The 479,496-nt window shown below is 37.1% G+C and overlaps 2 protein-coding genes, 2 long non-coding RNA genes and 5 pseudogenes across 5 annotated transcripts; 6 read left to right on the forward strand and 3 right to left on the reverse strand.

Moving 5' to 3' along the window:
• Positions 1–32,674: 32,674 nt before the first annotated feature.
• Positions 32,675–40,422, forward strand: LOC143655190 (uncharacterized). Its single transcript, XR_013162099.1, has 3 exons — positions 32,675–33,223; positions 37,480–37,553; positions 40,238–40,422. It is a non-coding gene; the product is annotated as an uncharacterized LOC143655190 (long non-coding RNA).
• A 53,424-nt stretch (positions 40,423–93,846) lies between these two features.
• On the forward strand, positions 93,847–102,770 carry LOC143656533 (cytoskeleton-associated protein 2 pseudogene; annotated as a pseudogene).
• Positions 102,771–127,028: 24,258 nt separating this feature from the next.
• LOC143656534 (dnaJ homolog subfamily B member 6 pseudogene) lies at positions 127,029–127,732 on the forward strand (annotated as a pseudogene).
• Positions 127,733–168,640: 40,908 nt separating this feature from the next.
• On the forward strand, positions 168,641–169,842 carry LOC143655191 (dnaJ homolog subfamily A member 1-like; annotated as a pseudogene).
• A 51,291-nt stretch (positions 169,843–221,133) lies between these two features.
• On the reverse strand, positions 221,134–449,049 carry VPS13C (vacuolar protein sorting 13 homolog C). 2 transcript variants are annotated; one of them, XM_077128091.1, is made up of 83 exons: positions 448,867–449,049; positions 437,173–437,216; positions 436,160–436,202; positions 421,908–422,003; positions 420,285–420,386; positions 408,120–408,229; positions 403,769–403,828; positions 401,403–401,462; positions 400,822–400,902; positions 399,228–399,285; positions 397,252–397,379; positions 395,568–395,674; positions 394,859–395,030; positions 393,966–394,028; positions 382,702–382,828; positions 381,875–381,969; positions 376,316–376,458; positions 375,146–375,338; positions 373,991–374,105; positions 373,187–373,323; positions 372,116–372,239; positions 370,607–370,724; positions 367,067–367,196; positions 366,156–366,234; positions 365,248–365,387; positions 361,072–361,225; positions 355,787–355,866; positions 353,119–353,178; positions 351,738–351,900; positions 350,937–351,053; positions 350,002–350,105; positions 349,654–349,821; positions 348,878–349,182; positions 345,407–345,554; positions 344,550–344,658; positions 341,039–341,175; positions 339,143–339,299; positions 336,972–337,051; positions 336,436–336,495; positions 334,582–334,741; positions 323,196–323,312; positions 321,761–321,864; positions 321,238–321,405; positions 319,747–320,051; positions 318,672–318,816; positions 304,169–304,322; positions 302,130–302,251; positions 300,340–300,509; positions 298,083–298,327; positions 296,716–296,945; positions 295,123–295,215; positions 292,479–292,844; positions 291,875–291,961; positions 290,401–290,556; positions 289,974–290,238; positions 289,201–289,361; positions 288,100–288,221; positions 287,310–287,604; positions 285,533–285,922; positions 283,887–283,991; positions 283,026–283,190; positions 279,198–279,326; positions 278,789–278,922; positions 276,920–277,046; positions 259,578–259,813; positions 256,097–256,238; positions 254,994–255,134; positions 254,291–254,372; positions 254,106–254,175; positions 253,447–253,558; positions 253,228–253,341; positions 251,311–251,450; positions 249,403–249,484; positions 247,717–247,830; positions 246,837–246,912; positions 246,285–246,448; positions 245,018–245,063; positions 242,513–242,636; positions 241,756–241,870; positions 236,690–236,778; positions 225,580–225,703; positions 224,076–224,159; positions 221,134–223,751 (listed from the first exon to the last, which is right to left on the reverse strand). In XM_077128091.1, the coding sequence occupies exons 1-83, from the start codon at positions 448,964–448,966 to the stop codon at positions 223,650–223,652; spliced, it is 11,139 nt and encodes a 3,712-aa protein (XP_076984206.1). In that variant the 5' UTR covers positions 448,967–449,049; the 3' UTR covers positions 221,134–223,649. The 2 variants fall into 2 exon arrangements, with proteins under 2 accessions (XP_076984206.1, XP_076984207.1); XM_077128092.1 differs by having other exon boundaries at positions 302,130–302,248; positions 448,867–449,048.
• LOC143656536 (polycomb group RING finger protein 2 pseudogene) lies at positions 353,187–355,563 on the reverse strand (annotated as a pseudogene).
• Positions 449,050–453,703: 4,654 nt separating the features above from the next.
• On the forward strand, positions 453,704–455,419 carry LOC143655193 (60 kDa heat shock protein, mitochondrial pseudogene; annotated as a pseudogene).
• Positions 455,420–461,176: 5,757 nt separating this feature from the next.
• Positions 461,177–463,157, reverse strand: LOC143656211 (uncharacterized). The gene is made up of 3 exons (XR_013162432.1): positions 462,690–463,157; positions 462,121–462,286; positions 461,177–461,433 (listed from the first exon to the last, which is right to left on the reverse strand). It is a non-coding gene; the product is annotated as an uncharacterized LOC143656211 (long non-coding RNA).
• On the forward strand, positions 462,044–466,448 carry C2CD4A (C2 calcium dependent domain containing 4A). Its single transcript, XM_077128093.1, has 2 exons — positions 462,044–462,271; positions 462,670–466,448. Exon 2 carries the CDS (start codon positions 462,700–462,702, stop codon positions 463,861–463,863), a length of 1,164 nt encoding a protein of 387 aa, XP_076984208.1. The 5' UTR covers positions 462,044–462,271; positions 462,670–462,699; the 3' UTR covers positions 463,864–466,448.
• The last annotated feature ends 13,048 nt before the right edge of the window (positions 466,449–479,496 follow it).

Here is a 479,496-nt window from a genome sequence, read left to right on the forward strand (position 1 = left end):
TGGAAGACAGTTTAGCATTTCCTCAGAAAGCTAAGTATAGAACTGCCATATGACCCCACAATCCCACTACTAGGTATATACTCAGAAGAATTGAAAACAGGGATGCTGCCAGATATTTGTACACCAATGTTCATAGCAGCATTATTAACAATTGTCTAAAGATGGAAGCAACCCAAATGACCATCAACCAATGAATGAATAAACAAACTGGCATATACATATAATGGAATATTAGTCAGCTCTAAAAAGGAATGAAGTCTTGATGCATGTGACAACATGGATGAACCATGAGGACATTATGTTGAGTGAAATAAGCCAGACATAAAAGGGCAAATAACGTATGGTTTCACTAAAAGAACTAATTACGAGCAAGTTCATGGAGTTAAAATCTAAAGTATATGTTAACAGGAGATAGAACGAGGGTAGAGAATGAACTGATGCTTACTCTGTGCAGAACTTTTAATGAGCTTTATTGTAAATGTTTGGACATGGATAGAGGTGATGCACATTACTGTCAGTGTAATTAAGAGCAATGACTGTGGTTGAAAGGTGAAGTTTAGGTCATGTATGTCACTAGAAGAAAAGCTAGAGGATAAAATATGGGACTGTATAACATATACAATATAAAAATATTTTCCATGAACTAGAACAAATGTATATCACTATTACAAAGTGTTAATAATGGGGTGGTATATGGGAGAAAATATTAATGCAAACTATGGATGATAGTTACCAGCAATATTGTAATTTTTTTCCTCAATTGTAACAAAAGTTTCATACCAAAGCTAAGTGTCAATAAGAGGGTGATATAAGGGGTGTGGGAGTTTTCTTTTTGGAGTAATGAAAATCTTCTCAATTTCTCAAATTGATTGTGGTGATGAATGCACAACTCTGTGATTATACCAAGAGTCATTGACTGCATGCTTTCAATGGATTGTAGTGTGTGAGAATAAAACAGTCTCAAAAAGACTCCAAAGATAAAGTAAGAATGTACAGTCTGTTGAGGAAGCTGTGGAGAAACAGGAAATAAGCACTCTCAAATACTATTAAGAGAATGGAAACTACTACAATTCTTTCATACTTATCAATATCTAACAAAATTACAAACACATTGAATCTTTGGTATAGCAATCCCACTTTTAGGAATTTACCCTGAATACACACCTCTAACAACACAAAAATATACATGCACAAATTTATTCATTACAGCATTGTTTGTAGTTTAAAACATTGGAAACAACCCTACATACCTACACAAAGGAGAGTGGCTGAATAAACGACAGCATATTCACACAATGGAGTACTATGCAGCTATAAGAAAGGAGGAGGAAGATCTCTATGAACTTCTATGGAATGATTTCCTAGTTTTGTCTACTAACAGAACCTAGAAGCAATGAAACCACAGTAACCCTTGATCTTGATTTCAAAGTTTTCAACCATATCTTGGATTCAAAATTTGTTTTCCAATAAAAGGACTCAGAACTCATTTAAGACATGTTAGACTTCGAGTCTGGGACAGAGACAGTACAAGTTGAGCCTAAAATAGCTACAGTGTCAAAAAAAGTTAGAAAGTGCTAAAAAAAACAGTAAAGGGGTAAAAGGAAAAAAATTAAAGTTTGTTAAATATAAAACAAAAATAAAATAGAATAAGACTAAATATATTTGTAAACACAAAAAATAAAAGTTATTGTGTTGGTTTGGAATGATTATGTACCCTAGAAAAGCCATGTCTTAATCCTGATCCACCTTGTGGAGGAAGCTGTTCCTTCTAATCCCTATTCAGTACTGTAGGTTGGAAATTTGATTAGATCATCTCCATGGAGATGTGACATGTGCCGTTGTGGGTATTAACCTTTGATTAGAGAGAGATGTGACTCCACCCATTTCAGGTGGGTCTTGATTAGTTTACGGGAATTCTTTAAAAGAGGAAAGGTTTTAGAGAATGCTTCAGAGCCACAAGAACCACAAGAGCCAACAGAGCCCAGGCAGTCAGAGACCTCTGAAGATGAAGAAGGAAAATGCTCCCAGGGGAGCTTCATGAAACAAGAGCCTGGAGAGAAAGCTAGTAGACATTGCCATGTTCACTGTGTGCCTTTCCAGTTGAGAGAGAAACCCTGAACATCATCAGCCTACTTGAATCAAGGTATCTTTCTCTGGATGCCTTAGATTGGGCATTTCTATAGACTTGCTTTAATTTGGACAATTTCATGACCTTAGAACTGTAAATGTGCAACTTAACAAATTCCCCCTTATAAAATCTGTTCTGTTTCTGCTGTATTGCATCCTGGCAACTAGCAAACTAGAATAGATTTTGGTACCAGAGAAGTGGGGTGCTGCTACAGTTTGCAAATACCAAACATGCTAGAATGGTTTTTTAAATGGATAAGGGGAAGATTTTGGAGGAGTTGTAAGGAGCTTGATAGAGAAAGCCTAGAATGCTTTGAAGAGACTGGTGGTAGAAATGTGGACTCTAAAGAGAATTCTGCTGATGCCCTAGATAGAAATGAGATGTGTGTTATTGCAAACTGGAAGGAAGGTGACCCTTGTTTTAAAATGGCAGATAATCTGACAAAATTGACTAGCAGCTTTGGCTGGAAGGCATATTAAAAGCCATGAACTTGGATGTTTAGCAGAAGAGATTTCCAAATTAAATGTGGAAAGGGCAGCCTGGTTTCTCCTCATAGCTTATAGTGAAACGCAACAGGAAAGAAATTAGCTGAGAACCGAACTCTTGGGTACAAAGAAATCAGAAACTGATGCTCTGGAAAATTCTGGGCTTTCAGGAAGGGAGACCCCAGGGAATAGTGCTCCACATGAGGATTTAACGAAATGTGGAACTAATCAGCCAATTCAGAGAAGGCCAGGATTGGAGATGGAGTTATCCAGGAAGGATCTGTGGAAGTTCCTTCTGTCTGATGGGCGTGATCCTTACCTACTACATAGAAAGCCAACAAGAGCGTTGCAGTATCTGTATAAATAGAACTGCTGCCAGTATGAACTGAGAGGAACACAAAAGGGATGCATTGGAGGAAAAATAACTTCAGAGGCAGAACTATGTAAGCTAAAATCTAAAGTCAAGAAACTTACGGCCAGGAGATTGGATTCACCCAAGCACTTAGAGGGTGAGTTTGCCTTGAAGGCAGAGGGTGGGCCTTCCACCTCTTTGTAGTGGAAGAGTTGTTCTACCTCAGGCCTTGGAGAGGGTAGAGCACATTCCTTGGGGGTTGGAGAGAACCTGGCTGCCACCCCACTGTTTGGAGGGGTTGAGAAGATGCCCTGGAGATGGCAGAGAGCCTGGATGTAGCCCTGATGCTTGGCGAGAGTGGAGCTGAGAAAAAGGTGGCCTCCCCAGTGTCCTTTCAAGGTTGCATTTGGAGAGTGGTGGACCGCTGTGTAGGCCCTTGGAAAGAGTGGGACTGCCACTTTCTAAAGCCCTGAGGATAAATGACTCTCAGACTTTGAAATTTAATAGAGTTTGTCCAGCAGGTTTTCAAAACTTCTTGAGTGCAGCGACTGCTGTGTTACTTCCAATTTATCCCTATGGAAATGGCAATATGTATTCTATGACTGTCCCTCCTTTGTATGTTGGCAGCAGATAACTTATTCTGAGTTTTACAGGCCCAGGGCCAGAGGAGAATTTTACGTTAGAGCAGACCATATCTGTAACAGTCTTTAATGAGACTTTGTACTGGTTTTAACCTTGTCTAGTATTTGTATTGTTACTGAAATGGTTTGAGGCTTTTGTGATATTTTGATGTGATTTATATTTTGTATATGTGAAAACATGTCATTTTTAGGGTCCAGAGGGCGGAATGTGCTGGTTTGAAATGATTACGCACCCCATAAAAGACATGTTTTAATCCTGATCCATCTTGTCTTTCACAACCTTAGAACTGTAAATGTGCAACTTAACAAATTCCCCCTTCTAAAAGCCTCTCTGTTTCTGGTATATCGCATTCTAGCAGCTAGCAAACTAGAACAGTCATTAACTAAAACAAACAAACAAATTTTTAACAGCAATATTCTGTTTTAAAAAAAATTATTTAAAGCAAAGTTGAATATAGAATTTGAATGTAAAGGAATTGGTAAACAAAACTTTAATGGAAATACTAATAAAATGGGAAAACAAGATTTATGACAAAACTTGTAAACACTGGAGCGTAGTTTAGGATATTAGCACTAGCTTCTATGACTGACAAATCCTCAAATCCTATTGGGCTAATATGCTAAGGCTTGTTACTTCCATAAGGTCTCATATGTTAGAAGGCCTTCCTCCATGTTGTACCTAAGTCATCTGGAGCATGTGGCCTCCAAGGTCACCATAGGGGAAAATGAAACAGAGGAGGCATCTCAGAAGTGACACAAGTCACTTCTCCTTACAGTCCATTCTCCAGAAGTAGTCAGGTGGCCCCAAGCTAACATTAAGGAAGGTTAGGAAATGTGGAGTACTAACTTTTTACCACAAAAAGGGAAAACCATAATGACAAAAAGAAGAATCTACCAAGAGCATATGGCAATCATGAATTTGTATCCCCAGTGAGGAAAGATACCTTGATTCAGGAAGGCCGATGATGTTCAGGGTTTCTTTCTCAACTGGAGAAGCACATGGCAAACATGATGATGTCTGCTAGCTTTCTCTCCAGGCTTCTTGTTTCATGACGCCCCCCCAGGGTCATTTTCCTTCTTCAACCTCAAAGGTCTCTAACTGCCTGGGCTCTGCTGGTTCTCGTGGTTGTTGTGGCTCTGAAGCTTTTTCCAAAACGTTTCCTCTTTTAAAGGATTCCAGTAAACTAATCAAGACCCACCTGGAATGGGTGGAGTTGCATCTCCCTCTAATCTAATCAAAGGTTGATAACCCACAATTTGGTGTGTCACATCTCCATGGAGATAATCTAGCCAAGTTTCCAACCTACAATACTGGACAGGGATTCAAAGGAATGGCTCCCTCTACAAGATTATTAATCTTGACATAATAATGACACATAGACCCCTGTGACTATAAATGGAGGATATGTATTCTTTTCATATACGCATAGAATAGTCATAAACTGACCACTTACTAGGGCATAAGAGTTGCTTCCAAAAATTCCAAAGTAGCTATGTCATAAGAACTCACTATATGATTACAATGCAATTTTAAAAACATGCAAAGATAAACATCATAAATTTGGAAAGTAAAAATCATATTTCTAGGTAACCAATGAGTCAATGAAATAAATCACAATGGAGATTATGGAACATTTGGAACTAAAGAACAAAGCACTATTTATCAATTTTATGAGAATCAGTGAAAATAGAAAATTACAGAGAAATTTATAGTCTCAGGTTGTACTAAATATTGAAAATAAATGAGTTAATCAATTCAAGATACAGGGAAAAGTAAAATAGGTTAAAGGCAAAGAAAATAGAAGGAAATAAATTTATAAGATAATATTAAAAGTAAGTGGAAAATATATTAATAATTTACAAAACTAAAAGCTGGTTTTGGAATGACGAACAGGAAAGGAAAACCTCAAGTAAAGCTACCCAAGAAAAGAATGTAAGAAGGCACCAAGAGGGCGGACAGTGGTGGCTCAGTGCAGAGTTCTCACCTGCTGGGCTGGAGACCCAGGTTCGAGTCCCAGTGCCTGCCCATGCCAAAAAAGAAAAGAAGGCACCAAGTAATATACTAGAAATGAAAAAAGGGGATGAACTACATCTATATAAGAGGATCCTACAAAAAACTGAATTCCTGCAAATTAAAAAACTTAGATGACATGGAAAATTACATGTATGTATATGGATGTTTGAATGTGTGTGTGTGTGTATACAAAAATGGCCCAGAAAACAAAAAACAGAAAATCTATACTAATATCAGATAAAACATATGATAATTCCCAAAATGTTATGAGGGACAAAGGTCACTGTATATGGATAAACTTATAAATTCAATAACAGGACAAAACAATTTTAAATATATATGTGCCTAATGCAGAGCCCAGAATATATGAAGGCAATATTGACAGACTGAAAGGAGAAATAGATAGTCCTACACTAATAGTATGAAACTTCAACATATCACTTTCAATAATGAATAGAACATCTAGCAAGGAAAAAGAAGACTTGAAAAATACTATAAATGAACGAGATCTAATAGAATATACAGAACCCTTCACACAACTACAAGAGAATACACATTCTTCTCTAGGGCACATGGATCATTCTGCAGATTGCCCATATTTTAAGTCATAAAACAGTCTCTATAAATTCAAAAATACTGAAATCACAAAATGTACCCTCTTTGACCACAATGGAATGAAGCTAAAAATCAATAACAGAGGGAAACTTGGAAAATTCACAAAAATGTAGAAATTAACACATTCTTATACAATCAATAAGTCAAAGAAGAAATCACAATGGAAATTAGGAAATACCATGTAGCAAATGAAAAGAAAGCATGACACACCAAAACTTATGGGATGAAACAAAGGCAGTGTTGAGAGAAAAATCATAGCTCCAAATGCTTACATTAAAAAAAAAAAAAAAGGTGGGCCATGCCTGGCTCACCAGCAGAGTTCTCACCTGCTGTGCCAGAAACCCAGGTTCAATTCCCAGTGCCTGCCCATGTGGAAAAAAAAAAATCTTATTTCAGAGACCTACCCTTACAACTCTACGATCTAGAAAAGAAGCACAAACTAAATTCAAAATGAGCAGAATGAAGAAAATAACAAAGATGAGAGGAGAGATAAATGTAATAGAGAATATAAAAACAAGACAGAGAATCAATGAAACCAAAACTTGGTTCTTTGAAAAGATCAATAAAATAGACAAAGCTTTTGCTAGATTGACAAAGATAAAGAAAGAGAAGTCACAAATAAATAAAATCAGAAATGAAAGGGTGGAGGACATTATCACTTACCCCATAGAAATAAAAAGGATTATAAGAGATGCTATGAAAAATTGTATGCCAACAAATTAGAGAATGTAGACAAAATAGACAAATTTTCAGAAACACATAAACTACATAAACTGACTCAAGAAGAAATAGAAGATCTCAACAGACCAATAAGAAATAAAGAGATCTAACCAGCAATCAAAAATGTCCCAACAAAGAAAAGTCCAGGACCAGATGCCTTCACTGGAGAATTTTACCAAAGATTTTAAAAATTAACATCAATCCTACCCAAATTCTTCCAAAAAACTGGAAATTCATTCTATGCCAACATCACCCTTATACCAAAGTCTGATAAAGACACCACAAGAAAGGAAAATTATAGACCAATATCCCTTATGAACATGGATACAAAAAAAAATCAATACAATAGGAGCAAAATACATCCAATAGCACACTGAAAAATTAGACACTATGAGCAAGTGGGATTTAGCACACAAATGGAAAAATAGTTCAACATAAAAATAAATCAATTAATGAAATACACAGCAGGATGAAGGAAAAAGAGGCACATGATTATCTCAATTAATGCAGAAAAGGCAACTGACAAAATCCAGGAGCCTTCTTGATAAAAGGACACTCAGAAAAATGAATAGTTGAAGGAAACTTCCTAGATATGATAAAGGGCACACATGAAAATCCCATATCTAACATCATACTCAATAGTGAAAGCTTACCCTCTAAGGATGAGGGAAAAGACCTAAATGCTCAGTGTCACCACTGTTATTCAACAACGAACTTTCTCTATTTGTAGATGACATAATCCTATTTATAGAAAATATGAGAAATCCACAACAAAGCTATTACAGCTAATAAAAAAATTCAGCATACTGGCAAAGTATAAGATCAATATGCAAAATGAAAATCCTGACTATTAATGAACAATTTGAAGAGGACATCAGGAAAAAATTCCAGTTAAAATAGCAACAAAAAGAATCAAATATCTAGGAATAAATTTAACCAAGGATGTAAAGAATTTGTGCACAGAAAACTACACAACATTGTAAGAATATATCAAAAGAGGCCTAAATAAATGGAAGGACAGTCCATGTTCATGAATTAAGTTCAAAACTAAATACTGTTAAGATGCTAATTCTACCAAAAGCAATTTACAGTTCAAAGAAATTCCTGTCAAAATCCCAACAACCGTCTTTGCAGAAATGGAAAGGCCAATTATCAAATCTAAATGGAAGGGTAGGGAGCCACGAACAGTCAAAAACATCTTGAAAAGAAGAACAAAGTTGGAGGATTCACACTTCACAATTTTAAAACTTCTGAAAAACCTAAAATAATCAAAACAGTATAGTACCAACACAAGGACAGACATATAGAAAAGTGGAATCAAAATGAAAACTAACCCTCACATCCACGGCCAACTGGTTTTTGACAAGGGTGACAAGTTCACTCAAGGAGAAAAAAACAATCTCTTCAGCAAATGATACTGGGAAAAACTGGATATCCACATGCAAAAGAATGAACCAAGTAAGGATATTGTAAGATATGGTTTATTTTAGACATTATCCATGATGCCCAATAGAAATAGAGAGCCCAAGGGTATAATGACTAAGAAGCAGAGTGGGAACTATGACACATTTATATGATGAAATATGGTGTGGCTATAAAGGAAGGATTTTGAGAGGTACCTAACTAACTGAATAAACCTTGTGGACAAGGTGTTGTACAAAATTACCCAGATACAAAAGAACAAATATGCTAAGGTTTCTTTCAGAAAATACATATAAGGAAATTGGAGCCTAGATTGTGAGCCCTTATAGCAGACTAAGCCCTTCAGACTAAGCCCTTATTCTTAGTCTGAAGTTGTAGGTATATTTCTAGATTCTGAGACACTGAGCTATATATATATCAGCTGGTATTTCCCTGGAACTTTGAGTAACTCTATGACACCAAGGCCCAGAAATGGAGTGCTGCAGTCCCGAAAGTTAGCATAACTATATACAATAACAGTTAAGGTAACCAAAAAAGAGATCAGGCCTCAATTAGCAATAAAAATGAAGCCAATATGGCCGGGACTAAGTAAATCAGAAAATAGAGTAAAAGATAATAGCACGCCTACTCTAGACTTTCACCTACTGTGTGAGATCAGAGGTAGAAAGGATTATAATGGCTAGAACCTAAAATTTCTGTAACATACAATCTAAACCAACCTGTCTGCATAGCTCATTTAAACAATCCAAATTCCTATGGTCCAGAACAAGAACAAGGCCTTGTAATCTGTACAGCTTAATATAATATTTATTTTGTCTGGAACCTAAATTTTCAGTAGCACATAGTCTAACTCAACCTGTCTGGATAGATCATTTAAACAATCCAAACACAGGGAGCCCAGAATAAGAATGAGGGCCTTTAATCCTGTATAGCTTAATGAAATGCCTGGATATATCCCAGATTATATTAAGCAGATAATCAAAAAGTATTGGCAAAGTCCCTTGAGGGATGGGAGAAACAATATGGGGCTATTAAACTTTACCACTGGGGAAAACCCTAATATTGTATCAAACGTTAGGGACACCCAAATCAATAGGCCTTGATCTTGAGGCTTGCTCTTGTGAAGCTTATGTCTGTAGCGGAGAGGCTTAGCCTAACTATATGTATACCTAAGATCACCTCTGGAGGACCTCTTTTGTTGTTCAGATGTGGCCTCTCTCTCTCTCTCTCTATACCCAACTCTGCAAGTGAAATCATTGCCTTCCCCTATACATGGGACATGACATCTAGGGATGAAAGTCTCCATGGTGGCATGGGAGATGACTCCCAGGAATGAGTCTGGCCCTGGCATTGTGGGATCAACAATGCCATCCTGCCTCGTATTTTGACTACCATAGCTCCACTTCTGCAAATCCATCCCATGGGCTGTCTGGCAGTGGATATCACAGCCTAGCAATGAGCAGTTACTTTAAGTTGTTTCATGTTCTTTGGTCTTCTAAACCCTATAATATTGCAGGCTATTCAAGGGCAGGGACTTGTAGGCATCACCTTCCTGTCATCCAACTCAGACTTGTATTCCTGCTGAATGATGTGTTTGTTTTGTGTTAAAGAAACGGCTAACTTATTAAGTTTTTTCAACCTAAAAGACTGAGAATCTTTGGAATGAGTCAAACTTCTGAAACTCAGAGTCAGCTGGGATGCTGCTTTGATTTCTACAGGGCCTGAAGAATAAATCAATGGGAAATTCCTCACTAACTTAACAAACTCATGAATAGGAAAACCTTACATCACTTAAGGGATGAGCCAGTGCTGGGTACAGAGCAAGCTTTGTTAGCCTACTGGTGGACGTTCCAAATCAGCCCTGCCGATCAACACCCAACTCATTAACCAGTGCAGTACCTTAATGAACTGCAACAATTTATAACCATCACAGCTTGCAAAATATTTTGACATACATTTTCTCATTTGATCCTTACAACATATCAGTGAGGAAAGGCCCATTATCTTCATCCCATAAACAGATAAAATTAGATCTCAATAATTTAAATGTATCATCCAAAGCCACACAAACTAGGTTAGCCCCTTACAGCTCCATTCGTCTACTGTGCCTGGTGCCCATCTCTCTGATCTACAGGTAATGAACGTCCTGTTACATAGTTTAGCTGATATTGCTTCCCCTATCCTCTCCAGATCCAGATCCTTTCTTTTGTTTTAACCAGTCTGTAGGAATTAGATATGATATTTGTAGTTATTCATTCATTTCCACATTTATTAAGAGCCTGCAATGCATCCAAAGTTAGTCCTTATAATAGAGGGCTGGAAGAATATGGATGAATTACAGAGGATTGATATTTCACTATTTTCCTCTTCCTCATTTTAACAGGCAACAAAACATCTGTCAAATCTATCTTCTCTCTACCCCTTCATTATCTCTCTCCTGGACCATTTCAGTAAGTTCCTAACTGGTCTCGATGCCTCTGATTCCACCATGCTCTTGGCTGTCTTTTCACAGCAGCTAAGGGCAATACCTCTTCTCTGCTTTAGCTCACCACATGTTCTTCATTCCTACAGGAAAAATAATAAAGCTGGAGGAAGGGCTTCTTCCAGGTCTATTTTCTCCTCTCCCACCCCAGCCCCCATTTCCCAACTCTTGTCATTCTGCCTGGCACTTCAGTAATGCTCTAGCCATAATGAACTACTCACAGGTCTTCAAACACAGTTGCCTGTGCTCATTCCCAGCCTTTGCATATACAGCTTTCTCTTCCTGGCATGCTCCTTCTTTTTTCTTGCCTAGCAAATTTCTATTCAGCCTTTACAACAAAACCAAATGTTTCTTTCTCTTGGAGTGCTTCTCTGACAGTCTTCCCTGCATCCCGCAGCCCTCAACTCTGTAAACCCTTGTCATATCATATTGTGAGCCTTCTATACATGTCTGTCTCTTGTTCTAGACTGTGGATTCCTATATAGCAGAGCAACTTTTAGTCACATCTTAGCACCTATTTCAGGGCCTGTCTGGACACAGAGTAGAGTCTCAGTAAATACTTTTTTTTTAAAATTGAATTAATTGAAATGGGAGACCAAATAATGTATTTAATCATATACTTACTCCTAGACTAAGAAGAAAAATCTTCTGGGGCCTTCATGTCTTAGCTTTCCTGAGCTGCTGTGACAAATACCACAAACTGGTTTGGACTGAATAACAGGAATTTATTGGCTCATGGTTTAGAGGCTAGAAGCCTTGCTTCCTCCCAGGGTTGACAGTGCTATAGCATATCTTGGGTTCCTTGCTTTCCTGTCACGTGTCAATGTCCTCTCCTTTTTCTTCCTGGTTCCCGCTGACTCCCAGCTTCCAGCTCCTCCCCCTGGCTCTCTTTCACCTAGGCTTCCAGTTTCTTTCCCTTTGTAAGGCCTCTAGGTATCTAAATTAAGACCTATTCCTCATTCAGATGGGCCACACCATAACTAAAAATAACATCTTTAAGATTTTCTGTTTACAATAATTTAACTCCCACAGGAATGCAGCTTAAGATCAAGAATATGTCTACATTGTCACAACCTACCATGTGTGGAGGAAGGATTGTGTGATTTCACACATCGTTTGTTTAAATATGTTAATCTTAAAACCATCTCATTGTGTCCAAGTTCATTACATGTTTGTGGAAAGGTGAATGTTCTGTTTGGTTTTGTGTGCAACAATTAAAAACAGTTTCTAAGTATCGATTATGGGCTCTGTTCTTATGGGTATACAGTAGCATCAGACATGTTCTCTACGTTTAAGGGGATAAGTCCTCCTCCCCTTGAGACTAGGATCTGAGCAGTTGGACAGGAGAATGCTGCAATCAGAGGTCCAAGTTTGGGAAAGAATTAACAGTAAAGAGGAGCCACTGGAGCCAAGAGGACAGACGAGCTGTCTGGGAGCGAAAAGGAAGAGCAAGAGCAAAGTCTTAAGTCTTGAGTCTTGGCCTTCCCCAGGGCTGCACAGAGGAGGAGGAGCAACCATCTACAGTGGAAATGAAGCAGGGAGGTCAAGGACAAAGAAGACACAATGAACAAAGAAGTCACATTCAACAATAAGACAAATGCCCAAAGGGCAGTCTGGATGGACTGTCATTGAGAGGTGGGAGTCATTTCTGTAGCTCCTTTTATGGATCAGTAAGTGGGGTTTTTTTGTTTTTTTTTTTCATTCTTGTATTTCAATCACTGATTGACAACAAGGGTCCATGAGACTCGGTGAGGCCTTAAGCCAGAGCAGATCCGTTTCTCTCTGTGGAGAGGGGACAGGAGGAAGAATTCCCCATTCCTGTGCCTTCCTTACCAGGTCCCTGTGTGTTATTAAGCACTACCTCATCAGTATTCCAACCCCAGAGTCCCTCCAAATACCCAAGTAAACATTCATTTACATTTAGATTGTGCTTTTCTGGATTCAGATTCTTTCCGTGAAAATTCTAACAATGCAATTATCAGGAAAACCAATGTGTCATTTCTAAGCCTTTTGGACAGAGACCTTCTCCTCCACAGGAAACTCCTGAGTGTGAAGCAGCTCCAGAACTGTCTGGATTGATTTGGTTGGCATCCCAGCACACTTAAAACAAAACTTCAAAATGTATGCTTTCCAATAGGCTAAGATAAAGGTTGAGGAAGCAAGTGATCAAATCATTCCTTTCATTATAATGTTTAGAGATGGAGGGGTGGTCAAGGAAAACTTTAGAAAGGAAAAAGTCTTGGAAGAACCACTTGAGTTAGTGGAAAGAGCTCTGCTCTGGAAGCACAGAGTGGCTTCAAATCCCAATTCAGTGGCTTCTTGGCTTTCTGAGCTTCAGTTTCTTCATCTATAAAACTGAGTTGGCATGTACTTTATGTGACTGTTCTGATGATTAAATGAAGTAATGTATGTAAATATACCTGGCATAAAGCAGAAATTTAGCAAGTTCTAGCCATTAGTTTTTGAGGGATGGTGTGCCAGCTTGAACCTATTATATACACCAGAAATGCCATGCTTTAATCCTGATCCAATTTTGTGGGAGCTGCTGTTTCCTTTAATCCTGATTCAGTTTTGCAGGGTGGAAACTTTTAATTAGATTATCTCCATGGAGATGTGATGCGTTTAGTTGTGGGTATGCCTTTTGATTAGATGGAGATGTGACTCCACCTATTCCAGATGGGTCTTGACTAGTTTAATGGAGTCCTTTAAAATAGGAAGCATTATGAAGAGAGCTCAGAATAGACCCAATGTAGACCTTTGGAGATGAAGACAGAAATAGCCTGGGTGCTAAGCAAGGTCTCACAGAAATAGCCAGAACCTGAAGAGAAGAAATCCCTGGCCCTGGCAGATCCTAAGATAAGAGGTAAAACCCAGAGCTTTTTCCCAGAGCAGCTAAATGAGTGCCCACAGACGCTTAGAGAGGAAACCACTGGCATCAGAAGCTGGAAGCAACGGAACTGGGAACAAGGACTAGCAGACACCAATCACATGACTTCTTAGCTGACAGAGGTGTTCCAGAGCCATCAACCTTATTTCTGATCACTTCCTTTGGAAAAATAGAATTGAACATTACATGTTCCTGCTGGGGTGAGATATTGCTTTTTTGTATCTATTGCCATTTGTCAGTTAATCACCTAAATGTTTGATGACTGCTAGAATGGGGCTGGAGCTAAAGATTGAAAGAGAGGGAATTCATGGGCTCACTTGCCATGTGGAGACCACCAGAGAGTTGGAATGTGCTTTCAAAGCAGTATATTAAAAAATTTAAACTAGTCCACAGTGTTGAGTTCCAGGGTGAGCTGAGGGCATATGTCAGCACCTTGTGCCTGCTTAGAATCAAGGGCTTTGTGGAAGGCTTCACAGAGCAGGAGCTGTTGAGACTGACCCTGAGGGGACAAGGATGAGAGTGCTCTAGGCAGAGGGGACAGTTGGGCAAAAGTCAGTGACAGAAGAGAGTCTGATGCTTTTGGAAAAGGCAGGTGATTGGGAAGACCAGAGCTGGGGGTATGAATGGTGGAGATGAAAGATGAGGACAACAGCGGGCTTTGTGCACCTGGTGGAGGCATTTGAGCATTATTTTGTATGTGATAGGGAGCATGAGATGGTTTTATATTAGGCATGTGTATTAGGATTCTCTAGGGAAACAGAACCAACAGGAGATATCTATAAATATGAAATTTTCATAAAAATTGTCCCATGTGACTGTGGGGATGCACAAGTCAAAATTCCATAGGGCAGGCTGAAATCTAGGAACTCTGATGAAAGTTTTCAGTGAATTCCCCAATGAACTCCCCTGGCTAAAGTAGAGATGGAAATTTTCTCTTCTGACTGCCAAAATCATCACTTCTTTTTTTAACGCCTTCAACTGATTGGGTGAGACTTTTACACTGTTGAAAGCAATCTCCTCAGTTGGTTCTAAGTGTAATCAGCCATAAATGCAATCAATTTACTGATGATTTAAGTCCATGGACTGCCCTCACACTAAGAGTGAGGCCAGTGCTTGCTTAACCAAACCACTGGACACCATCACCTAGACAAGTTGACACATGAACCTAAGCATCAGAGCATGATATGACTAAATTTGTATTGTAGGAGTGTGCTCTGGCTAAGGGATTTGGGCTGCATGTGAGGAGACAGGACGAAGAAAGCCTGTATCATCCCCCAAAGATGCAATGAGTTCCTGATTAAATTGGTGACAGTGAAGAATTTAGAAGTGAGGCAGCTTCAGAGTATTCAAGAGAAGCAGCTCTGCATACTAATTGCTGGGCTGTGAGGATAAGTAGCAGGGAGAAGGAGTGTCCAGTCTCAGTCTTCTGGTTTGGGAGCCTGGGAGGATGATGTAGCCAGGCACTGAGAACTTTAAGTAGTGAGTTTAGGATTGAATATGCTGAAATTGAGAAGTCTGTGATTTATTCAAGAAGGATGAAGTTTGGGAGAAAGTTATGGATGGAAAGCAAAGGTTTGACAGTGTGCTGGTTTGAATCTGTTATGTACCCCAGAAAAGCCATGTTTTAATTCTGATCCAATCTTTGTTGGGAGTTACCATTTCTTTTAATTCTGATTCAACATTGCAGGGTGGAAACTTTTGATTAGATTACATCCATGGAAATGTGACATGCCCAATTGTGGGTGTGACCTTTTGATTAGATGGAGATATGACTCCACCCACTCCAGTGGGTCTTGATTAGTTTACTGGAGTCCTTTAAAATAGGAAACATTTTGGAGAGAGCTGACAGGCAGAGCCGATGTAGATGTTTGGAGATCTAGACAGAAATAGCCTGGGTGCTAAGCAAGGACTCACATAAATAGCCAGAACCTGAAGAGAAGAAATCTTTGACCCCAGTATATGCTAAGCTAAGAGATGAAATCCAGAGTTTTGTCCTGGATCAGCTAAGTGGATGCCCCAAAATGTTTCGCTTTTTAAACAACTCCAGTAAACTAATCAAGACCCACCTTGCGTGGGGAGTCACATCTCCTTCTATGCAAAAGTCGCACTCATGATTGGGTGTCTCACATTTCCATGGAAGTAATCTAATCAAAAGGTTTCCACCCTAAACAATAGGTCTGCCACCACTAGATTGGATTAGGAAAAGAACATGGCTTTTTCAGAATACGTAACAGTTTCAAACTAGCATAGGGATGGTGAATGGTGGAAAGCAAAAAGTAAGCATCATGGGAGGTGAAAACATATGAACCAAACCACAGAGGGCTGGGAAGTGAATGAGTTTGTTTGCTAGTTCAATGTTTTGAAAATCACTCATCCCAAGGAATCTTGGGGGTTCTTTCACCAAATTTGGACTAGGAGTTCAAGGGCTGAGTTTAGCGACAAGTGAAAAGAAGGAAAGTACTCTTTTGCTAAGCAAGAGATAAACACAGGGAATGGATCATGCCTGATCATACACCAAATCTACCTCCCCTGGGGTATCCCATGTACTTTCCCATCCCATTTACTAGCAGTCCAAACCAAGGCAAGGAAAGAAAATTAATAAAACAAAGAAAACACCAGGAAAAGAAACCATTTGTGCAAACACTCCGCTGTCTTTCTGCACATGAGTCAGAGTGCTCACACCTGAGCAGACCTTGGTGTCTTAGATTCCAGATCACAGCTTCAGCACATATGAAATGATAGGCTAATCTCTGTTGGATCACACATGGCTAAGGAATATCCTCTACAACAGATTTTAAAAACCCAAATGCCTTCAGTGGCCTTCAGTTAACATCTCTATAGCATATGGTGCTCCTATACGCCTTCACAGTCCCCCTTCTTGTCAGCCAACCCTTGCAGCTCTCTTTGATGGAGGGGAGAAGAATCCATCTTGTTGGATATTTTGGGAGTGTAGTAAATGAAGAAATTCACAGATAAGAACCTGGCTTAGCAGCATGAAAATCTGATTTTCGTTCACATTCAACTTTGGTGTGGCTCTAACTTGCACCATCTTAGGACCCACATTTCCTCATTATTAGAAGAAGGACATTACCCACCTACCTCATAACAAAAAGTGTAGGTAAGAGGTAAAAAGGGCTTATGTTTGTATAGCCCCCAAAGCATACTAAGATCCATTTTCTTTTACATCTTCACAACTTTGTTGAAAGAAAGGCTGAGAAAATGGCAGTTCCTCCCCTTGACAACTGAGGAATCTGAAATTCAGAGAATTTAAGTGACTTGTCAAGAGCGAGTCAGGAGTAGAACTGGCCCTAGTCCCAATGCCCATTCCACTCCAGCCCACTGCCAACTTTTGCTATAAAAATGTAATTGATTGTAAGTTATTCATAAAATATGGTGTTTCTTTTTATATAACTTTATTGTTTCCTTTTTTGACCAAAGTATTGTATATTCATCACAGAAAACTTAGAAAGAACAAATGAGTAAGAGGAAGGAAATTATGATTACCCATAGTCCCACTGAACTATAATGTTGCTTAAAGAAAAAAATAAAAAGACAAGACATCACCATACTAATCATTTAATATATAATCCTGAGATTACTGCAAAGATGAAAGCCTCCATGAGTTACATAGGGCAGCAACCAAAGATGGTGATTTGAGGAGAGTGGTTCTAATGAGTGATGGGGCAGCAGTTACAGGTAAAAGTGGAGTCAAAGTATTTCAATTTTAAGACATCTGTATGCTATTGGGAATGATCCAATAGAGAGGGAAATAGCTAATGTCCTTTGAGGGTAAGGAGAAAAGCCCTGGAGTGATACTTTCAAGGGGTAGTGCACAAGTAGAGGGATGAGACTACAGACCTCATCCTCTTTGTCAGGAAGAGAGCAGAGGAAATGAGAACAGAAAAGAAGGTGAAGAGTTTTGATGAGGAGGATCACGGAAGTTCTTTTCTAATGTGTTTTAAAAGTTGTTTTCAGTGAAATAGGAAGCAAGGTCTGAATGGATGGATATAGAAGGAAACTTGGGATATTTGAAAAGAAAAGAGAAGATAGAAAGTATAGTCTCAGACAATGGGGAAGAATGGATTGGGAAGATGTATTGTTGGTGGTGGACTTGATGCCCTCAACTTGGGTTTATGTTTTTCTCTGGCTCTAAAGCCAGAGGCTTGGAGTAGATGAAGAGTGGATTTAATCAGGCTCATGGTTAATCAAGCTAGAATGAAGAAGAATAGGTGGTGGGGAGTGTGCAAAGGAATTTAAGTGGTAAGAGGAGAAGGAAAGTCTTCAAGATTAAGGTAGGAGGGTCAACAGCTGATAAATGAAGCGCTATTGGTACTGGGGGTAGAAAGGACATGAGCTAGAAAGAAGCAGTAGTAGTCAGAGAGGGTCATGTTTGAAATTGAGATTGTTGGAAGAACTGTGGTTATTGGTAATGGTAAAGTTTAAGGTATGACGTTGGAAGTGAGTGGCTGAATTAGGGTAGGACAAAATCATTGGTGAGAGGCATTCAAGTAATGGAGATACCAACATAGTGGAAAGATCATGAATATATATAATTGTATTAGTTTCTGTTGCTTAAAAGTGTCTCACATAACCATGGGAACATAGAGTTCAAAATCTGTAGGGTAGGCTGGGAAGCTGACAATTCCTTTGGAGGGTCTGGATGAACTCCACAGGAGAGGCTCGCCGGCCAAAGCAGGAAGAACCTGTCTCTTCTGAATCCTCCTTAAAAGGCTTCCAGGGATTAGATTAAGCATCGCTCCTTGCAGAAGACACCCACCTTGGCTGATTAAAAATGGAATCACCTGTGGATGCAGCTGACATGACCATGATTTAATTCTATGAAATGTCCTCATAGGAACAGACAGGCCAGCACTTGCCCAACCAGACAAGCAGGTACCACCACTTGGTCAAGTTGACACATGAACCTGCCCATGACAGCCCACCCCTTGTCAACTTGGCAGCTATACACATCACCTTAAACCATACCTAATTTCTAAATAAAAAACAATAAAACACACATTTTTTTCTTTCACCTAACAATACTCAACTGTCCTGAGTATAACCAGAAACACATTAAATTTCTCTAGAATAGGGTGCAAGTCCTTGGGTAATATTCATTCTTAAACTTGATATCTTAAAACTTAAATAGTATAACATGACCAAAACAGCATTACAGTCCTTGTTTCTGTAACTGATCACGTGGTCTTAGTTCATATTTATCACTACCTTCTTTCACTACCCATTCCATGTTCCCTTTACCTTCAGTAAGCACTTCAGCTGGCCATGGTTCTTTGCCCGGTGGGGTGACCCAAACCTTCATTCATGAAGTTTCAGAGCCATTGGTAGTCCTGCCTGGATTGGGTTGTTGTAGTTTTCCATTGATTTTAATCACAGGACATGGTAGTACTAAAAGACATCCTAGGGGATCTCCTACATTCCAGGAAAACTCTTTTTTACCTCCATTGTGTAGTTGCAGTCCTATTTCCCCCTGAAAATATGCTGGCATATTGGGCACTCAGCAATGGCTGTAGCCAAGTCAGCCTTGGTGAGTGGCAATCCATATTGCATAGTGCATGCATAACCTCCACCCCTACCACCATAACCACTTTGTTCATGAGTCCATGGGGCAATGACAGGAATTGCTGGGGAAAGAGGCTGCTGGTACCCACAGAACGGGTCATCTTATCCACTTGATTATTAAAACCCTCCTCTGCTGAAGTCACCCTCTGGTGCACATTCACATGGGACACAAATATCTTCATGTTTTTAGTCCACTCAGAAAGGTCTACCCAGATACCTCTTTCCCAGATCTCTTTGTCACCAATTTTCCAATTATGGTCTTTCAAAATCCCTGAAAACATCCTGCCAAATCATTAGCAATAGCCCATGTGTTAGTATACAAATGCACCTCTGGCCAGTTCTCCTTCCAAACAAAATGAACCACCAGGTGCACTGCTTTAAGTTATGCCCACTGGGAGGATTTCCCCTCACCACTGTCCTTCAAGGACACCCCAGAAAGGGGCTGCAGTGCTGCAGCTGTCCACTTTCAGGTCCCACATGCATATTGTGCTGAACCATCTGTAAACCAGGCCCAAGTTTTCTCTTCCTCAGTCAATTCACTGTAAGGAACTCCCCAAGAGGCCATAGCTCTGATCTGGGAAAGAGAAGGTAATATGGCAGGAGTGGAGACAATGGACATTTGGGCCACTTCCTCATGTAACTTACTTGTGCTTCAGGACCTGCTCTGGCCCTATCTTGTATATACCATTTCCACTTTATGATAGAGTGCTGCTGTGCACACCCAACTTTATGGCTTGGTGGGTCAGACAACACCCAGCTCATGATAGGCAACTCAGGTCTCATGGTAACTTGGTGGCCCAAGGTTAAGCTTTTGATCTCTCTTAAGGCCCAGTAGCAGGCCAAAAGCTGTTTCTCAAAAGGAGAGTAGTTATCTGCAGCAGATGGTGAGGCTTTGCTCCAAAATCCTAAGGTTCTGCATTGTGATTCTTTTATAGGGGCCTGCCAAACACTCCAAACAACATCTCTATTTGCCACTGACACTTTCAACACCATTGAATCTGCTAGATCATATGGTCCAAGTGGCAGAGCAGCTTGTACAGCAGCCTGGACCTGTCTCAGAGCCTGCTCTTGTTCAGGTCCACACTCAAAATTAGCAGCTTTTTGGGTCACTCAATAAAATGGGCTGGAGTAGGATACCCAAATGATGAATATGTTGTCACCAAAATCCATAGAGACCAACTAGGCATTGTGCCTCTTTTTTTGGTGGTAGGAGGGGCCGGATGCAGCAACTTATCCTTCACCTTAGAAGGGACATCTCGACATACCCCACACCACTGGATACCTAGAAATTTCACTGAGGTGGGAGGCCCCTGTATTTTTGTGGGATTTATCTCCCATCCTCTGACACACAAATGCCTTACTGGTAAGTCTAGATTAGTTGCTACTTCTTACTCACTAGGAACAATCAACATGATATCATCAATATAATGGACCAGTGTGATGTCTTGTGGCAGGGAGAAATGATCAAGGTCCCTACAGACAAGATTATGACATAGGGCTGGAGAGTTGATATATCCCTGCATTAGGACAGTGAAAGTATATTGCTGACCTTGCCAGCTGAAAGCAAACAGTTACTAACAGCTATTGAGAAAAAAGCATTTGCCAGATCAATAGGTGCACACCAGGTGATGTACTGATTTACTCAAGCAATGATAACACATCTGGACAGCAGCTGTAATTAGAGTTACCACCTGGTTGAGCTTATGATAATCCACTGTCATCCTCCAAGACCCATCTGTTTACTGCAAAGGCCAAATAGGAGAGTCAAATGGGATGTGGTAGGAATCACCACCCCTTCATCTTTCAAGTCCTTAAGAGTGGCAGTAATCTCTGCAATCCCTCCAGGAATCTGGTATTGCTTCTGAATTACTATTTTGCTAGGTAGGGGCAATTCTAGTGGCTTCCACTTGGCCTTTCCCACCATATAGCCCTCACTACACAAATTAAAGAGCCAGTGTGGGGATTCTGCCAGTTGCTCAGTATGCCTATTCCAATTATACAGTCTGGAACTGGGGAAATAACTACAGAAGACCCACTGTGAGATGGACCTGAGCTAAAACTCCATCAATCCCCTGGCCTCCATAAGTCCCCACTCTGACTGGTGGAACAGAGTGACATTTTGGGAACCTGGAATTAATGTTACTTATGAACCAGTGTATGATAATCCCCCAAATATCTGATCATTTCCTTTTCCCCAATGCATAGCTACCCTGGTAAAAGGCTGTCAGTCTCCTTGGGGAAGGCTGACAGTATAAATTTTAAGTATAAATTTTAAATTAATTTATAATCTTTTAATAAAAGATTAACAGTATAAATTTGTGGCAGTGTAACAGGGTTCTCCCCCAAAGGGACCTGGCCTCCTCTTCATTCAAGGGGCTCTGGGTCTATAAACTGTCTCAAGTCTGAAAATTGATTAATGGGCTGTGACTCTGTCTTTTTGTAATTCAAGTTAGACTTCTGTTCACTTGACCGAGAACTCTTCTGTTTATACAGCTCAAATAAGAATTTAGTAGACTGCCCATCTATTGTATTCATAGTTACCCCATGATTTACTGGCCAATGCCACAGATCTCTATTAGTCAGATTATTCTGATTCATGCTTTGAGTTTGCCATGTATTATAATACCACGTCCACCCTGTCTTTGGCAATTAAGCACTGCCACCTAGCTTCTGCCAACTCGGGATCTGGTCATCCCCACTGTGTTTAAGGATTCCAGCTCAGTGACAGCTATTCCCACAGTAATATCTGACCTACAGAGAAGAGCAACTACAGAGCTCTTTAGGAATAATGGTGCTAGTCTCACAAATTTATTTCTCACTGTTCTGGTAAAAGGTGCATCCTCCGGACATTCCTGGGGTGTAAGAACAGCCTTTGCATGATAAATCCACTCAAACATTCCAATCTCTCTAAGCCTCTGAATCCCCTCAACTACATTATACCATGGCAGTTCTGGCATTTCAACCTCAGTTAATGTTGGCCACCTTTTGAACCATGTTTCAGCCAACCATCCAAACAAACTGTTAATGCCTTTTCTAACCCCTTGAGCTATAATATTGAATGCAGAATCTCTGCTTAGTGGTCCCAAATCAATAAATTCAGCCTGCTCCAGCCTTATATTCCTCCCACCATTATCCTACACCCTTAAAATCCATTGCCACCCATATTTCCCTGATTTCTGTCTATATAAATCAGAAAACACACAGAGCTCTTTTGGAGTATTATTGTACCTCCTCATGTGTGATTCTTTGTACCTCACCTTTAGGGGTCTGTTGGGACTTTAGTCTAGTTATAGTTCTGGAAGAAATGAGGGGTAGTGGGGATGGGTCATGAAAAGAATTAGAAATATCTTCCAAGCCATTTGCTTCAGGGCTTTTCTTATGGAGTTTCACATGGTGAAACAGGATTAATCACTCTAGGGCTAATCCCTTCAGGAGGAGGTTGGGTGACCAATTCCTCAAGGCAGGCTGAAGGTGAGGCAGCTATGTCCTAAGGGCAGACTATTACAGCGTTATCTAGGGAAGACTCAGCATGGCCTAGGGTTTCAATCTCGCCCCCGACATCATTATCCATTCAAATGTCACCATCCCATTTTTCAGGATCCCACTCCTTTCCAATCAATGCCCTCACTTTAACAGCAGACACCATGCAAGATTGAGACTTCAGTTTACATTGTAAAGTCGCTACTCTAACAATAAGATTCTGAGTCTGTTTTCAGAGATCTTAAGTCTACGGCTACAGGAAATAAGATTTTCCTTCAGGATACTCACAGAAACTTCTACATCTGTCAGACAGCACTTAAGCTTCTCATTTGAAGCCTTACGCCCATCCCTTTCACTCATTAATATTCCATTGTATCTAACAACAACCAGCCAACATCTCTATACCTCCTATTTCCACAAAACTCCGTAAAGGTGTCAAAAACATTATCCCCCAGAGCCTGGCTTCATACAAGCGAAGCATTAGAAGAATTGAATGGTGATATTTTGACTATCTCTTTTGCCAACTCACTCCATGGATTGGCAGTGTCATTCTGATTATGTGAATCAGAGCCCTTAGTGCCTTTGAGTCCTGTCAAAGTAGAAAACCATTCATAAAAACCCATTTTTAAGATTTTGTTTCTTAAGAACCACTCCTGGTACCAAGTTGTATTAGTTAGGGTTCTCTAGAGAAACAGAATCAACAGGAGACACTCGCAAATGTAAAATTTATAAAAGTGTCTCATGTAACCATGGGAACATAGAGTCCAAAATCTGTAGGGCAGGCCATGAAGCTGACAATTCCAATGGAGGGTCTGGATGAACTTCTGGCCGAAGCAGGAAGAGCCTGTCTCTTCTGAATCCTCCTTAAAAGGCTTCCAGTGATTAGATTAAGCATCACTCATTACAGAAGACACTCCCCTTGGCTGATTACAGCTGGAATCAGCTGTGGATGCAGCTGACGTGATCATGATTTAAATCTATGAATTGTCCTCATAGCAACAGACAGGCCAGCACTTGCCCACCTAGACAAACAGGTACCACCACTTGGCCAAGTTGACACATGAACCTGACCATGACAATAATGAGTTATCAAGAACTAAGATAGAAGTAGTATTGAAAAGAGTAAAGGGAGACAAAGCTAAAATTGTGAAGAAATGTGGTTGGTGACCCAAAGATAGGTAGATGACTTCCCACTAAGCCAGACAGTGATATAAGAAACATCACTGGGTACTGGATCTTGGGACTCTGACAATCCACAGCACTTACAATGTAGTGTTTCTTAATTTGAAATTCTTCAAGGATATAGATTCTTTCAATGGATAAAAAGATAAATAAACAGGCAAAGCACATAAAATCTCAAAAATACATACATTTCCAACCTCCTCTCCTAGAGAATTCTATTTAAAAAAATATATAGACATTGGAATAAAATATTATAGAACTTCCTCTAAAGAGTACTGAATTTTGTCCCCATAGGCCTTTACATTACTATTGGATCATGCCGAACTAGTGGAAACTTGGTTTTACACATTGTTGAAGCAGGTCTGTTTCAGTGTCCCAGAATGTGGTCTTTACTTTAAGGTGTGGCCTTGTTGGAATTTCAATAAAAAGCCCAAGGTAGTTACCACACCCTTCTAACTTGGCAGGAATGGAACTTCAAACTCAGTATTCTTGCCACAGAACAGCTGCTGAAAACTCTGCTGACTCAGTTCTTTGGCTCTCATGTTCCCTCTGGGCTCCTGGAATCTCACCCTGCACATACACAATTCAGGAGTCATCCAAGGATTTGAGGGAAATTTATTCACAGATTTGCTAGTCCTCAGTTTTCTTTCTGTTTTATCTGCCTCCATTACTAGTCCCTCTGGCAACCCTGACAGTCGGTAAGAGGATGGCTTTCTGTTTGCGCTCCCCCTGTGCAGACTGGGAGACCCCTCAAGGGAAAAGCCTTAGGATATGGGCCTCACAATGCTGATCCTAGATTTCATTGCTCAAATCCATTCCGGTTTCTGCCTGCTATCTGTTGCTTTTCAGTGCCTTCAAACAGTTGTTTCATCCATTGCCCATAGTTTATATCAGCAGGAGGGTTCAATAAAAGCCAGTTCATCATGACTAGAAACTGAAGCTCTCAAATGATCCTGTTAAAATACATGTCATTTACTGTTTCTCTTCAACTCAAATCTCTGCAGACAGCCATCCCACCCAGAATCACAGCCAAAGTCCTTGCAATGGCTCTACACAGTCTGACTCCTGGTAGGAGCAAAGATGGTCCAGAAGGGCTGGTTCTTAGCTGAGACTTGGAGGGTGAACACAATGACAAAATAGCAGGAGTGTTCCAGGAACACCACCCGCAAAGGTGTAAGGGCTTAAGATTTGTGAGTTCAAGGAGAGACAACTATCTCTCAGTAGGCTGGACAAAAGACTGATAGCAACAGATAAGGGTGCAATATCCTTAACTAAGTACTGGCTGAAATGCTACTCACCTGGAGGATCTGGTATATAATGGCTTTGAGTGGTACATAGAACCAGTTCATTGAAAGGCTCCATGCATGCCAAAAAGTTGAGATTATAATCTCTAAAAGATGGGAAATCATTGAAAGTTTCTCATCAAATATACCTGAGGAGAAGAAAGTGTGTCTCCATGGTCAAATGCATTTCAAAACCACATGTTCCTTGGTAGCCTAAGCAAGGAGTTTTCCAACATTCCAGAAAAATTGAACTTTCCCTCAAACCATTAATAAACATTAAAATTGAGGTCTAGCACATACCAGGTTCTAAATAAATGCTATATATATATATATATAGATGTCACCCCCAACTTAAAATAATTCCAATATTGGTATCTCTTTGTTTTAAAGGTCTTATTTATATGTTCTTAAAGTCCCTTTCTAAACTCTAATTCCATTCAGAAAGCCTTTGGATTCAGCAAGCCTTCGTTCACCAAATTTATAGGAAGGACAATCTTGAGCCATCTGGTGCCTATTTAATTTTTAACCACCTCTCCCTTGAAATATTTCTTTCTTCATTCTTATTTTGTCCTAAAAACTTGGCTATGAGCTAACTGCACCATCTGTGACTTCCAGTAAATACAACTGTTGCTAATGAAATTACCCAGTTTCATCATTTTGATTTAAATGCCCTGCCTGTTTTTCCTCTGACCTTTTGTTGCTTGCCATCAAACTCAAGCTTTTGTGAATTTAGATACATACGTCCATGTAGGTCAGTCTTGAGGAATAAATCTTCTCTGTGAAGCACAAGAACCTCCGCCAAGCCGGCTCAGCAGGCTGACATGTGAGGTGGGGGCCAGGGCTGCACAAAGAAATATCGATGGCATTTGTGCCCATCCGCTCAATGTGCGCAGGGCCCCAGGGCAGACCCCTGCCATGTGACCAAGTGGCCATTCTGTCTGGCTCTCCAGCCTCCCATTTGTTAGGATGCTGATGATATTAATGAGTTGGGGTGTTGGAGCCCATTCCTTGGCCTTTGGTGTTGGTTCCTCCCTGCACAGGATTATTTGACCTGATTGAAGGAAAGGAAAGTTCAGAGATTCCAAACTTTGCAGAAGTGAGGAGAAGGCCTTACAGAAAAGGAGAGGCTTTGGAAGAAGCCACATTCCTCACTGCCAGAGACAACTTTTCCATGTAGATAGCACACAGTTCTTTATAACTGGCCTCATCGAGGGAACGAAATAAATATCCCTTCATTGAATTTGCATTACTATTGTTTATTATGTTGTATAATTAAAGAGTTAGAGGTTATTATCAGTAATAACAGCAGCTCAAACTTATTGAGCCTTTACTTGTACCAGGCTAACAACCTTAGATAATCAGTTCATTCAATTCTATGGTGGAGTACTATTATTTTCACATTATAACTGAGGAGGTAAGGCTTAACTAGGTTAAGTAACTTGCCCAGGTCCCACGGATTCTAACTCATGCTCATAATCTCCAGTCTTTATTGCTCTGCATTTACTGATGCTCTATTGTGTGCCAAACACTCTGCTGGGAACTTGGGGTGGGTGGTAGGGGCGCAAATATGAAAGAGGTGTAGTCCTTGCCCCCTGCCTGAAGGAGCAAGAGACATGAGTATAAGCACACTAACTGAGTGAGGATACTGCAGCTTAGCAGAAATATCCTGAGGTCACAGAGAAAAGGGAGTCTGTCTGGGAGAGCCAGGGAAGGGTATGCAGCAGAGGAGACATTAATATTGGGGTTTGATGAAGGAAGGGGGGTTTGCCAATCAGGAGTAGGAGATGAAGGGAAGCCTAGGCAGAAGGAACCAAGTGTCCAAAGGAAGGGAAGTGTGGAAAGGAGGCAAAGGGTAAAGGAACTAACGCCTGAGCAGGAACGGGCAGAAGTGGGTAGAGGATTGGGAGTCATTGCTCTTGCTCAGGCAGAGGTGGGTGGGAACAGAAGTGGAGGGTAACCTCAGAATTTTACACCAAATCTTCTTTTGTCACTGGGTCTCCACAAACGACCTGGGCGGGCACTCAGCTTTCATTGTATGGCCTTAAGAAATTGCCTGCTACCAAAGGAGATTAATTCCTCCAGGCAGAGAGGAGATAGCAATGGGCCCTACAGGGATTAAGTTGTAGCCACCAAATGGTCCAAAGACTGCCATTCTTGCCAATCTCTGCATCCCTATCTTTCTGCAAAGATCTGGCACTATGTGCCATGTCCTACTTTACTCCAAACACATCTCTCAGGATCTCTCAAAATTCTGGTTCACGTGATCAGGAAGGTGATCTGCAAGCAAAAACTGTTTTTATTTCTACCAAGGACAAAGATATGATCAATCTCTACATGGAACTGTCAATGCAGTATGACTTGAGTGAAGGCAAAACTCCACAACCCAGAATGCACCGCACCTATTTTGCCTTCATTATCCACATTGCTTTCTTCTTAACAAGGCTCTACAGGCTGATGCTAAAAGGAAAATGCTAGAGGGGTGGGCTGATACCAAAAACAAGTTAATTGATCAGCTCATCTCCTCCAAAGGCCCAGAGGAGGGACAGATGGGGCAAGAAAAATTCACTGTCTTGGAGCAGGGATCAGCAAAATTCTGTAATGGGCCAGATAGTACAATTTAGGTTTCGTGGGCCATCCAGTCTCTCCTACCTACTAAATTCTTCTGTTGTAGCACAAAACCAGCTATAGACAACAGGTGAATGAATGAATGTGACTATGCTCCAATAAAACTGTATTTATAAAACAGCTGGTGCAAGTTGGATTTGGCCCATGGGTTCTACTTTGCTGATCCTTAGAGGGTCCTGCTAAAAAGGTCAGTGCGCACCTCTAAAGAGAAATCAGATGCCACTTTGAAAAGGGTGGCAGGATGCTAAACATGAGCTCTGCTTAATTAGTACTGTTGTGGTCATCCCCAAGCCTGTTAAGGTTTCAGGGAATTCTCATGGCAATAATTCCTTTTTCTGATCCCCACAAAAACAGTCTCACATGATCTCTTCTTTATTCCTCACCTTCACCCTCTCTATCTAATGTGGCACTAAGGGCTATTGTTTCCTCCATTGAAATCTCTAAACCAAAGCTCAAGAGGTTAAGAAACCTACCCATAATTAGTATGTGACAAAGCCAGGATTTAAACCAAGTTTGACTGACACTGAAAACAGATGAATATTTTCACAGAATCTTTACCTTCCAAGAGCCCCTGGGAATGTGTTTGGTATAAAGCAGGATGTGGGACACAGTATCGGACCTTTACAGAAAGATATGGCATATCTGGAAACTCTCCCCCTGCCCCCACCCCGGACCCTTGCCATAAAAAGGGACACCATCTGTGGACTCTGAGAGATAGAGAGGAGAGAGATGATAGAGATGGATGATTGACAGAGATAGAGAAATAGGGAAAGTGCGAAAATGGGGGGCAGGTGATCTTGGACATGACATACAATTGGTTGTGGATGCTAGGAATGCAAGTATAGAGTCTAACAATAACATATAAACGGATGAATGGATGAGTCAGAAGTCCAGCTTTTAAGCCAATGTATAAGTTGGTTTTTTTTTTTTTTTGGTATGCTGTATGGTGGGGGTCACATTTCATTCTTTTTCCATGGTAATATCCCCTTACTGCAAAAACATTTGTTGAATTTTCATTTGTTGGTTTTTCGTTTGTTTGCTTGTTTGGGGAGTGCATGGGCTGGGAATCGAACTTGGGTCTCCCACACGGCAGGTGAGATTCTCTACTGAACAACCCTTGCACCCCCCCTCCCAAAGGTATAAGTTTTGAAAGAACTTTATCAGAAAGTGAAATTTTTACATTAAAAAATAAAACCTCTAGGTCTGAAACAAGTGTATGTGAGTCAGCAGGGGGAAAAGATAAATTATTATTTCATAATATCATAGCCTTAAGAAGTTATTCATAGCTTATACCTTTAAAAATTATTTGAGGGCGGGCCACGGTGGCTCAGCAGGCAAAGATGCTTGCCTGCCATGCCAGAGGACCTGGGTTCGATTCCCGGTGCCTGCCCATGTAAAAAAAAAAATTATTTGAGGTGGTTTATATATATATATATATATATATTTGAATGCTTAAAACAAGGATAAGAGTTAAACTAATAAAAAAGAAAAAGAAGAGAGATGCTTGAACCACAAAGCTATAAATTTCAAAATCATGTGAGCTCATCAGGTTTAAAGTGATGCTGCAAAACTCTAAAGTTGCAGTTCTCAAAAATTGGGATGCCCAAGAATGACCCATAAAGCTTATCAGGAAGCCTGCAGCCCAGGAATCCACATTTTCAATACACACGCCAGGTAATTTACAATCAATGGCCCACAATTTCATCACCATGATCATTTTTAGAATATTTGCATCACTCCAGAAAAAGAAATAAAAAGAAAAACTCATACATCCCACATCCCTTACCCCTCTGTCTCATTAACCACCAGTATTTCAATCTTCCCAATTTTTTACCCTTTATACCCACCCCTATTATTTATTTTTATCCTTTTTTTACTAATCTGTCCATACCCTGGATAAAAGGAGCACCAGACACAAGGTTTTCACAGTCACATGGTCACACTGTAAAAGCTATATAGTTATGCAGTTATCTTTAAGAATCAAAGCTACTGGAACATAACTCAACAGTTTCAGGTACTCCAGCCACTTCAGTAAACTCCAATACACCATAACCTGAAAAGGGATATCTATATAATGCATAAGAATAACCTCCAGGATAACCTCTTGACTCTGTTTGAAATCTAAGCCACTGAAACTATTTGGTCTCATTTCTCTCTTCCCCTTTTGATCAAGAAGGCTTTCTCAATCCCATGATGCTGGGTCCTGCCTCATCCCAGGTGTTCTGTCCCATGCTGCCAGGGAGATTTACACCCCTAGGAGTGCACGTAGAGGGAAGGGCAGTGAGTTTACCTGCCAGGTTGGTTTAAAGAGAGAGGCCATATCTGAGCAACAAAAGAGGTTCTCTATGGGTGACTCTTAGGCATAATTATAAGTAGGCTTAGCTTCTCCTTTGCAGGTATAAGCTTCATAGGGGCAAACCCCAAGGTCAAAGAGTCAGCCTATTGAATTAGTTGTCCCCACTACTTCTGGGAATATCAGGAATTCTCCAGATGGGGAAATTGAATGTTTCCTTTTTTCTTCCCGGTCCCCCAAGGGGGTTCTCAAATACTTTTTATACTCCGCCTAAATCATTCTACTACAGGTAATTTTGATACAAGAGATTTAGCGATCACTCAGGATAAATACTGATATTCAAGAAATTCATGGTATGCTTTTTGAACAACACAATGTTTATCCTCTTAGGAAGCAATGTAAGAAAAGAAATGTTCTTTGAGTGACTTTTCAAAAAGCTCAATCCTCAGTAAAAAAATTAAGGATAGAGTATTATATCACTGCCCTGAGAGGATGTTTCCACTATAAACTTATGAAGTTCAGAACAGATTTGTAGCTTTGTGGTCATCCCACAGTCTTCAGAGATGGATCTTAGAGACCCCAGAAGAACCTACGGTTGTCTTCAGAGTTTCACATCACCCCTAGGAAAGTGGCTTAGTGTGACATCTCTCCACAGAATAAGATCACTCTCTTCCCACCTGGAATGTCACAGACCTAAGAATCACATGTTCCCTTCCCTTCTACTCTTTACCTCCTACCATAGCCCACAATAAATCTCATTCTGCTAAACCCCACTCTACTCTCTGAATGTCTACTGCTCTGCGCTGTCTGCTGGCACCTAGAACCCCATTCTCCACCTCCTCTGTGTCCAAGGGACAGCACCTGGATTACATAAACAGCTCTCTTCCCTGCCAGCTCCTGGCTCCCTTTCTGCAGGGCCACAGGGTGGCACAGGCTTCATTCATTGTTCTGCCAAAGGCCCCAGCTCCCAGTCTACCCTGAAAGACTATCCTCTCCACTTCCAGGAATCATGTTCTTCTGTGCCTTGTCAAGTCCAGGAGGCAACAGTTTCCCACTGATGTTAGCCCTGGGGAAGGCACTTCCCTTGATGGTGGTCTTTTCCTTTGCTCATGCCTTGGTAGTCTCCCTCCTCAATTACCCAGCACCCAGAGCCAAGCTGGGGAAGAGATGGAGCCTGGGAAGAGATGGAGTCTAAGCTACCAAGATAAATAAAAGGACTTAGAAGTCAGACTCACTTCACAGAGGTCCAATGCAACCTCATGTGTGTAGGAGAGGTAGCAATGCTGTTACTGTAAAAAGGGAGCAACTGTAAAACATCATTAGCAAAGTTTCATGCCACAGCTTTTGCAACTTTCTCCTCTTCTGCCTGCCCAGACTGAAAATGAGTAGCGACAATGAAAGCATGCTAAACTTTGTTTTTAAAAGGGTTCAAAAGTAAATACCTAAAGGTGTAATGAATTCTGAATGTAAAACCAGTTGTTACCTGTAAAACTAACAATAATTGTTATTATCCTTATATTTGAACACCTTATCAAGTGCTCTTACATGCATTTTTTCATTTGATGTGTTCTCCACATCAAATTTGGGAAGAAAATGGTATCGTTTCCTTTTATAAGTAGAGAATGAGGCCCTGAGAATTTAAAGGACTTGCTCACAGGCTCTTATAAGAAGTGCAAGCAGATGTTCAGAACTCTGCCCATTGTATAAGCCTAGCTCATGGGAGGAGCATACTGCAGTGCCAGGCCAGTCAATAGATTTCACACTGTAGTCAATTCCCATTGGTTGATAGTGGGGCCAAGAGTTCTGTGTTGAGAAGGATTCTGAAGCTGGGTTTGGATTCAAGAGGGTACTGTATCTTGATTAACAATGACTGGTAAAGTATAAAACAAAGAAACATTAGGAAGTCTCCCACATATCTTCTATCCTTCTATCCTTGGTATAGTGTTTTGAGAGCACAGGCTTGGAGGATTCATAGACCTAGCTGTGCTGGTTTGAAATTATTATGTACCCCAGAAAAGCCATGTTTTCTTCCCTAATCCAATCACATGGGGGCAGATTATTGTTTGGGGTGGAAACTTTTAATTGGATTTTTCCATGGAGATGTGACACACCCAATGTGGGTGTGACTTTTTGATTAGATGGAGATTTGACTCTACCCATTCAAGGTGGGTCTTGTTAGTCTACTGGAGTCCTTTAAAAGGGGAGGCATGTTGGAGAAAGCTTAGATGCTTGGAGAATTGTTGCTTCAGAGCTGACTGAGATCAGATATTTGGAGATAGATGCTTGGAGTGACAACAGAGAGCAAACTCTAGACCTGGATGTTTGGAGGTAGAGGGCCCAGCAGATGCCACCATGTGTTTTCTTCCCATGAGATACTAAGTAAGCCAGAACCCAGAGTTGTGTCATAGAGGAGTTAAGTGAAGTCACACAGATGCTTAGAGAGGTGACTACTGGCATGAGAAGCCAGAAGCAACGGAACCAGGACCAAGGACCAGCAGATGCCAGCCCCATGCCTTCCCATGTGACAGACCTCAGCCTTTCTTGAATCAAGCTTTCTTTCTCTGGGTGCCTTAGTTTGGACATTTTTATGGTCTTAGAACTGTAAACTTGTAACTTAATAAATTCCCTTCTTAAAAGTCATTATATTTCCAGTATATTGCATTCAGCAGCATTTAGCAAACAAATACACTAGGTTAGGACCTGACCCCACCTCTCAACTCAGCCTTCTAAGCTTTAGTCTCGCCTTCCTTGAAAAGGCCACAATTCAACTGTCTCATGGGGTTTCTTTACTTTCCCAACCTAGATTTATTTTCACATGAAAAGAAGCCACCATCTTCATCTAAGAAGATGAACCATGCAGAGAAAAGTATTTATGGCATCCATTCTAGACTTAACAATTCAGTCAAGAAAATAGCAAAGTACAGTAAGGGAAGGACTGTGCTTCAAATCAGGAATCCTGGAGTCTGGCCCAGTATTGCTTTCATAATTTTTTCTAGAGCTATGGAGATTACTGGGAAGAGTTTTCATCACTAAAGTAAGTCAAAGAAAATGCAATCCACTGAAATATTCTGATCACGGAGTATTTATTAGACACAGGCAGGCATGGTTGGTAGCACTTAAGAATTAGCAAGGAACTCTCCAGTGCAATTTATCAGCCTTCTTTAAAAAGATGTTCTATTTGTCAGTCTTGATAAATCCTGTATGAGCTGTGTCATCATAAGGAATCCAGTTAATTTCTCTAAATATGAGTTTCTTAATTTATAAAATTAGATAATTGAAATAAAAGTTTTAAAAATAATAATTTTTATTGAGAAAAGGATTATGAGAACAATTTTTATTGATTTCCCAATTTTCTATAGTGGTATATAGTCTTTAAAATAATAGTAGTCATACACTAATTGAACATCTGTTTGAAAAGTTAGTCTTGCCCTTAGAATCAACTTATTTTTCTCTTATTTGTCCATTGTCTTTGATTTCCTTTTACTTGTTTTAAATGTTGTAAGTTTCTATTTTGTAAGCAGCTTCATTTTCTTTGTAGAATGAAGTGTGTTTGCACTCTGTGTGCGCTTTGTTCATGATAATTATTGAGGTATGTCAGAAAATGCACCATCCTGAAATATACTCTCCTCATGCCTCAAATCCCACCTTTCTTTCAATCCTTTGATTTGTCTTCTCTTTTCCCTTACAAATGCTCTAGTAGGGGCAACGGTTTAGGTCCAAATCTTGGTGCAGATGAGTTGATACAGATTTTCTAGAAGTGACAAGACCCTGTGCAGGGATATGATTCTGAGGGCCTGTTACAGGGAAGCTGCTAAGTTCCCCAGAACCTGGAGAGCTGGTACCAACTGAAAGCTAGAATACAGAAAGACATTCCTCTCAAATCCCTCTTCCTTAAAGCAAAGTTCTTAAAATTAGGTAAGTGTTAACCATTAAAACGGTTCAGTGCTTAAACTTTGCATTATATACATAATCAAAATTTGAAAAAATCTTTATAAGTAAAATCATTACTACCTGGTCAGAAAGAATGCAAATTGAACTCGGGTCTATGATTTTTAATCCTGATCCTTAGCACATTGATAGTTTTGTGTTCTCTTACTCCTTATGTCTGGAAAGATGTGTTTCATAGTGCCTCTAGTCTCATGTATATTTACAACACTCTTTTGATTGTTAAAAATGTCATCTGAGGTCTAACAATAAATAAATGAGTGTGTATGAGTATATACACACATATATATATACATACACATATACACATACATATAAAAATATACATATAAAATGCATATCTCACAGCCCACATATCTTGTTTAAGCAGCATTTTCAGGAAGATTTACAACACTTTGCTTTACAAAAGAAATTTTAAAAAGAGAGAAAATAAAACGAAGCAGTGACTGTTCCCTGGTGCAATTACTGTGTCAAATACTCCCCTAGGGAAAGGAATTTGCTCTTATTGTGGAATAAATTAATATAGAAACCAGACTCCTGCGGTAACTTTTCTTTATCCCCAGGCAGTATTTTCCCACTACTTGCTCTCAAAATTCACTTTTGGCGATACACATATGGGAGGTTGGAAATAGCTAGAAATTATATGCTTGAATTTTAAATATATTCCCATTTCCATAAAAGTTAGCAACTCCCCAAAATATGAGGGAGCGCACAATCCTTTAGAGATTGCCTGCCCCAGAAATGGACTGCTTGTCTTCTTCCGCAGGAAGTGAAAGAGTTTCCACAAGCAGTCCTTTCAACCTCTACTAATCAGGATTTCTGTCCCAGCTGCTGCCACTTGCCCAGAAAATGTGGAAGGACAAGGTCCATTGCACTGCAAGAAAAATGCAGAAATGGCCAAGCTTAGTTAGTCCTTTTTCCAAACCCCACAACTCAGTATTCACTGGGTGCCTTCACTACCCAAACTGCTAACACAAGCCCTGTGTGATTCCTAATTAGGCGTTAGCTGTTCAATTAATACCCCATTAGCCTCATACTCTATTAACTTTAAACCAATGGATTAATTTCCTTTCACTTCAGCCATATTATGAAAGGATATAACAATAGCTGATAATTCATGTCAGCTGAAACTCACGCTAAGCTAATCTTAAATAAACAACCTAAGAGCAGTATATGTAAAATTGATTAGGGTAGGTCTTAACCAAATTCCAGAGCAAAGAAAGGCCTTTAAAAGGAGGTTATTCAGGGGGGAAATAAGGAATATATGGTGCAAACAAATATTAGGCATGGAAATGAAGCTATATTCTTTGTTAACCTTCATGATGTGAGATTTTTTGCCTTGCTGATGTATTAGTTCAAGTCATTTTGTAGCTCTCTCATGGGCAGAAATGTCTGTCCTTAAGTGAAAAAAGTACATCAAAACATAGCAACAGCTGTCATTTACTGAATCCTTACTTTGTGCCAGGCTTCAATCTAAGTGCTTCATACGTTTTAACTAATTTAATCCACATAGCCCTGACAGGCAGTTATCATTACTATCTCCATTTGACAGAAAAGAAAACTGAGGCATAAAGACCATAGGCATCCTATATTATGCAAAGAATCGAGACCAAGCAGTCCCTCCAGGTAGCTCTGTGACCTGCACAATGGAACACTGTCTATTAGAAGGATTTTTAAATGCCAACATATTTAATAATGATTACTATTATCTCCCATTTATTGAGCATTTTTCTGCTCCTTTGTTAAGTATGTGTGCATGTGTGTGTGCATGAAAGCATAGTGTATCCACATGATTTCATTTGTAGAACGATGCTAACTCTTGCACACACAAATGAAACAATAGTGGCAGGATAATGAACTGGTTAAAACAGACTCTGTGGAGTTAGACTCTCTCGGATCAAATCTTAGCTCTGCACCACTAGCTGTGTGACCTCACACAAATTACTTGGCCTCTCAGCCTTATCTATAAAATGAAGATGATAATAGCACCTACTTGATGGGATGGTTGTGAGGATAGAAGGAGATAATCTGAAGAAAGTGCTTAGAACAGGGCCTGGTGCATAGTAGAAATTAAATAAGTGTAATTATTTTCCTCTGTTGACAAAGGAAAGATTATTGCAGTCAATAGGTAGACAGACCTGCATGACTGCTCCACTAAAAATATAACTGGTTGGATTGTGAGTTTACACTGATAAGCGTTAAGAGACAGGAGACTTTTCTTTTTATGGGGTTAAGTTTGATTTGGTAGGACTTCTCAAAGAGCACATTTTTTCACTCTGTCCCTGGTATTCTCTATAAATCACATGAACTAAAGGTGACAAATTCAATGAAGGATGGGGAAAGGTCACAGAAAAACAGAGAGGAATACAAAAAGCGTTTTCTAATTCTAAGAGATTCAAAATCATTTTCCCTAAAATGAATATTGAGGCATTGTGTTCTTTTCTATTAATTTTTGTTATAAATAATACATTCTCATTGTAAAGGATTTAGAAAGCAAATAAAGGTACAAAAATAACCTCCATAGTCTTACCACTATTAACTTGTGTTCAGGCAGTAAGCATTGGCCTGGCCATAGCAACTGAGGTTAGAAGGCATTCATTCTCTTTGGTTTGTGCCCTGCTGCAACAATTGTTCAATGTTCTGAACATGACTCCTATAATTGTTTGTGCTTCATTCTTGTGTGTTTATTTTTAATAACATTAGAAATATGTTGAATATGAGTTCATTCAGATGTTTAAACTATTTTTATCATTTATATAATGAATTTTTCATATCGTTAGACATTCTCTGAAGACATCATTTTGAAATCATCTACCAGTAATGCGATAGAACAGATACAGCATGATTTATTTAACCATTCTCCTACTGTCCAATGTTCATGTGGTTTCCAATATTTTGTTATTATAAATATCTTTGCACACAAAACCTTAAGTAGTTAATGTGTTGCAATTTGAAGCACAAATTTACTTACATGGCAAAACAACATTTCAATTTTAGAACCAGCTGTCATTTCTCTAAATCATTGAATTATTTGGTATGTTTGTGGGGAGTCTACCACTAGAAATGAAATTAACATCAACTTTACATTTACCATTAAATATATATGTGTAAAAAGTCCTATAGTGGTATATTGCTATACAATTATATCACTATTATTATTTGTAGTAATAGTAGTTGTAATATCAGCTGCTGCTATTGCAAACTCTCTAGTTCCTGTCTTGACTTTCAGGCTTTTAGGACTTTTAAGTTTTCATAACAGACTTATTCCTCACATAAAGAACATTATTACACAGCTTTATCTACCTTCAAATACCCTTTATTACCTATTCTTGTCCTGACCCTCAGAGATCCCATTACTGCAAAACCCCAGATTGTGGCATAACAAGGACTTGAACACATCTCATTAAAGACCTGGTCTGGTAAGAGAATAAAAGAAAGTAAATGGTCTGTATTTTGCTGCCCAGCATACATTACCCCTCTTGATGAACAGCAGTACCCTGAATTTCCATCCCATTAACATCAGTGTGGCTTGTTCCCTGAATTTCCATCCCATTAACATAGAGGGGTGGGTCCCGTGAAGGCTACAGCCACTCATAATACACTCACCCCAGCCATAGTGATCGGTTCAGGATGGCATACATCTCAAAGTGAGTCTAAGAGACCCAGTATTTTTCCAGGAATGCCAGAAGGGGCCATCACTTTTCCTCTGGATTTGTTGGTATGAAGGTCTAGAACTACTGGCATCCTCCTGATACCATAAGTGGAGGGGGGGAGGGAGCCTAGAATTACCTAGAAACCATTATGTGTATCCTGAGCACTATACAAGGTCAAGAAGAGATGGAAGGAAACCAGGCCAAACTTGTAGTCCTATAAAGATGGCAGACTAAAGATAACCTGAAAACCCTCTTATTTTCCAAACTCACATAGAGAGAAAAAAAATAGAGAAAGATAGATGATAGATAGACAGACAGATAGATATAGATAGAAATACAAAGAAAGTCAAATTAGAAGTTACCATACTTATTCTCAATCCTATGAAATCAACTAGGCCAAACATAGTAGAGTAGTAGAAAATGGGTAAAGATCCCTGTATTAATTTGTTAAAACTGCCAGAATGCAATAAACCAGAAATGGTACAGCTTTTATAAGGGGGATTCATTAAGTAGCAACTCTATAGTTCTAAATCTATAAAATGTCCAAACTAAGGCATCCAAGGAAAGACACCTTGATTCAAAAAAGGCCAATGGGTCAGGAACACCTCTGTCAACTGGTAAGGCACATGGCTGGCATCTGCTAGCAACTTTGGCTTCTCCTTTCAAAAAAGCTCTCCCAGGGACACTTCCTTTCTTCATCTCCTAAGGTCTCTGACTATATGAGCTCTGTCTTCCCTGCAGCTTTTTCCAAAATGGTTCCCTCTTAAAGGGCTCCAGTAAGCACCTACCTTCAATAGGTGGAGACACAACTCCTCGGAAAGCACTGGTGCTGGTTTGAAAGGATTTATGTACCCTAGAAAAGCCATATTTTAATCCTAATCAATCTTGTGAGGGCAGCAGTTTCTTCTAATCCCTATTCAGTACTACAGGTTGGAAACTTGATTAGGTTATCTCCACAGGGATATGACTCAATCAATTGTGGGTATTAAACTTGATTAGATGGAGATGCATCTCCACCCATTCTACATGGGTCTTGATTAGTTTACTGGAATCCTATAAAATAGGAGACATTTCTGAGAGAGTTCCTTTTGAGAACAAGGAGAGAGACAGAGAAACACGACAAGAATGAGAGAACCACAGAGTCCACTAGCCAGCGACCTTTGGAGATGAAGAAGGAAAAGGCCTCCTGGAGAGAAAGCTAGCAGATGCTGCCATGTTTGCCATGTGCTCTTCTAGCTGAGAAAGAAACACTGAATGTTATCAGTCTTCTTGACACAAGGTATCTTTCCCTGGATACCTTAGATTGGACATTTCTATAGACTTGTTTTAATTTGGACAATTTCATGACCTTAGAACTGTAAACTAGCAACTTATTAAATTACCCTTTTAAAAAGCTATTCCATTTCTGATATGTTGCATTCCAGCAGCTAGTAAACTAGAATAGCACCTAATAAAAAAATTCCTACCCATAATTAGGTAGGTCACATCTCCATGGAAACAACTTAATCAAAAGATCTCACCCTATAATATTGAATGAGGATTAAAGAACATGGCTTTTCTGGCATACACAACAGTTTCAAATCAGCACAATCCCCAAAGGTGAGCTCAAATCCCCCTGGTCAAGCCACCTCGGGAATAACGATTTAGTTAATGGTCATCATGTATGTGAACCCCATCCCTGTCTTTCTCAATGGTCAAAGGGAAGCCTCAGGTCATGGGGAAGAGTAACCACTACTACAGATGGAATTGAAGATGGGTTTGTAGAAAAGAAGGTTGTTGGCCATTGCAGACGAAAACCATTCTTTTACCCTGATAAGAAGACATCTGTTTAGTTACCAAATGACATAATTTTTAGTACTTTCAAGCAAGTGGATTTTATGCTGACTCTCATGTCTTATCTTTGCCATATGTTAATGAGATTGACAGTACATGAGATAATCAATTCTTTTCAGCAGCTTGTATCCTAAATGTTATGTTGGTCATCTTAATTATAAGCTTAAATATCAGCCTGGTGATGGATTCCCCTTTTAACTTTTCTCTCTTATAAAGAGCAACATTGGGAAATCAAAATCCAACCCACATAGATTTTTCAATACTTAGTGAAAGTTAGTAATGGCACAGTTGTAGCTGAGCTGGCATTTAAACACATAATCTGCTGACCTTGAATTCCAAAGCAATTTCTTGTCCCTTAAAAATCTGGAACATATGAAAAATTATATTAGCATCAATTATTTTAATGATTTTTGTTAAAATTTATCTTTCTCAATTTTGGTGCATTGGTATTATAGCCCAGGATTCCTTTTAGTCTCATGTCTCTTCATTACTATTCATTGAAAGTATCTGCTACTTCAATAAACCCAGAATAACTTTTTATTACATATTCATAAGTATTACTTTTAAAGGTTTGCAGCCACTTCCAACTTCATTGAAAATAATAATTTGTGCTTCAGAGTAATGTAAGTGACATCTCAGAATGGGCTAAAGTAATGAATCAGGATGGACTTCAAATCACCTTAGCAAGGACCTCTGCTTCCCAACTCTGAAACAGAACATCTCCTTGTCCCTGCAGAATCAACAGTGCTGTTGACTGTTCTTTATCCCCAGAATAAAGAACACAGATGACGGCTTCAGTTCAAAGCAGAAATCTGGGGTCCTTGGCCAGGTTTTGGGAATTTTACCAATCCCCTGAAGCAGTATGCAAGATTTTGTGTGTATTCATGGAGGGGGGGCAGGGATAAATTATTTTAGCGAGAAAGTCTATAAGTAACACCAGATTCTCAAAGGAGACTGTCATGAGGATGATGATGATGATCCTTTTAGCCTATGAATTAATTGTAGTCTAAGAAATGAAATTTTATATGGATTTGCTTCAAAGAGTCATGGGATGAAGACTGGGGGGTGGGTGGTAAATGGAAATATAATTGGCTGTGAATTAATAATTATTGAAGTTCCTTTGAGTAGATAGAGTATATAGGCCCATGAGGCCTGGTCGGGAAAGTCTTTCAGAACCAATTGGTGCATCTCAAGTCAACAAGAGACCATTTTAAAAAGTGCTGCTACTAAGGACATGATCAGAAAAATGCTGCAATAGTTTTAACATATCATGCATAGCAACAGCCAACTGCAGCCTAAAGGTGACTCATACACAAATGATCCCAGGCACTCAAGGCTTTCCGTTCCCACTTCACTCAAGAAGTAGGCAGTCACACAAGTCAGACTCAGAAACCCTGGCACCAAAGGTGACCCAGATTTGGCCTCTGCTCAAGTCAATACCCCATAGTGACCTAGGACGCTCTCAAGACAGGACTGAGCTGTCTATTTGGAGGCCCACCAAAGAAACCACCTAGCTCCCCCTGAGAATGTAAGGCTGGGGTCAAAACCACCCAAAGCTCCACTCTGGAAACTGGCCTAGATGCAGCCTTTGCTCTGGCCTGCCTGGGCACTATTTCTCACAACTCACCTTCCAACCTTGTCCCCATCCATCACCAGCCTCTCTCTTTCTGGGTTGGTTTCTGGTCTACAGTCTTCATCTTTCTAACCTGGTCACTTCTTCAGTTAGCCTTCATGTGGGCATTTATTGATTCAGGTGGCAAATTTATAACAGATACTCAAAGACCCTGATTAGAAGCTAGGCAGTTACAAAGAAAACGGCACAGTCCTCTGTCACCGACAAGCTCATGGAACAGACCTTGGATACCTGAATATTTAGCTTTAAGAGCATCAGGCCAAGCCCTGAAGTAGCCCACTGTGCCTGACAATATTAAGATAATATCTGCCTAAGGGTCTTTACTACTAGGAGGACATTTTCATGCTTTCTGAATTATACTCCTAATTTAATTCACACTACCAAGCAGGCTGGTCAGAAACCAACTTTCCTATCCTGCCCCAAGAACTATGTAATGTCTCCATAAATAACCACTCCAATGCTTCTGAAATACATCACTTGAAAAAAAAAGTCAAGATGCCTAAAAAATTTAAGAGGAATATAAACTGGCAGGGAATTCAAACCCTACTGTATTTTACACCCACCACTGAATGACTTTGAGAGAACTGTATTTTGTTAACACCTGCTAAGTGCCTAGCCCTGTGTTTTGTACTCTACACTTCTCATTTAATCTTAGCAACAATTTGGTGAAATACTCATTTCTCTGAGGACATGGAAAAACTAAAACTTCCACAGAATAATTGTTACATTAGTCACATTTGATTTCCACATTCTGTGTCTCTTCTTTCTATGTCTTCTCCATCTTATTTCTTCTTTTCTTTTTTTTTTTTTTTTAGGTACAAAAACTCTTATGCTTTCTCCCTCCTCCCACATCAAAATCAACTTTAAGGAAAGACTTTTAACAATCACGTACACTTCAATATGCATTTTCATTCTCTGTGAGACTTCTCCCAAGCCTTTTAAAACTCTAACTTTCAATGGAAAACAAATTGATTCCTTACTAAAAAGTTCCAGATGTGGCAGTTAATAGCTGAAATTATAACTTAGAAATAGCCAAAACATCTTCCCAGAATCTTATTTGATCCATGGAGTGATTTAAAGGAAAGGGTATTCGACAAATAAGAAAAGGAAAACCAATTAAAAGCCAAAATCTCACTACCTGGTTCTCTCCTTCATCTGGTCTCCTTTATCCATTGGTATAAGCTGCTTTCTTTCCTTTTTTTTTTTTTAAAGTTTTATTCACATACCATATAATCCATCCTGAGTGTACAATCAATGGTTCTTGGTGAAATCACACAAATTATGCATTCACCATTTCTTCCAACATTTACATTTCTTCCAAAGAAAAAAAATACCATGCCCCTTAAATCCCCCTATTAGTGACTCAGCTTTGGAACAGTGCCTTTGTTACAATTAATGAAAGAATATGACAATTCTGTTAACATTGACCTGAGTTTACATTAATTCTATTTTTCCCATGTAACACCCTGTTATTAACACCTTGCAATAGTTGTGTACATTTGTTCTAATTCATGTAAGAACTTTCTTACATTTATACGATTAACCACCTTCATTGTCCACTCTTGGTTTCACTAAGTTATACAGTCCGAGTTTTTATCCTCTAACTTTCCCTCTGGTGACCTACACAACGCTAGCCTTCCTCTTCCAACCACAGTCATACTTGGCTTTGATAATTACTCTGACAGTATTGTACTGCCGTCACACAGTATTGTGCTATCCATTCCTGAAACTTTACAATCAACTTGAACATTCTGTACTCCTTAAGCATCAATTGTACAATCTCTGCCCACTGTCTATCTCCTGATAACCTATGATTTTGAATGTAACCCTCAAAGTTTGCTTATTATACTTAGTTCATATTAGTGAGGCCCTACAATATTTGTCCTTCTGTTTCTGGCTTATTACACTCAATATAATGTTCTCAAGGTTCATCCACATCTCTGCATGCCTCATGACTTCATTCCTTTCTGCAGCCGCAAAATAGTCCATCATATATACACACCCACATTTTGCCCTTCTGCTCGTCAGCTGATGGACCCTTGGACCACCTCCATCCATTGGCAATCATGAATAATGCCGCCACAAACATCAGTGTGTAAATGTTTATTTATATCCCTGCTTTCAGTTCTTTCAATCCCCTAGTAATGGGATTGCTAGGTCATACAGCAATTGTATACAAGGAACTGCCACACCTTCCAGAAGAGTTCCTCAATTCTACTTCCCTATCAACAGTAAATAAGTATACATCTTTCTCCACATCTTCTCCAGCACTTGTAGTTTTCTGTTTATTTTTTCAAACAGTTTTATTCACACACCATACAATCCATCCCAACTGTACAATAAATGGTTCCTGGTTTAATTACATACTTATGCATTCACCACTATAATCTATATACGAACATTCCCATTTCTTGCCTTCTTGTTTTACTAGGTCTCCAGCATGATCTCTACAGGATAATTATTTCTACAATTTCACCTAAACTAAGTTCCCAGCATAGTGATTGTCTCCCAGGAGCACATTCACTTAAAGGTGTGCATCAAACTTCTCAAATAGGACTTGGAGACAATATGTAGTCTAAGAAAATCTGCTCAATATTATATTTTATATTTGGACAATGAAAACACAGCTATTATTTTCATAGCACAGAAACTAAATTCCAAAAAAAAAAATGCATTAGTTGGTGAAGATACACAGAAGTCATCGATTTTTGATGGGGATGCTGGAGGTGAGGGGATGGTAATAAGGTACGTATCAAAATCTCAACAATGAGGAAAGAGAATTTTGAAGGAAAGTTGAGAACCACTCGCTTGGTACCTCTCAGTGCTCAATTTACATAACGAATGAGTAAATAAATAAATCTGCCTAATTTCCAATCATCCTCTTGGTAATAGTTCCTCTATAGCCCTTTAACTAAACCTTATGCAACCCCAGAGGATCTAGCACTGGTGATCTTAATCACAGGTAGGCATTGACTCATTAGAGCTCATCCTGTACAATTGTTTAAGATCACAGAGGATATTTGAGCTTCTGTTGGAGCCATTACCCTACACATAGAGAAAGCTGAACTGCTGTGCCTAATCTCAAGATCCATATCCAATGCAGCCAGTGCAATCTACCATGCTGTGTTGGAGACCTGAAGGGCTGACTTGAATTTTTATGACCCAGGTGCACTGGAGCCATGACAACAGTATACAAACTAGGTTCCCTCTACAGCTCAGCAGCTTCAAGCTTGCATACTTAGATAGTAAATTGATGTGTTTCTCTGTGAAGTCTCTGTTTTAATCTCTTCCAACTGGGCCCTGATGAAACACCTTTCCACCAGCAACCTAGCCACGAGTTCCCCAGCAGTGGCAATGTCAGGAAAGAACATTTAGTGACACCTAGGCATCTGGGTCATTTCTCACAACCAGCTTAGGGGGGCCTCCTTCTCTAGCGACTCCATAGAAATACCAGGAGGGCCAATTTCTGTTCAGAAGGTTGTGCTAGTTTGAAACTGTTATGTACCCCCAGAAAAGCCATTTTCTTTCAATCCTGACCTATGTCAGGAAAAATTCTCTTTCCCCTCATTGTTGAGATATTGATACATACCTTATTACCAAAGAGTGCAACCTTTGATTAGATTGTCTCCATGGAGATTGATCTACTCAACTGTGAGTGTGGCCTTTTGATTAGATGGAGATGTGACTCCGCCCATTCAAGGTGGGTCCTGATTAGTTTACTGCAGTCCTTAAAAGGCGGAAACATTTTGAAGAAAGCAGTTGCTTCAGAATCTACATGGACTCAGATATTTGTAAATGCAGAAGCCCCAGGTATGCCAAGAGCTGAGAGAGCCGACAGAAGCTAACAGGAACCAGAGCTGAGCAGATGTTGCCATGTGCCTTTCCATGAGATAGTAAGATAAGGGATGAAACCCAGTGTTTTCGTATGAAAACTGAAAGAAAAATAGAGGATAAAGACTGAGACAGTATAATTTAGGAATGCCTAGAGTGGTCAGTGATGGTCATTAAATGTACAAATGAAAAAAACATTTTTGAATGACGGAGAACAAATGAATGTAAATAGCGCACAGTGTTGAAAATAGATGATATATGGGAAAAGGTACAGTCAAGGCAAGCTAGGGTCTATAGTGAACAGTAACACTGTAATATGCCTCCACTGAATGTAACAAAGGCATTATGCCAAAATTAAATGTCAACAGGCAGTGAAATGGGAAAGGGGTAGGGATTCTTTGTGGAAGAAAAGGAAATGTCTTCAGATAGATTATGGTGGTGAAAGCATGTCTATACACTTAGGTTGGATTGTATGATGTGTGACTAAAACTGTTTAAAAATGAACAGAGAGAAATAAGTGCTAAAGGGAACATGGAAAAAGAGATCTACCTATTCACTGCGAGTAGGGAAAATGAGAGGTACAGCCTTAGGAAGGGCAGTGTGGTGGTCCCGCAGGAGACTAGGGATGGGGGTGCCATATGATCTTGAAAACCCGTTATTCAGTATATACCTGGAGGAACTGAGTGTGGAGACACAACACGAATGGACATCTGCACGCTGGTGTCTATGGTGGAAGTGTTCACAATCCTCAACGGGATGGACGTGGCCTCAGGGTACAACAAGTGAGGAATGGAAGGGGGAACTGTGGCGTATACATACAAAGGACTACTGACCAGCCGCAAGAAGGAATGAAGTTGTGAGCATGCAACTAGATGAATAAACATATGTTGAATGAAATGGCAGAAACAAAAAGACAAATATTATCATGCCTCACTCATATGGACTAACTATAATATACAAACTTGGAGAACTGAAGTCGAGAGCAAGGGTTATCAGGTTGGGGTCTATTGTAAAGGGTCCTAGATTATAAGCTCTTACAGCAGTCACATATATTCATGATCTGTAACTGTTATTTCTAAATTCTGAGATACAGAGCTGTTTGTTTATAACCTGGTTGTTCTCAGAAACTCCAGGTATTTATGTGACATCTAAGACTCAGAATTAGAGCCCTGAAACTATGAAAGTCAGCAGTATCCCATACAGGAACTCTTTAAAAAGTTGAAAAAGGGATCTGAGTTTGAATAGAGATATGATTGAAGCTGATCTGGATAGTACTAGGTTAAATCAGAATACAGGGTAAGGGATGATATTGTCCATATTTTAAAACGTCAACTTCTGTGTGAGACCAAAGGGAGAGATGTTTATTTGGAGCAAAATTTATAGTTTGGGTAGTGAATTTCCTAATTTCACTTGTATGTTGACCAAAAGGGGAAAGAGAGAAATGAGGAAAAAATAAAGTGTCAGTGGTGAGAAATTTCAAACAGAGCCAAGGGCTTATCTTTGAGGTTATTCTTTTGCAGTGTATAGATAACCCTTTAGTTTATGCTGTATTGGAGTAGCTAGAGGGAATTACCTGAAACTGTTGAACTGTGCTCCTGTAGTCTTTTTTCTTGAAGACAGTTATATAAAGATATAGCTTTTTCAATGTGACTGTGTGATTGTGAAAACCTTATGTCTGATGCTCCTTTTATCTAGGGTACGGACAGATGAGTAAAAAATATGGCTAAAAAATAAACAAATAATGGGGGGACAAAGGTTAAATTAAATTGGAGAGATTGAAATATTGGTGGTTAATGAGAGGGAGGGGTAAGGGATATGGAGTGTATGAGATTTTCCTTTTTTATTTCTTTTTCTGGAGTGATGCAAATGTTCTAAAAAATGATCATGGTGATGAATACATAACTATGTGATGATATTGTGAGCCACTGATTGTACACCATGTATGAAATGTTCATATGTTAAGAATGTTTGTATGTTTGTATATTAAGATTTATCAATAAAAATAGTGAAAAAAGAAAACAAAGTCAGTGTTTTGCCCTGGAGTAGCTAAGGCAGGACCCACAGAAGCTTAGAGAGGAAGCCACTGGAATCAGAAGCTGGAAGCAACAGAACCCAGAACAAGGACTAGCAGATGTCAGCCACACACCTTCCCATGTGACAGAGGAAACCTGGACACCATCCAGCCCTTTCTTTGGAATCAAGTTCTCTTTTCTGGATGCCTTAGTTTGTACATTTTTAAGGCCTTAGAATGTAAGCTTGTAGCTTAATAAATCCCCTTTATAAAAGCTAACCCATGTCTTCTATCTTGCATTCCAGCAGGTTTAGCAAATTCAAACAGATGGGGTGAATGGCCAAGGGGCTCACCTGGAAGCACAACTGGGGTTAATTCTTTCTGGGTTTTGTTTTGTTTTCCTGGGAATCCAGAGGCAGAGCTGGATGAAGGGATGTGATCTGCAAACAGCCAGATTGGTTGTTCACCCACTGCCTAGGAGGGGACTGATCTGTTATAGACAACCAGGTGGGGTAGATTGCCACCTTCTATGGCAGGTTGAGAACAAGGAGCCTAGAGAAGGCAAGGCCCAAGAGATTGCATTTCCAACAGCTCCCAAGTGATGCTTCTGCTGCCATTCAGTAGACTGTACTTGAAGTGGTGAGGCAATATAACATACCAAATCATACAGACGGCTTACCCCTAAGCAGTGGGGAATGGAGAGGGGAGAGGGCAGCAGGAGAAAAGTAGGAACATACATTTTATATTTTACGCTGCATGTCTATATTTTTCTGATTGTGTCCTATCTTCATAACTGAAAAAAAGTCAAATGTATAATCTTTTTTAAAAAAGAAAAGAAAAGAAACAGAACAAGCTCTGAGTTTTTTCTCATTACGAAGTCAGTGTTCTCTCAGTTCCTGACCAGGGTATGGCTAGGGAGTTCTGGGACATTGCCACCTGATACTCAAGCACCTGGGAACTAGGAGGGTTTTTATGAGCAGAAGAATTTACCACACTTGTGAATAGATGATACTTAGAGCTGTGCCTCAAAATTCATGAAGCATGGGTGGCCACAGGCCAAGTGGGCCCAAAGCCATGGGATAACCATGGTATAATTCCCTGGATGGACACAGATTTAGGTAGGGGCCAGTTAACATGCACAATTTAACTGGCAAATAATTTAAAACATTATTTATATTTAAAAACATGGATGTTTTAAGTAGCAGAATGCAAAAACTAAACACATTTTTCATTTAAAATAGATGTTTAAAAGAAAATCTTTCTTTGTACTCCAGGCACCCCTCTCTCCTGTGATTTAGGGCATCTTAGTAGAAAAGTTGGGAAAATATTGACTTCCATGAAGCACTGTGTGGCTCAGACTAATGATCCCACAGCTATCTTTGGAGATACAGACACAGAAAACTGTCTCAGCAACAGTAGCATTCCCCTAAAACTGAAACAGCCATTTAGTCATCTATGGTCAGTTTGATGTTCCTACTTAGTGACACTATTCAGCCCTACTAGCTTATATTTCCAATTATACTAAACATCACCATCCACTTGTCCCACAAATATGACCTGGCTACAATTAAATTCATTTTCAAAAAGTCCTTGGCTCTATACCTGACCCTTTCCAAACTTGCTCCACTTCTCACATTCAGCTTACCTCCTTTTATCTCTAGGGAAGCTAAGCATTTCTCCCCCAGCTTTTATTCTCCTTTGTCTACAAGATCCAGTCTCTAAATACTGTCATTTTGGATTCCTCTCCCCACCTTGGTTCAGCACTCATCTTCTCTCACCTGGACTATGCAATGGCTTCCAAGCCGTCTTGTCTCAATCTTTTCCCATCTCGATATTCCCACCACACAGCAGCTCTGGAATGATCTTCCTAAAACATGAACTCGGTCATGTTAGCTCTGGTTTAATAGCTTTAGCTGACTCCCACCCTTCCTTCTGGATCAAATCCAAACATCTAAGCCAAGATTTATAAAAGGCCTGTTATAATGTGGCCACCTTCTTGCCTCATACCCTAACCACTTTCCACAGTACCCTTCTCGTTTGTCATTCTCTGGCCATACCTTGTCCCAGGGCTGCTACTTTGCACGTGGCATTCCTTCTGCTAGAATGACTTTTGCACCTTCTCCATATGACTAAATGCACTGTCCTCCAAAGCCCAGTTTAATTGTCACATGCTTTACGAAACATGTTGCAAGCATGTGACACTACTCATTTCCAGTAGCAGGGGTGGGGACCGAGGGAACAGATAGATTTCTGGCAAGAATTCAAGATAAGAAAATTGGATAAGTCTCCAAATCCCTAAAAAAAAACCAAGTTTTCAAAATTTCAAAATGCTGTGAAAGAATTCCCAAGACATGAAAGTATAAAAGAAGTAGAAGTTTAAGTGATATGATAGAATTGCCTTGCTAGTACACATCAGATCTCCAATACTTGTGTCAACACAATCCAGTGCCGTGTTGAATTGGAATATAAATATTTCTGGTACATGTCATGTCTCCCTAAACAAATTGTAAGTTCCTTGTGGGCATAAACTATGTTTTTATGTTAACTTTCTGGGTCTAATTCTGTCCTTTTAAAAATGAGAATTCCAATAAATACTTCATGACCAAAGATTGGCTGTATACATGTGTGTCTATATACGCTAGCTAATTTTTTTTCTCTTACACTTTGCCTACAGCTTTCATTTAAAATATGGAAAGAGATTGGGATGGATCTGAGTATCTAGGGGTGTGTTGGAGTTCTCTGTGTAGGGGTTGTATCATTTTTGTAATTCAAAATATCCTATAAATTTTAAAGTATTACAAAATAAAAAGTTTTTTAAAATGGCAAGACCTGGAACCATTAGGGTTTGCAAACAAAACAGGAATAATAGGGCTGTATCATTCTTACATGGGTTTTGCTTTTGGTCCTGCCGGAGGCAGGGGGATGGCTTAGTTAACTCCTCCAGCAACCTTCCGGCCCTGTGGTTTCACTTTGCATTTTCCCCATGTGAGAGACCATGTTGGTGACTACATAACTGAAGACTGAAGCTCCACTGGGGATTGGATCTGGCATCTAGAAACCGTACTGGTGAATCTAAGGTATGTTAATGTAGATAATTTTCACCTTATAAATAGCATTCCATAATGTGTTTCTTGCCTGAGGGCATCTTTTGGTTGGAGTGCAGTACAATCAGGACCCGGTTTACAACTTAAAAAGGAAAACAGAATATGAGGAGTATAAAATGTTATGTAGCTTTTTCGTTCATAGGCTCATGTTCATTGAAAGAGCTAGTGGTATGTCCGGGGAAAGCGGGGTTGTAAAGGAGAAATTCTGAGGTTACTTAAGCACTCTGTAGGTTCTTCGTTATGAAACTGGTATGGTTTCAAAATCAAAAGCTAATTAGTCCAAGTACTCTCACCTGAGATAAAAGGTCTACCTGTGCCATTTTTGTTGACATTGAATCTTCAGCAATCGGCAGATAAAATTTGTTAATGACACCTAGAAAAGGAATAAAGTAGAAAAAAATATGTAACTAGATTGCCCTGTTCCTAACATAGACACAAACAAAAATAGAAATTGGACTTTAAGAGCTAATTATTTCCACACTGCTTATCTTTCTAAGTACGTATAGCATGTATCTACATTGTCTTCTCTAACAAGTGTCCAGATTACATAAGAAGTTTCCATACAGATAGTCCCTAATGTGTGCTGAGATTTTTCTTTAGAGGTACAGAACTTGCTAGAGAAGTTTCACACCCAGGAGTTTATCTACAGTATGTTTGTGGGTGTTCAGCACCCTTGGAGAGTCCTCTTGAGCTAACTCAGGCAGACATCTGTCTTGGCATTACCCAGTTACCAAATCCAGAAGTACTTAGCAGAAAATAGCGAACGTTTCCTATACTTATAATTTGCAGTTCATTTCATACTTACTAGAGAAATCAAATAGCATGTGAAATACATGGACTTCTTTTTGAAATATGACTAGGGAGGCAGAATAGTACAGTGTTTGAAAGTTCAGTTTCTAGAATCAGACCATGTTGATGTGAATACAAACACCACCATTTAGAGAGAGTATGGCCTCGAACATCTCTAAGGCTCAGTCTCCTTGTCTGTAAAATGGGATCATAATAGTATCAGCTTCATAGGGAGCTTGAGAGAATTACAAGGGAAAATGTAATCAAAGTGCTTGAACATGATAAGCATTTAAGCATTCACTAAATATTAATTATTATTTGATTTTTTACTAGAGAATTTGTAGGTTTACAAAAACAATCATGTAGGAAATATAAGGTTCTCATATACCTTTGCTCACACACATAGTTTTCCCTATTATTAACATGCTGCATTAGTATATTTTAAATGGCTAAGATTTGTGGTTCCTAGAGGCTAACCTCCAAAACAACAAAAAAATACCTTTTCAATCTTAACTTTGAAGTGGATTTACAAATGATTAACAAGCCTCAATAAGAAGGGTCCAATAGAAAAACAATGCTGCATCTATAATTAATTCACATATTTTGATAATTAATTTTCTCTAAACTGCATGCTTCTAAATAAGCTGTAAGTGTATATACATTTATTTCTATAAACTGTGTGTGCTTACAGAAATATATGTGCAAAAAAATGTGCAAATGTGATTATATTTGTCTCACATGGTCACTGTGAGAGAAAGTGGAGTTGCATTATCTTCCTCACTGAAGTTGGGTGATTAGGTTTGCAACCCTGTCAAGACACAATGGTGAACAGGAATAGGCCAGACTGCAAAGCAGGTGACCTGAATGCACTGTTAGTCAAAAGACCTTGATCAAATCACTTCATTATCTTGGGCCTTGATCCCCTCATGTTTAAAATGAAAAGACTCAACTAGATGGTTCCATTACCCTGTCATTACTCGAGTATTATGTTTCTACCCACTAAATTCAAGGAAATATCAAAATGCTTGTAGAACAAGGTGTTCTGAATAACTTAATGTTCTATGTACTTGACAAATTATATAAGTCTCATAGATGAGTTACAAATGTTCAAAGAAGAAATATTATTCATCAACAGTGGTTTGGTCTTAGAATCAAAACTATACTGTGACCCAGAAGAGAAAAGAGAGTTTCCACATCTACTTCAGTCAGCCAGCTTCTCCTTTTAAATTCATCAGAATTTTCACTGGAGTTCCAACTTGCAGCCTGCCCCACAGAATTTGGACTTATGCATCCCCATAGTCATGATTTCCAGGAAAATGGAGTAATAGGGAGAGAGTTGCAGAGCACACTCCTCTCCCAATAGCAATGAGTAGATCTGAATAGGCAGAAATTATCTGAATCATGTTTTCTGGGGCTCCAGTGACCAAGGGAATTCTGTGTAGCATCCAAGGAAGGGCAGGGCAAAGAGACTGAGAAACCACAGTGAGAGACTGTGAGTTATTCTGTCCAGGGCTCCATCCCCTACCCTGGATGCAGGCAGCCTCAGAAGTCTGATTCCTGCTTAACGGACTACTACAAACTGAGATGGATATGGGAGTCCTCTACCCTGAGTACAGAGGGGGACACAGCCCAGTAATGATCCAGCTATTGGTTGGTGAATTTAAACCACTGGATCACACTGTTCCAGCCTTACCAGTCAGGCACCACAACTTGGTTTAACTACAAAAGAGGTGGAACAGGCAAAGAACCCAAAATAGCCTGCCCTCAGCAGGGGTGAGAATAGGTTGCTGATCAGTGTCATCTGCTGGGCAGGTAGGGAAAGCACAATTTTGGGGAAACAGCAAAAAGAGGTTTGGCAAAGAACACCATCTGCTTGGAAGGCCAGGAAAGTACAACCTTGAGAAATGGAAGGAAAAAAGAAAGGCTTTTTGGAATTTTTCCTGATCCACTCTCCAGGACCCTCTGTATTTGGTCTATGTCCTCCATGTGGATACCTAGCCCTATTTTGACTGGAAAATACTGATGGAAACAACAAAGAAGAAACTTAACACAAACCAAATCAACAATAAATTCCTCAGTAAAAGAAAGAAACCAACCTTCTGAATAAACCCATCAAGATAATCAGATGCCCAGATTTCAGCAAAAAAAAAATTATAAGTGATATTAAGAAACAAGAAGATATGGCCAGTCAAAGGAAAAAAGTAAAGAGATGGGGGAGATAGAGAATTTGGAACAAATACTTAAAGATGTCCAAACAAATCTCCTGAATCAATTCAAGAAGATGGATAAAGAGATAAAATATATTAAGACAACACTAGGTATCATAAAGAAGAATTTGAAAGCATACACAGAAAAATAACAGAACTTATAGGAATGAAAGACACAATAGATGAAATAAAAAATACACGAGAAATCTACAAAAGCAGATTTGAAGAGGCAGAAAAAAGGATCAGTGAGCTAGAAGACAGAGCATCCAAATGTGAGCAGACAAAAGAAAAGACAGAGAAAAGAATGGAAAAATTTGAGCAGTGTCTCAGGGAATTGGCAATGTGAAGTCAACAAACACGTGTCATGGATGTCCCAGAAGGAGAAGAGAAGGGAAAATAGCCAAAAAGAATATTTGAGGAAATAATGTCTGAAAATTTCCAAACTCTTATAAAAGACATAAACAGGCATATCCAAGACACGCAACATACTCCAAACAAAATAAATCTGAATAGGATCACTCCAAGACACATCTAATCAGACTGTCAAATGCCAAAGATAAAGAGAGAATTTTGAAAGCAGTAAGAGAAAAGTGATTTACTACACATAAGGGATACCAAATAAGACTAAGCCTTGATTTCTCATAAAAAACCATGGCAGTGAGAAAGCAGTAGTACAATATACTTAAGATATTGAAAGAGAAGAATTGCTAGCCAAGAATTCTTTATCTGGCAAAGCTGTCCTTCAAAAATGATGGAATGTTTTAAATATTTGTAGATAAATACAAGTTGAAAAAGTTCATTAACAAGAGAGTTACCCTGCAAGAAATACTAAAGGGTGTTATGCAGACTGAAAAGACAAGAAAGAGAGGCTTGAAGGAGCATATAGAAAAGACAATTATACAAGAAAGAGAGGCTTGGAGGAGCAAGAAAAGATTATCACAGAGTGATTCGATCAGTGAGTGGAAAAGTATTTGCAAAGTCCCCTTCGGGGAATGGTGAGAACAGGGAGAAATTCAACTTCCCCAAGTTGAATTCCTGATATTCTCACAAGCAGTGTGGACAACTAAAGCTATACGCTGAGCCCCCCAGTCTTGGGGTTTGTTCATATGAAACTTAACCCCACAAAGGATAGGTCAAGTCTACTTAAAATTTAGGCCTAAGAGTCACCCCCAAGAGAGCCTCTTTTGTTGCTCAGATGTGGCCCCTCTCTCCAGCCAACACAACGAGCAGTCTCACTACCCTACTCCTCTCTACGTGGGACATGACTCCCAGGGGTGTGGACCTTCCTGGCAATGTGAGACAGAAATCCTAGAATGAGCTGAGACTCAGCACCAAGGGATTGAGAAAAACCCTAGAATGAGCTGAGACTCAGCATCAAGGGATTGAGAAAACCTTCTCAACCAAAAGGGGGAAGAGTGAAATGAGACAATGTGTCAATGGCTGAAAGATTCCAAACAGAGTTGAGAGGTTATCCTGGAGGTTATTCTTATGCACTGAGTAGACATCACCTTGTTATTCAAGATGTAATGGAGAGGCTAGAGGGAACTGGCTGAAAATATAGAGCTCTGTTTCAGCAGCCATGTTTCTTGATGATCATTGAATAATGATATAGCTTTCACAGTTGGACTGTGTGATTGTGAAAACCTTGTGCCTAATGCTTTTATCTACCTTGTCAAGAAACGAGTAGAACATATGGAATAAAAATAAATAATAGGGGAAACAAATGTTAAATTTAGTTTGAAATGCTAGTGATCAATGAAAGCGAGGGGTAAGGGATATGGTATGTACAATCTTTTTTCTGTTTTCATTTTATTTCTTTTTCTGTTGTCCTTTTATTTCTTTTTCTGAATTGATGCAAATGTTCTAAGAAATTATGAATATGCAACTAATGATGATATTGTGAATTACTGATTATATATGTAGAATGGAAGATCACATGTTAATGTTTTAGTTCATTTGTTGTTAAATTTTTTAAATTAATAAATAATAAATTTTTAAAAAGGACATTATTGAAACATAAGAAAAAACTGGAATAGAGAATACAAGCTTCCTATCAACATTAAATTTCTTGAACTCGAGAACTGCACTTAGTGAAGGTCCTTGTTCGTAAGGAATATACATATTCAAGGAGTACAACGTCTGCAACCTGCTCTTAATGTTCAGAAAATAGACACGTGATAGAATGATACAGCAAAGGTGGCAAAATGTTAAATTTGTTGGTTCTGGGTAACTGTGGGAGGGCAGTGGGTATGTTGGAGTTCTCTGTATAGGGTTTGTATTATCTTTACAACTGTCTTATAAGTTTGAATTAATTTTAAATAAAAAAGTTGTTTAAGCTGTAAAAAAAAGGAAAATATTATCAGTTAGTGTAACTAAAGGGTAAAAAGAAACAAAAAAGATATTACATAAAAAAACAAAGGATAAAAATAGTTGACATAAGTACTGCTTTTACAGTAATAACACTGAATGTTAATGGATTAAACTCCCCAATCAAAAGACACAGATTGGCAGAATGAACTTAAAATATGATCCATCTAGATGCTGCACACAAGAGACTCATGTTAGACCCAAAGATACAAATAGACTGAAAGTGAAGGACTGAGAAAAGATATTCCACGCAAGCAGTAACCAAAAGGACAGCTAAAGTAGCTATACCAGTATCAGACAAAATAAACTTTCAATGAAAATATGTTATGAGACAAAGGACATTATATATTAATAAAAGAAGCAATTCTCCAAGAAGAAATAATCATAAATATTTATGCAACTAATCAAGTTGCCCCATATTACATGAAGCAAATACTGGCTAAAATGAAGCCAGTAAAATGAGCAATAGACATCTGTACAATAATAGCTGGAGACTTCAATAAACCACACTCATTAATAGATAGAACATCTAACCAGAGGCTCAATAAGGAATTGGAGAACCTAAATTATATGATAAATGAACTAGATCTAACAGACATATATAGAACATTCCCCCACCCCCACCCCAAATAGCAGGATTTACATTCCTCTCAAGTACTCGATTTATTCTCCAGGATAGACTACATTTGGATCACAAAACAGGTCTTAATAAATTTAAAAATACGTAAATTGTACAATGCACGTTCTGTGATCATAATGGAATGAAAATGGAAATCAATAACAGGTGGAGAATGGGAAAATTCGCAAGTATATGGAGGTTAAACAACACACTCTTAAATAATCAGTGGGTCAAAGAAGAAATTTCAAGAGAAATCAGTAAATATCTCAAGACAAATGAAAACGAGAACACAACACAGCAAAACTTCAGTAAAGGCAGTGTTGAAAGGGAAATTTACAGCCTTAAATATCTATATTAAAAAGGAAGAAAAAGCTAAAGCCAAAGACTTAACTGAACAACCGCTGAAACAAAAGAAAGAATAGTAAACTAATCCCAAAGCAAAAGGAAAGAAATAACAAGGACTAGAGCAAAAATAAATGAAATGGAGAACGATAAAGAGAAACAATAAAACCAAAGAGTTGGTTCTTTGAGAAGAGCAATAAAATTCACAAACCATAGGCTAAATTGACAAAGAAAAAAATAGAGAAAATGCAAATAAATAAAATTAGAAATGAGAAGGGGACATTACCATTGAATCCATAGAAATAAAACAGATCATGAGAGGATACTATGAACAACTGTATGCCAATAAATGAGACAACTTAGAGGAAATAGTCAATTTCCTAGAAAAACATCAGCAAATCACACTGATTCAAAAGGAAATAGAGGGCCTCAACACACCAATCAATCATTAAAAACCTTCCAACAAAGAAAAGCCCAGAACCAGATGGCTTCACAGGTGAATTCTTCCAAATATACCAAAAAGAATTAATGCCAATCCTGCTCAAACTCTTCCAAAAAACCGAAAAGCAGGGAACACTACCTAACTCATTCTAGAAAGCCAATATCACCCTAATACCAAAGCCTATAAAGATACTACAAGAAAAGTACAGACCAATCTTTCTAGTGAATATAGATGCAAAAAATCCTCAACAAAATTCTTGCAAATGCAAACAGCACATTAAAAGGAGTATATACCATGATCAAATGGGTTTTATCCAAGGTACACAAGGGTGGCTCAACACAAGAAAATCAATTAATGTAATATACTACATTAACAAATTGAGGGGGGAAATCGCATGACAATCTCAATTGACGCAGGAAAGGCATTTGACAAACTCCAGCATCCTTCCTTGATAAAAACACTTCAAAAGATGGGATCGAAGGACGCTCCCTCATGATAAAAGGCATATATAAAAAACTCACACCCCTGTTTTGTGACCCAAATGTGGTCTATCCTGGAGAATAAATCAAGTACTTGAGAAGAATGTAAATCCTACTATTTGGGGTAGAGATGGGGGAATGTTCTAGCTAGCATCATACTCAATGATGAGAGACTGAAAGCTTTCCCTTTAAGATTGGAAACAAGACAAGGATGCCCACTTGTTGAATAACAGTTATTCAACATTGTACTAGAAAAATCTGTGACAAAGCTACTAGAGCTAATACATGATTTGGCAAAGTGGTGAGATTTGAGCGGTGGCTCAGGGAATTAACAACATGAAGTAAACAAACACATATGTCATGGATGCTCCAGAAGGAGAAGAGAAGGGAAAAGAGCCAAAAAGAACATTGTACTAGAAAAATCTATGACAAAGCTACTAGAGCTAATATGTGATTTGGCAAAGTGGTGAGATATAAGATCAACACACAAATATCAGTAGTGTTTCTATGCACTAGTAATGAGCTACGTGAGGAGAAAATCAAGAAAAATTCCATTTACAATAACAACTAAACAATCAAATATCTAGGAATAAACTTAACCAAGGATGTAAAGGACCTATATTCAGAAACCAACAAAACATGATTGCTAAAAGAAATCAAAGAAAGCCTAAATAAGTGTAAGGATATTTCCTGTTCATGGATTGGAAGGCTAAATGTCATTTAGATGTCAATTCTACCCAACTTGATTTAGATATTCAATGCAATCCCAATCAAAATTCCAATAGCATACTTTGCAGAAATGGAAAACTCAATTATCAAATGCATTTGGAAGGGTAAAGAGCCCAAAATAGCCAAAAAATCTCAAAAAAGGAGAATGAAGTTGGGGGACTCACATTTCCTGGCTTTAAAGTATATTATAAAGCTACAGTGGTCAAAATGGTATGGTACTGACACAAAAGTAAACATTTTGATCAATGTAATGGAATTGAGAGTTCACAAATGGGATTGAGAGTTCACAATTAGATCTTCACATCTACGGGCAATTTATTTATGTCGATACTGCCATATCCACTCAACTGGAACAGAACATTCTCTTCAACAAATGGTGCTGGGAAAACTGGATACCCGTATCCAAAAGGATGAAAGAGAACCTCTTCTCTCATACCTTATAGAAATATTAGCTCAAAATGGATCAAAGACCTAAATATAGGAGCCAGAAACATAAAACTGAAGAAAATGTAGCAACGCATCTTCAAGATCTTGTGGTAGGTAGTGGTTTTTAAGACTTTACATCCCAAACACAAGTAATGAAAGAAAAAATAAATGGACCTCCTCAAAACTGAATACTTTTGTGCTTCAAAGAACTTTGTCAAGAAGGTTTAAATTCAGCCTGCTCAATGGTAGTAAATATCTGGAAACCACATATCTGATAAAGGTTAATATCCAGAATATATAAAGGAATCCTGCAACTCAAAAACAAAAGGCAAACAACTCAATTTAAAAATGGGCAAAAGACTTGAACAGACATCTTTCCAAAGAAGATACAAAAATGGCCCCCCAAAAATGCATGAAATGATGCTCAATGTCATGAGATATTAGGGAAATGCAAATCAAAGCAAAAATGAGATATTATTTCACACTTACTAAAATGGTCACTATTAAAAAAATAGAAAACTACAAGTTTTGGAGAGGATGTAAAGAAATAGGAACACTTATTCACTGCTAATAGGAATGTAAAATGGTACAAGTGCTGTAGAAGACAGTTTGGCGGTTCCTCAGAAAACTAAGTATAGAACTGCCATATGATCTGGCAATCCCATACTAGGTATATACCCAGAAGAACTGAATGCAGGGACATGAACAGATATTTACACAACAATGTTCATAAGGGCATTACTCGCAGTTGCCAAAAAGTGGAAGCAATCCAAGTGTCTATCAACCAATGGATAGATAAACAAAATGTGGTGTGTGTGTGTGTGTGTATATATATATATATATTATATATATATATATATATATATATATATATATATATATATATATATATAATGGGATATTATTCAACTGTAAGAAGGCATGGAATCTGATGCATGCAACAACACGGATTAAGCTGGAAGACATTATGTTGAGTAAGATAAGCTAGACACAAAAGAAACATGATATGGTCTCACTAATATGAACTAAATATAATGAGCAAACTCATGGGGTTATTACCTAGAATATAGGTCACCAGAACATAGAATGAGGAAAGAAATTGGGAAATGATGCTTAATTTGTGCAAAATTTTAAAATAAGGTTGATCATGAATCTTTGTAAATGGATAGAGGTTATGGTAGCACATTATCATGTGAGTAAATAATAGTGTTGAATCATGTGTGTAACTGTGGTTGAAAGGGGAAGTTTTGGATCATGTATTTCACTAGAAGGAAAACTAGAGGCTGGAACAAAGGACTGTACAACATGGTGTACCCTATTATGGATGATGAAGGTGGTTACAGTACAAATACAAGAATGCTCTTCCATGAGTTAGAACAAACATATGTCACAACTACAAGGTGTTAATGATAGGATTCTATATGGGGGTGAAAGACACCTAATGCAAACTCTGGACTACACGTAACAGCAATATCTTAATATTCTTCCATCAATTATAACAAAGATATCACACCAAAGCTAAGTGTCAATAACTGGAGGGTATAATGGGGCATGGGGTTTTTCTTTTTGGAGCTACGAAAATGTTCTAAAATTGACTATGGTGATATAAACACAACTCTGATTATACTAAGAGCCACTGATTGCACACTTTGGATGGCCTGTATGGGGTGTAAATAAAATTGTGTTGAGAAAAAAATTGTACTACTGATAGTGTACACTTGATTTTAATAACCCAGATGGTACATCAGGATCTTGTAGTCCAGAAAGTAGTCATTAGAGACACAAACCATAAAACAGTACTAGAAAGTATAAATAATTATATGAGTTCTGCAGTTGGGGGTAATAGGTTCTACATAAACTTAAGTTAACTGCACTTACATGTTGTGCTGGTTTGAAGCTTTTATTTACCCCAGAAAAGCCACATCCTTTAATCCTCATTCAATATTGCTGGGTGGGATATTTTTTATTGTTCCTATGAAGATGTGACCCACCCAAATGTGGGTGGTAACTTTTGATTAGATGGTTTTTATAGAGATCTGCCTCCACCCATTCAAGTTGCTTATTGGAGTCCTTTAGAAGGGAACCATTTTGGAAAAAGCTTCAGAGCCACCAGAACCAAGAGAGCCAACAGAATGGACAGAGTTGCAGGGAAGCCATTGAAGAAGGCTGGAGAGAAACCTAGCAGATGTCACCATGTGCCTTTCCAGCTGAGAAAGAAACCCTGAATATCATCAGCCTTCTTGAGCCAAGGTATCTTTCCCTAAATATCTTAGATTGGAAATTTTATAGCTGTGCCTTAACTTGGACTTTTCACAGCCTTAAAACTGTAAACTTGCAACTTCATAAATTCTCCTTTTTAAAAGTGTTCTGTTTCTAGTATATTGCATTGCAGCAGCTTGAAAACCAAAACATATGTTAATTTTAAAAATTTAAAGAGTATACCTTTTAAGAAAGATATGAGATGTAAATGCTTTCACCAAACTAGGAGTCAGAATTGTAAGCATACACCCTCATATCAACTAGTTCCATAACATCAGACAAACTAAGTAAGCCCCTCTGAATTTCCTTTTTCAACATATAAAATGAGAAACATAACTGGTCTACCCATCTCATAGTATTGATTTGAGAATCAAGAGGGATATTATGTGTGAAAACACATTGAATAATAAAACCACCACGCAAATACAAGGAACAATTATTCTGCCTGTCAAAAAAAAAATGGAATGTTCATTTACTCAGTTCAAGTGGAATTCAACATGCCAATTCTATAAGATGAAAGAGACCTGACAAATGGCTAGATTATTAGAATTTCCCATTCAGTTGTTTGCTGCCCTATCAATTCAGCCAAAGTCAATGTAAAGGCATTCCGTATGCTACATAAATTAAGCCCTTATTTAGATACTTAGTTGTTTTCTTCTACATTTTTAAAATTTTTTATTTTTAAAATTGTAGCAAAATAGACATAATATAAAAATCATATTAAGCATTTTAAGTGGATAATTCTTTGACATTAAGTACATTGACAATACTATGTAATTTTAACCACTTCTATTTCCAGACTATTTTCATCATCCCAAAGAGAAACTCATATTCTTTTAGTAATATTCCCCCTTCCCCCTTGCTGGTAACTACTATTCTGCTTTGTGTCTCTTTGAATTTGCTTATTCTAAGTATTTCATATAAGAGAAGTTATACAATATTTGTCCTTTTGTGTTTGGCTTATTTCACTCAACATGATATCTTCAGAGTTCATCCATGTTGTAGGATCTACTACCAGCACTTCAATTCTTTTTACAACTGAATAATATTCCATTGTATGGGTGTGCCACATTTTGTTTATCTATCCGTCTGTTGATGGACACTTGGGTTGTTTCCACCTTTTGGCTATTGTGAATGATGTTATGATGAATATTGGTGTACAAATATTTGTCTAAGTAACTGCTTCCAATTCTTTTGAATAAATAACTAGGAGTGGAATTGCCAGGCCATAGGGCAATTCTATGCTTACTTTTCTCAGGAACTACCAAACTGTTTCCCACAATAGCTGCACCATTTCACCTTTCCACCAGCAATGTATGAGGGTTCCTATTTCTCTACATCTTTTTCAACACTTGTTATTATCAGGTTTTTAAAATAATAGCCATCCCAGTAGCTGTGAAGTTGTAACTCATAGTTTTAATATGCATTTCTTTAATGGCTGATGATGTTGAGCATCTTTTCAAATACTTATTGGCTATCTGAATATCTCCTTTGGGGAAATGTCTGTTCAAATCCTTGGTCCTTTTTTTTTCGCATGGGCAGACATTGGAAATCGAACCTGGGTCTCCAGCATGGCATGCGAGAACTCTGCCACTGCACCACTGTCGCACTGCTCCTTGGTCCATTTTTTAATTGGGTTGTTTGCTCTTTTGTTATTGAGTTCAAGGAATTATTTTTATATTCTGGATATTCAAATTTTCTCTTTATTTAGTAATCTTCTGTTTGGATGTCCTATCAATTATTGAAAGTGGTGTATTGAACTCTTCAACTGCTATGTAAAAGTATCTATTTTTCACTTCAATTCTGTCAGTTTTTGCATCATATATTTTGGGGCTCTGTTGTGAAGTGAATATAAGTTTATAATCAAAATATCTTCTTGGTGAATTGAAACTTTTGTCAATATGTAATATCTTCTTTGTTTCTTGTAATCTTTTTTAACTTAAAGTCTATTTTGTCTTAACAATAGCCACTCTAGCTTTCTTTTGATTACTGTTTTCATGGAATATGTTTTTCCAGCCTTTTATTTTCAAACTCTTTGCACCTAAATTGAGTCATTTATAGTTTACATATAAATGTAAACTATATAGACAGATAATGCTTTTTCATCCAATCTACCAATCTCTGCCTTTTAATAGGGAAATTTGATCCATTAACATTTAAGGTAGGTAATAAGTAAGAATGAAGGATTTACTTCTGCCATGTAGCTATTTGTTTTCCATGTGCCTTGTATGATTGTGTTCTTCAATTACCACATTACTAACATTTTTTAAAATATTTAGTTGCTTTTTGATTCCCTTCTTTCCCTTCCTTTGTATTTTTTAGTTATTTTTTACCTGTTACCTTTGTAATTACCCTTAACATCTTAAATTAATAAGATCTATTACCCTAGTTCAACTAGTGTGCTGGTTTGAAAGGATGTATGTCCCCTAGAAAAGCCATAATCTAAATCCCATTTTGTAAAGGCAGAATAATCCCTATTCAATACTATATGTTTGAAACTGTAATCAGATCGTCTCCCTGGAGATATGATTTAATCAAGAGTAGTTGTTAAGCTGGATTAGGTGACAACATGTCTCCACCCATTTGGGTGAGTCTTGATGAGTTTCTAGAGTCCCATAAAAGAAGAAACATTTTGGAGAATAAGAAATTCAGAGAGAGCAGAGCAGAATGACATAGCCACAAGAAGCAGAGTCCACCAGCCAGTGACCTTTGGAGATGAAGAAGGAAAATGTCTCCTGGGGAGCTTCATGAAATAGGAAGCCAGGAGAAGAAGCTAGCAGATGACGCAGAATTTGCCTTGTGCCGTTCCAGATGAAAGAACCCTGACCATGTTCACCATGTACCTTTGCAGATGAGAGAGAATCTCTGACTGTGCTCACCATGTGCCTTCTCACTTAAGAGAGAAACCCTGAACTTCATTGGCCTTCTTGAACCAAGGTGTCTTTCCCTGGATGCGTTAGATTGGACATTTCTATAGATTTGTTCTAATCGGGACATTTTCTCAGCCTTAGAACTGTAAACTCGCAATTTATTAAATTCCTCTTTTAAAAAGTCATTCCATTCCTGGTATACTGCATTCTGGCAGCTAGGAAACTAGAACAACTAGTACCAACCTAATTTCAGTAGTATATAAACTTGCTACTCTTATATATATATATATATTAGTCCCTTAACTGTTATAGTGTTGTCTCAGATTACATTTTTGTGCACTATATGTCTCTTAACACAAATTTTAAGGTTTTTTTGTTTTTGTTTTTTTGTATGGGCAGGCACCAGGAATTTTAAGTATTTTTAATACATTTGCCAATAATACAGGATCTTATGTATACTTACGTAGTTACCCTTAATGATATTTTTTATTTCTTCTCATAGCTTTCACTTACTGTCTTCTGTTCTTCTATTTCAGGACTCCTTTTAGCATTTCTTGTATGGCAGATCTTCTTCTGGTAATGAACTCCTTCAGCTTTTGTTTATCTGTACATGTTTTAATTTCTCCATTTTTGAATGATAATTTTGTTAAATACAGAATTCTTAGTTGACAGTTTTTTCTTTAAGGATTTTAAATATGTCATGCCACTGTCTTCTGGCTTCCATGGTTTCAGATGAGAAATCTACTGTTAATCTTATTGGGGAGCTCTTGTATGTGAAAATTCACTTCTGTCTTGCTGCTTTAAAAATTCTATCTTTGGATTTTGACAATTTTGCTTAAAGGTTTCTATACATAGATCTCTGAGACTATTCTGTTAAGAGTTTATTGAACCTCCTGGGGGTGTACAACTCATGTCTTTCATCAGATTTGGGAAGTTTCAGTCATAATTTCTTCAGATACTTGTTCTGTACCTTTCCTTCTCTCTCATCCTTCTGAAACTCTAATGATAGGTATGTTGGTGTCCTTGATGGTGCCCCATTCATTTTTCTCCATTATTTTTTCTTTCCGCTCCTCACCCTGAATAATTTAAGTTCTCCTGTTCCTTTCTTTTTCCTGTCCAAATCTGCTGTCGAATTTATCTAGTGAGTTTTTATTTATTATTATTTTTTCATTTCAATTACTGTACTTCGCAGCTCCAAAATTTCTGTGTGGTTCATTTTTATAATTCCTATTCCATTATTCTATGCAGACAATGTTTTCTTAATTTCTTTTAGTTCTTTGATTATGGATTCCTTTAGATCACTAAACATATTTAATGCAGTTGATTTAAAGTCTTTCACAAATAGTTCTAATGTATGACCTACTCAGGGATTATTTCTAACACATTATTTTTTTCCTCTAAGTGGGAAATACTTTCCTATTTCTTTATATGTTTTGTAATTTTTTTGTTGAGAACTGGACACTCTGACTATTATCTCATTATAACTCTGGAAATCTAGTTCTCTCACTCCTCTAGGATTGGTAGCTTTTTTATCCTTCTTGCTGCTGTTGTTGGATGGAGCCATCAGTTTGTGACTTTTTCAGATGATTTTTTGCTCCAAAACAGGAAATGGGAGAGAAAAGAGACGTATATACATATTGGTACTGCCTCTTGAAGACTCCTTTGTGCTTTCGCTTAAGGAAGTTTGGGAAAATGACCATCCACAGAGCTGCCCCCACCCTCACCTACCAGTGATCTGAAGTAGCTGTTCAGAAGCTGGGATTAGTGATCAGACCACACTCCAGGGATGTTGGAGGACTAAGTCCTTACAGATCATCCTAGCACCAGCAAGCTTTCCCAGGAGCCTGAATTGCAGACCCCACTCACTGCTGAGTGCCAAGCAGCTGGAGGGCAGGGGATAATAACCACTTCCTGGAGTGTAAAATTCACCGATATTTACCACAAATTACCTGCTGCTTCTTTCACCTCTTCTCTGAATGCTGCAGTGTTCCATTAGACTCCAAAGTTTCAAAATAGTTGATTCAAGCAATTTCTGCCAGTTTAATAGTTGTTTTAGTAAAAGGACTAATTCTTGGAGATTCCTACTCCACTATCTTCCCATAATCCTCTCCAGTTAGTTGTAATTACACACCAAATGTTGATTTGCCGCAAAGCAAAAAAACAGGAATAGCAGTAAAACCTACACGCATAACACCCAGAAGAAAATGGAAAGGTAGTTAAGCATTCTCAACTAATAATCATCTATGAACAGTTGCATGCATTTGGCAGATTCTGGATCGTGATCTCATTTATTTCAGTAAAAACTTATTACAACTGTAGCTGAGTCTCCTCTTTCTGATTACCCTTGACTGTAAACTTTGATGCACAATTACTTCATTTTCTTGGTTTCAACTGCAAATGAGAAACAGTATATTAAATTTAAACATTCAATAAAAAGAAGGCAGAAAAAGAATACGCTGAGGGATTTTTTTGCCAAACCAGGAAACCAAAATGAAGTTATAAGGCCCAAAACCATTGAAACAGTTGCAACAATTAGAAAAGCCAATAGAATTTGACTATTAATGGTCTAGAATCCACAAGAGTACCTCCTTAGGAGCATAGGTTCCTTTTCCTTTTAAGTTCATATCCAATTTTTGTGATCATTGTTAAACACTTAACTGAATTGATTCAATTGACTGGCTATATTTTAACAGCTCAAAATCCCTCTTAAGTAGCAAGTTATTTAATTACCTCATTTTCAATTAGAACAGTCGCTGCTAACCTAGTATAAAGTAAGTCTCCTTAGACTCAAAAAAAGGAGAGAAAGGAGGCCAATGGGACTGAGCCTTCTGTTATACATCTCATTCTGTCAGAAGTTTCCATTTCAGGTCAGATCTATAAAATAATGTATTTTTGTGGTTAAATGTTAACTGGCAGTCAGGTGCTGAGAGTGCTGAATCAGCCCAGAAGAGGGGGTGGAAAGAAGAAGAAAGTTTGGTTTATAGGCTGAAGCTCACAAAGGAAACAGAACCTGGCGAGAATTATATATTGCTCAAGGCAGGCACAGGTGGATGGAACTGCAGGCCAGGTCAGAAAAAGAGAAAGATTTATGTTCTGTGCAAACAAAGGGGCAGAAGAAAAATCACCAATCCATTTGGACAGCACTGAAGTGAAGGAAACAGCTGTTCATACAGTGAAGGAATGGTCAGGTAAGACAGGCTGGAAATAGTAATCAGAAAGCCATCTGCTGACCTGGGATGGCACGCCCTCGGGGCACGGAACAAATCTCATCCTCCAGGAGGCCTTGCAGAGGGGCCATTACCAAGCAGGCAAGTAAACAATGCCAGGACGAGGCATTAAAGTTACATGAGCCTCATGCAAACAGTTGCCCAGCAAGTTTACTTCTGAATGTGAAGCCGAGTGGAAACACAGTGTTTTCTTATTTAAGGACTTGGTAAACCCACTCCACCAGGCCTCTCTGTGATGCAAGAATGTGGAGAGGTATTTCATCAAAGGTCAGTGTCCGTTCCCCATCACCTTATCCAGAGGCTCCCTGGCAGAGAGTGGAGACTTGCACTTGAGGCAGCTTCTTTCCTGAGGAGATTGCCAGAGGATCCTAAGAACTTGTAACCCACGTGGGGATGATGGGAGGTGGCCTTTGATCATGGATGATACCCTACTGGGCAACTGGACAGGCAAACCAGAAAGGGTACAGGGGGCAAGGGGGAAATACGAGCAGAAACTAGCAATAACCTTGCGTTAATGGGCAGCACACCCTGTTGAAATAAAGGTCTGCGTGAGTGGGACTTTGCCCTAAGGAGGTTGGCTGCAGCCTAGTCGTACCAATACTAAAGAGTGTCATTATATCCCTTGTACAAATGAGCCAAATTTCAGACAAAAGGTGGGAGAAAGAAAAGATTTATGCCATAATACAAAATACGAAATGTGACCATACATCACCGAAGAACTTTATCACATGCCCATGAGGTAGACACTTCTCTCACCCTGTTTTACAGATGAGTGCTGTGCAAAGAGAGTGATGCATGATCACACAGCTAAGTGTTTGAACTGAGATTTGAACCAGGCATCTTAGGTCCTGCACCAGCATCTTAAACCACAAAACTCCTCCTTCATTTCAGGGACCAAAATAAGACCAAGAACATCGGCGAGAAAGAGGTTAATTTTTCAATCTGAGTTTCTCACAGCCTGTTCTCTCCTCCTACTCTCCATCCCCCAGCCCTCATACCTGCTGCTATCTGAGATGTCAGCTCCCTCATCTCTGTCCTTTCAGATCCTTTTCTTTCTTCATGGACCAGCACAAGATTCAAAGGTCTAGCTAGCTGCCTGCCAAATCTATTCCCTTATTTCTGGACCCATGGATATATTACATTTCCCAACTTCCCGTACATTTAGGGGTGGCCACGTGACTGTGTTCTAGCCAACGGAATGTGAATGGAAGTGACGTGGGCCGCTTCCCAGGCCTGTTCTCTGAAACTCCCCACATGCCAAGTCTCCTTCCAATTTGATACAGATCAGCATGGAGAGCTTGGAAGTCGCTGGTTGAAGAGAATGGAACCTTAAGATAGAAGGGTCCTCATCTCTTGTCACTGCTTAGAGGAGGGCCATCCACTAATCAGGAAGTCCCACCTGGGTCTTTTTGGAAGTGAGAAATAAACTTCCACTATGTCTGAATCATTGTTATTGGGGTTTGTTTTCTGTAGCATCCAGCATCAGCTTAATACAAATTTCCAACCGGATCTGACTCTACACTGGGCTTTGTGTCTTTAAGTCAGTCCCTGACTTTAGAGAATTCATGGAAAAAAATAGAAAGGAGACAGACACAAAAATATCACAGAGTATGAAAATTATTGTAGTAAAAGAATGTCTAGTATCCTATGGTAACACAAAAGAAAAAATGCAGTCAGGAAAAGCTATTAGAGATGTGGTGACAGTCGCAGAAGAGGTAATCCCAATTATTCCATCCCAGCCCTGAATTTTCCCCTCCATAGTTGCTAGCTTGCACCTCACTTTATGTTACATGGTAAAACCTGTACTAGAAAAGTCAATTATAGTGCCTACTACTCCCTGACCTTTTCCAGTGGATAACCTCCTTCTGCTGAGGGAAGAAGACCCCAGACCTTCACTGAGCACTTCTTTGTCCCTAATTAGGTCAAGAGTGGCCCAATCTCCAAAATGACTAGAGTCCCTTGGAGTCATCAGATGCCATGCTCTGCCCAATGGTAACTAACTAGGCCAAGCAGATGCCCCTCCAAAAGTTGAATGGGGGAACCCCCGAAAGAATTAGCTGGTTGGAGCAGGATTAAAAGGAAGAAGGAGGTCAAGGAGAACCAGAGACCCAGGGTCATAGCACAGCTCCCGAGTACAAGTCCAACCACTGGGGCAGCCAATGGACTCTGGCTAATTGAAGCAAAAGAAGGAATCTGTTAAAAAGATAATGGAAAGCTCACAGAAGTCCTCACAAGATATGAAGGCTTAGGGCTCTGCTGCCTGGAACAACATGCAAAATCCTTCTGTAGGGCTATCCCAAAAGGGTACCACCTCCTCTGCCATCAGCCACTAGATAAAGACGCTAATTCCATTAGCACTACTGTAGCAGATACACTCTGTTCACCTTCCATGTCTAGGCACCTCCTACCTTGTACCATGATCATTTCTGATGTGTCTGATCCCCCTAACTAGTACCATGAATTAATCTCTGCATGCCTCTCAGGGCCCAGTCATGAGCTTCAGGAATAGTAGCTAAGTGAGTCCATTAGTATCTGATGAATAAAAAAAAAAATTCCATTTAATATGACAGCTGCCCAAAGTAATAAAGCTGCAATGATAGCCACAATGTATTGGGTATTTACTAAGTGCCAGTAACTTCTTTAGTGCTTTATGTTCACTCATTTAACCTTCACGATAACCCCAGAAGGAAGGCATTCTCATCATTCCCATTTTGCAGAAAAGGAAGCTTGGACTTACAAAGGTAAGTAATTTGCCAAGTTTCATTCACCAAGTAAGCTGTAGAAACAGGGTTGAAGATGTGGATTATGTCTCCAAATGTAATGCTCATTGTACTATGAGATCATCTAAAATAGACCCGCCCCACCCCTCCCGCACTCATGTTAAATGCTACCAAGATAAGAAAAAACTCCCATAGTCCATTTCCTCCTCTATCCTTTCCTCCCTCCTCCCCAAAAAAGTTAATAATGGAAAGACACAATGACACATCCACCACAGATTACTGTGTCAGTCCATTCAGCTAATTTCAAAATAGATGATGCTAATTATTGGAGATAATGAAAACTTGCTCTTCAACCACAATCCAAGGGGAATAGTCCAATTGATTAACAGGGATTTCAACCCACACATTCAATTTCTTCAGCTCATTTTATAACGGATGGGAAAAAATTGGTTTGTAGATAGAGATTTTGAGAGCTACGTGTCTAAGTCACTGAAGGGAGCCACCTCATTAAGTCCTAGGCCTGGTAAAGCAGGCTCTCAAAACCAGAGGCAAAGCCAGCGGCAGGTAAACTCACTACAGGCATTGTTCTATGGAAGTTTACACTTTATCGGAGCATTCTGATTTCAGAGATTTTTTTTTTTTTGCTTTGTTTTTCTTTCTTTTTTAACCATTCCTTAGTCTTTTAAAAATGAAGCACTGAAACAGTTAAAAATAAATCTAGGATTTGCAGAACAGTAAGAATTTAATCATGGCAGCAAACTAAACCCGAGAGACAATTTTAGCCTCAAAGTTAAAATATGGTGTATCTGACTCTGAGTAAATTGACTTTTCACAGAATACTCTAACATAATGCATAATAGTCATGCACTCCAAGAGAAGCTCCTGGGTATTGGTCCAGAGCCCACAACCAGCAGGAAGATCATAGTTTATGTTGAATAAAATTACCCATTCTAAAGGTCTTCAGCTATCTTGAATATTTTATTAAAAACCTTTTTGTGGTGGAGACCAACTGGGACCTCTTTCTCCTAGGAGCAAGCTGTCAACAGTAGTAGAATTGGAAACCAGACAGACTCCAGCTTAATTAGCTCTCCCCCACTCCAACCTCACATTTCTGGTATCTTCTTCTCTGACCGAATCTTGATAAATAATAATACAGTGGGATTCATGTCCCCAAACCTTTCAAAACAGAAAAGCACAATTGTGGACAAGTAGAGGAAGAAAATAAAAACACAGCAACAGATTGCAGCACTCTACACAGAACATGAGCCGAATCTTACTAATAATGTAATCATAATAATGTAATCAGAAAGCTCGCAGCGGTGCCCAGGGGTGGGACTTGGCAAAGAGCTGGTTGCAATTCAGATCCACACATAAGTAGTTTCTGAATCTCTGCTTTGAGGCCAGCACTTTGCTGGGCAACGAAGGCAAAATGACCACATACGCCTGGATGTTATGAGAAATTTTCAATCGCAAATATCCTCTCCCCTCATTCCTGCAAACCCACTAGTTCTCATTAAAGCACATGTCTCCACAACTCTGGGTTCAGAAACTATGATCTCTGAAAGGACAGTGGATATAAGTAACTGCTTAGGAGGGATGTGTAATTTACTTAAGGTAGTGAAGGAGTAAAATCAAGGACAATGAGCACAGACTGTAGAGTGGGGAAATCATCATTCCTTATGCCACACCTACTTTTACAGAATGTTATTTTCTGTTTTGTGGTTTTAAAATTGTCTAAGTTCTTAAGGAGAGTAACTTCCCATTGCTCAAAGTGCAAAAGTTCATGTAGCCTTTTGTTTGCCTCACATTTTAAGGTAACTTTCTATTAATAGCATTATTTGTGTCGTAGCCTCACTTTGAGGACATCCCTTCAGTGAATGTACCCTTTGCAATAATTTTTACCATGTTGCATTTCACAAACAATTTAATATGAGCCTGGTTTCTTCTTACAAACTTGTCCATATCCAATTATCCCTTAGTTTCACAACACACATCTGTTATTTCAATGATAACAGATGTTAAACTGGAAGTGTAATAACTTGTGAGTTAACTATACTCCAAACTTTATAGTTACACATGTTCCAATAACTTAATTTCCTACCATTATCTCCTCAAATTGATTTAGCCGTTCAGAAGTTGGAGAAAATCAAATATTCGTTGTGTTTGTTTTGTGCATATGTACAAAAATCACATTGTGATTTATCTCTCCAGATATTAATCCTGTCTTCTTTGGAAAGATGGGGTAAAAATCATAACAGTATCAACTATCCCTCCTCTCTTTACTCATGAAGATAAATTTCATAGCCAATTCAGGATTATTATGCATGCATCTGTGTGCAAGCATTTTTTATAGATTCATAGGAACCCTATAAATCTCATCTGCATTACTAGCCATTTACTGTCTGAATAAATGGCCTTTCCTTTTATCTCAGGGGTACAAGCCTACCCCCTTTTGGCCACTTTATCTTTTGTTAGGGAAGTAAATCTGCTCCCAGACCAAATCAACTTTTTACTCTCAAGCTTCTCCTCAGTCCTTCTTTCCAAATCTACAGATTCCAAACCCTATGCTGAAATGTCTAGGTTATTATCAAACATCCGTCAATAAATGATAGGCCTGCATGGCAGGGAATGGGAGATGGCATGTTAAAGTCAGGGTTCTGTCTCAATCTTCTAGTACCTTCCACATTGAGTGGATTTATACAAAAGCACCGAGTCAAATACACTAGAGAGCTCTGTGTTTCTGGCTACTTGCAAACTACTTCAGGGAAGAAAGAGGCAGGGAAGGCCGGAGGACCTGGAAGGAAGAAGACTTCAGCTGGGCCTTGGAAAATGCATGGGATTTTGGCAGGTAGCGATACAGGGAGAGGACGTCCCCAACAGGATCAAAGCTCTGAGGGGTCCTGAGAAAGCTATGTGTGAAAGAGACTGGTGTGAGTAATCAGGGAGGCCTCTGGCATCTCCTCTGGCTGATCTGGTCCAAGTGAAGGACCACATTCCCTTTAATTTCTAATCTTTCCCTTTCATTTACCTCTGAATCAAATTTAAGTCAACACTGTGCTTCCATCAAACATACAGCTCCAAAAGTCCCCAGCTGGACAGGCCTGGGTGGGAGAGGAACTTTTAAGGAGAGGGGTTCGAGGACTTGATATCTGATTTTTGTTTGGACCCATGGACTCTACTGACTTCAGATAATTATCTCCATTATGAACTTGGCCCTCGCAGACCAACTTTCCATCTCTACCGAGCATCCTCTAGGAATCTCTCCTCTAAAACTCCCGTCCAGTGAGTACTCAAAGAATGCACTCTATCACCTAGCCTTCGATACATATTGCTATATTTATTTATATGTCAGAAGAAAAAGCTGCCCGAGGTAGCACAAAGTCAAATATTAAATCCTTCGTCTGAGGAAACAGTATCGTATCGCAGGTTTTGGAGCCATACTGCCTGGATTCAAATCCCAGCTAAGCAAGTCATTCAGGTTCTCTGTGCCTCAGTTTCTTTCATCTACAAAAGGGGTATGATGGTAGTACTATCCTCAGTGGGTTGTTGTAAGGAATACAGGAGATAAAACATGTAAGGTTCTTAGAACACTGCAAAGCATCCAGTGTTTTTATTGTCATAATCGGAGAATCATTTCCCTGCATTTTGCACTGGTATGAAAGAGTTAGAATCTTTGCAGCTCACTAAGAAAACCACATCTAACTCAATCATCTCCTTGTACCCTCAGTCTGATATTGCTCCTTGGACTTCACCGTGATATCCTGCTTGAATCGTCTTTCATCTGTGATGTGTTAGGTGACAACTTCTCTTTTGCAGATTTATTCCCTTTCACCATCTTTTGAATATTGCTCATTTCTTCAGAAAATAGTAACCCTATTCTGTAAGGGCAGAGCTGGATCCAATAAGCGTGCAATGAATGCTTGGCAAATTGAAATTTGACCATTATGTGTTTTCAGTAGTCTGCTCCTCTCATGTCATCATTAATGACTGGTCAGTTAACATTTTCTTTGCTTGTTATAAAATCCCCTCACTTGTTGTAAAATCATCATGGACTCTGATGGGTTTCATTCAGGTCTTGAGGACAATAGGCACTGTATGTTGTTACACGTATAATAAAATATTCGGTCTGAAAAAAAATCAGAAACAAGGGAAAACAATTATAAAATATGTTTATAATGAAAGTCTCCTGGAGATAGGAAGACTCCAGGACTATTAAGTTTAATTCTAAATTAGATGGTTTCAAACTCTGACTTGACTGCTCATGGAAAAAGCATGTGGTGGAGCACAGGTTCTGTTTGGACACACTCACCAAGACAGCTTGCTTAATCTTCATGACCCTGTCAAGAATGACTCATGGTTATTGGAAGAAAATCACAGGGTTTAGTACAAATGCCCAGAAAGTATCAGGGAGGGACTGGGGAATGGGGGTGTGGTCAATTGGGTGAGGTCAGTTCGAGGAAGCTTCATTCCTTAAAATAAGAATGAGGTGAGCCATGGTGGCTCAGCAGGTAAAAATGCTTGCCTGCCATGCCTGAGGACCCAGGTTCGATTCCTGGTGCCTGCCCATGTTAAAAAAAAGTAAGAATAAAGATAAGGTAAAGGAACCATATGGCTTCCTGCTGGGATCTGTGTTTAGAGGGAAGAAAACAAGGATTTGGCCATAAAGGAGACTGGAAACACGAGCTGGATTTGATTGTGAAAGGTGCCATTGCCCCATAGAGACTTTTGGACTGGCTAGGTCAACAATGGGGAGCCAGGGTAGGTTTGAGTATCTCTATTGTTTTTATAATTCTTAGAGGACTCTGATTTACTCTTTGGGAATTAGTTCCTCTGAATTTAGCAGGAAGGTGTAGATTCTTAACCCTTAGGAAAGATCAGTAAATAATCCTGTATGACCTTACAGGGATTTTGAATAAATTCTGGGGACAGTTCATATGAATTCCAAATGAGATTTCAGAAAGTCATGACCTGGGCAAAGTATACTTTCTTTGGATAGACCATATGTGTAGACCTTTTTGGTCTACACATATTACTCGATAAACCTCTCCTCTAACAAAACCCAGTTTTTTTTATTCTACTTCATCAACTCTTTGCCAGATCTGTCACACATAATGGATCCATTACCAACTTAAACCATTTTTGTCCACCTGTGGCAGAACCAGGGATATCCACCTTCACACCTAAGGCTCCTGTGTTCACTCATGCCCATTTCTGCTGCTTCTCCCAAAGAGTCAAACCTGGTCCCCAACCCCTGCCCTGTTTCATCATGAACTAGATTCTTTCTCCCATTTTCTGTTTGCTTAGATGGCAAAGTTCAATTTACTGTAGAATGAAGAGTCTGGGGAACACATTCTGAGCAGGCAGGGGATTCACAATTTGGTAGCATGGTTACAGAGCCAGCTTTCTTCAATTTAACTTGGGTTTCTTCAATTAAACCTGCATTTCTTTCAAGTTCACTATGTTCTCTCCATCTTAAAGAAAGAAAGTTTCTGCCTGGTTATGTATTCAGAGTCATTACCAGTTTCAGACCTCGGCCACCTTGAAGCTGGGTGCTCTCTTCTTCCAGGACCTTTGCCCAGAACCTGTCTAACACCGGCAGTATAAGTTATGGGCTGGACCGAAAAGACAAAAGTAGTCACAAGGGAGCCAGAAATCAAGGTCTTCTAAATGTTTGGTATGAGAGGAAGGCTACATAATGGTGAGTAGCATTAATGACTACCAAATCTTTGATCCCTGGCAAATCTAGAGATTACCCTGGTATAGGAAAACCACTCTCTCTGGGGATAAACAGTTTCATCTTTGCTCATCCCTGATTGATAATCTGTCTTTATCACTGGGAAGTCCCTCTCTGAAGCATCTACTCCTTGTTCTACCCCCTTATAGTACATTTTTTTCTCATCTTCCCCATAACAGACCTTCAACCATTTGAAGAAAATTATCATGCCCTCCCAGGTCCTCATTTTTACAAATTGAATGAAAATTTCAATTTGTAGTTCAAATTTTCAAGTGTCTGAAAATGAGTGATATTGAATGCAAGTTTGGAAAAGTACAATAATTTGGATTAGTTTGAGGAAAGAGAAACAAGCTGAAATGTGGGATCAGACGAAAATAAAATGTACAGCAAAGCAGGCTCCTATCTGAAACTGAGGACTGAAAACAAAATAACATATCTTTTCTACCTCTGACTTAAATTTATGTGAAAATCTCATTTCTCAGTTGCCAGCTCACTTCCAGCCTGATATAGAAAAAGATATTTCTGCAGGTACCTTCCTTGCCTTCTTGGGGTAGTACCAATGAAAGCATACAAAGATAGCTTGATATCCCTCCAATTCTGCTAATTGACTCATTTTATGGTTAGTAAGTGTTATTTGAGGCTAAATTACAGAGCTTAATTCGGACAGACTCTTAAAATTTACGACTAATGAATCTTTCTTTTTCAGAAGTGTTTCTTAATACAGTCAAGTCACTTAACTAAAAAGCCAGAAGAGAAGGCAAATATAATTTCCCTTCTCTCTTGGATGTGCTTGTGAATTGTGAGTTAATTGTATAACAAGGACGCCAGTTAACACCTGCCTGTGGATTTACGTACTTCCAGCCATATATCATCTCCTGCCTGATACAGACTTTGTTGAAACCAGAACGTTTTAACAGGACTGGAAGGTCAGTTCCATTTGTCAAAACAGGGACAGTCCTTTTGTCTTAGACAGTCTTATCTGGGTTGTAGAGTCGCTCAAGGACATCGCCTGCCTTCTGATCAGCAGCTCCTTGAGAAAGTTGAGCTGTGGGAACAGTGGGTCTTCTTACTCATTTAATTTCTAGCATCTGTTTTTGTCCTTATTTGTAGGCCAGAGTTTACAGGCTGATAAGACAAAGATACTCCTCCTTTGCAGTGACCTAAGTATAAAGTTCCGTGGCGGGATTTGCTAAATTAATTTCAATGGGTTTCTATGTGCACATTTCATCAAAGAGTGCAAGTAATGGGGTCTATCATCATCAGTAAAGGGAAATACTGGCTAATGCCTGGTATAGAATAGCAAATATCAAATTCATTGTTTTGGCAAGGATTTATCGAGTGCTTACTGTATGCCAGGCACTGGTAGACTCTGGGTGCAACGATGAACACACCAAGCCTCTTCTCTGCTTTCCGTAGTCTACATTCTGGTGAGGAAGTCAGGAATTAACCAAATAATCCCTTCAATAATAACATTCCTGGAGTACTAAGTGTCTGGCTATGTTTCAAATATTTTATGCATATTCATTAATTTAATCCTTGCAACAAGCCTTTAGTAATTACAATCCTCATGCCCACTTTACAGATGTGAAAGCTGAGTTACACAGATATTTTCAGTTCCTTGGCTACTTAAGCAAATATCATGCAATTTAAATGATGGAAATTTATTGGCTTGCAGTTTTGAAACTAGGAGAAGTCCAAAATCAGGGTGTTCACAGCCATAGGAATAGGCAAAGTATAAGAACATGTTTTTCTGGGGTACATACCTCCAAACCACCACAACAGAATTGAAAAAACTTACCCAAGAAGAAACTTACCCAACTCACCTATTAAAAAACTGTAGGATGCAGCTTGATTTCAGAAATATAGAGATAATGTGTATCTTAGAATGATGTGATAAGCCATTAAATGTAGTGTAACAACTGTAGAACAGGTACTCGGGGAAGCACAGAGAGAGTGGCAGTTACTTTCTACCACTGGGGAAAATGTGGCTTGAATGTCTTTAAAAAGGATTCTAGAAAAAAGCAAAAAAGGGTGGACGATGGTGGCTCAGCCGACAGAGTTCCTGCCTGCCATGCCAGGGACCCAGGTTCGATTCCCGGTGCCTGCTCATGCAAAAAAAAAAAAAAAAATATATATATATATATATATATATATATGATTCTGGGTCAACTGAGAGGCAGTGCAGCCCTAGAACCAAGCCTGCCTGCATTCTAATCCCAGTTTTGTCCTTACTGGCACGTCTCCTGACCTCACCCAGCTCAGGGCTCCTGCTGCCCTCTGCTCTCTACAGCCAGGATTCTCCCTGTAAGAAGCCAAACCACAAGAAACCCAAACCCAAAGGTGGCCATAGGGGAATGTCCTGTTTATATTTCTATTGTTTAAGTAGAATCCTCTGTTCTAACAAAAATCTCATGCCTTCAACAAAAACACTGATACCAGCAAGTGGATTATTTCCTCCAAGAAAAGTCTGAATTTACTCATTTACAATGACAGGTTTATTCAGTATTTTCCATAGTGACACTCAAGTTAAGGATCTCAACCCAACCTTCTTTGAGCCAAGAAGTGATCATTCCTGTCCAACCAACTATGCTTAACCTATCAATTTACAGATGGTTATTTTTCTTTTTCCCTCCATAGATCTCAGCAGCATTTGAACCACAAGAAATATGCACATTATGTGAAATCTTTGAACCAAGGGAAATGTGACTATAAAGCAGCTCTTCTCTTCAGTCTTGTTTGGACAAAGAGGGGAGGCATTTAGGGTACTTCTGTTGTGCTTTTCATTAGAATGCTGCCTGCCAGCATTCTCCCTAAAAATAGTTGCCACGCCAGTAGAGTCCTCACTCTGGCAAACAGACTGTTCTGCACCAAAATCATTTTTAGCTGGTTCTTAACTTGCAGGAATTTTAACTAAATTAGAAAGTTTGCCACTTTGTTCCTTGTAGAATTGAGGTTTTTAAAGCCAGAGCTTCTGAAACAGCGGTTCAGCTCAGTTTTAAAAAACAGGAAAATGTTGCCTTCACTTCTAGGCATAAAAACATTGAAGCTTAAGGGGGTTTGGAACAAATGGAACCTCGTACTTATTAATGCTTGAGTAGTCCATTTCTTCACAAGGCTATTTCCTTCACCATGTGCCTCTCTGCTAATGTTTTATCAGCGCTGGGTCACAGAATGATAAATGCTAGCCTGTATATATAGGTAAAGATGTTTTAAAAACACATTCTAGTGTTTCAAAGCACAGTTCCAATTTCTAAAGTGTTTTTTTATTTTTCTATACACAAGATGATTCTAGAACAAACAGTAGGCATGCCAAGTAAATAAACCATTCAAAATCTGCTCAGCCAGATCTGAAAAGGGTTTCCACAGCATCCATTACAAATCCCGCATCTTATTTTTTAGACTTCTCCTCTTAGCCTTTAATAGAGCCTTTGATTTCCAAATATCTCACATCAGCTTCTAGGCAGTTGTAAAGAGAAATTCTGTTTACATCTTTTGGTCTGATTTCTTATTTATTTTATAATTTTATGGTACTTTCCCTCGCATTATCTTACTTCAGCTTCACATACAGAAACGACAGGCTGGCATGCTCAAGAGCTCTCATGAACAGGGCTCTCCTCCTGTGCCCTGGTGTGGGGCCCACAATTTTTCTAAACAACTGCTATCATCATGATACTGCCCTGCTCAAAAGGTATCATTTCACTCCTAGCAATAAAATCAATTCTGATGAATATTATATCCATGACTTACTGTTCAAACATATTTGAACACATTAACATATTAAAACATTTACAAAACTAGAAATCAGAAAGAGGGGATTAAAAAGTCTGAATAGAAGTTTTAATATTTTGCTGCACTCTAATGAACTGCCTAGCATCCTCTGAAGTTCCTGGTCCTAAAACATCTAGTCCTAACAGATCAGTAGCATTAAAGGTCCTGCACAATCAAGTTCCAAACTTCCTTTCCAGATAATCTACCAATTTTTTCTCATTCAGATTGAACCAATGATTTCGTGGAGATCCCAAGTTGCCAAATGTGCTCCTGGTGAGCGCATGAGTATAGGCTCTCCCTTCTACTGTCTTTTATATCTCAGATAATCCACTTATTCTCCCTCAGCTTCCTCATGCATGGGATGAAAAACAACAAAACATCTATGCCAACATTCTTGTTGTGAGATCACACTGAAATTTGCATAGTATGATCATACTTGGTAAGATCGTAAAGCATGACACAGATTTTATTAATTTATTAATCCCCATGAAATACAGGTATGTCTAAAGTCCTAGATACAAATAAGAAAGACTCTACTTAAATTGCCTTACCAGTATAAAACATCATCTTCCATCAGCTCTTTCATTTAAACACCACTGTTTAATTGAAACAGTATTCCTTACTAGCTATTATCAGTCTCATTAACACATTAAAAATCCTGACCAAAAGAAGAATGAAATTCCCATCAACTGAGATGTGGAAGACTAGGGAATGAGCTAGTCTGGGGTGGTCAAACCACAAGCCCGGTTGTAGACATATCAGGTTTGACATGCTTATTCAGTATCTGCAGGACACTGACCAGGCAGTTGGACATATGATGAGTCGGGGGAGAGGTGTAACCTGAAGATGTACCCTAGGGAGTGAGGTTCTTCTCAACCTTCAAGGATCAGTTCAAATGAACTTCTCCTCAATCCCCACCACCACCACCGCCACCACCAACACCATGGCACAAAACTTCTTCATCTCCTGGATTTCATAACACTTTCTGTATATTTCCTTGAGCACCTACCCCTGCCCCTCATTTTGCTTATTTGTGTACAAGACTGTAAGATTCTTTGAGGACAAAGACTATGTTAGGATTTATCTTTGTGTTCTTTTGGTTTCTAGCACTATGCCTTATCGATATTTGATAAGGTACTCAATAATTTGATATTCATTTAATTAATCTCCCCTGACTACAATAGGTTCAGCAGAATTCATTGAAAGAAATAAATCCACAGTGTTTAACAAATGAATGAATGATTCATTGATCCCTGGAGTCACACTGAACAATCCAGACAGGCTGGGCACAGTGCAGAAATGCGTGACGCCTGCCACACCCAGGTGCCCAGCGTCCCTCAGATGCCTAAGCACTGCCCATCAGGCGACCCCCCCTTAGGACAACTTCCCCCAGCCCTGCGTGCTATAGTCTCTCATTCCCTTTCTTCCCCACACTGTGCCAGCCTAGCAGCTGTCACCTTAGAAGGCAAACTGCAAGGTGAGGATAAACCAATCAGACCAACTAGCCCGCGCTGGTGTGACCACGGAGCCCAGGGCCCTGCTATCAGCCCTGCCCACACCTCAGAGTTGCATTTTAATGAGGATCTTGAAAGACTCAGTGCCTCAGAGCACACATGATTATAGAGCAGGATGTGCCAGTACCTGGGTAGTTAGCTACCTGCCTTTACTGTGCCCTCAACAAGGTAGGCCTTCTCGTATCCACTCTGGACAGCAGCCCTGAGAAACGAATAAGAGAATGCAGCCAGTTGGGGACATGGAGAGTGAGCTTTACCCTGCAGAGCTGCTCTTCTAGCCAGGGGGCCCCAGCCCTAGCTCTGGTACCAGGCAGCCCTGTCACCACTGGCAGGTCTCTAACTTCCTGGATTCTGGGTAGCTACAAGAATAATGAGCGGCAGTTCCTAGATCCCTTCCAGTTCTAAGGTTCAAATAGAAACAAAATTTGATTTTCGAAGTTCCAAAATCTCTCTGTTCATGCACCAAGCTCTTCCCATTTTTTTACATTCAGTAACATCTTTATATAATATTGTTATAAACTTCGATTTCTTCATCTATAAAATGTTGATAATAATAATAATACTGCCTACCTCCTAAGGTTGTAGAATTTGCAAACCCCTTTGCAAATTCTGGTGTGTTGTACTAAATTAAGTTACTATTATTTATTAGTTTAATAACTAAGTTTAGTTACTATTATTTATTAGCTCTTATTATTTTAAGAATGTGTTTTCACCTCTCTTTCTTTGCTGGTAGGAATTAAAGATTGCTACTAATTCCAGTATGGGAATTTTAAGAGTCAGAAAACTTTTTGTTTGAGGTAAGTGTTCTAACAAAGGGGGAAAATGTAGGATCCCAAGATGATTCAAGGAAATCTCAAACTCCCCTTGTGATGCCAGGTCATCATAAGATCTCCAAAGGACAAGTGAATTGGACAGACCATATACCCTTAAGCATGGACAATTAGAGAAATTCTTTGATTCACCAATTCCACTGTTTTCTATGCAAGGTCTGTGCCAAGTATACATCCCAAGAAGGGTGTGGTAAGATAAATGGAAGCCTGAGCTTCTCATACTTATGAACAACTGTTCTTGTACAGGATTAGAAAACACTGAATTCTAATAGCAAATAAACATATTATATAAATAGATACTAGAAATTATATAAGACCATTTTTTATTTTATTTTATTTTATTTGGCATGGGCAGTCACCAGGAATTGAACCTGGATCTCTGGCATGGCAGATGAGAATTCTGCCACTGAGCCACTGTTGCACCACCCTCTAAGACCATTTTATTAAATTAAATGAACAATTCAATTTCTTTGCTCAACTGACAATAAATTTAAGCAGCACTGAAAACTGACAAAAAAAAAGAGTCCATTTTCAGAACTGGCAAAATGGCACTGATTCAATCAGATTATCTAAGGAGAAAGTTTAAATTTGGAGCAACTCTTTTATACAAACAGCTTTATTCGTCTTGAGAATTATAAAAAATACAAGCAAACCTAATCAAGTATGGCCAAGTCAGTGATTTTAGAGAATATTATAATAGTGTGTTTAATTGCAATTTGTCCACATACCCATGTTTCCCCACAACTTCTCTATCAGAGAAGAAAACCTGACATTGTATGAGAAACTATATACCGGGCCTAAAAAATGCCCAGTCTTATATCAGGGGCAAGTAAGAGGACTGAATTAGTCAGTCTTGCACAAAAGAGACTAAATCTTCGGTGAGACAACGTACATCTAGACAGTAAAAGGGGAAATTATACAAACTTTTCTGTTTCTGTAATCTTTGAGTCATGCTCTCTTCAACTCAGCTCTTATTTTATTCTTGCTTGCATTAATGTGGGAAGCTATATAACATGGTTAATTCTTCAGAGCCAGGTACTATAACATACTGAATCTTGAATCCCTCTACATGCTCAGGGTGACCTGGAGAAAATGGGGAGGGGGTTTCTGCTTCCTTAAAACTCTTTACTTCCACTAAGAAGAAAGAGCTAGCAATTGCCTAGAGAATCACAAATCACAAATAGAGGAATCTGAAAGAATGATCACAAAATTAACTGTTTGAAGTAGGATCTAAAAAAATTATACACCTCTCCCATACTTCACCCACAAAGGTTAAATTTTAAAACAAAATGAAACAAAGCAACGTACCACAATGTTCAGGACTGCACAGTAATCAATCAATGCCTCTGGGGCCTGAATCAAGATGTTTGGGCACGATAAAAGAATGAAATACAATGGTCTTGCCATCCTAAGTCAGCCACATCAATCAGTGCATCACACAAAAACCCATGCAGGGAAGAAATCAATGCTTCTAAATGGAAAAAAAATTCCAATATTCAATCTATTGAGAGCTGGTAGACTGCCTTTTTAAAAATTATTCCTCGAAAGAGTTTTCAAAGATTTCATACCAAACTAAAAACTTAAGCTTAAATGCCAACTTATGCTTCTGTAGTAAAATTTATTAGTATAATGGGAGTAATCACATATATTTCAGAATTAATCTCAAAATTTCAATTGCTTGCATATGCTTTTGATTTGTTTAAGAAGAATGGGGAAGAACAGCAATTGGATTTAGTTTGCCCCCAGCTATTTAAATACTATGTTGAACTCAATCAAAAACAGATAAGTGAGACTTCTTCTAAACATGACAGAGTACTTGGTACCAGACTAACCCTCCTGTTGTAAAAAACTCTAAAACTAGACGATATATAATGAATAAACTATTTTCAGACATCGGACTGTAGGCAGCATAGAATTATCATCCCTGAGAGAAGAAAAACACATGAAGCGAGGTCCACCACCACCCATCTTTTCTACTCAAAGTCATAGATTAATGTTCAGGGCTGATGAAGTGTATTTATTTGTGAGGAAGGTATTATAGAGGAGGCAGGTACACAGAGAAAGAGGCTCCAGAAATCCATGTAGAGATCTTCTTATGGCAGACAGCTAGCCTATACATGCTTAGCACAATATTTCACAAGACACTGAGTAGCTATGAGATAAATGGAGAGTCCAGAAATCATAAAGTGCTGCAAAACACAGGAATTTCTAACAGAGTTTAAAGAACTTGATAAATACTCCCACAATCTCTCAGCTGGGACTCTAGCCCACAGTAAGGCTCACTGAGATTTATCCTAATAAACTTTTTTTCCCCTTTTATTTATTTACTTTTAAACATTTTTTATTGTAAAATATAACATTTATGCAAAAAAAAAAAGCAATAAATTTCCAAGTACATTTTAACAAGTAGTTTTAGAACAGATTTCAAAGTTTGGAATTGGTTATAGTTCCACAATTTTAGGTTTTTTCTTTTAGCTGCTCCAAGACACTGGAGTCTAAAAGAAATATCAGTATAATAATTCAGCAGTTATACTCATTTGTTAAATCCTCTCTTCTCTGTTATAACGTCTCTTTCCCCTTTGATCTTTCTCCCAATCTTTAGGGATATTTGGTTCTACCCATTCTAACTTTTTCATGTTAAAAGGGGGTGTCCACATTATATGATGGGGGATAGAACTAGTTGATGTTCTTGGAGAAGCTGGCCCCTCTGGGTTTCAGAACGTAACTGGCCTAGGAACCATCCAGAGGTTATATATTTCTGGAAACTTAACACATGAAACTTTTATAGAATCTCAAATAGAGCCCTAGGTGTTCTAAGATTTACCCTAATAAACTTTTAATAAATAAAGCTCAAGGGATCAAATCTGACCAAAAACAAATTCACTACCTATCAAAACAAAGCTCAACCCTTTAAAGAAACACAATGAAATCCAATCCCTTAAACAAAGTCTAATACATAATTAGAAAACATAATTAGATGTATAACGAAGTAGAGAAATGTTATCCATAACCAGGAAAAATATCAACAGAAATATACCCAGAGGTGACAGGCACATTTAAATTAGCAATGACATCAGAAAATTTACACTAAATGTGTTTAGGATATAAAAAATGGGAAATAATGAGTAAACATAAGGGAATCTCAGTAAATAAATGGAAATAATGAGATTACAAAGATATTAGATACTGCAGAAGAAAAATGAATGTGAAGACAGAGTAATAGAAATGATCATCTCTGAAACTAGGAGAGAAAGGGGACTGAAAAAAAGATAATGAAGTCTTGGTGACACATGGGAAAATATCAGGCTAAAATACATACAAGTAGAGTTCCAAAAATAGAGGAGAGCAAATGTAGGGTAAAAAGAAATATTTGAAGAGTGGCTGAAATTTGTCTAAATTTAATGAAAAATACCAAACAACATATCCAGAAAGTTCAATGAACTTCTGTTTTACCACCAGGAAAAACACAAAGAACACCACACCAAAATACATTACAATCAAATCAGTGAAAGCTAAATAAAGGTAAAGAGACAGTCCTAAGAGCAGGGGGGGAAAAAAAGGACACATTGTCTACACGTGGGCAATAAAAATTACTACAAGCTTCCCAACAGAAATAGTGTAAACCATAAAACAAAGGAATGATTATCTTTAAAATGCTAAAATAAAACAACTTGCCAAATTAGAATGCTATATCCAATGAAAATAGCCTTCAAAAATGAAAGTGAGATAATTCAATGCCAACAGACCTACGGTAAATAATTATTAGGAAGTACTTTAGGTTAACAGAAAATTATACCATGTTGAAACTCAAATCTATATGAAAAATGAAAAGCAACATTACTGCAATTGTGTGGATAGATATAAAAGACTATTTAAATTTCTTAATTTATTTAAAATATAAATGTTGAAAAAATAATAGCATTGTGATTTATTAAAAATATAGTATGTTACAACCCAACAATAAAACCACAATCCAATTTTTAAAAGGGCAAAGGACCATATAGACATTTCTCTAAAGAAGATAAACAAATGTACTAATGGCCCATAAGCACATAAGAAGATGCTCAACATCACTGGTCATCAGGGATATGCAAATCAAAACTATAACAAGCTAGAACTTCACACCCTTTAGTATGGCTATTATTTTAAAATAATAATAATAATAAATATTGGTGAGAATGCAGAAAATATGAATCCTAATACTTTGCTACTGCCATTGTAATTGGTGCAGCTGCTATATAAATCAGTTCAGTGGTTTCTTAAAAAGTTGAACATAGAATTACTCAGTAATCCCATATCTAGGTATGGGATTTAAATTCTAGCCAGAAGAATTGAAAGCATGGACTCGAATAGATATTTGTATATTAATTATTTCTAGCAGAACTATTCGCAATAGCCAAAAGGTGAAAGCAACCCCAAAAATTCATCAACAGTTGAATGGATAAACAAAATGGGGCATATACAAATAATGGAATATCATTCATTCATAAAAAGGGATGAACTACTGATACATGCTACCACATAGGTAAACTTTGAAGACATCATACTGAGTGACCTAAGTCAGACAACAAAAAATGACAAATATTATATGATCTCACTTACATGAAATACTTAGATTAAGCAAATTGCCTAGAAATAAATAGTAGATTATAGTTTATAGGTATTGGGGTAAGTGGGAGGGAAGAGAGAGTTGTTGCTTAGCAGGCACAGGATGATAGGATGATGGTGATGGTAGCATACTATTGTGAATATAATTAATACTACCGAATTTATACTTGAAAGTGGTTAAAATGAGAAATTTTGAGTCATATATAAGTTATTACAAAAAAAGTTTACATATATGCGAAACACGACAACAGCCCAAAGGATGGCATGGAGTAAATGGGAGTATACTCTCATTAGTTTCTTACATTATAGGTAAAGTGATATAATATTAATTCATGGTAGAATGTGATCGGCTTACAATTTACTTTGTAATCCCAGGACAACCACAAAACGTAAAACCAAGAGTGATGTAAATACAAAGTTTAACAGAATACTAAAACATAGTCCAATGTAGTTAGAAAAAAATAAATAAAAGGAAAAAAATATGGGAAGAAGAAACCAAATAGGAAGATGATAGACTTAAAGCCAATCATGTCAATAATGCATTAACTATATGTACATTAAGTATTTCTTATGCAGTATTCGCAGCACTATTCACAATAGCCAAAAGGTGAACGCAACCCCCAAATTCATCAACAGATGTATCTAACTAATGTATCTAAATAAAAGGCAGAGAATGCCATACTAGATTTAAAAAAAAAAAGCAAGATTAACTATATGCTGTTTACAGCAAGTGTACTTTAAAAATAAAGATTCAGAAAAGTTGAAAGTAAAAGATGGAAAATATTACACCATGTAACATTATTCATGAATGGCTACTTATATTGAAAAAAATAGTCTTCAAAACAAGGAACAAAGATAAGGAGGGTCATTTCATAGGGATGGACGGATCTATTTAAGGAGCAGACCACGTAGCCCTAAATATATAAACATCCAATAACAGAGATTTAAAGTACATGAAGTAAAAAATGGACAGAATTGAAGAGAAAAGTAGAAAGTCATAGTGTCAGGTTTGAATACACCTCTCTCAGTAATCAACAGAATAAGTAAACAAAAATTTGCAAGAACAGAAATTTGGACATCACCATTAATAAACTTACCTAACTGACACATATACGACACTCTACTCAACAGCAGAATGCATATTCCTCATCAGTGAATGTGCAAATAATTCACTGAAGTAGACCATATGCTGTCATGAAACATAGCTTAATAAATTTAAGAAGACTGAAATCATACAAACTATAGTCTCGGACCACAATGACTTAAACTAAAAATCAGTAAGAGGATACGTGGAAAATTACCAAATATATGGAAATTAAGCCAAACAAGTCTAAATAATCCATGGGTCAAAGAAGAAACCGTGAAGGAAATTAGAAAAGTTTTGAAACTGACTGACATACAAAGTAAACATACAAAAATCAGTAGCGCTTCTATAAATTAGGAAAAGGAAATCAAGAGGGAAAATCCATTTACAACCAATTAAAAGAATCAGATCTCTAGGAATAAGTTTAACCAAGGATGTAAAGGACTTGTATACAGAAAACTACAAAACATCACTAAAAGAAATCAATATTTGATTTCAGAAGGATATTCCATGTTCATAGATTGGAATAAACAGAAGGATATTCCATGTTCATAGATTGGAAGACTAAATACTGTTAAGATATCAATTCTACCAAAGTGATTCGCAGATTCAATGCAATTCCAATCAAAATTCCAACAGCCTTCTTTGCAGAAATGGAAAATTCAATCATCAAATTTATAAGGACAGGTAAGGGAAACTAAACAGCTAAAAACTTCATGAAAAAGAGAAGTGAAGCTGGAGGACTCACATTTTCCAATTTTAAAACTTATTACAAAGCTACACTAGTCAAAACAGCATGGTACTGGCACAAGGACAGATATATAGATCAATGGAATAGAAATGAGAGTTCAGGAAAAGACCCTCACATCTATGACAAACTGATTTTCGACAATGGTGCCAAGCCTACTCAATGGGCAAAGAATAGTCTCTTCTACAAATGGTGATGGAAAAATTGGATATTCATATGTAAAAAATGAACCTTACACCATATCCAAAAATTAGCTCAAATTGAATCAAAGACCTAATTATAAGAACCAGGACTACAAAATTCCTAGAAGAAAGCATACAGAAGCTTCTTCAGAACTCTGTATAAGCAACAGTTTCTTAGCCAAAAGCATAAGCAACAGCAGGAATAATCAAAAGGGACTTCACCAAAATTTAAAAATTTTTGTGCCTCAAAGAACTTCTCAATGAAGGTAAAAGGAAAACCTACCGTATAAGAGGAAAGATTTGGAAACCACACATTTGATAAGGGTTTAATATCCAGAATATATAAAGAACTCCCATAATTCAACAACAAAAGACAAACAACCCAATTAATATGGGCAATACTCTTGAATAGACATTTCTTCAAAGACAAACAAAAGGCTAAAAAGCATATGAAAAGATGCTGAACATTATTAGCCATTAGGGAAATGCAAATCAAAACACAATGATACACCATTTCAAACCAACTAGAATGGATGCTATTAAAAAAAGAAAGAAAAATAACAAGTGTTGGAGAGGATGTAGAGAAATAGGAACATTTGTTCACTGTTGGTGGGAATGCAAAATGTTGCAGGGGCATTTTTCACAACAGCCAAAAGATGGTAGCAACCAAAGTGTCCATCAGTGGAAGAATGGATAAACAAAATGTGGTATATATATAAATAGAATATTATTCAGCTATGTAAAGCAATGGAGTTCTGATATACATTATAACATGATTGAAACTTGAAGACCTCATGTTGAATGTAAAAAGTCAGACACAAAAGAAAAATGTTGTGTGACCTCACTAATATGAAATGATTAGAATAAGCAAATTTATCAAGTTGGAAAAATACAGGTTACCAGGGGCTGGGTAGGGTAGAGAATGGGTGTTAATGCTTAATTGGTATGGAGTTTCTGTTTGGGGTGATGGAAATGTTTTGGTAATGGATGGTAGCACAAAAGTGTGAATGTAATTAACACACTGAACTAAATATTTGACTGTGGTTAAAGGGGGAAATTTGTGGTTGCATGTATGTTTCTAGAACAAAAGTTTTTTTAAAAAACCTTAGGACTTAACAAAACGTAACAAATGAACTCAAATGTAAACTACGGACTATTGTTAACAGTACAATTATAATAATATTTTTTCATCAATTGTAATAGTTACCACACTAATGCAAAATGCTAATAATGAGGGAGGAGTATAGTATTTTCCACATGATTTTTCTGTAAACTACAACTTATCTAATAAAAAATTATTTAAAAAAACTGACTGACAATGAAAATGCATCAGTTGAAAATTTGTGGTATATAGATAAATCAGCACTTAGAGGAAATTTATTGTTCTAACTGCTTATATAAGAAGGGGAATTAAAGTACAAAACCAATGCTCTGAAATTCCACTTACGAGACTAAGCAAAGAAGAGCAATTTACAATCAATAAATTGCAAAAATTGAAGAGTTTCCTGAGACTTTAAATATATTGTTAGAAAACTTACAAGTTGCAGTTACCTATATGAATCTGGATTCTCTTGATACTGTGCAGCATAAATTAAAAAATAGAAATAATTGCCTCCTAAAACTGATAAAAGATTGCAACTGTCATCATTTATTGGAAGTTAAATTTTCTGTTTTTTCAAGCACTTCCCTGCCTTCATTGATTAAATGTACAAGCACTGAAGTTATAAAATACATTTTACTACTAAAACACCTAACCATTTATCTGTTAGATGTGTGTTTCCAACATATTTCAACAATTCCAAAAATTTGGAAAACCATGATCCTAGAATGGGACAAAATTTTGCTCAAGCTGTGTTCATCTCCCACCCCACAAGTACACACAGTTCCTCACACAAACACAGAAACACACAACGAAGGTCAAGATTTCTACAAACAAAATGCACTCTTACCAGTCACTGACTCTGTCTTTTAAAATCACTCCTCTTTGTAGAATCAAATAGCTCTAAGTGTTTTCTCAAGCTGAACTGAACCAATCATTCCTTTCAGCCATGTCTTTGGCTCAACAGCTAAGAGCAAACACGCACCCCAGGGGCTTCAGAGTTCATGGGAATGACAATATTGTAAACAAACTACCTTCAAACCTGAGTGCACTGGTCTATAAAAGATTAATCATGTGCTTCCTACAGGAACTTCTAAGGTAGGAACTTTATAAAAACTACCAGGCTGTATGGGAGGATGAAAAATTAAAAGAAAAAGGACAGTCAAGTTGTATTATCAAAAACTGACATGAGATGGAGGTGTTGTACTTGACACAGACGAAGGTCACGGGATTGGATTTCCTTAGTGCATCTTAGTTAGGTCCCTTCCTCATCTCTGTCTAAATGCTGGCATGTGTGCCCTGGAAAATATCTCCTGTGGATTTAGACTTGAAATATGCCTGTTCGCTCTCAGAAGGACAGGGTCAAATATCTGGGAGGTAAATGCAGGCTCTTTCTTCACATGTCGCATAGCCACATCCCCCTTGCTGGAAAATAAACAGGTTGACTATCACTGTTCACCCTGTGAAGTATGGACACAGAGGAAGCATTTATCTTCCCAGCCGACCTTTAGCCAGGACGAAGCCCTATTCTTGCCTTGCATCAAAGTGACCTACTTAACACACGTTTCTTTGGGAGTCAGAGCTTTTTGCCTAACAGGAGAAAAGTGAGTTAAGACTGGAAGAGAAAGCTGAAAAATTAACTTGCGTGGTTACTCAGTTAGCATTTCCTGAGATCTGATGACACGCATTCTCTGCTTTACTTCTCTACTTGACAAAAAACACACGATCCCTAATAGCACTACTGAAGGTTGCTCACATGCAATAAGTGCCAAAAAACATACTTTTATATACTATTTTTAAAGTTTAAATTGGTGTTGGTCAGGCTGGCAGATAATAACAAAATAGCCATATTTGGGGGTAGATTTATAAAAGGCTTGCCACTGTCCTATCCCTCCCTTTTAAAATATCCTATTTATTAGGTTGTTCCCCTAATAATTTTCTTCAAGTAATTCTGCACAAATGCAACAGTTTCACCCCACAATATATGGACCATTGGCCATGAGATAACTTGAGTCAGACAAACTCCCTGTGAGTCTGGATATAGGAAATAGCTTGGGGGAACAGCACTATTGGACAGAAGCAGGGAGGGAAAATTCTATGAGCTATGGGGTAAGAGAGATACCAAGATGAAGGAATTCTAGAACCTCAAGTAAGGACCAGTACCAGAATCCTAACTATCCCATTATGGGAAGCTCCTTTATGGTGTTTTTCTAGGAACTCTGTCTAGACAAACATTCAGTTCAATTATATAACAGAAACAGTGCTGAGTATTGGGCATAAGTGAATGAAAAAGACATGGTGACCACATCAGTAAGCTTAGCCTGATGAGCAGGAAGGACTCATAAGTAGGCAAGATCATATACAATGCAGCCAACTCAAGGCATTCATGAGATGCCATGAAGCGCAAAAGTGGACCTGCCCAAACAGAAATCAGGAAAGCTTTCCCAAAATGACGGTATCCTTTAATAGAGACTGGAAGGATGGCTGTGGTGGCAAGTGATGAGTAAAGTAATTCCTAATAACAGTGAAGAGCTTTTGCATAACCCACACTGTGCATCACTAGTACTGCCTGCACACTGCAAGGAATTCTATAGGTTTCATTGCACCGGGTATTTATGGGAGGGTGATGGTAAGAGGCAGGTAGCAGATCACGAAGAGACGGGAATCTCAATCTTCTGCACAACGAATAAGTGGCATTGAACCGTTCTAAGCAGGAGATGCCAGGGTGAAGTGTGCATTTCAGATAGACTCATTCAGCAGCAGTGGAAGGGGCAACAAAGTGTCAGCAGGTGTTACAATAATCCAGTTAGGAAGTGACGGTGGCATAGATGAATGTGAAAACAGTGGGAAATCAAAGGTGAAGAGACACCTGGGAGTTTTAAAGGCGGGAGAATTGGCTGGGACTTGAATTGCTTGTTTGGGTTTGAGGGAAAGAAAGGAGTCAATTATGATACAGTTCCCAGAGTTTGGGAGCTGGTTGGAGGGTAGAACTAGTTCCTAATGGAGATATACTTGGAGAAGAAGCCATTTATTTTTCAGTTTTTTTAATTTAGGGGGTTGAAAAAATTTTATTGGAGGTCTGTTGAAGGATAATATACATTTAGCAAAATTCACCTGTTTTAGGTGTACAGTTCTAGGAGATTTTGCCAAACATCTGATAAGGAACATTATCCATCAAGATAAGGAATAGCCCCATCACGCATGAAGTTGCATCATGAAAGTCTGAAGGAATCCCTTCCCTCATACCAGACCACAGCAGCCAGTGATCTGATTTTTCCCTTATAGTTTTGCCTTTTCAGAATTTTACATAAATGGAATAATAAAGTATGTAGTCTTTTGTGTCTTTTTATTTTCACTTAGCAAAATGCTTCTGAGATTCATTTATGTTGTTGTTTGTATCAGCAATTTGTTCCATTTTATTGCTGTAATACGTAATATTACGTAACGTTACATATTACATTGTATGCCACAAGTTGTTTACCCACTCACTGACTGATGAACGTGTAGGATGTTTCTAGTTTCTGACTATTATGAATAGAGCTGCTATGAACATTTGAATATAAGTTTCTGTGTGAACATTTATATTCACTTCTCATGGCTAAAGATCAAGGAATGGGATTTGGGGTTATATGGAATTGCATACTTAAAATCTTAAGAAACTAAAATTATTCTCCACAGTACCTGTGGTGGTTAATTTCATGTATTAACATGACTAGATTATGGTATCCAGTTGTCTGGTCAAGCAAGCACTGGCCTGATTGTTACTGAGGATATTTTGTAGATGGATTAACATCCATAGTCAGTTGCTAGTACCTATGGCTGAGTGCATCTACAATCAATAAAGGAGACTGCCCTCAGTAGTGAGGACAGTCCTTATCCAATCATTTGGTTGTCCTAAAGCAGAATTGAGGTTTTCACCCGTGAGAAAGAAGAATTTCTGCCTCTTCTTCAGACAGACAGCTTCTTCCTGGAGAAAATAACTTCACCTGCATCAAAGTTTCTGGTTTGTGGTCTGCCCTATACAGAGTTTGGACATGTCAGATTTCAGAAACATGTTTTACAAAACTTCCAGGTCATACCTGCCCTATGGAATTCAGACTTGCCAATTCGCATGATTCTGTGGGCCAATTCCAATAATCCTGGCAATTTTATTTCTCTGGAGAACCCTAACTTATTCAGTGCTCTTATCACTCTGCATTCCCACCAGCAGTGTAAGAGAGTTCCAGTAGCACTTCATCTTTGTCAGTATTTGGTATTGTCAAATGTTTTCTAACTTAGGCCATTCTAACAGGTATGCAGTGGTATCTCACTGTGGTGTTTTTTTTTTTTTTTGGTTAGATCTTAACTTTCAAGGAAACCTGTCAATACACTACACAAGCTTAAGGAACAAACATTAGAGCCTAAATTCCAGTGATTACACATGAAAAGATCAAAATGTCCAGGATACAACAAAAGATTACAAAATATATGAACAACCAGGAAGTGATGGCCCAGGTAAAGGAGAAGATTAAAATATTAGAAACCATCCAAGAAGAGGATCAGACCTGGGACATTCCAGATAAACACTTTTTAAAAATGGTCCTAAATATGGGGCTTCCAGGAAGATGGCAGAGCCAGCTGGATGGAAGTCACCCCTGCTCCGTGGGACAAGACAGCGGGTGAGGAGAGAATGACCGGGACTGCAGACCGGAGGGGTGAGTAACTGAAGAGGACCTCCAGGTTGTTTGGGGTGGAAAGAGGCGGGGAGGTTGGGACAGGGAGAGCCGGGTGGGCCGAATGGCAGAGATCCCCACCAGGGGCGGGGATTGGTGCACTGGGAGGTGCAGGTTGGAGGCAATCGACCTCCCTCTGCTCCAGCCTGCCCCGACTGCTGAACCGGGAGGCCTCCCTCCCCAACCACAGTTGATAGCACCCACAGGGACAATGGAGGCAGGGCTGGACCTCGAAGACCTATGCCCCAGGCACTGGGAGTGGTCCCCTGAGAAGAGGCATACCATAGAGCCTGGTGCTGCCAGCCGCTTGCTTCCCCCCACCCCAGGTGCTGATTGTTTCCCCTGTTCTGTGTGCTGGGACCAACCATGCCGTGCACGCCAGGATGAGCTCCCTGCCATGCTCAGCATCTCTCCGGCTGGTCCCTGCAGGCGCAGGCCTGAGGGAGGAAGCGCCTCGGGAATGCCACCTGCTACAGGGAAGTGTTAAGCGCAGGCCAGTGACTGCAGCTGGGGAGAAGATAGGCTGGAGGGGAGGGGTACTCAGGAGCTCCACTGCTGGTAAGAAGTAGAAAGTGCAGGCAGGCAGACTTCTATCTTCGTAGGCTTTTCTTCTCCTATGTTCTTTTGTCTCTTTTCCCTTCTTTTCTTCCTAATAAAGTTTATATATACATATATTCTTTATTAGTAGAGGTATTATTTTTATTTTTTATTTATGTTTTTATATGTTTACATTTTACTGATTTTTTAAATTTTTTATTGAGAAATATATATATAAAAAAGTAATAAATTTCTAAGTACATTTTAACAAGTAGCTATAAAACAGATTTTAAAGTTTGGTATGGGTTATCATTCTACAATTTTTCATTTTTTCGTCTGGAGATCAACAGAAATATCAATATAATGATTCAGCAGTCATACTCATTTGTTAAATCCTATCTTCTCTGACAGACTCCCTCTCTTTAAATATTTTTATTATTCTACTTCATTTATTTTTTTCTTTAATTTTCTTCCCTTTTGTGGCCACCAGTCTGAGTTAATCCCCAATATATCTTGGGGTATCTCCTTCTGACCTTGGGGCCTACTTCTGACTTTGGAAGTGTGTTTTAATGTTGTTGGATATTTTTCATAGTTTTATTACATTTTTATTTTATTCTCATTACTGTTTATTTAGAAATTTTTTGGGGGGTGCACAGGCCAGGAATACAGCCCGAGTCTTTGACGTGTCAGGCAGGTATTCTGTGACTGAAGTACCTGTGCACTCCAGCCTAGCTTCCAATAGACTGTCAACTAAAATTATAAACCCTACATGAGATCCAGGCCTTAGTTTGGTGGGGAATTACTGTTAAACCAAGTGCAAAAGGAAGCCCTCAATGCAAAACCAAGTAAATATAAAACTTTAGACAAGTGAAGGAAACCAGCTTGCAAAATAACCTTATTAAGATAATCAAAAGGAGGATGGGCCAAGATGGTGGCTTAGCAATGTGCGCATTTTAGTTCATCCTCCAGAACAACTACTAAATAACCAGAAACAGTACAGAACAGCTCCGGGAGTCACGTCAGTGACCGGACACACAGCATACCCCAGTCTGGACCAGCTGGACCAGCTGCGAGCCTCCCCAGAACCGTGAGTTCCCTGAGCCGCAGAGGCCAGCGCCCGGTGCCCCTCCCTGACAGACGACTTCCCAGAGGGAAGGGAAAGAGACCCTAAACCTGGTCAAGGAGGAGGTCACTCATTAGGCTCACAGAGAAAGAGGAAAGGGGAGGAAATGGAGGTTTTAGTGGTTGTGTTTCTACGGAGACTTGGTTGCCTCTAGATTCAGCTACAGGACTTCTCAGGCTGCAACTGCCCCAGGCATAGGCAGAAACAGACTGCTTTCAGGGCTGTCTCCTGCCTGTGCCTTCCCCAGGGGAGGGGTGAAGCCCAACTCAGGTAGAATCCCTCCCTCAAGGACTTCAGACCCCAGGGCTTGGCAATTTGAAGCCATTAAAACCAGCCTACAACCTTGCCTCTGTCTCCACCACACCCCCAGCAGGGAGAGTCTTCCAAACTTAAAGGTGCCGCAACATCTTTTGCTGGTGGGACCCACAGGCAGACAAGTGCCACATACTGGGCAGGATAAGAAAAACAGAGCCCAGAGATTTCACAGGAAAGTCTTTTAACCTGCTGGGTCTCACCCTCAGGGAAAACTGATGCAGGTGACTCCTTCCCCCTGATAGGAGGCCAGTTTAGTCTGGGGAAAACCTGGCTGGAGTCTATAATAACTATGTAGAACCTCCTAAGGGTGGGGAGGGAAAAAAGCACCTACAAGCAGGGAAAGATATAAGAAAACAAGAACTGAAAAATTATCCTCTGTTAAACAAAACCTAAGCCAGAGGTCCAGAAAAAGCTGAACTGAAGGTCAAAGAACACATAGACAACAAATTCATCTAGCAAGAAAACCCTAGGTAAGAGAAGTGAAAGCAATCAACAGAATAAACTAACTAAGGTAATTAAATGTCTAGATGCCAGCAAAAAATAACAAATCACACCAGGAAAATTGAAGACATGGCCCAGTCAAAGGAACAAACCAATAGTTCAAATGAGATACAAGAGCTGAAACAATTAATAGAGAATATACAAACAGACAGGGAAAACCTCATCAAAAACCAAATCAATGAATTGAGGGAGGATATGAAGAAGGCAAGGAAAGAACAAAAAGAAGAAATGGAAAGTCTGAAAAAACAAATCACAGAACTTATGGGAACGAAAGGAACAGTAGAAGAGATAAAAAAAAATAGAAACCTACAATGGTAGATTTCAAGAGACAGAGGTTAGGATTAGTGAACTGGAGGACAGAACATCTGAAATCCAACAAGAAACAGAAACTATAGGGAAAAAAAATGAAAAAATATGAGCAGGGACTCAGGGAATTGAATGACAATATGAAGCGCATGAATATACATGTTGTGGGTGTCCCTAAAGGAGAAGAGAAGGGAAAAGGAGGAGAAAAACTAATGGAAGAAATTATCACTGAAAATTCCCCAACTCTTATGAAAGACCTAAAATTACAGATCCAAGAAGTGCAGCATACCCCAAAGAGAATAGATCCAATAAACATTCTCCAAGACACTTACTAGTCAGAATGTCAGAGGTCAAAGAGAAAGAGAGGATCTTGAAAGCAGCAAGAGAAAAGCAATCCATCACACACAAGGGAAACCCAATAAGACTATGTGGAGATTTCTCAGCAGAAACCATGGAGATGAGAAGACAGTGGGATGATATATTTAAATTACTAAAAGAGAAAAACTGCCAACCAAGAATTCTATACCCAGCAAAATTGTCCTTCAAAAATGGGGGAGAAATTAAAATATTTTCAGACAAAAAATCACTGAGAGAATTTGTGACCAAGAGACCAGCTCTGCAAGAAATACTAAAGGGAGCACTAGAGACAGATACAAAAAGACAGAAGAGAGAAGTGTGGAGAAGAGTGTACAAAGAAGGAGAATTAGATATGACATATAAAATACAAAAGGAAAAATGGTGGAAGAAAGTACTATCCATACAGTAATAACACTAAATGTAAATGGATTGAACTCCCCAATCAAAAGACATAGACTGGCAGAATGGATTAAAAAACAGGATTCTTCTATATGCTGTCTACAGGAAACACATCTTAGACCCAAAGATAAACATAGGTTGAAAGTGAAAGGTTGGGAAAAGATACTTCATGCAAATAACAACCAGAAAAGAGCAGGAGTAGCTATACCAATATCCAACAAATTAGACTTCAAATATAAAACAGTTAAAAGAGACAAAGAAGGATACTATGTACTAATAAAAGGAACAATTCAGCGTGAAGACATAACAATCATAAATATTTATGCACCGAACCAGAATGCCCCAAAATACATGAGGCAAACACTGCAAACACTGAAAAGGGAAACAGACACATCTACCATAATAGTTGGAGACTTCAATTCCCCACTCTCATCAATGAACAGAACATCTAGACAGAGGATCAATAAAGAAACAGAGAATTTGAATATTACAATAAATGAGCTAGACTTAACAGATAATTATAGGACATTAAACCCCACAACAGCACGATACAACTTTTTCTCAAGTGCTCATGGATCATTCTCAAAGATAGACCATATGCTGGGTTACAAAGCAAGTCTCAACAAATTTAAAAAGATTGAAATCATACAAAACACTTTCTCAGATCATAAATGAATGAAGTCAGAAATCAAAAATAGGCAGAGCGCCAGAAAATTCACAAATATGTGCAGGCTCAACAACACACTCTTAAACAACCAGTGGGTCAAGGAAGAATTACAAGAGAAATCAGTAAATATCTCGAGGCAAATGAAAATGAAAACACAACATATCAAAACTTATGGGATGCAGCAAAGGCAGTGCTAAGAGGCAAATTTACTGCCCTAAATGCCTATATCAAAAAAGAAGGGAAAAAATTCAGGAATTAACTATCCATTTGGAAAAACTGGAGAAAGCACAGCAAAATGACCCCAAAGCAAATAAAAAGAAAGAAATAACAAAGATTAGAGCAGAAAGAAATGAAATTGAAACATGAAAACAATTGAGAAAATCATTAAAACCAGAAGTTGGTTCTATGAGAAAATCAACAAGATTGATGGGCCCTTAGCAAGACTGACAAAAAGAAGAAGAAAGAGGATGCAAATAAATAAGATCAGAAATGGAAGAGGAGACATAACCACTGACCCCACAGAAATAAAGGAGGTAATAACAGGATACTATGAACAACTTTATGCTAATAAATACAACAATGTAGATGAAATGGACAAGTTCCTAGAAAGGCATGAACAACCAACTTTGACTCAAGAAGAAATAGATGACCTCAACAAACCAATCACAAGTAAAGAAATTGAATCAGTCATTAAAACCCTTCCCAAAAAGAAAAGTCCAGGACCAGACAGCTTCACATGCAGATTCTACCAAACATTCCAGAAAGACTTAGTACCAATCCTGCTCAAACTCTTCAAAAAACTGAAGTGGAGGGAAAGCTACCTAATTCATTCTATGAAGCCAACATCACCCTCATACCAAAACCAGGCAAAGATATTACAAAAAAAGAAAACTACAGACCTATCTCTCTAATGAATATAGATGCAAAAATCCTCAACAAAATTCTAGCTAATCGAATCCAGCAACACATTAAAAGAATTATACATCATGACCAAGTAGGATTCATCCCAGGTATGCAAGGATGGTTCAACATAAGAAAATCAATTAATGTAACATACCATATCAACAAATCAAAGCAGAAAAATCACATAATCATCTCAATTGATGCAGAGACGGCATTTGACAAAATTCAACATCCTTTCCTGTTGAAAACACTTCAAAGGACAGGAATACAAGGGAATTTCCTTAAAATGATAAAGGTAATATATGAAAAACCCACAGTTAATATTGTCCTCAATGGGGAAAAACTGAAAACCTTCCCCATAAGATCAGGAACAAGGCAAGGATGTCCACTACTACCACTGTTATTCAACATTGTGTTGGAAGTTCTAGCCAGAGCAATTAGACAAGAAAAAGAAATGCAAGGCATCAAAATTGGAAAGGAAGAAGTAAAACTATCACTGTTTGCAGATGATATGATACTATATGTTGAAAACCCTGAAAAATCCACAGCAAAACTACTAGAGCTAATAAATGAGTACAGCAAAGTGGCAGGTTACAAGATCAATATTCAAAAATCTGTAGTGCTTCTATACACTAGTAATGAACAATCTGAGGGGGGAATCAAGAAACGAATTCCATTTACAATTGCAACTAAAAGACTAAAATACTTAGGAATGGCAGCTGCCGCCTAGTCAGCGGGCCTGGCCCGCGTTCCGAGAGCAAAGAAGACAAAACCTCAAGGAACTTTTACTAGAAAGAAAAGCACGTTTTGTATACAAAGAGGAAGATCAGACCTTATCCAGAAACCAGAGAATGATGCCAACTGAACACCAGGTCCAAGAACAGACGAAAGTTCTGAAACTTAAAACAAAAATGGCTGATAAAGAAAATGCCAAGAGATCTACAGAGAGCAAAAATAATACAACCATGGGAAAAAATTATATTCCTTTAAAACCTAATGGATCAACCAATTCAACTATAGCAGTCGGTACATATAATTTTGAGGAGAATCAAACTACTCAGTTGTTTCCAATTAAAGATGATCCCCCAGATCAACATATGACATTTACTCAGGCATTTTACTTTAAAAAAAATAGTAAAAAAAAACAGATGACTACAGAGAAACCTAAGGAAAATGCTGCTAACATTCCCAAGAAACCTGTGCTGCTGGGATCTTATCGTGGCCAAATTGTTCAGTCTAAGGTTAATTCATTTAGAAAACCTCAACTAGTCATAGATGGGAGTTCTGCAACAACCAAGAAACTTTCAACTACTATCTCTGAAGCCACAGAGCCTCAGCCTATAAATACCAGCAGTATAATAGTGAAAAGTAATAGGGTCTCAAACGTAACTGCCACAAAATTTGCAAGCACTGGGTGTCAGGACAGACAACTTGTGCGACCTCCTATTAGAAGTCACCAAAATAATGGCCTGGACAAGGTGAAACAGGGCATCCACAGACCTGACAATGTTACAGTCCAGAAAGGGCCTACTGGAAAGGGAGTACTACAATTAAACACAGATTTATCTAGGGTCCAAATAAATTCTCAAGGCACAAAAAGAAATGAGACATTGTCAAGAAACCTGGCTTCTAAAGTTACAACCAGGCCTGCTTTATCTTCTAACACCAAACTGACTGAACAGTCCAAAACCACTGACCAGCAAAGACGTACTGCAGCCAAAGCAACTTTCCATAGATCGGCTCAGCCCAAAGAAACTGCAGAAGAGAGAAAAATCCGTCTGACCGAGTGGAAGGCTGGCAAAGGAAGAGTGCTGAAAAGGCCTCCTAGCTCCATACTTAGCCAGCTAGAACCTGAAAGACAAAATGAAAAACCAGTTGGGTCTTTCTGGACTACCATGGCAGAAGAAGATGAACAGAGACTATTTACTGAAAAAGTAAACAAGACGTTTTGTGAATGCTTGAACCTGATTAATGAGAAATGCCCAAAAGAAGAAATATTGGCTACACTGAATGATCTGGTTGAAAATATTCCAGATGCGAAAAAGCTTGTTAAATATTGGATATGCCTTGCACGTCTTGAACCAATCACAAGTCCTATTGAAAATATTATCACAATCTATGAGAAAGCCATTCTGGCAGGGGCTCAGCCTATTGAAGAGATGCGACATGCAATTGTAGATATTCTAACACTGAAGAGTCAAGAAGTTAATTTTGGAGAAAATACTGAGGCTTGTGCAGCCATGGAACAAATACAGGAAGTAAACACTGAAAATACAGGTGTTAATGTGGAGCCAGAAAAACTGGAAATAGAAAACAAACCACAAAGAAATGTGATATTTCAAGACTGTGAAAAAGAACGAGAGGACAAAATGAAAGAGCCCATCAGTGATACTAAAACCCCCAATAATGAAACTAGAGCAAGTTGCTTAATTAAATATAATGTTTCTACTACACCATACTTGCAAAGTATAAAAAAGAAGATGCAGTTTGATGAAACAAATTCTGCATTTAAAGAGCTGAAGTTTCTAACACCAGTGAGACGTTCTCGGCGTCTTCAAGAGAAAAACTCCAAATTGCCAGATATGTTAAAAGACCATTATCCTTGTGTGTCTTCATTGGAACAGTTAACAGAATTGGGAAGTGAAACGGATGCTTTCGTATGCCGTCCTAATGCTGCGCTCTGCCGCATGTGCTCCGAGACTGAGACAGCAGAAGAGAACTAAAATTCTTATAAGGAATGGGTTTTAATGTAAATAAGAAGGTACTTTGTGGTAAGAGAAAGATGGTAGGTAAACTTAGTGGATATTAGAAACTTTAAAGTTAGTCTGAGTTGCGTTTTTAGTTAAAATTTTAACTTCCATGACTTCCTTTGATGTCATTTGTCGACTATTAGAATGAGTTAATATATTAGTAACAAATTTCATTCTAGTTTTGGTAGCATTTCTAAAATACTAGTAGTTAAACTTGTTTTTTTCTGTCTGATAGTAAAGCTTTACTGTTAAATCATGTCCTCTGAAACCTGACCACCGTTATCGAGTAAACATTTCTCTTCCTCTCACACATGAATACCACCAATAAAATTGTTTTGTAAAGCCCTGAAGTAATATTTAAATGACATACAGAATTTACCAACACTAAGTTTTAAAAAGTGATTTTTCATTGTAAAAGATGAGTTTTATTTGACTGTGATTGAAGATAACATATTTCATCTTATTTATGATCTTTCTTTCCATTTATATAATAGCAGCTGTCTTAATTCTATTTACTGTCTTTTGTTTAGGAGAGTAGCACTTTTATCCTTTTTTAACTGTGTACCTAATATGCATCCAATAAATTAAAATACCTGTATGCTCTAATGACATCTATTTCAACAAATAGATTACAGAATGCGCATTTCATGGTGAATGTTTTTGAACCTCGAAATACATTGTAGTAAGATTTGGCTTGAGATTTTTAACACTTGGAACTAAGTGTGTGCCTAATGGTATATTTCTTTTTGAAAATGATTTTATCAATTTACTTAACCAAAAATTTACCTTTTTTTTTTCTTGTTAGCAGGGACAATAACTTCTTTAGTTTATTTCGTCATAGTTTTTATGGGTCCAAAATATATCTTTTTTAAAATTAGAGCAGTAGTAGGTTTACAGAAACATTACTCAGAAAGTACAAAGTTCCCATATACCACTTTTCACAGGTAGTTTTCCCTACTATTTTGCATTCATTTGATACCTTTGTTACAACTGATGAAACAATATTATAATTACGCTATTAGCTTTAGCCCACTGTTTACATTAGGGTTCACTATTTGCATTGTACAGTTCTATGAGGGGTGTGTGTGTATAATTTATACACAACTTAAAATTTCCCTTTTTATCCCTTTTAGAATTATAATTCAATGGTATTAATTACCTGCACAAAGTCATGCCTCCATCACCATTGTCCATTGCCAAAATTTTTCCATTGCCCCAAACCAAAGCTCTGTACCAATTAAACATTAACCCCCCACTCAAAAAAAAAAAAAATACTTAGGAATAAATTTAACCAAAGAGACAAAAGACCTATACAAAGAAAACTACAAAAAACTGTTAAAAGAAATCACAGAAGACCTAAATAGATGGAAGGGCATACCATGTTCATGGATTGGAAGACTAAATATAGTTGAGATGTCAATTCTACCTAAATTGATTTACAGATTCAACGCAATACCAATGAAAATCCCAACTTACTTTTCAGAAATAGAAAAACCGATAAGCAAATTTATCTGGAAGGGCAGGGTGCCCCGAATTGCTAAAAGTATCTTGAGGGAAAAAAACGAAGCTGAAGGTCTCATGCTGCCTGACTTTAAGGCATATTATGAAGCCACAGTGGTCAAAACAGCATGGTACTGGCATAAAGATAGATATATTGACCAATGGAATCGAATAGAGTGTTCAGATATAGAACCTCTCATCTATGGACATTTGATCTTTGATAAGGCAGTCAAGCCAACTTATTTGGGACAGAACAGTCTCTTCAATAAATGGTGCCTAGAGAACTTGATATCCACATGAAAAGAATGAAAGAGGACCCTTATCTCACACCCTATACAAAAGTTAACTCAAAATGGATCAAAGATCTAAACAATAGGTCTAAGACCATAAAACAGTTAGAGGAAAGTGTAGAGAAATACCTTATAAACCTTATAATTGGAGGCAGTTTTATAGACCTTACATCAAAAGCAAGAGCACTGAAGAAAGAAAGAAAGAAATGGGAACTCCTTAAAATTAAACACTTTTGCACATCAAAGAACTTCATCAAGAAAGTAAAAAGACAGCCTACACAATGGGAGACAATATTTGGAAACGACATATCAGATAAAGGTCTAGTATCCAGAATTTATAAAGAGATTGCTCAACTCAACAACAACAAGACAGTCAATCCAATTACAAAATGGGAAAAAGACTTGAACAGACACTTCTCAGAAGAGGAAATACAAATGGCCAAAAGGCACATGCAGAGATGCTCAACGTCCCTGGTCATTAGAGAAATGCAAATCAAAACCACAATGAGATATCATCTCACACCCACCAGAATGGCCATTATCAACAAAACAGAAAATGACAAGTGCTGGAGAGAATGTGGAGAAAGAGGCATACTTATTCACTGTTGGTGGGAATGTCAAATGATGCAACCACTGTGGAAGGCAGTTTGGCGGTTCCTCAAAAAGCTGAATATAGAATTGCCATATGACCCAGCAATACCATTGCTAGGTATCTACTCAGAGGACATAAGGGCAAAGACACAAACGGACATTTGCACACCAATGTTTATAGCAGCATTATTTACATTTGCAAGGAGAGGGAAATAGCCAAAATGTCCATCAACAGACGAGTGGCTAAACAAACTGTGGTATATACATATAATGGAATATTATGCAGCTTTAAGAAAGAATAAACTTACGAAGTATGTAACAAAATGGATGGACCTTGAGAACATTATGCTGAGTGAGACTAGCCTAAAACTAAAGGACAAATACTGTATGGTCATTGATATGAACTGACATTAGTGAATAAACTTGGAATATTTCGTTGGTAACAGAGACAATCAGGAGATAGAAATAGGGTAAGATATTGGGTAATTGGAGCTGAAAGGATACAGACTGTGCAACAGGACTGGATACAAAAACTCAGAAATGGACAGCACAATACTACCTAACTGTAATACAATTCTGTTAAAACACTGAATGAAGCTGCATGTGAGAATGATAGAGGGAGGAGGGCTGGGGACATAAATGAAATCAGAAAGAAAGATAGATGTTAAAGATTGAGATGGTATAATCTAGGAATGCCTAGAGTGTATAATAATAGTGAAATGTACAAGGTACAATTTTTAAAATGTTTTTGCATGAGGAAGAACAAAGGAATGTCATTATTGCAGGGTACTGAAAATAAATGGTAATTAATATTTTAAAATGTCACCTTCTGTGTGAGACTAAAGCAAAAAATGTTTATTTGTTACAAAATTTATATTTTGATTAGTGCATTTCCTAATATAACTTATGTAGATAGTTTGATTGAATGCCATAAGTACTTGGAATCTCAGGTAGGACATGAGATTTTGCTGGTTTGTCCAGAGTGATGCCCTGATGAATCCCAGAGTGATTCCATCAGTGAGTGGAAAAGTATTTGCAAAGCCCCTTTAGGGGAGTGGTGAGAATGGGGAGAAATTCAACTTCCCCAAGTTGAATTCTTGATATTCTCATAAGCAGTGTGGACAACTAAAGCTATAGGCTGAGCCCCCAGTCTTGAGGTTTGTTCATATGAAATTTAACCCCATAAAGGATAGGTCAAGTCTACTTAAAATTTAGGCCTAAGAGTCACCCCCAAGAGAGCCTCTTTTGTTGCTCAGATGTGGCCTCTCTCTCCAGTCAACACAGTAGCAGTCTCACCACCCTACCCCTTTCTATGTGGGACATGACTCCCAGGGGTATGGACCTTCCTGGCAACATGGGACAGAGATCTTGGAATGAATGGAGACTCAGCATCAAGGGATTGAGAAAAACCCTAGAATGAGCTGAGACTTAGCATCAAGGGATTGAGAAAACCTTCTCGACCAAAAGGGGGAAGAGTGAAATGAGACTAAGTGTCAATGGCTGAGAGATTCCAAACAGAGTTGAGAGGTTATCCTGGAGGTTATTCTTATGCGTCAAGTAGATATCATCTTGTTATTCAAGATGTAATGGAGAGGCTGGAGGGAACTGCCTGAAAATGTAGAGCTGTGTTCCAGTAGCCATGTTTCTTGAGGATGATTGAATAATGATACAGCTGTCACAACGTGACTGTGTGATTGTGAAAACCTTGTGTCTGATGCTCTTTTTATCTACCGTGTCAACAAAGGAGTAGAACATATGGAATAAAAATAAATAATAGGGGGAATAAATGCTAAAATAAATTTAGTTTGAAATGCTAGTGATCAATGAAAGTGAGGGGTAAGGGGTATGGTAGGTATAATCTTTTTTTTCTTTCCTATGTTCATTTTATTTCTTTTTCTATTGTCTTTTTATTTCTTTTTCTGAATTAATGCAAATGTTCTAAGAAATGATGAATATGCAACTAAGTGATGATATTGTGAATTACTGATTATGTATGTTGTTTTATTTTGTTTCATTTTTTAATTAATAAATAAATTTATAAAAAAGATAATCAAAAGCCCTAAACACAACAGAAAATTACAAAGCACATGAAGATCCAAGCAGAAACAGCTCAGTCAAATGGCCAAATCAAAACATCAAAGGAGACATGGAATATGGTCCACTCAAGGATATTTATAAAGAAATAAAGGATACCAGGAAGACATTAGAAGAGTATAAAGAAGAATTCAAAAAATTAAATAGGAAAATGGCAGATCTCAGAGATGAAAGCTATGTAAACCAAATTAGAAATATACTGGAGACACACAATAGCAGATTCAAAGAGGAAATAAGAGTAGACAGAATCATTGAACTGAAGTGTACAAAAGTTGAAATGGCAGGAAAGATGGATAAAATGGAATTGGGTTTTAGGTAAATGATGGACAACAAGAGGTACTCAACTATAAGAATCTTTGGTGTCCCAGAAGGAGGAGAGTAAAGGGCTCGGAGTGTTATTGAAGGTATAATTGAGGAAAACTTTCAATCCTTATAAAACATATACACAAATTAAAGAGGTCCAGTGAACTTCAGATAGAATAAATCCAAATAGGCCTACTCTAAGACACAAACTAATCAAATTGTCAGATGTTAAAGAGAAATAGAAAGTCCTGAAAGCAACACAAGGAAAGTAATCTACTATGTACAAGGGAAAACATGTAAGATTGAGTCTGGACTACTCAACAGGCATCAAAGAAGCAAGAAGACAGTAGTATGACATATTTAGAATCCTGACTGAGAAAGGCTTCCAGCCAAGAGTTATTTATCCAGCCAAGCTGCCCCTCAAAATTGAGGGAGAGATTAAAATCTTAAAAGACTAAGAGAAGTAGTCAACAGGAAACATGCCCTACAAGAAATACTAAAGGGAGTCCTGTCAGCTAAAAAAACAAAACAGGAGGAGGTTGGAGGAGGGCACAGAATTGAAGACTACAATAACAGTGATTTAAGGGATAAAAAGACAGAAAGGGGAAAGAATATATAGAACTGAAAAATAAAAACTAAAGGATAAGATGGTAGAAATCAGAACTGCTTTTACAGTAATAAGTTTGAACGCTCCAATTAAAAGATACAAAATTGGCAGGATGAATCAACAAATGTAATCCATCTATAGGCTGTTTACAATAAATGCATCTCAGACCCAAGGACACAATTCAATTGAAAGTGAAAGGATGGGAAAAAGATGTCCTATGTAAGTTGTAACCAAAAGAAAGCAGGAGTAGCTATACTAATATCAGATAAAATACACTTTAAATGTAAAGAAGTCATAAGAGGCAAAAAGAAGGTCACTACATATTAATAAAATGGAAAATTCACCAAGAGGAAATAACAATCAGATATGTTTATGCTCCCAATCAAGGACCTCCAAAGTACCTGAGGCAAACATTGGCAAAACTTAAGGAAGCTATAGACATTTAAATAATACTGGGAGACTTCAATATATCACTCTTTTATATAACAATAAGACAGAGGATAAACAGAGAACTTAAACAATTTGATAAATGAATTAGACCTAACAAACAAATATAGATAATTATACCCCAAAATATCAGGATATACATTCTTACTCAGTGAACATGGAACATTCACCAGGATAGATCATATGCTGGGACACAAACTGAGTCTTCATAAATTTAGTAAGACTAAAATTATCCAAAGCACTTTCTCTGAACACAATGGGGTGAAACTGGAAGTCAATAATCACCAAAGAACCAGAGCTTTCACAAATATATGGAGATTAAACAACACGCTCTTAAATAATCAGTGGGTCAAGGAAGAAATGGCTAGGGAAATCAGTAAATATCTGGAGATGAATGATAATGAGACTACAACATATCAGAACTTATAGGATACAGCAAAGGCAGGGCTGAGAGGGAAATGTATTGCTCTAAAAGCCTGTACTAAAAACAAGAATGAGCAAACTTGAGGTATTCACTGCTTACCTGGAATTTAGAGAAAGAATAGCAAACTACACCCTAAGCAAGTAAAGTAAAAGAAGTAACAATGATTCAAGCAAAAATAAACAAACTGGAGAAAAATAGAACAATAGAAAGAATCAACAAAACCAAAAGTTGGTTCTTTGAGAAAATCAATAAAAATGATGGACCTCTTGAAAGACAAACAAAGAAAAAAGATAAACAAAGAAAATCAGAAATAGAGGAGGGTAATAACCATGGATCCTGAAGAAATTTTAAAAATTGTAAAAGAATACTATGAACAATTATAAGCCAACAAAATAGACAAGTTAGATAAAATGGATAAGTTTCTAGAAACACACAAACTACCTAAATTGACTCCAGAAGAAATAGAAGGTCTCAACAAATCAACTACAAATAAAGAGATTCAATTAGTCATCAAAAATATTCCCACAAAAAAAAAAACCCAGCACCAGATGGCTTCACAGGGAAATTTTATCAAATATTCCAAAATGAACTAACACCAATCCTGTTCAAACTCTTCCCAAAAAATAAGGCAAGAGGAATGCTACTTTATTCATTTTATGACACTAACATCACTCTAATACCAAACCCAGATAAAGATGCTACAAGAAAGGAAAATAACGGGCCAATTTCCCTAACGAACACAGATGCAAAAATTCTCGACAAAATACTAGGGAATCAAATTCAATGACACCTTAAAAGAATTATATACCATGACCAAGTGGGGTTTATATCAGGAATGCGAGGATGGTTCAACACAAGAAAATCAATCAACATAATACAGCACTTTAACAAATCAAGAGAAATCACATGATCATACCAATTGATGCTGTAAAAGCATTTAACACAATTCAACATCTTTTCCTGATAGAAACACTTCAAAGGTAGGAATCAAAGGAAATTTTCTCAGTATCATTAAGGGCATATATGAAAAGCCCATAGCCAGCAATCCCATTGTCACCACTATTATTCAACATTGTATCTTAATTGTAGCAATTAGACAGAAAGAAGACATAAAATGCATCCAGTTGGAAAGGAAGAAGTAAAACTTACATTATTTGCAGATAATATGATTCAACACTTAGAAAACCCTGAGAAAGGAAGGATGTCGAGAGGCATGCAATGAACTGAATAAACCTTAGGGACAATGAGTTGTACAAAATAACCCAGAAATTAAAGAACAAATATGCCAAGGTTTCTTTCAGAAAATATGTACAGGAAAATTGCAGCCTCGATAAGCCCCTATAGAAGCCACACTTAGCCTGAAGTTGTATATGTATTTCTGGTTGCTGAGATGCTGAATTGTGTTTATCAGCTAGTATTTCCCTGGGACTTTGAATAACTCTGTGACACTTGAGATAGGACCCTGAGACCCAGAGATGGAGTGCTGCATCCCTAAAGATTAGTATAGCTATATAAAATAAGAATTAAAGTAGCCAAAGGGAAATCGGGCCTCATTAGAGTAAAAAATGAAGCCAATCTGAATGGGTCTAAAGTAAATCAGAATAAAGGATAAAAGATGATAATGTATGTACTCTAGACCTCCAGCTACTGTATGGGCTCAAAGGCAAAAAGGTTTATGTCTAAAATCTAAATTTTCTGTAACATTAATCTAAATCAACCTGTCTAGATAACTCATTTGAATGACCCAGACTTCTGGGGTCCAGAGTGGGGATGAGGCCTAGTAATTCTGTTTCTTGATATAATGCCAGGACACATCTTAGAGTGTGGTGGGCTGATAATTGGGAGGTGTTGATGGAGTCCCTTGAGGGTCAGAAGGAAATATATATATATTCATATATATATTGAGCTTTCCCATCAGGGAAGCCCGGGTACCCTCTCTAACGTAGGGGACTCACAGGATATTGGGTCAGGCCCTTGATCTTGAGACTGTCCTTATGAAAATTGTTTCTGTGGAGGAAAAGCTAAGACTGCCCATGGTGAGGCCTGGGAGTTCTTTCCAGGTAACCTCTTTGTTGCCCAGATGTGGCATCTCTCTCTCTCTAGGCCCACTTTTCCTTTCTTTTCAAGGAAAGTCATTTCCCTCCCCCTCTGCATGGGACCTGACATTTAGGGGTGAACATCTCCCTGGTGGTGTGAGTCATGGCTCCCAGTGATGAGTCTGGTCCTGGCACCATGGAATCAACAACTTCTTCTGGAGCAAGGGGAGGAAAAGAGGCATTAAAAGACACCTAATAAAATAAGGCATCAGTGGCCAAGAGAAATCAGGTATAGTCAAGATGCTACTCTGGAGGCAACTCTTACGCAAGCTGCAATTAGATAGTGCTGATTGCTATGGTTTGCTAAACCCCAACCACCATCACTCCTGTTGACTCCTGAGAACACCTCGGGATTGGACTGAGACTCTATAAAGGTTTCATGTACTAAGTTTGCTTTCCTGGAACATATAATTCTGGAGGGTTCCTAGATCAAATAAATCCTGAAACCCAAAAGGACCAGCCTCTCCAAGATTATCAATTAATTACACCCCTCTATCCTTTAGTGTTGACACCCCTTCTCAACATAAAAAGTCAGAACAGGTGTTGCCCAGGTATCCCTATGGATTGGGAGAGGGATCAGGGGAGAAGGAGGAGGTATAACAGAGAGAATAGAATTTGGCAAACAAGTAGGACTGCTGAATCACTATATTAATATTCCATCTAGCCTCCAGTGTTTAGGAGCAACTATATGGAAAAATCTGAGATCGTAGAATAGTAGCCATGACAAACTCTGGTGTTCTGTAACTACTTGTTGAAGTGTGCTTTGAAAATTATTGCTGTTTTCTTTCTTTGCTTTGTATATATATTATATTTTACAATTAAGACATGTTTTTAAAAATGGTCCTAAATATGCTCAAAGAGCTAAAGAAAAACACAGACAGAGGACCAAAGGAAATTAGAAAAACAATACATGAATACAAACAGAATATCAACAGAGAGACAGAGATATGAAAAGGAACCAAACAGCTGAAGACTGCAGTAACAGAAATTATAAATTCTCTACAGGAGTTCAACAGAAGATTGGAGCTTGCAGAAGAAAGAATCAGTAAACTGGAAGATAATTAAATTATCCAGTCTGAGAAGCAGAAAGAAGGATGAAATTTCCTCAGAGCCTGAGGAACCAATAGGATACTATCAAGTATACCAGTCTAATCATTGTGATAGTCCAAGAATGAAAAGGAAAAGAGAAAAGAGCAAAGAGAATATTCAAAGAAATAATAGCTGAAAATTTCCCAAGTTTAATGACAGACAAGATACACACACTCAATGAACTCTACACAGGATAAACCCAAACAGATCCACACTACAGCATATCATAATCAAACTTATAATCAAACTTTTGAATGCCAAAGATAAAGAAAGAATTCTGAATTCTTTGTGTCATGTACAAAGGAAAGTAGTAACATTACAAGCCAATTTCTCATCAGAAACCATGGAGGCAAGAAGACACTGAAATGACATATTTAAAGTGTTGAAAGAAAAAAAAACTGAGAGTTCTGTAGTTAAATAAAAGTCACATGAAGAAATAAAGATCCCCAGGCTTAATGCACTGGACGGCACAGCGGTGCCAGTGCCTGCTGCAGTGCAAGGTCCTGGCACTCAGCAAGCTGCACCAGGTGCTGCCACTGTACATCTTCATCCAGAAGCTGCATATCCAGTGCAACTATCATGACCATAACAGTGGCTGCACGGTTGAGCTATGCAAGCTGGCAGTGCATTTAGAGCACAGCAACTTTAGCCCTGGCCATTGCTGCTGCTGCAGAGGCTGCACCTGAGGGCTGAGCAGTGGCAGGAGGGATGTGTCCACACAGGGTGGCTGCAAGCCAGCACCCAGGGCTGGTGGAAATGAGGATGTAGGAAACCACTGGGAAGCTGCATAATTATGTGTGGGTAGGGACTCAGGCCACTTGCCCTCATCCAGAAACCACACAAGAAGTTGCTCCTGGCATAGCTCTAGGTGTTACAGGGCAAGGTACATCTCATGACCTACAGGCATCAGGAGAAGGTTATCCAGCACAAGACTCACATTTGAAACTTCACCAGGGACCTAGGCAGCAGCCATGGCTCAAGGGGAGAATATAAGCCATTAACAAGAATATAAGCCATTAACCATTGTGTTAGAAAGAGAAAATGACATATTGGGATTCATATTATGGGAGATTGACTAACTCAAAATAATCAAGAAGAAACATCAACTGAAGGAATTTATTTTTTTTAAAGTTTTTGAAAATGGACCATCTGGCAAAGCAGATGACTTAGAGATTCATAACAAAATCAGTAAGATGAAAGCAGAGCCTGGTCCAATCAAGAGGATGGAGGGAAATACTTCAGGCCTCCACCCTCCCACAGAAACTTTAAACCAGCAAGAACTAGCAGAAATATCTTCTCCAAGCTCCAGAAAACAGTTAAAGGACTACAGTCAAAGGAAAAGCACAGAATCAAGAAAAAGGCTACTTAAAAGCAGTAGAAGGGCAGGCCACAGTGGCTCAGCAGGCAGAGTTCTCACTTGCCATGCTGGAGATTCGGATTCGATTCCCGGTGCCTGCCCATGAGGAAAAAAAAAAAAAAGCAGTAGGAACTTGTGGCAACCTGGCTGGCCCTTCCTCTACCCCTAACCAGCTTAGCATAGAGCCAGCCCAAGCTTCCAGTGTGTGATCTTGGATCCAGGTTGTCACGTGAGGATATAACCCTTGTGCATATACTGGGATGTCTGGCCTAATCTCTCTTGTGATGGCCTGAGGAACTTCCTATTTCAGAGCTTGTATTAGGTGGCTCCCTGAGCTCTCCTACAGAATGCTGTGGGAAAGCAGTCAAGTCGTGCTGCTTGGAGCAAGAGACGGCGGACTGTAGAACATAGAGTGCAGTGCCTGGAATGAGCAAGAAAGCAATAGGATAACATACTTAAAGCACTGAAAGCAAAATACTGCCAACCAAGAAGTCTATAACTGACAACACTGTCTTCCAAAAATGAGGGTGATATTAAGACATTCCCAGAAAAACAAAAGCTGAGGAAGTTCATCACCACTAGAATGCCTTTACAGTAAATGTTAAATGGATTTCTGCAGGTTGAAAAGAAAGGACATCAGACAATAGATTGAATTCACGTGAAGAAATAAAGATCTTCAGTAGGGGTAAGGACGTGGGCAGATGCAAATGCCGATACTATTGTATTTTTGGTTTATAAGCTCACTTTTTATTTTTTATAGAATCTAAAAGGCAAATGCAAAAAAATGTAAAAAAAAAATCAGTATTTTTAGACTCCTAGTCTATATACATGTGATTTGTGACAAGAACTACATAAAGATGGGAAGACTGAGGGGATAGGAATATATTTGGACATACAATTGCAGTTGAACTGTTATCAAAGCAAACAAGTTTGTTACAGGTTTAGGATGTTAAATTTAAGTCCCATGGTAAATACAAAGAAATTATCAGAGAACATGCAAGCTCATAGAGACAAAAATTATAGTGTAGGTTGCCAGGGGTGAGAGGCAGGGGAAGAGAGACTGAATATAAAATGGTATAGGGTTTTTGTTTGTGGAGATGAGAATGTTTTAATCATGGAAGATGGTGAGGGTATCACAATACAGTGAATGTGATTAATTCCACTGAATGGTATGGGTGGAGTGGTTGAGATGGAAAAGTTTATGTTGTATATATGTTCTTGCAGTTAAAAAGAAGAAGAAAGAGCAACTAAAGAGATAATGACAATTAAAGGCAATAAATGATCCTGGACAGGATCTAACAAGGGAGGTGATGAGGTCCAAAAGAACATCAGGATATACCAAAAAAAAAAAAAAAAAAATGGAATACAGATAAGATTTATATCAACATTAAATTTCTTGAATTGGATAACTGCACTAAAGGTAGATACATAAGTGAATATCCTTGTTCTTAGGAAATACATATGGTAATATTAAGTGTTCAGGGAGCATGATGTATACAACCTACACTCAGGTGTTCAGAAAACAGATCGATAGACAGACAGATAGATGGATTGGTTGATAGATGGAGAGAGAGAATGATATGGTGGCATATGTGGCAGAGTATTAATAATGGTGGATCTGGGTATCTGGGGAGATGGGGTATGCTGGAATTCTCTAAATGGGGTTTGTAATCTTTTTGTAACTGTTTTATAAGTTTGAAAGTATTTCCAAATAAAAAGTTTAAGAAAAGATGTAGCTACTATAACAGAAATAGAAAATGTGTAGTAAAGCAACATGGCATGGGGAGGAAGAAAAGAGAAAGGCTTTAGGGCGTCTTCCTCTCCTATTCATCCCTCACTCCTCCCCATTCCGCTCTCTGTCCTTGCAGGGTGACCTTTATGACTATGTAAAAACTCTCCTTTGATCCCGGGCTTTTGGGTGGTTTCCCCAATAATGATCCTCAGGACAGGAGTGGATGGAGGGGGGATATGGCAGCATATTTATTCCCTGGCTGGGTCCCTTCCAGTGGGCACAACTTTGGGCAATTCTCTGTGCAAAACAGAATTCACATAACCTTTTATTATTTCACGGTGCTCTTTGGCAATTGGGTAAAGCTTATGGAAATCTTTTCAAAGCAATATTTTTTAATCCATAAAATAAAATACATAAGACAACAAAAGAAACCAATTATTCTGAAATATACATAAATGTTTGTATACAAATATATATACAGTTATATACATTGCATATATGTACCTATAATAGCAATATATGAGCTACTTTATCAGAACATTAAATAACAAAACAATATAATATAGACAAGTTGAGGTCAGATGTCTTTAGCCTGAATAAGAACATTAAACTCTGAGGTGAAGATTGCTACAGCAATAATGTGTCAAGAGGACACCCAATTAATTTTTATCTTTTATTTTAGTTATTACAAATGTTAAAATTCATATTCACAAAGATACAATTAACCTTTCCATAGCTCACTTCACAAAAGGAAGATGGGTTTCTCTAAAGGAATGCCAAGAATTTTCAAGACTATTTAAGTTAAAATCCAATTATCAAAAAGGAAACCAGCACTACCACAGAAACAGCAGAGGTAAATAATGGGGGGAGGGATGAGAGTTAAGAGGAGGTTTAGATTTCCTATTTGGCAAGGGTGTCTTTATAGATTTTCTTTCTCTTGGGAAAAAATGAAATTATCTAAAATTGAGAATGTCGATGGACTGTGGACTTTGGGCCCTCTACACGATGCCCATGAGTGCATGTGGCTGAAGGATGCACTGACGGAGAAGTAGACTGGTGAACGATGGTGTGTACTTATGAACGATAGTTGAGCTGCTACAAAAAGGAACAAAGTCATGAGGCATGCAGTGATGTGAATGAACATGTGGGACAACTGGTGAGACAAAATAACCCAGAAACAAAACAACAACAATGGTATGGTCACCTTTAGAAAATGCTTATAAGGAAACAGGGGTCAAGATTGTAAGCTTTTAGAGCAGACACATTAAGTTGGAGCAATGATTATTATTTCTGGATTTTGAGAGGCTGTTTTATGTATATAACCTGATATTTAGAGATAAGAAGCCAAACAAGTCAGGGTTAAAGTAATTCAGAACATAGGGGTAAGGAAAACAGTGTTTATATTTTAGAACCACACATACTCTTTGAGACCAATGGAAGAAAGGTTTATTTGGTCTGGAACTAAAATTTTCTGTAGTGCATAATCTAATTCAACCTATTTGTATGGCTCATTTGAACAACTGAAACACAGGGAGCACAGAATAAGAAAGAGGTCCTTTAATCCTGTATAGATTATTATAATGCCTGGATACATCCTAGAGTATATTAAGCAGATAATCAAAAAGTATCAGCAAAGTCCCCTGAAGGATGGGAGAAAGAATATGGAACTATTAAACTTTAACATCAGGGAATCCTCTGATATTTTGTCAAACTTTAGGGACACCCAAATCAATAGGCCATGCCCTCAATTATGAGGCTTACTCATAATTGTAAAGCTTATGTAGGTAGCAGAGAAGCTTAGATAACTATAGGCATGCCTAAGTGTTACTTCAGGAGGATCTCTTTTGTTGCTCAGATGTGGCCTCAGTCTCTCCAAGCCCAACTCTGCAAGTGAAATCATTGCCCTCCTCCCTACATGGAACAAGATATCCAGGGGTGAAAGTCTCCCTGGCGACGTGGGAGATGACTACCAGGGGTGAATCCAGACCTGGTACCATGGGATCAACAATTCCATCCTGACCAAAAGGGGAAAAAGAAGTGTAACTAATGAAGTAGCAGTGGCAGAGAGAGTTCAAATAGAGTCAAAGGCTACTCTGGAGGTTGCACTTTACACAAGCTTCAGGTAGACCTTACAATCTATCATAACCTGCCAACCTCCAACCAGGACCATTCGAGCCAATCCTAAAGAACACCTACAGCAATATATAAGATTCCACAAGGGTTCCATGCACTAGAGTAACTTTCCAGAAACCTACACCCTCCTGATGGGTCCCTGGTCCAGATAAGTGATGAAACCTAGCCCAGCCTCTCCAGAACATCAAATAGTTCCATCTCTCTACCCCATATTAGTGACAGACCCTTCCAATATGAAAAATTTAGAATTGCCATAGCCCAAAACCCCTACAGAGAGGGATGGAAAGATCAAAGGTGATAGTGGAGTTATATAGAGAAGATAAGATTTAACAAATGAATATGAATGTGAATCATTAAACTGATATCTCTTAGCCTCCAGTATTTTAGAGCAGCTAGAAGTGAAAACTAATATTATGGAATTGTAACCCATGTCAAACTCTGAAATATGTTCTACAACTAAGTGGTGCTGTGCTTTGAAATTTATAGTTTTGTATATATGTTATTTTTCACAAAGAAAGAAGGGAAAAAAGTCGATTGTGATGATAAAAAAATATTTAAACCCTCATAGCCTCCTCTATTCTGGAGCAGCTAGAAGGAAAAATATGTGAAGATCGTATCATAGTCCATGACAAACTCTGGGTTCTGTCCTGTAACTACTTGTTGAAGAGTGCTTTAAAAACTATTGCTTTTTTCGGGCCACGGTGGCTCAGTAGGCAAGAATGCTTGCCTGCCATGCCTGAGGACCCGGATTTGATTCCCGGTGCCTACCCATGTAGTAAATAAATAAATAAATAAATAAATAAATAAATAAATAAATAAATAAATAAATAAAACTATTGCTTTTTTCTTTCTTTGCTTTGTATATATGTTATACTATACAATAAAATTTTTTTTAATATGTATTTAAAAAATCCAATTATCAGTAAGTTTTTTGTTTTAAATGGACATGCTCCCCACCCCCACCTTTGGTCAGCCCACATCTTCAATATAGTATTTATCAGAAAGAAAGGGATTGTGGATCCATAATTCAATTTTAGTGACATCAAGATGGAGGTAAATTTTGAAAGACTTTTGAAGAGTTTATTTTCTATTTATCTTTTCAAAGAAACTGATAGAAAATTTCGTATCTTGGATACATCTTGGAAGAGCAAACTTCTCCAGCATTTGAAAATTTATAAAGATGTAGGCCTCTATTTTTATCTTCCATATCAGCAACTAAGCCAAAAAAGTTTTAAATTTTTCAGTACAATCCATAATGGTAACTTCAAGGCCCTGAAATGATCAATTTATCTCATTCATACGGTTAAAAATATCTTAAACGTAAGCCAACTCATGAATAAAATCCTCCCTTTCAAAAAGGTTCAAGAGTGGTTTTCTTTTCTTTGAGAGAAGGTAAAATTTTGTCCTTAGTTCATTAGCTGTAGGTAGCAGAACCTCTGAGTGGTAGAAAAGCTCTTCTTATTCCTTGCCCATTTTGTGATAATGTATTTTTAAATATTATAATTTAGAGACCTGCTTCTAATAAATTTGATAACTTACTGGTCAATAGACCAAACTTCTTTCAGAATTGTTGGAAGTGTCTCTGATGCCAATGCTTGTCTATGTAAAAAGTAATGAGTGACTCAAATACAAGAAACTTCCATTTACACAACAGTAACAGAAACAGATGCATCATCAATTATTGGAGTAGTGCCATGTGTGCAGAGTCAGAAGCTTTTCTTTCCAGGAATAAGTTTTACATGGGGAAAAAAACAAACAAACTCTTACCATTTCCAAGATACTGAAGGATTCTGTAGTTTCCAAAAGGGACTCACAAAATAAGAATGCTTCTGTAAAGGGATCAGCATGCACATAGGGAACAAAAGCAAGGAAGTGACTATAAAGAGAAGGGTTTGCGACTGCATCCTGCCATATACTGAAGGGGAAAAGAAAAGTTGCCACTTCCTCAATGACAGACCTTAAATTTTTTTCTAAAATAAATAAACAATTCCAGACTAGATCATACCATTTAACTAGGGTTCCACTTTCAGCATTTTCCTTCCACTCCAGTCCACACATCAGCCCAAACTTGTCTACTGCATATGATTTTATCACTGCCTCTCCAACAGCATGGGGCTTCTTTTGTTAAGCAAATACAAATTTGGAAGTGTCCTGAACAGAGAGTTCAGAATTCTCATTTTTATCCAGTTTTACAAATTTTTGTGCAAACTCTGAAAACTGCTAACCTACTACCACAAATTTATCAGAAACAAATTTAGATAGGGAATATTGAAAAGCAATGTAGATGACTTCCAGGAAGATGGCAGACTAGGATAGGCCAACTGCACCCCTGCTTCAATGAAGAGCTAGAGATGTGACAGAAAAATGACCAGAACAGTGATTCTAGGGTGCAAATGACCTGTGAGGGTCTTTGTATTAGTTAGGGTTCTCTAGAGAAACAGAACCAACAGGGAACACTTGCAAATATAAAATTTATGAAAGTGTCTCACGTGACCGTAGGAACGCAGAGTCCAAAATCCACAGGGCAGGCTGCGAAGCCGATGACTCCAATGGATGGCCTGAACGAACTCCACAGGAGAGGCTCACCAGCCAAAGCAGGAATGCCACCTGTCTCCTCTGAGTCCTCCTTAAAAGGCTTCCCATGATTGGATTTAGCATCACTAATTGCAGAAGACACTCCCCTTTGGCTGATTACAAATGGAATCAGCTGTGGATGTAGCTGACGTAATTATGACCTAATCCAATGAAATGTCCTCATTGCAACAGACAGGACAGCGCTTGCCCAATCAGATGAACAGGTACCACAACTTGGCCAAGTTGACACCTGTCCCTAACCATGACAGTCCACCCCTTGTCAACTTGGCACATATATATCACCTTAGACCATACTTAATTTCCAAATGAAAACAAATAAGCACGCATTTTTTCTTTTACCTGACAATACTCAACTGTCCTGCATATAACTGGAAACACATTAAATCTCTCCAGAATAGGGTGCAAATCCTTGGGCAACATTCATTCTTAAACTTGATATCTTACAACTTAAATAGTATAACACAAACAAAACAGCATTACAGTCCTCGTTTCTGTAACTGATCATGTGGTCGAAGTTCATATTTATCACTACCTTCTTCCACTACCCATTCCATGTTCCCTTTCCCCTCAGCAAGCACTTCAGCTGGCTGTGGTTCTTTGCCTGGTGGGGTGACCCAAACCTTCATTCCTGAAGTCTCAGAGCCATTAGTGGTCCTGCCTGGATTGTGTTGTTGCAGTTTTCCATTGATTTTAATCACAGGGCATGGTAGTACTAATAGACGCCCCAGGGGATCTCCTATATTCCAAGAAAACTCTTCTTTACCTCCATTATGTAGTTGCAGTCCTACTTCCTTCTGATAGTCAGGGTCAATTACCCCAGACAATAATGTAATCCCCTTCTTGGTGTGTTGATCCAGAGGCATAAGTAGCCCAAAGTGGCCAGGTGGCAATCTTAACTTCCAGTTCAGTGGTATCACTGTTGTTTCTCCTGGAGAAAGCACACCCCGTTTTGGAACTAAAACCTGTAGACCAGCAGAACTCAGGGTAGCAGGGACAGGAAGCAAAAATTTTCCTAGTGGATCACTAGGAGTAATAGTGAGTGGCACCACACCCATTTCCACCCCTTGGTTCCTGGACCCATGGATCCTGGCTATGGGAGAAACAGCACCATACAGTGGACGCTGATTCAGAGCATACACAGCTTCCTGGAGAACATTACCCCAGCCTTTCAAGTTTTTGCCACCTAGTTGGCATCGTAATTGAGTTTTCAAAAGGCCATTCCACTGTTCTATCAATCCAGCAGCTTCTGGATGATGGGGAACATGGTAAGACCAGAGAATTCCATGAGCATGTGCCCATTCCCGCACTTCATTTGCTGTGAAGTGTGTTCCTTGATCCGAAGCAATGCTATGTGGAATACCATGACGATGGATAAGGCATTCTGTAAGCCCACGGATAGTAGTTTTGGCAGAAGCATTGCGTGCAGGGAAAGCAAACCCATATCCAGAGTATGTGTCTATTCCAGTTAGAACAAATCGCTGCCCCTTCCATGAAGGGAGTGGTCCAATGTAATCAACCTGCCACCATGTAGCTGGCTGGTCACCTCGGGGAATGGTGCCATATCGGGGGCTGAGTGTGGGTCTCTACTGCTGGCAGATTGGGCACTCAGCAGTGGCTATAGCCAGGTCAGCCTTGGTGAGTGGAAGTCCATGTTGCTGAGCCCATGCATAACCTCCATCCCTACCACCATGACCACTTTGTTCATGAGCCCATTGGGCAATAACAGGAGTTGCTGGGGAAAGAGGCTGACTGGTATCCATAGAACGGGTCATCTTATCCACTTGATTATTAAAATCTTCCTCTGCTGAAGGCACCCTCTGGTGTGCATTCACATGGGACACAAATATCTTCATGTTTTTAGCCCACTCAGAAAGGTCTATCCACATACTTCTTCCCCAGACCTCTTTGTCACCAATTTTCCAATTATGGTCTTTCCAAGTCCCTGACCATCCAGCCAAACCATTAGCAACAGCCCATGAGTCAGTATACAAACGCACCTCTGGCCAGTTTTCCTTCCAAGCAAAATGAACAACCAGGTGCACTGCTCGAAGTTCTGCCCACTGGGAGGATTTCCCCTCACCACTGTCTTTCAAGGACACCCCAGAAAAGGGTTGTAATGCTGCAGCTGTCCACTTTCGGGTGGTACCTGCATATCGTGCTGAGCCATCTGTAAACCAGGCCCGAGTTTTCTCTTCCTCAGTCAATTCACTGTAAGGAACTCCCCAAGAGGCCATAGCTCTGGTCTGGGAAAGAGAAGGTAATGTGGCAGCAGGAGTGGAAACCATGGGCATTTGTGCCACTTCTTCATGTAACTTACTTGTGCCTTCAGGACCTGCTCTGGCTCTATCTCGTATATACCATTTCCACTTTACAATAGAGTGCTGCTGTGCACGCCCAACTTTATGGCTTGGTGGGTCAGACAACACCCAACTCATGATAGGCAACTCAGGTCTCATGGTAACTTGGTGGCCCATGGTTAAGCGTTCAGTCTCTACTAAGGCCCAGTAGCAGGCCAAAAGCTGTTCCTCAAAAGGAGAGTAGTTATCTGCAGCAGATGGTAAGGCTTTGCTCCAAAATCCTAAGGGTCTGCGTTGTGATTCTCCTATAGGGGCCTGCCAAAGGCTCCAGACAGCATCTCTATTTGCCACTGACACTTCCAGCACCATTGGATCTGCTGGATCATATGGCCCAAGTGGCAGAGCAGCTTGCACAGCAGCCTGGACCTGTCGCAGAGCCTCCTCTTCTTCAGGTCCCCACTCAAAATTAGCAGCTTTTCTGGTCACTCGATAAATGGGCCGGAGTAGCACACCCAAATGAGGAATTTGTCGCCAAAATCCAAAAAGACCCACTAGGCGTTGTGCCTCTTTTTTGGTTGTGGGAGGGGCCAGATGCAGCAATTTATCCTTCACCTTAGAAGGGCTATCTCGACATGCCCCACACCACTGGACACCTAGAAATTTTACTGAGGTGGAAGGCCCCTGTATTTTTGTTGGATTTATCTCCCATCCTCTGACACGCAAATGCCTTACCAGTAAATCTAGAGTAGTTGCTACTTCTTGCTCACTAGGTCCAATCAACATGATATCATCAATATAATGGACCAGTGTGATGTCTTGTGGGAGGGAGAAACGATCAAGGTCTCTGCGAACAAGATTATGACATAGGGCTGGAGAGTTGATATACCCCTGAGGTAGGACAGTGAAAGTATATTGCTGACCTTGCCAGCTGAAAGCAAACTGTTTCTGGTGGTCCTTACTAATAGCTATTGAGAAAAAAGCATTTGCCAGATCAATAGCTGCATACCAGGTACCAGGGGATGTATTGATTTGCTCAAGCAATGATACTACATCTGGAACAGCAGCTGCAATTGGGGTTACCACCTGGTTGAGTTTACGATAATCCACTGTCATTCTCCAAGACCCATCTGTTTTCTGCACAGGCCAAATAGGAGAGTTGTACGGGGATGTGGTGGGAATCACCACCCCTGTATCTTTCAAGTCCTTAAGAGTGGCAGTAATCTCTGCAATCCCTCCAGGAATACGGTATTGCTTTTGATTTACTATTTTGCTTGGTAGGGGCAGTTCTAGTGGCTTCCACTTGGCCTTTCCCACCATAATAGCCCTCACTGCACGAGTTAGAGAACCAACGTGGGGATTCTGCCAGTTGCTCAGTATGTCTATGCCAATTATACATTCCGGAACTGGGGAAATAACTACAGGATGGGTCCGGGGGCCCACTGGACCCACTGTGAGATGGACCTGAGCTAAAACTCCATTGATCACCTGGCCTCCATAAGCCCCCACTCTGACTGGTGGTCCAGAGTGACGTTTTGGATCCCTGGAATTAATGTCACTTCTGAACCAGTGTCTAATAATCCCCGAAATATCTGATCATTTCCTTTTCCCCAATGCACAGTTACCCTGGTAAAAGGCCATCGGTCTCCTTGGGGAAGACTTAGAGGAAGGTTAACAGTATAAATTTGTGGTAGTGTAACAGGTTTCTTCCCCATAGGGACCTGGCCTCCCCTTCATTCAAGGGGCTCAGGGTCTGTAAACTGTTTCAAGTCTGGAAATTGGTTAAGGGGCCGTGACTCTGTGTTTTTGTAATTCAGGTTAGACTTCTGTTCCCTTGACCTAGAACTCTTTTGTTTATACAGCTCCAACAAGAATTTAGTAGGCTGCCCTTCTATTGTATTTCTAGGCACCCCATGATTTACTAGCCAATGCCACAAATCTCTGCGTGTCATATAATTCTGATGCCTCCTTTGAGTTTGTTGTCTATTATAATACCCACGTCTACCCTGTCTTTGGTGATTAAGTGCTGCCACCTGGCTTCTGCCAACTCGGGATCCTGTCATCCCCATTGTGTTTAAGGATTCCAGCTCAGTGACAGCAGTTCCTACAGTAATATCTGACCTACAGAGAAGTGCAACCACAGAGCTCTTGAGGGATGATGGTGCTAGTCTCACAAACTTATTTCTCACTGTTCTGGTAAAAGGTGCATCCTCTGGACATTCCTGGGGTGTAAGAGCAGGCTTTGCATGATAAATCCACTCTAACATCCCAATCTCTCTAAGCCTCTGGATCCCCTCATCTACATTATACCAGGGCAGTTCTGGCATTTCAACCTCAGGTAATGTTGGCCACCTTTTGATCCATGTTTCAACCAACCACCCAAACAAGCTGTTAACACCTTTTCTAACTGCTCTAGCTATAACATTGAATGCAGAATCTCTGCTTAGTGGGCCCATATCAATAAATTCAGCCTGATCCAGCCTTATATTCCTCCCACCATTATCCCACACTCTTAAAATCCATTGCCACACATATTCCCCTGATTTCTGTCTATATAAATTGGAAAACTCACACAGTTCTTTTGGAGTATAACGTACCTCCTCATGTGTGATACTTTGTACCTCACCTTTAGGGGCCTGTTGGGACTTTAGTCTAGTTATAGGTCTAGAAGAAATGAGGGGTGGTGGGGGTGGGTCATGAAAAGAATTAGAAATATCTTCCAAGCCATTTGCTTCAGGGCTTTCATTTGCAGTTTCATCTGGTGAAACAGGATTAATAACTTTAGGGCTAATCCCTTCAGGAGGAGGTTGGGTGGCCAATTCCTCAAGGCAGGCTGGAGGTGGGGCGGCTATGTCCTCAGGGCAGACTATTACAGGGTTATCTAAAGAAGGCTCAGCATGGTCTAGGGTTTCAACCTCACCCCCAACATCATTATCAATCCATATGTCACCATCCCATTTTTCAGGGTCCCACTCCTTTCCAATCAATGCCCTCACTTTAACGGCAGACACCATGCAAGACTGAGATTTCAGTTTACGTTGTAAAGTTGCTACTCTAACAATAAGATTCTGAGTCTGATTTTCAGAGATCTCAAGTCTACGGCTACAGGAAATAAAATTTTCCTTCAGGATACTCATAGAAACCTCTACATCTTTCAGACGGCACTTAAGCTTCTTGTTTGAAGTCTTAAGCCCATCCCTTTCACCCTTTAATGTAGACAGTGTATCTAACAATAACCAACCAACATCTCTATAACTCTTATTCCTACAAAACTCTGTAAAAGTGTCAAAAACATTATCCCCCAGAGTCTGGCTTCGTACAAGCGAAGCATTAGGAGAATCGAATGATGATATTTTGACTATCTCCTTTGCCAACTCAGTCCATGGATTGGGAGTGTCATTCTGATTACGGGAATCAGAGTCCTTAGTGTCTCTGAGCCCAGTCAGAGTAGAAAACCATTCATAAAAACCCATTTTTAAGATTCTGTTCCTTAAGAACCACTCCTGGTACCAAGATGTATTAGTTAGGGTTCTCTAGAGAAACAGAACCAACAGGGAACACTTGCAAATATAAAATTTATGAAAGTGTCTCACGTGACCGTAGGAACGCAGAGTCCAAAATCCACAGGGCAGGCTGCGAAGCCGATGACTCCAATGGATGGCCTGGACGAACTCCACAGGAGAGGCTCACCAGCCAAAGCAGGAATGCCACCTGTCTCCTCTGAGTCCTCCTTAAAAGGCTTCCCATGATTGGATTTAGCATCACTAATTGCAGAAGACACTCCCCTTTGGCTGATTACAAATGGAATCAGCTGTGGATGTAGCTGACGTGATTATGACCTAATCCTATGAAATGTCCTCATTGCAACAGACAGGCCAGCGCTTGCCCAATCAGATGAACAGGTACCACAACTTGGCCAAGTTGACACCTGTCCCTAACCATGACAGTCTTGTACAACACATATGGAGGTCTTGGATAAAAAAGATGAGGAATTGAGATGCATAGAACCGGAGACTATCCAGCTATGCAACGAGCCTAATGTGCCCCTTTCTAAGTAGAGGCCCAGAGCCCTCAGGAGTGCATGGATAGGGAGACAGGGACTAGAATGTAAGCCAAGCCATGCTCCTTGAAAACACTGCATGCATGTACCTGCACCCTACCCCCCTGCACCCCAACCTCTCTGCCGCAAACCCCCTCCCCAATCCCCATGACCTCCACACTCCAGGTATGCAGTCATGCCCTGCCCATGCACTGCACCCCAGCATCCATGCCACATCCTCCTGCTGCTTGATCCTCACACACATCCCTGCACAGCCATCCCCACGGCCTGTATATCCCCACAGTCCCCCTCAACTCACCTCCCACTGTGTCCTGCTTTCATGTTCCCCACACTGTGCCCTGCCTCTGAATTCTGAGGCCTGCCCCCATGGCCCCCCATGCCACGCCCCACAACCCCACGCCCTATACCCCATGCTCCCAGGCACCAGCATAGCACTTCTGCCACATGCCTAGATCTGTGCTGTGCCCCACCACGACACTGTCACACCTCATCCCATGCTTAGCATCCTGCTCTATACCTGTCCTGAAAATAAACCCTTAGACTACTGAGGGAAATCAACTTCCACAGTAACCCTATCTAGACATTCACATGCCTTGATGGCAATGGAAAATCACAAAGCATAGGAAGATGTTGACAGATATAGTCCAACCTAACAACCAAATTAAAACACCAGAGTAGATGCTGACTTTGAAACAACTAATCAAAGATGTTCATACATCTCTACTAAATAAATTCAACAGGCTGGATAATGATGTAAAGGAGATGAAGAAGATATTAGAAGAGCATAAAAAATAATTTGAAAGAATAAAGAGAAAAATAGCATATATCACAGAGATGAAAGGTACTGTAAACTAAATTATATATATATATATATATATACACACACACACACACACACACACTAAAGACACACAACAAGAGATTTGAAGGAGCAGAAGAAAGAATAAGCAAACTAGAGAATAGGACAATCGGTTTCCGGTGTGCAAAAGAATAAATGGCAAAAATAAGATAGAAAAATTTGAATTGGATCTCAGGGAAATGATGAAAAATATGAAGCACACAAATATAAGAATCATCTGTGTTCCAGAAGGAAAAGAGAGGAGTAAAGTGCTAGGAAGATTAGTTGAGGAAATAATGGGAGAAAACTTCCCAACCCTTATAAAAGACATAAATATGCAAGTCAAAGTCCAACAAGCCCCAAACATAATAAATGCAAATAGGCCTGCTCCAAGACACACAGTAATCAGTCTGTCAAAGTTGAAGAGAAGCAGAAAATCCTGAAAGCAGCAAAGAAAAGCGAACCACCACATACAACAAAAACCACATAAGACTGAGTTTGGACTACTCAACAGGTATCATGGAGGTGAGAAGGCAGTGGTATGATTTATTTAAGATTCTGAAAGAGAAATAATTCCAGCCAAGAATTTTGTACCCAGCCAAGCTGTCCTTCAAAAGGAGGGAGAGAGGGAAAGGAAAGCATGAGGAATTGGTGCCACTGCCTCCACCACCAGTAGCTGTGACATGGGTCCCTCCACCCAGCCTCTCCTCCTTCCTGCCATTGGCTGCCAACCTCCTCGGGATCTATTCCAACAATCTGTTAAGACATGGTGGTGGATTACTATGAAGTTCTAGTCATGCAGAGACCTGCCTCACCTGAGGATGTTAAAAAGGCATATTGTAAATTGGCACTCAAGTGGCACCCTGATAAAAATCCTGAGAGTAAAGAAGAAACAGAGAGAAAATTCAAAAAAGTAGCTGAGGCATCTGAGGTGTTATCAGATGCTAAAAAACAGGACATCCGTGACAAATATGGCAAAGAAGGGTTAAATGGTGGTGGTGGAGGTGGAAGTCATTCTGACAGTCCATTTGAGTTTGGCTTTACATTCATAAACAGGTGATGTCTCCAGGGAAGTTTTCGGTGAAAGGGAACCATTTTCATTTGATTTCTTTGAAGACCTATTTGAGGGGTTTTTTGGAAATTGAAGAGGCCTCCGTGGAACCAGAAACAGGGGCACAGGATCTTTTTTTTTTTTCTGCCTTCAGTTGGTTTCCATCTTTTAGAGGTGGATTTTCTTCTTTTGATACAGGACTTACTTCATTTGGTTCACTGGGGTATAGGGGTCTTACTTCGTTTTCTTCAACATCCTTTGGTAGTAGTAGGAAGGACAACATCAAATCTATATCAATTTCTACTAGAATAGTTTATGGCAGAAAAATCACTATAAAGATGATTACTGAGAATGGCCAAGAAAGAGTAGAAATTGAAAAAGACGGCCAGTTAAAGTTCTTAACAATAAATAGTCAGTAGCAGCTGCTATGCTTGAATAACAAATAATCCAATGCATACATTTACCAGAAATGTTAAACTATAACAAGCACCATTTGAGGAATAACAGGAATATTTTTTGAAGATTTCAAATGAATTCTACTTTCAATATAACTGTACCTAATCTAAAGTATTTATACACAGCTCATCGACGTACCTATTTCTCATAAATTTTTGAAGTTATTATTGGGACAAGGTTAATAGGACCATTTTTTTCCTTTTTGACTTTAAAAATTGTTGTGAACTTCTGTATGCACTTTTCTTTTTCTTATTAAACTTAATCCAAGTGAACTGTGATCCTTTAGCAGTGTTAGGACAAAACTGTACACTAACACCAGTATGTATCTTGCTCTATTTGGTTTGAAATGTGAGCCAAGTAATTTGTCCACTATGAAGTTAACATTGCCAGGATGAACTTTCTACAAAAATAATTTCTTCTTTTTTTTCAGTATTTAATAGCAAAAGATACTAATCCATTAATGGTGACATTTCTGGTTTAATATAAATTAAGGATGTTCTCTAGTCATGCATGAATGCCGGCAACTTAGTAAGTTTTAAGAGTTGTTTAAATATATAATGTTAAGCTTAGGTTTATAAAAAATAAAGCTGATAAACTGGGTCTTTGCCATTTGCTTAAGAAAAAAAGAAGTATTAATGTATTTGGTGCATTCTTCCATGAAAAAAAAAAGTGAGGGAGAAATTAAAACTTTCACAGACAAACAGATGCTGAGAGAATGTATCAGAAGAGACAGGCCCTACAAGGAATACTAAAGGGAGTCCTGTCAGTTGAAAAAAAAAAGAGGGGGGTGGGGTGTGGTGTGAGGACAACTCAAGTGGTAGAATTCTTGCCTGCCACTCAGGAGACCCAGGTTCAATTCCCAGGCCATGCACTTCCCAAAACAAACAAACAAAAGAAACCAACAAAAAATTTTCACAAACTGGTGCTGCAGCACCAGGATAGTCACATGGAAAAAGAAAGAAATGTGACCCCGCCACAGAGTATACAAAAAAAAAAAAAAAAAAAAGACAGGAGAGGGAGGTCTGGAGAAGGGCACAGAATTGAAGAGTACCAGTAATAAGGGTAGCTTAAAGTATAAAAAGAAAATAAGGGGAAAGAATACATAGATCTGACAGAATGCAAAAGATAAGAGGGTAAATTCAATAAATGCCTTTACAGTAATAACTTTGAATGTTAACAGACTAAATTTACCAGTAAAGATATAGATTGGCACAATCTGCATGGATCAAGAAATATGATCCATCTATATGCTGCTTACAAAAGACTCATCTTAGAGTCAAGGATACAAATAGATTGAAACTGAAAAGATGGAAAAAGATGTTCCACGTAAGCTGAAACCAAAAGAAAGCAAAAGCAGCTATACTAATATCAGATAAAATAGACTTTCAATGTAAAGAAGTCATAAGAGACAAAGAAAGATATTACATGTTTAAAAAGGGACAATTCGCCATAAGGAAATAACAGTCATAAATGTTTATGCTCCCAATCAAGGAGTTCTAAAATACATGAGGCAGACACTGGCAAAATTGAAGGGAGCAATAGACGTTCCAACAATAATAGTGGGAGACTTCAAGACACAACTCTCCTCTATAGATAGAACACCAGACAGAGCATCAACAAGGAAATAGAGAACTTCAACAATCTGATAAATGAATTAGACCTAACAGACATATATAGATCATTACACCCCAAAACATTAGGACATATATTCTTCTCTCATTCTCCAGGATAGATCATATTCTGGGACACAAAACAGGTCACACTGGAATGAAGCTGGAGATTAATAACCACCAAAGAACGAGAACTTTTAAATATATGGAGATTAAATAACACACTCTTAAACAATGAGTGGGTCAAAGAATAATTGCTAGAGAAATCAGTAACTATCTGGAGATTAATAAAAATGACAACACTAAATATCAGAACCTACGGGATGCAGCAAAGGCAGTGCTGAAAGAGAAATTTATTGCCCTAAATGCTTACATTAACAGAGAACAAAGAGCAAAAATCAAGGACTCAACCACTCACCTGGAGGAACTAAAGAACAGCAAATGAACACCAAAGCAAATAGAAGGGAAATAAAAAGATTAAAGCAGAATTAAATGAGTTGAAGAACAAAAGAACAATTAAAAGAGTCAATAAAATCAAAAGTTGGTTCTTTGAGAAAATCAATAAAATTGATGAACCCCTAGCTAGGCTGACAAAGAGAAAAAAAGAGAAGATGCAAATAAACAAAATCAGAAATGAGAGGGGGGTTGTAACCATTGAAGACCCCATACAATACAGTAAGTCCCCAAGACACAGAGGTTGGCGCCCCTCCCTCATGGACACAGCAGGCTTGTTCCAGAAGGGAAAAGAAAACAGACTTTACTAGCAGCAAGGATTTAGCTCAACCAAGTTCTAATTACAGAATTAAACAACAATTTCTGACTAATGAAACTAGGCCCCAGCTCAGATAAACTTGGAATAAGCACTAAAGGTACTAGAAGTTTTTGCCCCAGCAGAAAGGGGGCAGGGAAGATGGAAAGAAAACAAAAAAACAACAGAGGCTTTTTGAGTTGGACAGCACAAAATACTGCAAAAGGGCTGGACCCCAGAAAAGAGGGCACATGGAGTCTGGAGATACATAGAGCCACATACCAACTTAAGCTCTTGATTGACAAACCTGGGGAGTGGGGAGGTCCCTCTCTGAAAAGGTTGTTTTTTTTCTGCTCTTTTTCTACTCCTTAACAACTCAAGGTAGAATTGGAAGCCTTCTCCGACTCCAGCAGTGCCCCAGGCAAGGGGAGAATTAAGCTTGTCTGAAAGAAAAAGTAACTAGTCAAGTGAAAGGAGTTAATTCGCTAAAGGATGTAGCTTCCCCAGGAGAAAGGTGGGGCCTAGCTCAAGTGGAAATGTGGAAATCCTCCTTCAAGGAATTCAGGACCCAGGAACTAGAAAACTAAAGCAATTAATGCCAACCAACAACCTCACCTCTGTCTCAACCACGCCCCTAACAGGGAAAATCTTCTGAAATGAAAGGCACCACATCACCTTACACTGGTGGGACAAGCACCACATGCTGGGCAGGATAGGAAAAGCACAGAGTCTAGGAAAGTCTGACAACCTGCTGGGTGTCACCCTCAGAGAAAACAAGTCCTGGCAACTGTTTCCTTCTGAGATGTGGGCCAGTCCAGTCTGGGAAAATCTCACCGGAGTCTATAATATCTGAGGAGACCCTCCTCAAAAAAAAAAGGCTCCACATAGGCAGGGCAAGAAAAAGAAAAACAAGAACTGAAAAATTCTGGTCAGTTAAACAGAACTATGCTAGAGGTCTAAAATAAGTTGAACTGAATGTCAAAGGAAAGATAGAGAACAAAGCCATCTAGGAAAAAAAAAAAAACCCTAGGTAAAAGAGTGAAAACAACCTCCAGAATAAACTAATTAAGGAAATCAAATGCCTAGACACCAGCAAAAAATAATGAGTCATACTAGGAAAATCAAAGATATGGCCAGTCAAAGGAACAAACCAACAACTCAACTGAGACACAGAAGTTGAAACAACTAATTCAGGATGTTTGAACAGACATAGAAAATCTCATCAAAAATCAAATCAATGAGTTGAGGGGAGATATAAAGAAGACATTGGGTGGACAAAAGAAGAAATTGAAAGTTTGAAAAAAACAAATCACAGAACTTAAGGGAATGAAAGACATTAGAAGAGATTTAAAAAAAACAATGGAAACTTACAACAATACATTTGAAGAGGCAGAAGAACGGATAAGTGAACTAGAGGGCTGGATATCTGAAATCCAACACACAAAATAAAATATAGGGAAAGGAATGGAAAAATATGATCAGGGTCTCAGGGAATTGAATGACAACATAAAACACATGAATATATGTGTTGTGGGTATCCCAGAAGGAGAAGAGAAGGGAAAAGGAGGAGAAAGACTAAAGGAGGAAATAATCACTGAAAATTTCCCATCTCTTATGAAAGACATAAAATTTCTGATCTAAGAAGTGCAGCATACCCCAAAGCAGAATAGATACAAATAGACATACTCCAAGACAACCAAATTGTCAGATGTCAAAGAGAAAGAATTTTCAAAGCAGCAAGTCATCACACACAAAATAAGTACAATAAGATTATGTGAGGATTTCTCATCAGAAAGCATGGAGGTGAGAAGGCAGTGGTATGGTATATTTAAGATTCTAAAAGAGAAAAGCTGCTAACCAAGAATTCTACATCCAGCAAAACTGTCCTTCAAAATGAGGGAGAGACCTATGCATTACCCAAAAACAAAACAAACAAGCAAACAAACAAAACAAGCGATGCTGCAATAAGGGAATACTCACATGGCAAAAGAATGAAATTTGGCCCCCGCCATTCCACGTACAAAAAAAAATGAGGGGGAGATTAAAATATTTTCAGACAAACAATCACTGCAAGAAATACTAAAGGGAGCACTACAGGCAGATAGGAAAAGGCAGGAGAGAGTGGCGTGAAGAAGAGTATAGAAATGAAGACTACCAGTAAAAGTAAAAAGAGAAAAAAAAGATATGAAATATAAAATACAAAAGACAATATGATAGGGCAGGCAATGGTGGCACAGTGGCAAGATTCTTGCCTGCCATACTAGAGACCCAGATTCAATTCCCGGTGCCTGCCCATGCAAAAAAAAAGACAATATGATAGAAGAAAGTGTTGCCTTTACAGTAAGAATACTAAATGTTAATGGATTAAACTCCCCAATCAGAAGCATAGACTGGCATAATAGATTAAAACACAGGATCCATTTTTACGGTGCCTGCAGGAGACTTATTTTAGACTCAAGGACAAAATAGGTTCAAAGTAAAGGTTGGGAAAATACATTTCATGAAAACAATCAGAAAAGAGCAGGAGTAGCTATACTAATATTCAACAAATTAGACTTCAAATGTAAAACAATTAAAAGAGATAAAGAATGACACCATGTGTTAATAAAAGGAAAAATTCAACAAGAAGGCATAACAATCATATATATGCACTAAGTCCCTGAGTACTCCAAAGTACATAAGGCAAACACTGACAACACTGAAGGAAGAAATAGACACTGCTACCATAATAGTTAGAGACTTCAATTCCCCATTCTCATCAATGGATACAACATCTAGACAGAGGATCAATAAAGAAACAGAGAATTTGAATAACACAATAAATGAACCAGATTTAACAGGCATTTACAGAACATTACACCTCATCACAGTAGGATACAGATTTTTCTCAAATGCTCATGGAACATTCTCAAGGATAGACCATATGCTGGGTCACAAAGTCTCAGTAAATTTAAAAAGATTGAAATCATATAAAACAGTTTCTCAGATCATAATGGAATGAAGCTGGAAATCAATAACAGGAAAAGGACGAGAAAATTCACAAATATATGGAGGCTAAACAATATATTCTTAAAAAACAAGTTGGTCAAAAAAGTAATTACAAGAGAAATCAGTAAATACCTCAAGGCAATTGAAAATGAAAATACAACATTTATGAAATACAGCATATGCAGTGCTAAGAAGAAAATTTATTGCCTTAAATGATTATATTAAAAAGAAGAAATTGAGGAATTAACTGTTCACTTGGAAGAACTAGCAAAAGAACAGCAAACTAACCCCAAAACAAGCAAAAGGAAAGAAATAACAAAGATTAGAGCAGAAATAAATGAAATAGAGAATGGGAAAAGAACTGAGAAAATCAACAAAATGAGAAGTTGGTTCTATGAGAAAATCAGTAAAATCAATGGACCCTTAGCTAGGTTGACCAAAAAACAGGGGGGGGGGGGGGGAGAGAAGATGCAAATAAATAAAATCAGAAATGGAAGAGGAGACATGACCACTGACCCCACAGAATTAAATGAGGTAACGAGAGGATACTATGAGCAATTGTATGCTAATAAACCAGACAATGTAGATGAAACGGACAACTTCTAGAAAGGCATGAATAACCAACATTGACTCGAGAAGAAATAGATGAATTCAGCAAACCAATTGCAAATAAAGAGACTGAATCAGTCATCAAGAAACTCCCGAAAAAGAAAAATCCAAGACCAGATGGCTTCACATATGAATTCTACCAAGCATTCAAGAAAAAATTAGTACCAATGCTGCTCAAACTCTTCACAAAAAAATGTAGAGGAAGGAAAGCTACCTAACTCATTCTATGAAGCCAACATCAAAGATATTGATACCAAAGCCAGGCAAAGATATTACAAGAAAAGAAAATTACAGACCAATCTCTCCAATGAATATAGATGCAAAAATCCTCAACAAAATACTTGCAAATTGAATCTAGTGGACATTAAAAGAATTATACAACATGACCAAGCGGGATTTATTCTGGGTATGCAAGAATGGTTCAACATAAGAAAATCAATTAATGTAATACACCATATCAATAAATCAAAGCAGAAAAATCTCATGATCATCTTGATTGATGCAGAAAAGACATTTGACAAAATTAACAACATTTCTTGATGAAAATACTTCGAAAGATAGGAATAGAAGTGAACTTCCTCAAAATGATTAAGGAAATATATGAAAAACCCACAGCTACCATCATCCTCAATAGGGAAAGACTGAAAGCTTTCCCTCTAAGATCAGAAACAAGACAAGGATGCCCACTGTCACCATTGTTATTCAACATTGTGCTGGAAGTTTTAGCCACAGCAACTAGACAAGAAAAAAAAAAAGAAATAAAAGGCATCCAAATTGGAAAGGAAGAAGTAAAACACTCACTGTTTGCAGATGATGTAATACCATATGTTGAAAATCCCAAAAAAATCTACAGCAAAGCTCCTAGAGCTAATAAATGAGTACAACAAAGTGGCAGGATAGAAGGTCAATACCCAAAAATCAGTAGCGTTTCTATACATTAGTAATAAGCAATCTGAGGAGGAAATCAAGAAAAAAATTCCATATACAAGAGCAATAAAAAGAGTCAAATATTTAGGAATAAATTTAACTGCAATAAGAGAGACCCATACACAGAAAACTATATGAAATTGCTAAAAGAAATCATAGAATATCTAAATAAATAGAAGGGCATACTGTGTTAATGGATTGGAAGACTAAATACAGTTAAGATGTCAATTCTACAAAATTAATTTATAGATTCAATGCAATACAATTATAATCCCAACAACTTACTTTGTAGAATAGAAAAACCAATAACCAAATTTATTTGGAAGGGAGGGGTGCCCTGAAGAGCTAAAAATATCTTGAGAAAGAAAAATGAAGTGGGAGGTCTCAGACTACCTGACTTAAAGCATATTATGAAGCTACAGTGGTCAAAACAGCATGGTACTGGTATAAAGACAGAGATACTACTCAAAGGAATCAAATAGAGGGTGCATCTATAGACCCTCATCTGTGGACAATTAATCCTTGATAAGGCAGTCAAGTCAACCCACCTGGGACAGGGCAGCCTCTTCAATAACAGTGCTTGGAGAACTGGCTATCATATGCAAAAGAATGAAAGAGGAGCCATATCTCACACTCTTTACAAAAATTAACTCAAAATGGATCAAAGACCTAAACATTAGAGCTAAGACCATAAAACTTTTAGAAGAAAATGAAGGAAAATATCTTATAAAACCTGTAAAAGGAGGCAGTCTCCTAGACCTTATACCCAAAGCACAAGCATTGAAGAAAAAAATAGACAAATGGGAACTCCTCAAAATTAAACACTTTTGTGCATCAAAAAACTTTGTCAAGAAAGTAAAAAGGCAGCTTACACAATGGGAGACAATATTTGGAAAACACATATCAGATACAGGTTTAGTATCAAGAATATATAAAGAAATTCCTCAAATGAACAACAAAAAGACATACAACCCAATTAAAAAATGTTCAAAAAACATGATCAGATACTTATCAGAAGAGGAAATACAAATGGCTAAAAGGCCCATGAAAAGATGCTCAACTTCACTTGCTATTAGGGAAATATAAATCAAAACCACAATGAGATATCAACTGACACCTACTAGAATGACAATTATAAAAAAAAAAAAACAGAAGACAACAAGTGCTGGAGAGGCTGTGGAGAAAGAGGCACATTTGTCCACTGTTGATGGGAATGTAAAATGGAACAATCACTCTGGAAGGCAGTACAGTGGTTCCTCAGGAAGCTAAATATAAAATTGCCATATGATCCAGCAATCCCATTACTAGGTATATATTTAGAGGACCTGAGGGCAAGGACACAAATAGATATTTGCACACCAATGTTTAAAGCAACATTATTTATGATTGCCAAGAAATGGAAACAGCCCAGATGTCCATCAACGAATGAGTGGGTAAACAAATTGTGGTACATACATATGATGAAATATTATGCAGCTATAAGACAGAATAAAGTCAAGAAGCATGTAACAACATGAATGAATCTTGGGGACATTATGCTGAGTGAAATTAGCCATAAACAAAAAGGCAAATACTGTATGGTCTCACTAATATGAACTAATATTAGTGAATTAACTTTAATTGGAGAATTAAAGTTAAGAACACAGGTTATGATGAGATACGCACAGTGCAGAGATTGGGCAATTGGTGCTGAAAATACAAATGGTGCAACAAGACTGATTGCAAAAATTCAGAAAATCCAAAATACTACCTGATTGTAGCACAATAATATAAGTACTGCATGAAGCTGAACATGGATATGATAGAGGGAGAAGGGCTGGGGGGCACGTATGCAACCAGAAGGAAAGATAGAGGAAAAGGACTGAGATGGTATAATTTAGGAATGCCTAGGGTGGACAATGATGACAAACGTACAAATAAGAAAAGTTTTTGCATGAGAGAGAACAAATGAATGTTAATAGTGCAGGGTATTGAAAATAGATGGTATATGAGAAAAAGTACAATGAAAGCAAGTTAGAGTCTATAGTCAACAGTAACTTTGTAATATGCGTCCACTGAAAGTAACAAAGACTTTATGCCAAAACTCAATGTGAACAAGTGGGGAGCATGGGAAAGGAGTATAGATTCTTTGTATGGAAGAAAAGGAAATGTCTTCAGCTAGATTATGGTGGCAAAGGCATAGCTATACACTTAGGTTGGATTGTATGATGTGTGAATAGAACTATTTAAAAATGAACAGAGAGAAATAAGTGCTAGAGAAAATAAGGAGAAAGAGATGTACCTATTCACTGTCAGGAGGGAAACTGAGAGGTGCAGCCCATTGGAGGGCAGGATGGTGGTTTCAGAGGAGGCTAGGGGTGAGGTTGCCATAAGATCCTGAAACCCCATTGCTCAGTATATACCTGGAGGAGCTGAGTGTGGGGACACAAATGGACATTTGCACGCTGGTGTCTATGGCGGCAGTGTTTACAATCCACAATGGATGGAGGTAGCCTAAGGGTACAATGACTGAGGCATGGAAGAGAGAACTATGGTGGATACATACAACAGACTACTGAGCAGCTGCAAGAAGGAATGAAGTTGTGAGGCATGCAACTGGGTGAACAAACCTTAAGGACTTAAGTTTGAATAAAATGGCAGAGACAAAAAGACAAATATTATCATGCCTCACTCATATGGACTAACTATAATATAAAAACTCAGTGAACTGAAGTCAAGAGCATGGGTTATCAGATTGGGGCCTATCATCAAGGGTCCAAGATTGTAAGTTTTTACAGCAGTCATATATATTCATAAGTCGTAACTGTAATTTCTAAATTCTGAAATACTAAGCTATTTGTTTATAATCTGGCCATTCCCAGAAATTTCAGGTATTTATATGACACCTGAGATTCTGAGTTGAAGCGCTGAAACTGTGAAAGTCAGCACTACCCCATTCAGCAACTGCTAGAAAAGTCAAGAAAAGTGATTACACTTCAACTAGAGATATGAATGAAGCTGATTTGGATAGGACTAAGGTAGAGCAGAATACAGGATAAAGGATGATGGTCCATATTTTAAAACTTCAACTTCTGTGTGAGACCAAAGGGAGAGATGTTTATCTGAAGTAAAATGTGTATATATATATATATATATATATATATATATATATATATATATACATACATACATTAGATAATGTGCTACAAATTAGATAATGTGCTACAAATATATATATATATAAAATATATATTAATTTTAATATATATTTAATATATTAATTAAATATATATTAATAATATAAATATATATTAAATTTATATATTTATATATATTTATATATATATATTTGTAGCACATTATCTAATTTAAATTGTATGGTCAGTTTATTTGAAAATCATAAATACATGAAATCTTGAATAGGGCATAAGATCTTGTTGGTTTGTACAGGTTAGTGTGATACTTTTCTATATCCCAGAGTAATTTGGACAGAGAAAAAAAAGTATTTGCAAAGTCCCCTTGGGGGACTAGGGAAAAGAGGAAATTTTGAACTTCCTCATTTGGAGAATTCCTGCTATTTTCACAAGCGGTGGGGACAACCAATTCAATAGGCTGAGCCCTCAGTCTTGGGGGTTACCCCTATGAAACGTATTCCTGCAAATGAGAAACTAAACCTACTTATAATTATGCCTGAGAGTCACCCCCAGAGAACCTCTTTTGTTGCTTAACGTGGCCTCTCTGTGAGCCAATTCAGCAGATAAATCACTGTCCTCCCCTCTATATGGGACATGACTCTCAGGGGCGTAAATCTCTCTGGCATCGTGGGACAGGACTCCGGGATGAGTTGGGACCAGGTATCCTGGGATTGAGAAAGCCTTCTTGATCAAATGGGGGAAAAGTGAAATGAGGCAAAATAAAGTTTCAGTGGCTGAGATATTTCAGAATTGAGAGGTTATCCTACAGGTCATTCTTACACATTTTATAGATATTCCTTTTTAGTTTATGGTGTATTAGATTGCCTAGCAGGAAGTACCTAAAATTGTTGGGCTGTGTTCCAGTAGCCTTTATTCTTTATTGATTTATTTATTTTAATATATCTATTGTAAAAACTTCATACAGACATATATTCATGACATATAAACATTCCATACATTGTGTACAATCAATGGCTCACAATATCATCACAGAGTTGTATATTCATCACCATGATCATTTTTTGATTATTTGTATCACTCCAGAAAAAGAAATTTAAAAAAAAGAAAAAAACTCATACATACTGTAACCCTCACCCCTCCCTCTCATTGACATTACTGTTTCCATCTGCCCAATTCATTTTACCCTTGTCCCCTCTATTATTTATTTATTTTCATCCATATTTTTTTACTCATCTGTCCATAACCTGGATATAAGGAGCATCAGAAAAAAGGTTCTTACAATTACACAGTCACATTGTAAATCTTTATACAATTGTCTTCAAGAATTTAGACTCCAGTAGCCTTGAATATTGAAGATAACTCATAACTATATAGCTTTTACAATGTGACCATGTGGATGTGAAAACCTTGTGTCTGATGCTCCTTTTATCCAGGGTATGGACAGATGAGTAAAAAAAATAAGGATAAAAATAAGTAATAAGGGATGGATAAAGTATAAAAAGTGGGTAGACTGAAATACTAGTGGTCAATGATGTATGATGTATGGGGATGTTTGAGTTTTTTCTTTTTTCTTTTTATTTCATTTTCTGGAGTGACATGAATGTTCTAAAAATGATCATGGTGATGAATACACAACTGTGTGATGATATTTTGAGCCAAATGATTGTATACTGTGGATGGATTGTATGTGTGTGAAGATTTCTCAATAAAAATATTTTTTAAAAAGATGTCAATTCTAACCAAATTGATCTATGGATTCAACACAATGCCAGTCAAAATTCCAACAGCCTACTTTGAAGACTTGGAAAAGCTAGTTATCAAATTCATTTGGAAAGGAAAGAAACCTCGAATAGCTAAAAATATCCTAAAAAAGAATAATTAAGTGGGAGGGTTAACACTTCTTGATTTTGAATCTTATTATAAAGCCACAGTGGTCAAAACAGCATGGTACTGGCACAAAGACAGAAGTGTTGACCAATGGAATTGCATCGAGAGTGCAGAAACAGACCACCAAATCTAAGGTCAACTGATCTTCAACAAGGCCTCTGAATCCACTGAACTGGAACAAAATAGTCTTTTCAATAAATGGGCATGGGAAAATTGGACCTCAATAGCCAAAAGAATGAAAATGGACCCTTACCTTACACCCTGAACAAAAATTAACTCAAAGTGGATCAAAGACCTAAATAGAAAAACCAGTATCATAAAACTCCTAGACAAAAATATAGGGAAACATCTCCAAGACCTGGTAATTGCAGGTAGGTTCCTAAATTTTACACCCAAAGCATAAGAAACAAAAGAACATATAAATAAATGGGAATTCTTCAAAATCAAATGCTTTGTGCTTCAAAAGACTTTGTCAAAAAAGTAAAGAGGAGCCAACTCAATGAGAGAAAATATTTGGAAATCACCGATCAGATAAAGGTTTGATATCCTGTATACACAAAGAAATCATACAACTCAAAAACAAAAGGACAAACTATCCAATTTTAAAATGGGCTGAAGATATGAATAGACATTTTTAAGAGAAAGTACATGGCTCAAAAACACATAAAGAGATGCTCATTTTCATTAGCTATAAAGGAAATGTTGAACAAGACTACAAAGAGATACCACCTCACACCTGTAAGAATGGCTGCTATTAAACAAACAGGAAACTGCAAATGTTGGAGATAATGTGGAGAAATTGGGACACATATACTGCTGGTGGGAATGTACATAATGGTACAGCCACTATTGAAGACAGTCTGGCAGTTCCTCAGAACACTAAATACCGAGTTGCCCTATAACCCAGCAATACCAGTACGCAGTATATGCCCAGAAGAGCTGAAAGCAGTGACACAAACAGACATTTGCACACCAATGTTCATAGCAGCATTATTCACAATTGCCAAATGATGGAAACAATCAAGGTACACATCAACAGACGAGTGGACAAACAAAATGTGGTATATACATATGACAGAATATCATGCAGCATTAAGACAAAATGATGTCCTGAAGCACATGACAATAGGGATGAACCTTGAGGATATAACGCTGAGTGAAATAAGTCAGACACAAAGTACAGGTACTGTATGATTTTACTTTTATGACTTTGGTAAAGGTAAACTCAGAGCCTTATAATACAGAATAGAGGGTACCTAGAGATACCCAGATGGTAGAGATGGGTGAATGGTTAGCTAATGAGGTTGAACTTAAATGTAAGGGAATGGATAGAAGTGAAGGCACTTCAATATCAATGGATATTGAAGGTGATTATGATTGAAAGGGGTTGAATAGAGCCATGTATCCCTCCAATTAACACTACAAATATAAATAAGTTCTTGCATGAACCACTTCAAAGGTAGGAATCTTGTACAAAGAGTTTATAATATTGGGGTATATAGAGAATACTACTATTACATGCTATGGGCAATGTTTAACAGGAAGATATAAACAATCCCACAGCAATTTCAGAGGTAAATAATTTGGGTGGGGGAGGGCAAGAGCTAAGAGGAAGTTTGGATTTTCTATTCGGTGAGGGTATGCTTATTGGTTATTTTTCTCTTGGGTGCAATGAACATTATCTAAAATTGAGAGTATTGATGATTACTAAGTGAGGGTAATATGAGACATGAACTGTTGACTTTGGACATTATACATGATGCCCAATCGATGGAGGTGGCTGAAGGATACAATGACTGAAAAGTAGAATGGTGAACTGTGGTGTATACATATGATTGAATATTACACTTCTACAAAAACGAACAAAGTCATGAGGCATGCAACGTTTTGCAACATAATCTGTGGGACATTATGTGATGCAAAATAAGCCAGACACACACAAAAAAAGCCAATATTGTATGGTCTCATTGAGAAAATACTTATAAGAAAACTGGGGCCTAGATTGTAAGCTCTTATAACAGTCACATTTATTCCAGAGCTGTAATTCCTATTTCTACATTTTGAGATGCTGTGCTATATATGTATAACTGGTATTTCCCTGGAACTTTGGATACCTGTGGGTATCCACAGACACAGAATAGGAGCTCTGAAGTTCTGAGAGTCAGCATTGCCACATACAACAACTGTTAAAGAAACTGAAAAAGAGATCAGGCTTTAATTAGAGATAAAAAAAAAAAAGAAGCCAATTGGATTGGGACTAAGGTAAATTAGAACACAGGGGTAAGGAGGACATTGTCTGTATTTTAGAACTTCGCCTAGTCTATGAGATCAAAGGAAGAAAGGTTTATTTTGACCAAAACCTAAATTTTCTATAACACATAATCAAACTCAATCTGTCTGAAAAGAATATTTAAACAACCCAAAACATAAGGAACCCAGAATGGGAATGAGGTTTTATAATCCTGTATAGCTTAATGTAAGGCCTAGATATATCCCAGGGTCTATTGAGCAGATAATTAAAAAGTACTGGCAAAATTCCTTGAGGGATGGAAGAAAAAATATGGAATTATTAAACTTTACCACTGAAGAAACCTCTGATACTGTCCCAAACATTAGGTATACCAGAGTCAACAGGCCAAACCCTTGATCTTAAGCCTTACTCTTGTAAAGCTTATTTATGTAGCAGGGAAGCTAAACTTACCTGTAGCATGCCTAAGAGTTTCTTCCAAAAGGACCTCTTTTGTTGCTTAGATGTGGCCTCTCTCTCTCTCTCTCTCTAAGCCCAACTCTGCAAGTAAAAATCATTACCCTCCCCGCTGTGTGGGACATGACATCCAGAGGTAAAAGTTTCCCTGGCAATGCGGGATGTGACTCCAAGGGATGAGCCCTGACCTGGTACCATGGTATCGACAAGATCTTCCTGACCAAAAGGGGGAAAAGAAGTGTGACAAATGAGGTATCAGTGGCTGAGAGAGTTCAAATGCAGTCAAGAGACTCCTCTAGAGGTTATTCTTACATAAGCTTCAGCTAGATATTGCTATTTTTCATGGTTTACCAAAACCATTCCTGCTGACCCTAAAGAGCACCAAAGGCTTTATCAGAGATTCTACAAAAGTTTCATACACTATGATTACTTTCCAGAAACCTACAACCTCAAGATGGGTTCCTAGGCCAGATGAGTCATGAAACCCAGAGGGGCCAGCCTCTCCAAGAACATCAATTGTCAATAATATTATTAACAGCCTCTTTCAACATGAAAAAAGTTAGAATGGGCATAGCCCAAATATCCCTAATGACTTGGAGAAAGATCAAAGGAGAAGGTGGAATTATAACAGAGAAGATAGGATTTAATAAATGAGTATGACTGCTGAATTATATTGATATTTCTTTTAATCTCCTGTGTCTTGGAGCAGCTAGAAGGAAAAAAAAGCTAAAATTGTGGAATTGTAATCCAAACCAAACTCTGAAATCTGTTCTATAACTAATAGTTTCTGTGTGCTTTGACATTTATTGCTTTTTTTGTATATATGTTATTTTTCACAAAAAAATGGTTAAAATGGTAAAAAAGAAATGCAATGTAGATGTCTGGATTATGAAAGTGAGAACAAGTGACTACCGTTAGACATAAAGTTGCTCAAGGATATGTATACGGGAAGCCAATAATCACATCACTTCTAGCAATAGGTCTAAGTACAGCTCTATTATTTCAAAGTAGCGATACACAGATGATATTTCAAGATATCCACAACAACTGTACTGTGTTATTGAAGATTGTATGATTTCTCTTCATGACAAGTCAAAGATACTACTAATACCACAGTGGTTTATTATCTACATTCATATTTGAAGGAAATGCTAAATTTCAGTTAGAGGTTAATGAAAGTATGAAGTGATTTTTTTCCCCATCTAACTTCACAGATTCTCTGAAATCTATCCATATCCACCAGGTTAAGAACAAGCAACCTGTAGAAAGAGGACTGGCCTGTGGTTAAACTCTATATCATGGACAATATGTAGGTTGGCTGATAAGAAATAAATTAGGTTATGAATAGGGACCTGGGGTTAGAAGTAAGGGGAAAACCTGTCAGAACATGAAACTATCCTGCTCCATTTAAATGTCCACTAAAGGTATCCACAGCTCTCAAATAACCAGGTGGACAAGATGATATATTCCACAAATGTCAGGCAGCCACATTTCCTAGGCACCTTGTGCTTGCCTAATGGGCTCACGTACAAAGTGGTCATAGTCACAAGGATGATGGCTCTTTATATTCTGAACAACATGATTTCACCCTAACCAAGACTCATTTGGCTACATTCAATGTTAAGTGTCCAAATTGCCATCAGCAAAAACCAATAATGAGTGGCATCAGTCTCCAAGAGGAACAAACCTGGCTACCAGGTAAGAGTTAATATACTGGATCCCTTCCATTATGATGTGAACAGTGCTTTTCCTTCACAAGATAGATACATATATCAGGTATACATTTGCTATCCTACCCAAACTGCTTCTGCCAGAGACATTATTAATGGATTTACAGAACACCTTATTCATTACTATGGTATCCATACCATATTACCTCCAACCAGAGGACACATTTTACAGTGAGAGAGGGCCAGCCAATGGGCTCACACTGAGGAATTAATTGGACTTACCATACTCAGCAACAGGTAACTCAATACAACAGTGGAACAGTCTACTGAAAGTTTAGTCTCTCCATCTGGTGATGTTAGATGACATCACCAGATGGAGAGACACTATGTGAGTTTAGGCTATTCTCATTCAGGATGTAGAACAAGTCTTGAACCAGTTGTCTTTATATGGTATCATCTATCACATAATCAGGATAATTGAGGAGTGGGGTTTGGAGTTATAGTAATTCCTAATAACTCATAAAGAATTTTGCTTCCCATCCCCAATGCTCAATGAATTTGTAAGTAATGGCTCCAGTGAAATGGAAGTTGAGATTGTCCCCTGGCCATTTTGGATTCCTCATACCACTAAACAAAAAGGAAGGAAGTTAAGGGGGTCATTCTACCATATGTGTGCATGATCTAAATTACCAGGTAGAAAACAGGTTGCTGATACCCAATAGAAACATGAGATACTATATTTGGAACCCAAAATATCCATTGGAGTGACTTTTACTACTCCCTTGCCAATGGCCTTTACCAATGGAACTCAATAAAGTCAATACCAGCAAGGCTTCAGATCTTTCAGAATAAAGATTTCAGTTACCTCAGCCATAAAGAAGGCAGATAAAGAATCTCATCCAATCTAGGGGCTTGCAAAGGGTAAGGAGAACATGGAATGGGTAGTGGAAGAAAATAGCTCTGATTATTAACCTGGGTCTCATGACTAGCTACAGAAGTAAGGACTATAAAGGGTATGTTTTTAAGTTATTTATTTTCTCCCCTGTACCCCATTACCTTATATAAAGAACATCAGTGGTAGCTAGTGGGTAGGTTTCCCATATGAGTAAAACGGAATTAATATGACCCAGCAGAGAAATAGTGGCTGATGGAAATTTGGGCATTTGCTGTTAGAGAATATGAACTGTTCACATAAACAAAAGACAAGAGTAGACAGTGTGAGACAACAGGCATGGACTGCTGAATATTTCCCATTTTCCCCTCCAAATCCATTCTCTTTCCTTCTCTAGCATGCCCTTCTCTCTGCCCCTAGGCTGACCCTTTTGGATCACAACTAGGCTCCCAAACCCTCCAGCTTCTGGTAGGGTGTGGCAAATCGGGAGTCCCAGCAGGAGATGGGAGGAAAGGAAGAGAGGGCATACAGAGTATTTATTTGATCAGCTGGGCCTGACTTTTCTTAAGGCAGTCATTTTTGCATGGCTATCTTCCTGGGTTTGGATTCTGGTGACTCCTCCCTCTTCCTCATCTCTTTGGGCTTAAGGGTGCTGACAGGTCTACATCCTGTCCATTTCTTAGAATATATAGTACCTCTACTGTTTCTATGGCTAACTATTAAACCCTTCTTGGATTACCCTAATGCATCATCTGTTTCCTTTCAGACCCTGATGGATATGGAAAGTCCCTAAGGGAATGAATGCTAAACTGAGGATCTTGCAGGACACATGGAAGTTCACCAGAAGAAGGAGGAGAAGGTACACGACAGAGAAAACCATCTATTTAATCAGCATGTCAAGTCTTATAGGAGTGAAAGAGAGCCTGATGTGTTCTAGGAACCACAAGGTTATATGGAGCAGGAATATGATGGAAGATGAAACTGGAAAATGCAAAGATTACAAAGAGCTTTGAGTGCCATACCTACTGAGGGTCGTGGACATCATCTTATGTGGGCAGGAAATAGAATCCAAAACTGTTCACTTATTCTTGTCACAGGGATTTATTACCTTTCATTTTTGAAACGAGTATCTTATTGTAAATAAATCTACATCATGATTTATTGGGTAGAAGTAATAGGGAAATGATATCCCTTCCAAATTTGGCTCAGAAAAAAAGTCTCATCCTGTCAGATGCCAAGATAGTACAGGGAATTACCTCAGTCTACTTCATTCTGGACCAAAAGAACAATTTCCCTTCTTTTATTTTCCTTTCTCCACTGAACAGCTGAAAAGGCCCCTGAGAGAATTCTGACTCTCTCGACTTGGCAGGGTCTATAGACGGGTGCATTTTTGCTTTATTTAGAAATACCTGTGGGAAATGGTGGGCATCGGGAAGGCATGTATGGCAAAATCTGGGACTTTTGACACAGAGTCTTTTCTTTGAGCAGAGTGTCAGCCCCTATGATCCTTGGGATTCCTCTGATAGGTTGTTGAATATCTCCAATAAGAGCTTGCTTCAAAGCCCCTTGGCTTGTTTTTGAAAGAATTCCTGGGCTTATGTGTCTCAAGTTCCCTTTGTTCTTTCCATGCCAAGCATTTTCTGGACTTCTGACTGTCATCAGTATCCTTCAAAGTATGTGGATTATTTAGGAGGCAAACGGTCCACATTATCAGCAGTCATGATTGTGCTAACTGAATATTTTCTTCCCTTGTAAAATATTGTCTTTTTCCAAATAAATAAATGACTATCTGCATTCCATTACCTGAGGCAAATTTATAGAATCAGAGCCCTCCATATTACTCACATTATTAATTAGCACAATTTTTGTCCTTGAGATGCTGGACTACAGGATCAGTGTGGCTTCTACAGACATTGGAAGCCAAAACTCTAATCTCTAATGTGTCTTCTGCCTCCTTTACTGATGAGTGGACTTCAGCGAATGAATGGCCCTGTTCCTCAGCTGTCCAAGGACTTGATTTAATTTCAGTCTTAATCTTCATTGGAAGTCTCTGTCTTCATTGGAAGTCTCCACACATACTGTTTGCTCCATTATTATGGATTGCATTTCCTCTCTGCTGCAATGTCTCATGCTTGTCCTTCCTTGGGCTCTAGTGGCTATAGACATTTGCATTAATTTTCATTTCTCCCGGTGTTTTATAAAAAGTCCTCTTTGCCACTTATCCTGTAAATAGAAAACCATTTAGCTCAACCAAAAAGCTGAACTCCATATCCTTCCAAGAACTAAAATGTGTCTTTCTGTAACTATTATCTCCCCTCTTCTCACAGCCTCTAAGGAACCACTTCAGGGGCCAAGTAGAGACTGCTTCTACCTAGGTTGCTTACACCTATCTGAAGTTTTCTTAGTTGCCATTCTAAAGTACACCTCCAAAAAGGGCATACACACACATACAGTCCATATGCATCTGAGTAAAGTCATCCAGTGATAAAGGAATGGTTAAGTAAACTATGAAACTCATTAAATAGAAGAGTATGCAGTCTTAATAGCATATATATATATACTATGTATATATATATATATATATATATATATATATATATATACACGTGTGTGTGTGGTTTGAAAGGAAGTATGCCCCCCAGAAAAGCCATGTTTTAATCAAAATATCATTTCTTAAAGGTAGAATAATCTCTATTCAATACTGTATGTTTGAAACTATAATCAGATCATCTCCCTGGATGATGTGATTTAGTCAAGAGTGGTTGTTAAACTGGATTAAGGGACGACATGTCTCCAACCATTTGGGTGGGTCTTGATTGGTTTATTGGGGTCCTATAAAAGAGGAAACATTTTAGAGAAAGAGATTCAGAGAGAGCAGAGGAGAACGACATAGCCATGAGAAGCAGAGTTCACCAGCCAGTGACCTCTGGAGATGAAGAAGGAAAATGCCTCCCAGGGAGCTTCATGAAACAGGAAGCCAGGAGAAGAAACTAGCAGATGACTCTGTGTTCATCATGTGCCCTTCCAGATGAGAGAGGAACCCTGACCATGTTCACCATGTGCCTTTCCAGATGAGAAAGAAACCCTGAACTTCATCGGCCTTCTTGAACCAAGGTATCTTTCCCTGGATGCCTTTGACTGGACATTTCTATAGACTTGTTGTAATTGGGACATTTTCTCGACCTTAGAACTGTAAATTAGCAACTTATTAAATTCCCCTTTTTAAAAGCCATTCCATTTCTGGTATATTGCATTCCGGCAGCTAGCAAACTAGAACAATATATATTTTAGAATAGAATATATTTGGAATATCCCTATTCCATGTATATATATTTGGAATAGGAATAGGATATATATATATACACACATATAAATCACATTGAACACTTCGGGGAAATATGTATGTTATGTTGTTAGCAGGAAACAGAATTATATAGCAACACATTATGTTTTGCAAAGCATGAACTTACATCTCTATGCATAAGAAAAAGATGTGAAATAGATATACCACAATATTTTCAATGGGTTGAATGGATGCTATAAAGAATTTTCACCATGAAAAATAAATAAATTTTTCTTATTTATTTCAAAGAAAAAGCGTTTATTTTTAGAACATAAAATAGCATTCCCTTTTTTAAAAAAAGTAAAAGCAAATGTCATCTTTTTTCATCATTGGGTGTCCCAAATAATGACACTCATATCAAGGTAGAGGGAAAACAGAGAGAGGGCTGTAATCTGGGACCATGGTGTAGATGAGCAGAAATTTAGGAAGAGTGTCTGGAGTCAGGAGAACACTAAGGGCTCAGTTTAACCACTGAGTCTGTCTCTTTTGCAGATGTACCATGATTATGATAAAACTATCAGTCAAGGGAACTTGGAGGTTGCTGGTCTCACTATTCTGCAGAGAACAATGGGATGCGACTGTGAAGAAAACTGTCCCTTCCAGGCAGCTGACCCAGAGAGAGAGGAAAAGAATGGGAAAGATTTCTTCACTATAAAGTTACTGTTTTTCCCTCTGTTATTAATAAATATTTGGGGCAGGGGATATTTTGAAACTACACAAATATCCCAGGTCTCCTTTTACTTTCATCTATGAATTTTAGCATCCCACAATGGATAATGCTCATAGCAATCACTATTGTGGTATTCTAATGACAAGTTTCTATTTCCCTTATTCCTTCTACATTTTTTAATGGGAATTCTTCTATATGGAGAATTATACCTTCTCCCACATTAAAATTATTTTGTATTGTTTTTCACATTTGTGTGGACTCATGGCTATTTATTTTATTCTTTGGATTACAGTCCAATACTATTGTACTTTATTTTGTTGCTCAAATTGTTGTAACATTGACCATTAGGAGTTCTTTCAAGTTGGCTTCTGTGCCCTTTTGATGTGTCCCCATTCTTTTCTTTTTCTTTTTTTTAAAGCACTTCCTTACTTTCTGGCACTGCAAGATGCTCCAGGTTTACCTTATCTTTTTCCACCCCATTCCTGGAATTAACCTCTTCTTCAAGGAACCCTGGTTTCTTTTAATGGAGAATGGTATTTAGAAATAAGATTTAAGTACTAGGTTGCTTACTGCTCCTGGGACCAGCTCAGTAGACGGAGGTAAAAAGGATATGTGGGTACATTAACCCGTGTATGCGAACATATTTCTATATCTATCTATCTGTTTATATAGACTAAAAGTTCCTACTGATTCTTCGACTCTGAGCCAGCACTACAGGGGTCATTCTCCTCTTTCTCCTTTCCTTATTTGCAACTTCTTCCTCTGACAATGAGAAACCTGGCTCTCATTATTAACATATACTAACTTATTTGCTCAACCCTAGTATACATATAATGTCATTTCAGAATTGTTAACCCAGAGCCCTGTGAGAAAAGCGTCTGTGTGCAGTTCTTTTCTTCTTTAGCCTTACAGAAAACAAAATAGTGGTTGCCAGAATTGGGATAGTGGACTGACTACAAAGAGTCAGCATGAAGGCAATTCCAAGTGATAAAACTGGTCTATATGGAACTGCTAGTGTGGGTACATAATTCTACGTATTTGTTAAAACTCACAGAACTGTACACCAGCCGCTCAAAACACAGATATTCCTAAAGTATTTAAGGTCAGTGCTTTTATTCCCCACTCCCTCCAGTGTAGTTAAGTCAGTGGTTATCAATGGGGGTGATTTGGCCCCCAGGGCACCTCTGTCAATATCTGGAGACATTTTTTCCTTTTTTGTATGCTGTATGGCAGGGTCACATTTCATTCTTTTTTCCATGTGGTTATCAATGAAGTGATTTGGCCCCCAGGGCACCTCTGTCAATATCTAGAGACATTTTTTCCTTTTTTGTATGCTGTATGGCAGGGTCACATTTCATTATTTTTTCCATGTGAGTATCCCATTATTGCAGCACCATTTGCTGAATTTTTGTTTGTTTGTTTGGGAAGTACATGGACCAGGAATTGAACCCGGGTCTCCCACATGGCAGGTGAGAATTCTACCACTGAACTACCCTTGCAGCCCCCAAATCCGGAGATGTTTTATAAAGGTTATCACTACTGGGGAGGGAAAACTGGCATCTAGTGGGCAGAGCCCAGGGATGCTGCTAAACATCCTATAATGCACAGCCCAATCGCCAACAACTAAGGATTATCTGGCCCAAAATACCCATAGTGCCAAGGCTGAGAAACCCTGGGTTATGTGAACGTTTTGTAATACACTTAGATCCATTAGTCTGCATTTTATCTTGGGGTCTCACCACATCCTGGTTGATTTTCTTTTTTAATTTACATACAGCAAACTTAACTTTCTGTAGTGTAGAGTTTTGTGGGTTTTGACAAGTGCATATGGACATATCCACCATTACAGTCCTATATAGAACAGTTCAACACCCCAAAATTCCCTTATCCTGACCCTTTGAACCCCTCCCCTCATTCCTATTCCCTGGCAACTACTGTTTTCTTTTCCATCCCTATAGTTTTGCCTTTTCCAGAACGTTACATAAATGTAATAATAGAATATGGAGACTTTGGGGTCTGGTTTCTTTCCCTTAGCGAAATGCAATTAAAATTCATTCATGTGGTTGCATGAATCAATAGGTGCTTCTTTTTAATGCTGAGTAATATTGCATTGTATGAATGTAGCATAGTTTATTTATTCACTGGTTGATGGACATCTGTATTGCTTCCAGTTTTTTGGTGATTGGGAATAAGGCTACTACAATACTACTATGTAAATATCCAAGTACAGGTTTTAGTGTAAACATAAATTTTCACTTATCTTGGGTAAATACCTAGGAGTGGGATGGCTGGAGCATATGGTAATGGTATGTTTGATGCTACATAAAACTGCCAAACAGTTTTTCAAAGTAGCTGTACCAGTTTGCATTCCCACCAGTAACAGAGTTCTAGTTGCTCCACCAGCGCTTCATATTGGCAGTTTGCTTCTATCTGCGATTCTAATAGATTGTAGTTTCAGTTGGTACCTCCCTAATGATTAAAGATGTCGAGCATCTTTCATTGTGCTTACTTGCATCCATACATCGGGTTCCTTGCTGTAGATGGTTTAGAGAAGTTTTTTTTTTCCTGCTCCTGCTCAGTATTGGTAATGAATTGTAAATTTTTAAGATTGTGTAACATTTGGGAAATCAATTTTCTTTTTGATATGAGTTACAAGATTTCTATGCCTTTTATGTTTCCTCCGGAATAGTTAATTGTATATACTTTTTGAATCAATGACATTATTAACCATTTTACCATCAATGTCCCTTTTAGCAATGTTTTATGAGTTCTATTCTTTTTGTTGATGTCAATATTTCACATCAGCAAAAAATTTAAATCTTTTTCCACTGCGGTCATATAACTCATTCTACTTCAATAATTGGATTAGCAAAAATTCCAAATGCCTACACAGTATTTATTTTCAAAATATATATCTCTTTTCCTATAGAATTGATGTTTTTAGTATAATATGAAATTTTTGTTACAATTCTGATGTCAAGAAGTGAATATATTTTATTGATTTAATCACCTACATGAGTGCTTCTATTTCATAGCCTATTAAACTTCATCTGAATTTTTCCCAGTGCTTTAATAAATAAAGACGACAAAAGGTTCTTTTCTCATAGGTCCAAATCAGGAAACTGTAGCTTCTTACTTGTGTTACTGGTATGTTCCAAATCATTTCAAATTGCAATTAAACTGGCTTATTCCCAATCAACTTGCCTTTAGCAGAATCCCAAAAATGTTCATGCTCACTTCTTGCCTCAAACGTGAAGGAAAGTGGGAAGGAGGAGACACTGGACTGGTAAGACACTGTTTCCTTAACTGGTTATAGTTAAAATATCTTACTTTTGCAGATTTTACAAAAATATATGAGCACATTGGTAGGACCTCTCCAAGGTACTTGGGTGCAAATGATGACCCTGAAACTTAAACTTTACTAGCTTCTAAACAACCCTCTTCTCCTGAGAGAAAAGAGACGGCCACATAAAATCTGGACTCTCAGGGGGCTTGTGGTTTATGAAGACAATAAAGCTGTGCTCAGAGGTGTCTCAAAGGACAGCAATAGCCAGAATATTTAGGCCAAAATGCTGTATAATCCTAATACACCGCCAGGAAATGAGACACCCATTATATCTTTATCTCTAAATGACTGTCTTCCTCACAGCCCCTCAGATGGCAGCCTCCTCATACTATCCCCAAAGTGGCTCTGGAGATCCACGGCAAGGCTGACATCTGAATTTCTCTCTGGTGTTTCATTTGACACAGGAATGGGGAGTAGAGTAAGAGCCTGAAAGAAGGGAAAGTATATCAAAAATATCATCATCCTAAATACTATGATTTGAAGTCATTTTTCACTGACAAGACAGAAAAAAATAGTAGTCAAGCCACTGAAGGCAATGTTTACTCTTCCAGGGAATAAAACATATTGGACAGCTTCTGACAAGACTGTCAAAAGTGTGCTCTGCAATTTAACTATTAATAATCAAAACAACAAATAAAGCTTTGAATTAATCCAGCATCTTTTATCTCTGCATATCAAAGAGTGTTGCCAAGGCCCTGATAACACGTCTCTGAAACTCTAAGTGGCAGGGATTGTCATTCCTCAGTGACAGATGAAAGAACAGAGAAGTTAAGAAACTCTCATCCAGTGCCTCAGCCAAGGACCCAGGAGGGGAGAGCAGCCTCTCTCCATGATATTTACCCCCCTTCCCCAAGGGCTTCTGTAGAGTACTTCCTCTAAGGGACTTGGGTATACGGAGTGCCTGACTGGGAATGACACAGGGCATCTACAGCTGACATTGGGTCTCTGGCAATAAAATCCATCCACTCAGATAACTCTGGGTCTATGAAGGTCAGTCAGCAAGACACCTTTTAAAGGTCAGCTATTCATGGAACCCTAAAGGATGTGCTCTCGGAAGGTATCAGCCCCTACAGAGCCTACCTCTGAGGAGTTCACAACATATGGATGCTCAAAGGAAAGATACACAAATACCCCCCTCAAATCCTGTGCTCCAACCACAGCGAGCTGCCTGCAGCTTCCCATATGCAAAAGCCATGGACTTCTATGCCTTTGTCCATAGTGTTCCTCTCCTCCTGTCCCCCTTCACAGCACCATTGAAGCATCATCACCTGCTCAATTAAGTCTCTCTGACCGCACATACCTTTCCTTCCTTTCTGTACATTCTAGATTCTTATACAGATTCCTGTCACAGGCCCTGTGACTTTGTTGCATGTATTGACTTACAACTCTATCTTCCTTACCAAACGCTAAGCTCTCTGTCTCAGGGAATGTATCATATATTTATCTTTGTATGTACAAAGCCCCACCAATATCAAGCTCAAACCAGGTGTTCATATTCAGTAAGCAGAAAGGGAAAGAAGGAAAGGGAACTAGTGTTTACTGAACAGTTACCACTTGCTAGGAAGTGTGCTAGGCATATTCCAACTCAGCACTTAATGTGCATTTCTACACATTAGAGAACTCATGTCTCTTTTCAATTTCAGAATCTTCTCACCTTTATCCTTTTGAATACTTTCCAGTATTCATTCCCTTGATTCTCTACTTTCTGGAAGTCTTATTAGACACATGTTTCCATCCTTAAGTCTACCCTCCATGGCTCAACTTTTCTTTCATATTTTTCATCTCTTTATCTCTGTGCAACATTTAGGGCAAACTCCCAAGTATTCATTGGGATATGTCCAATTCATTGATTGGACATATCCAGGCCAGAGATGACCTTGTCTCCTGATTATAATTTTTTTCCAATTACTGTAATTTTCATCTCCAGTATCTCATCAGCTCATTTCATATACACCTGTTCTTGATTTCTATCTGCCTTTTTTATTTCATAATTTCTCACTCTTTTTAGGTACTATTTCTTCGTTTATATATCTTTGAACATCTTAACCATACTCATTTTAAAGTGGTTTTCAGATTGCTCTATTTTTTTTTAATTCAATGGGAGTGAGTTCTACTGATTTTTTTTTTTAGCTTATTGGCTGTCTTTCTTAGCATTAATTTTCCTCAGGTGCTTTGGAGCTTTCATTAGCAAGCTCACTTGGAGTAGTTTCTTTTTTTTATTATTAATTAATTTAAAAAGTTAACAACAAACAAAAATATTAACATATCATTCCATTCTACATATATAATCAGTAATTCTTAATATCATCACATAGTTGCATATTCATCATTTCTTAGAACATTTGCATCGATTTAGAAAAAGAAATAAAATGACAACAGAAAAAGAAATAAAATGATAATAGAGAAAAAAAAGTTATACATACCATACCCCTTGCTTTCATTTACCACTAGCATTTCAAACTAAATTTATTTTAACGTTTGTTCCCCCTATTATTTATTTTTATTCCATATGTTCTACTCTTTTGTTGATACGGTAGATAAAAGGAGCATCAGACACAAGGTTTTCACATTCACAGAGTCACATTGTGAAAGCTATATCATTGTTCAATCATCATCAAGAAACATGGCTACTGGAACACAGCTCTACATTTTCAGGCAGTTCCCTCCAGCCTCTCCACTACATCTTGAACAACAGGGTGATATCTACTTAATGCATAAGAATAACCTCCAGGATAACCTCTCGACTCTGTTTGGAATCTCTCAGCCATTGACACGTTGTCTCATTTCCCTCTTCCCCCTTTTGGTCGAGAAGGTTCTCTCAATCCCTTGATGTTAATTCTCAGCTCATTCTAGGGTTTTTCGCAGTCCTTTGATGCTGAGTCTCAGCTCATTCCAGGATCTCTGTCCCATGTTGCCAGGAAGGTCCACACCCCTGGGAGTCATGTCCCATGCAGAGAGAGGGAGGGTGGTGAGACTGCTCGTCATATTGGCTGGAGGGAGAGGCCATACCTGAGCAACAAAAGAGGCTCTCTTGGGGGTGACTCTTAGGCCTAAATTTTAAGTAGACTTGACCTATCCTTTGTGGGGTTAAGTTTCATATGAACAAACCCCAAGACTGGGGGCTCAGCCTGTAGCTTTGATTGTCCACACTGCTTGTGAGAATATCAAGAACTTGACTTGGGGAGGTTGAATTTCTCCCCGCTCTCACCATTCCCTGAAGGGGGCTTGCAAATACTTTTCCACTCACTGATCAAATCATGGAGTAGATAGTTTCTTATTCCCTCTGTACCTTTGTCTCTTCTCACACCTACCTGTTTTGGAATTCGGCAGTTTCCTTTCTTATAACCCCAGCTCAGAGTGAGGCCTTATACAGTGGCTCAGGTTTCTTGTTCCAGGACCATCTTGGAGATATCACAGATCTAGTCACTGGGCCAGCTGGTGGCTAGTTAAGGTGCTGGTGGTTTGATTTCCTCTGCTCCCTCCCTCCCAAGTAGATATTCAGCTGGATAACATGCTGCGGCTCCAAGCTGGGATGGAAATATCTTCCAGGCTCTTGTAAAGGGCGTCCAGGCCCAGTCATGAGCACAGAGCTCCTGGTCCCTCTCATTCCCTCACAGCAACATTTCAAGTTCCAGGGTCAAGCAGATCTATTAGTTCAACCACCACCTATTACCATGTGCTCCAGTTCTGTTTCTGGTCCATACAGATGCTAATCTTATTATTGAATGTGGCTATATCTAAATTATTTTTGAAGTATTTAATCTATCACTGAATGTGTTTGAAGTCAAGGAGTCAGGTAAAGTGTGAAATTCCAGCACTGTCTTGACCTAAAGTCCCAGTCTAGGCATTTTCACAGGATCCATCAGTCCTTTTATGAAGATCTCCAGCTGCCTAGAATGTTTCCTGACACCTACTAGCTCCGCTCTCTAAGCCCAGCTCCTGGGCCAATAAGAGAAAGACCTAGAAAACACACATAGCCCTGACCATCGGCTGGCGTCTGCAAACAGCATCTCCCATGCCTGTGCACCTCAGAATGGAGCTAGCATCTGACTCCCACAAGAATACTGGGGTGCAGCTCACCAGAAAGTAAGCTCCCACCACTTGAGACACTTTGTCCAAGTAGTTCTGGGTGGGGAGGTGAGGCTGGAGCCATGACTCAAGGCCCTAGTTCAAAGGCTCAGTCTCCTGATCCACTTAACTTGATTGTCTGGACTTATTTTTCCCCCCAAACCCTCTCAAAAAAATGGCCTACACTTCAGTCTCAGAGTATGCTTAGACCTTTCAGATCAAACCCCAAGGACGTGGATCCCATCTGCTCTGAATTTGTGTCTAATACTCTCAGAGTTAGTTCAGATTCCAAGCCTCTCATAAGCCCACACCACACCCCTCCAGGCCTGGTTCCACCTCACTGCCTTCTCTCTGGCAGGGGCTCTCATGCCAATCCATTTGGGACTGGATGACACAGGATTTGACATGCATTTTCTCATGAAATTCTTACCACAGTTTTATAGGGAAATAGTATTACCATTTTTATCTATCATAACTGTAACCCCAAACATTTACTGCCTGCTCAGTGTGCCAGGCTCTGTGCCAAGTACTTTGCCCATAAAATCTCACTGTACTCCTTACAACATCCCTATGAAGTGGCTACTATTATCAATCTCCATGCTTAAAGTGAGTGACATCATCAAGCCCATGCCCTTAGCTGAAAGCTACATTGCCAAATCTACCTTAGTTTTGATCCTGCTAGATCTCTTTGTAGCATTTAACACTATCACACCCAAGCCCTTAGCTGAATGTTATATTGCCAAATATGTCTTAGTTTTGACCTTGCAAGACTTCTTTGTAGCACTTGACACTATCACCAGAGCCTTCCTCCTGGGAAGTGCCAACTATTTCAACTTCCAGGAAATTGCCCTGATTGAATTTCCTTTCACCTTGGTGTCTCTCACAGGTTCTCCTCATCCCACTTATGAACGCTAGTGTTTCCTAGGGCTTGATTGTCAGCTGCCTTTCCTTAATATGCCACACACTCTCTCTCTCTTTACATAATTTCACATATACCTCTCTGTACTCAACTACCACCAACAGTTGATGACTGTCTATATTTGTTTGTTAAACTGCCAGAAAGCAATATACCAGAAATGGAAAAGCATTTAAAAAGGAAATTTAATAAGTGACATGTTTACAGTTCTGAGCCTTTGAAAATGTCCAAACAAAGACATCCAAGAAAAGATACCTTAATTCAAGAAAGGCTGAGTCTGGAACACCTCTGTCAGCTAGGAAGGTACGTGGTTGATGTCTGCTGGTCCTTGTTCCCAGTTCCATTGCTTCCAGCTTCTGATGCCAGTGATTTCCTCCCTAAGTGTCTGTGGGCCTTCACTTAGCTGCTCCAGGGCAAAACTCTGGGTTTCATTTCTTAGCTTAGCATCTGCTGGGGTCAGAGATTTCTTCTCTTCAGGTTCTAGCTATTTATGTGAGTCCCTGTTTAGAACACAGGCTATTTCTGTCTAGATCTCCAAACATCTACATCAGCTCTGCCTATCAGCTCTCCCCTAAATATTTCCTGTTTTAAAGGACTCCAGTAAACTAATCAAGACCAACCTGGAGTGGATAGAGTTAAATCTCCATCTACTCAAAAGGTCACACCCACAACTGGGCATGCCACATTTTCATGGAGACAACCTAATCAAAAGTTTCCACCCTACAGTGTTAAAAGAAATGGTCACTCCCACAACATTGGATCAGGATCAAACATGGCTTTTCTGGGGTACATAACAGATTCAAACCAGCACACTGTCAAACCTTTGCTTTCAGTCCATAACTTTCTCCCAAACTTCATCCTTCTTGAATAAATCGCAGACTTCTCAATTTCAGCATATTCAATCCTGAACTCACTACTTATAGTTCTCAGTGCCTGGCTACACCATCCTCCCAAGCTCCCAAACCATAAGACTGAGACTGGCTACTTCTTCTCCATGCTGCTTATCCTCACAGCCCAGCAATTAGCATGCACAGCTGCTTCTCTTGAATACTCTGAAGCTGCCTCACTTCTAAATTCTTCACTGTCACCAACTAAACTGGGAACTCATTGCATCTTTGGGGGATAATACAGGCCCCTGTGTGGGCTTTCTTCGTCCTTTCTCCTCACATGTAGCCCAAATCCCTTAGCCAGAGCACACTCCTACAATACAAATTTAGTCATATCATGCTGTGATGCCTAGGTTCATGTGTCAACTTGTCTAGCTGATGGTGTCCAGTGGTTTGGTTAAGCAAGCACTGGCCTCACTCCTACTGTGAGGGCAGTCCATGGACTTAAATCATCAGTCAACTGATTGTATTTATGGCTGATTACACTTAGAACCAACTGAGGAGATTGTCTTCAACAGTGTAAAATTCTCACCCAATCAGTTGAAGGCTTTAAAAAGAATGATGATTTCAGCAGTTGGAAGAGAGAATTTCCATCTCCACTTTAGCCAGCCAGCTTTTCCTGGGGAATTCATTGAAAAGTTTCATAGAGTTCCAAAGATTTCAGCCTGCCATATGGAATTTTGACTCATGCGTCCCCACAGTCACATGGGACAATTTTTATGAAAATTTCATATTTACAGATATCTCCTGTTGGTTCTGTTTCCCTAGAGAATCCTAATACACATGCCTAATATAAAACCATTCATGCTCCCTATCACGTACAAAATAATACTCAAATGCTTCCACCAGGTGCACAAAGCCAACTGTTATCCTCATCTTTCACCTCCACCATCCACACCCCCAGCTCTGGACTTCCCAATCACCTGCCTTTTCCAAAAGCATCAGACTCTCTTCTGTCACTGGCCTTTGCCAACTGTCCCCTCTGCCTAGAGCACTCTCATCCTTGTCCCCTCAGGGTCAGTCTCAACAGCTCCTGCTCTGTGAAGCCTTCCACAAAGCTCTTGATTCTAAGCAGGGACAAGGTGCTGACATATGCCCTCAGCTCACCCTGGAACACAACACTGAGGACTATTTTGAATTTTTTCCTAATATACTGCTCCCAAAGCATATTCCAACTATCCAAACTCTTCATATTACAAGTGAGTCCATGAATTTCCTCTCTTTCAATCTTTAGCTCCAGCCCATTCTAGCAGTCATCAAGCATTAGGTAATTAACTGACAACTGGTAATAGGTACAAAAAAGCAATATCTCACCCCAACAGGGACAAGTAATGTTCAATTCTATTTTTCCAAAGGAAGTTATCAGAACCTTGTGCATATATAAGAGATGGCTTTGACAGAGGTGCCAACAGCTCTAAAGTCAACAAGGATATTTAATGAAAGAATTAAGAGAAACAAAACTCAGCGATGGCCCTACACAGAAGGCTATGATGCTGAAATTTGCATTCAACCCCCATAGGGGAGCACATAGGAAACATGGATCTGTCATAACATACAGCAACCTCAGAATGACGTCACTGTTAAGTCTGCAGGTCTCAGGCTACATCCACCCATAAACCACCCATGCACATACACACAAAACTCACACTACATACACATAACACCCCACACACATACAACTGACACCCGATATATATATTTATATATATATACACACACACACATTCTATATACAAATCCCACACACCTACAACGTGCAGTGACAACACACACACAATCAACATACCCATCACACACACCATACCCACACACCCAAATACACCTCTCACACACACACACATGCACACACCCCACATGAAGCCAGTTCACAATCTTTGATTAATCAGTTCCAAAGCTCCTGCTATCATTTGTCTATGACTTAACAGTTCAAGTACAAATGTTAAAATATTACAGATGGAAAAGGCAATCAATAAAAGAAGTTCAAGTGACTAATGAATGTATTAAAAAAACTCAACCTCAGCAGTTTAAAGAAATACAAATCAATAGGAGATACTAATTTTCACTAGTAAAACTGGCAAAATTAAAAGTAATAAGGCTCCTCTCCAGCTACGTAAGGTGAGCATGATGAAGTGAATACCCACATTCCAAGAAAGAAGAGACCTCTGTGGTTCTTCAATGGTCTTCCAAGAGTCAATTCATCTGTATCTTTAATAGTTCACGTATTATCAGAGCCTGATTAAATATGAAGTGAGGTATGTGGAGAGAAGGGGGAGGGAGTGTGGAGGGCTAGATTCCACATGGAAAAAACCATCTACATTTTATGAATATGAACAGAGCTGTGCTTCATCCCACCCTGCCATACTGTTAGGGGGAGGAGAGGTGGGGATAGGCACAGAAGAAGCCTGTCTGTATAGGCTTTATAGGTGAACAGAATTAGATGCTGGCATAGAGGAAAAAGTGCTGAGTGCATTAAGAAAAGAGAACATTATTTCCAACTGGGAGAGCAGGGGTGTGTAGCAGAGGCAGGCTCAGGTGTGGATAGAATTTTAGCACCCAAAGGTGTGGAAAGAAAGGTATTGTAGAAGAAAAGAAAAGATTGAGATCACAAACAAAAAAAAATTCAATATTCACTAGTTTAATTGCTGAGGTCCTTTACATTTTTCTGATTCTTGGTCTCCTATTAGTTCAGTGAGGGCCACTGCACTCAGGAAATGGATAGTTACATGCCTGTCACTGCCCTTACACTCCGTACTGGTAAACTTATTTAATCATCACAGCACCTTAAGAGTGAGTTTCCATAGCTCTGTTTTACAGATAAGGAACCTGAGGATCAAAGAAAGAAGAGACCAATCTTCCCAAGATCACAAAGGTAGTCAGTACTGGGAGGCTAGACCTGAACTGAAGTCCACAGGATGTCCATACTTCATCCATTCTTCCTTCTATTCCATGTTGCCTCACTTTTAGCTCAATTTCTTCTCAAAAACTCAAGTTCCCAAATTGATCTAAAGATTTAATGTAATCCCTATCAAAATCCCACAGGCTTTTTTGCAGAAAATAACAAAGTGATTTAAAATTTCATATGAAAATTCAAGGGACTCAAAATAGCAAAAAAGTAAACTTGAAAAAGAACAACAAAAAAAAACAAAGTTGAAAGGCTCACTTCTTGATTTCAAAACTTGCTACAAAACTACAGTAATCAAGACTGTAGGATTGGTATAAGAAGAGCTGCACATTTGTCAATGGGCAATAATTAAAAGTCCAGAAATAAACAAACACATTTATAGGCAGCTGATGGGCAATTGATATTTGACAAGGATGACAAGACCATTTGATGGGAAAGCATTTGTCTTTTCAACAAATGCTTCCGGGAAAACTGGGCATCTACATGCAAAAGAATAATGTTGCACCCCTATTTTATACCATATATAAAAGTCAACTCAAATGGATCAAAAAATTAAATTTAAGTGTTAAAACATAAAATTTTTAGATTAAAATCTAGGTGCTAATCTTTGTGACCTTAGGATTGGCAATGGTTTACTACATATGACACCTAAATCAAAGCAACCATAAATGAATAAATTGGACTTCATAAAAATTTTTTAATTTCATGCACTGAAGAACACTATCAAAAGTAAAAAGGCAAACCCTGAGGTGACATCATCAACATGGTGGCATAAAACATCTTACTGAAAACCTCTCTGTAGAGATTCAGCAAAAAAAAAGGACAAATCTCATTGATTAGTATTCTGGAGGAAAGTAAATACTACTGGAGAAGAATCCCATAAATGCTGAATCAGAGAAAAAAATATCAGGTAAGAACCTTTCATCCTGGACCACCTGGTCCTCTTCCTTCCCACTCACTAGTTCCCACACACCTCAGGAAGTGCCGAAAGACAGAGGACAGGATCCTTCCTACCTCCCACCAGGGACACAGACCATAAAATCTCTCACAGATAGATCCTTACTTACTTACCAGACATACAGAACTAAGTCCACAGGGATCCATGATAGGACTCAAGTCACTGAGGAATACAGAATATAAAAGGACACTAAGGAGGAGTTTCCAAATGGAGGATTAGGGATAGAATGGCAGAGTCTACTTCTTTCCCAAAAGCAGCAAGTAGCCAGGCATAAACTGTCTGAAACACTGTTAGGGGATCCAGGGCACAGAAGAGGACATTTCAATAGCCAGTGCAGGATGAAAGGACAGAGAAAATAGGGGCAGAGACTATAATTCTGGTCATGGTTCTTAGTGCCCGCCCACCCCCCACCCTTGAGGGAAGTATCAGTAGGAGACATGATCCTTGCCTTGGGGGAGGGCTGCAGAGAGGGCACCTGTGGGAGTCATCCACCCCAAGTACAGAAATGGGTACACAGTCTAACACTGAGTCATATATTGGTCAATGAAGTGAGATCCACAGTTTCTGCTGCACCTGGTTAGATGTTGACAGGCACCACTAGTTAAACAGCTTATGAGGATAAATAAGTAACCCTAGAAAAGCCATGTTTTAATCCTAATCAGTCTTGTGGGAGCAACAGTTTCTTCTAATCTCTATTCAGTACTATATGTTGGAAATTTTATTAGGTTATCTCCAAGGAGATGTGACTCAATCAATTGTGGATATTAAACTTGATTAAATGGAGACATGTCCCACCCATTCTACTTGAGTCATGATCAGTATACTGGGATTCTATAAAAGAAGAGATACTTTTGGAGAGAATGCCTTCTGAGAATGACAAGAAAGCCATAGCAGAATACTACAGAACCATGAATCAGTGAGTCTACCAGCCAGTGACTTTTGGAGATAAAGAAGGAAAATGCATCCCAGGGAGCTTCATGAAGCAAAATACCCAAAGAGAAAGCCAGCAGACACCACCATGTTCACCATGTACCCTTCCAGATGAGAGAGAAGTGCTGAACACCACCAGCTTTCTTGAACCAAGGTATCTTTCCCTGGATGCCTTAGATTGGACATTTCTATAGACTTGTTTTAATTATGACATTTTCTCAGCCTTAGAACTGTAAACTAGCAACTTATTAAATTCCACTTTTTAAAAGCCATTCTGTTCCTGTTATGTTGCATTCTGGCAGCTAGCAAACTAGAATACTGACCTTCAAAATAAACTCATCAAGGTAATGAGATGACTAGATATCAGCAAAAAATCATAAGGCATACTAAAACACAGAAAGATATGGGTCAAAGGAGCGAACTAAAAAGTCAGGGGAGACACAGAAACTGGAACAACTAATCAAAGAGGTTAAAACAAATCTAAGTCAATTCAAAGAGATAAAAGAAAATATACATAAAAAGATATAGGATATTAAGAAGACACTAGTAGAGCATAAAGAAGAATTTCAAAGAATACATAGAAAAATAACAGACATTATGAAATGAAAGATACTGTAGATAAAATTTAAAATATACTAGAGACAGATAACAGCAAATCTGAAGAGGCAGAAGAAAGGATCATGAGCTAGAAGACAGAGTAACTGGATTTGAAAAGACAGTAGAACAAATGGAGAAAAAAAGGAAAAAACTTGAGCACAGTCTCACAGAGAATGATTAATAACACAAAGTATATGAAACATATGCATCATGGATATTCAAGAAGGAGAAGAGAAGGGAAAGGGGCCAGAAAGAATATTGGAAGAAATAATGTCTAAAAAAATTCCCAACCCTTATAGAAGATATAAATATGCAAATTTGAGAAGCCCAATGTACTTCAAACAGAATAAATCCAAATACAGTCACTCCAACACCCATACTAATCAGACTGTCAGATGCCAAAGAGAAAGAGAAAATTCTGAATGCAGCAAGAGAAAAATGATTGATCACATAAAAGGGAAGCCAAATAAGACTAAGTGCTGATTTCTCATCTGACACCATGGAGGTGAGAAGGGAGTGGTACAATATATTTAAGATATTAAAAGAGAAAAAAATTCCAGCTAAGAAGTCTCTATCCAGCAAAGTTGGAATGAGGGAGAATTTAAAATATTCACAGATAAACAGAAGCTGATAGAGTTCATTAATAAGAGACTGGCCTACAAGAACTACTGAATGGAGTTCTGCCAGCTGAAAAAAACAAGACAGAAAAAAAATTGCACCCCAAAACACCAGGATGTATATTCTTCCCAACTGCTCATGAAACACTCTCCAGGACAGACCATATGCTGGGGGCACAGAACAGGTCTTAATAAATTTGAAAAGACTGAAATTATACAAAGCACTCTGTCTGATCATAATGAAATAAAACTGGAAATCAGTAACAACCAGAAAACTGGAATTTCACAAATATATGGAAGTAAAACAACACACTCTTAAACAATCAGGGGGTCAAAGAAGTAATTGCAAGAGAAATCAGAAATATCTTGAGATGAAAGAAAATGAGAACACAACTGTGCTAGTTTGAAAGGTGGTATGCCCCCTAGAAAAGCCATGTTTTAATCAAAATCCCATTTCATAAATATAGAATAATCCATATTCAATACTGTATGTTTGAAACTGTAATCATATCATCTCCCTGGATGATGTGATTTAGTCAAGAGTGGTTGTTAAGCTGGATTACATGACAACATGTCTCTACCCATATGAGTGGGTCTTGATTGGTTTATAGGAGTCCTATAAAAGAGGAAACATTTTGGAGAAAGAGATTCAGAGAGAGCAGAGAATGCTGCAGCACCATGAAGCAGAGCATTCACCAGCCAGAAACCTTTGGAGATGAAGAAGGAAGATCTTCATGAAACCAGAAGCCAGGAGAGAAAGCTAGCAGATGATGCCATGTTCGTCATGTGCCCTTCCAGCCAAGCAGAGAGTCCACCAGCCAGAGACCTTTGGAGAGGAAGAAGGAAAATGCCTCCCAGGGAGCTTCATGAAACTGGAAACCAGGAGAGAAAGCTAGCAGATGACACCGTGTTCACCATGTACCCTTCCAGACAAGAGAGAAGCCCTGACTGTGTTCGCCATGTGCCTTCTCACTTGAGAGAGAAACCCTGAACTTCATCGGTCTTCTTGAACCAAGGTATCTTTCCCTGAATGGATGCCTTAGATTGGACACTTCTATAGACTTGTTTTAATTGGGACATTTTCTCAGCCTTCGAACTGTAAACTAGCAACTCATTAAATTTCCCCTTTTAAAAGCCATTCCATTTCTGGTATACTGCATTCAGGCAGCTACCAAATGAGAACAATAACATATCAAAACTTATGGGATGCAGTGAAGGCAGTGCTGAGAGGGAAATTTATAGACCTAAACATCTACATTAAAAAGGAAGAAAGATAAATCAGACTTAACTGAATACCTGGAGGAACTAGAGTAAGAACAGAAAACAAACACCAAAGCAAGCAGAAGGGAAGAAATAATGAAGATTAAAGCAGAAGCAAATGAAATTGAGGAAAAAAATAGAGAGAAATTGATAAAACTAAATGATGGTTCTTTGAGAAAAATTTAAAAAAACAACAACTAATAACTCAAGAAGAAATAGAAGACCACAACAAACCAGTCAAAAGTAAAGAGATTGGATCAGTCACTGAAAACCTCCCGCAAAAATAAAATTTCAGAACGGCATGGCTTCACAGGCAAACTTTACCAAACATTTCAACAAGAATTTATACCATTCCTGCTCAAACTCTTCTAAAACATTGAAGAAGAGGGATGCTATCTAACTAATTTTACAAGGCCAATATAACCCTAATACCAAAGTCTGATAAAGTAAAAGAAGACTACAGACCAATCTCTCTATTGAATATAGATGTAAAAATCCTCAACAAAATACTTGCAAATCAAATCAAACAGCACACTGTTTTCCAACCACTAAGCCAACACTAAATGACTGTATGAGTTTGTAGGCTGCTGAAATGCAATATACCAGAACTGAAATGGCTTTTAAAAAGGAGAATTTAATAAATTTTAAGTTTACAGTTCTAAGCCTATAAAAATGTCCAAACTAAAACATCCAGGGAAAGATACCTTGATTCAAGGACAGCTGATGTGTCTAGAAACACCTTTGTTAGCTGGGAAGTCACATGGCTGGCATCTGCTGGTCCCTTGCTCCTGGACTCCATTGTTTTCAGTCTCTTTTCCTGTGGGGGTTCCTCACTTTGCTTTTCTGGGAATGGCTTCCATCTCTAGGCTTCCCTTGGCTCCTTCCAGGTTCTGACTTGCTTAACATCTCATGGTGACATCTTCTGGACTCCAAGCATCTCCAAACATCCATGTCTCTGTTCTCCAAGTATCTGCACCTGCTCTCTTTGTCAGCTCTGAGTCTTCTGTCATTTCTAATGCTCTCCAAAATGTTTCCTCTTTTAAAGTTCAGTAAACTAATCAAGCCCCACCTGGTATGGATGGAGTCACATCTCCACCTAATCAAAAGGTCACACCCAAGATTGAGCACATCACATTTTCATGGAGATAATCTAATCAAAATTTCAGCCTTACGATGTTGAATCAGGATTAAAAGAAACTGCTATGTCCACAGGATTGGATAAGGATTAAAACATGCCTTTTTTGGGACATGTAATACTTTCAAACTGGCACAATGACCAAATGGGTTTTATTCCAGGGTTGCAAGAGAGGTTCAACACAAGAAAATCAATTAATATAATATACCACATCAACAAATTGAAAGGAAAAAACCACACAATCATCTTGATTGATGCAAAAAAGGCATCTGACAAAATCCAGCATTCTTTCTTAATAAAGGCAATTTGAAAGATAGTAATAGAAGGAAATTTCCTCAACATGATATAGGTAGGGCATATATGAAAAACCCACAGCTAACATCATCTTCAGTGGGAAACTGAAAACTTTCTATTTCAGTTTGTTCAAGCTGCTGGAATGTAATATAGCAGAAATGGATGGCCTTTTATAAAGGGGATTTATTAAGGTAGAAGTTACAATTCTAAGGCCATAAAAATGTCCAGATAAAAGCACCAAGAGGATATCTTCTCAGAGGAAATGCAGCAGCCAGGTTTCTCTGTCACCTGGGAAGACACATAGCAATGTCTGCTGGCCCTCATGGGTTAGTTTCAAGATGGCTGCTTCAGCTCCTGTGGGTCCTTCTGGCTTCCCCTGGGGCATCCTCATTCTGTGTCTTCAAACATCCATGTCTAGGCATCTACTTTCTGTATTAGCTCTGAGCTCTTTCTCATACCATAAATTCTTTTAAGGACTCGGGTAAACTAATTAAGACCCACTTTGGACAGAGTCATATCTCCAATCTAATCAAAAAGTACCACTCACAATGGAGTGGGTCACATTTCCATGGAAACAAGCTAATCAAAAGGTTCCACTCAACCAACAGATCTGCCCCACAAGATCGGATTAGGATTAAAACAATATGGCTTTTTCTCAGGTACATAACACTTTCAAGCCAGCACACTTTCTCTCCAAGATCACAAACAAGACAATGATTCCTGCCATCACCACTATTATTTAATATTGTGCTGGAAGTTCTAGCTAGAGTAATCAGGAAAGAAAAAGAAATAAAAGGATCCAAATTGGAATGGAAGAATTACAATAGGGACAACATGGCCCTATATTAGAAAGTCCAAAAACAAAGCCATCACAAAGCCACTTGAGCTAATAAATGAGTTCAGCAAGGTGCCATAATATAAAATGAACACACAAAAATCAGTGGTGTTTCTACACACTAGTAATGAGCTATACAAGGAGGTAATCAAGAAAAAAAATCCTTTTACAATAGCAACTAAAAGAATCAAATATCTAGAAATAAACTTAACCAAGGATGTAAGGGACTTGTACACAGAAAATTACAAGGTATTGCTAAAAGAATTAAAAGAAGGACTAAATAAATAATCAAGACCCACCTTGAATGGGTGGAGTCACATCTCAATCTAATCAAAAGGAGACACACACAATTGGGTATGCCACCTCTCTGTGGAGATAATCTAATCAGAAGTTTCTGCTCTTCAATACTGAATCAATTAGGATTAAAAGAAATGCTGCCCCCTCAAGATTGGATCAGGGTTAAAACATGACTTTTGTGTAGTACACAACACTTCCAAACTAGCAAAGAAGGGGAATGGGCCTCAAATAGCCAAAAAAATCTTGAAATAGAAGGATGAAATGGGAGGACACATGCTTCCTAACTTTTAAGAATATCGGGCCGGCCGCGGTGGCTCAGCGGGCAAAGTGCTTGCCTGCTATGCCGGAGGACCTCGGTTCGATTCCCGGCCCCAGCCCATGTAACAAAAACGGAGAAACAGAATACAATAAAACAAGAAAATGTTTAAAAAATGTTTCCCTTTCTTCCTTCCTTCCTTCCTTCTATCCTTCCTTCCTTCTCTCTGTCTTTCCTTTAAAAAAAAAAAAAAAAAAGAATATCATTAAGTGGGAACTTTCCAGAATGCTGGGTGAGAGGCGGAGGAGCTGCGGCTGCCTGAGTTGCACACAGTGATGCTCTCCTTCCCGCTCCCCCTCATCAGCCTTGGCCCGCTCTCCCGCTGTAGAAGATGGTGAAAGAAACCACTTGCTATGATGTTTTGGGGGTCAAACCCAATGTCACCCAGGAAGAGTTGAAAAAGGCTTACAGGAAACTTGCCTTGAAATACCACCCTGATAAGAATCCAAATGGAAGTGAGAAGTTTAAACAGATTTCTCAAGCTTATGAAGTTCTCTCTGATGCGAAGAAAAGAGAATTATATGACAAAGGAGGAGAACAGGCCATCAAAGAGGATGGAGCAAGTGGTGGGTTTGGCTCCCCTAAGGACATCTTTGATATGTATTTTTGGAAGTGGTAGGAGGATGCAGAGAGAAAGGAGAGGTAAAAATGTTGTACATCAGCTCTCAGTAACCTGAGAAGATTTATACAATGGTGCAACAAGAAAACTAGCTCTGCAAAAGAATGTGAGTGGTGACAAATGTAAAGGCCAAGGTGGTAAAAAAAAAAAAAAAAAGAGTAATACAGTGCTGTCCCAATTGCCAAGGTACTGGGATACAATTAAGAATTCATCAGATAGGACCTGGAATGGTTTAGCAAATTCAGTCTGTGTACATGGAGTGTCAGTGACATAGGGAATGGATCAGTTCTAAAGATAGATGTAAAAGTTGCAATGGAAGGTAGCTTGAGAGAAGAAGATTCTAGAAATTCATATTGACAAAACCATGAAAGATGGCCAAAAGATAACATTCCATGGTGAAAGAGACCAAGAGCCAGGACTAGAGCCAAGACTAGAGCCAGGAGATATTATCATTGTTTTAGATCAAACAGATCATGGTGTTTTTACTTGACAAGGAGAAGACCTTTTCATGTGTATGAACATACAGCTGGTTGAAGCACTGTGTGGCTTCCAGAAGCCAATAACCAGTCTTGACAACTGAACCACAGTCATAACTTCTCATCCAGGTCAGATTGTCAAGCATGGAGATATCAAATGTGTACTAAATGAAGGCATGCCAATTTATTGTAGGCCATATGAAAAGGATCGAATTTAAGGTAAACTTTCCTGAGACTGGCTTTGTTTCTCCTGATAAACTGTTTTTGCTGAAAAAACTCCTACCTGAATGGAAAAAAGTAAAAGAAACTGACGAAATGAATCAGGTAGAATTGGTGGACTTTGATCCCAATCAGGAAAGACGATGCCATTGCAATGGAGACGCATATGACGATGATGAATATTACCCCAGAGGTGGTGTTCGGTGTCAAACCTCTTAGTTGGTGGCAGTGAATAACACTACTGGCATCTTATATATGCAGTATGAATAAGTGAAGGACTGTAACCATAATATGCTCGCTGCTTGCTATTGTTTTTTGTTTTAATACTCAACTATAGTAGTATTTTAAAAGTTAAATGAAGAACAAACTCAAATATAAAAGTTCTCACTTTGCCCTGTATTTATGATAACTTCAGTGTGCCAGATGAAGTTCAATACTTGTTAAGAACTATTGGTTTGAAAGAAGAAAAGTCTCCTTAGCATTTGTTGGCCCATACGTTGTAATCTTTTTTCACTATGTATGGACTAGCTTCGAGTTAAATGCCTAAGTGTAAATATGTGTATGGACTTCAGTGTATGACCCCTCATTGTTTAAGCTATGAAATTAAAACTGTATTTAACTGGAAATCAGAAAAAATAATTTGTAGAGAAGTGTTTGTCTTTATAATTATTTGTATTAAGTGGGATTTGTTGTGATGCTTCTACAGTTACTCTTATTTGTCTCAACTGTTATTTGAAAATGGCACAGTAATTTAGTCTGTGGTATCAGTAATAGAAATGGTAGTTTTCTAAAGAAGAGGTTTATCATAATATGCTGCCTCTTGAGGGCATGCACTTCTACAATTTCATTCCCTTCTGTTATGCCTTTTTGTTTTTAATATATAAATGTGTTGCTCAATCCTAGTTACATTTCCCCCCCCTTCTCTTTGGACCATGATAGGCCTCAGATTAGTGTTGCAGGAGCTGGGTAACTTAGAAGTTAAGATGAAGAGATCTTTATGTAAAGGAGGAGAAATTTGTGTGCATGAGATAAGAAGGCGTTCCTTAAGCTAACTTTAAACCACTTGATTTATGCTCCAAAGTAACTGTAATTTAATGTTGGTAGTATAGCAAATTATGAATAGCTTTAATCATGTTTAAAAGTCATCATACGTTCACAAGCTTAAATGTGGGGTATCAGAATTTAAGCTATTCTTGAAATGTATGAAGGTCTGCTTATTATACTGATTACAAAGCAAAAAAAAAAGAATATTATAAAGCTACAGTAGTCAAAACAGCATGGTACTGGTATAAAAATAGACATGTTGATCAACTGAATCAAATTGAGAGTTCAGAAATAGACCCTCAGATCCATGGTTAATTGATTTTTTTAACTTTTTTTTTTATTATGAAATACAACATATACAAAAAAGCAATAAATTTCCAAGTACATTTTAACAGGTAGTTATAGAACAGGTTTAAAAGTTTGGTACGGGTCACAGTTCCATGATTTTTCATTTTTTCTTCTAGCTGCTCCAAAACACTGGAGACCAACAGAAATATCAATATAATGGTTCAGCAGTCATACTCATCTGTTAAATCTTATCTTCTCTGGCCAACTGATTCTGAAGTCCACTCAACTGGGACAGAAAAGTCTTTTCAATAAATGGTGTTGGGAGAACTGGATATCCATATCCAAAAGAATGAAAGAGGACCCCTATCTCACACCCTATAAAAAATTAACTAAAAATGGATCGAAAACCTAAATATAAGAACCAGTACAGTAAAACTAGAAAAAAATGTAGGGAAATATCTTCAAGATCTAATGAGAGGTGTTAGTTCCTTACACCTTAAGCCCAAAGCACAAGCAATAACAACCAAAAAAAACCCAGATAAATGGAACCTCCTCAAAACAGAATACTTATCAAATTTGAATACTCTGTGCTTCAAAAGACTTTGTCAAAAGCGAAAAGGCAGCTGACTCAATGGGAAAAAATCTTTGGAAACCACAGATTTGAAAAAGGGTGGGAAAGCACAGCTATGGGATAATACTGTAAGCCATTGATTATAGACATCAGATGGATTAAATGGATTATATGAATATATCTCAATAAAATTACATTCTAAAAAAAGGCAAGCCCCAGAATGGGAGAAAATGTTGGCAAATCATATATCTAATAAAGCTGATTGCTCCAGAATAAATAACTATTATAACTCAATAGTAAAAAGACAAATAACACCATTATAATTTCATTTCCAGTCATCCAAGATGGCAGCATGAGATACTCCAGGGCTTCATACCCTCAAAGCATCTTTGAACAACTACCAAAAACTGGCAGAGCTATCTTCCTTAGAGCTCCAGGAAGCAGTTAAAGGATTACAGTAACAGGGAAAGCACTGTGTCAAGAAAATACAACTTTAAAAAGGTAGGAGAAAGTTGTGGCACACTTGCTGGCCCATTCCCTACTCTCTTCTGACATGGTGTGGAGCCAGCCTGTACTCTCATTATGAGTCTCTAGTGGAGGGAGCCGAATAAGCCCAATATACATACTGGAGTGCCTGTATGTTGATGCCATTCTATCAAATGGCAGAATAAAGGACTGAACCAAAACTAATTTCAGGCTCATCATCCCAGAACTTGTCCTGCACTTAGAAGAAATTTGCAGGCAGCTAGAGCAGTATAAGGAAAAACCCAAGCACCCTAGGGCAAAGGATTACTTTAAAAGATATACAGTAGAGCACTACTTTCACCTCTGGCTGATCTTCTTGGTAGGAGGGCTAAACTCTGAAGGAGAACACCAGCCAACACAGAGCCAATTTGCAAAGACTATGAAAGATGTTTCACAAAATTCCACAGAAGGTTTCAAAAACAGAATAGAGCTGACAGAATAAATAATCAACTGAAAGATAAGACCACTGAAATTATTAGGGCTGAGGAGTAAAAAGAAAAAAGAATGAAGAAAAGTGAACAGAGTATAAGGGACCACTGGGACACCAGCAAGCATACTAATACATGCATTATAAGTCCCAAAAGGTAAAGACAGAGAGAAAGGGGTAGAAGGAATATTCAAAGAAATAATGGCAAAAGAATTTCACAAAATAAATGAAAGATAAGTATACTCATTCAAAAGGTCCAACAAACCTCAAACAGGATAAATTTGAAAAGAACCATGCCAAGACACATGATAATCAAACTGCAGATTGCCAAAGACAAAGAGAATTTTGAACACTGCAGGAGAAAATCAATGTGTGATATACAAGGAGCCCCAAATTTAAGTGCCAAATTCACATGGAGGCAAGAAGGCAGCAGGATGACATTCAAAGTGCTTAAAGCAAAAAACTGCCAATCAGTATTTTATATTGGGCAAGACTGTTATGCTGGTTTGAAGCTATTAAGTACCCCCACAACAGCCATGTTCATTTAATCCAGTCTTGTGGGGTCAGACTTATTGTGAGTGGGACCTTTTGCTTAGGTTGTTTCCATGGAGATAGGTCTCTTAATTAGTTGTTTCCATGGAGATGTGACCCACCCAATAGTGTTAGGAACTTTAATTGGGTTGTTTCCATGAAGACGTGGCCCCACTAATTCAAAGTGGGTCTTAATCCACTTACTGGAGTCCTTTAACTGGGAGACATATTGGAGAAAATACAGATGTTTGGTGAGCTGATACAGAGACCAGAGAGATGAAACCAAGGCACAGATGTTTGGAGATGCTAAGCTAAGAGATGAAATCCAGAGTTCACATGGTAGAAGCTAAGTGAGGACCCACAGACACTTCAATAGAAAGCCACTGGATTCAAAAGCCAAAAGCAATAAACCAGGAGCAGGTACCAAGAGACACAAGCCAAGTGCCTTCCCAGCTAACAGAGGTGTTCCAGATGTTGGTGCCCCTTCAAAGTCAACATATATGTCTCTAGATGCCTTAATCTGGACATTTTCATGGCCTCAGAACTATAAATTTGTAACCTAATAAATCTCCTCTGTAAAAGCCAATTCATTTCTGCTATACTGCATTCTGGAAGCATTTGCAAACTGAAACTGTCTTTCAAAATGTGAGAAAAATTAAAACATTCCCAGATAAACAAAAGCTGGGGAGGCATATCCTCTCATAAATGCCTTACAAATATTCACAGATTTCAAGGGCGAAATTATTCTACATTAATAATAGGAGACTTCAATAATAGTTACAATATCTGACAGAAGATCAATAAGGAAATAGAAGGCTTGATACTATCAAGCAATAAGAACAGACATATATAGAACACTTTACCCAATGACACCTTCTTCTCTAGGGCACATGTATCATTCTCCAGGATAGACCAAATGTTAGGTCCCCAAACAAGAAGGAATACATTTAAAATATTAAAATCACAAATTGCATATTCTGTAACAACAATGGAATGAAGCCAGTAACCAATAATAGAGGAAGAACTGGAAAATTCACAAATATTTAGAAAGTAACACATTCTTAAACAGCCAATGAGTCAAAGAAGAAATCGCAACGAATGAGAAAATGCCCTGAGGAGAATTAAATGAAAATACAACCTATCAGAATTTATGGGATGCAGCAAGGGCAGTATTCAGAGGGGAATTTATAGCTCTAAGTGCGTACACTAAAAAAGAAAGATCTCAAATTAGAGACCTAACTTCTAACATCTGGATGAACTAAATAAAGAATACCAAATTAAACACAAAATGAGGAGGAAGGAAATAACAAAAAAAAGCAAAGATAAACGAAATAGAGAATTTTTTAAAAAGAGAGAATCAAGGAAAGCAATAATTGGTTATTTGAAAAGATCAATAAAATTGTCAAACTTTTACCTCTGACAGAGAAACAAAAAGGGAATGGTACAAATAACTAAACTCAGAAAGGTGGGCATTACTACCTATCCCACAACAAATAAAGGGAACGATAAGAGGAGAGTATACTATGAAAAACTGCAAGCCAACAAATTGGATTATCTAGAGGAAATGGACAAAATCCTACAAATACACAAACAACATTATCTGACCCAAGAGAAAACATTTCAAAAGACCAACAACAAGATAATGAATGAGTCATCAAAAATCTCCCAGGACAATCCCAGGACAAGATGGCTTCACTGGAAAATTTTACAAACATTCCAAGAAGAATTAATACAAGCCCTCCTTAAATGCTTACAAAAAAACTGAAAGAGGAGGAAACATTTCCTAACTCATTTGATGAGACCAAGATCAGCCTATTACCAAAGTCAGGTAATATCACAAGAAAAGAAAATTATAGACCAATATTCTACATGAATATAAATGCAAAAATACTCAACATCCTCAATAAAACATGAGCAAACTGAGTCCAACAACATATTAGTTAAAAATAAGTTAACAGTAACATTGTAACATGCTTTCATTAATTGTAACGAAGGCATTATAACAAAGCTAAATGTCAATAAGAGGGAATTCAAAGGAGAGATATGAGATTCTTGTTGATTCTTTTTATTTTTAAATTTTTTATTCCTCATTTTTTCCTTCTTCTTCTTTCATTATGGAAGAAATGGAAATGTTCTCAGATAGTTGTTAGTGGTGAATGCACAACTATGTGATTATACTGGGAACCACTGACTGTTTGTTTAGGATGGATTGTATGGTGTGTGAATAAAGCTGTTTAAAAACCAAGCAGAAGGATACACGGACTGGAGAAAATTTGGGGAGAGAGATGTACCTATTCATTGTTGGTAGGGAAGTAGAATGGTGAAGCCTCTCTGGAGGGCAGTGTGGTGGTTCCACAGGAGGCTAAATATATGGTTGCCATATGATCCTGCGACCCTGTTATTAGGTATATACTTGGAAGAACTGAAAGCAGAGAATGAATGGACATTTGCACACTGGTCTTTATGGCAGCAGTATTCACAATTTGCAAAGGATGGAGGTAGCCTAAGGTACATCAACTAATGAATGGAAGAGTGAAATGTGGTGTATAAACACAATGGAATATTGAACGACTGCAAAAAGGAATGAAGTTGTGAGGCATGCAACTGGATGAATGAACCCTGAGGATATTATATGTAGAGTGAAACAAGCCAGGAACAAGAAGACAAATATTGTAAGGCCTCGCTAATATGGACTAACTATAATGCGCAAACTCTGAGAATTGAATTTAAGAACATAGATTATCAGGGGCTAGAACATGGGCAGAGAATGGGCAAGGATTCAGTACAGAATATTCAATAAGACTCATTGTAAAGATTTCTAGATTGTAAACTCTTACAGTTTATATTCCTGAGTTGTAACTGCTACTTCAAAATTCTGAGAAGCTGAACTCTTTGTTGTTCCTGGAATTCTGGGTATCTCTGTGATACCTCAGACTCATTGTTCTGCAGCTCTGAAAGTCAGCATTACATCAAACAGCAACTGTTAAAGAAGCTGAAAAGGATATGAGACTTCAGTCAGAGATATGAATGAAGCTGATCTGGCTAAGATGAATGTAAATTGGAATACAGGGTAAAGGATGATACTGACTGTATGTTAAAACTTCAACTTCTGTGTGAGAACAAAAGAAGAGATATTTATTTGATACAAAATTTATATTTTCTGTAGCATAGTATCTAATTTAACCTGTATGGTCAGTTTATTCAAACAACATAATTACATGGAACCTTGAATAGGGAATGAGATCTTGTTACTTTGTACAGGTTGATGTAATACCAGAATACATCCCAGAGTAATGTAGGCAGAAAATTAAAAAGTATTTGCAAAGTCCCCTTGAGGGACTGGGGGAAAATGTGGAAATATTAAACTTCCCCACATGGGGAATTCCTGATATTCTCACAAGCAATAGGGACTTCCAATTTAATAAGCCAAGTCCTCGATATTGGGACTTGCCCTTATGAAGCTTATTCCTGCAAAGGAGAAGCTAAGCCTTCTTATAACTATGCCTAAGAGTCCCTCCCAGAGAACCTCTTTTGTTGCTCAGATATGGCCTCTCTCTAAGCCAACTCTGCAAATGAACTTACTATCCTCCCCCTATGTGGGACATGATTCCCAGGAGTGTAAATCTCCCTGGCAAAATGGGGCATAATTCCCAGGGATGAGCCTAGCCCTGACATCATGTGACCAAAAAAGTTTTCCTGATCAAAAGGGGGAAAAGAAATAAAACAAAATAAAGTTTCAGTGGCTAAGAGATTTCAAATGGAATCAAGAGGTCATTCTGAAGGTTATTCTTATACATTACATAAATATTCCTTTTCATTTTCTAGTGTATTAGAATAACTAGAAGGAAAACCTGAAACTGTTGAACTGTAATCCAGTCGCCTTGATTCTTGATGAAAACTGAATAACTATATAGCTTTTATGGTGTGACTGTATGATTGTGAAAACCTTGTGACTGACACTTCCTTTATCTACTGTATGGGCAGATTATTAAGAAATTAAAGAAAAAAATAAATAATAGAGGGGGATAAGGGATATGGGATGTTTGGAGTGTTCCCTTTTATTTTTATTTTTATTTTTGGAGTAATGACAATGCTCTAAAATTGATTATAGTGATGAATGCACAGTTACATGATAATACTGTGAACCACTGATTGTATACTTTGGATTATTATATGCTATGTGAATATATATCAGTAACATTGTATAAAAAAGAGTTATACACTACAACCAAGTGGAATTTATTCCAGGTATGCAAGAGTGGTTCAACATAAGAAAATCAATTAATATACCACATTAATAAAACAAAAGAGGAAAATACAATGGTCATCTCAGTTGACACAGAAAAGACATTTGACAAAATCTAGCACCCCTTCTTGTTAAAAACATTTAGAACACTAGGGATAGGAGGAAAAATCCTTACATGAAAAGAGTATATATGATAAATCCATAGCTAACATCATACACGATGGTCAAAGATTAAAAGTTTTCCCACTACTATTTAGAACTAGACAAAGATTCCCACTGCGACCGCTAGAGAATGTAGGCAAGAAAAAAGAAAGAAAAGGCATCCACACTGGGAAGGAAGAAGTAAATCTCTCCTCATTTGCAGATGGAATGATCCTATACATAGAAAATCCTGAAAAAATCCACAACAAAGCTACTAAAGCTAGTAAACAAATTCAGCCAAGTGGTGAGGTACAAGAATAACACGCAAGAATCAGTGGTGTTTCTATACACTAATAACGTGGAAACCAAGTCTGAAGTGGAAACCAAGAAAAATTTCCTTCTATATTAGCAGCTGAATCAAATATCTAGGAATAAATTTAACCAAGGACATATATATGGAAAACTTTAAAAAAATTGCTAAAAGAAATCAAAGAAAATCTAAGTAAATGGAAGGAAATTCCATGTTCACAGATTGGAAGACTAAATATTGTTAAGATGTCAATTATACCCAAAGCTATTTACAGATTAAACACAATCTCTATTAAAATTCTAACATCTTTCTATGCAGAAATGGAAAAGCCAATTATCAAATTCATATGGAATAGTCATAACCATCTTGAAAAAGAACAAAGTTGAAGGACTCATATGTCTCAATTTTAAAACTAATTACCAAGCTACAGGAATCAAACCAGCATGGGACTGACACAGGGCAGATACACAGACAGTGTAACCAAATTAAAAGTTCAGAAATAAACCCTCACATCTACAGCCAACGTATTTTTAACAAGGGTGCTAAGTTCACTCAATGGGGAAAGAATAACCTCTTCAACAAAAAATGTTGGGAAAACTGGATGTCCACATGCCGAAAATGAAAGAGGATCCCTACCTCCTTGGTCATATGGTAATTCTAGACTTAACTTTTTGAGGAACTGCCACTGTTTTCTGTAGAAGTTGTACTATTTTACATTCCCACCAACAATGTAATAAAATAAAATTTTAACTCAAAATGGATAAATGACCTTAATATAAGAAAAAAATATATAAAACCATAAGATGAAAGCATAGGATAACAAACATTGCCTTATGTTAGGCAATGGTTCCTTAGACTTCTCACCAAAGCATGAGCAATAAAAGAAAAACTAGATGAATGGGATTTCATCAAAATTAAAACTTTCTTTGCATCAAAGGACTGTATCAAGAAAATAAAGACAACCCATGGAATGTGAGAAAATATTTGGAAGCCATATATAAGGGTTTAATATCCAGAACATACAAATAACACCTACAATTTAACAACAAAAAGCCAAACAACCCAATTGACAATGTGCAAAGGACTTAAATAAACATTTCTTCAAAGAAGATAACCAAATGTACAGTAAGTACATGAAAAGATGCTCCCCATCATTAGCCATTAGGGAAATGCAATTAAAATTACAATGAGGTTCCATTCTACAGCTATTTGAAAGGCTACTATTTTAAAAAATGGAAAATGAAAACTGTTGGAGAGGATATGAAAAAATAGTAACTTACATTGTTGGTGGGAATGTAAAATAGTACCACTTCTACAGAAAACAGTGGCAGTTCCTCAAAAAGTTAAGTATAGAATTACCATATGACCAAGAAGTCCCACTTCTAGGCAGACACCCGAAGATACTGAATATCAGTGTTCATGGCAGCATTATTCACAACTGTCAAAAGAAGCAACCTAAGTGTCTATCAATTGAGGAGTAGATAAACAAAATGTGGTATATACATACAATGGAGTATTATTCAGCTGTAAAAATGGATGAAGTTCTGATACATCTTACAACATGCACGAACCCTGAAGATATCATGTTGAGTAAGTAAACCAAACACAAAAAGGACAAATATCCCATGATCTCATTGTTGTAGTTTTTCAGCTGTAAAAAGAAAACAAACAAACCACACAGTGGGTTGGCTTAACAACAGGAATTTATTGGCTCATGGTGTCAGAGGTTAGAAGGCTTGTCTTCCCCAGGGTCAGCATCTTCTGGCTGGCAAGCAGTCCTGCGGTACCTTGGCCTTTCTGCCACATAGCAACGCACACGGCAGTGCCTTTTCCTTTCCCTTCTGGGTTTGTTGACTTGCAGGTTCTGGCATTGCCACATGACTTCTCTCTCTTCAGCCTTCTCTATAAGGCCTCCAGTCACAGGATTCAGACCCATCCTGATTCTGCTGGGCCACACCTTAACTGAAGTAACCTCATCAAAAGTTCATATTTACAGTGGATTCACACCCACAGGAATGGATTAAGATTAGGAACATAATCTTCTGGGTACATAACTCCAAGCAACCACACTCACTTATATGAAATAATAAGAATATGCAGATTCGTAGAGTCAGAATCCAGAATACATGTATAGGATGTAGGTGGCGAAGAGGGAGTTAACGTGCAGTTGGAACAGAGTTTCTGTTGGGGTGATGGAAAAGTTTTGATAACAGATGGTAGTGATGGTAGTACAACATTGTGAATGTAATTAACACCCTGAATTGTATTATTTGAAAGTAATAAAAACAAAAACTTTAGGTTATATATATGTTACCAGAATAAAAATATAAAAACAACAACATAGAACTGTGCAACACAAAGAGTGAACTCTAATGTAAATTATGGACTATAGTTAATAGTATAATTATCATAATATTGTTTCATTAATTGTTACAAAGGTACCACATTAATGCAAAATGTCAATAATGGGGAAATCTGCATGTGGAGTGAGGGGGAGTTATATGGGAATTCTTTACTTTCTGCATGAAAGTGAACCCACAACTGCTCTAATAAAAAATTTAGAAAAAGAGACAAATTAACCCAATTAAATAATGGGTTATATATGGGATTTGAATATGCAGTTCTCCAAAGAAGATACATACATGGCCAATGGCACATGAAAAGATACTCTACATCATTAGCCATTAGGGAAATGCAAATTAAAACCACTAGATACCACTTCATACCCACTAGGATGGCTATATTCAAAAAGCCAGATAATATCAAGGTATTGTAGAGGATATGAGAAAATTGGAACCTGACATATTGCCAGTGAGAAAATAAAATGGTGCAGCTGCTTTGGAGAATAATTAGTAGTTCCTCATAAAGTACAGAGCTATCATATGACCCAGTAACTTCACTCCTAGGTATTTACCCAAGAGAAATGAAAAATATATGTTCATACAAAACTTCTATATAAATGCTCATAGCAGCATTATTCATAATAGCCATAAAGTAGAAATAATCCAAATGTCCATAAATTAATAAACAAAATGTGTTATATCCATATAGCGGAATATTATTCAGCCATAAATAGAACTGAAATCCTACTACGGGATGGATGAACCTTGAAAACATGATGCTAAGCAAAAGAAGCCAGTCACAAAAGACCACATATTATATGATTCCATTCTTATGAAATGCCCAGAATATGAAAATCTAGAGAAATAAAAATTAAGTGTGGGGGAGATAAAGGAAAATGGAAAATAACTGCTAATGGGTATGGGGTTTCTTTTGGGTAGTGAAAATATCCTAAAATGAGATTGTGGTGATGGCTGCACAACTCGGTGAATATACACTGAATTGTACATTTTAAGTGGATGAATTGTATGGTATGTGACTCATATCTCAAAAAAACTTGTGTAAAAATAAATCAAAAAAAATTTAGAATTAACACCTGCTCATTGCAAGTTGGCATATACAGAAAAATATAATAAAGGACAAAGGAAGTCATTATTGATTCCATCACCCAGAAGTCAGACTTGTTAACATTTTGGCTTATTTCCTTAAATAATTTTTTTCCAATGGGTATTTTAATGGCTGGGATCATATGCTGACACCATTTAATTTGAAATCATTTATTACCTGGGGATAACCCCTGGTGCCACAGTGCCTGAACACCTGGCCTACCCTTCATCCCCTCTTCTACCCATCCTCTCTTTCATATCTTCTGCCTACTCCAGAGGCCTTCACTCAATGTCCTTTGACTTGAACACTCCTGCTCTGCCTGCCTGGCTGAAAAAACCCTACTTTCCCTCTTTAGTACCTGCCCAGATGCCACCTGGCATCAGTGAAGCTTTCCTGGCACCTCTTGGCTGCCTCCCAGCTCCACAGCCCACAACAGTGGTTTTTATTGATGCTTCTCTCACTGAACAGCCCTTTGTTTCTGTGTCTGGGTCCCATTTCTAAACTGAGCTCCTCAGGTGCAAAATTCAGTATCTATTTCCTTTTGGAGATAGGGGATGGAAGGAGGGAAAATATTTGAGGGGAGGGTATGGAGAGGGAAAGAGCAGGGAGGTTGAACATCCTTTCCTCAAGCACCCATCCTTCTTCCTGGTTAATGTCTCTTCCGAAGCACCGAGGGCCAGGAAGCCTTAGCCCTTTAGGGACCTCCCCTATGGATTTGGAGCCTCACCTCCTTTTTACCTACTTGCTTGCTCTTTCTGAATTTACTGCCCTCCCCGATCCAATACATCTGGGTGTTGCACCACTGGATGACAACTCCACTTCCGAATCCCACCTCCCATTGCCCTTACCCTCTCTCTCCCTCTCTAGGGCAGCTGCCCAGGCACTGAGCTCCCAAGAAGACTGGCTTGTGTAGCCTGAAAAGAAACCATGGCCCCAGGCTTGGTAACCCCATAGAGACCGGACCCAGGCCTCTCCAATCTCCGAATTTCCAGGAAAGGGGTCTGGTCAGTCAAACTAAAGTTCCTTATGTGTGGACTTGACTGGGTACATGGTAATAACTAAGACAAAAAGATGGACTTATTCTCAGATTGCAGAACTCAGGAAATGGAACCCATCTCCGCATTATCAATGTGAAAAACTGAGCTGAGCTATTTGTGATCTAAATCAAAATAGAACTGTGTCTGGCAAACTCATTTTTCTCAGGCCCTGGCAGCTCCCCAAGATACATTGTCTACTGATGGGGGGAGAGAGAGACAATGGCAACTGCCAGGAGCCATTGATCACTGGTTTTATGTGCAGAATGAATCCTTAATCACTGTCGCTTCAGAAAGAGAGGGGAAATTGAGATGGATTCTCAAGTGCCAAAGGCAGAGAGCTTGGTAATTGTAGCTCTTTCATTAAAACTTTGGAGCATAATAAGTTACCCAGTGGTTGTTCATCTCCGCCTTGGCGTCCATAGACCCCATCCTGGCTTATCGCTTAGGGCGGCCAGTAAAGAATCCAAAGAGTGACGGGGCGATCTTTCCTCATTGTGAACTGATGGACTGACAAGCTAGTACATTTACTGGATTTCAACATCTCAGTCTGGCATTTGGGGGCCTGACAACTGGACCCAACTACCTCTCTAACTCTCTCACTGCTTTCTAAGCCTCAGTTTCCTAATTTGTAAATGGGAGCAAAAGCCTGCGTTTCCTCATTCATCATACTCTATTTCATTTTTCTGCCCTACTTCTTGAGTTAATTCTTCTACTGGCAGTGAAATCTATTTATGTGTTCATTCATTTTGAAAATAATTATTAACAGCTTGTTACACAGTTACGAAGAAATGGTTAGGAAGACGAGGCAAGGTCTCTGTCTTCTGGAGTTTTGGGCCTACAACATGCATTCCCAACAGGGGGCGATGATGCCTCCTTGGCTCTTCGGATATGAAAACATCTTATTCTTTTAATGCGTATACATGCAGTATATAAACAGATATGCAGAATATTTTAAAATTTCATGGGGTGGTACAGTAATTAAGAACAAGATAGTGAAAAAGTTCCTCCTTACAGGAACTATAATGAATGTCTACACTGATGTAGAGTGACTCGGTCCTACCCTTTACGAAGCCTTCTCTGATCTCCCATTCCTCTTTCTTCACATGGCAGCCTCTATGTAGCTACTTCATAGCACCCCTCTCCAAGCTCCACTGTGACACTGTCTCCCACACTGCTCTGTAGGATGCTCTCAGGTCAGGTTCATGTCTTTATTTTAAACCCTTAGAACCTAGTAGAGTAGCAGGACACACAGTAGGAGGTCAATAAATGAATGAGTAGTGATATGTATCTCACTTTGCTGTTCTCAGGGCGGAGAGAAGAGTTTTAAAAAACGACGAGTACCGAGGCCCTCCTGTGCCAGACACTGTGATAGTCCACAGTACCATTTACCTCACTTCCACATTTACCATCACCTAAAGACACCAGGATAGAAAGTTCTACCTCTGGGGCAATGAGGATTAAAGAAGGTCCCATGTACTGGTGTGCTGAAGCCAACTCCTGTGGCTCATCAGTACCTACTGCATTTTTAGGAGTTTTACAAGCTGGTATTAAAATGAGAGCTTTAAATCGGCCATGATGAGAATACTTACAACACAGGAACTGGCAGACATTACACATCAGGGCTTTTTTTTTCCTCCTATAGGAGAGCCAGTTTACCAACACATCACTGGTCCCATGCCCAAGAAGTGGAAGGGTTCAGAGTTTTTCTAGGAAGTTATCAATCTTTGCCCCATAAGATTTCATCCAGAATCTCACCTACTACAACTTTTCTTTCACTGAAACAGCTTTCCTGGCCCTTTAGCTAACTATTATGAGGAACTAAGCAAAGAGGATGCATGAAAATCATCCTCCTGAATACCCAGGGTTGCCACTGCTTTCTAGGAGGCAGAGACTGGAGGGGAGGGTGCATGAACCCTACTCACTCCTCATACACTTCAAAACCAGAGTCCAACAGGCCTTACAGTTACTCTGACACAGAGCCTTGCACAAGTTTTACTAAGATAATTGCAACTATTTGTTTTCCCATTCTCTTGAGAATATAAATTTTCTTAAGGCAGGGACCAAGGATTTTTGACCCCTGTATCTGTCTCTAAGACATGGCCCAGTGCCTGGCACTCAAAAGATGTGTGTGTTGGATGATATAACACCTGTGTGGCCCAGATGCAGCTGGTCAGAGGACTGGTCCCATTCTCCTCAACCAACCATAACTCCTGCACGATTCCAGGCACTCCAAGTAACTCACTCAGTGGATTTTAACCAAGTCAACCTCGAAGTTAAACACTTCTCCTGATTCCTTGACCCTTTTGCATTTCCCATAAGACCGAATAAAATTATAAATGCCTTGGGGATGGCTCTGGCTACATGTTCTAAATGCTAAGTGTCTTATTAAACAAAGAAGTCTGGGCCTGACTTCTCTGCATACAAACTGCTCAGAATCGCATCAGCAATAGCTGGTATTTCACCATATCACAGTATCATCAGCAAGATGTTATACAGAGTTATACAGCACATACTTTTAATGTCAGGTCTCCGTTTTTTTGACTGCTTGACAAGCCAGGGTGGAAAAATAAAAGAAGCCTCCGGTGCATCGGGTTTTCTTTCACATTAGGTTCTATGATGGGATCCCTGATTTAAGACCAAGATTCAACTGAAAAGCTGTGCTGATAGCACAATAAATAATAGGGAAACATCAAACCTAAATTGGTGTGCTGTGTTAGTCTAGGACCATGTACTGTGCCATTATTTATAATCAAGTAAATACTTATTTTGGTTTCTAGAAAAGGGCATCATGGAGAGAATACTGAAAATGGAAAGAAAAAGGCATGCAAGGGAAGAAGAGTGTCCTTGTTGGGGAATAAGAGTCAACAAGTAATAATACTTTCAGGGAACGTGTTAAAAATAGTTGTAAGAGACAAAGGAAGGTTTAGTTTTTCCTGACTTCTTTTGCCATGATCTCTATCGAGGTCTTCTTACAACTGACATCAGGAAAAAAGAATAAATAGGTGTTCTAGTTTGCTAGCTGCCAGAATGCAATATACCAGAAATGCAATGGCTTTTAAAAGGGGAATTTAGTAAATTGCTGATTTACTGTTCTAAGGATGAGAAAATGTCCCAATTAAAACAAACGAGTCTATAGATATGTCCAATCTAAGGCATCCAAGGAAAGATACCTTGGTTCAAGAAGGCCTATGAGGTTCAGGATTTCTCTTTCAAGTGGAAAGGCACATGGTGAACATGGTCAGGGTTCCTCTCTTATCTGGAAAAGCACGTGGTGAACAAGGCATCATCTGCAAGCTTTCTCTCCTGGCTTCCTGCTTCATGAAGCTCCTGGAGAGGCATTTTCCTTCTTCATCTCCAAAAGTTGCTGGCTGGTAGACTCTCTGCTTCTTGTGGCTATTTCATTCTCTGCTCTCTCAGAATCTCTAGCTTTCTCCAAAATGTTTCCTCTTTCATAGAATTCCAATAAACTAATCAAGACACACCCAAATGGGCAGACACGCCTCCACTTAATCCAGCTTAACAACCACTCTTGATTAAATTACATCTCCAGGGAGATGATCTAATTACAGTTTCACACAAACTGAGGGATTAGAAGAAACGGCTGCCTTTACAAAATGGGATTAGGGTTAAAACATGGCTTTTCTAGGGTACACACATCCTTTCAAACCAGCACAACAGATTTCTTATCTACTAACCAAATACCCTAGATTTTTAAGCAAAATTCCAAAGATGTGTCTTGAGGCTACATTATCTTTGTTAAAAGATTATTCATTAAATTATATCAAAATACAATTTTGTAAGACATTTCATATCAATAAATTCACATATTAGAAAAAAATCCCACAATAAACCCAATTTTTCAAAATTATACTGCCTCAGTATTTTTACTTGCCCTTCTTATACCCAATGGAGTAAGCAGAGAAATGGTCACAAATGCAGAGACAGGAGTGCAAAGAGGTTAAGGAAATTGCACACAGTTCCTCAGCCAGCAGAGGGTAGACAGGGCTTCAATGTCAGAAAGGCTATCTCCCAGCATGTGGCTTCTACCAGCTCCACCCCCACCCCACCCTCATCTGCCTCACTTGAGGCCTTGGGCCCAGGAAGTGCAAGGGAACCCCCGAGGCCCTTCAGCCCCACATCCTAACAACATTAGAGCTGCCCCAGAAGGAAAAGCCCAAAGTGGCCTGGAAGTGTCCCTCGCATGCATGCTCCCACAGAGGCCTTGTCACTCCAGGGAATTCTGGAGTCCATGACCCCTGGGTCTTGCCCCCAATAGCAAACAAGTTCTGCTCTGAGGGACAGATGGATGCCAGCATGGACAGGACAAGATGAATGCACAATTCTAGCTGTCAAGGGAAGATCTTCCCAGCCTTCTGTCCATGACTACCACCCTCATAAAATTACCCAGAGACCAAGATCAAGGATTAGCATTTGTGTTTTTCCAATTCCTCCTCACAAGAAGCCTGGGAAGGTAGTGGAATTACTCCCATTTACAGATAAGGAAAATTCCAAGTGCGAAGTTACTTGCCTAAGGTCACAGGGTAAATGGCAGATCCAGGACTTAAACCCAGATCTCTGATTCCAAGTTCCCTTGCTTTTTCTGCAATTAAAAAAAAAAAAAATTTAAAGTATGGTCAACTGAAGTTTACAAGGTGCTGATTCTCTACACCTGTAGGGCTTAGAAAGTGCGTGGATTCTGGACAGTCTCCTGGCGGTGCTGCAGGGACTGGAGCACGGTATTAACCACTCTAAGTCCTGATTCCCTCATTTCTAAAGTGAAGTATGAAAAGCCACCTACCAGGGTTGGGTTGTTATTAGGCTCATGGACAACATCCCTGTCGCCCTGCAGGGTCACGAATGGGTACAGGTGGGGATGACCTACATGAGAAGGGCACATGGGATCCTGTGCCAGACACCATTTCCTTGCCATCCCCTCCTCCTTCCCGGGTTGTGGGTCTGACTTTAAAGCAGCATCTGATGTAGCTCAGCTTAAGAGGCAGGAGTGGATGCAAGGGGGCTCATCTACCCACCCAACTCTCCTTCTGAGGGGAGCCTTAACCAGCTCCCATGGGAACCCATTCCTCGTCAGTAAGATCGTAGCCAGCAACAGTTTCCACAACCAAGGAGAGAAAATGAGGGTGCTAGAACCAAACTGAACTGAGACAAAGGGGTCAAGATGTAGTCAGCGATTACTTGGGGCCTAAATAATCAGGCAAAGCTCCGGTGACATCTGATTGCCCTATGACCCCGGAAGTACCTTCGGCAGGAGGACAAGTTCGAGTTTTCTATTCCGGTGTCTAAAGTAAGCGGGGCCGGCACCAGGTGACTATGGTGGCGCCCAGGGGCCATTTCTAGCACAAAGCCGCTATATCTCTGGGTTCTAAGGAAGCTGTAGGTTGGCGCTTGCAAAAGAGAAGCAGTGTCAAGCTGGAAAGTTGCAGCAACGTAAAGCAGTATCCCTTAGCACACCCAATTAAGCTTCCTCATTTAACAGGTGAGGAAACTAGGGCCGGGAAAGGGAAGAGTCGAATAAATATCATGCAGCTAAAAAGCTAAAAACCGGCAAAGCCGTGCCTATCCCCTAGGTCCAGCATTTCCACTCGGCCTCTTCCTCTCCCCCATCAGCCCTCCCTGCTTTTTAGGCGGGTGGTTAGATCCTGCCGCTGGCAGAAATCTGTCCCTCTCCAGCCCACCTTGGAAACCACGGCCAGATGAGTTGTCACAAAAAAATCACTTTTAGCACATCACCCTCCTGCTCAACACTTAAGATAGCTCTTCCATGAAACGCTTGAGAAAGAACAAAATGCACAGGCAAGCATTCAGGGCGATCCTTTGATCCAGCCTTTCTAGCCTATGTTCTTTCCATCCCAGTCATTCATTCTTTCACTCATTCATTCTACAAATATTTACTTCCTACCAAACTGGTGCCAGGAATTGAGGATTAAATCATCAAGAACAAAGCTATTTCTGTCCTTTGAAAGCTCCCAATTTAGTGCAAGAAACAGCTACATAAACAGATAATATCGTGGAATCCATTAAGTGCCAGGAATTATGTATTTGTAGGGAACTATGAGAACCCAGAGAAAGGTCGGATATAGTGGGAGGTTTCATTTAGGAAAGTTTTCCGGGAAGAAGGATACCTGATTTGAATCTTAAAGAGGCATTAGCCAATTAATAGAAAAGAAAAACAGGGATGCCTAGAGAGGGCATGGCACGAGCATGAGAAAAACATGGCGTTAGAAAGTAAAATCCATAGGGGCAGGTGTTATTCTGTTTTTCACTTCTGTACCTCTGGTGACTGACCCAGGATCTGAAGAAATAACTTCTTAATAAATGGTTACTGAGTGAATGAATGACACGTGTGGGAAACTTCAAGAAGTTCCACATTGCTGTGATATGTAATGAGAGTGAGTCACAAGTCAAGTCATGAAGGGTCATGTGTATTGTTCAAAACGACTGAAACCTGATCAAAGCTTCTTAACTTGACGTCTAGTGTTTTCTTCCCCAAAGATATAAGCAAAATTTGATGGGCAAATTTATCTTTTAGCAGATTCGAAAAAGGATTCATGATCCAAAACAGTTTCAGGATAACTGGGATAAAGGTTGAAATACCTTTGAAGGTTTTAAGCTAGGGAGGGTCAGTATAAGATTTATTGTTTATATAGAGCCCTCTGATGTATGAGAACAGGGTTTTTGTCTGTCTTTTTTTATTGCTGTATCCCTAGTACATATCACCATGCCTGGTGTGTGATAGGCATTCAATAGGGAAAGAATGACAGCTGGGTGGAGGATGGGCTTGAGTGGACAGGACTAAAGGCAAGGAGCTGGAGTAAATGTGATTGGGGGGAGGAGGTGGTTGTTCATATAGAAAGAAGGTGACGCTTGTGAAATGTTTTGGTGGTAATATTAACAGGACTTGATACTCGATAGTTTACTGAATATGGGAGGTGAGTGAAAAGGAGAGTAAAGGATGACTCCCAGTTTTCTAGCTTGATGGACTAAATAGTTGCTTATGTGACCAGTGGAAATGGAGGAAGCAGGAAGAAGAGCATATTTGGGATGGTTGGTGATTCGTGCTGCTGAGATGTGATGAACATGAAGAGTCTGGATAACACCCAAGAGGAAATGGTGAGTAGGCAGATAGAATAAGGTTGAAGCATGGAGGTGAGATTTGACCTGAAGTCAGATATATAGGAATCACTGGAATATAAAACTGTCGAAATTCCAAGAGTGAGTGAGATCACCTGGGCAGAGTGTAGCGGGGAAGGAAACAGGCTAATGATGGAACCTTCAGGAAGAACCAGAATTTTGGAAATAGGCAAAGGAGAATGGGCCTGCAGAGGAAAAAGAGAGATTCCACAAGGAGATACAGGGAAACCAAGGGATGGGAGTATCTCAAGATATGGCTGTGGATTAAGTCAGCTAAGGACCAACCACCACTCACTGATTTGGCAATAAGATGGTATGAGTGGTGTGAAGGAGGATCATAACACTTCAGTGGAGCATAACAAATGAAAGTCAGATGCTATTGGAATGGATGGCAATAAATGAGTACAATTAAAATAGCCTACGCTTTCATGAAGTTTATATGACCAAAATTGGAGGGAATTAGATTATAGCAAGAGTGGGCCACAGGAGTAATGATGGGTCTTTCTCAGATGGAAAAGGTTCTACTACTTCTTCTCTCTGTCTTATACAAGATTATAAATTATTTGCAATCAAGGATTGGATTATAGTTTATGATTTTTATAATCCCCACATAACACTTAGTACAATCTATACCGAAAATATGAACAGTCATTTGATATTTATTGAGCATCTACTAGGTGCCAGGCCCTTTTAAACATTTAGAATTAATCACTAAACAAACAGACAATGACCCTCTGCTTTGTGGTACTTATATTCTAGTGGCAGCAAATGAACAAATATACAAATAGCATAGTATGAAAGAAGGTGATAACTTCTATTAAAAAAGGAAAATAAGGTAAGGGGACTTGAGAGTGGTGAGAGTGGGAAGGGTGGGCAAGCTGAAGATTCAACCAGGTGGTCAGGATAAGCCTCATTAAGAAGGTAAAGTTGGAGCAAAGGCTCCAGGAGGGAGGGAGTTTGCCAATGTGGGTACCTAGGAGATAGGTGTTCCAGAGACAGGGTGACCAACTGTCTCAGTGTGCCCAAGACTGAGGGGTTTCCCAGGAGGGAGGACTTTTAGTAGAAACATGATCGTTGTGTTTAAGGAACACAAGGAGGCCAGTGTGGCAGGGAGAGATCAAATGAGGGGGAAAGTAGAGGGCATGATAGACCAGTCCACAAGCCACAAAGCTCTTCAGACGCCAGGTGTGGACACTGAGCACAGGGACTATGGAGCTTAATAAACTAGGTGAAGGACTGCAATGACTCCCAGGCAGCTTTTTCACAGCAGCATCGTCATATTAGGCAGTAACCCCCAATAACCCCTGGGGGGTGCCACCCACCAGCTACTGTCCATCCCCTTAACGAGCATGGCTGTCTGTCCTGCTCTCAGCCCCTTGGGGTAAAAGGTCCTAATGAGCAGGACCGGCCCAACCTAAGGATGGGCAGGAAATTGAATGTCACAAAATCCTATCCATCCCAACCCCTGCCGCCACGTCAGACTTGATTCTGCCACGTTATCGCCCCTTGAAGCACAGCAACGGCAGCGCACAGTGGTGGCCCATTAAGATGGTAACGAGGAGGATTTCTTCTAAAGTTTTAAAGGTTTTGAAAAGGCCACAGAAATAATAAATTACCCATGGATTATCTTCCATTTTATAAAATATAGAGGCATATATATGGTATCGAGTCCTAATATAAAATATAGAGGCATATATATGGAATCGAGTCCTAATTCATTAATGAAGTTGGCTTCTTTCAGAAATACCTCATAGACACGGGGCTGGTAAGGGAGAAAGATAATGAGAAGAATCCCTCCTGTCAGCAGATTAGGAACCTCTAAGTAAAACTTCAGCTAAAATGAAAACAAGCAAAAGCATTAGGCTGTCATCATTTATTAACACTTGAGTGTAAATTAGCTGGTGAGAGTAGCTTTTCACAAATCAGAGATTTGAGTGGGAACTGGGAAGGGGGAGGGAGGAGGGTCCTGGGATGAGTCCGTCTAACCAGACACCTGGAAGGGAACATGGATCCAGGGTTCGAGAACCCAGGTAGAAATACCATTAAAATAATCCACAGCCCACAAAGCAGCTGTACAACTTCTACTTCATCTACCCTTCACACCCCAGCATGGTGGGGGTTATGGTCATCCTCCAAGAGGCAGTACATGGTGGAGCCACCTGGGTTCAAAGCCTGGCTCCACCACTTTCTAGCTATGTGACCTTGGGCAACTTCCTTAACCTACCTGCCTCCTAATGCTATCCTAAAAATAATTCTAACGCCAACCCCTTAGGGCTACTGTGAAGACAAGATGAGTCTGTTCATGGGACGATCTTAGAACATGCTCGGCACGTGGTGAACACTAACATTAGCCATTGTTATTTTGTAAATGAGGACACATGGCACCATTTGTTTAGCAAATCAGGTAAACCAGGGAGAATTCACCTTTCCTGGGTAAAAGAATTACCGTGAAAACTTCTGAGAAACCACACTCTCAGGCCCAACCCCGACATTCTGATGGAGCAGGCAGGGTAGGTATCTGGTGCTGTAGGAGGGCAGGTATTACAAGCACTGCCCAGGTGATTCTAAGATGGGGAATCAGCTCAGGACAGTGTGGAGAACACTGGCTTGGACACAGTCCAGGACTCCTGCTGCTGCATTTGCCTGCTGCAGGGGAGACCTTGGGTGCCCAGAAAAACTCCCTCTACTTGGCCCTTTGACCAAGGCCAGTCCTGCTGGGGGCTGCACAGGTACGTGACCCCACCCTCCTCCCTCACCATGCTTTTCTCTTTCCTTAGTTTCCTAGGCTGGGAAATGCCGCACAGCCATGAGAAAGAGAGAAAAAGAATGTCCAAGACCAAAAGCTTTAAAACCAAGCTCCACTTTGGGATGGATTTTAACACCAGGTCCTATAATGGAAATGCTGACATAATCTCAATTATAAAAGAGAATTTCTCTGAGATGCTGTGACCTAGAAGACTCCATTTGCAAGTCCTCCTGACCTGTAAGGAAAGATGCCTGGTGGAATATTTTGGGTAATATATCATGCATCTACTTATCCTCTGATCCCCATCTGTGGGTTTAGCAAGACAGTGTTTTGAAGAAAGGGAGAAAAAAATATGAACACCAGGCTTGAGAAGACTCGCCTGGATCAGAGACCAGGATGAGCTTTTTACTCTGCAGTGCTTTGCATTTCATATGAAGTGAAATCTATTCCAGGTGCTGCTGAAAATGCAGGAAAAATACCAGTGACTAGAGTCCTAGGAATTACGCTGGCCTCAGTTCAGAGACACCGAGTGGTCTCACGCCATCTTTTCTGCATATTCATGATTCGCCAAAGTGAAGAGGTCTTTGTGACAAAGAAAAAAAAACAAACAACTTCCTTGGGAAGTATCATCTCATATGAATAAGGTGGCTCCCTTTGCACCAGTCCCTGAGAGCAACATTTGTGTTACCAGCTTCTGCCCTCTACCATCTGACTTTGTGCTATTCCTGCCAGTCACTTCCTTGCTGAGATCATGAAAGGTGTGAGCTCTAGGTTGAATATATTACCCAGAAAATATTAGGCCGTTTCCCCGAGAGAAGGCACTGTTTAGGGATTCAGCTTGTGGCTAGGGTGCCAGGGCAGACCTCTAAGCCATTATCAGGACAGGGAAGCTGCTGTGACTATTTCTTAACCGAAAAGTTTAAACCTTAAGGTGGTTTACCCTCCTGCAGGAGCCAAATAGCCAGTAGGACTCTGAGAGAGGTAATAATTGGCAGAGTCTATGTACAATCATTTTAAGTGGTATTTAGTCAACACCATCCTCTTTTTTTTTGAAGTTGGTCATTTCAGTAAATTTTGAAAAATGTAGCCATCCCTGGAGTGATGCCCTGATCACAAAAGAAAGCACTTCCTTCTCCCCAGAATGTTCCCGCATGCCCCTTTCTGGTAAATCGCTTTCTCCCCAGAAACAACCCCTGTTCTGATGTCCATCACCGAGATGAATTTTGCCTACTTTAGAACTGTAATATAAATGGAATCATGCAGCATATCTTCTTTTGGCTTTTGTGTTTGGCTTCTTTTGCTCAACAAAATGTTTTGAGATTCACCATGCCGTTGTGTGCAGCAGGAATTCGCTCCTGACCACTTTTTAAAGCTCACTCAGCAGTGCCTCCCCACCATGAGAGCATCCGTGTTCCTGAGCAAAAAGGCTTCCGGCTTCCCAAGGCACCCGTACCTATAAAGCTTTGCTTTGCTCTGGTTGCAGTGTTCACAGGAGTCTAAAGGGCTCTAACTTTCAGAGAACCCTTTGGTTAACTTCCTGCCCCTTCTCCCTCTATCCGCTTAGCCATTCCACAGCCCTGGTAGAGTCTAGAAGTTTCCCAGCAGCCCCTTCCAGCCCCCAAATATATAATAATCTTGACCAGGATGATGTGTGCGAGGTAGGCAAAAGGATAAAGAGGCCCCGACGATGCAAGGTTTTCTTCGCTGCAGTGAGAAAGCAGAAATGGACATGAGGAGGGCACATTTCTTGATGCCTCCAGAGTCTGCTAATTTATCCTCCCTCTCAAATCGCCTCCAAACTTCCATAATAAGCACAATTGTAGTTTGCTGATGAAATATATTCTTCCAAAGAAAGCAATTTTTAAATAATCATACTGTATGCTAAATCTTAAAAAAAAAAAAGGGGGGGGGGGCGTGTGGGTTGGGGGTTGTAAAGAGAAAGAAAACCCTGCAGCCAAGTCATCCAAGCCAGAGCAGCAACGACAGAATTTCATAATTAGGAATTGCAGTGTCATTCCTGAACGTTATCGCACCTTTGAAAAACAGTATCAAACCAAGTACTGCGGATTTGATATCCAATTGATTTCAGATTTCAAGTCAACTGCAGCAAAATAATGAGCTGCCTCTGTCGTGTGCTGCTGAGCTCTGGCACAGAGGGCCTGGGAGGGAAGGCTTGGAAACAGACCTGAGCCCTGATGCCTCTAAAACAAAGCCGAGGGCTCCCCTGGACTAGTGGAAGAGGCCGGAACCCCCACTGCCTCTTGTGTTAACATTTTTGCCCAAGGGGCTGTTTTTGAACTCGGGCTTTATTTTAAGTGCCCTTCAATTTTGCTCACCAACGCTGATGCCGGGAGTCAGGGAGATCAAAGCCCTGGGCTGGGAGAGGCTTGCAGTCCCCACAGCACTTATCTGGAGCTGGCCTCAGCTTAGGTAGATGGGAGGTAGACAGGGCTGGGCATGATATCATTACAGGGGTGTGCGGGATATGGTTTCACAGACTGGCAGGTGACCAGCAGTTGTCCCCCATCTCCTGCCCTTCACCATCACCACAAACTACAATGGTCACTATTTAAAAAAGCAAAACAGAAAGTTACAAATTTGAAGAGGATGTGGAGAAATAGGAACACTCATTCATCGCTGGCGGGAATATAAATGGTGCAGCCGTTGTGGAAGACACTTTGGTACATCCTCAGAAAATTAATTATAGAATTACCATATGATCTGGCGTTACCACTTGTAGGTATATATCCCAAAGAACTGAAGGCAGGGGTTCAAACGGAGATTTGCACATGGATGCTCATAGTGGAATTATTCACAATTGCCAAAAGATGGAAGCAACCCAAGTGTCAACCAAGTGATGAATGAATAAATGTGCTTTATATACATGTCGAAATATTATTCAACCTTCAAAATGAATAAAGTTCTGATATTCTGATACATGCAGCAATAGGAATGAATCTTGAAGACAACATGTTGCATGAAATATGCCTGACACAATAGGGCAAATATTGTATGATCTCATGATATGAAATAATTAGAATAAGCAAATTCATAGAGTCAGAAATGCAAATACAAGCTACCAGGGCCTGGGGTGGAGGTAGGGAAAGCAGATTTCAGTTGTACGGGGTTTCTATTTGGGGTGATGGAAAAGTTTTGGTAATGGATGGGGATGATGGCAGCACAACATTTTGAACATAATTGACAGCACTGAATTATATATTTGAATGTAGTTAAAAGGGGAAATTTTAGCTTATATGTATATATGTTACTAGAATAAAAATCTTAAATAAAAAACAATACAGGACAACACAACACACACAGTGAACCACTGGCTATATTAATAGTAGTTATAAAAAATGTCTTTCATCGGTTATAACATGATCATACTAATACAAGGTATTAATAAGGCATAAAATGGGAACTATGTATTTTATGCATAATTTTTCTATAAACCAACAACTTCTCTTAAAAAGAAAAAAAAACAAACCCTTTACCTATTTGAGGACAGTTTTGATGCCCTTCGCACATGCGTTGGCACCCTGCCCGTCTCGCCTTTCCACCAGCAAGACCTGCATCTACGGGTTGGAAAGTTTCCTCTGAAGCCTTGACTTTAAAGACCCCTGGGCACAGCCCCCCATTGATGATGGATGGGAGTTGGTGTACAAACTTCTCAGTTCCCTCACCCATCACCTGGGTGGGATACTCTACCTCATCTCCCGGATTTCCCCTATGGCATTAAACCCCAGTTACCACAGTAGGGCCTGGATGGAAAACACCCTTCACTGGCTGCTTTTCCCACTCCCCTGCCAATGTGTTCTCTATTTCCCAAATGAAATACTTGCATCCATCCTTGGCTCAGGGTTGGCTACTGGGGAACTCAACAAAGACAGTGCCCTATTTTAATTCTTTCCCCTAAACCAAGTATTCCTAGTGCCCTCTGTTCCTCATGGGACACTATCCCCAGATCTATGACTGCCCCGCCCAAACTTCCCCATGGTTATCTCACTCACAAAGGTCTCCAGATGTAGAGTCTGGAACAGATTATGATGCCCCAGCATAGCTACCCAATGCCATGCAAGGCCTGTAATTTCTCTTGATCTGAGAGCTATACTTCTCTTCTTAGTCTTAGGACTGCATGAACTTTTTCATCATTGGACACTCTCGGTTTTTAATCTTCTTAATGTGATTTTCTCAGGTCTTCTGACCTGAACTGCTAATGCCCCTAGCCTTATTTCACTTTGAACTGGATAAAACATGCTCTTTGTGTCTTTATCCAAATGGTTGACTTAACTATTAGATAGGACAGGCCCAAAACAGAGCCCTGTTGCATCTCACTAGAAACCTTAGGTTGGCAACAATTCATCAATCAAATCCTGTGGGCATAGCTCATCAGCCCCATGATACATACATCTAATTATTATCAAATCCACATTTTCTCTATTGTATCCACAAGGATATCATGAGAAGCTTTGTCACATACCCTACTGAAATCCAGTTCCATGGTCTAAAACCTGAATTGGATTAAATTAAATCATAGCATCCTTAATCTATCCCACCTTATCCTGTTCCATTCTTCTCCCATGCTTCATGGCATTATCTCACTCAAGCTCCACCAATATGAACATATTTCTCATATTTTTGGTTCAGAGTTTCTGATATATTTCCATAAACTTTCTCTGATAGGACAATAACTGTTAACATAGGAGTCCTAGAATAACTGGCTAAGAGACTGGAGAGCATAGGTCAGCAAACTTTTTCTGTAAAGGGCCCGATAGTAAATATTTTAAGCTTTGTGGGTCAGATAGTCTCTGCGATAGCTACACAGCTCTGCTGTTGTCATGCAAAAGCAGCCACAGATAATATACAAACAAATGAGTGTGGCTGTGTTGCAATAAAACTTTATTTATGGTCACTGAAATCTGAATTTTGTATCATTTTCATGTGTCACAAAATAGTATTCTTCTTTTGTTTCTTTCCACCATTTATCTTTTTTTATATACATGGGCAGGAACTGGGAATCGAACGTGGGTCTCCTGCATGGCAGGTGAGAATTCTGCTACTGAACCACCGAGGCCCATCTCCAACCATTCAAGCATGTGAAAACCATCCTTAACTCATAAAACATACAAAAGCAGCTGGCAGGCCAGATCTGGCTCATGGGCCACAGTTTGTTAACCCCTGCAGGGGGGAAAAGAGAAAGAACAAGCTCTACTAATGTCTCTCATCCTGTTATTTCCAGCTGTATGATCCTGGGAAAATTCCATACCCTCTGACTCTATTCATCTCTAATAGGGATTATATGGTGGTGAATGAAGGTTACATCGTGTCCCAGGATTGTGGTGAAGAGTGAATCTGTTAGCTCAGGCTGGCTCTTACCTTACAACCTTTTATTTCTAAATGCTCTGACCACTGGCTTGTAGTTTATCTTAGAAATTGGCCAGGGATTTATATCAAGCATTTCCCCTTTTTATGAAAAGCTGAATAACCAGCCTGCAGGCCTCTGACCCCCTCCAGCTCTCCATGATATCTCTAAAATTCCAGACAAGGGTTCAATGATTATATCTCCTGGTATTTCTAGTGCCCTGAGCATATCTCAGCTGAGAAGCTTGCAGATGTAAAGGTGCTGGGTGCTCTCTCCTTATCTTCAGCCTCAGGCCTCAAATACTTTCATTTACCTAGTCCAGGTTAGAAATGGTTCTTCTTTATAAAGAGAGAAGACAACTGATTTGTACCTTACTGGACTAGGCACCCCATCCATCTACTGCAGATTCACTTTAAGTGCCCCAGCATGGCCTCTAGCTCACTTTTCACCAGATTCTCAGTTTTAGCCCTCTTGGGCTCCCCTTACAGGATTATAGGGTACTTATGATTGTCCTTGGCCATTCATTTGTGCTGCTGTGCTCCTTCCTTTGAGAGCCTTTGCCGTCTCTGCTCTGAGCAGCTCCATCTCGTGGTGGAGTCACAGGGGAACCGTAGAGGAAGGAGCAGGCAGGGTGCTGGGAGCTGGAACCACCAAGCCACATTTCCAAAATTAGTCTTCCTAGACCCAAAGATGAATAGAGAAGGTAGGCAAAGGATGGAGGGGGTTTTACGTATGTGTTAATTCTCCCCTAAAAGAATCTGGCCAGGTTTCCTCTTGGCAACATTTCTGAGATACATGTTCCTCCTTGTGGTGACTTTTTTATACTTTGTCACTCAATCATTGTTTCCTTGTATCTGAGGGCCTATAGATTTTTCCTCGTCCTCTGTACCATTAATTGAAATGTTGAAATATGGGTGAAGAGTTTAGCATGGATGATAAAACCCTTATAAAATCTTACAGGGTTAGCCAAGGAATTTTTGAACGAGAAAAAAAGTAATGATGAGTATCCATTATAATATAAAAATGTATCAAAAAGCTGCTCTAATCAAAGAAACAACAACACTAAATAAATAAATAGATCAGTGGGAAAGCACAGAGGGTGCAGAAATGTGTCCAAGTATATATGGACATTCAATATATGACAAAGGTAGCATTTCAAGTCTTGGGGAAAATGGAATAACCCTTTGAAAAAAAACAAAGTTAGACATCTGCCTTCTGGGGGATAAAAGATCTAAGTATGAAAAATTAAATCATAAAATTATTAGAATAAAACTGAGGCTAGTTCTATAGTACTGGAGAAGGTCTTTCTAAAGAAGAAAGAAAAAATTAAAAATTAAAAAAATCCATAAAAGAAATGAAATAACAGATTTTACCGTATCAAAAGCAAAACCATATTTGAAGAAAGTTAAAAAGAATGACAGATTTTGAAAGTATTATGTACCCCAGAAAAGCCATGTTGTAATCCTGATTCAATCTTGTGGGGCAGTCATTTCTTTTAATCCTGATTCAATACTGTAGTTTGGAATCTTTGATTAGATTATCTTCACAGAGACATGACACGCCCAGTTGTGGGTGTGACCTTTTGATTAGATGGAGATGTGACTCCATCCAGTCCAGGTGGGTCTGAATTAGTTTACTGAGCTCTTTTAAAGGAGGAAACATTTTGGAGAGTGCCAGAAATGATAGAAGCCTCAGAGCCAACAGAAACTTTGCAGCACAGCTGACACAGAGGCACACACATAGAGAACAGAGACACAGATGTTTGGAGATGCTTGGAGCCCAGCAGACGTTGCCATGAGATGTTAAGCAAGTCAGAGAGCCAAGGGAAGCCAAGAGATGAAAGCCAGCCCCGGAGAAGCAAAGTGAGGAACCCACACAGGTGCAGAGGCTGAAAGCAATGGAGCTCAGGAGCAAGGGATCAGCAAATGCCAGACACATGACTACTCAGGTGCTAGAGGTGTTCCTGACCTATCAGCCTTTCTTGAGTGAAGGTAACCTCTTATTGGTGCCTAAATTTGGACACTTTCACTTCCTTAGAACTATAAACTTGTAACTTCTTAAATTCCCCTTTATGAAAACTGTTCCATTTCTGGTATGCTGCATTCCAGCAGTTTGCAAACTAGAATATTCAAAGTGTTTAAATCTCTTATACAAAAAGCACTGTAATAAATTTCTAAGAAAAATACAAGCACTTTATAGAAAAACTAGGTAGAGGATATGAACAAAAGAGGAAATACAAATGACCGATAAACAAATGAGAAGATGCTCAAATTCATGCCAAAAAAGGTGGTCAGTGAAATGTATTTAAGGCAAGACACCACTATCGCTCATAAGACTGACAAAATGTTTTAAAATTTGGTAAACTACGGTAATGGCATGAGTGTGGAGCAGTGGGGTTGAAAATATAAGTTAGCACTAGCCTGTTGAATGTTAATTTTGCAGCATTTACAAAGATAAAAAGTGTGGAAGAATTCTGACCAGGCACCCCCTTTCTAAGAATGTATCCAACAGAAAGATTTATACACATATAACGATAAAGATGTAGCCATGTTTAATGAGGCATTGTAACAGCAAAATAATAGTAACAATACCTGAAACAAGCTAAATTACAAATAAGGGAATGATAGAAAAATATTATATTCACATACTGGAATGCAATGCAAAAGTTAAAAGAACAAAGTAGATCGATATTCAATGATCTGGAAAGAAGGATGTCTATAATATGTTATGTTAAAGGAAGGGGAAAAAAAGCAATTGCAGACCTAAATGTACGAACTGATTCCATTTGTAAAGACGTGTGTATAGACTTAAGAGCATCTCATAACAAGAGCGAATGCGGGGAACGACGTGCCCCAAGGACAAACTGTTACCTGTGGTCCAGCTGGAAAATGAGATTGGATGGCCCAGGTGAATGCCGGGAAAGGCTCAGGTCTTATTTTATGTAATCCTCCCTACGAACTCAAAATAGTCAGTAGGATTACAGGAACTTATTACTTTTTGTGTGTTTGTATTTTTCAAACAAATGCTAAAGATAAATTTATCACAGTGCCTGGCACAAGACCAGTGTTCAAAAAAGAATCACCATTATTCTGACCATTATTATGTGCTGTGCTCAGGACAGTCTCACTCTTCAGCACCATTCAGGAATCCAGCCGTCCTTTACCAAATGCTACTCTCTAACACCATGGCTTAATTGGAAGCAGAGTTAAATTTCCCACCAACTCCCAAAGGCTTTCACTTCAGTTTCTCACTTAAAGCTTGCTTTCCCCTCTCCCTCCCTCATCACCCATAGAGTCCATTCTGCTGGTGTCGCTCATTTTCCATTTATCAGAGGAAATAGGAAACAATGGGTGGGGCAGAAGACTGGGGCAGGGTCCCACATCCAAGCGACCCTTTGGGAAGACGACGCCCTCTAGCAAGATAGCCAGACTTCCCCAGACAGGCTGTGCCAACGCTGTGAAGGAGGCGTTGGTAGCTTCCAGTGGCAACTGCCCATCACTTCAGGTGCCTACTTCTGGGGCTTCATTGGGTACTAAATGTACCCAACTCATCCTCGTTTGCCCAGGACTCTTCCTTCCCATTTTAGCATTGCAAAGTTCCAGGTCCCAAGAGCCTCCTCAGTCCTGGCCAAATGGGGATGGTTGGTCACCCCATCTGTGCCAGAGGCAGGGAGTATGCATGCAAAGGTGAACAAGACACACTCCCGAATTACAAGATACAATGCAAACGAGGAAATGACTGGTAAACAACCAACCCTGCCCTGATGTGATTTCATCTAACGGAGGCACATCCAAAATACTCTGGGAGAGAAAAGGTTGGAAGGATTAAACTGGCCTTCTGAGATCCAGAGTTGATGCTCTCTAATCTCTGGAAGATTCTTGCACTGGTGGCATAATTTCAAAGGTTCAAATGTCCTTCACCTTGTCTCTTCTTGCCATGTTCTTGCCCCCTCCCACCACCACTTCCTCGCAATTCTCCTGGTCTCGCTCCCAGGGCCCTTCCCCCACTGCTCCTCGGATCTCGCAAGAGGCTCCTCTAGTCAAGCCAAGTGGACTGGTGGGGAGCAAAACAAGGGTCAGGCTCTGGGGCCAGTGAAATAATCTCAGTTTTCTGGTCTCTTCCAAGCTGTAGATCCCTTTTAGGGCCCACGAGGCCAGCTGCCTTGCAAACTGACCTCTGGCCCCACCCATGTCCACCCATGCTCCACCTAGGAGCCAAATTAATCCATCTGCACCATCTCCAAGGGGTCAAGGACAACTTTCTTTAGTAAACACAGTCATAACTGCCACTCCTTTGAGCTTTGGTAGCAATATTCCTAAATTCATCACTCACCTCTCCCCCTGTGTTTGCTGCCTCTATCTCCGGGTTTCCTTGTTAGCAGGGGTTATCCACCCTCGGTGCCCATTAGGATCACCTGGGGAGCCTTTAAACACACCCTGCTCCAGACCAATTAAATCAGAATCTCTGTAGAGAAGTCCAGGTATTGGTAGAGTGTAAAAGCTCCCCAGGTGATTCCAGTGTTCACTCAGGAAGGAAACCATTGGCCTAAAGCTGTTCCTGTTTTTTAAAGGGCACAAGTCCCAGGGTGATAACAGTATAATGCTATAATGTTATAACTGAGCACCTTGACTCCTCCTCCCTATTAGCTGGATGACTTTGCACACTGTGTTCCCTCATTTTAAAAAAATGTAATGACAGTATTTATCACAAGAGGTTGTTGGTAGTATTCAATGAAATAACAAAGATAAAAATACGTTGCAGTGCCTGACACATGTTAAGTACCCAATAAGGTTAGCTATCAGTCACTTACTCTTTAGTATAACTGAGTATCTAATCCTTTCCTGGCAGGTGATCTTGAAGGGGAGGGAGACTAAAGATCCTGAGTGTCTTAGGGAGAGAACATCCCAACCAGGGAAAAAGGGAGGGGAGGACTGAACCCAGCTTTGCTGATGTCATAGTGTTAGCTCAAGGATGCATTTTGTGCTGATTTGCTATGTCACCTTTTCTGGTCACCTTCCCTCTCTGGCTCTCTCATTCATAAGGGTAACAGTAATTACTGTCCCCTCTTTACCCCAGGCAGAGAAAATGATGAGAATCAATACCATTTGCTAAGGAGAATTATGTGCAGGCCTATGTTGGCAGGACTGTTCACCCCTGGCTTGTCAGGGCATGCCTGTGGACTAATGGAAGAAACCAGAACTTGGATGGCTGGGGACCCGGAGGCACCACGCCAGTTCTGAGCTCATTTTAATTTCACCAGCCATGAATTTCTTCTCAATGTCATCCAACATATTACAGGCACTGGATGAATATTAAACAACAACAATAACAAATCGTTGACTTCAAGCTTTAAGCCCCCTTTCAGCACCAAAGCCAGAGTTGGCTGGACACTTTGGGAAGGATGTCCTGCCTATCTCCTTGTCCTCACAGCACTCTGCCCCAAGGGTAAAGACACCCCTAGGCTATGGCAAGCATGAACCGCTGTCTAGCCCCACATTTGATGGGGTGCGTGCTGCTGCAAAAGGCTTGAAAGGACTCTTGAGAAAGCAGAGAAAGAGAGGCAGGGATAGCCCCCAGCTGCTGAAAATGACCAGAAGACCTTTCCCCTGAAGTCGGACCATCAACTCCACCACCGTCGGCCAGAGCTGCTCATTTCGCTCAGGCCCCTGGTAACCTGGTCTCCTCACCGTCAAGGATGGCACATTTGTATCATCTCACCCGTCAGTGCTCAGTCGGTCATAGGTGTCTCGAGAACTGTGTTAAGAGAAACTGAGGAAAAGTGGTGGTAGTGGTTGCCTTGGGGAGGGGAGCAAAGTGGCTTGGGAACTCAGGTCGGAGGGAGACACCCGGTACTGCATACCCATTTGTATCTTTTCAAGGTTTGGGTCACATATATTAGTTTTCCAAAAAGCTCAATTTAAAACACTTTAAAGGAAGGATTGAAATACTGCATTTACGTACGATAGGACAGAGAAGTGTGTTCGATTAGCGAAGCCTGCCATCACGGGGGAAGGGACATGAGTGCAAATATTTGCTGAACTTCATTTTTTTCTTAATGTTTAGCTTCAAAATTTCCAGTTGGGCTAGAGGTGGCAGCATGCCATGTATTTTATCTCAAATTACACCCCCTCCATCTCGGGATTTTCAAGTCAAGCAAAATCTTCATCACCAGTGAAATTACCTACTCCCTTCCCCATATTTTCAGTTTCTCTCTCTATGCAAAGGAGCACTAAAGGATAGAAGAAATAATCTAAGAAGGGAGATTAAAAAAATAAAAGGTTCAGAAGAGGCAGAAAGGTAGAGACACCAAGAAGTTGGAAAATAGAGAAACATGTCGCAAAGAAGCAGCAAAAGAAAAATCCCTAAACCATTAGCATTAATCCCTGATGCCTCAAGGCATCCCCTCTTTTTAGTGAATTAACTTCTCTCCTCTGCATCTAGAAGGGTCCTAATTTTGTACCATCCTTAGTAGAATTGAGAAAATTGTCACTCAGTTCCTTTTCTTTGTTCTGTGGTTCCGATGAGGAACACTGGTTGAGAAGTGTTGTATTATGGCATCAAAATGAGCAAATGGGGCTTACCCCACAGAAGAGAAGTCAGACCTTCCCGAGAAGCCACAGCACACTCCATGCTGCAGAGCGGAAGCAAGGAATAAATTATATAATTAACACCATTTAATATATGCCATTATATTTATGGTTCTATTTTTCCTCTTTCTCTACTCGTTTAGAAGCTCCATGGGGAAAATGGTTCGGTCCACTGCAGATTTCTCCTGCCCCAAGCCCAGGACCTGGAGCATAAGAGGTACTCAACAGATCCTTGCTGGATGGAGGAATGATAGGCACCAAGGGATTTGAGGAAGACCAAGGATGATTGGTATCTCTCACACAGATGCGAGAATGAGGCCTGGATCTAAAACCAATCTGACGAGCCTGTGGAGTCCTGACGACAGGGACTGGGTCTAAATTTCCACCACACTCCCTGTGGTAGCCTGGAGTTACTTGCCCCTGAAAAACATGTCGTTCATCTTAATCCACGTGGTGGTGAACCCATTGTAAATAGGGCCTTTTGCTGAGGTTACTTCCATGAAGGCCCACCTCAATCCGGGTGGGTCTGAATCCTGTCCCTGGAGGCTTTTTCTAGAAGGCCGCAGAGAAAGAAGCCACAGGGAGCAGCCAGAGGCTGGACATCAACGGAACCCAAAAAAGAAAGGAGGAGACAACCTCCCTGTGCATTGCTGTGTGATGGAGGAAAAGCCAAGGAACTCCTGCCAGAAGAGACCAAGCCTTCTAGCCTCTGAAATCATGAGTCAAATTCCTGCTGTTAGTCAATCCGTTGTACGTTATTTGCCTTGGCAGCCAGGAAATGAAACTCCCCCTTCAACCTAACCAGGACAGGGAAGCAAAGAGTGTTCTGCAAGGGACAGATGAGCCTGCAGGGAGGCAGACAACAGTGTGTGCTGAGGGGACACCTACCGGGTGGAAGTGCAGGGAATGGGGACGCTGGTCGTATCCTCACTATAAGCTCAATGGCTTCCATCACTGGCTCCCACCATCAGCTACTGGTAAGGAGATGGCCAAGAGCTGGTGAACCACAGGCAGCAAAGCCAAGGTCAAGGCAAAGCGTCCTGTGTAGTGCAGTAGTGCGAAGGTTAAGAGGAGTTTCTGGCCCCTTGGCCTTCAATAATAAACAAATACTTCTCTTATCAAACCTAAGGTTTGAGGCACTGTAAAAAACGTGCTTTGGTTTGGGGGTAGGTAGAAGAGAGGTCTTAACACCTCATGGACACTGAGAACCCTGTGAGTTTGGGTGAATGGCAGAGTGTCAAGGTGAGTTTCCTGCACAGGGACTCTCCCATGAGGAGCACCTGGGCGCCTCTGGAGAGCGGGACACCGGCAGGAGACTGAGGAAGGGAGAAGCTTGCTGTGGACAAAACCTGATGATTTCAGAAAGGGCCAGGAACTGGCTCCTGAAATTCTTGTTCCCATGAGGACAACAGATACCTGCAGACACAGCAGGGGGCTCTCTCCTGGGGCGGGGGTGGGGTGGGGTGGGGGACAAGCTGGAGCTAGTGGCAGGAGGGGATGCCTTCAGGACATTAGCAGGCCGGCCCCAGCTGGAGCTGCTGCAGGCCGAGCCAGGCAGGTCACAGCTCTTCATCAGAGCCCTGGGAGGTGGCCAGGAACCATCGCTTCTCTCCCTGTTTTGTAAGTTTGAAAACTGGGGCCCAGGGAGGCAAAATAATCTGCCCAAGGTCACCTGGCCCACAAAGAGGGACCCTGCACTCAAGTCTCCTGCCCGCTGGCTCCCCTGCTGTATTAACCTCTGCCTGGCCTGCTGCCTCCCTCTCTGGCCTGCAGCCGTCCCTGGGCCCCCCCTTTGCACCGGCACCTACCCATATGCCCCTGGATGGGCCCGCCCATTAGCCACTCGGGGTCCCCGCTTAGGGTGGCGCTGGGGGTGGGGTGGGGTCTTCAGCTGCCAGCCTGTCTGAGCCTCCTGGCGGAGCTGTCTGGGCGTCTGGCGGGAGCTCGGGAGTTTTGCTCATTCTTACTGTGGGAGCTCCAGGTTTGGGAACTAGACTTCCCTCCACCCTCCTCAGGAAGGATGGAGGAGCTTGGTTAAGGCTGAGCTCTGGGAAGCCTCAACTAAAAGGCAAAGATTACTTAGCAGGCAGCACAGGCTTGCATGGACGGTGCTCTTAGCTTCTTAGACCTGGCTGTAAAGGTGAAATCCCCCACGCGACGTGCTTGGTCCTCTGGACGGAAGAGGGAGGGTCCCTTCCTGGGGTCTGAAGTCATGCTCTCCTTGAGGACAGTGCGTCCTGAGAAGACAGAAGCAGCACTCCAGGAGAACTGCGGCCCCCAGTCAGGCAACCGGAGCGCCAGGCACGGCCCCCGCGGAGGGGCAGAGGCGACCACCCGCCTCCCGCACCCTCAAGCCAAGCCCATCCGGCCACAGCGGTCCACCTCTGAGCTCGTTCTGTCCTCCATCTACCCCTTTCCCCTGGTGGCAGTGATGACATGTCCTCCCGGCTCTGACCGGCTCCCTGAGCAGAAACAGATCGTCTTCAATCCCTAAGTACGTGATACAGAGTTGTCAGGGTAGGGTAGCCACAAGCTTTAGTTGGCAAAGAGAAAGGAGTGATAGCAGCGACTATTTATTTACTATGTGTGCTGTGGAGAGCGCTTTACATTAGTTCATTTAGTCCTCACATCCATTATCTGATGTGGGTACTACTATTACTAATTGGGTACAAATTGGGTCAAGGAACTAAACTAAAGACACACAGACGGGGGAGCCTGGACCAGAATTCACGCCCAAAAGGTCAGTTCCAAGCCTGCATTTTCAACCACACTGTACAAAGCTGCCTTTTCCCCTATCAAATAAAGGACGGATACCCTGGGGGTTATCTTGTTCTAAGAACAAGCATGACTCTGTTTCATCTTTAGTTCCTTGTCACACAGTAGGTGCTCTATGACTGTCTGTAAAATCTTAAACTAATAAAGATGACACAAATATTGATTCTAAGGCGAACACTGACAGAGGAAAGAAGCTAAATACAGATAGCCTCCATCCTGAGACGTTAGCAGCAATATATCCCTCCTTGCATGGTGTTTGGGTGTGTCATATGCAAACACAAGCAAGCACAGATACACGTACCGGTCTGTGACCTCAAATTTGAGAAAATGAATATGAATTCCTCCTACAAAAAAACAAAACAAACTAGAGGTTCTTCCATCTTTCAAGATGTGCATGAAATTCACCACCCCTTCTGCTAATCTTGCTAAGATAAATAAGGCAGTGCCACTAAAGCTGTCCTGACCCACCTCAGGCTCAGCTGTGGGCAGCAGCAGCCTCTGTCCTGGTGCCCGCCCCTCCGCCTACCGTGGGAGCTCCTTGCATGGCAGGCAGGAGCTAAGGCTCCTTCCACTCCAGGGGCCACCTAGGGCCCCATCATGCGTCTATACAGTGACTGTACATCCCAGAGAATCCAAATCAGTTCCAGATTTAAATTCTCTCTCGTCATTCCCCTATACATCCACCCACATCCAAAACATGTCCAAATCTGAGGCTCCAAAATGGACTGCTGCCCCCTTTAATTGTGCATTATTTCTCCCAAAATGTATACAGACACTTAAATCATCCTGATAGCAAAAATGAATACACAATGAGGACAAACCATCTATAAAAGCTGAGCTCTTGGAAGAACGTGCAGATAAAGAGGGTGGGGGGCCAGCAACGGTTTTGGAATTGCCAAAAGTGAGGCTGTGCAAGCCGGAGCTCCCTCCGCGTGAGCCAGTGGATGGGGCCGCCGGGATATATTTGACTTCGGCCACTTAGCATTCCTTGGAAGAGCCACCTCTGTTTCTTTAGAATCCAGCAGCTTCAATGTCTTCCAACACTGGCATTCAGGGAAGAGAAATCCTTGCGCTCTCCTTTTAAATGTTTCCATAAACTCTAAGCCCATTTCACTCCGAGCAAACTTTCGGTTGTGCTATTTTACTCACTTTGACTAGAGCTGAGCAGCCTGTAGTGATCCAGAGGGAGTAAAAAGCTTAAGTCAGTCCTCCACCCTGTGGCCAGTGGGAAAACTGCACACTCCTCATGAGGGACAGAAGCCATGCTCCAGAAGGATGAGGTGACGAAGTCTCAATCCTCATACGTTTTTGGGGGGTGTGGGGTAGTATCTTGTAATAGAGATAAGCAGCTCCTAAAAGACTCCGTGTCTTTTAGTTATTAATTAGACTAGAAATTTCCTGCTTTCATATAATTGTACACAACATTTCTTTTGTAAGAGGGGACCAATTCATCTATTTCTGGGTGCTCTGTTAGAAGCCCATCCCCAGGGTGTGTCCAGTATATATATATCCTTCTGCCTCAAGGAGAGACTCCCTTCAACCCGTCCAGGAAAAATACACCAGTTATTTTTTGAAAAGTATCTGGAGAGAATGTCACAATCTCCTGATAACATACACTCATGTGCTTGAAGGTCAGTAGTCAGAAGGTTTTTTTCTCTAAAGTTAAACCCAAATGCCTACTGCTGCGAAGACCTGGAAACAAATATGAGCAACTTTTGTTGAATCAGATAATGTGAGTTCAAGTCCCATTTTCAGCACTTATTCTTTCTGAGCCTTATTTTCTCATCTTTGAAGTGAGAGTGAACGAATCATAATTCCTACCTGTACCTTAGGGGTTGTAGGAGTATCAAATTACATTGCATGTGCAAAAGTATGTTGTAAGGCATGAAGGGAGATGAAAACATGGCTCCTGGTTATTTATTCTTATCAAATGGTTTAAAGGGCAGCTGTATTCATCCAGGGACAGGTTGCTCAAAATTAGGTCCTTAAACACAGAGCCAGAAAGAAACAGAGTGGGGGGTAGGCAATACAGGGCAGGGAGCTGGGGGATCCAAATATTTCTCATTACATCTTCCTGCTCAGCTTGGGGGACACGGAGCCTGGTGAGAGGGGAGGCCATCTACAGCTCCAGGAACCAGTGACCAGCTCATTTGAATTTTGAGTAATGAGCAACACCCCCCACCTCCCAGAGAAATTGCAGGTGGGGGGGGGGGGAAGTGACTCTGGCAGGGATTAGGGGGCCATTCCCAGGGGCTCTGTGACAGAGAGCTTCCTGTGATCAGGGAAACCACATGCTCTGGATTTTCTGGAGTTCTGGCTTCAAATATTCCACTCTATTGCTTGCATAAGGACATATGCACTTGGCAGGATCTGACAATTGGGGTTCAGGAAATATAATCCCCAGATGGAACTATTATGCATCGTAATTCATTCCTGCAGCACCCTTTTGAAACAAAGAGACAACGAAGAGGGAAAATGAAAAACCCTCACTGGAGTTTCTGAAATCCCAGCCCTGTGGGGTAAGACTCTCACAGCCTCCAACTTCTCCAACAAGTCAGAGTCACCTCGTGCGGAAGCCTTAGAGCCAAGGCTGAACCCAGACGCCCCAGGAGTCTGTGGACTGGCTAGACTGGCCCTTCTGACACCACACTAGGAGCCTATCAAGACAGGATCAGAGAAGACCCCCTCTTGGAGCTGACACAGGTGGTAGCTGGGCGCCCTCTAGTGTGGAATTAGGAAAAGACAGTTTGGCAGAGATGCAAAATGAAACTTAACCAAGTGAGTTTTTTTCTCCCAGGTTTCTTTCCTCTGCTATGGAATTGCCAGCACACAGCTGCTTCCATGTTGGCTGGCGGGCCTTGGTGCCTTCTATGAGCCAGCCCAGGGAACGACCTTCAGTTCATAACAAATCACAGAAACCTTGGAAATTTTTCTGAACAGCAGCTCTCTCCGCCTCCAAGAAAAACAATGAAATTTGGTATTTGGGCAGCCTCACTCCTTTAATGTGTTTCACACATGGTTCTCCTGGTTCAGGGAAGTTTCAAGTCTGGGCATCAAATACAGGCACAGCCCTTTCCAATATGGGGTCTGACAGCCCAGACAAATAGCGGCTCTTCTTTTTAACAGTGACTCACCTCATTTGCAGAGCATTTGGTCTTCTTCTTAGTTTTTTTAAAGGACAAAATCCACTTTCCAGTGCACACCCATTCATATAAACTAGATTCCAGTAAGACCTCAAGCAAATGTACATTGTTCTATTTTGTGGGTATGCACAGAGCTGGAGGGAGTTAGATTTACATATAAACTGAAAGTTATTAAAATGGAATTATTTAACCACTAAGAAAGGTTATTAATAATTGTGTAAAATATACGTTTTGCAATTAATTTTTCCCATGATTTTTGAATAGGGATACAACCTGTTCAATGTAACAACAGTTTCTGAATAGCAATATTTAACAGGACTATTGGGTCAAAGTGATAAAATCAAAGGCCATTAGGATAGAATTATTAGCTTTTGTTTAGTTTCTCCTAATATTGAGCAGCATGCCAGACATTTTACCCACATAATCTCATCTAATCCTCACCACACTTCCATGATGCAGGTATTATCAACATTTCATGGCTAAGGAAACTAAACATAGCTACCAAGTGACTGAGTAGGGACTCAAACCCATCTATTTGACTGAAAAGTCTATCATCTTTCTGCCCCGCTTTACTGCCTTCTGTATAAACATCACAAGTGCTGGCAAGAATAAACCATTTCAAAAGTACCATAAGTGAGAGGATGCTGACTAAATAAAAACATTTTAAGACAACTGGAATTTAAATCAGAAAGGTCAAATTAAGGGAAATGCTCAAAAGGAAAAGGATATATTATAAGCCTTCAAGAAAAGGTTTTCACACAAAGACGCCTTTTGAAAAATGTGGTTTTAAACAGTATCTCTAATCCAAATAACATAGATACATTAGGAATCTTGAAGACCAAAATCAAACTATACACAAAACAGTGTAAGTACTACTAGAAAGACACAAAATTACAAGTTTACCAAAAGCACAGTTTTGAATATCAGCTTTGAAAACACAAATAGAAACTCCCTGCAAAAGACAATTTTGGAACACTTGCTGAAACATTATAAATAATGTAAAAAAAAGTAACTTCGAATGATTAATTAATCTTAAACTTCACCTTTCCTGAAATTAAATGCCTCCAGTCGAAAGGCCTAGCTTCTCGGTCTGGAAGGAATTTAGTTAGCATTTATAAACTGTCAGTATAAATAGCTTTTCAAGAGACACATATGATTATTTAATTCAAGAAGCCAGTTCAGCGTTTATAAAAGGTAACTAAGTTCATCAGCAAACCCGCCCATTTTTCTTTTTATATCAACAAGACTGTGTCCTAATTTAATTCTGAAGTGCACAAAAGTTTGCTGTATTACAAGAGAATTAAGAGAGGAAACCTTACCCTCAAATTTCAAGAGCAATGAAAATTATGAAGTTTAGTTAGAGTCATTGTTCCTTCCCTTGCTTGTTGCCAGCTTAGGCCAACTGGCTCAGCTAAGCAAAGGGTGGTTACTTCTGTGTCCACAGAAGTGGCATAGTATTTGGCACATACTCACTTATTTTTCCTTTAATCTATACTAACAACTCCTGGGTTGCAGGTTTGAGCATGAGAAAGGATTCTTAATTTCACCAAGGAAAAACATAACTGACATTGTTAAAAAGATTTCCAAGCCCATTGAAACCAGTCTTTCTATGTATGGTCTGAGCAACTCAATCCACCTACAGGCTCGAAGGGCTTTCAGACCAGTTTACCCAGCTCCTATCAGGGGGAAGGACACAGAGAATTCAGGACAGCACTGAAACCCATACCTCAGCCTTCCGACTTGAAAACTCACCCTCTTCTCTTAAGCTGGTGCAGCTGGGGCACCAAAAAAACAGCATCTTCAAGATAAATAACAATATATCTTCTCTGTCCACAATGGCTAATCAGCTGTCACATTATCAGAGCAGGGTGGTCCAGGCAAACATTGCAAGCATCGCGATGGGCCTTGCATAATGCCAATGAAGGTGAGCTCAGTCTCCCCTTCTCAGCAACTGGAAATCAGGAAAGGGGCATGATAAAGGGTATTTGGGTCAACTGAAGGGGAAAAAATCACAAGGTAGAATCCAAGGCAGGCAGTGGGGAGATTTGTCTGAACCACTCCTTAAGCGCACACTCCAATATGATCTTGCATTGTTTGGTCTAAGCAAAGGCACTCCTATATTTCTGTCACAAGAAAGTTAAACGACATGGTCAGAATGCTCTCAGAGAACCAGAGTGGAAGATCGTTTTCTTTCTCTAGGACGCCATATTATCCCTGTTTGTTTTTGTTTTGATGAAAATGTTTTGTCAAAAGCAAATGTTTCTAGAGCCAACAGGCTAACTGCCCAAAGACTTGCTTCCTTAATTAATTAATTTGATCACTCCTAAGACATATTTGTTTCAAGTACATGTGCTCTGTCTTAGGAAAGGGAGATTTCCAACCTCAGTGTCTAATTAGTGGCTAAACAAAAGACAACACACCTAGAGCTGGACTGCCATATGTAAATGCTAAATGAATGTCCCTGGTAGGTCAAAAGCTCTCTGAACCAGAGTCCCGTCAGCCCCTACTAGGGCCAGAAACATTTTCTAACCCAGAAAATCTCATTAACTTGGAGTGCCAAAGTAACTCAAAGCCAGGCCTTTTCTCCATCAATGAAATAAAATAGTTATGTAGAGCTAATTAATTTATTTCATTGATGGAAATAAAAGTTATATAGAGCTAATTAATAGTGTAAAGTATCACTTAAATTATCTTTCAAGCATTCTCAATTACCTTAGAAGCAGCAATTGACAATCATTTGGTATATGGGCTGTGAATCACCTTTATCTAATTCATTAAAACAAGTCCCCCAAGCCCCGGCCAGAATATTCTTTGATAACCTAGTTTAAGTTACTGAATTATTTGTACCTGGAAGTAATGGAATTGAATTTCCTTAGATATTCCCTCCATATAGTCTGACTTCATACATTTTTACTATGCCTTGTAGCATTTCCATTAAGGAAAAAATGTCTGTATTATATGAATGCAGGCCCCTTCCTTCCCTGGGACTCAGTTTACCCTTCTAAAATGAGGAACCGCAGCTCTGAAATTCGTTATCATTCCGAGCATCTGTGGTTTCCACTGTTGCATGAGCCATCAGGTATCAGAATCAATATCTCATTATAGACCTACTATATGACCATCATATTAAATTATTAAATATTATATATATATACATATATGTATGTATATATATATATGAGGCTTTGTCCACATTCTTTGAGAGTCACAGATCTGGAGAAGTAGAACTTAAATGTTATATTTATATACATGATTGTATATGCATCAACTGTCATTAAAGGTTAGAGAAGAAACTGCCAACAGTGGGGGCCTTCAGGAAGCAGAACAGGGTACCTGGGGGTCTGGAATGAGATGAAGACTTCATTTTTATTTTCTTCAGACTTGTGTACTGTTTGGGTTTTTTTTTTAACCCACGTGCATTATTTATTCCTTCCCAATTTAATCACTAAAAAATGTTAAATCATTGAAACAGTCCAAACAATTAAGGATGAAATTGTGTGGTGCTCAGGAGGAAAGGGCTGTGTGTGTGTGTGTGTGCGTGTGTGGGTGGGTGGGTGGACTGAGAGGACTTAGCAAAGGAGGTGGGCCTCAGGCAGGGCCTCCCAAGGACACAGCCAGACCGAAGAGAGAAACACACTCACCCTGAGGTGGAGCTGGGGCTTCCAAGACCCGGGCCTCGGAACACCACTGTGTGACAAAGAGAGCCTTGATCTGCCTCGGCACCGGGATTTTTCAGGCAATGGCCCGAGTCTGCAAGGAGAGAGGAGGAGGCAGAAGGTACCTCCTAAGAGGCCTTAGAGGCCCCCAGGCCCGGTGGGCTCAGGCCGGTCCCCTCTCTGACAGCGTTCCCAATCTTCTTCATGCTAATCCGACCTCGTCCCAGCAGTTCCTCTGATAAGCTGAGGCCACTTCCACCTTTAGGGCTTTCACAGCAGCTGCTTCCCCTGCCTAGAACACACCCAGCCCAAGCAGCCACCCTCTCCGTCAAGCCACTGACTGCTCAATTTTCACTTAAAACCTCACATGCCCCTCGCCCACCGAAACTCCCTACCACCCTTGGCCTACTGTTTGGCTTTTCCCACTTAGTTGTTGTCTCCATCCTGCAATGACTAGGAGCTCCACAAGGACAGGAATCTTTTTCTGCCCGGGAATGCATACCATGTACCTAGAACTGTCCCTGGTACTTAGAAGACATTTAATGGTAAATAGCAGTGGGGGGTGGGGGTGGGGAATATCCTTTTTAAAAATAAGGGTATAAACTTTCCAGAACCTCCAGATGGGCCCCCAGACCAGATAAATCCTGAAATACAGAAGGACCAGCCTCTCCAAGAACATCAATCAGTTCCATCCCCCATCCCGTATTATTGGCAGCTCCTTCCAACATGAAACGGTTAGAATGGGCATAGCCCAAATACCCGTAAAGAGTGGGCGAAAGATCAGAGGTGATGGTGGAGTTATACAGAGAAGGTAGGGTTTAACAAATGAGTATGACTGCTGAATCAGTATATCGGTATTTCTTTTCGTCTCCAGTATCTTAGAGCACCTAGAAGTAAAAAACTGAAATTGTGGAATGGTAACCCATACCAAACTCTGGAATTTGTTCTATAACTAATTGTGATGTGCTTTGAATTTTATTGAATTTTTTTAGTGCTTTGAAATATGTATTTTTCACAAAAAAGAAAAAAGGTCGATTGTAATGATAAATGCACAGCTACATGATAAAAAAAATTAATGTAATCATGCATTACGTTAAAGAATAAAGAATTTTAAATTTCAAAAAAAAAAAAAAAAAGGACTGGGAGACGGATCAAAGAAGAAGGAGCAGTTATAACAGAGAAGATAGGATTTAACACATGAGCATGACTCCTGAATCATTATATTGATATTTCTTTTTAGTCTACAGGGTCTTGGAGTAGGTAGAAGGGAAAACCTGAAAATGTGGAACTGTAACCTATACCAAACTTTGAAATCTCTTCTATAACTAGTTGTTTAAAAAGTACTTAGAAATGTACTGCTTTTTTGTATATGCTTCACAATTAAAAAAAAAAGGTATGGAGTTTAAGCAACATATTTGTAAATAATACATGGTCAATGAAATCTCAAGAAAAAATTTTAAAATATTCTGAACTGAATGAAAATACAACTTATCAAAATTTGTGGAACACAGCTAAAGCAGCACTTAAAGGAAATATATCGCATTAAATGTATATATTAGAAAAGAAGAAAAATCTAAAATCACTAACCTGAGCTTCCACCTTAGGAAACAAGAGAAAGAAGAGAAATTTAATCCTGAAGCAAAAAGGAGAAAAGAAATAAAAATTAGAGCAGAAATCAATGATTTGAAAACAGGAAAAAAATCAAGGCAAGTAAAATGTCGTTCTTTGTACATGTCAGTAAAAATGGCAACTTTCTAGCCAGGCTAACAAAGAATAAAAAGAGAAGAAACAAATTACCAATATCTGAAATGAAAAAGAGGTTATCACTTGATCCCACGGACATTAAAAGGATAATAAAGTTATAAATTCTATGCCCTCCTATTCGATATTCATACTTGGATGAAAGGAACTACATCTTTGAAAGATAAGTTACCAAAACCCACGTAAGAAAATACGAATAATGTGATTAGGCTTAATCTACTTTACTTTTTTGGAGGGTGGGGGGGTGCATGGTCCGAGAATCGAACCTGGGTCTCCTGCGTGAAAGGCTTATATCTATTTTAAAAATTGAATCAATAATTAATAACCTTTCTAAAAAGCAGTAGGCCCAGATGGTTTCACTGGTGAATTCTACCAAACGTTTAAGGAAGAAGTAATTCCTTAATCATTAATTAAGGAACTGAGGATTAGTCCTTAATCGCTAATCATAATAAAAAATGACCAATTTCCTACAATCTCTTCCAGAAGATAGAAGCAGAGAGAATACTTCTTAATTCATTCTATGAGAGCAGCATTGCCCTAATAACAAAACCACATAAACGCAGTACAAGAAGCCTTGGGTAATAAGGCCTTGAGTGATGATTTTCAATAAAATTAAAAGCACAATTATATTTTAAAATTAGGTCCCCTTTAGAGCTAAAGAGAGTTTTTAATATGCAACAAATTCTCAGTTTTTTAAAAATTTAATGCTGCCATCTAAAATCTATCTGTCCCTATCAACTTCTTTTTTAGCTTCTATATAACAAAAAAAACAGTTATTTATATTCTGAAGGCCCCCAAGGATATGGGACTGAGCACAATGGATAGAAACCACAGAAAAAGATTTATCCTGGATATTAGGATCTTCCAAAAAGGAACTGTTTTCTAATTCTATGAAGTCAATACAAGTAATGCCCCCAAATAAATTACTTTCTCAAAAAATGAGTGATAACATTAGCTAAAATTAATCCATTTGACATAAAGTAAGACTATTAATGCTTCTAAAAGAACTGCATTATAATTCAACATTAACTGATTATTTTAATATTAATTTAAGGTCATTAATTTATGGTAGAATGGGCAATATATTCTTATTCACCAGTCTGAGTCATGAGTAATTAATCTTTATGGCCCTTCCAAGACAGAAGAATGTTTTCAATAGTATTCATTCATCATTTGGATTATAATAATAGTGATGCAAGCTTTCTACTCTGTTCATTTGAGTAAACTCTAAAGGAGTGTTTTTTAGGTCTCTAAGCTTTAACTATAGGAATCTTTTACACGGCAAGTAGTTGTTTCCTGCTGTCAGTAATTACAGACGTATTCATGTGTCACACAGAACTTACCAACCACTCCAGAATCTCCCAGGAGTATGACTCCCTTATCATGGCTTGGGGAGGTGGGGGGTACAAAACAAGTACCACTTCCATAACACAGCTACTGATAGATTACTCAAATGATTGCAGTCTAGGACATCTTCATTGAAAAAGCTAAGAATGCTAAAATTAATCCTCTAATTTATGCCATTTTTACTATTTTTGAGGGCATGAATTACTCTGAATTGAATGAACTAAGGAAAATTCAATCAGAAGTGTCAAAATAAGTTAAGAATCTATATACTATACAGAAAAGGGAATTGTGTCCTGCTCAATGTGGCTTCTTAATTTAAATAATAAGTGCTTGATTTACTGATTTGCGGCAATATCTTCTGGTGAAGCTAAAACTTCAAGCTCCCAAAGTGCAACTATTGGATACTTACCTGCTCATTTGTTTCAATTCTACTCTATAGTATCATATACCATACTCAAAAATACCATTTCCTTTTTCCAGAGCCCTTAGCTAGTTGTGGTAAAGTATGTATGTTCGATATGTTTTCCTGCTTCTGACATCAGTAGAATTCTCTAATTTGAATCCCATGCATTTGAATCTCAGGTCAATGACTGCGCATTAGAAATCCAGACAAGTTTTATGTCCTGCACCCAAATTTTTACTTCTTAATTTTTAGAACTCAAAAGTCGTTTGGGTGCTCATAAATTGCCATAGTAATAGTAGCCCACATGTAAGAATTCTCTAGAAAAAAATTTCAGCCTAATAGCTGTTTAGATTTTGAGCATTACTATGAGAAATGCTCCGAAGTGTCACTGGTAGGACTAAGACAAAGATGGGGAGAAAAGAAACAGGTGATTTTGGGATAAAGACATAAGATTCCAAAAGAAATCCAAGAAGCCAACATTGTCAGGTTTATTCCAGAGGAGCAAGATACCGTATCTGGATGCCAGTGTATTCATGTCTAAGAAGAAAGAAGGGCACAAAGTACAGGTAGAGATGAAAATTGATAGATATACATTCTAATTTCAACTTCTCACTCACCATAGGATCTTAGGTAAGACATTTGGCACATGTTCTTGTCCTATCCATAAAATCAATTACATGGTATAATACAATGGTGAATTTTTCTGTAAAGGACCCGATAGTAAAAATTTAGGCTTTACAGGTCATTCTGTCGCTGCTGCAACTGTTTTTACTTCACCTTTGTGCCCTAAAACAAGCCATAGACAACAGAAATGAATAAGTGAGGCTGAGTTCCAAAAAACCTTTTTTTTACTAGAACAGAAGATTTGGCCCTTAGGTTGTAGCTTGTCCACTTGTATAATAGCTACAAAATCATGACATTTAGTAATATTTAAAGGTCTCATTAAAAGAAAAGACAATATATAAAGAGAGAAAATGGCAAGACAGAGTAGTTTATCTGAGAGAAAAATCGGTATCATAAGGGGAATGTTTTCTATAAAAGCAAACCAAAAATAAGCAGCAAAACCCAATAATCAAGATCTGAGATTTATTTTTGATGAAAATATTTATGATGGAATTTAAAGCACAACTGGGAAACTTATAGTCACAGCATCAAGGGATTGAGAAAACCCCTAGAATGAGCTGAGACTCAGCATTAGGGGATTGAGAAAACCTTCTCGCCCCAAAGGGGGGAAAGAGTGAAATGAGACAAATTAAGTGTCAATGGCTGAGAGATTCCAAACAGTCTAGAGGTTATCCTGGAGGTTATTCTTACGCATTAAATAGTTATCACCTTGTTAGTTAAGATGTAGTGGAGGGGCTGAGGGAACTGCCTGAAAATGTAGAGCCGTGTTCCATTGGCCATGTTTCTTGAAGATGATTGTATAATGATATAGCTTTCACAATGTGACTGTGTGATTGTGAAAATCTTGTGTCTGATGCTCCTTTTATCTACCTTATCAATAGACGAGTAAAACATATGGAATAAAGATGAATAATAGGGGGAACAAACGTTAAAATAAATTTAGAATGAAATGCTGGTGATCAACGTGGGGGAGGGGTGGGGGAGTATGGTATATATGAATTTTTTTGTTTTGTTTTTATTTCTTTTCCTGAATAGATGCAAATGTTCTAAGAAATGTTCATGATGATGAATATGCAACTATGTGATGATATTCTGAATTACTGATTATATATGTAGAACAGAACGATCAAAAATTACGAATGTTTGCGTTTGTTTGGTGTCTTTTTTGGTATTTAAAAAAAAAATAAAAACCGTCAACCTACAGGCAAAAAAAAAAATTATAGTCAATCTCCCAGGAAGTTGGTCTTTTCCCAAGTTTGAAAGGATTAATGCTAAACGACTGAATCCTCATTGTAAAGTCTTTGTTATCATCTCACTTGACTATCAACCTAGAGGACTACGTTAGCTAATTTCATTACTATTCTAATTATTTTCCAACTAGAGGTTAATTTTTTAAATCTTTTCACCCAACACATGACATTTACCTAACATACAAGGCAGACAGAAAACATGATTTTGGTCTTTTATTTTGTATTTTTTTCTCCAGAGTTGTCAGACATTTTTATGATGCATGATTACATGGCAAAATTTTGGTCTCCTATATGTCGACATCAATTATTTTGAACATGTTATCAAAACAACTATTTTGAACATTTTATCAAAGCAACAATTTGCCAGCATAACTGTAAAATACAACATTGGCACGGTCTGAAGAGGGAAGAAAATCCTATTGTTCCTCATGGATTCTCTTATAGTTTTTGATTCTTCTAAAATTCAGAAAGCAAATTTAATAAGTCAATAATTTTTTGAGGGCATACAGATTCACAATCTCTTATCAGAAGCCCTTGGCCTGATGTATTTCAGAATACAGAACTTTTCAAATTTTAGAAAGCTAATATGGTTCAGATATCAGTTTGTATACTCCTAGTGAAGTCTAGAATAGCACCCTATAATTATATTAATTTTACTGCAGGCACATTTACTCACACTGAAGAGAATAAATAAAGGCCATAAATAGCCTCATATCAATTCAGATTTTGCTCCCAAATGTCCCTGCTTCAGCTTTTTGAATATTCGAATTGTGGTTAAGGGCCTGTGGACCTATCACATGTAAAAAAATAAAACAAGTCTTTCTGAAGGCTTTTTCAGTTCAAGGAGATACAGTATGTTGAGGATTGAATAATATAGCCTTGTAACTAAAGATACTTTGAAGCATGAATTCAAGAACAAAATGCCTCAATTCTTCCATTCTAAGCACAGTTACCAAGAGAAATGTGCTTCCTCTGCTCCAACGAATATCAATTTATTTTCAGAGCCAGCACACACATGGCATAGAGATCACTTTTGTCAGGATTAGTGGCCATTCTGGCAGTGATTCTCAACCAAAAGGGCCTGTCCTTCAAGAGTTTCTGAAAGGTTAATCTCGATGTGAGTAATTTCATATCCTTTAAGAATCTTTGGTTTTTCTTCCCAGTAAAAAGATGATCATTCTAAGTGCTGGCAGAAATTGCAATTCCCTATTTTACAGGTATTGGTAACTGTAGACTTCATTAATTGTTTGATTATTGTACCTCTGCAACATTAATTTTAAATCCTGGTTGTACATTATAAATACATGTTAAAAACAGATGTCCAGGCAGCATCAGGTAAATGCATTTTAGAGGCTTAAGGCACCAAAAAGATAATAGTGCTCAAACTTAATTCAAAATAAAAACAATATTAAATCATAAAATGCATGTTAGGAAGTCCATCTTACATCTCATTTTTCTCATGAAGTTCTCATGCACATTTCTTGAAATTTTTTTTTTCTTTTCAGTTTTGATGCCTTTGCTTTCTACAGTCCAGTATGAGCCTGTTTTGCCTGCTGGGTAGTCCAGTACTGTATTTACACGAAAAGCTAGGGCTGAGAACCACTTGGGTGGGGTTTGTTGCCCTTCCCTGCCAAGGAAGGAGATTAATACCCCTTTCTGCCTGATGAATTTGAGTCTTGGCCCTAGGATGAGTACAGGTTCTCTGAGAAGCAGATTACAAAATGGGACAAACGGCAAGGATTTTATCAGGGAAATGCCTACATGAGATAAAACAGGGAAGGAGCTAGACAAGCTAGGAGAGCCTTTAGACTTTGAAGTAAGTGTAATCTCCCAGTGAAGGAGAGAGTGAGAGAGAAATGGGTGGAAGCATCTCAAATGGAAGCATGAGGAAAGTTCTGCAAGACCCTTGGAGAGGGCGGGCCGCGGTGGCTCAGCGGGCAAGAGTGCTTACCTGCTATGCCGGAGGACCCCGGTTCGATTCCCGGCCCCAGCCCATGTAAAAAACAAACAAACAAAACAAAATATAATAAAATAAGAAAATGTTTAAAGATGTTTCCCTTTCTTCCTCTCTTCCTTCCTTCTATCCTTCCTTCCTTCTCTGTCTAAAAAAAAAAAAAAAAAAAAAAAAAAAAAGTTTAAAAGACCCTTGGAGAGTCCTCAAGCCAAAGTAGACTGTTAGACGTTCTGTGTCTCCCAAGGGATCAAAGTAAGATTTCCGTACCACAGTCAAGAGGTTGAAAGAAGCCCAAGAAAGGGTTTGCAAATACAGCAAAGGACTTGAAAGTACAGTTGCTAGCCCTTGGCCAGTTATGCTCCTTATATTTTCCTTGTTATTGAAGGTCTGTCTCACAAATCTCCAAAGTGATAAAGGTCATCAGTACCCCAGGAAAAAAGCTGCCCCTGACTAGCAACTTTTAAACCTCTCCATGACGCTTAATCTAACTTCTCACTACTATGAGGTTGAAGAGGAAAAGAGAAAGACATGACAAATAAAAAAAAATGTTACTTGACTTCATATCTTTAAACAATGCACCAAATATTTTTTATTTTTCTTAGTCATTCATATGCAAGTAATTGACTATCAAAGCACTTTTTAAAACACAACAGAATAATATTACGCTTTACCAATTAAAGAATTACTTCCGTACCATGGGATTAGGTCATATAAAAATGTCATACAATATTTGAAAGTTTATTTCTAAGCCAACTTAGATGATGAGTAAAATGGTTTCTATAAATTAATTTTTGTCAGGTTTGATGTTTCCTATGTGAGTTTTTAGAATACATCATCAATGCAATATAATTCATAAACATTTAGGATATTGTCGATAGTTGCAATTCATAAGAAAAATATACTCAGATGGTCTTGATTAAGTTAATTTTAGATACAAAATACCCAGCATACTTATTTTATTTTTTTTTTGGCATGGGCAGGCTCTGGGAATCAAATCCAGGTCTCTGGCATGGCAGGCAAGAATTCTGCCACTAAGCTACCATTGCACCACCCACCAGCATACTTTTTATAGTAATTTTATAGTAATAAAATTCAGTTTATAATGTGCCTTTCAATAAACCGCAATAAACCACTAACAGAATTTCTGTTTAAAGCTGGAAGTTTTATATATATCAAAAGTATATATGATACTTTTCTTCACAGAAAAAATGATGATATCGAAAAGGCAAGGACCACCAGCACTTTATCAGAGATCAAACGTTTAGGGCATTAGTTATTATGCTTTCTTTTTAGATTATACATTAAATACCACTAAGACAAGTTTTAAATCTTATGACCAGGTTTTAAAAAAACATGAAAAATGATAGTGAAATCACTTCTACACCTCAACAAAAACAAAGCAAACCAGTGTGTCCACATAGTCATTTCATTAATTCATGATTTAATAATAAATGCCAGGCTAGAAACAATGAGCAAATCTAAAGGTTCATCCAAGAAAATTAAGTACTTTTGAATATTTTTAAAAAAAGCTTTAATAGGCAATATCTCTCTGATCATGTAAGTGAGAGGTAGAAAGAAAGAAAAATACTGTACTGAACTGATTCTCATAGATCTGCTCCTTCCAAGAACACACCCACCACTATTTTCCTTAGGTTTCCATATAGCCTTCTTTTACTTACACATAAAGCCACTAGAGGTTTTCATTTTTCCCAATAAATACTTAGGTAGCACTATAAGTATTTAACAAACTTGTAGGAATGCATTAAGATTAAATGTTGATTTATTATGGCCTTAAAATTCTTTCAACTTAAATTTTTTTCCTGGGAATATGAAAGTATTGAATTTTCAAATTTCTTTGAGTATTGAAAAACATAAAGTATAATATTTTAATATATTAGCAAATTATAATTGTGCCATATAACTTCTTGAAAGAGCATGTAAATAATTTTCAAACTGTTGTGAATGCTACAATACAGAGAGCAGAGTGCAGAGTATTTTTAAGGTTTGTTTGCTGACAAGTCTTTATATTATAGTGCCAGAAAGAAAAATAAATACTAAAGAAAACCATGTTTTTATTAGAAGAAAAACAGTGTTTTCATGAAAAGAAAATAAGTAACATGTCATCTCTCTAGTAGTTTTTCTTCAGTCAATTACCTGGTTTACCTAATGTGTTATCTCAGTTCAATTACTGAACAAATTACCCTTAAATAAAACTTCAGTAGTCTTACATTTGTCCATGGCTGAACCTTCTCAAAGAGTATTAGTCATTCTAAGCTCCTTTTAAATTCTTCTGGGAGGACTTTAAAATAAGTTTTCTTCTGTAAACCTATAACTTCTCTGATTTAAAAAAAAAGGCAAAAAGAAAGCTACAGAGAAAAGAAAAGAAAAAAGCTTCCTGTCCCTGGCTTCACAATTTCAACATTGATGAAAATTTCACTCTTAGTTTGAAGTAACATTTCTTTTAGGATCTGGCTCATTCAGGTGCCAGTATACAAGCAGATAGCTCAGGTACACATGTTTATAAAAATAAAGTCAAAAGCAAAGGGGGAAAATGGAAAAGCCAATCCCAGCTATTCTACAAAAAATTTTAAAACTAAAGGTTCACTTGAAAATTCTCCTTAACGAGATAAAGAAGAGTGATTTACAAACAAGGTGTTTGGTTTTTCTCCTTGCGTAGCCTATAAGCTCATTGGAATCTATAATTAAGATCGTATTTGAGGTGTGAGAAGCTTCAGTGATGACTGCTTCACCAATTTTTGCTGGTGTCCTCTTGACCTGGCATCCTCAATGGCATTATATGCCTTCTGTAAACAAATAAACAAAGACAAGAATTGTAAGAGAAATACAGGTTCATGCCATGGAGGAGAAAGGTATAAAAGCAAGAGTTTACAGAAATATTCTTGTTGGAGGACTCCACATAAGTCCAACAGCTAAGGACAGGAATATACAGTCCATATATAATGCAAAATAAGACCTTCTGTCCTACTGACTACGTGATTTGAAGTTTATACATCCAAAGTTATAAGTGGAAGAGATCTGGGAGAAATAATGGATACTGTTTACCATAACACACTTCATCTCTTAGCTAAAAAAAAAATGAGGGGTTTTCTTTAAAATAAATTGTTTACCTCTGCTGTGGCAGTATCCTGTAGATAAATTTTCCGGAGACGGCCTTGATTTTTACTGTCTTTTCTGTGGAACAGGACCTGATCCTGTTTCAAAAGAAACAATGACAGAAACAGAATTATTTTGGGAAAGAAAAAAATCATAACCTTTAATTGGATGCCTAAATGTCAACTCTATTTTATAACCAATAGACTAACCAAATGCACATATTCACGTATGATAAGAAATAAATCATTTTGGAACACGGATGGTGGTTCCATATGCGAACTGTCAGAATCTATAAAATTGGACAAGTACACATCTATCTGCCAATAGATAAAATAATGACTTTTTTGCAGGATATGATAAATAGACTATAGAAACACCACTTAATAACTCATCACATCTGGCAAATCAAAAAATCTTTCCTTCATTTCCTTGGCTGATGGATAAAATTCTTATATAATGTAAAATACATTGAATCAATTCTCACCACTGTTGTGGAAGAAAACTGATAACTGAGGAAATTATAAAATATATGCATAGTGACAAAGTCTTTCCTAGTTTGAAAACCATGTTTCATACTACAAGGCACTCTTAAATTTTGATTTACCACTATGAGGTAATGCTGAAATACGAAATGGTATGGTGCCACAGTGGTTTCTTTTATTTGTAAACATCCATGAAAAGAAAAGTAAACACAAATTTAAGGATATTCACATCTCTATTAATATTTGGTGGTAAATGTTTTCCATATAGTTTCAGTAATCAAGATAACATCGTTATTGTTTAAGAAAAAGAAATAGTCTGCAGATATTACAGAATGACAATTTGTTTTGAATGGAATGCAAAATATATATAATATTATATTATAGATTTATATAATATATAATAAAAAAGTTATGTATTTCAAAGTAAAGTCTCTGAACTAATCAAAAGATGGAATTTTCATTTTTACCAATTACTTGATTGTAATTAAAATAAAAATTCTTTAATGGGGGAAGAAAGATGTAAAAGTACTGTTACATACTTAAATAATATCAACATTCTATAAATGACAAATATTACAAAACATGACTGTTTTAGACATATTTTTACCAGAGCAAGCATGTATTAATCTCTCAAAAGCTTAAAAAAGGGACTTTTTCTGGCAAAGTCTGATTACAGGAAAATTAGTATCCATATGAAGTTACAAAAATATAAATACATAAAAGACTTCTATTTACTAATAATAAATTCTACAAAAAGGAAGTATCAGCATCCTAATTCTTTTGGCAGATAGGAAACTTTCAGGATGATATTTACTCTCGGCAACTAAGGATCGTCTGAAAATAAAGTACAGGTACACAAAGAAATGAGTATGTATTCCTTACATCTCAGCAAATGTAATAATGTTGATGATGATAGTAATGATTATGTGGATAATCTTTCAAAATTGGGGGTAATTATAAAACAAAGTCAGAACACGCTGGTTTACACTACTTTAATGAATTCTTAGTTATAAGGTTGTATTTCATGTTTTCTTACCTTAACTGAAATTTTTAGCAGATTTTCACTGACATTAGGAGGAAATACAAAATCTTCAAATGGACATTGCCAATCTATGCACATACGGCCTAGGATTTCAACTTCCTTTATACACAATACTCGCCTATTGGGCAAAAGGAAACAAAAACATACAGCTAGCGATAAAGACAGTTAATTATTCTTCCTAATATTTTTCTCTACTGGGTGTTAGAGGTAGCATTTGCTCAGGAAACAATGAAACTTGGCACTAACAAAGATTAACTTGTAAAAAAGTCTGAATAACTGTCAAATAAAGAGCAAATATAGCACCTAGTAACAAGCAGACTTTTAGCAATTCCCCTCCTGCCAATCTTGCACTTTTTCAGAAAAGTGTAGCTTTTTTTGTAAAGTTGACCAAAAAACTGATAGGGAAATCATCTCTGAAACACACATGTAACAAGCTGCACACTCACCTGGGAAACAATAAAGGCAGAAGCCCCTGAAAAGATTTTACTTAGAAAATCATTAATTGCTCTTTACTGTAAGTCATGTATGTCTTCCAAGTCAAGAAATAATGTGCAGGAAATGTCACAAACCAAAAATGTCAGCAAAGATTCACTTTAGGCCTGCTAACAAATATCAGATTTGAACACTATCACTATACACTATATCACATTGTTGTACGTATCCCATTTTACTCAAAATCATATAATCCTTAAAGGGCATCCACACTGATTGCTTACATTGTGTGATTCAGAGTAATTACTGATATGACCATGTCCGATTTAAAAATTTCTAGTCTAGAAAGCAAAACTAGGAAAGTAGAGGGACTTTCAACTAATTCAGCAAATATCTAGTGCTGGGGAAACAAAGGTAAGGTTTCTGCCTGATAGGTAACTATATGCAAGAAAGGAAATGAATGTAGATAAATGTTACAGCACGTAGATAAGTGCTGTAACAGTGTGTGCATAAAGTTCTTTGGGAGCACAGGGAAAAGAAACTGACTGTGTTGTTAAAGTAGGTAACATTAAGAGCAGAAAAAATCCTTTTCTTGTAAAAAGGGATTTCTCTATGTGAAAAGGGAAATGAAAGTCCAGACAATGGGAACAGTGCATTGAAATAAACAGGGGTACAAAAAAGGCAAGACTTGTTTGAAGAATGTGGAGAGCTATATCTAGAGTATAAGATATTTACAGAAGTGAGAGAATAAATTCAGGACCAGACCTTGAAGGACTTTTTTTTTTCATTCTAAGAAATTGTGACTATAGGCAATGGGAAATGATCCAGTACGATTTCATATTTTTGAATCATAGTCCTAATGGCAAATGGAGCAATGATAAAGTAAACTGGCAATAGACAATACAGATAGGAGGTTATGGCAATAGTCTAATCAGAAGACAATGGGAGCTTCAATCATGGCAGTGACTAAGAGAATGGAGAAGAAAGGGTTAGATTCCAGTTGCTTAGAAGGTAGAGTGCACAGAATTTGGTTTAGGAACTGATATAAAATCCCAGCACTGTATTTCAAAGCGGGAGTGCTATTGAAATTCTGGGTTTCTTTGGGACTGTGCTGGGCACTACAGGAAGCTGGACATCCCTAGCTCAGCCTACTAAATGCCAGTAATGACCCACAGTCACTGAAAGAACCTACCATAATGTAGATTTCCAAATAACCTCTAGAAAGTGTACTTCACTCTACTTTCCCACCTCCTGTCCCAGCTGAGAATCAAATGACAAGAGTTAAGAGTTAAAGATGACTGTTACAAATTGTGTGGGTCAAAATAAATTCACCATTTGAATTGTCTTAAAACTCTCTTTCCTATAACACTACTGTTCTCCTACCACCTTAAATCTCCTTTATTCTCCTCCCATACCATGTTTTCTAGAGCTCAACTCTTGGTCACTTCCATTCTACACATTCCTTTAGTGTGGTCTCCAAGATCTCAATTCCAGATCATTATCAACTCCTCCTTCCTCCCTTCTATCTATCTATCTATCTATCTATCTATCCATCCATCCATCCATCCATCTATCTATCATCTATCTATCTATCTATCCATCCATCCATCCATCCATCTATCTATCTATCATCTATCTATCTATCTATCTATCTATCTATCATCTATCTATCTATCTACCTATCTATCTACCTATCTATCTATCTATCTATCTATCTATCTATCTATCTATCTACCTATCTATCTATCTATCTATCTATCTACCTATCTATCTATCTATCTATCTATGCTTCAACTACTGATACTTCTCCACTTTGATGTCTCAAAGCTATATCAAATTCAATATAAAAACAAATTAAAAATCACTATCTTTTCCCTTAAACAGTAACAGTACTAACTACTCTCTTGTAGTTAAGCCAAACACTGATCATCTTGCATTCCTTTCTTTTCCACATCCAATCAGTCACCAAGCCCTATCTTTTAAGACTACCCTATTATTTCCATCCTTTTTTATTTTAGCTTAGGCCCTTACCACTTCCTACTAAGATAACTGCCACAGTCTCAGTGGTAGGCAGAATTCTAAGATAGTCTCCAAGATTCCTCACCTCTTGGTGTATAGCCCAGATAATCCCCAGAACTGCAAATTAGATGAATTCTGCTCACAGAATTAGGTTTTTTTATACACCCTTAAGAAGAAGTGATTATCCAGCTGGACCTGTCTTAATCACATGAACCCTTAGAATCTGAGTTTACAGGTCAAAGACAGAGAAGTCAGAGAATTCAAAGCTCGAGAAGGATTCAATGCATCCTATTAGCTTGAAGATGGAGGAAGCCACATGGCAAAGAATAGGAGCCCAAAAAAGCCCTGTCTGATACAGAACAAGGAGACAAGGACCTCTTCTAACAACCACAAGGAACTGAATTCTGCTAACAACATTAATAAGCTTAAAAGCTGATCCTTCCCCAGGACTATAGTCTTGGCTAAAACCATGATTTCAGTCTTATGAAACCTTGAGCAGAGAACCCAGCCACATTGTGTCAAACGTCACACTCGTAAAACCCGCAGGATAAATTTGTGTTGCTTTAAGCTGCTATGGTTGTGGTGATTGTTTTACATAGCAACAGAATACTCTGTCTCCAACTTGTCCCTACTCTAATCTGGCATACCAATCACTGTAAGATTTCTTTCTAAAGTACAAACTTCACTGTGTCATTCTTTGTTTAAAAGCCTTCAGTGGAAAAAAGAGAGAGATTACTTGTGTGCATACTATGCACATGCCTCTATGTGAGAAGCTGTGAGTGGTAACAAACAATAAAATAACAGATTCAATGATTCTGCACTATATTAATGATAAAACCTCAACCCTTCAGATGGCATAAGCAGATCCTTAAATACGACTAGCTTCATTTCCCAACACTTCATCATTAACATCCTACCATTCAGCCATTCCAAACAATTCTTACTATTCAAGATGACACACTGTTTCGTGCCGCTGCTTGCCTCCTGCTTACCCGTGTAACAGGTACCTACTTCACAAGACTCAGCTCAAATACCACCCCAACCCCCCCATCTGGAAAACCTCCTCGATACCTCCCCTAACCCCTCACTGGACAAAGAGTTTTTTTCGATGTCCTCAGTCTCTGAACATCAGACAGCACCTATCACACTTATGATATCATCGATAATTTGTAGGTCTCCCTGTTTAAATATGGAGGACAGAAATAGTAACTTTCATTTCTGTGTCCCTGTATCTGTCATATAACGATGGTTAAAAAAAATCTGTTCAATGAACAGCTTTCTAATAAAGACTACCAAAATTAAGTATGATGGAGAATAATAGTCTAATAAATTTTGGTTATGGGGATTTTAGTGTTTTATCTCTAAAAACTAACAAAAAATATTGGAATCAAATTTTGATGAATTTCAATACAGAAAAATTAAAAGAGAAATTAGGAAATATCTTGAGGTGAATGAAAATGAAAATACAACATACCAAAACTTAGGGAATGTGGCAAAGGCAGTATAAATGCTTACATTAAAAAAGAGAAAGAGGGCGGGCCGCGGTGGTTCAGCGGGCAAGAGTGCTTGCCTGCCATGCCAGAGGACCCCAGTTCGATTCCCGGCCCCAGCCCATGTAAAAAACAAACAAACAAACAAAAAATAATAAAATAAAATAAATACTTTAAAAAAAAAAAAAAAAAAAGAGAAAGAAACTTAAAATAAGAGACCTAATCTCAAAACTGGAAGAGCTTGAAAAACAAGGACAAATCAAACTCAAAGCAAGCAGAAGGATGAAAAACCAAGATTTGAGCAGAGATAAATGAAATAGAGAACAAAAAGACAATAGAGAGAATCAACAAAACCAAAAGCCGCTTTGGAAAGATCAGTAAAACTGACAAAACTTGAGCAAGACAGATGAAGAAAAAAAGAGAGAAAACAGAAATAACAAAAATCAGAAATGAAAAGGGGGACATTACTAATAATGCCGCTGAAACAAAAAGGACTATAAGAGGGTACTATAAACAACTATACACCAATAAATTAGAAAACCTAGATGAAATGGACAAATTCTTAAAAACACGCAAACTGCCTACACTGACACAAGAAGAAAAAGAAGATCTCAACAAACCAATTACTAGTAAAGAGATTATTCAAGCAGTCATCAAATACCTCTTGAAAAAGAAAAGACCAGGACCAGATGGTGTCACAGAAGAATTCTACCAAATATTCCAAGAACACTTAACTCCTAATCTGCTCAACTCTTCCAAAAAATTGAAGAGGAGGGAACACTCCTAATTCATTCTGAGGCCAACATCACCTTCACCCTAATACCAAAGCCAGAAAAAGACAGCACAAAGAAAGAAAATAAAGACCAGTATCTCCTATGACTGTAGATGTAAAAATCCTCTGCAAAATACTAGCAAATTGAATCCAACAGCACGCTAAAAAAATTATAAACCATGATCAAGTGGGGTTTATAACTGGTATGCAAGGGTGGTTCAACATAAGAAAATCAATTAATGTAATAATCACATTAACAGAATGAAGAGGAAAAAAAAAAACCACATGATCATTTCAACTAATCTGTGCAGAAAGGGCACCTGACAAAATCCAGTACCCCAGAGCACTAGAGAGAGAAGGAAACTTCCTCAACATAAGGGGCCTATGTGAAAAAAAAAATAGAGCTAACAGCCTACTTAATGTTGAAAGACTGAAGCTTACCTCCTAACATAAAGACTAAGACAAGAATTACCCGCTGTTACCAACATTATTCAACATTCTACTGAAAGTTCTTGCTAGAGCAATTAGACAATAAATAAATATAAATAAAAGGCATCTACATTGAAAAGGAAGAAATAAAACTCTCCATATATGCAAATGACATGATCTTACATATAGAAATCCTGAAAAATCCGTAACAAAGTTCCTCGAGCTAATAAATGAATCCAGCAAAGTGGCAGGGTATAAGATAAATACCCCTAAATCAGCAGTGTTTCTACGCATAATGTAGAATAAATCTAAGGATGTAAAGGACTTGTACACAGAAAACAACAAAATGTGGCTAAAAGAAATGTAAAAAGACCTAAATAAATGGATGGACATTCGTGTTCATGCACAGGAAGACTAACTAACCTCAAGATGTCAATCCTACCCAAAGTGATTTATAGATTCTACTCAATCTCAACCTAAACTTCCCACAACTTTCTTAGCAGAAACAGAAAAGCTAACATCATATTTACTTGAACAGGTAAGGGACCCCTAATAGCTAAAGCCAACTTGAAAAAGAAGAATGAGGCTGGAAGATACACACTTTCTGAGCTCAAATGTTATTACAAAGTCACAGTAATGAAAACAGAATGATGCTGGCACAAGACACACAGAGCAAGGGAAGTGAACTGAGAGCAACCTTCACATTTATGACAAGGGGCAAAGACCACTCAATTGGGAAAGAATAGTCTCTTCAACAAATGGTGCCGGGAAAACTGGATCTCCATATGTAAAAGATAGAAGTAGGATCTCTCTACCTTATACCTTAGACAAAAAGCAACTCAAAATGGATCGGAGATCTAAATATAAGAGCCAGAACTATCAAACTACTTGAAGAAAATATAGAGATGCATTCTTCAGAACCTTGTGTTAGGCAACGGTTTCATAGACTTTACATCCAAAGCACAAGCAACGAAAGAAAAAATAGATAAATGTGACCTCATCAAACTTAAAAATTTCGTGCCTCAAAGAACTCCATCATGAAAGTAAAAAGATAACCTATACAATGGGAGAAAATATTTGGAAACTATATATCTGATAAAGGCTTACTATCCAGAATACATAAAGAAACCTTCAGCTTAACACAAAAAGAGCAACAACTAAATTTTTAAATGGGCAAAAGACTTGATAAAGGCTTACTATCCAGAATACATAAAGAAACCTTCAGCTTAACACAAAAAGAGCAACAACTAAACTTTTAAATGGGCAAAAATCGCCAAGGAAAAACAGCACAAGAAAAGATGCTCAACATATTTAGCCATCCAGAAAATGCAAATCAAAACCACAATGAGATATCATTTCACACCCATTAGAATGGCTACTATTTTTTTTTAATCGAAAATTACAAATGGGGAAATAGGAACACTCATTCATTGCTGGTGGTAATGTAAAACAGTGCAGCTTCTGTGGAAGACGTGGTATATGACCAAGCAATCCCATTACTAGGTATACACCTGTTCTAGTTTGCTAGCTGCTGGAATGCAATACACCAGAAATGGAATGGCTTTTAAAAGGGGGAATTTAATGAGTTGCTAGTTTACAGTTCTAAGGCCGATAAAATGTCCCAATTAAAACAAGTCTATAGAAATGTCCAATCAAAGGCATCCAGGGAAAGATACCTTGGTTCAAGAAGGTCGATGAAGTTCAGGGTTTCTCTCTCAAGTGAGAGGGCACATAGCAAACACAGTCAGGGCTTCTCTCTTGGCTGGAAGGGCACATGGCGAGTACGGTGTCATCTGATAGCTTTCTCTCCTGGCTTCCGGTTTCATGAAGCTCCCCGGGAGATGTTTTCCTTCTTCATCTTCAAAGGTTGCTGGCTCTTGGACTCTATGCATCTCATGGCTACATCGTTCTGCTCTCTCTCTCTGAATCTCTTTCTCTAAAATGTTTCCTTTTTTATAGGACTCCAGTAAACCAGTCAAGACCCACTCAAATGGGTGGAGACATGTCATCCCGTAATCCAGTTTAACAACCACTCTTGACTAAATCACATCAACCAGGGAGATGATCTCATTACAGTTTCAAATATACAGTATTGAATAAGGATTATTCTACCTTTAAGAAATGGGATTTATATCAAAACATGGCTTTTCTTAGGGGGCATACTTCCTTTCAAACCAGCACAACACCCAAAATAATTGAAAGCAGGAATTCAAACAGATGTTTACACACTGATATTCACAGAGGCATCATTCACAATTACCAAAAGATGGAAGCAACCCAAGTGTCCATCAATCGATGAATGGATAAACAAAATGTGTATATACATACAATGGAATATTATTCAGCTGTAAATAGGACTGAAATCTGATACACGGATGACATGGATGAACCTTGAAGACATCATGTTGGGTGAAATAAGCCAAACACAAAAGGACAAATACTGTATTATTTCATTGATATGAAACAACCAGAACAAGCCAACTTACAGAGTTAGACTCTAGAATATAGGTTACCAAGAGATGTGTTGGGTATAAGGAATGGAAAGTTAATGCTGAAAATTAGAAGGGGAAATGTTTTCATAATAGATGGTGATGACGGTATCACAACATTGTGAACATAATTAACAGCACTGAATATATATCTGAATGAGGTTAAAAGGGGAAATACTAGGGTGGTGTGACGGTGGCTCAGTGGCAGAATTCTCACCTGCCAGGCCGGAGACCCAGGTTCGATTCCCGGTGCCTGCCATGCAAAAAAAAGGGGGGGGGGGGGGGAATACTAGATTGTATATATGGTAGAATAAAAAATTTTAAATAAAATCCATGGAACTGTACTATATGAACAGTGAACCCTAAGTTAAACCAGACTATAGTTAATAGTACAATTACAAAAAACATACCATACCAAAGTAAGGTATTAATAATAGGGTGGTATATGGGAAGTCTGTATTTTATGTGTGATTGTTCTGTAAACTCACAACTTCTCTATTAAAAAATTGAAAAAAAATGGATGATAAATATATTAAAATGTTCACATACTTTAGTAATCAAAGAAATGCTAGTTAAAAGAGAAATTATTTTCTGCCAAGTTAGCAAATTAAAAAAAATATTAATACGTAGTCTTAGCAAAACACAAAAGAAAGGACACTGTCATATGCTCTTAGTGCTACATAAAAATTGACATAAGCCTTCTGAAAAAACTAGGCAATATATAGAAAGGGCCTCAAAAATCTTCACAACTTTTGGATCAGCAACTCCATTCATTAAATTTTGTTTTTGGGTGCATGGGAATTGAACCCAGGTCTCCTGCATGGAAGGTAAGCATTCTATAAATGAACCACCTGCGCACCCTCCATTCCTATGAATTTATTATAAGGAAACAATTATAGAATAAACAAATATTTAGCTGCAAAAATGTTGCTTATAACAATAAAATATTGAGAAGAGATAAACTAAATGTCAAAGTAAGGGAGTATTTGAATAAAATGTAGCATATCCATAAAAACATTCTTTTGTAGTCATAAAAATCACATTGAAGAATATTTAATGGCTTGAGAAGATGACAATAAAATATTGTCATGTGAAAAACCTGTTACCAAAGTATACATAATACATTTTTGTACATGGCTTTTGTAAAACACATAACATGGCAAAAATATGTTATGCCAGCTAATGGTGGTTCTCTGGATGACGGGATTGCTGGTAAAGATTATTTTCAGGGGGATAAAATTTATCATTCAAACAGGATATTTTTTGAAATGAAAAAGATAACTATTAATAATTATGTTGAGACAAAAGGTACAAACCAGCTCTGTCCTAGGTGAAACAGGATATATGATTATTTTCATTGTTTAAATGATCTATATTAGGGTTAGCAAACCATGGTCAGTAAGCCAATTCTGGCCCATGGTCTGTTAAAGTTTTATTGAAACACAGCCAAACTTATGAATTTTCAAATTGTCCATAGCTGTTCTTGTACTACAAGGGCAAAAGAGACTATAGTACATACAAAACCTAAAATACGTACTATTGGTTCTTTAAAGAAAAGTTTGTTGACCCCTGTGCTGGTCTGAGGTGGTCGTGTGCCCTGAAAAAGCTGTTATTTTTCCTAGCCCACTCTTGTGGGAGCAGACTTATTGTCTTGGCAGGATCTTTTTAAGTTGTTTCCATGGATATGTGACCCTGCCAATTGTGGGTGGAACATTTTGATTACTAGGTTTCCATGGAGATGTGTCTCTGCCCGTCAAGGTGGGTCTTAATCTGCTTACTGGAGTTCTTAAAAAAGGAACCATTTTGGAAAAAGCTCCGAGTCAACACAGATAAAGACATTTGGAGATGCAGAAAAAAAAAAGCCACTGAGGAAGCTGTGTGAAACCAGAAGTCAAGGGACCAGCAGATGCCAGTCACGTGCCTTTCCAGCTGACAGAGATATTCCAGACACCACGGGGCTTTCTTGAGTCAAGGTATCTTTCTCTGGATGCCTTAGCTTGGACATTTTTATGGCCTTAGAACTGTAAACTTATAACTTAATAAATCCCCTTTATAAAAGCAAACCTATTTCTGGTATATTGTGCTCCAGCTGCATTTGCAAACTAAAACAACCCCTAATATATATTATCTACAATGGAACAGTATAACTTCAGCAATAGAAAATCAGCTATTTTTTAAAATACTGAATATGGAAGAAATGCTATTTTTATCAACCATTATAAGTCGAACAGTACCTCAATCAAAGAAAGCCCCGCAGAAAAAGTCTACTACACTAGCCAGAAGACTAAGCATTGTACTGTTCAGTCACTGTACTGCTCATTTACTATCTGCCTCCTAAAAAGCTCTAACAGTGACTAGATTTAAGATTATCATGACTTTCAATTTATTTGAAGACAAAACAGATGTGCAATGCAGTTACAGTAATATTCTCACTGAATGCCTTAAGTCAAACAAGGACTAATGTAATAACCTATTAATCCAAACCCCAAAAATCAAATAAACAAAAACTTAATGATTTGCATTGCCTAGTGATGATTTATACTGAAGATACATGACTTAAAAATGAATTAACACATGCTTGCTTTTAGTTAAGTACAACATACAATACAAACACTGCTTTCAGTCATTCAGTTATATTCAGTTACATTTCACACAATATAAAATTACAGGCTTAAAAAATGAATTGATTACTTGTCAAATCCGTAAAAATCTACTTTCTAGATTTTTTATGAGTATTTTTACTTCTTAATTAATGGGAAAATCAGATGACTGGTTAAACCTTTCTTAAGAGAAGCTGGCAGAACAAATTCTGGCATTAAGGCTTCCTTTTTCTCCTCCTAACCAAATGTTTTTATATGCAGTAGAGAAGAATCTAATGCAGATGTTGCCTATTGTATATATTTGCCTTAATCCTACAAAATACATCCTTTAGAAAGCTCCAAAAATTATTAATAAAAAAACTATTTGAGGATAAGTGATCTAGGGTAAATACCAGAAAAATAAACTTGGTATTTTAAACCAAATTCTTTTATTTGGAAAAAGTACTTAACGCTCCCAAATGCTTGGGAAAAACTTGGACAAATACAGAAATTATATCAACCTTTAAAAGAGGTATGCTAATCATCTAAAATAAAGCTAGTAGAAAAAAATTATTTATAAATTCAATCCTCCATAACTGGATTTGTATTCACAAATTGGTATCACTTTTGTAACGTTATTTTAGTCTTTGCTTATTGATAGTTGTGCAACTTGAACAAGCTCCTAAACCATGCTGAGTCTCAGTTGCAGTATCTCTAAAATGAGGGGCTTGATTTCAAAGTTTGTATTCAGATTTGTTCTATTTCCATGACTCTTTGAGAATGAATATTTTACTCTTAAAGCATAGTTCTCAAAATTCTCTGCCATTTAGGCTCAAAATTCTTCTGATCTATACAACTAAATTGCACTTGAAAAAAATGTCATGACATTAATACCTATTTGTAACCATGAGAACTGTCTTCTTGCTTCCAGGAATACCACAGTGGAATTGGTAAGACTCTCCTTCTAACTTTCTGATATGATTCTGAAAAGGAAACAAGATTCAAGTTTTAGGAAGAATGTGCATCCAAATGACATTTACAATACTGAATCTTAATTATAATAAAGCTGCTATTTAGGAAAAAATTTATAAACAAAACCACAATTCTACATATTGGCACATGACCCTAGAAAATTATTTGTAGCATGTTTATAAATCGACTTCCACTGCTGCCTTAAGAGAGAACTATATATTAAATGCTTACCAGGTGATCTTCCAGGCAAAATAAATTTCATTCTGAAATAACTTAAAAATGTTTTAAAATATCTACCAGGAATAACACACATGTTCATTATGGAAATATACACATATGCTCATATAAAACTACTACATTAATATTACAGGGGCACTTGGGGCCCATGGTAGGACTTTAGGGGGTCAATGTAGGGTCTTCAATATAATATAAAATTTCAAAAATGTGGTTTTACAACTTTTTTCAGAGAAGGTTCATATTTTTCATCAGATTCTTGAGGAGTCTGTGAGAATGTTCAAAGATTAAGAACCACTGATTTATACAGATGTACATATGATATATATAATAAAATTCCAAATACCTGATACTTAATGTTTTTAAATATTTGGCCCTATAGATTAAACATGCATGAGAAGTTCATTTACGTATGAAAATATATTTTTGATAGAAAAGAAAATGTAGTGGCAAAATTAATATGAACATGAAGGTTTCTAAGATTTCAAAATAGCTGCACAATTTATTTCTAAAGACAAATACAAGCACAAAATAATTCAAGTATAAATAGTAGCACATTAAAATACATTTATTTTCCTTTTCACCTATCTCAAAACTATTGTAACTTGTACTACTCAACACATTTACCAATAAAGTAGTTATTTTTATAATGAATGTTAATGAAATATTATTAAACATTATCTATAATGCATGATTAAAGATCAGCGGTGATAATACAGATGAAAATACAGTATATAAACATACCTAATAAATAAGACCTTAACACTTTATAACCAAGAATACACCCATTTCATTAAAAGGATAATATAATCAATATAATCAGAAGCAGAAAAGCACACTTGATGCTGTTACTTTTCAATGCCTAAATACATATTTTTAAAAAGATGCTTGATCCCCTGTTGTTTCTTAGGAATTACAAAGCCATGAACAAGGAAGATGAATCCTTAGGGAAAAACTGCAGTCAGATCTTCAGAATGAGTCTCAGACAGGCATGCATTTTTCATAGCAATATTCGTTTCACATCTCACCCGTGTAAATTTGATAATGTTTTAACATTTATGCCTTAGTATCTTCAAAGGAAAAATGGGAAAATTATATAATAATTTAGTGGATTTATTTTCAGCTTTACAATTTAAATATGTTAAAATATTTAGATTTGAGATGCAATGTACAATAAGTATTACCCACTTTCCATCTTCCATGTGGTTTCATTAATTATTAGGATATTGAGCTTCACACCATTGAGAGCTTTAAAAGTATAATAAATCACCATAACACGCCATAGAAAATCTTATTTTCAGCACTACAAACATGCACTACACTCTGAAATTCAGATTAAAATATTCAATCACTGATGGCAGCAGAATAAGACACCAGAGTAGCTGCTAACTAATCACACCCCCTTCCCAAAATTTAACTTGAGAAATTTGACGATATTCAGCAAAACCCTTTACTCAATAGTTCTATTTTTCCAAACAAATTTTAAGGAAATAATACATGATATCTATAGTGATGTTTATCACAGAATTATTGCCATTAGTAAAATAACCAAAAAAAACTTTAACGTCAACACTGAAGAATGGCCAAATATACATGTAAGGTTACCTTAGCAGATGGTAATACAAGAATTACCAAAAAACATTAGCGAAGATTTCTAAGAACAAGAAAAATATATATTTTTATGTTGAAAAGGCAGGAAATAACATTTTAAATAGTGCATGATCATAAATATGGGAACCAAAGAATAAGTATTAAATTAAAATCGGCAGTATATATAATAGAGTGTAAACAGTAATTACCCTAGGAGAATAGAGGATAAACAGAAAAGAGTATATCCTATGAAAGCAGTACATGATTTATTAACTATCAAGACTGAGGATTAAATTAAAGAATACAGCAAAATACCTGGGAGAAGAAGAAAAGGGGATAAATCAAAAGATTCCCAAATAAATGATTTGGAATGTGTTCATATTACAACAAGGGCTAGGAGAAAACAATTTTTCATTTCAGAGCTTTTTAAAATTTACACATTTCACTATACTTGGTTCCTTAAGAAGTCTTACTTCTTTTGTATATCCAGCACAGTTTAGATAATCCAACAAATACCTGTTACCCATTAACAATCACAGCAAGATTGGCAAGGAATGAAATAGCCTAAATTTAACTAGGCCTAACCTTGCTACCCTGGAAAAAATTACCAAGTCTTCTCATCAGTATGTGATCATTCTCTTTTTTCCAGTAATTATAATACTATATTTAAGTTTAAAAGGTTGTCTGATACCATAACAAAAACTAATAAATCAGATAAGATGACCATATATTTAGCTAAAATAAGTTTTTTACAGTTTTGTTCTTATTGAATGCAGTTGAAAAAAGGCCAATCATAGGAAAAAAGGTTAATAACATAAAGAACTAAACAAAAAGTGAACAATAAATGAAAAAATATTTAACAAGTTGCAGGAGTTTCCAAAAGTTAAATCTTATTAAAACTGCAATACATCTAGAAAAATTAAAAATCTTACTTTTGCCCAAGAAGGAAGGGTAATTATTAGTGACAACTGAGCACATCTTGAATTAGTTATTAATTCAAGTCAATGCTTGATTGACACAGAAAACCATATCTGCAGTGACATATTTGTCAACCCTCAATTATCTAAGCATAAGAAAAGTTTGTCAGCTATAGCTTGTAGGTTGGTCTTTGGATATCATTCTGTCTTCTTTAAAGTTCTTGTTTTAAATATGTAGCATTAAATTTACTCTTCTGAAAAACATAGTTTTAAAACATATAATGCAGCAGAACAGCTGTATGGTAACAGCTTCATTTTCTTCAAATGTACAACACATTAAATTTAAGCTTATACTTTGGTTTCAATTTGGGGGATGCATGAAATTTGCTAGACAGGACACTGCTAAATCAAATAAATATTTTCATAACTTATAGAAAAAGAAATCAAAACATAAGTTGTAATTTTAAAAATCAACTATGGAAGGGTACACGGGTACAGTGGTCATAACGCCCATCATTCACGTGGGAGACTCGGGTTCGCGTCCCAGACCATGTACCCCGCCCCCCCCCAAAAAAGATGAAAAATCAACTATGGAGAGCAACTTCAAAATGATAATACATAATCTTTTTGTTCTCATTAAGATAATGAATTCTCAAAGGACTTAAAAGCAAAAAGATTAGTTTTTTTAAAATAAAGGCACCTATATATTCAAATGCCACATAAGGAAACTACCTAGTTAGATACTCAATTTTTATTTACATTAATCAAAACCAACAGTAGTGAAATAAGCATAATTAACAAGGGGATTCAATTTTTGAAAAGCAAAAGACTAAAAGATGGGGATGTATATAACATAATTATAAAATGATGGCCATTGATTTAGCAAGTATGCTAGGAAATTTTTAAAAATGAAAAAAAGATTGAGGGAACATATACTCAAAGGAAGTAGACCTTATTTGAGGTCTAAGGAAAGACCCAAAGCAAATGAAAATTCAACTGTTTAAACATATGACCCACTTAATGTTCTGTAAATTCAGTAAATTTGGGGTGACGGGTGAAAAATAAAGTGTTATTCTATCATTAGTGCCCTCAAACATAAAGAACACATTCACTAGACTGGACATGATAATTGTCCGTTTTCTTTTTCAACTGAAATGCACATGAATACCATAAGAAAAAACTTTCAAAACTTTCAAAAGTAGCTGCTTTATGACTCAATAAAGTCTTTCATCCATTAAATAGAGAAGAGAGTTCCTGCATCCTTCAATTTCTCATACTGATCTCCTATTACTGTATAGTATCACCAGGAATGCCACCATTTTTATTTGTCGTCAAGTCACTACTACAAAACATTCAGATGGAGGCGACAGTTGTAAAGAAAATTTCATTAAAACTGGCCCTCGATCTAAATAAGTCAGGGACAGTCCAGTAATACCACAGTTTTTTATTTTTTAAGGATGGAATCAAGTAGCAGAATAGGAAACATTTACTCCTGTATTCCCAGTTCTTGCTGTGTAGGCAGAAAAAGAAAGAAAATAAAGTTAGAAGTGAGCAGAAAGGTAAAATGTAATCATCACATACAATAAAAAAACAAAAGCTAAGAACAACAGAGAGCCATCTTATTTTAAGTCAAAGTAAGAAAATATTAATAAATTTATTTTGGGAGAAAATAAGTCATGGGAGAACAGCAATTTATATATATCATATATATTATATATGATATATATTATATATAAATACAATAAAGTTAAAATTAAAATTAAAGCAAAAAAAATTTTTAAGATTATAAAAAGATTATAATTGTATACAATTTTTGTTCTCTCCGCTAGTTCCTGTTTACTTCAATAACTCTAGATCTACAGAGTAGTCCAAATAAACTAGTTTAGTTCAGAGAAAAGGAAGCAGTGAAATTCCAATAATTAGAAACAAAGCATGAGACTAAAGTTAGCGTTAACTAAATGAACTACCGCAGACATAGTGATACAAGCTATGACCTTTTTTTAACATCCTTTCTGCACACATAAAAAAATCCTTGTTTTTATGCAGATTCCAACAATGATTTATTACCATTTATCATATTATGCTAACATTTAAAAGAAATCACATTCTCCTCTATATACCACATTCCCCCAGGATAGTCTTCAAGGACATTCATGAATCAGAAGTTTTAGAAACTACCCACGAAACCCTGATCTCAAAAATCTTTAAAGATGAATTTCCCTCCTGACCATGAAGAATAACATTTACCTCAAATAAGTCATAGCCCTCAGATTCCTGTCTGTCATACGGCCGGATGATGCCATCTTCCTGAATCAGACGAGCAGGACGGAGACTGGACACTTCCTCAGTTGATTCTGCTACCCTGTATAAGGGAGCAAAATAAACACGAGAAAATACACGAAAACCTTTAAAATTAATACAAATGCATATGACAATTAAGCATTGTACTATATTCCATATTATATCAATATTTGATAAAATAATCAGAGTAATTTTAAATAACTTGCCCAAAGTAATGCAACAATTATTAAAACCAAGCCTATCTGACTTCAAAACACACTTTCACCCCAACCTTTTTTAAAAGAAAAGAAACTGTCAAACAAATTTTTTTTTTTTTTTTTTTTGCATGGGCAGGCACCGGGAATCGAACCCGGGTCCTCGGGTATGGCAGGCAAGCATTCTTACCTGCTGAGCCACTGTGGCCCGCCCAAACAAATTTTTAATAAAGATAGGGAGTAGTTTACTCTTTGTATCCTTGGTATCTAGCAAAGTATCTGGAATGTAATTGGTATCAAAAAGCATTTGGTGACCGAATGAGAAACTGAGCCATAAAAATACATCTTTTTTTATTCGTTTCTAGTGACTCTCTGCCTTGTGAACATGTATAGCTTTCAGTTAGATTTTAAGATCCTTAAGATCAAGCAAAATATTTAACTTACTTATGCATTTCCAGCAACAGTTAGCACTTGGATACACACTTAGCACATGGAATGTACTCAATTACCTCTGGATTCCCTGGAAGGTGCTGCTGGCCATATCTACGATTCCACCAGTTGGACGAGCCACGGCACCCACAAGTCCTTTTCCAATTCCTTTAAAGAATCCAGTAGCTCCTTCCTTTTTGGCACCTTCAGAAAACCAAAGGCAAAATTCATAAAAATAAGTAAATTTGAACTCAACAACCAACTGAGCCAAATACCGAACTGTTTGGCCTATCTAGAATTTCTGAAGAAATTAATTTTAATAAGTAGAAGGGATGGTCCCTGTTAGAAATGCAAATTCTTAGGTCCCACCCAAGACCTACTAAATCAGAAACTCTGAGGATAAGTTCCGGCAATAGACACTCTAGGTAATCCTCTGAGCACGATCAAATTTTAGAACTACTGATCTAGGAGCTCAGTCAGCAACTGACACTGCAAAGCCAAAGAACTGGCCAGAAAAGGCACTCTCTTTTTATGCTGATCATCAGAAGGGTCTCAAAAAATGTACTTTTTTTTTTAATAAAACAACTCAGTTGAAAAATAATTCACCTACCATATAATTTGCCCATTGGAAGTGTACACGTTAAACATGTTTTGTATATTCACAAAGTTGTGCAACTACCATTACATTCAGTTTTAGAAAATCTGTATCATCCCAAGAAGAAACACCAAGTCCATTAGCAGTCACTCCCCGTTTCCCCATGACTCCTTCCCCCAAGTCCAAGGCAACACACTGCCTCACCTTACCCCCACTCTTCACACCCCCCAGAACCCCCAGACCCAGTCCTAGGTAACTACTAATCTACTTTTCTGCCTGTATGGATTTGCCTATTTTTGACATTTCATGCTAACAGAATCATATAATACATAGCCTTTTCTGATAGGCTTTTTTCACATAGTTTGATTTCAAGGTTCATCCATGTGGTAGCATGTAACACCATTTCATTTCTCTTTGCTGTAGAATAATCTTCCATGGTGTGTGTGTTTGTGTGTGTGTACACATTTTGTTTATCCACTCACCAACTTTTAAAAATTCTGATTTTTAATAGTATGAATAAAATGCTATGAACATTTGTGTATAAGTTTTTGTATGAACATATGTTTTCACTACAGACCTTGGACTAGAACTGCTGGATCATACAGCAATGCTATAGATAATTTATAAGGCTCTGTCAAACTGTTTTCCAAAGTGCCTACATTACAACCTCTTCAGCAGTACATTAGGGTTCCAACCTCCACTCTTCTTTAACACTTGAAATTATCTTTTTGCTTCTAGCATCCTGTGGGTTTGAAGGGGTATCTCATTGTGGTTTTGATTTGTGTTTTCCTGATGACTAAAGAAGTTCAGCATTCTTTCATGTGCTTATTGGCCCTTTGTATAACTTTTTTAAAAACTGTCTATTCAGATCTCTAGCCCACTATTAAATGGGCTGTCTTTTTTTATTAAGTTGTAAGAAATATATTCTAGATACAAATCTCTTATCAGATATATGATTTGAAAATACTTTCTCCCATTCTTAGGGCTGTCTTTTCACTTTCTTGATGGTATCCTTTGAGACAAAAAGTTCCAAATTCTGATGAAGTCCAATTTATCTATTTTTCCTCTTACTGCTTGTGCTGTTGGTGTCATAAGTAGGAAAGCTTTGCCTAATCCAAAAATAATGAAGATTTACTCATATTTATTCTTCCAAGTCTCCTAGTTTTTGCTTTTACATTTTGGTCTTACATTAGGTCCATTCTGAGTTAACTTCTGTATATGGTGTGAGGTAGGCATCCAAAATTATTCTTTTGCAAGTGAATTATAGAGTTGTCCAGAACCATTTGTTGAAAAGACTATTCTTTGCCTTTGAATTGTCAAAAAATAAAACAAGTGGGCCGGCCATGGTGGCTCAGCAGGCAAGAATGTTTGCCTGCCATGCCAGAGGACCCGGGTTCGATTCCTGGTGCCTGCCCATGTAAAAAAAAAAAAAAGTGAACTTAAATGTGAGGGCTTACTTCTGCACTTGAAATTCCATTCTATTCATCTATACATCTATTCCTGGCCAGGACTATGCTGCTTTATTACTGTATCTTTGCTTGAAGTTTTGAACTTGGGAAGCATTAGTGTTCCAACTTCCTTTTCCAAGATTGTCTTGCCTCTTTGGGTCTCTAGAATTCTATATAAATTTTAGAACCAGCTTATCAATTTCTGCAAAGACGCCAGCTAAGATTTCAGTAGGGGGTGAACTGAAAAATCAGTGTTCTTTTGTAATGGGATAAGAAAAATAAGTCAATTGCTAATGAGAGCCCGAAGGAATTGAGATTATATCTATGGCCCTGCTAAAAACAGAATTCAAAGTTTCACAGTCTACTACATAACCTCTTTGCTTTCTGAGAAAAATGTATTCATTAAACAACAATTTGAGACTATGAATATAAAATACAGTCAGCAATTCTCTGTATCAAAAAACTAGTAGCAATAGTATCTATTATGTTTACCATGTATCAATTCTTCAGATTTTGTACAGCAAGGAAATTTTCTAACCTACCTTCCACAGGTTTTGTTATTATTCCAGTCACTCCATCAAATACTCCCTAAAAGAAGAATCAATCATAAAGTTATACCTGAATAGAAGTTGCTTAATTCTAAACCAACCACTAGAGGTCTCTACAGACATACTGGAAACTTTAATTAAAAAATGAGGACTTATAATGTAAACATGCACATACAAGTAAGCACTGTGATTTTTAATGTTATAGCAAATTTTAAATGATATCGCCTTTTAGAAGGAAAATTTTATATTGGAAAGAGAAATAAAGCAGGTGAAAGGATTCTAAATCTGGCACTGGTACCAATTAGCTATGTAATTGTGAGCAGTTGGGTCAATCTCTTAAGTTTTCATATAAGTAAAATGAATGAATTGAGGCAATTAATCACTCAGATCTGATTATAAATTTAAATTAGATTAGTTTGTAACTTAAAGTGTGCAAAACTAAAAATGAAGGGACCTCACAAAGACAGTAAATAATCTGACAAAGCACTTCAGAGGATACAACATACAACATTACAAATCACTAGGCACAAACATCTTTGTTTCCAAGTTCACTATGTTTGTAAACTCTAAATAACTGTCAAGTAATAGTAGTTACTATACCTACCTGTATATTTTATATATATATATATATATATATATATATATATATATATATATACGCACAGTAAGAGAACTGAAGGATAAGTATTAAATTAAAAGATGAGATACCTCCGGGAAGAGAGGTGGGAGGCAATCAAACAGTATTCATATGGTACCTATAATGTTATAATTATTTATAAGGAGAACAGTGTTCATATATTATCTGTATAATTAAACCATGTTTATGTTATTATCTACATAATTTTAAAAGTATTGAACGTTAATGAAAGCTTGTTCCTGCTTTATAAACTTCTACACATCCTTTCCACAAGAATGGTTAACTGAGGATGGGCTTGAGAACTACTCCCTCCTTTATTTGCCATATTTACCATATTTCTTCACTTCTTACTTTCTCTCCTACTTATGAGTGCTAACCTCCCATCATTTATGGTTTTATTACAGCCCAAGTGCCATATAAAGTCTGAAGATTTTGGAGATAGATCTAGTGGTAATAATGGAGAAGGAGAGCAAAAAGGAAACAGGAAAATCCACAATGTATCACTGCTACTTCTCAGACCTAGACTCAAGCAGTATTCCAAGTTTCAAACAACCAGCTAGAGTACATATACTAAAAGAAACGTTAAGAGTTGAGAGAGTCTTGACTATTCAGCAGGAGACTTACTCGCAGGAAGCCCTTTCCTCCTCTGGCTAAGCTGTCTCCAAAATCTTTAGGTTGTCGTCCCATTTCTTCTCTTCTTTTTTGCTGATATTCCTTGTCCATTGTAATTGCTGCCAAACCTTTTCCAACAGAACCGGTGATTCGAGATACAACTCCTGCTGCACCACCTATAAAGGTCCAGAGAATTAAATCACATTGTTTCCTTTAAAAGCATTACCACAATACACAGTGTGCAATTGTTTTAAAATAATATGTGCTTAGAATTTGCATACAAAAACTTGTAGAAATTTATTCTTCCCATTTCCCGATTATTAAGAATAGGAATAACACTATTTGAAATACATTGACTCAGCACTCCCAAGACATACTGAAAAACCAGCAGGTCAGTGTTAAATTATTTTCTGTTTAAAAACAAGGGAACGCATCTTTTACAAGGAAGTATCAAAACAGTTGATACCTCTTTTATTAAATACAAGCATTTGCCTTTCATAATCAGTGCATTCTGTAGTAAGTACAATGAAAAAACACATATACACACAAATATGTGATACATACCCACTGTGTGTCCAAAGAGACTTCTTACTCCAATCACTAACCCCTCAGCAAATTCTTCAGGGCCTTGAACAGCACCCTGCCAAAAAACAAAAGTCTGCTGCTTGAACTTTAAATAAGTTAAGACTTAACCTAATACTTCAGGGTTTCCATTAAGATGAAGAATCTATAAAGGTTCACCAACATCGTGATAACACAATTTTCATCCTCTAACTGAAAATACTGATAGAATTGTGTTTGAAGACAATTTCAATACACATGATCTCAGCAAACCCTATAAAAAGACAAAAAAGTACAGGAGAAAATAACTGGCTTCAATCACAATTTGAAGATGGCCTTTCATCTCAGAGTTCCACAGACTGATTTTACAGACGATGGCACTGGTGACAAGACTGAGAACACAAACTGACCACATTAATTTTGTTTTTCAATTCTCCCATTCATTCTCTCTCCTTTGTCCTTCTAAAACCCTCACTACTTTGGGTTTTTGACCATTTAAATGAAGGTGAACAAATTAGGTGAAAGGAGGAATATACAACAAAGTCAGACAGTTTAATTTCTCCATTAATCCTTTGCATAATGATGAAATAGTCTTAAAATAGCCTTAATCTACCTAGCAACCAAAATATTCTTACAACACATAAATTCTGGAAAATGCAGGCATGTTTTATTGCCCAAGTACTAAAAGTGCTCAATTAATTCTGAAACAATATTTCAGTGTCATCTCAAGTATCTTTAAATAAAAGTAAAAAATTATATATTTTTGTTATTTGAACATTGTTAAGTTCCCAGATACAACAAAAATACAATTATTAATCTATTAAAATAAAATAGGAAAGCAATTTTTCTATACATATGCTTAAAATAAACAAAAAATCAATACCTGGAAGGGTTCATAGAATAAAGCTTCAACTCCTTCCGACAAACCTCTAATTAATCCAAATGGATTTCCAAGCACATCTAAGCCCAATACAAGAACATACATTTGTTTCAAGAACTAAAAGAAAAGAAAAACATAAAATTAAGTCCTTTACAATTGTCCTAAGAAACAATATCATGATGCAATAGGAAAAAAGAGAGTAGTGACTAAATTAGCTTTGTTAAAGGAACCAGTGCGAAATAACTACCATAACATCCATTAATTTGATCTTTTACTATATGCCAGGTAGTACGCTGGAACTTTACATGGGGCATTCTAATCAAACAGAAGTAGGTTTGAGGCACAGATGTCATTTATATGACTGAACAAGTCACTTAATTGCTTTAGACCTCAGTTTTCTTATCTATATTATTAGACGTTATCCTGACCTTGCATAGCTGATTATGTATACTGAATTAGTATAGAATTCAGGAACTGTTATTTCTTTTTATTCTTACCTTATCATTCCTATTACTATTAAATTAAATGGGGGAAAATAAGTAACCAAAACAAAAAAAGCAGTTAACATGTGTGCTGGTTTGAAAGGATTTATGTACCCTAGAAAAGCCATGCTTTAATCCCAATCCCATTTTGTAAAGGCAGTCGTTTCTTCTAATTCCTATTTAGTACTGTATGTTGGAAACTTTCATTAGATTATCTCCATGGAGATGTGACTCAATCGAGTGTGGATATTAAACTTGATTAGGTGGAGACATGTCTACACCCAATTCCAGGTGGGTCTTGATTAGTTTACTGGAATCCTATAAAAGAAGTACTTTGGAGGCAGCTTCAGAACACCACAGAACCACGAAGCAGAGTCCACCAGCCAGCGACTTTGGGAGATGAAGAAGGAAAACACCTCCCAGGGAGCTTCACGAAACAAGAAGCCTGGAGAGAAAGCTAGCAGATGCCACCATGTTTGCCATGTGCCCTTCCAGCTGAGAGAGAAACGCTGAATGTCATCAGCCTTCTTGAACCAAGGTATCTTTACCTGGATGCCTTGGATTGGACATTTCTATAGGCTTATTTTAATCTGGAAATTAGAACTGTAAACTAACAACCTATTAAATTTCCCTTTTTAAAAGCCATTCCATTTCTGGTATATTGCCTTCTGGCAGCTAGCAAACCAGAACAAGATACAATAACCGTAACGATTATAACACACCATAAAAGAAAGGATCTTCCAGAAGTGGAAGGAAAAAGGAATGTTGCCCTGGAGCTCCATGGTATAATCACATTACCCAAGTGGTCTGCAACACTATGTCCCTCTAGGTGTACATCATAACTCTACAATACCTGAAGTGTAGGAACCTGGCTTAGATTCCTTTCACAGTTACACTATACTACACTTAAAAATTGTAGTCACTAAAGAAATAAAGTGCAATACAACTAGATCTCACTAGTTTTCCAAAAGTGATAAATATATAATACCAAAGGAAAAAAGTCACTGCAGGAAAATTTTTAAAAGGTGCATGGGGGTAGTAAAGTCAAGTAAGTAAAGAAACAGAAGTTAATCATTCAAGAAATTTAGTACATAAAGAGCTTTCATATTGGGGTAGACATTACACACTGTATAACTTCATACAATTATTTTGTTTTGATATTTTATGAAGCATATTCCTTATCAGCTACATTATAATAGGAAATTACCTGTTCACTGTAATGTTTCACAACACTCCACATGAGCTGATCTTGCTTGTAAAACTGGTATCGAATTTCATAATAAGCAAGTCTAGAAGGACAAAAAGAAAAGACTCAAAAGAACTACACTGATATTTTTCAAAAAGGTACTTAAAACATCAACAAAAAATTAATGACAGATAATTCTATCATCATTAATTTTGTATGTCTGCCACATACAATTTATGGTTGATATCATAATATCATGGTATAAAATTATTATAAAACAGTACATTGTCATTCAAGTCTTTCATAAATACAGGAGAGTAAAAAGGTTAAAAAAATCACCCACAATCCTACCACCAAGTGGATATTTAAGTTTTTCTTCTTGCCTTTTCGTACTTTGAATTCTTTCTTTTCTTTTCTATGAAATTTAAAATTATGTAAAACATTTTGCATGACATTTTTACACTCAACATTGTGGATAAGTATTTCTTTATATTACTTCAATTCTATGTAGTCATTTTGAATGGGTACATAGCATTCCATACCATGTAGATAGATGGGACATAATAAACAATTCTTCCACTGTTAGTTCCAATTTTTGGTATAATAACAATAATTCTGGTTATAGATATAATGCTGCCAAATATATCTTGTTATAAAGCTCTGTGTATTTCAAGATTATTTTTTTGGACTAAATTCCCAAAATGGAATTACTGAGTAAAAGACCAGACAAATATTTAAGGCTCTTGATATATACTGTTTTCCACTGATAACAATAGTAAAAAAAGGGCCTATTTTCAGACCCACCCATCTAGTACTAGGATTGCTCATATTTTGTAATGTTTGATAATGTTATTTAATTTGCATGCATTCTTTGATAAATAATAAAGTTGAACATTTTTTTTCAAATATCTATCAGCCACCTTCTCTTCTCTTTTATAAATTAACTCTTACTGTCCTCTGCATTGTCATTGGACTCTAGGTTTTTCTTACCAATATTTAATATTAAGAATATTAATCCTATGCCCATCATGTTGATCAATACATTCTCCTAGTTCTGTTTTATAATCATTTTCATTGACTTTGTTCCAAAGTATTTAATTTTTATATAGTCAAATCTATTTTGTAGTTTGCATTGGTATTTTCCCCATTGCTTTTAACCTTGGAAAGACTTCTATCTAAAGATTTTTGCTTGTTTTTTGCTAACAGTAAACTTCTATTATTTTCTTAGTCTTTTCAATTTGAATGTTTACATATAATCCTTTAATTCCTCTGAATTCTGGTAGCATGCATATGAAGTGGGGATGATCCAAATGGATTTTTTTTTTCCATTGCAACTTGTTCCAATATCATTGCCGAATAATCAATTCCATAAATATTTACTGAATTTATAGGTGCCTGGCACATATAAATATTCTCATATTAAATGCAGCAATGAATTCTTATCATCTACATTTTGCCATGTGATTATCCTGAAATCTTGCTTTACCATATTACTACATATTTCTAAATATAATTCTTTTTTAAAATATGGTCAACACTATCAAAAAAATTGAATTTTAATTTTACATTAGTGATTTAGGTATGACTAACTAAAGAAAATATAAGAACTCTTTACTTCATAAATCAAATAAGCCTGCATATAGCTTATCACATAAATATAACAGTTTTAAACCTAACACAAAACTTTTACATCAATTTAAAATAATAATTCCATTTTATAAATTCATTCATTTAGCTAAACGGATTGCTGGCTGTAATTGAAAGAACATGCTCTAAAGAGTATAAATAGAAAGGGATCGAACCCTTCAAGTGTAAGTCCTAAGAGTAATCATTTTCCTAAGCTAACATTGCAGGACAAATGGAGAGGATTAATACCCAGGAACATAACTTTAGTACAAATGTCTTCAGTGTGCTTAAACATATTCTTACTTGAATATAAGGTCATCCACGTCAGTTAAAGTAGCGCCTATGCTTTTCAAGAGCAAGTTGATTGAATGAATTGCAATAATTTCCTGGTTTTTTCTGTCTGATCCATCACCTCCAGACCCCAAAGACAGACTCAAATGTAACTAAAAGAAAAGAATTTTCAATAAACGAAAGCCAAAAACAAAAAAATTTACAAACCCAGGAATTAGATTTTCTAGATATAAACAAATGTTAGATCTTTCAATGAGAGCACTAAGGAAAGATATTATTTGTCACTCTATACATTATATAGAATAACCTACTCATGTCAGATTCCCGTATTTCTTTTTGACAAAATACAAAGTAGTCGGTTCTAAAATAGAGCTATATGTTATTTAAAGTACATACATACCATTGTATATAAACACTTTACAAAAATGGCATAATCGCTTTGAAAAGAAAAAACTTGAAAGGCACAAAAGTAATCTGCCCATCAAAATAATGGATCATCATTTCTTTTCATACTATTAAGGTAAATCACTAATAGCAATTACCAAGTTGCCAAATAAGTTTAAAAAACAGTAATAAGGTTTTAGGTTTCCACAGATAGCTACAACTCAGTACTTAAACATGAGATTTTTCACATTCCCATTTGGATTCTTCTACTTTGTGGTGTGTCATCATCAGTGCAACAGTGCAAGAAGAAACCGGCAAAATTTAATTTGATGTGTAAATAAGGCAAATGACTCTTTTCTCAGTTTTCATTAAGATTTTATCTAATCAATATATAGTTCAAGTATGGGAGACTTGTGAGCAGGCCAGTAAAGCCTGGTTCTTAGCTTTTATCTTTGATGTGGATAAGTCAGAGAGTATTGGGATCAAGGGAAGATGAGCTCAGGTTGACAGAGATCCAGAATTTTCCTAGGGCAAAGTTACCATGGAATAAGAAAATAACTGGCTCATAATCTTCATTACTCAACTTCATGGAAAATTCCTGGTATATGTAAAAACATGAGTAAGTAAATTATTAATCTTTAACATCTCCCATGAAGTCACTTTATCTCCCACAGCAACTTCAATAGTAGCTATTCAGTAACTACTATTTGAAGGTATTGTTTAATCCCCATAAATAGGGATTCTCTCAATAATCAGAAAGAAGTTGTGTATAGCTTACCACATAAAACTATATCAGTTTTAGACCTAACACTAAACTGTTACATCAATTTAAAATGATTTCATTTTATAAATCCATTCATTTAGCTGAATGGATTGGTGAATGTAATTAAAATAACATGCTGTAAACAGTTATTGAGAATGTATAGGATTACTGTTTTTTTTAAAGAGTCACTTAATTGAAAATCTGGCCCATTACACAAGTTAAAGCATTATGGTTGGGAGCATTTGTAAATTCACTGAACAATCACTTCCCCTTATAAAAGCTAAAAAGGATAAAAAGAAATGGGTTCATGAAGTACAAAATCAGGCAAGTGAAAGGTATCCAATTTTCCACTTCCTTAATTACAGTCAAATTTTGGAAGGGGGAAAAACACCACGTCAACAGTAAAATACCTACTTCAGCGTTTTCACATTCTGGTTGGGGCACCCAGCATAGCTTTGTTTAGACAATGACAGTAGTTTCAAAGTACAAACGAAACATTAAACATCGGTGAGCATGTCTATGCTTAATTAAGAAATGCTTTTGTCAGCTTCTTCCTTGAAAGGGGTTATTAATTCAAGACTAGAGAAAATGCACTGGTGGTTTCTCCGTGGGAATTATGGTTGTACATATGCTACAGAGAATTGTCCTAATTATTTCAATTAATCAAATAAAATTCCCACCAAATATCTGAAGCAAGAAATTAAAACCTTTATTTCTACACAGACCACTTAAAGTTCTACAACAATTTTGCCAAATTTTCAAAATAATTTTTACAAACAAACCTTAACAGGAGAAATATGGAAATGCTCAAAGAAACTCAGAATCGATATATCAGTCATTGAAGTTTCCAATAATTCTGCGTTTAGAGCATCAATATCTTGCTGGATTAACTTTGTCTGGAAAACAACAAATCAATTCTATTTTAATGTTTCTCTACTACAATTAGTTCAAAAATTCATTTTTTATATTTTATGCTTTTCTCAGGAAATTAAAGTCATTACCCGTTTTCTTTCAGCTTCAGGCTCATTTGTTGGAGTAAATAGTTCAGTAACAGCTCCTAGAAAGCCTTGATCAACTTTTAAGGCCATTTCCTGAATAAGGACCATAAAATATCTAAAAGAAAAATATTAAAAAGATGGAAAAAAGTTTCTATCCAATTCTGTAATTTTCAATATTGATATTTTGCTTTTGGCCAAAAACCACGGTAAGATCTTTGTTCCTTCATCTTTTAAAAAATGTTATATTAACAAGATCAAAGTCTAGTTAAACTGGAACTTTAAATCAAGTTTCACTGAAAGTAATACTGCTCTTAGTACTTAAAGTCCCAAATGGCCACATTTATCATGGCACAGAAGAGACAAATACAACTAGATGACTATCTGATTTTTAAAGTTCACAGGAATTACTCTAAAGAACACAACTAATAAATACATATATCATTTGTATTTTCATTGACATATTCTAACTGGGGTTATAAAGGGAAGGAAGTGGTTGAAGGAATTTTACACTTTAATATAAAAAGTTACTTGGTCAAAATATTCATATGTTCAGGTGGAAGATAATTTTTATAAAAGTAACTTTCTCAGAGATTTAAAATTTAGTTTCAAAGTACACTGCCATTTTTAATTCCTCTAGATAAAGAGGGGGTGTTTTTACTTACTTGAACTGTAAGACTTTACTATACTCGTTAAATCTTGTGATGATACTCACATCAATGAAAGGTTTGGGCTCTATGAGGAAGAAAGGATGCAAACAAACAGAAATCCAATCAAAGTTTATACTAGGCCAAAAGAGCATTAACTTAAATTTTACAATTTTATATTCCATTAATTTATTTTTTCATACCTGAATCCAAAGCAATAGACTTTGGAGGGGCAACGGGATGAAACACAACAGGGAACATTGCACCAGGTAATTGATTATCAACCTGAAAAAAAAGAAGAACCAATCCAGCAGATTTTAAAGTAATTTAAATTTAACCTTTGGTTCCAGAGACAATGTTTTAGAAGCAACCATTAATTACATCATAATTATCTGCATGTATATATGGCACTACTAGAAGTTTCATTTAAAATCTGTAAAACTTCTTATACACCTCGGACAAGGCAAACTTTTATACAAAGGAACATATAAATGCCGTTGTAATTGCGTTCACATTGTACGTACAGCAGTACACCATTAATGAAAATGTTTGTACCTATGGATGGATTGAGAGATTTCAACTCTCTATTATTTAAATAAAGTGGAAGTGGAAATGATATAAAATCAGAGTTAGTCAAAGAAAGAACAAAAATGTCCTAAATAATACTGCATGCTAACTGGTCAAATTCAATAGTCTCAAAAGTTACAAGACATTTGAATTTAGATTCTAAGTAAGATGCTGAATCCAAATAATATATGGGAATAGGGAAACATATACATATATATATACACAAAAGAGAAAAGGTACCAATTACAATGAATGCTACAATTTTGTAAAAAGAAATTTCATCGCCAAGATTTTCAAAGTGATTAGATACATCTATTTATTTGAAAATGACAGTGTTACCTGAAGCCAGTATAACGTGGCCCTTAAACTTCTCTGGTGAGGAGACTGCTTAAATTCAATCTGAATTCCTGATAAAAAATCTCGCTTAATAGGGCACCGAATAGGGAAGCGCATTTCCATTGGGACTTTATCAAAATTGACCTGAAATAAAAAAGCACATGCCTTTGATATAAACTGGTTATCAGCAGTATAGGTACTCTATTTAAAATATCCCTTAGCCATCAAATTTAAAAGGAACGTTACGTCTCACTAAAAGATCTACCCTAAGGTGATGTGCAATTGAGATCTTTAAAGCAGAACCATCACTTTTCTACCAGTTATAAGGAAAACAATTGACAAAATCCGATTATAGAAATTGTAACTAAAGAAGGTAAATCAAGATTTTTTTAAAAACCCTCAAATTTAAAAGAGAATTCTTAAAGAAATTTTGTTTTACAATGACTAGTAAATAGCTATATAGTTTGTTTTTTTCATTCATTTGAGCATGGCCAAGATTTATGCACATCTGGTGACCAACGCAAATGCAATCATAAGATACCAAAGACAGAGAGTAACCAAAACTGTAGGACTTAACCAGAGCAAGTTAGCAATTGTGGTCAAGCTTCTGGGGCCCTCCCGGAGCAAAGGTGACTTTAAAGTTCAGTTCTGTAAGGGCCTATGTAGGGCACATCTCTATCTGTGGACATCTACCTATGTCAAAAAATCATTTCACACTTAACAAATTTAACTGAGCAAGATTTTAATAGGTTTGTCGCTGGTGAAATATATACTTTTATATAGGCTTTATTTAGCAAACTATAATGGCATCATTCAAAATGTAAGAGAAAAAATTATAGTAAGCAATCAGTTTTTCCATTATTTTACTGAAACAATCACCCATGAAACTATCTAGCTTGTAAATAAAGCCAATTATAAAAATACAGAAGAAAAACCTGTTCAAATCCTGTTTTATAGAACACAATAGTGACATATTTTAATTGAAAATGTACTAATAGATATTTAATGAGTCATCCTACCCTACTAATAAATTAATCAGTTTCCTCACACATTAAAATTGTTCTTCTTCATTACCACCAAAACAAAAACAAAATTTTTTTATATACCTCAAAACCATTGTCCAGTTTAATCCAACCGTGGTCTTTTGATACTTGGCATTTCTGATATGACTGTTCCAATAAGATTATCTGCTTTTGACTAAAAGGCTTCCATTTCTGTTTTGGTTTCATTTCCCAAACAACGCCAGAACTAAAATAATTCACAAAGAAAATTAAACTAGGTATACATATTTAAACTAGTAGAACGATCATTCAGCTACAAATTATTGCAACCATTAACAGCCTATGAAAATTATACTGAATTGATAGAACAAATATTTTAAATATTAAAATATATGTTTTGCAAAAGTAAATAAGGAAAAGGGAAAAAGAAAAATGCATTTCTATCACAAATTTGACATCAGTAAATTAGAGTAGGGATCGGCAAACTTTTTCTGTAAAGGACAAAATCATAAATTTTTTAGGCTTTGTGGGCTGAGGCACGTCACTTATTATATAGGTATTCAGATAACAAGAAAGAGGATAAACTTCTACAAATTTATTTAACTGATGAAATTCAAAATACAAAAATAATAACCATGTGCAACTTTTAAAAACACAGCAGGCCACGGTGGCTCAGCAGGCAGAGTTCTTGCCTGCCATGCCAGAGACCTCGGTTTGATTCTCAGTGCCTGCCGACGCAAACAAACAAACAGGTCTATTACTGAGAAAAACAGACTTCTTTTGTAAAGGGAGAATTCACTTAATTAGGGCTCAAAGTTAGTGCTCCCTATTATTAAAATGGACTGCACATCTTCATCTGTTGATGCGAACCTACAATGAGCATCTTATTTTAATTAAGCATATTTTCATCTGAACAGCATTTATAGAATTTTATCAGATTTTTTTTTATATTTGTCATTTAGTATGTCAATGCATTATAGCTCAATCACTTTCAACTGAAGGTTGTGCGGAAGCCCCTCAATTGCCAAGTAATGAATTTTGAAATACGGAAATTTCCCTTGCACTTGAATTGAGGTGGGGAAAAAAAAGTTACTGGAATTGTAGTGGCATACTACCAAAAGTATTTGCTATAGATTTGGGTTGTAATTGAGATCTCAAATTTTATTTTAACTTTGGACACTACAGGGAGTATATAAAGCAGCTTGACATTATTTGTGATTCAAATTATGTTACTTGTCATTAAAATGATTTTACTGCAGTATAAATTTTGCACATACGTGCTGTTTTCCTTGTAATTCTAGGTTGAATTTACTAAGAAACATTTTCAAATCTTCAGCAAAAGCTAGTTTCCAAAGTCATCTAGTGTTCGATAGTAGTGGTTAAGGGGGTTCTTTTTACTTAAGAAAAATCTAATCTTGGTCCAGAGCTCAAAATGAGTGCAAATTTTACTACTGTGCCAATACACTGCTGTATGGGAAGGTAAGTCAGAATCTTTAGTTTCTAATGTTAACAAAAAATTAACAGAACTGATGATAGTTTAGTCCATGAGAGCAAACAAAGTTCACTGTACGACACTACTGGTTTGACTATTCATGTCGCTCCCGATGCTCTCAATTCTTCAAGCAACTGTTTCCGCTGAAAGGGTAATGCTGTTAAACAAGCTTATTTTCTCTGGATATTTTCTTCAGATGCAATTAGTATGATTGAATTTGGCTTAAAATGGGTCACTCACAGAAACTTATTTTAGTTGTAGACCCATTGTTTTTTTATTTTTGCGAAGAACTTCTGCTGTGATGAGATATTTTGTATTGCATTTTCTAATTTTTCTGGTCATTACTTTCCTATGAGCTGGGAATACTGTGATGAATGCTTAATCTGGTAATGTCAATAGATATCGTAATTTCATGATAAATATAATGTTCTACCATTTAATGTTGTTACGGTAATTCACATTTCACTGTGACATTCAAAGTCTACTTTTCTTGTTTCGACATTACGGGAACATGTTAGTAACAAAAATAAATAAATGTTGCGGTACAGTGATACACATGACACTCAAAATACTGTTGAGTTATAACTGCATCACTACGACTTAAGCACTGAGCAGTAGTGCAAAAGAAGTTACACACAAAAGTGTGTAAGAATGAGTGTGGCTGTGTTCCAATAAAACTCTATTTATGGACATTGAGCTATGAATTTCACAAAATGTTCATGTGTTACAAAACATTATTCTTTTGATTTTTGGTCAACCATTTGAAATTGTAAAAACCATTTTTAGCTCATAGGCAATACAAAAAAAGGCAGCAGGTTTTAAGATTTGGTCCATGGGCCATAGTTCACTGACTCCTAAGTTAAAGGTCCTATTTGTATGATTATAAAGTATAACTCTTTAATATTTCTTTATGTAGCTTATTGATATTGGTCAATGATATCAGTAACAATATCCTCATTATATATGTTTAGGGAACAACAGTTAATGAAGGTCTTGAATAAAATAAATACTAAAAAGTATATAACTGACTTCATTTTTCCTTTGAAAATACAGGTTTTACTGAAAGTATATGTTTTAGAAAAGGCAATCAGTTCCTTTCAGATGAAATTTTTAAATGTCCTTTAAATAAAGCCAGTCTGACAAAAATATAATACATGTAATAGTATGGTAAAAAAAAGTTAAATCAAAGGAGAAGACAGGAGAAAAAACTGGATCTCTATGACCCCAAAAATGTTTTTCAAATTTAGTTTTAATAGAAATACTACACAATAATGAAATTAAAAAACAAAAGAATTTTTACTATTATGATAACAGTCTATTATATTATTATTTATGGAAACTTAACCTGTCTCAGGTGTAGTGCAAAGTGCATTACATACATTACCTCTATATTTATTTAATTTTTTACTTCCCTAAACACATGACTATTAATAGATCCTATGCTGGTTATACATGGTATGTTAACCATTTCACCCATCAGCCTCCAAAAATAATGTCTTTTACTAGACTCAATGATTTAATGTGGAAAAAATAAACTAAAATATTTTTAAACAAGTATAAAGAGAACCAGAGATAATAAATGGTCCTATCACTATTATTATTAGGTTCTAACTGACCACGCATTAAAGATTATGTACCCATATTAAATATTTTTTCCTCTACTACCTTTTTTCCTAATTTAATCTCTGTTGGCTTCTCCTAACCCATGCCTGTTTCTTCATCTTCTACTGTACAAAACAAGTTACTTTCTTCTACCTCTCTATTTCTACTGTCTAATGTACATGTCTTTGAAGCATTTCTCAGGGTTTTTATAATTCATTTTACAAAACTAAGAACATTTCCTACCATAACAAAGAAAAGAAACAAACCTCTTTCTTCCCCACCAACAGGCAATGAGTACTGTGAGCACAAAAACAGTACCTTAGTCATGTTTCTATCTTTTGGGCTTTTCAACTAGCAGTGCAAAGAAGTGTTCAGTAAATTTTGCTGGATGAATATACAGTATATCAAATTCAAACAGCTATCTGTTTGCTTTCATCAAACTGGATATCAACAACTCAAATGCATTTTAAAGATTTCTTCATTCTTCCATACCTCGTAATGCCAATATATGAAACTTCCTGCTTGTTTTCATTGTTAATCAGTGAAAGCCCAAGACTGTGAAGAGACAAAGTTATTTCATGATCTGCTTGTTCCATTTCTTCTGCTTGTCGTGCTTTGGAAACCAAGGCAACGTCATCAGTGAAAAGCAAGACTCTCTGGCGCCCATCTAGAAATGATACCCAGTGTATCTGGATATTTGCATCATATGGAAACTGTCCACATTCATCCTGGCAAAAACAAACACTTTTCATTAAACCCAAAAGAATAAGTTATTATTACATAAAATTGAATGACATTAACCAAGAAAGATTAGAAAAGTTTATAAATCATGACAGTAAATTGGAAAACTCAAGCCATCAAAATGACATAAATTTAATAAAGCCACAGCTATCTTAAAACAAGTTTTTCAAACAACCACAAAGATTAATAGTGCCCAATTTTTTATATATCTTAGTTTGAGTTACTTAGAGCTCAAAGGGTACATAAAGAAACAACAGTATCCTTCAGTGGCACCGATGCTATAAGATGCTTTTGTGTCTCTATGGTGGAGAATAAAATGATTCAGAAGTTTATTAGGAAAGTAACTTCAAACAAAACTAGCCAATTTTATTGTGTTTTAATAAATTGTAACATACCATATATTTATGTGAATCATACTGCCAAATAGTTACACTACAGTGATAAGTTTGGACTAAATTTCTCTGAGAAGAGTCTTCCCAACTATCCTTTTATTTTTTTTGTCAATTATATTCATTTATTGAAGAAACCTGATAAAAAGTCCCTACAGATTTTCTGCTGTAGAAACTTACTGATTCTAAAATTCATGTGAAATCCAAATAGTATAAACACTCTTATGGCATAAGAAGTTAAATGGATTTCCTTAACAGATATCAAGTCTTTCTATAAAATAGTAGTAAGTAAACATTATGGCAAAAGGGCAAGAAACAACAAGTAAAGGTGCAATGATGCAGCAAGGAACTGCACAGGAAATAACATTCATATAACTTAATCTACTCAAACCAATGTTAGGTTAATTAAATAATAAAATGAGGAAATCAACATTAAAATAATTTTGAATATATCTTCAGAAGTTTGAAGGAATGCTTTAGAAAGAGGAGGAGAGGACTAGGAGGAAGAGAGAACAAGAGGAAGAGGAGAAAATGATGCAAAAAATACATACAATGGAAACATCTGTGAATTTGATTGCAATAAATATTTTTTTCTCTAAAACCAACAAAAGCTCATAGAACTACTTTAATACACATGTAATTGTCAGGCCTAGAAAGATATTTTTAAGAAGAAGTAGTACAGATATCTTGTTTTACACAAAACAGTATATTCTGCATAACTGGAATGAAGAAAAATAAAAGGTAGATCCGCATGGCACAACCACATATGCAGCATTAGGAAGAAATACATACATGGATTCACCAATTGTTGGTGAGAATGTGGAACAAAGGATATGTGAAAATACAGCTTTTGTGTGTGTACACAACTTGGTTCAGCTTCTTTGGAAAACCGTTTGATATTATATTAGCAAAATAAGACTGGTTTATATTGCAGTTACAAAAAAAACAAAAACTGAAGTTTGTGCTGAGAGCAACAAAGATTTCCTACTTATGTCACACGTCCATTTTGTGTTGACTATGATTCTGAGCCACATTTTATGTCCTCAGCTCTTCCCACAGATGATCAGCATTCTGTTCCCAGGCTATTGTAACAACTTGCATGTGGGATGTTATCGGTTCTCATGGAAGAGTGAAAAGATATCATAAATAAATTCTCAGATGTTGGCTCTTAACCCCACACTGAGAGAGAGAGAAACATAGTAAACCCTAGTATCCTGGGGTGTTTACATTAAGACTATTTTTATAATAACTCATTGAAATCTCAACGTGATATGGAATATAATAGATTCTTCCATATTCAATTAACAATATATAGCTAGAGTACCCTGATTTCTGATAACCATATATTAAATTTAGAGTGTTAAAAGATTTCTTCAACAGAGTGACCTAATATCCATTAATATTTACTCACTTCCTTGAAGTTAACTGTTAAAAACTTGAATTGCAATTGGACACAACTCCTGGAATTTATTGATTCTAATTACATCAATACTTGTTCTCTAAAAGGTGCAAATTTCCATCAGATAAAACAATCATTTAAAAACCTATCATTGGAGGAGTGGTCCAAGATGGCGGCTTAGTGAGGTGTGGGACTTAGTTCGTCCTCCAGAGCAGCTAGTAAATAGCCAGGAAGAGTACAGAACAAATGCTGCGTTGTTGTTGCGTCAGTGACCGGACACACAGCGTACCCCAGTCTGGAGCAACTGGACCAGCTGTGCGGCCCCCAGAACTGTGAGTTCCCCAAGTCGCTAGGCGACCCTACAGGCTGCTTCCCAGAGGAGAAAAGAAAGGGACTTCACCAGTAGCAGGGGCTGAGTGCAACCAAGCTCCAACTGTGGAATTAATTAACAAATTCTGGCTACTAAAAACAGGCCCCCAGCTCAGCCAAACCCCCAGTAAAAGCTGAGATTGCTGGTTTTACCCCTGGCCCAGGGAGGGCAGGGCTAACAGAAAAAGAAAAGAAAAAAAAAAGCAACAGAGGTTTTTGTTTGGATTGAACAGCACAAAATACTTGAAAAGGTCTAAGCCCTGAAGGAAAGGAGGGGGCACATAGGACCTGGAGATACATAGAGCAATGTACTAATTTAAGCTTTTGATTGGCAAACCCTAGGAAGCGGGGTCCTGCTCTGAAGAGGGTTTTTTTCCTTTTCTTTTTTGTGGCTGTGTTTCCACGGCTTGACTGCTCTTTGGATGCAACTGCAGGGCTTCTCAGGTTCCAACTGCCCCAGGCAAGGGCGGAATTCAGTGTGTTTGGGAGGTAAAGAGGCTAGTCAGGTGAAAGGAACTAATTTCCTGGAGCCTGTGCTTTCCCTAGGAAAGGGGTGGGGCCAAGCTCAGGTGGAATCTCTCCCTAAAGGAATTCAGACCTCAGAGTCTGGAAAACTGAAGTGATTAAAGCCAGCCTTCTACCTCTCCTCTATCCCAACCATGCCCCCAGCAGGGAGAGTCTGCTGAAGTTAAAGGTACCACATCACCTCATGCTGGTGGTAACTCAGGCAGACAAATGCCACATACTGGCGGGATAGGAAAAACACAGAGTCTAGAGGCTTCATAGGAAAGTCCTTCAGTCTGCTGGGTCTCGCCCTCAGGGAAACTGATGTCTGGGAAAATCTTACTGGAATCTACAGTACCTAAGTAGACTCTCCCAAGGGTTAAAAAAAAAAAAAAAAGGCACCATACAGGCAGGGCAAGAAACAAGAAACAAAGAATTGAAAAATTCTTCTCTGTTAAACAAAACCTAAGCTAGAGGTGTAGAATAAGCTGAACTGAATGTCAAAGAACAGATAGACAATAAAGTCACCAAGCAAGAAAACCCTATGTAAAAAAGTGAAAATAATCTCCAGAATAAACTAAATACGGAAATTAAATGTCTAGATGCCAACAAAAAATAACAAATCATACTAGGAAAATTGAAGATATGGCCCAGTCAAAGGAACAAACCAACAAATCAAATGAGATACAGGTGTCAAAACAATTAATTCAAGATGTTCGAACAGACATGGAAAAATCTCATCAAAAATCAAATCAATGAACTGAGGGCAAGAGATGTACAAAAAGAAGAAACTGAAAGCCTGAAAAAACAAATCACAGAATTTATGGGAATAAAAGGCATAGTAAAAGAGATGAAAAAAAAATCAATGGAAACCTACAATGTTAGATTTCAAGAGTCAGAAGATAGAATTAGTGAACTGGAGGGCGGGACATCTGAAATCCGACAAGCAAAAGAAAATATAGGGAAAAGAACGGAAAAATATGAGTAGGGACTCAGGGAATTGAATGACAACATGAAGCACACGAATATATGTGTTGTGGGTGTCCCAGAAGGAGAAGAGAAAGGAAAAGAAGGAGAAAAACTAATGGAGGAAATTACCACTGAAAATTTCTCAACTCTTATGTGTCATATCTCATTTTTCGTTTTTTTACTTTTACTGATTGTCTTCACTTTTACACTCTTCTCCACATCTCTCTGCTGTCTTTTGTTATCTGTCTCTAGTGATCTTTTTAGTATTTCTTGCAGAGCCAGTCTCTTGGTCTTCTTGGATCTGCATAAGATCCAATATACAGATCCAAGAAGTGCAGCGTACCCCAACCATAACAGATCCAAATAGACGTACTCCAAGAGACACTTACTAATCAGAATGTCAGATATTAAAGAGAAAGAGAATTTTGAAAGCAGCAGGAGAAAAGTAATCCATCACATACAAGGGAAGCCCAATAAGACTATGCGTAGATTTCTTAGCAGAAACCAGGGAAGCGAGAAGACAGTGGTATAATATATTTAAGATACTAAAAGAGAAAAACTGCCAACCAAGAACTCTATATCCAGCAAAATTGTCCTTCAAAAATGAGGGGGAAATTAAAACATTTTCAGACAAAAAAAATCACTGAAAGAATTTGTGACCAAGAGACTGACTCTGCAAGAAATACTAAAAAGAACACTAGAGACAGATAACAAAAGACAGCAGAGAGAGATGTGGAGAAGAGTGTAAAAGTGAAAACTATCAGTAAAAATAAAAAAACGAAAAATGAGATATGACATATAAAATCCAAAAGGCAAGACAGTAGAAAAAAGTACTGCCCTTACAGTAATAACATTAAATGTTAATGGATTAAACTCCCTAAAAGACAGAGATTGACAGAATGAATTAAAAAATAGGACCCATCTATACGCTGTCTACAGGAAACGTATTTTAGACCCAAGGGTAAACACAGGTTGAAACTGAAAGGTTGGGAAAAGATATTTCATACAAACAACAATCAGAAAAAACAAAAAAAGTTGAATACTAACATTCAACAAATCAGACTTCAAATGTAAGATAATTAAAAGAGAAAAAGAATGACACTATGTGTTAATAAAAGGAACAATTCAACAAGAAGAGATAACAATCATAAATACTTAAACATCGAGCTAGAGTGCTCCAAAATACATGAGGCAAACACTAAAAAGAAAAACAGACACATCTACCATAATAGTTGGAGACTTCAATTCCCCGCTCTCATCAATGAACAGAACATCTAAACAGAGGATCAATAAAGAAACAGAGAATTTGAATAATACAATAAACAATCTAGACTTAAAAGACATTTATAGAACATTACACCCCATAACAGCAGGATACACCTTTTTCTCAAGTGCTCATGGATCATTCTCAAGGATAGACCATGTCATGGTCAGCTTCATGTGTCAACTTGGCCAAGTGGTGGTACCTGTTTGTCTGGTTGGGCAAGTGCTGGCCTGTCTGTTGTGATGAGGACATTTCATAGAATTAAACCATGATCATGTCAGCTACATCCACAGCCGATTCCATTTATAATCAGCCAAAGGGGAGTGTCTTCTGCAATGCGTAATGCTTAATCTGATCACTGGAAGCCTTTTAAGGAGGATTCAGAAGAGACAGGCTCTTCCTGTTTGGGCTGGTGAGCCTCTACTATGGAGTTCATCCAGACCCTCCATCAGAATCGTCAGCTTCACAGCCTGCCCTGTGGATTTTGGACTCCGCGTTCCCGCGGTCACACGAGACACTTTTATAAATTTTGTATTTGCGAGTGTTCCCTGTTGATTCTGTTTTTCTAGAGAACCCTAACTAATACAGACCATATGCTGGGTCACAAAGCAAGTCTCAATAAATTTAAAAAGGTTGAAATCATACAAAACACTTCTCAGATCATAAAGGAATGAAGCTGGAAATCAATAATAGACAGAAGGCCAGAAAATTTGCAAATATATGGAGGCTCCACAACACACTCTTAAACAACCAGTGGGTCAAGGAGGAAATTATAAGAGTGATCAGTAAATATCTCAAGGAAAATGAAAATGAAAATACAACATGTCAAAATGTATGGGATGCAACAAAGGCAGTGCTGAGAGGGAAATTTATTGCCCTAAATGCCTATATCAAAAAGAAGAGCAAAAGTCAAGGAATTAACTGTTCACTTGGAAGAACTAGAGAAAGAAAGCAAACTAACCCCAAAGCAAGCAAAAGGAAAGAAATAATATATATTAGAGCAGAAATAATGAAATTGAGAACATGAAAACAATCAAGAAAATCAACAAAACCAGAAGTTGATTCTATGAGAAAATCAATAAGATTGATGAACCCTTAGCGAGGATGACAAAAAGAGAGAGGATGCAAATAAATAAAATAAAAAATGGAAAAGGAGACATAACCACTGACCCCACAGAAATAAAGGAGGTAATGAGAGGATACTATGAGCAACTTAATGCTAATAAACTCAACAATGTAGATGAAATGGACAACTTCCTAGAAAGGCAATGAATACAGATTCAAAAATCCTCAACAAAATCCTAGCAAATCGAATCCGGCAGCACATTAAAAGAATTATACACCATGATCAAGTAAGATTCAATCCAGGTATGCAAAGATGATTCAACATAAAAAAATCAACAAACCAAAGCAGAAAAAGCACATGATCATCTCAACTGATGCAGAAAAAGCATCTGACAAAATTCAACATCAACATCATTTCTTGTTGAAACTACTTCAAAGGGTAGGAATAGAAGGGAACTTACTCAACATGATAAAGGAAATACATGAAAAACCTACAGCTAACATCATCCTCAATCTCTGAAAAACTGAAAGCTTTCCCCTTAAGATCAGGAACAAGATAAGGATGTTCACTGTCACCACTGTTATTCAACATTGTGTTAGAAGTTCTAGCCAGAGCAATTACACAAGAAAAAGAAATACAAGGTATCAAAATTGCAGACAATATGATACTATATATTGAAAACCCTGAAAAATCTACAGCAAAACTACTACAGCTAATAAATGAGTACAGCGGAGTGGCAGTTTACGTGGTCAACACTCAAAAAACTTGTACTGTTTCTATACACTAGTAATGAGCAATCTGAGGGGGAAATTAAGAAAAAAATTCCATTTACGATTGCAACCAGAAGAATAAAATATTTAGGAATAAATTTAAGAATACGAAAGACCTATACTAAGAAAACTACAAGAAGTTCCTAAAAGAAATCACATAAGACCTAAATAAATGGAAAGGCATACTGTGTAAATGGAGTGGAAAATTGAATACAGTTAAGATGTCAGTTCTACCTAAACTGAATTATAGATTCAATGCAATACCAATTAAAATCCAAAAAACTTACTTTTCAGAAATACAGAAACCAATAACCAAATTTATCTGGAAGAGCAACATGCCCTGAATAGCTAAAAATATCCTGAGAAAGAAAAATGAAGTCAGTGGTCAAAACAGCATGGTACTAGCATAAAGACAGATATACTGACCTAGGGAATTGAACAATGTTCAGATATAAACCCTCTCATTTATGGACAGTTGATCTTTGATAAGGCAGTCAAACCAACTCACCTGGGATAGAACAGTCTCTTCAATAAATGCTGCCTGAAGAACTGGATATACACATGCAAAAGAATGAAAGGAGACCTAGATCTCATACCCTGTATAAAAATTAACTGAAAATGGATCAAAGACTTAAACATTAGATCTAAGACCTGAAAATTTTTAGAAGAAAATGTAGGGAAATATCTTATAAATCTTATAAAAGGAGGGGGTTTCCTAGATCTGACATCCAAAGCATGAGCAATGAAGAAAGAAACAGATAAGTGGGAACTCCTCAAAATTAAACACGCTTGTGCATCAAAGAACTTTGTCAAGAAAGTAAAAAGACAGTCTGCACAATCGGAAACAATATTTGGAAACAATATATCAGATAAGGGTCTAGTATCCAGAATATATAAAGAGACTGTTCAACTCAACAACAAAAAGAGACAAACAACCCAATTACAAAATGGGCAAAAGACATGAACAGACATTTCTTAGAAGAGGAAATACAAATGGTTAAAAGACACATGAAAAGATGCTCAACTTCCCTGGCTATTAGGGAAATACAAATCAAAACTACAATGAGATCATCTCACACCCACCAGAATGGCCATTATCAATAAAACAGAAAACAACAAGTGATGGAGAGGATGTAGAAAACGAGGCACACTTAACCACTGCTGGTGGGAATGTAAAATGATACAACCGCTGTGGAATGCATTCTGACGGTTCCTCAGGATGCTAAGTACAGAATTGCCATATGATCCAGCAATACCATTGCTAAGTATCTCTTCAGATGACATGAGGGCAAAAACATAAATGGACATTTGCACACCAATGTTTATAGCAGCATTATTTATAACTGCCAAGAGATGGAACAACCCAAATGTCCATCAACAAAAAAGTAGATAAACAAGCTGTGGTATACACATACAATGGAATATTCTGCAGCTGTAAGACAGAATAAAGCCATGAAGTATGTAACAACATGAATGGACCTTGAAGACATTATGCTGAGTGAGGTTAGCCAGAAACAAAAGGACAAACACTGTATGGTCTCACTGATATGAACTGACATTAGTGAATGAACTTGGAGAATTTCAGTTAAGAACAGAGGCCATCAAGAGATAGAAATAGGGTAGATTTTGGGCATTTGGAGCCGAAGGGATACAGACTGGCAACAAGAATGATTGTAAAAATTCAGAAATGGAAGCACAGTACTACCTAATTGTGGCACAATAATATTAGTACACTGAATGAAGCTGAATGTGAGAATGATAGAGGGAGGAGGGCTGGGGGCACAAAGGAAACCAGAAAGAAAGATAAACAATAAAGACAGAGATGGTATAATGTAGGAATGCCTAGAGCGTCCAATGATAGTGACTAAATGTACAAATTAAAAAATGTTTTTACATGAGGAAGAACAAAGCAATGTCAATATTGCAGGGTGTTGAAAATAGATGGCAATTCATATTTGCAATTTTAACTTATGTGTGAGACTAAAGCAATAAAATGTTTATTTGGTACAAAATTTATATTTTGACTAGTGTATTTCCTAATATAACTTATAAGGACAGTTTAATTGAACATCGTTAAGTATGTGGAACCTTGAGCAGGGCATGAGATTTTGTAGGTTTGTCCAGAGGGATGCCCCAATAAATTTCAGAGTGATTTGATCAGTGAATAAAAAAGTATTTGTAAAGACCCCTTGGGGGAATGGTGAGAAAGGGGGAAAATTAAACTTTCCCATCTGGAGAATTCCTGATATTCTCGCAAGCAGTGGGGACAATCAAATCAATATGTTGAGCCCTCAATCCTGGGGTTTGTTCATATGAAACTTATCCCTGCAAAGGACAGACTAAGCCTACTTAAAATTAGGCCTCAGAGTCACCCCCAGGGAACTTCTTTTGTTGCTCAGATGTGGCCTATCTTTCTCTCAGCCAACACAGCAAGCAAACTCACCACCCTCCCCCTCTCTACATGGGACATGACTTCCAGGGGTATAACCTCTCTGGCAACATGGGACAGAAATCCTAGAATGAGCTGGGACCCAGCATCAAGGGACTGCGAAAACCTTCTCGACCTAAGGGGGAAGAGAGAAATGAGACCAAATAAAGTGTCAGTGGCCGAGAGAGTTCAAACAGAGTCGACAGGTTATTCTGGAGGTTATTCTTACACATTTTACAGATATCCCTTTTTTAGTTTAAGGTATATTCGAGAGGCTAGAGGGAAGTGCCTGAGACTACAGAGCTCTGTTTCAGTAGCCATATTTCCTGAAGATAAATGTATAATGATACAGCTTTCACAATGTGACTATATGATTGTAAAAACCTTGTGTCTGATGACAGATGAATAAAAAATGGATTAAAAATAAATAAATAGTAGGGGGAACAAATATTAAGATAAATTGAGTAGATTGAAATACTAGTGAACAATGAAACGGAGTGGTAAGAGGTACAGGAAAAAAAATTAGTGGGAACAAAGATTAAAATTTATTGAGTTGATGGAAATACTAGTGGTCAATGAGAGCGAGGGGTTAGGGGTATGGTATGTATGAGTTTTTTTGTTTTTCTTTTTATTTCTTTTTCTGGAGTTATGTAAAGTTTCTAAAAAATGATCATAGTGATAAATATGCTACTATGTGTTGATATTGTGAGCCACTGACTGTAAATTATACATGGAATGTTTGCATGCTAAGATGTTCATGTCTGTATGTTGTTTGGTTTGATAATACAAAATAAAAAAACAAAAACAAAAACCTATTGCTGGGGTGCACAGGTGGTTCAGTGGTAGAATGCTCGCCTTTCATGTGGGGGACCCAGGCTCAATTCCTGTACCATGCACCCAAAAATAAATAAATAAATAAAGTAGACCTATCACTTAAATTCACCTCTTCAGTGGAAAACTAGTTTTTAAGGCAAAGATACCACTTGGCATTTATTCCTCTTAAAATCATACTTCTATTAAATTATTATCCAATATTTAATGAATATATAGTATCCTAGCAATAATTATTTCCCTATGGCACTATTATGCTTTTTTCTTTTTTATAAAAATTAATACCCAAATTTAAATAATCTGTATCATATATTCAAGCATTTCCATGTGCTTTCTTTGACACATATCAAGTCAAGAATAATATATATTTTTCAACAGTAATCATAATTTTCCCAAATACAATTTATAATAAATTCATCTTAATATATATATAGCGTGAGTGCAGAAATAAAGAAATCAATGCAACAGAATCAAGTACACAGCTACAGAAATGCTCATTTAGGAACACAATGTATGACAAAGGTAGAGTGTGGTGGTATAAGTACTCTAAGTTAATGATAATTGGGTAGGTGGCTATTCATAGTCAATAAAAAATCTTTATTCCTGCCTTTCACCATACACAAATGATGTAGTATAAGGACAACATACAAAAATCAAAATGGCTTTAGGGACTAACATTGGATAATATCTTCATGATACCAGCCTGGATAAGTATCTTTCATGAGAAGTAAAATATAAACTACAATGGAAAAGACTGATCATATTTACATTGAGAATTTCTGTTCTTCAAAAACTATCTAGAAAAACTCAAAATTTTACATAACAAACAGGCATGTTTGCATCACACACAAAAAGAATGTAGACAGGAATATCACAGAAGAGAATCCCAGATGAACTTTAAAGTATGGTAAAACTTAAAAACATACATAAACACATTCACTAGGCACATTAGAAAAATAAATTCTGACAAAATAAATTATTAATGAGGAATCTGAGCACATTAGAAAAATAAATTCTGACAAAATAAATTATTAATGAGGAATCTGAGCAGAGATAAATTCTCAAACATAAGGATGTGTACATTAATTGGTACAAGCATTTCAGAATATAGCGTGACATTGTATCAATTAGGTTAAGTTATGCTATATTTGGGCAAACCCCCAATATACAGGGCAGATCTACTTATTTAAGATGACTTTCCATTTTCTGTTGGCTACAGCCCTTCACATTATATTCCAACCTGAGGGAGTTCCAAGCCACCCAAGTGTCAAACAGAAAAAACATTATAGAAAGATAAATTCCACAACTTTAATCTACATTCTTTCTTCCTTTTTCATTTAAATTGAATAAGCCTGCTACACAGTCAAGGATTCCATCAACTGGGTATTGGAATATTACCTTCTTAGAGGAAGAATTGATATGTTAATAATAATTCAATTTTCCTTAAGTACACTCTATTAAAATTGAAGATTTGCATAGTCAACATTAATGGGCATGAATTATGTAAGGGACAATTTTTTTCTATCGATGGCCACAAGACAAGGAGCCATAGAAATGCAGAATTTCAAGTCAGAAAGGTGGTTACCTTTAAGGAAAGGGAAATATTGTTACTTACTAGGGGATTTTGTGCTGCTTGAAAATTTAAATGCCAAATTCTCTTGTTCTAGCATGATGTATGAGGATGCTTTTTCTAAACATAGACATGGAAAACAACTGATTTAGAAGCCACAATTATAAGATGTTGGTGTAGGAAAGAGGTGGACTGAAAGGACTTGAGGACACATTTAAAAGTTCTTGAGAGAACAGCAGTAGGACCTGAGCAAATGTGTGGATGAAATGGTTGGAATCAGCCACATTCTATCCAACTATTTATTCAAGTTTAAATAAGGACATTAAATAAATATGTTCCTGTCATTTCTTTCCTTATATTATTTTGCGGAATTTTATCAAAGAAAAATTCACTTATCCTTTATCCTGATTAAGAAACCATTAAAATAATATTCAAAAAATACAAAAGTCATGATCCTCAGTGGGGGAAGACAATGAGATGGTACATATTTATTGACATTTATACATTTTAGAAGATGCTCTGCATATTATTCACAAGATACCCATATTCATTTTTGGAAAAGTAAAAATTTTTCTGGCATGGTGCACTGTACCCCTAGCATATGCTGTCAGAATGTCAGCATTCTGAGGATTGGGAGGGCAACGGCCACTGCACTGTCTAACAATGAATTAAATTCCCTTTATGTAAGATTGAACATGTTCTATGTAGACTTCTTCAGTATATATACTTCAGTTCCAGGAATTAGGATATGTATCGCCTGGTGGAAGCCACTGCTGCACTGCTGGAGGCCTTTGTCTGTTGTGCCATAGCTGGAATGTACAAAAGAGCCCAGGCTGGGAATTTTAGAAGAAATCATGTAGTTTTTTTTCCAAGGAAAATTGGTAACCAAATATCCTTTGCCACACTGCCCCCACCACTGTGGCAGGATGGCCTTACATAAATTATTTTCACATATAACAAAGAGTCCAGCTTCCCTCAATGCCAGGATTAGTGAAATCCAAATGAACTCAAGTTAGCTGATAACTGGGTATCTCCATCTTTTTAATTTTTTCAGTTTAACTGTTCATCAGCACATTGCCAGTCCCCATGATGTTTAGCAAAATCCATTTAGATACCTCGTAGGAACAATGTTCATTTTGATGTAGTTGGTGTAGAAGGTCCTCCATCCTAAATAGGGTGCTGCCATGCCCAGTCTGGGTGAGTCTAGACTTCAAGGTCTCTCCAAGAAGCTATCTGATATTCCAATCCTAAGGGAACACTTGCGGTGTTTCATAATCTAGAGGTAACACACTAGATTCCCCAATGACATTTGCAGGTACCAGTCATTTATATTGAGCTGCCTCGTCGTATGCTAGAGTAGTGTCATTGCCCTCAACAACACGAAATTAAGGTTCATCCCACTACTCTTATAGCACTTTCATACAGCACTTAAAGATTTGAAGTTTGATTTGGTCAGTGTTTTCAGGGAAAGATAATTATTACTTTTCATTCTGGCCTTAACATAAATATAATGATATTTCATTTCAACAAGCAGCTGAAGTGCCTACTAGGCACAAAGCCCCGTGCTAAATGCTGGGAATAGGAAAAAAAAAAATAATAAGACAACAAGGTGATGTCTTTAAAGGACTTAGAGTAATCTAAGTAAACAGAAGGAATAAAACCTATCCATAACACATAAGCCAGAGAAAGCTGATATTAACTTATCAATATATAGCTCCTTCCAGTACTGTTTTACCAAATACACATATAGAATGGCATAAAGATTATCTTCTACATACAACTGTTTCCCATTATAAGGATTAATTATAAAACATTGCGAAATTTGACCCGTGTCTGACAAAAATGCTTCCTATGGTTCAACCTATGTTTTTATTTAGCATCATTATTTAAACATTTCTGCATGTCTTTAGTTAAGTCGCTATATCTCCAATCTGATAGATAGAAGAACTTACTTAACTATATCCCTACTGCCAGGTATTTAGGGAGATAGTAGAGCAGAGTACTTCTACCTCCTAGATAATGTGCCTTTGTTTTTATGTAGCAATAAATAAGTGGGAACAACAATCCCTATTTTATGGGGTTATTAGAAGGACTGAATGAAATAATGCATTTATAGCACGATGCCTAGAAAGCAGCAACCACCAAATAAATGTTAGCTACTTTTATAGCTAAAACAATCATATGGCCATAAATAAGGTTTACTGTCTCTTTTTAAATAAGTACCCCCTTATTTATGTTTCATATCTTACTCTACTGGCCAAAATAATAAATAAAAGTAAAAATTACTGCTTTGTTTCTGATATAAATCAGAAAGCCAACAATATTTCACTTGGAAATCATAATCTTTATTCTGTTAAGGAACCTGACAATTTAATATCAGTTTTCTAAGAATAATTTAAAATTCAGTAAAGTGTCTTAATTTTATATAATCCTTTTTGAGAACTTTTAGAATTTCCATGTGGGGTTCTTTTCACTAAGCCTACTATTAAATTTTTTTGTTGTTGTTGAGAGAATCAATAAAATTGGTAATTAAGTTTGTGAGAGTCCTTATTTGTTTATATCATATGGTTTAAATTTGAAGTTCTAATGTTCATTAAAATTTTTCACATATTTATTCATTGTACACTTTATTTTTCTATTTTATGATTTTATCAGATAATTAGGATTTAGATTTATAAAATGAATGACAAAGCTTTCCATCTTTTTCTGTTTTAGAAAAACGTATACAGAAATTTGAAAGCAAATGCACTAACCAAGAAAAGAGTCTAGACTCAAAATCTTAAAGATAATGTATAAAACTGTTATCCCTTTAAAATGGTGATTAATCTCCTCTTGAATCAAAACTGATGAAACATATTGTCCCAGAAAAGTATTCATTTCATAGACTTTTTACATATATGCATTTCTATATCTATACATACACACACACACAGAGGCAGATACATTTAACTGATTTTTAAACTATATTGACATTTATATAGAATAGCGTATATAATATTTTCCTCTAATTGGCTTATCCTCTTTGTATCTGATTGGGACATGGACTTTGGAGTTGGTTAGAACTAGGTTTCTGCCTGCTTTTCACTCTTTGAATCTATGTATCAGTTTCTTCACCTATGAAATAGAGATATTAAGAATATTTACATCATAGTGCTGATTACAGAGATGGTAGCATGAGATGCTCCAGTATTCCATTATTCCAACGAATAGTTGAACAACTAGGAAAAACTGTCAAAGCCATCTTTGTGAGAACTCTGGTGTACCAGTCTGAAAGAATTATGAATACCAGAAAAGCCATGTTTTAATCCTGATCCAATCTTGTGGGGCAGCCCTTTCTTTTAATTCTGATTCAACACTGCAGGATGGAATCCTTTGATTAGATTATCTCCACAGAGATGTGACACACCCAGTTGCGGGTGTGACCTTTTGATTAGATGGAAATGTGATTCCACCCATTTCAGGTGGGTCTTGATTAGTTTACTGGAATCTTTAAAAGAGGAAACATTTTGGAGAGAGTCACAACATACAGTTAGATGCTATTTTTTAACTTAATTTGAGTGTTTTAATAAGGGAATCTAAAACATTTTTATTTATTGATCAGTAATATAGTCTAGTAAAAGTCCATGGACTTCGAAGCCACACAAAACTGATGCTGAATTCCAACCAGTAAGCCTAATAAAATAGTGATAATATATGAAAAATATATTTACATATAATATATTAGAAAGCACTGATATGATATGCATTCAATAAAAGGTATTTCTCACTGATTACATACTTCCTTAGTTTTCTTTCATTTTCTTTTACTATGAGAAAAGTTTTCTTTGTTTTCTCAATTGCTTTTGAAAATAAATTTTAGAAAAAGAAATTATCTTTAATTCTTAATTCTGCATTTTAAATTTAAGATTAGATGGTATACATACAGTATGCACATAATATACTGTTTTCCTGTTCCCCTTTCACTTTTGTTTGCTTTTGCCTTTTATTTCCACTTGCTATCTTCTATTTCATAGATGCATTATCTTTATAACTTAATTAAGAATGGCAGACATACATAATGAAAGTTTTATTCTAATTTCCATAGTATAAAATCTTCAGATGTGATCACCCTCTGAATCTTACAGGATAATGCTCCCTTTTACTCATCAAGCATTTTCCTCATAAACCCCACACAGGTTTGAGGAAATATCTGTTCAGACTTAGTGTTTGCCAGCAATGTACGGGTTTTCTTTGAATTTTATTGTCCACTTGGGCCTGGACAGAACTACCTTCTCAGATCAATTTAGTGAACAAAGAAATGTGCAATTTCTTTGCTTCGAGCTCAATTTTTCAGTACCTATATCTGGCAGACTAACTGCTGACTCTGCTTTTTCATTTGCCTGGCTCTCTAACACCAAATACGTGAGAAAAGTTTTAAAAACTGCATCCTCCTGCATATACTATTATTAGTATTCTTCCTGTACCTGCCCCTATATACAGACCCTGATATACTCTCCTAAGATGTCACTGCTACTTTCTCTCTAGTGTCTGCATATCCTTTATTGATAACTGGAGCTGCTGAGTAGCATTACATGTGAAAAGAGGGGTGATAACAACTGCAAGATACAGAGCTCCTGCATCTCTGAGCCAGGGAGTTAAGAGTATCAGGGAATTTATGCATCTCTCTACCTACTTATAACCTTTGAGAGTTTCTCTGCTATAAAGGCAAAGCACAAGTAAGCCAAAAGAGCTTCATCAAAGCTGTCACAGTGAAAATCACTCCCAAGATTCTTTCAACAGAGTCAGTCTCAATTTTCAAAGGAAGGATAAATTTTTAATCTTTTATGAGTATTTCGGAGGAAGGATAGGAGAGGATAATTTAATCATTGCTGGCTGATTACCATTTTAAACCAAAAATTAAGAAAACCTTTTAAACAACTTGTGTTATCAGATAATGCAATATGACACTATGTAAACTCTTTCATCATGAAATATGTATACAGAAACTGGATGATTTAACACTAATGTAGGACCAATTCTTAATCAGGTGGGATGTTGATGGATGAATTCTTAGATCCCTTCCAAAGTCTAAAATATATCTAATTTAACTACTGAGATATTGTTTCAATAAATAGCCCATTAAATTTATAATATAGAATCACTTGTATAGTGGCAGACTCGTTTAATAGAATTAACAGAACATAGAGCACTGCTAGGGAAAACCTCACAACTAATAGCGGCAAGCTGCTTTTCACTTAGACGTAAAATACTTCCCTTTTTAACAACAAGGTGAATTTTAAAAGCTGCTTTACTGGTTTTCATTTGGGGAAGACAGAACAGAGCTATTTTTTAAAACTGTAAGTACTTACTTTGATAGATTTAAGGTAAAATACTGGTATGAATTATTTGTAATCTAAAGCCCATAAATGGCTTATTCTGAAAATACTTTCAATTCATCTTTAGTACACTAAGGACAAAGGAGCTATGTAAAACCATCTTTATTTCCTTGTGTTCATCAGGCTACTCATATAGCACTCATTCATAAGAAATGTTACCTTCAGTAGATCATGTTCCCCAATGTTTTCTGCATATCTCCATGTAAGTTTTCTGGTACCAGTAGGATTTTCCCAGGCAAAAAGTCGACCCTGTTTTGGCAACAATACCACTTCTTCCTGTGAACCACTAAAAAACAATTAACATAGGAAAGATTAAAATATGTTGGCCTTGCGAAACTCACTGAGGAGATTATTGAGGAGAGGTACTTTATTGAGGAGAGGACTGGCACAAAAGTCCTACAAAATTAATAAAATCCACAACTCTGTATAAAGTAAATATCATAAAATGTTCAATAAACCAATGGAGAAAGAGAATACTGCTCTTTATGAAGCTGCAGTAAAGTATTCTTGAATTGATCTAGGTTGGAATTCATTAAGGTAAATAGACTGGTACATCCAAGTCTACCTGTAGAATGGTTGTGAACTGTAAATATCTTTATTTGCAGAAGAACTTTACTTAGGGCTTAATTTTTTTTTTCTTTCTTTTGCATGGACAGGCACCAAGAATCGAACCTGGGTCTCCATAACGGCAGGCGAGAACTCTGCCACTGTGCCACTATCACCGGCCTTCAGTGCTTAATTTTAAGCTCTTTAAATCTAATATAATATATAAGAAATATTATGAGTTTGACAGAGAGAAAAATGAGTCTTTACTGTTGCTACTGAAAGTGTGCTCTGCAGACCAACAGCCTCAGCATTGCCTGGGGGCTTACTGGAAATAGGAGGAACTGGGTCTCTGCAGACCAACAGCCTCAGCACTGCCTGGGGGCTTACTGGAAATAGGAGGAACTGGGTCTCTGCAGACCAACAGCCTCAGCATTGCCTGGGGGCTTACTGGAAATAGGAGGAACTGGGTCTCTGCAGACCAACAGCCTCAGCACTGCCTGGGGGCTCACTGGAAATAGGAGGAACTGGGTCTCTGCAGACCAACAGCCTCAGCACTGCCTGGGGGCTCACTGGAAATAGGAGGAACTGGGTCTCTGCAGACCAACAGCCTCAGCATTGCCTGGGGGCTCACTGGAAATAGGAGGAACTGGGTCCGACCCAAGGCCTACTAAATCAGAATCTGCATTGCAATCCGAGTCCCAGAGATCTTAAAGAAGGACTGATCTATCTAACAGAAAACACCTTTTCCAGAAAATTAACAATAAAAGTAATCCAACCACGTTTCAACCCCAATCTGCACTTCTAATTCTCTTTTATGGATTTAAACCAGGAGAGTTAAGAATAGGAAAACCTGCAAAAAATTACATATAGTAGAATATTATACATTTTATGCCCTTAAAACTATTTGTTATACTACTCAGTAACAGCATTATACCAAGTAAATTACAGCATAGGCAAGAACAACACAATTTCTATCAGTCTATACTATATATTTAACATCATTATGTACTTACAGTTCTCTTTTTTAACCTTCTACTACTCCTAACCGAAATTACTAGATACAGATTCATAGGGAGCAGTTCTCTAAGCACAATCAAACTACAAAGGAAAGAGAATGCTATAGCAGGTTCACAATCCCTTATCTGAAATTCTGAAATTTGAAAAGTTCCAAAAGGCCAAAAGTTTGGTGCCAAGTGTAATGTGGCAGAAAACCTGATCTGAGACTACTAATAGTTTTTATTTATTTATTCCACTTGGTGTGAGTATTCATACATTTTGCTGCAGAAATTTTAACATCTGATTATAGAGTACTGCCTAAAAACCTGTTGAGGGTATCAGTAATAAATTACATGTGCTCCATATTACCTTCCTAATAACCGAAAACATTTGGAATATGAAACACATCTAGTCCCAAGTGTTTCTTAGATGGGATTGTGGACCAGCAAAAGGAAATCAGATTTTCCATTAACCCTTTTCTTTTACCTCTGTTTGAATGTGAGGATATTCCATGGTGTATGGTTTATTAATAGGGCAGGTGCAGATCCCTCATGGTAATCAGAAAAGGTTATGACAGTTGAATGTTCAGCAATGTTTACATCCACTAAGATACCCCCATTCTGTTGTAGGAAAAAAAAATATGTTTGAGGCACCGGTTTAACTTGCACTTAAATTTGGAATTGCAATCAGTTATGTAAATACAAAAGCTTTGTCTTCTTAAGTTCTTACTGGCAAGAGAACTTGCTCTGATCTCTTCCAAAATATATAGCACTATATATTGATACAGCTGTACCTTCAAATAACCACCAATAGATTTTAAAGCATAGATTAATGAAATAGCTCAAAGCAAATTTTTAAGACCACAGATATTTTGGGTTAAACTATAAAAACTTACCAGATCTTCTAAGCTCAATAAAGTGCCATTATCCTGTTGGTTATAAAAGAATGGTTTGGAAGATCCTTCATAGCCCACTACTCTCACACAAAGTTTGCCTGACAAATTTTCTGGCCAAAACGGAAGGCACTGAAAAGATAAAAGTTAATATCTGTCTTAAAATAATAATGTGGTATAAAAAAGATAATGGCTAAGTTTATTCTAAATCTGATACTGATTTAATTATTACTATATTTCTTAAAATATTTTATCTCATATTAAGATTATTGACAATGATTATGAAATCAAAGAAATTCTATCAGAAGAATATTGCTATATTAATCTATATTTACTTAAGGTACAATTACAATATAAGAAACTGGAGAGCTTGCTGATTATTTAAAAACTTAACATTTCCTTTTGAATCTCTTAAAATGTACTGTAAGCTGAATTCTCTCACAGAGTATCTTATCCTAGATAAACCAAAAAGACAAAATAAGGTAGAAAAAAGAACACCACCACAGACCTTGCTATGCCTGATACTACCTTCCTCACTCTCTGATCTTAATCAAATTATATATCTATTTAAGCCTTGGTTTTCATATCAGTAAAATTCACAAAATGGTAACCTTAGAAAATTGTGAAGACCAAATGAATTATCACCTGTGAATTACATATGAAATACATAAAATATGACATAAACTTTAATTTCTTACAGAATAAAAAATGTCCTGTTATAGAATTCTGGATACAGACTATTTCTGAATTTAAAAGTACTATTAACAAACAAATCAAGATAAAAAGACAAGTATTTGTTTATTGCTGAGCCTACAGAGATCATTTTACATGCCTTGGAAAGATTGTGCCTCTAGAGGTCTAAATTTGTTTACCTTATAAATGGAATCCTTCCTGTTTTACTAAGTATTAAAAAAAATAATTTTAGAGTCTTTTTTTATTTTTAGGTACAGAAAAATGATTCTATTTTAAAGGCCAGCTGGTTTGGTTAAAAACTCAGGCAAAATCAAGTACTAATGTTTATCATTTTACCTGTTCTCCCCCTACTCTGACTCATTTTATTCACCTCATCTAATCTTGTGGAGCCAGCAAAGACCAGGTCCAATCCCAAGTTTTCTGTAAAACTTTCCCTTTTAACCTAGCGACAATTATCAATTCCCAATGATTTTACTGACCTTGGGAAAAGTCTGAGATTGTTTCCTTCTTTGTAAAGTAAGGGGGTTAAATCTTAGGAAATTTCTAGCCTAACGATTAAGAAATTCTATAATCAGCTCTAAATTAGCATATATTATTTTTTTCTCCATTAGGTAATATATGAGTCTTAAGCCCTCCAAAAAGAATATAAGCTTTGTGATAACAGAGACATTATCTTGACTACTGAGACATTATATAGATATTGTCTCTCTGTACTTTTCATAGTTCATATGCCTCCTCTACATATAGAAGAAGAATCAGAAAATCAGTGTTGACCTTCTAGACTAGGTTAGTGGCAAATATTATCAACAATTTCATTTTTTAAATGTATGCATATAGTGTGAAAGGAAATTTTTTCAAAGCTGACTGTTATATCTTAACATACAAATTTAATAGCAGATTGAAATGTGGAAGGGCGAAACATGGTATATACAGATGATGGATCACTGAGCAGCTGCAGGATGAAATGATGCCATGTGGTATGCAACTGGGAGAATGAACCTTGAGGATATTATGCTGAATGAAATAAGCCAGAAAAAAAATCGACAAATAATGTATAGTCTCACTATAAACTAACAATCATGAGAAAACTCTGAGAAGTGAATTCAAGTTCACAGGTTATCAAGGGACAGAAAGTGGGCAGAGATTGGGCAATCGATGATAAAAGAGTATTAATGCTCAATAAGGTTCATTGTAAAGGTTCCTTGATTATAAGCTCTTACAGCAGTCACATCTATTCCTTAGCTTTAACTGTTATTCTAAATTCTGAGATGGTGTGCTCTTTGTGTATAATCTGGTAGTTTCCTGGAACATTGGGTATCTGTAGGACACCTGAGACTTAGAATTAGAGTTTGGCACCTCTGAAAGTTATCACTACTCCATATAGCAACTGTAAAAGAAGCTGAAAAAGAGATCAGACTCCAATTAGAAATATAAATGAAATGGATTTAGGACTAAGGTAAGTCAGACTGCAGGGCAAAGGATGATACTGTCATATTTTAAAACTTCAACCTCTATGGGAGACCAAAGGAACAGATGTTTATGTGATCCAAAATTTAAATTTTCTATACTACATTGTTTAATTTAACGTGTCTGGTCAGTTTATTTAAACCACTTGTTTACAAGGAACTTTGAATAGGGAATGAGATTTTATAATTCTATATAGGATAGTATAATACCTGGACACACTCCAGAGTATTTTAGGGAGAAAATAAAAATGCATTTGCAAAGTCCCCTTGAGGGACTGAGGAAAAAAGTAGAACTATTCAATTTTCTCACCTGGGGAATTCCTGATATTCTCTCAGGCATTAGGGACCCCCAATTGAGTAAGCCAACCCCTCAATCTTCAGGCCTGCCCTTCTGAAACTTATTTCTGCAATGGCAAAGATAATCCTGCATATAATTATACCAAACAGTCATCCCCAGAGAGCCTCTTTTGTTGCTCAGATATGGCCTCTTTCTTTAAGCCAACTCTGCAAACAAACTCATTATCCTCTCCCACTATGAGGGACATGACTCCCAAGGGTTTAAGTCTGCCTAGCAAAGTGGGACATGATTCCCAGGGAGGCGCTGGGATCATGGGATTGAGAATGAACAAAACGGACAAAGAAATAGAAAAAATAAAGTTTCAGTGGCTAAGAGATTTCAAATATCATTGAGAGGTCATTCTGGAGGTTATCCTTAATGCAGCTTTAGCCAGATACTTCAAACTACCACAGTATGCCATGCCCCAATCCACAGTATTCCTGAAAATCCTAGGGAGTGTCCTGGGCTTTATCTACATCTCTATAAAAGTTTTTCTCAGTAAGTTCATTTTTTCAGAAACTTAAGACATCCAAATTAATCCTAGGCCAGTTAAATCCTGAAACTGAGAGGTACCAGTCTCTACAAGAATAATAATGAGGTTCATCCCTCTACCCTAGAAGGTCAACACCCCTTTCCAGCACGAAGATGTTCAAAGGGTCATTGTCCAGATATCCCTGAATATTGAGAGAAAGATCAAATGAGAGAAAGGAGGTGTAACTGAGAAATTAGGATTTAGCAAATAACTGTGATGGCTGATTCATTATATAGTTATTTCTTTTTAGAGTCTGGTGTTTTGGAGTGGTTGGAAGGAAAGACCTGAGATTGTTGAACTGTAATTCAGTAGCTCTGAACTTTACTAATACTTGTAAAATTATATTGGAAAAAAAATGGCAGTTGCCTGTGTTTGCTGGCTCTACTTCTAGATGTTTTGTTTTGTTCTACTGATATATTTATATCTATCTCTGTCAATACTACACTGTCTTAGTTAACCTACCTGAATCATAAGTCTTAAAATTGGATGGACTGCAACAATAACAGGGAGGGGTAAGGGGTATGGGATGTATGGGAGTTTTCTTTTTATTTCTTTTATTGGAGTAATGCAAATATTCTAAAAATGATCACAGTAATGATTACACAACTATGTGATGATCTTGGGAACCAATGATTATATACTTTGGATAGATTGTATGGTGTATGAAAATGTCTCAATAAAAACATAAAAATAAAAATAAAAAATAGCAGATTGAATAGCAAAGAGGCATTTACAATTCTTATTTATATGCTTATATTTAACTGTAAATTTTAAGAGTAAATTACATTAAAGGAAAATTTTACCTCTGAAGAGGCAATATAGTTCCATTTATTGGTTGGCATTGAGCCATCAGGTGCAATTTCACCAACTTCTAGCTCTAATGATGACTTGTTTACAATGGTACAAAAGGGAGTCAGAGTAACTATTCGTGAAAGATTAAAGCTGCTCATTTTGATACTAACACCAACCTGTAGAAAGGAAACAAACAAGTTTATCATTTTCCAGCATTTTAGTTTCTTTGAAACACACAACTCCCATACAAAAATGGACTTTTAAAAATATTTTAAAATCAGAATCCATAAATGAAGTAATTGCTGCAAGTCATATACTAATACCAATTATCTTGTAAGAGGAAAAATTCTGAATCCTAAAGTTGGCTCCATGAAAAATCAATTCAAGAAATATCAGTCAGTAACTTAATGAACTCTTGCAGGTACATATTTAATTTGTTCAGTATTCTCTATTTTTTAACATTCTCAACATAAAGTGCTTTATAATTAGTATAATTATTTATCTAACTAGCATAATTATCTCTGCTATTAAAAACTGATAAAAATTTTCAAAGTAGTTAATAAAGCAAGTCAACTGACATCAGTTTACTCCAACTTCCACAGTAATAAATCTAAGATTAAAGAAACATCTGGTAGCAGTGGTGCATGGAATGGAATGGGTTTGCTCACTTGGATATATCCAACTCAATGTCTTATCCTAAACCCTGACAAATTCAGGTTTTGCTTTGATACTTGAAGCCACAGAAATTTGTAGAGGTAAAAGTTCTCTACATAATTTCCTTAATATCTGTCTAAATTTTCCTTTAGGATCCTAGTACTAGACTCTGGAAAAGGTTACTGAGCTCAAAGGCAAATAAACAAGCAGGACCTTACCAGGTACTCCATATTGTTGGCAGGACACTTCACACATCCATAACTTCCTACTGTATCCAATGAAAAACTACTGGACCAGGCACTAGTTGAAATTTTTAACTGTACCTATACCAGAGAACACATACCATCATATAAGAAGTCAAAAACACCACATTAGTTTTATTTAATGGAAAATTGCTAGACCACTGAGAAATTTGTTTAATAACATGGAACACAGAAAAATATAATTAAGACCATATTGCAAATGAGTAAAATACGCATAGAAAACTGGGACTCTAGGAGGATAAAAAGAGAAGTGGGGCTTTGATCTTCCCCTTTACCTATACAATTAATAGAATGGATTTAAATATGAATACCAATGAGACCCTTTGTTGATTTAAAAATAATTATAATGCAAAATGCTTATGATAAAGAATTAGTAAAGAACTAACAAAGAGCAAAGGTTTTTTAGCAATAAAAAATACATGCAATTAACTAAGTTATTCAGCAGGTACTAAAGGAAAGGCATTGTGACAGGCTGAATGGAAGACAATAGGACACAGTTCCTGTCCTCAATGAGGTCTCTGCTAATCAGGTAAAGAGGAAATATAGACAAATAATTTTGATGCAAAAATTCAATGTGATAAGAGCCAATCATACAATAGGTACCAAATGCTAGCAAGGTTAAAAGGTAAAAAGTTTACTTCTGGCTATTAAAGAAAGCCTTATAGAAGAGACCTAACTGTGCACCTGTATTGACCTCATCCCCATCCAACTACCTAGATTATAAAAAACCTGAAAACAACCAGATGTCACTCACATAAACAGGTAACTACAATGCCATGTGTTAAACAATACTCTAAGATAGTGGTTCCCAATGTGTGCTCCCGGGATTAGCAGCATCAGCAACACCTGGAAATTTGTTAGAAATGTAAATTCTCAGACCCTACCCAGAACTATCAAATCAAACTCTGAGAGCAGTGGAAAAACCCTTCAGGTGATTCTAATGCACACTGAAGTCTGAGACCACTGCTCTGACAAACATGGATGGGCCATCTAGGTCCACTTTAGATGGCTGGAAAGTCCTTTACACAAGTCGGTGTAAGAATGAACAGCAGACAGCCAGGAAAGAAGACAGGGAAAGCATGAGTGCATTTTAGACAAAGGGGGAAACATATATAAAAGCCTCTAGAAGTAAGCACTTGGGGAAGTACATTGTAAGGAATACCAAGGTATGAGTCAGGAGAAGTAAGAAGGTACCTAAGCATAAAGGACCAACCTCAGGCATCAGGTTCCTCTTCCTAAGGTCTGAGTTAGTGCTTTATACAAAGGAGGGAATTCAACTAATATAAGCCAAATTCAACTGTTATGTCTTCTGAAATGCTATTTTACCCCACAACAATTACATAAAATCAAACCATTATATCTGGCACTAATTCACAAACAGGAGTAATTCTAAAGGCACTGGGGAAAAGTTTATGGAAAACTGTTGTTGTTAGTTTCTAACATCACATTTAATTATGCCTTCTTTAGAAGTCTTCTTGGACCAAATTCACACCAACAGCACTTAGCAAATAGGTAAACCTTGTTCTGGGGAAGGCAAATGACTCCCAAGTTCCAGTTTAAGAATTTACCTATTTTAGCTTGTTATATGAAGAAAAACACACCTTATTTTTGCTAAAAATATTCTTCTTTTTGAAAGAGAACAAAACAATATCCCTGAAATCAGCTGGATGTTTCACATGAGTATCTTCTGAACGATACTGGAGAACCCGAGAAGTCTTGTTGATTAGCCAGTAGGGACTAAAGACAGACAACACCATCCGGCTGCCAATTTGTCTGACATGTATTGACAGATCAACTGTCATCACTTCTGTGGAGTCACAAGAAAAACACACGAGAAAGAATTCGGGAAGTGTATCACATATGCGGAAATGTCCACTCCAATTTTTTCCCTGGTATTTTACCAGGACTAATTCTATTATTTCTCCACTAATTCTTGACTGTAGAACTTCAGCAACACTGCCTTCTGCTAGCTCATGAGTTTCTGCTGTTCCCTAAAAACAAACAAACAAAATAAAACCTAAGTTTGCTTAGTGATTTTTTTTAAAACCTCTAAAACTGCAAAATCCATACTTTACCCAAATGCTAAATAACTTATCAGATGCAGGCTAACTGCTAAGTCTTCAGCAAAGCACCAGTTTTACATATTATGAATGCCCAATGATCACTAAGGGCTAAGAAGAAAACACTATACACAACCTTAGGCAAAAATTGTCTTTTGGTTATCAGTAGGCCAACAGCCATAAGTTTTGGGAAAAAACAGAGACATACACTAAAATATAAGCTGGATTCAGGAACCCTGATTCTTACCCATTAGAGCTTTGTCATTAAATGAGCTTAACTGAGTGGGATTCAGCTTCATCATCTATTCACATACTGTACCTCTGGGTTTCCATATGAATGGAATAAGGAAAATGATGTCAAACTATTCTGACAGGCTAAATAAAGGGGATTATCTCTTAATCATATAACAGACAATACAATAAATCAAGTTTCTTACTCAAAATTTCTCTTACATAAAAAACACTATTTAGTTGACTTTTAATTAATATAATCTCCCCAAATCAGGAATGTCTCATTGTCAGACAAAGAAATAATTTAGGTTCCAAACACTCCTTCCAGACTTTCAGATTTTAAAATGTTGTGGCATGGACAAATTTTTAAAATATTTATCATACCCCATTACAGAAAAAAATTCTTTATTATTTCTGGAGACAGGCAGTAATAATTTTAATTTTCGTAGAACCTTGGCCCAAATAATCATAATATTAATTTTAAAATAAATGGTGGGCCACGGTGGCTCAGCAGGCAAGAATGCAAGAATGCTTGCCTGCCATGCCAGAGGACCCGGGTTCAATTCCTGGTGCCTGCCCATGTAAAAAAAATAAATAAAATAAATGGTACATAAATTAAGATTAAATATTTTTTACTGGCTTTCTTCTATCCTTTTAGTTAACAGAATGTTACTTCAAAGTAAAGAGATAATTATGGCTTTTAATATATGACAAATGCAGAGTACAGTGGTAAGGAACAAGGAATCAAACTGCCTAGGTTCAAATCCTACCTCTACCACTTCCTAACTGTGGAACCTTGGGAAAATCACATAATCTCTCTGGGACTCAATCTCCCCTCTGTAGAATGGGTCTAATAATAGTATCTACTTCAGCATCTTATTGGGAGAACTAAATGAGTTAATACATGTGAAGGCCCTAAGAACACCACCTGGCACACAATAGATGCTATGACAATTTTGCTAATAATAATATTATTAAAGCATTAGAAAGCTGTGAAAACACTGACCCTCAACTAAAAATAACATAAATAACACTAGAACTCATTCTAATGTAAAAATAGAAGTCAAACAAAATGCAAGAAACATACCTCAAGTAAGTATCTCAGAGAATATGGGAGAAGATTCCGCAAAGTGAGGGAAGGATACAGATGAATAATGTAAGCTGGATCCCAATCTTCCCCATGAGTACATATATAGTTTAATTCATCAGGTAAAGCAACTGTATTCACTATGAGAGGTAAAAAGTGGACTTCTGTTGATGGACACTGCAGCATGCATCTGACTTCCCTGCTCCTATGAAGTTCTTCCTTCCAGGAAATGTAGGTGGTGGATTCTTTGTATTGATGCTCTAAAATTCCAGCTGGCTGAATAAATAATTGACATCTACAGAAAAACAAAACAGATTATAAAAAAGTTATTATCAAGAACTAAAGAAGAATATCATTAAGTCTTCTTGATAGTTCTACAAGGTAAGTATTATTCCTATTTTTATATAGGATGAGAAAAATCAAAGCTTTGAAAGGTAAAGAAACTGGCACAAGGTCACACAATTAACTCATAGAGGAACCTACTGGAAAAAGGATTCTGAAAACAATGACAACTTAAAAAAAAATCAATGAACATACAAAAACACCATAATAAAAATAGGTTAGGTCTCAGAAAAATACAAATATTTCATCTGGTAAATTCAGTGGCAATAATATAAATAATTTTTCTATAGAAGAATGAGTTATATACATGTTAAAACTGGCTTTTACAGATCTTAACAATACAAAGATATGATGTTTTTGTTTTTCGAGAATATAGATCCCCAATTTATAAAACTAGATATCTATATTATGAACTTTTTAAACTTAGTATATTCAAGAAAGTAACTACCTATATGAATCTAAAGGAACATGGAACTCCTCTTCAGGTCTTGCTATTCCAATACGTTCCAACAGCTTAACATTCTTAACAAATTTATAGATGATAAATGCAATAGAGAAATGGTTTTTTATCTGTTGGACAAAAATACATAATTTGTTGAATTAAAAGTTCAAAAGAAAAATGGAAGCTACACAGTTACTTTTAGATTTTAAAAGTTTCAAACCCAATACTGGAAGATATTTTTATTGGCAATTGAGAACTTTTAGAATATTTAAATGCTATATATATAGTAAAGCAAATAGTTAAATGGCAATTGAAAATTATTAGGATATTCACATGTTCTATAATGTTTAATGCTTGTCTATAATATTATTTTTCAAATATGTATTAATCTTTGAAGATTTCAGACATAACAGTTTCTTAATACAATCTCTTAATGCACCATACGAGTAAGCAGAAAAGGCTAGCCAGGGAACTATGAGGAAATGCAGTACAACACTCTTTTATTGATGATGATGTTACCTGCAGGAGCTACAAACTAAGAGACAACACTGTCTAAAATTCAAAAATCTTTTTCTTTCATATCTGACAGAGTTACAAGTGAGAGGAAATGTCCTTTTGCTGACCATATATTGAAACATGTAATTCTGTACATAAAAGAAAAATGGATAAATACTTAAAAGGTAAACACGAAAATATTTATATAGATTAAGAGGCTAATTTTTTTCAGGGGAATAGATTGATTCCAATATTCCTTCACTAATACTTTAAAAATATAATTTCAAGTGCTATACAAAGAGAACGTATTTGGCAACCAGCCATATCTACAAAATTCCTCAGTTTCGAATCTTTAAAGAAATATATAATAAAGCTTCTTTAATTTTAAACCCAGAAGAAAAATGGGCTCTAATTTAACAGAACGTTTGTTATTTAAAAGAAAGAACACCATAAAAGCAGGTTGGCTAGGGAGCAGTAGCCACTTCAATAAACTATTTCTGAATACTCAGTATTGATTTAATGAAGTTTTACTCTATAGCTTTTAGTATTTGGCTAAAACATTTAATATTTCTTGACATATTTAAAGAGACAAAATTCACTTTAAAGTATTACCTGTAGAGGAGAGCGAAGGGTAATTACTTTATTTCCTTCAGTTGCATCAATCTGTACTAAGACTGAGTCAGAATGACTGGAACTGGGATTTCGTACATTATATAATCGCCGTCCTGGTCTGGCTACAGGTATATTTGCAACTTCGGTGTATCCATGAGGTACTAAGGCAGAACAAATGTGAGAAGAATTCCAAAAATTAATTTACCTATATATCTTTATGCAGAAGAATCATTAGCACCTCAAAATAATGACAAGCATATCCTTCATCATGACTAGAATTGATCACCACGCAAAAACATATTTCTAAGACACAGAAACTAAAAAGAAGGGAAACATTATGAAATTTTTGACACAAATCAATTTCTGAGGCTGTACTGCATTAAAACAAACAAAACCCAACTTGCTTCTTACTATCTCAACTACATAGCAGTGATTTCCTTTTCTTCGTAATAGTAACAATTACTATCATTATTTTTAGACTTCTAATATAGTTATTTTCTCTCAACTTTCAGAAGCATACTATATAATTGTATTATTTAAGGGAAAAGAAATAATCTAGTTTTCTAAGTTATTCCTAAATTAATCGAATAAATTTTCCCAAATTTAGAAGATGAAAATAAGGAGACAAGAGTTTATCAACTATCAGTTTTAAACCTTTTGGAATGTTTTCTCCAAGGTTTCTGCAGCAAAATATTTTTTTCATGTTTATCCATAAAAAATAAGACCAACCAAAAATTCCATAGATGCCTTAATATAAAAAATATATAGCATACCAAAGGTAAGAGTGAAAAAAGAGTTTTCTTGATCATTCAATATAGATGACTTTCCTTGACGTGAAGGCTCCATGCTAGAATACTCCAATTCCAAAGTCTGACCAGCATCAACATCATAAATATCACTTTTCTCAGAAGAGCCCATTACTTTGAGATTACTATTGGGCTGCACCTTAATGGGAACACCTACAGCATTTTTTACGGTAAAAGGAGCCTTGTCTTTTAATGAGTAGTCAAAAGTAGAAGCTGCACCCTCTGAAAAACCCTGAAAGAGAATACATCACAATAAAATGTTTGTAAACTGCATATTCTTCTCAAAAATGAAATCATGACCACATATATTTTAGAAACTAATTCTGATGACAAAAATTTACATGTTTCATTAGTAAATACTAACTGGAATATTCCAAGCAAAAATCAAACATACTTTTGCTAAATTGTTGAAAACATTAAGACAACTTTTAGATATTGTTATATTCATTGTATCTCCTGAAGAAATATGAATGGCTGTTTGTGGCTCAGGAAGAAAACAAAAATCATCTCCTGGCATCAAACTTTTATCCTGCACTGGGTTCTTCTTTACCTGTAGGCATAAATAAAAAATTTAAGTTATTAGCTAGCAAACAATAAAATCAAAATACTCTCAACAGAGTTAAATTATCCTAATTTTATCCCAATCAGTTTAAATTAAGGCTTCTCAAAAGTCTCATTTTCAAAAATATTCAGTGCTTTATTTGGATTAGCACAAATCATAAATCATCATTCTTTCAGTATATAACCCATGATAGGAAAATGTTTAGAATTACGCCATGCAAGCATCAAACTGTTTTATCAAAGTCAACTAAAATATTTGCCTTTTGAACATTCCCCACAGCATAGTTACTTATCCAGAGTTGACTATTGACAATTATCCGCTGATGAACAATCTAAGATGGCCCTGATATCTAAATCGATCCTTATTGCAAGTACTATGTGGAAATAACAGTAACTTTTTACTAGTAATACCTTTAAATAAGTGATATGATGAGGTTTCAAATAATAATCATCAACTTTTATTGGAGTTTTTGTTCTAACAACATTTTGAAAGCCTTACAAAATAATTCTTAGTCTCTCTATGCCAGAGAAAACTAGGTAAAAAAAACTACTACTTTTTTATTGAGAGAAAACTGGGACACAGGTTAAGGAATTTCCCATCTTTAAAATAAGGGTATGCTAAGTTGATTTCAGCCCTAGCTCTTCAGTTAGGCAGTTCCAGAAAGGTGTGCCATGATAATTTGTTAATATAATTCATGTTCCTGTTAATCTAGAAAAATGTGCTTCAGCATCTGGCATTCCAAATTATTCTGGATAAGAACTGTAAAGAAAACACAAGAGTTAGAACAATGGATCTGAAATTTTTTGGTCTCAGAACCCCTTTACACTTAAAAATCACTGAAGATCCGAAAGAGCTTCATTTATATGTAGTATACCTATCAATATTTACTCTATTAGAAATTAAACGTAAAAAATGTAAATATTCATTTAAAAATAACAATTACAAGCTTATAAAAATAGTGTTTTGAATAAATAACCATATTCCCATAAAGTGATAACAGTGGTACTGACAAAACTCTTGTCTGGCTAAAGAAAAGGCAGGTGGATTCTAATACGTGTTTCTGCATTCAATCTATTGTAACATCATACTCATGTAGCCTATGGCAAACTCTACTGTATGCTGATGAGATGAGAATGAGAACAATATAAAATGTCTGAGAATTACAAAAAGAGTTTTGATGTCATAGTCCCGTGAAAGGACTTCAGGGATCTCGGAATCCATCATGAAAAATCACTGAACTAAAAAAAATAACAACAACATATATGCTCACTGTTTTCTATATAAAGATATTTTATGGTTTCCTTACATCAAGCCTTAAATTCCATTGTCTCTTCCCCGCCACTCTCTCAATCAATGGCTCCCAGACTGCATGGGTCTCATTGTAATAATGAACCTGGAAAGGCACAAAATTATAATATGGGGTCTCTCAACTTTAATCACATGGTATTTCTATAACCAAATAGGAAAAACTTATATTCTATATACACATACTGTAGCATACTATATATAATATATACTATATACATATACTATACATATACTATATATATTATAGTATACACTATATACATATACTATATATACTATATATAATATAGTATATACCATATATTACATATATACTAGTGTATATGTCCATAGTCATTTTAAGAACCCATCTAAAGACACAAGCAATATATATAAAGAGGTTTGTTTTCCTTTCTTTTGACTTTATTGCCATAAAAAAATTATTTACTGAAAGAATTACCAAATAATACTATACATCAACACACTGGATATTACTATGCATTGTTTATTCAAATATATATGTGTTTTCTCTGGCGATGTGCAAACAAAAAAACTCCCATCTTGATTCTGCAATTATATTTTTGAGAAGTTGACTCTGAAGGGACTAAATGAGGTGTCCCTACCTCTAGTGTCATGTGAGCAGTAGCAGCCATTAGGGAAGTCCAATTTTTAATACTTCCTGAAAACGTAGATTCTGCCAATAACAAAGGCACAGTTCGATGCCCTAGACCACATTCTAAGGTAACTTGAACTGACTCCACAACAACATCACAATTTTCCTCTATCAATGGGTGATCAATGTCTTTAAAATTTTCAGTTATTTCTGTTGCCATGTCAACACCAAGAAACCAAGAGTTGTAATCATTAATAGATTTGACATCCCAAAGATTTTCCATTGCCTTAGATGTATCTTTGGATTCATCTTCTTTCCTCTTTGGAGTTAAAGCAGCCATGATTGTCATCACAGTATTAAGAATTATGGGTGAAATCTTGAAAAAAGAAAGCAGAAATAACTTAGAATAAATTCTGCCCCAGATGAGAAGAATATATAATACAAAAATTTCAAAGTAACCTATTTAAAATTTTTAATGTATCATATTCATGACTAAGGAACATAAACATGAAGGAAGAACATATAAAATCATTTGTCAAAGCAACTAAGCTTCTAACACTGGTTTCTGCTCAGGTTACTCTGGAATTAACCAGCTAACTAATTCTACAAATCAAGAGCCAAACCTAAAGTTAAACTGATCATTTGGGGCAAAATGATGTTGCAGGAACAGAAAAGTTTAGAAACGTGACTGAATTTTTCATTTTTCAACCAGTTGCACTGGCTAAATCAAAGTCTACGGTTCTTGTCCAGATATAAATACATGGCTCTCATTTTTCTTATTAAAACATAAAATCCATTTTATAAAGTTCTCATGAAGACAAACTGATAATATTTCTGCTGAGAAGCTTGGGTATTACAATGGCTCCTCTGGTTTGATGCTATATATACCCCCAGAAAGTCATTTCTTAAATTTAATCCATTCCTACAGGTGTGGACTCATTGTTTGCAAGAACTTTTGCCAAGGTTAATTGGGCTAAGATGGGGGGAGGGGGGAGGAAGGGAGGGGGAGAGAGATATGAATGATGCCTTGATTTGGAAATTTTCTCGGCCTCAAACCATAAGCTAATACATTCCCACTGTTTAAATCCAATCCATTTTCATAGAACCTGCTTTGAGCAGATTAGGAAACTAAAACAGCTCCCCTTTTATTCACCCCAAGATCTGCAAATTAGTATCTTTAGATTCTGCTCACTTTTTTCATTCCAATCATTATGCCTTAGTTCTATACTGATGATGTCTTCTATATCCAGTCAGATCCCCTCAGACTATCCTGCTGCCAACCAGTATAAGTTTTCTAAAATCCGAACCTGGGCAGGTCTTTTTTATCAGTAAAATCTTCCACAGGTTCTCTTAACTTTCAGGACAAAATTCAAACACTTGGCTTAGTGCACAAAGTTCTTTGTGTACGTGGTACCTATTCAACCAGCTAATCAAGTCAGAGTTTCCCAAAGTTTGAGAAATACTGAGTGAAGAAAATTAAATGGATTTCTTTATTGTTCATTTCCTGTACTTAATGTGCTAAACTATGATTATGTCACAGAAAGGGGGATCTAGATTGCACTGCTTCCCAAACGCACCTGTCCATTGACTACTTTTTTCCCCTTGCCTATTAATGTCATCTGCAATTAGTATTTCCAGATCTACAACTCCGCCACACCATTCTTTAAAGCCATATAGATCTACCCCTCTACACCCTTAAAGGATTTTCTCACAACTCTACCGTTGCGCATGTTGTTGGCTGTGTTTGGAAAGCCCATCCACTCCCTCTCCATTTTTCTAACCTTCATTGGTCATTTGAAACTCAGTTAAACAGCCTCTCTTCCAGCAGCTTTCCTGCTATAGAGGTCTGAATTAGAGGCCCCTTGCCTCACTGTCAACAGCACCTTGTGAATCCCACTTGCACTGACAACCACAATCACTGACTTACTTCTTTCTACCACATACACGGTTATGTTCCTTGAAGGCAGGGACCATTATCCCCAATGCCTTGTACAATACATTTTTGGTAAGAGTTCAACAAATGTTTGTTGAATAAATAAATCTATGTAAAAATAAACTGAAGGACAATTCTACCCTGATCATAAGCTAGGACCTTGGGGGAAGGGCAGGTAAATACAAGTTTTCCCTTCATTTACTACCTCATGTGTTTTTTTAAAAAAAGTAAATCCTAATCATTTATTTCTAGCATATATCTGTCATTTTCATCAATATTTTATAAGCCAAATAAAACTTATTCATATCATCAAGCTCAAATTTTGCCACAAATAAAAGCCTAAAAAATATCTTATTACAAATCTATTAGTTTTATTAATTAGTTTATTATTTTCATCTCCCCACATTTTCTTCCCTTCTCTTCCCACCCCATCTCTGCTCTCCTTCCCAACCCATGCATGTCAATATGTATATGCAAATATAATAGGAAAAAACGATACTGATTATTTTTAGAATTAAAAGGTAATCTTTTAAAGAAAACAGAAACAAACATTTGCACTAAAGAAAAACGTATTTTAGTGCTAGAGGCATTGATTATGCCTAGTACAGTGCTACAGTAATGACAAAGACCCCAAAGACGCTAGCTCAGATAACTACAAATAGACAATGTTGTTAAAAACTAAGAATTAATTTTTCCCCCAAAGAATATGATAGACACTAACCTTAATTATAAATTCTTTAACTACAATATTTATATTTTGTTTTCCAGAAGCCCAGGTACATTTTTCCATATATAAAGAACAGGGCTGCAAAACCTAGAAACAAATAAATGAAATTCACAATTTCTTAGTAAAAGAAATCCATTATACATGCAATATATACTGTGAGAACCACGTCTTATTTAATTCGGGAATTTTAGCTATTGACTGTTACAAGTAGCAAGAAGAAAAATTAAATTAGCCAAGATCCTCTTGTGAAGGATCTTCTGAACTATGACAGATCTGTGAATATTGTCAAAAGATGTTAATTAGTTCTGATCAATTCTCTTATGCTTAATTCTTAAGTAATAAGGTACATGTACTATCAACAGTTTAAAATGTTTCCTTTTGCTAAATGATACCCTTCTGTAAAATATATTTTTCTTTTCTTTTTTGGGAGCATTGTCCAGGAATCAAACCCAGGTTTCTCACATGAAAGGTGAGCATTCTACCACTGAACCACCTATGCACCCAAAATACACTTTTAAGTCAGCTCTAAATATGAACTAATCAGATGATTAACAGGTCAGTCTTGAATATCATATAGGCTCTGCACTGGAATAAACTTCAAGTCTTTAAACACAACTTATTAAAACTATGAAAACTAGATTCTTAAATATCATCAAAGAAATAGATAAAAAACCTTGCATCAGAGCTGAACGGGGTAATTAGTACAGTATACTTTTCATAGGCTCTGCACTGGAATAAACTTCAAGTCTTCAAACACAACTTATTAAAACTATGAAAACTAGATTCTTAAACATCATGAAAGAAACAGATAAAAAACCTTGCATCAGAGCTGAACGGGGTAATTAGTACAGTATACCTGTCATCAAAAAAAAAAAAAAAAAAAAGATATGACCACCTAATGGACAAGTCAATTTTCTGTGACAAGTCAAAAAAAGATGATCCTGCCAAAGAATGTTTCATGATAAATACAGACTAAGCCTAGCAATGAATTCTGCATGGATGTCATGCTGCCCACAAACTTTTTAAAATTAAAATAATATTGCAAATGAGTCATATAACACAATGATCCTCGTCATAAAATTACCAATTAACATTATAAAATAACTGCCATGGTAATTATGTTAATTAACTAAAATCATATTTTCCAATAATAATGTGAAAACATAATTGAAGATTACTTTTAATAACAGCAGAACATAATCTTTTTTGGTCACACGAATCTATTGAATTTTTTCAAATATGCTTAAAAAGCTCTTAATATTCATTCATTCATTCATTTACCACATTCATTAGGTATATTGTGGTGAACAAAAGAAATAGCTGAAAAACAATACTGATTTGTACTAAAATTCAAATACCATTCAACAGACTATGGTATAATGAAAAGAAAACGTGTCTGGAGCTAGTCCTCGGCTCTGTTACTATCAGCAAAGATCAAGTCATTTAATCCCTTAGGACCTCAACATCCTTATTTGTAAAACTCTGAGTTTCACTAAATAATCCTTAAAGTCCCACAGAACTCTCGCATTCTAGGATTCTATGAATCAATCGTCTCTGCCATTGTTCAAAATACAAGGTAATTCTTACTGTGGTAATGTTTTTCCCTCTCTTTTCTCTGAGAAAAGGGCAAGCAAGCACTTTAAGATCTCTCACAGAAGCTTCCATCATCTGTTCAAGTTTGGATGTTGACAAAGAGAGGTTACATTGGAATGAGGCCGTCAGAGCAGGAGCATCAGCTTTTGTCAGGTTGGCAACAAAAACCACTTCTGGATCTGTGATCGTGACCTTTAAAGTCATATTTGGTCTTACAGGGTCATCTGAAGGAACAAAAATAGGAACCAAAAGAGTTTTAAAGTAAATCTTGTCACATGAATGTGAACTCTCTCCAAGTTGTTGTTTTTAAGATGCTGCTGTAACAGACATGGTAAAAATAACAATATTAGTAATCTATTGATTAAAAATAGTTAAATGATTATTAACAAATGCTGATTGTACAGGAAAATGCAGCCTGATGCCTGTCCACAAGAATAATGCTCCCACTTTGACCTAGGAGAAATAATCTTAATTGAAAGTTCTTTCTGTCAGATTTAAGATAAATGCACATACACACATATGAATATTGTATTATGTTACAGGGACAAGGAAAGGAAGACTTGGAAAAGGAGTATCAAGAAGAGGAAAAGCAATCCTGATAAAAAGAGACAGCTTGTTACTGGTTCACTTTTATTTCACCATAAAGTTCATAGTCAATGTCATACAATTTATAATGTACATGCCTAAATTTATATATGAACACATGTAGCATGTATGATCACTGCTTAAGAAGCATTAAAGCAAATGGAATAATGTAATTCTGACCTTGCCAGTAAATGGTAATTTTCCAATCCTGCTGAGTTATACAGTTAGGGGGGAAAAGGGCTAACTTTAGACAGTTGTAATTAAAAACAGAAAATGACTGACCTGCTTAGTAATGCTAGAATAAAAGAATTATAAAGTGTATAAAGTATACTTAGACCAGACATTTGCAAACTGTGTTCCCTAAGTTTAGGATTCTAAGGCACTTCCAAGGGGCTTCATGTTGGGTCCTCCCATGTCCCCACTTCTGCTTTTATCTGTTCAATATGCTAAAATTCTTCAAAATGTTTTCTTCAAATTAAAGATTCCTTTTCTGTAAAACAGGCTACAAACCAATGAGCCAGATAAATCTCCTTTATTTCTGGATGAGTAAAGAAGTGTTAATGGCAGAGTTAGAACTGGAGCAGAAGTATCCTATCTCCTGATCAAGTATATTTCTACTGTATATCTCCCTCCTACAAATATGATTACCGAAGTTTTTCTGTAAGATCTGTTTAAATTGCAAAGATTAATTTTATGTTCTCAAATTCTCCATTTTACTTCATTGTAATTTTTGTTGAAATTTAGAACAAGTTGTGAGGTAGGTAAATTGTGCCAACCTTTCTCTATCTTGAATTTCGCTGTGGCAGTCTGTCGCAGTGGAATCTGTGTTTCTTTTGCCATATTTTCTGGACTTTGAGGCATAGCTTTGATAAAGAAATCTGCCACAGTCATCAGAAATTCCACACTAGCACATACATACAGCTTGTCAAGAATACCATCAATCTGCCTTCCATTCTTGTCTTGTTTGTAGTGTATATCAACCATAGAACTGTTATCTTGGTCATTCTTTCTGTCAATCATTCTAGAAAAAATATATATGGCATTCATTATTTTAAATTACTGATAAAATAACAAAAAAGATTTTTAAATTCCTACAAACTTTAATAGAAATATTTATTTCACCTTTCAATTTCTAATCTGAAGAAAAAGCAGGTCAGGTTAATAGGTATCTAATTATCCACATAGCAACCAAGACATGGTCTCCCAATCTCCACAGCAAAATTCATGTTATTAAGCAATTGTAGGATATTTTATATTTATAATGCAATACTAAAGAAATAAATCAAAGACTGATCAAAAGAATTTGAGCAATTAACAAAAACACATTAATTTGCTTCCATAAAAATGAAAAGAAACCGCTTCATATTATTGTAAGAAATAAAACCTCTCCAAAGGAACTTATCTACAAAGATCATCCTATACAATATGAGGCCAGAAGTATACCATGCAACGCAACGCAGCAAATGTTTGTCAGGTGTCTGCAATAACACTTTCCACACATCTTTACTTGTGCTGGAAAGAGCAGACTACCAAACAGATGATGGAGGGTAGCATGCTTGCTTACACAGCTGTTGCCAATTACCCGAAGCATGATATCTGCAAACTAAAAAAGCTGGTTGCATAATAGTATCCATTTCCCTCTTTTTATTCATATCTCAAAAACACAAAGGGCCCAAAACTATCCAGTGTGTATTCATTGGAGTCCAAGTTTAAGTAGCCACATACTTTTTCTCCAAAACACATCAAGAATAAAATATTATACGTGTCATTATTTGAGTAAGAATGTATTACGCTACTGAAGTTATATATTTCCCACTTTATAATCAGTTAACCTTTCAGGAAGGACTGATAATTTAAACATGATTAAAAAAGGAAATTTACATTTAAAAAAATGTGCAGAACATTTTTATTTTAAGAGACATGGACAAAATAAGCATAGACAAAGGAAAGAGTTATAACTAAAGTTATTTAAAAGAAAAAAAAAAAGATTCTGCTTACCTGGGACAACGTAGAAAATATATTATCAACAAATCACCCCAAGTAGATTTGACTATTAAAAGTCTTAAACTCTTTTGATCTCCTGTTTTTAAGACAGTTATTATTAGAACTTCCCCTTAAGTTAATCTTTAAAGATGGTGAATCTGACATTAACACTACTTCTTGATACAATTCAGGTCAGGAAGTATGAGCAAAAGAGAGACCCTGTGCTGGTTTGAAATGAAGTATGCCCCCTAAGAAAAGCCATGTTTTAATATAAATCCCATTTCATAAAGGTAGAATAATCTCTATTCAATACTGTATGTTTTGCCTGCCAAGCCCGAGGACCCGGGTTCGATTCCCAGTGCCTGCCCACGTAAAATAAATAAATAAATACTGTATGCTTGAAACTGTAATGAAATCATCTCCCTGGATGCTGTGATTTAATCAAGAGTGGTTGTTAAACTGGATTAGGGGACGACATGCCTCCATCCATTTGGGTAGGTCTTGATTGGTTTATTGGAGTCCTATAAAAGAGGAAATATTTTGGAGAATGAGATTCAGAGAGAGCAGAGAATGCTGCAGCACCACGAAGCAGAGAGTCCATGAGCCAGCGACCCTTGGAGATGAAGAAGGAAAATGCCTCCCAGGGAGCTTCATAAAACAGGAAGCCAGGAGAGAAAGTAGCAGATGATGCCTTGCTTGCCATGTGCCCTTCAAACTAAGAGAGAAACTGTGAATGTATTCGCCATGTGCCTTTCCATATGAGAGAGAAACCCTGAACTTCATCAGCCTTCTTGAACCAAGGTATATTTCCCTGGATGCCTTTGATTAGACATTTCTTTAAGACTTGTTTTAACTGGGACATTTTCTCGGCCTTAGAACTGTAAACCAGCAACTCATTAAATTCCCCCTTTTAAAAGCATTCCATTTCTGACATATTGCATTCTAGCAGCTAGCAAACTAGAACAGACCCCTTTGATAATCCCAAGCCAAGCAATGCCTGGTAGCAATATCAACCTTAAATAATGTACAACAAATTCAAAGCTGACAAACCTCGATGTTGCTCTCTCAATGCCTTCTCTGAGGTCATCAAGGGTGCATGTCTTAAGTTTAATGCTGACATTCATTGAGCCATCCTTAAACATCTTCCCTGCTGAGGCCATAAGATGCAGTCTGAGTTCACCAAGCCGTAAAATGTCATTATGAAATGAAAGTTTGGACTCCTATGGTATATTTTTCAAGCAGAAGAGTCAATTATCTTAAATACTATCTATTTTTAAACATATTTCTTAATTCAGAAATTAATAGCAAATTAAATCTCACAAACCTTGAAAGTATTGTTAAAACATAAATGGAAGAAAAAGAACATGCATGTTTACATGTACATATGTGTGTATATATATATATATACATAAACAAATGCATATATGTATTCAGTCCTGGTATTCAAACAATGGTTAAGTTAGAAAATGGCTAATGAAACTCCTCTAGGAAACTGAATTTATGCCATCATCTAGGATGGATGAAAAGAGAAGAGCAACAAACAAAGAAACCACTGCAGTACCAGTATTGTGAGCTAAGAAGAGTGTCAAATAAGTAGCCTCAGTGGGCACTCACAAGCTCGAATTACATATTGACAGTACTCAGTGTCTAAATGAATAAGGAAGATCACAAGAAGTAAAAAAGGACAGTGAGATTCTAAGGCTGGGGAGTCAGAAAAATGGTATCACCTTAAGTGAAAGGAAGACTGTATTTAAGCATTCATTTTCTATAAGACCATTTCCTGATATTTTCATTAACATTAAACATTAATCTAAACATTAGAAATTAGGAAAGATGATTGCACAAATGACAGCTATTAGGCCAAGGTTCAACATTAATAATGTATAAATATTATATAATTCTTAGAAAATATGAACTACAAATTTATACATATAACAGACATCAACAACAGATATAATAATCATCATCAACAGAGAACTGTTTCTCAGCTATTTTCTGCTGGTACTGGAGCATATCCACCCTGTGCTTACTAAACTAGACAAGAAAGAGAAAGAAACTGAACAAACTGAAACAGAAGGCAAGCATGATAGGAGATTATATACTACCACTTATAATTGTGTAACTTCAGTAACCTAGAAGTATTTCTTTTGGCCAGGAAAAAAAATGCTCATTGGGATAAGGACGCACACTGTTAAAGCCTTCACACTGGACAATATCAAAATACGAAAGCTTCAGAACTACTCATGATTTGGCATATCAATTGATCCAATCAATAAATACTTATTGGAAGACATTATCTGCATAACAAAAAGAAAACTGCTAGCTAAAATACCACTAATATATTATTTCAAGTCATTATGGCACTATTCCTTGGTTCTTCAATTCTTTAGTACATACATATATAACATTTATTCAATAGAAACACAATGCCTATAGATCATGAATAATCATGAATTTGAAAATAATTCTTTAAGGTTCTAAAGCCACTGCTGAATTATTCTTCTTAAAATAGCTATCTATGCATCTATCTATCTTTGTAATAAAATTGTGTATATAAATAATTATTCATTCATAAAATTTCTCTATATAGAGATCGGTTTAAATGCACTTTGATGCTGGTATTACTTGAAAATAAGTAAAACTTTGGATGCTTGATAAAGAGAATAGACAGCAGGACCAATGCATATTCTGTAGGTCAAATAATATTTTACAGACCTATTAACTTTTAAAAGTCATGACAAAAAATGTCCACATCCTAATACTGAGTATTTTGGGATAAAGAGCTAAAGATTTAGCTCTAACTAAAGATTTAGATCTAACTACACAAATTTACTACATACCTGGTTGATGTCATTGTTATAAAGGATAATGGAGAGAGACTCAAAGTGAAAGTCAAACTGGAGAGAGAGATTCTGAGCCACAGAAAGCTCCGAGTCTGTCACGCATTCTAGTTCTTGTTCTGCTAAGTCAAACATGAATACAAAAATGAAGATCTTTTAACTGGGCATGTCGTTCTACACACACTTTCAAGGCCCAGGTAATTACTTATTCTAAATTTTTCATACTTTCTAGGATTCTTTAAATCATATTATAAAATAACTAACAAAAATAGCAATGAGCCATTCCACATATATTTAGTACAAAGCAAAGTGGTAGAGGCAGACAACTTACTTTAAAAAAAGAAAAAGGTACCAAACCAACTTAAAAGAAAATTTTCAAAAGGCCCCAAAGCAAGACTATTATAGAGTAGTTTTAATTATCAAAGTATTTTTCACACAACTGATTATAAACCATTCTCAGGTGACATCTGGAAACTGGAAGCATATAAAAGTTAAACACTTTATATAAGATAGCTAGCTAGTCAGTAACAGATCCTCTGCTAGCCTACTGCACTTCTCAATATCATATATGATCTTTATTACCCAATCCATTAACTTATAAACGAATAGAATATAAACATAATAGCATCATCTAATACAGCTGAAATACGATGGGGATGATGATGGAATTTTGGGGTGAAAGAGATTTCAAGAAGTAATTCAGTTTTTTCCCTCCTCTTTAGGCAAACTTCACAGACAGGTAAGAATTGGTCTTATTTACAAAGCCCTTTAAAAAATCATTCTACAATATCTTTTGGAGATTGATTCTATCCTTGGTTCACTCTATAGGAAAGTCTGTTCTTATAAGTTACTAGAAAAGCAAACGTGGCATAACTTCAACCACATTATCAAGGCTTCTCCAAGCTGAACTCACAAGTTTTGTCAAATGCATATAACCACAAAGCCAGAAGGAAATGCAAAAATCTGACCACAGCTGAACATACTGAGATCATTAATCACATAAAACCTACCTGCTATACATTATCCATCTCCACACAGTTCCTGCCTAACCATGACAAGAGCCTGTTCAGTTAGCATTTATATATATAGCAATAGGAACTCAGCCTAGAGAGAAGATGTGGGTCTCACTAAGCTCAAAGAGCACTCACAACTATCCACTTGAACCAGAAACCTTATTTTGCATTATGCTCTTGTCATTTGTTTATGTGATTTCAAAACAAACCAGGCTGAACTATAGGAGAAACAGTGTAGGTAAGGTATTTCTTTTAACCGGCAGTCTTGGTAATTGCTCCCAGAAGTAAAAATTGACAGTCCAAGAGCACTTTAAAAGTACTTGCTTCATCTTTTTCTAGCCACAAAAATATTAACATATTTACATTTTAATAAAATGTAATATCCACACCAATGACTTTAAATGATGAGGAAAGAGTTAAACTATATTTAAAATAACCTAAGAAAATGACTTAGGCCTTTTCTGACTCATATGTCAGAAAAATTTCCTTTTCAAAATGGCTGAATTTTAAAAGGTTCAATGATTTTAAAAGATTCAATTTTAATAGTCTGAAAAATTCCATTACATTATCTGATTGCATACTTCAATCAAGTCAGATAAGTAAAGCTTATACTTTACAAGAATACCTTTTCTTTCTAATGGGCCAGTCCTCTGAGTATGATACCAACATTGTTTTCTTTTTTATTTATTTTGACACCTTCCCTCACTGCATGCCTTGTTGGCTTTTTCTCTTAAGGCAAATGACCTCAGTGCCCTGGCAAGGTAAATTCAGCTTTCACAAGTAAACTGCAAACAATGCATTATGCAAGCAACAATAGGTAGCCCTTTCCCTGATCGCAAACAATCGGCATGCCTTCATCCCCTGCAAGCTTTACCAGGTATCCCCACCCTGCAGATTATCTACAGTAAACAGTACAATACTGAATCAAGTCATACCACATTATGCTGCACAACTAAAAAGACACTAACTATGACACTAATACTTATTTTTCTCCATAACTAAAGAAAAACTTTTATCAATTCGTACCTTTTAGGTGGTCAGGTCCTCTTGGAACATCTACCTTTCTCACTCTGAGAGGTTCCTGGATAGATTGTGTAGGGCTTGGTTGTGAAGAAGCTTCTCCAAGATTCTCTACCAAAATTTTCATTAGAACAGTTAAGTCATCTTCACTGACAGCAACCTGGAAATCACCAATAATTTGTTAAAATAATGTAGCAAATGTAGAATATTTTATCTATGCCTTAATTCATGGTTCCTCAAATTAACTAACTGTCCTACTTAAAAAAAGAGAGAATGGGAACCTTAAATACCAGAGAGGTATTTCATCTGGAATAGTATATGAAACATGCTTCTGGCTTCTGCCTCCACCCATATTCAAGCCCTTGGCTGTCACCTCATCTTGCTGCTGGACCTGTGCCTCTCTCCCCTTTCCCCATATCCATTCTGCCTCTTTGTCTTCTCATACAGTACCATCTCCCTTCTCTACATTATTTGCTCCCCTCCAAACTCAACTCAGAAAGAGGGCTGTTCAGTTCCTGGTCTCCAACAAGAAGTAAAAAGATGCTCTCTGGCCATACAGCTCTAATTCTCAGTACATATGCATCCATACATACATAAGACATTTGCTTAACATATCTCCAAAGAATTTTTTAAAGCCAAAACACAAAGTTGAAATGAGGCATGTGGTTTTTCTCCCACATTTATAAAAGGGGGAAACACAGGGGGAAAGGGGGGGGGAAGGGACTTTAAGTCAGGACTTTAGATCACTTTCAAGCCATAATGTTAGCTTACCTAACCCAAGTTTCCTAATCATTAAAATAGAAATAACACCATCTTCCTCACAGGAGTTGTAACATGAAGCAGCCAGAATAAATGAAGCTGCTGGTGGCTGCTAAGATCCACTATATCAGTACTTCCTTTGAACTGTTTTTAATCCTTCTACCTTTTTTATGTTTTCTATACACAAATCATGGTCCAAAAAGGTCTGTTTCAAGCACTTAACACATAAACTCACACAAGCATGCATACATGCACAGCATCTTTTCTCTAGATGTCACAGTGCTCTGTATCCCCTAAATCAGGAAATTTCTCATTTAGAAACTGCCTTGATCCCAGACTAAAGGAAAATGTAGAGATATTTTAACATGAGATATAGGCCAAAGATTTCTTGTTTGCCCCAAGCCCCAATCCTCAAATAATACAAAGAACTTCCTTTTGTGTCCATTCCCACTTGTAATGCCAAACAAGATATCAGAATTGCCTAAGAGCAGGTAAATTTCACCACTTCCTTTGGTTTCTGTAAGTAAAAAGAACAACAATATCATATACTTAGATTGACCTTCATTAACTCTGAAGGATAATATTGATACAGCACCACAGTTTATAAAGAACTGTCAAACTGATCCACCAGAACAATTTATTGGTGTCACATGCATGACACCTTTTATTCGATACACTCCAGGGTCCAGGACAACTAAACATTCTATGCCTAAATAGGGGATGTTAAGCAAAAGGCTTGGATCACTGACAAATTAGGCAGTGATTTTGGAGGGATATTTTTGGCTAAAGGACTGTATCACCCATTTTGCTCTGACACTAAGTTGTGGGCTCTGTAACTTTTTTCTCTTGTTTCTTTGCAAATACTTCAAGAATAAAGGAAAAGTACAGACTACAATCCTCCCTGTGTATCTCCCACCCAGCATTGCCAAATCTCAGTAAGTTGCTATATGTCCTTCAGATCTTTTCCACCATTAAAGATACAGTTGACATTCCACACGTAATTGTGAGACCATATTCCCCTTTCTCTTTTTCCCCACAGAAAGACACTACCTTGAATTAGAGAATTATTATTCCCAGGAATGCTTTCTTATATTTACCAGTAATACAGTCCCTTATAAACAATATATTACTTTGTCTTGCATGTTGTAAAATTTGAAATAGTATAAAACTGCACTATCATTTTGCAACTTTTTTCATTTTTTTTTCATTTTTATGTTTTAGAATTATCCATTTCGCTTCATACGGTTCTAGTTTATTCAGTTTAGTGCTTTATATACCATAATTCTATCCACATTCTACTAATGACAGACATTTGGGTTTTATTTTGCTTTCAGCAACCCTATACTGGAGAAAGCCAAACACACACAACCTATGAAATGAAGGGAAAATGGTCAAATATTAGTCCTGGGTACTAATCTCTTAAAATCAAGGAAGAAATCAAGAGAAGGAGCTCATACTTTGGAATACAAACTTCTCTAAGAATTTCCAAAATATAATACATACACACAGGAACATTTCACTTCCATGACAAATTTCAATTTTAACTCCTTTGCTATTAGAACTCTTTTCCTTTAAGCCTTCAGTTTTATCTTAGAACCAACACTAAAATAATCATAGATATGAAAAAGCAATGAAAAAACTAAATTTCCATTTGCTTTTCACACAACTTACTTCTTTAGTCTCTCCCCTCCAAGCACTCCACCTCTCACTGTTTGGGAGTTTCACACACACACACACACACACACACACACACACACACACACACACACACACACACACACATAGGGACCCAAAATCACACACACACACACACACACACACACACACACACACACACACATAGGGACCCAAAATCATAGGACTCATGTACTTCTAAGACGCCTTCAACCAGTCTCCCCTCCTATGAACCTACATGTAACTTGCTGTCAATAAGCAGCATTATTCACAACTGCCAGAAGATAGTAGCGACAGAAGTGTACATCAAGAGACGAACAGATGACAAAAAGTATTTAACTCCATTATACACACAATGGAATATTAGTCAGGCCTTAAAAGGAATGAAGTTCTGATACATGTGGCAACAGGAATAAACCTTGGAGACATCATGTAGAGTGAAATAAGCCGGACACAAAGGAAAAGTGCTCTATAATCTCACTGACATGAAATAATTAGAATAAGCATATTTATAGAATAAGAAATTGGAACACAGATTACTGGGGTACAGGTTGAGGGTAGGAAATGGGGAGCTTAATTGGTATATAGTTTCTGTTTGGGGTGATGGAAAAAGTTTGGTAATGGATGGTGGTGATGGTAGCACAACATTAGGAGCATAATTAACAGCAATGACTCATATATATGAATGTGATTAAAAGACGGAATTTTAAGTTGTACATATGTTACAAGAATAATTTTTTTAAAAGCCACAAGACTGAACAACACAATGAACTCTACTGTAAAATATGGTCTATGGATAATAGTAAACTTAAAATAATACTGTTTCATTGTTGTAACAAAGATAAAACACTAATGCAAAGTGCTAATAATAGGGGAAAACTGTATGAAAGAGGTGGGGGTATATGTGAACTCCGTATTTTCTACATGATTTCTTCTGTAAACCTATAGCTTCTTTAATAAAAAAGTAAAGAAACTCATTGTTAGAAAAAAATATTGTTCTATCTCTCTATATATGCTCACCAAATAAATATACTGCCTACTTAAAATAATGTTCAATTTTCTAATTAAAAGGTTTCTACACATCAAAATTACTTGTAAGGTGCTTTGGCATACCAAACATCTGACCTAAAAGAAAAAATGGGATTGTGGGAAGATGGTGGAATATGATAGGTTGAGTTTACCACAGCTCCAAGGAACAGCTAGGTAAATGACAGGAAAATGACCAGGACACTTATTCCAGGGTCTAAGTGACCTGGGAGGGTCTTCTACACCATATAGGGAGACCCTGGTTGCAAAAGCTGGGGAATTGAGATGCAGAGAGCCAAAGAACAGCTAGCCAGTACAAACAGCCTAATGCGTCCCTTGTGAAACTTGAGCCCGGAGCCCTGAGGAGGGCACGGACAGGGAGACAGGGACTAGGAAGCAAGTCAAGCTGCGTTCCTTGAACATGCCACACCGAAATGCGCAGGACCACCCCACTCAACCTGCAACATCCCTTCCAAGCCCCACACACCTGAACATTGCCCCCTGCAACCCCTATGTGGCACTCCAAGCTGAGCCCCCCTCCCCAGCCTGCACATTCCCACCCCACACACACATGTACGCACGCACACAGACCAGGCCCCAGCCCCACCCACCTCTCCTGCACAAGCACACACTCTCCTGGACAACTCTAAGACCAGTGCACCAACGCCCAGCCCCTCACCCCCCACAGGCACTCATTCTTACAACAGGACACACCTGCCCCCAGTTTACACAGTAGCACAACCCTGCCCCGCCCACTCTGACTCTGCACATACACACACAAGCGCCCCACACCCACAGAACATGCATGCACACAACCTTGTCCTGCACGCTGGCATCCAAGCTTCTGTGTCCCAGATCCTTGGCCCTGCACCCCGGAACCCGCCCCACAAAAGCTCCCACTCTCATCCCACCCCCCAGCTCTGCACAAATGCTTAGCCATGCATCAAGGCGACACCTGTCCCAAGCCCACGCAGGCACTCAACCATGCTCCACGACCCTAGAGCTGCATGCACACGCACACAAGGGCCCATTCCCCTAAATCTGCACATGTGCACACCCACATCCTGCCTGCCCAAGCAACCATGTATCCGCACCCCAGCCCCTCGACCCCTGAACCCTGAAACCCATCCACCTATGCACAGGCATAACCCCTCCTCAGCACCCTCCCACCCCATGCACATGCACATTCTTAACTCGCCCCCTGGCACAAAGGTCCCACCCCCCAATCCGGCAGGTGCTCATTTGCACGTCCATACCAGAGAGCCACTGCCCTGCGCATGCACACCCCTCAACCCCAGCTCCCCTATGTGCCCCCCACACATGCACACCTGTGCCCCAACCCCTGCCCCTGTGAACTACCCCCTGACCCACAAACACAACGACCTGTGCCCCACCCCTGTGCACATACATATCTCTATCCCGGGCCCCCTGGATCCCCTCTCCCTGAGCAAGCAGAGACCCACGTCCTATCTGCCCTGCACTCTGACTCTGAGCCCTGAAACCTGCACTCTGATACCCATGACCCCTGAGCTCCATAGGCATACCTGCAATGTGTCCGTGCACCAGACCCTGTCCCTCTGCACAGACCTACCTGATCTGCCTCCTGCCATGCCCTGCCTCTGTATCCCCCATGTCGTGCCCTACTCCTGTGCTCCAAGTCCTACCCGAGCTGTACCACGCCCCCAAGGGCCCCGCTCCACCCTCCCACCCTAGACTCCCAGGTACCAGCTTAGCACCCCTAACCTGCACCTATCTCTGTGCTGCAACCCATCACCACACCACAGGATCCAACCCTATGCCCCATGTCCTGTCCCACACTGAACATGCAAATACAAAACTTGAGACTACTGCAGGAAATCAACTTCCAAAGTAATCCTATCAAGATAATTAGATGCCTCAAAGGCAACAGAAAACCACAAAGAACATGAAGATTCAGACAGATATAGCCCAGCCTAATGACAAAATTAAGACACCGGAGGAGACAAAGACTTTGTAACAACTAATCAAAGATGGTCATATGACTCTACTAAATAAAATCAATGGGTTGACTAATGACATAAAGGAAATCAAGAAGACACTAGAATATGTCTGATGCTCCTTCTACTTAGGGTATGGACTAATGAGTAAAAAAATATGGATAAAAAATAAACAAATAATAGGGAGAACAAAGGTTAAGATAAATTTAGTAGACTAAAATACTAGTGGTCAATAAGAGGGAGGGATAAGGGGTATGGTATGTATGAGTTTTTTCTTTTTGCTTTCTTTTGCTTGGAGTGATGCAAATGCTCAAAAAAAAAATGATCATGGTGATGAATATACAACTATGTGATGATATTGTGGACCACTGATTGTATACTATGTATGGAATGTTTGTATCTTAAGTTTTTACAATAAAAATATTTTTTAAATGTGAAAAAAAGAAGACACTAGAAAAGCATAAAGTGGAATTTGAAAGAATAAATAGAAAAACAGCAGCAATCACAGGACTAAAGATGCTGCAGACCAATTAAAAAATACACAAGAGAAACACAAAGTAGATCTGAAGAGGTAGAAGAAAGAATAAGCAAACTAGACAACAGGACAATTGACTTCTAACACACAAAACAGCGAATGGCAAAAAAGATGGAAAATTCTGAATTGGATCTCAGGGAAATGATGGAAAACACAAAGTACACAAACACAAAAATCATGTGTCCCCAAATGAGAAGAGACAAGGGCTAGGAAGATTAGTTGAAGATAGAATGCGGGAAAACTTCCCAACCCTCATAAAAGACAAATATGCAAGTCAAAGAAGACTAACGAACCCCAAACAGAATAAATCCAAACAGGCCCACTCCAAGGCCCATACACTAATCAGTCTGTCAAATGTTGAAGAGAAGCAGAAAATTCTGAAACCAGCAAGAGGAAAAATGGTCTACTACACACAAGGGAAACCATATTAGACTGAGCTCCAACTACTCAACAGGCATTATGGAGGTGAGAAGGCAGTGGTATGATATATTTAAGATACTGAAAGAGAAAGACTTCCAGTCAAGAATTCTATACAGAGCCAAAGTGTACTTCAAAACTGAGGAAGAGATTAAAATTTTCACAGACAAATGCTGAAAAAATGTGTCAGAAGAGACTGGCCCTCTACTGACACATTTATTAGAAATACTAATGGGAGTCCTGTCAGCTGAAAAAAGAAAGACAATAGAGAGAGGTCTGGGGGAGGGCACAGAACTGAAGGGTACTAGTAAGGGTAACTTAAAGGATAAAAAGGAAAAGAGGAAAAAGAATATAAAGATCTGACAAATAAAATCCAAAGGATAAAATGGTAAATTCAAAAAATGCCTTTACAGTAATAATGGTGAATGTCAACAGACAAAACTTACTAATTAAAAGATACAGGACAGAATGGATTAAGAAATATGATCCACCTATATGCTGCTTACAAGAGACTCATCTTAGACACAGGATATAAACAGATTGAAAGTGAAAGGACTGAGAAAGATAAGAGTCCATGCAAGCTGTAACCAAAAGGAAGCAGGAGCAGCTATACTAGTATCAGACAAAATAATTTAAATATAAAGACATCATAAGAAACAAAGAAGGATATGACATATTAATAAAAGGGACAACTCACCAAGAAGAAATAACAATTACACATGTTTATGCTCCCAATCAAGGAGCTCCAAACTACATGAGGCAAACACTAGCAAAACTGAAGGAAGCGATAGACATTTCAACAAAATAGTAGAAGACTTCAAAACACAACTCTGCTCTACAGAGAGAACAAGCAGACAGAGGCTAACAAGAAAACAGAGAACTTAAACAATTTGATAAGTGCATTATAGCTAACAGACATATATAGGTCATTATAAAACACTAGGATACACATTCTTCTCTAGTGCTCATGGAACATTCTCCAGGATAGATCATATGTTAAGACACAAAACAGGACTTTATAAACTTGAAAAGACTGAAATTATTCAAAGCACTTTTTCTGATCACAATGGCATGAAGCTGGAAATCAACAAAGAATAAGAACTTTCACAAATATATGGACATTAAATAACACACTCTTAAACAACCAGTGGCTCAAGAAAAAGTTGCTAGAGAAATCAGAAATAATCCAGAGATGAATGAAAATGACAATATGACATATCAGAACTTATAAGATGGGGAAAAGGCAGTGCCACAAAGGAAATTTATTGCCCTAAATGCCTATATTAAAAAACAAGAAAGAGCAAAAATCGAAAACTTAACTGCTCACCTGGAGGAACTAGAAAAAGAACAGCAAACTAAACCCAAAGCAAACAGAAGACGAGAAATACCAAAGATTAAAGCAGAGTTAAATGAATGGGAGAACAAAAGAACAAAGAAAGAATCTTAATAAAACCAAGTTGGTTCTATGAGAAAATCAATAAAATCAATGGACTACTAGCAAGACTGACAAAGAAAAAAAGAGAGAGGATGCAAATAAACAAAATCAGAAATGGGGGGGGGTCATTACCACGGACCCTGATGAAATAAAAAAGAATCATAAGAGAATACTATGAACAACTATATTCAAACAAAATAGACAACACAAATGAAATGAACAAATTCCTAGAAACACATGAACAAGCTACACTGATAGAGAAGAAATAGAAGATTTCAACAAACCAATCACAAGTAAAGGGATTCAAGCAGTCACTAAAAATCTTTCCACAAAGAAAAGCCCAGGGCCAGACAGCTTCACAGGGAAATTTTATCAAACATTCCAAAAAGAACTAACACCAATCCCGCTCAAACTTTTCTGAAAAACTGAGGGAAAAGGAACACTACCTGTTCTAGTTTGCTAGCTGCCAGAGTGCAATACACCAGAAACAGAATGGCTTTTAAAAGGGGAATTTAATAAGTTGCTGGTTTACAGTTTTAAAACGAAGAATATGTCCCAATTAAACAAGTCTATAGAAATGTCCAATCTAAGGCATCCAGGGAAAGATACCTTGGTTCAAGAAGGCTGATGAAGTTCAGGGTTTCTCTCTCAAGTGAGAAGGCACATGGTGAACACAGTCAGGGTTTCTCTCTCATCTGGAAAGGCAAATGGTGAACACAGTCAGGGTTCCTCTCTCATCTGGAAGGGCACATGGCGAACACGGCATCATCTGCTAGCTTCTTCTCCTGGCTTCCTGTTTCATGAAGTTCCCCTGGAGGCATTTTCCTTCTTCATTTCCAAAGGTCACGGGCTGGTGGACTTTGTTTCTCGTGGCTATGTCATTCTGCTCTGCTCTCTCCAAATCGCTTATTCTCCAAAATGTTTCCACTTTTATAGGACTTCAGAAACTAATCAAGACCCACCAAAATGGGTGGAGACATGTTGTCACCTAATCCAGCTCAACAACCACTTTTGATTAAATCACATGTCCAGGGAGATGACTGCATTACAGTTTCAAGCATATAGTATTGAATAGGGATTATTCTGCCTTTATGAAATGGGATTTAGATTAAAATATGGCTTTTCTAGGGGACACACATCCTTTCAAACCAGCACAATACCTAATTCTTTTTATGATACTAACGTCACTGTAAAACCAAGGTAAGGATGTAACATCCAGGTAAGGATGTTACAAAAGAAAGGAAAATCACTCTAATGAACATAGATGCAAAAATTCTCAACAATATACTAGTAAATCAAATCCAACAACACATTAAAAGAATTATACTCCATGACCAAGAGGGGTTTTTACCAGGAATGCAAGTGTGGTTTAATGCAAGAAAATGAATCAGTGTAACACAACAAATTAACAAAACAAAAGGGAAAAATCATATAATCATCTTGACTAATGATGAAAAACTATTCACCAAAATTCAATACCCTTTTCTGATAAAAACACTTCAAAAGGCAGAAATCAAAGGTAACTTCTTCTAAATGATAAATGGCATGTATGATAAACCCACAGCCAGCATCATACTCAATCGTGAACGACTAAAAGTCTTCCCCTTAAGATCATGAATGAGACAAGGATGCCCTTTGTCACCATTATTATTCAACATTGTATTAGAAGTTCTAACTAGAACAATCAGGCAGGAAAAAGAAATAAAAAGTACCCAAATTGGAAAGAAAGACATAAAACTTTCATTATTTGCAGACAACATGATACTATACTTAGAAAATCCTGAGAAATCTATAACAAAGTTACTGGAGCTAATATACAACTTGAGCAAAAATCAGTAATGTCTCTATACACAAACAATGACCTAAATTGAAAGGACTCATTGAAGGAAAATATTCCATTCAAAATAGCACCTAAAAGAATCAAGTATCTAAGAATGAACTTAACTAGGGATATAAAGGACCCGTACACAGAAATTACATAATATTGCTAAAAGAAATCAAAGATAATATAAATATCTAAATAAGTGGAAATACCCAAGTCGAAATAAGTGGAAAGACATTCCCTGCTCATGGATAGGAACGTTAAATGTATAAGATGTCAATTCTACCCAAATTCATCTACAGTTTCAACACAGTACCAATCAAATTTCCAACAACCTTCTCTGGTGCCTTGGAAAAGCTAGCTAGGGAGAGAGTTACTGAATAACTAAAAATATCCTAAAAAAAAGAAGAATGAAGTGGGAGGATTAACATTTCCTGATTTCAAAGCTTATTATAAATTCACAGTGGTCAAAACAACATGATACTGGCACAAAGATATCTATTGACCAATGCACTCAAACTGAGCACATAGAAACAGACTACCAAATCTATGGTCAACTGATCTTTGACAAGGCCCTCAAATCCACTGAACTGGGACAAAATAGTCTTTTAAATAAATGGGACTGGAAGAAATGGGTTATCAATAGCCAAAAGACTGAAAGAGGATCCTTACTTACACCCTATACAAAAATTAACTTAAAGTGGATCAAACATCTTAATATAAGAACTAGTATCATAAAAGTCCTAGAAGAAAATGTAGGGAACCATCTTCAAGACTGAGTAATAGGAGGTAGTTTCCTAAACTTTACACCTAAAGCACAAGCAACAAAACAAAAAATAGATAAATGGGAACTCTTCAAAATTAAATGCTTTTGTGCCTCGAAAGACTTAGTGAAAAAGTTGAAGAGAAAGCCAACTCAATGGGAGAAAATATTTGGAAATCACACACTGATAAAGGTTTGATATCTTGTATACATAAACAAATCATGCAACTCAACAACAAAAGAAAAAAACTCAATTATAAAATGGGTTAAAGATATGAATAGACATTTTTCCAAAGAACAAACACAGATGGCTAAAAAGCACTAGAAGAGATGCTCATTTTCATTAGCTATAAGGGAAATGCAGATACAATGGATACCATCTCACACCTATACGAAGGGCTGCTATTAACCAACAGGAAACTACAAATGTTGGAGAGAACATGGAGAAATTGGGACACTTATGCACTGCTGGTCTGTATAATGGTATTTCCACTATGGAAGACAGTCTGGCAGTTCCTCAGAGAACTAAATATCGAGTTGTCTTATAACCCGATAATACTCAGAACATACCCAGAAAAGCTGAAAGCAATGACACAGACATCTGTACAACAATGATCCTAGCAGCATTATTCACAATCACTAAAAGATGGAATAAATCCAAGTGCTCATTAACAGATGAGTGGATTAACAAAATGCGGTATAAACATAAATGCAGCAGTAAGACGAAATGATGTCCTGAAGCACAAGACAAGATGAATGAACCTTGAGGACATAATGCTGAATAAAATAAGCCAGACACAAAAGGATAGATAATGCAGGATTTCACTTTTATGACCATGGAAAAGGTAAAATCAGAGGTTATAATAAAGAATATAGGTCCTAGAGATACATGGAAGCTAGAGATGGGTGAACAGTTAGCAAATGACATGGAACTTAAATAAAGGGAACAGACATAAGTAAAGGCAGTTCACTAGTGGGACTGTAAGTAAATTACTGTATTTAAGATGAACATGATTGAAAGGGGTTGTATAGACCCCACGTGTCCCACCCATTAACACTAAAAATTTAAGTTCTTGTATGAACTACTTCAAAGGTATGAATACTGTACAAACAATGTATAATACCAGGACATAGGGGGAAAACTGCTGTTGCATGCTATGGACTAAGTTTAACAGGAAAACATGAACAGTCCCACAGCAACATCAGGGGTAAATAATGGGAGGAAGGACAATAGGTAAGAAGTTTGGATTTTCTATTTGGTGAGAGCATGCTTATCGGTTATTTTTCTCTTGGGAACAATGAAATTGCCCAGATTGAGGGTGTTAATGGACTGTGGATTGTGGACAATATACATGATGCCCAATGGATGGAGGTGGCTAAAGGATATACTGAGAAGTAGAACCACAAATGGTGGTTTGTGCTACTACAGAAAGGAATGAAGTTGTCAGGCATGCAATGGTGTGAATGAACCTGTGGGACATTTTGTGAGGCAAAATAAGCCAGAAAAAAAGATTAAAATATTGTATGGTCTCATTTAGAAAACACTTATAAGAAAATTGGGGCCTAGGTTGAAAGCTCTTGTAGCAGTCACAATTATAGCACAGAGCGGTAATTGTTATTTCTAGATTTTGAGAGGCTGTGCTTTATATATAACCTGGTATTTAGAGATAAGAATGGAGCCAATCAGGGATTAAGGGTAATTCAGAACACAGGGGAAAGGAAGACATTGTTTTTCAAATCTCACCTACTCTATGAGACCAAAGGAAGAAAGGTTTACTTTGTCCAGAACCTAAATTTTCTGTAGCACATAATCTAATTCAACTTGTCTGGACAGATCATTTAAACAACCCAAACACAGAGAGCCCAAAATGGAAATGAAGGTCTGTAATTCTGTATAGTTTAATGTAATGCCTGGATACATCCCAGAGTATGTTAAGCAGATAATCAAAAAGTACTGCCAAAGTATCTTGAGGGATGGGAGAAAAAATATGGAGCTATTAAACTTTATCACTCAGGAAAACCCTGATACTATCTCAAACATTAGGGAATCCCAAGTCAACAGGCCAAGACCTTGATCTTGAGACTTGCTCTTGTAAAGGTTATTTATGTAGCAGAGAAGCTAAGCCTACGTATAGTTATGCCTAAGAGTTACTTCCAGAGGACCTCTTTTATTGCTCAGATGTGGCCTCTCTCTCTCTAGGCCCAACTTTGCAAGTGAAATCATTACCCAATATGTCCCATGGGACATGACATCCAGGGGTGAAAGTCTCCCTGGCAATGTAGGATGAGACTCCCAAGGAGGATCCTGGCCCTGGCACCGTGGGATTGACAATCCCATTCAGACCAAAAGGGGAAAAAGAAATGTAACAAATAAGGTATCAGTGACTGAGAGTATAAATAGAGTCAAGAGGCTACTTGGAAGCTGCTCTTACACAAGCTTCAACTAGATATTGCTACCTATCTTAATTTGCCAAATCCCAACCAAAATCTTAGTACCAACCCTAAAGAACACCTAAATGGTACCTGAATATATAACATATACTAATAAAATTGTACTAAATTTTTAAAAAAGTAAATGATTACATGAATGAAAACAAATGTATGTCACTATTGCAAGGCATTAAAAATGGGTGACACAGGAAAATAAAATTAATGCAAACTAGGGTCTATAGTTAACAGTAACATTGAAATACTCTTTCAATTCACTGTAACAAAGGTAATATACCAAAGCTAAATGTTATTAAGAGGATGATATAAGGGAGGGGTATGGGGCTTTTTTTTCTTTCCTTCTTTCTTTTTTCGAAAAAATGGAAAATGTTCTCATATAGATTGTGGTGGTGAACATATAACCATGTGATTATACCAGAAGCCATTTATTGTACACTTAGGATGGATTTTATGGTATATGAATAAAACTGTTTTAAAAAAGAGTAAATGATATACCTTCTAAGCCCAACTCTGCAAGTGAAATCATTGCCCTCCCCCTACGTGGGACATGACATCCAGGGACAAATGTCTCCCTGGTAGTGTGGGAGATGAGTCCCACAGATGAGTCTAGCCCTGGCACCATGGTATCAACGATTCCATCCTGACCAAAAGGCAGAAAAGAAGCATAACAAATAAGGTATTGGTGGCTGAGAGTTCAAATAGACTCGAGAGGCTACTCTACAAGTCACTCTTACGCAAGCTTCAGTTAGATATTGCAACCTATCATAATTTGCTACATCCCAACCAAAACCATTCTAGCCAATTCAAAAGAACACCTAGGGCAATATATGATGGTTCATGGACCAGTTAAGTCCTGAAACTTAGAGGGGCCAGTCTTTCCATTACACCAGCTAGTTCCATTTCCCTACCCCTTATTTTTTGAGCGCTCTTCCAATGTGAAAAAGATAGACTGAGCATAGCCCAAATACCACTTAGGAGTGGAAGAAAGATCAAAGGTGTTGGTGGAGTTATACAGAGAAGGTAGGGTTTAACAAAGGACTATGATTGGTGATTCATTATACTGATATTTCTTTTAGTCTCCGGTATCTTAGGGGAGTTAGAAGTAAAAACCTAAAATTCAATAACTCTGAAATCTGTTCTACACTAATTGTTGCAATGTGGTTTGAAATTTATTGTGGTTTTTTTGTTATTTTTCAAAAAAAAGAAAAGGTGATGATAATATATATATATATTTATATATTCCTTCTAGCCTCCAATGTTCTGGAGCATCTAGAAGGAAAAATCTGAGATGATGGTATGGTAGCCCATGACAAACTTTGGGATCTGTCATATAACTACTTGTTGTAGAGTACTTTGAAAGCTATTGCTTTTTTCTTTCTTTGCTTTGTATATATAGTTAGTTTATGCAATAAAAAAAAAGTTTAAAAAGAGTAAATGATATACTTGAAACCAGTAAAAATAAGACATGTTAACGTTTTATATATATTAGCACGATGAAAATTCTTTAAGAAAAGTGAAGGGAACAAAAACTGACCTCATTTTCAGTTAAAGTATTCTCTTTTACTGTGTCATCACTTCTTATGTGCATTAGACCTACATTATGTTAGATAAAAGCCTATCTAAGAATTTTCATATATTTTATATATATACTTACCTGCATAGGTTTTAATTTCCCTTTTATCTCCATTCCTGGAATTTGCACATACCATGTTGCTAAATTTCGTTGCACAGACAAAAGCAGGTTGACTGGTTTTAGAATTTCAATGTCATGTTGCGGCAAGCCAGCCTGCAAAATAGTTCTGAAAGACAAACAACAATTTATTTTATATTTCTGAAATTTTCATTTTTTTAAAATGAAGATTACGATACTGTGTAATAGTTTCCACATAACATTCTCCTATAGCAGCACTGACGGCTGTTACCAGAATTCTTTTAGAGCATGCTTCTTTTCACAAACCAATCAAAATAAACCAAGGTCATATGAAGTGCTGTCAAAAACAAAGCCTATGTAATGTTGATTTCAAAGACACAAATTTCATAAAGTATGATTACTGCACTACATACTATCTTTTACAAAGGTTTCTTGATATAGCAACCAGTGTAATGTTATACAATTAAATGTTACATCCTCCTAAAATTGGGGAGTAAAAAAATTTATGGTATACTTAGCTCTTGTATACTACTGGTACATCTCCAAACTCAAGGGGAAAAACATTAAGCCTAAAAGTTAAACAAACATATGGTAAACAGTAATTTCTACCTTGCCTGACAATGATAGGCACAATCAAATAGCTCTCTTGCCATTTCACAGAGCCAACACTTTCCCATTTGGATTCAAAAATCCTTTACATACTTCACTGAGCACTTGCAAATATGACAAAGGTTTAGAAATAAGAAATAAATCTTTAATTTTATTATAGTTTAAGTCGTTTTCTCCTATATGGAAATAATGGCGTACAAAGTGAAAAAAAAAATCTCAATTAAGGGTTACTGAGTTAACTACAATTTCCTAACAGGAGAATTTTTATAGAATGAGAAAATCACATTATAAATTTTAGTAAGGCAAAATGCAGATTCTGTGAGCACTACAGTTAGCCACTGACCAAAAACCAGTGATCACAGTTTTATAATCATAAGTAATATGATTGCATAATATTTTACTCTGGACAAAAATTCTATGAAAATTCTATTTATATTAATTAATATATAATTAGATTACATATTTATACCTGGACAATTTCAACTGAGTGAGTTGTATGTTCATATTGTCAATAACTGGGGGAAGAGAACAGTGCTTCATAGAAACCAAGCTAAATTTGTTTTCAATTCTGATTAAACCCAGATCTGCTATAATAGCATTGGGTGATACAGAAGACTGAGGAATAATAATAACTGGTGCTTTCAAATTGATATCCACTAAAAGGCGGAAACTCTTCTGAGCCAAGTCTTTCATGCTGGACGCAGCTTTTTCTGCAGCCTGGACAGTGGCTGTGCTCAATGCTTCTTTGGCATTTTGGAAATTGTTCAGGAAGTTCTGTTGGAAGAGACTGATATTTAGAGAGTTCAACAAAAGGATTTACTTTACAAATGAAAAATTTTAGAAAGGAAAAGTAAATAAAGGCTGTAATATAAAAGATATGTTATTTAAGATTTTGTGTATGTAAAGGGTAAAGTCTAGAAAGATAACTCTGAGCTATTAACCACAGTTACCTCTAGGAAAACAGAGTTCTTTAAACTTTTATATATTTCAGAATTGTTTGGACTTTATGACATTTTTTTAACACATTTTATTTTAAAATAAATCTTCTTTAGATTAATGAATGTTGGTCACTTAAAATTCAAATTTAAATGAAAGGAATGGAGAAAATAATTTTACTTCTCCAAAAGTAGGTTCAATTCTATACCTATGGTTCAAGCGGCTAACGTTTATTCTTAGAAACTGAGGTTCCAACAAGTTATTTCTGAAGACTGATTTTTAAAAAATATACTCAGGCTTAAGTAAAGAAAATTAAGTCTCTACAATACTGCAATCCTTACTGAGGGCCAAAATTTCTTTATTTGAATGAGATGCATTTCATCTCAATTACAACTAAGAAACTGAAACATTTCCAACCAAAAAAACCAGAGAATTCTTGGAAGGAATATTAATGATGCCCATGCATTAATAACAGAAAGCTACAAATCCTTCCCTCAAATAAATTATTTTCCAGAAAAGTGAAACATGATGGTTTAAGTAGAAATACATGAACTGTAACCTTTGATGAACATGTCTGGTAAAAGTAGTGTGCCCTATTGCTAAGAGGTACAGGAAGATTTCAACTCTTCAGTGTATGACACTTAAATGTAAATAAATTATAAAAAGAAGAAAGTTTCATGACCTAGATGGATCACAATTATAATTAAAAGCTGTAAATTCCAATATTAGTCCTTCAAATGCCTGCTGAGCTCCTTAAAATGTTATTTCAACTAAAGGATATTAAAACATCAAACATTACTTTTAAAATATAAACTATGAAAATGTTGAAGAATGATAGTTTATATGTACAAAACTGATAAAAGTTCATTTGGTTATCCAACATGTTAAGAATTTCCTTAATTTAAAATATTCTTTCAGTATTTGGGTGTTTATCACAAGTCCTATTAGAAAATATTTTGACTGTATATATAGGCAAAGACATTGAGGCTTCAATGAGAAATAAATACATCAAAAATAAACTTACCAAAAGAGACATGAAGAATTTATGAATATAAACAATTTGAATACAACCCACTTTGAGACCAAGTTTGCCATCTACTTTAGACGTATCAGCATAAGCCTCTCCTTCTGTGGCATCTGGATACAGAGTCATTTGGAACCTAAAGACTTCATCTCCCAAAATAGAGACAGCCTAAACATATTAGATTAACTGGTTATTACATCAAGAAGCAACATTTAAATTCAACTTTAACAGATTATTAATCAAAAAACATTTTCTTGCCAGTAATTTTTTCCTATTCCCATAAAAAATGTTCTGTCAATGGAAATTATCTACCATTTAATGGATCAAAAAAATACTTTTACAAATTATTCTTTATCAGGCAGCTTAGTCCATCTGTAATATGAAGCATACTACTAACATTTTCATCTCCAATCACTAACAAAGTACCTGACATGACAGACAATGTAAACTGAACAAATGAATAAACACATCTCAAATCAAGTAAGAAAATGAATTTCAATATGTAAGTCAATTTCTCACTCACCTTTTTATGAACCGACAATAAATCAGCATTCATAACTACGATATCCTTCAATCTGGCAAATACGTCAGTCTGCTTTGACTTCATAGAAATAGAAGCATCCATTCCTACGGAAAACATAAAATTTACAAAATTTTCACTCAGCCCAAGTGAATCAGTTCAGTGATATTTAGTCCAATAACATAACTACAAAGATAGTGAACAAAAATTATTCACTTTTAGACATATTAAAGCTATCAACTTCTAAGTATGAGATAACCTAAGAAAGATTATAATACTTTTAACTGGTAGAGGCATCTCATATATAAGTTGTGTAAATTTTAGGACAAAAGATATCAAAGTTCAACAAAAATTAATCATACTTCTCCAAATACAAATACCCTATGCACTGATAAAATCAGAAATGATCAGAAAGGAAGATTCATAATGGTTAGTAAATAGTCATCTACCTCAAAAACCTAAATTATATCATGAAAATTGTTGCTCTAATAACTAAGCATAAATGAATATTATTTGATCAACAAATACTCTTGTTTCTATGATAAAGTTATATGTAGAATACAGTATTGTAAGATTTCTCTTAAAAAAATTGTTATTCTCATAATTTCTAAAGATACAAGGATTTCTAAAACTGCTCCTTAGTACATAGAGAAGGCCTACAGCTGAAACCCAGTAACGAGTATTTACTCATTACTCATTACCCAGTAATTAGTAAACCACCATTGTGCCACCCATGAAGTAAATCCTCAATACTATTTGTTGATGGGAACTGATTTTTTTAAACATTTTTTTAACTGCTTACTATGTATCAGACAAGGCACTTTTCTAAACATATGTATATGTAAATTTATTTAATTCTTTCGAAAAACTCCATTTTACAGCAGAGGGAACTAAAGCACAGAAAAGTTAATTAATTTGCTCAAGATCCACCAGTACTGGTTAGAGCCAGAATTTGGCTCTAATGTCGGCAGGTTGGCTCCAGAACCTGTGGTATAACCTGAACAATTATACCATGCTGCCTTATTCTGATAATAAGCTAATGCTGGATAAAGAATACAAAATTTGATTTCTGAAACTTCTTTTCCTTATACTACGTATGCATAAAAGACCAGGGAAACATGGATAACAACATTTTCTTAACTCAGATACCTGTTCCTAGGATATGCATTTCGAGGTTTATTACTCTGAAAATGTAACCAGAAAAATAAGAAATAGACTTATTCTGAAGTTTTTTAAACCCATAAGAAATGTCTGATGTCAGCACAAACATAACAAATTTACTTCTAACATCTCAAAATACATCTTTTAAAAGTTTTCTTGAATCTTCATTATAAGAAAAATTTTTTAAATTACTCATGAGAACTCCACCGAGCATAAATTTTTCCTGGAAGTCTATGCAAAGAAATAGGAATTTCTATACCAAGGCATAATTACTTACCCTGTATTCTAATATCTGCAATGTTATACTTCTGATCGCAGACAAACACATTAAATGCATTTAACTCAGCTGTGACCTTTAAATCAAACACATCATCTTGAGAAATGTTGCTGGGTTCTGAAAAATAACAGAAATCTTGTAATTAGCAAAGTATAAATATGACATAAGAGACAAAATAACTTCAAATTAACTAAAGTAAAAGTGCATTAAGTACCATGAATAACCAAAAAGGCCTCCATTAAATTAACACATAATTTATATGGATTTTGGATCAATTTTCAGACAAAAATAAGCACATCTTCCTACAAATTAAGAACAAAGGCAATGATTAATAGCACTCTGAACACAAAGTACTAGATGGAAACTTTACTACAATCTTTATTCTGAAATAAAGAAAACTCTCTATATTAGAACTCTGTCAGTCTCAAATTTTGATTTTGGACTACTTTTCACTCATATATCAGAATAAAGAACAAGTCATGAAAAACTGAAATAGTAATGAACAGTTACTAACTTATTAACTACGGAGCTTACAATACATACATATTAATAACTACAGAGCCAATTTCTCCAGATTGCATCCTATTTCTCCATAAAGAATGCTAAAATATGAGACCAATGGAAGAAAGGTTTATTTGATCTGGAACTGAAATTTTCTGTAGCACATAATGTAATTCAATGTATCTGTAAAGCTCATTTGAACAACTGAAATACAGGTAGCACAAAATGAGAAAGAGGTCCTTTAATCCTGTATAGATTATTGTAATTCCTGGAAACATCCTAGAGTATATTAACCAAATAATCAAAGGTATTGACAAAGTCCCCTGAGGGAGGGGGGGAAGACTGTGGAACTATTAAACCTTACCATCAGGGAATCCCATGATACTGTGTCAAACTTAAGGGATACCCAAATCGATAGGACACGCCCTCGAACATGAGGCTTACTCTTGTGAAGCTTATGTAGGTAGTGGAGAAGCTTAGACTACCTATATGCATGTCTAAGAGTTACTTCTGGAGGACCTCTTTTGTTGCTCAGATGTGGCCTCTCTCTGTAAGCCCAACTCTGCTAGGGAAATCATTGCCCTCTCCCCTACGTGGGGCATGACATCCAGGGGTAAAAGTTTCCTTGGAATATGGGAGATGACTCCCAGGGATGAATCAAGACCTGGCACTGTGGGATCAACAATTACATCCCGACCAAATGGGGGAAAGAAGTATAACTGATAAAGTACCAGTGGCAGAGAGAGTTCAAGTAGAGTTGAGAGACTACTCTGGAGGTTGCTCTTACACAAGCTTCAGTTACACCTTGCTACCTACCATAACCTGCCAACCAGGACCATTCCAGCCAATCCTAAAAAACACCTATGGCAATATATAAGATTCCACAAGGGTTCCATGCACTAGGGTAACTTTCCAGAAACCGACAACCTCCAGATGGGTCCCTGGCCCAGATAAGTCCTGAAACCTAGCCCTGCCTCTCCAGAACATCAGATAATTCTATCTCTCTACCCCATATTAGTGACAGACTCTTCCAATAACAAAAATTTAGAATTGCCATAGTCCAAACAACCCCAATGAGAAGTATGGAAAGACCAAAGGTGATGGTGGAATTATACATAGAAAACAGGGCTTAACAAATGACTATGAATGCTGAATCATTAAATTGATATCTCCTTTACTCTCTAGTGTTTTAGAGGTGCTAGAAGTAAAAACCTAAAATTGTGCGATTGTAACCCATGTCAAAGTCTGAAATATATTCTACAACTAATTGTGGCCCTGTGTTTCAATATTTACAGCTTTTTTGTATATATGTTATTGTTCACAAAAAAAAGAAAGAAAAAAGTCGATTGTGGTGATAAAAAAAGCTATTTAAGCCCTCTAGCCTCCTATACTCTGGAGCAGCTACAAGGAAAAAATATGAGAGGATCATATGGTAGCCCATGGTAAACTCTGGGATCTGTCTTGTAACCACTTTTTGAAGAATGCTTTGAAAACTATTGCTTTTTTATTTCTTTGCTTTGTATATATGTTATACTATACAATAAAAAAAGTCTCCAAAAAAAAAAAGAATGCTAAAATAAATTCTTTGAGAAAAAACAAAGGGCTGACTTCTAGGAAGATGGCTGTATAGAGTAGCTCAAGATTAGCCTTGCTCCACGGAAAAGTTAGAGAAGGGACAGGAGGGCAAGTGAAGCAGCACTTTTGGAGTGTGGCTGACCTAGGAGAGCTTTCTACACCATAGAGGGCATCCTGGTTGCAGATGCCAAGGAACCGAGAGGCAGAAAGCTGGAGTCTGGCATGGTGGTATAGAGCCTGCAGGGTACAGGATGGGAGTTGGGCACCAGAAGTAAGCCACGCCGTGTTCCTTGGGCACTTTACCCCTACCAGCGCAGCCGCTATGACTGGCAACTCACCCCAAACCCCACATACCAGAACCCCATCATCTGCTCCAATTCCCTGGGCTCCAGGCGCCCCTCTCCCACCAGCCCCCAGTGCACGTACTGCCCCACATCCCCACCCCAAGTGCAGCCCAACCCACCCCTCCCAAGAACTACCTCCCCCTCCCTGTTCCCTGCAGGCTGCTGCCCGTGCATAATGGCTGCAGGCACTAACTTCCATACCTAAGCTACCCTTGCCCCCCTGCCCCCTGCCCATAGTGTTGCACAGCCTCATCCCACCCACCCCTGAGTTCTGTGCATCAGTTTATGACACGCCTAGGCCCAAGCATGCACGTGGGCCCCCAATCACATCATTCACCTCTGGGAACCGCACTTTATAGCAGTCCTAGAACCATAAATGCACATGGCCCTCAGCCACACTTCCCAGCTCTGAGAAAGTGCTGATCTACACAACCAGGTCACATCTGCCCCCAATCCACAAAGGCATAACACTAACTTGCTCACACAGCTCTACACATGCACACAAAGGGCCCAGTGCCTAAGACCAGCACACACCAGAGTTACATGCCCCAGACCAGTGCACCAGCAGAGCTACATCCTCCCTGGCACTGGGCACCTACATTCACAAGCATCAGTGTAACATCCCCAACCTGCTCCTATATCTGCCCTCAAACAAATCACCACACTGAGTGTCCCACCCCATAACCTGCTCCCTGCTGAACAACCATCCCGCAAATACAAGGTTTTACAGTACTGAAAGAAGTCAACTCCCAAAGTTAATCAATCAAGATATTTACACGCCACAAAGACAGCAGAAGATCAATAAGCAAATGACAATGCAGACAGATATAGCCCTGCCTAATGACCAAATCAAAACACCAGAGGTCTGAGACACAGACATTGGAACAACTAATCAAAGATGTTTCTACAACTCTACTTAATAAAATAAGTGGAATAGTAAATGACATAAAGGAGATCAAGAAGACAGGAGAAGAGCATAAAGAGGAATGTGAAAGAATAAACAGAAAAACAGTGGATATCACAGAGATTAAAGACTCTATTGACCAAATAAAAAAACATACTAGAGGCATACAACACCAGATCTGAAGAAACAGAAGAAAGAATAAGTGATGTAGAGGACAGGATAACTGACTTCAAAGACTCAAAACAGCAAATGGCAAAAAAGATGGAAAAATTGAATTGGATCTCAGGGTAATGACAGACAAAACAAAGCACACAAATATAAGAATCACTGGTGTCCCAGAAGGAGAAGAAACGAGTAAAGGGCTAGGAAGAGTAGTTGAGAATATAACAGGGAAAACTTCCCAACCCTCATAAAGGACATAAATATGCAAGTCAAAGATGCCCGAAGAACTCCAAACAGAATAAATCAAAATAGGCTTTCCCCAAGACACATACTAATCAGTCTGTCAAATGTTGAAAAGAAGCAGAAAATACAGAAATCAGCAAGAGAAAAAAATCTACTACATACAAGGGAAACCAATAAGACTGAGTTCAGACTACTCAACTAGTACCATGGAGGCAAGACAAAGGTATGATATATTTAAAATCTTGAAAGAGAAAGACTACCAGCCAAGAATTCTGTATCCAGCCAAACTGTCCTTCAAAACTGAGGGAGAGATTGAAGTTTTCACAGACTAAGAAGTTCTGAAAGAATTTGTCAATAGGAGATCAGAACTATAAGAAATACTAAAAGGAGTTCTGCTGGCTAAAATAAAAGTCATGAGAGGGAGGTCTGGAGGAGGACATGGAATTGAAAAGTACCAGTAAGGGTAATTTAAACAATACAAAGAGAAAGAGGGAAAAGAATATATAGATCTGACAAATAAAATTAAAAAGATAAGATGGTGGATGCCTTTTCAGTAATAACTTTGAATGCTAACAGACTAAACTTACCAATTAAAAGACATAAATTGGCAGAATGGATTAAGAAACATAATCCAGCTATAGGTTGCTTACAAAGACTCATCTTAGACACGAGGATACAAATAGATTGAAAGTGAAAGGATGGAAAAAGATTTTTCATGCAAGTTGTAAGCAAAAGAAAGCAGGAGTAGCTATACTAATATCAGACAAAACAGACTTTAAATCTAAAGACATCATAAGAGACAAACAAGGACACTATATACTAATTAAAGGGTCAATTCACCAAGAAGATATAACAATCATAAATGTTTATGATCCCAATCAAGGAGCTCCAAAGTACATGAGACAGACAATGGCAAAACTGAAGGGAGCGATAGATGTTTCAACAATAATAGTAGGAGACTTCAATACACCACTCTCCTCTATAGACAGAACAATCAGATAGAAGAATAACAAGGAAATAGAGAAGCTAAATAACTTGATAAATGAATTAGACCTAACAGACATATTCAGGTCATTGCACCCCAAAACACAAAGATATACATTCTTTTCTAGTGCTCGTAGGACATTCTTCAGGATAAATCATATGCTGGGGCACAAAGAACAAGTTTATAAATTTAAAAACAATGAAATTATTCAAAGCACTTTCTCTGATCACTATGGGATGAAACTGGATCTCAATAACCATCAAAGAACAACAGCATTCACAAATAGATGGAGATCAAATAAAACACTATTAAACAACTAGTGGATGAAAGAAGAAATTGCTAGAAAAATCAGTAGCTATCTGGAGATGAATGAAAATGAGAACATAACTTATCAGAACTTATGGGATGCAGCAAAGGCTGTGCTGAGAGGGAAATTTATTGCCCTAAATGCCTATATTAAAAAACAAGAAAGAGCAAAAGACAAGGACTTAACAGCAGACCTGGAGGAACTTGAGAAAGAACAGCAAACTGACCCCAAAGTAAACAGAAGAAGAGCAATAACAAAGATTAAAGCAGAGATAAAGGAATGGGAGACCAAAAGAACAACAGAATCAGTAAAATCAAAAGTTGGTTTTTGAGAAAATCAATAAAATTAATAGGCCACTAGCAAGACTGACAAAGAAAAACAGAGGATGAAAATAAACAAAATTAGAAATGAGAAGGAGTGCATTACCACAGACCCTGAAAAAAGAAAAGACAAAGGTTTTACTTCTTGAATATACAAAGAAATCATACAACTCAACAACAAAAGAACAAACAACCCAATTATAAAACAGGCTAAAGATACGAATAGGCATTTTTCTGAAGAGCAAATACAGATGGCTCAAAAGTGCATGAAGAGATGCTCATTTTCAATGGCTATAAGGGAAATGCACATCAAAACTACAATGAGATACCACTTCACACCTATAAGAATGGCTGCTCTTGACTTCCGGAGAAGATGGCGGCTTAGTAAGACGCGCGGGTCTTAGTTCCTCCTCCAGAAAAGCAACTAAAGTAACAGAAACAATACGAAACAGCTCCCAGAGTCACGACAGAGACCAAAAAGACAGCGTACCCCATTCTGGAACAGCTGAACGGGCAGGGAGAATCTGCTGCGGTGAGATACCCGAGGGGCGCGCGTTTTCCCGGCCGGGGCGGCTGGCAACTGGGGTCCCCTCCACGCACGTGGCTCCCTGGTCTGACTGGGAACGTTGGATAGCGGGGCCCTCCCGCCACGCTTGGTGTTTTGGGCCAGCTGGGCAATTAGGACTGGCACTCTCCCAAGCCGCGGCGGCCAGCGACCCCCCCCCTCCACGCGCGGTTTCCCGGCCGACTGCCGTGCAGAGAGACAAGCGCCACGAGCGCCACCTACTGGGCAGGAAAAGAAAAACAGAGCCCAGAGATTTCACAGAAAAACCTTTCAACCAGCTGGGTCCCACACCCAGGGAAATCTGATCAAATGCCCAGACACCAGCGGAAAATAATGGATGACGCTCGGAAAATTGAAGATATGACCCAGTCAAAGGAACAAACCAATAGTTCAAATGAGATACAGGAGCTGAGACAACTAATGCTGAATATACGAACAGAAATGGAAAAACTCTTCAAAAATCAAATCAATAAATTGAGGGAGGACATGAAGAAGACATGGGCTGAACAAAAAGAAGAATTAGAAAATCTGAAAAAACAAATCACAGAACTTATGGGAGTGAAGGACAAAGAAGAAAAAATGGAAAAAACAATGGATACCTACAATGGTAGATCTAAAGAGACAGAAGCTACAATTAGTGAACTGGAGGATGGAACATCTGAATTCCAAAAAGAAACAGAAACTATAGGGAAAAGAATGGAAAAACTTGAGCAGGGGATCAGGGAACTGAATGACAATATGAAGCGCACAAATATACGTGTTGTGGGTGTCCCAGAAGGAGAAGAGAAGGGAAAAGGAGGAGAAAAACTAATGGAAGAAATTATCACTGAAAATTTCCCAACTCTTATGAAAGACCTAAATTTACAGATCCAAGAAGTGCAGCGCACCCCAAAGAGAATAGACCCAAATAGGCGTTCTCCAAGACATTTACTAGTTAGAATGTCAGAGGTCAAAGAGAAAGAGAGGATCTTGAAAGCAGCAAGAGAAAAACAATCTGTCACATACAAGGGAAACCCAATAAGACTATGTGTAGATTTCTCAGCAGAAACCATGGAAGCTAGAAGACAGTGGGATGATATATTTAAATTACTAAAAGAGAAAAACTGCCAACCAAGACTCCTATATCCAGCAAAATTGTCCTTCAAAAATGAAGGAGAAATTAAAACATTTATAGACAAAAAGTCACTGAGAGAATTTGTGACCAAGAGACCAGCTCTGCAAGAAATACTAAAGGGAGCACTAGAGTCAGATACGAAAAGACAGAAGAGAGAGGTATGGAGTAAAGTGTAGAAAGAAGGAAAATCAGATATGATATATATAATACAAAAGCCAAAATGGTAGAGGAAAATATTATCCAAACAGTAATAATACTAAAAGTTAATGGACTGAATTTCCCAATCAAAAGACATAGAATGGCAGAATGGATTACGACCCAGCAATATCATTGCTAGGTATCTACTCAAAGGACTTAAGGGCAAAGACACAGACGGACATTTGCACACCAGTGTTTATAGCAGCATTATCTACAATTGCAAAGAGATGGAAACAGCCAAAATGTTCATCAACAGACGAGTGGCTTAACAAACTGTGGCGTATACCTACGATGGAATATTATGCAGCTTTAAGACAGACTAAACTTATGAAGCATGTAATAACATGGATGGACCTAGAGAACATTATGCTGAGTGAGTCTAGCCCAAAACTAAAGGACAAATACTGTAAGGTCCCACTGATGCGAACCGACATTCGAGAATCAGCTTGGAATATATCATTGGTAACAGAGACCAGCAGGAGTTAGAAACAGGGTAAGATAATGGGTAATTGGAGCTGAAGGGATACAGACTGTGCAACAGGACTAGATACAAAAACTCAAAAATGGACAGCACAATAATACCTAAGTGTAATGTAACTAGGTTGGAACACTGAATGAAGCTGCACCTGAAATATGGTTTTTTGTTTGTTTGTTTGTGTGTTTGTATCTTTTGTTTTTGTTTTTTTCTTTTTCCTTTTTATATATATATATATTTTATTAGTATTATTATTTTAATTCTCTTCTCTATATTAACATTCTATATCTTTTTCTGCTGTTTTGCTAGTTCTTTTCCTAAATCGATGCAAATGTACTAAGAAATGATGATCATACATCTATGTGATGATACTAAGAATTACTGAGTGCATTTGTAGAATGGAATGATTTCTAAATGTTGTGTTAATTTCTTTTCTTTTTTTTGATTAATAAAAAAATTAAAAAAAAAAAAAAAAAGAATGGCTGCTCTTAAACAAATAGGAAACTATAAATGTTGGAGAGGATGTGGAAAAACTGGGACTCTTACGCACTGCTGGTGAGAATGTATAATGTTGCAGCCACTATGGAAGACTGTTTGGCAGCCCCTTAGGAAATTAAATATCGAGTTGCTCTATGACCCAGCAATAGCACTACTTGGTATATACCCAGAAGAACTGAAAGCAACAACATAAACAGACATTTGCACATTGATGTTCATTGCAGCATTATTCACAATTGCCAAAAGATGGAAACAAACTAAATGCCCATCAACAGACAAGTGGATCAACAAAATGCAGTATATACATACAATGGAATATTATGCAGCAGTAAACAAAATATCATGAAGCACATGACAAGATGGATGAGCCTTGAGGACATAATGCTGAGTGAAATTAGCCAGACACAAAAGGACAGATACTGTATGATTCCACTTTTATGACCAGCATAAAGGTATAATCAGAGGCTTATAATAAAGGATATAGGGGACTTAGAGACACATAGAAGCTAGATATGGGTAAACCATCAGTTAATGAGGTTGAACTCCAATGTAAGGGAATAGATAGGAGTGAAGGTGGTTCTCTAGTGGGTATAAAAGTAATATTACCATATTGAAGATGAACAAGGTTGTATAGACCTATGTGTCCCACTGATTAACACTAGAACTATGAATTAGTTCTTGTAAGAATTACTTCAAAGATATGATTCTTATGCAAAGAGTGTTTAAGTCCAGGGTACATGGGGAAAATTACTATTGCATGCTATGAGCTATGTTCAAAAGGAAACCATCAGCACTACCACAGCAACAGTAGAGGTAAATAATAGGGGAAGGGACAGAGTTAAGAGGAGGTTTAGATTTCCTATTTGGCGAGGGTGTGTTTATTGGTTTTCCTTCTCTTAGGACAATGGAATTATCTAAAATTGAAAATGTTGATGGACTGTCGACTTTGGGCCCTCTACATGATACGTGCTGAATGCAGGTGGCTGAAGGATGCACTGACGGAGAAGTAGATTGGCCAATGGTGGGTATACTTATGAACGAAGGTTGTGCTGCTACAAAAAGGAATAAAGTCGCGAGGCATGCAATGATGTGAATGAACAGTGGGACATTAGGTGAGAAAAATAAGCCAGAAACAAAAGAACAAGAATGGTATGGTAACCTTTAGAAAATGCTTATAAGAAAACGGGGGCCTAGATTGTAAGCTTTTAGAGCAGACATATTAAGTCTGGAGGGGTGATATTTACATCTGGATTTTGAGAGGCTGTTTTATATAGATAACCTGATAGAGATAAGAACAAAGCTGAACAGGATGGGGTTAAAGCAATTCAGAACATAGAGGTAAGGAAGACAGTGTCTACATTTTAGAAACACACATACTCTTTGAGACCAATGGAAAAAAGGTTTATTTGGTCTGGAACTGATATTTTCTGTAGTGCATAATATAATTCAATCTATCTGTATAGCTCATTTGAACAACTAAAACACACAGAGCACAGAGTAAGAAAGAGGTCCGTTAATTCTGGATAGATTATTGTAATGCCTAGACACATCCTAGAGTGAATTAACCAGATAATCAAAAAGTATTGGCAAAGTCCCCTGAGGGATGGGAGAAAGAATATGAAACTATTAAACCTTACCTCAATCCCTTGAGATGTGTCAAACTTTAGGAACACCCAAAACAATAGGCCATGCCCTCAATCATGAAGCGTTCTCTTGTGAAACTTATGTAGGTAGTGGAGAAGCTTAGACTACTATAGGCATGTCTAAGAGTTACTTATAGAGGATCTCTTTTGTTGCTCAGACATGGCCTCAGTCTCTCCAAGCCCAACTCTGCAAGTGAAATCATTTCTCTCCCCTCTAAGTGGGACGTGACTCCAGGGGTAAAAGTCTCCCTGGCAATGTGAGATGACTCCCAGGGATGAATCAAGACCTGGCACCTTGGGAACAACAATTCCATCCTGACCAAATGGGGGAAAAGAAGTGTAATTAATAAAGTATTAGTGGCAGAGAGAGTTCAGTAGAGTCGCGAGGCTACTCTGGAGGTTGCTCTTACACAAGCTTCAGTTACACCTTGCCACCTATCACAACCTGCCAACCAGGACCATTCCAGCCAATCCTAAAGAACATCTATGGCAATATATAAGATTCCACAAGGGTTCCACGCACTAGAGTAACTTTCCAGAAACCTACAACCTCCAGATGGGTCCCTGGCCCAGGTAAGTCCTGAAACCTAGCCCCGCCTCTCCAGAACATCAGTTAATTCCATCTCTCTACCCCATATTAGTGACAGACTCTTCCAATATCAAAAATTTAGAACTGCCATAGCCCAAACACCCCTATGAGAGGTATGGGAAGATCAAAGGTGATGGTGGAGTTATACAGAGAAGATAAGATTTAACAAATGAATATGAATGCTGAATCACTATATCTATAGCTCTTTTAGTCTCCAGTATTTTAGAGCAGTTAGAACTTAAAACCTACAATTGTGAAATTGTAACCCATGTCAAACTCTAAAATACGTTCTACAACTAACTGTGGTGCTGTGCTTTGAAATGTCTTTTTTTTTTCCCACATGGGCAGACTCCAGGAATTGAACACATATCCCTTAACTGTTTGTGAGCTAACTACAGTTTTGGTTAGAAACCAAAGTGATTCTGTCTCTTTCATGAGACCCCCCTTCTGTGCCCCCCCAAAGCACTTAACAAAAGTGTTGAGTACTGGGCCACGGTGGCTCAGCAAGAATGCTTGCCTGCCATGCCAGACGACCTGGGTTCGATTATTTCCGGTGTCTGCCCATGTTAAAAAATAAAAAAAAGTGTTGAGTACTGGGTAGTGCCTGAAATGGGCTTTTGTTACTATGCATGATTCTACTCATATTTAAATTTCCTCCTTTCTCACTTTCACTGGATGAAAGCTTGCAAAGAGGCCATCAATGCAGAGTATATACAATTTTTATTTTATGTAAAAGCTAGATGGTGAGATCAAATATAAATACATGATTAATATTAAACAACATTTAAAATCCTTCACTGAATTACCATAGGGTATTAAATTTGTCTTCTTTTGACTCAAACTTAATTTGTTAGAGTAGCTATAACTTCAAAGTGATAAATATTTATCTTAACTTGAAAATACAAGTTATTACTATTAAAGTTTCAGATAGAAAGTTTTAGACCATGATTCAAAAGGTAATACCAGTTTTGGCAGTAATACTTCTGGACTCCCCCATAAGTGGTTTCAGCTCAGATTCCTTCTCAGAAAGAAGGTCAGAGGATGGACCAGCAGATGATAAAAAATCCATGAAGGACAGAAAAGCTTCCAAATGAAGTACTAAGTCTAAGGATGAAAATGAAACCTAAGATGATAAACAGAGAGGCAGATTTCAGATACGGTAACATTTTAATGTTAAACATCAACATATACAAGCAGCACAAGAATAGTTCAATTAAAACCCTTAAAAAAATAGAGCTCACTTTGACAGTGTTTATCCTTACTAGACAATAAATCAACAACTCTGCTTACCCCCACATATGATCCTAATGCAGCAAACTAACGATGATGAGTTTTAACTTAGATATAGGAAGTATTATCAAACCTTAAGCCATATTTCCAACAGTTTTAAGACAGGATATACATTCCCAAATGGACTGTAAGCACTGCTTGTATTGGACATGATTTAGCCTTGTCCTTAATCTTATTCTAGTCCTTAAGTAAATAACTCAACTGTTCAATGCTTCCATCAATACAAGGTCAAATAACCACTACATACTACAATTAAAAATATTCCCTTTAAAAATGTATCATTTGTTCGCTTCCTAGACCATGCACCCAAAAAAAAAAAAAGTGTATTATTTGTCACTTCAAAACCATTAGTATGGGGAAAAAAACATTATTAGGGTGGCTATTATCAAAGAACAGAAAATAACAAATGTTGGCAAGTTCATGAAAAATCACAACTCTTGTACATTGCTGGCGGGAAATGTAAAGTGGTGCAGCTGCTTTGAAAACAGTTTGTCAGTTCCTCAGACAGCAAAACACAAAATTACTGTATAGCAGGAAATCCACTCTTAGGTATACCCGAAAGAACTGGAAGCACAGACTCAGATATTTGTACATTAATGTTCACAGCAGCATTATTTATAATAGCCAAGAGGTGGAAAGAACTCGTGTCCATCAATGAATGAATGAGTAAACTAAATGTGGTATATACAACTATAAAAAGGAATGAAGTTCTGATACATCCTCCAACATGGATAAACCTTGAAGACATCATGTTAAGCGAAAGAAACCAGACACAGAAGGATATTGTATTATTTCACTTATAAGAAAAATTTAGAATAAGCAAATTCATAGCGACACAAAGTAGATTACAGATTATCAGGGGCTGGGGAGAGGGGAGTGAGGAGTCACTGTTTAATGGGTATAGAGTTTCTGTTTTGGATGGTAAAAGTGTTTTGATATTATATGGTGATGACGGTAACAAAATACTGTAAATATGGTATCCTTAAAAATGGTTAGAATGGCAAATTTTACATTTTATATATATAGATAAAAATTTTATGGGCGGGCCGCGGTGGCTCAGCGGGCAAGGTGCTTGCCTGCTATGCCGGAGGACCTCGGTTCGATTCCCGGCCCCAGCCCATGTAACAAATACGGAGAAACAGAATACAATAAAACAAGAAAATGTTTCCCTTTCTTCCTTCCTTCCTTCCTTCTATCCTTCCTTCCTTCTCTCTGTCTTTCCTTTAAAAAAAAAAAAAAAAAAAAAAAAAAAAATTTTATACATAACATATATATATATTCTAATTGCATTATTTGTGTACTTGGCAAAGTAGTCATTAATTCACCTCGGAAAACAAATAATCATTTGAGAAATCAAATCAACCTTAAGAACTTTAACTCTATATCCATTTCATGTATCTGCAATGTAGTATTATTGCCACTCTCATTCTAATTATAGATCTCACAATCTCGTAACTGGAGATGGCTAGGAAGCTAGATTTATTCACTATCACAACTCAGCCTTATAGTGCATTATACATGTCTTACCTTTACTCTCTGTTTGGTATTGCCATGAATGGTCTTAAATTCCGGTCCCTCAATGTCAGCCTACAAATAGTAAAGGATTAAACTATTGGCTTGCAGACGCTAAATATTCACTCACTGAAAACATACATATTTTTTACTTTTTAAAGTAGGCTATTAAAACATTATAAACACAACATTTTTAAAGAGAAAGAACATTTCCAAAAAACAAATGACCACATAAGCATTTCTCACATTCTACATAAACAAAAACTCAAATTTTTCATACTTTTGGGAAGGAAATGCTAAAGGAAGGTAAAATGCTATTATAGCTAGATGACAACAAACTTTATAGTAAAATATCCCATTTATTCAATAACATAGGGTAGCTCCAAAGATTAATAAAAGTATCCAGTACTGTCAGATGCTTACTAGTCCTCCAAAACAACCATCTTTAGAATGAAAAACTTCAGGGGAGAAAATTAACTATGGGGGGGGGGCTGATATTCAAAACATCATATATTCAAATGATAAAGAATCCTAGAAATGAAACTAGGTACCTTTGTCAATAACATTTTCAGAAGCGGTTCATCAGTTATGTTAGAAGAGTTAATAACGTAAAGAGGCTCTCCTCTAGAGTCTAAAAGAGAAATAGACAGGGTTGATCCAACAAGTCTCTCAAACATTTTAAAAGTGTTTTAAAACACACTCATTTCCAAAGTATTTTAAAACAGGACCAGTAACACAAATATATGTGCTTATTAAAATTCATACAATCATACACTACAAAGGGTGACTTTTACAGGATATAACCATACATCCACAAACCTGACTTTGTAAGAAGCAGCTGTATAAAACAAAAAAAAAAACAGTAAGCACCAGCCAATTACAACTGTTATGACACTTGGTATTACTGGCATTATTTATTTCATCAAATCACAATATATTAAAGAACAAAGCTATAAAACACATGCACTAGGAATTACTGTCAATATGTTTTCTTTACTCAAATATACCTCATAAAGTTTCTATAAACTCTAAACACCCTTAGTAACTTTAAAAGTTGGCCTGATGCTTTATTCTGTCATACAGCTATATAATATTCCATCATATGTATATATCACAGTTTAGCCACTCGTCTGTTGATGGATATTTTGGCTGTTTCCATCCCTTCACGAGTGTAAATAACGCTGCTATAAACATTGGTGTGCAAAATGTCTGTGTCCTTGCCCTCATGCCCACTGAGTAGCCATGTTTCTTGAAGGTGATTGTATAATGATATAGCTTTCACAATGTGACTGTGTGACTGTGAAAACCTTGCATCTGATGTTCCTTTTATCTACCTTATCAACAGATGAGTAAAACATATGGAATAAAAATAAATAATAAGGGGAACAAATGTTAAAATAAATTTAGATTGAAATGCTAGTGATCAATGAAAGGGAGGGGTAAGGGGTATGGTACGTATGAATTTTTTTCTGTTTTCCCTTTATTTCTTTTTCTGAAAAGGTGCAAATGTTCCAAGAAATGATCATGACGATGAATATGCAACTATGTGATGATATTGTGAATTACTGATTATATATGTAGTATGGAATGATCAAAAGTTAAGAATATTTGTGTTTGTTTGGTATTAAAAAAAAATTTTTTTTAATTAATGAAAGAAAAAACAGTTGGCCTGATGCGATTTAGGAAGTGAATTTAAAAGATCAAGGAAATCCACTAAAGAATGACTGAGTATTATTTGGGGGGAAGAAAAGCTACAAGAGGATGCTCATATTTTCACTCTGTATACTTCCATACTATAAAATTAAAAAAAAAAAATTTAAGGAACGCTTCTCCAAAGGCAGGAGCCAGCGGTCAGCCTAAACCAACTCATTCTCTGAGAGACAACGGGAAGTGTAAAGGTCAGGCTTGCACTAGAGGCTACGAAGAAAGAATGCAAAGAGTAAGTCACTTGAATCAAAGACTTGGGTCTCATATCAGCTGAGGGCAGCTTGTTTTGATGATGCCTTGGAGAAATTCCAGCCCCAAAGTTATTTGGTGCACTGGATTGAAACCTCTGCTGCCCCATAAGATGAAAGGAATGCAACAAATACTGACTGACTGTTATGCTATCTGCTATGAAGCATGAGATGATCTCTGTCCTTGAGAATTTGAGTAACAAATCATTTTTATTTTTTATAAAAAATAATAATAAAAATAATCATTTTTATTTTTTAATTTAAAAAAATTTTCACAAGTAGGTATTCATGTAATTAAAAACAAGTAAGAAACACTTATGCTATTTAAAAATAAATAAAAAAACAATAAGTTATACTTCCTAGTAAATTAATAGAATTTTTCAAAAGGGTACCTGGGCTCTGTTGCTGGGAATTGAAACTGAGCTATGATTTCCTAAAAAGTCAGTTCTCAGGACACAGTTATATAGAAATGTTTCTTTTTATAAGAACTAAAGTATTATATATAAACAATGATGACATATGCTTCATTTTTAATATATATTCTACTTTATGCTAAATATAGGTGTGTATAGAGATATATTCTTTATACCTAATAACTAGATAAAACAGTAAATTTTTTAAATATCAAATTCCTTTGTATCAATGTAATAAATTTACTCTAACTAAATAATTATGATGATGGCAATACAAATGTTTTATATTGATAAGGTAGGGATCATTTGCCTATTATAAGAATAATTTATATAGTATAGACCTCACACACTTACCAGTGAAATCAAAGCATCGCATACTAATCTTTTTTAGAAAAGCTTTAGCAATCATGTCATAGGTTTGAACTCTAAATTCCATTCCAAGTTGAAACACATTTAGTTCATGTAAAGGCCTTCCTTTTTTTCCCTCTTTCTTCATCAAAGTAATTACAACCTAGAAAAAGGTATTGTATTATCACAAACAATTTCACTAATACACAAGAAGTTTGCATTTTAATAATTACCCAGAATGATACAACCCAAAATTCACACAATATAAAGATGTTTACTTCCATTTGTGCCGGCAAATCCTACCTAGTCTTATTTATCTTGGAAGGCTCATTTATTTGTTTAGATTTTTTGAAGCATTACCAATATTTTTTCATGGTTTTTAAAGGTAAAGTCAGGCAGGCCATGGTGGCTCAGCAGGCAGAGTTCTCGCCTGCCATGCTGGAGACCCAGGTTCGATTTCCAGTGCCTGCCCATGTTAAAAAAAAAAAAAAAAGTAAAGTTGAAAAAAAAAAATCCATTGGGCCTAACTCCTAGAACTCCTAATCTGATAGATGCCCTTTCACCTGAAGGTCTCTGAGACCAACAGCCAATTTTAACGCTGCTCCTAAGGCAAGGTTTAATATTGCTCCTCAGCCCCAGTACTACTGACACTTCGGACTGGATAATTCTTATTAGTAGGGGGTGTTCTATGCATTGTAGGCTGTTTAGCAGCATTCTTGGCCTCTATCAGTAGCAACCTCCACAGGTTATAACAACCAAACACATCTCCAGACAGTGGCCAAATATTCACCTGGAGGGCAAAAGTGCTCCCAGCCCCATCACTTCCCTAAGGTAAGGGAACTGCCATTATATATTGCAAAGGATACTGAAAAAAAAGGACTTAAAGGGTTTTCTATGTACTAAAGTCCATTTGAAAACGGTGATTCGTTTATCAATGTTTCAATTATAAAAGCTTAAAAAAACTTCAGTAACTCTGATATCAACTAGAAAAACTGTGAAGGTTTAACATGAAAGAAAAGCATATATTTGAGATTTTAAAAGTAGGATCCATTTGTTTAAAAGATTATTATTTTTAACTCAGAGAAAAACATAAGCTGTATAAAACTATTCAGTGATGAAGGGATTTGGGGGGAAGTTCTTCCAAGTCCCTGTATCACATGTTAAACCTACTCCTCTTTCTATTCTGCTTCAGCCTCTTTTCTACTTTTTTCTCAAAAAATACTTTATTCTTCTTTAAAAACTTGACTCAAATATCACTTTCTCCAGGAACTGTACCCTTATCCTCTCAAGCTGCTTAGATGCTTCCTCCCTGCCATCACTACCACATATTCCAAAGTACCCTGAATATTTTTAGTGAAAATACTTAGGAAAATTTTAAATGTTTGTTTTCTTGTTTGAAGTCACAGTCTATGCCTTTTACTTCTGTATTTTAACAACTAACACAAACAATGAATACTCATTGAACATGTGAATAAAGAAGAAGAAAAATACTTTTAACCTTCCCTCAAGAATCTGTAGATAGAAAGCATATACTAGTTATATTAGACATTCTGTACTTTTCTATTCTATTAAGACTTCTAAAATTTACAAAGGAATTCTTTGCAACTGTTTCCTTTCTTCTTTTATTATATGAAACCTAAGCATGCCAAATTCTAACAATCCTAAAATCATTCAAAAAGCATGTTAAAGAAAATTCTACTACTTTCTCTGTGATATATTATATTCCTCAAACATAACTCATCTTTAATAAAATCTCAAATTTTAAAACATCACTCCTGCATGTAAACAGCCTATGTAAAATATTTTTCATCCATGTCAATAACCTCAAGTTTATTTTATTAGAGATAATTACAAATATTCATTATTTATTGATCTCACTTTACAAAAACAGAAGTTACAAACCTCTTTGATTTCAAAATTTAGCAGCAGATTAACAATGTCTACAGATCTTATTTCTTCCACTCCTGTTGTTAAAGTGTCTTGTGAAGCGCGAACATTTTGTTGTGAGGTAGAAATTTCAAGTCGCTCTTTAATTTCACCTAAAGATGTTTAAAAGAAATTCATTCACCCCTATTCACACATTTCTTCCTGGAACATTTATTGAGGAAGGCACTGAAAATCCACAGATCAGAAAGACACAATTCTAGCCATAAGAAAGCTCACAGCTTAGTAAAAGACATATATTTAAAATACAAACAAACAAAATAAGCAGGCCACACACAGTCATATTAAGCGGACAAATGTTCATAGACTATATACAAAAATGCACAAAAAACAGAGAACAAGGCATGAAACTATTATGGAGAGATCAAGAAAGGTTTAACAGAGAAGTTATCATCTGTGTAGCATTGAAGAGTCTAAGAGGAGACATTCCAGAAATAATGTGGACTGTGGAAAAGCTTAGAGAAATAACACATCATGAGAGGATTTTTAAAGAATGGAGTTTTATACAGCTAAACTATAAGGAGGATAACAAGAGATAAGTTTAGAAAAGGAAAAAAAAGGGAGGTTAGAGTCTCTTATACCAAAAACACAAGTAAAGGTATATGAACATGATGCTCTTTTTCTGAAATTCACACCATCTGAAATGCACTGAAACTGCTTTCTAAACCATAATGCTCAATAATAATAACAGTTATCACTCGTGATAGCTTAATAGACACCATGCTAAAGGCTGTAAGCAGATTATTTCATTTAATTCTTACAACAAGCCTTTGAAGTAAATACATATTCAGTTCAGACAGATGCAGTAACTTTCTAGTGACAGTAATGGCAAGTAGCGGAGCCCAATTTGTAAGTCTGATTTTATAGCCTTCACTTTTAACTACCCCTCAGTATTATTACATTACCTAACAATATTATTACAATTAACATTATCTATAACCACTATTTCAGCAAACAGGAATCTTGTGCTACACCAGAAACCCATACTGAAAACCACTGCTGTTAATTATTACCTTTGATAAAAAGCAAAGCTTAAGGCAAGGTTTCTTATTTATTATCTTATTCTAGAATTGTTCCAATCATAATAGGATCCAGGGGAAATAATTCTGGCAAATATTTAGCTTTTACAAAACAATTCCTAGGATAGGCATGTATTTTATAAGCATGAAATAAAAAGCAGCGACCACTTAAAAAACTGACAAATTGGACTTCACAAAATTAACAAATTCAACAGAACAAAAGACTGACAGAGTTTCTGCTGGGAATGTGAAAAAGTTTTGGTAATAGATAGAGGTGATGCTCACAAAACACTGTCAGTATAATATCAATGAATTGTATAACTAAAAATGGACAAAATAGAAAACTTTATATTGTATATATGTTATGGCAATAACTTCTATTGTTTCAAAAAGGAGTAAAAAGGCAAGCCACACAGAGAAGATATTTCTACACATATACCAACATATATACATATAAAACATATAACCAGCAAAGAGCTCATACCCCGAATGCATAAAGAACTCTATGTAACAAAAGAAAAAAGACAAACATCTCAATAAAAATAATATCCAATAGAAATGAATAGTCATATCACAAAAGAGGATATCCAAATGGCCAATAAGCATATGAAAAGGCATTCAACTTCATCAGTAATCAGAGAACAAATGAAAACCAGAGTCAGACACTACTACATAGCTACCAACACGACTAAATTTTAAAAGAATAGTAATACCAAGTACAAGTGAAAATGTGAAGCAAAAGTAATTCTCATACATTGCTAGCAGGAATGTAAATGGGTATAAGCTCTTGAAAAATTGTTTGGTATAATGACATAAGTTACTGATACTAAACAGAAACCTAATCATGACCCAGAAATTCTACTCACAGATAAATATACCCAAAAGGAAAGAGTGTATAAGCACATCAAAAGACCAGTTCAATAACATTCATAGCAACTTTACTCATGACAAGTAAGAACCAGAAACAACCTAAATGTCCATCAAGGGTAAAATGGACAAATACATTTTGATGCATTCATATAATACTGCACAGCATAAAATAAACTAGTGCTACATAAAATAATTTGATTAATCTAACAAATGAAATGTTGAAAAAAAGAAGCCAAGCACCAAAGAGTATATTCCGTATGCTTCCATTTATATGAAATTTCAGGAAAGATAAAACTAATCTAGTATGGTATTACAAATTAGAATGCTAGTTATTTCTGGGTAAATTTGGAAGTGAGAGGAGAGGAAGTTGGTAGTGACTGGTAAGAAGTATAAGGAAGCCTTCAGGAGGCTGGAAATGTTCTATTTTAGTCACAGTAATTACACAGGTATATCCAGATGTAAAAATTCATTGAACTATACACTTAACATCTGGGTATTTTGTTAATATACAGTAAAACGCTTTGTAAAAATGAAAAAATGCAGTGAGATACCATTTTCACTTAGCATATTGGTAAGAACAAAGAAATCTGGCTACATATTGTGTTAGAAAAGGCACAGTAAATCAAGTTTATTGGATTGCAAAATTAGTAGAAAATTATGGAGGGCAATTAGCAAGACAAGTAAAAGTTTTAAATGTATATAACTTTTACTTCAGCAGTCCTGGAATTTATCTCACAGATATACATGCACTTGCAAAAACGTATGTACAAGAATGTTCAATGCAATTCAACGCTTATAATAATGAAAGACTGGAAACAATCCAATACTGTCCACCAACAGGGACGTGCTGAATAATGGCACTTTCACAGAATTTAATACCAGGAAGCTGCTAAAAAAAAAAAAAAAGAGGCACATCTACACATACAGATATGGTATATACCCCCAAATACATGTTAACTACATGTGTGTGTACAGGGTTGCTACCATAAAGATATGTACATATATACACACAGATGTATACACATGTGTGTGCATGCATGTATATATATGTATATATATACACACCTTAAAAAAATAAGTCCGGTAGTTACTTTGCCTTTAAATTAAAAGAGCCATTGTAACTAATAATTTAAATTCTCTTAGCATTTATATTGCAATATAATTTTTTCAGTATCTTTGAGGGAGTGCTAATTTATCAACCATTTCAAATCTTCCAGGTATTTCAATACCAAGTCTTACTAAAATCAGATCAAGTATGTCACTAGAGCCTACGCAAATGATTCTTCTCTATACAAGTAAATTCAATAATGGTTTCAGGAATCCACCACTGATTAGAAACCCTTCTTGATGCTCTCCCAACTCATGCAACTTAGAAAACAAATCTGAAACTATAACTGACCATCTGCTTAACGAAAAGAAGTCAATAACCTCCAATTATAGTTTCATTCAATAGCATCTTGCTTATTTTCTTGGTATAATACAAATCACAATTAGTAAATATTATTTTATTAGCTGTCTACCCCACTTAATCGTAAGCTAAACAGAAAAATCTCTTGCATCATATACTGTCACCCTCTCACCTGTCTCTTGTTTTCTTGTTTTCACTTTAACCAAGTCTTCAGTACCTTCACCCAGATTTTCTGCTAGTATTCTAAATAAAAGATTAAGATCTTCTTGATTAAGACTAACCTGCAAAATATTATGTTAAAAGAAAAGTTAAACATTTTGCATTTTTAAATGAAATGATTTTAATAAATAAAATTAATTCCTAGTAACAAAAGATGAAGTACCAAATAATCCTAACACTGGCTGAAACATTCTGTAATCACTGCCCATTCAAATATTTAATGACTTATTTCATGTAAAAATTTTTATTTTCAAGGCCAAGAAAATGTTTTTAGAAGAGCAATGTGATTTATTAGTCAATATTAGCTCCATCAACTTAAATTATCCTCACTGACAGCTAATTATGATTAAAAATCTGATCATTAAAGAAATAAAGTGACAAATTCAGAATATGCATAAATTTCATTTTTGAAACACTCACACTTCTGGTGCAATAAAAAGGCTGTTTTTAATATAAAAAATAGGTATTTCCCTTAATGTCATAATTATCTTAGAGGTACTTATGTATCTATAAAAATATGTGTCATGCAGATAATTTATAGAATGAGATGCAACATATCATACTAATACACAATTTACATACAGATTTCTAGCAATGCGTATTTACAGCAAACTTAAAAGTTGTCATACCTAACTGAAGATTAAATTCTACTTGAAATAATAAAGAACTTCTTATTGGACAACATCTCATTGAAATTTTTCTTACAATACCATCCCATAAAATATGCTACACTGCATTTGGATTTATACTGAAAGAGTTTTCAGAGTCCAAAATTTCAATATCAAACTTTTTCTCCACACAAATACTTACATTCACTGAATCAAGATGCCCTTTTATTTCAACAACAGGCACCTTGTGGTACCAAGATGCAGCTAGATTCCGATTTATAAAAATGTCCAAATTAATTGGGTGCAATAACTGAATATCAGGATGGGAGATGCCTGGCTGGATCACTGTCCTAATGAAAAGTATAATTGATATGTAAGCATAAAAATAAGAAAAAATCCAACATATCACAAACAATCACGAAGTCAAAAGTTACTACTGTAAATACTGATTTGAAATTGTTGTTTGAGTGGCTTCAGCACTGAATCCATAATTAACTGAAGCCATCATCCAGTAGCAGGCACAGACTAAATTATGTGATATACAACAGGCTATTAAGAAAACATTTTTAAATAGTATACAGGTGACAAACTGAATAAATTTTAAAAAGAAACTCATGTGATTTAATATATGGAAAAAATAATCAAATACATCTGTTCAAGAATAGATACAAGTATCCATATAGAAATTAAAGGAAAAAAACAAGGAAAGAGAACAGTTAGCATTTTCTAAGAGGGTCATAAAGCACTTCTCCAGGATTACTTTCTTGATTTGCCTTATAATCATTACTTTTTTATTATGGATAATTAAATCTTCTGAAAAGGACTAACACTTATTTTTAAATGATTGTGCACAAGTCGACCTTGTGTATCACTGGATGTGAACACTGAGGATACATCACCTCTTATACAGTATTATTGCCAAAAATGTATAAACTGAATCAAATCATGGGAAAACATTTTAAAATTAAATTGAGAATACAAGATCAACACACAAAAATCAGTTCTTTCTATACAACAACAATGAACAACCCAAAAAGGAAATCAAGAAAACAATTTCTATTTACAAACACTATCTAAAAGAATAAAACATCTAGGAATAAACACAAACAAGGATATAAAAGATGTACACACTGAAAACTACAAAACATTGCTGAAAGAAATTAAAGATGACCTAAATAAGTGGAAAGATATCCTGCATTCATGTGTTGGAAGACTTAATTTGGTAAGATGTCAATAATGACCAAAGCAATGTACAGAATCATGTGATCCGGATCAAAACTCCAGCACCTCTTTTTGCAAAACTGGGAAAGCCACTCACCAAATACTTATGGAATGGAAAATGACCCTGAAGAGCTAAAACCATTTTAAAAAATAAAAACAAAGAAGGAAGACTCACACTTCTTGATTTTAAATTGTGTCACAAAGCCACAGTACTCAAAATAAGATGGTACAGGTAAAAGGACAGACAGACCAATGGAGTACAACTGAGAGTTTAGAAATACACCCATACATCTAAAGTCAAATGATTACTGACTAGGGTACCAAGTACAGTCAATAGAGAAAGAATAGGTATGGTGTTGGGAAAACTGAATATCCACATGCAAAAGGTTGAGAGGGGATTCCTAACTCATACCAAGAACAAAAAATTAATTCAAAATAAATCAATGATCTAAATACAAAAGTTAAAACCACAAAACTCTTAGGAGGAAAATATTCAGGAGCTGGTATTATGCAATGAATTCTTAGATATGACACCAAAAGCAAGGGTAACAAAAGAAAAAAACAGATATATGGGACCTCCATCAATATTAAAAACTTTTGTACATTATAGAATATTATCGAGAAAGTAAAAACACAATCTACTAAATGGGAGAATCTATTTGGAAACCATATATCTGACAAGCGATTATCAGAATATATAAAGAATGCCTACAACAACAGTAAGAGAAGCAACCAATTGAAAATGAGCAAAAGAAGCAGTGCAGCAGTGGCTCAGTGGCAGAGTTCTCGCCTGCCATGCCAGAGGTCAGGGTTCGGTTCCCAGAGCCTGCCCATGCAAAAAAAAAAATTAGCAAAGGACTTAAGTAGTCATTTCGCCAAAGAAGACTTACAAATGGCCAGTCAAGATGTTCAATATCATTAAACATTAGGAAAATGCAAATCAAAATCACAATGATATACCATTCACACCAACTAGGATACCTCCAATTTAAAAAATAGAAAATAACAAGTGTCCACGAGGATGCAGAGAAATAAGAACCCCCACATACTTTTGTTAGGAACGTCAAGTATTGCAACTGCAGTGGAAAACAGTTTGTCAGTTCCTCAGAAAGTTAAACTCAGAATTACCATATAACCCACCAATTCTACTTCTATATACACATTCAAATAATTAAAATTAAAGCAGAGGGTGGTGGACCACGGTGGCTCAGCAGGCAGAGTTCTTGTCTGCCATGCCAGAGACCCAGGTTTGATTCCTGGTGCCTGCGCATGCAAAAAAAAAAATCAAAGCAGGGGCTTAAAAGATACTTTTCAATCATGTTCACAGCAGCATTACTCATAATAGACAAAAAGCAGAAGCAACCCAAGTGTCCATCAAAAGATGGGTGGATAAACAAAATGTGGTATATAAACGCAATGGTATTGTGCAGCCATAAAAAGGAATGAAACTCTGATACACGTTACAACATGGATGAACTCTGAAGATATCAAGTTGAGTGAAACAAGCCAGATACAAAAGGACAGATATTGTACCATTTCACTTATATGAAATACCTAGAATAACTAAATTCCTAGAGACAAAAAGCAGATTACCTGTTACCAGAGCCTGGGGAGGAACTGGGAGTCACTGCTTAAGGGGAACAAAGGTTCAGTTAAGGTGATAAAAAATTTTGATAATGGATGATATTGATGTGGCACAATATTGTGAATATAATTAATATCACTGAATTGTACATGTAAGCGGGTAAAATGGAAAATTTCATGTTGTATAGATGTTCTCATGATACGGATCTTTTAAAAACACTGAGAGACATTCTATAAAATAAAATGACTAGAATATACTCTTCAAAACTGTCATCCTTATAAAACACAAGGAAAGGTGAAAAACTATTCCAGGATAAGTGTTTATCAGTACAGAAACCCCCTTCAGTACCATTAGGATACAGTTATATCCCATGTGTGATCCTGGACTGGAGGGGAAAATTACTATAATGGATTTTATCAGAACATCTGGCAAAATTTGAATATGGGATATACATTAGATAATATTCTTATACTAATGTTAAATTTCCAGAATTTAGTAATTGTGTTGTTGTCTGGAAAGAGACTATCCCTGTTCTTAGGAGACACCTGCTAAAGTGTTTCAAGGTGAAAGGTCAAGATGTCTACTTTAAAATGATTTAGTAAAAAATGTTTGTTTTAAATAATAATAATATGTTTACAGAGAGAGTTAAATGTAACCAACTGGTGGATGTAGGTGAAAGATGTATAGGAATGTTCATGGTACTACTCTCGCAACTTTTCTCTAGACTTAAAGGTTTTCTCAAGATAACAAGTTGATTAAAAAATAAACTGTTAATAGAAGTATGGAGGGTATAAATTTCAAAAGTCATGAAACTTCATGGAAAACATTAGCGTAATAACTGAATTCATAATTACTGAAACAGTATACCTAGAAAGTTTAAGCTCTGTTAGCTGCACATCCATTCTATCAATTACTGGAGGGTTTACGCCATCTTCACCAGATACCAGACCAAACTGATTTTGGACTCTGATTAGTCCAAGGTCTACCACTACTGCATTGGTGGAAACAGAAGACTGTGGGATGACTATAACTGGTGCTTTCAAATCAATATTGAGGGAAACACGAAAACTCCTCTGGGCAAGATCTTTCACACTTGTGGCAGCCTTTTCCGCAGCCTGGGCTGTGGCGACACTCAGAGCCTCTTTGGCAACGTGGAAATTGTTCAGGAAGTTCTGTGGGCACAGAGTAGAAAAGGAGAAATTCAAGCATGGTACAGACACATCAATAATACCATTTTTTTGCATATGTGTTGATTTTTCTTCCAATAGATAACGTTCAGCTGAGCCCTATTTTTCTAGAACTAGGAGGAAATTTACTGTTAATCCATTCATATCCATGAGCTATCTGACCTGGGCTAATATTATATGGCTAAGGAACAAAGAAGAAATATTTTCAATAGTTTTTGTACTCGAAAATTTGGATTATGTTCCAGCAAAAAGCGTTACCATTACCAGTTCTAAGCAAAAGCCATTAAATCATTCATATTACAGCTGCCTGTTAAAGAGAAGTTTTGACCTCTATATTAATACATAAATACTATCTATAATCAGAATAATACCCACCCAAAACCCAAAGTTATAAGATTTGCATCATAATTAATAGACTTAAGTATTTCTATGTTGAAAAATCAATAGTAATTTTACCAGAAATGACATGAGGAATTTATGAAGATACACAATCTGAATACAGCCAACACTCAGTGATACCACACCATCCACTTTGGTCATGTCAGCATAGGAATTCCCCTTCGTAGCATCTGGATACAAATCCAAGCTAAAACGGAAAACTTCATTTCCCATTATTGAAACAGCCTGAAAAACAGAGATCTGAATGTACTCCATCCAAGAAGATAATGACAAATTAAAATCCCATTTAGCAAAGGGTTCATATTTAAAATTTTCCATACACCATCTTTATAGAAAAACTTTACTATCAAATAAATTTCATTAATATTCAATCATCAAAAAATTTAACTATTTACTTTCACCTACTTTTTTATGAACTGTCTTTGGATCAACATCTATGACAACAATATTTTCCAGTCTAGCAAACAGTGACTGTTTTCTTGACTGAAGAGAAAAAGAGGAATCAAGACCTGAAAAAGAAAATATATTGTCATAATTTTATAGATCTAATATAAATATCCTTCTTTTTCATTGAATAATTTTATTTTGAGGGTGATAAGCTAAAATACTTAGCATTGTTTGAACTTCCAATTGACAAATAAGTTCTATTTTAGATCTTCTTAGTTTTATAAACAATGAAACCTAAAAATTCAGTAAAAGATGAATTTTCAATCTTCAGAAAAAAAATATCACACCTCGTACAAATAGATTACCTCAAGATTTAAGTACAGCCTTTATATTTTATAAGTGATTTATATGGAATTCACAAAAATATTTCACAAGTCAAATTAAGATCAGCAAAGGAACTACCAGCTTCTAAAAAACATAAGCAAAAAAAATTAATTTTCTGGTTTGTAAGTTCTCCAAGAATGTCATTAACAGAGATCACAAGGATCTGGTAAAGACACAACTAGAGGAAAAGCTACACGAGGTGGAACACCTTTTGCCTAAAAGAACATAACCGACTCAGAGGCATTGTTCATTATGAGGTTGCTTTGCATTCATACCAAGATAAAACATTTATAGAATGAAGCCTAAATTCTGGACTGACACGTACCCAGACCCATCAACACAGGTACTGTTTTCTACCTCTGAAACAATTCTCAGTCAGGTTCAAACACCAGTTAATTGGTTCTGTTTTATGGTCAAATTTTAACCAACACTTAAACCCCAAAGAAAAGCAAGCATGCAACCCAATTCCATCATTCTAGCCTCAAAACTCAGAGCCCTCCATTTGTATGGTCTTTAAGCGATGAAAAAAGAAAAAATTAACCAATTTCTAATACTAAGAGAAATTTTACCTTGAATCTTGATTTCAGCAATACTGTTCTTTTCATCACAAACAATGACAAAGAAAGCATTCAACTTGGCAAACAGCCTGAAGTCAATAATGTCACTGTCTTTAGAGGATACAATCACTAAAAATAAAACAAAATCTGTCACAATTGGATTCTAGTAATCTAAAATCTATTAAGGGTTCTTCCCCACATTAAGAGAATCACAATTCTGTTCAAATAATACGCTCCTAGAGATTGCATATATTTTGCAGCATTTGCATTTTAAAAGTGAGATGTGTTACTTTTATTTAAAACACAGGGAAAAAACTAAAATAAATAAGGACAATGAAACTTAAAGGAGTTAAATTATGTGCCTAAAGTCATATCGTATTTAGTAGTACAGTCAGGATTTAAACCGAGTTCTTTCGATTCCAAAACCTAGATTCTTGCCTTCATGTTTCTGGATCTTGATTTTCCTATTTGTAAAATGGAAGGGAAGACTAACTCTCTACAGAGCCCCTGTAGAAGATACTGCAAGGAAAGGAAGATCTCATTGAAAAAGCAGGTTCTCTTCTCCTATTACCCACCACCTAACGGCATCCCCTAAACCACCAAAATAAAAACAAGAACAAAAACAAACCTTTTTTTAAAAGAACGGAACCTACTACATTACACATTAGGTGCCTACATAAGATTTTATTTGAAGAAAGGCTAAAGGGGGGAAATGGCACATAAATGACTGAAATACACAATATCTAAGATTCCTGATGTAGCTCTAAATTCTAAAAACCCTGTTAAAAATAAATAAGAAAGTGTTATTCATACCTTTCTCCAGCATTGAAATTTTTTCTTGCTTTTCAGTTCGAATTTCTGTTTCTTTAGCATCACCCATGTTTTGACTGTCTGATGGAACAATGGTTGTCAGGTAATTAATAGAAGAGAGAAGAGCTTGTGTTTGCAGCAACAGATTTAATGATGAAAAGGTTACCTAAAAATGTTTTGAAAATAATATTAGTTTTTCTGCCCAATTATACTAGTAGTCTCCACAATGGACTCAAACAATTTCCAATTTAGCTTGCATCTCTACCTTCCACCACTTGGAAGGAGAAAAGAGGGAGAGAAGATTCACAACCCAGGCCCCTTGAATAGGGCATATATGGATAATAAATTACACATACACACTTCAGGGGTACACTAGAATGTCAAAGCAAACTAATTCCTCCATTTCCCAGGCATAAATGTCAAGGAACCTCTATCTGTTCTCATGGTCATCCTGCTATTCAACACGTATTTGATTTCTTGGATCTTCAATGAACTATTTATTATTATATAAACATAGAAGCTAGATGATAAAACTCAAATTCTACCATGTGCCACTAATACGTCTAGAAATGATTCCAAATGAAGTATTCATGAGATTTACATATTAAAGGTATAATCATGAGTGAGCAATCAGTCACTAAATGATCTTCTAGATCTTCAACCATGGTCCTATCATTTAACTTTATAACCTATAGGGAAAGAAGTATTTCGGTTTTCAAACCACTGATTCCTGAAAGATAAGATAGCAAGGCAAATTTCTTTCAAGAATATGTAGTTTTCTAATAGCAAATTAATATAAAATAAAGAAATATTTGCTTATAGGTAAGAAAATAATTTTTTTTCATTTCTTCAAAACACTAAAGGGACATAAAACTATAAAAAAGAAAGGTTCACAATATTACAACAGATTCCTCCACCTCTCAAAAGTATAATGTAAAACTCACAATTCTCATTTTCTTTTTAATGTAGCCCACAACTACATTTTGTCTTTTTCTCCTATGCAACAGTCTAAGTAGTAGGGCTTTAGAAATACTCCAACATCTCTCCTTGTACCTGACACTTTTTTCAACCCTGCCTTAAACTATGGTATCTAATTTGGTTTGTTCAGAATCCTGTTGGTTTTCTGTAAATCAAAGTTCCTACATGTCTAAAGCATTCCATTCTTTAGAAATAATACTAAAACTTTTAAGGGCATTAGGATGTGATATAATAAGTAAAAACAGCAGCTTTATTAACAATAGGTATCTTTAAGGTTAATTTATAACTTGTACTGGTTCTTGATTATTTCCTCAAATTATCCTATAAACATTCCTCAAAGGATAGAGGAGACTTCCAGAGAAGATTATTTTGAAATATGACATTTTTCCTTAATAGAATTTCTTACCTTAAGTGTTTGCTCAGTGTTTTCAAAAGTAGTTTGAAAACTGGGTCCATTCTTATCAGCCTAAAAAAAGAAACAAATATTCTAAAGAGGAAATGAAGACCAAAATAATTATATCATTTATTTATGCTCTCTGGTTAACTTATTTATATTTAGTTATAACTGTATTTTTAGATATGTATATTACAATCTTGTGATACTTATTTTACTATTTCAAACTTGGGAAAGCACAACAACATTCACTTCTCAGAAACTGCAACTACGGACTAGAATGATATACTCTCAAGGATGGACGCAGCTTTGAAAGTCATCCAGTCCATCCACCACCTAAGGCCTGAATTCCTTTATAAAGTCTCTGCCATACCTATTCTTCTGTCAATGAAAGAAACAACGTTTCCTTACAAATCCAATCTTTAGAGATCTTTGATTAAATGAGGTCTTTATACTCAGACAAAAATCTATGTCAAATTATAACTGTCCATCAGTCCTATTCCTAGTTTTGTCCTCTGAGAACACACATAGTAAATTCAAACTCAAACAGAAAGTTTTACCTCCTGAGAGGATTCCTCACTGGGTTAGTGTCCCAGCCTACTTACACCCACAATTTATGCTTTTCTCTACTGGAGAACCATTCATATTACTTTTTTTCTATACTCATACATATAGTTTTATTTTTTTAATTTTTTTATTTTTTTTTTATACATGGGCAGGCACCGGAAATCAAACCCGGGTCCTCTGGCATTCCAGGGAAGCGTTCTTGCCTGCTGAGCTACCGTGGCCCGCCCCATATAGTTTTATTTTTAAAACCCACCCTCAACTCCTAAATGGGAGAAGTTGGGGAAAGTTGAAGAGGTAGAAAAACGGCCCAGTAAAAGTGGAGGGGTGGAGAGGCATGCTAGATAAGGAGGGATAGGGTCCCTTTCCTCAAGTTCAAGAGGGCCTAGGCGATCTTTGACAGTTATCTTACATCCCCCTGCTGGTGGAGGTTGGTATCTGCAGGCAGTTACAGATGCTTCTGTTGGCAATTGTGGTGGCCCCACTGGCTGTGGAAGGGGCTTTGGGGAGGTAGAGTGGATGGCTGGGAGTCCATGGTAACAGGGAGAACTATGGGAGGAAGTGGCTAACCTAGGCAGGGAAGAGGAGGTGGCTAGTAGGGTGAAAGAGCTGGGAGACTTATAACTGACAAACTCCTACAAACCCATTGATATTGGTGCCTTCTGAGGAAGTGGGCAAGGTGAGCTGCTTGCAGGCTGGCTGGACATGATACATGATGGAGACTGGGTCATTCCATCATGGGGGTAGATGCAGGCAATCTCCATGGTGGTATGGCCTGTCCTTATACAGTATCTGCATCTTGTACTTGATGCAAGCGAAATGCATCACTGTCCCGTCTGCTGGGTACCACAGGAAGCACACTCCTGTCTTCTTGTTCCATCCCTATTTTCCAATGGGACTTCCTAGTCCCTGACTCCCTTGTAGAACTTGATGGAGAGGATGACATCTTGTCTTCACTCAGGGCCTCTCTTCTCTTTTGATCCATGACCTTGCTGCAGTCCTTTTTGGTACCTTTGGAGACCCAAGGACCAAATGTGTAGACAATGTCTTAGAGGATTTTGTTAGATGCTCAGAAGTGGTCAGATTTTATAGACATGCACATCACACATAAGCAGTATTTTTGGGTGTCCAGGTAGCACACGATGCAGGCTTTGCAGAAGGAATGCAAACACTCCAGGATGGTAGTGGCATCAAGGAAGTACCCCGGAGAGAGGGCATACAAGAGGGAACGGTTCAGCTCGGTGATTCTGATCCATGTGGTCCAATGTATAATGGAGGGGTCACTGTGGGTTCAGATCCAGTGGGTTTTGGAGAGAAGCGGAAGGAAGGGAATAAAGGAAGGGGTGGAGGGGAACAGCCCAGTTGGAGAAGAAAAACATAGCATAAGAAAAGAATTTGCGAAAGCAGCTTGGGTTGAGAGGGAAAGAGGGGAGGGAACTAAGAGGGGAAAGAAGGGCCTGGGGTTGAGGGTGGAGAGACAAAATGGCTTTTTTTTCCCTCTCATTCATATTAAACTTTACTTGCTTACCTGTCTCTCTCCCTACTAGTCTAACTTCTTTGAGAGCATGGAAAGGCTTTCATCTCTCTACCCCAAGTGTCTAAAAGAGTAACTGGCACATAGAGACATCCAATAAATAATGGTTCAATGATTAAATAAATAAACTAATCTTGAATGAAGCTGAATACCACCAGTTCCTTTATTTCTCATACAATATGTTTTTCAGTCCCTTCACAATCTTGGCAGTTCACTTCTGAACCCAATCCAATTTAACTTTATCCTTTTTGATGTATGATGCTCAGTCAAATGTCACCTACATATACAGCTAATGTAGGTAGGTGAATATGCCACAGAACATAGAACCTATTAGCATCTATTTCTTCCCAGGCTTCCATCTGCGGGGGTAAAGAAGTTAGGTGACCTTGTAATAGTTTTTTATTTAAGTAAGAGAAAAAAAGGGGTACAAATGCAAAGAAAAAGAGTAGATATTCCTACAATTAAAAACCACGACACACACCCAGAGCCTTTGGCAATCTACTGCCTTCTTTTTCATTCCATGGGGATAGTTTGGAGATAAATATGTAACCAATAAATATGTAAACATTCTGCAGCCCTTACCTTAACATACTCCACATTTAAAAGATCTAACCCAGATTTGTCAGAAGAACTAACCAAATGAAGGGGCTTCTTTTTGGATCCTAGATTAAAGAAAAAGAAAAAAAAAGTATTTCACGCAAATAGTTCTTCCAAATTCTGGAATTTCTAAAGCTTAACTAAAATTTTTAAAAAGAAACAGACATCTTACACATGTTCATGGTTATGGCATATCTAAGCTAAATAAACTAAGACAAATCCTTACCTTACCTTTGTCATTCAACTTACTTTATAACATATTATTGAACTTCTGGGAAGAAGGCGCAGTGAAGTGAATTGAGTTCAACCCTGATGTGTGGGAAAAGATAGGGACGGGGAGAGAATGACCAAGACTGCGGTCCTGGGTGGTTGAGTGATCGTGAGGGGCCTTTGGTGACTGCTGGGGAGGAGAGAGATGTGGACATCAGGGCGGGGAGGACAGAGTAGGCCAGACAGGCAGTGATCTCTGGCAGGAGCAGACAGCAGTACACAGGGAAGTACAATTGGAGGGAATTTTCTTCCCTTGGCCCCAGCCTGCCCCAGCTGGTGGTACCCGTGGGGAACTTGAAGGTAGGCCCAGACATATGCTGCAAAAAGCCAGGCCTCTGGGTGCCACAGATAGCTGGCATGTCGGGGGCAGTGCATGGTAGATTTGCCAGCCACCACGCTTTTTGGGTCAGTTACCTGCCCTGAGCACTGCTGTCCATTCCCCTGCCCCACTTCAGGACCAGCTGTTCGGCAACCACGGGCCGGGAACAAACCTGCAGTGCACTCCAGCTTCCCAGCCGGCCACTGCAATCAGGAAAGGGTGGGCCTGAGGAAGGAGGATCCTCAGGAGCACCGACTGCTGGTGAGAAGCTATAAGTGCAGGCTGGCAAACCTGGCCTAGATTTTTTTTTTTCCTTTTTTTCTTTCTACTTTTTAAAATATATTTTTTCTATATATAATTTTGCATTAATAGTAATATTTTTAGTTTTTATTTGTACATTTTATATATTTATATTTTATTGATATTTTATTTATGTTTTATTATTATTTTTTAAATATTTTCTCTCCCTTCTGCAGGCACCAGTCTAATACATCTTGGGGTACCTCCTTCTGACTTTGGGGCTTACTACTGTTGAAGTGTGTTTTCTTTCATATTTTTATATTTTTATTTTATTATTTTTTAAATTTAATTAATTAATTAATTAATTTTTCAGCACATGGGCTGGGAATCGACCCTGAGTCTTCTGCACGGCAGGTGGGTGTTCTGCCACTGACATACCTGTGCACCCCTGCACAGTCTTGAATAGACCCTCAGCAGAACTGAATCCTCAAAGCTTCAAAGCAGACAGACTATGGGACAACTACTCAAGAATATTTATAAAGAAATAAAAGTTATCAGGATACTAGATAGATACTAGAAGAGCATAAATAAGAATTAGAAAGATTAAATAGAAAAATGGCAGATCTCAGAGATTAAAGATATGGTAGACCAAATTAAAATATACTAGAGACACACAATAGCAGATTCAAAGAGGTGGAAGGAAGAATAAGGGACCCAGAAGACAGAAAAATTGAACTAGAGTGCACAAAAGAACAAACAGCAAGAAAGACGGAAAAAAATGGAACTGGATCTCAGGAAATAGACCAAGAGGCACACACTATAAGAATCATTGGTGTCCCAGAAGGAGAAGAGAAAAGGGCTGGGAATATTAGTTGAACATATAATTAGGGATTCCTGGTGCCTGCCCATGCAAAAATAAAAGTTTAAAAAATATATATATATAATTGGGGAAAACGTCCCCATCCTTATAAAAGACATAAATACACAAATCAAAGAGGCCCAATGAACACCAAATAAAATAAGTCCAAACAGGCCTACTCCAAGACATATACCAGTCAAACTGTCAAATGCTGAAGAGAAAGAGAAAGTTCTGAAAGCAGCACAAGAAAAGTAATTGACTACATACAAGGGAAAACACGTAAGACTGAGTTCAGGCTACTCAACATGCGCCAGGGAGACAAGAAAGCAGTGGTATGATATATTGAAGATACTGAACAAGAAAGGCTTCCAGCCCAAAAATCTTTATCCAGCCAAGTTGTCCCTCAAAATTGAGGGAGAGACTAAAATCTTCAAAGACAAACACTAAGAGAACTAGTCAAGAAAAGACATGCCCTATAAGAAATACTAAAGGGAATCCAGTCAGCTGAAAAAACAAAAAAACAGAAGTGTGCCAGTCTGAAAGGATTATGCCCCCTAGGAAAGCCATGTTTTAATCCTGATCTATCTCGCAGAGGCAGTCATTTCCTTTAACCCTATTCAGCACCGTAGGTTGGAAACCTGATTAGATTATCTCCATGGAGGTGTGGCGCACAGAATTGCAAGTATTAACCTTTGATTAGAAGGAGCGGTGACTCCACCCATTCCAGGTGGGTCTTGATTAGTTTACTGGAATCCTTCAAAAGAGGAAACATTTTGGAGAGAGCTCAAGAGCAATGGCAGAGTGAGGAGATCCACAAGAACGACAGAGCCCACACAGCCAGAGATCTTTGGAGATGAAGAAGGAATACGCCCCTGAGGGAGCTTCATGAAACAAGCAGCATGGAGAGAAAGCTAGCAGACATCACCATGTTCGCCATGTCCCTTTACAGTTGAGAGAGAAACCCTGAACCTCATAGGCGTTACTTGAGTGAAGGTAACCTCTTGGTGGTGCCTTAGTTTGGACATTTTTAGAGAATTGCTTCAACTGGGACATTTTCACAGCCTCAGAACTGTAAACCTACAACTTAATAAATTCCCCCTTTCAAAAGTCATTCAGTTTCTAGTATATTGCATTCTGGCAGCTAGCAAACTAGACCACAGGAGATGGAAATTCAGAGGACGGCAATGAATTGAAGAACACAAGTAATGGTAATTTAAAGGATAAAAAGAAAAAGAGGGAAAAGAATATATTGAACTGACAAAAACTAAAGGATTAGATGGGATGTTCAAGAACTGCTTTTACAGTAATAACTTTGAACATTAACAGACTAAAATCACCAACTAAAAGACAGGGATAGGCAGAACAAATTAAAAAATATAATCCATCTATGTGCTGTTTATATGAGATGAATCTTAGAGCCCAAGACACAAATAGACTGAAAGTGAATGGATGGTTAAAGATATTCTAGGCAAGCTGTAATTAAAAGAAAGCAGGAGTAGCTATATTAATATCTGATGAAATAAACTTTAAATGTATAGGCTTCATAAGAGATAAAGAAGGACACTACACATTAATAAAAAGGACAGTTCACCAAGAGGAAATAACAATCATAAATGTTTATGAGGCAAACATTGACAAAACTGAAGGGAGATATAGACGTTTCATCAACAATAGTGGGAGACTTCAATACAGCAGCCTCCACTACAGAGAGAACAACCAGACAGAGGATCAACAAGGAAACAGAGAATTTAAACAGTATAATAAATGAATTAGACCTAATAGACATATATAGACCATTGTTGTATGTATGTATGTTGTATGTATTGTTCTCTAGGGCTCATGGAATATTCTTATGCTGGGACGCAAAAAAAAGTCTTTATGAATTTGGTAAGATTGGAATTATCCAAAGCACATAATGACCACAATGGAATGAAGTTGGAAATTAATAATCACAAAAGAACCAGAGCTTTCACAAACATATGGAGAACAAACAACACACTCTTAAATAATCAATGGGTGAAGGCAGAAATTGCTAGAGAAATCAGTTAAGTATGTGGAGATGAATGATAATGAGACTACAATATAGCTGAATTTATGAGATGTGGCAAAGGCTGTGCTGAAAGGGAAATTTATTATCCTAAATGTCTTTATTAAAAAACAAAAATGAGGCAAAGTCCCTTGAGGAATGGGAGAAAAAATATGGAACTACTAAACTTTACCATCAGGGAATATGCCAAACATTAGGGAAACCCAAATCAATAGGCCAAGCCCTTAATCCTGAGACTTACTTTTCTGAAGCTTATGTAGTAGCAGAGAAGCTTAGCCTACCCACCGGTATGCCTAAGAGTTACTTCTGGAGGACCTCCTTTGTTGCTCAGATGTTGCCTAACTCTCTCTAAGCACACCTCTGTAAGTAAAATCATTGTCCTCCCCTCTAGGTGGGACATGACATCCAGGGGTAAAAGTCTCCCTGGCAGCATGAAGAGAGGACTCCCAGGAATGAGTCGCCCTGCCACTGTAGGAACAACAATTCCATCCAGACCAAAAGGGGGAAAAGAAGCAAAACGAATAAAGTATCAGTGGCTGAGAGAGTTCAAATAAGAGTCGAGAGTCTACTCTGGAGGTCACTTTGATGCAAGCTTCAGTTAGACACTGCTACCTATCATAACTTGCCAAACCCCGAGTCGCCCTGCCACTGTAGGAACAACAATTCCATCCAGACCAAAAGGGGGAAAAGAAGCAAAACGAATAAAGTATCAGTGGCTGAGAGAGTTCAAATAAGAGTCGAGAGTCTACTCTGGAGGTCACTTTGATGCAAGCTTCAGTTAGACACTGCTACCTATCATAACTTGCCAAACCCCAAACAAAACCATTCTAGCCAAAATTAATTCAAAATGTACCATAAAACTTATAGAAGAAAATGTAGGGAAACTTCTTCAAGATCTAGTAATAGGAGGTAGCCTCTTAAACTTTACACCTAAAGCACAAACAGTGAAAGAATTGGGAACTCCTTAAGATCAAGAGCTTCTGTGCCTCAAAGGACTTTGCCAAAAAAGTGAAAAGGCAGCCAACTCAATGGGAGAAAACATATGGAAACTACATCAGATAAAGGCTTGATATCCTGCATATATAAAGAAATTATACAACTCAACAACAAAGAACAAACAACCCAATTATGAAATGGGCTGAGGATATGGAGAGAGACTTTTCTGAAGAGCAAATACAGATGGCTAATCTCTCTTTATTTAAAGTTTCTTTGTAAAATGGGAATAATATCCTCTACAGTAAGGGGCTTTATATGGACTTTCTGGGGCAGTAGATGATAGTGGTTAAGAATACAGACCTTGGAGCCAGCCTTCCCAAGATATTAACTGTGGTTCAGCCACTCAATAGGTGTGGGATCCTGGGTGAATTATATAGAGAATTGATACCTCAGTTTCCTCACACGTAAACTAGAAATAACAATCCCTAACTCATAGTGATGTTACAAGGAGTACTAATATTCTATAAATGAAAAGTGTTCCAGATACTCTAAGAGTTATATTTATTATTGGCTGTTACTTCTATTTTTGTTGCTCTTACCTTGAATTTCATGGTAATCCACGCTGATCTTCCTTAAGTAAGACACTACAGTTAAGTCAAATGTTCTCACTGTAGCTTCTGTTCCTAACTGAGTGACGTTAAACACTAAGATTGTATCTTCTTCTTTCTGCTGTTTGGTAAGTTCCAAAATTACCTAAAAGAATCAACATGGTCATTTATCTGGTTAAGTGGTCTGAGTCATATTTAATATAACAACAGGAAAATATTTCTTCATATAAATCACCACGAAAATAGCAGAAATTTTGTTCAGACTCCTCTACTACCTAAAGGTTTCAATGATTTACTATAATTGAAATTATCATCTTCAATTCTATTATTGAGACTATAAGTCCATCTATATAAAAATTTGAGGAAGTATAGCACCCATTATTGATTTAAATTTAATTTAGTAAAAATAGGAATGTATTAACACTTCTGTAATATGCTTTTTTAAAACATGTATCTTAACACAAAAGTCACATTGGTGATAAAAGAAGCGTTCCTATTCACATAAAAAGTAAAACAAATATTTTCACTATCCTTACTATTATTTAAATTTATTCTGGAAATGATTACCACTGTTTTTAGACATTGAAAAGTAAAAAGTATATATGGCAATTTTAAAAACAGGCACGATTCTTTGAAACTCTCAAGAGGTAGGGTCCTAGCCCCCTGCCTCTGAATTGGGGCAGGCTTGTAACTGATTTGATCAATAAAGTACAGAGAAAGTGATGCTGTAAGACTTCTCATGTCCAAAATGGTCATGAAATTTCCACCTAGAAATGCTTGCTCTGGGGAAAGCCAGCTGCCATGTATGAAGTTCAGCTACCCTGAGACTGTCATGACGAAGAGGCCATGAGTAGATGCTTTGGTCAACAGTCCCAGCTGGGCTACCAGCCAACAGCCAGTATCAACTGCCAGCCTCATAAGCGAGTCATCTTGAGCAGTCATGCCATCTGAGACTTCAGATGACCTCAGTCCCAGTCAACATCCGACTGCAACCATATAAGAGACTATGTGTGAGAATTACTGATAGCAGCTAGGCCCTTCCAGAATTCCTAATCAGCAAAAACATGAGCAAAATAAAATAGTTGTTTTAAGTTACTACGTTTTGGGGTAAATTTTTAGAATTACTGATAGCAGCTGGGCCCTTCCAGAATTCCTAACCAGCAAAAACATGAGCAAAATAAAATAGTTGTTTTAAGTTACTACGTTTTGGGGTAAATTTTTAGGCAGCAACAGTGACCACAAAAACATAATACTGACAAAAAGGCAAAGAGTAATATTATTTGCAGATGACATAATTAAATATTTAAGAAAAAATAGGACCATCAGCTGAAAAGCATAGGAACAATAAGATAATAGTCAGTACAGAATACGTCAAAATAAATTTCTGAAAAATAGGTGACTTTAAATGTAAGAAATTAAATCATAAAATAATAAGTAAAACCACAGGTTTATACAATGGGGAGAACTTTCTAAACATACAAATAAAGCCAGATCACAAAGAAAAAATTGACAAATTTCACCATAGAAACATTTAAAATTTCAGATGGCAAAAAAAAAAAAAAATCAAACTGGGAAATATATTTTTATAAATATACTTTAAAGCAAAAATCTCTCACAAATTACCAGTGACCCAACACAGAAAAAAGGGCAAAAAATATAATCAGTTCTCCAAAAAAGAAATAAACACATGAAATGATGTTGAACTTCCCTAATAATTAAACATACTCAAATTAAAACATGTATTAACATTTTTCAACTAAGAAGCAGAGATCAATGATGGACCTACCTGATGATGGTGGAAGAAAGGGGAAATCATGTACTGGAGTTAGGAGCAAAAATTGGTATAACTTTATAAAAAGCAGGCTTGCAATACGTGCCATACCATTCATTCAGTCAGTAAACATTTATTGATAGCCCCCTAAGTGTTTCTGGAGCTTATATTCAGTGGTAAGAGGGAGATAAACAAATAAGGATATAATGTATATGGTAGAGAAAAATGCCACGGAGAAAAGTAAAGGCAACTATGGAGAGTGGGATAAAATGGAGGTTGCTGTCTTGTATTGGGTAGCCAGGCTTTTGCAGCAAGGTGGTATTTGTACAGATGTCTGAAATTAGTGACGAATCAAGCCATGCAGGAGAAGTACGTCCCAGAAAAGAAAGAGAAAGCACAAAGAACACGCTTTAGAATATTCAAAGAATAACAAAATTTAAGTACGTTCCATGAAGCAGGAGGTTGGCTCACTGCTGATCTCCAGTATCTAAAACAATGCCTATGTAACAAGTACATGCACAAGTATATAGTGGTGCTTGTTAAATGTTTACTGAAGGAATAAATGAAGCATGACTGGAGCAAGAAAGAAAAGAAGAAGGGAATCGGGGATGAAGCCAAAGAGGTCACATATGTGACTACTGCAATCTGCGAAAACTTTGGGAAGAACTTGGCCTTTTATCGTGAGAGAGATGGGAAGTTAGGGGCGAGTTTTAAGCATAAGAGTACATGAACCGTCTTTCACTTTAAAAGGATTACTTTAGCTACGGTATGGAGAACAGAGTACCTTTTGGAAGCAGAGAGACTATTCAGAGGCTACTGTAATGAATCAGGCAAGAGATGATGGTGTCTTCCACAAAAGGAGAAATACTGTATGATCTCACTGATAGGAAGTTAGAATAAGCAAACTCAGCATCAGAATCTGGAGTATAGGAAACCATAAGCTGGGCTGGGGGTAGGGAATGGGGGTTAATATTTGAAATGTACAGACTTTCTATTTGGGTTGATTGTAAGGCTTTGGTAATGAATGTTGGTAATGGTAGCATAACATTGCGAATTTGATTAACAGAAATGAATTATATATGTAAATGTGGCTAAAAGAGGAAATTTTAGGTTGTATATATGCTACCAGAATAAAAATGTTAAGAACAACAACACAGCGCTATACAACATGAACACTGAATCCTAATGTGAATGATGCACGATGATTAATAGTACAATTATAGCTAATAAATATACCACACTAATGCAAGGTGTTAATAATATGGTCGCAAATGAGAACTCCGTATTTTATGAATGATTTTTTTTGTAAACCCACAACTTCTCTAATTAAAAAAATAAAAAATGGAAAGAGAAATGAGATGATGGTGTCCTGGGCAGTGCAATAGCAACGGAAGGGATGAGAAACCGTCTAATTTTATGTTAAAGATTTACTGATAGTTCAGATGGGAGAACGAGAGAAAGAGAGAAATAAAATGATAAAAGAAGAGAACATACCTTTCTTTAAACAAACACCAGTAATTACACAAAATTAAAATCTGTTATTTCTCACATTATATTTTACATGATCTCACTTTAGGATATAAAACAGTAAAGAAGGAGCATCTCATTTTCATGCCTTTTGTTTTTTATTAAAATAGAACTTTTAGAATATATGAATAAGCAAATAGGCAAAAATGAAAACTTATAATTCCAGCACCCAGAACTAACCATGGTCTGTCATTTATCAAAAAATACATATATATATGCATATATTTTAAATGTTACATTATCCTTGGTATTATGATCTCTTTTCCCCCCACTTAACAATACATTGTGACTATCTTTCAGTATCTGTATTTCATTAAATGACTTTTTTTTCTGTTTTTGGGTTTTTTGTTTGTATTTCATTTTATTTTAATTTACATGACTTTCAACGGTTGTAAAGTGCATATTGGAAATTTAGGTTGTTCACATTTTTCCAAGTTACAAACATGACAAAAAGCAATATTTAGCTTAAAAGTGAAAGTGTACTACTTGTTAAAATGTACTTGGAAAAGTACATTTTTTTTGCATATATGTTATTTTTCACAGTAAAAAACACATTTAAAAAAGTGAAAGTGAAAAAAATTAAAGCAACTATGTCAGACATTTTCTGCAGAAAAGCAAATCCTAATTAAGTATTTTGAGCTTTTCCAAAATAGATTAGATACACCACAGATCAGTCATATCAATTTTTACAAAATAACATTTCATTTTCTTGAAACTTTTTTAGGGGTACATGTGCATTTGGGCCAATAGGGAAGATACAGGGCCACATTTGAAATACATTTGATGTCTGGCTCTAGCATGAGACAGCTTATAAAGATGGTGGCAACAAGAACATATGTTTTAGTTATGGACAAAACAAATACACATACCTCTTTAATTTCGAATTTGAGTAAAAGATTAATGAGCTCTTCATTTGGCGCCTCCACAGCTTTTTTAATTTCTGATCCTTTCATACTTTTACCAGTCTGTAAATTTCCATCTTCAGCATCAAAATACTCATCATCAGAATCTAAAGGAGGAATATATTCACTTGTCCTGAGACTATGTCAATTGAAAACTGCATATAACAATGCAGCTACATGTCAACTAAAAACTGCATATAACAATGCAGATATTTAAGTTTTCATTTTTATTTAAATATCCCCATGGTAAAATTCATTTATAAGACAATCTTCCTATTCAGAATCAGAAGATGTTATTTAATAAAATATTATTTAATGTTGTTTTTTTAAGTCCCATAAAATGACCCAACCTGAGATGTAATAATCATATTTAAAATCAAACAGCAATATAGTACTATTTTTTTCCTTTGGTGGTTTTGATTGTTTTTCCTTTAGTTCATTCATTTAATATTCAATAAATATTTATTAGGCATCATCTGCCACGTATCAAACTATGTCAGCCACTAAAGACCCCAAGATGATCAGACAGACATGATCCTTGTCGTCGTGAAGCTTATATTCCAGTTCAGAATGAAAAGGTATCAGTTAGGCCAAATCCAGAGAAACGGATCAGGTAGAAATTGGGGCAACACAAGCACTTAATAAAGAATTTTAAACATTGTCAACCACAAAATTCCTTACGTTTTACTGATATAGACACTTGGGCTTAAAAAAGTCAAGTAACTCAATATAATACCAATTAATAGCACAATTAGAACTAGAACCAGTAAATTACTATAATGCTTATAGAATACCTTTATTTTCCAAAAATCATATCTCTAAATACCAACTTACAGGCTTGGATTCGTGGAGAATGAACACTTTACTATCCTTACCTGAGTCCACGACATCTAGCAACAATGAAGTATCAAGTAGGCCTTTTGTCTCATATGAAATAACAGGAATTGAAGATACCTAGAAAGAATAGAAAGTCTTTGTAGAACACTTGTTTAGCAAAGGTAAATGTACATATATAAGAAAACCTGAAAGAGTAATAAAGGATAGAGAGACACTATAATACAGATAGACACAGAATACACAAACCTTCCCACAAAGCATATTTTTACAATAAACTAACTAGTAATACGGTTGGCTGAGATCTGCAAAGTATTAAGACTATCACTTGTATTTACAAGGACAGAAATTATATATAACTCTAGTGGGTAAGTCTATCAATGTGTATCATTTAAATCTGTTTATTACAACATTAAATTTCATCTTATTATAGGTTCCTGGAAAATGGTATCATCATCTCCTGACACTCTAAAATTTCATTTCAAAACTAAGCAGAAATGCATCATTTATTTTATGCTGCAAAGAAAAACTCAATTAAAATGACCTAGGACTTTTAAGTGTCATAAGGAAATTTCACACCAATTATTTATGTGCAACATTTTAAAAAAGATTTCTATTTCTAGTGTTATTTAAAACACATTACATAAGTTTGAAACCTATTTCTCTCTTGTATGTATTTTGTTCCCTTCATTTATAAACTTTGCCCTAAAAGTGACTTTTCTCTACCACTCTAAAAGACGAGTTGAAATACGTTTCAATCTTTATTTATTCAATGCCATATGGAGCTTTGTATAGAACCAAATAAATAGATACTAAAATTTAAAAGCATATCAAATAAATGAAACTGGACCTAAAACATACTGAAAAACAAAATAGCATACACAAAGATGAAAAAGAATTCACCATATATACAACTGTCAAGAGATTTAGCATTTTCATTATATCCATTTACCTGTTTCTCTAAAGACTCTGCAGGTGATTTCTGCGGTAAGGGTACACTGTTAATCAAATGCAGCATATCTTTCATCTTCTGGTCAGAAATTCTCACATGCATCAAAGGAAGCCCTCCTGATACTTTAAATCTAAAAACACAGTACAACGGTAAGTCAGAAGGTCAAGCTACTCTAAATTATGAAAGGGAAGCAAGATTGGTGAAGGTCAAAGGTACCACTTTGGAAATGTTTTATCTAGTCAACAGAGGAATAGTAAATTCTACGTAAGTCAAGTTTCCGTATAATTTAAATCTACCCTTTCAAAGCAGACAAAACTTTAAAGTTAACTAATTCTTACAAAAATCTTTCCAAACACAATTTCCTACATTATAAAACCCAAAACAGTAAATACCTTAGCCATCTCCCAGTATCAAAGATTTCTCATTATAAACAGCCTCGATTTATTCCTTCTTACAGTGTTTGTCATCATCTAACATGTCTTACATGCACTTATTTTCTGTCGCCACTGAGAAACTATAACCTCTGTGAGGACATGATTGTTTACTCACTGTTGAATTACTGTTGTGCTTTTACCAGTTGCTTACTTTGTGGTGGCTGCTTCTATTCTGCTTTCCAATTCAACTAACCACCTACAACTGTTTATCTCAATAACTCTGTGGAAGCTTTTTGCTGCTTATAAAGTTCTTTTTTGTTGTTTTTCTTTGGCTTCCCGATTTGACTGTGAATGCTTAAGCTGGCAGATGCCTAACCCCTAAATGAAGAGTGACTTTCTGTACAATAAACAAATCAGGATTCACAGCTGGCTGTTCCTATGTCAAGAGACTGACATTTCTGCAAAGTACTCTGTCAAGTGTAGTACACCAAAAAAATGTAAAATGCTTCTTTATTATTTCTGAAACATTTACATACATAAAATTAAAAGCATCATAAATAAACTAAATTCTCTCACTTAAGATACTAAACACTGAACAAAATTCATGACACAATGTTTTCAAAGACAGTAGACATCAGGTAACAAAGAATACTTAAGAGATGGGAAACAAATGAGGGAAGCCCTACAATTAATTACACAGGCTTACTGACTTGCGAGTTTCAAAATTTTTGGTATACATCAATGTATACCACTAAAGGCCTATGTTAGAAAAGAAAGGTCTCAAATCAATCCTCTACTTCCACGTTAAGAAACTAAGAAAAGGAAAGCAAATGGCATTCAAAGCAAGCAAAAAACATACAATAATTAACATTAGTGTTGAAATTAATTAAATAAGCTAATTTTTACAGAAGACTAATAAAATTGTTAAACCTCTAGCTAGACTAATCAGGAAAAAAAAGAAGAAAGGCACAAATTACTAACATCAGGAGTGAGAGATAACATCACTACAGATTCTACTACATATATTAAAAAGGTAATATTGAGTGCCCCAATAGAGAAGGCAGAGAGAGATGCTTCAGGGCTCCATCCCCTCACAAAAGCCTTGAAAAACCATCAAGAACTATAGAAACATCTTTCCCAAAGCTCCACAAAGCAGCTAAAGAACTGCAGTAGCAGGGCATGTGCCAAATTAAGAAAAAGTCTATTTAAAAGAAGGAGTCTCTCCTGTACTTCGGTCTAGCCCCATCTCCAACCCTCTCTGGCTCAGCACAGAGCCACACCATGCTTCCAGTGTGGATCTGTGGTCCTAGTTTCAGAGGGAACAGGAAAACCCTCATGCATTTACTGGCTGCATGTATGTCTGTCCCAATTTGTCTGACGGTGGCCTGAGGGAGTCACTGCCCCAGAACTTTCCCTGCATATAAAAGGCAGCTCATAGATCTCTTCTACAGAATGATGTGGGAAAACAGCCAAGTAGATGCCTGAAGCAAGGCATTGCTGGTTGTGCAGTACCCAAGACCACAAAAAAACTGTTTCCAGGGAAGAGGAGACATTCAGAATCAGGTAAACTGGGGAATTTCTAGGGCCAAATGCACAGAAGAATGAGGAAGGCCCCTCCACTTTGGCCTGGAGCGATTCTTTAAACTCACTGTATGGATAAGCTCTGAAGGAGAGCACCTACCCTGATTAATCTGCAAAAACTGAAAAAGGCATATTCTTTTCTTCCTTTTATTTTTTTGTTAGCTCCTGGCACTCAAGGAAAGCTCTCTGTCTTAATACTAGATGAATACAAGTTCAAGGAACAAATGACTTAAAGTCTAAATTACAGGGACCCTGAACAGAGGAACTTTAACCCATTCCAATTTTTATTTAGACTTAAAGTCTAAATTACAGGGAGAACAAATTAAAAGATCAAAACATCCAGGTTTCAACAAAAGATTACAAAGCATACAAAGCACTGACCAAGGAAAAGAAGAACATTAAAGCTTTGGAAGAAATCAATAAGGAGGACCAGACCAGGGACATGCCAGGTAAAGATTTTTAAAAAAAGGGTCCTAAATATGCTCAAAGAACTAAAGAAAATCAGGAAATGGACAGATGAACATAAAGAGAATATCATAGATAGAGACGAAAATTATAAAATGGAACCAAGAGAGCTGACAACCACAGTAACCAAAATTAAAAACTCCCTCAGGGGGTTCAACAGAAGATGGAAGGAAGCTGGCAGAAGAAAGAATCAGTGAACCTGAAGATAAGGAAATTGAATCATCTAGTTTGAAAAGCAGAAAGAGGAAAAAGTAAAGAAAAGTAAACAGAGTCTGAGGAATCTATGTGGCACCATCAAGTCTACCAATATACATACTGTGGGAGTCCCCTAAGAAAAAGAAAAAGAGAAAGAGGAAGAAACAGTGGTTAAAAACTTCCCAAATTTAACAAAAGACACAAATATTCACACCCAAGATTCTCAACAACAAAAAAAGAGTTCAAGATGTTTGATTCCACTAACATAAAATTCTAGAACAGTTAACAAATCTTTAGTGCCAGACTTATGATTGCTGGGGTATGGAGGCAGGGGAGTTGGTGTGTAGGGATGGGGAGGAAGGGAATACAAAGGGACATGAGAAACGTTTAGGGTTGAATGGTGTGCTCATTATCTTGACTGTAGTAGATGTACACCTATGTCAAAACATATCAGATTACACACTTTAAATATATGCAGTTTACTGAATGTTAATTATACCTCAATAAAAGTATTTTGAAAAAGCAGTATAAATATTTTATAATTATGCACTTAAATATAAAATTCAATTTCTATTTTTCATCCCCTTAGATTTCTTTTTAAGACTTTCATGTGGCTTCGTGAACAAGAGCCTCTAATTTTTCTGAAGACTTTATTTGTTGTTATTGAACTATGGATCATCCCAAGTGACAATAAAGATCACCAATTTTTACAGAATGTAAAAGTCCAAACACTTTTGAAATAAGTGATACATAATTTAAATGCACATTTCCCTAAAAAGGTATTTCTGCTGCAAGATAAAATAATCATTATATTTTTACTGTCTCCTGGAGAAATCTACCTTTGCTTCCTTAAAATCCATTAATGATGCCAATATATTTCATTTTATTTATTTTCTGGTACTTACAAAAGAAACTTATACATTACCTGGCCATTCTAATGTCTTTTTCCACCATTGCCTTGGCCAACTCAACATGAATATCCATGGGTTGCAAAATATGCATAGATGATGGTTGCTGAAATCGACATTTTTTCCAGTTTTCCTCTTCAAAAAAATGTAATATTAACTAGCTTTTTAAAATCAGGTATTCTGATAATTAACCACTCAAGTCATTAAAAAACAGTCAACAAGCAAATTCAATGAGTACTCATTTTTGCTTCTTTCAGCATACAATTTATACGACCTATATTGCTTTAATACAGATTGATACAAGCCAAAGACAGGGATATAAAAATAATTCTGAATATTTATTTGGAAACTGATCATATGACATTGTTCATTTTAAAGCAAACAAGAAAAAAAAAATGGAATCAACTTGATTCCAGAATTAATGATGAAGATGGATGGTTAAATGATAAAGAAGGGGAAAACAGAAAAAAGTGGGGTAAAACAGACATCAGAGGGGGGAAAAAGAAGACTTGTGGGCTACCTAAGTGCAATTACAGTAGCTTAGCACACAATTCCAAAGTAATTTTGAGTTTTATCAAGCAAGACATTATGACAAAATATGCAGTCATTACTTTTCTTTCAAATAAGATGGTCCCCAAAACAGAGTTCCCAATGGCTTACAGAGTGCTGCACAGATCTTTATTGATGACAATGACTAAATGTCTTTATCACTTCTAATTCAGCTATTCTCAAGTGTATATAAAAAAGAAGGCAGTTTAATGGTCTGTGTAAGAACTTCCTTTCAAGGAACAAATGGGCTCCTAATATATGAAATACTAATATATTAAAACTAGGTAAAGCATTAAATGGCATGTTTAAGTATATATCTACCTGTTCGTAAATAGCATGACTCCTCCTGGAATATAAACTCTGTGGACAGAGATAAGCTCTGCCATTTTCTCTAATGACCTACATAAAGTGAAACATCAAGGATAGTTAAATAAACACTTATTGCTTCTAGAAACTAAAAAGTGTAGAGAATTCAAGTAGTAGAAAATAACAGATTTGGATAGTAATTAAATTAATTACATTTAAGGGTTTAAACTGTAGAACACTTCTCAGACACCTACAAAAGTAGAAGATGTAGAAGACAAGCTAATACTGTAAAATATCTAAGAATAATGGCAGCAAGGGGAAACAACATGAGACACACTGAAAAGTACTGGACCCTGAACAGAGGAACTCTAGCCCATCCCAATTTTTATTTTGTGTTCTCAGCAGTTTTTATAGTCATATTACAAAAAGGCAGGCTATTACACTTGGATTTCCTTCAAGTGGTATTAAATAGCTTATGAAAAATAGACAAATTTTTACCTTTGTCACTATGGCAATGATTGTACTGATGGGCTCCTGTTCTGTTTTCTCAGTGACCCAAAGGATATGTGTACAAAATACTTTTCAGGGTTGCTACATACGCATACACAACATACATTTGCCAAAGCTACTCAATATAATTTCAAGATCCTAAAAGCTGAGTAACAGTTTACCTGCTCTTGCAAAGAGTAGCTGCACACTTTTTATTTCAACATCAAACTTATCATATGCCTTATCCATTAATTCTTCCAGAGATGAATTAACAGTCTGCTGCAAACCTTGATCTTTACTGCTGAGCTACAAAGGAGAAAAGACTTCAATTTCTTTCACAACAGAAAAGTACATCATCATACTTCAGTTGCATGTTTTTGAAGCCTAGCCAAGATGAAAACATTGCCATTAACGAATTAACATTTTGCTTAATTTTATAAAAATTACTTGCAAATACTTTATTAGGAGCATAATATTTCAGCATAGAATTCTATTATATTTGAGTCACAGGTATTCAAAATATTTCCATTAGTTAGGAAATCAGTTACACAGCAGTCTGTCACAAATAACTGGTCTAGAAATGCATCACTTTCTTCTTTCCTGAACATGAGAAGCTGTTGCCACTTGTGGCTCAGCAACCCTAGCCATTCAAAACCCTTCCCATGGAGTAGTAGGGTTTTCTTCTTTTTCTCCTCACTAAATCACCAGAGTAATTAGACCATTAGAATTCAGCTCCAATCTCTAATTCATTTTTCCCCTTTCCTGTAGAAGGAGAGATTAATTCAGGACTATATTTTTGAAATTTTCAACTTTTCTCCAGTGCCTGGACTTCTAGGAGACTCAACCCCAAAAATCTTGGAGTACTATTATTCTACTTAGTCAGTGACCACAGTTCAATAAATACAATCATATACGATTTTCTATGTAAAAAATATATAAACAATAAACAACACTGGATATTTAAACTCTGAAAGTGACAAAAATTAGGAGTGATTCTCTTCAGCAAGGAAAACACAGCAGTAATCCAGTCCTTAATGTCAGTTCAACTACCATTATAAAAAAGTTTTTTTTTATATTTTTTAATAGCAACAAAATATATATAAACTATAACCTCAGCTAGGCTTGGCAAAAAGTCAAGAAAAAATAAGTAAAAGTTTGGTTTAAGTGAATTCTCAGGGATAAATAGCAAACTATGAGCTAGCTAACTACCAAGATGGAAAAAGATGAGTGGACAGAAATGCACATATACCTACCTGAAATGTACCAAAGTCTAAAATGAGAAGATCTGACTTTTCATGGTGGAAACCTGACTGTGGAACTATTAGATAAGAAGGCTTCAGATTTATCCTTAAATCAAGGATTTTTCGAGTTTCAATAATATGTGTAAGTCCTAAAAGAGGGCAAAAAATAATGGAAGATAAGATGGACAAGTCTGAATATGTAATCATATTATAAACAACTAGAATAAGAATATTACTTGAAAAGTGTTATGGAGGAGTACCAGCGGTTCTCCTCACAGATAAGATTCTCAACTCACTATGTAAGGGGAAAACCGCAGATGGGCAAAACAATCCTTTTTTTTTTGGGAAACAATCATATCACATAGTACAGTAAAATCAACATAGCTAGTATTTTATCCAAAGATGGAAGAATTCATTATTTCTTTGGATAAGCAACCCAATAAAGTAGTCTGCTTAAGTTTAGAAGTCATATTGTACTGAAGTATGTATTTTTAAAACTAGATTTACATGCAGAATGGTGAAGTTTCTAAAAAACTGAAATGGTGTGATACATTTCAAGCTCACTCTGAGGTAAATGCTCATTGAATGGAACAGCAAGCAGTCATACGCCTCATATGTCCTCTTTCTTGCCTAGTCTAGCAGGTGCACTTGACTTCAGGTAAGCCATGTACACTCAATGTAACTCCATGTATAACACAGACTGAGTTTAAAACAAAGAAAAATGCCACCTATACTATTTTAAATATAATGATTACATCAAAACGGACAAAGATTGAGGAGTTTACTAGATCTTACACAAACACTTGAATTCTTTACCTGTAGCTGTTCTCTCTTTAATTTCTTCCAACTTCATCAATGTAGTTGATGTTATTTGCTCAAGATCTAATCCCCTGTTTGATTGAAAGAATTCAACCACGGCATTGATGGTTTTCTGTAAAAGAATTTCACAGCTATACACAGTATTCTCTATATTATAAATTTTAAAGTTTCACATCTCAATTCTAAACAACGGTGGCTTTGAGCTGAAGAAGTACTTTCAAAGATATTCTGCCCTATTGCATCTCCCTTTAGAGCAGAGAACTTGGAAAAAGGAATAGCCCAATTAAGACTACTGAAGAGGCAACAAATGTATTCATAGCACTAAAGTGACTTCAAGGATGCTTGATTGTGCTATACTGATGTAGTGAAGGACATTACTTCTAGTTTTAGCTTCCAATTAGTCACAGGGTAAAACTCTACTTCTCTATACTGCAACTGGACTCCTGTGCACTTTGAACTCTAAAGAAAGGATAGGAGGAAAGCTGGCCAGCACCTTTTTCGCTAAAAAGATATGAACTTTAAAAAAAAAATCAGAGATACAATGAGATCTGGAGTCTTTATGCACTTCCTCCTATCTACACCCTGAACCTACCTCTAAGCTGTAGAGTAAAATTAAGTCAAGGATCTCAGCACAGAATGGGACCAATCTACAGGTGACACATGGGAAGTGAACCATGTCTATTCTGCTGGCTAGTGAGAGATGAGAGTTAAGACACCTGAATAAAAGGTGAAACCACAGAGACAGAACCTGAGGCATCCTGTTCAATAACATCTGAATATCAATGTGGTTCTCTCACGTGAAGTATAGAAAATCTTTTTCACTACTCCTTAAGCTCTTTGAATTGTTTCTAAACATTGACTGAAAAGGGAGAATAAGCCAAAAAGAACAAATGCTGGGAGCTGAGTGTGTGGTGATTTGGGAGTAGCTGGTACAATAAACAAATTTTTTTAACAGTATATAGGGTTTTTATTTATTTAAAATAAGCATAGATAAAACTTACGGAAAAAATCTATACTATATGACAATTTAACTGCTTTTGAAACAAACAAACAAAAAAGCTGTTATTAAACCTAGCTGCTAAGTAAATAAAGGTTATATATGTCAGAAGTATGAGAAGGTTTAATAAAGATTCATTCTCTCCTTGTACTTACAGCATCATAGATGATCTCCACAGGCTGAGACTGAACAACTAGCATCTGGTCAGCAATGCTATTCTCTGGGTTGCTTTCAAACTCAATTTTAAGCAAGGAAGATGCAGTATCACTAATTGAAGCCACAAGTGATGGTACAATACTTTGTTGTTTCAAACCTGTTATATACCAGTGTTCTAATTTCACTTCCACCCTAAATCCAATGAGGAAAAACACAGGAGTATGAATAAGATAAAATGCATTAAAATACAAAATTTCCTTAAAAAGTATTCTTTGAAAGTCAAGCCCATAACCATGGCCCAGGGTTGAAGCCCAAATTTCTTAGCCTGGTATTCAATTATTCTCACAATTTGTTTTGTTGTTGTTGCTGCTGTTTTGTTTTGTTTTTAAACTAAATCCTCCTTACATGAAAAACCCAGTTCAGCCAACTCCAGAGCACTGAAGTTTTGATCATTGTCGCATGACTATATATTGAACTTTACTCATGGAACTAGTCGCCCTATTTCCATGTCATCCTAACACTTTCCCACCTCATACGACTCTGCTTCTCCTAGTCCTTTCCATTCTTCAACAGACAATCATACTCCAATTCTCCCAGGTAAAATTATTCTTTCCCACAAATGACTTGGTGTAGCATTAACTACAAGGTATTCAATTTTTTTTTTTTTTTTTACATGGGCAGGCACCGGAAATCGAACCCGGGTCCTCGGGCATGGCAGGCAAGCATTCTTACCTGCTGAGCCACCATGGCCTGCCCAAGGTATTCAATTTTACAGCACCTTCTTACCTATGAACCGTCAAATATACTATATGGTTCTTGAATTATAAACTTTTTGTGTATCCTCTCTTAGCAACTACAGCACAATTTCTTGAAAGCAAAATTTATTAAACCTGAGTGTAGTTTTCATGGTATCAAGCCTATAAATTAAACAGTATCCAATTCAAATTTGTGAAGAAACGGCAAGAATATAGAACAAATGATGAGCTCCTCTTAGAGCCCCTTAACAAAACAAAACCAAATATTAAAAAGATTATCCTGACACAAACAAGGAAAAGAAAGCACAGAAGAACTACTGTCACTCAGGTGATTTTATACTAACATTCTAAATTTTTTTTTGGCCTAAAAATCATAACAACAACTAAAATTGAATTAAGTTTTTTTAAACTTACTTAAGGGCTTGTGCACCTGGCCGCTGAGATAATTGGGTACCCAGGCCAATTATCTGAATCTTTAGTATTTCTGGAATATTTTCATTTTCTCTAATTGTAACAGAGGTACTTATTAATTTCATCGTCATTACATGGGCAACATACTAAACAGAAAGAAAGAAAATTGTTCAAGTTTAAATAATTCTACTTTCTTAAGCAATAATTTTCTTATTTAAATTTCTTGAACTAAAAAGAGATCTAACAAACACAGAATGGTAAGTTCTGGCATCAAGTTAATTACTGTGAATAAAGACCATTAGAAAATTTAATATGAAGTTGCATGCTCAAATATGACATTTACAACAAAAGATTCAAATTTCTCCTACTTTTAGGAGAAATTTGATACGATAAAACTTGATACGATAAAATGTTTTGTGGCATAAAGATTCAATTCAGAAAAAAAAATCAATTCAGCAGCTTTTCATGAAAGCAAACTAAGTAATTCAGACCATCATTAAGAAAATCATATGCAAGTAAGAAAAAAATATATTTTTATGTATATATGACATAAGACATATTAAGAATATGCAAAGAACTCCTATAAGCAACAACAAAAGGACAAACACCACAATTTAAAAATGGTCAAATGATACTTCACAAATGAGCATATAGTGATGGCCAACAAAACATGCAAAGATGCTGTTCATTTTCCCACCTGCTAAATCAAATACCATACGATGGGTTGACTTAACGGAAATTTATTGCCTCACAGTCTCAAATGCAAAAAGACTTGCTTCCTCCTGGGGTTGGTATCTTCTGGGTGGCTAGCAATCTCAGGGATTCCTTGCCTCTTCTGTCACATGTTAATACATATGGCAGTGTCTTCTTTCTCTCCATTCTCCCTTGACTTTCAGCTTCCAACTACTCCCTGGGGCTTTTCTCTGTGGCCTTCTCTCTAAGACCTCCAGGAACAGGATTCAGACCCATTCTGATTTGATTAGGCCATACCTTAACTTAAGTAATCTCATCAAAATGTCCTATTTACATGAGTTCACACACACAGGAATGAATTAAGATTAAGAACATATTTTTCTAAAGCACACAACTCCAAACCACCACAGTCATATCTCTGGACATGCCCCCCAAAAGACATGTTCTTCCTACATACAAAATAGATTCATCCCATCATAACATCCCAAACGCCTCAAGACATTTTAGATCAACACTAAGTACAAAGTCTCACCAAAATCAGTTATGGATATGGTCCATCCTAGAGCAAAATTCCTCTGACTAATGTACCTATGAAATCTAGAAAACAAGTTCTCTTCTTTTAATATATAATGGAGGAACAAGCATAGGATAAGCATTCCCATTCCAGAAGGGAGAAATTGAAAGGAAAACAGAAGTCATGGGTACCAAACAAAATCCAAAACTCAGCAGGGCAAACTCCACTGGATGCCAAGGCTTAGAGTCAAATACGGATAGATGGTTTGTTGTCCTTCAGGCCTAATGAAGCAGCAGCCCCAGGTCTTTCGAGTGCTTATGCACAAGCCATACTCTCCCCTAACATACTGGTGTGTCCCCACCCTCTCTGAGGATTGGAATAGAACCAGGCTCTCCATAAATGCTGGATCACAGGTCCAATCCACTCCAAGTAGTGGGATGGCAGCCAGGCTCTCCATGCACATTCTCCATGAAAACCATCTCAGAGCACTGGGGTGACAAAACTCTCCCTGAACAATGGGGCACAAGGCCCACCTCCTCCTAGCACAAGGGCAAATGGCTTGACTCTTCAAGAGTGGGGGCAGACCTGCCCTTTCCATCCAAGTGGGTGGACCCACTCCCTTAGCTGGAGGAGAGCTCTTCGGTTCAGTCCTCAGTTTCAATGTTCTCCCCTTGAAGTCCTTCTTCCTTCAATCCATTTCTTCTCTGCCCTTTCAGTCCAGACTAGCAGTGGTTCTGCTCATATAAATTTTGCAAAAACCTTGTCAGCTTCACTTGTAGTTCACAGGGGTCCAAATCATCAGGCAACAGCACTTCCCACAGATCATTCCTGGATAACTGAATTCCAATACTGACATTGAAATGGCTGACTGGATCCATGTTCAGCCACACCTTCTATAGGAAAGGGTTGTTCAGGTAAACCCTCATATGGTGAACTGTCCTCTGGAGACTCATTTCCTGAAAGCTCAAGGAGATCCCTGATAAGCCGCTTCTGCCCTAGTCTCAGAGCACATTACCTGAATAGACAGATAATTTTTCAAACCACCAGTTTTCTGGTTTCTTTGTGCCTAAGTTCAGTTCTCAGTTTATCCTTATCTTCATGCATTTTAGGAGAATCCAGGCTGCACCTTCCACATTTAGCTTAGAAACCTCCTCAGCTAAATATACAAGTTCAACACTTGCAAGTTCCATGTTCAAGTCAACTTTAGAACACCATTTTACCAAGTTCTCTGCCACTTTAAAACAAGTATCATCTTTCTTCCTTCCAAAAACACATTTATGGGTGGGCCACGGTGGTGCAGCAGGCAGGGTTACTGCCTACCATGCCAGAGACCCAGATTTGATTCCTGGTGCCTGCCCATGCAAAAAAAAACACACATTTATGATTTCCTTCTAAGGCCTCATGGGAGTACCATTAGTATCCGTATTTCTAACAACAGTCCCTTCAAAGTGAGTTAGGCTTTTTCTATCAAGTCTCTTCCAGCTTCTACCCATCATCCAATTCCAAAGCTGTCTCCACATTTTTAGGTAGTTATCACAACAGCATCCTACCTTTCAGTATTAAAAACTGTTTCCCAGATGCTAAAACAAATATCTGTTGGTTTAAAAACAGGAATGTATTGGCTCTTGGTTTCAGAGTACAGAAGGCTTGCTTCCTCCCAGGGTTGGAATCTTCTGGCTAGGCAGTAATTTTTGGGGTTGCTTGAGTTTTCTGTCACAGGGCAATGTACACAGCAGCATATTTTCCTTTATCATCCAGGTTCCACTGACTTCCAGCTTCTGGCTCCCTGTAGATTCTTTGTGGCTTTTTTAATAAAACCTCCAGTAATAGGATTCAGACCCATCCTGATTGGGTTGGGCCATGCTAAGATAACCTCATCAAAAGGTCCTATTTACAATGAGTTCACAACCACAAGAAGAGATTAAGAACATGCTTTCCTGGGGTACATAACTCCAAGCGACCAAAGATGCTCAACATCATTAATCATGAAGAAAATGTAAACAAAAAGCACAGTGGACAACTGGAAATTCACATGCAAAAAAATGAATGTGGATCCCTATGTCTCACCATACACAAAATTTAATTTCAAATGAACCAAAGATCTAAACATAAGTGCTGATAATATGAAACTCCTACAAGAAAACATAGGGAAATATCTTCAGGACTTGTGGGAGGCAATGTATTTTTAGATTTTACACCAAAAGCAGAAGCAACAAAAGAAAAAAATAGGTAAATGGCACTTCACCAAGATTAAAAACCTTTATGCACAAAGAGTAAATTAGCAAGAGAGTGAAAAGACAACGTATGAATGGGAGAAAATATTTGAAAACCATGTATCTGATAAGGATTTAATATCCAGAATATATAAAGAACTCATACAACTTAACAAAAAAAGACAGACAACCCAATTAAAAATTGGACCAAGGATGTGAATAGACATTTCTCCAAAGATGATACTCAGATGACCAATAAGTATATCAAAAGATGCTAGTTATTAACCATTAGAGAAATTCAAACTAAAAGTACAGTGAATACCACTTCACACTCACTAGGATGGCTATTACTTAAAAAACTGAAAATAGTGTCAGTAAGGTTGCATAGAAACAGAACTCTCACACATTGTTCATGGGAACGTTAAATGGTGCAGCCACTGTGGGAAACAGCTTGACAGTTTCTCAGAAAATTAAACATAGAATTATCATAAAACCCAGCAATCCCACTCCAAGGTATATACCCAAAAGAATTGAAAGCAAGGATTCAGACAGATATTTGTACACAAATGTACACAGCAGTATCATTCACAACAGCCAGAGTTGGAAGTAACAGATAGATGAATAAACAAAATGTGATGTATCAATTCACTGAAATATTATTCAGCTATAAAAGAAGTGAAGTGCTGGTGCATGCCACAACTATGGGTGACCTTTGAAGACATCATGTTGAGTGAAATAAGCCAGACACAAAAGGACAAATACTGTATGCATTTTCTCATATGAAATACTTAGAATAAGTAAATTCATAAAGAAAGCAGGGTGGCAGGATGGGGGAAATGGGGAATTATTGCTAAATGAGTATGAGTTTTGGTCTAGGATGATAAAAATAGCATAGAAATAGATAGCGGTGAAAGTTTCACAGTAGTACCAATTTACTTAATGTCAAAGATTTGTCCACTTAAAATGGTTAAAATGATTTTTATGTGTATATTTTACTACAATTAAAAATAAATAATTTTTTTAAAAACATAGTTGGAATATATCATTATTAAAAAGTCACTTTACAAGAGGATATTAAAAAGGCCAATAAACAATAAAATGATATAATTAAATAAAATGAAAAAAAGCAGAACCTTATCAGTCATCTAGGAAACGCACATTAAAATCACAATTAAATACCACTACACACCCACCAGAGTGATTAAAATTAAAAAGATTATAATGCCAAGTACTGGCAAGGATGTGAGGCAGTGAGAATTCTCACATACTCCTGATGGAAAAGTACAATCATATTGCAAAACTATACAGCAGACTCCATTAAAGTGAAATATCTTATATCCCAGCAATTTCACTCTTAAATATATTATGAACAGAAATTTTTACTTATGCACACTAAAACATATTTGAAAGAAGTTCATAGCAGCATTATTCACACAAAAAAAGCCCACAAATAAAAGACTGAATAAATTATGGTATCTTTAATTTACTGAATTCTACATGGCAATGAAAATAAGCAAAATACATCTAGTACAACAATAATAGATCTCACAAGGCCAGGCACAAAAGAATATAGACTTTATGAGTCAATTTATTGAAAGTTTAAAAAATAGATGAAGCATAATTACAGTGTTTATGCTCAAACTCAAAAGAAAGTCAAAGAAATGATTACCATAAAAATCAGGATAATGGTTACCTTTTAGAAGCAATGACTGAGAGGGAGTGGGGGTTCCTAGGGTGGTGAAAATATTCTACTACTTACCCTTGACAGTAATTACTTAGGTGTCCTCTTTCTGATAAATGAAATCAGTAGCATATTTTTTTATAGATGAATTTTATTTCTTAATAAAAAAAGGTTTTAAAAAAGATTAAAAGGTTTAACGATTCTATTTAACTCTATAATAAATATTTTATCAGGTGATTCTTACATTCTTTAAAACAATGAAGTCTAAAGTCTTTTTAATAAGAGAATTTTCATTGGTAAGGTCTGACTAGAAGCATTTAATAATTAGTAAAATAAGTAAACTAGAAACAGATGATAAACTAACCTTATTAATTACTTAAAAATCAGTAACTTGTTTAAACCAATTCAAAATAATTGAGTAAAATGAAACAAAATTTCTCTTAGACCTCTTAAATAATTACCTCCTTGGGTAAGGTGAGACTGTGGGTGCTCTCACTATAACCAATAGCAGTGAAAAGTTTGGCTTTTTCCTCGGGGGTCATAAGGTCATCAATAGCTACAAAGAAAAGACCAGATATTTTAAGAAACCAAATGCTTCAGCAACTTTAGAGATAAAATCAAAAAAGCAAGCCAAACTAATAAGTGTCCTAAAATCTAAAACAGAAGTAACTAAATAATTATATCCAGTGTACTACTTTGACTAGTTTACACAAACATCCTATATTTAAGAAAAGGCAGAGAGACACCATTAAGGAAATTCAGGTACCATGTTAGTGTTTTAATGTTTCCTAAGTATTTAAAAAACATAAGTATAACGTGTAATTAGATATCCATGTAAAAAAGTAACAATAAGGAAAGTTAAATATTGAAACCTCTCAAGTCAAACTTCTTAAATTTCATGCAAATAGTTGTTCTAAAAAAAAATATCAAAGTTTTATTTTAGTTACATAAAGAGAGAACTGTTCTAGCCTGATATGTTTACTTTAGAAAGTTAAATAAAATTATAAAATTACACAGCTTGTATGTTTAGTTAGGTAACCCAGTCAACTCTATAATTTACCTTTTATTTTGAAAGTTTTTTTGTTTTTGTGGGGTTTTTTGGGGGGGGATACATGGTCTGGGAATCAAACCCGGTTCTCCCGCATGAAAGGTGGGCGTTCTAACCACTTAACTACTCATGTGCCCTATTTCAAAAGTATTTTGAATAATATCCAACAAATTGGGCAAGATATAATTTATATAGTTTTATCATATCAGCGTATAATATATTATTTAATTTGGAACTTACTTTCAGGAATCAAAGATTCTTCATCTTTTTTCTTAGATTCCTTCTTACTCCAAAACCCACCAAACCAGCCTCCACGTTTCTCGCCTGTATCAGACTTTTTCCTTAATTTTTGTCCAGATCGAATCACCTAAAAAAATTTTTGAATTAATTAATGAGTAAGTACATTTTTCTTCATATTCAGATGTAGCCAAGTAAGAGAAAAAATTTTTAACATTACATCAGATTTAAAACAGTCAGAGAAAAGCAAGTTCCTTCTTAACTGATGCTCAACGTCTGATTAATATGATCTCACTTAACTTCCTACAACCTGAACCCTACTGATAGCATTTGGATGAGGCTGCACTGAGGTAGCAATATACTTAAGGTCTCAAGTGAAATTTTCCTGAGTAATGTGTCTTCCAAATTTTTAAGTTAAGGAGACACTAGGACAGCTGGTTTATAAAACAAAAAGTTCCCTGAAAGGAAGATGCTACCACACTCAAAAAGTATTAGTTTAAAAGAATTCATACTGAGAATTTATGTACATTGCTAGGTTGTTAGCTATAGATCTGGGGGTTGGGATGGCAGATGAGAACATAGAAATAAAAACAGATAGTCTTCAAAAAACTCATTTTACCCTTTTTCTCAACAATTCCTGACTTGATTTCTATTGCCCCTTCTCTTTGATAATGATAAAATACAGAAAAATAATCAAAAAACAGAAAAGGGAGTGTTCAAGAGAAAAGAATAATTTATATGCTATATTCTCATTCCTTGAATAACTAAATTTTAGTTATTTTCCCACTTAAAGTTTCAAACATTTTACACTGGTTGTGAACTAGAAACATATTACAAGCTCCTTTGTGTAACAAAAAGTAAAATAATCCAAAAGAGAAATAAAAAGAAAAAGCTGAATTTCATAGTAGAAAAAATAGGTTTGATAATAAAATTACTCAGTTTAAGCTAAGTTAATTAAGCCCTCTTTAACAACTAGATATTAAATAAACAATAAGGAAATAGGTATCCATCTGTATGCAAAGCTATTAAAAAGTCCCACTTATATCTCAGCTATAAACAATTTTTGTCAAGCTTATCAATCCATTTGCAGCAGTTAGAAATAGAATGAGTAAAACATATATGATCTCTCATTAGTTTGTATTCTACATGAAAATACATTTGACTTGTTTATGACCCTGGCATTAGAAGATTAGTATACTCTCCTGTTTTTCACGACAAGCAGAACTTAAGTTATTTAACCTCTCAATGCCTCAATTTCCTGATGTAATATGAAGATAATAGTATCTTCCTCAGAACTGACAGTGTCCAACAAATTATATCATAAAAATGTCAGTTACTATTATCATTCTTATCCTTAAACTTTCTACTTTAAAATTTCATGATACAAAATTTGGACAAAAGCAAATCAGCTCTTAATCAACAATATTTTGAGATAATTTCAGACTTAAGCACAATATCGCTAATCCAAGTGCTTACTGTGGGGTATCTTTTAAATGGAACTAGTACCATCATGTTCTATAATTTCAAAAGCTGTAAGTGTTGAAATATTAATGAGAAGGGCAAATGACCTAAGCATCAAAATAAGAAATAAAAATTAAAACTTGAAAGTGGTTTCAAAAATTTCAAGTGCAGCATTTGCATACAGGCTACATAGTTTCAACAGCAATTATGCATTCTTAAGACAAAGAAATCATGTAACCTGTGAAAAGTGCTCTGTCTTTACCAAAAGTAGTCAGGAAAGAGACTTAGTAACTTACTGGCAATTCAGGAGGAGATTATGATAGTGTTTGAGAATGTAAAGATTAAGAATTGAGAAAATGTTTTACACATTCAAACCCTGCCTGAAAATGTACATTGAAAGTGAATAACAAATCAGCTACTATGGACACAACAGGTCAGTGGTAATTCAATGCTGGCTGCAAATAAGAATCATTAGGAAGCTTTATATAAATGTGTCTTGATATATATGCTCTATGTCTCTTGATGTCCAAGCCCCACCACATCAATTAAATGAATTTTTGGTGGTCTCCAGGCATCAGCAATTTTTTAAAAACCCTCAATTTTTAAATTGAGTGATTCTATTATGGAGCCAGGGTTCAGAACCACTGAGTTAAGTATGAAAGAATTTCTTCTAGCAACTGCAAAGATCATCAAGTTGGGAGTTTAAGTGCCTCAACGCTGTCACAACGTTGATGAAACTGAGCTATTTTGGAGAAGACACCCAATAAAAGTATATCATCTGGGTTTTTAAGAAGTTAAGTTTGAATTTAGTATCAGTGTCTTTAGAGAAAATGCAACCAAAGAGGTTTAAATGCAAGTTTATACCTACCTCTTTTAGACACCGGGACTTAAACAAATGAATAGACTTTTGTAAATCTAAATACAGTCCAGGACCATCTATAAACCACTTTAATATTTTATTAAAATTTTTTAAACCAAAGTAATAATTTTAAAACAACCCATTTAAAAATTGGACAAGAAAAAGGTTAATTAAAAGCGGTAGGCTCTTGCGGCATCCTGGCTGGCCAATTCCCATCCATCGCTGGTCAATAGTGAGGCAGCCCACACTTCCAGTGCCGATCCCTGGTCCCAGTTCTATGGGACTGGGAGATCTATGTCTGGCCCAATTTGTCTGGTAGCAGTCTGAGGAATCTGCCATCCCAGAACTTACCCTACATATAGAAAGCAGTTCACAGACATCTCCTAGGGAAACCTGTGGGAGAGCTGTAAAGTTATGCCAACTGGACAAGGGATTACTGGCTATAGGACAAACAGTGCAGTGCCAAGGACCATAAGAAAGGAGCCTCTTTTTAGGAATGATGAGACATTTGTATCCAAGCAAACAAGGGAATTCCTAGCACAACATGTACACGCCAAGAGACATGCACAGAAAGGACCAGGGAGGCACAGACAGTTTAGCCTGGGGGTATTCTTCAAAGTCTTTGTTTGGATAAGCCTGAAGAAGAGCACTTGCACAGGTCAATCATCGAAGACTAGGAAAGAGCAGGCCACGGTGGCTCAGCAGGCAAGAATGCTTGCCTGCCATGCCAGAGGACCAGGGTTCAATTCCCGGTGCCTGCCCGTGTTAAAAAAAAAAAAAAAAAAAACTGGGTTGCCCTCTAATGCAACCCTTTTAATAGGGCGGGCCACGGTAGCTCAGCAGGTAAGAATGCTTGCCTGCCATGCCCGAGGACCGGAGTTCGATTTCTGGTGCCTGTCCATGTAATAATAAATAAATAAATTAATTAATTAATTAAAAAAGACTAGGAAAGGTGTTTTCTTTTGTCCTTATTATTTTGTTGCTATTGTAGTTGTTAGCTCCTGGTACTCAAGGAAAACTCTCTGGCATAACACTAGCTGGATGCAACCTTAAAGAACAGGTACCCCAGAGACAACACATTAAAATACAAAAATGTCCAGGTTTCAACAAAATATTTCAAAACATACAAGGAAACAGGAATTAACAGCTCAGGAAAAGGAGAAATTAAAGCATAAGAAACCATCAATGAGGAAGACCAGACCTGAGACATCATAGCCAGAAAACTTTTTTCAAATGTTCCTAAATATGCTCAAAGAACTAAGGAAAAACATCGACAAAGAACTAAAGGAAACTGGGAAAGGTGAAAGTTTTGCAATGAAAGGTGGTGAGGATACAGTGACACAGTGAATGTGATTACTCCTCCTGACTACTATGCTTGGCAGTGGCTAAGATGGGAAAGTTTATTAGATGTATATATGCTTCCACAACAAAAAATAGCAAATAAAGAGACAACGACAATTAAAGACAATACATGACTGTAGTAGTTAGGTTCAGGTATCAACTTGGCCAGATGATGGTGCCCAGTTATTCTACTGCTGTGGACTAAAATCATCAACATTTGAAATTCATCTATGGCTGATTACATCTGCTAAGGGGGGGTGCCTTCCACAATGAGTGACTTTTAATCTAATTAGCTGGAAGTATAAAAAAGAAAGAAAGAGCTCAGCAGCTCAGATCCAGACATCTGGAGATGCAGAAAGGAACTGCCCAGGGGAAAGCCCTTTGAACCCAGAAGCTGGGAGGGAAGGTCAGCAGATGTCGCCATGTGCCTTCCCATGTGCATGTGACAGAGAAAGTCATAGGAAACATAGGAAAGCAAGCTGGGTTCCCTCCCAAGAACTGTAAATTTGTAACTAAATAAGTCCCGTTTATAAAAGCCAGTCCATTTCTGGTATATTGCATTACAGCAGCATTAGCAAACTAAAACAATGACCCAACACAAGATCTAACAAGGAAGGAGAGAAGGTTCAAAAATACATTATAGGAAAAATGAAAAAAAAAAATGGTACATGGACAGTAAGCTTTATATCAATGTTAAAGTTCTTGGAATTGATACTGCACTTAGGGTGGATATATAAGTGAATAATCTTGTTCTTAGAAAATGCACATTGCAGTATTAAGAACTCAAGGAAAATGCTGTATACAACCTACACTCAAGTGTTCAGAAAATGGACAAACAGATAAATGGACTTATAAACTGATGGATAGATAGAATGATATGACAAATGTGACAAACTTGTGAATCTAGGTAACTCGGGGATAGGGATATGCCAAAGCTCTCCATGTGGGCTTTATATTATTTTTCTAACTGTCGTGTAACTTTGAAAACATTTCCAAATAAAGTGGAAAATTGAAAGAAAAAATGGGCAAAAGACTCGAATACCTTTCTCCAAAGAAGATATACAAATGGACAATAATCACATGAAAAGCTGCTCAACATCATGGTCATAGGGAAATGCAAACCAAAACCACAATGAAATACCACTTCACACCCACTTTAATTTCCATTATGTTGGCATGGATGCAGAGAAACAGGAACTCTCGTTCACTATCATGGGAAAGTAAAGCAGTGCCACTGCTGTGGAAAACTGTTTGGCGATCCCTCAAAAAGTTAAACTTAAAATTACCTTATGATCCATCAACTGCACTTCTACTCATAATTCCCAAATTATTCTAGGTATGTACCCAAAAGAAATGAAAGTGGGGACTCAAACAGATACTCGTACATCAATGTTAATAGCAGCATTATGCTTTAACAGCCAAAAGGTGGAAACCACCCAGTGTCCATCAACAGTAAATGGATAAATAAAATGGAATATTGCTCAGCTATAAAAAGGTATAAAGTTCTGCTATCTGGGAGGATTAACAGTCACCCATTTCAAAACTTATTATAAAGCCACTGTGGTCAAAAGAGCATGGTACTGACACAAAGATGAGTATTGACCAATGGAAGTGAATTAGAGCACAGAAATAGACCACCAAATCTATGGTCAACTAACTGATCTTCGACAAGGCCAGCAAACCCACTGAACTAGGACAAAATAGTTTTTTCAATAAATGGGCATGGAAGAACTGAGTATCAATAGCCAGAAGAATGAAAAAGGGTCCTTACTTTACACCCCATACAAAAATTAACTTAAAATGGATCAAACACCTATATATAAGAACCCATACCATAAAACTCCTAGAAGAAAATGTAGGAAATGTCTACAAAACCTAGTAATAGGAGATAGCTTCCTAAATCTAACACCCAAAGCACAACCAACAAAAAATAAAGGGGAACTCCTCAAAATCAAATGCTTTTGTGCCTCAAAAGACTTTGTCAAAAAGGTGAAGAGGCAGCCAACTCAATGGGAAAAAATATTTGGAAATCACACATCAGTTAAAGGTTTGATATTTTGTATACATAAACAAATTATACATTTCAAAAACAAAAGAACCAACCCAATTATAAAATGGGCTAAAGATATGAAAGACATTTTTCTGAAGAGCAAATACAGATGACTAAAAAGCACATGAAGAGATGCTCATTCTCATTAGCTATAAGGAAAATGCAGATCAGGACATTGTTACAATGAGATACCACCTCACACCTATAATATACCCAAAAGAGCTGAAAGCAGTGACACAAGAGACATTTGAACACCAATGTTCATAGCAGCATTATTCACAATTGCCAGAAGATGGAAACAATCCAAATGCCCATCAACAGAGGAGTGGATTAAAAAAGTGTGGTATATACATACATGGAATATTACGCAGCAGTAAGAAGAAATGACATTCTGAACCACATGACAACATGGATGAGCCTTGAGGACACAATGCTGAGTGAAACAAGCCAGACGACAAAAAGACAGATACTGTATGATTCCACTTTTATGACCACGGTAATGGTAAAAATCAGAGGCTTATACTACAGAATATAGGGGACCTAGAGATACACAGAAGCTAGAGATGGGTGGACAGTTAGCAAATGAGGTTGAACTTAATTGTAAGGAAATAGATAGAAGTGAAGGCAGTTCACTAGTGGGTCTATAAGTAATATTACCAAATTGAAGATGAACATGATTGAAATGAGCTATATAGACTCATGTGTCCCACTGATTAACATTACAAATATAAATAAGTTCCTGCATGAACTACTGCAAAGGTATGAATCTTGTACAAAGAGTATATAATTTGGGGGTATAGAAGGGAAAGTGCTATTGCATGCTATAGGCTGTCTTCAACAGGAAAACATCAATAGTACCCCCTGCAATACCAGGGATTCATAATGGGGGGAGGGACAAGAGTTAGGGGGAGATTTGGATTTTCTATTTGCTGAGAGTGTGTTTTGGTTACCTTTCTCTTGGGAACAATGAAACTATCTGAAATCGAGAGTATTGATGGACCGTTGACTTTGGACATTACATATGAGGCCCAGTAGATGGGCCACCTGGCTGAAAGATGCATTGACTGAAAAGACTGGCAAACAATGGTGAACACATATGATCAAATATTGTGTTGCTAAAACAAGGAACGAAGTTATAAGGCATGCAACGATGTGAATGAACCTGTGAGACATTTGGTGAGGCAAAATAAGCCAAGCAGAAAAGAGCAAATATTGTTATGATCTCATTTAGAAAATACTTAAAACTGGAGCCTAGAATGCAAGCTCTTATAACATTTCATTTAGTCTGGAGTGGTAACTGCTATTTCTGGATTTTGAGAGGCTGTTTTATATATGCATAGCCTGGTATTCAGAGGTAAGAATGAGGCCAACCAGGTCAGGATTAAGGTAATTCAGAATACAGAGATAAGGAAGACACCGTCTGTATTTTAGAACGTCACCTACTCTTTGAAACCAAAGGAAGAGTTTTATTATATCCAGAACTTAAATTTTCTGTAGCACATAATCTAACTCAACCTGTCTGGATAGATCATTTAAACAATCCAAATACAGGGAGCCCAGAATAAGAATGAGAGCCTTTAATCCTGCATAGCTTAATGCAATGCCTAAATACATCCCAGAGTATATTAAGCAGATAATCAAAAAGTATTGGCAAAATCCCTTGAGGGATGGGAGAAAAAATAAGGAACTATTAAACTTCACCACAGGGAAACCCGATACTGTTTCAAACATTAGGAACATGCCAAACAATAAGCCAAACCCTTGATCTTGAGGGCTGCTCTTGTGAAGCTTATGTATATAGCACAGAAGCTTACTCTACCTATAGATATGCCCAAAGGTCACCTCTAGAGGACCTCTTTTGTTGCTCAGATGTAGCCTCTCTTTCTCTAAGCCCAACTCTGCAAGTGAAACCATTGCTATGTGGGACATGACATCCAGGGGTGAAAGTTTCCCTGGCAGTGTAGGAGATAACTCCCAGAGATGAACCTGGCCCTGGCACAGTGGGATCAACAATGACATCCTGAACAAAAAGGGGAAAAGAAATGCAACAAATAAGGTATCAGTGGCTGACAGAGTTCAAATAGAGTCGAGAGGCTACTCTGGAGGTCACTCTTATGGAAGCTTCAGTTAGATATTGCTACCGACCATAACTTGACAAACCCCAGTCTAAACCATTTCTGCCAATCCTAAAGAATACCTAGGGCATTAAATAAGAGTCAAAAAGGTTTCGTCCACTAGGGTAACTTTCCAGAAGCCTACAAACTCCAGATGGGCTCCTTCCTGGTCCAGATAAGTCCTGAAATGCAGAGGAGCTAGCCTCTCCAGAACATCAACTACCTCCCAGTCCCCCTATCCCATATTATCAACAGCCCCTTCCATAAAGTTAGAATGGGCATAGGCCAAATATCCCTAAAAAGTAGGAGGAAAAGCAAAGGTGATGGTGGAGTTATACAGAGAAGGCAGGGTTTAACAAATGAGTATGAGTGCTGAATCATTATACTGATTATTTCTTTTCATCTTCAGTACCTTACAGCAGCTAGAAGTTAAAACTAAAATCACGGAACTATAACCCATCTCGAACTCTGCTATCTGTTCTACAACTAATTGCTGCAATGTACCTAGAAATCTGTTTTTCTGTACACATGCTATTTTCCATAACATGGGAAAGAGAGAAAGAGTATAACACAGAAGGTAGGATTTAACAAATGAGTATGACTGTTGAATCATTATATTGATATTTATTTTGGTCTCCAGTGTCTTGAAGCGGCTAGAAGAAAAAACAAAAAATCATGGAATTGTAACTCATGCCAAACTTTAAAATCTGTTCTATAACTACTTGTTAGACTGTGCTTGGAAATTTATTCCTTTTTTGTATATGTGTTATTTTTTCATAAAAAAGAAAGAAAAAAAGTTGATTGTGGTGATAAAAAAAAAATATTTAAGCCTTCTAGCCTCCTATATTCTGGAACAGCTAGAAGGAAAAATCTGAGATGATGGTATATAGTCCATGACAAACTCTGGGAGATGTCCTATAACAACTTGTTGAAAAGTTTTATGAAAACTGTTGCTTTTTATTTCGTAGCTTTGTGTATATGTTATATTATAATAAAAAAGTTAAAAAATAAAAAGATTAAAAAAAAGAGTGAATATTATCCAAGGACTTGCACTCTATTCTGGATATTTAGTGAGTTTCTGCTTGTACATGGGACAGTTGAGTATTTTCAGGCAAAAAAAAAAATGCTTTCTATTTAGAGATAAAGTATGGTTTAAGGTACTGTGTATAGCTGCTAAGCTGACAAGGGGTAGATTGTGATGGTTGCATTCATGTGTCAGCTTGGCCAGGTGATGATGCCCAGTTGTCTGGTCAAGCAGGCACTGGCCTATCTGCTGCCATGAGAACATTTTGTGGATTTAAATCATGAGCACATGGGTTGCATTCACAGCTGATTACACCTGCAGTGGCTAAGGGGAACACCTTCTGCTTAATCTAATCACCTGAAGACTTTTATAGGAAAATTCAGAAGAGAAAATCTCTCTCTCTCTCTCTCTCTCTCTCTCCCCCCCACCCCCTCCACTGCAGGGGGTTTTGTGAGGACCTTCATAGAGGCTGGCAGCTCACTGCCCTACAGATTTTGGACTCTGCCATCCCCATGGTTGTGAGATACTTTTATAAATCCCACATTTATAGATATCTCCAGTTCGTTGCTTCCCTGAGAACCCCAAATAATACAATGACTATGACTATTATTCAGAGTAACTCTTACCCTTGATTTAGCCCCTGCAGGAGATGGTAAGGACCCTACAAACAGGGCTACCAATGTCTTACCCATCTCTTTGTTCCCCTGGCACACTGTAGACCTGGAAAATATTTGATGAAGAAAATATATGCACATATGTATGTGTTTAAAATAATAATAATAACAATAATTGGGACCTAACTGAATGAAGAATTATCATAACAAAGCCATTTTCAGAAAAGAGAAGAAGCCCTGTTAGCAGTAACTTACAATGATTTATATTGAGTTTGTTTCAGTGAGTAATTTTTTTAAATGTGTAGATATAAAATTTCTCTGAGTTAGATGTACAAATTCTACTGCTGTTTGATAATAGAAACCTTTGATTTATCTCTGCTTCTAGGAATGAATTTTCTTTTACAAAATTAAAGTGGACCCTATTTTAGGACAAATTTATTTGGATTTAAGATAAATAAAAGGTCTAGCAATTAAAAAAAATAAAAATAATAATAAATAAAAAGATATAAAAGTGAAAACAACATGTTGAGTAAAATAAGCCAGACATAAAAGGAGAGTTATTACATGATTTCACTTATATGAAATAACTACAATATGCACTGTGAGACACAGAAAGCTGATCTTTACCAGATATAGGTTAACAGACACAGCAGAGTGGCGGAGGGAATGGGGACTCAAAACTTAATGGATGTAGAACTTCTTTGGGTGTGACAGGAAAGTTATGGTAATGGATGGTTGTAATGGTAGCACAACATTTTGACTGTAATTAATACCAATGAATTGAGTGCTTGAAAGTTGTTAAAATGGAAAATGTTATTTTTTATATATGTTACCACAAATTTTTTAAAAAGTTATGGTATAGGTGTTATTAGAGCCCATTTTACAGAGAAGAAAACTAAGAGAGAGATGAAATACATAGCTCAAGGTTACACAACCTGTAGGTAGCAATGCCGGGATTAAAAACCAGACCATCTGATTCCTGCAGTCTGCTAGTACAATAGGCATTCAATGAGTACTTGCTAAATAAATGAATGAATTAGTGCATATAACTTAACTCTATTTAGAAACATAACTATGTCTGGAGATTTATAACCAGAAAAAGAACCAAAAGGGCATACAGTAAGGTATCTTAGTTGTTACTTTCAGTGTATATAATAATGAGTGCTTCCATTTTTTTATTTCTATATCTTATTTTCTACAATAGGTTGCATTACTTACAGCTTATATTTTTAATTATCAAAAAAATTATGTTACAGATTAATAGAAATGACATGGACCAATATACACAAGATACCAAGGCAGGTAAATAAGCACTTAACAAGCATTATAAACAGACTGATTTCAATTTTGAAAAGAAAGAAAAGAAAAAAAGAGAGGAAGATGGGGAGAAATGAAAAGAGGATAGAAAGAAAGAAAAAAGGAAAGGGAAACTAAGAGAAAAAGGGGATAAATAAGTAGGAGGAAAAAACATGCACTGGTAAAAACCTGAAAGTCTATTTGCCAAATGCTAACAGTAGCACTCTAAGTTGCTAGGATTATGGATTTCATTAACTTTCTTTTAGGGGTTTTGTGAAATTTTTGTTAAAAATTTTTAAAGTTTTATTCTCTCTTTATGTTAGTGGCTTTTTCCCGGTATTCGTTTGTTTTCTCCTGAGGCTGAATTAGTAACGAAAACTCAACCTCAGTTCCCACTTGGGTAAATCTCAGCAACTTTCTAAAATATGAAACTTGGATTTCTTGATCTTAGGTTTAACAGTGGTATTAACATATGCAAATTACAAAATCAGCTAATAAAAATGATTACCTCAACTTTTGCTTGTTGCCTTGCTAAAATTATGTTAAAAACATCAAGGTTCTTTTCCAAGTCCTATAAAACAAAGACACATTTATAAACGAAGGAAATGATAATTAGATGGAAAAAATGTTTTACTTTCATGATTTCTATGTATATCTACTCCATTAATAGTACTTGTGATCTAGTGAAAATGTAAGTAAAAATTTGAACATACACTGGCTTTGTTTTTACAATACATTAAATAAATTTTTATTTAATTTTTGTAATGTTACATTTTTGTTTTTAAAATACATTAAATAAATTTTCCAAGAAAGCAAATCCTCATTAGAGTATGAAATTATTAATTCTTCTGTAAGACCATTATCATTCACAACCTGCCACATGTGTATAGGCAAGCAAGAATATCTGGGAAATGGATTTGTTCAGACGATATCAAGTAAATATATATACAGCATGAGTTATTCTATCTATTAAAAGGAGGTAAATAATAAATAAGAGTCCTTTCATCTCAAGAAGTAAAAACTGCTTTTTATAAATGATATTTTGAACCCACTACTACATATAAATATGGGACTGCTACTAATAAAGATACATCAAGCTAATAATAAAAACTAACTTGAATAGCTCTGTTTTGATTTTCTAAATATTATTATGAAAACTAGATATATTCCCCCAAACAGTTTATGATAATCTTATTTTATCTAATACTAGGAGAGGAAAAAAGCTGTTTAATAAAGACAGAAAAATTGGGGTCTTTTTTTAAAAAGAACATTTTTGTTTTTCTAAAATTATATTTTTGTTCAAACTAAACAGAAAAATTTCCATTAAAATAAATATCTCAAGAATTACTATTAAAGGATAATTAAATAAATAATCGCTTTCACAAAATATGCAAGATATACCTGAATTTGTTTCTGTATTTCTTCCGAGACCTTAATCTGGGTTAGCTTGTTTTTATAGGTATTTTTATAACTCTTAACCAACTGTCTGTGCTTTTTTATATTACTCCACGACCACATTTGTGTATATCTTCTTATATGAACTTCAAGGACAGAATCAATTGCATATTTCCACCTGCAAATAAAATTTTGTTAATAAATACTTGAAAATAGAGGCTTAAAAAAGGCAGGATAATTAGGAAGAAAAGAACATTAAGATTTTAGTTCTACAACAACAATTTCTTTTGTTTTTATTAATGTTCTTCCTATAAGAGTTCAGTAATAACATTTCAACTCTGACTTAAACAAACTGAGATTTAAGGAAACCATTCCAGGATGAGAGTATGTATGAAAATTATAAAGGCACAAAATGCCATTTTGTGGAAAATTAACAGTATTCTCATAAGACTATAATATTCAGTATATGTGGGTGCCTAACAGGAAATATGACTTTAAAAATGTTAACATACTTGAATGCTCAGTTAAAAATATGGGACTAATCTAGGAGCAAAAGTACAAGAGGTTGTGTTTATACAAGAGTGACATGAAACATACAAAAAGGCTCTCTTTTCTATTAAAAAAAAATAGCTCCATTACATGGCTAAAAAGGTTCTTAACACTCAGATATGATTATATGTTTCTCAGAAAACATAAAAAGCAAATTCCAACTTACCACTGACGACTATTGGTATGAAGTGGCAAATAAGGCTTAAATTTCCTGTAAGGGGCATTTCTAAACATATAATCCAATGACTCCAAAAGGTCAATCATACTTAGGTACTATCAAAATAAAAAACAAAAAAACTATTCATTATAATTTACACACATGAACAAATATCAAATTTTATTCTATTTTTCAGTCTAGTAAGACTCCAAATTCCCTGACCAAAAACTATCATTATTGCCTTATAACACAATAATATACTATATTTCATTAAATTGAAGACACCATCAATTATAAGTCGGAATATTACTTTTTGGTTTCACTACAAAAGAAACAAGTGCTGCCAATTAAATTGTCACATCACCAATAATAATATACATTCTATTTTCAGATATGAAATGAATGTCTAATTCAAAAAAAAAACAAAATATGATACTATAGGGCGGGCCACGATGGCTCAGCAGGCAGAGTTCTTGCCTGCCATGCCGGAGACCCAGGTTCGATTCCTGGTGCCTGCCCATGTAAAAAAAAATATGATACTATAACTGCTGTCCTAACATGGAATATGTTTCTAATAAAATTACATATTTTTCCTCTGGATCATCACTGTATCACTAGCTATCTATGAACTGATTTTCAAATTGCTCCAGAAAATTACTGCTTAAATAAAGATAAAGCTATTTAAGCACTCATCTTACCACCAACACAGCAACTCTGCAGATATGATAAACAACAAAATGGAGGAAAACTCACACAATAAACACACAAAGCTAACATGACTGTAGATAACAGAAAGAAAGGGTCAAGTGTAGTTTCTCCTTCTCTCCAATTTTTCTTAATGCAATTCTCCCTAAGGATTCCCATATACCTATTCAGTACTTGAAATGTGGTTAGTCTGAACTTAAAGTTAAGTATAAAATACAGCACAGATTTCAAACATTTGCCTGTTGGAACGATACTATTTTAGATATGTTAGATTAAATAAAATGTCAAAGTTTACTTCACCTTTCATTTTCATTTTCTAATGTAGCTACTAGAAAATTTAAAATTACATACAGAACTCAAATTATATTTTTACTGGACAGTACTGAGTTGGAAGCTCATTTCAATTAGCCAAATGTCCTGCCATACTTTCACTTCCATCTCTCCCGTCCACCACTCAAACTCCCTGGAGATATAACCAAGCTTGAGAAGTGAATGGAGAAAAAAAGCTGCCAACAGACACTTTCTAACAATTAAGGAAATAATATTTAATGTAAAAGTGTGTGCAATTTAAAAGTGAGGAGAGGGTGGGCCACGGTGGCTTAGCAGGCAGACTTCTTGCCTGCCATGCCAGAGACCTGGGTTCAATTCCCGGTGGCTGCCCATGCAAAAAGAAAAATGAGGAGAGAAAAGCACATTAAAATTCTCTGTCAATAATTGGGAATCAAATGGAAATAGAATCATTCACTACAGTTTGATAAAAGTCTCCAAACATTAAGGAAAAGATCAGACAAAATGAAATAGGCTATTTCTTAAATTTGAAGCTTTCCTTTAAAACAAATTTTTTTTAATTTCTTTTAAATTCAAATCCCTGCATAAAGAACCAAAAGAAACACCAGAGCACTGAAGGAGAAGGGAAAACCTTCTCTAAAGGCAAAGGCAGCCAAGATTCACTGCTAATCAAAGACAGAAATGTCCTTCTGGATCTTACCTGAGGCTTGGTCAGTTCAACGGCAATATTTTGTACTTCTATGTTCCAATCAAGTTTGGGTGTTTTGAGTTCTGTTTCTGCATAAGGATTCATGTAGAGTTTTGCAGAGGCTGATATGGGCTGGAAAACTTACATCAGATGGGAAGACATAAGATATATTTATATGCTTTTACATATGGACAATTGTAAATAATTATGAAACACTGTTTTTCTGAAAATAAGAAAAATTATCAAAAATACACATATCAAAATCATTACCAAAAAACATTCATGCATCTATTTAGCTGCATAAAAAATGGTAAAGCTCACTGGTTAAAGTGAAAAGCTCCAGGAAGAAAACTGGAGTCCTATACTTCTAAATAAAAAATGTACAAAATAAATACAATCTATTCTTGGTTATTTACATAACTGTATAAAATTAGGCTTTTTTTCCCTGCTACAAGGAAGGAAGTAGAATTTGATTCATTTCTGTTTCAATCACTGGCATAATTTAGCAACAGATTCATGAATAAAATTCATATTACCCAGAAAAAAACATTGCTTACCACTTTATGATTTTCAAAGTAAGTTATTACATATATAAAATCTTAAAATTAACTAAAGAAAATATTGTTGAGGTTGAGAGATAGTATGAAAAGGTATATTGTGGCAAATGATAGGAAAAAATAATTTGGTAAGTTTTAGCAGCGAATAATGTTAAGTTATATAAATTATGATGACATGATATTTACAATTCTCATAAGATTGCACAGAAATTTTAAAAGACTTACACAAGTTATTTGCAAGTGAAAAATGCCTACGGATGAAACTGTAGATTTTTCTGAACTAATTCTTTCAACCAATAAAACTAAATGTTTTCAAAACCCGGCAGTATTTAAAAACTTTGTCATCATAAGATACATAGGAATATAAATATATGAGAAAGTGCACACAACAAACCAGGGGTAATTAGCTATAAGAGAATACCAAGGAAACAATAGTGACCCAGCATAACATGGAATGCATGAAAGCCGAGAATGATCATAAAGGTACACATTATAAAGAAATAAACAGCTTCTTTACAATGAACAAGAATGGAGAAAACAAGTGGGATAAATAAATAAACCAGCAGCTTTGTTAAAGAGCTATTTAAAAAGTAAATCAAGATATAAAGGTGAGTCTGCCATAGAAAATCTCATTTAAGAAATATCTAAAGTGTAAGAGGTTGTCTGAAATTGAGAACCTTGCAGATCTGCCAGCTCTGATTCTGAAGGCCTCTAAGTGAATAATTTGAAGAAATTAGTTTCCAAGAATACTAGGAACAATCAGTATGTCTCCTCACAAGTAGAGAAGAAAAGGCCAACTAAACTAAAGGAGTTGTGACAACAGAAGCTTCTTGTCTTGCTTCTTGTATCAACAGTTGTGGATTCCTTTTAACAGAGGTTATCTTGAAGACAAATCTTGCCTCAGGCTTTAAATGAACTAAGGTGACTTGGAACAGCAGAATAAAACTCAACATGTGGAATACTGTAAATAAAACTTTACTGACTTTAAAAAAAAAAAAAAAGAAATATCTAAAGTGGTCAGTTGGTCAGTTTTTCCTAATATTGCAACAGTGACATGCCAGGAGTGACCTGAATACCAAGAGTTCAGAGATTTAGTTGTTAAAAAAGAAACTAAATACTAAAACAAAGATGATAATAATAAGGTAAGAAGAAAACACGGAGGTCAAGGGAGGTTAGCTGCTGGAAATGAACCAAGCCACATTACCTTTCTCACTCTCCAGCAGTGCACATATTATGATCTAGTCCTCAATGATTAGTTAAAATCTAAACATGCTGTAGCATAAAACTGAAGCATAAAATTAATTATTTCCCCTTTCTCTTTGTCATAGTAACTTTATCAAAATAAGTATATTAAAATAAAATATTTAATTCTATGCTTTCTATAGCATGAAATTAACTTTACTCATTATAATTAATTTATACGTTACTTACAGTATTGATGCTTTGGGGACATATTACTACTTGTAAGAATTTCACTTTTCAGCTGATCCTAAACAGGAAATTGAATTAAATAAGAATGGAAAAGAAAATGCACATGTATTCAACCAGGGGGTAAATATGGTTTTTAAATCTGTATCTGTACTTTCCTCTTTGAAATTAGCAGTCCAATAAGAAAAGCACATTGAACAATATTTTCAGGTACATTTGTTTAACATAAAAAATATAAGTACAGTGCACTGGTAATTCAGTAGTAGAATGCTCGCCTTCCATGCGGGAGACCTAGGATAGGTTCCCAGACCATGCACCCCCCCAAAAAATTTATAGATATATATTTTTAATATATATATTTATATATATATATATATTATGAAATATATATTTATATTACATATTTTTAATCACATATATAGAAACATTATAACATTGTGTTCCTCATATAAAAATATACTAACATATTAACATGAAGATATATGAATCAGGATACAACACTTTTCAGGCAATAGCAAACTATTTGTTATAGTATCTGAGAAATGAGAGAGAACCTTGAAATTAATTCAGTCCAAAAGATTCAACTGTTCTTCCTTTCTCCTCTAAGTAAATAAATCTAAGATTGTCTTAGCACATTGGAGTTTTGAATTAATCTTTCTCTATTTAGGAAATCATAACCATGAATACTTAGAACCTTTGCAAAGATCTATTCTTTAGATCTGAAAGGCATCAACCCTTTCTTTACAATACTTTTAAGTTAATCATTATCATATGAAATATACAATATAACAAGAATGCCATCAAAATGAGTGAAAAAAATATATATAATTAATTTGAATCTAATAGTATAGCATCTTTTCTCACTGTCTAGTGAGTGATCCCACAAAGACCCTCAAAAACAAAAGTGCTTACACCAATGTTCTTAGCAACATTATTCACAATAGACAAAGGTAGAAGTAATCAAGTGCCTATCAACGAATGAATAAACGAAATGCGGTATATACACAAACAATGGAATATTAGCCATAAAAAGAAATGAAGTTCTGATAAATACTACAGCATGGATGAACCCTGAAGATATCATGTTGAGTGAAACAAGCCAGACACAACAGGGCAGATACTGTAGGATTTCACTTACGTGAAATTAACTAGAACATGCAAATTCATAGAGACAGATAGAAAGGGCACAGGTTATCAGGGGCTGGGACATGGGTGGAAGTATAGGTGTAGGGGAAATGAGGGACTCAGTACTTAATGGGTACAGCGTTTCCATTTGGGGTGATGAAAAAATTTCAGTAACAGATGATGGTGATGGTAAGACACATTTTAAATGTAATTAGTACCCCTGAACTGTATCCTTGAAAGTAGTCAAAATAGGAAATTCTGTTTTATATGTTACCACAATACAAAAAGGTGAACAATAAAATGCTTTTTTAAAGACATAATAGATTTTTTTAAAATGTGTCTCACACTTCTGATTTAGCAACATACAAGTTAAAAAGATGACTTACAATCTGTCCCTAAGGACCTGTTACATTAAACAAATTAATGAAGTATATAACTGGATCTTCCATATACACACTAAAATTAAAATTACCAAGATCTGTCCCCTTGCTCCCTGGTAAGACACAATGCAGTTTACATTCCAGTAAGCGCTGAGACTGTCAAGTCGTATAAGCTAAAAAAGAAAAATGAAAAGGATGACATTGAAATTATGAATCAATATTAAACGATTATTCTCATGATCACTACTCTACAGTAATCCAACTGCCATTTCAAACTTCTAAAGGAAAAAATAATATAAAAATGGGGCAAATATATTCATATTTATCATACAATTTATTAAGTCTATCTTTTGCTAAATGTGTTTAACTCAGTACTTTAGTCACTAATCTTACTTCAATAGACAGTATTTTTTATAGTACATCTAATATCTCAATTACCCAGCGCTCCATAAAATACCATTTGGGAAATACTGATTTTATCCAGTTTCTTCATTTGACAGGTGAGAAGCCTAAATCTCAGAAAGGATAAGTGATTAAAGAACGTCAAAATTAGACCCTAGACTTTTAACTAACACTCCAATGATACGTTCTGTTCTAATGAGGTTTCTTCAAGAAAATAAATAAATATTTACACCTTGTAAACTAATAAGGAATTTTTATTACAATATAATACCTTGTATATATTTTTTTCTGCTTCATTTAATATGCACGGAGTCCAATGTTCATTTGCAGTCTGAAAAAATAATAGCAATTATAGAAACATGGTCTAAATGTCACACAATAGTGCTCTAATTTTTAAAAACTGAAGCTAAAGAAGTTAGAAAGAAAAGGGACCTCACTAATATTAACTAATATTAGTTATCTGGTTTAATTATAATATAAATATGACAAAATCAAAGAAATAATGAAAACAGAATTGAGGATGGTCTAAGTTAACTGTGTGTTCATTTATTCATTAACATAAAAGACTTGTTAAGCTATTGTGAATCAGAACTGTGACAAGATCTGGGTATGAATAAAACAGACACTCTATAATCTACTGAAGAAGACTCACATGTTTAAAAATAATAATAATAATAATGGTAAAGTAGAAAGATATCCAGAAGAGTATAAAAACCACAGCACAACCATGATTCCAGGAAAGCATGGTCAGCAATGCCAAACACTGGCATGAGATAAACTAAGATAAGCTTATTTAGTTATAAGGGGTTTTTTGATAAATTTGTTAAAAAACAGTTTCAAAGGAGTAGTAGAGTCAGAGTTCAATGGATAGGGAGTCAGTGGAAGGCAGTGAAGTAAAAACAGCAAGCATAGAAAAAATTCTCTCAGAAAGGCTGGTTGGAAAAAAGGAGGGGAAAAGCAAGGTATTAGTTAGACAGGCCTGCATAAAAGTTAAAGAGAGGCTTTTACATTTTGTTGTAAAGGAAAGACTTGAATGTATTCAAATGTTTACATGAAGAAGTTCTCAGAAAGGGAGAGAGAAAAGTTGAAGATTTAGGAAAGAAAGGGAGATGGAAGGAAGGAAGTGAGGGAGGGAGAGAGAAAGGGTGCCTTTACATAAACTATCTCATTTAATCATTAGAAAATATTAACAGGCAGACACTAGTATATCTGTGAATAAATGAGGTTTAGAGAGAAGAAGGAGACTGGCATGATAATCAGTACAATAATATATTACAGGTGCTTTAACAAAATATAATGGAGGGTGAGGCATAAAAGAGGGGGTGGTAAATTGTAAGAGGGAAGTAAAGCAGTGATCAGAAAGAAAAGGCAATCATGTAAGTAAAAACTGAGATACAATCACCAAGCAAAGAGAAGAGAGTAATGCAGGCAAAGAAAACAGTATGAAGAATCTAAGGTTCAAACAGTAGTACACACTTAGAAAACTCCACATCACTCATATGTACTATTATGCCTGTTATTAGAAAATGTGGTGTATATGGCTTTTTGTATCTTTGCTAGAAGCTCAAAGTTAAAGTTTGCTTATGACAATAAGTCTAAGTTTTCTGGAGCAATTATTTCTCTACCCTTCAGAACATACATGAGATATCTTAAATATATCTCTTTTTTAATGAAAGCTACTTTAAATTCATTTTAGAAACAGGCAGAGGATAAACAGTACATTAAACATAGCCTCTCTGACTCCTTTTCCTTTGTTTCTCCACCTCTTCTTCTTCATAGCCTCTGCTTTGTGCTTCAACTCGATGTATAATCACCACTTCTCTGTATGATGCATCATTCACTCTTAAGCTTTCCATATAGCTTTGTACTTCTTTTTCTCTGTTTCAGCCAGTCCACCTCGCTTCTGTTTTACTTCCTTTTCTTTCCCTATTTATGTTCTCGCCATACAACTAATCATAAAGCAAACTTGTCCTGAGTATGATTTATTGTCCACTGCCCCTAACTTTATTAACAGTATGTAAGTGAACCACATCTTTTTTTCTACAGAAAAAACTAATTTAGCTATTCTTAACCTATATAAGCCAGAACATGTTACCTACCACTTAGTTTCCCATAATAGAAAAAAATTTTCCACCCTGGGTATACACAACTCTCTACCTTTAAAGACTTTAAGAAAAAAAAAAACCACATTATAAAATACTTAGTAAAAATGAATTACTTTACATAAACCACAATATACACATGTATACATGCACATATAAACACACATGAATAAGCTGTTTGGAAATTCGATCTACTTGTACCAAGGATGAGTATGCAATGCTATAGAAATTTGTCTTCCCCTAATTTCTCCAGTTTAAGATTCAATTTTTAATTCTTTCAAAACGGAATTTCCAAATAGCTTGTTGACATTTTGATATTAGTTAATTCAAACAGACACATCAAAATAATTATAATATTATTTTGTAATAATTTTAATATAATACAATAATGTAATAATAGCATCACTAAAATATTTGAGCTTCTAGGAAAGCTCTAGCTACCATAGCCATCTGTAGCTACAGCTGATTTTAGGCAATTCACCCTGTAACTTGAAATAATACCTTAAACAGAAATATTAAATAAGGCCAACATTACCAACAGACTAAGTTCTCCCAGTGTGACACCAAATGAAAGAGGTCGCTTTGGATCAGTGACCTATCAAGGAAGAAAAGATGATATTAAAATATACCAATTATGACCATGAATCCATGCCCCCACTCGGTACAACAGACAGCACAAGGTAATGTGTTTACAAGTCACCTACAAAGCCCAATTTTGGAAAAAAAAGGAGAAGAAGGCTATAACATCTGGGATTATTCAAATTTTATAGACATAACACTATTTCACACCAGTATGATATTTTCCTAGTGGAACTCTTTCTTTACTAGAAGTAGGAAGACTCATTGTGACCAGACTCTCTCTAGATAGCTGATAAGGGACAATCTGTTCATATATTTTAAACAGATTAAGTGAACAGATAAAAATATTGTGACAAAATAATCTTTTAAACATTTAAACTGTCTCGTAAAGACTTCAATTTCCTTGACACTTCAAAAATGCTTTGTTAGAATATACCCCAAATTCTTAACATTTCATTTCCTGAGTTTTTTCACTTATATATCTACCAAAGTTTTGTTCTTTATGGACTCCAGAGATCATTCACATGGATCCTCCTCAAAGAGGAGAAATGAATGTTCTGCTATAGTTGAAAAGCACAAATGGCTTTATGAGTTTGTTTTTAATTAAAATAAGACGTATAACCATTTATGAAAAAACATATTTTCCTTTAATCTCCTACTCATCTTTTTATACCTACAGGCAACAATCTCAAAATAACTTGCAGCTATTTCAGAAGGAACTTTAATAAAACACAATTTCTCAGTTGCTAATGCACTGCATACAAACAGTGCTATAATCTAATGAGCATCTTTATGATAAATTATTGTATATTTTCTACCCCTACTTTTTACATTAATTTTCATCATGATTTCTAAGGTAGTTACATTAAAAGAGGCAAGATACAAGAAAAATCCCTTTGTATTTTATTACTTTGGCCCTTTCAGATTAATACATTTTGTCACTAAAATATATATACATCATTAAAATACATTTTAATATATATTTGATATCATTTTAAAAATGATTTGTTAATTACCCCACTCATATGCATCTCTGTATTTTTTAACTTTTCACTGTAGTATCACACAAACAACTCAAAATTTTCCGTTTTAACCACTTTCATACAGTTGAGCAATATTAAATACATATAAAATACTGTGCTGTCACAAATATCCACTGCCCCAACTTTTTCATCACCACAAACAGAAACTGCACCCACTGAAGAATAACTTCCTTTCCCCTCCTCTTATCCCAGCCCCTGGTAACCTGCAATCTACTTTCTGTCTCCATGAAATTTGCTTATCCTAGGTAATTCATACCAGTGAGGATATTGGTCAGGGTTCTCTAGAGAAACAGAAACAACAGGAGGTGTGTATGTGTGTAAAAATACAATGTCAATAGTATGAGATATTTATAAGAGCTGTCTTATACGACTGTGGGGATGTGCAAGTCCAAATCCCATCAAGCACGCCACAAGTTGGGAACTCCTATAAAGGTTTTCAATTAATTCTCCAGGAGAAGCTGGCTGGCTGAAGTAAGGATAGAAATTCTCTCTTCTGACTGTTGAAATCATCATTTCTCCTTTTGGAGCCTTCAACTGATTGGATGAGACTTTTTCTTGAAAATCTCCTCAATGGATTGTAGATGTAATCAGCCACAGATGCAATCAACTTATTGATGATTTAAGCCCCCAAAATATCCTCAGAGTAACAATCAGGCCAGTGCTTGATTAACTAACCAAAGAACTGGACACCATCACCTAGCTAAGTTGACACATGAACTTAACCATCACAGTAAGATTATACAATATTCGTTTTTTTGTGTCTGGCTTATTTCATTCAACATGATGTCTTCAAGGTATATCGAAATTGTACCATGCATCAAAAATTCGTTCCTTTTTACAGTTGAATAATATTCCATTGTATGTTTACTACATTTTTTTTATTCATTCATCTGCTGATGGACACCTTAGTTGTTTCCATCTTTTGGCTATAACAAATAATGTCATTATAGACACTGGTGTACAAATATCTGTTCGAGTCCATGCTTTCAATTCTTTTGGGAACAAGAAGTGGGATTTCCAGGTCATATAGTAAACCACTCTATGTTCAACTTTCTGAGGAACTGCCAAACTAATTTCCACACGGCTGTTAAAAAAAAAAATTACCAACGCCACTTAATATTCCAATAGTTCTGTATCCTCACCAACATTATTTTCTGGTTTGGTTGTTGTTGTTTTTTAATAATAGCCATCCTAATGACTATGAATGGTATCTTATGTGCTTTTGACCTGCATTTCTCTGATGACCAATAATGTTAAGCATCTTTTTACATGTCTATTGGTCATTTGTATATGTTCATGGAAGATGTCCTTTGCCCATTTTTTAATTGGGTTGTCTTTTTGTTCTTTATATATTCTGGTTTCCTAAATTCTTATGAGATATATGGTTAACAATTTTTCTCTCCCACTCTGTGGATTGTCTTTTCACTTTCTTGACAGTGACCTTAGATGTAAAAAAGTTTTTAATTTTGATGAAGCCCATTTTATCTATTTTTTCCTTTGTTGTTTGTGCTTTTGGTGTCATATTTAAAAAGACAGACCCAATCAAAATCTCACGTTCTTCTGAGAATATGGTTTTAGCTATTGTATTTAAGTCCTTAATGCATTTATAATTAATTTTGTATATGGTGTGTAACAGTATTCAACTTAAATCTTTTGCAAGTTGATATCCAAATTTCCCATCATGATTTGAAGATACCATTCTTTCCTCAATTAATGTACTTAGCACACCTGTCAAAAAATCAGTTTGCCACAGATGTACAGGCTTATTTCTGAACTACCAATTTTATTTTATTGGTCTATATGTCTAACTTTATGCGAGTAACACACTGTTTTAATTATTGTGGCTTTGTAGTAAGTTTTTAAATCGGGAAGGGGGAACCTCCAACTTGGTTCTTCTTTTGCAATACTGATTTGGCTCTTTGGGGCCCCTTGTGATTCCATATGAATTTGAGGAATCAACTTTTCCATTCCTGCAAAAATTGCTGCTGGGACTTTGACAGATATTGTGTTGAATCTGTAGGTCACTTCAGATAGTACTGACATCTTAATAATATTTACCTATTATCCACGAACATGGACTGTCTTGCCATTTATTTAGGTCTTCTCTGTATTGCTGTTGTTGTTGTTATTGTTAAAGGGCAAGAAATAATGTACTTTAACAAGTGTACTGATCAGTAAAAAGCTTAGGTTCAAACTGACGTCATTCACCAACATGCCATTAGTTTTAATGATAATTCCTTCACTTCTATAACATGTTAACTGGATCTTATTCTCCTAACGCTGTTATAAACAAGATTTAGATAAAAAAAAGAATTTTATTAACAAAATTCAGCTTAATGACTCCACCAAGAGATAATGTTAGTTCAAGACAGAGATTGTATATTTTAAAAAGCTAGGCATATGTCTCACCGAACAGTAAGTTATATCAAGAATTTACTGAAGAAAGGAAAATAAACTCTACATATGTCAGTATTCCTTTAATTCAATCCAAACGTAAAGTAAATAAACAAAAACAAAAAAAGAGCACAAACACTTGGCAGAGATAGAATTACATTTCCAATTTCTCAGGTAAACAAAAAAAATTCAAGGATTACTCTGTATATTTCAAACTTGAAAACATAGCAAGGCATGGTATGTTTCAAAATTGTTATTACATTTTAACAAAAATAAATCAATGAAAAAGTTCTTAATTGATGGCTGTTGATTTTTTGTTTATAAATGAAGTTTGTTTTCCAAATATACTGCTGCACTTCTGTGCTTCAGTAGTTGTGGGTATTCAATTCAGTTTGACAGAAGGAAAAAAGAATGGCATGACACTCAAGTGACCAGTGTTCTAGTCCCCTCACTGCCTCTCTGCTGCCTATCATTACCGTTCATTATGTCATCACCACTTGGAACTAGATTTTTTTAGCAGTAAAAGGAGAATACAGATTCTTTAAAGTTATGATGCTCTGAGTCTTAAGACATTAAATAAAAGGAAAAATAAATAATAGAAGGCAATCCCAAACCTCTTACATTAGCTTCAGAAAGGAGGATATGTAGATTTTATGGTATATTTATACACATAAATGTCCAATGAGACTAACTTAATACAGGAAAGGAGTTATGGTGGTATACTCATCAGAAAAAAAAAAAACAATCTTGGATGCAAAACTAGCTATGGATAATCAAGCCATGGATAATCCATCTATATGGACATACTGAGAATTGATATAAGATACATATTTATTACTAAGTTAAACCAAGTAAACTGAAATTACTTACATCATCTTCATATTTAATGTGAATGTCTGTGATTTTCACTTGTACATTTTTTATTACTTGAGTTGCCAGTTTTTCCAAAAACGTATCTTTTTTGGCTTCCTTTGGCTTATCTATTTAAAAAAAAAGAAAAATACTAGCTGAAGAGTTGAAATTCTCACATACCTTATAATCAATCAATGACCGAAAGATAGCTAAGGCACTACAAAATGGAAATGGCAGCCTATTCTAGTGTCCTCATTTTATTTATATTTAATATGAATTTCCAATTTGAAACTTATTTTTGAAGTTACATTGTAACCCAATATTCATTTTACCTTCCAAACTATTATCAAGTGGCAATGTGTAGAAGTAACACATAGCATAAAAAGCTACTTTTACCTACCTTTTGAGCGATCAAGACCTTTAAAAGGTTTCCTAAAATGTTTTTTGTGCTTTTTACGTTTACGTCCTTCTCAGTGGAAGCATTTTAGTGAGAAAAGGATAAAATTCAAGTTAGCAGACAAGAGGACAGAAAAGAAAACAAGAGAATTTTTCCTGACATCAAATTTTCGTCCAATGCACTTAATCTTATTCTAAACTGAACTGTTACTTCAATATAAACACAATATAAACACATTTCCAGCATGATCATACAGAATAACTTTCTGTATAAACATCCTGTTTATACAGAATAACTTTCTTTCATCTAGAAAATAACTCAACTGATAACAATTATACCAATATTTGGTAAAATATCCATATGAAATACTCTTAAATATTTATGACTTTTATAATACCAAGTTTCACTTTAATTTCAATATACTAACAAAATGTTGGAAATGTAATAATGACAGACTATTAAATTTTCAGAGAAAGGTTTTGTAAATGTATGGTGGAAACACAGGGACACAAATGAAATGAATGAGTAGGTTACCAACCATGACATTCTCTAGATGATTTGGCTAGCAAGCAAAATTCCTCAATGACTTCAGAATATAAAAATTATAAAAAAAGCAAAAAAAATATGACTTACATGTTAAAATTAGTTTAATAATTCCCTTAAAGATCCAATTCTCTTTTGTTTAGTACCCCTTCACCTCATGGCATTAACCAACACCTGTTTTATCCAAGTTCCAAATCTTTATATTCAACTGCCTACTAGGTATCATCTCCTCTCTGTGTGGTCTCCCTGCCTCTGGTCTCCACCCTCCCCTTCTGCTAAATGCCCTTCTTACCACTACCCATACTGATCTCTTCTAAAATACTAACCAGAGCTCTAAATTATTTTTTTAATATGCTATATGGCGGGGTCACATTTCATTTTCTTTCCATGTGAGTATTCCATTACTGCAGTACCATTTGTTGAATTCTGGTTTGTTTGTTAGTGTTTCTTTCTTTGTTTGCTTGTTTGTTTTTTGGGGGGAGTGTATGGGCCAAGAATCAAACCCAGGTCTCCCACACAGCAGGTGGGAATTCTACCACTGAACTATCCTTGCACCCCCAGAGCTCTAAATTCTTTCAATGCTTTCTGATCCTATCAGATAAAATCAAAATGTGTTTATATGACACAGAAGGTCCTTTCATGATCGGCTCGCTACCTCCCTGTAACATTCTATCTCCTACCACTTACCCTTGCACTGGATACTACAGAAATACTATTTACACCAGAATAAGTCATATTTTCTAATGCCTAATGTCTATCACTTCCTGAGCATGGGTTGCCCTCCCTGAAGGCAAATTTTTAGAAGGCTTCCAAATCTCAGGTCCAGCACTACTGCCTTTGTGAAGCCTTCCTTGACTCCTCTAAGCAGCTCCAGGACTACCTATCCTTGCACCTTCCATGACTTCTTAAGCAGTGATTACACGGTTCTGAAGTATTTGCAGAATTATTTTGCCACCAGGCTGGAGGTTGCATTAGGACAGGAATTACTCAACATCTGAGCACAAAGCATACAACAGGTATCTATTCAAATAAATTAAAGAATCCACTTTTAGCATTACAACAGAATATATAAACTCAATTGTTACATATATTTGAGACTATACATGAAATTTAGCTCAATATTTTAAATTTGTTCTCCCCTGACATGTAAAGCAAACTGTGCCGAAACTAAAATAAATCTTAAGAACCAAATCCTGGACTACAATAAAAAAACCCTCAATTTTAAGACTATTTAAATAAATCTAATAAATATATAACAGGATCTGGATGTTACTATTATCAATTACTCTTGCCACAGCAGCAGTCTCTGAGTTAATCTCATTCATAAATTAACCACTTAAAAAAAAGCTAACTTCTTAAAGAAAAAGAATTTGAAAACAAATAAGAAAGCCCAGCCTAGCCCTAACAACCATGCCACTAGGCTAAAACAGGTTTTAGAAATAGAGATTCTGCAGACTGGGTTTAGATTCTACCATAACTTGCTCTTTGTACTTCACCTACTATTCTCTCTCTGGCTTCACAATTGTTCTAGACCATTGTTGTATCTTTGATCTCAATGTCATATGTCCCATGTATAAACCTAAGTCATCTCAAAAATCTAATCCAAGTGCTATATAATTCTTTAGAAAAAGTTTACAATTAATCTGATTAAAAATAAATTTATAATCACAATCATTAAAGCAGTTCTCAAACATTTTGGTCTCAGGGACTTGTTAAGCATTTAAAAATTGAAGACCCTAAAAAACTTTCTATTTATGTGGGCTATATCTATAGATATTTACCATATCAGAAATCAAAATGAGAAATTTTTTAAGTACTTATTTATTTAATCATTTTTAAATAACAATAAGTCACTATATGATAAACATAATATGTATTTATGAAAAATAACTATATTTTCCAAACAAAAAAGTTTAATGAAAAAAAGTGGTATGATTTTACAGTTTACAAATTTCTTTAATGCCTGGCTTAATAGGAGGAGGCTGGATTCATCTATCTGCTTCTGCCTTCCATCCGTTGAGAACTGTTATTTTGGTTAAAGTAGATAAAGAAAATCTGCTCTTACTCCGGATGACTGAAAAGAAGGACTTTCATAGCCTTTTTATGTGCTTATGGATATTCTTCTTTGATAACTATACTCATATTCAACAAATTGTAGTCTCTTGAAGGTTAGCTGTATTATGGCATCTGAAACCATATCAATGAATCATTTTGTCCTGTTACATTAAAATGAATTGTTATCTCTTGCACTTTGAATAGAACTTTTACATACACATCATTTTTTAACATCATGTATTGGTCACTGGGAAACCTTGGTTCACTAAATTATGCAGATCTCGTTATGTTGTTTTCATTATTTAATATCAAAAATCACACTTGTTAATCTCATCACCATTATCACCAGTAAAGTCTGTAGGTATTGGGAAGCTGTCAAGCTCAGTGTGACAAATGAAAGTTTTCCAAAATTCTAATTTTTGTTCAAAATCTCAGATTTTTGTATTGCCAACAAATAATGTCAGTTGTGTTTTTGTAACATTATTTACTTGAAGCACCTATCAAACACCAAATCTGAATAATGGTCTGTTGGTCATTCTTCCAAATAAAAATGGCATTCCATGAAGACCAGCTAGTTCAGCCAACAACTCAAACATCCACACAAGTGTTCTTCCTAGAAACAACCATCCTACTTTAGCAATATTTATGTATACCTCCTATTTTGTCACACAGAATATGTAAAAGACATATCTCAAGGGTTGAAATTCATTAACACTTTATTGCTTCATCAAACTGGATTTTTTTTTCCTGAGAGTGCTTGGTGGCAAAGAATACAATTGGTGGCTATCAGCAATTAGGTTGGTGCAATTAGGTTGATTCTTGCTAAAGCATCAGGAATTTTACCCCCATACTTCTGTATCACCAATGCAAACGTCAACAGTGGAATAAAAAAGCAAAGAATGCCTTATTATCATTATGAACTTAATTTTGGCTTTTTGAGAACCACTGTTGAAATTTTTTTTTAATTTTAAAAAAAAACCTGAAATTATATGAGGAAAAAAATATATACCTGTAAACTGAAAAGAGGAAGTAATCATGAATTACACATTAAAGTCTTAGCCAACTGAAAGAAGATATCATCAACTAAATTATTCTTATTTCAGAATTGTCAATACTTTGGGCCTAGTTTTCTACTCAAGCTATTATATCTTTAAAAAAAAAAGGAAGCTCTGAATCAGTTAGGTTTTCCTTCACAATGACCACTGTGTGTTGTGTTTCTTTTTAATAATGCTGCCAGATGATTTTGCTAGGTATTTAAATGAGCCACTGAAGTTAACTTGTGTCTTGGTGCTTGGATTAATTATAACCTACAAAACTGGACAGTGAGCCATAAATATTTCCATGCTATCTTAAATTAAACAAAGTAACTATAAGACAAATTAATATAGCCAACTTACTGTGGCTATATAAAGGGACAGATTTGTTAAACAGGAAACTCTTTCAGGGTATTTCCACTCAATTCTGTGAAATCTGTCATGCAAATTCTTCTTCCATTTGTCAAAAGTTTCCATCAGAAGAAGCTCCAACATAATTATTGTCTAAGTTTCAAGATACCGACCATTTGCCATGAAAACAAATTTAAGCGTGACTATGATAATACAATAATCTCCTTAAAAATATATATAAAACAATAAAATTTAACAAATCAAATTATTTTTAATAAAAAATTACTATTTAAACCTACTTAGTAAATTTCATAGATATAAAAGATTCCTATTGTAAATCCTAAAGCAGTCAGCCTTCAAATTTACCTTTTGTGAGGCTTCAAATCTCAACCTGCAATCAGATGATCGCACTAGTAGTCTAGAGTGCCCCAGGAGTTTATAGAAGTGAGGTAAATCAGGGACGATGAAAGAAGGCTTAGATGCTTAAGGTTCTGAATAAAGTTTCACTTTAATATGTTTCATTGCTTTTTTCAAGTTTGAAGTCACTTCTACAGGAGAGGAATTGCTTAGTTGAGAAACCACAGTACTGTAGAACTTATATTAAAAAGGCTGTCCAGATTTGAAAATTATCTAAAAGTCAAATTGCATAAGCTTCACAAAGGCAGTGGAGCATTTCTGTTTTACCCCATAAACAGCCAGCATCCAGCATAATGCTTCCGACACATGAATATTTAGTGAATGAATAAATGGCTGGAGAAAATAAAGAAACAAAATGATGATAAAGGGAAAAAACATGAATTACATTTCCATATTATCTAAAAGGATGGTACCCCATCCAATGGGTTTCATTAAAAGCGCAAGCATAGATAAGAATATAATTTTTATATAGCTGAATATAATTGACCATGCATACCCACCAGGCTTGATGTCCTTGTAAACAATGTTTTCCAAGCCATATATGAACTCCCCTGAATGTGTGCCTGCATCCACATGGCAGCAATAACCAAAGTGGAAAGCATTTAAAAGACACCTTTAATTTCACAAGTAAAATATGCTTAAATTTAATTCAAATAATTAGAAATCATGTAACAGTACACTGGATGCTATTAAAAACCATTTTTTCTAAAGAAATATTCAGTGACACCATTTTGAATCTTTCAAAACATAAATTTCATTTTCATGATATTAAATTAAAAACCCAGAGCCAAAATCACACTTAATGCTGAGAAAATGAAAGCACTCCCCCTAAGATCAGGAACAAGACAAGGATTCCCACTGTCACAACTATTATTCATCACTGTATTCGAAGTCCTAGCTGGAGCCATTAGACAGGAGAAAGAAATAAAAGGCATCCAAATAGGAAAGGAAGAAGTAAAACTTTATTTGCAAATGACATGATCCTATATTTAGAAAATCTGAGAAATCTACAGCAAAGGTACTTGAGCTAATAAACAAATTCAGTAAAGTGTCAAGATACATGATTAATGTACAAAAAAACAGTAACAGTTCTATACTTAAGCAATGACATATCTGAGGGGACAATTAAGAAAGAAATTCCACTCAAAATACTGACCAGAAGAATTATGTATCTAGGAATAAGCCTAACCAGGGATGTCAAGGACTTATATACAGAAAATTATAAAAATTGCTAAAAAAAAAAAATAATAAAATAAAAAAGACCTAAATAGATGGAAAGACACTCTGTGCTCATGGATAGAAACATTCGATGTCATCTAGATGTCAATTCTACTCAAACTGATCTACAAATTCAATGCAATACCAATCAAAATCCCAACATGGTACACTGAAGACTTGGAAAAGCTGGGTATCAAATTTATACGGAAGGGAAAGAGACACCGAATAGCTAAGGATGTCTTAAAGAAGAAGAGCAAAGTGGGAGGACTATCACTTCCTGACTTTAAAGGATACTATAAAGCCACAGTAGTCAAGACAGCACAGTATTGGCACAAACATAAAAGTATCGACTCATGAAACATAGTCGGGAGTACAAAAACAGACTACCAAATTTATGGACATTTGATCTTTGATAAGGCCCCCAAATCCAACGAACTGGGACAGAACAGTCTTTTCAATAAATGGGCCTGGGAGAATTGGATATCAACAGCCAAAAAAAGAAAAGATTCCACCTTATACTCTATATAAAAATTAATTCAAAATGGATTACAGACCTAAATGTAAGAGCCAGTACCATAAAACTTTTAAAAGAAAATGCAGGGAAACATCTTAAAGATCTAGTAATAGGAGGTAGCTTCTTAAACTTTACACCAAAAGCACAAGCAGCAAAAGAAAAAACAGACAAACAGGAATTCCTTCAGATCAAAAGTTTCTGTGCCTCAAAGGACTTGTAAAAGGTAAAGAGGCAGCCAATGGGAGAAAATATTTGGAAACCTCACATCAGATAAAGGTTCGATATTCTATGTACATAAATTACACAGCTCAACAACAAAAGAGCAGACAACCCAATTATAAAACAGGCAGAAGATATCAATAAACATTTTTCTGAAGAGCAAATACAGACAGCTAAAAAGCAAATGAAGGGGTGCAAGGGTAGTTCAGTGATAGAATTCTCGCCACGTGGGAAATTCAAGTTCAATTCTTAGCCCGTGCACTTCCCAAAAACAAACAAACAAAAGTCAAACAAACAAAAATTCAACAAATGGTGCTGCAATAACGGGATACTCACACGCAAAAAGAATGAAATGTGACCATACAACATACAAAAAAAAAATCACATGAAGAGATTCTCAAGGGAAATGCAAATCAAGACAAAACAACAATAAGATATCACCTCACGCCTATAAGAATGGGTGCTATTAAACAAACAGGAAATAAAAACGGAGAGAATGTGGAGAAATAGGAACACTTAGTCACTGTTGGTGGGAACGTATAATGGTGTAGCTACTACAGAAGACAGTATGGCAATTCCTCAGAAAATTAAATATTGAGTTGCCCTATGACCCAGCAATACCAATACTCAGTATATACCCAGAACAGCTGAGGGCAGTGACAAGAACAGACACACCTGCACACTGATGCTCACAGCAGTACTATACACAGTTGCCAGGAGATGGAAATAATCCAAGTGTCCATCAACAGATAAGTGGATAAACAAAATGTGGTATATGCATAAAATAGAATATTATGCAGCACTGAGAAGAAATGGTATCCTGAATCATATGACAAAGTGGATGAACCTTGAGCACATAATGCTGAATGAAATAAATCAGTCACAAAAGGTCAAATACTGTATGATTTCGTTACTATGACTCTGATAGATGTAATCTCAGAGGTTACACTGTTGAACATAGTAGACTTAGAGGTACAAAAAAGCTAGAGATGGAGGAAAGATTACCCAGAGAGGCTGAATCTAAATGCAAGGGAACAGACAGTAGTGATAACTAATTAGCCACAGTGAAGATAATTATGATTGAAATGGGATGTATGGTGCCATATCTCCCAATGATTAGATTTACAATTATAACTAAGTTCTCACATGAACTATCTCAATGGTTCCATAATGTACAAAGAGTCGATAGTAGAGGGATATGGGGGAGGGGGGTACTAAAAGTGCATGCTATATCCAATTGTTGAAAGGAAAACATCAGCAATACCACAACACTACCAGGGATAACTAACTGAGGGCAGGAAAGGGACAAGTGATAAAGGGCAGTTAGGATTCAATATCTGATGATGCTGTTTGCTGGTTCTTTGTCATTACGGGTCAATGAAAACTGTCTAAAATCAAGAGTGCTACTGACTATACAACCAAAGATAATGTAAGACACGGTTTGTTTATTTTGGACATTATCCATGATACCCAACAGATGGAGGGAGCAGAGGGATACAACGACTATAGAGTACAAGGGCAAATGGTGATACATTTATATGATGGAATCCGGTCATACTTATATGACACCTGAGACTCAGAGTTAGAACTCTGAAGCCCCATACAGGAACTGTTTATGATGTTGAGAAAGGGATCAGACTTCAACCAGAGATATGAAGGAAGCTGATCTGGATAGAAGTGGGGTTTATCAGAATACAGGGTAAAGGATGATATCACCCATATTTTAAAATTTCAACTTCTAAGTGATACCAAAGGGAGAGATGTTTATTTGGTACAAAATTTGTATTTTGGGTAACTCATTACCTAATTTAACTTGCATGGTTAGTTCAGCTGAACACCGTAAGTACAGGGTATCTTGAATAGAGCGTGAGATTTTGTTGGCTTGTCCAGGTTAGTGTGCCGCCCCAATATATCCCAGAGTAATTTGGGCAATGAATAAAAAAGTATTTGCAAAGTCCCCTTAGGGGACTGGGGAGAAAAGAGGGAAATATTCCATTTCCCCATCTGGAGAACTCTGATATTCTCGCAAGCAGTGAGGACAAGCAAATCAATAGGTTGAGCCCTCTATCTTGAGGTTCACTCCTATGAAACGTATTCCTGTAAAGGACAAGCTAGGACTACTTATAATTATGCCTAAGAGTGATCCCCAGAGAACCTCTTTTATTGCTCTTAAATGGCCTCTCTCTCTATGCCAATTTGGCAGGTGAATTTACTGCCTTCCCTCCTACGTGGGATATGACCCCCAAGGGTGTAAATCTCCCTGGCAAAGTAGGACAGAACTCCCTGGATGACCTGGGACCCAGTATTAAGGGACTGAAAAAGGCTTCTTCTTGACCAAAAGGGGAGAGAAAAATGAGACAAAATAAAATTTCAGGGGATGAGAGATTTCAAACAGTCGAGAAGTTATCCTGGAGGTTATTCTTATGTATTATATAGATATCCCGTTTTAGTTTATGGTGTACTGGAGTCACTAGAGGGAAGTACCTGAAACTGTCAAGCTGTGTTCCAGTAGCCCTGATTCCTGGAGACAACTGTATAACAATATAATTTTTACAATGTGACTGTGTGATTGTGAAAACCTTGTGTTTGATGCTCCTTTTATCCAAAGTATGGACAGATGGGTAAAAAAAATATGGATAAATAAATAAATAATAGGTGGGATAAGGGAAAAATATAGGGTAGCTCGAAATACTAGCTGTCAATGAGAAGGAGGGGCAAGGGGTATGGATATATGAGTTTTTTCTTTTTTCTTTTTACTTCTTTTTCTAGAGTGATGCAGATGTTCTAAAAATGATCATGGTGATGAATACACAACTGATGTTATTGAGAGCCACTGATTGCATACCATGTATGGACTGCATGTGTGTGAAGATTTGTCAATAAAAATATTTTTAAAAAAAAACTATTTAAAAAAAGTATTGGTAGAGTCCCTTGTGGCTATGAAGGAGAAAAAAAAAACATATATATATATATGTGGAACTATTAAAATCCCCCATCTGGGAAACCACAGAACCTCTCTACTGTTGGGGAATCCTAAGAAAATAGGTCAAGCCCTGGATTTTGAGGCTTGTTCTTAGGAAACTTACTTCTATAGGGAAGAAGTTAAGACTACCCATAACGAGGCCCAAGAGTTGCTTCCAGGAAGCGTCTTTGTTGTACAGATGTGCCTCTCTCTTTCTCTAAGCCAAACTGTACAAGGAAAATTACTGCCCTCCCCCCATGTGGTACAAGCCATTTCACAGTAAAAATCTGACAACCTGGGACGGGACATGACTCCCAGGAATGAGTCTGGCCCTGGCACCATGGGAATGACAACGTCTTCCTGATCAAAAGGGGGAAAAGAAGTGTAATAATATAAGGCATCAGTGGCCAAGAGAGATCAAATGGAATCAAGAGTCTGCTCTGGAGGCTGCTCTTCTGCAAGCTTCAGTCAGACGGTGCCAATTGCCATGGTTTGCTGAACCCCAATTAACATGACTCCTGTTGACTCTTAAGAATGCCTAAGGCTCAAGTTGAGCCCTAGGCATTCTTAACCTTTATAGCGCATAAAGGTTTCCTGCACTAGGTTTGCCTTCCTGGAACAGATCATTCCCAGAGGGTTCCTAGGTCAGATAAACCCAAGAGGGATCAGCCTCTCCAGGATTATCAAGTAATTACATCCCCTGATTCTTCAGTGTGGACACCCCTTCTCAACACTGCCCAAAGACCACTATCGATTAGGAGAAGAATTAAAGGAGAAGGGGGAAGTATAACAGAGAAAATGGGATATTACCAACGAGTATTGTTGCTGAATCACTATATTCTTTCTAACTGCTCAGAAGGAAAAATCTGAGATGACAGAATGGTAGCCCATGACAAAATCTGGGATCTGCTGAGGTATGCTTTGAAAATTATTACTTCTTTCTTTCTTTGCTTTGTATATAGGTTATATTAAACAATAAAAATTGTTTTTTTTAAAAAAGAGGAGCTTAGGGTTTGTTTCTCAGAAGAGAAAATGTAACTTAATAAAAATATTATAAATTATAAATGTATAATTATATTGTATATCAATATAGCTAAGGATATAGAAATACACCAATTGATAAATATGATTATACATATATATTTAAATATATTTATAATGAATAGTCCCAGGAAAGAAATGAAATTCTAGAACTCTCTAAATCTTTCACATTTTATAGTACTATTTAGACACATAGTATAAGAAACCAAAACCAAATAGAAATAGTCACACTGAAATGTCACAAAACAAAACAATTCTCAACTTGCCTTATTTGGTGTACATAAATAATGCAAATAAAGAAGTGGTTTCCTAAAAATACAAATTCCTAAGTTTCAGGAGAACATGAAATATGTGAAACATGTGAAAACAGAAAGAGAAAAATTTTTAGGCTTTTTTTACTTCTTCCATTATGGTAGTCTCTCTATCCTAAGTATTTTGGTAACTGTTTATAAAAGAATCAGTAATTTTACAAGGGAGAAAATATTTGAGACAAATATTTGAGACAAAAAGAACTGTAATCACTGACAAAGAACTCTAATAAGAAAGCTATTTTAAGATGAATTTGTTATTGACTCAAATATCAGCAGCCTAAGCAGGTAACGAAATTACCTTATATGTACACATAATTTATACCATGTCTAACTCAATATTTGCCATATTTTTAAAGAAAGACCCAAAAGTATGACAATTGCCTTAACATTTCTGGTATCATCTTCCTTTATCACAGAAATACATGCTGCAAATGACACAGAAATTATGACAAATGCGAATAACTAATATTTTAATCAGCAAATGGGGAATGATTTGACTTAAAAGGGAAAAAAATCAGAGATTTGGAAGAATTCTGCAACTCATCACTCTGCAGACTACTTTTTTTCATCATATCCTTGTTCTTACACCATGATCCAAATCAAAATAGTTCCCAGAATTATTTTCAGATAAAAACAAATACAAAATTTTTAAATGTTGAATTCTGAAGAATCATGTTTTTAAAATGTCTTATACAATATAAAGAGATACAGTCTGCAATGAAATCATAGCACCATTCCCTCCCATTTCACTATAGTACTACATTTAATCTCATTATCTCATAAGAACACAGATAAAATGCACACAAACCATTAATCTTAGGCCAAACAAGAACTCATAGCAATGTGGAAAGTCTTCATAAAGTAGCATATTTTAAAAAACACTGATTAAGAAAAGTGGGCAGAACAAACTGGCAAAAAGAAAAACGATGGAAAAACACAATTATTCCTAAATGTGAGTCATCAAAATATCTATAATCAATATTTTGAGATGTGATTCTAAAGGAAGATTCTTTCTTTGGAATGACAGCATATGAAAGCTCAAAATAAGAATCTTTATTATGCATTAAATATATCTAAAAGTATGTCTAAGTTTATTTAAAATACAGGAATATCAATTTTACCTTTCTCTGCTGCTTTTTGAAGGGCTTCTTCAATGCGGGACAGCTCTTTCTGTTTAATATCCTGCAAGGATTTCTCTTCTTTTTCAGGATCATACTTAATACCTAAAAATATATAGACAAATTCATAAAGTAAATAAACAAACAGGAAGAGTTCAGTTTCACTATGTTTTTATATGTGCATCATTTTTTAAGCAAAAAAACACTTTTTCACTCTTTAGAGATTAGTTTTATAAAAAAATTAAGACTCCTATAAAGTCATAAAGCTTATATTAAAAAAGAAGGGTGGGAAAGAAGTTAAAGGGAAGAAGAAAGATAAAAAAGGGTAAGAGGAGAGAAGAGTCAGTACTAAGGCAAGAGGGAGAGAGGGAAGGCAGAAAAGACATCAGAATATTGCAGTTATTCTATATTTGTAGTCATATTTTGGGCAAAAAAATGTTAAATCTAATACCAGGTGGCATCAATGCAGACTGACAAAAAGGCTTTCAGAAACTAATTCAGGAGTACAGTATCAATGATTATAAAATATACCCTTTTTATCTAGCAACCCCATTTCTGGTAATGTATCCTAAAGAACACGAAAGAATGAAAAGATGCTTCTAAGAAGGTATATACAGTGCTCACTGTAATAACAAAAAACAACAGAGGGCACAAAAATGGAACATCACACAGCCTTTGAGAATTATTATCACTATGAAACATATCAAAAATGTAAATAAAATACTAAGTTAGAAAAACTGCCCCATGTTGTATATATACCATGAGAGCTGCTACAAAAAATCATGTATGGAAAGCAAAATGTAAAAATAAAAACAGTGGTTGTATTATAGTCAAGAAATTATAAGTAATTTCTCCAAATGTCCACACTCTTAATGGTATGCTGTCATAACTGAAAAATAGTAAGTAAATCTAATAAAGAAACACCATTGCTTTAAAATATTCATTAAAAATTGCAATATTATTATTTCTAAGGAAAAAATACCTATTTTACACACATTTTGAGAGAACTTTTGACTCAAAATCAAAAGGAAAAAAGGGGAAAAAATAAATTTCAGCTTTTTTTTTTGCATGCTGTAGGGTGGTGGTGGTCACATTTCATTCTTTTTCCATGTTACTATCCCGATACTGCAGCACCATTTGTTAGTTTTTTGGGGGGTGGGGAGGAGTGTACAGGCCGGGACTCAAACCTGGATCGGCTGCATGGCAGGCAAGAGTTCTACCACCAAACTACCCTTGCAGCTTTCTTTAAATCTATGTATTAATGCATCAATACATTAAAAAAAACCTCATTTCATTTTTCCTCAAAAAAATAAATCTGCCTAATACATCTCAATTTAACAAGAAGTTTTAGCTGCAAGATAATTATTAATAGAGAACAGAATAAATCTAACAAATGGTCGAAATTCTTTCCAATAATATAAAAATATTTTATATACAAATGTTGCAATATACGTACATACAGATATGTATCTGTATATGTTAAATGTACATATATGTGTGTATATGTATATAATTAGTTTACTTAAATTATCTTCTACTTTACTCAATATATTAAAATACTTAAATCAAGTAACAATTTAATTTCATTGTGATGTTACTAAATGGTTAGGTCCTATAATAACATACTTGCTCCAGGGACAACAAGTAGGTATAATCCCTCTAAGGTTGCAACAACTGCTTCTCCATAAAGGTTCTTCCAAGGAATCTTCAAAGTTAATTTATCTAAGGAAACATAATTTCAACCTTAAATTCTTATTTCACTGCTCAAAAAGATACATACTTCTTACATTCCTTTAACAGAAAAAGTATAACAAAACCATTCATATACATGTATGTATATTCATATACATATGTATTTTTTCAGAAAAAAATTTTAAAAACTCCAATACTGAAGTTTACAAAGACCAATTCTCTATTATGTCACTATTAAAAGTGACTACTCACATTGTGCTTTATGCTTTTCAAACTTTTTGAAAATTATTTCATTTAATATTCCAAAACTATAAAATGAATGAAGCAGCTATTATTTCAACTTGGAATACAATGAAACTCAGTCCCAGAGAGGTTTAAATGATTTGCCTAAGTCCACCTGAGTAATAAGTGAGGAAGCTGGATCCAGAATTCCATGCTATTCCTCACCCAAAACACTGAACATGCTGCTCTGTCCACACCAACAACTAAAGATCTAAGATCAATTATAAAATAATATCTGTGCAAAATCTCAGGAATTAAAGCAGCAACCAGGAATACAACTTTGATGACATGCCAAATTTCTACAACTGAGAGAGATAAGCTCTAAAAGCAAAGTATACTGTTTATGGTTAGCGTTATGAGTTATAGGCAGTCCTGACTGGTTATATTCCAACGATCTGCTTATAAGTTACTTGGAAAGCAAAGACATTTTCTCTCTTAGAAATATTAGTAGTAATGTCAGGCCTTTCAGAGAACCAGGGCACAAAAAAATTTTCAGTCATAATATAGATGAAATAATACTCTAGCCCAAATGTAGCCCTAATGTAGTGCAAACACTAATTGGAGTTTGGAGTTTTATGGGGAAAGGCTATGCAGGGAAGGAGAGAGAAGACAAAAGGAGCATATTCTCACCTAAATGTTGAAATGCCCAAAATTTACTTTTGGCACCTTCCTATATTTCTTTCTTTACCCTTTTCCCATTCTCCAGTATCACCTTTCCAGGTCTCCAGGTAATCACTGTCCTAATGTAACCCTAACAGTACTACAGCAATTCCAACCACGCATCTCCTACCCCAACGCTTCTCCACGCTAACAAAAAAAAAGAAAACCTCCATTCATAAGTAAAAACAAAACAGCATTAAAAGCGCTAGTGCTTCTGATCAAGCTGCTAATAAGACTATTAGGAGAAAAGAACCTTATTCAAATAATCACTGGTATTTTTAAAAGAGGATGCTCATAGCTGAAAGAATTATCAAAGAGAATAACAATCTGAAGAGGAAATAAAACAACATAATGTTAGAGAGAGTATCTGGGGGGCCTTGAATGCTGGTTAAGTAAAGAAGGCATTTCTGACTTCCAGGTCAAGATGGCGGCTTAACAACGTGCGCGTTTTAGTTCATCCTCCAGAACTACTAAATAACCAGAAACAGTACAGAACAGCTCCTGGGGCCACGTCAGTGACCAGACACACTGGACCAGCTGGACCGGCTGCGAGCACCCGCCGAACCATGAGTTCCCAAAGCTGCGGCGGCCAGCACCCCTCCCCCATAGGCCGCTTCCCAGAGGGGAAAGGAAAGGACTTAACCAGCAGCAGGGACTGGGCACAATCAAAAGCCAATTGTGGAACTAATTAACAAATTCTGACTACTAAAAATAGGCCCCCAGCTTAGGTGAACCTGATCAAAGCGGAGGTTGCTTGTTTTTGCTCCGGTGCCAGGGGGCAGGACTGACAGAAAAAGGGAAAAAAAAAAAAAAGAAGGAAACAGAGGTTTTTGTGGCTGTGTATCTACAAAGGCTTGACTGCCTCTGGATACAGTGGCAGGACCTTTCAGGCTGCAACTGCCCCAGGCATAGGCAGAAGTGAGCTCTTTTGGGGGCTTGTCTGGAGCCTGTGCCTTCCCCAGGGGAGGGGTGAAGCCCAACTCAGGTAGAATCCCTCCATCAAGGAATTCAGACCCCAGGGCTTGGTAATTTGAAGCCATTAAAACCAGCCTACAACCTCTCCTCTGTCTCCACCACGCCCCCAACAGGGAGAGTCTGCCAAAGTTAAAGGTACCACATCATCTTATGCTGGTGGGACCTGCAGTCAGACAAGTGCCACACACAGGGCAGGATAAGAAAAACAGAGTCCAGAGACTTCACAGGAAAGTCTTTCAACCTGCTGGGTCTCACACTCAGGGAAAACCAACGCAGGTGACTCTTTCCTCCAGTTTGGTCTGGGAAAATCTGGCTGGGGTCTATAATATCTAAGTATACCCTCTTAAGTGTCGGCGGGGGGAAAGGCACCACACAAGCAGGGCAAGAAACAAGAAAACAAGAACTGAAAAATTCTCCTCTGTTAAACAAAACTTAAGCTAGAGGTCCGGAGAAAGCTGAACGGAATGTCAAAGAACAGATAGACAACAAATTCATCCAGCAAGAAAACCCTAGATAAATGAAGTGAAAGCAATCTCTAAAATAAACTAATTAAGGTAATTAAATGCCTAGATGCCAGCAAAAAATAACAAATCACACTAGGAAAATTGAAGATATGGCCCAGTCAAAGGAACAAACCAACAATGCAAATGATATACAGGAGCTCAAACAATTAATTCAGAATGTACGAATAGACATGGAAAACCTCATCAAAAACCAAATCAATGAATTGAGGGAGGATATAATGAAGGCAAGGAAAGAACAAAAAGAAGAAACTGAAAGTCTGAAAAAACAAATCACAGAACTTATGGGAATGAAAGAGAGAGTAGAAGAAATGAAAAAAAAACAATGGAAACCTACAATGGTAGATTTCGAGAGACAGAACATAGGATTTCAAAACTGGAGGACGGAACATCTGAAATCCGACAAGAAACAGAAACTATAGGGGAAAAAAAGGGAAAATATGAGCAGGGATTCAGGGAATTGAAAGACAATATGAAGCGCACAAATATACGTGTTGTGGGTGTCCCAGAAGGAGAAGAGAAGGGAAAAGGAGGAGAAAAACTAATGGAAGAAATTATCACTGAAAATTTCCCAACTCTTATGAAAGACTTAAAATTACAGATCCAAGAAGTGCAGCATACCCCAAAGAGAATAGATCCAAATAGACATACTCCAAGATATTTTATAATCAGAATGTCAGAGGTCAAAGAGAAAGAGAGGATCTTGAAAGCAGCAAGAGAAAAGCAATCCATCACATACAACGGAAGCCCAATAAGACTATATGTAGATCTCTCAGCAGAAACTATGGATGCCAGAAGACAGGGGATAATATATTTAAATTATTAAAAGAGAAAACTGCCAACCAAGAATTCTATATCCAGAAAAATTGTCCTTCAAAAATGAGGGATAAATTAGAACATTTTCAGACAAAAAATCACTGAGAGAATTTGTGACCAAGAGACCAGCTCTGCAAGAAATACTAAAGGGAACACTAGAGACAGATACGAAAACAGAAGAGAGAGGTGTGGAGAAGAGTGTAGAAAGGAAGACCATGAGTAAAGGTAAAAAGAAGGAAAATTAGATATGACATATAAAATCCAGAAGGCAAAATAGTAGAAGAAAGTACTACCCTTGCAGTAATAACACTGAATGTTAATGGATTAAACTCTCCAATCAAAAGACATAGTCTGGCAGAATGGATTAAAAAACAGGACCCATCTATATGCTGTCTCTACTCAAAGGACACGAGGCCAAGGACACAAATAGACATTTACACACCAATGTTTATAGCAGCATTATTAACAATTGCCAAGAGATGGAAACAGCCAAAATGTCCATCGACAGACAGTTGACTAAACAAACTGTGACATTTACATAAGATGGAATGTTATGCAGCCGTAAGAATAAAGTTATGAAGTATGTAACAACATGAATGGACCTTGAGGACATTATGCTGGGTGTGATTAGCCAGAAACAAAAGGACAAGTACTGTATAGTCTCACTGTGTGAGCTGACATTAGTGAATAAACTTGGAATATCTCCTTGGTAACAGAGACCATCAGGAGACGGAGATAGGGTGAGATATTGGGTGACTGGAGCTGAAGGGATACAGATTGTGCAACAGGACTGAACATAAAAACTCAGAAATGGACAGTACAATACTACCTAACTATATTGTAATTATGTTAAAACACTGAATGAAGCTGCATGTGAGAATGATAGAGGAGGGCGGGGGACACAGATGAAGTCAGAGGGAAGGATAGATGGTAAGGATCAAGATGGTGTGGGCTAGGAATGCCTAGAGTGTATACTGATGGTGAAATGTACAATGTACAAATTTTAAAAATGTTTTTACATGAGGAAGAACGAAGGAGTGTCGTTATTGCGGGGTGCTGAAAACAGATGATAATTAATGCTTTAAAATGTCACCTTATGTGTGAGACTAAAGCAAAAAATGTTTGTTACAAAATTTATATTTTGACTAGAGCATTTCCTAATATAACTTATGTAGATAGTTTGATTGAATGTCATAAGTGCTTGGAATCTCGGGTAGGACATGGGATTTTGTTGGTTTGTCCAGAGTGATGCCCCGTTGAATCCCAGAGTGATTTGATCAGTGACTGGAAAAGTATTTGCAAGCCCCTTTTAGGGAATGGTGAGAGTGGGGAGAAATTCAACTTCCCCAAGTTGAATTCATGATATTCTCACAAGCAGTGTGGACAACCAAAGCTATAGGCTGAGCCCCCAGTCTTGGGGTTTGTTCATATGAAACTTAACCCCACAAAGGATAGGTCAAGTCTACTTAAAATTTGGGCCTAGGAGTCACCCCCAAGAGAGCCTCTTTTGTTGCTCAGATGTGGCCTCTCTCTCTGGCCAACATGACGAGCAGTCTCACCACCCTCCCCCTATCTGCGTAGGACGTGACTCCTGGGGGTATGGACCTTCCTGGCGGCGTGTGACGGAGATCCTGGAATGGGCTGGGACTCAGCATCAAGGGACTGAGAAAAACCCGAGAATGAGCTGAGAATTAACATCAGGGACTGAGAGAACCTTCACGACCAAAGGGGGAAGAGTGAAATGAGACTAAGTGTCAATGCCTGAGAGATTCCAAACAGAGTTGAGAGGTTATCCTGGAGGTTATTCTTATGCATTAAGGAGATATCACCTTGTTGTTCAAGATGTAGCAGAGAGGATGGAGGGAACTGCCTGAAAATGTGGAGCTGTGTTCCAGTAGCCATGTTTCTTGATGATGATTGAACAGAGATATAGTTTCACAGTGAGACTCTGTGAATGTGAAAACCTTGTGTCTGATGCTCCTTTTAGCTACTATATCAACATAAGAGTAGAACATATGGAATAAAAAAAAAATAATAGGGAGAACAAATGTTAAAATAAATTTAGTTTGAAATGTTAGTGGTAAATGAAAGTGAGGGGTAAGGGGTATGGTATGTATAATCTTCTTTTTTCTCTGTTATCGTTTTATTTCTTTTTCTAAATCGATGCAAATGTTCTAAGAAATGATGAATATGCAACTATGTGATGATATTAAGAATTACTGATTGTATATGTAGAATGGAATGATATCTTAATGTTTTGTATGTTAATTTTTTTTTAATTAATAAAAAAAGCTTAAAAAAAAAAAAAAAAGGTGTTTCTACATGGGAATCTATTTCCAGGATTAAAGCCTGAACTATTTTTCTTCTTTTTTGATATAGGCATTTAGGGCAATAAATTTCCCTCTTAGCACTGCCTTTGCTGCGTCCCATAGGTTTTGATATGTTATGTTTTCATTTTCATTCGCCTCGAGATATTTACTAATTTCTCTTGTAATTTCTTCCTTGACCCACTCGTTGTTTAAGAGTGTGTTGTTGAGCCTCCACATATTTGTGAATTTTCTGGCACTCTGCCTATTACTGATTTCCAACTTCATTCCTTTATGATCCGAGAAAGTGTTGTGCATGATTTCAATCTTTTTAAATTTGTTGAGACTTGCTTTGTGACCCAGCATATGGTCTATCTTTGAGAATGATCCATGAGCACTTGAGAAAAAGGCGTATCCTACTGTTGTGGGGTGTAATGTCCTATAAATGTCTGTTAAGTCTAGCTCATTTATTGTAATATTCAAATTCTCTGTTTCTTTATTGATCCTCTGTCTAGATGTTCTGTCCATTGATGAGCGTGGGGAACTGAAGTCTCCAACTATTATGGTAGATGTGTCTATTTCCCTTTTCAGTATTTGCAGTGTATTCCTCACGTATTTTGGAGCATTCTGATTCAGTGCGTAAATATTTATGATTGTTATGTCTTCTTGTTTAATTGTTCCTTTTATTAGTAGATCGTATTCTTCTTTGTCTCTTTTAACTGTTTTACATTTGAAGTCTAATTTGTTGGATATTAGTATAGCTACTACTGCTCTTTTCTGGTTGTTATTTGCATGAAATATCTTTTCCAAACCTTTCACTTTCAACCTACATTTATCTTTGGGTCTAAAATGTGTTTCCTGTAGACAGCATATAGAAGGATCCTGTTTTTTAATCCATTCTGCCAGTCTATGTCTTTTGATTGAGGAATTCAGTCCACTAACATTTAGTGTTATTACTGTTTGGGTAATATTTTCCTCTACCATTTTGCCTTTTGTATTATATATATCATATCTAATTCTCTTTCTTTCTACACTCTTCTCCACACCTCTCTCTTCTGTCTTTTCATATCTGACTCTAGTGCTCCCTTTAGTATTTCTTGCAGAGCTGGTCTCTTGGTCACAAATTCTCTCAGTGACTTTTTGTCTGAAAATGTTTTAATTTCTCCCTCATTTTTGAAGGACAATTTTGCTGGATATAGAAGTCTTGGTTGGCAGTTTTTCTCTTTTACTAATTTAAATATATCATCCCACTGTCTTCTTGCCTCCATGATTTCTGCTGAGAAATCTACACATAGTCTTATTGGGTTTCCCTTGTATGTGATGGATTGTTTTTCTCTTGCTGCTTTCAAGATCCTCTCTTTCTCTTTGACCTCTGACATTCTAACTAATAAGTATCTTAGAGAACGCCTATTTGGATCTATTCTCTTTGGGGTGCGCTGCACTTCTTGAATCTGTAATTTTAGGTCTTTCATAAGAGTTGGGAAATTTTCAGTGATAATTTCTTCCATTAGTTTTTCTCCTCCTTTTCCCTTCTCTTCTCCTTCTGGGACACCCACAACACATATATTTGTGCGCTTCATATTATCATTCAATTCCCTGAGCCCCTGTTCAAATTTTCCCATTCTTTTCCCTATAGTTTCTGTTTCTTTTTGGATTTCAGATGTTCCATCCTTTAGTTCACTAATTCTAACCTCTGTCTCTTGAAATCTACCATTGTAGGTTTCCATTGTTTTTTTCATCTCTTCTACTGTATCTTTCATTCCCATAAGTTCTGTGATTTGTTTTTTCAGACTTTCCATTTCTTTTTGTTCATCCCTTGCCTTCTTCATGTCCTCCCTCAATTTATTGATTTGGTTTTTGAAGAGGTTTTCCATTTCTGTTCGTATATTCAGAATTAGTTGTCTTAGCTCCTGTATCTCATTTGAACTACTGGTTTGTTCCTCTGACTGGGTCATATCTTCAATTTTCCTGGTGTGATTTGTTATTTTTTACTGGCGTCTGGACATTTAATCAGATTTCCCTGAGTGTGAGACCCAGCAGGTTGAAAGACTTTCCTGTGAAGTCTCTGGGCTCTGTTTTTCTTATACTGCCCAGTAGGTGGCACTTGTCTGTCTGCGGGTCCCACCAGCAAAAGATGTTGTGGCTCCTTTAACTTTGGAAGGCTCCCTGCTGTGTGCGTGGTGGAGACAGAGGAAAGGTTGTAGGCTGGTTTTAATGGCTTCAAATTGCGAAGTCCTGGGGTCTGAATTCCTTGATGGAGGGATTCCACCTGAGCTGCATTTCACCCCTCCCGTGGGGAAGGTTCAGGTGGTAGAGAGCCCTGAAAGCAGCCTGTTTCTGCATTTGGGGCAGTCGCAACCTGTGTAATCCCAGCGCTGAGTCCAGAGGCGACCAAGCCTCCGCAGAAACAGCCGCAGAAGGCTCTGTTTCGCCCCCTTTCCTCTTTTTCAGTTAGCCCAATAGGCGACTTCTGCCTTCATCAGTTTCGCCTGAGCTGGGGGCCCATTTTTAGTAGTCAGAATTTTTTTATTAATGCCACTATTGGTGTTTGGTTGGACTCAGTCCCTGCTACTGTTGGAGACTCTTTCCTTTCCCTCCGGGAACCCGCCCGCGAGGGAGGGATGTCGGCCCCCTGCCGCCGCAGCTTGGAGAACTCGCCTCTCTGAGACTCTCAGTCGGTCCAGGAAGCCGCCCGTGGGGGAGGGGCGCCGGCCGCCAGCCGCTGCGGCCCGGGGAAGTGCACGCCGCTCGGGGAACTCACCACTGCGGAGTCTCGCAGCCGGTCCAGCCTGTCCAGAGTCGGGTACGCTATGTGTTTGGTCTCTGTCGTGGCTCCGGGAGCTGTTCTGTACTGTTTCTGGTTATTTAGTAGTTGTTCTGGAGGAGGAACTAAGACACGCGCACCTTACTAAGCCGCCATCTTGGCCCCTCTCCCTGAATTATTTTTCCATTTAAACTTTAATTTTTCATCAACATCTAAATCTGCTGATTTCTTAAATCACTCTCATGTCAAGGAAACCTAGAGATATCACAAAACATCTAGACTTCTGAAGCATACTAAAAAAAAGGAAAGATTCTCCCCTAAATCTTTTATCCTTTCCATTTATTCTAACCCAACATTCATCCACCCTTAAGAAAGTTCTGGGATTCAATCAGTTATATTACAGCCTCCCTTTTATATATCAGGAACTTTTTTTTAACACAAGAAAACAGATGACCCAAGGATACTGACAAATATGTCCAGCTCTTAGAAAACCAAATCATTCTTGACCTTACTTAGCCACACTGACTCTGTTAAAAAGGAAATATTTATTAAATTAAAAATGATGAATGAAGAGAAGAAGTGGTATGGTAGAAAAGCAGGGTGGTAGGGATAGGAGGGAAAATGCTAACATAAGTGAAAGTAAAAATGAGCTATACTGGGTTGAAATTTATATTTCAAAAAGGAGGTAAAAGCTTCCTGTAGAGCAAAACTGGCAGCATAAGGCACTCCAGGATACCATTCCCCTACAGAATCATTACACAACCAGCAAAACTTGAAGGGCTATCTTCCTCAAAACGGCAAACAGCGAAAGAGCTGTAATAACTCAAAGAATGTTGAATAAGAAAAGGTACCTTTAGAACAGAAGAAGCACATGGCACCCTTGCTGGCACCCCCCACACCCCTCCCTGTGCAACCAGCCTGAACTTCCTTTGTGAATCCCTGGCCCTGTTCCAGAGGGAGCAAAGTAATCCCTATGAACATACTGGGGTACCTATGTATCAGTACCAAACTACTGGGTGGCAGACTGAAAGACTGAACTAGGAAACTCATCTTGGACTCACCCTCCCAGGCGTTGTCTTGCAAGCAAAAGCAGCTTGCAGAGAGCTTAAGCAGTATAAGAAACTCATGAGTCAAAGCACCCTGGGGAAAGAATTACTGGTCTTAAGTCATACAATAGAGTACTCTGGAGCAGACAAAACATATTCATAGGGAACATCTGAATTCCTGAAAATGGGGAGAATTCCTAAGGCCCTTTGTGAACACAAGCTCAATCCAGGACAAGAGACAGGCTCAAAACAGATGGAAAAGACTCTATGTTTAATTTTTGCCTCTGCTAATGTTCATGATATTAGAGCACCACTCAATACAGAACCAACTGACAAACACTGTGAAAGGTATTTTTTGCATTGGTTGGTTTGTTTTTGTTAGCTTTGGGAACTTGAGGAAATCTGTCATATCCCTAGCTGGATATAAACTTAAGGTACAGACAGCACCGTTCCTCAAGAACTAAAATACTAGAAAGTATAGTATGCAATAATAGATTACAAGACAAAGAAACAGGAAATGATGGTCCATCAAAAGAACAGGGCAAAAATTCAGAAACCATCAACAAAGAAGACTATATTTGATCATACTAGACAAAAACTTTAAAAAAATAAACTTCAATATGCTCAAAAAGATGAAGGGAAATACAGGGAAAAAAACTAAATATCAAGAAAATGATACATGAATAATATGAGAATCACATTAAAGACACAAAAATTTTTTAAATGAAAAAAGAAATATTAGGATTGACGACCACAACAACTGAAATGAAATATTCCCTACACCAAATTGGAGCTGGTAAAAGAAAGGATCTGTGAACTTTGAGACAAGACAATTAAAGCAACTCAGTCTGAACCAGAAAAAGAAAAAAATTGAAGAGAGCCTAAGAGCCCTGTGGGACCATCAAACCCATCAATACATACATTATGGAAGTCCCATAAGGAGAAGAGAGAGAATGGAGCAAAACGAATATTAAAAAAAAAAATAATGGCAGAAAACTTTCAAATTTAACAAAACACATGAACACACAGAATCGAGAAGCCCAATGAATGTCAACAAGATAAAATCAAAGACATGGCAGACACACAACTATTAAATGCCAAAGACAAGGAAAGAGTACTGAAAGTTGCAAGAGAAAAATTAAAACATGTATATACATGTGTATATATGTACAAAGGACCCACAATAATATTAAATGCAGATTTCTCATCAGAAATCACAGAGGCAGAGAAATAAAACACTTTACGTGTGTAAAGAAAAAAATTGCCAACTAAGAATTTTATATCCAATGAAACTGTTTTACAAAAATGAGGGAGGGACTAAGACATTTCCAGATAAACAAAAGCTGAGGGAGTTCATCACCACTAATCCAGCCCAACAAGCAATGCTAAAGGGAGCTCATCAGACTAAAAGGAAAGGGCACTAAAGAGTGGAATGAAGTAGCATAAAAAAATAAAGATGTAAAGGTTAAAAAAAAATGGGTAATTATAAATCCCAGTATTATTATATTTTGTGGTATATGTGGTGATTTGGATCAGTCCATCCCAGAAAAACATGTTCTTAAACTTACATTGGTGTGAACCCCGTTATACATAGGAGCTTTTGATGAGGTCACGTCAGATTAGAGGAAGCCCATGATGGGTCTCTTAATGCTATTACTGTAGGCCTCATAGGGAAGGTCACAGAGAGAGCTAGCCAAAGTGGGAGGAGCCAGAGGCTGAAAGTCAAAGGAACCCGGAAAAGAAGGGAGAGGCCAGGAGAGACCACCATGTGGACTGCCAAGTAACAGAAAAGCCAAGGACCAGAATTACCAGTAGCCGCAAGATTCTAAGAAAAAACACCATCTTGATAATGCCTTGATTTTGGTCTTTCCCTAGCTCAAGATCAGGTGCCAATAAATTTCCACTGTTTAAGCCAACCCATTACATGGTATTGGCTTTGGCAACAGGAAACTAAAAGATTTGGTACTGGAAAGTAGGGTGCTGCTACTGCAAATACCTAAAACTTAGGAAATGGCTTTGGAATTAGGCAATGGGTACAGGCTAGGAGAATTGTGAGGTACTTGATAGAAAAATCTAGATTGATTAGAAGAGACTGTTTGGTGGTAGAAATTTGGATGCTAAAGATACCTCTAATGATACCTCAGAAGGAAATGATGAATGTGCTACTGGAAATTAAAAGGCAATCCTTGTCTTAATATGGCAAAGCACTCAGCAAAATTTGTGTTCTAATGTTGGGTTAAAAGTGGAACTTTCCAGTGATAAACTCGAATATTTATCTGAGGAGATTTCTAAGTGAAATGTGGAAGGTAGAGACTGGTTTCTCCTTGCAGCTTACTGTAAAATGTAAGAGGAAAGGGATAAGCTGACAACTGAACTCTTAAGCACAAAAAAACTAGGTACTGATGGTTTAGAAAATTCTGAGCCTGTCCAGATAGCACTCTGAGAAGAGGGCCAGAACAGCTCTATGACTGGCCTCTCTCGGCTTCAGAAAAGTGAGTTCCCAAAGTATAATGTTCCACGTGAGGCTTTAACTGACCATGGATCCAGCCACCAATTTCAGTGGAAGTCAGGACTGGAAATGCAGTTATGTAAACAGATCTGTAGAAAATTCTGCTGTTTGATGGTTTAGACCCCTATAAACTGCATTTGAAGCCAACAAGGTTTTTGAAAAGTTTCTATGAGAAGAAACACTATGAGCCTAGACTGAAAGGAACAGAGAAGGGACAAACAGAAAAAAGAATGCCCATCTCTCTCCAGCCAGTTGTCCTGGGGACTGCATGGAAAACCCTCACCAGAGTTCCTAGCTTGAACACTGCCCTATGGAATTCAGACATGATCATTCCCACAGTTACTTGAATCAACTTCTATAAAAAATCTCAATGTTTACATTACATATATATATACATATATATATACACATAATGTTTATATTACATATATATACTTATATATGTACACATACATACATACATATATATACATATATATATATATCCTGTCAGTTCTGTTTCCTGCAGAACTCTGACTAGCACAATATATAGGTGATACAGGCTTGGTACCCAAAATATATAAAGAAATCCTACAACTCAACAACAAAAAGCCAAATAACCCAATTTAAAAAATGGGCAAAAGGACACAAATACACATTTTTCCCAAGAACAAAAAACAATAGCCAATAAGCATATGAAAAAATGTTCATCAGGGAAATGCAAATTCAAACCATAATGAAATACCATTTAAAACCCATTAGAATGGCTACTATTTTAAAAAAGGTGGGGAGGGGTAACAGCTGTTACAGAAGATGTGGAGAAACAGGAACACTCATGCATTGTTGCATGAGTAAAACGGTATAGTCGCTACAGAAAACAGTGTGCAGTTCCTTAGGAAATTAAATACATAATTACCATACAACCCGGCAACCCCACATCTAGGTTTAATTCCAAAAGAACTGAAAGCAAGGACTCGAACAGATATTTGCACCAACCATGTTCATAGTGGCATTACTCATGAAAGCCAAAGGTGAAGTAAACCAAGTGTCTGATGACCGATGTATGCATAAACAATTTGCGGTATATACATACAATGCAATATTATTCAGATGCAAAAAAGAATGAAGTTCTGATACATACAACAACATGGATGAACCCTGAAGACATCATGTTGGGTAAAATAAGGAAGACACAAAAGAACAAATATTATATGATCTCACTGATATGAAACAATTAGAGCAAGCAAATTCATAGAGTAGAAACTAGAATACAGGTTACCAGGGTCCAGGGGAGAGTAGGGAATGGGGAATTACTGCTTAGTTGATAGATTTTCTATTTGAGATGAAGGAAAAATTTTGGTAGCAGATGGTGGTAATGGTGGCACGAGACTGTGAATGTGACTGTCACTGCTGAGTTGTGTTATTTGAATGTTGTTGAAGGGGTAAACTTTGGGTTTTGTATATGTTACCAGATAAAATTTTTTTAAAGACCATAAAGACTGGACGACATAATCAGTGAACCCTAATGCATAATGTAAGATACAGATTGTGGTTAATGGTATAACTATGGCAATGTTTTATCAGTTGCAACAAGGGTGCTACACTGGTGTAAACATGGTAGTGGGAAGGATGTATGTAAGGGGGTGTATATGGGAGCTCTGTATTTTCTGCGTGAATTTTCTGTAGACCAGCAACTACTCTAATAAAAAAAATTAATTTTAATTTTAATTTTAAAAGATTATTTAAAATACAGATTATTTGGGAGGACTTTTTAAATTAAACTTCCTTTCGAAAAATTTCTTCAAGAAAGATGTATGCTGTGTTATGGATGGTTTTAGTATGAGAGTTTAGCTGAGAAGAAACAGACTTTGTACTTACCAAAATACATTCTCCATACCATACTGCTGCATAATATATCAAGTGAAAATGGTTGAACAAAACATGAGGGAAATAAGCTATTTTGAAAATTTATTTACTGAGTTTCCAAATTATACAGTTTTGCGTTTAATTAAAAAACACTTGAAATTTGGATATCAATTTTAAAAATGAAGATTTGTTTTGCATGGTAGAAACAAAGCCTAAAAAGTAAAATTGCAGTTCAAATTTCCTTCCATTTTAGGTTATTTTCTACTCCTTTGCCAAAAAACTTAAAGTACATATGTATTATATATAATACACATTATGTTCAGAACTGTAAAAGTTCTAATTAACATAAGCCTCAAACTCTCAAACTTTTGTTCAAGCTAAAAATATTTTATAGATTAAATAAAAGATTTTTAATAAATTAATAAGGCTAATAATAACTCAAATGAATAATGAAGCACTTACCAATTTGGCCAGCCTTGACTTTAAAAGGAACATGTAATTCACTCTTCAGAAGAAAGAAAAATTTAAAGGACATTTTGAATAATTAAGTCCCCCAAAAAATTAGTTTTGACTTATCATTAAATACATAATCATCCTTAAGAAAAAGCATAAAACAAAATTTCTATATTTGAGTAATTCATAAAGGACGTGTTTAACTTTGGAAAGAAAAATTCACCAAAGAAACAAAATTACAAATAGAATAAATAGAAAAAGTTTATAGTTAAAGCCCATAATTGGGTAAACTATTATTTGCTTTAAAAAGACAAACCAAGCCAGATGGAAATTCCACGTAATTTTTAAGTAAAACAGATGTACTTGCCTGAAATACTAGAACAGAAAAAGAAATAATTCTTTTTGCATAATGAGTTGAAAACAGTCAGCGAGCAACAATTCTCTTTCAAATAAAATAAAGAAAATACAATTCTTTCTCAAATAAAATAAAGGGTTTCAAAACCAATGGGTACTGATGGATGGAAGTGCTTTTTGGTTTGGCTTTTTCTGTTTGTTTTAAGCTTGAGATTAAATGATACAAAATTACTTCCTGATCCAAAAAAAATACAAAAAAAAACTATTTACCTCTAAATAGTATCATAATATTGTAAAGCTGGACTGTCAATGTATTTCCAAAAATATAATCATTCATTAGATAAACTGTTCAATCACTTAATATTCCTGAAAATTATTTAAAGAAAATTCTGAAGAAAAATATTCCAGTAAGACAAATATCTAGTACAAAGTTACAGTCGAATTAGGCAAAGATAAATTAATCCAATTTCCAAGATATATTATCTGATCATTAGAAAAAGATACTATTTCTAAATCTTCAATCCCAGATTATCCTACAGCAAATAATTAAAGAAGTAATCCTTCTTTGAGTGACTCAATTACTTTATCTAGGTAAGCAAGATACCTAACAACCAAGGGTTTCTAAGAACTTACCAAATTAGTTGAATTCACACAGTTTAAAAACTTACCAGAGCATTTTCTTTTATCTGTAGATTATCTAAAGCCACATTACCTTTTGAAAAAAAGGAAAAATATAAAGTTAATATACCAATTAGTATAGCCTGTCTTAATGCAGTAGTAAACACAACAACATAGTGTTAAATGCTAAGAAGACAGTAATAAGCAAGGCAGACCCACAGAACTTAAAAGGCTACTGACACAGAATAGTTGCTATATATGGATAAAAATAATTAGTTGTAGTGTACTTGAAGTTAACCCAATGTAAAGGAAGTTCCGAAATCCTTAAACTGGGTAACATTTAAACAGTCACTGAGAAAGAATTTGGAGCATTTTGGACTGAAGAACTTCAGAACCAAAGAAAGCATCTGTCATTCTGAATGATGAAGCCAAAATCCTCAAAAGACAGACATAAAGAGATAGACCAATTATCCTGTCAACCCAGGATTCTTTCCTTAATTGTGGTATCAACGAATATTTATTTTCTTCAGGAGCACGGTGGTAGTGTTTTGTCTCTAAACATCCTACCTTCTAAATGATTGTCCTTTTAATTTATTTATTTATTCTAATATTATAATATGGTTCTAACGCTCTTTAATTTATCCAGCTTTTCTTGAACCTATTCATATGTTAAGTCATAAAAGTCATACTGATATTACAAGGTTCTTATTTTCAACATTGCACCAATATTTGCTGATATGATAGTTAAAATATTCTTATTCATATATAAACTTGAGCAAAAGAAAAATTTTCATTTCACTTCAGTTCTCTAAGGGTTAATAATCTACAGTTTCAACATTAAATGCAAGGATAAATTGTTCTGTTATATATTTCCTTAATCACTCATAAAAAATTTATTTTAAAAATTCTGATTTCTCCACCCTCCATAATTATTTTTCAACTTTGAAAAAATATTTTTCCAATTTTGAAGTGAATTAAAAAGTATGTTTAAGTCCATTGCACTATTATTAGGATTTCGATTTTCTCAGATCTCAAGTTTATTCAAATAAACTAATACACGTTTATTTATTTATATTTCCAACATGCTGGAAAGAGAAAGATAAAACAAAATCTCTGCCACTGAGGAGCTCACAGCTGAGCAAAGGAGACTAAAACATAATTTTGGCAATATTCTGTTAGTATTCCAAAAGAAAAGTACACATCGTGGAAATCGAGGAACCCAAGAGACACCCCCTAACTCTGCCTAGGAAGATCAAAGAGAACTTCTCAAACAGGTTTAGGCCAGAAGGCTGAAGAAATATTCACCAGGTGGATATGAAAAGAGGGCAAACAGTTGTGAATGAATAAGGACATTTTAGAAACTCTATGTGCTTTGGTACAGATGGATGTGTGACAAAAGGAGAACAGACAAAGTCAGAAAAGGGGTCAGTCTCACAAAGTTTTTAGAATGAAAAGACCTGCCTCAGCAGAAAGAGGAAATACATATAAAAGGAATGACAAAATTAGAACTATATTTTAGAACCATTATTCTATAATCATAAGGAATAACCACTGATTTGTACAAACACATTTAGCTACAAGAATGTTCACTGTAATAACTGGTTATAATGAGAGCAAGAGAGGAAAAAAGGAAACTAAACAACTAAATATTCAGCAATAAGTCATAAATAATGATATAACCATAATATAGACAAAAAAAAACCTAGAAGGACTTGGGAAAATGTTCATAATATATGAAGTTAAAAAGAAAAAGTTTGAAGAACAGTATGCCCAGAATGATACAATTTAAAAGGTAAATAAAATATGCACACATATTTATGTTTAAAGCACACATATACACACAAAAAACAAACATCTGGGAGACTAGACACCATAATGTTCAAAGTGGTTATTTCTACATATTAAAGTTCAAAGCAGTTTTTATTTTATTTTCTGTGTATCTGTATTTTTTATTTTTTCTGACATAAATTGTTGAAAACTACAAAAACGGAGAGAAGGAGAAAAGAAACCTCATAAATGGGAAGAAAATATTTTACCAATATCATTATAATAGGAGGGGAAAAAAAGCAATACAGGCAGTAAGACAGCTTCAACAATATACAGAAGAGAAATTAAAATCTGAAATAAGGCAGTAAATTTGAAGAGGCAAAGTCAGAATAAAGAGATGGCTTGTAGGTAGAATTGACAGGAACTGATCACTGTCCAGTCAGAGGGATAATACAGCAGTCATAGAAGGCTGCCATGTTTTTCACAGTTGAAAGTAAAAATCCTTAAGAAGTATCATATGCACTAAAATTATATAAAGAGGAAAAATATTCCTGGATTTAATTCTGTCAGAGTATGCAAATGTGCACCTCAATTCAATTCCACAAAATTATAATTTGGAATTCCATTCAACTCAATAGAAGTGATCTGCAAATATGCTAGTACATATCTGAAGTAACTCAAACTAGTCTTAACAAAATGTAAAGTCCATATGGAGACATTCAAACTTGCTAATGAAGAAGGCATTTTGACATTTCCCAGTAGTTCTCAACTGGTGGGTCAAATATCACCAAGAGCACACAGAAGTAACTTACATTAGATACAAAGTTTTCCTAACAACTGTCAAGGCACTAACATTATGCCAGTAAAAGTATAAATGTGCTTATAAAATGGGCTGTTTCTAGTGTTGTGTAGCTTTGATTCTTCGATGAAATAACAAGTGGCATTTATGATGTGAAATATCAAAAACAACCAATACAGCTAACAGAGTTAAACAAGTATATTTAGAAAGATGGACAGATGCACAGAGAGATCAAAATATTAACAGAGATTATCACTGGGTAGTAGAAATAAGGATTTTTTTTAATTAATGTCTTCCAGCACTTTCTAGTTTTTATAACAGTCAGAAATTACTTGTATGTTAATATTGTACAAATTACAACAAGGGAAATGAGGAAACAAAACAAAAGTAAATTCTAATGTCAATATGACCTCAAAACTTAATACACAGATATTCCCTCTACATCTAATATCAACCTTACCTACAGACACATAAAAATAACAAAGAAATATTCTTTTCTGCTACCCAGAGACTAGCAAATGAATGCATACTTCCTCTCTGAGAAAAGTGACAAGCCATAAACATAAGAAGGAAGCAAGAACGATACATTCTATAAATTATTTGCACTGTAGGAGGAACTGCTAGTCCTAATACAAAGAAAAGGGAAGTAATAGATTTCAGATTAACACCAAGGTAAAAGGGCATTTGTTCATTAAACCAGTAGATGAGTGCCTAATTAGGTATGAATACTTTTCCACTGAACTGCAGGCTTCTCTACTAGGTACCTATGTAGCAGTTTCACTGTATGTCCTTTGAATGACAGAAATTCCATTCAAATAAAAATAATTCATAAAACTCTAAAATAAAAAGTAAAACCGCTCTAAAAATCAACCATTTTATATTTAACTGAACACTGAAGAAAAAGTTAAGATTTACTTCTCTTTTTCCAATTCAAAATAATATAATAATTCCATACATGTGCAAATAACTTCATTCCTCTAGCTACACCACCCTTACTAAGAACACACAGAGGCCACAGAAAGTTCCTGATAATCTGGGGGACGTTGGGGAGAAGGGTGGTAAATATTTGTACCTAACCTTAACACACACAAACACACACACACGTAGGGAAAGGATGACTAATAGTGGGAGATAGATAAACTTAACTCTGCCAGCAGAGAAGGCACTAAAGCCAAATGTACAACAGATGGCTTTTTTTTCCTCTCATTTTTTTTTAATTGATTAAAGAAGTTGTAGGTTTACATAAAAATCATGCAGAAAGTATAGCGTTCCCTCCCTCAATACACACACACACACACAGTTTTCCCTATCATTATTAACGTTTTGCATTAGTCTGGTACCCTTGTTACAACTGATGAAACATTATTATAATTACACTTTTACTATAGCTCATAGTTTACATTAGGGTTCGTTTACCCTTTGTAAACTCGGGTCTGTGGTTTTTAATTTTTTTCTGGTGACATATATACAAAACCTAAGATTTCCCATTTTAACCACACAGTGGTGTGAAAGACAAGTCTGAAGAGACCAATATGACAGAAAAGCAGAGAGGTTCTATGAAATGGTCTCCTTCTATGATCAACTAACAGGCCTAAAGCATGAGGGATAAGCTATAGATGTATTCCTTCAGAACAGGCTTCTGACTTTGGTCCCATATGATGCTCATTAATAAGCACAGACATTTTACATGAGCATGCATGGCTGGCAAACTGTATGACAAAGTTGCAGAGCCAATCTAGGGGGATGTCTTAAGAAATATGCTAGAAAGGTAAACCCCGTAGATCAAAATTTATCTAATATCTTTAATAATGAACCAACAGATAGAAATGAAAGTAAACTCAATAAATTGGCAGGTAAACAGGTGCTAAATTATAGAAAACAACTTTCAAAACCAAGACAAGATTTAATGGGACAAACTGGAATTTTGTATATTTGTGAATAAAAATCAAATGGTACTGGCATAATATGGAAAAAGCCTGCCTAAGTCCAAGATTTCAAAACACATAATGATCTACAAAATAAATATAAGAAATAGTGCTGATGGTTAAATATCCACAACCAGAAATATTCTCTCCAAACTTTCATCAAAGTTTATATATACCTTGCTTATAACACTCAGCATTAAGGCACTTAAAACTTAATTCCATATTAAATTTCAACATAAATTTTTAAGTTAATACAACATTGTGAATTTATTTAACCCCACCAAACTGTATACTTGAAAGTGGCTAAAATGATTAATTTTCGGTTGTGTATACATTAACAGAATAGAACTGTATAACACAAAGAGTGAAGCCTAATGTAAACTATGGGCTGCAGTTAATAATACAACTGTATTGTTTCATCAGATGTAACAGGTATTAAACTAATGTAAAATCTTAATAAGGAAAACTGGATGAGGGATGGAATGTGGGAACTGTGTACTTTCTGCATGATTTCTCCATAAACCTAAAACTGCTCTAATTTTAAAAAAAGTTCTTACCACCCAATCAGATTATAAACTCCTTAATGATTATATGGAGAACATAATAGATACTCAATACATTTTACTTAAGTAATTTATTTAGAAATGCATATTATCCTGAGACACAAACAACTAGAAGAAAGTGAACTTTTATTTTAGAAAACGCATTTCAGATCTGTTATATGATTCGGTCCTCATAGCTTCTTGGTACAGAAGGCAGAGTATCTGTTACCTATTAAGCTAAAGAAACCAAGGCTTAGAGAGGATAAACGGCTGGCCTATAAATACTAGGACAATTTAATATTTGGTAGAGAAGGGCTCAAATCTTCCAGTGCCCAGTGCTATATTCCAGAACATCACACCAGATCCCAAATAGTAGAGCAGAAAAGATACAGTATCTTAACTCAGGATTTTAAGTGCACTTCCCTTGAGGGAAACAATTGTACAAGAATCATAATCAGCATGGAAGAGGTTTCTGTGGTTGTCAGATCCACTTTTGGTTTCTGTACTTTAAAAGACACATGAAGAAAAATTCAAAAGCAAAAAAGGGCAACTAAAATTAGTGAAACTAACAAGAACACAACCAGATAGATAGAACCGAACCAAGGAGTTATGTTAGGAGCATTACTAGAACAAAGGATAGTGTCACAGAAGAAAACAGAAGCTAGAGATGACACTGTAAAATGGTCATCTTATTATTTTTTTTTAAATCTACTTTTTCCCCAAAATAAAAGGCAGAAATTCGGGTACCATAAAAGATCTTTAAACCAAATTCCCTATCTTTATACACAACTAATTTGTGACAGCGCTAAGAATAGAACCCATGTCTCCTGACTCGTCAATGTTCTTAATATAAAACACAGAAACTGATTCAAAGATATCATTAAAAACAAAACAAAACAAAAATGCCACACCCTAATCCATAAACTAGCCTTGTCTACTGTAAAATAGTAAAAAAAAAATTCTTTGTACTTCTTTTTTTATGTAGGATTTCCTTTATGTATCTGTACTATAAACACTCATTATTGTTGGAAAAATATATCAAAATGTTCAAACATTCATTTTCCAAGGAAGTGATTTAAGGTAAAAGCATAAATTGAAATACTTTAATGACTAATGTTTTTAAAGATTTTGAAGATAATACTGTAGCAATTCACTTAAAATGAATCTAGCTATTCAACCCAAATTTGCCAATCTCGGCATAAATACAGCCTAATCTTTGACCTTTTCACAGGTCAAAGACAGTCCTGGAAAGGAAAAGTAGGAAAGGAAGAGGAGACAACTGACTTTCATTCCTCTCATTTCCTTACTGAAACAGGAAGTCTTGGCAAAGAGGTAGAAAGCTGCAATCCTACCACCACTCTCTTTCAATGCATTTCAGGGATCTTAGAACAGTTAGTGTGGCAGTTTCCTAACAGAATTGTACCAAAGTACTAACTTTCAGTTTCGTTTCTAGAAAAAGAGTGATTTTTAAAAAAAAATTATGATGCTATTTAATCATGTGAGAAGGCTGTTTTCAATTTATTTCCAACACATTTCTATAACTGAAAGTAATCCAAATATACTAATTACAGTACTGAACTTTTTGTTGTTTATATTACACACTACAGGACAAGCTAATGAGAAATACGGTTTCACTATACCAACTATTGGCTGGAGGAAAAGACTAAAGAAAAACATTCTTCTACAGGTTCAGAAGTGGATACAGCAATGTTTTAATGTGTCAAAACATTTAAAAAACAGAGATCTGCTTTTTCTTGCATTCTCAACCTGCTCCACAGCTATCTGTGAAATAACACAATACATTGGATTTGGATTCCCAAATATCAGCATGAAGCTGGAACTTCACTAATCTTGTCATATTTCATGATTGTGGCTCTTTGTTCACCAGTAGTGAGTGAAGAATAAGAAGGGAGAAAAAAGGTACATTGTTTGATTACCATTTCTTACTATGAACACTAAGATAGTGGCAGTACAATGTATCTAAAGAAGGAGATCATACCGCCTTGCTCAGATCACAGAAGTTTAAAGCAAGAAGAGATGACCTCCTCTAACCTTCTCATTTACAGAAATAAAACAAGTTATCACTAGTCAGTGACTTGCTAAAAGTCGTACAACTAAACAGTTTCAGAAATGAAATCGGGTCCCAGTTCTCCTCAGTCTGGGTCCAGTGTTCATTCTCCTTCCTTAGGCTGCTCTGCTTTGACAATATCTTGCAGGTGATGGAGAAGTACAACTGGTGGTGTAAAGAACAATACAGCAATCAGCATGGGCTCAGCCTGGCTTGTAGAGCTGCAAACTCTCAGGGCATTCCACCTGGCTCCTACTCCAGATCACCGCAGCCACCACGTGCACACTATACATCACAGCTTCTAGGTCTGCGTCACCTTCGAAACAGAAGTGGGAGCAGCAGATTTCAGAATGAAATGTTCTCTTACTGACTTTTGAAACAGAAGTGGGAGCAGCAGATTTCAGAATGAAAGCTTCTCTTACTGAATTTCCACAGTAAATCACTTTAAGAATCTAACTAATTTCCACAGTAAATCACTTTAAGAATCTAACTGGCAAAGGTTCCACATTGCAACAATACTGCTTAACCAAGTTGCAAAAAATCTGGTGCTTCAACATACCTTTTCAAATATATTACTCTTAAAACAATTACAATTCTGGCCACACCTCAAATCCCTAAAGGCTGTACAATTTATCTCCAGGTACAAGTTTGTGGGGAACTAAAACCTGGATAAACCTTCCCACCCACATAAGGCATCGACACACCCTCCGGCCCCTTTTCTGGACCTTTGAAAACCTGACTTACAAACTAACTGGCAGATAAATTAAGTATTGTTAAATATTAATACAAACAGTCCTATTTTCTTTTCAGAAATTTGTTTGAAAAATAAATTTTTAGGTATATGGTGCTAATGCTACACAAACTTACCACACTACAGAATATGAAAATCCTAAACTTCAAGGTCTAGAAGAAACACACTTATTAAAAATAAAACAAAATAGGCTGTTTCCCATCACTCAGTCAGGTTCATCATCATTATTACTATCAGTATTATTAACAATTTAGCAATCATCAACACAAAGGATTTTCAAATCAATTGTCTAATAAACACACTGGGTATTATTTTCCCCATTTTACAGATTAGAAAATTAAGCTTCAAAGAATTAGCATTTAGTCAAGGGTCCCACAGCTAGTAAATAGTAAGGACCTTGTTTTCTTCCAACTGCAAGAACTAAACAAAGGACATTCAACTTAAAGCACTTTCAAAAGAACACAGAAAAAAAAATACATATATATAGGAATGTGCTTAGTATTAAAAATACATAGCTTTTCTTTAGAAGAATTTAAAAAAAGAAAATGACAGTTTTTTTTAACTTTTCCAAATTAAAGGCAATATCCAGAGTATACCTTCTGATAGTAGTTACTCCAATAATCCTCCCTATCCTTCCTTCTCACTCGACAATTTTGTTTGTTGTGGATTTCATAGTGAATTACTATATATATATACACAAATATATGTGCTTATGTATATTTGCACGGCACAATATTTTGCATATCATACTAAATGCATTATCTTGATTACAAAAAACTACTTCCTGAGATCATCCAAGCAAAGACTACGTCCTTTTACTGACACCATATCTCTCAGTCACCTCTTAAAGCATGTTTCTCTCTCTCTCTCTCTCAAGTTAATACACTTCATACTTCCTTTAAGTCCTCTTTTATTTCTTATCACACCTTGTTCAGCACTCAGTAGGTCTTTTTTAAATGCAAAAGATAATCTAAGTATCCTCCCTAGACCAGAAGCACCACTGACACTTTGGGATAACTGTCATTGGGAGTACCCTGGGCATTGCAGGATATTTAGCAGCATCCTTGGCCTCCACCCACTAGATGCCAGTAGCACCTCCCAAGTCATGACAATCAAAAGCATACCCGGACATTGCCAAATGTTCCCTGGTAGGCAAAATTATCTCGGTTGAAAAACCACTGCCTTCAGTTACTCAAAAACCTAGTTACGAAGTATCAACATTTATTTCTAAAGACTAGCAAGATCAAGTACATGAATATTAATAGGCTTGAATTCTTCCAAGTCTCTAGACTTGTAAATTCAATTTAGGGCAAAACTGAAAAAAGCCAAACACTATAAACACGTAAACATTATTTGCTAAAGCACTGTCAATAAGACTGTTTAAAATTTGCAATTCTTTGTAAAACATTTCAATATTATGGATGTCACCAACATCAGTCATTTCGTTAAAGTAACTTAATTGCTATTTTATCAAATTAACTTAATATTTCCACTTGTTTACCAAAAAAAGTTTAAGACAAACTTTTTAAGCAATATTTTCAAAGAGTAGAAACAGTCAAACAGATTTTTGGACTTCTCTTTCAACAGGGAATTCAAGCTTATAAAGACAATCTATTGAGCAATAACTACAAAAGTTCATGGCTTCTAACTTCCGTTACAACATCGACAAAACTAAACGGCAGCAAAACTTTGGCTAAGCAGAGTCATGTGCCGATAAAGCTGAGGAAATCCCTGATCAGAGTTTGACTGGATATAATTTATTAAATAAATGGGTTTATTTGGTCAGGCCAACAATAAATTTGATATTGTCCACTGGCAGAATATCTTATTGTGAAAAAAGCTGGTTTTATCTTGCGATATAGCACCTACAGAATGAAAGAAAACAAAGTCGCCTTTCCCAGATTTTACCAAAAAGGGGGGGAGGGGGACAGAAGGAATGACATAACATTGGGGCATTTTAATTTCTGTTGTGAAAAAATTTACTCCATAATTTCATAATAAAAATATTTTCACTTACAATCACAGAGTATTGGCACTGTAAGGACCCTTAGATGTGACCTAGTTCAATCCCTAATTTTTAAAATGAAGAAAAAGAGAATAAGATTTAGTGGGGAAAAAAAATCTTTGTATACATATACTTTACTAAAAAAAAAAAAAAGAACCTAATGTAAATAGAGCACTTATTAAAATTTGGGTAGTGGTTACATGGGAATGTTACATTATACTGCATAATCTAAAATTTCCATAATTTAAAAACATTTTTCCATTAAGGTTTAAATAAAGATGAAGAAACTAAAGCCCAATGAGATTAATGGCTCGCCCCACACAACACCTCATTAGGCCTAGAACCCAGGCTGTCTAAACGCCAGTGCAGTGCAGTGCTTTTTCAAATTTCAAGTAATGTTTTCAAACTAGAAGAAAAAATTTATACTATTAGATAGTAATCTGAAGAAATACTAGAACTTTAGAGGGCACTAGGCATTCAAATTCCTTAAACGTCTCTCTTTATTTGCCTTTCTTTCGCATATTTATTGTGGTGGGGGATGTAAACATGCATGGATTGATATGCAAACCATACTGAACCAATCAAAAGCTCAGTAATCAATCTATTAAAATGAGGTTCCTCCACAAGTCAGGGCAGGCTGATGGTTCTACTAACACATACGTTATTATCAATTATTCAGTAGCCACGTTTTTAAAAAAGTAGAATCAAGGGAAATGAATGTTAATGTATTTATCTAACTCAATATATTCAAAATTTTCAACATGCAATCAACATTAAAAATATGAGTGAAGGACTTTATATTATTTTTCTCCTGATTGAGAGTATTATTCAGAGTATTCAAAAGATGGCATGTGTTTTACACTTTACAGCACATGTGGGGACAACCCACATTTCAAACGCTCAATAGTCACAGTAGCACTATGCTATTGGACAGTGCAGTTCTATAACTATTTGTTGACTGAATTCAAAGCAGTCCATCCATCTGAGCTGTGCTTTCGATTTCCCTGCAAAGCTGACACAATTCCCAACTCTGATAGAGTGAGCAAGTATCCTTAATGCCCCCAAAGCTTAATGTGTAATTAGTGCAAATAATTAAGCTTTTTTAAGAGTGTGCACACATACTATTGTCTACTCTTATACACTCAACCCTCTAGAATAGGAAAGCTTGCGTAAATTCCTGGGCAACCAAGCATAATTAACGATGATGCTGGTCGTAGCTTGACTGTCTATCCCTTCTAAACAAATCTGAAAACCCTCTTTCTTAGGAAAGAAAAGTAAACAGAGGAAAGAAATCGCTTTCTCAAAAACTCATATCCTTAACAGTTAAGAATCCCCACTGACGTGCCTTTGTTAAAGATCGTCGCCTACTTATCTACAAACCCCAATTCTAAAAAGAAGGCAGCTAGTTCTTGTTCTCTATAAAATGCCAGAAAAGATAACTGCGAAATGCAATCTCCTTTTTCCTTTCCCTTGGTACCACTTGGTTAGTGTTTATGACCACGCAGCCATCCTTGCCACAACCAGAGCGGGAAAGATTTTCTTTTCATGTCGTGGAGCCAACTCAGGACAGCGACAGGGCCCCAGGGTGGGCAAGGATTTAGACCTCAGTGACCCAAACGGAGCGAACTGGGGCAGTGCCAGGGCGGACCCGCCGCATCTCCCGCATCAGGAGCCGGGAGCCCCGGGGGGCCGAGTGCGGCGGGGGTGAACACAGGCCTCTAAGCCCCGCATCTGCCGCCCCGGGAGGGGAAATCCTCCGGGCGCCCAGCGCTGAGCAGTCCCTGGCGGCGAAGGGAGCAGGGCCCGGGAAGGAGGCGGAGCTTGGCGGAGCCCCAGGCGTCGCCTCCTCGGCCCAGGAAGCCCGCCTGCAGCTACCCGCTCGCTTACCGCCCCAAATCCCCAGCTTCAACTGGGACTTGTCCAGGTTCTCCACATAATCCCCCAGGAAGCGATTCAGTAGGTCCGCGACCACCGACTCGAACACCATCGTGGGGCTGAGGCTGCTGGAGAGGGAGGAGCCAGAACCGCCCGGCGCGGCTGAGGGCGGAGACCCAAGCCGCGAATGACAGCCCCCGGGGTCCCGTCCCGCCTGGCGCCGCGCAGCCGCGTGACTCCGCTCGTGCGCACGCGCGCCGCCGCCAGCGCCGGGAAAGGGGTTGTGGGTCTCCGCGCTGCGCCCGCGTGGTCTCCGCAGCTGGAGCCGCTTGAGGACTAGTCGGGGAACGGCGGGGGCAGCCCCTTGGCAGCTCTGGCTGAACGGAAAGGGACGTTAGAAATGAAAAAAGGGGAGGCAGGAGTTACTGAGCACGGGCACATCTAAGTGGCAGCTCTGCTTCCCTGCAGCCGCCCCCCTCTTGACCTGGATCCCGCGGAGCTCGCCATCTGGGGCGTAGGCAGCTTCATGACGCCTCCCCACCCTCGCACCCCCCAATTCCCAGGGCCGGCCGGGAGGGAGCCCGGCGCTTCCCAAGTATAGTGTTGAGCACCTCTAAGCAACCGCCTCTTCACCTTATGGGTCAAGTAGGGCTAAGGGGACACTGCATTTTTGTTGTTGGATTTCAGCTGTACACGAGGCAAGGCTTGCTCCTTAAAAACACACTTTAATAATTTAAAAAAGATATTGCAACAGAACCGCCTCATGAGATGGCAAGTAAAATGGGAATTGAACATACGCTTTGTTGAAAACTCATTGTTTTTCTCCCTCCTGTGCTTGATTGACTATTAAGTCACAAGCCAACATAACTTCTTGATTATACCTCATTGCGGAAATAAAAATAAAACTTAGGCCTTTTTCTGAAAGTATGTGTTACCTGTTACATATAACTTGTTTCCATGCTATCATTGGATTGTCTTGGTAGCAAGACGTTAAATGCAGATAATTTATACCGCAAGGAATTCGGCCCTGGTAAAATTAAACTACTCATTGGCAAATGTCATCTTTTAGAGACTGGATTTTTTTTTCTAAAATGCCCAAAAAACTTTGAAATATAGTAAACAGATAAGTGTAAGAAATCTCTTGCTAGGAGTTAATGAGTGAAAGTGTATGTGGTGGTTTGAAGTTGTGTGTACCCCTGAAAAACTTTAAAATTTACTCTAGTCCTGTGGGTGAACCCTTTGTAAGGAGAGAGAGAAATACCACCTTGATAATATCTTGATTTGGATATTTTCTCAGCCTGAAAACCGTAAGCTAATAAATTCCCATTGTTTTAGCTGAACTATTTCATGGTACTTGCTTTAAGCAGCCTAAGAAACTAAAACAGGGCAGGCCACGGTGGCTCAACAGGCAGAGTTCTCACCTGCCCATGCAAAAATAAATAAATAAATAAATAAATAAAACTTTTTTTAAAACACTACTAAAAAAAGAAACTAAAGCAGTGTATGTGCATATTGTTCTAATAATAAACAATCTAGGCTTCAATGGAATCAAAAGAAAGTCATTTCTTAAAGTCCATTGGAGAAGAAAAAGAAGAAAATCAAAACCTTTTCAGTTGGTGTCACATAAGAGGAATGATACAAAAAAAAGATAGAACCAGCACTAACTAGTATTATCAACATATGCCTCCATCCTTCATTCCTGCAAACAGAAAATAAATCCTTAACCATTTGTTTTCCCTTTCTCAGTTAGGCAGACAAACTACCCAGGAGGCTTCTGGACTTCTCTTCTTCACCATCTACAATCAATTAAAAGCCAAACCTGTCTATTCTGCATCTTCCCTGTCTCCTAAATGTCTAGTCTGGCCTCCAGTTTTTCCCTTTTTCCAATTCATTCTTCATACTGGCACCAAAATTAGTTTCCCAAAGGACAGGTTAGTCTCTGGCTCAGAAACACCCAATAACTTTCCAGTGTTTGAAATGCCCTCAGCAATCTGTCCCCAAATTATCCTTCTAGACTTGTCCCCTTAACATCCACTCTCTCCTTGTTCACTGACACCAACTGAGTGGACTGCAAAGAAACAATATATGTTCTAGTTAAGGTTAGGCATGTATTCCTAATTTAACTTGTCTGGTCAGTTTAAATGAACACTATAAGTACATGGAATCTTGAACACAGCATGAGATTTTGTTGGTTTGTCCAGGTTCATGTGATGCCTCAATAAATCCCAGAGTGGTATGGACAGTGAATAAAGAATTATTTGGAAAGTCCCCTTGGGAAATGGAGAGAAAGAGGGAAATATTCAACTTCACCATTTGGAGAATTTTTTATATTCTCACAAGACTGGGGACAACAAAATCAATAGACTGAGCCCTTGATCTTGGGGTTTGCCCCTATGAAACTTATCCCTGCAAAGGATAAGCTAAGCCAACTTAAAATTAAGCCCAAGAGTCACCCCAAAAGAACCTCTTTTGTTGCTCAGATGTAGCCTCTCTCTAAGCTGACAGGGCAAGTGATCTCATGCCTTCCCCTTCTATGTGGGACATGACTTCCAGGAGTGTAAACCTCCCTGGCAACGTGGGACAGAAATCCAGGGATGAGTTGGGATTCAGCATCAAGGGATTGAGAAAACCTTCTCGACCAAAAGGGGAAAGAGAGAAATGAGACAAAATGAAGAATGAGTGGCTGACAGATTTCAAACAGAGTTGAGAGGTTATCCTGGAGGTTATTCTTACATATTATATAGATATCCCATTTTAGTTTATGGTATATGTGGCTAGAGGGAAGTACCTGAAACTGTAGAGCTGTGTTCCAGTAGCCATGTTTCTTGAAGATGATTGCATAATGATACAGCTTTTATAATGTGACTGTGTGATTATGCAAATCTTGTGTCTGATGCTCCTTTTATCTAGGGTATGGACAGATGAGTAAAAAATATGGATGAAAAATAAACAAATAATAGGGGAACAAAGATTAATATAAATTGAGTAGATTGAAATACTAGTGCTCAATGAGAGGGGGGTAAGGAGTATAATCATGGCGATGAATACATAACTATGTGATGATATTGTGAGCCACTTGATTGTATACCATGTACAGAATATTTGTACGTCAAGAATGTATGTTTGTTAAGATTTGACAATAAAAATATTTTTTTTAAAAATTAGGCATGCAGCATAAAAAGCTAAGAAACAAACCAGTACAAGAACATATGCAAATGGTAATGCGAGATTGTATGAGAAATGCCACAGGAAGAATGGAACTGTCAAGACTGTGGAAGAGAAGTTACAGTCTCTTGAGAGAGGTGGGCAACACTAATGCCTTGTATGGTAATAATTCTTTGCACTTCTATGATACTTTAACTTTTGAAAGAATAATTTATGTGTGTTTTTATATGCATCATTACATTTTACTTAGTGCTTCAGTTATACTTCATGAGTCATCGTGTGTTTTTTTATGCCAAGTGTTTTAGTTTATAAAAGCTGCTGGAATGCAATATACCTGAAATGGAATGGCTTTTAAAAAGGGGAATTTATTAAGTTGCAATTTTACAGTTCTAAGGCCATGAAAATGACCAAACTAAGGCATCCAGGGAAACATACCTTGACTCAAGAAAGGCCAATGGGTCCAGAACACCTTTGTCAGCTGGAAAAGCACATGACTGGCATCTTCTATCTTTCTCTCCTGGGTTTTTCATTTCATTTCATAAGAAATAAATAAATAAGGGGTGCTCTCCTGCATCTCCAAAGATCTCTGGCTGTGTGGCTCTCTCCATCTAAAGCTTTTTCTAAAATGGTTTCCTCTTAAAGGACTCCAGTAAGCTACCCCACCTTGAATGGATGGAGACACATCTCCATGGAAACATTCTAATCAAAAGTTACCACCTTCATTAGGTGGGGTTCTGTAAAGAAACAAATCAGCAGGAGATATCCATAGATATAAAATTTATAAAAGTGTCTCACATAACGGTGGGAATGTAGAACCAGTTACAAGCTGGTTGATGAAGCTCCTCAACAAACTCTCAGGAGAGGCTGGCTGGACAACCATAGAAATGGATGGGTCCAAAATCGTAGGTCAGGCTGTGAAGCTGGCAACTCCAATGGAGGGTCTGGACGAACTCCACAGGAGAGGCTCACTGGCTGAAGCAGGAAGAGTAACTGTCTCTTCTGAATCCTCCTTAAAAGCCTTCTGGTTATAGTCATGCCCTGTGAAAACCAATTTTTGTAGACCTGCTACAAAGAGGTCATTAGTATCATTCAGTATGAACAGAGAAAAGTGATAATCCACTCAGACCTAAAATAAAAGACAATTACAACTGTGAAAAAAAAAAAAAAAAGCCTTCTGGTTATTAGATTAAGCATCACTCATTGCAGAAGATACTCCCCTTAGCTGATTACAAACACAATTAGCTGTGGATGCAGTCAAGGTAACCATAATTTAAGTCCATGAAATGTCCTCACAGCAACAGACAGGCCAGTGCTTGCCCGACCAGACAACTGCGCACCACCACCTGGCCAAGCTGACACATGAACCTGACCATGACACCACCTAAAATTGGAACCTGAGTTTCTCCATGGAAACAATAAAAAAAAATCTCATCCAGCAATACTGAGTGAGGATTAAAGAACTTGGTGTTTCTGCGGTACGTAATAGCTTCAAATCAGCACACCAAGGCATGATTTTCATCACATCATCACAAAAGAACTGTAATGTAAGTGATGCGGGTAATAAGTAGTACTGTCCTCATTTTATAGGAAAATTATGCTCAGGGATGTTAAAGGACTTAGCAACCCTCACTCGCCACTGACAGCCTGCCTCTCCGTCTGCACGCCCGGCAGCTGCCCCACAGAAATGCTTCAATTACCCGCAGTCATTCTCCAGATAAGGCCAGTGTCCAGGGCACTGGCTCCTCATCTCACTCAGGCTTATGCCAAAGATGTAAAATTCGGTGCAGATGCCCGAGCCTTAATGCTTCAAGCTGTAGATCTTTTAGCTGACGCTGTAGCCACTACTATGGGGTCAAAGGGAAGAACAGTGATTATTGAACAGCGTTGGGGAAGTCCCAAAGTAACAAAAGATGGTGTGACCTTTGTAAAGTCAATTGACTTGAAGGATAAATATAAAAATATTGGTGCTAAACTTGTTCAAGATGTTGCCAATAACACAAATAAAGAGGCTGGGGATGGTACCACCACTGCTAATGTACTGGCATGCTCTATTGCCAAGGAAGGCTTTGGGAAGATTAGCAAAGGTGCTAATCCAGTGGAAATCAGGAGAGGTGTGATGTTAGCTGTTGATGTAATTGCTGAACTCAAAAAGCAGTCAAAACCTGTGACAACCCCTGAAGAAACTGCTCAGGTTGCCATGATTTCTGCAAACGGAGACAAGGAAATTGGTAAAATCATTTCTGATGCAATGAAAAAGGTTGGGAGAAAGGGTGTCATCACAATAAAGGATGGAAAAACATTGAATGATGAATTAGAAATTATAGAAGGCATGAAGTTTGATCAGGGTTATATTTCTCCATACTTTATTAATACATCAAAAGGTCAGAAATGTGAATTTCAGGATGCCTATGTCCTGTTGAGTGAAAAGAAAATTTCTAGTGTCCAATCCATCATACCTGCTCTTGAAATTGCCAATGATCACCGTAAGCCTTTGGTCATAATTGCTGAAGATGCTGATGGAGAAGCTCTTGTTCTGAATAGGCTGAAAGTTGGTCTTCAGGTTGTAGCAGTCAAAGCTCCAGGTTTTGGTGATAATAGAAAGAACCAGCTCAAAGACATGGCTATTGCTACTGGTGGTGCAGTGTTTGGAGAAGAGGGGTTGACCCTAAACCTTGAATATGTTCAACCTCATGATTTGGGAAAAGTTGGAGAGGTCATAGTGACCAAAGATGATGCCATGCTCTTGAAAGGAAAAGGTGACAAGACTCAAATTGAAAAACATATTCAAGAAATCATCGAGCAGTTAGATGTCACAACTAGTGAACATGAAAAGGAAAAACTAAATGAACGTCTACCAAAACTTTCAGATGGAGTAGGTGTGCTCAAGGTTGGTGGAACAAGTGATGTACAAGTGAATGAAAAGAAAGACAGAGTTACAGATGCACTCAATGCTGCACGAGCTGCTGTTGAAGAAGGCACTGTTCTGGGAGGTGGTTGTGCTCTGCTTCGATGCGTTCCAGCCTTGGACTCATGAACTCCAAATAATGAAGATCAGAAAATTGGTATAGAAATTATTAAAAGAACACTCAAAATTCCCACGATGACCATTGCTAAGAATGCAGGTGTTGAAGGTTCGTTGATAGTTGAGAAAATCATGCAAAGTTCCTCAGAAGTTGGCTATGATGCTATGCTGGGAGATTTTGTGAATATGGTAGAAAAAGGAATTATTGATCCAACTAAGGTTGTAAGAACTGCTTTATTGGATGCTGCTGGGGTGGCCTCTCTGTTAACTACAGCAGAAGTTGTAGTCACAGAAACTCCTAAAGAAGAGAAGGACCCTGCAATGGGTGCAATGGGTGGGATGGGTGGGATGGGTGGGATGGGAAGTGGCATGTTCTAATTCCCAGAAGAGTGCTTTACTATGATTAATGAACTGTGATGGGAAGCTCAAAGCAGTGTTTCTCACCAATAACTTAGTCATTCGAAGAAAATGACAGAAGAACAGGCTGGCTGATGTAAGAAGATCACTATAACCATCAGTTACTGGTTTCAGTTGACAATGCATATTGGTTTATTGCAGTCATTGTCCATGCCTACAGGTAACTTATTTTGTATTTTTTGAATAAAAAGACATTTGTACATTCCTGATACCTGGTACAGGAGCCATGTGCCTGTGTACTGCTTTCAGCTTAAATCACTGAGGCATTTTTACCGATTGTGTTAAAATCAGGATTTTAGTGTTTGCCATCACTACATGAGAAGTTAAGCAGCAGCCTTTCTGGGGTGAGTAAGAATAATTGTGTATAAAATAGAAAAATATCCAATTATGTGACAAACCTTTGTGTAATAAAAAAAATTGTTTAAAGTTAAAAAAACAAAAAAGGACTTATCAAAATCCCAAAGCAGGTACAAATTTCCTCTGCCTCCCTGGGCACTGCCACTAGACTAGTAGTGATTCTCAGAGTCTTACTTTAAAAGGTTAATGGCAGAATAGAAAATCTCAAAATTGAAAATTCAGCTTAAAAGTGTTACTACAAATAATACTATTACCATATAGCATAAAAAGCCTTTATCTTTTTATATTTTCCATTTTCAGCATTATTTGAGGGACTGATTATTATGTGCATATAGTAATACCCCAAATCTTTCATACTTCTTGAAGAAGCCAGAAAGTTTCAGCCCCAATTTAAAACAAACTATAATTAATACCATGAAATGCCATCAGCACACTAAGTACAGCACTCTACAAGGAGAAATTCAGATAGAGAGTAACTGAAGTATATGAATGTTCTAGCATTTATAGTTCTTACAGATATTCTGGCTTGAAAACAATGAGAAGGACAACAAAGATGGCCACAAGTTAAACTGAAAAGTAGGGATTGAGCAATAAAAACAGCAGAGCAAAATATTTCCGTTAAAAACAAAGTCAAAATTAGGGACACAAAAAATTAGCAACTTTACTTTAAAAAATAATCAAATTTCACACTACCCAACACCCACAGCCCATTCCCCAAAGCTGGGGATGGTGAAGAAAAACAAAAGGAAGTATGTTAAAAAGGAAAAGGGGACAAAAGCTAGAGATTTTCTACAGTTCATGGTGTAATGGACTGTAGAAAAATTAGGAACGCATGTTAGTTTGCTAGCTGCTGGAATGCAATATACCAGAACTGGAACGGCTTTTACAAAAGGGGAATTTAATGTTACAAGTTTAGAGTTCTGACAAAGTGAAAGTGTCCAAATTAATGCACCAACAAGAGGTTGCCTTCACTCAAGAAAGGCTGATACTGTCTGAAACACCTCTGTCAGCTGGGTAGTCTGGTCCCTTGCTCCTGGGCTCCATTTCTTTTAGCCACTGCTCCTGTGTGGCTTCCTCACTTCACTTCTCCAGGGCTGGCTTTCATCTCTTGGCTTCCCTTGGCTGGCTCCAGGTTCTGGCTCTCATGGCAACGTCTGCTGAGCTCCAAACATCTCCAGAACATCCGTGTCTGTTCTTTTTTTTTTTTTTTTTTTTTTTTTTTTTAGAGAAAGGGAGGAAGGGAAGGAAAGACAGAGAAGGAAGGAAGGATGGAAGGAAGGGAAACATTTTTAAACATTTTCTTGTTTTATTATATTTTGTTTGTTTATTTGTTTTTTACATGGGCTGGGGCCGGGAATCGAACCGGGGTCCTCCGGCACGGCAGGCAAGCACTCTTGCCCGCTGAGCCACCGCGGCCCGCCCCCGTGTCTGTTCTTTAAGTGTCTGCATCTATGCCAACTCTGCTGTTGGCTCTGAGGCTTCTGCCGTTTCTGTCAGCTCTCTCTCTCTCTGTTGGCTCTGTTGTTCCTGTCATTTCTGACTCTCTCCAAAATGTTTCCCCCTTTAAAGGATTCCAGTAAACAAATCAAGACCCACAAGACCCATCTAAACAAAAGTTAATGACCACAATTGGGTGTCACATCTCCATGGAGATAATCTAATCAAAAGATTCTAAATGACAGTATTGAATCAAGATTCAAAGAAATGGTTGCTCCCACGATATCGGATCAGGATTAAAACATGGCTTCTCTAGGGTACACCGTACTCTCAAACTGGCACAGAGGGTTAGCTGGGAGAAAGCATGGAAGTTGACAACAGAATGTTTGAGCTGGAGGAAAACTTAGAAGATCATATGAGTAGTCCAACCTCCTCATTAGAGAGATGGAGACACTGAGTGACAGAGAGAATTAAGGGACTTGCCTAAAGTCCCACAACTAGTTAATGATTGTCAGAGTAAAGCCCAAGTGTGCTGACTCCCTGGCTTGTGGTCCTTCCATTACCCCATGCTGTAGTTGTAGCGAATGAGACAGATAATTCAGAACACCAGTATTTTAATGATTGAAAACTCTCTTCTTGCTTTCCTTGACACCCAGCCTCTTATACATTATATATTTTTTAATCTGCTTTAAAATGTTCAGTTTCCTTCTACTCTGACAGCACCTCTGACCTCAATGGTGTGTGATCTATTTATGCTTACTTCACAGAATTGTTTTCCAGCTCCATTACTGGATGTTCCCATAGTTACATCCCTGAGCTAGGAACGGCCACAATCTTCCTCTGAGTAGATTTGTGTGTTCTAGGCACACAGCTGGCCCTATTACACCATCTTCCCAAATACCAGGTAGCTCATATTTTTGAGGAAAATAAACATGTTTTAATGAGGTCAGTCATGCAAGGGCACATCTTTGCTGTTTTTAAGAAATCCTATGCAGGAAATGCTTCTCAAGTGTTATTGAAGAAGGTGAATTTCTAATAAAAACAAAGTAAATCCACTTGCTTGGCCAGGAAATGTTTGTAAAGGACTTCATGAGTGAATCAGCTAATCCCTGGCCAGGCAAATCTGTATTATAATAATACTGGTAAAAATAACAGCAGCTAATAGTTAGTCAGCACTTACTGTATACCAGGTATTTTCATGCAGATCTTTTTAACCATCACAATAATTGTCCATGGTAGGTATTATTACCCCATTTTATAACTTGGGCTCAGATAGATTAATTAACTTGCCCCAGTCCAATCACTAAAAAAGTTGCATAATAGCAATTTGAACCTAAGACAGGGTCATTCCAGTCTATATTTATTTACTCCTAAATCATTTCTAATGCCCTAATGCATTTTTCCTTTCTCCCACCAGAACACAGCTTTGCTTAACAACTTTTCCCCACCTTCTCACTGTGAGCTCTGATCTGTGCACCTCATCATTTTAACCAGGGGTTATGTTCTCACTCACAGACTAACTCTCCCAAGGAGAGGTGAGGCAATATAAATGTACGTGACCCTCAGCATAAAAATTGGCAATCACTGTTCTTTGGATTTGGCCTTGTCCTAGGAATTTTGGCCAGGAGTGGAGTAGTATAAAAACAAAGAGGTGATAGCCAAGGGCCTTGTAAACCCAGAGATCCACAACCCCAACTTCTTCCCACACTAAATGTATAATGTGCTTAATAAAGTTTCTTTGCACTCCAGCTTCAGCCAAACGGAATTCAAAATATTCCATCCTCACCAATTCATTCCACTTTAGACTGATGTACGTGGTTGATATGATCTCGTACAGCCTGGATCCACCTGCCTAGCATATTGGCTAGAACCCAGGAAGCGTTCAGTAACTATTGCTTTCAAAGAATCAATGAACTAGTGAACATTTGCTCTTATCTCTAATAACATTAAATATAATATCTGACATTTATTGTTCATGTCAGGCTCTATGCCAAACTCTTCACATGCATAACGACCCTATAGGGAGATAAAAATTATCAATTTTACACTTGACACTGAGGCTTAGAAGGTGCAAGTAACTTGCTCAAGGTCACACAGTTAGTGAACTGCCATTCTGGAACTCAAAACCAGATCTAACTTCAGACACAACTTTCTTCACCACTACACTCTACAACCTTCCTTCTGTCTTTACAAATGATAATCATTATTGTTGCTACTGTGCATTTAGTACTTACTGTGCGCCAGGTAAGTACTAAGTATTTTACATTATTATATTCATTTAATACCCCAAACAACTAATTTATACTCGTTAACTTAGTAGGTATTATTTCCTCCAATTTACATCACTGCATGACCTTGAGTAAAGTACTTGTAAGGCCATAAACCAGAGAAGCTATAAATTCTCAGATAAGGCAAACACCCCCGCAACCTGCCTCCCCTCTCCATCCCAGGTGGGCGCATCTTACGATGCACAGTCCTAGGCACTATAGCTATCTGTACTAGAACCACTTCTGATGGGTATCAGTAACTTCAAAAAAACATGTTTTTGATCTTGTACATCTCAACTTGACTCTGTGCCTTCCTTGTTCTCGTACCATGTAGCCTTTTATTACCCCCTGGATGATGCTGAGAGCTACTCTGAACATCCTGCAGCTGCCCAGGACCAGTTTCCCTGTCTGTAGGTTTCCGTAATAAGGTGTTATTATTTTGCTATATGGAGTGGCCTGCTTCAGTTTTTTATCTTAACTGCCCACTGAACTTTAGCGGAACCTATTCTGTAGATTCATGGCCAGACAGTACTCAACCTTTGAAACACAGTTTTTCATCTATAAAACAGGAATAATTTTGCAGGGTTTCTGTCACAGTTCTAGCCACTATATGTAGATCATATAATACAAGGCAGTACTTTTTTTTTTTATCATTGCCCTCCCCCCTATGTGGGACATGACATCCAAGGGTGAAAGTCTCCCTGGAGACATGGGAGATGAACCCCAGGGATGAATCCAGACCTGGCACTGTGGGATCAACAATTCCATCCTGACTAAAAAGGGGAAAAGAAGTATAATTGACAAGGTCAATTGACCTTGTTACACAAGCTTCAATTAGACCTTGCTACCTATCATAACCTGCCAACCCCTAAGCAGGACCATTCCAGCCAATCCTAAAAAACACTTAGGGCAATATATAAGATTCCACAAGGGTTCCATGCACTAGAGTAACCTTCCAGAGACCTACAACCTCCAGATGGGTCCCTGGTCCAGGTAAGTCCTGAAACCTAGCCCAGCCTCTCCAGAACATCAGATAGTTCCATCTTCCTACCCCATATTAGTGACAGACCCTTCCAATATCAAAACTTAAGAATTGCCATAGCCCAAACACCCCTAAAGAGAGGTATGGAAAAATCAAAGGTGATGGTGGAGTTATACAGATAAGATAGGATTTAACAAATGAATATGAATGCTGAATCATTAAATTGATATCTCCTTTACTCTCTAGTGTTTTAGAGGTGCTAGAAGTAAAAACCTAAAACTGTGAAATTGTAACCCATGTCAAAGTCTGAAATATGTTCTACGACTAACTGTGGTGCTGTGCTTTGAAATTTATAGATTTTTGTATATATGTTATTTTTCACAAAAAAAGTCGAGTGTGATGATAAAAACATATTAAGCCTTCTAACCTCTATTTATATTCTGGAGCAGGTAGAAGGAAAAATTTGAGAGGATCGTAATAGTCCATGACAAAACTCTGGGATATATCCTGTAACCACATGTTGAAGAGTGCTTTGAAAACTATTGCTTTTTATTTCTTTGCTTTGAATACATGTTATACTATACAATTAAAAAAGTTAAAAATAAAATACAAGGCAGTACTTTTATTCCCTGCAAATTTCTTTTTTATTTAACAATATATTTCAGGCAGCTTCCATTTTTTATATATAGTGACGCTTCATTCTTTTATTCTTTTTTTTTAATTTGCAGATTTTATTGAAATTCACATTCACATTGGTATTCTCACAGCAAGTCAGTATCTTATGTAAAAAGATCATACACAGGCCAGTTACCAAAAGAAAGGAAAAAGGAGTTGTCCCAAATGGGCGCAGCCTAGGAAGGCAAGATGTGTGTGGTCCGGGTACTTCCACGGATGGTTTCCACAGCTCAGATGTGTACAGGAGTATGGTCTTCCTGGTCAAAAACCAGGACAATGGCTTAGGAAGAGGGTTGTGCCTTTTTTTAAAACTGAGGAATAAGATGCATACAACAAAGTGCCCCGATTTTAACTGTATACTAAATTATTTTTTTAACTTATAGATACGTCTGTAGCTCTACCCAGATAAAGATATGGAACATCTCCAGCACCCCATTCGACTACCCTCTACCCAGAATTGGTTTATAATCAACAAAGAAACGTTTAAAATCAAAACTGAAAACCCAAAGCAATTAAGGAGTTGCAAAAGCTGGGCAACCAAATGGCGGGATTTGGAGGAAGGTACGTGTTAAGAATAAGGCAAACCGGAACTGTGTCTTCACTGCTTACCTGTAGAGTGCATTCATACATTAGGCTCTCAAACCTCACAACGACTGTGATGGAAAGACTTAAACCTCTTTTGCACATGAGGAAACAAACTTGTCCACGATTTCCGAGGAGAATACCCCACCCAATGCACGCGAGAGAAGGAACCGGGCCCTTGAATTTGCACAGCAGATTCAGACACGTGGCAATGGGAAAGGGGAGGGCCTGGAATCCGGTTACCTGGCAGCGCCGCGCCCGCCTGCCCATTGGCCTGCGCTTCCAAGCCACCGCCTTAAAGGCGCTCGCCGGCTGTCCTGGAGCAGAGGTGCTTAACCCCGTCGCGCGCGCTTTTTACTTACCCCAAGCTGCGACCCTCTTCGGACTGGCCCCCCAGGCCGAACCGTGTGGAGAGCCTTCGGACACCGAACCCCAGGCACCTTAGGAGGGACCGGTCTGCTCGCTTGATTCCCCTAAATTCTCGTCTGAGCTCTTTACGCATACAAAGGAAAAGTAAGTAGCAGATGCCTGGAGGGTATAATTATGTTAATTGTCAATGAGGATTAGAATGCAATAATCCTAGAATTCGGAAAGCGATTGCACAAAACAAAGCTCCTCTTAGCATGGTAGACAGTGCCACCAAAGTTAGCCGCCAACATTTGAGGCCAGAGAGGGTAGATCGAGGTTATGAGCCACAAATCCCGAAGTGTCCATGACAATGGAATAGGGCCAGGACAGGAGAACGACTACTTTGCAATATCTAAAAAATAGTGTGCTGTAGGGCATGCAGTGCTGTTGACCTGGCCCCAAGAAAGGCAGGAGGAAGCACCCCGAAAAGTAGAAGAAAAGGGCAAAAATTGCTGCGCACCACAGAGCTAGCTTTGGCAATATGTGTGCGCTTGTGATTGCAGGCAGACCAGCGCCAACACACCTGTCGCCTGATGTGGTGCCTGGAGCGGATCCGCCAGGGTCCCGAGTGCCTCCTACCGCGCAGAGATGGGGTGCTTCGAGGCCACGCCCGCCGAAACGCCGCCGTTGCCCCCACTGCGTATGCCAACGTGCTCACCCCCGACCGCATCCCCGACTTCTGCATCCCACCGCGTCTCGCGCCTGGTCAGGCCTCCGTCACGATCCGGAGCTCCTGGGTCGAAGAGGTAGGGGCAGACCCGGGCGCCGGCCGCACCGACTGGGACCCACGTTCTCAGGCCGCGCTCTCGTTGCCGCACCTGCCCCGCGTGCGCACCGCCTACGGCTTCTGCGCGCTGCTCGAGAGCCCGCACACCCGCCGCAAGGAGTCACTCTTCCTCGGGGACCCCGGCGCCACCGCGCTCCTGCGGCCGCTAGCCGCCGGGCAGGTGTCCAGCCTACGAGCCCACACCTACCACGGCGTTGGCGGCGAAGGAGGCGTTCCCTGCGCGCCCCAGGGCTGGCCGCGAGTCCGGGGCGGAGCTTTCAACGTCACTCCCGCGGTCTCCGGCGGCCCTCGCTCGCCCCGGGACGCCGTCCCCTCGAGGCCCCGCCGCCGCCGCCTCCTGCGCGCCACTGACCGGCTGCTGGGCCGCGCACTGAGAACCCGGAGGCGTCGCGACCCGGCCGGCTCCCGCTCTGTCTCCGGCGGGGACGGGGACGCAGACGCAGAGCGCGGCGCCTGCTCGGGACCGCCGGCCCCGGGCCCCTCTGAATCCCCGCCGCCACTCTCGGTCTCGCGGCCCGAGCGGCTGGAGGCCGAGGGCACCGTGGCTCTGGGTCGCGCCGGCGGCGTCCTGCGCCTGGCCGCCGACTACTGCCCGGGCAGCGGGCGCCTCCGCATCCGGCTGCTGCGCGCGGAGGGCATGGCCGGGGGTGCCGAGGGAGCCCGCGCCCTCGGCTGCCGCCTCAGCTTCGTCCTGCAGTCGCCGGGCGAGACGCGCAAGCGGCGCAGCGCCGTGGTCGGGCGGAGTCGCGACCCGGTGTTCGAGCAGGACTTCTGCTTTGACGGGCTCACGGAGGACGAGGTGCGCCGCATGGCGGTGCGCGTCAAGGCCAAGCACAAGGGCCGCGGCCTGGAGCGAGACCGCGAGCTGGGCCGGGGCGAGCTGCTGCTGGGCTCCCTCCTGCTCCTCTGACGGGACCTTCGGGTGCCTGCAGTCGCTTTGTACAAAATAAATCTTTGGGTTTTTTTTACTCAGGCCTATCTATTAGCCACCATTGACAGAGCTAATAGTTAGTTATTATCCCAGTAAAGGATGTAAAATTTTGCATAGATACCCTCAAAATTCTCAGCAGAAGTCATGGTGGTCAATACTAGTTTCCCAATATAGAAAGCCAGTTGCATTTCATATGTTCCACGCACTCCTACAGGCTAATAATAAACCACAAAATCTGTTTGCCCTAATCTCATTTTGAACTTTGCTCATTCCACAACACCCACTGAAACTCTTAAAGCATTTATTACTGTGAAGCATTTTTTCAGACCCTGGACAAGAAAGAAGCAGCAAGAAGGGTGGAGTGACTTGTCCAAAGTCAGCCGTGAAAAGTATTAGTAGGAACTCCAATATGGTATTCTTGGCCACATCTTGTTGGAAAAGCATGAGAAATTGGAACCATTTTAATGTTCTGAAGCATAATAACAGCTTTACAAATATTAATCTGCTTAATTCTTAAAACACCTCTGAAAAGTAGTCATCTTTATTGCCTTTTTACTGCTGCAGATATCGAGGCACAGAATAAAGAGCAGAGTCAGGATTTGAACCTATGCAAGCAGTGTGTTGTACTCACTACTTGTAATTCCACAATACTTAAAGGGCTCATCTCATGTTGTGACTTTGCAACTTTTATCTGAAAATGTTGACTCTGAGGTTGGTGCCTCCTTTCACATTCGTGAGCCTCTAGTGAAAAAGCAAACTGGCTGAAATGAACAATTCATTACCTCATGCTGATGAGTTCAGGCCTTGAGATGAGCTGGTAATTCTGAGTCTCTGTCTGAAGAGGAAGCTAACTAGCCTCAGAGTCACAGAAACAGGGATGCCAGCTTGATTGGAACCAAGTGAACTAATCTGCCAGAGCAGGAAATCTGGATATGCATGCAACATTGCTGTATTTCTGGCCTCAGATAAGAGTAATAGATTTAGTATGTTTTAAAGGATGATTTTCCTTCATCTCTCATGTTAACTGCCAACCAGTTAATTTTCTTATGTATATAGGAGAAACGGGTGTCCTGAATGAGAGTTTACAATGTTGAAATGTTTCAACATGTGGTACGGTGTTAAATATGATTATAAATCTGGATTCAGAGGTGGACTCTGCTTTCACTAAACGTGAGAACAGTTTTATCCATTGGTGCACATGAAAAATGCTGCAGTGCTCTTTTTTCTTTTAGAAAAGAGCTTCAGTTTCAGTCACAACTCAGACATAATCTGAAATGGGTTATTGTGTTGAGTATTTACAATGAGAATGCTGAATAACTGTGAAGAATAACTTTGAAGTCAATGACTCTATGAAAATCAGCCACATCCAAAAGCTTGCAGTTGTTGACCAAATGAATGATGACCCTAACAGTAGTTTAGGCCAACCATGTGCCCTTCTAGCCACTCTACATTATCATGCCCTTGGCCTTTAATTCAATATTTTTTTAACTTCATGAGTGAAGAATTTTGGAATGGTGGCTGCTGAGTTCACGTTTGTAATATTTTAATAGGAAAATAAATGGAGAGTGAAAACAGTTGGCCAAGTACACAATCATTGTAGGTTTTTATTTTTCTACTTTTTAAAAATTAAAAACAGATTGCACTGATGGTTTAAATAGCAAAACCTTACTACAGAAAAGGTTGCAATCACCGCTGTCACTATATTAGATACTGAAGTAACAGTTTGGGGGCAAAAGTGTCATTTTTTAAGTAGATTCAGGGTCCTAAATTCTCCATGAAATAAGGGTGGTTATTTTCAAATAGAGTAATTAATAACAGAGCCAGAAATATAACCAATTCTAGTCTCATTTTGCCCTTCCACCTAATGAGATCATTATTTCCAAGAAAGGAAAAACCACTGTGTATAAATTATTTTACATTACTGAACTAATTTGATTTTTTTTGGGGGGGGAGGATTTAAGAAATTTTATTTCCAATGGAAAATTTTTGTGATGTCAGCCTTTTGTGTTACGCTCTTCTGCCCTCTAGTGGATCCCTCATGTGTTTTGTCAGGGACTTTATTGTCTTAGTGCTAAATCACCTCAGCTGAATCTAATGCCAGACCAATCTAATGCCAGAGATGAACAAACCAATGACCTTGAAAATGTGTGCTATTATATTGTGGTGAAGATTCACATTGCAAATAACTGAGTACAACGGAGTGCAGAAATTGACAAAAATATTTTAGACTTAAAAGGTAGGAAAACGTATCCCCAAAACAGTGATGCTGGAAGTGTGTGGCAATGGCATGTTGATTGTAGAAAACAGCTTTAAGAGTTCTCATGCTTCTCACTGAGTAATAGGCACACACATCTTCTCCACAAATGATATGGGACGATATTGCCTCTTTGTGGTTTAAATATGTGAACATATTCAAATAAAATACCTATACAAAAGAGAGTGAATATGCCAGTTTAAATAGCATTAACTGAATACAAATTAACAAATCAAACCCACTGCATCGTCATCTGGTTTTCCAATGCTAATGCATTCTACACGTAATTTACTAGCTTTCACTGTGTTTAAGTCATTACTTTAGAATTGGATTTTCTTTTATGCATACTTCAACAATCCCCCAAAACGTTCCCCCATATCCATTCCCAGGACCTAGGTCAGAAAACTATTTTTTCGTCAAAGATGTTTAAAAGAGCAAAAAGCGAGTTTAATGTGATCACTAAGATAGTAAAGCAAGAAAAATATATGTAGACAAAAAGGCATTGGACGGGATGGGTTTGTTTAGAACATCTGTTAGGGGGCAGACCAAGTTTCCAGATTTATAGCTAAATAAGACAAAAAATTAATTTCAGTAGTGTAAAGAAAATAAAATGTGATAATGGGAAAGAGTTGGACTAAGCTGTGAGGGCACCTTAGATCAGGCGGTTAAGAAAGGCTCCTATGAAGACCTAGCAATGAGACCCTTCAATCCGGGGTCCTGATCTGGTACTTTTGGCCCCTCAAGGTCCCCTAATAAGTGATTTCCTAGGAATTCTGCTAGTACCTTATTACTAGTGAGATGTACTCCCTGGTGTGGGATTCAGCCTTGAGGTGTAGAAGCTACTTTGCCTCCAGGTTTGAGAGTGCAACAGATGGAATGGACCTGAGGCAGTACATGCTGTTTACAAACCGAGTTTTCACTCTCCTGTATATGGACACAGCACAATTCCATTAGGTATTAGCTAAGAATTTTATTATGGTCATATAATGGCTATGGATTTAATCTGAGATGATGTCAGACTGTCCAGATTAGGCCTACCACAGTATTACAGAGGAAATAAGAAGAAGAAATAATTTTGCACTTTATGGTTTTCATAGCAAACCTTTTCTTCGTTATGCCTTTAAAGCTTGTCAGCCTCTGTGAGGGTTGATCACTCTAATTGTACCTGCAATAGATGCTATAGGTTGGTTCCTTCAACATCCCATCAATCCCTTATTCCTTTCTGCTAAAGAGACTAGTACACAAAAACGTGTCTCCGTGACCTGTTTGCAGCTAGGGTTGGCCTTGTAACTCAGCTATGGCCAATGAAACATAAGTCTGATGATATTACTTTGTCACCTTCCTCTCCTTTTCCTGCTGGAAAATGCAAACTGCTTGAGGGATGGCAGCCATCGCTAAGGAAGGCAGAAGGATCTTTTCTCTTCAAAGCCATCACTGATCCTTCACGCCAGTACTGAACAGCCTACAGCCAGACTTCATGCCCATGGGACAAAATACATTCCTCACTTGTTTCAGTGGATGTCGAGTTTTCATAGCTATCTGAGTAAAATTCCCATTTTACAGCAAAGGACACTGAGAGTCAGAAAAGTTAAGTAAATTGCACAAGATCATATAGCTAGGAAATCATGAATCTCAGTACAGACCTCTCCGACATCCATGTTCACTGCTTTTTTCCACAACTTCTCATTGTCTCTCTTCATGTAAGCTCCTTTTTAGCAGTTTAATTGAAGCATAATTGACATGCAAAAAATTGTACCTATTAAAAACATACAACCTGATGGGTTCTAACATACATGTACACCCAAAAAAACATCACCTTGATCAAGACAATGAACGTACCCATCACCCCTGTGATGAATTGAAGCTATTATGTACCCCAGAAGAAGCCACATTCTCTTGGTCCATTCCTGTGGGGGTAAACCTATTGTGGATGGCACCTTTTGATTAGGTTATTTCAGTTGAGATGTGATTCACCTCATTCAGGGCGGGTCTTAAACCTTGTACTAGAATCCTTTTTAAGAGATGAAATTCAGAGAAGCTCATAGAGAAAAGAAAGCTAGGAGAGGACCCACAGAAAATGGAGGAAGCTACTGAAGCCAGAAGCCAGCAGATGCTAGCCACGTGTCTTCCCATATGACAGAGGTGTCCCAGATGCTGACAGTCTTTCTTCAGAGAAGGTATCGTCCTATTGATGCCTTAATTTGAACATTTTCATGGCCTTAGGATGGTAAATTTGTAAGCTAATACATCCCCATTGTAAAAGCCAACCCATTTCTGGTATATTGCATTCCAGCAGCTTTAGCAAACCACAACAAACCCTCAATAACTTCATCATGTCCCTTTGTACCCTTCTCTCATTAAGGAACCACGCATCTGCATTCTGTCAGTATGGCTCACACTGCATTTTATAGAATTTTCTATAAATGAAAACAAAATATATATTCTTTTTTTTTTTGCCTGGCACCATTATTCTAAAATGTATCCATATTGCTGCCCAAATAAATAGTTTATTCTTTTATATTACTAAATGGATGTCTATTCTATGGATAATCAATTCGTTTATCCATCAAACCGGTTCATAACGGTTTTCTATTCCATGCACTTGTTTCTTTTTTCTTCCTACTCTTGTTTTCCATTTTCTCTTTCCTCTTAATATGTCAACTATCCTACTTTTAAAAACATTTTTGTGTTGCCCTAAGTTTGCAGTATACTTTACAACTAATCTAAATCTACTTTCAAAACACAGTATACTATGCAAAAATCCTCAATAAAATTCTAGCAAATCGTATCCAACAACACATTAAAAGAATTATACATCATGACCAAGTAGGATTCATCCCAGGTATGCAAGGATGGTTCAACATAAGAAAATCAATTAATGTAATACACCATATCAACAAATCAAAGCAGAAAAATCACATGATCATCTCAATTGATGCAGAGAAGGCATTCGACAAGATTCAACATCCTTTCCTGTTGAAAACACTTCAAAAGATAGGAATACAAGGGAACTTCCTTAAAATGATAGAGGGAATATATGAAAAACCCACAGCTAATATCATCCTCAATGGGGAAAAATTGAAAACTTTCCCCCTAAGATCAGGAACAAGACAAGGATGTCCACTATCACCACTATTATTCAACATTGTGTTGGAGGTTCTAGCCAGAGCAATTAGACAAGAAAAAGAAATACAAGGCATCAAAATTGGAAAGGAAGAAGTAAAACTATCACTGTTTGCAGATGATATGATACTATACGTCGAAAACCCGGAAAAATCCACAACAAAACTACTAGAGCTAATAAATGAGTACAGCAAAGTAGCAGGTTACAAGATCAACATTCAAAAATCTGTAGCATTTCTATACACTAGTAATGAACAAGCTGAGGGGGAAATCAAGAAACGAATCCCATTTACAATTGCAACTAAAAGAATAAAATACCTAGGAATAAATTTAACTAAAGAGACAAAAAACCTATATAAAGAAAACTACAAAAAACTGCTAAAAGAAATCACAGAAGACCTAAATAGATGGAAGGGCATACCGTGTTCATGGATTGGAAGACTAAATATAGTTAAGATGTCAATCCTACCTAAATTGATTTACAGATTCAATGCAATACCAATCAAAATCCCAACAACTTATTTTTCAGAAATAGAAAAACCAATAAGCAAATTTATCTGGAAGGGCAGGGTGCCCCGAATTGCTAAAAACATCTTGAGGAAAAAAAACGAAGCTGGAGGTCTCGCGCTGCCTGACTTTAAGGCATATTATGAAGCCACAGTGGTCAAAACAGCATGGTATTGGCATAAAGATAGATATATCGACCAATGGAATCGAATAGAGTGCTCAGATATAGACCCTCTCATCTATGGACATTTGATCTTTGATAAGGCAGTCAAGCCAACTCAGCTGGGACAGAGCAGTCTCTTCAATAAATGGTGCCTAGAGAACTGGATATCCATATGCAAAAGAATGAAAGAAGACCCATCTCTCACACCCTATACAAAAGTTAACTCAAAATGGATCAAAGATCTAAACATTAGGTCTAAGACCATAAAACAGTTAGAGGAAAATGTTGGGAGATATCTTATGGATCTTACAACTGGAGGCGGTTTTATGGACCTTAAACCTAAAGCAAGAGCACTGAAGAAGGAAATAAATAAATGGGAACGCCTCAAAATTAAACACTTTTGTGCATCAAAGAACTTCATCAAGAAAGTAGAAAGACAGCCTTCACAATGGGAGACAATATTTGGAAATGATATATCAGATAAAGGTCTAGTATCCAGAATTTATAAAGAGATTGTTCATCTCAACAACAAAAAGACAGCCAACCCAATAACAAAATGGGAAAAAGACTTGAACAGACACCTCTCAGAAGAGGAAATACGGATGGCCAAGAGGCACATGAAGAGATGCTCAATGTCCCTGGCCATTAGAGAAATGCAAATCAAAACCACAATGAGATATCATCTCACACCCACCAGAATGGCCATTATCAACAAAACAGAAAATGACAAGTGCTGGAGAGGATGCGGAGAAAGAGGCACACTTATCCACTGTTGGTGGGAATGTCAAATGGTGCAACCACTGTGGAAGGCAGTTTGGCGGTTCCTCAAAAAGCTGAATATAGAATTGCCATATGACCCAGCAATACCATTGCTAGGTATCTACTCAAAGGACTTAAGGGCAAAGACACAAACGGACATTTGCACACCAATGTTTATAGCAGCGTTATTTACAATTGCAAAGAGATGGAAACAGCCAAAATCTCCATCAACAGAAGAGTGGCTAAACAAACTGTGGTATATACATACGATGGAATATTATGCAGCTTTAAGACAAGATAAACTTATGAACCATGTAATAACATGGATGGACCTAGAGAATATTGTGCTGAGTGAATCCAGCCAAAAACTAAAGGACAAATACTGTATGGTCCCACTGATGTGAATGGACATTCGAGAATAAACTTGAAATATGTCATTGGTAACAGAGTTCAGCAGGAGTTAGAAACCGGGTAAGACAATGGGTAATTGAAGCTGAATGGATACAGACTGTGCAACAGGACTAGATACAAAAACTCAAAAATGGACAGCACAATAATACCTAATTGTAAAGTAATCATGTTAAAACACTGAATGAAGCTACATCTGAGCTATAGGTTTTTGTTTTGTTTTGTTTTGTTTTGTTTTGATTTTACTATTATTACTTTTATTTTTTTCTCTATATTAACATTCTATATCTTTTTCGGTTATGTTGCTAGTTCTTCTAAACCAATGCAAATGTACTAAGAAATGATGATCATGCATCTATGTGATGATGTTAAGAATTAATGATTGCATGTGTAGAATGGTATGATCTCTAAATGTTGGGTTAATTTCTTTTTTTCCGTTAATTAAAAAAAAAAAAAAGAGAGAAGGGATAATTGGAGATGAAGGGATACAGACTGTACAACGGGACTGGATATAAAAACTCAGAAATGGACAGCACAATACTACCCAATTGTAATGCAATTATGTTAAAACATTGAATGAAGCTGCATGTGAGGTATAGGTTTTTTGTTTTTGTTTTTTTTGTTTTTTTTTCTTTCTATTATTGTTTTAATTCTTATTCTGTTGTCTTTTTATTTCTTTTTCTAAATTGATGCAAATGTACTAAGAAATGATGAATATGCAACTATGTGATGTTATTAAGAATTGCTGATTGTACATGTAGATTGGAATGATTTCTAATTGTTTTGTTAATTCTTTTTTTAATTAATAAAAAAAAATACAAAAAAAAAAAAACACAGTATACTGTTTCATCAATAGATTAAGTACATTATAAAAGTATTCCCAATTCCTAACTCTTGTCTTTATGAGATTGCTGCCAGTTCTTCAAATACTATAATCACCCAATATATTGTTAATATTATTACTTTGAACCGTGATCTACCGGATAAATTAAGAATAAGAAAAACAAAAAAATATTTTGTTTTCATTTATTCCTTCTCTGACTTTTTTTTTTAATGTAAATCTGAGCTGCTGAACTTTATCAGTTTCCTTCTCCATGAAGAACTTTTCTTTTTTCTTTTTTTTTTTTTTTTGCATGGGCAGGCTCTGGGAATCAAACCTGGGTCTCTGGCATGACAGGTGAGAATTCTGAACTTGAGCTACTGTTGCCTGCCCCGAAGAACTTCTTTTAATGTTTTTTGCAGGGCTGGTCTGCTGGCAATGAGTTCTCTCAATTTTTGTTGTCTGAGAAAGTCTTTATTTTTCCTTCACTTTTGAAAAATAATTTCACTGGGCATCGAATTCTACTTTGAATATAGAATTCAACACATTAAATACGTCACTATACTCTCTTCTTGTTTGCATGGTTTCTGACAGGAAGTCTGATGTGAATCTCATTCTGGTCCCTCTGTGAGTGAGGTGATTTTATTTCCTCTGGCTTCTTTCAAATTTTCTCTTTGTCTTTGATTTTCGGTAGTTTAGTATAATAGGCCTATGTGTAGTGGGTTTTTGTTTGTTTGTTTTTTATTAGTCCTGCTTGGTGTTCTCTGAGCTTCATGGATCTGTGGTTTTATGTACGATAACACTTTGGGAAAATTTTCAGCTGTTACTATTTCAAATATTTCATGTTCTCCATTCTCTCTTCTCCTACAGGCATTCCAATTACATATATGTTACACTTTTTGAAATTGTTCCACTGTTCTTGGATAGTCTTTTTACTGATTTTTTCCCATTTGCATTTCAGTTTGGAAATTCCTATTAACGTATCTTTAAGCTCACCGATTCTTTCCTTGGCCACATGCAGTCTACTGAAGACCCCATCAAAGGCATTCTTTATTTTGTTCACAGTGATTATTTCTAGCATTTTTTAGAAAGAGAGTATTCATCTCTTCTTACATTCCCTATTTGCTCTTGCATATTGTCTACTTTTTCCACTACAGTCCTTGACATATTAATCCTAGTTTCTTAATTCCTGTCTGGTCATTCCAAAATCTGTGCCATATCTGAGACTGGTTCTGAAACTTGCTTTGCCCCTCCAAAAAAAATTTGTCTATTTTTTTGCCCTTTAGAATGCCTTGTAATTTTTGATGAATACTGGACATGACGTATAAGGCAAATAAGCCTTTAATATGACGTTTTATATGAATCTGACTAGGAATTGGGCTGTGTTTAATATTTTCTATAGCTGTGGGTGCCAGAGGCTTACCTATACTCCACTACCCTTGCTTTCCTCTCTCCTGTTTCTTTGAGTCTCTCTAAGAACTCCTTCTTAAACAGAGTCTCTGCCTTGCAGTTCTTTCAGCTGTAATCCACTATCATTATGTTGGAGCCCTGTTGATGTGTTTGGGAAGGTATTGGGAAAGAGATGTGGTCTATAATCCTACGATTAAATTTCAGTCTTTTAGTGGGCCTGTGTCCACAGGTTGTGACCTTCACAAGTGTTTCTTAGCTTTTTCCTCTCCCCTCTGTTAGATGAGACAGGAAAGCAAGCAGGGTTGGAGTTGGGTAATTGTCCTTCCTCCAAATCAATCAGGCCTTATTGATAAAGTAAGCTTAAAAAAAAAAAATAGAGAATTCTCTGGGCATATTTCAAAATGGTTACTTTTCCCCTACCCCTGCCAAAAACATGATTTGGGCATTTCTCTTTGCCTTTTCATTATGAGAACCTAGTGGGGTTCCTGGAGGTAAAACCCACAAAAGTGTGGCGGGGCCCCTGCTATAACTGTAGTCCCCAAGACCTTCTCACCCTCAGGCTAGTCCACAATCAGCCTCCAACAAGCCGTCAGAATTACCATTTAAATATTCCTATCAATTAGTTTATGGATCTAGAGGCTTCTGCTCCATTTAAGCTCACCTTGGCTGGGATTCTCTCTTTTTGTTTGTCTTTCCAAACTTCAGGGTGGTGGTGTGCCCTGCAACTGCAATTCTCTGCCAGGTCCAAGAAAAGTTGTTGATTTTCAATTTGTCCTGTTTTTTTCTTGTAATGAGCTTGGGGGTTGACAATTCCCAAGCTCTTTACATATTGGAGCTTATTCTTAGCTTCAACAAGGAAATCTGACCTCATTCAGGAAACTGAAGTTGTTTCCAGTTTTAGGCTATTCAGGAAACCTGAATAAGGCTATGAATATTCATGTATAAGATTTTATGTGGAAATATACTTTCATTTCTCTCGGGTAAATTCCTTGAGTGGAATGGCTAGATCATGACATGGTAAGTATATATTTAACTTCTTAAGATACTGCCCAACTGTGTTCCAAAGTGTTTGAACCATTTGAATTTCCCACGGGCAAGATATGAAAGCTCCAGTTCAACTACATCCTTGCCTGTACTTGCACATAAAGCCCTTCTAATGGAAACATGTATTTAACTTCTTAAGATACTGCCCACAAGAACTTAGACCCCAGATTTACTTTTAGTTTTTCACAAATAATTAAAAAGCAGCCAAAATAATTAGGCAAAGGCCACATTTGGGACAGAATTTCAAAATACTTCCACATAATCATTATTATCATGGTAAAAGATGTCTATAAAATATTAAGATCCATTAAAAAGTCCTAGAACATCAGGATTTTTAAAATAATCAGTGCTGATCCAATAGCATTAGAGTTCAGTAAGAGTCCTTGGATTTCTTTCCAGAAGCCATTAATTTGGTCACTTAAGACCAATAAAGATAAAAGAGAACAGGATGGAATTTTCTGAGCGTCATTAGAGGAAATAATTGTATCATTAAATAAATGTTTGAATAAAGACGGGGCTTAGAGAAACTCTTGCTTTTCTTCTAGATAGGTTAATAGAAATTACCTTCGTCAAGGAACCAACAATCCTCCTTTCCTTTTTGTATTATCCTGCAGCTGGTGGAGCAGAAATATGAGCTAGTGAGTGACATCAGAGCTAAAACACTGCTGCAGAACCAGTTTTCAACAAACAGAGGTCAAAAGGCACCACACTATCTACAAAGTTCCAAGATTGAATATTGTGCCCTGTGTTCTTTGTAGCAATTCTAAAAGTACTGATTGTTAGTAGTAAATCCATTTTTAAAGAAGTTTCCACTCAAAATCAGAGGGAAGTGGGTTCCAGATCTCAGCTTATCATTTCCTATCTGCATCTCTTGAACACATCAATTGACCTCTCTAAATGTCATTTCTTTTCTCATAGAGAGGAAGTAATATTAACCTACCTCATGGGATTTTTCTCAGGATTAAGGGAGATAATGTATTTCAAGTCCTTAGCACAATGCTGGTACACAGAACCACTCTATAAATATGATTTCTATTTTTGGCCTCTTCATAATGAATGATGTCATTGCACTTTACCCAATGTTTATCAAGTAGCTGGAGCTTACATCCAAGAGGTTTAGTTGACAAGCTGTATTCGTATGGGTTATGGAGGAGCCAAAGCAAGTGTTAAAACAACAGTCCTATACACAAGAATTCCTAAAAGGGGGAGTCAAGAAATGAGAAGGATTCTGATATTTATTTAATTCTCACTAGCTCCAGACACTGTACTAGGCCCAATGAGTAGATTTCTTTATGCCACAATCCTGTGAAGGACTTTATAAATCAGGCTTAATGCTCAGAGAAGAAGCACGGCCACACAGCTGGTAAGGGTTAGGTCAGGATTTAGATCCATGTGGATGTGGCCAGAAAGCCTCCACTAGGCCTTGGGTAACCAGGAGGTTTGGTGGGATTGGGGTCTGCAGAGAAAAGGGAGAAGGGCAGCGTTTGATTGGGAGCTATGTTTTGGAGCCAAGATAAGGAAGCTATTTTCTGGGAAACACTGCTTCTTAAGTACCCCACAGCCCCTAGTAGCACTTTTATGGAAGGTTCTATTGGTGGTATGTTGCCACCTGCTGGGAACTTTGACTTGCTAACATCCTAGCACATAAAACTAAAATATAGACAACCTCGTGTCTCGCAATACTTAGAAGAGAGCTGCTTGTCCTATGTCAGCAGGCAAATCCAAGCCATTCACTCCTAATATGAGATTATCTCTTGGATACCATTATTTCTCCATCATTGAAAGACATTTTACTATGTTAACCATGCAGTTATCAACAGACGGAAAGTGTGAGATTTTTGAAAGTGAATAAATCAAAGTTTTATCTTCAAGGAAAAAAATGACTAGTGTGGAACCAAGACAAATATATAGTTTTTTATTTCATGTAACCCATTTCTCTAAGCTTGAGAGTTTCTTTAAAGGACTAAGGCCCTGACTTTTGAAAATATTTAGCATCCTTAAACATTTTAAACACTTTCAAATATCAACTTAAGTAAAGAAGTAAACTCAGTGAAAGATGGTAGAATTTAGAACTACACATGAACTTAGAAATAACTGATTCAGTGTCCTCATTTTATAGATATGAAAAAATGAGATTTGGAAAATAAAAGGATTTTCCAGAGTCATATCACTAATTAATGGTATTTCCTGCTCTTTTTGTTTTCATTTGTCATGATATTAGCTACAGTGGTGTAGTGTTAATTTTTTATATTATTAAAGAACATTTTGAAAAATTATCACCACCAAAACACAATCACTCACCTAGCATTCTAATCTAAATTATTTTTATACTTGTCCACTATTTCCAATCTTTGCCCATAACATTCCAAAGAGTATATATGTGTACATACCATTTTATTTTCAGCTTTTATTTATTATTAAATTTAACTATAGTTCATGTTGTTATAGTCTTTTTAATTGGCTTATCTCTTAAAGTAAATATTTAATAATTAATATAATAATTTCCCTATTGCTGAGAATTTTTTATATTCTCTCCAATTTATTATTATTATTATTTTCAGAATAAATTCTGAGCAATAAGATTCTGGTACCAAAAGCTATGAACATGTTTATGGTTCGTTCCTAAAACACACTAATGAATTGCCTTTTCTGGTTGGTTACATTTTCTTTTACAAAATGAAATGAGCAAAGTAGAGTATAAAAATCTTAAATTTAAGAGTCTTGTGACTATGAAGTACACAGTACCCGCTGGGGTAGACATAAAGAGAATGTCTTGATTGCTTATAGTTATGTATTAATTAACGGATATTAGGGACTCTCTCTGAAAGGATGTGGTAGCTCTACTGAGCAAGGCCCCCATCCTCTCCTCTCTTCTCTTCCACATCAGGGTCTAGTTACAACAGTCTCCATACAAATGCTATTTGTGTTGGGGGAAAACCTAGTGCTTTTAATTACTATGTTGATAAGTGCCCATTTTTAGTGCCTGGAGGAAGGGAATTAGGAAGAGAATGAATTAATTCTAAATTAATTCATGCACAATTCTAAAATCTAATTTACACTAGTAATGTGATCAATACATTTCCTCATTAACATATTTAACCAGGAAGGTTTTGTGCTATTACTGATGCTTGACATTTGTGCAGCTGGCATAGATTTATTATTTATTCAAGGAGTGAGTGCATCAGAAGATTAGGGATGTATTTTGTGGGCCTCATTATAGGAGTAAAAGAGTTGATATCCATAACTTTGAATTGATTTGTCAGATAATTCACAATCATGAATTAAGCTGCTACTCCAGGCAGATTTGACAATATTAAATTACAATGTCAACAGTGTTGTGGAACTGCTCTCTCCAAATACCTGAGTAAGCTCAGCCCTAAGAAAGATACCATGGGTGTCTGTTGAACATCAGTGCGAGCTCAGCATTTGTGTTAGGCAATTTGGGGAGCTGACAATCTAGCAAGTTTAAGGATGAAGGGATGGCAGACGTGGGCTCTAGCTCCAGGAGCAAGTCAGTCCCTTTCTGGCTCTTAATTTCCTCATTTGGAAAATGAGAGGGCTGGAGTAGATCCAGGACAGCTAGCAGGTTTTATCTCAGGTGTAAACTCCACTGAACTTACAGTTGGAGTGCTTTAAGAAAAGAATTCTAAAACCCTTCTGGGCTCAGAGGAAAACAGTAACATGGTTGATTAACTATGTTTATATAGGTTCAAAATGGAGGGGAGTAAGTGTGCCATCATAGGTTGGCCTTGAGCTAGATGCTTTCTCCAGTTCTGATATTCTTTGATGTTAAGAAAAAAGACCAACTTCTTGCCCTAAGTAACCTTCAGTCTGGTTGGGGACATAAGGCCAACCACCAGAAATGACAGCAAATAAATCAAGATGGGATACAACATGAAATAATTGTATAAATGCTAAAAAATAAATAATAAAAAATACTAAAAAAGGTTATAAATGTAAATATTTATAATTAGATAGCACTTCAGAGTGTGCACAATATTTTGGCATATATTATGAAATTTTGAGAGGATTTCAAATGTGTTTTATATTTTCAGGATGTTTTATAGTGTACAGAGTTTTCACAAGCATTATAACATCGAAACTTACAGATGAGGAAACTGAAGTTCACTAAAGTTAAATGGTTTGTTCAAGAAATGTCACAAAGCTAATAAGGGGCAGATGTGGCACTGTACCTAGAGTGCAAATCTATACTAAGGCATGTGAATCAGTCAGGATTAAGCTTAAAAACAGAATGAGTTCCCACAAACTTAGGAAAAGGCAAATCGTTATGTGCTATGGTAACGTTAAGCCACCCAAACTCGTTTTAAACCTGTTCAATAGAGCAGTAATAACTTGCCTCAGTGAATACACGTTACAAGCCAACCAATCACTGTCAACTTGCCTCTGAAAGTCCAGTCAGGGACTTGCAATAAACATGCTTCTGAACCAAGTAACAACAGTATCGCATGAGTAATGATGCATCTACAGATAATGTCAACACATTTATGCCTCCCAAAGTCCTCCAACTCCTGAACTACATACGTCCCCAAATATTAACAGACTGCTGTACTCAGAGACTGTGCTGACCACCTCTTCCTTGTGCTCCCCCTTTCTATAGTCAGCAGTAAAATCAGCTTTATCTTTTTATTTCAGATATTGAGTTGTGCTCATATGACCCTTGAACAATTCTGGAGGTTCCACCAAGATCATTTTGAAGACTGGCTTGGCAGCGTTTCAGAGGAACTGGTTTGCTTACCATGTGCATGAACTGGACTCCTTATGCTCAAACTCCCTTTGTCTTTCAGAGCTGTTGCCAGGTGAGACAGTCTCAAAAACAGTGCTGACGAGTTTCACTGACATCTTGTGGTAAGCACATAGATCTTTATATAAAGTTATTAGACTAAGATTTCTGGTACTAGACCTTTTGGTTTGGAGGGACACCATTCGGTAAACAATTAAGACGAGGTCTTCACATGAATGCATTAGATCTTTCCTGTGAAGTATACCATTTGATAAATATTTTCAACACTAATCTGCTTATTCTGTTAATGCTTGTTTTGCTTTTGCTATTGTTTATCTGTAGGTAAAAAGTCTTGTTTCATGTGTATTTGGTTTTTCCTCAAT

This window comes from Tamandua tetradactyla, chromosome 14, assembly GCF_023851605.1.
Source record: "Tamandua tetradactyla isolate mTamTet1 chromosome 14, mTamTet1.pri, whole genome shotgun sequence".
In the NCBI taxonomy this organism is placed as follows: domain Eukaryota; kingdom Metazoa; phylum Chordata; class Mammalia; order Pilosa; family Myrmecophagidae; genus Tamandua; species Tamandua tetradactyla.

What these genes read in the sequence shown, in the direction of transcription:
- C2CD4A (XM_077128093.1), top strand. Translation starts at nt 462,700, where the DNA reads ATGTGGTGCCTGGAGCGGATCCGCCAGGGTCCCGAGTGCCTCCTACCG.
- VPS13C (XM_077128091.1), bottom strand. Translation starts at nt 448,966, where the DNA reads ATGGTGTTCGAGTCGGTGGTCGCGGACCTACTGAATCGCTTCCTGGGG. An exon ending in GTCTCACCTTACCCAAGGAG is followed by an intron (nt 376,459 to 381,874) that starts GTAATTATTTAA and finishes CTTTCTGTTTAG; the next exon opens with TATGTTGCCCATGTAATGAC. An exon ending in ACACTGAGCAAACACTTAAG is followed by an intron (nt 351,901 to 353,118) that starts GTAAGAAATTCT and finishes AAACATTTTTAG; the next exon opens with GTAACCTTTTCATCATTAAA.